The 414,361-nt window shown below is 44.0% G+C and overlaps 3 protein-coding genes across 3 annotated transcripts; all 3 read left to right on the top strand.

The window, feature by feature from the left end:
- Positions 1-26,825: 26,825 nt before the first annotated feature.
- On the top strand, positions 26,826-337,249 carry KIF6 (kinesin family member 6). Its single transcript, XM_074988562.1, has 22 exons — positions 26,826-26,907; positions 28,816-28,925; positions 30,614-30,688; positions 42,738-42,885; positions 51,238-51,347; positions 82,905-83,034; positions 97,058-97,264; positions 107,348-107,491; positions 109,204-109,290; positions 130,863-130,966; positions 168,686-168,791; positions 170,088-170,229; positions 173,473-173,685; positions 251,470-251,578; positions 262,360-262,415; positions 281,731-281,781; positions 319,834-319,915; positions 320,523-320,658; positions 322,817-322,911; positions 330,521-330,610; positions 333,589-333,695; positions 336,562-337,249. Exons 1-22 carry the CDS (start codon positions 26,842-26,844, stop codon positions 336,576-336,578), a joined length of 2,385 nt encoding a protein of 794 aa, XP_074844663.1. The 5' UTR covers positions 26,826-26,841; the 3' UTR covers positions 336,579-337,249.
- Positions 337,250-347,254: 10,005 nt separating this feature from the next.
- KCNK16 (potassium two pore domain channel subfamily K member 16) lies at positions 347,255-361,076 on the top strand. Its single transcript, XM_074988559.1, has 5 exons — positions 347,255-347,467; positions 352,605-352,719; positions 353,345-353,511; positions 356,814-356,979; positions 360,116-361,076. The coding sequence occupies exons 1-5, from the start codon at positions 347,255-347,257 to the stop codon at positions 360,331-360,333; spliced, it is 879 nt and encodes a 292-aa protein (XP_074844660.1). The 3' UTR covers positions 360,334-361,076.
- A 6,378-nt stretch (positions 361,077-367,454) lies between these two features.
- On the top strand, positions 367,455-413,385 carry KCNK17 (potassium two pore domain channel subfamily K member 17). The gene is made up of 5 exons (XM_074988560.1): positions 367,455-367,685; positions 395,265-395,379; positions 404,860-405,026; positions 408,517-408,685; positions 412,796-413,385. The coding sequence occupies exons 1-5, from the start codon at positions 367,458-367,460 to the stop codon at positions 413,056-413,058; spliced, it is 942 nt and encodes a 313-aa protein (XP_074844661.1). The 5' UTR covers positions 367,455-367,457; the 3' UTR covers positions 413,059-413,385.
- Positions 413,386-414,361: the final 976 nt, after the last annotated feature.

Raw genomic sequence — 414,361 nt, 5'->3', positions numbered from 1 at the left:
GGGGAGGGTGGAGCAGTAGGAGGCAGACAATGAAGGCAACTGTTTAAAGCTCTGGCAAAAGAAAACTCTTGCTACTTTCTGCCTTCTGTAAATACATCCAGGTCCAGGAGGCAAAAATCTTCCAGACAGGACCCCATGTGCAATAGTGGTTTTTCTTAGGGTGCCTCAATTGCAGTGTGCAATCCACAGATGCTGTTCTTCTGGGGCCTGCTGCGTTTGGCAAAGAGGGCATCTTTAGCATCCACACCCAATGGCATTGGACCATCCCTCAGCTGTTTCTTGCTTGTGACAGGCTTTAGTCAGAGATGAATGAATCAGTCCTTCCTTCTCTAGCTTCTCCCTTTCTGTTCATTTTGCCTTTCTCAAAACCCTTTCCAACTGTCTGCCCTTTATGTTGGAAAAGCCTCTTCATGCCCAGCTGAAATCCCCCATCCCACAGAACATTCTAGCACAAGTGGCAATCCCTCACTCTCTGTTTGCTCTGCCTTATAGTCTACCTAGTTGTAGCTCTCTTTCTGAAGCAGGGATGTGGTATTCAGCCCAGCTCACACATTGCAATGTGGCACAGTTCACCCACTGTGCAGGGTGTATACATACAAAGCTATATAAAGAAGCAAAAGAATTAGAACCACTCAGCTCTTAAGAAGTAGCCCTAACATACAATTGGACTTGAAGAGCTCCAGATGTAATCCTATTAAGGTAAATGGAACTACATCAAAGATGAATTTGGATCCAGAAACTTAGAACATTATACAGACATTAAGTAATTAGTCCTCAGATCTGTCCTGTGAGGTCAGTATTGTCATTAGCCTTGTTGTACCAAAGAAAAAACTGAGGCCCAAATTTGTCTAAGCCCACTGAGTGAGCCTGTGGAAGACTCCAGAACTGAAAGTGAGCTCCTGTACCCACCAAGTTCAAAATTTCCAAATTCCATTGGGGCTTCCTAGTTCCATGTGGAATCAGAAACTTTAGGATGAGAGCTAAACCAGCAGCTCACCTGCTGTCTCTTGGGAATTGAACAGGGCCTCTGAAGCCTGCTGCACAGCCTCTCTGCAGGGAATTACTGATTTAACTACATATTTGAGGATTCTCTGTCAGATCTCAGGAGCACATCCCTAGGAAAAGTCTTGCTTTCTAGTGTCCTGCTCTGAACCAAATCATCATATTATAAATTCAATGAATGCTGCTGCTGTGTGTTGGAAATGAGAGAGCTCTGTACAATGACTCATGCTATCCCTCTGATTAATTTCTAAGACCTCATTAAGATCTAGTCCAGGGGGAAAAAATGGAAATCTTGAAAATCACAAGGTACTGATGCATTAATGAGTGCAACATGATCTGGTTGCAAATAGCATTTCCCTTTTTAAAAAGTGATTCTGATGCTGAGTTGAAAGACCTAGAGATCAAAATCCTCGGTTTATCCAGAGAAAAGAAGAAATGTGTATGCAACAAACTGCACCACCAGTGCTCCTCAGCTCACTCCTAAAAGAACCATCTCTAGGAATGTAAGTTTGGTCTCCAGGATCCAGGACTGAGAAGACTCTCATTCCTCATTAGTTCATAAACTTAGAAAGTAAAGTCTGTCAGATCTTATAAATGTAGAGCGGATTCAACTGGTGTCCTAAAAATAAAAGATTCCAGCTCTCAGACCATTTCTATACCCCTTGGTGAACAACTGCACCTAAAAAATTGTTTCTGTCTTATCAAGTTGAGAAGAAATCCCATTTTTCACTATGGAAAACTTCATGAATATTTGACAGATTTCCTTCCCTATGAAAGTCTATACTAAGGGCTTTATTTAGGGCCATGTTCATAATAAATTCTATTTCTTGCTGTAAACTTTACTAAAAATGTAATCTGAACTTTCCATTTGAAATACATAGTTCAGGGTCTCTTAATATGCTTAAGATGTAAATGAAGAGGCAAATCCCATTCCTTGAGCCAAGTGTAATTCAGTGGAATTGGTACACTGGTATCCCTTTACAGACTCCCATCCCCAGGCTGTGGTACAACTTTGTTGTCATTGCTGAAGTGTGATGGCAACAGCATCTACAGTAGTCCCTGAATTTGCTACACTCCTTCTCACCAGGGACCAGAGGGTGGGGTGGACAGAATGGGAAAAATGGTTAGTTGAGCTACACTGTTGAACATCGCAGGCCCCATCTCTCCTTGCTCTATGCCATACCAAACCCACCTTCATGAGGCCCAGAGGAAGCCTTGCAGAGTACAATTCCATAGGATGCAGACCCCCATTGTCTTGTTCCTAACACAATGTAATTGGTGTCACAGAGAGGGAAGGGAAGGAACAGAAATTTCCCCTTTTAAAATACCTTACATTATAAGAGTACTGAGTGCAGGGGCTTCTGAGGAGAAGTTCATCCCTACGCAGAAGGCCAAAACAAAGCCCATTTCCAGGAATAATGGCCAGCAGCTAGCTTATTTACTTGCTAGAGTAACACCTTAGATAGTCTAATGGTACGCTTGGGCACCCATTTAGCTGTGTGATTGGCCCAACCACCCAACTGGCTGAGAGGATCTACAGACCTGTTCTTAACACCAGTAGCAGGCTACTGGCTGTTGAAAGCATTTGCCTGGAACTGTGTTAGTTCCTTCTTGGGACCCAGCCCTGCTCCTGTCTTCTCTGATTCTGACCCTTGGCTCAGATTCCTAGTTCTTGTTCTAGCTTGACCCTTGGCTCTGATTCTCACTGTTGACTCTGTTTCTTGCTCTGACTACTAGGCCAGACCACCCATGTCTCAGTCGCTAATACATAATTTATGACCTCAAAAATAGACCTTAAGTGAGGCTTGAATGGTGCACTGGCCTCAAGCTGGCACTTTGCATATGGGTGAATTTCCCCACTGATGAATACTAACAAATGATGTCATCCCTCCTGCAGTTCATTTTGCAGACTCTCAGGCCATAATGTATAGCAGATTTTTTCAACTAAAACATAAAAACTACCATATTTCTACATATTGCTATTGAAATATTGGCTACTCTGCCTACACAGCAACTTTCAAACCAAGGCTCACATCTGCACTGACATCCTGACAGCTCCACAAGGAGTAAATAACAGCTCTCTCTTCAACAGCATTATAAATGTAAGAACATTTTTTATTTTACTTGTAGGTAAAGTTGTGCAAATGGGTGTGTAAACAGTGCACAGAAATGCTATCAGGAGCATGTGTTACGCATCTTAAAGTCTGCCTCAATACACATTCATAGGATTGGCTGCGGGTGTTTATTGTGTTGGCCATTTGGTGCTACAGTACACACACACACACACACACACACACACACACACACACACACACACACACACACACACACAAAGGAAAATTAAACCACCAACCCTACTTTCAACTGTCATCAGTGCTGCCATAGTGGAGCACCACTGGCCTCTCTCATCTGGTATGCTGCCTCTAGCAGTGGTTAAATACCTGGTGATTCAGAGCAAGGAGAATGGAGAACACAATGAACCTGGCAGTTGTGGGATTGAATATTATATAGAGAAGGTGGGGGTCGGGGGAATTCTTTCTCCCCTCCCCCAGACGATCAGTTTACACCCTGAGGTTTGAGATTCTGGGTTTCTTGCTCTAGCTGGCATAGCTGTGGATGTTATTTCTGTATATAATTCAGTTTGGAAACCTACCAGGTTTCACTCAAATCCACAAAAGTCAGGAAATGCAGAGTTATGGCATATGGCAATGAGCAAAGGGACTCAAAAGCTTGCACAAACCTTTCCATTTATTTTCGGAAGCAAAAGGTGTTGGCTATGGCTGACTGTATATGCTGGAGCCGGAAGATGGAAATTCCAGTTCATGCTAGCTCTAGTTGAGCAAGCACACTAAAAATAGGAGTGTACCCTCATGGTGGGAGCAACAGGCAGTGTTAGCCATTTTGAGTTCAGCTAGTGTCTCAGATGGGACTGTACTCAGGGCAGCTTGCATGTCCCATCACTCATGTTGTTGTTGCCCACTGTCTCTGATTGAACTAGTGCATCTATGTTTACTAGAGTTGCAAAATATGCCGCCACCTCCAGTATAAAGAGAATCAGAGGTGAATCAGCTCCTTTTCTATTTGCTTTGCCAGCTGGAAGCACAGATGGTTTCCCCTCTTGCATCTTCAACCACCAGCGTCTGATTCTCTATTACCCTGCACCTTGCGTCACCATACCTGGGCAAAAGGCAACAGAATCAGAATGGTAAAGTTTTATACTCACTTTGCTGAAGTGTAAATGTCAGCAAAAAGTGAATGATAATGGACAGTCAGGTCCATTGACTTTAATGGATTTATTTCTGATGAACATTGTTATAAGTGAGGCCAGAATCTCTGCAGCACCTAGACTCAGCAAGAGGCAGCCTTTCAGATAACTTGCTACAGGTCCCTGATTCTGGTGCCAATTTTGTACCATTTCCAGCTCTTGTTGATATCAGAGCAGCCTGAGGACAGACAGTGTACAGCACACTCCATCCCTTCCCTTTGCATCGCAGGTAAGTGGTGTGGCAGCCAACCGTTGCAGCTCTGTCCCGGCTAGGGAGCTGTAGCTAGACTCTGCCTCGCATGAACTGTGCAAAGAGAACCAAATGTTTCAGAGAATCTGGACTCCTGTGGTCTATTACAAGTTAACACTATCCTGCACATGTAATATCAGAACTAAAGAGCATTTTCATAATGCATCTCCACTCTTCCAACTGGTTCCAGAATTAACAGAGCTTCATGTGATTTTCCACAGAAAACAAGAGAGTGAATTCAGAGTGGCTAGGGTCCTATAAAAGCTTTGTGGGACACCAGCTCCTGGCTTCCTCTGAACACAGACTGAATTATGTTCTTTCAAAGCAAAGATGTTAAAAACACGCCAGAGAAACAGCTTGAGAAAAATCATACAGGAAAACCATGCAGATATAGATGCCATCATTGACGTGCCAAGTTAAGTATATTCATTATATATTACAAAATATCAGAGAAACTTGGGTAGAATGGAGAAATGGAAACCTTTGGACCATGTCAGATTTAATTATATTGACAACTGCACAGTGTCTTTTTTGTCTCTTCTCTTGACTTCTTGCAAAGGATTTATTTTCAAAAGACTCCAGGAAGCCAACATAGCTTATTAGACTAGCTATTATCCTGAGTCACTTCCTACAATAGTCTAATACAACTTTTAAAACAACCTCTTGTGGGGCATCAGTATGAGTATATCAAAAGGCAGTGGAGCTGCATCAACAAACCTGAAAGGAGTGTCTATTGATAACTAGCTATATTACACACACAAAACCCACATGAAAATCCAGGTTGCAAGTCAACCAATGAAAAATTGGATCTTAGATTTAAAGCTGCCCGTGCAAATTTATGTCTGCCACATTATGAAACAGTTTTATCCAGCACATGTAGAACGCCAGCAGCAATCAAGAATAGAACCCTCTCTTGGTGTCAGGCCAAGGCCTTAATCATAAACACACCCCTTCATTCTTTGCGCTATTGGCCACATTTGATATTCATCCTGTGCACTAAATGAGACATATCTTCTGAAGAAAAAATGACTTGTGGTCAACCTGAGACTATGCCATAATGCAAGGGGTCAGCTTTAAAGTTGTGTGCTCAGCTTAACACCCATAATGTTCTTTTACTGTAGTGTTTTGAGTGTGACTTAACAGGATAAAAAAAAAACAGACAACTTATTGGTCAGCAGCCCCAATACCATAAGACTGGCTGCACAAACTTTTACAATTGCAGAAAAAGGAGCAATGGCTTCCAGTAGAAGGCTGTTACGCTCCACGTGGATCAGCCATTACATGGTGATGTGACATATCCTTTGGCAGCGAGTCTTACAACTATATTCTAAACAACATAGCTGTGTCTACACGTGCACGCTACTTCGAAGTAGCGGCACTAACTTCGAAATAGAGCCCGTCGCAGCTACATGCGTCGGGCGCTATTTCGAAGTTAACTTCGACGTTAGGCGGCGAGACGTCGAAGTTGCTAACCTCATGAGGGGATCGGCATAGCACCCTACTTCGACGTTCAACGTCGAAGTAGGGAACGTGTAGACGATCCGCGTCCCGCAACGTCGAAATTGCTGGGTCCTCCATGGCAGCCATCAGCTGGGGGGTTGAGAGATGCTCTCTCCCCAGCCCCTGCGGGGCTCTATGGTCACCGTGGGCAGCAGCCCTTAGCCCAGGGCTTCTGGCTGCTGCTGCGGCAGCTGGGGATCCATGCTGCAGGCACAGGGTCTGCAACCAGTTGTCGGCTCTGTGTATCTTGTGTTGTTTAGTGCAACTGTGTCTGGGAGGGGCCCTTTAAGGGAGTGGCTTGCTGTTGAGTCCGCCCTGTGACTCTGTCTGCAGCTGTGCCTGGCACCCTTATTTTGATGTGTGCTACTTTGGCGTGTAGACATTCCCTCGCAGCGCCTATTTCGATGTGGTGCCGCGCAACGTCGAAGTTGAACATCGACGTTGCCAGCCCTGGAGGACGTGTAGACATTATTCATCGAAATAGCCTATTTCGATGTTGCTACATCGAAATAAGCTATTTCGATGTTGGCTTTACGTGTAGACGTAGCCCATAAGAACACTGGAAATCAGGATTCCTGAGTTCTATTTCTGGTGGTGCAGGAAAGTATAGTCTAGTGGTTATAATCAGCATAGCTAATCACATATATTTGTTTTATCTGTTCTGAAAGGCAGTCAACTAGCCAAATGAGACCTGACTCTGCTACATTAGGCCGTGTCTACACTACAAAAATAACTTCAAAGTTGCTTATTTCAAAGTAAGCAACTTTGAAATAAAGTGTCTACACATACCCTACATCGAAGTTAAACTTTGAAGTAGGGCACTACTCCATTCCCAGGAATGGAATAAGGACTTCGAAGTTGGGTTCCCTACTTTGAAGTTAGCTTCGAAGTAAGGGAAAATGTGTGTAGACTCCCTGCTGGTTACTTCGATGTAGTGCCTAACTTCAAAGATAACTTCTAAGTTAGTTCCTAGCGTAGACCCAACCTTAGAGATTTACATTGAATTAACAGGTCTGCCAATAGTGACCTTGTGAAATCTTAGTTTCTCCATCTGCAAAATGAGGCAGTTATGCTTGCCTGTCTCATATGATAGGAGCATGAGGCCTCGAGCAAAACTAATTCTGTGCACGTCACAACAGCCGCAAACACCAAACACCAATCAATAAAAGAAGTGAGGTATGCTATTAGGACTGCTGCTCAAGTGGTTCCTGGGGCCAACCACACCTGCCACTGCTTGAGTGCCTGTTGGAGACCAAACAGTGGGCAGGTGCAGCCCGCCCACAACTAAAAGTTCCCCCTCAAGAGCGGCGATCCACTAAAGACACATGGCCCCAAGTGATTCAGGGGGCAACTAAAAAGAAAACAGGCACAGGTGTGGAGGGTAAAGGAACAGGTGTGTGGGAGGGGGGTGAACTGCGCCAGGTACACTCCTGTGGTTACTGCTCCGTGGAGGATCCTCCAACTGATGTCCCCAGTGGGCCGCAGGACTAGAGTGGAATATAGGCTGGCCCACCGGAGCTCCCCACCCTCTGTGGGTAGTAGAAGGTCCCGCCACTTGTGGTCGGGGAGGGATGCGAGGGTGGGGAAATGGAGCGTGTGAAGCATGAGTGTGTACAGATGACATCTTGGCGCAGTTCGGAAGAGGACTGGCTGCAAGACGTGCAGCGGGCTGGGGTGATGGGCAGGACGGTTGTGGGGGCTTGCGGGGTCGTGGGCCCATGGACAGATCCGGAGGGCTAGGGGCCAGAGGGGGGCGGGGTGCACCCTCTCGCAGGACCTGGCTAAGGTAAACATGAGCAGTGAGTGGCAAAGCGGCCCTCATCTCCTCAAGTACATGCCAGGGAGCACATAGGGTGGGGAGCCCCATGCGCCGGGTGAGCGCTGGGGCCTCCATCCAGTCTCCCTGGTCATAGTCCAGGAGGTCTCCGATCCTGGTGGTTCTGCCCACCACCAACCTCCAGTGCACCGCAGAGGACTCTGCCACCTGCACACGGAGATAACAGTTGTGTAGCAGGGGCTCCACGAGGAGGTCTTCCCCCGCAGCGGCCCCTAAAGGCCTGGCAGCTGAGAGCAGCCGCCAGGTGTGGAGGAGGTCGTGGTAGAAGACAGACAGCTCCGAGAGGTCTTGCGGATGATCTCTCAAGGGCAAATAAAGGAGCTGCCAGTCGTATCAGAACCCTTGGAAATGGTGGAGGAAAGTGTGCGCCAAAGTGCTCCACGCTGGACTGTCTGCACCAGTGCTGTTAAGGAGTCCCTGCAGGGCCCAGAGGCAGAAGACATGGACCTGGGTGCGGAGGCACATCAGGCCCTGTCCCCCTTTCTCCAGGGGAAGATGGAGAACCCCTGTGGGGACCTAGTGCAGTCCTGGCCAACAGAACTCCACAACTACTTTCTGGAGGTTGGCCAGGAACTCTGGGGGCGCGACCAGAGTGTTGAGACAGTGCCAGAGCATGGACAGGACCAGTTGTTTAAGCACCAGCACTCTCCCTCACAGGGAGAGACACCGGAGCGGTCCTGTCCACCTCTGCAACTGCTCAGCCATCCTGCCCTCCAAACCCTGCCAGTCTTCCAGCAGGGAGAGATGCGTGGCAGATAGAAAGACTCTGAGATAGGACAGCGGACCCGTGCTCCACCAAATGCCCACCTGCCATCCAGCCCCAACCACCAGGCCAGAGCTCTTGATCCAGGTGACCCGGGAGGAGGAAGCCACTTAGTAGATGGCCTGGCAGGCCTCCAACTGCACCAGGTAGCCTGGGTCCTGGGCCACGAGGAGCACGTCATTGGTGTACGCTCACAGAACCAGCCACATCTCTGGCTCATGGAGCAACAACCCCGTCAATCTTTGATGAGGGAGACAGAGGAAAGGCTCAATGGCCAGAGTGTAGAGCTGGCCTGACAGTGGGAAGCCTTGATGTACTCCTTGCCCGCAGCTGACCGGAGCAGTCAGGGTCCAATTGAGCTTGACCAAACACTCTGAGGCAGCGTGCAGCACCCAGAGAAACCTGACAAAGCGGGTCCCGAAGCCGAAGGCCTGCAGAGTGCCCAAGAGATACCCATGGTCCAACCTGTCAAAAGCCTTCTCCTGGTCCAAGGACAGGAGGATGAATGACAGACCATCCCTACACCCTAGCTCAAGGAGATCCTGGACCAGATAGAGATTGTCGAAGATGGTATGGCCCAGGACAGTGGCCACTGCTTGAGTGGTACCCAGGGCACACCAGATTAACTGCTGCTCAGGCAATCTCCAGGGCCAGTTGTCTGGGGCTGCAAGAATAGTGGCTGGTGAGCTTGACTACAGGGCTGCCCAAACGTCTGGCTGCAGAGCCTTTCCAGCAGCAACTGGTATGGCTGTTTCTAGGGCTGCCCTGGTGTCAGCCACACTGGCTCCTGCATAAGTCGTGGAGATTGCAGGAGGTCATGGAATCTCTAACTTCTGCACCTTCCACAGCCAATATGGAGCCCTAATCACATATCTTTAACCTCCTCATCTGCCCTCTGCCCAATAATTTATCTACATGAGCAATAGCTTGAAGGGTCAACCTAAAAACCTTTGAATGCTGGGATATTTGTCTCTTTAGGTCGGTGAAAACCAGGCCTACTAGGTAAATGAAGGTTTGAGGCTGTGGTAGGGCAAGCGCTTTCAGAATACAGGTTTGGATTTTGAAGTCCCTAAGAAGCAAGTACCTGGGACCAGCACCACCAGACCACTGGAGAGGACAGATCAGGAATGAGATATCTAAGGCTACATCTACACATTACAGCATCCATATTACAAATGCGTTCTGTCAACAGTAAATTGACAGAATGCGGCCCTTTTGTCAGCAGTGTTCTGCTGTTCCCCCAGGAGGCAGAATGCCTCTCGTGATAGAATCTGTCAACAGAAAGCAGCGTGGACACTCTGGGAGATTCTCTGTTGACAGACAGGGCTGCCAGGTCACCAGGCAGCTCCATCTGCTGTGCTTCTGGTTGGCTGTAGTGTCGAGAGAATGTCCAGGCAGTCCGGCCACTGTCTGTCAACAGAATGGATCACTTTTTCAACCCGCTTTGCGGTCTGGCTGCAATCTGTCAACAGAAGTTTTGTCAGAAGAGATCTTCCGAAAATAACTTCTGTCAATGGATCACTGTAGTTTAGACATAGCCTAAGAGTATACATTAAGGTTCAAACCACAGATGTTGTAAGCCACCTTCAGCTTTATTGACTTATGTTATCTTTGAGTATGCTCAACACTTCACAGAGTCAAGTCTCTTTTGCCCTGATTATTACCTAGCAGATGGGGGGAAAAATACTCTTCACAGCAGGTTGTGATGGAAAGCCCAGGGAGGCTAATGATATCATTAAACTGTTATTACTGCTTTTTATTTGAACTGCACAGCTGCAAGACTTGAGCCTCCTGGCGGACAAGAATGAGCACACATGTTCATGGACTCCTGAAAAAAGGGTGAGACAGCTGCTGAAAAATGTCTCACAGGTAGCCACAAATATGTGCTACAAGCCTTCCTGGAAACACTGAAATAAAGTGTAAAAGTTCATGGGATAAATTCAGAATCTGTAAGTAGATGGAATGCCCATTGTCTTCAGTAGAACTGTACCCATTTACATCAGCTCTGAATTTGGCCTCACTTATTGAATTTTCTTTAGCCAGCAGTTGGTACAATGTATCCTTGCTTAAAGAACTAAAGCAGATGAAACTAGGGAGGTTTTAAAACCTGCCTATAGCAGGAAAGCAGGAAGCTTATTTCAGAATGTATATATGCACTATTCAAACTGATTTGAACAATATCATTTCCAGACCTATACCCTAAACTTGACTGGGTCCTTTTATAAGTTCAAAAATGTTTTGACAAACTGTATGTTATTATTATTCAGTTTCATTAACCTATCCCTGATAGCCTGGGGGATCTTAGCATCTGCTCCTGTGAGATCCTGAGCATCCACTGAGAGAGGCTGAAGTCAATAGAAGTTGGGAGACATACCACCTCCTAAGATCAATCCCTAATATATTTTCAGTTGTGCTTATGAATCAGTTTCTTTTGTATTAATGTTGCTATTTCTAATAGAACCAGAGACTCCTATAAGAGTGAGGGAGGCATGAACTTGATTAGGTAACATACAAAGAACCACCTCAAAGGTGGTGACTGTTCACTTCAAAGGTTTTCATTGCAATCAACCATCCATCTTCTGAAGGTCGAATATGGTTAATTTCCCTGATTTCCCTGCTAAGATGGGAAGAGCGGAATGCTGAAATATTGTAAAACAGGGTTCTTAGAGGGTGTTTAGCCTGACCAGATACAAGAAAATTCAGAAAGTTGGTGTGCTAGTTGCTGCAATTTTTCCAGACCAATTCTGTGAATTCAAGAGGCTTAAATTGTATAACTGAACTTGAGATAAATTTGATACCGTGGTCAAAGCACAGTACGAGGGCTTGATCCACACTGGGGCTTAACTTCGAAATAAGGCTGCTGGCTGTGAGGGTGGCTAACCACTGGAATAAATTGTCTAGGGAGGTTGTGGACTGTCCATCACTGGAGATCTTTCAGAGCAGGTTAGACCAACACCTGTGAGGGATGGCCAGATAATACTTATTCCTGCCATGCGTGCACGGGACTGAACTACATGACCTCTTGAGGTCCCCTCCAGTCCTACAAGTCTACGAAGATAAGCATAATAATACTAAGTTACTCAGCAAAGGTGTTGTGAGGACAAATTTGTTAATATGGTAAAGTTCTCTAACATCTTAAGAGTGACGGTGCTGGAAGATGGGAAATTAATAGTTAAGTTTTGGGGTGCTTTGCTTCACTGAACCAAATCTAAGATTTATAAAATCACTCACAAAATAGGTGTATACTGATGAGAAGTTAAAAAAGTAAACATACAGCAAGCCTCCTCACTCTGTGCATGTTTCCAAATTACCCTATTTTACAGGGTTTCACAGTTTGTTTTTAATGGGCCAAAGCCAACAACAACCAAGTAATCATTTGTTACTCTTGTTTGCCTTCATGAACATCTTGATAATACAAACAGTTCAGTAATCTAAAGAAATAGCTGGAGTCTGTGCAAATGTCTTTCTCTGTGCACGTCATTATGAAACCAGAAGTGTGTTAACTAACTCAAAGTACCTCACATTTGTTTATAGAACTAGGGGATCACTTATATCACTCCAAACATTAGCAACATGTGCAATCCTGTCTACATGCTTCTGTTTTGGGATACAGATTCTATTAGTTTTCAGAATAATGTTGATGGCAAAAGGTCAGCAGACGCCAGAGAAGTCAAGGTAGACAAGTCAAAAATAAAATGTTAATTTCCAGGAATTAGGACACAAGCACAGAAGGTAATAAATGTAAGTCTCTGTGATATCCAAACTGTGAGAAGGAATAGGAAGTTTTAACACAGAAAAGAGTTGAAGATTGATAAATTACTACATTTTAAAAGTCTTGGGCAGCGCTGTATGCTGTAAACTGTGGGCTTAGACAACCACCTAGGAGAGATTCAACTGCTGGCCAGATGATTAGCAGAGTATCCGCAGCCAGCCACAGCCAGCAGAATGTGTTTCTACTGCTGGTGCACCTCCACACATGACTTAATGTACCTAACAAAATTTATTCTGCAAATGGGTGGAAAAAATTAGGAGGAATATTGATCTTGACCATTTAAATCCACTGTAGAACTACCATTCAGATTAATTTGGGACCTTCCTTGGGCTATTTTATAAATCACCATATACATTGCTGTTGAAAGGGCTTTGCATGAAACTCATATGGAGGCATCTGTTGAGGGTTGGCAGTACTGCCTAGTGGAAGTATGTGGAGGCATGACACCTAATTAGGTGGCCCCATACCATTCCCAGAAGCCGCCAGTTGTGGGGAGGGAGAGGTGGCTCTGTGTGATGCTCTCCATCCCACACCATCCCCACAGCTCCCATTGGAAACAAGCCAGTGGGAGCTGCAGAGTTCACATTTGTGAATGCACGCAACACACAGAGACCTGCTGTCCCCCTCTTGTGGTGGCGAACAGAGATGTGCCAGCAGCTGGCAGCTTCTGGAAACAACATGGGCCATGGCACGCAAACAGCCTGCCTGAATTCTGCTGTACTGTCAGCCAAGAGCCACCTGTGGTCAGCATTGCCTGGCCAGACCCTACATCTCACACTAGCTTCTGTATCTCAACCCCCTGCTCCCACCTGGAGCCCCACTCCCTCCCTGAAAGAAACTGATATAACAGCAGATCTAAGTTAAGAAGTAGGCTATTTTTAATTAACTTTAAGTATATTCTACTAGTTTTAAGATTGAAATGTAACCACAGAATGGCTTTATGTTGCTTAAAAGGAAAGCTTAGTATAGCATTAATAGCTTCAATGCCATAACCATGATCGGTTTGGTTTGAATGAGGAAAAAGACTTGTATGCAGGGGCCCTACAAAAATCTAATAGCATTGGGCCCACAGGAGAGTTAATCCAGTCGTTAGCTGGCTTTCAATAGCTTCGTTATGAGGCTCAGGCAAAGGAGCATGGAGCCCTGACAGCTTCCCAGCAAGGGTCTGCTACACCTGACTGCTCTCTTCCATGATCTACTCACACTGAGCTGAGTCATTCCCTTTTAAAAATACTTTCACTGGGACCATGCCCAGCAGAGGTGAGGGAGCACAGACCGCATCTTGGGCCCAGAGCAGTTCCTTAACCCTTGACTCCCTAAGACAGGGTTAATACACCTTGTCACAGCATCTATGTTTAGGACAAAGTAAGAAGGAAAGAATACCTGTCATGGCACTTTCTTACGAGAGGTACAGTCTAGTAAGATACAGACTCTTAGAGGAAGAGTGATGCTCCTCCTGTGAGGGGGGTCAAAAGAGAAGGCAGGTAATCTTCAAGCAGCTGGTTATGCCAGATTTGTGCTGCTAACTAGCAGAGGCAGGGAGAGACAAAGATCTGATCCACTGTTGGCAACAATGACTTTGATTAGCTTCTTTCACTTATTGGGGTTGCAAGTCTGACTTCATTAATATTTGTCAATGTCTTTTAAATCCCTCAATGGACGTTACTATGGAAGTTGAACAAAATGTGATATAAAGCAAAAGTTACAGTACCACAGTATATATGATGGAACTATGGGACTAATCATTCTTTTGTTGCTGAAGAACTGTTTGACAAGTCTTTCCAGCATTTCTCTAGGAATTGGTCTGGCTTAAGTGTGTTTATCCTTTTACGTTTTGTTAGCTCATGTTCACACTTACCTCCCATGAATAACAAGCACAACATGGGATTACATTAGATTTTTTGATGCACTGTGGATATTTCTGTATTTCACTTCTACATACAATAAACCCGATAGAGAAATGTGAACGTGGCAAGAAACCTAGGAAAAAAATGAGTCAGATTAGGAGCTGGACATGAAGATAACAAACATGCAGGCTCATATTCATTAGATAATTTTGTAGTTAGTGGGGGAGAATTCTGATACATGTGCCCTGGAAGGCCTTTGGATTAACAGGAATATTTCAATAATTGTTGTTGTGCAGAATCAATTTAGAATTAATATCAAAAGAAACCATTTTATTTCTGAATTGCCTCATCCCACCATGATCCTATTTTCATCAATAACAATCTAGAGCTTCTTTCCATAATGTGCACAATGGATAATCACTTTGTCTACTATTCTTCCAAGGTGCTAGGTAACCCCTTCTACCATTGTTCATCAGTGTATGCAAGTAAGAGCATGGCCTTTCTATTTAGGGTCAGTGGTGATATTTTCACTGAGACCTGTGATAGTGGATCAAGCCATAAAAACACATTAACAACTGCCCCTCTTGCCTTATGTATTGAACCCAAAATCCACTGCATGGTCAAAGGGACTAGAAAAGAATGTCTTTATTTGGTGAGGGAAACATTCTTTATAATTATTCTCTACACGGACCATGGAGAACAATATAAATTACAGCAGGAGTGAGCAAGCTTTCTATGTTGGGCCCCACTTTTCAGCCCTGCAATTAGCTTCCCCCTTCAACCTGTGGAAGGACCATCAGAAGGAATGCAGGGAGGCGGGGTGGGGGCACTGTGGTAGGGGATGGGATAATCAGGAAGGGGCTCAGATGCTGGGAGGTCCCAGGAGGTGCCCCAAAGGAGGAGAGGTGTTCAGGCAGAGGACCCCAAGATGGTACCAAGGAGGAACACCAGAAGGATACTTTACCAAGCCAGGAACTCACGGCCTGCCCATGCCGCTTGACTCGGGGCCTCTGTGCATTCTGTTTGGCACAGCAGCAGGGGAGGCGTTCCCTTGGTGACAGCAGCAGTGGAGGCCACACAGCAGAAAGCAGAGGGCTGGCAAGGCAACAGAAGCCACGGGGCAGTGGGGGGAGCCTATCATGCTGCACCCCCCCTTGCAAAATGTCACACACCCCCACTTTGCACACCCCTGAAATAAAGCATCCCTGAAGCTGTTGTAACTTACACCAGGACAGAAAATGCTCTCTCCAGAAACCTAGGTGTGTAAAGATACCTCAAATGCAGGAGAAAAATAATTAAGAAATAGGCAACAACAATAGCAATAATGGAAACAAATAAGGTCAAGCTGGTTTAATTTGTTCCTCTCTTGAACCAAAATTAGAATGTCTAGAATTTGCATGCCCTTAGCTATATTAGTGACATTGGTGCAGTTTTATTGACATTAGTACAACCACAAATATTTATTACTAAATTCATCTGTTTAAAAAGGAAAGATATCCACTTAAGCACTGTGATTTCAGGAATGTTTGCTTTATAACATTTTGTTTTGTTCAACTATGCATATAATTCACCAAAAGCGGAGATTATAGAAGTGATCATTCTCTTTAAAATGACACTGCTTACTGAATTAATGCAATATACCATGTAGAATATGTAAAAGCCTACTACAGGTTGAACCTCTCTAGTCCAACAGGAGCAAGCACCATCAATATCATCTATTAGATATTTATCTAATCTATTATTTAAAATCTCCAGTAATAGAGATTATACAACCACCCTAGGCAATTTATTCCAGTAATTAACCACCCTGACATTTAGGAACTTTTTCCTAATGTCCAATCCAAGCCATCTTTCCTACAATTTAAGCCCATTGTTTCTTGTCCTATTTTCAAAGGCTAAGGAGAATAATTTTACTCTCTCCTCCTTGTAACACCCTCTTAGGTACTTAAAAGCTACTATCATGTCCCCTCTCAGCCTTCCTTTTCCAAATTAAACACACCCAATTCTTTTAGTCTTTTCTGATACGTCATATTTTCTAGACCTTTAATCATTTTAGTTGCTGTTCTCTGGACCCGCTCCAATTTCTCCACTTTTCCTAAAATGTGGTGCCCAGAACTGGACACAGTACTCCAGTTGAGCCCTAATCAGCAGAGTAGAGCAGAAGAATTACTCTGTGTCTTGCTCACAACACACCTGTTAACGCATACCAGAATCATGTTTGGGTTTTTTTCCTGCAGGTTCACACTCGTGACTCATACTCAGCTTGTGGTTCACTGTGACCCCTAGATTTCTTTCTGCAGTACTCCTTGCTAGTCAGTCACTTCCCATTTTGCATGTGTGAAACTGATTGTTCCTCCATAAGTGAAGTACTTTGCATTTGTCCTTATTGAACTTCATCCTATTTTCCTCAGACCATTTCTCCAGTTTGTCCAGATCATTTTGAATTCTGACCCTATCCTCCAAAGCACTTGTAACCCCTCCCAGCTTGGTATCTTCTGCAAGCTGATAAGCATATTATCTATGCCATTATCTAAATTGCTGATGAAGATAATAAACAGAACTGGCCCCAAAACTGACCCCTGTGGAACCCCACTTGTTATTCCCTTTCCAGCATGACTGTGAAGGTATATTAGATCAGTTATATTAAATACTAAATATCAATTACATCAGTTGTATTAAATACTAAACCAGTGATGGTATTTTGAATTAATGCTCTAAAGCCCAGATTCTTGAAGGTATTTAGGTGTTGCTGTGCAGAGCCTCACAATGCCTAACTGATTTAGGAGCCCACATCTCTTTAAGTACCCAAAACCCTTTTGAAAATGAGATTTAGGCTCCTAAAGTAGTTAAGTGTGGCATTACTGAATGCAGCAAGACAAAATACCTTTAAAACTCTTGGCCCAATGACTTATGTACAGTGTAAGCACCCTAGACAATAGAGTTGCTGGCAGTGACTGGCTGAGCAGTGTGGCACCCTCCTTCTGAAGGAAAGTCAGTGGTCAGGATAGAGATGCAAAGTCAAAGTTGCATAAATATGAACATTTTAAACACATCTTTTGACCACTGGTGAATCAGACAGGAAGTCTGCCTTTGCACAGTGGCAAGCAAATGATGTCTGCAGCCCTTGACTACCAACTGTTCTCTATTTATAGGATTTGTAAACTACCACTCTGGGCACACAGTACTGGCATATGACAAAATAACTCGGCACTGAATATACTCGGCAGTTGGAGCCTGAATGAGCTACATTAGCTGGTTTATTTTAAATGAAAAGCTGGAAGCAGCCAAATAAACAAATCTGAAAACTTAATTCTTTTTTCCTCATTATTTTAAAATATGTAGCCTTGTAAAAAATTAGATTGAATAAACACTGTTGGAAAATACTTTAATAACATTGTGTATTTTGTTTCATAGCATCTGACAACGTTTCTAATTCGCACATTTCTCTTAGGCAGATGTTTGCCTTGGTCTTTGTTAGAATATGGTAAGAATTATTTTCAGGAACCATTAAACCTCTGTGTGCTTCAGTAACAAAATGTATGTGTTCTTCACACTCTCACAATTAGGAAATAAACTAAAGCCATGCACTGGCTTAGGAAAAAACTAGTTAGCCCCCAACATACCTACATTTTCTCCTGTTTGCAATGGGGTAAACAACCTCTGGGAGGACAATTTGTTAATGTTTGACATCCTGGATGGAAGGGCACTAGAGATGTTCAAGAAGCTATTACTATATCAATGCAATGGCTTCAACAAGCATACATGCATACTGATTCTCTAGATCAAATTTTAAGTGGGATGCTATATGACTTCTTGCTTACAGTTGTGCTCTTGTGATAAGGACATTTCTGAATATCTGCTCCTTCAGTTCTACCTTCTTAGTGCTACAGCTCTGCTTCTGCAACTTAATTGAATCCTATTCCCACAGTCCCAGCTACCTTTGTCTCAAACTTTCCCCACCCCTCCTTCTCTTATCCTTTTTTCTGTGCACGACATCTCATCCAGTTCTTACAAGAGAAAACTGGCAGAATACATAACCTTTTTCTGCCCTTCATTATGCCGTCCCTTCCCCACACTACAAGTCTCTCCTGTTTCTCCATGGTCACAGATCTATGTTTCTTACCTGCCCTTCTTCTCTAACCTTCTGCTTGCCTGCTGACCCCATCCCCTCTCCTGATCTCCATTACACCCACTCTCAGTCCTTTCCTGACTCTTTTTCTTACTCTTTCACTGTCATCTGGCTATTTCTCATCATAATACAAAGCTACTCTAGTCTCTCACATCTTTTCTCTTCCCAACAGCCAGTCCTTCTCCCTTTCATCTCTAAGCACATTAGTCTATAAGCACTGTCAGGAATTTTGTACTCCAATTCCATCCCAGGCCCACTCCAATCTGGCTTTCTTCCCTGGCATTCCACTGAAACCAATCTTATTAAAGTCTCAGTCCCTTGATATAGGAATTGTGTATTCATTATACTGGTAATTTAAGAATTTCAAGTTAGCACTCTGGTGCTAATTCTACACAGCAGTGTTATTCATAAATAAGCTATTCCAGAAGAGGTATTGTGAAATAACTTATTCCAAAATAGCGCAGCTACACACAAAATGAATTTCAAAATAGCGCTCAGCTCTGCACCCTCCTTTTGAAATTTCATGCCCTGCAGCGAGTGTGCCCCCACTTTACATACCCATGCTGTATGGTTTGACAGTGGAGTGGAGACCAGGGGAGGCAGTGGAGGCCATGTGGGAGGGAGGCCAATTTCTCTGCTTCCATTTTTTAAAATTTCTAATGAATTTTTCTTAGCCATAGTTCACAACTAGAACTTCATCCTCACACTCCTTGACTTTTCCACTGCCTTTGACACCATTGGCCATACTCTTCTTCTGAAATCTTGTCCTCCCTTGACTTCCATGATTCTATAGTCTTCTGATGCTCCTACCTCTTAAATTGCTCCTTCTCAATGTCTTTTGGAGGGTGATCCTCCTTATCCTCCTCTAACTTTTCTGTGGAGGTTCCACAGGGATCTTCTCATAGTACCCTTCCTGTCTCCTTTTGCACCTTTTGTCTGGGTGATCTCATTACCAAACAAAAATTCAAATTCTGTATGCTGATGACTCACCAATCTATCTTTCTAATCCCAACTGCCTCCTTCTGTTGAAATGAAAATCTCCATCTCTCTAATATCTCCTCATGGATGTCTGACCATCACCTCCAGCACAACATGGCTGAAGCAGAGTTCTTAATCTTCTTAATCTTCTCTCTACCAGGCATTCTCCACTACAGTACACTGACACCTGTCTGGACAGCCAGTCCCAATGCCACTTGCCCTGGCCCGGCAGCTGCCCCCACCACCGCTGCTCCGATCAGCCGCATGGCTAAAATTGACCAGAATGGACCATGAATTTAGTAGTGCCCTAAGCTTAATGAAAGATCACTTAAAATGAAGTGGGCAATTAAGAGTTGCAAGGCAGGAGATTGTTACAAATTGTTGTAATGAGCAAGGAATCAAGTGTCCCTCTTAAGACCTGAGTTTTCAGTGTCCAGCAGAGTTATGAATTTAAGTTCCTAGGCTTGTCTTTGGAAGATAGGTTTCCTTTCAGGATGAAGACCGAGATCAGATATGGGCTAATCATTTTGTATTTGGCCTTTACTATTCGGTCACACAGTAAACTCTCATTTGAATACTCATCTTCTCATACCTTGATATTTGTGCAATATCCTTCCTTCAGGCTTTGGTAAATTGAATTTTGCCTCACTGATATATATTCCAAATACTGGTGCAAAAATCATTTTCACAGTCTGCTGCTTTAACTAGCTCACACCTTTCTTTGAAGTCGTCCACTGGCTCCATCTTTTCTAATCATAGAATCATAAAATTTTAGGGCTGGAAGGGACCTCAGGAGGTAATCTAGTCCAGCCCCCTGCCTAAAGCAGGATCAAACTGAACTAAATCATCCCAGCCATTACTATGTCCAGCCGGGACTTAAAAACCTCCAGGGATGGAGATTCCAATACCTCTCTTGGTAATGCATTCCAGTCATTCACCACCCTCCTGATGAAACAGTTTTTCCTAATATCCAACCTACACCTCTCCCTCTGTAACTTCAGATCATTCCTCTCTGTTCTGCCATCTGTCACCATTAAGAGCAGTCTCTCCCCATCCCCTTTAGAGCCCCCTTTCAGAAAGTTGAAGGCTGCTATCAAATCACACCCCCAGTCTTCTCTTCTGCAAACTAAATAAACCCAAATCTCCCAGCCTCTCCTCATAGATTATGTGCTCCAGGCCTCCAATCATTTTCATTGCCCTCCACTGAATCCTTTCCAATGCATCCACATCCTTCCTGTACTGGGGGGCCCAGAACTGGATGCAAAACTCCAGATGAGGCCTCAAAAGAGCTGAGTAGAGGGGAATAATAACATCTAGATCTGCTGGAAATGCTTCTCCTAATGCCCCCCAATATACCATTAGCCTTCTTGGCTACAAGGGCACACAGTATCAGAGAGACAGCCATCTTAGTCTATCTTTGAGAACAACAAGAATTCCTGTGGCACCGTATAGACTAACAGATATTTTGGAGCATAAGCTTTCATGGGCAAAGACCCACTTCATCAGATGCATGAGTCAGGTGGTATTTAAAAAGTGGGGTCCAAGTAAAAGGGAGGGCCAGAGCTGACAAAGCTCTATTCAGCAAGGTGGAAATGGCCCGTTATCAGTAGTATGTATCAAAAGAGGAAAAAACAAGTCAGATCAGACGGGGGATGCGGGCACACAGTTGACTCATATCCAGCCTCTCATCCACTGTAGTCCCCAGGTCCTTTTCTGCTGCACTGCTACTTAGTCAGTCGGTCCCCAGCCTGTAACAGTGCTTGGATTCTTCTGTTCCAAGTGCAGGACTCTACACTTGTCCTTGTTGAACCTCATCAAATTTCTTTTGGCCTAAACCTCCAGTTAGGTGGGAGGCAGGGAACCAACTGAATTGGCTTTCATCTCTGGAGGTTACATGCTTTCAGTTTTCTTTCTCGGTTTCTACTGCCCCGATTGGTTGCTCAGCCTGCTGTGCCTGCAGTACTAAGTGATGCCAGCTATTGAGGAAGTTTTCACCTTCTCTGATGGACCAAAGGGTTGATATTTGCGCCTCGAGTACTCTAACCTTTTCTTCCAAGATGGCAACCAGCGTGCACTTGGTACATACAAAATCCCTTCTATCTTCCAGGAGGGAAACAAACATAGCACATGCAGTACAGGTTACAACTGACTTGTCAGTGGACTTCTCATTATCCATTTTTTTCTTCATTTCTTCAGAGAATTCGCTCAGAAGATATAAGAGGTGACCTGAAGGGCAGAAGAGAAACAAAACTACATAAAAAGAAACCAAATAATAATATGGGGCTCCCCAAAAGGCAAACTTCCAGGCAAACTCCCCTGTTAGCAGCCCCCTATTTGCAGGTCCTAGCTGGTCACTAGCCTCTGGCTAAGGCATCAAACAAAAAATGACCTAATGCATAAACAAAAACTACTTTTAGTCACTTTAAAGGTCCTTCACAGTCTATCTCCACTCAACATATTATTTTCCATTCACTATTGAAATGTTGCCCTTATCTCCATGATGTCAGCCTCCATCAACCACCTGTTAAGTTTTCAAACAAGCAGCTTCATGCTTTTCCCATACTGCCCCTCGAGTGTTGGAGGATCTTCCTGTTAATATCCACAAAGTTCCCCATTATCCTCCTTAAAACTTTCTTTTTGTCTTTTTCACAGACAAGAACAGACTTGTCTTGCAGTCACCATTCCCTGTAAGATGAGTACTTGGGTGGCCACCCAGGAGAGATTCAAATGCTGCCCAGCTGATTAGCAGAGCATTCACAGTGACGACAAGCAGCAGCATGTATTTCTACTGGTGGTGCACATAATAAAATTTATTCTGCACATGAATGGAAAAAAAATGAGAGAGCATTGATTGTAATGAGTATAAAATGGATTATTCATTTAGACTAAAGGACACAAACAGAAACTTGCAGACCTCTCAATCTCAGAATGACAAATACAGCCTTTGCTACTCAGGCTCACTCTGCATGACATTTGCCTCAAAGAAAGCAGGTTCAGGACTGAGAGTTGGAGTGGGAAGGTTCAAGAAGAGATGATGATTTTAGAATTTGGTCCCCATTATGAAGTAGCAGAGAACCACTGTTAAAAATGTATATGGGGTAGAAAGCTTGAGATGAGGAGTCAATATAGATAATATCAGCACTGCACTAAAAGTGTGTTAGTATAAGGCTACTATCACTGGAGGTTCCAACAGGGGATTCAGCTGATAATTTAGAAAAGAAAAATCAGCCAAAAATACTATTGGCTGCTGAGGCAGAGTCCTAGGAATGCCTTATTTTACTCCATATTCTTTTCATGTGTTTTTCATTTGCTTTATAAAAATTCCAAAATGAATAAAAATAAAAAAAAGTATGTAGGAGGATATTTTAAGATTTTCCTCATCTTGGCTTTGTCTAACAATACATAATTTTTTAGAAATAATATAAATGTGTTTGGTAAGAATGCCATGAAATGGACAAAACAGCAGGGATATTTCAAGATACTTGCCAATCTTAACCATTACACATGCAGTGATGTAGCTTTGTTTTCAAAGAATCAGAATGTAACAGTAGTTTGAAAGGGGGGAGAAAGGGTGAAATCATCCCATTTCCTTTCATTATTCTGTTAATACCAAACTCAGCTGTTGACAGTTTGAGTATAAATGCTGTTAACTACTTCACTGATGAAGGTTTAGGATAAAACACTTAAATATTTTGGGATGGTGAGTGGAGTTTGGGATTATGGGTGAAGTTTGTGTAGAGTTCCAGAACTACCTCATCCTCCACCTGCCATCACCCCCAAATTTTCCAGTCCCTTTTACAAATACAGATTGTAGACCCTGACAGCAGGCTTGCCAACAGGTAGGGGACAAAGGGAATAGTTGGCCTGTGTCCCAGCCTTTCAAGGAGGCCTGGAGCTCCAGCTACTTCCACTTCAGCAGTGAGAGATCTGGGCCCCTTTGAAATGCTGGTAGCGCTGCTCCACCACTCAGTGTGGCTGGTGGGGGCAGTGGCTGCCCTTGGCTCCCAACCCCTTCTGCCCTTGGTCCTGCCCCTTCCTGGGCATGGAGCCAGGTCCACCTCCCACTTTGATTGGGGCCCACAGTGGCTGTCAGCCCCACTGCCTGATAGAGATTGTATCAGATACTAACTTTATTGCATTTGAACTGCAGTCCAAAGGCCAAGTTTCATGGTTCATTTAAAAAGGGAAAAGAGGTTGTCTGGACATGTTGAAGATCCACATAGAGTATAAGCACCAGGTTTCCCAGGAGCTGGATGATGAGACAAATTAAGTCTTTGGAAAAAGAGCTTTGGCCCTGAATTCATCCAGCTGATCCATGGAAAGATTTTAGTGTTCTAGCTTCTAATCATCATCCCAGCCAAAGTGCCATGGTAGCTGCCAAAAATAAGTAAAGCCTATGAAATGTAAAACTTACAAAAATAAAAATAAAAGTTTGGGTTATTATGAAACTTACAAGTCTGTTTATTTGAAGACATATTAGGTTGCTAAGTGACATCATGGAATATCATTCCTGAACTTCCATTTTCCAGTATATAGTGTGATCCAGATTATTTTTTGATCAGATGAAAAATAGGGGAGCCAAAGGAAAGATTAATTATAACATTTAATCTACTTGTTCATTCTATTAAAAAAATTTAACATAAAATTACCAGAAATTGGAACTTATATATAAGCTGTGACTCTGTAACATCTTCTTCTGATGGAGCTGCTGAAATATTGTGGTACCTTTTCAAAAACAGCAGTTGATACTATCAATAACTCATTGGCAAAAGCTGAAGGCTCTTTAGCTACAAGGTTTAGTCACATGGTACATTCCCAATAAGCAGTCTGGCACATACTTCAAAAACAAGGATGATTTAGTACAACTGACAGAAAAGAAATTGCTATGTTGCCCTAAACACAAAGTTAGGGTCAGTCCATCAGAGGGCTGGAGTTTCTCAGGCCTACTGTCTAGAGTGCTGCAGCTCACTGAGGAAAATTATTTTGAGAAAAATTAGGTATCATCTTCTGGTTCCACTGGGCAAGATTAATTTTTATTGTCTTTTGGGTCATTGGAACTCTCCACACTGTCATTCTGATGCTCAAAAAGCTTATTTCCATATAGTAACATTTAGGGCCAGTGCTTTTTTTGTGCCAGTACTATCCAGAACTTCAGCAGCCCCAGCCATGGGATTGGTGGGAGGCAGGGAGGCGGCTGAGTACTGGCTCCTGGCACTGGTTTTGGCACAAGAGCCACCTCAGAGTCCCTGCAGTATCTCCATTTTGTGCACCTGAATCTATGTAGGAGCAGTTCCCTATTCCAACTCTAATACTACTTCCTACTATTGCATCACCAGCAGGTTAGATCACTTTACACAGACTTTTTCAAAGGGTTTCCATTCCAAACCCCTCAAAATAATTTTCTTCAGTTAGCTGCAGACGTGTAATTCTCTGCCAAAATGTTTCTAGCTCATGGAGCGACTCTAACCCAAAATTTTGGGGAGTAAAGGCACTTCGAATTGCCTGCAGCTACATGCATGCCAGCACTTCAAAGTTTGACACTTATCAGTTGCCGTGAGGAGAATTAGTCTAAAGAAGTGCTGCATATTCACCGCAGCACTTCATTAGTAATTTCCCATCATCCTGATTAACATGCCCCCTTCCAAGTTGGTGGCAAGTGTAGACCCAGCCTGTCTGAGTTGAGCTGTGTGGCTGTTTCTCTATCCAAGCACTACTACTATTTTCAGGGCAAACATTTTTGATGTTTCAGTTCAGTAAATTGAACCAGAGAGACGGTTTCCCAGACCTGGAGAAGAGCTCTCTAAAAACTCAAAAGCTGGTCTCTCTTGCCAACAGAAGTTGGTGCAATAAGAGATACTACCTCAACCACCTTGCTTCTAATATCATGTGATAAACAGAGTTCCAACACGACTGCACACAGTAATTTGAATTGCCAGTTTCGCCAAACATGGTCAGTTTGAAATAAGAGCAAGTTTTGTTTTTATTTAAAGAGATCCTGTGCAAGTAACCATTACTTGTTGAGGAATAAAATACTGTAATAAAATGACTATAGAGCGTACGTTTAATGTAAGTTCTTCCGGCATTGCCTCCTTCATGATGAAAGGGACTAATGTAGAAGACCATAAGAACTTCATCATGAGGGTTACACATACTTCAGAAGCACTTAGATGTTCTAGTGATGGACAATATAAAAAAATCCTTAGATAGAGAGATGTACTACTGTGCTCCAAAGGGTTACTCAGATAAGCAGGATCTTTATTTGTACCCTGTCTCCTTCCATGAGCTGAGACTTTCTAATAACCATGATGGTAGTTACAATATCATCATGCAGACACAAAGCTTCCCATTTATCAGAACTCATTATCTCTTCAATTTTCTCAAATTAGTCCTACACCTGTAACACTTGCACATACACATCCACAGATGCGTTGCTTATATTGGCTGCTGTATTTTACTGTAAACTCACCTAATTTGTTGTCTTCCGTAAGAAGGCTGTAATGATTTGCATCTTTCTCTGAGCATGTTTTACTTGGAATCATACCTGACCACGCTTCTAATCCTCTCCCTTTTGTATTATTGCTGTTGCTTTACAGGTTTTTCTAGCATTTTTAATTTAATAACAGCTGCAACAAGAATTATTTAAGTATACTACTTCTGTCCTCTAACAGCTTGCTAGTGAATATAATAAACATGACGAGATCTGAAGTGTAATCCTGTGCCGTACCCTTAGGCCTGTCTTAATTCAATTTGCTGTCATTTATCATCGTCCTTTGTGATCCTCCCCACTCTTCAAGCCATGTCAGGCTTCCAAAATAAATTGATTAACAGCATGAAACTTACTTTTAATACAAGGTGCGTCCTTTGTGTCTAAATAGCGGTTCAGCTTTTCTCTGTCATGAGGAATATAAACTCTTTTTTTTCACGAAGGCTAAATCTCATGTAGTTTAGGACTTGAGGTTTTAAAGCAAATCCCTATTGCTGTAAGGCCCTGGCTCCCCCTCATACAGACGGGCCATTGCCACCCTCTCATCCACATTGCAGCACTCTCCTACGCAAGGGTGGGGACCCCACGCGGAGAGGAGAGGAGAGGCACACTTTATCAGGACCCGAAGGTCCTGGGGCGGGGGCAGCCCAGGCAGCAAGTCGTGGGGGGTTTATGGGAGGGAGGCCCCTGTTACAAGCTCGCACTGGGACCGAAATATGGTGCTCCGACCCTGTCCAGACAGCAGCCGGAACGTTCCCCACTCCCCCCAGCCAACCGTGCTGTGAGGTGAGTTCTCGGTGCCCCCTGTACTACCGAGCACCGCGCAAGGCACTGGCACGTTCCCCGCCCAGACACGGAGACCCACAAACTGCTCTCAGGCTCAGTGCTGGAGCCGCTGCCTAGGAACGGCTCCGCGACCTGCCCGCCGCGGGACATGCTGGGTAGTGTTCCTTGGTTACCGTTGCTATGCGCGGCCTACTCCCTCCCCTCCCGCGGCGTGAGCGGAGCGGCGAGATGGTGAAGCAAACGATCCAGATCTATGCCCGGGTGAAGCCCCTGGGCAGGAGGCAGCAGGCGGGGGTAGGTGTCGGTGGGGAAAACAACGGGGCTGCAGCCGCGGGAGGGGGGCAGGGATGGACGGGGAGGAAGCAGGGGACGGGGTGGAGCAGGGGGGGAGGCAGGGAGCAGCCCGGCAAGGGGCAGGGATGGAGCGGGGTGCCCTGAGAAGGGGGCGGACTGAAGTGCCGCGAGGGAGCAGGGGGCTGCCCGGGATGTCCTGCTGCAGTGTGTGCGTGTCGGGGGGCGGGCGGGTTGCGACGCGAGTTCTTTCTTTGGTTCAGTATTTCTGGTTTCTGAGACTTGGATCTCGGCGGTGGTGTACGTAGTGCGGCGGAGGAGGAGGGCTTGGATCGCCCGGAGTATGTGAAGTGGGCCGCCCCGTGCGCTGAATGTTAAAGAGAGCCTTGAAAACTGTAAAATTGTGCTCCAGCACAGTGGTTCCCAACCTTTTCTGTTACATGGCACATGCCACTGAGACAAACGATTCCAGGGCAAACCCACTTTTTGCACAGAATCACAGAATCCTAGGGCTGGAAGGGACCTCAGGAGGTCATCTAGTCCAGCCCCCTGCCTAAAGCAGGACCAACCCCCACTTGATTGCTCATAAATGTCACATTTACTTACATTTACTATGTTTACGGACTTAATTAGAGAGGTTTGCAACATAGTAGATCATACAACAAGCTAAACAAGGTATAAATACACAAATGTTTCAACCCACCACAGAATACACCATCTTAGACAGCGAGCGTAGACACATTTTCAAAATCTGCTCAGGGCCATGCTAGGGGTGTTCAGTAAACGAGTAACCACTGAAAGTAGGATCCCTCCCCACCAGCCTGTTGGTGCCAGGATGTGGCATTTAAACTGTGTCCCATTTCAGCCACCTCCCAACACAAATGGGGATCTGCAGAGTTGCCATTTCCCCTCACATGGCTCTGTAAATAGCCATTGTGCTGGGTGGGGGGAGGGAGAGAAACTGACAAACCCCATGCCGGCTCTGACTCAGGCAATCTTGCTGTGTGAGGCCCACCTGACATGGGGTCATCAATTTCTACCTGTGGTGGCTCTGTGAAGAGCCACAATGAGGGAAAATTGATGAAAACACATGGCACACTGGGACAATTCTTGTGGCACACAAGTGTGCTGTGGCACATTGGTTGAAAATCCCTGCTCTAGAAAAGCTTGTGGCTGTTGGGGATAAGGAGGGAGCTGATTTTCTGTACATTTACAGGAAGATTGTTTAATGCAACCTTCATTGTGGCCACTGGAAAGAGCTGAAATATTTCATCTTCACTGATGTGAAAAATAAAAAGTTTAATGACAATACATTCATAAAAGGCAGGTATGTTTAGCCATAAACCTCTTAAAAACAAACACCTGCCATTGAAAAACAAACATAAACGTGTCTTGTGGAAGATTAATAAGGCACTCATCAAGTAGCTTTGGACCATAATTTAAGGAGCCTGGGGAAAAAAAGCTCAAGCTCCTTAAATCGTGGTCCAAAAACTACCTGCTAAACGCTTTATTAATATCATACTGTAAAAACTTCTTTGTTGTTTTTTAAAATAAATTCCTGGTTAGATATTTGGAAGTGGTTGTTTTGAGCAAAGTTTAGCAAGGAACTTGGTTTCTAATTGCATTCAGATATTTTGAAGTCTTATTTTTGATGGATATGTGAGACAGAGACAGCTCTACTGTATAATGCAGAGTTCCCTGTAGCTGAAGTGGCAAGGGCTATATTTTTGAAAGAGGCCAAAATGTGTTTTCTCCTTTCTGTCACCATGGAATTCTGATTAGTGAACAGTAGACTGACAATTCTATAATTTCTGCGTATGATCTTAATGAGATGATGCAGTTAAATACATCAAGATGATATGTTCATGGTACAAACAACTGTTCTGCTGTTGAAATAATTTTGTTTTGCAGATTTATTCAATTGGTGAAGATGAGAAGTCAGCCTCCAGTTTAGAGATTCTTGTGCCACGTGACTTGGCAGATGGATTTGTCAATAATAAACGAGAGAGCTACAAGTTTCAGTAAGTTGACTCTTTTCTCTATACACAGTGTCACCATTGCCTACAGAGAAGATTACTGGGAAGGATCAGCTGCTGGATTCAGTGTGCCAAACCTGTGGAGAGTCAGTAAAAGTTTCTTACTGATCTCTGATTACATGACACAATTTGGTGTATTTAGTAAGATATTTTAAAAAAGATTATTTAGGAAAAGGAAACTTTCAATGCTACATTACGTTAGACTCTACCATGATTTCAGGCCAACACATGATAAAACTAGAAAAGTTTAAAAGTTGAGCTTGTATGCTTCATCAGCCTATTAAAAACGCCTGAGTCCTGTTTATAGCCATATGCCCATGCAGCTAGTTACAAATTTGTAGTGTAGGCAAAGCCAGACTGAGGGATGTACCTAATGCTCCTGCACAACTTAGTAAGTTATTATAGGGGGGGTAATGATTTTAGCCAGCTTTGTTTACAAAAAGCACTTTTAACGGGAATTTGTTGATTTCATGCCTAACCGAAACACAGTGAAGAAAATTATAATTTGCCAAATGAAAAGGGAAGCCATCATCTTAGAAAATATATATAATTTTCTAAGAAGATATTACAAATGAGAAGTAAACACAATTACCTGATATATCTAAATTTTGCATACAAAGAATACTAACATTTTGTGTGGAATTTCATATCAGTTGAAATTTGATGCTGAAAATATCTTAAAATTTGTGGTACCTTAGCATTCTCCAACTGAAATTCTTGCTGATGTCACTGAATGGGGGCTGTGCAACACCAGTTTAGGTTGCAGATGTCAATGCCAGCTTAATGGATGCTAATATTCTCTGTGGCTTTATTGTTCTTGTGGGATTCTGTGCAAATTAATTCTGAGAAATACTGAGCATTTTGATTCTTCATACATACAAAAGGACTATTACAGGCCAAACACTTCCTCCTGTCTCCTTAGAACTCACTATCTTTGATAAAATCTTTCTACACTGGTCATCTCACTGTGGGCCTGATGCTGCAGTTCTGTACTCATAGGCATAGTGTCATTCAGTGAATTCAACTTCAGTGAATAAAGATTTGTAAGATAAGGACCTATCCACACCTCATGCACTGACTATTTTCCTATGTATTGCATTCGTCTGCATAAGTGTAACCTTTGTGATCCAGACTACATCTTTTTTACATTATTTGTGATGAACCATGTGGATTTGCAATGTCAAATATAACAGCAGATTTTGGCTTATAGTAAGTAACAGAAGCTTAGATTTTTATTTCATATCTACCTATTGACTACAATGTTTCCTAGTTGCTACTCTTCATTGCAATCCAAAAATTGGTAGCCTGGCTGTACTTTTTATGTATGCTGCTTGGTTATAGTGTAATTTATTTATCCAGTTTTCAGTGTGATGCCAGTTTCACACACTGATCCCTTTGATATCTGTAAAATGCAGTTATTTTCCCTAACCAGCATCATTTTATCAGAGGATTTTATTGTTCAGATCTTGTCAAAGCAGTACTGTTTACAATTTCTTTGTATACAATGCACAACAGTACACTATGGTTAAGGAAAACATTGCACAAGGAAAACATTGTACAAGATTATATAAGCCCAATGATGTAAACAGGGACTAGTTACAAACAGAAGAACAAAATTTCTTATTCAAATAGTGTTTTAAGATGCTGCATGTTAATTTGCTTATTATGTTTAGATTTCAGAAAATTTTTGATCAGGAGACAAAACAAGATGCAGTTTTTGAAAGCATTGCCAAGCCAGTTGCAGAATGGTATGTTTTAAGCTTATATAATTAGTTATATGAGGTCATTGGTAACTTTCATTATGCCCTGTGGTGATTTTAAAAGGAGTGGTGCTTTTATTCTGTAAATGTTGATTCATCTGAATGTGATAGGTATGCAAGAATTCCCTGGGAGTCCTTCTTATAGAAAGTATCGGAGGGGTAGCTGTGTTAGTCTGGATCTGTAACAGCAGCAAAGGGTCCTGTGGCACCTTATAGACTAACAGAAAAGTTTTGAGCATGAGCTTTCGTGAGCACAGACTCACTTCATCAGATGCTGGTCTTGGGAATCTGCAGGGCCAGGTATAAATAAGCCCGGCTTATAAATAAAGCTTATTTATACCTGGCCCTGCAGATTTCCAAGACCAGCATCTGATGAAGTGAGTCTGTGCTCACGAAAGCTCATGCTCAAAACTTTTCTGTTAGTCTATAAGGTGCCACAGGACCCTTCGTTGCTGCCGCTTATAGAAAGATTCCCTCATCATCCACTAGCTTAGTATTGCTATGATTGCCTGTTTTGTTGACATTATATGGGAAACTAGAGGAATTCATATTGTGTTAGCTTATCCAATTCCATTGATTTATATCCATTGGTCCTCCAGAAAAGTTAATTTCACAGCCCTCACACTAGGAGTGGGCAAGATAGGGCCCTGCCTTTGGATCTGTCTCATTGCCTGCCAGGATTCTCAGTAGCTGCAGCGGTCAGCTATTAGAGCCATGTGCCTCTTGGTACTGCGTGGCACTTGTGTATGGTGGAGGTGGAGACACTTTGTACACAGCCCTTGCCCCAAGTAAAATCCTCGTCACACCTATTGGCTGAAAACTTTCTCTATCCCTAGCATGTTGCACAGGGCCCCAATGGCTGGCTGCTTTGAGTGGTCTGGGGCTGTGGCAGGCAGGGAAACTATCTGAAGGCCCTGCTGGGCTGCTGACTGGGATCTACCTGGATAAGCACCTCCCGGTCAGAACCTATGTCTGGTACCCCACCTTCTTCCACACTTCAACTCCCTGCCCCAGGTCATCATCCAAATCCCCTGCACCTCTCCTGCCTCCTTCCCATGTCAAAGCTCCCTCCCAGACCCTGCACCACCTCCTGAATCCTCAGAATCTTCTCCTGAAATCATACCTCCTCCTGCACTCCAATCTCCTGCCCCAGCTCACAGTCCCACCTCCTTCACCCAAACTGCCTTTTAGACCCCACACCCTCTTCTGCACCCCAGCTCCTACACAAGCCCCCTTCTATGCCCAGCCTCTCCGCAGAAAAATGTGGCCCTTGACCACTTATCAAAATCTTGGAGTGCGCCCCCAATCAAAAATTATTGCCCTCACACTATGCAACTGGTTTCCCAAAGAAGGGGGTTTGCATGAGGAAATCTAATCAGTTTAGTCTGTATCAATTTTAAGGACAATTATGAATGTGCCTCCAGTTTTCTCCTTATTACTTTCTGCTTACTGTGCGTACTCATGGTGTTGATAGCCTATCGATATAATAACTAAAAAAAGTTTTAATTTTGGAGAGTGAAGTTTGCAGAAGCCTAGAAATCCCAGCATTCAGATGGTTGTACAGCCGTGGTTTCCTTTAGTGTTCAAGTCGAATACTACTCTGTGAACGACTGTGGTTTTTAATTTATATTTATTCTTCTTGGTCAACTTGTGGCCCTGTGGCTACTAAACTCCACACCATGTACCCCACTGTTTCATTTGTTGATTAGTCTTGCCTTATTCACTGTATGCAGTCCAAATTGTTTATTGAATGTGGAAGCACCATGTCAAACTCCATCCTCCTTCACTATACAAGCTTATCTCATTCATTGTCTAGCAAGCACACTGACCCAGGCTGCCAACCTGCAGAGAAAAGCAGTATGTGTTCAGATAATTATTGATTGTACTATAATGCATGTGCACAAGTAGCAGAATTAATTTTGTATGAACTACAGAAAATATGATAGTTTTCATGCGTTTTGATGTGTTTTCAAATATATCTGAAAGGACATCATCTGCATGCTACTGAGTCCATTTCAAAATATTAGTTTAAGGTAGTTTCAGGTGGTACACATAGCCAGGAATTCCTTTGTTAATTGTTGTAGCTTTACTATCACAATTTCCCATTTTTTTTTGTTTGTTTCCAAATATTTTTCTTCCTCCTATTGCTGCATAAAAGATCCACACAAATAAGGGGAAACTGTTGATGCAGAGGAAACAGTCAACGTGAAACTGACTAGCACAAATTGAACAACTGGAAACAAATTAGAGAGGCATACAATCCCTATATAATCTTTTTTAGTTAGCCATCTTGGACGTTGCTTGTAACAGTTTCAGGTTTGATTTTTTTTTCCCCCAAGTTGATAGTGTCCTTTTTAGCTGTAAAATGTCCAACTATTGATTTTTCCATCAAGTCCTTATCTGGGCACTAACCCATTGACCTCAACAGGAGTTTCCTTCGTAGGACTTTCAGATTAGGCTGTGAATGAGGAACAGTTTCTCAGATCATTATGTTGTTGCTAATAGGTTAATTAAAAGCTGGAAACATATTTTTATAATTAGAATTTAGGTGGGAATGTTTGCAAAATATCAGATACAGAGGTGGAAAAGATGGATTTTTGAATCTAACCATCCACAAATTCTCTCCTCAAAATGGAATTTCTTAATTTAGCCATGGGAGGAGAGAGGTGTGTTTCCCAGTGTTTTGCTTTAGAAGTTGCTCTTTAGAGCTGTAAATTGGTAGTATTGTATGTTTTTATGCATTGGACAAATGGATAATACAAGCATCTCACACTCACAATAAGCAAGACTTTCCCAGTATATATCTTGAATTCCGTAAGGCCTCACCATGTTGCTGTTCCCTGTAAAAGGTACTTCTCGACATTTGCCTTGTTTTACAGTGATATGGATTTGTTCGTGAAACCTTTTAAACAATATCTTCAGTTTAGCTATACTACGAATGCACTCATTCCTTCATTTATAATTAAAATTAAGATTTTGTTTTTAACTGTTCCTCATTTGTATTGATATTTTCAGCAAAAGATTTCAATAGTATTGATGAACATGGCCTGTTCCTGGCAAGTAGAGAGTTAAAACCCCGTCCTGAGGATGCCAGAGCTTGGATTATCAGCATTCTTATGAAACTCCAGTTGCCAGAACTAATTGACAACAGGCATCTATTTATTTCTAGAAAGTAGGGCTAGAAGGAATTAGCTGGAAGGTGTGAGGGCTCAGCTATGTGTGTTCCATAGCTCACCTATATATTGCTTCTGAGCTGTAGGAATCTACCTCTGTTTGTATATGAATTTATGTTTCATGTGAGCTGTATTCTTCATTTATGTAAAAATCCATCTTGTTATAACTTTGGCTAGAAGCAGCCAAAGCCTGTTACATTAGGAATGAAAAGTGCCAGTTCCATTTAACTGTGTGACCAGCTGCTAAGCCAGACCAAGTCTTCACCTGGGCTTTACTTTAAAGTGATAAAAGCCAAATTATATATTCATTCTAATCAAATCATAGTTGTCTGACTTCCTTCTTTGATTGTGATTGAGACAACAATGCTTATTTAAATGGTTAAATATGTGCTCTTATTCTTGATGAAACAGCAGAATATTTCCAGTGTTGCGAAAAAACCAATTATCCAAACAAATGTTTTGTAAGCACAGTTAAAACTTCCTCCTCTTCTTCTCACTGCTCTTCCAAGGCAAAAGTATATGTTTACAAATGTGTTGTTACTTATTCATTTCCTTAATTCATCAACACACCTCTCCGCTTAACCCCATTCCAGTTACTGATGATTTAATTACATGTCTGTCTGTTATTAGCATGCCAAAATTCTTTCCCTTGGGGCAAAATAAGCATGATAATTGTTACTTCTGGAAGACCACAGTTGTTCATAACAAATTTGTCTTCATTATATAAAAAAATAATTAAGCTGAAAGCTCAAGTCTACACTTTTCTGAAGAGGGAGTCATTTGATAAATGACCAGACTGATTGTGTTATGCCATGCAAAATAAAGCACAAAAAATATCAGTGAAACATGCCAGCAGTATGCCAGGATTGCTTGTCATATAATCATGTGGAAAAATTATTGAATATTTGGAAACAAACAAAAAATTTAAGGCACTCCTAAAAGTTGGGGAAAAAAAGCATAGACTAGGCATGGTATTAAGATCTTTCTAGATTAAGATCTTTCTAGTGACTTGCTAGATGGATGAAGATGGACATATTGTCCGATTTGTATTCTCATTTAAATCCACTTTCTTCAGTTTTAGTCTACTCTGTGTGGTGGGTTTTTTTTTTTGTTTTTTTTTTTTTTGTAAAACACAAAAGTCCTGTGACACCTTATAGACTAGCAGATATTTTGTAGCATAAGTTTTCATGGGCATTCTTATGAAACTGCTTCGTCATCAGTTAGTCTATAAAGTGCCTCAGGACTCGTGGGCTGGGTCTACACAAGCCCCTTCCTTTCAGAAGGGGCATGTTAATAAGCAGGTTCAAAAGATGCTAACGAAGCACTGCCATGAATATGCAGTGCCTCATTAGCATAATGGTGGCTGCAGCAATTTGAAAGTGCGGCTTTCGAATCGTGCACCTACCATGGAAACGGGGACCTTCCGAAAGGACCCCCCACTTTTCGAAAGCCCCTTCTTCCTATCTGGTGTTAGGAAGAAGGGGCTTTAGAAAACTGGGGGGGTCCTCTCAGAAGGTCCCCATCTCCATGGGCAGCACGATTCGAAAGCCGCCCTTTCGAATCACTGTGGCTGCCATTTTGCTAATGAAGCACTGCATGTTCGTGCCAGCGCCTCATTAGCATCTTTTGAACCCGCTCATTAACATGCCCCTTCCGAAAGGAAGGCACTTGTGTAGACACAGAGTTGTTGTTTTTGAAGATACAGACTAACTCAGCTACCCCTCTGATAATTGTCTTTTCTTTTTTTTGTTTTGTTTTCGTTTTATTGTTATTGCTGGTTTTTTTTTTTTTGTTATTTCATTAAAAAAATCTAGTCTTACTGTGAAAGTGCTTCTGGTCACCAACACATCTTCAGCATCATTTGCTGTTTCACATGACTAATATGATCAATCTCTGAAGCTATTGCATCGTGTTTTGTTTTATTATCAGTGATTTTCTTTTCCTCTTTTTTTTTTTTTTTTTGGTTTTAAATAATTAGGGTCTTCATCTGTTTTTAAAATGTATTCTGAGCCCTTCCTGGGGATGAGCCATCCTAACCTCTAATTGCCTAAGATCTGAAGCGTTACTTAGACCACTCAGGCTGTGCCTACATTAAAAAAAATAACTTCCAAGTAAGCAACTTCGAAGTTGAGCATCTACACACACCCCACTTAGCAGTTAAACTTCAACGTAGGGCACTACTCCATTCCTGGGAACAGAGTAAGGACTTCAAAGTTGGGCTCCCTTCGAAGTTAACTTTGAAGTGAGGGAAAATGTGCCCAGAAAACAACAAGAAGTCCTGTGGCACCTTATACACTAATAGATATGTTGGAGCATAAGCTTTTGTGGGCAAAAAGCCACTTCATCAGATGCAACAGTACATCGTAGTGGCCAGCAGAGAGTATACGTACATTTTCCTTTACTTCAAAGTTAACTTCAAAGTCCTTACTCCATTCCCAGGAATGGAGTAGTGCCCTACTTTGAAGTTTAACTTTGAAGTAGAATGTGTGTAGCTGCTTGACTTCAAAGTTGTGCTTCGAAGCAAGCAACTTTGAAGCTAATTTTATAGGGTAGACACAGCCTCATTGTTCAGCCATTACCTTACAACACTGAAGTCAAAGAGATTTAGTTACATCCTATTTTGACCTAGATAAGTACAGATGTGTGCCAAAATCCAGTAAAGCTATTGGAAATGTCTTCCTGCCTGTGTGAAGACTAATTAAATGTTAGCAAGTAGTGACGCAGGGGATTTCCTCTGAAGGAGGGAATACTTGCAGTCTTGGGCGATGTCTACACTAGAGGGCTTTGTCAACAAATTTGTGTTTTGTTGACAAAACCCATGGAACGTCCAGATTTCCAAGGTTTTATGTCAACAGAAAATGAACAGAATGCAGCACTTTTGTTGACATTCTTATCCCACTCCCACAAGGTATAATGCCTCTGTCGACAGAGATCTGTCAACAGAAAGCCAGTCCAAAAGTTCCAGGGCGGGCCTCTGTTGACAGTCAGGCCTTCTGGGACCTCAGGCAGCCCTGTATGGTGTGCTTCTGGTTGGGTATTTTCTTGAGAGTGACCAGGTATTCCAGCCACTCTCTGTTGACAGAGCAGATCACTCTTGCAATCCACTTGTCAGTTTGGCTGCAATTTGTTCACAGAAGTTTTGTCAGAAGATATCTTCCAACAAAATCTTCTCTTGACAAATCGCTATAGACATAGCCTTGCTGATCTCTGAAAGCTGAAGCTGCTGTATAGCTGTAATCTTATCCAAACTATAGCTGACTACTATGCTTTTCATTTGCCCTTAAGGTTTTTAAATGCTTAACCATCTTTTTTTTTGCCATTACTAGAAATTAATGTTGATGTTAGAGAAATGAAGTATTCAAAGCATAATTATTAAAAGACACAAATGCATTGAGAAGAACAAGTCTCAAACTGAGAACTGTCTGAGCAATTCCAACTGTCCAAACAGTGTCATATACTCAAGGACTCATATTAATTTTTGCAAGTATGAGACAACTGCTGAGTTTTTATGCATTGTACATTTTGGTACATAAATGCTCTTTGAATTGTCATAATTGTGTTCTTCAACTTCTGTAGGGAACTCTCTCTACCCTTCTCTCTCTCTCTCTCTCTCTCTCTCACAGAATAAAAAAAATTAATTGTTCTTTGTTCATTGTCCCCATCACTCAGCTGTGGTGTAACATTACACGTTTCCCATCTTGGTCTTGTTTTGTGGTGTTATGGAGTGCAGCTGCAGCATGTTGATCCTGGACTTGTAGCATTGGCTGGTACAGTAGGTTGCCAGGTGACTTAACTGGCAGACAGAATTGTTTCCAACACAGTGGCCTAATGAAGGAAAGTTTTATATATTTATGCTACTGTGAAACTGAAAATAAAGATATTTTCAGCTCACTTGTTACAAACTATTAATCAGTCTTGTCTTTTAGGTTGCATGCTCCTTGGGGCAAAGAGTATTATCAAGCCTTATATTTGTATAGTACCTTGCACAATGGGTCCCTGACTTGGTTGTATCCTCTAGGTCTCATTGGAAAGACACGATATATTCACAATGTGTCATTGGCACAGAGTTTCAGAAATAGTTCTTTGAGGTTTACGTTAATGTGGCTAAGTTAAAAGCATGCATAACCATAGTAGCTGTGTGTGTAACATTGTTTGTTCTTTATGGATTTTTAGAGATTAAGGTGTAAACAGCAGGCGTGATTATTCATGGTTCTAAATAGTAGACTCAAATGAATGATTGTCCATTCCTGAGCCATTTATATTCCTCAGTCAGTGTAGTAAGCAACTGCTGAGCTCTGCTGTAGACAAACTTTTACCATAGCTGTATTATTACTAATATGGGTGGCTTTGGCACAAAAGGGGTGTGTGATCACTTTCCTTTTGGATGACAATTTGACACACCCCATTTTAAAAATTGTGCTAAACTGAAGAATCAGACAGTAATGGTTAAGGCCTGTTCTTGAAATGGTTGCAAGCGTGGGGCCACGTGAAGTGCAATGATTCATTAACATTTCATCAAACCACTATTATAGGGCATAGTATCTATAAGATTTATTTTTACACAAATTACAGATTTTCAAACTGTTGAAGAAATCTGCTTAGTATAGGTTACAGTGTGACTTTGGGTGGATGCATCGTTTTCAGCAAAATACCATCTTTATGCAATGTTCATGGCTGAACTTGCATAGTATAGAGAACTTGTGGGAATATATTGCACCTTCTTTTTCAAGAAAATTTGGAAGTGTTGCACGTTCTTTTTCAAGACAGTTGTTATAACAGAAGCTGATTTTTGTAGTAAGCTCTTGAAAAAACAGTGTTGTTATGTTTGGGAGTTGGACATATCTCTTGAAATATGAGGTATCACCAAATTAGATTTATATCACAATTCTGGCTAAGATATAAAGAGAAGATGTCATGTTGAGATATTTTCTTTATTTTTTCATGAAAAGGAACTTTTATCTGTACTCCAAACTAGAAGGGATATTTAAGTACTGACCTGCTCCAAAGGCAAATCTCTCAAAATTGCTTTTTAAAGATAGAAATGTTCACCATTCTTTTAATCATAAACATCAATACTTGAGAGCTGGACTTGTCAGGAGTGTGTTGAATTTTATTGTGATTTTATTGTACATTAAGGGCTTATGAAACGGGGAGAGGGAGAGTGCAGGGACATCAAGAAAATAGGGTAGTGGAATTTGAAATGAGGGGGGAGCCAAGATGTTATCAAAGATACTGAAGTTTTCCTACTTTCTTTCTTCATTAGTTTAGTATTTGCATAGCTGTTGAGTGACCACCTACAATTAGATGACTATCAATTTAAAATTTAAAACCTCCTCCTCTCTCACCCAGCCCCAACTCACTCATCTTTGCAGAAGGCAGCTAGCTCCACGTGAGTCTTTGCTGGCTGCCTGTTTTTAATAGTGACTGCACAGGGTCACCCATGTAAAATGGCAGAGGCTGAGAGCTTGAAGCAAAGACCGTCTCTGTCTTCAGGTGGGGGGAATGATGTGGGGGCTGGGTCACCTCGTGACCGCCCTGGAATTTCTTCATTCCCCCCAGGGGGGCATGCCCCCCAGTTTGGGAAACCATGCTCTAGGAAATGTTTTGAGGCCCTTCTATGGCTTGTGTTATACAGGATGTCATATTGGATGATCACAATGCTCCCTTTTGGCCTATGAATCCATACATAAATAAAGTGTCCTTGCCCTAGAGCACTCAATCTAGCATAATAACAAGAAATGAATACTGATCTGTAGTCTACTTTAAGTGGTTTGTGTTTAGCAGTAGCAGCAAAATCCAATTAATGCTTCATTTGTTTGCTAAATAATTGTTATAAAGTCCTTTATCATGATCGCTGTCAGAATTTGTGTAACGGGATTAAATAGGGCCCAAAGCCTTGCACAGGTAAAATTACTTTTGAAATCTGCGTGAACTTTGCTTGAATATGGACTGCAAGGTTTGATTTTTGGTGAATGCAACAGTTTTTTGTTCTTATATATGTCTCTCAAGTCAAGAAGTAAATGCTGTTATATTTTTTACAAGCTACAATATAAAACACTGCTTGGGAATACAACAGTACAAATTGGGACATATTTTGATCATCCCTTTTTACAGTATTTTCCTTCTCTGTAGACTCTATAGTTCTGTACTTGATATTTACTATTAAGGAAAATTGTCCATCCAAAAGCCTGGCAAGTCATAAACAGTAGTAATTTTGTGAAAGCATACTGGAGACACAGCTCTTCAGCAACATCCCAGCCAATCTGCCTGGAATTAGCTCATGAGCTTTTGAACATGAAGCCATGCAACATTTCATAAACTCACTAAAAATCACTTCAGTGAGACCGCTTCTCTTGAATAATATGTGTTTGATGTGTTTTGTCTGAAGTAATTATGAGACAATTCATTGAACGAAGCATTTTTAACCATGCTGAAGCTTAACTGCCTGAATGAGAAACATACAGGGCTTGTCTATACTACCACCTTCCTTCGAAGGAAGGATAGTAATTAGTTGGGAGCTTACTAATGAAGTGCTGCCGTGCACAGGCAGCACTTCATTAAGCAAAATTTTGAGGAGTAAGGGGACTTCGAAGTTGTCCTGGCACTTCGAAGTACCGGCAGGTGAGCTGTGGCTAGACGGGTGCTGGTATTTCCAAGTTTAACACTTCGAAGTTGCTGCAGGAGCTGGGGGGATTTGCTTATTGAAGTGCTGCCTATGCATGGCAGCACTTCATTAGTAAACTCCCAACACCCTAATTACCATCCTTCCTTCAAAGTAAAGTGGTAGTGTAGACAAGCCCACAGGGTTTTCTGGTGATTTTGATGCCATTTTAAGGTTTATAATGTGTAGGCATAACTGTGAAGAAATTCTACATGTGTCTGTAGTTCACATACAAATATTTCAAAATCTAAATGAGATTTGAATTGGTAACCAACTATTCTTTCTAGTTCTGGATTGATTATTTGGACAAAGCTTTGGGAGCTAGAGTAATTGAAGCTAATGCAAGGAGATCCACGTTATACTTCTCTTTGCTAGCCTAGCTTCCTGCAAAATGGACTATTCGCTGCAGGGGAGAGCTGTTGTTGATTCCCTACTGTTTACCCTTGATGTTTCTACTGCTTTTGGAGACAGCTTTAGTTTGTGGCTGAGGTCTTCAGGATCCCCTCTGGTAGAAGCTTATAAGGAAATGCGTTTTGTCTGTGATTCCTTCCCATGTAGCACTATCAAATTTTTGGGCTGCCATGGTCACCTACAGCCACCACCTTTGAAATTGAATGGGGGTGTTGTGGTTCCTTTTTAGGAATAGCTCCCTTAAAGAACTAGATATTTCAACATAGAACTTTTAGGTGCCTTGCCCTCCAGTAGAATCCACAGCCCCAAGTTAACACGTTCAGACTGCAGCGTGCAGACTTTCTGATTCCAGACTACAGCTTGACCTACATCCATAGAGCAAAAATAACAGGGCTTAGGTCTAAGTTTTAGCAGGACTCAAACTATGATCCACCACTCTTAGTAGGGTGCTAAGACCTGAATTCTGCGTGTTTGCTGGTCTGAGTTGGACTGATTTTTGTGCACATAGAAGGCAGGTCTGGGCTCAAACCTGAATAAGAGTTTGGGTCCATGCAAAGGCCATTCATCTGCACTAACTGTGGCCTTTTTTTCTTTTGAAGTTGTGCTCTGACTGGCACAATACTGCTGAACTGTTTGGAAGGGCACTCTCCCTGCTACATATTTTACTTTCACTAAATAAATTGTTTACCTGAATGTTGGGAAAAAAAAACATACTTTGGATTTTTCAAGTTTTCCATGTAGCAAATAGCCATTGGCTTTGCCCGTCTTCTAAGTGTGCATATACAAGCTTATACAGTTAGAATTCAGATTTTTAAAATTTGCTGTCTGAAGAACAAATTAAAACAAATCACAAGTTAAGTAAGTGATTTGGGAATTGATTTTAACTTTGGAAATTAAGATACATAAAGGTCATATCTGATCCCTAATTAACATTTATTATGTGAACAATTACTAGATCAGATTCATTGCCCAATTACACTTGCGGTCTCATGAATTTCAGTAATAATTATTTAACAGGAGCAGTGCTTTTTTTGTGCTGGCACTTGTTGCTACTGAGTACCGGCATCTCAGGAGCCCCAGTCATGGGACTGGCTGGAGGCAGGGGGTGAGGAGCTGGCTGAGTTCTGGCACTTATCTTTTTTAGGAAAAAAGGCACTGAACAGGATTGTGAGTTGGTAAGATCAGACCTTTGTCCTGTAGTTCCTTATAGATCTTAAATGATGCAGAAAGGAATAATGGACCAAATTTTCATATGTGTCCTTGTCTGTTGCTCACATTTTCACATCTGAGATTTTGTACATTCATACACTCACATGTCTACACATAAACTGAATTTTTGCAGGCAAATGTAGTTTCCATGAATATATCTGTTATGGGGCAGAGAGAAGGCTAGTGTGTCCTTGTAAAACTAGCTCTAGAAAAATGTGACCAGGTTGAAGCTTCTTTGAAAATTTATCTGGCCCTCCCTCTTAATTTGACCCCACTCTTTAAATACCCCTCTGAAACAACCCCCCCCCCACTCATGCATCTGGTGAAGTGGGTCTTTGCCCACGAAAGCTTATGCTCCAAAATATCGGTTAGTCTATAAGGTGCCACAAGACTTGTTGTTCTCGAAGCTACAAACTAATACGGCTACCTCTCTGATCCTGGCCAAGAAGAAAAATATCTTTGTAGCTGAGATATCAATGCTCCATTTTTCTTTGGAGGGGCAAAGGTTCTGGATGAAGCTGTTAAAGATAACCATGAAAGAGGTACTGTATGCAAAATGTGTAATCTATTCCTTCATTTTTAGTGCTTTAGCAGGATATAATGGCACTATCTTTGCATATGGACAGACGGGCAGCGGCAAGACTTTTACCATCACTGGGGGAGCAGAACGTTACAGTGATCGAGGGATTATTCCCAGGACTCTGTCTTACATTTTTCAGCATTTGGAGAAGGTACGGATCTTTGTCCTTTCCTTTTCATTAAAAAAAATCTGGTTTCCTAATACTGCATTGAATTACAGGAAACAATCTTAGTGGTAATGTTATAGTAAATCCTGACTTCAACCCACCCAAAGGAAAGAAATGCATACTTGAGGTAAAATGTAACTGCAGCTTTACCATAAAGTCACCACGAGTGGCTGATGAGCAGGTTGTTGCTGCCACTGAAAAATAATGGACACTGTTGGAATTATTCCAGTTTCTTATTTTTTGAGAACATCATTCTCAGGCTCACCCGGAGCAGAGTTTGATCAAATATTTGTCTTTGTCACCATCCTGTGTGTTATGTCTATGGTAGGTTGCAATGCACAGATGAAGTATCAGAATTATTTGTAATCCTATATAACCTTAGACCAGGAAGAGCAAATAAAAGGTGGACCATCAATTAGTTTTGTTTTTTTTTCATTTGAGCCTCCTTGCTTTTTGTGTCTTTGAGAGAAGCACAGATTAACTTTATGCAATGTCTGTAAAATTCACAATACAATTTGGTTTACTAGATAAAATTTATTGAAAGTCTTTTAAAAAGATCAGGTTACTTTCTTAGCGGTATTATTTTTTAATTAAATTATATTAATCCATGCTAACTGGGTGATCACAGTATTCCATGACAAAGTAACTATCACAGGTCCATAATCACAACTATTTGGTAAAATATTATGAGGAAACAGGTTCAGATTTCAATATCTCAGCTAGTTTAATTTTTCAAAAGCGAAGACATCCAAACCACAGTCATCTTTTTATGTGTGTGCTTTTTCTTTAATTTTAAGCATGTATGTAATATATTTATTAAACATACTAATATGGGTAGGAGACTCTTTCACTCACTGAAGTCTGGCATAGAGAGGGCAGATATTGTGCAAGTTCCTCTGCATAGCTACACATGTATGCCACATGAACAAGTAAAGCTGTAAATATCAAAAAGACGTCATGGAAGTTTTTGTCCATAATGCGGTCTATTCATGATGTACTTGTGTGCCATCTGTTACACATTTCACTTTTATAATAGAGTCTTTAGATCTGTTAAAAAAGGTATCTAGACCTAAAAGACTAATTAAACTTGTCTATAGAATACTTTCAAAGACAGTAAATTGTACTCATAGAACCAGTTTTGCAGATGTTCCACATGTAGCACTTGCATTGAAGCTCATGGAAGTTTTCTGTGTGTAGAGACTATGAATTTACCATTAATAAAAGAAAAAGTTGGTTAATATTAAACAGGAGGTTTACACAATTTCTACGGCTCTTTCCTAAAACCCTTACTTTGGAGTTTCATTCTGATTCACCACTCCTACTGTACCTCTTTTTATAACTTTACCAGTTATTCCATTTCTGAGTTTTTCCTGAGCAGCCACTGTCCCTAATAATAATTATTAGACAACTGCGTTAAGAACTGTGGTCAACAGGTCATACCTGCGGCCATGCAGGTAAATAAAGTGTCTGGTGGCCCACCAAGGCTAACCTTGGTGAACTGCATCCAGCCTGCTGGGCTTTTATTGCCAACCCCTGGTCTAATATGTCTTTAAAAATCAGCATAATACAATCTGCAATCACAAAAACTTAGTCATATGATTTTGCATGGTGTCACTGCAGAGTGAAGTTAAGGTAGTTTCGGTTCCCTAACTGCGCATATCTGTTTCACGTTCTTTTAAATTAAACCTTAACTGAATTTCCTGAGTTTATAATGTGTTATTTGGGAATTAAGTACAACATATGTGTAATGTATCAATGTAAACTATTTATACAATTATTGATTTGTATTGTGGTAGAAACTAGAGTGTTCAGTCAGGTAGCAGACCTCCTTTCTAGTAGGCTCTCTGCAAACAACAGCAGGGCAGCCTGAGGAGTTTACAACCACAAACAATGTACTCTATAAATGATATGTAAATGATATTACTTTCAACTGTCACTTAATCTTAATCTTAATTTTCCAGAAATGTACATGGGTTTCTAAATTTAAAATTTCTTATATGATCATTGAACAAGAAACTCAAAAAGAATGTGTCTGTGATATTTTCAGTGATTTTAAGATATGAAGTATTAATCTTAAATACTTTTAAAAATTAATTTTATGTCCAGTTTCACCAATATGTTTGGCTACTTATGCACAAGGGAACAGTGCATGGCAGCAACAGCATACTTGCCAGTCCAGCTAGGTTTTTGCTGCTTTGTTTTTGCTAGTGCACCACAAAGCAGCTGGAGCTTTCCCCTGCACATGTATGAGGACAGTTCTTGTGTCATTCTGGGTAAAGGAGCATTATTCTTCATCCTCTGATGGAGAAAAAAAATCATTCATTTATGAAGACTATCCAGACCATTCATATGACCATAATTAAAAATCTCCCACTATAGTGTATGCACACGTTTTAGGTTATACCTACACTAGAGAGTTGTCAACGAAACCCATGGATCCTTCACATTCCCAAGGAGTCTGTCAACCATAAATCAACAGAACGCAGCACTTCTGTCGACAGTATTCTGACGCTCCCCCATGAGGCAGAATGTATCTATCAACAGATTCTGTCAACAGAAAGCTGGCCTGGACGTTCTGGGCAGCTCTGTGCTGTGCTTCTAGATGGCTGATCTGTTGAGAGAGCGACTGGGCCGTCCATCCTCTCTGTCAACTGAGTGGATCGCTCTTACGATCCACTTGGCAGTCTTGCTGCTGTTGAAAGATATCTTCAGACAAACTCCTGTCGACAGAGTGCTGTATGGTAGACATAGCCTTAGTAGCTGCATCTACACTAGAGAGTTTTGTCAATAAAACCGGGGTTTTGTTGACAAAACTCGGAACATCTACACACAAAATGGGTTTTGCCAGCAGTGTCTTGACAAAACTCAGGACTTTCCCTGAAAGTATTACCCTCTCTTCATTGAGGAATAATGCTTCTGTCGACAGACTACTGTCAACAAAAAGTGCAGAGTAGATGCTCTGGAGGGGATTTTTGTCGACAGAGAGGTCCTCCATGATGCTGGCTAGCTGGACCCAGTAGGTGCTCTCCCCACTGCAATCAGGGCTCTATGGTCTGGTCCTCCAGCCACCCTTAAAGGTACAGAGAGTCCAGGATGCTCTGTAGCAGGAAGCAGGCAGTGTGGAAGCAGCCCAGTGTACGTGCTGTCAGCAGCCACACCTCCGCAGTCACTCCCTGACCCAGAAGCTATGGCACAGGGGGCCAGAGACTCCCCTGGACCCCCTAGGAATACCTCTGAGGGGTTCCAGGACCCACCCCAGACTACAAAGAAGCAGGCACCCTCCTGGTCTGGAGAAGAACTTAAGAACCTCCTGGCCCTCTGAGCAGCTGAGGCTGTCCTCCTGTACCCAGCAGCAAAGTACTGTAATGCCCCAGGCTATGCCCACCTTTTAGCAGCCCTGGTGGAGTGGGGCCACCCCTTCCACACCCTGGAGCAGGCCGAAGTGAAGGAGCTCCACTAGGGCTGTGTTTTGGCTTGGGACGTGAGGTGGTGGTCAGGGGCAGGGATGGCCACGTGACCCTATTGTGAAAAGCTGCATCAGCTACCGGGGGGTGAAGATGGTGCCCCCAGCATGACCACCCTGAACACTGGGGAGGAGCCAGAGTGAAGACAGACCACCTCCCCGGAGCCTCAGGGGGAGCCAGAGTCTGATTCTGACTTGAGCCAGTGGACCCTGATAGTCATCCTGGACTTAAGCTCTCAAGTGGGTCAATGTTCAAGGCATCACCAGTGTTTGGGGGGACCGTCAGGTGAGTACACACACTTCCCAGATGTGCAGCCCGCCACGGTGGGCTTGGCAGTGAGGGGCCATGTCTGGCTTCTTATACCTGGGGCCAGCATCAGCCAGCCAGCCATGAAGGAAGGTCTCCTCCTTGCTTTCCACAATATTGTGAAGGGCACAGCACACCCCTGCCACTTGTGGTACATTCAGCTCCCCTACATCCAGAAGGGTGTGGAGATACCCTGAAGCTCTTCCTGGGACCAGGGCATGACTGGGGCCTTTTCTGGCTCCATGACACGCAGCACAGCACAGGGATCTCCCTTGAGCCATGTGAGCTCCATGCATGGGCTGTGCTCTCTCTTGTGGGGATTGCAAAGTTCTGGTGCACAGGAAGAGGGCGTTGGAGAGGTGCTCCTGGAAGGGCTTGACAGCCATGCAACTGCATCCACCGTGTTTCCTGTCCCATTCTGTCGAGAGAACAGCTGTGGCTGCGTGGCTGCTCTCTGTTGACTGTTTTGATCTGCTTTTGAGTGTAGACGTGATCTGTCAACAGAAAAGTTCTTCCATAAGATCTCTCCTGACAGTAACTTCTGTCGACAGATCGCTGTAGTGTACATGTAGCCAGTGAGTTTAAACAATATAGGGAGGAGGTTTGTAGCAGCTACATTATTCTGTTTTTTGATTCAGGATAACAATAACAAAAAACCTGAAATAATGTTGGCAATTTTTAGAAGACCTATTTTAAAATTAATTTTAACTCCTAATTTATTTAAATGATTTACTTTTAAATTCCTAGAAATATCATTTTATATTTAAAAAGTAAATGTTGTAATTGGGAATTGGGGGAGTTATGCTGTATTTTTCGTGCATAACGGGCACTGAGTCCTTGCTTTTAAGTTCAAAGCACTACTGAGTCTTAATTATGGAGTATAACTAGCACCTCTTTAAATCTTGCCAGTATTTAGTCCTTTTATACTACTTTTCATCCATAGATCTTAAACTGCTTTTCAAAGGAGGTTAGGCAATACTGTCCATTTTCTACAGATGAGGAAACGCTGGCTCTTATGATTATGCAATATAGTCTTCTAGTTAGTGGTAGGTTTGTGGGAAATCACTAGGTTTGGGACCTTGAAAAATATTTCTCTTGCAACCAAAGAATGTTGGAAGCTTTCCTCAATGGCCAAAGGCATTTTGCCACCTGTTTGTCTTTTAGTAGGAGAACAAATGCCAAATTTAATTCTTGTTAATTTTGGTTTTATTTGTTTTTGACTTGCTGACCTTTTACGCTATAGATCAGTCTTTCATAATTTTTTACAGAGGCACTAAAGGAGCCTGAAATGTTAAGTATATGGTATAATGAAAGGTTAACTGAGCGACATGAATGATATCACTAATGCCTCTTGAGCCTGTATATAACAGTTCTGAAAGGGACTTCCTAGTTTTTTGGGCTGAAATTCGTACCCCTCTTCACAAAGCATGAATAATTAGTCTTTTTTGCAGGTAACTCAACATATATGGATGGAAACAGATTCCAAGATCCAGTCTAGGATGAGTTTTTGACTCATGTACCCCTCTAATTGTTGATTCAGTAGCATGACTCCCAGTGGTCTCGTCTGCGCTGACCCACTTGGAGCTGCCATAAAGCCCCACTTTATGACAAGAAAAAAGTATAGTACTCTTCCCAGTCTGCAAGGGTGATCAGCTTTTTCCTCCCTCTCCCTCAGAGGAGGTCACTGTTGCTGTGGATATTGTATGGACCCTAATTATCTGGGTTATTTTTTTGTCCTTAAAACAAGAGTTTAACCTATGCAGTTCATTAAAGATGATGAAACAGTGTAGAAAATCTCATATGGTCTAAAATTTGCTTTTTCATCCTCCTATCTTAACTAAAATGGTTTAGTTTATTATATGATTTAGAGAAGTAATTAAAATATCTCCCACCAACAAGCAACAGGTATTTTTCACTTTGTACTAAAGTGTTTTTGGTGACGCACAAAGGAGGAAGAAGTTGGAGAACCTAGCACTGTTGCCAGGGATAAGGTAGGGAGTTGTGGGCAGTCCATCAAAGGATTCCATGAACTGGTCTTTCTCATCAAAAGTGTAAGAATACCTGCTAAAATTTAATCTTCATTTCAAAAACCAGCAAAATTATCTACTTTCCCATTGGAGAGAAACAAATCAGTGAGGAGATAACTATTATTGTCAGGTTTCTAAGAAGTTGTGACAAAGAGCAACATTTCATTCATTATGTCTCTATGGCCATGTCTACCCGTGCCCCTCTCTTTTGGAAAAGGCATGTTAATGAGGCACTTCAGAACAGGTTACTGAGGTGCTGACATGCATATTCAGCGCCTCATTGGCATAATGGCAGCCAGCTGTGCTTTGAAAGTGCTGCTTTTGAAATGTAGACTGGCTGTGTAGTCATGGATGCATCAAAATAAGCGCCACACTGAAATTCCCTTATTCCCAATTCATTCTGGGAATGAATCAGATTTAATATTCTGTTTCCAGCATGCCCTCCAACAACCATCTATGGTGTACGAGTGGCACACTGGCCCCTTTCATGTTCATGGGTGCTCCATCCATACACACCTATGCTCCATTGGTGATAACTTAACTGACAAAAAGGATTTTCACTGGCCCCAGATGAATATGAATTACACCCATAGAAAGTGACATCTCTTTTATCATCAGCTCTTTCCACAATATAAATTACCTCTGGGGGGGAGATTTATTACCTATCTAAATCGCATTCCAAACAGACTCTGTCTCATTTCTAATGCTAGCAAACATGATTGAAAAATAATATTGAAAAAGAGGAAAAGTCAAGTGGAAGGACCAATCTAGGACTATTTTAATCATTTAAAACCAGATTTGCTAGTATGCTAAATACATTTGCAATATATAAATGGTCCAAAATTGCCTTAAAGTACCTACTCATGGTTAGAAGATAATTAATATTTTGCAGAAGGATCCTGTGTTGCTAGAAAGCTGGCAGAGCTGTCATAACTACTTTCTATGCCAGCAACAGCTCTTCTCACCTTGGGTCTAAGAAAGCAAGGGGGTATGATAGAGCAGAGTGAATCTTACAGCAGTGAAGTCAAAGCTGCTCCTAACTTGCACTGGTCTCTGGGCAGTTCAGACTCATAACAGCACAAAGAGTTCCTTATTAATAAAGCAGAAAATTGAGCTCTTAATATTTAATAGCCTTTTGTTTTACTTTTTATTCAAAAATTCCCCTTACCATATACATAGCTCTGTGGTTGAGCAGTTCAATATTTAGGGTGACCATCCATCCCATTTTTACTGGCACAATCCCTTATTTAAGCTGTCTCAAAGGTGTCCTGACTTTTTTAGGAAAAGGAACAAATTTTCCCGTATTTTGTTTGGTTCCTGTTCCCTGGCACCCGGCGTCCTGAGGTAACAGTCACTGCTCCTTGGGAGCTCTGATGCAGGGCAGCTGCACAGTTCACTGGTGCCCTGTGCCTCAGGGCAGCAGCTTCTGCTGTCAAGGAGCTCTTCTGTGGGGCAACTTCCCTATTCCCTGGCACGGCAGCCCACACTACCAGGGATCCCTGACACCAGGTGGCTGCTGCATTCCTAGGTCCCCCCGTCTGGGAGGCTGCACAGCCCCCATCCAAAGTGCCCCACCATGGAGCAACAGCCCCCATGGCCAAGGAGCAGATCCCATATCCCTGGGAGCTGGTATGCCGTATTTGCCATAGGGTGGTATGGTTATACTATCTATATTATAGGGTTTTTTTTTCATCTACCCATAATGTGTCTTTTAAAACAGTTTACCTGAAAATCTCTGCTGTGATGATTAGTAAGAAAACTCATTCTGGAAATATTTTATTCAATGAGAACAAAAGGTTTGTGTCTCAAAATAATCAGAGTGGATTAGAAAACTGTCTCCGTAAGTGTGATGAGTGCTTTCCCAGTGACTTCAGCCTATGAAATAAATTAACTCCCTTTTACTTTAGAAATTGTAGTTCATTATTTTGACATTTACATTGTTTAGCTTTGGGGGAGGAGAGAATTCTGTCTGCAGAAACCTCTTGGGTCGTATTACATTCTGGCAACAGAGAATACAGAAAGAAAGTGGGGCTACGAAGGATAACTAATAACATACATAGTCTTCAGGTAGTTTGTTAAAGAATATGGAAAGCAATGTTCGAGTGGAGTTTCTAAAATGAAAATCTTTGATGTTTCCTAAAAAAGGGATCATCTCCTTATCCATAATCTGAAGGGTATACTTTTTATAGTAGCATGATGTTTTGTCAGAGAAGTGAAAAATGGTATATTACACAATTGCTGCTTCTAACTGTAAGCAGACTTCTTTAGATATATGGAACCAATAAAAAAAAAAGCAGGCTGAACTTGCTTCTAATCATGGGTGTGGGTCTTTTTTTTTTTTTTTTTTTTTAAAAAAGTCTTCATGCATATGACAGTGGACAGACTTGAAAGTGTCACGAATTGAAAATGTAAAACATATCCAGAAAAAGAATGAGAGAGAGGGTGAGGATGCAGCACGGAAGCTCTAGTGATATATTTGTCCATCTGCCGTAAGGCTTTTGCTGCTATTTATGGCCCTTTTTATTTTCTTTCCTATTCAGGACAGCAGCAAAGTGTACACAACCCATATTTCCTACTTGGAAATCTACAATGAATGTGGTTATGATCTTTTGGACCCAAGACATGAAGCCTCCAAATTGGAAGATCTGCCGTGAGTAACAAAAACTACAAAGAATCATCAGGGATAAAAAATCACTTTCAGATTGCCTGTTTCATTGTTTTCCTTTGAAACTGTATGGCAATGACCTCAGATTTAATTAACTCAAATAATTCATTTTTATCAACATTTTCAAAAGCTTCTGTTATTATATTTTGTATGTATCGACATTGTGCAAAAATATATGAGTAATTGAATAATAACTGATAAGGTTCACAGGAGTCAGCACAATAAAATAAAGGAATAATTGTTCTTACTTGTTGCAATTAATCCACTTCCCCCTATGTTGTAGGAGTGACTAGACAGATATAACAGAGTATCATTGCTTTGTAACTAGTATGCAGAAGCATATTTCACTTATGCACTTATTTCCTTCAGGAGTGATTGTTTTTAAATGCTGGACCTTGCAGAATACAATGTGTTAGTAAAGAAGGTGAAGACCAAGAGCAATTTGAAAACACAGTACAGTTTTTCAGAATAGATGATCATCAAAGTACAGTTTCTGCTGATTAAATATTTAGTACACTATTAACATTTGCGTGACCTGAGTAAATCACAGTGGCTGTTTCTACACATGCCACTTTCTCCAAAAGCAGCATGCTAATATATGGCCCAAAATATGCTAATGAGGTGCGGATGCAAATTCCCCACACCTCATTAGCATAAGGTCACATGATTTGGAGTCTGGAAGACGCTCTTCCGGACTCCAAAGCAACGGGTAGAAGTGTGGCTCCTGGGTGGGGGGGGGAGGGGTTCTTTCCAGAAGGAAGTCCTCCTTCCAGAGGCCCCTTCTTCCCAAAAATTTTTGGGAAGAAAGGGCCTCCAGAAGGAGGACTTCCGTCTGGAAGACCCCCCGGAGGCAGCGCTTCTACCCGTTGTTTTGGAGTCTGGAAGAGTGTCTTCTGGACTCCAAATCATGTGACCTTGTGCTAATGAGGCGCAGGGAATTTGCATCCACTCCTCATTAGCGTATTTTGGGCCCTTTATTAGCATGCCACTTTCAGAGAATAACTGTGAAAGTGGCATTTGTGGAAACGGCCAGTGTTTGCAGACCTAAATTCAGTGTGGCAAAACCACTTCACATCCCATTTGGCAACATTTGAAGAGTAAGTGGTTTTGATAATTGGTTTATCCCAGGATTAAAGAGCAGTTGTTAATTGCATAGGGGAACAAGAAGAAGTCCTGTGGCACCTTATAGACTAACAGATATTTTGGAGCATAAGCTTTCATGGGCAAACACCCGCTTCGTCATGGTCTGGATGCATCTGATGAAGTGGGTCTTTGCCTACGAAAGATTATGCTCCAAAATATCTATTAGTCTGTAAGGTGCCGCAGGATTTCTTGCAGTTCTCGAAGATACAGCCTAACATGGCTACCTCTCTGATTCTTGCATAGGGGAAGTTATTCAAGAATAACTTCAATAAGTCTACTGTGGAGTGTGCATAAAACACTGATTTGGTGTGTGCGTGGCATTGTCAAAGCCGTCATATGTTCTTCAGGTGTGTGGCTGTGGAATTTGTAGTAGAATTCACTTTCTGGCCACAGTTTCACACTCTAGAATCTAAGTTTTAATTTTAAAAAAGTTGCCAGTTCTTGTGTTTGTGAAGGTAATCTGTGCCTTACCTTTCTCTTCTGGAAAATGGGAATAATTATACTTATCTGCTATTGTACAATGCTTTGAGTTCTTTGGTTAAAAAATACTGCTGCATATTATTCATTTATTTAGTCACCAGGAGGTAAACCTCTGGGACATATTATGCATCTTCTGTTTATTAAACTCTGCAGAAAAATCAGAGTATGATTTTAAAAATAACTTCATTTTGAAGTCCATTTTTGCTGGTGTAAATAGCTGTTCCTGAAATTAATTGTGGGTACAAATGTTATCACATAGCTATCCAATTGTTTGAATTGCAGACACAGTTATTTGTAGTCGTGGGTGTGCGTGTAAAGAGAGGCCGCTTTTAAAAACTTAGTTTTCAGTGTTTATTAATATAATGAATTTATACATAATCACAACTGGTTTGTATTTTGCATCATGATTAAGAATCTCTTGTAGCTGGTGTGAGGGAACTATAAGAAAGTTAAAATTACAAGGAGATTTCATTCTGGAGTTAAGTCTGAAATGCATTGGGATTGATAATGGAGTTGAGTGGTAGCCATACAGAATAGTTTATGTCAATAAGGTTAATCAGAGAGAATCAAATTATAGTCTGTATAGTAACTACTTTTCAAAGGTAGATTTGTAACTATTAAACAATTTTGTATGTTACATTAGCACATAAGAATATAAGAACGACCATACTGCGTCAGACCAAAGGTCCATCCAGCCCAGTAGCCTGTCTGCCGACAGTGGCCAGTGCCAGGTGCCCCAGAAGGGGTGGACCAAAGACAATGATCAAGCAATTTGTCTCCTGCCATCCATCTTCAGCCTCTGACAATCAGAGGCCATGGACACCATTCCTACCCTTGGCTAATAGCCTTCTGTCGACCTAACCTCCATGAATTTATCTAGCTCTTCCTTAAATTCTGTTATAGTCCTAGCCTTCACAGTCTCCTCTGGCAAAGAGTTCCACAGGTTAACTATGCACTGAGTGAAGAACTTTTTTATTAGTTTTAAACCTGCTACCCATTTCTTTCATTGGGTGTCCTCTAGTTCTTTTATTATGGGCACAAGTAAATAACTTCTCCTTATTCACCCTCTCCACACCTGTCATAATTTTATATTCCTCTATCATGTCCCCCCTCAGTCTCCTCTTTTCTAAACTGAAAAGTCCCAAACTTTTTAGCCTCTCCTCATACGGGACCTGCTCCAAGCCCCTAATCGTTTTAGTTGCCCTTTTCTGAACCTTTTCCAGTGCCAGGATATCTTTTTTTAGGTGAGGAGACTACATCTGTACTCAGTATTCAAGATGTGGGCATACCATAGATTTATATAGGGGCAGTAAGATACTCCTTGTCTTATTTTCTATCTCTTTTTTAATAATAACTAACATCCTATTTGCCTTTTTGATGCCTCTGCACACTGTGTGGATGTTTTCAAGGGACTATCCACGATAACTCCGAGATCTCTTTCCTGATTAGTTGTAGCTAAATAAGCCCCCATCATATTGTAAGTATAGTTAGGGTTATTTTTTCCAATGTGCATTACATTACACTTAGCCACATTAAATTTCAGTGGTCAAAAATTTGTATTTATGCAGTAGATATAACAACACCTTTAAAGCCCTGCATTGGTTATTTTGTATCAAGAATCTTTTATTTAAAAAAAAAAATCCTAACTGTAGTTTTACCTAATGATCTCAACAACTTGTAAAGAGCTATTGCAAACTTATCAAGACAGTTATATGGGTTTTCACAACTTTTAAAATTAGATATACTGTACACTTACATTTTAAAAACTAAAAAAGGAGCATAAATTGTTCATAAAAATTTATTCCACTGTGCTGTTTTATTTGCTACTGCACAAATAATTACCCTTAGGTCTGTATAATTTAGATGGAGATTTTATAAAATCTGCGATGTGTTGAGCATCTGCGCTACTCTTCATTTTCTCAGAGTCATAGTTGCTCCACACATCTATGGAGCTGATCATTGATCTTCTGTATATAGTGTCTGTTCGTGCCAGGTTCATTGAAGAACTCACCTTAAACTGTAAAAGCTATGACCATGAAATTTGGTACGCAGCTTCCTCTTACCCTAACTTAAACCAAGGTTAGGCTTTGGTTGTGCCTGGGAAGTGGGAAATGCCTGAAATTCCAGGATTTCCCAGAACATGGAAAGGGAGGGGCACTGACAGGAGAGACAACATACTTTAGTCTCACCACTCCCGGCAGTGAGCGCAGGGAACAGCCATACTGCAGAGTGACCACTGGGGGAAGCTGCAGTAGGAAAACAGTGTTCACATAGAGATAGGGTTCTCCACCCTGCTGGGAAGGTAAGTGCCCTTCTGCCCCTAACTCCCCCAGTGCTTGGCCACAGCTCCCTGCTGCCCCTCTCTGCAACACCCCCATACAATTAAGTCCCGTCCCCCCCCGCCCCAATGCTGCAGCCACGAACCCTGGCCCTGCCACCCCCAAGCTCAAGCTGGGGCTGAGAAAACCGCTCTGGCTGCAGGACAGTCACTCTCCCTGTGATGGGGAAAAGCCACAGCCACAGCCCTAGCCCTTGTTCTGGCTCCCCTGCTGCTGCTGATCTTAGGCCATGGAAAACAGCCATGGACCCAACCCATCCCTTCTGCTGCTGCTGGGCTGGGGCTGGGGCCAGAGCCTGGAAAAAAGCCCAGGCCCCTCCCTCCCACTCCTGCTGGGCTGGGGCTAGGAAAAAAGCCACGGTGGGGGAAGCAACCTCCCAGCAAGGAACCCAGCCACAGCCTCCCCCAGAATGTGGGAAGGCGCCTCCCACACAATACAGAAGCTAGCCTGGCCTAGCCCAGTCTTCCTACCAGGAGATCCTGGGGCCAGAAATGCAACTCAGACCCCACACAAGGAGATGCTGTGGCTGGGCAGCACAGCCCTGCTCCCCATACAGAACAGCTCCTCCTTCACCATTGTGGCTGTTTCCCAGTAAGCCCCCTGAGTTCTCCCAACCCCCTGCCATAAGTCTGCTCTGCAACAGCCCCCTCCCTACCCCCCACCTCAAACCCTCTACCCTCAGCCCTGCCTCCACTGCTCTCATTTCGCTATATTCTACCCCCTGCCCTGGATCCCACTCCCAATAACCCTACTTAACATCTACACACCCACCCTGTTCCCTGCCCCTCCCACATACTCTGGGCCCTCTGTCCTCATCTCTACCTTCTCCTGCCACGCCAACACCACCCCTTCCACTAAGCTCCCCAGTCCTCCCAGCCTGGGCTCTCCTCTGTCACCACCCCTGGCCACAGCCAACCCCCACGCCCCAACACCGCTTCTAAGCCTCAGCGCCCACCAAGCCCTGTCTCCCAGCCCTTACCGTCTTTGTGTCACAGTCCTCCCCAGCCTAAGCTACCCCCACACCAAAACCCCTGATGTGACATCTACAGTCCCTATCCCTTACCTAGACTCCCTTCACTCCCACCAAATGCTGTATTCTGAGTCCCCCCCCCACCCCTCACTCCAGCATGCTCCACTCCCTGTTCTGAGCACCTTCATGCCCAAACCTCCCATCACTTCGTCACCCCCACCCCCTACCCTTAGCCCCACCACACAACCAGCCCTCTATGCTTACCTGCTACCTCGTGCCCTCACTGCAGCATCCTTGATCCCCTGCCCAAACCCCCCCAGCTCACCCAGCCCCCTGCTCTCTTACAACACCCACCCACTACTGTCAGCCCTCCCACACCCGAACACTCACATACCCCTTCTGTTTATTCTAACAAAAGACAAAAAGTCTGCAAATGTTGTCTACCAACAAGAGCTATGTAATCTTTGAATCTCTCTCAGACTTTTATTAATACAAATTTATTTTTTCCTTCATTTTCTAAAAACACAATCATTTGCGTAAACCAGCTACAGTTTCCTTTTATTTTTCAAACAGAAAAAACACACCCTTCTCTTAAATACCCAAAGAATCCCAGGACAATTTGATAGTAAGAAAATATTTAGAGAAGGGTCAAAGTCTTGACAAATCTATTCAAGTATGAGATAAAAAAAAGTATACAATAAGGAACTTTTGAACTGAAAGGTGACTGTTCGTCCCATTTCAAAGGATCTCACAGTATTTAACACATCAGTAAGACTCTGTATAAGGCCTTGATATGGAGTTTAGGTGCCAAATAGAGTCCTGTGCAGGCTCTGTGCACTTGAGTGAAATTCGCCAATATGAGCAAGAATAAAAGAGGTGAAGAAATATGTCCTTTTGGAACAGAAAGAAAAGGATCAAATAAGCTGGTAAAATATTCTAATTGTTTGGAAAGTAGAATCAACAAACATTGTCAAAGAAGAAAATGAACCATTGTGAACCAAAGAAAGAGACTGGCAATACTCAAACAAGTCAAACATTATTCCTGACATTACTAGGGTGACCACATTGCCCTATGGCAAATATGGGACACTGGCCTCCGACGATGGGGGTGGGGCTGCTGTCCCATGTTTGGGTTCCTTGGCAATGAGGGCTGCTGCTCCAGATTAAGTCACCAGGGATGCGTGCTCTGCAGCCTCCTGTGGGGAGGCACCAGGAATGAAGGGGAGTGGAGGATGGGGCCTCCAGAACCCCTTGGTGGTTGGGGGAGGGTGTTCCAAAGCATCCTGGAGGGTGGGGGCAGGGAATGAAGAAGGAGCTGGCTCCCTGAGGTGTAGGAAGCCAGGGAAAGAGGCAGCTGACCTGTGGAGGGGCTCCCTGGCAGTGGGAACTGCCTCCCCTAAGTGTAGGGTACCAGTGAATGAGGCAGTCACCCCTTTGTGCAGTTCTCTGGCAGTGGGGGCTGTCACCATGGATTGCGAGGGAATGGGGTAGGTGCTCCACAGAGAAGCTCCCCTGCATCAGGAGCTGCTTCCACAAGGTGCAGAGCTCTGGGGAACAGGGCATCCATCCAGTGGAGGAGCTCCCTGGCAAGAGAGGCTGCCACTCCAAGACACAGGGTGTCAGGAAGTAGGAGCCCCATAAAATATGGGACAATGTTCTTATTTTCTTTAAAAAGTCAGGATGCCTGTGAGACAGCTTAAATAAGGGAGTGTCTTGATAAAATGGTGGATGGTCACAATAGACATTATGCCACTTTCCAGTTCAACACAAGGATTAACCACAGAATGACATGTAAGATCATTCAATTTACCATAATAAGCACAAACCATGGAAAGTGGACAGTTGTCTCACTAATAGTTCTTGAAATGCTAAATGTAAAGGCAGTGTTTAATGAATGTGAAGAGAAGAAATCAAATTTTGACCAAAATATATTAAAAGAAGACCCAATAGAAAGTGATAAAAGAAGATAAGTGCAAAATTGATTTTGCTTGATATGCTAACATGTACATTACGCCTATCTTGACACCATTTCCTCTTTTTCTACATCTAAACCTGACACTTAACATTGTTACAGAACTAAAATAATAATTTCAAACAGCCACCATCTAAAGAATTTACTGGTTGGCATTTAAATTATCAGTGACTTAGAAAAGGTCCTGGATTCCCCTGGTAGATAAGGGTGTATATAAGATCTACTCTGATAATGGTACACCTGAAAAAAAAAATAACATTCTCGCATTGGACAACAACTCCCACTTACTACAAACCATAATATTCCAAGGAAGGCCATGGTTGCTTAAACCAGAGATCAAAATAAACTTTTTAATCCGTCAGTACCATAACAAGGGAAATGCTAAAGACTAAGAACAAAAGATGTAACTGCTCAAAACCTTATAAAAATTGTCTCCCTCATACAACCACCACTGTACTGAATATAGGTTGTAGGCTCCATTGACGCTATCTAGAGCATTTTTGTCTTGAAAAATATAATCCATGATCACTGAGTTCTGGAAATTGATTGAAAAGAGTTCTCAATATTGTTTTATTTCTCCACAGCCATCCAAGGGCTTCAGGGTTCACTTGACTGCTGACATGTAAGACTAAACCAACTATTATAAGAAGAACTTATAGATCACTTTACAAAGGAAGCCACAGGGTCAAAAGAATCTACGCTCAGGATAAATGACAGTTTTTCTTCCATTTGGTTTGTAGTGCAAAAAAACCAACAGGCTATCTCCTTATTCTAGGCTAAACAATGTGTGTGTCAGCCATTCCCTCTTTCAGTGGTTATACAAACTATAAAATCTGGAGACTGGCTACCGTCCATAGATATAAAAGACCCATATTTTTACATACCAGTAATTCTTAGTACACTGAAAATTCCTGAGGTTCATAATATTAGGTCAGGCCTTTCACTAGAAAGTTTATCCCTTTGGAATGAAGAGCGTTAACTGTATATTTTAGTTTACTCATGAACGTCTGTTAGTACTGCATACCAAAGGTTAATAGGATATCTAGGTTTGACCTGTCATTTTTCTGGATGCTAATAGAAAGAGTGAGACAGGAAATGACATTGGGGGATAAATGGTACTGATCCATTCTTTCAAAGATTGGATTTAATATAATCCACAAAAATATTACAACTAGAACTAACCCAGACCTTGGAATGCAAAAGAGCTAATTTCAGCACAGAGCATGAAATATTTCTCCCCATTCATAAAAGGGTCTCTTCATTTTATCTATTCATCTATCTCACCAAAATAAGGAAGGATTAGTCAGTGAAACCTTTTCTGAAGCCACTACTTCAAATCACAGTTTCAACTTATCAGAATCATCTAGTGAGACTGTCTTTGTGACGACAGAAGTCACTCAACTCATCTTATTTCTGGTGTTCTTTTGAGGAAAGCTTTACTTTAAAGTGATGGTGGGCAACCTGCAGCCCATCGGGCTTCTATGTGTGGTTCACAAGACATTTTGTTTACTGTTGCCCATTCACAGGATTGCTAGATTCCACTGGTTTCTGTCCGTGTTGATTTCTTCTTGTTGGCATTACTAAAGTGACATGCACATAAAGCAGGGGCACACAAAGTGAAAGGTGTGCTAACTGCACACAATACTGATTGTAAGAGCCATGCACCCTCTCTCTGCATCCAGTCAACGTGGTGCTATTGTTTAGTCAGCACATCCCACAAATTCTAAGTATGCAAACACAATTGGCAAGACTACCTTATCCTGAGAGGCTGCCTTGGTTATAACAATCTTGCAGCCCACTGAGATGAAGGAGGACCACTCACGCTGCCCACTCACTAACCTACATTGTCCATCACTGCTTTACAGTGTGAGAGCAATGTTCTAAATAAATAAGGAAGTGTGAGTGAGACATGAGAAGCAAAGGTGTCTCCACTATTGTTTGCATTGCTTATTGGCTATGTCATAAGACAAGTGACCTTAGAAGGCAAATAAGGAATTTTATGGACATATTCTAAAGTACAATAGAGCGACCTTGGTTTTGCTGATGATAATTGTCCTGCATACTTCAACATATTGTTTAATGGAAGAAAAATACAGATTTGGATAGATAGAGCAAAATAATTTGATTATTCATCAACAAAAGGAAGGTTATCAAGGCCCCCAAAGTGCCCATTAAATTGGACCAAAACTCCAGAAGAAGTAAGCTATTTTACCTATCTAGTTGGTGGGCTGTGCAGTGATGATCAAGCTGTGACGGATGTCAAACAGTAAATATCAAAATCAGCAAACAACATTCATAAACTTGTAAATATTTCTCAAAAGTAGCATGATAGACAGTTATGCAAAAATATAAATGTTTAACAACCAGTACCATGCCTTTTCTCCTTTATGGAGTAGAGATATGGAAATGTACATGAGAGATTGATAAGAAGATAAACTTATCCAAAATTAAATGCCTGCAAAAGACCTTCAGGTCCATTGGGAAGAATTTCTTGCAACATCAGAAATTCCAAGTAGAGCAAACAAATCTAAAACATCAAGAACAGGAAGTCCCCAACTTATGAAAGTGGTGTGTTCCAAAAGTTCATTTTTAAGTTGTTTGTTTTGAACTGAAAATGCATTTTCCCATAGAAACAATGTTATAAATGGTAGTTAGGTTCCAAGGCTAGCCCACAAAAGCTTATTTAACTCATAATGCAGCTGAAATACTATACATTTGCAATGAAAAAGAGTAGAAATTTTTTTTTTATTTAATCTTGAATGCTGGGTCTTGAGGAAATGCAGGTTTAATCTGAGGAGGATGAGGAAGGAAATAGAGATTTTGAAGGGTACTCCTGAGAATTCCTCAGCCGCCCCTTGCTCTCCCAGTGGGCTACATTCAGCCCTCCACTCACCAGACTTGGACAGTGGTGCAAGGATGAACCAGAGGATTCTGGAGAAGCACAGGTCGTCTATGTAGCTGGTGGCTGGAGAGAAGTGGTGGTTTCTCTTTCAAAGTGCCAATTCTCTCCAGCTGCTGGCTGCATGATTGATCCTTGCTCCTCTGGAGTCCTCCAGCCAGCACTTGTGTGGCTTCCCACCACCTGTACCTCTTTCCTGCTCCCCTAAGACTTCAGGTGAGCTTTTACTTGTGAGTGTGAATGTTTGTAAGTTGGATTTTTGTAAATCGGGGAGTGCCTGTATCCTCAAGAACAATGGACACATTTAGTACTCATTATAAGGATCCCACTAACTGACTGTAGTGAACATGAAGATACCTCCACTCAGGGTGTCCTGAGTGGATGAGGCTTGGGCCAACACTGGCAGTGCCCAAGGCAACCTTTCCCTATGATGTAGGCCCCACCCCACTCCTGCTCTGGCCCTTTTCCTCTCCCCACAGACACTGGGGCCCAGGGATTTCTTGAGGCTAAGGATCAGGTATGGTGGAGGCAAAAGGGCTCTGCTCCCCTCACCCTGTGTGGCAGCAATGGCAGCCTGCTCTGCCCTGCTGTGCCATGCCACCCTCTGGGTCCATTGCTCCTCGCTTTTCTGGAGGCAGGAGGAACAGGAGGGGTGCTCCGCTTCCTGCTGCTATGGAGAAGTGAGATACAGCAGGCTAGGAGGGAGGCATGGTGTGTCTCTGCAGGGCAGAGTGGGCTGCTGCTCCCACTGCCCACGTGGTGAGTGCGTGGAGGGAGAAGAGGCAATCTCTGCTGCCTCTTCTGCACCTGACCTGCAGACCTAAGTAACCTTCCCATCCTTCCTGTCCATGTGAAGGTTGGGATGGTCATTGTGGGACCCTCAAAAACACTGGGCTTGAGGTAGCTGCCCCAGTTGGTCCTGCATCCACATCTTTTGACTTTCTCAGTATTGAATTTTTAACTATTTATAAAGGTTTTGAGATCTTCATCTGAAGTGTATAATATATAGAGATAAGTTCAAGCTATTATTTGTTTATTATGATTCTCATTTCTCCAGTTTCAGAGGTGTTGAAGATGCATACTTACAGAATTGTGGCCGCAAGCTGACCTTCGTTTATTTTCCTTATCACCTTTTGAATTTTACACATTTAAGTGAGCTAGTACCAATGTCCCCAAAAGACACTTGTTTATAATAGTAAATAAATATATTTATAGATGTGAGTTCATTGACTGCACTGATTATGCAAGGGAGGACCTAGGTTAATATAGTACTTCTTGGCAGATTCTATTTTACTTGTCCTTCAGTCCACTAGAAAAGAGTCTACAAATTCCATCTATTTATCCAAATGGAAAAATTGTTTGTCATAAAGAAAATATAAACTTGCCTCTGCCTCTGCCTCCTCTCAGTCATTATGGATAACTTAATCCATTTTGGAGCACTTGGAAGAGGGGAAAGTGATCAAAAGTAGTCAACATGGATTCACCAAGGGCAAGTCATCCCTGACCAATCTGATTAGCTTCTATGATGAGGTAACAGGCTCGGTGGACATGGGGAAATAAGTGGATGTGATATACCTTGACTTCAGGAAAGCTTTTGATACAGTCTCCCACAATATTCTTGCCCATAAGTTAAGGAAGTATGGGTTGGATACATGGACTATAACATGGATAGAAAGCTGGCTTGACAATTGGGCCCAACAGGTAGTGGTCAATGGTTCAATATCTGGATGGTGGTCGATTTCAAGTGGAGTGCCCCAAGGCTTGATTCTGGGGATGGTGTTGTTCAACATCTATTAACGACCTGGGTGAGGGATTGGATTGCACCCTCAGCAAGTTTGCAGATGACACCAACTTGGAGGAGAGGTAGATACGTTGGAGGGTAGAGATAGGATCCAGAGTGACCTGGATAAATTGGAGGATTGGGCCAAAAGAAATCTGATGCGGTTCATCAAGGAGAAGTGTAGAGTCCTGCTGTTAGGACTGAAGAATCCCAAGCATAGCTATAGGCTGGGGACCGACTGGCTAAGCAGCAGTAAGCGGAAAGGGACCTGGGGTTAAGGTGGATGAAAGGCTGGATATGAGTCAACAGTGTGTCCTTGTAGCCAAGAAGGCTAACTGCATACTGGGGTGCATTAGGAGGATCATTTTGAGGAGATCTAGAGAAGTTGTTGTTCCTTCCTATTTGACACTGGTGAGGCCACATCTGGGCTACGTCTACATTAGCACACTATGTCGAAGTAGCCTATTTCAACGTAAGAACATCAAAATAGGCTACTTCGACGTGTATCATTTGCACGTCCTCCAGGGCTGGTGCCATCGATGTTCAACGTTGAAGTAGTGATGGAGAACATCGAAAGGAGCCTCCCCGGAAGGAAGTGCAGAGTGTCCACACACACAAGTGCTCCCTGTCGAAATAAGGGGCCAGCAAAGCCCCAAGCCACTCCCTTAAAAGGCCCCTCCCAGACACACTCACCCTGCACAGCATGAGATCCATAGAGCTGACAACTGGTTGCAGACCCCGTGCAAGCAGCATGGACCCCCAGCTGCAGCAGCAGCAGCAGCCGGTAGCCCTGGGCTAAGGTCTGTTGCACTCAATGACCATAGAGCCCTGCAGGGGCTGGACAGAGCGTCTCTCAACCCCTCAGCTGATGACCGCAATGGAGAACCCCGCTGTTTCAATGTAGCAGGACGCGGATTGTCCACACATGCCCTATTTCGATGTTGAACGTCGAAGTAGGGCGCTATTCCCATCTTCAGATAGGAATAGCGTTTTCGACGTCTCGCTGCCTAATGTCGATTTCAACGTCGAAATAGCTCACGGCACGTGTAGACGCGACGCATGCTATTTCAACATTGTGCCAGCTACTTTGAAGTAGCCGGCTAGTGTAGACACATCCCTGGAGTGTTGCATCCAGTTTTGGGGCCCCCAGTATAGAAAGGATGTGGATGTGCTGGAGCAGGTTCAGTGGAGGGCAACAAAAATGTTTAAGGGGCTGGAGCACATGACTTATGAGGAGTGGCTGAGAGATTTGGGCTTTTTTTGTTTGCAGAAGAGAAGACTGGGGGTGATTTGATAGCAGCCTTTAACTTTCTGAAAGGGGGCTCTAAAGAGGATGGAGAGAGACTGTTCTTAATGGTTACAGGTGACAGAACAGGGAGCAATGTTCTGAAGTTTCAAAAGGAGAGGAGTAGGTCAGGAAAAACTACTTCAGCAGGAGGGTGGTGAAGCACTAGAATGTGTTGCCTAGAGAGGTGGTAGAAGCTCCATCCCTAGAGGTTTTAAGTCCTGACTTGACTAAGTCCTGGCTGGAATGACTTAGGTGGGGTTGAGTCGGCTTGAAGCAGGGGGCTGGACTCAATGACCTGCTGAGGTCCCATCCAGTCCTAGGATTATATGACTCTGTGATTCTATGATTAACAGAACTTCCCCAGTTCAGGATAGAAGTTAGGACAGATTCTTAGAAATTGAAACATATCCTTAAAACATGGGACATTCTTGAGAAATGTATCACAAGAACCACAAGGCATTTGGTGGCACATTAAAGCCTAAAAATTTAACAGGGCATGAACTTCTGTGAAATACAACTCAATTCCTCAGATTTATGAATTGAAAGAGAGAGAGGGTTAGAGATGGGAGTATGCCACTATTTCTAATTAAATCAGGGTGGATGTGGCTCATCTCCAATGGTGGAAAGAAAGTAAGAGTTCCTTGAAGGTGGAATTACTTATTGTAACAAGAGAGCCATTCCATGTCTCTATTCGAGCCCATTTCGATGGCATCAAATTTGAATATGAATTCTGGCTCCTCAGTTTTACATTGCAGTCTTTTTTTGAAGTTTTATTGCTTAGGAATGGCCAGAAAGGTGAGATAAAGTTCTGGATATTATTACAGGTTTTCCCTCTCTCCTTTTTTCGCTGACACAGCAGAAGGTCTATATAAAGCTTGTTACCCAAATGCTCTCCATTTTTGCAAGATTGAAGAATGGTTACAGAATTAAAAAAAATAAAAACAAAAAACCCCAAAACAAAAGCAAGTAAAGTCTGACAAGGATCAACAAAAGGTGAACACCCAATGTAATGTATCAAGTGTGCTGTGTAATTCAGGCAAACCACATGGTTTCAACAAAGAACAATGGATGACATTTATCAAGCAGTTTCAAAACATCAAAATCCTTCATGGACTGCAGCGCAATCTTTCATTTTCTAGATTCAGACAGGGTACGTGGAATTGCACAGAAGTATCTGAGGGCAGAATGAAATCTGGTTTTATTAGTAAAATATTGCTTTCTAAAGACAAAGTTATGCCTCTGAATCTAGCTCTGTGTGTGAGTGATGAGAAGTGTGTTGCGGGCTGGTTCAGTGCAATGGGCCAGTAGAATTGCCTAATGCTGAGCAATAAAAAAGGGCCACTTCCCATAGTGATGATATCAGGGAAGTTTCACTTAGTGGCAAGACTCCAACATGCTGCTTCGCCAAATAGCAAGAAAGGGCAAGGTGTGGAACTGGTCCCGTCCTACTCCAGGGCTTTCAAAACAAGGTACACTGACACAGGGTTTAGGCCCTAATACCCCCAAGCATGTTCCCTGGAGTGCTACCTATCTCATTGCAGTCTCTCTGGTAGCATCAAGAGGTTTGGACATGAAGTCCCTCTCATGTCCTTTCTGCTCTGTCTCTGGCAGGTTCTCTGCTGGCCATAACAGGTCACCCCTGTCAGTTCCTGAAGTTGATTGTCTTACCACAGTGCAGATAGGAGGCTTGACTCTGGCAGTTTAGAGTTCTGTTGGCTTAGCAGAAGGAGGCTGCTGTACACAACTGCAGTCCTCCTCTGTGCTAACCTAATTCAGGGGTCTAGATATCTTAGGCTATGTCTACGTGGTGCCCTAATCTTGATATAAGTTATGTGATGTGCATTATGCAAATTGCATAGCTGAGTTTGAGTAGATTTTGAAATAGGCTATTTTGGCATGTGGTGCTGTCTAGAAGGTGGCCCAAGTCAAAAAAAAGTCCTGTTTCAAAGTGATGAAGTTTACAGGGGTGCTGGAGTAGTGCTCCCGTTATCTCAAAAACTGTTTTGAAAGAACAGGCATGTTGCTTAGAAATAGCACCTGCCACGTAGACATAGCCTTTGTGAGGAAGGGCAGGAGAGTTAGAGGTGGGAAAGGATTGTGCTGTGCACTCTGGATTGCAGCTATTACTGCTCCAAAAATAAGTATCTTATGTCCTCTTTTACATGTGTTTGTGACAACACTTTAGCTAGGAAAAGGGCTTCATTATGTCTTCCAACCAAAAATTTGAAAACATTGAACATTAGAAGATAAGCTGCTTTCCTAGTCTAGTTCTCAAGGGAATGCTATGTTGGAATTTTGCCTAGTTGCTGTGTGGATGTGCAGAGGGTGAAAGAAGAGGCTCTTAATGCTTCTATCTATTGCCGTCCTAACTCACTCACTCTACTCAATGCTACAGTTAATTTGCTGCTATCATGATGACATGACAGGCAAAGTACTGTCTGATGGAGCCACATCAGCCCCCTTCAATATCACCAACAGCGTGAAACAAGGATGTGTTCTTGCTCCTGTCTTATTTAACCTGTTCTTTGTATGCATCCTTAACCATGCAATGAAAGATCTGGACCGAGGTATATACCTGAAATACCAGCATGATGGTTCACTTTTTGACCTCTGTTGCCTGAACGCAAAGACTAAGACAGTGCAGAAACTCCTTTCTGAGGCACTCTTTGCAGACGACTGTGCCCTTGTGGCTCTCACTGAAAACGATGTTCAGCACATTGTCAACAAGTTTGCTGAGGCCTCGCAACTTTTTGGACTATCGATCAGCCTTGGAAAGACAGAAGTTCTCCATCAACCTGCACCTGGATCAAATGCTCCTGTCCCGAGTATCTCCATTGAGGGCACTCAGCTTAAAGTAGTGGAGAACTTTAAATACCTGGGTAGTGTCATATCCAGTGATGGATCACTGGATAATGAGATCAACGTGCGAATATCCAAAGCGAGCCAGGCACTTGGCTGTCTGCGTGTCAAAGTTCTAAACCACCATAACATCCGGATGTCAACAAAACTGCTTGTGTACAGAGCTGTTGTTCTCTCATCTCTTTTGTACGGGTGCGAAACATGAATACTATATAGACGTCACATCAAGCAGCTCGAAGCATTCCACATGCGCTGCCTCCATAACATCATGAAGATCTGCTGGCAAGACAAAGTGCCCAATCTTGAGGTCGTCGAGGGAGCCCAGATGACAAGCATCGAAATGATGATTATGAAGTCACAACTACGTTGGACCGGTCATGTCAGTCGCATGGATGCCAACAGAATCCCTTGCCAGCTTCTGTAGGGTGAACTCTCCCAGGGCATCCGGTGTATAGGTCATCCACGGAAATGCTACAAGGATACCATCAAAGCCAATCTGCAGTACAGCAGTGTCAAACCTAGGGACCTTGAGGACGCCGCCAGTGACAGAACACAGTGACGTGCAACGGTCAGAAATACCTGCATTGCTTTTGAGAAAGACCACTGCCGGCATCTACAAGAGGCACGCGAACGACGTCACAGAGCATCAGCAATGCACAACCCACAGATTGCAAACTTCCCATGCACCATATGCAGCAAAATGTGCACCCCTAGAACTGGCTTATACGGTCACCAGAGGGCACACCATGGCTACGTCTACACGTGCACGCTATATCGAAATAGGCTATTTCGATGAATAACGTCTACACGTCCTCCAGGGCTGGTGCCATCGATGTTCAACGTCGACGTTGGGCAGCCCCACATCGAAATAGGCGCTGTGAGGGAACATCTACACGCCAAAGTAGCACACATCGAAATAAAGGTGCCAGGAACAGCTGTAGACAGGGTCACAGGGCAGACTAGCGCTTCCGGGGCAACAGCTAGCCGCTCCCTTAAAGGGCCCCTCCCAGACACACGCAGCCTGCACAGCACGTGGTCTGCAGAGCCATAGGCACGCACACCTCGAGCGACGCAGTCATGGACCCCCAGCAGCAGCAGCAGTGGCAGCAGCAGCGGCAGCAGCAGCCAGAGGTCCACCCAGCCGCCCCTGTAGGAGCAGTGCTCGCCCTGCTCCATGCCATGCAGGAGGCAACTGAGCACATCCTTGCCACAGAGGAGGAGCTGCCTGCAGGGGAGGAGGACGCAACCCCCAACCCTGCAGCACCCCGCCCCACCCCCCCAGCCTCATACGCCACCGGCTGTGGAGCTACCGCACCAGCACCGACTGGTGGGAGCAGCTGGTGCTCGGAGAGTGGGACGACGACCGCTGGCTCCAGAACTTTCGCATAAGCCGGCAGACATTTCTGGAGCTATGCCAGTGGCTCACCCCCACACTGAGGCACCAGGACACCTTCATGCGGCGTGCCCTCAGTGTGGAGAAACGGGTCGGCATCGCTGTCTGGAAGCTGGCCACTCCAGACAGCTACCGATCCATGGGCCAGCAGTTTGGCGTTGGCAAGGCCACCGTCGGGGCTGTCCTCATGGAGGTAAGAGGACCCACAGGGGGAGGGGGAGGCAGCCCTGGCAGGGGAGGGCCACACATACCCTGCACACCCCTCATTGGTGCTCTCCCATGTGCTTCCCCTGCAGGTTGTCCGTGCCATCAAGGCCCTGCTCCTCCACAGGCTCGTGAGGCTTGGGGACTCGGATGCCGCCATTGCGGGGTTTGCCACCCTGGGCTTCCCCAGTTGCTTCGGGGCTCTGGGTGGGACCCCCATCCACGCCCCGCAGCGCAGTGGAGGACGCTACTCAAACAGGAAGGGCTACCATTCTGTGGTCCTCCAGGCCTAGGTGGACAGCTGGGGCCGTTTCTTGGACGTTTATGTGGGCTGGCCTGGCAGCACCCACGACGCCCGGGTATTCCGGAACTCGGGCCTGTGCCGCCGGCTGGAGGCGGGGACCTACATCCCCCAGCAGGAGATCCCTGTGGGGGACACCACCATGCCCTTCTGCATCATCGCAGATGCGACATACCCCCTCCGGCCCTGGCTCATGCACCCGTACACGGGCCACCTGTCAGCCAGCCAGGAGCGCTTCAACATGCGCCTGAACCATGCATGCCAGGTGGTGGAGTGCACATTTGGCTGCCTCAAAGGGCGCTGGAGGTGTCTCCTCACCTGCCTTGATGCGGGCCCCACCAACATCCCCCAGATTGTGGGCGCGTGCTGCGCCCTCCACAACCTGGTGGAGAGCAAGGGGGAGGCCTTCTTTCAGGGCTGGGCTGTGGAGGCCGGCAGGGCTGATGTGCAGCCACTCGCTGCCCCCAGTCGCCAGATGGACCCCGAAGGGACCCAGGTCCCGGAGGCCCTGCGGGCCCAGTTCGACGAAGACGCGGGGTGAACGCTGGCAGACCCCCCACTGTACCCCCCCATCCTCCACAACACTCCCTGCCCCTACTCCCACACCACAGAGCACCCAAGAGCACCCCCCCACACTTTTCTTGTAAATAAAAGCAGACATTTGTTTGTCAAATCAAATATCTGTGGAACTCTTATTATTATTATCATGACTGACTATTTACAGGCAAAATCAAAATTATATATATGTATTATAAATAAGATAAGATGAAAGGGGAAGACAAGGAGGGGAGAACTATGTACATGGGGGGGCAGGGATCAGCATAACAACAGGGGTCTAATATAGAAACTATTTACAAAAGAACATTAAACTGAGGGGAATATATACAAGGGGGGCGGGGCACGTCCTGGGCCCCACACCCCCTAACGTCCAGCGCTGGGGGTGGGCGGCCACGACCCACGCCTCGGCCTCAGCCCTGGCCGGGGCTGGCTGGGGGCCGGGTGGACCGGTAGATATGGCCGGGGGGTGTCAGCTGGCCCCAGGTCCCCCTCGGTGGAAGGGCCGTTGGTGGCGGGTGGCAGTGTGACGGCGGATGGCACAGCGGGTGGAGCAGTGGGTGGAGCAGGCAGGGCGGGCACAGCGGCGGCCGGCACGGCACAGGGGGCCAGGTAGTCCGCGATACGGTCAAATGTCTGCATAAAGGCCCCCCATGCCTCCTGGCACCAGGCCAGCGCCTGCTCCTGCAGCTGGAGGCGCCGCTCCTCCACCCGCAGCCACTGCTCGGTGACCTCCAGCTGCTGACGATGGATGGCCAGCAGCTGGGGCTCCGTCGCCATCGGATGGTGGTGGTGGGGCTGGTCGGTCCTCCGCCGAGGGGCTGGCCTGGAGTGATGGCCCCAGTGGGCTGTCCGGGACCACTGACACCTCGCCGGCACTCTCCGGTCCTTCCAATGGTGCAGCTGCGGAACACGGGGGGGAAGAAGAGTGGAGACAGCCGTTAGTGTGGGCCCCGAGCCGTGGCCATTGTCCTCCCACCCCTCTGCTGCTGGTTCCCCATCCCCGTCCCCGGGAGATGCTGCTGCTGGTGCTGATGGGTGTCCCACCCCCTCCTTCTGGGGGACCCTAGAGGTTCCACTCCCCCCAGCCCCAGGGATGGGGCATGGCACTGTTGTGCTGGGGGTCAGGGGCTGATGCACTCTTCTGAGGGACATGCCACTGCTGTCCTTGGGGCCATGGTCATCTGGGCATGTGGAGGGCCCTGGTCATATCTGTTACCCCCGCCCCTCAACCCCGGGGGTGTGCACCGGGGGGGTACATACCTGATGGTCCACTCCTACAGTCGGGGGACACCCGGTGGGCGGACGTCCTGCTGGTGCTCCGTGATGGCAGCACGATCCAGAGCCCGGTGTCGCTGGAGGAGGACTCCCCCTCCTCCTCCTCATCCTCCGGTGCCCCGGGGGTGGGCTTCTGGGGGTGCCCCCTGGGTGCAGTGCTTGCCTCCGGGGCTTACTCCACTTACAGGGCCTGCTGGGGCTCGTCGGCCAAGGTATCAAGAGTGGCCGGAGGGGAGGAGGTGTGCCGGGGGCCCAGGATGGCCCTGAGCTCCCTGTAAAAGGGGCAAGTGACAGGGGCGGCCCCAGATTGGCCGGCCGGCCGCATCCCAGGCCTGGGCGTAACCCTGCCGCAGCTCCTTCACTTTACTGCGTACATGATCCGGAGTGCGGGCAGGGTGACCCTGGGCGGCCAGGCCCTTAGCCAGCCGAGCGAATGCATCCGCGTTCTGCCTCTTGCTCCCCATTACCTGGAGCACCTCCTCCTCACTCCAGAGCCCCAGCAGGTCCCGAAGCTCGGCCTCCATCCAGGCGGGGCCCCGCTGCCGCTTCCCGGCCTGGCTGCCAGCCTGTGAGCCCTGGCTCCCCTTGGGGGGGGTGCCCTGGGGGCGCTTAGGGGGCTGGGGGGCGGCCATCGCAGCTGGGGGGGGTGTCTGTGGCTGCAGAAGAGCGTGCAGGCTGGCCGCGTGGCTGTGCTGTCGCCTGCACGCTCTCTCAGCTTCCTGCATAGGAAGGCAGGGGATGGGGAGCTTTAAGGGGCTGCTGCACGCGGCGACCATTGAGCTCAGGGGCTGGGCAGAGTGTCTCTCAACCCCTCAGCTGATGGCTGCCATGGCAGACCCCGCTATTTCGATGTTGCAGGATGTGCAACGACTACACGTTCCCTACTTCGACGTTGAATGTCGAAGTAGGGCGCTATTCCCATCTCCTGATGGGGGTAGCGACTTCAACGTCTCGCCGCCTTACGTCGATGTTAACTTTGAAATAGCGCCCACCATGTGTAGCCGTGACGGGCGGTATTTCGAAGTTGGCGCCGCTACTTCGAAGTAGCCGGCACGTGTAGACGCAGCCCATAAGACCAATAACAGATGATCTGCACAGATTTGTCATCATCAGATCGATGGACTACCATTATCCTATTATCTATGTAGAGAAAGTCCAGGAGGAAAGGAAATAACTGTTACAGGAAATTCTTCTTTTTGCCCTTATACCCGTCTAGACCTACTTGAATTATATTGTTTAAAGTTAGAAAGTTCTAAAAGTGGGCCTGATCCAGAACCCATTGACGTTGGCAAAAGGAGGCTCAGTATTATGCATTGTCTTAGCTGTTAGGGACCCTAGGAAACATTCATTTCAGCCAAATTTTTCACTTGATTACTTCAGGAGCAAAAATGTGCTATCATTGTTGAAGGAGCATTTGGAGCAGTGAAAGGTTTCATTGACAATAAGTAGCTGTTCTGCCTCAGAAGTCTTGCCATGTCTTCATTCCTTGTACCTCACTCCTTTTATTTTTCTGAATTTTCAAAGCTTTAAACACAGCAATTAACAGTACTGTGAGCCTTGATGAAAATAAATAAGTACACCCTGATAGTTTTTTTTTTGTCAGCGGAAGGTAGTATTTTCCTTTCCTTCCCGGTACTGTTTTATAGGAATAAAAAATGAATAATCTTGGCAAATGCTGCTTTAGCAGGGACGTGTTGGCTACAGATATGTTGGTTCTGAAGTAACCCCCATTTGTTTTACTCAGAATTATTGTGCAGCACCTTACATGTTGTTTGTGGTTAGATAATGACGATAACGGTAAGATGCAACATCATTACTCATGAAAATTCATAAAACAAATTCCAGCAGGTTTTTCTGGCAATCCCATTGTCCAACTCTCAGCAAAAATAAACAAGCAAAAATCTTCCATGATCATTACAAATTTTATATATTCATACTAAAAGATTTACCTTATGTTGCTCATATCCTGTATGGCAGGGGGTGTGGGGGTGGGGGGTGTGTAGGAGTCAGGGCAGGGGCTTGGGGATGTGGGGTGCTCAGGGAATGGGGTTGGGGGTATGTGTTGAGTGCAGAAGTCGGGGTTTGGGAGTGAGGATGGGTAGGGACTGAGGGTGTGGGTACAGGAGTCAGGATTGTGGGGCTATGAGGGGCTGTGGGTAGGGTGTTGTGTGTTGGGGATGCTGGAGTTGGGTGGGGATAAGGAGAGGCTCAGGGCAGGGGGTGGGGGATGTGGGGGTGCAGAAATCAGGGTTTAGAGTGAGGAGAGATTCAGGGCATGGGGTAGGAGCTCTGTGTGGAATACAGGAGTCAGGATTTGGGAGTGAGGAGGAGATCAGGGCGGGGAGCTGGAGGTGTGGGATGTGCAGGAGCTAGCAGGGTCTGCACTTCCTGTGTGGTGGTTCCCCAGGGCTGGATGCAGTGAAGTCCACACTTCCTGAGTGGCAGCTTCTTATGGCTGGCGGCAGCGCAGATGATTCTGCCTGGCTGGTAGCTCACTAAGGCAAGCCACAGCATGGGCCATGGTGGCCAGGTGGCTGCTCTCTCGGACTGGCTACTGTGGAGACTTTGCTGTCCAAGCAGCAGGTAGGAAGATTACCTCCACCACTGCCCCTTGCTGGCCCAATGGGGTTATAACTGTTCCAGTCTCCATCTCTGGCCCCTTGCTACCCCACTGTAGTCATTGCATAATATCACTGTCCCTGCTAGCAGTCCCCTCCCTTTCCATGTTACAAAAAACAGTTGCATTCCAGACACCTCCCATTGTCCTGGCACAACTAAACCCTTACTTGTTTTAAGTTATGGTGAGGGAAAGCTGCATACCCAATTTGTTGGACCTAGTTCTTACCATTTAGGAGGCGTTCTTCAACAAATAGACAGACAGACAGACAGACTTGCTCGCTTGCTCACAAAGTCTCTCAAATATATGGTAGATTCTGTGAGAAGGTTTGCTGTAGAGTGATGGCAGTTTAGAGATTAATAAGAAAATGAGATCTATCCATGTACAGAAGGTAATCAATACATATGATGTAGGTGGTACAGACAGTGTTATTGTTGCATGATTTGGCCAGTGTGATTTATGCATAGCACTGTCCTGGTGTTCTTCTTAAACCTGCTGAAAATAACAAGGAAGTCTGCTAATATTTCTAGGTGAGGCATGCACTGTCTAAGCATTTTTATACTACTGTCCATAAATGTGTCTTTTATTGTGGCAAATGGCCCTTTTGCTAAGGAGGGCTGGATGTGACTTGCATGTGAGCTCACTATGATGTTGTGTCATACGGCAGTGGTTAATTGAATGTCATAAAGCATTGATTCCCTGCTTGGGAATGGAAAGAACTATGTGTGGTGACAAAAATCTTATGATGTTTGGGAAGAGGGAGACAATTAAAATAAGTACAGTTGTATATATGTGTGTGCGTATATATTTTTCTGTGTTTTTTCTGAGGAACATATTGACTATATGTGATCTTCCTTCAACCCAACCATTATTCTTTGATCAGTTTCTTGTAGACAATCAAAGAAAATGTGGAATCTGAAGGAATTTGAAAAAAGGTGCTTATGGATCAGTTTGAAAATGGGGAATTCTATGCATATGGGAGAGCATGGAGTAAAGTATGTAGGAGAAATGGATAAGTGGGTGCTCAAGTCAAGTGTGATTGGTAGTGTGCAGAAGATAAGTGGCTGACCATCTTTGTGTATTTTCTCTTTCTTACTGAGAGTTCTGAATAGTCTGGAAGTGGAGGGCAAGCATTTGATCTTGACGCTATGGAAAAGGAGTTGGAATATTTGGAGGGTGTTGGGCAGGAGGAGAAGAAATATGATCAGAAAGATGAGAAAAGAATTTGATCTTAGTAGCTGTGTTTGAACACATTGAAGAAAGGAGCAGGTGTATGTCAGTGAAGCCAGAAAGCAGGAGATAATAGAACTCAAGATAGGAAATAAGGATCTTGGGCATGTTTTATATCTATATTGATAGACAGGAAAAAGATTGGCTCTCAGAAGTGCTATGGAGGATGGAGCAGCAATTTTGTATTATTTTTGTTATTAAAGGATAGGGTTCCACTTTGGCCAGTTAACAAATGAGCACACTATGAGTTAGCACTCTTTTAAATATTAGATTCTGACTTATAATTTTAAATGAAAACTGAGATTATGCAGAACATAGTTTTGTCTACATTGGGGTCAGCAACCCCCAGCATGTGTGCCAAGAGTGGCATGTGAGCCGATTTTCATTGGCACATGAGGCAGGAACTTATCCCTGCGCCTCCTTCTCTGCACACCTGGGAGCTTGCTCAAAGCCATGCCAATTGTGGATTGGCAAAAGACGAGCTAATGATACCAACCACACATCTAAACAGTTAAGATCTGCATCTCAATTTGTTTATTAATGAAGCTGTTATAAGTAGGACTATTAGTGACTTTAAAAAGTATCACCAGCACTCTGACTGTACACAGAGATCCAAAGGTCAAATTGCAGCACTCCACCTCAGAAAGGTTGCTGGCCCATGGTCTACATGATCATTTAGCTTTGAAATAGGACTAGATCAAACCATGCGAACAAATTGTTAATGAATTTCAGCAGGATCCACACACTGTGTAGCACCCTAGTGGGGGTAGATTGACTCCACAGCTAGCCATGAATTAGATGTTAGTGCAGACATGCCTTATGTCTCTTAGCATTATAATTATTACGAAAATCTTCAAAATGTGATCTCAGTTTAACCAATGCAGTGATTCTGATACTCTGAAACAGTAGCTCTGAGATGTATGGGCTGATCCATTTGGTTGTCTGGTGTGATGACTCAGATGCTCAGTGATGATAATTTAAATTAACTTTTATATCAATAGTCAAAACATATTACAAATAAGAGAGAAAGGAATGAATGTATTATGAAAAGCTGCACAATTAGCTGTGGGTATCAGCTCAGCTTGATAAAATGAGTGGATGGAACTTGGGAGAGTTTCACCACTTTTTCCTCTAGTCTCAGCCATGCAACCAAAAGGCGATGTGACAAGGTCAGGCTATCAAACTCCAGGTGTAAGGGTGAAAAGCAGCCTGGGACTCAGCCTGGGCTAGGGGAAAAACAGTTAATTAAGCTTCCAGGTGGAGGCATTAGGGGTGGTGCAGACAATCAATTAACAAGGAGCAGCTGAGCTGACTGCCTTGAGGCATAAAAGCAGCTGAGGCAAACAGAGTTTGACTCTCTGTGCCTTAAATATTGAGTCTGTTCTGGTATGGCTATGGTCTGAAGAAGTGGGTCTGTCCCACGAAAGCTCACCACCTAATAAATTATTTTGTTAGTCTTTAAAGTGCTACTTCTCTGCTTTTTTTGTTTTGCGAGAATGAGCGAGGTGGTGTAGAAGTGTGAAAAACATCAAGGGCAAGATAAGAAGTAGCTAGAAACAGATCAGGAGGAGGTTGCCTACAACAAATCAGGGGAGAGAGGAGAGGTGGGCTTCCCTCCCCCAGCCAGGCCGACAGCTCTGGTAGCGAGAGAGAAGGGAGGGAGACCAGCCCCCCGACTAGAACAGAAGGGGTAGCCACAGCCCAGACCCTCCAGCTCGAGGGCCAGAGGCAAGGGGCCTAAACCAAGACAAAAGGGGCACCTTGCCACAGTGAGAAAGGAGGAGTAAATCCAAGGGAGTATGTTGAGTCCCACTGAGCCTTGGTCTACACTAGAAGGGTAAGTTGATTGCAGATACACAATTCTAGCTATGGCAATTGTGTAGCTAGAATCAACTTATGTGAAATTGACTTATCTGGCTGTCATCCCATTGACCCCCCCCCCCGCCTTTGTTATCACAAGGAGTACAGGGGCTGACTGCCGACCCCTGATAGGTTGATTTGCACATCCCTACCAGGCACATGAAATTGAACTCCAGAAAATTGAACCTGAGTGGGTTGATCTTCTGGGCAGTATAGACCCAGCCTGAGGGTAAGCCAGTTGAGTGGAGCCTGGTAGGACATCCAAGCCCTGTACCCATCTGAGCAAGATATGGCCTCCCTTTTCCAGAGCAGCAGGTGCCCGTGCTGCAGTGGTGGTGCATATGGGCCTACGTAGCTTCCTCCCTGGCTCTTCTGGTTGCTTGCTCCTCACTTTTTTGGAACTGTCTGCATTGTTAATGCTGTAAGTCCAGCTTGCAAGCTTTTCTCCACCACCACGAAGGTTAGAAGTATATATGTATTTTAAAATGGAAGCTAATAATGTGGCGCCATCGTGTAACTCTGGGAGCCAGGGATTTTGTCGTGTGTTTGTTGTGTCTGTGCCATAATAGCCGCGTCTACATGTGCCGCCTACTTCGAAGTAGAGGCGCCAACTTCGAAATAGCGCCTGTCACGGCTACACGTGTTGGGCACTATTTCGAAGTTAACGTCGACGTTAGGCGGCAAGACGTCGAAGTCGCTAACCCCATGAGGGGATGGGAATAGCACCCTACTTTGACGATCAACGTTGAAGTAGGGAATGTGTAGTTGTTGCGCGTCCCGCAACATCAAAATAGCGGGGTCCTCCATGGCGGCCATCAGCTGAGGGGTTGAGAGACGCTGTCTCCAGCCCCTGAGCTTGATGGTGGTCACGTGCAGCGGCCCCTTAAAGCTCCCTGCCCCCTGCCTTCCTATGCAGGAAGCTGAGAGAGCGTGCAGGCGGCAGCCCAGACACGCGGCCAGCCTGCACGTCTCTGAGCAGCCACACACACACCCCACCACTGCAATGGCTGCCCGCCAGCCCCCCAAGTGCCCCCAGGGCACCCCCCCAAGGGGAGCCAGGGCTCCCAGCCCAGCAGCCAGGCGGGGAAGTGGCAGTGGGGCCCCTCCTGGATGGAGGCCGAGCTTCGGGACCTGCTGGGGCTCTGGAGCGAGGAGGAGGTGCTCCAGTTAATGGGGAGCAAGAGGCGGAATGCAGATGCGTTCACTCGGCTGGCTGAGGGCCTGGCCACCCGGGGTCACCCTGCCCGCGCTCCGCATCATGTCCGTAGTAAAGTGAAGGAGCTGTGGCAGGGTTACGCCTGGGCCCGGGATACGGCTGGCCGATCTGGGGCCGCCCTCGTCACTTGCCCCTTTTACAGGGAGCTCAGGGCCATCCTGGGCCCCCGGCACACCTCCTCCCCTCCAGCCACTCTTGATACCTCGGCCAATGAGCCCCAGCAGGCCCCGGAGACAGAGTCTGCCCCGGAGGCAAGCCCCGCACCCTGGGGGCCCCCCCAGAAGCCCACCCCTGGGGCACCGGAGGAGGAGGAGGGGGAGTCCTCCTCCAGCGATGCTGGCCTCCAGATCGTGCTGCCCTCGAGGAGCTCCAGCCGGGCATCCGCCCACCAGGTGTCCCCCGACCGTGGGAGTGGACCATCAGGTATGTACCCCCCCGGTGCACACCCCCGGGGTTGAGGGGCGGGGGTAATAGATATGACCAGGGCCCTCCACATGCCCAGATGACCATGTCCCTCAGAAGAGTGCATCAGCCCCTGCCCCCCAGCACGACAGTGCCATGCCCCATCCCCGGGGCAGGGGGGAGCGGAACCTCTAGGGTCCCCCAGGGGGAGGGGGTGGGACACCCAGCAGCAGCAGCATGTGATGGAGTGGGGGGAATGCAAATGCGAGACTCAGGCTAGATATGAGAAACAAGCAGAATAGCTCCCAGTGGCTTAGGATGACCCTGGGGCTACAACTGGCAGGTAACACCTCTGCCCTGAACAAAGAGGAGGGAGGAGCCGAGCTGGGTTTGAATCGGGGGTGGCAGTAAGAGGCTAGGGGAAGGGAGAGCTAGAAGGCAGCCAGCCTGAGGAGGGGGAAAGCTACACCCCAGAGGGGCACCCCTCGGGGTCTTCTCCCCAGGACGGGTTGGAAGGACTGTCTCTGACTGCTGTACTGTCGCTTCTGTGAGAAACTGGGCATCTGTTGCCTAATAAACCTCCTGTTGTACCTGCTGAGTGAGAGTCACTCCTGCCAGTGGACGGGGTGCAGTGCAGGGGGATCCCTGAACCCCATCACAGCAGCATCTCCCGGGGACAGGGATGGGGAACCTGCAGCAGAGGGGTGGGGGGACAAGGGCCACGGCTCGGGGCCCACACTAACGGCTGTCTCCACTCTTCTTCCCCCCTCCTGTGTTCCGCAGCTGCACCATCGGAAGGACCGGAGAGCGCCGGCGAGGTGTCAGTGGTCCTGGACAGCCCACCAGGGCCATCACTCCAGGCCAGCCCCTCAGAGGAGCACTGACCAGCCCCACGGCGGGGAAGATGGTGGACCCAGCACCACCACCCGACGGCGACGGACCCCCAGCTGCTGGCCCTCCACCGTCGGCAGCTGGAGGTCGCCGAGCGGTCGCCAAGCAGGAGTGGGCGCTGGCCTGGCGCCAGGAGGCATGGGGGGCCTTCATGCAGACCTTCAACCATATCGCCGACTACCTGGCCCCCAATACTGCGCCGGCCGCCGCTGTGCCCGCCCTGCCTGCTCCACCTGCTGCTCCACCCGCTGCGCCGGCCGCCGTCGCACCGCCACCCGCCACCGAGGGCCCTTCCACCGAGGGGGACCTGGGGCCAGCTGACACCCGCCGGCCGTATCTCCCGGTCTGCCCGTCCCCCAGCCAGCCCCGGCCAGGGCTGCGGCCGAGGCGGAGATCACGGCCACCCACCCCCAGCGGTGGACATTAGGGGGTGTGGGGCCCAGAACGTGGCCCCCCCACCCCCTTTTTATATATCCCCCTCACCTATGTTTTGTAAATAGTTTGTATTAGACCCCTGTTCTGTTATGTTATGATGATACCTGCCCCCCCATGTGAATAGTTCTCACCTTCCTTGTCTTCCCCTTTTTTTTCCTTTCATCTTATAATACGTATATATATAATATTTATTTTGGCTGTACATAGTTATAATGTAAGAAGAAACGTTCAAGATATATATTCTGGTTTCACGACAAACATGTCTGTTTTTATTTACAAGAAAGGTGCGGGGGGGTGTACTCTTGGGTGCTCTGTGGTGTGGGAGTAGGGGCAGGGAGTGTTGTGGAGGATGTGGGGGGCAGTGGAGGGCCTGCCAGTGTTCACTCCGTGGCCTCATCGAACTGGGCCCACGGGGCCTCCCGGACCCGGGTCCCTTCGGGGTCCATCTGGCGACTGGGGGCAGCGGGTGGCTGCACATCGGCCCTGCCGGCCTCCACAGTCCAGCCCTGAAAGAAGGCCTCCCCTTTGCTCTCCACCAGGTTGTGGAGGGCGCAGCTCACGCGCACAATCTGGGGGATGTTGGTGGGGCCCGCATCAAGGCAGGTGAGGAGACACCTCCAGCGCCCTTTGAGGCAGCCAAATGTGCGCTCCACCACCTGGCACGCGTGGTTCAGGCGCTTGTTGAAGCGCTCCTGGCTGGCTGACAGATGGCCCGTGTAAAGGTGCATGAGCCAGGGCCGGAGGGGGTATGTCGCATCTGCAATGACGTAGAGGGTCATGGTGGTGTCCCCCACAGGGATCTCCTGCTGGGGGATGTAGGTCCCCGCCTCCAGCCGGCGGCACAGGCCCGAGTTCCGGAATACCCGGGCGTCGTGGGTGCTGCCAGGCCAGGCCACATATATGTCCAGGAAACGGCCCCGGCTGTCCACCAAGACCTGGAGGACCACTGAGTGGTAGCCCTTCCTGTTTAAGTAGCGTCCTCCACTGTGCTCCAGGGCGCGGATGGGGATGTGAGTCCCATCCAGAGCCCCAGTGCAATTCGGGAAGCCCAGGGTGGCAAAGCCCGCGATGGCGGCATCCGGGTCCTGAAGGCTCACGAGCCTGTGGAAGAGCAGGGCATTGATGGCGCGGACGACCTGCAGGGGAAGCACATGGGAGAGCACCAATGAGGGGTGTGCAGGGTGTGTGTGGCCCTCCCCTGCCAGGGCCCCCCTCCCCTGCCAGGGTTGCCTCGCCCTCCCCCCGTGGGTCCTCTTACCTCCATGAGGACAGCCCCGACAGTGGCCTTGCCGACGCCAAACTGCTGGCCCACGGATCGGTTGCTGTCTGGAGTGGCCAGCTTCCAGACAGCGATGCCGACCCGTTTCTTGACGCTGAGGGCACGCCGCATGGCGGTGTCCTGGTGCCTCAGTGCAGGGGTGAGCCACTGGCATAGCTCCAGAATTGTCTGCCAGCTAATGCGAAAGTTCTGGAGCCATCGGTCGTCGTCCCACTCTCCGAGCACCAGCCGCTCCCACCTTTCGGTGCTGGTGGGGTAGCTCCACAGCCGGCGGCGTGTGCGGCGGGGGTGGGGGGCGGGGTGCTGCAGGGTTGGGGGTTGCATCCTCCTCCCCTGCGGGCAGCTCCTCCTTTGTGGCAAGGAGGTGTTCAGCTGCCTCCTGCATGGCACGGAGCAGGGCGAGCACTGCTCCTACAGGGGCGGCTGGGTGGACCTGTGGCTGCTTCTGCTGCTGCTGCTGCTCTGTGACTGCGTCGCTCGAGGTGTGCGTGCCTATGGCTCTGCAGACCGCGTGCTGTGCAGGCTGCATGTGTCTGGGAGGGGCCCTTTAAGGGAGCGCCTAGCTGTTGCCCCGGAAGCTCTAGTCTGCCCCTTGACCCTGTCCGCAGCTGTGCCTGGCACCCTTATTTCGATGTGTGTTACTTTGGCGTGTAGACGTTCCCTCACAGCGCCTATTTCGATGTGGGGCTGCCGAATGTCGACGTTGCCAGCCCTGGAGGATGTGTAGACGTTATTCATCGAAATAGCCTATTTCGATGTCGCTACATCGAAATAAGCTATTTCGATGTCACGTGCACGTGTTGACGTAGCCAATCTGGGATTTTTCTGTGGGCATCTTAAATTCCATTTATAGGGAGAAAAACTTGAGAAGATAATCAGAATACAGCAGAGCACATGCAGTAATATTTCTAATATCTGAACAAGCTACAATGAGTAGCATTTCAGGTGCGAAGAGTTGGAGTATCACTGCATTTTACTTTTCATTTCAAGCCCTGGTCAAGGGAAAGAGACTGGAAGATTACTCGCAGAGGTACCGATAATGACAAGAGAGAGTATAGGGGTAGTAAAGAATTTGGAGGTAAAGGCAAAAGTTCATTATGGACTCGTGTTTGGCTTAAATAGATGGCAAGACATGTTGAAGACATAGGCTGAGATACAGTATCAGTTGGAAAGGGACAAATCAAGAATGTAAATATATATTTGTGAATATTGTAATAGGTGCCATGTGAGCAAAACACAGAAAGATCAGTCAGAGTGAGCAAAGGTAAAAGAGGAGACTAGGAAGGAATTCTGTTGGGATCTTTACTGCAAGTGACAGAGGAGGGTCCATCAAAATAGACACTGAAGAAATGACCAAAAAACCAGAAGAAGACAGAGTTACAAAAACTGTGGAAGGACTTGGTGTTGAAACAGAGACTACTACTGGGACAAAAGCAGCAGGGAGATCCAGGAGACAGAAGATAGAAAAGAGACCCTGAGACTTTGCCACAAAATGTTTTAAAATACTTTAATTAGAACAGTATCCTATGAAAAAAGAGAACTGGGTACAAATCAGGTTGGAATGGTTCTAGTATGGGTTAGAAAAATGATGCATTCAATGGCTTTGGAAATTAAGGAAAAAAAGTCAGTAAGCCAGTCTTCAATAAGCAGTGGTTCTCAACCTTTTTAAAATTATTGGCCACATATGCAGCTCTCTCTCTATTATGTGGGTCACACGCACATAACAGATATACTACCTATATGGCCCTGATATCACATGGGCCACACCTGTGCGTTGATTGGGCTGCAAGCAGGCTGTGGGTTGAAAACCACTGTCAGAGATAATTGGGATCAAATATGTGTTTTTGTTTTTCTAAAGATGGTCGAATAAACATGTTTAATTTGGGAGAGGAATGAGCTAGAAGAGATTAAAGTCTCGAGAGTAAGGGTGAGAAATCAGAAGGTGGCAGGAAATCAAAGGCACATATTTGATATTTATTATAAAGATAGTCTTGTTTTAATACTTCAGATCTTCTATGCTTATTTTTACAGCACCATGCCTGTACAAATACCTGCCCTTTTATATGAAATCTTAATGAAAATATTACAACAAGAATCACTTGCAAGCTGCTGTGGTATGCACTCGTTCGGTCTTCTTTTTTCTTTTTGTAGAAAAGTAACAATAATGGAAGATCCTGATCAGAACATTCATCTGAAAAACTTATCTCTTCAACAAGCAAGCAATGAGGAGGAAGCACTGAATCTTCTATTTTTAGGAGACACTAATAGGATGATTGCAGAGGTAAGAATCATGTTTGCTGGTATAAATTTTATCTTGGGTCATCCAAGTTAAAATAATTATAAATATTCTCATATAATGACTGCTTAACCATTGCAGAGAGCTGCAACAAAACAGCAGCTTCTTTGTGAACAGATGTCCGTTGTGGAAACAGAATAAATCTGTTTCCATTTTCTGTGTTTACATTTTTCACTTTGTGAAGGGTTTTCAGATGTTTGTACTTTGTTTATCTAAAGAGTATTTTTTTGTTTCACTGCTTCAGAAGTATGACAATACTGTGTTTCTCCATGTAGTTGGTACCTCGCTCTCCAGTAATGCATGATGCTGATTGGTGGTCAGTTGTGTAATGATTTATCATTGCAATTAAATTATAAATGCAGTTTTTTAAATAAAAGTGTATAGACTGAATTTTGGATATTATGTATGTCCCACATGCATGCACATAAAAAGATATGAACGATCATCATTTTATATGACATTGTTAAAACTTCTTCCAGACATACTGGCTTGCATTTGAAGTGGTTACAGTAACAGCTAACAGTCCCTGTATTTTTCCCCAAATAATATGCATGTGTGATGTGTATTACATGGGAAAAGAAACAAACACTGGTACACTGTATTTTTAAAATTCATGTTAGTAGATATGCTAAGATGAGGTTGCTTTAATTGAGTCTGCAAAATTCATGTAGCTTAAGTTATTTTTTTATATATTATGGCCATTCTGAGCTCAGAAACTTTCAGTTGTTCTGTCATATTCAGTAATTGTAAATGAAATATAGATGTAAAAGGCACATTCTAGTAGCAGGGTATTGTCAACCTATGAAATGAGGAACTGTCTTCTCTGATCACAAGCAGCATGCTCCACACAGCTATTTGCAGCTTAGAAGTTTGTAATTTATTCAGGGGGTCTGTTCTGAAAATGTCTTAGAATATCTGAAAGAGAAGACAGTAAACTAGTGAGGCTAAAATAGTGAGAACATGTTTCACATCAGGAAGCTTTTCAGATATATGGGAAAAAATGCAAAGCAGCCCTCAGTTATGATTGACTGGTACGTACATACCTACAAATATAGAAGGGAACACTTAAATCATTAATGTGTTCATTGAAGAAGTTGACACTCTCAACTACAGCAGTGAGGATACCCTCATTCTCGAATTTGCTGTAATATTGAAAAACTTAGAAGGATGATTTTTCGTGATGGTGGCAAATAAGGTTTCTAGGTTTTTTGCACCTGAAAAGCAAAATAGTGGTCAGGTTTTATCATATAATTTTGCTTCTGTAAAACATCATGCTGTGGCCATTTTAAAGGAGAGAGGAAGACAAAGAGCTAGAACATGTGTATGTACATATGCTGAAAGCGGTGTCTGGATATCTCATTCGGAATGTGAGGAAAAATACAGCATGGATTTTTACCTGACAGTCAGAATTAAATTTCTGAGAAGGAAGATCTTAGTGGGAGAAGAGGAAAGGACTTCACATTTATAGAAAGAATTCAGAAGCTACTATGGTAACCAGAAAACATTTGCAAAACTTAGTCCCAAGACTTGTTGTGCAAAATCAAATTTTCCTTAGGGTTTATTTTCACATACTCTTAATGCAGCCAACATTTTCAGGAAAAGTTAGCATACATACTTTTTAGTCCAGAACACTAGAAACAATCACAAGAACTCTACAGGTATCCTTCTTACATCTAATAATGAGAACTGCATGTTAGTGTTCTTGATCTCATAATTCCAAATGAAAGATGAATTTTTCAGAGTTTCTTGAAAAAATGCCAACTGAGACTGAACCCTTTATAGGTTGAAATTTGTATCAGTATATGTGGGTAGCACAGTTGTCAAACTTGAGTGCCTACATAAGATGTCTACATCTCACAGTGGCTGCTTTTTAGCCACATTTAGATATACCAAGGACTTGCACCTGAGTGATGATCTTCATGTGTAAATGCAAGGTTTGATAAACTGTTAAGATACCTAGGTTTGAAAATCAGAATTGCGTTATGTAGTATAATAAACTGTGTTGCTTATTCTTTAATGTTAAAACAAAAAGCAGTCAAGTAACACTTTAATGACTAGCAAAATAGTTTATTAGGTGAGCTTTCGTGGGACAGATCCACTTCTTCAGACCATAGCCAGACCAGAACAGACTCAATATTTAAGGCACAGAGAACCAAAAACAGTAAGCAAGGAGGACAAATCAGAAAAAGATAATCAAGGTGAGCAAATCAGAGAGTGCAGGGGTGGAGGGGGAGGTCAAGAATTAGATTGAGACAAGTATGCAGAGGAGCCCCTATAGTGACTCAGAAAGTTCCCGTCCCGGCTTAAACCATGTGTTAATGTGCCAAATTTGAATATAAAAGCCAGCTCGGCTGCTTCCCTTTGAAGAATGGTGCGAAAGTTCTTTTTCAGTAATACACATACCTTTAGATTCATTAATAGCATGCCCCATTCCGTTAAAATGTTGTCTAACTGGTTTGTGGATCTGGAGTGTTTTGATGTCTGTTTTGTGCCCATTAACCCTTTGTCTAAGGGAGTTAGAAGTCTGTCCAATATACAAAGCATCTGGGCATTGTTGGCACATGATGGCATATATGATGTTAGTAGAGGAGCATGAGAAAGTGCCCGTGATTCTGTGAGTAACCTGGTTAGGTCCAGTGATGGTATTTCCAGAGAATCTTTTTCTGATTTGTCCTCCTTGCTTACTGTTTTTGGTTCTCTGTGCCTTAAATATTGAGTCTGTTCTGGTCTGGCTATGGTCTGAAGAAGTGGGTCTGTCCCACGAAAGCTCACCTAATAAACTATTTTGCTAGTCTTTAAAGTGCTACTTGACTGCTTTTTGTTTTGATAGTGTATAGACTAGCACGGCTTCCTCTCTGTTACTATTTAATGTTAAAGGGAGAGTTTGATTGACTTACATTTTTATTCATAATCTTTCATTCATCATTATGAAATTTTATACACTGTTTTACAAACAGTACAAGACATATTCCCTACCTCAGTATGCTTACCATCTGCTCAAAACACTGGGCAGCAGTTCAGGAAATAGAGCCTCTGTGGAAATTATTTGTGAAAGGAACAAAATAGGAAGGATTTGAAGAAAAACTGGTTCTCTGAAAGAATTTGAATAAAATAGAGTGTGCTACATGAAGAGATGTGGGAAAGTGCTCCAAGTGTAAGGGCAGCTGGAAGCCCAGAGTAGCACAGGGATGAGAAAAAAGAATAGAAGGAAATCAAAAGAGAGAGGTAGAAAAATTGCATACGACTCTGATGGTGAGGATTTTAATTTAATGGAATATGACACTGGAAGCTAGTAAAGGTTTTGAAGGAGAAGGATAATTTATTCTTAGTGGTAGGAGAGGGAAATAACTATGTAGTGGTACTTTGAGAGGTTGGAAGGAGAACTTATGGTATTCAAGGTAAGAGTATTAATCAAGCCATCATTAAAGCTGTTAAAAGTGGTGGATGGAAATGAGGGAAGGGTATATTTTTGGTGATATTAAAGAGGAAGAATCATTAGGATTTCCTCTAATCTGGCACTTTCATCCGGCAATATCAATAATCTATCATGATTTTAGTTAGCTGGATGACTACTTATCATGGGTATGGCAAGTTTCTTGTGGTCCCATAACTTTTGTTTACAGCCACCAGCCCTGGCTCTGAGTGTTCTGTACTGTTATCAGTAATTTACCCCTAAATGTCTTCTAAGAGCCCAGTAAGCAATGGAAATGTTGGTAATGCTACTGGACAATGTTGACCTCCTGTGGTCCAGCAAATTCTCTCATTTGGAACCAATTAGGTCACAAGGGTGCCAGACTAGAGAGGTTCAACCTGTAGTACAGACAAGAGTCAACAATGATACTAATGTTACAACCCTGGGAAATAAAAAAAAAAAAAAAGGCCTTCTCAGTAGTGATAGGGAATGTGGTGGAGAAGGATAAGGACAAAGATTGAGTTTAGTTTTGATGAGACTGAGAATGAGGTAGGACACCTAGAGGGGGTAATGTTGGAGGTTGAGAAATAGGTTGATCATTGGCATAAAAATACTAGGTGATGCCATGGGGGCAGAAGATGTTGCTGAGAGAGCAAAGACAATTCAGGCTTACAACAGAGTGAGACTGGTGAAGATAAGAAGTTACCAAAGGTTGTGATGAAGGACGTAATAATGAAGCTTCATGATAACCATAAACGCACAGGGTCATGGAAGCCAAAAGAGGGCAGAAAGCAAAAGAGGAATCCAGGAGGATAACATGATAGGAGTGTTCCTCTGACATAACTAGGTGAAGAATCATTAGTGATCTAGGAGAAAATGAATTATTGTCATAGGAGGGCAGATTTAAGGAGAATCAAAGAGAGATTTGATAAAGAGAAAATCTAAGCTGCAAATGTAGATATCATACTCAGGGATTTTGATGACAAATAAGAGAGAAGAGAGGTAGAAAGGTGGTTACTGATAGTGAAGTTTGGGGATGAAGGAAAACTTCTCTACTCTTCTAATCTAGAGGATACAAAAAAACACTGGAACCTAGACACAAAACAGAGGAGAAAAAGCAGTTATGTATCTTAATTTTGGGTATGTCTGCACAGCAAAGAAAACATGCGCTAGCCCATGCCAGCCAACTTTGGCTTCTGGGGCTTGGCCTATGGGACTATTACATTGCTGTGTGGGCATCCATATTCTAGGACCTAGTGGGGTAATAAGATCTCAGAGCTCCTTCACTTGTGATTGCGTGCATGAAAAACATTGTATTTGATTATGAATTCAAATTGTCACCTTCTGCGTGGTTCCATGATTTTTGTCAGTTAAAGTATTTGGATCAGTCCCATCTTTTCAGCTGCTTTTTCATTATTTTTATTGCACTTCTGTGAGCAACACTGATATGAAACAGGAGAATGTGGACAGCTGCTGTTCCTTCTGTGGTATATCTACCCAGCAGCTCTCTAGGGTTATGTCTATACATGCCCCTCCCTTTTGGAAGGGGCACGTAAATGAAGCAGGTCAAAAGTGCTAATGAGGCATTGAGTGTCTTTTTGCGTAGAAGGGTGCTTTTGAAATTGAGGTTTCCTTTTGAAGGAATACCCCCCATATGGCTAGTTTGCAATTCAGAAGCAGGTCTTTCAATGTGCTGGGTGGCCGCTATTATGCAAACAAGGCACTGAATATTTATATCAGCACCTCATTAGCATTTTTGTCCCACTCATTTACATGCCTCTTCTGAAAGGGAGGGGAATGTGTAGCTGTAGCCTTTACGGCCTTTTCCCCTGACACTCTGCCTAGAGCCACACAACTGCAGAAGATCGACCGGCTCAGGGTCGGTCATCCATGGTTTTGTTTCGTGCACATGTGAAATGGTGATTTCTGGGGTCAAAGTCAACCCCAGAAGTCTTTGTGAGTGATGAGGATTTAGGTAGGTCAACAGGAGGAATGCTTCTGTCAACTTTCTTCCATGTAGACGTCCATAACTGTTGACTGCTGTTAAGTTGATTTTAGTTATGTCATTGGCGTAGTTAAAATTGTGTATCAGCAGTCAAATGCTATGTCTAGTACAGACACAGCCTCTGTGTAAGCTCTCGGAGAGCAGAAGAGGTTGACTGTCTCTCTGCCAGTGTCTAGGGAAGTATCTGACAAAGGATGGTTCTCTTCCCGCACCTAGCCATCCCATATGTAGCACAATGGTGGGAAGCCTGTGGCCCATGGGCTGCATGCAGTCCATTGGGGTTTTACATGTGGCTCACACTGCCCTGTTATACCCTCTTCTATCCATTCTTCTCTCATGCTGGGCCTCCTCACACTTAGCTACTTCTCCCTCTCATTCCAAGCACTTCTGGACTGCTGTAAATCGGCTGATTGATGCCCCATCCTCACTCCTCTCCCTCCCTCACAGAGCTTGAATGTTGCTGATCAGCTCTCTGCAAGGAGTACTGGGGTCAACAGGGACAACCTCAGCATTCGATTTACCATGTCCCTACTGGAAATGTTAAATCAAACTCCAGAAGACTGCCCTCTGGAGTGTTGATCTTCCCATAAGTATAGACCCCCCCGAGGCACCCATAAGGGAGGTGCAAACAGCAAGCCATTGGCAATGTTCAAATATGTTTGTCTGATAGAAAATAACAACGGCTGTGGGGAATTACTTGTGACAGCTGTGTAAGACTCACTGGTCTTCTAATTAATTTTGTCACTGAGCTGTCTCCTCTGGGCCACTACACTGTTGGAAGCACCATCTTTTGGATGAGGCATAAATATTGGACCCTGATACTTTATGATCATTTGAGATTAAAGGGTCTTTTAGGAAAGAACTGATATGTTATCCCTGTAGTGGCCACACTCCAAACTGGGCTATAACTTTCTACCTCCCAGCATTCCTCTTTGAATAGAAGAATGGCAGCCATGTCTTCATTTTAATGAGCAGTTCAACAATTACTGTCACATGCATACTGTATAAAGTGTTTTATTATTTTTATGGATAAAGAGTTTTGTATAAACAAAGTTGAATAATAGTCTCAATAGAATCATAATTTAAGATTTTGCATCATTTTCTTATGGTTAAATTTTATTCTGAATGAAGGAAATTTTTTAAAGAAAAGTGAGGGATTGTTTAAAAGATAGGAAAAACTGAAATATGTATTTGGTCTCCTGGTATCTTTATGTCAGTTAACTAGAAAGTCTCCTTTCAGTCTGCAGCTTCAAATAGATCTATTCTATTTAATGGTAAATAAATCATATTGCCAAGACTTTACTTACTGACAAACATGTTGCCTTACCATACGTTCCTGGTGCATAAAGCTGGTTTCTCGTTTTAACTGTGGATAAAATAACAATGACATAGTAATAATGAAAAACTTACACTCCTGGGGTATATCCACACAGCAAAACTATTTCAGAATAACACAGCAACACACAAAATGCATTTTGAAATAGCAGTTAGCTATTTTGAAATACAGTATTTACAAATAATAAGCTGTTTCTACACAGGCCACTTATGCTAAGACAGGGAGCGAAAGATGCTAATGAGGCGTGGATGCAAATTCCCTGTGCCTTATTAGCATAACGTCACATGATTTGGAGTCTGGAAGACTGTTCTTCCAGACTCCAGAATGCCATGTAGAAGCGCAGCCGCCAGGGGGGCTTCCGGAAGGAAGTGCTTCTTCTGGAGGCCCCTTGTTCCCGAAAATTTTTGGGAAGATGTCCATCTCTCAATATACATTTTAAGTATGGAATATTTTTTGTAAATTTTAGTGCAAATTAGGCATGGTTTAGTATAGTTATGGTAGCTTTTCCTCATGGTAATTTTTGGTCCCTTATCCAACTCTGTTTTAATTTTCATGGGAACTTTTCACCAATAGCAGGACTTACGGCGAATTCTAAGGCTGCTTCTACACTCACCCCCTCCCATTGAAAGAGGCATGGTAATGAGGCCACTGGAAGCAGGCTAATGAGGTGCTAAAGTGCATGTTCAGCACCTCCATAGTATAATGGAAGATGTGTGAATTTTGAAGTGCAAACTTAGAATTGCAGATTGACAGTGTAGATGTGGGCAGCTTGGAAATAAGCATCCCACTTCGACATTCCCTTCCTGGAGTCACATTCTAGGTGACATACTCTGGATGTTTTTAAGTCATTAACATTCTATTAAACTAAGACCAAAATGTGTCGTTTACGTGGAGGGGTAGATGGGAGACGTATAAATTAGATTGCAGACACATCGAAGAGCCAAACTTTTTCTTTCCAGAAGCTTCCACAGTGGGTGTTTAGCTTCATCAAGGCTCTTTATGTTCTAGCCAGTTTAGATCCTTTGGTGTAGATTAGGACCCGTTTCATGAGAACTCAATAGTTTTTCTGTATTTCTAGAGAAATTTACCCATCTCAGAGATATGGAAGGCAGCTATTTGTAGTTCAGTTTCTAAATTCACAAGACGTTATTTTCTTAGGGAAGTACTGTATCTTATGCCTCTTTTGATGGAGCCGTATGTCCATCTTTAGGCTCTGAGCACCTAGTTCCTTACATCATGTCACTGTGAGTCATCGAAAGTGGGATATACTTGCACAAGCAGTTGAGGAAGAAGAAACTGTTACCTGACAGCAATTGTGATTCTTTGAGATGTGTTGTCCATGTATATTCAATGAGCTAGCCTTATATCATATTACTATGGCATCCTGGAACACCTGGATTTTGAATGGAACTAAAAAAGTAAGTAGTGGTTGAGGCAGCACCACCCTTCATGACTTTGAGGTTACACAAGAACATACAAGGTGGGTCTACACTACAAAGTTTTGTCTACAGAAGTCACTGTTGACAGAGTTTTGCCAACAGAATCTCTGTCTACGGAACATGTCCACACCTAATACAGGCTCCCCCTGTCGACGCCCTCTGCCAACAGAGAGCAGCCTGATTGCCGAGCCTTCTGTCAACAGAACAGCCAACTGGAAGCTCTGCAAACAGGGCTTCCAGGTGAACGGGAAGCCTTCTCTGTCAACAGAGGGCCCCCCAGAATGTTTACATTATTTTTCTGTCTACAGAGGTGCTATGTCTCAAACTTTCAAGACCTAACTCTGCAGAGAAAATGTTGTGTTCTGTTGACAGATTCCAGACAGAATGCATTTGTAGTGTGGACGCTCCCTAGTTTTGTCGACAGAAAGTTTCTTCTGTCGACAAAACTTTGTGGTGTAGACGTGGCTACAATGCATAGGCACAGCCCCAAGGGACATCACTGGCCAAAAAATTGCAACCTCAAGCACAGAGGGTGCATGCGCACTTAGTGTGAAATATATGTGGACAACACATCTTAAAGAACTATAGTTCCTATTAGGTAAGTGACTAAGTCTTGCATTACGCTGTCAAAGAAATTAAGTTGGAAGAAGAAGGAAGTGTTTTCTGAAGATGTAAAGTCTGCCATGGGCAATGTGCACGTGCTACATGCATACTATTGGACGCCTTTTTCGTATTCTGACTAGACATTGTCTTGCTTTTGGGGATTTACATTGTGGGGAATGTCAGTTTAACTAATCTTCATTCCCCTGAAACATCTTTTTATTGAGTAAGAGATAAGTTACACTAGGTCACCATTTCCTGAGGTGTGACATGCACTTTCAGGGAGAGAGGGCACAAACCGCTAACTCATGTGGAGGAGTAGATGGGAGATAGATAAATTAAGATGGGTAAGCCTTTAATAACATATGGGGGGGGTGCAGGGGGACAAAACTGATTTCATTTTCTTGGAGGGGGGCTCAGTTTTCAAAAGTTTCGTAGAATCATAGACCCAGAAGGTGCCTCAAGAGGTCATCAAGTCGGTCCCCTGCACTCATAGGAAGACCAAACGCCATCTAGACCAGGGATAAGCAAACTTTTTACATCGGGCCCCACTTTTCATCCCTGGAGTTAGCAGGGCCCTCCAACATGACTAATGTAATCCAAATGGATGAAAAATTCATTACGTTCATATGAAAAGAAAGCCCTTTCAGCATGTGTAAAAACGTAAGTATGTAGAATGTAAAAACTGTATTAATCAGTATATAAATGTAAATACATGTAAATAAAAACAGTAACATATTTCAACATCTTTAATGAGACAGAGGAGCCTGAGATCCAGCCCCTTATCATGTTGTGCCCCACTTAGGAAATTTCGTACCTCCCCGAGGGGGCCTGCCTCCCAACTTTATGCATCCCTGACATGTGTTTGTCTAACTTGCTCTTAAAAATCTCCAGTGATGGACATTCCTCAACCTCCCTAGCTTGGGAAAGATTTCAGTATATATACAGAATGGTATAAATGTTACATCAGTAATATCTGTTTATCCATCCATTCATTGCACATAGCCCATCTTTTCTCAAATAGTTCTGTTGTTAATTTAGTACAGACAGCATATCATTCAGTTTCTTCTAATTCTTTTATTCTGGTCATCCACATTTCTATAGATGGTATTTGTTCATGCAACCATAAGGATAAAATACTCTTTGTGGTTGCAGTCACAACAATTCTAAACAGGTTTGTTTTAATTTAAACAGCATAAGATATTTTCCCTACCACTATCGCAAAAGGAATGTGAGGTCGGGGCATGTTTGTCTAAAATATGTCTTGTATGAATTTTCTAACATCGGACCAGATGTTGATGCATTACTAAAATGGTTTTACAAGGCATAAACATTATTGGTTCCCTGTGTTACACAGGTGGGTATCAGCATTTCACCTGCAATTAATTCCTTTGTATTTTCACATGACATCATAGAGGAGTTGAGCTTTGCTGTTGTGGCTTATGATGACACAGAATTCCTGGAAGGAATTATTTCCTTGCAAGTTATGTAGCTCATCTGTTCTATATATAGCTTTCATAATAGCAACCATCTGCTCTGATCCAGGCTCCTCCCCTATTCTTTTTTCCCTTCTTTCACATTAAATTAATCTGAAAGAATGACTTCGTATACATATGGAAGGAATGTTGCTAACAAAACCAGGATCAAATTTGAAAGCCACCAGCAGAATCTTTATAGTAGGCAATAAGACCCTGTCTAAAATCGTTTTTATTTTTTTCATTTCCAAGTTGTCAGAACAGCTGCACAGTGAATATTCAGTGAAGTTTCATGTGGAAGATGAAAAAGAAAGTGCGGGGACAAGGGGGGGAACAGGGGCATTATTGTTTGACTGGAGTTGTTGACAAGTACATTTTTGTTTCACTCGCTTTGTGCCCTGTATCTATGTGTGTGGTACAAGTAGGAGAATGAAAAGGAGGAAGGGGATTATGGTTGCAATTAACATTCCATAATCACATCAATTTAACAGTTTAAATTTTTATTGGCTTACATTTCCTACACTAGATGTGCTGGAGTTTGCAATACATGGGAACGCTTTAGCTGAAAAGATATTAACTGCAAAGTAGAAAGATAATCATATTATAACGAGATGGTATTGTTTAAAACACCATTCTACTCTGAAAAGTGACATTGTAAAAATGGCATTTGGTGTTTCCATATTTACAGTATCAATGATTTCCATATCAGATTTGCTCACTTTATGCATAAGTAGACTGTGAGGGGAGTTCTCAAGGCCAGCTCCACAAAGTCTGCCTGGGGTGTGGAAAATTAAGCCCTTTTTTTGTTTGTGGCTGTTGCATCACCATCAGCAATAGGGGCCCCTTAGGTGAAAATGCTGTCCTGAGCTATCACATGTTTCTATTTGAGACTCTTGAAATTATGCCCTCAATAATATTTCTATAACCCTTTTGTCTTTAATGGGTAAACATGTTAAGGACATAATTTGAAAACAGTGGGGATCTCATGGGTTCCCCTCAAACGAAACTTTCTTAATAATGTATGAACCAGAAAAAAATCCACTTCCATCCCAGATCTAAGTAATATAATCATATTTTTCCACTAAAATAAATGAATCTGACTCCAGTTTTTATAGAAAATTGATTGTTCTGTTGTTACAAAGACAGGAAGCATGGTCCAGAGATTAAAGCACAAGAATGTGAATCCAGAATTTTATCTTCCCTTTTCAGTCACAAATAATTGAGAGTTGATTTAGCATGCAAGATCAAATAAAGAAAGGTTTTGTAAATACCTATCTTATCGCGTCTAGAAATCAGATTGCTAAAGTGCACTTAAGTTGCATCTACAATTATTTGCAGGTGACACCAAAAGAAAATCTATTTAAATAACAAAGCTTTGGGCTCACTACCAGCCTACAAACTGGAGAGAACAATACTTCTTGACAAAAGTTTGTGAATTTTACTGTTTGTAATACTACCTTTGAAGGTATTTTATATGTAAAAGACTATTACTGAATTTGCAATAAGAAAACAAATCAAAAGGTGCATCTACACTAGGAACTAACTTTGAAGTTAGGCACTACGTCGACCTAGCCAGTAGAGAGTCTACATATATTTCCCCTTACTTCGAAGTTAACTTTGAAGTAGGGATCCCAACCTCTAAGTCCTTACTCCATTCCTGGGGAATGGAGTAGTGCCCTACTTCAAAGTTTAACTTTGAGGTAGAATGTGTGTAGGTTAGGGAATGATTCCAAGAGTCATACCAAATAGTAAAGTATGAAGTTCTGTCCTTTGTAAAATTATTTGTCCAAATTATATTTGTGTTTGAATCTGCCAAGTCAGACATTTTAGGTAACTAAGAACATTGAAAATATAACCATTTGGTGGATAACTTTTATAGAAATGCCTTTTTTCAAGCATAAGTCATACGTGCCTAGCCAGAAGCATGTCACAAATTGGCTAGTTGTGGTAGTTGCACTGGAAAATAAGCCAAGTTTCTATGTCACTCAGGCTGTGGCCATGCTAGCACCCTGCTTTTGGGGGGGACATGGTAGTGAGGCACTTCGGCAGATGCTAATGAGGTTCTGCCATGAATATGCAGTACCTCATTAGCATAACAGTGGCCATGTGCATTTTGAAACTTCTGCTTTCGAAACGCTTGGTGCCCATGTAGCCAAGGGCCTTTAAAAATGACCCCCTGATTTTGAAAGCCCTTTATTCCCATTTGGTTTTGGGAAAAAGGGGCTTTCGAAATCGGGGTCATTTTGAAAGGCCCTGGCTACACAGGCAGCGTGCATTTCAAAAGCGGCACTTTCAAAGTGCATGCAGCCACCATTATGCTAATGAGACGCTGCATATTCATGGCATTGCCTCATTAGCAGCTGCAAAGTGCCTCATTACTATGCCCCCTCTGAAAAGAGGAGCTAGTGTGGCCACAGTCTCAGTGTTTGAGTAATCATGTTGTTGGGAAATTGAAGTGCTGCACTGTAGTTCTGTGTATTAATTAAGTCATAATACTCATTCATATTTGTAGAAAACTATACTTTCTAACCCATATGATTTCATAGCCACTAGGTGAATTAATTAAAATGAAAACACTTGTTATCCTTTGTTGTATTACAATTTAAAAAAAAAAAAAGAAAGAACTGTACAGGGAACTTGATCTGCCTTTTCTATATCTCCCCATACTTTAAAAAATCAATATTGAAGACATCCTGCACAACAATCTGCTTCATAAGCAAGCACAGTTTATAAAACAAGATAATATAGCAAACCATACTATGCAAAATAGGATACTTAAGTATAGTTGAGGGAATGTATTCCAAGTTTTCTAGCCCTACTGATCATAGTTCATAGTACCACAAAATTATATGAAGTGAGGTTAGGGGCTGATATTTTTCAACATTTGTTTCCATTCAATGGTTTTGAAAAGATTCTTTTAGTCTGGAGGTTTTATTCTGGTACGTTCAACAGCTCCATGTATGCTCAAAACATTCAAATGTGCTCAGCAATGGACCTGCCTCTTCACAAATTAATTGTATCATTGGGAGAAACTATCTTCCGTTACAATGTGACATCCCCTGAACCACGTTCATGGTGACTTTTAACTTCTTAACTTCCATTTCCACAAGAAATCTTAGTACTCCATTTTAAAGCATTAGTTTCTTTAGTCTCTGATTCAGAAATAAGCTACTAAAGACCCAGATTGAAGGGGGACTATTCTGTGAAGTTTTGGAGAGTTTTACATTCCAGAAATGTTGATGAAAGGAAGCATTTAAAAATAAGATTAGCTGTGTTTATTGTTGTCTTTAAGATGTGTTAACTAGATTCATAAGCCTTCCAAGGGATTGTATAATCATATTGCCCTGTCTTTCACAATTAGAATCTGCTAATTATAGATCATGGCAAATGAAATTACTAATGAAACTTTTATTGATACTAAAGTAAATGCTTTTAATATTTGCTTTCTACTAATACAATGAATCCAGCTTATAACTTTACACCAGATTGTGAGCATCTTACCTCCATTGTTGAGCAGGTGCTTGCATAAGTCATCCCAGTGACTTCAGTGGGAATTTTCATGTGTGCTAACAATATACTAAGGGGAACTGCAGGAAGGGCAGGATACAATCTGGGCCTTCTTTGCAGTGGTCTCAGTGCTGTGATTTGTAAGCTAAATAAATCTGGTTTGATCAGTCTTGGTGTTACAGCAGTAATTTTTTGCAATTTTTTAGTTAAAATTTAGTAACCTTTACTTCACAGACTCCAATGAACCAAGCATCAACTCGTTCTCACTGCATCTTCACCATTCATATCTCCAGCAAGGAACCAGGATCTGCAACCATCCGACGCTCCAAGTTACACTTAGTGGACTTGGCTGGTTCAGAGCGTGTTGCAAAGACTGGAATTGGAGGCCAGCTTCTGACAGAGGCTAAATATATCAATCTGTCATTACACTACTTGGAACAGGTAAAACTGGCAGACTTTAAAACTTCGTATTCAAATTCAAAATTTTCAAACCCATACTCTCCTTGTCACATTTATGTTCAAAGACTAAAAAGGTATCAGTGCTAAACCCTGTATAATATATTGTATTTCTTTATGCTATAGCAACTCTTGTAAGGGGAAAATTATTGCTTGATACTTTTTCAGATGATATTACAAGCTGTTGCTGGGAAATGTAGAAGTCACTCTGAGTTTGGACAGACTTTTACCAGATTACTAAAACATTATTTTTAGCACCATTTGTTAGTTATAGGAGATGATAGCAAGGGTAGTTTCATCCTAACTGGTCCAACTAACTTGTTACTAGAAGATCAAAAAGTGGCTCAGTGGTTTGAGCACTGGCCTGCTAAACCCAGGGTTGTGAGATCAGTCCTTAAAGAGGCCATTTAAGGATCGGGGGCAAATAGATTTAAAAAAAAAAAAAAAGGGATGGTGCTTGGTCCTGCAAACAGGGAAGAGGACTGGATTGATGACCTCCCAAGGTCCCTTCCAGCTCTATGAGATGTGTGTAAAGATGTAAACAATTAGATGGTGATGGAAGCTCACAAACAGGGTGAGGAGTCACAAGAAGAACCTTCGGGTCACATACTAGTACTCATAATTCAGCTGATCCTACTGAAAAGTCATTTAATTTCTTATTCTCAATTGATTTGATAAGGATCTCTTTTGGGACTAGAAAAAAGATGTGATATTAAATGGCAGGGTCTCAACAGGCTGAAGGCAAATGGCGATGACATTTATGATGGTGAAACTTCTTGACACTCAGTTCAACAGAACCGTGAGATGCAACCTGAACTATGGGACTGCTGTGTCCCCTTTCACTCTCTGGATCAGGGTTCCTCTCATTCTATTCTGCTAGTGACAAGCAGCTCCTTTAGGCTTTGCTCTAACAGCCATTAGCAGGTGAAGACACACAATGTTATATGTGTGTTCCCTAGCCTCACGTAAACTGTATACAGGGAGACAGTAGCAAATCCCCCTCTGACCAAGCCTTGCACTCCAGAAATGCACCATCTTGCAGAGCTCAAAATCGCCTCATGAGCAGCACAAGTTCATTAATTGGTTTACCATTACATCAAAGGATAGTGGACAGGTGCCATCTTTTGTAATCTGAGCAAATCTCCCAAAGGACAAATTTATTGGTTCAGATTAAATGTTAGAATAAGTATATTAGCCACAGAAAACTACATGTCAAGTGATTGTATGTAGTATGCATAGAGGTCAGGAATGTTACATACGGAAAAAAAAAGTAAACACACATTCTAAATCCTAAACTTATGAAATAAAAAACTTTTTTTCCCCCATTGGATGTTTGAGGCAGCTGACAGTTCTTAGTACGCAGGCTGTATTCCTTTCTCAAATCAGACCAGTCTGCCAAGTTCAAAGTCTTTTTCTTCCCAAACATTCTTGTTGCCTTTGGGGTAGGTGAGAGAGGGAAAACACATGATCCCATGATACCACTATCCCTTATTTTATACACTCAGTTCATGTGCCTGTAAAAATAGTGACTTAAATGTGAAGGCAGGTATTACATATCCCGAGGCCCTTCTGACTCATGGTGTAAAGCAGTCCCCAGAGCATGGAGTTCAAATAGCTGTATCTTATTGAATTGTAAATGTCTTGTTTACAATTCCCCGGTTGGTTAATGGCTGGTGATGGTCATGAAACCTGTCTGGGTGTGGGTCACCTGTTTATTGCCACTGGGAAGTAGCTGTGGACATCTCCCGGACTTACAAAATATTTCAGTAATAGCCATACAGCAAAATCTCATGACTCCATGTACAATGATGATATTTTGACAGAACGATGAGTTTCAGCAAATCATGGCCTTTCATATGATATAAGTAATTTTTTATACAAAATATCATACCATACGCAAGTGGTGAGTGTGGGGGTTATAGGATACTATTCTGAGTTACAGTATGTCACAGGTATTGAATGTTGTTCATGACACAGCTGCCCTGGGAGCCTAGTCCTTGAACCCTTCCCCTTGTGCCCAAAGACCTGACCCTCCTCTTCTTACCCTCCTTCCCTCAGGAGCTCAGAGCACCCCAAGTGCATCCATCAGCACAATGTGGTGAGTAACGCAGTTTTCACATCCCTGGCTCTGATGCTCCAAGCAGCTAGCCGTAGAATGCTGGGCAGTAAAGTCTGAATGCTGAAGCAGCAGGCAGCTAATCCCCAGCCCTAGCTGCCTTGAGTCCCTGTGGGAGGCAGGCCAGCCAGCCAGCCCAAGCAAATCTTTGTCAGCCAGGACAGAGCACTGCAAGAGTAGAAGGAGGCTTGGTCTTCACACAGTACATGGGCTAGGACCACAATACGCTGTTTGGGGAGGCACAGCATCCACCTGCCTATGATACCTACAGCCTGCACGGGTACCATTCTTCTTCGTCCCCTTGTTTCTGCTTTCCAGCAAGCTTGCATAATTGTCTCATTTTCCCCAGAACAATACCACTTTGAAAGAGATGGGAATCTCCTCACCAAAATAATGATCTTTTGGTTCCATTTATAGACACTTCCTCTCATCTTAACATAGTGGCTGTGTCTACAATACAAACTTCGAAGTTAACTTGGAAGTAAGCTGCTACTTCGAAGTAGCATGCAGAGCGTTTACACACACTTTCCCTTACTTCAAAGTTAACTTCTAAGTAAGGGAGGCTAACTTCGAAGTCACTGCTCCATTTCTGGGAATGGAGTAGTGGCTTACTTTGAAGTTTAACTTTGAAGTTAAGTGTGTGTAGACACTCTGCGCTCCATACTTCAAAGTAAGGAGTCCACCAAGGAGGCAGCCCCCCACTTCAGGATGAAGACACTGCTGCCAGGCCACACAGGGCTCTATGGTCCCTGCCAGTCACCTTAAAGGAAACAGTTCCCCAACAACCCCAGGCAGGAAGCTGAGACTGTGCCACAAGCAGGGGCAGCACGAGTTGCCACTTGGACTGCCCCTGCTTGAAGCACCAGCCCACCTCCACACCCCCTGGCCATCATGGCAGCACACCAGGAACCCTCTGCCCCACCCCGCAAGGAGCAGCGGATGATGAGTCCGAGGGCTCACAGCACCCGGGCAAGGGCTGTGCCAGTATGGGACCCTCCTGAACTGAGGATGAGCTGACAGACCTCCTTGCTCTGTTGGGGGAGGAGGAGGTCCTTTGCCAAACCAGCACCTGCGACAGAAATGCTGAGGCCTTTGACTGTCTGGACAGCGGCCTTGTCCCAGGCCACCCTGACTGCACTGGCAGCAGCGTGGGGATAAAAGTCAAAGAACTGACGCAGACCTACGTCAAGGCCCATGATGCTGCCAGCCTGTTGGGGACACAGCCTGTCCACTACCCCCACTACCAGGAGCTACACAGGCTCCTGGGGCCGAGGAAGGCAGCCACCCCAGAGCATGTGGTGGATACTGCTGGTCCCCACCCCAGCAGACAGTGAGGATGAGGCAGGCCCCTTCGGCACTACCAGCCCCTTGTGTGGGGAGCAGCTGACCAAGGGTGATGACGAGGGCTCCAGCAACAGGACCATCATCATCGCCCTCCACTCCAGGACACCCAGCAGAGCCTCCTCTAGCTGAGCCTTGCCTGAGCCCCGGGAGATAGCAGCTGGTACGTACAGATGAGTGGGATGTTTCGAGGGATGGGGATGCCCGCACCTCCCCCCCAAGAACAACCCACAGCCCACATGCCTGGGTAGGGGAAAGGAACACCGCCTGACCCTCACCAGGTGGCAACCTGTGGGCACCTGGAATTCCACGGGGCTCACAGGCCATCGAGCAGCAGGGGAGCAGGGTGGAAGCCAGCAGATTGGGGCCCCACCCCACCAGGGTTGGGACTCAGCACTAATGGGCCATCCCCTTCCCCTTTTGTCTCCAGAGGTCCATCGTCAGTAAGGCACTGCAGCACACTGGAGTGGGCCGCAGCCACAGGGGGTCAGGAGGCTTCCCCATCACCCTAGCCTGCATTCACCCATTGCTGTGGCAGGGCCTCCCGCAGATGGCACTGGAGGGATGAGGAGGCAGCTGCCAATCAGGCGGTCGTGCAGGAGATGACCGGGGTGCTCTGGGACTGGATGGTGATGGAGTGGGACATGTGGGTGCAGCTGGCTGGCAGCCTGCACACCGGGGCCTAGGCCTTGGCCTCCTGCCTTGCCCAACCACCCACCCCATCACCAACCTGGCCTGCAGCCACCCCTTCCTCTGGCAGCCACCCCTCCAGCAGCTGCCCACCTCCCAGCAGACCTGTCACTGTCTACCCACATGAAGCTGGTGTGGTGGCTGCGGGCCAAGGCAGGAACACTTGGCCCAGCCCCAGTCACCCCACCCCCCACACACCCTGCAGAGGCTGAGCCCACAGCACCCCAACCCCAGCCCTACCTCCCTGTGGTCCCGGCCCTGTTGCAGCCCCATGGGGGGCCCCAGACCTCCAGTGGTAAGGGCAGCCGTGGCCAATACAGCTCCTTGCCCCCCACACCTCTGGGCAACTGAGCCTTTTCCCACCTAGCCCTCCCCCCTCAGTTCAGTCCCCCCACCTAGCCCCTCACCTCCCTTTTGTGGACCATTCCTGCCATACACTGTAAATAGTTTCACACATTGTTCTGTTTTGTTTTGAAAAAAAGTTTATTACCCCAATACTACTAAAGTGCTTGGTGGGAGAGTGGTGAGGGGGGGAGCATGAGGGATGGGGGAGTGAGGAGGCCCGTGGTGCGGAGTGTGGCTGGGAGGGTCAGGGCAGGCCTTGGGTGAAGGCCTGGAACAAGGCCTCCCAGACCCTGGCCCCATCCCTTTGTGCCTCACGGCACAAGGCAGCAGGCGGCTGTTCAGAGCCAGCCCACAGATCCGTGGTCCAGCCCTGGATAAAGGGCTCCTGCCAGTGCTCCCCAAGGTTGTGAGGGACACAGCAGGCAGCAATAACCAAGGGGACGTTTGGGAGGCTGACATCCACCCTGGTGAGGAGGCTACAAAACCTGCCCTTCAGCTTCCCACATACCCATTTGACTGTGCCACTGGCATGGTTGAGGTGACTGTTAAAGGTGTCCTGGATCCGTGTGGTGCATCCGGTACAGAGCCGCATGAGCCATGGGTGCAATGGGTACGCGACATCGGCCACAATGCAGGTGGGGCATTGTGATGTCCCTGACTGGGAGTTCCTGCCCGGGGACATACATACTGTCCTTCATCCAGCATCCCAGCCAGAAATTCCAGAACGCCCGGGCTCCATGGGCCCTGCCCCGTCACCCCACACACATGTCCAGGAAATGGCCCCTCATGTCCACCAAGGCCTGGAGGACCACCAAGTGGTACCCCTGCCTGTTAATGTAGGCACCCCTGCTGTGGTGCAGCACCTGGATTGCCACATGCATCACGTCCAGAGCTCCGAAACAACTGGGGAAGCTCAGGTACGTGAACCCGGCGAGGGTGGCGTCCAGGTCCCCCAGGGTCACATCTGTGGCATGAGCATCCTGTCAATGGCTCGGATGACCTGTGGCGGGGGAAGGAGGACATGGCCATGACAGCTTGACCGGGATGCCCCACTTCCCACCAGGGGCCCCCTGTCCCCTGCCCTCACCCCCTTCCCACCAGGGACCCCTTGCCCAATACTGTGTACTGTGAATACTATGTACAGATGTAGTCTCCTCACCTAAAAAAAGATATCCTGGCACTGGAAAAGGTTCAGAAAAGGGCAACTAAAATGATTAGAGGCTTGGAACAGGTCCCGTATGAAGAGAGGCTGAAAAGACTGGGACTTTTCAGTTTAGAAAAGAGGAGACTATGTGGGGACATGATAGAGGAATATAAAATTATGACAAATGTGAAGAGGGTGAATAAGGAGAAGTTATTTACTTATGCCCATAATGCAAGAACGAGAGAACACAAAATGAAATTAATGGGTAGCAGGTTTAAAACTAATAAAAGAAAGTTCTTCACTCAGCACATAGTTAACCTGTGGAACTCCTTGCCAGAGGAGACTGTGAAGGCTAGGACTATAACAGAATTTAAGAAAGAGCTTGATAAATTCATCGAGGTTTCATCTATAAAAGGCTATTAGCCAAGGGTATGAACAGTGTCCCTGGCCTCTAATTGTCAGAGTCTGGAGATGGATGGTAGGAAACAAATTGCTTGATCATTGTCTTTAGTCCACCCCTTCTGGGGCACCTGGCATTGGCCACTGTCAGCAGACAGGCTACTGAGCTGGATGGACCTTTGGTCTGACCCAGTATGGCCATTCTTATGTTTTTAATAGCCCTCTCTCCAGGGTGGGTCCGTGGTGGGGGCTGGACTTATCTCAATCATCACCACTCTGACTGTGGCCTTGCTGATGCCAAATTGGTGGCCAATGGACCAGAGGCTGTTGAGGGTAGCCAGCATCCACAGGTCAATGGCCACCCTCTAACATACCGGGAGTACAGGCCGTGTCCTTGTGTCCCAGTGCTAGAGGACTGGGGTGAGCCAGCAGCAGAGGTCTTCAAACATCTGGCAGGTCATTCTGAAGTTCCTCAGCCACCACTTGTCGTACCAGTCCTCCAGCACCAGCTGATCCCACCATTCGGTGCTGGTGGCAAAGGCCCACCAATGCTGGATGGTGGGAGGGAAGGGGCAGCAGTGCCGTGGCCAGAGCCTGCAGGCTGGGTCCCATGCAGGTGACCTGGCTGTGACACTGAATGACCAAAATGACCAGCATGACCAGCAGGCTGGTCAGGGTGGAGAGGGCCTCGTCCTTGGAGAGGGTTGGACGGGGCATGTTGCTTGACTGTTCTCCCCAGCACATGCTCTGCTGCTGTTCGCAGCCTGATAGCCTTGAGAGCGTGCAGGGTGGGGTTGTTGTGAGGGGCCTTTTAAGGGGTCAGCTGGCTACGAGCCCGGAAGGGCTTGTCGACCTTGTGACCCCATGCCTGCATCATTTCCTGGCCCGTTACTTTGAAGTAGGGACTAATTGTGTGTAGACACTTAACTTCAAAGTAGGGGGAAGCCTACTCTGAAGTAAGGGAGGATACATTTTGTGTGTAGATGCTCTACTTCCAAGTAAGCAAATTCTAAGTTATTTTATAGTGTAGACACAGCCAGTGTGCAGCAATAACAATGTTATGATCCACCAATTGTATTTTCAACTTCAGTTTATGCTTCTTTTGTAAACCATCTTTACATACTATTTCTACATATCTCCCTGGGTTGTTTTTATTTTGTTTTGACCTTTTATCCACTTTGGGCAATCAAAAATTCCAGTCAAGGGTAAAAGTATCAGCAAAATAACATATTAATAAATACATTACTATTATAGTACATATGTTTTGTTGTTGCTGTGTTAATAAATAGGAATGATTGGTGGTTTTTTGTGCCGGTACTTGCCAGTACTGAGTACCAGCATCTCAGCAGCCCCACCCATGGGATTGATTGGTGGGGGGGTTGTCAGGAAGCTTGCTGAGTATTGGCACCTTTTTTTGTTTTTTTTGGACAAAAAAAGCACTGAGAATAATTATAGCTTGGATATTTTTTTTCAAAGACTCTTTTGCCTGTAGATGTAAGCCTTGTCACACCTGCTAGAGGACTAAAGTTCTTTTTGAATGTTAATACATAGTATTGTTTCCATAGTCCAGTGAACACTATGGCTCTTGCCAAACTTTTGTTGGTTTTGGAGTTCTGCTAGTGAACGCACTACTTTTTCCAAAAGTTTTCTTTAAAACATGTATACACCACAATAACAGGGTACATATTGGCCCATGAGGCTGACACTCAGACAAATGGAAAAAAAGAATGAAGAAAGGAGCAGAGCATACTGCACAACTTCATACCTCATAAGTTTATTTTTCCCGTTAATGCATGGGGACTTATCCCACTGCATACTACATTTGGAAAACGAACAAGTGAAAAACTTAATTTGTTTTTTTGAAACTGGAAAATATCAACCACACAATTTCATCAACGATTCAGGTGATTTGGGGGTGCTGTTGAGAGTAGATACATTTTTTTAAGCAAAGGTTTTAGCTTCTGTTTAACTTGCAGCAAGAGACACACAAAAGCCATTGTAATATGTAGCTAAATAGTAAAAATGATGCTGTTGATAATACTGTGTTTGTTTTTTTCCACCCTTCTCTATTCTGGCCTCCTCTTTTTGGAATTTTGCAACTATGGAATACAGAATAGTTCCTCTAGTTCCACTGAATTCTGTTTAATTATTTATTTAAAAAAATTAGAATACTCGCAGGAACACAGTGAGAGAGAGAATCAACCTGTCAAGATATCTTAATACTGTAGTCTAAGGTTTACCTGTCTCTGGTATAAAGGTACAAGGTGAAAATATACGAATTCTAACCAGCCAATCTCCTTCAGACTCTTTCTGGTGGTATAATTTAAATTTGTATGTGGTCTAAAAAACCCAATCTACTATGTGTATTCTGAACATGAACTTAGTACACCAGGTGGCCAGTCATAAACTATATTTTCCAGAATCTGAAAGCTATTTCATAGTTATGGAAATGCATGAGCTGGTACATATTCATGTACTACACTGTTTCCCAAACTTAAAATATTTAAGTACCTCTTTTGGGACTTCGGCCTTATTGGTGTACCCCCTCTCCCAGTGCCATCCCAGTACTTGTCTCCTGATTTTTCTGCCACATAGCTCTTGAAATCCTGTTAAGTACCACTGGTGGAACACATACTACACTTTGGGAAACACTGGTCTACTATATATTTGAGAGAGTTTGTGTCTGTGTCCATCCCTCTGTCCATGAACCCATTTGTTCAAGAACTCCTAAACAATAAGAGCTAGGACTACCAAATGTGGTATGTAGCTTCCTCTTATAACTTAAATCAGGATGAGGGTTTGGTTGTGCCAGAACAATGGGATTTACATGGAATCCTATTTTTTCCATAACTCAGAAAGAAAGGAGTCTGAGAAGATGAACAGTTATGCCCTGCAGTGACCATGGGGAGATGAGTGCAAGGGTGGGGGTGGGGAGATGGTTATACTGCAGTGTCCACAGGGGAGTGGCCACACCTGTAAAAGAGTACCCAGCTGGGGCTCTGCATGTTTGTTGCAGGCCACCTGCCCTATCCCAAAGCCCCAGACCATATCCCACCTGCCAAGCCCTTATCCCCATTGCTGGATGCAGGGAAGGAGGACCCCCCCGCACCCTGCAGGGAGCAGGAGTGAATACAAAGGGTCTGGGAGGTCAGGAGGGTCTACAAGGGCTGCCTGTAGCAATAAGAGCGGTGCTGCTCCAGCAGTGGTTCCTTCTGGGGGGCTGCAGCCCATGCTTCCTGGCTGGTGACTCTTTTTTGGGGCATCGCAATTGCACCTCCCAGGCAGTGGCATCTCTTAGGAGGCTGGGGCTGTGGTGCCTGGCTGGTGGTGCACCCCAGGGGGCTGGCCAGTACAGCCCCTGCCGCCACAGCCCATCTGGGGAGCACTACCAGCCAGGAAGCATAGTTGTGATAACCATCTCTGGAAGGAGCCACTGGCCAGGGCCAACCAGGACAGCCTCTGCCACTGTGGCCCTTCAGGGAGCACTGCTGGCAGGGCAGCCCAGCCCCAGCCCCCCAGGAAGAGCTGCTGCTCAAGCAGTGCCACTCTCACTACCATGGGCAACCCTGGTAAACTCCTCCATCTTCCAGACTCCTACCCTGAGCTCCCCTCCCTGCACTACCACCTCCCAACCCCCTACTCTGACTCCAGCACACTCCAGACCATGCCCTGACTCCTGCATCCTGCTTAACAAAACAAGCAAACAAAAACAGTTAAGGACCGAGCAACTCTGAATGCTTGAACAGACACACAGGCAGACAGACTCAGAGACAAACTCAAATGTAGAGTAGCTCAGGTGTCCTGGTTTCCTTTTTGCTGAGACATTGCAAAGCAAAACTAGAATGCAATGAAATCCACTTTTGTTTGGCCTCTGAAGTACAAGTAGTAGCTACCTGTGCTTAGTGTTAAATATGTGCATAACTCTTTGTAATATTAGGGTTTCAGATTGCACAGTAGATGTTTCCTCTTGTGGTGCATATGGTACAGTCATGTGGAGGTTTGAAATTTTTATGCATTGCTGCTCTTATTTCAGGTAATAATTGCTCTAGCAGAGAAACATCGATCTCACATTCCCTACAGGAACTCCATGATGACTTCAGTGCTCAGAGACAGCCTGGGAGGAAACTGCATGACCACCATGATTGCAACGCTCTCCTTAGACAAAAGAAACATAGATGTATGTCATACCTTTCTGAACTTGTGATTTTATAAATGTTTGTTTTTGAGGCTTATATGCCTGAATACCTGACATAGTGAAGTTTGAAAATCTTTCTTGCCTATGCTGCCAAGCTACATTCCTGTCAATGGAAGTTACAGTGTGATAGATTAGAACTATACCTTATGTACACTACATAGGGATATCTCTGTAACTGACTTCACATTTCAAGACTGAATTCTGATCAGGTATGTGGGTGAATATAATCTCTGTCTATAATATTATAATATCATTGACTAATCTTACAAGATAAGCAGCAGCATTAAATATTAGATAGGTTCAGAATCAGGCACAAATGTGTCCTTTATGAATTCTGTTATTCTATAAGTAACCTCAGATGAGGGGGAAAAACTGACAGAGCAGATATGTCTAGTAATAAACAGGTGAACACTTAAAGCCAACTTCCTGATGATGAAATGCATGAATTGTGAATAAGGTTTAGCAAGGAATTTTCTTAAGGGCATATTGATAATCATTACTGGTGCAGTACCACCCCACAAGTCTATATCAGCACTTCCATTGACTTTGGTGAGGTCAGTAAAATAATGTTTATTTGCCAGTTTAAGGCTGATACCATAACAGCAATGGCAGTAAAAGAAAACTTGACTTTTTGGGGAGAGATAATAGAATATAGTGACAACAATAATTAATAAAAATCAACACTCTTTAAACTTATTGAGTAGTGAACAGGTAATTGTGCAGGTATAATTTGTAGCAGCACATGCAAACTGCATAATCAGGGCCGTCCTTATTCATACACAGAATATACAGTGTCACAGAGTACCTGAAAATTTGAGGCACCACTGGCTCTTAATGTCCACCCAGCCACCTCTTCCTATCCCTGTTCTGTGGCTCTGCTACCTCTGGGAAGGATATACTTAACTTAAAAGTGAAAAAGCCTGCCAGACCTCATAGCGGAACAGTGAACCTGTGAAAGAGCCATTCAAGTGGTAATAAAACCATTTAACTGGCAACCCCAAGTATATATGGACAGTTTTGAATGTACTATGATAGTCTCCAGGACCTTAGTTTGCAATTTGCTTTTAAAATTTCATTAGTATGTTGCTGAAAATTGTAAAATCATATGTCTAAGAAATGTCATCTCCCCACCTCTGGGCTGCCATTGATCATGGGTCACCAGTGTAATTGTACAGTGTAAGACCCCATAAATCCTAAGGACATCCCTGTGCATAAATCTGTCCATGCAATTACCCATATTGTGTGTTGCAGACTCCCATTTCATCCAGTCATCAGTTTGTGTCCTGGTGAGTCTATTTGGTATTGGAATTTAGGCTCCTATTTTGAAATATTTGATTCAATCAGTGAATCAGAGAAAATGAGCAAGCTAATAATGGTGCAGTGACAATTTTCAATTTCTTGCAGCAAAATTTACCAGACATTATATTTTATTCATTTGGCTGAAATTTTCCCAAAAATATGGAGATGGGTTTCTTTATTTGAGAGTTTAGTTTCATCTGACAGATTAATATATTAATAGTTAGAATAGTTGCACTGAATTTTTTTCTTTGTATTTTTGAAGCACCAGGAGTGTGAGGTTGATACAGTAAAATCTAAAACAAAAAAATTCCTCCTTAAATTTCTATACTTAGAGTTGAGCTTAGCATATTGATTTACATCAGTGTATGCACAAGGAGTTATTTTTTTCCTTCCAGGAATCTATATCAACCTGCAGATTTGCACAGAGAGTTGCACTTATTAAAAACGAGGCAGTTCTTAATGAAGAAATTGACCCTAGACTGGTAAGAGGGTGATTGTTTTGTTTTGTTTGTTTATTTGTTTAAATACAAAAGGTACAGCCATGCAGATGTTGAAGTTTTCATGATCCTAAAAACAAGTTCCAGCTTTTGCTGTAAAATTACTGCTTTTTATTTTTTTGGCTTTCTGAGGATAGTTAAGATTAAAGTGAACTTTTAAAAGCTCATAATTTTATGGGAAACTCCTACAGTCATATAATTTTCATAAAAATCCTTTCACTTCCTCCAGGGCAGTTGTACCCAAATTGTGGTTCACAAATTACCAGTAGCCCATAGAACTCTTGCTAGTGATTTATAGAATACTGTCTGGTCACTTGATGGTGCCCTTTTCCAGTTCTTTTACTAGCTGTATTGCAAGAAAAACAGTAAAGCATACATTAAGCATTTTCCTAATATTACTGTTTTATATGAGCAGTTGCCACAAAACATTGTGATGGGAAGTTAGGGTTTGATCCTGCTCCATTGATGTTGATAAAAATTTCCCCCACTGACTTCAATGGGAGCAGATGAAGCCCTGTGAAAGGAAATGGACAATGTGACAGCAAATGAGGGGGCAGATGGTCCAGGAGAGAGCCTGTTCAAGATGCAGTGTATATTATGAAAAAGTTTGTTATCATCATGTTCTAAAGATTTCATTATAGAGATTTCTTACTTATGAAGAAGTGACTTATGGAGCTATGAAGGCGTATCCTGCTTTGTATACCATATCATTAGTACTCAGTAAGAGCTAACACAACTACCATGAAATCAATGGCAATTTTACGATTGACTGTAAAAGGAGTAGCTAGGCCAGTGCTGAGCACTTTGAACAATCCTACATACCATCAATAAAAAATAAGTATTAGGTATTATGAGTAACATAAACTAACCATTGAAGCTTATGAATTCACAAGAATTGTGAATGTTTGCTTTGATATTAATTATCATTATTAAAGGCTATGTCTACACAAGAAGCTTCTGTTGACAGAAGTCACTGTTAGAAGGGATTTCCTGGCAAAACTTCTGTTGACAGATTGCATCTACTTATAAAAGCAGATTGAAAGACTGCTGGACCCTCTCTCGACAGAGTGGCTGACTGGAAGCACTGCAAACAGGGCTGTTCAGTGAACCAGAAGCCCTGTCTGTTGACAAAAGGCCCCAGAGCATCTACACGGCAGGTTTGTTGACAGAACACTGTCACAAGAGGTATTATACCTGAATGGGGAAAGGTATAACACTGCCAGCAGACATGCTGCGTTTTGCTGACAAACTGTCGACAAAGTGCATTTTGCATGTAGATGCTCTGCGTTTTGCTGACAAACTGTCGACAAAGTGCATTTTGCATGTAGATGCTCTGCGTTTTTCCCTCACAAAAGCCCAGTTTTGCCAGGACATAGTGTAGACATAGCCAAATAGTGTTGATAGGGATTAAGTTTGCTTTCAGACCTCCTTGTGTTATTTCCAAATAGTTGACTGTTGACTTAAAATGTCTGTTTTATGTCACTGTAAATTATCTCATGGTGAAGTCCACGATGACTAATGTTTAATGAGTCATTTCTGTTCAGTATATTATTTCCAAGGAAGGCTCATTACTCTGCCATATGAGCCAGATCACTAACAGCAAATATGCAGTTTATGGGTTGATAAAACTAAGGAATATCTACTTTGTGCTTGAGCTAAAAGCCCTAAGATGGAGCAAGTCTGAAACTGTTATTCTAAGGTAGGGCCACTTCTCTGTCAGTGCAGGATGAAGACTGGTTAATTCTGTAAAGGAGGACATCTATTTGCTTTTGAAATTAAAACTTCTGAGAACATATTCTACAATTATCATTGATAACCTTACTATACAATGGAGAATTCACTCCTGAAGATGACTTAGTTTAACCCTGACACTTTTGTATGTATAGATCATAAATGTATTAGAAATTAAAATCAAATTGAACTTTCAGCATAGATCAAATATAGTAAATACACAATGAAAGATTGCATTCTCTAAGAATTTTACTTAATAGTATCAGCCAATGACAAATCTGTTAGTGAATTATACTTTTGAACCTACTATTTGCCCTGTCAGGTTTTCTCTCCTTTTCTGCTAACAGTGTTTCTGCTTCTTGGTTACAGTATAGAATAAAACTATATTCCTCTGCTCTTCATAATATAACATTTATATGAAGTAAGCATGCTTCTTTGTTTGAATCTTTTCAAGGACTTGAGTAGGGGCTGGTATCCATGTCTTTATAAAGGTTGCTTGAGACATTATAAGGCCCTGTTTTCAATTGCTTATAACTTTGCCAAATCTTAGGGATGAAATTTTCTGTGCAGGATGTCTGCCTCAGGCTGACTTATTATTAGCATTACTGTTGCTGTTATTAATTTGAAATTTTTGGTCAAAATACTGAAGCAAATTAAGTAGGATCTATCACATTCCTGCAAATATCAATGTTGTGGAAATTGCCCTTGAAATGCATGATATTTAAGATCTGTTCAGAACTAGGTTAAACGTGTCAAATTTGTAAATGAATTCCGAAGTTGCTAAAATAATTTATCTCTCAAAGCAATATTTTTCTGTAACTTATCTTTCCTAAGCATGCTGCAGTTCCCTGTTTACTGCTTGCCACATGGTATTGCTTTTTTACTGTTCACAAAGCCAGTATGTGTGAATGCTTATGTATTTTGCATTATTCTAATTTTATGTTCATCCATAAGTAATAATTTTCTTATTAAAGATGGTCAAGCAGAAGAAAAAAAGCAAGTAAAAAATAACATCTGGTAGACACAAGAACATTGATGGGATTTGTGTCAATGTATACTTTATTGTTTCATACTGATGGCTTGAATTCTAAATGTAATCAGAGAATTCTAAATGTAATCCTCTTGAATATATCATCATCCGTCTTCCTTGATTAGTAATGGCATAATCTAGTAGGAAGATGGTACACCACATCTAGTACCACAAGTATCCTGACATTAAGATAAAAAAAAAAATCTTAATGCAGACATATTTTCCCTTGGCATTAACATTACTATCTTATCATTTTGATTCAATTTTTTTAGACACAATGGCCACGTCTATACTGCACTGACCTTTTGGAAGGGGTATGCTAATGAGCACAGGGGAACATTCATATGAGGCACGGATTTAAATATCTCATGCCTCATTTGCACATTCCCACAAGCCCTTGCTTCTGGAAGAGCCTTTTCCAGAAGCGAAAGCTGCCATGTAGACAGGGTTCCTTTGGAAGGAAACCCCCACTTCCAGAAGAACCTTTATTCCTCAGACATTTGAGTTCTTCCGGAAGTGGGGTTTCCTCCTGAAGGAATCCCATCTACACGGCAGCTTTTGCTTCTGGAAAAGGCTTTTCTGGAAGCAAGATCTCTGCCCTGCCCTCAGTTGACAGAACTGCTGACCAAAAGCTCTGTAAACAGGTGAACCAGAAGCCCTCTCTGTTGACAAAAGTGTTATTCCTCAAATTTTCAAGGGACAACACTGTCGAGACAAATGCAGAGTTGTGTCGAGACTCTGTCGACAGAATGCTTTATGTGTAGGTGCTCCCTGAGTTATGTTGACAGAAGCCCCCTTTTTTCCACAATACTTTCTAGTACAGACACAGCCAGATTCTCTGAATCTTAGGAGAAAGAGCAGTGGGTGTGCTATCCTCATTTGCCTTGTTTGTCACAAACACTCCTTGCACCATCAGAGATAGCAATGCAGGGTAGAACTTACTGTCCGTAGGGAGAGCAGGGATGAGAATTTAGAATTAGAAATTATTCTTTCTGTGCTTAAATTTGGCTTCCTTTAATCTCATGTTTTCTGTTCCAATAATTATTGATCCAGGTGTATTTAGATGGTTATTTATAATTTGGAAGCATTCAGCAGAAATGAAAGGAAAGGACACTAGTAATAGCTGTCTTAGTGTTTGACAAGGCTGTTCCCCACTCTGATGCTCCAAGTGCAGAAGGTGGGGGCCCACAAGAGATCTTACAAATACTTTGTTTCTCTAGGCTTCTGCTTAAAAGCTTTCCAAGGTCACAGATCCCCTGAACCTGGGAGATAGCTGCTACTACCCAAGTGAGAAACCCCTCTATAGAACCTAGGGGCTATGTCTACACGTGCCCCAAACTTTGAAATGGCCATGCAAATGGCCATTTTGAAGTTTACTAATGAAGCGCTGAAATGCATATTCAGCGCTTCATTAGCATGCGGGCGGCAGCGGCGCTTCGAAATTGACGAGCCTTGCAGCCGCGCTGCGCGTCCAGACGGGGCTCCTTTTCTAAAGGGCCCCGCCTACTTTGAAGTCCCCTTATTCCCATGAGCTCATGGGAATAAGGGGACTTCGAAGAAGGTAGCGTCCTTTCGAAAAGGAGCCCCGTCGGGACGCGCCGCGGGGCTGCAAGGCTCGTCAATTTCGAAGCGCCGCTGCCGCCCGCATGCTAATGAAGTGCTGAATATGCATTTCAGCGCTTCATTAGTAAACTTCGAAATGACCATTTGCATGGCCATTTCGAAGTTTGGGGCACGTATAGACACAGCCAGGAAGACATACTTGAAATGTCTCTCTGTGGGATAACTTCAAGTTCATAACCCTCCTTTAGGATAGAACTTGAAAACAAAGATAAAAAAACAAACACACTGCAATCGCTGATAGCTGACCTTTCAGTCTTAGGTATGCATGCACAGAGACCCTTCTGTAGGACACATGAATCCAATCATTGCCTTAAAATAGGTGATTTATTGATACAACAAAAATATATACATGATAAAGACACTTGGTTGCTAGGTATTACAGAACAACTAAAAAAAGGTAAATTAAAACACAGAGAACTACTTCCCAGGGATTCAGTTTAAAAGTTACAGCATATAGGGTGGTACACCAGTCAGCCTGAGAAGTCCCGCTCCAAACCCAAAAAAAAAAAAAAATAACTTGATCACTTCTGACTAAACATTTCTTTTCTACTTACATATCTGTATTCCCAGATTTCTTTCAAGGCCTGGATATTTACTGAAATCCTCCAAGTCTGGTTCAGACTTAAAACATTCTTGTGTCTCTCCTCTGGCTGCACAAAAGACTCTGTTAGCAGGTAACTGCTTCAAATCAAAAATTCCCCTTTCATTTCCCATTGGCTCACCTGGCTGCTTGCCAATAGAAAGCCTACTAACTCTGGGTTTTAACCCTTTTATGAGCATTCATTCCTGACAGTGATAGAATAGATTTGGCTTCATAGTTCTGTAGAAATAAGGTATGCTAGTGAGGTGGTAAGCTTATTCAGTGCTTAGTATGATATAAGGCTTGGTAACTGTTCCTTGGAGCATTCCTCACAAAGGCCTGCTAACTTCACTCTATCCAGGAAAAGAGGTTCCACTGCTCCAGCCACCATTAAAGAAGGAACAGGAAGAACAAATTAGGAATAGAAAGGAATTTATATGATAAAGCATTAGGCAGTAGTCCACGTTCAGCTCCTGATGGAAGCAGGAACTAGGGGGTTTATAAGGGGGTTCCAGAAGTGAAGATGGGTAGTAATCCACACTCATGAAGAGAATGTTTGACACAAAAAAGTGGCAAACTACTTCTTTGGTGTGTGTATAAGAGAATTAGAATACAGGGCATACATATTTGCCTGTTAGACTTGTGGCTACTATTTCCATGAAAGGATGTTGTATGCAACACTCAGATTCATTGCATATTGGCATCATTTGATGTGAATGTCTATACTCCTGAAGTGTAGTGTATTAATAAATAAATAAAAAGTATTTTTCTGCAGTGCTTGTGGAACTGCTAACCTACTTCCTTTGAAAAGTCAGAGAGCATTGTAAGAAATGAACTGTTCAATTCACAATAGCACATAATGATAAATGTGTCAGCAAGTGGGCTGTGTATTGAAGATTAAAAAAAAATTTTCTTCTGACACATGACAACATTTGAGTAATATTACATAAATTTCTCCAGAGCAGTGGAATCTTGGATACAGTGAGGAAAGATTGATAGATGAGTTGTAATACAGTCTTCCCCTGCCTTACGAGGGTAATTCGTTCCTGAAAAACCCCTCTTAGGGTGAATTCTCATAAGTCAAAAACGTAATTACGATTAATTTCAACGTGAAAAAGTGTTATGTGTTACTGAGCCCCAAAGTTTACACCGATTTATACTAAAACAACACAAAATCCCATTAAAATGAACACCGTTACTTGAATAGTTAACACTAGTTATAACACAACATAACATGGCATTTTCTCTTCATTAATTACTCTATAATGTGGCTGTTTACCTGCTTTTGCGGGGGCTGTCCCAGGTGCAGAGACAGGGCTGTGAGGGGAACAGAAATTCAAGAGTGCCTGGGAAGGGGGTGCAAAGCTGGGTAGCTGCCCACGGCTGCAGAAGCGGGGCCAGTGCAAGGGAGTGGGCAGGGCAGAGCAGGGCACAGGGAGGCAGCCTGGCCTGAGTGCAGCTTAGGTTAAGCGAGGAGGGGGCAGTGCCAGGGGCTGGCTGCATGGGGAGCTAGGCAGGCACAGGAGGCCCCGGCTGGCGAGGGGCAATGTCTTGCTCGTACGGGGTTCCGCGGCGGAGAGGCCTTGCTGCCGGTGGCTGAGGTGGCAGCAGCAGGCGAGCTAGGCACTAAATGGGACAGAACACTGCAGGCAGCGAGTGACACCCAAGGCACAGCTGCACAGCGGGGGCGGCGGTGGCCCCCTAGCCGCCTGCGGGGGCAAGCAGCAGGGCCAGGATGGGCTGCGCGCCCAGCATCCACGTCTCGCAGATGGCGTGATCTACTGCCAAGACTCGGACGAGCCTACCTCTCCGCACCGTGCTACTGCCCCCCTGAATGGCCTCTTTGTCAAGACCAACATGGCCAACTCCATCCCCTCAGTGCTTGGCTACCAGAGCCACCAGCCTCCGCCCAGCCCCGGCCTGTGCTGCCAGGAGCTCAGGGAGCTCGCAGCCACCTGCTGGGCTGGGGTACGCCACTGCTGCAGCACTGAGGTGGAGACCCAAACCAGCCACAACAGTGTCAAGGTAAAGGCGGGAGTGGGCTGAGGTGCCAAGGGCGACAGATCTGCGGATGGGCACTGTGCCCTCCTCCTCTCCTGGCTCTGGAGGTGGGCGCCCGCTGTGGCCGGCTGGGGGCTCCGGGAAACCGCTGCTGGGAGCTGCGGAGAGATGTGCTGGGCGGGCAGCAGCTGCAGGTAGCCGTTGCCTGGAGCCGCAGCCTTTCTCCTGCTGCAGGGCAGCTGCGTCCTGCTGAGGCGCATGAAATCCAAATCAGTCCTCATAAATGCGAAGAAATGCCTCATAAGCTGAATTAGGGGTATTAAGTGAAACTCCTTGTAAAGTTGAATTGTCGTAACCCCAATGGGCATATCTCAGGGTATGATTGTATATAGAGAAGAACAAAGATCTCAGAAGGAATATAAGATAAAATCTTTTTTTTTTCTTTTGTTGCTATTCAACTACTAGTATCAGAACCCATAATTCTTAGTGGGCATAAAATTGCGGAAATGGGGGCTATCTTTGAAAGCCAGACTATGGTTTCTTATCTTTGAGGAACACAGAATTTGAATGCTTCCGGGTTGAAATTATTTTGTGTCCTTTTTTTCAGTGTAGCTGTCCAGAATCATTTCTTTTTAATGTTCTGAAATCTTCATTGTAATTTCTGTGTCTGACACAGTTAATTTTTAATTGTGTGTTTGTATTTCCGTGGACACATAATTTATTAATTTAAAAAAAAGAAAGGTTTTTATATGACATGGGAGGCAGTTGATTCCTCAGGCATGTTTTTTTCTTTTGATTAATGAGTATCTTAACTGTGACTGACATTTGCTGTTATCTAACACATTTTAGCCACCGCTGTGTTAATGGCTCTGTGTTTATTTTAACTTGCTATGAAAGTTCAGTGGGGATAGGGGTGATCCTTGCTGGGTCTTCTCATACTTTGCTATAAATTCTTTTCCCCACAACTCTAGATATTAAAATGAGAGATAAAATGAAGGCTCACAGAAGAAGTTTGACATTTCATGAGATTTTTATAGGATTTAATCCTGCAATGCATCCTTTTCATGGCCAAAGATATATCGATTGCAGTGGAACACCTGGAGGACCCCAAATTTACTACACATTTTAGAGCTTTTGCCCACATGTTCAGCATGCTGCAGTTCATAAGGTGGTTTGGGAAGTAAAGCACTGTTGGCCTAGGCAGGATTAGAATTGGAATTGGTGGATCTGTGATTTTAGCTGTGTCTACACGTGCACGCTACTTCGAAGTAGCGGCACTAACTTCGAAATAGCGCCCGTCGCGGCTACACGCGTCGGGCGCTATTTCGAAGTTAACTTTGACGTTAGGCGGCGAGACGTCGAAGTCACTAACCTCATGAGGGGATCGGAATAGCGCCCTACTTCGACGTTCAACGTCGAAGTAGGGACAGTGTAGACGATCCGCGTCCCGCAACGTTGAAATTGCCGGGTCCTCCATGGCGGCCATCAGCTGAGGGGGTTGAGAGACGCTCTATCCAGCCCCTCAGCTCACTGGTGGCCGCGTGGAGCGGCCCCTTAAAGGTCCCCTCCCCCTCCCTGCCTCTGCAGGAAGCTGAGGGAATGTGCAGGCTGCAGCCTGCACACGCGGCCAGCCTGCACCACCCTCAGCTCCTCAGAGCTGCGATGGCCGCCCGGCAGCCCCCTCAGCGCCCCCAGGGGACCCCCCCCCCAAGGGGAGCCAGGGCAGCCAGCCCAGCCAGAGGTCCAGCCAGGCTGGGAAGCGGCAGCGGGGCCCCTCCTGGACGGAGGCCGAGCTGTGGGACCAGCTGGGGCTCTGGAGCGAGGAGGAGGTGCTCCAGGTAATGGGGAGCAAGAGGTGGAACGCAGATGCGTTCGCTCGGCTGGCCGATGGCCTGGCTGCCCGGGGTCACCCTGCCCGCACTCCTGATCATGTGAGGAGTAAGGTGAAGGAGCTGCGGCAGGGTTACGCCCGGGCCCAGGATGCGGCCAGCCGATCTGGGGCCGCCCCCGTCACTTGCCCCTTTTACAGGGAGCTCAGGGACATCCTGGGCTCCCGGCACACGTCCTCCCCTCCGGCCACCCTTGACACCTCGGCTGACAAGCCCGAGCAGGCCCTGCAGCCGGAGTCCGCCCCGGAGGCAATCCCCGCACCCCGGGGGCCCCCCCCGGAGGCCATCCCCGGGACATCGCGGCAGGAGGAGGAGGAGGAGGGGGGCTCCTCCTCTGCAGAATGCAGCCTGCAGATCCTCCTCCTGCCATCCCGGAGCAGCAGCAGGGCCTCCGACCCCCGGGGATCTCCGGACCGTGGGAGCGGACCGACAGGTAGGTACCCCTGTCTGGTGGACACCCCTGGGCTTGAGGGGCGGAGGTAAGAGATATGTGTCCAGGGCCCCCCACATGCTCACATGGCCATGGCCCCAAGGACACCAGGGCCATGGCCCTCACAGCACTGCAGCCATCAGCCCCTGCCCCCCCCACCCCGCATGACAGTGCCATGCCCCATCCCCGGGCCAGGGGGGAGCGGAACCTCGAGGGGCCCCCGGGCGGAGGGGGTGGGACACCCCGCAGCAGCAGCATGTGATGGAGTGGGGGTGGTGCCAAAGGGAGACTCAGGCTACATATGAGCCACAAGAGCCGAAGAGCTCCCAGGGCCAAAGGAGGATCCTGGCGCTACAGCTGGCAGGTGACACCTCTGCCCTGAACAAACAGGAGGGAGGAGCCGAGCTGGCTTGGAATTGAGGGGCGAGGGCGGGGGCCACAGGTAGAGGCTAGGGGAAGGGAGAGCTGGAAGGCAGCCAGCCTGAGGAGGGGGAAAGCTGCATCCCAGAGGGGCCCCCCTTGGGGTCTTCTCCCCACAACGGGTTGGAAGGACTGTCTCCTCCGACAGCTGGTGCTGTCACTCCTGCCAGAAAGTGGCCATCTGTGGCCTAAGAAACCTCTTCTGCTGTCAGACCCTGGGGGGTGAAGTGAGAGTCGCTCCCACCAGGGGACGGGGTGCAGGGCAGGGGGACCCCTGAACCCCATCCATCACAGCAGCATCTCCCGGGGACGGGGATGGGGAACCTGCAGCACAGGGCTGGGGGGACAAAGGCCACGGCTCGGGGCCCACACTAACGCCTGTCTCCATTCTTCTTCCCCCCCTCCTCTCCTGTGTCCTGCACCTGCACCTGCACCATCAGAAGGACCGGAAGAGAGTGCCGGCAAGGCCTCAGTTGTCCCGGAGAGCCCTCCGGGACCATCGCTCCAGGGCAGCCCCTCGGCCGAGGAACGACCGGCCCCTCAGCGGGCTAGACGGCGGACCCCGCGCCTACAACCGCCGACAGCGACGGACCCCCAGCTGCTGGCCATCCTCCGCCGGCAGCTGGAGGTCTCGGAGCAGCACCTCCAGCTGCAGGAGCGGGCACTGGCCTGGCGCCAGGAGGCATGGGGGGCCTATATGCAGACATTTAACCGGCTGGTGGACTACCTGGCCCCCCATGCCGCGCCGGCCGAGCCATCGCCCACCCTGCCCGCTCCTGCAGCCCCACCACCAGCTGCTCCGGCCGTCGCCGGCCCGTCCGCCATCGCCCCACCACCCACCCACGAGGGCCACAGCGCCGAGGGACCCCTGGAGCCACCTGAGACTCGCCGGCCCCCATACCTTCCGGTCCAGCCCGCTCCCACCCAGCCGTGGACCAGGCTGCAAGCGTGGTGGGGCTCCCGGCCGGGCATGCCCAGTGCCAGGCTATAGGGGCGAGGGGCCCAGGACGTGGCCCCCCCCATTGTATATAGTTGGACCCTGTTTTTTTGGTCCCCCCGTTTGCCCCGTCCCCCCCATGTAAATAGTTCTCCCCTTTATCCTCCCTGGTTTTCTTTTTATTATTTATGGCACACAGTTGTTTCTTTGGATTGTTTTATTTTTGTACATATTGCTTTGGTTGAACGTTTGTACCTAGTTTTCTGTTTGTGGTTCACATATTTATTTACACCCAAAAAAAAAGGTTCGGCCAGAAAAAAAAAAAATTACATTCAGCCACAAGTGCGTGCTGTCATTTGTCCAGGACAAGTGGGAGTGGGGGGCGGTGGGGTGCTCCATGGTGTGGGCGTTGGGGCAGGAGTGTGGGGGAGGAAGGGGCGGGCAGTAGGGGGTCTGGGCAGAGTTCACCCCGCGGCCTGTTCGTCGAAGTGGGCCCGCAGGGCCTCCCGGACCCGGGTCCCCTCGGGGTCCACCTGCCGACTGGGGGCAGCAGGTGGCTGGACGTGTGCCCTGCCGGCCTCCGCAGCCCAGCCCTGCAGAAAGGTCTCCCCCTTGCTCTCAACCAAATTGTGCAGGGCGCAGCAGGCACCCACAATCTGGGGGATGTTGTTGGGGCCCGCATCCAGGCGGGTCAGGAGACATCTCCAGCGTCCCTTCAGGCGGCCAAATGAGCGCTCCACCACCTGGCGCGCACGGATCAGGCGTTGGTTGAAGCGCTCCTGGCTAGCGGAGAGATGGCCTGTGTAGGGGTGCATGAGCCACGGCCGGAGGGGGTAGGCCGCATCTGCGATGACGCAGAAGGGCATGGTGGTGTCCCCCAGAGGGATCTCCCGCTGGGGGATGTAGGTCCCCGCCTCCAGCCGGCGGCACAGGCCCGAGTTCCGGAAAACCCGGGCGTCGTGGGTGCTGCCAGGCCAGCCCACGTAAATGTCCTGGAAACGTCCCTGGCTGTCCACCAAGGCCTGCAGGACGACAGAATGGTAGCCCTGGCGATTCAGGTATCGTCCGCCACTGTGATGCGGGGCGCGGATGGGGATGTGAGTCCCATCTAGAGCCCCGAAGCAGTTGGGGAAGCCCAGGGTGGCAAAGGCGGCGACGGTGGCATCTGGTTCCCCCAGCCTCATGAGCCTGTGCAGGAGCATGGCGTTGATGGCACGCACAACCTGCAGAGAAAGCACATGGGACAGCCCCAATGAGGGGTGAGCAGGGTGTGCGTGGCCCTGCGCTGCCCTGGCCTGTCCTGCTCTGGCCCCCCTGCTCTGGCCCCCCTGCCCTGGCCCCCTGCCCTGGCCCCCTGCCCTGGCCTGCCCTGCTCTGGCCCCCCTGCTCTGGCCCCCCTGCCCTGCCCTGCCCTGCCCTGGCCTGCTCTGGCCCCCCTGCCCTGCCCTGCCCTCCCCCTGTGGGTTCTCTTACCTCCATGAAGACAGCCCCGACGGTGGCCTTTCCGACACCAAACTGCTGGCCCACAGATCGGTAGCTGTCCGGAGTGGCCAGCTTCCAGACAGCGATGCCGACCCGTTTCTCCACTGGGAGGGCACGCCGCATGGCAGTGTCCTGGTGCCTGAGTGCGGGGGTGAGCCACTGGCACAGCTCCAGGAATGTCTGCCGGGTTATCCTGAAGTTCCTGAGCCAGTGGTCGTTGTCCCACTCCCCAAGCACCAGCCGCTCCCACCAGTCGGTGCTGGTGGGGTAGCTCCACAGCCGCCGGCGTGTGAGGCTGGGGGTGGAGTGGGGTGCTGCAGGGGTAGGGGTTGAGCCCTGCTGCCCTGGGGGCATCTCCTCCCCTGGGGCAAGGAGGTGCTCAGCTGCCTCCCACATGGCATGGGTCAGGGCAAGCCCTGCTCCTGCCGGGAGGGCTGGGTGGGCCTCTAGCTGCTGCTGCTGCTGCTGCTGCTGGGGGTCCATGACTGCGGCGCCCGGGGTCTGTGTGCCTATGGCTCCTCAGACCGCGTGCTGTGCAGGCTGAGTGTGTCTGGGAGGGGCCCTTTAAGGGAGCGGCTAGCTGTTGCCCCGGAAGCGCTAGTCCGCCCGGTGACCCTGTCTGCAGCTGTGCCTGGCATCCCTATTTCGATGTGTGCTACTTTGGCGTGTAGACGTTCCCTCGCTGCGCCTATTTCAATGTTGGGCTGCGCAACGTCGAAGTTGAACATCGACGTTGCCGGCCCTGGAGTACGTGTAGACGCTATTCATCGAAATAGCCTATTTCGATGTCGCAACATCGAAATAGACTACTTCGATGTAGGCTTCACGTGTAGACGTAGCCTTTGTGTGTTAGTTGGCTATTCCACTCCCATGGAGTAAAGGGGTAAAGCACAGGAACCACAGAAACTACATGGTATAAGAGAATTCTTTGTACTTCAGTACTATCACAGTTATCATCCCAGCACACAGCTATGTGCGCAGGGATTATAATTGTGATTTAGCACATAAAATTTAACACCATACTAGTTTCACAATTCATCATCTTTAATGTAACTGTAGGATGTATAAATGGTGTGTGTAACACCTTACTGCTACTAAGGTGAGTTTGACTCTGATATGAACTTTATGCTTCATTCTGGAAAGTCACTATGGCTGTTTCTATACATGCCACTTGTTCCAGAAAATGATCCTGTGGAAGATGTCTTCCGGAGGATCATCTTCTGGAAGAGTGAATCTATATGCTAACGGGCCCCTGAAGGAGCAGCCCCTACTTCCAGAAGAGCTTGTCCACACATGCACTGGCACTCTTCCGGAAGAACAGGGCAGGAAACAGCATGGACAGGGTCACATGGCCGGGGAGCCCTTCCGGGGCTGCCGGCCGTACAGCCCTTTAAAGGGCCCAAACCAAACAGCCCCTCTCCGCACAATCTATTGAGGCCTGCCACATCTGTGCACAGCAAGGTAGACCCAGGGCCCTGTCCAGAACACATCGACCAGCAGGTATGGACCCCCAGCAGCTGCCGGCCAGCAGGCTTGCCCTTACCCTCAAGCTAGCCATCCTCCTGGCCACCCTCCTTGGCCTCCTGTGGAGACAATGACCCAGGCCCATGGGTACTGAACCCCACCGCCCCTGCCGGGCCCCCCTCCAGGCCGTCCAATGCATCTGGACCCATGCCACCAACATGGACTGGGAGGGGGCCGGGGCAGGAGCTGGGTAGGCCTAGTCCAGAGGGGATACCACAAACCCACTGCTGGAGGGGTTCCCCAGTGGTGTGGCTCAGTACGGAGGGAGGAGCTGGAAGGGGCAGTGTTCAGGGACCCCCCTTGCGTACGCCCATGAGTGTGCCCATTCCCGTTCCCCTGCTGGTCGTGAGGGCAATCAACCGTGTGCTGGTGTGGTGGCTGGTGTGCATCGGGGACCTAGACGCAGTTGTCGAGGGCTTCACTGCGCTTGGGTTCCCCCAGTGCTTCAGGGCAATCGATGGGGCACACATCCCCATCAGGGCCCCAGACCACAGTGGCGGCCCATACGTCAACTGCAAGGGGTACCACTCGATTATGCTCCAGGCGGTAGTGGATGCCCATGGGAAGGTCACGGACATTTATGTTGGGTGGCCAGGCAGGGCACGTGACACACGGATCCTGCGGAACTCCACCCTTTTCCACAGGATGGAGGCTGGGACATTCATGCCCTGGAGGGAGCACATCATCAGGGAAGTCACGATGCCCCTCTGCCTCATGGGTGACCCTGCCTACCCACGCCATACACGGGCCACCTCACACCCTCCCAGGAGCTGTTCAATGCCTGCCTCACATGGGCCCAGTGTCCGGTTGAGTGTGCCTTCGGCTGTCTGAAGGCGTGGTTCAGGTGTGTCCTTGCACGCCTCAGTGTGGGGGTGGAGAATGTCCCGCAAGTCGTGGCTGCCTGCTGTGTGGCTGCCTGCTGTGCACTCCACAACCTCATCGAGGCACGTACGGGGACCCTGCCCCAGGGCTGGATGGCAGAGCCGGCTCTCCCAGTACCAGCAGCCTGGTGCGGCCCCTGACAGGTGGCTCAACCATGACGGACTCTGGATCCGTGAAGCGCTGTGGGAGGCATTGACCCAGGTGAACTACTAACCCCCACATGCCCCCACTACACACACACCCACGCACACACCCCACAAACCTGCATCCCTCCACATTCCCCCACAATAATCTGGGACATGGGGGGGTGCAAAATGTAAATATGTATTGAACCCACAATGTAGAACAATAGAAAACAATATAAATGGTAATTAGAAAATAATAAAAATAATGTCTAATAACCTAAAACTGACTAAGCTATATACATGAAGGTAAGGGAGCAGGGGCATTTGAACTTGGACAGGGCCTGGGACATGGATGGGGGGCCCTAGTCAAGGTACGGGGTGGAGGGCTGCAAGGGTGCCCCTCCCGCACTGGTTGTGTGGTCCCCTGAGTGACACTGATGGAGCCGGGAGCACCGACAGGTAGAACTGGTCTGCACCTGGCCCAGCCTCAGGAGAGGCGTCAGGAGGGGCCGGGTTGCAGCTCGGGGGACCCTCCATGGGGCCCGCTGTGGCCACAAGCCACGCCTCAAGGTCTCTCAGGGCAGCCACGAGCAGGCCCAGGGGCAATAGTGTGGCCAAGGCCTTGCGGTCATGGGCTGAGGGGATGGGAGCAGCCAAGGGGCCAGCAGGGGAGGCAGCTGGGGGGCCTCAGGGCGGACAGCAGGGGGAGCAACTGGGGAGCCTGGGGGGGACAGCATGGGGGCAGCAGGGGGCTGGGTGCTGGCTTGCAAGGGCCCCACACACACCATGCAGAACATTCCCACCACCTCCCCCATGTGTCCCACCTTCACCACAGCTCAGCCTCATCAAGGGCCAGCCGCCTCTTGGCAAGGGCATTCTGGTGGCGGAGGGCTGGAGTGTAGGTGCAACCTCGTCCTCACAGCCCCGGCACCTGGTCTGGCACACCCATGGCTGCCACACCATGGGGGCTGGTCTGGGCCCACCAGTTGGGCTGCTGGGTCCTCCAGCCTAGACAGGGCTGGTGGGCCCTAGGCTCCTCATCTGGCTCCCCCAGCCCTCAGATGGTGTTGCTGTAAGAGAGAGAGGGTGGGGGGATAGGGGAGTCAGTGCCACAGCCAGACCCTGGGTGGCATGATCCCAGTCCCCCTGGGTGGTTGCCCTCTCCCCAGACCCACAGGATGTCTGTATACCAGGGGATGCCGCCGAATGGGCCTGCGTGCATTCATCGCGCTGGCCCCTGGGGCATGGTGCCAAGGCTGGGGTGCTGTGCGTGGTGGCCCACCCTGGTAACTGACTTGGGGGGGGGCTCGACCATGGGGGGGGTCTGGGCACAGCTGTGCCATCTGAGGAGCCCTCGGCACACTCACGGGCACTCCATGGGGGAGAGAGCCATGTGCCACCCACAGGCATGGATGCACCCTGTGTCCCAACAAGGGACATGCTATAGGGCAGTGGGGCCTGTTGCGGGGACCCAGGTGTGCGCCTCCGCCCCCCCCAGACTTTGCCATGTTGCGCACTTACCTGAGGTGGCCTCATATATGTCGGGTGATGCCTGACTGGAGGGGGTATAGCTGCTGGCAGTGGAGGACAGTGTAATCACAAGGGATCCATACGAGAATTCCCTGCCGGATGGGATGTCAACGGTGGTGGGGCCCTCGCCCCCTCCGGTGTGGCAGGGGGCTCAGGTGCTGCCGTCTCCACCGTGACCTGGGGTGGCGAGGCATTGTCTGCTGCCAGGAGGTCCTGCAGCTCCCTGTAGAAGGGGCAGCTGACTGGGGCATGGCCGGATCTGCAGGTGCTGTCCCAGGCCCACATGTACCCCTGCCACAGCTCCTTCACCTTGCAGCGGACTTGCTCAAGTGTCTGGAGGGGTAGCCATGGGAGCCAGGCCCTGGGTGAGGTGGGCGAAGGCTGAGGCATTCCTCCCATGCCCACTGGTGTCCCAGAGGACCTCCTGGTCGCGCCAGAGCCTCAGGAGGTCCTGGAGCTCTGGCGCAGTCCATGAGGGGGCCCCAGTCCAGTCGGGCTCCTGGCTGCCCTCGTCCAGGTTCCAGGGGCTCCCTGGGTGGTGCGGGGTGTTAGTCTGCTGGCCATCTCTCTGGGTCAGGGCTCAGTGGCTGATGCAGGGCCTCGGATGAGTGTTGCTGGCAACCCTACATGTGCTGCCTGTCTCACACTCTCAGCTTCCTGTCACAGGGTCTCCAGGTCCTTGCAGCTTTAAATGCCGCAGGACCCAGAGAGCATAAAGGCTGACTGGGGTCGCCTAGAGCATCTCCCCTCTCCAGCGGGCTGCCACCATGACGGACCGCTTCTTCTGGAAGAAGCAGTCCAGGAGTGTCTGCATGTGCCTTCTTCCAGAAGACTTCTAGAAGAAGGCCTTCTTACTGATTCCGCAGCAGAGTACGGAATCCAGGGGATGGGGCACCTTCTTCTGGATTCCTTCTGAAAGAGAGCCTTACGTGTGTAGATGCTCCATGAATATTCTGGAAGAAGGCACCATTCTTCCTCAAGATCCTGCATGTGTAGAAGCGGCCTATGTGCTTTTCACTGTGTATCTCAGCTAAGATGACTAACAGATGTGTAATCTTTTGATGTCCTTTATCTTCTCTTCTTCTTTAAAGCAGTTTAGCTTTGACTATTTCTATTTCCTGAAAAAACAGGATTTAGTTCAAACTAAAAAAACAAGTGCTAAGCTTCAATTGAATCTAGTATAGTGTTGGCCTAATCAAAAACTAAAATAGTATTTTATAATTATGTTTAGCTAATTATTTTTAGTGCTGTTTAAAAAAATAATTACCACAACCCTGAAGATTGTGTTTCAAATTTAGATCGGAGAAATTGTAATCACTGTAAAATTTCATATAGTTAACTAAAGGTGTAGTATCAGTAGCACACACTGGCTACGTCTACACGTGAAGCCTACATCGAAGTAGCCTATTTCGACGTGGCGACATCGAAATAGGCTATTTCGATGAATAACGTCTACACGTCCTCCAGGGCTGGCAACGTCGATGTTCAACATCGACGTTGCGCAGCACCACATCGAAATAGGCGCTGCGAGGGAACATCTACACGCCACAGTAGCACACATCGAAATAAGGGTGCCAGGCACAGCTGCAGACAGGGTCACAGGGCGGACTCAACAGCCAGCCGCTCCCTTAAAGGGCCCCTCCCAGACACACTTGCACTAAACAGCACAAGATACACAGAGCCGACAACGAGTTGCAGACCCTGTGCATGCAGCATGAATCCCCTGCTGCAGCAGCAGCAGCCAGAAGCCCTGGGCTAAGGGCTGCTGCACACGGTGACCATAGAGCCCTGCAGGGGCTGGAGAGACAGCGTCTCTCAACCCCCCAGCTGATGGCTGCCATGGAGGACCTGGCAATTTCGACGTTACGGGACGCGGATCGTCTACACGGTCCCTACTTCGACGTTCAACGTCGAAGTAGGGCGCTATTCAGATCCCCTCATGAGGTTAGCGACTTTGACGTCTCGCCGCCTAACGTCAAAGTTAACTTCGAAATAGCGCCCGACGCGTGTAGTCGTGACAGGCGCTATTTCGAAGTTAGTGCCGCTACTTCGAAGTAGCATGCACGTGTAGACACAGCTACTGTCTTTTTATACTTGCAGCCTAATTTTTTACTTAAAGTCTGTACCAAGTCCTGGGTCAGTATCAGAGAATAACAGTTGTGATCAACCCTCCTCCCATGCTTTATGGGAAATGGGTTAGGAAAATAAAAATGCATAGCTTAGAGATGCTTTTGACAAAATGTGTGTTTAAGCTATTGATGTCAATGGTATAATCTGCTGGATCTGTAAATCCTATTTTTGTGCATGCATCATTTTTGTAGTTTACGTTATAAGTATTGCCTACATATTTGTGTTCCAAATATTTGTCTCTGTGAAGTCTTCAACCAGAGGTGTGGCTACATGATTGTGAGAGTATGGCTTGTGAGTGGGGGTAGCAGTACTTAGCTGAAAAAAAGTCTTAAGGGGTGCCAATCCACACATCTAAAGAACTTTGCTGTCTACATTCAGACTCTACAGTCAGTTTTTACCTAATACATAAAACTGTTAGTCTTTAAGGTGGTACAGGACTGTTTGTGTTGTTTTTTTGTTTACATTCAGACTAGCAGGCAGTCAATGGCTGATTGCCTAAAAAGGACAGGGACAGATAATTTCACTGTGACAATCTCCATCTTGGAGTATACTGTTTCACACAAAAGAACAATGGAATTCCCTCCACAGGGGAAAAGTGTAAAGAGGGCCCTGGGATTCCTCCATCTTTTGTCTTCAGCCTGCATTGGAATTGCCTGACACACCCCAAGGAGAAACAGATGTGCTTTACATGTTACTGGAGACCAAGTCAGGTTAAAAACATTCCTGACTTGAAGCTTTCACCTGATATAAAGGCAGCTGCTTAGGGAAAGAACTCACAAGAATAGAATAGAATAAGCTATGTGTTTTCTCTTGGGTTTGATCTTCCTGTTTTTATTTATTACCACTTAAATTCAACCATTTTGCTTAATAAAAACTCTTACTTTTATAATCAAGTCCAATGTAAATTGTTATTACCTCCAGTGGACTACCACTGTGGATATCTCCCTTTCTTTGATAAAGGGGGCTTACCTAATGAGCTCTCCCTGTGTAAATCTTTTGCACAGAGATGGATTTATTTGGAGTTTTGATCCCTTCTGAGGTTTGATTTCCTAGGTGTTATGCCCTCGAACTACATCCACCCAGAGCTGTGGTTAAACAGTGTCTGCATTGCTCTGGAAGGGGTGGGAACCCAAACTCTGTGCCTTGGCTGGGGGAGACCAGAGGATCTGGCTCAGCAGGACAGAGTGGTTGGGAGCCCCGGAGAGCAAGAAGGTGGGTGTCAGTGGCATGATTAGCACACTGGGGAACATCGTCTTCTATGACTGCACCTCTTCACAGCAGTAACCAGTCCTAATACCAGTTTAAAAATCCCTGACATCCCAAGGTGAATACAGCACATTTATGGGGGAGATCTGAAGTTTGTAATGAAATATTTACCAACATTCTTAAGTCCCATATAAAATATTTTGTTGCATTGTAATAAACTTTCAAAGTATATAAGGTAACAGTTACTTTAACATTAAAAAATCCTTTCAAAAACATTTGTTTTTTTAATCAGACATGCAGAAAATTCAGTTACAGTTAGATTTCTAGTTAAGAAATCCATATATTTGAAAATATTTAAATGAATGATTAATACACCCAATGAATCTTACATACATATGCAATCAGATATGTTTAATTTTTCCTGAAATTAAATTTTCCTGAAATTTCCACACCACATAACATTTGAAAGGCCTGCCATTTTTAGCCGTGGTGTGGAGCATCAAGGCCTTCATATTTATTAAGGGTGTTGAAAAACAATGTGTTACTATTGCTATTTCCCTAACCCATCATAGCTGTGTCTACACGTGCATGCTACTTCGAAGTAGCGGCACTAACTTCGAAATAGCACCCGTCGCGGCTACACGCGTCGGGCGCTATTTTGAAGTTAACTTCGACGTTAGGCAGTGAGATGTCGAAGTCGCTAACCTCATGAGGGGATCGGAATAGCGCCCTACTTCGACGTTCAACGTCGAAGTAGGGACCGTGTAGATGATCTGCATCCCGCAACATCGAAATTGCTGGGTCCTCCATGGCGGCCATCAGCTGGGGGGTTGAGAGATGCTTTCTCTCCAGCCCCTGCAGGGCTCTATGGTCACCGTGTGCAGCAGCCCTTAGCCCAGGGCTTCTGGCTGCTGCTGCGGCAGCTGGGGATCCATGCTGCAGGCACAGGGTCTGCAACCAGTTGTCGGCTCTGTGTATCTTGTGTTGTTTAGTGCAACTGTGTCTGGGAGGGGCCCTTTAAGGGAGCGGCTTGCTGTTGAGTCCGCCCTGTGACCCTGTCTGCAGCTGTGCCTGGCACCCTTATTTCGATGTGTGCTACTTTGGTGTGTAGACGTACCCTCGCAGCGCCTATTTCGATGTGGTGCCGCGCAACGTCGAAGTTGAACGTCGACGTTGCCAGCCCTGGAGGACGTGTAGACGTTATTCATCGAAATAAGCTATTTCGATGTTGGCTTCACGTGTAGACGTAGCCCATAAGATATTGATTCACTGAAAGGGCCAAGTCATGAGAGTTACCAAGTAGATGCTCTTCATATTTCAGTTAAGGGGAGTTGCAGGTGGTCAACACCTCACTGGATTTATTCCTAGGAGAATATTGGTTTGCCAGATCTCTTCATACAAGCTTTCTCTTTTAGAACAATGAGATCCAGGTTCCAATAATGACAAAATTAGGAAATGCAATGTGGATATTAAAATCACCTCAATTATTTCTACTTATTAATGATTCATAATACTTGCTGGTTATTGGTTGTATATGGTTGAGGCAAAGTCTAACTATGTATCAGAGCATATTGATTTTTCTATTAAAAATGTTAAATTAGAAATTTATTTTACATTTAAAAACTTCTTTTGCCAAACAGAGTGATCTATCTTTGGGATATCACTATCCAATCTTTTACTCTTTTTCAGTAAAAATAAAATAATGGGCAACAGTAATGTCATAAAATTTGCTTCTCCAATGACAAATGACTCTTCTTATACATAATGTCTTAAAATTATACTAAACATCCATTTCATCTAACATATACAATTTACTGAATTTGGAAGGCTTTATCCTTTTTTTGTAAATGGAAAAGACAAAAAAAATGTGGAATATATTTAAAGTCATTTAGGCCTATTTTTTTAAAGGAAAATTGTAAAATAAGAATGAAGGAAACACACTGTAATCTTCTACTGAGGTCAAGGTTCTAATGCAAACATCATGGTCTAGCCATTAATCAGAAGGTGATGCTTGTTTTATTGCCTTGCCATTTGTAGATGATTATCCAGCTGAAAAAGGTGATCCAGGAATTGAAGGATGAGCTGGCCATGGTGACTGGGAAGCAAAGAACAGAAGAACTCACACAAGAAGAGCTACTTCAGTAATGCTTAATATTGTTTTCTTATTCTACATTCACAGTGAGATTTTTGTTGTCATAATAAAGTCCAGTTGACCTCAGTGTATTAAATGCCCTGGAGACGGGAGTAAAGTGATGTTAGGTGCCAGGTTAGAGTAGCAACTTTCCTTAAAAAGCTGTACTAGCCTGTTGGCAGTGATTTAATAGCCTCAGCTTTGGGGAAGTAAATAACAGAAAATGTGAAGGATGGGAATATCCATCAAATCCCAGCTGAGAAATATTGCAGAATAATGCAAAGTGGGGAAAAAAACCTCATAATACTGGTTATAAGATCTGAAAAGAATTCAGGAAACTTCCTTGTCTTGAGATATCTTTCTGCAGTATGAATTTGTCCCATATCAAAGAAAACTTGCACTAGTAGTAGTAGGCATCCTTCAGCCTCCATAGACTATGGATCGCGCCCTTCGTAGTTCCATTTGGAATCATCATTTGCAGCGTCAACTGTGACTGTGAAGGCCCACACGAGAGTGACAGTCCTTGCTGCATCTGTTGCATGTGAAATGGGTGTCTGGCAGGTCCTTACTGTGCTTTCTGTGGGCTCGCTTCTCCTCTGCTAGCTGTCTGATCCTCATTTCATCTTTCTGAAGGCCCTTGTGTAGTTCCTGCCTCCATCTGCTGCAGTCGTCTGCCAGCTCCTCCCAGCTGTCCGGCTCTATGTCTACCTCCCTGAGGTTCCTCTTGCAAACATCTTTGTAGCGCAATTGGGGGTGTCCAGGAGGTCTTTTGCCAGAGGGTAGCTCGCCATACAGGATGTCTTTTGGGATCCTTCCATCATTCATCCTGTGGACGTGGCCAAGCCAGCGGAGCCGTCACTGCCTGAGGAGGATGTGCATGGTTGGGATTCCAGCTTGCTTAAGGACAGCGCTATTGGACACTCCGTGCTTCCACGATATTCCAAGGATACCGTAAAAGAGGGTGCTGAGGATGCAGGCTCTGTAGACTTGCATTTTGGTGTGGGTGTACAGCTTGATGTTATTCCACACTCTCTCGCTGAGTCTGGACAGAGTTGTGGCTGCTTTTCCGATCCTTCTATTTAGCTCAGTCTCCAATGACAGGGTGTCAGTGATGGTGGACCCGAGGTAAACGAACTCGTGGACGACCTCTAACATATAGTTGTCAGTGCTGATTAATGGAGGTTCAGCAACGTCTTGACCAAGTTCATTTGTCTTCTTTAGGCTGATGGAAAGCCCGAAGTCCTTGCATGCTTTGGAGAACTGATCCAGCAGTTTCTGAAGCTGATCTTCTGTGTGTGACACTACAGCAGCGTCATCTGTGAACAGCATATCTCTGATGAGGACTTCCTGCACCTTAGATTTAGCTTTCAGCCTTGCAAGATTAAACAGTTTCCCATCAGATCTTGTGTGCAAAAAGATGCCCTCTGTTGAAGATCCAAAGGCGTGCTTTGGGAGGAGTGCGAAGAAGATCCCGAACAATGTCGGAGCAAGGACGCATCCATGTTTGATGCTGCTCCTGAGGCTGACAACATCCAATAATGTGCCGTCATATTGGATGGTTCCTCTCATGTCTTCGTGGAAAGACTGGATCATCTTGAGTAACCGTGGTGGACAGCCTATCTTGCGGAGCAGTTTGAACAGTCCATCCCTGCTGACCAAGTCGAAGGCCTTGGTCAGGTCGATGAAGGCAATATAGAGTGGCTTCTTCTGCTCCCTGTGTTTCTCCTGCAGCTGCCTCAGAGAGAAGACCATGTCAATGGTAGATCTCTCTGCATGGAATCCCCACTGTGATTTGGGATACACCCTCTCAGCAATCTTTTAGAGTCTGCCGAGGATGACGCAAGCGAACAGTTTACAAGTGATGCTTAGGAGGGAGATTCCATGGTAATTGTTGCAGTCACTTCTGTCTCCTTTGTTCTTATATAAGGTTACAATGTTAGCGTCACGCATATCCTGTGGAACCTCTCCCTCTCTCCAGCACAGGCACAGTAGCTCATGTAGGGGTTCCAGGAGGGTGTCCATGGCACACTTGATTACCTCTGGTGGTATACCATCCTGGCCTGGGGCCTTTTCTAGTGCAATACTGTCGATGGCTTTCTTCAGTTTGTCCACAGTTGGTTCCTGATCCAGTTCATCCATTACTGATAGGAGCTTGACAGCATTGAGGGCTGTATCAACCACAATGTTCTCGCATGAGTACAGCTCGGAGTAGTGCTCGACCCAGCGCTCCATCTGTTTGGCTTTGTCAGTGATGACTTCACCAGTTTTTGGATTTCAAAGGTGCCATCTTGTTCTGGGTGGGTCCTAATGCCTTTTTGATGCCCTTGTACATTCCCCTGAGATTACCAGAGTCAGCACTGGTCTGGATGCTGCTGCATAGCTCGAGCCAGTAGTTGCTGGCACAGCGCCTGGCTGTCTGCTGTACTGTTTTTCTGCAAACTCTGAGTGCTTACAGGGTACTCTGGCTCGGTAAGCATTTGTACTTCAGGAGTGCAGCGCACTTCTTTTCGATGGCTGGAATCATCTTATCGGAGTTAGCTTCGAACCAGTCGTTTGTGTTTCTAGGTCTTCTTCCAAACACCAACAAGGCCATGTTGTAAATTGTATCCCTCAGATGCTGCCATCTGGATGTCACATCGACACCCCCAGGGCTGCTGCACAGATTCTCCTTCAGGGTCACTCTGAACTTTTTGGCTCTCTCTGAGTTTGCCATCTTTCTGGCATCAATGTGGGGCCTTCCAGTTGGTTTAGAGTGGTACAGCTTCTTGGGTCTCACCTTGAGTTTGGAGTAAACTAGCGAGTAATCTGTATCGCAGTTGGCACTATGATAGCTGCATGTCAGAAGGACGTTTTTGAGGTTATCACATCTAGCGATGACCACGTCTAGTTGATGCCGGTGTTTTGAGCGTGGGTGTCTCCATGACACTCTGTGCTGTGGCTTGGTTTGGAAAAATGTGTTTGTGATGCACAGATCGTGGTACGTGCAAAGTTCGAGAAGATGCTGTCCATTTTCATTCATTTTTCCCACACCAAAGTGGCCTAAGCAGGAAGGCCATGAGTCACGATTGGCTCCAACTCTTGCATTGAAGTCACCCAAAATGTACAGGTGTTCGCGAGCAGGTATTTGTGCTATGGCAGCACTAAGCACATCATAGAACCTGTCTTTTACTTCTGGTGTGGCGTACAGGGTTGGAGTGTAAGCGCTGATCAGGTGGACAGGACCGGCTCAAGTTTGAAGTATGACCTGAAGGAGTCTTTCTGATCCACCCATGACTAATTCCACCATTTGTAAAAGGGTGTTTCTGATGGCAAAGCCAACACCATGCTCTCTGGGTTCATCTTGGGCTTTACCCTGTCAGAAAAAGGTGTAGTCCTTTTTCTTTAGAGATCCCGAATCTGCGAGTCACGTCTTTTGCAGAGCAGCAATGTCAACTTGGAGCCTCTTCAGTTCCTCATTGATGACAGTGGTCTTTCAGGTGTCGCTGATGTCCTGAAGATCTTCAGTCAAACCGGTCAGTATGGTCCGCACATTCCAGCAAGCAAGCTTAAAACTTTGATGGTTTCCTTTTCTTGTTGATTTTCTTATTGGTTTGCCTGGTGCTCAAATTTTAGTCACTTGTCAGGTTTGGGAACCTTAAGCCTCATGCACCCAGTGAGGCAGAGGAACTGTGGAGGGACAGTATCCTTCTGGCTGGGGGCTGCCCAGCTTGAGGCGGGTGGTGACTGTCCAGTGAGATGCAACAATCTCTCCCGCTGTTGAAGTCAATCCCTGGCGCTCGTTCTCTACGCCAGTTGAGCAAGAGTTTATAACTGGTATCTGTTACCTCCCATGTTGGTTCAACGCTGTTAAGCAATGCTGGAGTACCTCTCCAGGCACGAGCCTGGGCAATTATTTTGGGACCCTGGGCTACCCAGACACCAGTGTCCCCCTCTCGGCTTTACTGATATAGTCCAAAGGAGAGGATAACCTCTATGTCTGGTACCAGCTCAGCTGCAGGAGTTGCTGGGTCAGTGCCAGAAGCTGGCACAGAACCGCCTTAGGACTCCCCTCCAGATTTTCTGTCAGGGTTTACTCCCTTTGCCTTGCTTCTTCCCAGGATAACCCACAAGGCAGTGGGGCATGGAGAATGTGGGTAACGATCCCACTACCTCTTGCACCTCCCTGGCACCACGTGTCCCCATAGCTCCCCGTGGCCTGACGACCTCCTCCCCTCCCCAGGATCCTCCTCCCCACCCCTCTGCCTCCCATCAGCTACCATCACCCCTAGATCCCCCCTCCCTGCCCCCTTGTCCCCCATCCACTCCCATGTCCCCCCACCTCACCACGCTGCCCCCCATCAGCTCTCATCACCCCCAGGTCCCCACTCCCCCAGCTGCTCCGCACCCGGCCGCATGCTGCTGCAGACCCACGTCCTCCAGGAAGGTGCCGATCTCGTGGCCCAGCCGTGCCCTGGGTCCCTGCCAAAGCTACCAACTTTTCTTCTGGCTGCGGCTGCCCCTGGAGCCCCACGGAGCTGCTGCGGGACGCGCATGCAGGGATTGCAGGACTGGGCCTGAAAGCCCAGGCAATCTGAGTTGGGCGTGCCACCACCAGCCTCTGTGGGCACCGCCATCTGCACAGCCGTACCACATGCCCCCAAACCACATGCCCACAACCAATGCCCCTTGGTCTTGCCCCCTGCACCCCACACTCCCCCAAGCCCACCTGCGTCCCACTGCCCGCGCTGCACCCTGGGGGCGGTGGGTCCCTCAGCTCCAGCCAGCAGTTGGGAACGCCGCTGCCGTCGCCATCTTGCCGCCCCTTACCCCTGTAGAAGTAACTAGCTCCTCTAAAGTCCCCTCTCAAAACTCCCTACTGTTAGCAACCAACCTGTTTGCAAGCTCCCTGGTTGCTTGTCAGCAGGGTTTAAAAAGCTCTGGCTTTCCTGAGAGCCCCTCCCTCTGCCTACCGCTCAGCCAATCAGCATGCAGAGTTTAGATTTCAAACCTAATCAAGGCTAACAGCTTCCAACTGCCAGCCTGAGCACATGGCCTTTCAAACAAACAGACTGCTCAGCACTCCAAACACAAAACAAACAGACAAACCCAGGCCCAGAACCCCCAAACCCAGACAGCTATGGCAGTACAATATGGTTGTTGTGCACCTCTGAAAAACCTAAATTTCAGCAACGTGTGAGCACTAATGCACCAGTTTTGAAGGGCATAAATTGAAGGAAATTGTTATATTATGTCATTGCTTTTTATCTTAATAATACTATAAGGAATACAGAATAAGGAATACAAAAGCACTCTGTTCCAGCTTCTCAGAAAAGGTAACAAAGCTGCCTCTGAAATGAGTGGCATGGAATTTTGCATTCTAACGCTTTCAGGGTAAAGCAGGGAGATAGTTGTCTGCCTTTAATGAACACTGAATGACTTAAAGCAAAATGGCGTAGCAGGACCTAAATTGTTTTAAGAGAAGTATTTTTACAATATACGCCATTGTTATAATATACGTGATATACTTTAACTTCGTGTTTTAGTTACAATTACTTCAGTTGTGCAATGTAGATATTTGCCTTTTCAAAAATTATTCTTTGCTGGAAGTAAGAGCTCTGTAATTAAGATAGAAAGCCAAACTCCCAACCAGTGATTGGCCGTGTCTACACGTGCCCCAAACTTCGAAATGGCCACGCAAATGGCCGTTTCGAAGTTTACTAATGAAGCGCTGAAATGCGTATTCAGCGCTTCATTAGCATGCGGGCTGCCGCGGCACTTCAAAATTGATGCGCCTTGCCGCCGCGCGGCGCGTCCAGACGGGGCTCCTTTTCGAAAGGACGCCGCCTACTTTGAAGTCCCCTTATTCCCATGAGCTCATGGGGGGGACTTCGAAATAGGCGGCGTCCTTTCGAAGAGGAGCCCAGTCTGGACGCGCCGCGCGGTGGCAAGGCGCGTCAATTTCAAAGTGCCGCGGCAGCCCACATGCTAATGAAGTGCTGAATACGCATTTCAGCGCTTCATTAGTAAACTTCGAAACGGCCATTTGCGTGGCCATTTCGAAGTTTGGGGCACGTGTAGACGTAGCCATTGAGATATAGGATATTTCCTGGAGTTTAATAACCAAAAGGAATGCCTCTGGCCGTTAACCCCAGCCAGACATTAGTCCCAAAGAATTGCCTTGTTTTAAGGTCATTGTTGCTGTTTCAGACAAAAATGGCGAATATAAGTAGGTATATAAATGGGTTTTAATTTTTGATGTACTATCAAAGGGTATGTAGGAGACCACAGCCACAGCTAGATGCGTGCCGGTACTTCAAAGTTTAAAACTTCAGAGTTGCCGCAGGGAGGAATTTGCTTCATGAACTGCTGCCTATACACCCAACACCCTAATTACCATCCTTCCATTGAAGGAAAGTGGTAGTATAGACAAGCCCATAGAGAGCTGATGCCCTGTACTCAAGCCAGGCTGATTGCTTGAATCTCAGCATTCTATTTGGTTTATAATGTTAATAATCCCAAGTATGGATGATTAAAGTAGGGAAAGTTTGTAATGTCAGAATCTACTTATTTGTTTAGTTTGGGTGTTTTTGCATGCCGATTGTGTAGTAAAACAGATAGAAGTGAACTGAAGAGCCAAATGAAAGTTTATAAAGTTTATGTTTTAGTAAAAATTACTTTCTGTATTTATTGATCTTCTACATATTTATTCTGTTTGTTCTGTTGAAATAAGTGTGTAGATAGTTAAGCTATTTAATATATTATACTGTAGGAAAAAGTTACTTAAAAGCATATATTGTGAAAAAGATGCAGCTGAATCGTATTTTCAGAATATATAATTGCATTGCTGGTCATGAGTGTAACTATATCTGCAGGTACATGAATACTAAGGCTGTTGCCTCACTACCCACTCCCTTCAGAGGGGGCATGGTCATGAGCCACTTTGGCGGATGCTACTGAGGCGCTGCTATGAATATGCATCACTCCATTAGCATAATGGCACTGCAGGTGCTTTGAAAGTGCCGTTTTCGAAAAGCATGCCACCCGTGTAGCTGGGGGTCTTTCGAAAGGACCCCTGATTTCAAAAGCCCCTTCTTCCCATTTGTCTTCCCATTTTATTTTGAGTCAATTTTGAAATAAAGAGCTATTTCAAGGCACCCCTTTACTTCTCTTGCAAGGAGAAACAGCACACCCATTATCTTGAAAACTGTTTTTTTAGACATGGGCAGCTATTTCAGGATATCACTCTATCCCGAAATGGCACCCACCATGTAGAAGTAGCCTTGGGCTCCTTTCTCCCTCAAGCTGGCTTGCCTGGAGATCCTGCCCATCAGTTCCCTGAGGAAGTCAAAATCTGCTTTTCTGAAAACCAGGGTCCATATTCTGCTGCTCTCCTTTCTTCCTCTGTTCAGTATGCTGAACTTGATCTCCTCATGATCACTGCTGCATAGGTTGCCATATTTACTTCCCCTACCAATTCCTCCCTGTTTGTGAGCAGCAGGTCAAGCTGAGCAAGGCCTCTGTGTGGTTCCCTCAGCACGTTGCTCCATTCTGGAAAAACTTCCTGGATTGTCTATGTGCTGTATTGGTTTCTCTGCAGATGTCAGGTTCTTGCAGTTCTCTATGGCTACGTCTACACGTGAAGCCTACATCGAAGTAGCTTATTTCGATGAATAACGTCTACACGTCCTCCAGGGATGGCAACATCGACGTTCAACATTGACGTTGCGCAGCACCACATCGAAATAGGCGCTGCGAGGGAACATCTACACGCCAAAGTAGCACACATCGAAATAAGGGTGCCAGGAACAGCTGCAGACAGGGTCACAGGGCGGACTCAACAGCAAGCCACTCCCTTAAAGGGCCCCTCCCAGACACACTTGCACTAAACAATACAAGATCCACAGAGCCGACAACTGGTTGCAGACCCTGTGCATGCAGCATGGATCCCCAGCTGCAGCAGCAGCAGCCAGAAGCCCTGGGCTAAGGGCTGCTGCCCACGGTGACCATAGAGCCCCGCAGGGGCTGGAGAGAGAGCGTCTCTCAACCCCTCAGCTGATGGCCACCATGGCGGACCCCGCTACTTCGATGTTGCGGGACGCGGATCGTCTACACAGTCCCTACTTCGACGTTCAACTTCGAAGTAGGGCGCTATTCCCATCCCCTCATGGGGTTAGCGGCTTCGACGTCTCGCTGCCTAACGTCGAAATAGCGCCCAACACGTGTAGACGTGACGGGCGCTATTTCGAAGTTAGTGCCGCTACTTCGAAGTAGCGTGCACGTGTAGACACGGCTTATGAGAAATAGGGCCTGTGACCTGCCAGCTTCCATTGATTGTCCGAAGAAAATATCATCTGCCTCATCCACCTGATCTGGTGGTCTATCATAGACATCCACCACAACATCACCCTTGTTATGTCCACCTCTAAACGTAACTCAGAGACTGTCAACAGGCTTTTCTCTTGTTTTATAATGGCACTCTGAGCAATCATACTGCTCTCTAACTTTCAGTGCAACTCCTCCACCTTTCCTTCCCTGTCTGTCCTTCCTGAACAGTTTCTAATTTTCTATGACAGTGCTCCACCTGTATGAGTTGCCCCACAAAGTATCTGTTATTCCAATCACATCATAGTTCCTTGACTGTGTTAGTACTTACAACTCTTCTTCCTTGTTTTCCAGGCTTCTTGTGTTTATGTACAAACACCTAAGATAATGGGAATTTCTTCAGAATTCTCTAACTTTAATAGAAGTCTTTCTGTGATAGTCCTGAAGATTTAAGTAGGATATTATAAATGAGGTGCAGGTAATTAACTTAAGAAGTGAATACTGAATATGTGGAGGATAAATTGGAACCTTCATACTTTAAAAGTGTCGTTCTGTCCTTTGCCTAAATTTCAGGAAGAGCAAAATAAAATTAGACTTTTAAATCATTTTGTACTCTGTAGTTTAATCAGTTTATTTGTTCTTTTATTCTGGTACAGATACCCAAAAGAAACTTTCAAGTACAAAACACCTGAGCTAAAGTCTTTGTAGTTCTAAACAAGTACTTATTTTGCTATTTTTATATAACTAACTGTTTATTTCATTTGGGCTCTTTTCATAGAAGAGAGATACAAAAATATAGCTAGGACCTGTGGACAAGCCATGGAGTTCAGGGCCAGTTTTCTAATCTAATCAAGTTTACAATGTGCCCATGACCATGTAGCTCAATACTAACGAAAACTGAATTAGGACCCAAGTAATCAGACATCCCATATGGGGTTCACAAATAATATCTGCAAAGATGAAACTGGATCTTCAACACAAGTGTGAAGAGTGTGCTCTTGTATGAATGCGAGACCTGGCATACAAAAGTGTCTTCAACTCACAAGCTGCATTCATAAACAGATGCTTGAGGTACATCCTTCACCTCAAATGGCAAGACTTTGTCACAAATGAGGAGCTTTGGAACAGAACAGGACAATAACCATGTGATGTTCAAATCAATAGAAGAAAGTAGGGATAGCTAGCCCATGCTTTCAGAAAGCCATCATCCAGCATAGTACGTCAAGCTCTCAAATGGGCCCTCAAGGAAAACACAAAAGAGGAAGACTTCGGACAACGTGGAGAAGATCTACTGAGATTGAGGGACAACAGCTGGGGTATTCCTGGAGTCAGCTAGAAATTTGTCCCAAGACAAAGTGAAAGAGACTTGTAGACGACCTGTGCTCCTCTTGGAATACAAGGGCTTAAGTAGTAATAGCAAGTAATCAGAAAGATTGTATTCTCCTTCTCGTTAAGGGGGAGTGCATGTGGAAAGCGATGATACATCTCTGCCTCCTTACTTCTCCTTTCTTCTCAAGACTAGTCAGTAAAATAGGCATAGTAACACGTCTGCCTGTTGTCTCCTACATTTGCTATAGGAATCAGTTAATGTTCAAGTGTTCTGGATATATAATCAGCTATATAGCTATATATTATATAGCTATAATCAGCTATATATCAGTTTTATATTTTAAATTACTTGATTCAATATTTTATGCCAATGGCATTTTGCAAAATGGGCTACATCCCACTTTTCGTACTTCAGTAGTCTCAAGTGAAGTCAATGGACTATTCACCTGAGCTAAATGTGGAGTGTTTGGCCCAGTATGTAAAAATCTGTTTCTGTAGCTGGTTCTTCCATTTATTTTTTCATGTTTTGTTTTATTTTGTTTTGTTTTTCAAATAGAGTATCTTCCCGGTGTTTTTTTAATTAGTGGAGAGGAAAAAAAGGATCTCTCAGGGAGACTACATAATGCTACATTGTCACACTGTTTTTCACAAGATTCAAAACAAAATGAAAAACAAATGTGCTTGACTCTTCTAGCGTGTGGTACATTATTACACAGCACAAGTCTTGAAAATAAAGCTACAGTGGACCTCTGGAAATATAACCTTAAATTCTGTCTTGTATAGGTAGTATTTACCTTTCTTCTTTATATTTAAGTGTTTTATAGTTATACTTATTTTTATTTTTACTTTTATACTTAGTTAGACATGTAAAAGGGCTGCGGCTCTCATTTAGTTTCTCTCCTGCTAGACTGCATGGTTCAGAATATAGTTCATAAAATACTATCAAAATATGAGTCACTTGCTTAGATTTTCACAATCTGCTTCCTTAATTATAATGGGCTGATCCCTAAATGTTCCTTGGCATTATTAAAGAATTTAATTCCTTGTTTAGAAAAAAATGTTGGCATCTTTGCAAACTTGAAAAAAAAACGTATAAAATAGCAGCATGTGTACACCCAGCAGAGGGTAATTGTATAGTCATAGGTTTCTGTAATATAATTTAAAAGGTAAAAAAAGTTACATTTAAATGGAATCTTTCTCCTTTTTTGCTTCTTAAGTACCATGCCAGAAATAAAAGGGAGAGGCCTTTTCATTTGAATGATGTTGGTATATTTTCTTTCTTTGAATGAGCTCACTAGCAACCTTAGCTTCATGCCCAGAAAAATCAGGATTTCAGATCAAAACGTTTGTGTTCTATAGCACCCACGCTTCCAGAATCTATGCCAGCTGGAACTCTCTGAACCCAGCACTGGAAATGCTGGCTTAGCACTTCAGTCTATTAATAACTTTAACTTACTTCTTTCAGTGTGTTTCAGGTACACACACTATTGCAAGATTTTTTTTTTATTTATTTTTAACTTAGTCAATTACTATTCCTCTTTTTCTAGTGCTGGACTTGTCATCAGCCTCTCCTGGCTTTTATTTAATCAGCTAAACATTTTGACATCTTTATGTTACCATAGCACTAACAATATTGTACTGTGTAATAAAACATGGAGATTTAACAGTCATACAAGGCTTAAGCTGCTATTCAAACAATGCAGATAGACTCTTAGCTTTCAAAAAAGGGGCATAGAGATCAGGAGCTGCTGTTGGCTGATACTGAGTTCATATCAACTATAAGGCAGAAAGGGCAAAAGGTGTGATTGCCTTGTCTTATATCAAGACAGCTATGAAAAATCAGAATAGCAAGGTGCAAAAAAATCTTTACCATATTTTTTCCCTGACTGTAACTGTGTACCCCTACAGACTGGTGACTTAGTTCTAGGTGTGCAGAAGTTTTGTACTTCCACAAAATTGCCTTTGGAAAAATCCATCAATTGGATTGCCATGTTAATTTATATTATGGTTTCACACTACTGCCCAACACCATCATATCTAAGCACTTACATTGTAAGGGGCCAGTACCTAAAAATATGAGAGTGACCATACTGGGTCAAACCAGTGGTCCATCTAGTCCAGTATCCTGTCTTCCCACAGTGTTCAATGCCAGATATTTCAAAGGGAATCAACAGAACAGAGTAATTCTTGTGTTCCCTTTATCCAGATCTGGCAGTTGGAGATTTAGGTTTCCAAAAGTATAGGATTATATCTCAGACCACCTTGGCTAATAGCTGTTGATAGATCTATTTTCCATGAGCCTTTTTTTAACCCAGCTAATTTTTGGCATTCAGAAAATTCTTTGAGAGTGAATTTCACAGGTGACTGTGCATTGTTTAAGTAGTATTTCCTTTTGTTTGTTTTAAACCTGCTGAATATTGGGTGACTCCTGCTTCTTGTGTTGTGTGACCATATAAATAGCTAGGGCAGTCAAGTGAATAAAAATTAATTATGATTAATCACACTGTCAAACAATAGTAGAATACAAGTTATTTAAATATTTTGGATGTTTTCTACATTTTGAAATACATTATTTCAGTTACAGAGCACAATATAATATTTGTACAGTAAAAACAAAATAATATTTTTCAATTCACCTAATAAAAGTACTGTAGTGCAATTTCTTTATTGTGGAAGTTAAACTTATAAATGTAGTTATGTACAAAAAGCCTGCATTCAAAAATAAAACAATAGAAAAATTAGAACCTAAATGTCCACTCAGACCTATTTCTTGTTCAGTCAGTTATCCAAACAGACAAGTCTGTCTACATTTTCAGGCTATATTCTTCCCACTTCTTGTTCATGATGTCACCTGAAAGTGAGAACAGGAATTTGTATGGCACTGTTTCATCTGGTGTCGCAAGATATTTACGTGCCAGATACTAGAGATTCATATAGCCTTTCATGCTTCAACCACATTCCAGAGGACATGTGTCAATAACAATCCAAAGCAGTGCAGACCAACACATGATTATTTTCACAATCTGAGAGAGATACCACCAACAGAATGTTGGTGTTGGGTGTTTTTATTTAGTTTTGTTTTGTTTTTGGTAGTTCAGGTTCTGTAGTTTCTGCATCCATGTGCTCTTTTAAGATTTCTGACAGCATGCTCAACACCTTATCCCACTCAGATTTTGGAAGGCACTTCAGATTGTTGTACTTCGGGTCAAGTGCTGTAGTTACCTTTAGAAGTCTTGCATTGATACCTTCTCTGCATTTTTTTTCAAGTCTGCAATGAAGTGTTCATCATCTGAGACTACAAGTTGAATCTCTCTCATCTGGCACCTTTGGAATCTAACAAATGCCAAATGAGAGAATTTGCTGGACCATGGGAGGTCAATATTGTCTAGCACATTACCAACACTTCCACTACATACTGGGCTCTTAGAAGGCATTTAAGGATAAATTATAGCTAAATAATAGCACAGAACACTGAGAATCAGGGGCTGTAAACCAACTTTATGGGACCACAGGGAACTTGGCCACATCCATGATACGTTGTCGTCCGGCTAACTAAAATCATGCTGGATTACATATGTTGTTGGATGAGACAATTCCAGATAAGAGAGGTTCAATTTATACGATAATATGAAATACATGTCAGAATGCAGGTAAAACAGGGCCATAGACTTTGAGTTCTCCACCAAGAAGTTCAATCACAAATTTAATTAACTCATTATTTTGAATGAGCATCATCAGCATGGAAGTAAATTTCCTGGAATAGTGGCTGAAGCATGAAGGGGCATCAGAATGTTTATCATATCTGGTATGAATATCTTGCAGTGCCGGTTACAAAAGTCCCACGTGAATGTCTTTTCTCACTTTCTGGAGGTATTGCAAATAAGAAGCGCACACCATTATCTCCACTAAATGAAAACAAACTTGTTTATCTGAATAATTGGCTGAAGAAGTAGGACTGAATAAACAAGTAAGCTCTGAAGTTTTGCACTGTTTTGGTTTTGAGTGCAGTTATGTAACAAAAATAGTCTACACTTGTAAGCTGTATTTTCACAATAAAGAGATTACACTCCACTGCTTGTACGGGTTGAACATCTTTGGTCCAGCAACATCCATAGTCCAGCATGATTTTAGTTAGACAGATGTCCACTTATTGCGGGTGCTAGCAAGTTTCCCGTGTTCCCATAAAGTGTGTTTACAGCCACCAATCCTGGCTCTCAGTGTTCTGTGCTGTTATTCAGCATTAATTTACCCCTAAATATCTTCTAAGATCCCAGAGGGGTTGTTGTGTTAGTCTATAGCTTCACAAATAACAGCAGTCCTGTAATAACTTAGTAATAACTTTCTCCGAAAGCAGCATGCTAATAAACGGCCCAATGTATGCTAATGAGCCATGGATGTAAATTCCCCGCACCTCATTAGCATAAGGCCACATGATTTGGAGTCCAGAAGACACTCCTCCGGACTCCAAAACAGCATGTAGAAGCGCGGCCCACAGGGGGTCTTCCAGAAGACAGTCCTCCTTCCAGAGGCCTCTTCTTCCCGAAAAACCTCTAGGGGCTGCACTTCTACATGCTGTTTTGGAGTCCAGAAGAGTACCTTCTGGACTCCAAATCATGTGGCCTTATGCTAATGAGGAACGGGGAATTTACAACCGTGCCTCATTAGCGTATTTCGGGCTGTTTATTAGCATGGGCATGTGTAGAAACAGCCTTAGAGACTAACAAATATAGGCATAGCCTCAGTTACAATAATACTGCATTACGTGAATGTTTATCTGTAGAACTGCTTGTTGGATTGTTCTACAAAACCTCTCATATCCCAGCTTTAACTGCAAAAATTTCATTCTGAAATAATAATACACTTATCCTTAGTTAAATGAGTACTTTACTTAGGAGTACTCACTAAAACGAGGGACACATATACTTACCTTTGTTCACTAGATGAGTGAACTCCTCCGGTAATACAAGCCTTACCCCCCATCACCACTGCCTGCAGCTCCAACCTGATGCAGCCTGAAACTCCTTCCAGCCCTGTTGCCCCAACCCACCACAGCCTGAGCCCTCTGCCAGCCCCGCAAACCCAACCTGCTGCAGCCTTAACCACCCCGCAACCTGCTCAATGGACCCAACCAGCAGGAGAGTGAACACCCCCCATGGACCCAACCCGCTACAGCCTTAACATCCCCTGTGCACCCCACAGACCCAACCCACCACCACGTTTTAACCCTCCCTCCCGCTCATGGCCCCAAACTGCCCTCAGCCTTTAACCCTCCCCTCCAAATCCAAGATTCACTTACCTTTCAAAAGCAGTGCCACCTGCTGCTACTCCTTCGCTGAGTTAGGAACACTCAGAACCAATCAGAGACTTTTACATGTATTTTAATGGTAATTTAGTGTCCCTCTTACGAGTTTTCACCTATGAACAGAAAGTTAGGAACCAATTGTGCTCATATAGCGGGGGATGAGTGTGAATGATAAGATTGAAGAAAATTTCCTAATTACAGAATTGCACACAGGCTTGTGGTTTGAGTAATCTTTGAGAGCCACTAACCTGTTAACTATATGGAGAGGCTGCAGCAGATGCAACCTAAGGATTACTTTAACTAGTGGACAAAACATATGTTATTCACAAATCCATTTCTTTCTACCTTCAGTAAATTTTTTCATAGTTGGCATTCTATCGTCCAGAACTCTCAAATCATTGGCATTTTAGCTATAAGTAAAGTTTAGTTATGTTTGCCATAAGTACAGTATAGTGAAAGTAAATACAAATAAATACAGCAAATATGGTATAAGTTTACAGTGTACAATACTACTTGTTGGTAAATAAAGTACTCTGCGTACACTTCTGTTTGTTTCTTACTATCTAATCTTGCTTTTCTTTAGTGTTAAGCATTGCTAGATATACCTTTGTATTATCCAGAATATTTCAATATCTAGCAGCCTCCTAGTCCCGAGGCTGCTGGATATGAAAGAGTTTACTGTATTATCAGTAGAAAAAGATTACATTTTTGCTGTGTTGTTAGTTATGTTGTGAAACCAATGTTTTCTCTTGGCTCCTGGTAAAAATTTTAAACAATCATGAAATTAAAGGGACTGTGAAAGACCATCAAAGCATATCCTTATAAACCAAGAAAATACCAGTCAACGAATAAAATGTATGGTCTTCAGCTTAGGGCCATGAACACAATACAGGGTCTAATCAATATTCTGCCTTTTTCTCTCAAAACTCTACAGCTTCTGCGTGAATTGATACTGTGCATTCTACAATTCAGGTTTGAACTAACTCTATGGCCCCTTGATTAATTTTTGTAAAATTGTATTGTAAGGAGGTTTTACTGTATTGGCAGCATTATTTATATCTTATTCACAAACTTCAGTGTAATCACTTGCAGACTATTACAGCTGGACTAGGATCAAGAGAAACCAGAAAAGTGCAAAGATTTAGGGTCTCTCTGGAAGTCCTGTAGACTTCACTTTTTTTTATAGCATCTCAAACTGAAATAGTCAATCTCGTCTATTTAAAAAAGCCCCTTAGCTGCGTCTGGAGTAAAATTTTCAAAACTACCACATCTAATTTTCAAAAGTGAGTTAGGAATTTAAGAGCCAGATTTTTAAAGGTATTTAGGCATGGCTTACATGATGTTTCAAGGCCTAACTGATTTAGGAACCTAACTATCATTTTCAAAAGGGATTTAGGCACTTTTGAAAGTGAAATTTAAGGTCCTAAATCAGTTAGATGTTGCAACACTGAGCGAAGCCATGCCAAATACCTTTTCAAATCTGGGACTAAATCTCTTTGAATTTCACTGTATCTTTATTGACTTAGGTCCTAACTCATTTAAGAACTTTTCAGAAATATTGAGAACCCGTAATTCCCATTAAAATCTGGGATTGAAGGATACTCAACCTCCCTGAAAATCACAGTACGTATTTTGGCTGCATTTTGGTGCCTAGTTTTAGACATCCAGGCTTCAAAACTTTAAGTTTCTAGTCTAGTAAAGTGCAAACTCCCATCTGCCCACCATTCATCTTAATTGGATGTTAATTTTAAAGCCAAAAATATAGTTGCTTAAGAGTCACATTGTTAGCTTTGGCATTGCTGATTAAAACCTGATTGTGATTCCAGTGATGTGACTGGGGCTGTGTTTACACTTGTATTCCTCTTTTGAAAGAGGTGTGCAAATTGGGAAAATTGGAAATGCAAATGAGGCACATGTTTGCATATCTGGCACCTCATTTGCATATTCTTATTTCAAAATAGCTTCTTTCGAAAGAAGAAAACCAGTGTAGATGCTGCTCTTTCAGAAGTAAACCCATAAAGAAAGGGAAGAAGAATTCTTTCAAAGATGGGGTTTACTTTCAAAAGAGTGGAGTCTACACTGGTTTTCTTCTTTCGAAAGAAGCTATTTCAAAATAAGAATAAGCAAATGAGGTGCCAGATATGCAAATCTGCACCTCATATACATTTTTATTTCCCTCATTTGCATACCTCTTTCAAAAGAGGAATGCAAGTGTAGACACAGCCTGGGAGTTTGCCTATCTGTTCAAAATGATCAGCATGCTAAAAATATCCAGCTAATACTCTTATCTAGTGTGACTGATATTTCCTAACTTCCATATCTCCTAACTTCCAGTCTGGTATATTATTCACCAGATATATTGACTGACATTACATCATCCCTCTACCATTACCAACATGTGTCTCATTATACTCTAGGGCTATATCTACACTAGAGCAATCTGTCAACAGAAGTTACTGTTGGAAGGTTTCTTCCAACAAATCTTCTGTCATTCGATTGTGGCCAGACTGCAAAGCTGATCAAAAGAGCTATCCGTTCTGTCAACAGAGAGTAGCCACACTGCCTGGCTGCTCTCTTGACAAAACAGTCACCCAGAAGCACAGCAGACAGGGCCACCTAGTGTCCTGGAAGCTGTGTTTCTTGACAGAAAGCCCCCTGGGACATCCAGACTGGCTTTCCAGCAATAGATCTCTGTCGACAGATGCATTATGCCTTATGTGGGAGCACCAGACCACTGTCAACAAAAGTGCCGCATTCTGTCGATTTACTCTGTAGTGTAGACATACCCTAGTATTAAAATACAAGAAGAATGCAAACAAAAAAAATTAGAATACTCCTCTGAACTTCCACATATAGCATGTGGCAGGGAAGAAGGGAGATTTACCTATATGTTGCACCACAATTTTGCGTAGACTTTATTGTTCATGATCTGAGTTTCCTCATTGCCCCTGTGACAATTTCTGCTTTTCCTTTGTGGTGTCTGTTTAAATAGTTGGAAGAACTACATAGAACAAAGTAGCAGAACAGAAGGATCAAATCTATTGTCTTATCATCTGAAGACTGCAAAATTAAAGCCTGATCCTGACAGATGTGCAGACATCTCAGAATCTGGTACTGTGTTTAACAGAAAAGTTGTTTGTGACTTTAAATAATTGCTAACTTTATTATTAGAAAACAAAGTAAAATAAAAGTTGTCCTTGCATATATGGCTCAACCAACAATCTAGGCCAAAGTTAGGGCTGTATGTAGCTTGCCATCATCATGCAAGAAGTTTCTGACTGGACTTTGACATCAGCAGGACTACTCCTAGGAGTAAATCAAGCAAGGTTTGAACCAAGAACCTTGAATGGACAAAGCAGATGCCCTAAGCTTGGGCTATACTTAAAAGTTATATAAGCATGGTTTAGGGTGGTCAAGAGTGTAAAAAAAACCTACATATCTGATGAGGACAGCTGTGTTGATAGAAACCCAAGTATGGAGGCAGATGTGTCAATGGAAGGATACTTCTTATAATTTAGGATAGTGGTGTTCCTACACAAAAGAAAAAAATGCCTTCTGACACTGTAGTCTGGGTCTACACTAGGAACTGTGCCAGCATCGCTATCACTATCTTAGTTCCTTTATGCTCTACTTCATTATAGCTGCGTCTACACGTGCACGCTACTTCGAAGTAGCGGCACCAACTTCGAAATAGCGCCCGTCGCGTCTACACGCGTCGGGCGCTATTTTGAAGTTAACTTCGACGTTAGGCGGTGAGACGTCGAAGTCGCTAACCTCATGAGGAGATAGGAATAGCGCCCTACTTCGACGTTGAACGTCGAAGTAGGGACCGTGTAGACGATCCGCATCCCGCAACGTCGAAATTGCTGGGTCCTCCATGGCGGCCATCAGCTGGGGGGTTGAGAGATGCTCTCTCTCCAGCCCCTGCGGGGCTCTATGGTCACCGGGGGCAGCAGCCCTTAGCCCAGGGCTTCTGGCTGCTTCTGCGGCAGCTGGGGATCTATGCTGCAGGCACAGGGTCTGCAACCAGTTGTCAGCTCTGTGTATCTTGTGTTGTTTAGTGCAAGTGTGTCTGGGAGGGGCCCTTTAAGGGAGCGGCTTGCTGTTGAGTCCGCCCTGTGACCCTGTCTGCAGCTGTGCCTGGCATCCCTATTTCGATGTGTGCTACTTTGACGTGTAGACGTTCCCTCGCTGCGCCTATTTCGATGTTGGGCTGAGCAACGTCGAAGTTGAACATCGACGTTGCCGGCCCTGGAGGACGTGTAGACGTTATTCATCGAAATAGACTATTTCGATGTTGGCTGCACGTGTAGACGTAGCCTATAACAGTTGAAACATTTTTCAGAACGAATGTCCTATTATAGTAAAGTAGAAGGGCATGATATGAGTTAATAATAGGAGGCCAGAGACCCTAGTGCAAATGCTATAGAACACAAACTGAATTTCTACCTACTCCTCTTAGCAGATTTTATGAAAATAAACCATTTAATGACCTCCAAAAGCGTTTCAGTAGCTTCTTTTGTTTGCAAATTATTTTTCATATTATTGAATTTCAGGTTTACATGTCACGGAGTCCACAGTTGACTCTAAATTATGAATTCTTCTGTAAATGAAATTCACTTCTGTATGTGATGTATGGGAACAGTGGTCTGTGGTCAAAAGGCAAGAGCTCCCATAAATGAATCATCACACACAAGGCAAGGGCAAAATGAGGGCTTCCAAAATCCCTAGAAGTCTTGAATTCTTGCCCCTGTGTTTGACACCCTGCAGCCTGCATGTTATTGAAAGCTCTAAACTTTAAAAACTTAATGTAAAAACTGGCTGATGGTGCTGTCTCTGATGTATTTCAGCTGTGTCATTTGCATCCTGGTTAACAAAAGCATGTCTGGCTGGTTCAGAAGTGGAAATGCATATTGAATGTTGTTTAAATAAGTAGAAGTTAGTTGTTCAAGAAGATAAAACTTCAGGGTAGCAGAGATTATCCGATCTTTAGTTAGACTGTTGTAGAATGAGCCTCCAATCTAAGTACTACAACTACAACTAATCAGGAAAGAGATCTTGCGGTTATCGTGGCTAGTTCTCTGAAAACATCCATGCAGTGTGCAGGGGCAGTCAAAAAAACAAATAGGATGTTAGGAATTATTTAAAAAGGGATAGAAATAAGACAAAGAATATTTTACTGCCCTTTTATAAAACTGTGGTATGCCCACATCTTGAGTACTGCATACAGATATGGTCTCCTTACCTCAAAAAAGATAATTAGGCATTAGAAAAGGTTCAGAAAAGGGCAGCTAAAATGATTAGGGGTTTTGAACGGGTTTGATGTGAGGAGAGGTTAAAGAGACTGGGACTTTTCAGTTTAGAGAAGAGCAGACTGAAGCGGGACATGATAGAAGTATATAAAATCATGAGCAGTGTGGAGAGGGTGAATAAAGAAAAGTTATTTGCTTGTTCCCATAATATAAGAACTAGAGGACACCAAATGAAATTAATGGATAGCAGGTTTAAAGCTAATAAAAGAAAGTTCTTTTTCACACAGTGCACAGTCAACCTGTGGAACTCCTTGCCAGAGGAGGCTGTGAAGGCTAAGAGTGTAAGAGAGTTCAAAGAAGAGCTAGATAAATTCATGGAGGTTAGGTCCATAAAAGGCTAATAGCTGGGGGTGGGAATGGTGTCCCTGGCCTCTGTTTGTCAGAGGCTGTCAGAGGCAGGAGACAAGTCACTTGATCATTGTCTTTGGTCCACCCCCTCTGGGCATCTGACACTGGCCACTGTCAGCAGATGAAATGCTGGGCTAGATGGACCTTTGGTCTGACCCAGTAAGACCATTCTTATGTTCTTATATAATATAGAGAGGCAGCTTTTATGAGCTTTTGTGCTGTTTGACTAAGGTGTTGGCAGGCAGGCTTAATTAAGGAAGAACTCAAGAGAGAATGGAAGGTGAGAAGTAAAGCTGATATTGTAAAGCTGTGTGTAACTGCCGGATAGTTATAAGTGTCTGTATGTGCCACAGAAGAACATTATAAAGAAGAGGATCATTAAAGACCAAAGACTTACTATTCCTCAAGACTTGTCAAAAATATGGGCTAATAAGAATGGCTTGAGATGGAAAAAAGATGCAAGAACAAGACTGGGGGAAAATGTGAAGTTATTAGATTGGACAGAAACAGAATGTCCTAACTTTCACTTTAGTGTTGACATTCTAATTATCATCAGGAATTATTCAAATCTTTTGAAATCAAACTGAAAAGAAGAAAAGAGGAAAATGTGTCCCTGTTGTGCTTCTTTATGATATATAAAGTGTCTCATAACATATTTTGTTTTGTTTTTTTCACACATAAAAATCCAACATATTTTTTCTGCTTTATTTGTACTTTCAGAGTGTCAGAGCCAATCTTCTGTCTACTCTTACTTATGATTTATTTTGGTGTGAGGATAAGGACTTTTACAATATTTTTGGAAGACCTCAATGATCCTCTTGCACAAGAGCTGCAGCTCTCCCAAAGCTAGGATTCGGCATTCTGTCCATCCTCTGTCGTGTGTATGCTGGGAATTGCATTGGGTAACACCTGCTAAAACCGTGTTGTAGACAGAACAATTTTTATTTTAACACATATTAGCTAGTGTGGGTCCACCCTAAGTCTTACTTTGACCAGCTATTCATGTTAGAGCTGCAACTTGCCTTATCTACACTATGATTTTAACATCACCATTGTTAGATTAACAGTGGCACAGGTATGTTGACCTGTGCTACAGTCACACCTTCATTTGCAGTCTGCACATCCCTAATATTACTCAGTACTTGTCACAATGGTAAATTGGTCAGGTACACAACGCTACTACGGGCTGAACCTTTCTAGTCTCATTGGGCAGCATCTATAATCTGGCATGATTTTAGTTAGTCAGATGATCACCCATCACGTGTGTCGCCAAGTTTCTCTTGGCCCTGATAAGCTTGTTTACTGCCACCAGTCCTGGCTCTCAGTGTTCTGTGCTGTTATTTAGCTGTAATTTACTCCTAAATGGCTGCCTAAGATCCCAGTAAGCAGTGGAAATGTTGGTAATGCTGCTAGACTACATTGTTCTCTTGTGGTCTGGTAAATTCTCTTGTTCAGCTCCTGTCAGGTACCAAAGGTGCTGGACTAGGGAGATTCAAGCCGTACTACCAGTGGATATACAGGTTAACAACAGTGGGGAATTTATTTAAAAAAAGACCAAAGTGAAAATGTAGGACCAGTTATTCTTGATACTAAAATAAAAAAAAAATAAAAAAATCCTGATTTAAAAAAAAAACAATCCAAAGTCTCTTTATGTACCAGGCAGGAGGAATATTTTGTTTATTTTTTGTTTTCAGCTCACCCTAAAGACAAGCTGTTGCTTCAGTGAAGTATAACTTACATTTTAGTTGTCTGTTGTTGCTTTTTCTTTCTGTCTTAAGCACTTAATGCTATCTTCCTATCCTTCACTCCATGGATGTTGTCTTGTAACTGGACCAACTTTAAATTAATTTTTAAAATTGGCCATTACTTTAGTCACTCCTGAGTGTTTAGAAAGTGATATTTTGGGGAGCAGGTAAATTCTTACTCACTTGAGTTTTCTATTTGTCCATTTTTCTTGGATGAGCATCAAGCGAGAAAATCTCTTCGTTGTTTACTGCTGGTTTTCAAAAAAGAAAAGGCCTTTGTGTGCTACTTTTTGTCTCCTCCTTCTCTGGGCAACTTCTGTTGGGGAAAACTATTCTTCCTGAGGCAGCAGGATTCTGGCAACTGACTCCAGCACACTCTAGCTTCCAGCAGTGTGAGCCAGGCCTGCTGCAATTAGGACACAACCCAACAGTCCTGAGGGGAAGAGTGCCATGATCTGGAAATATCCTTTTGGAGCTGGCCGCAGCTGCTAGGTTAGCAGTAACTGATCAAGCTTTAATAGGGGACAATCCCTTTATTCAACAACAAATGGGGGAAAATACATAAGGAAAACTTCTGAATTTATGTGTCTTCACTATAATGTGTCTGCTTGGAGCACGCTTAGAAGCTATGGCGAGTGATGAATGTAGCAGCCTATGTGTTTATAGTATTAATTATAAAGAAGTTATTACTTATGCTTTAAAGATTGCACAAAGCTCCCTATTTTTTTTCAAGTGCAATTCAGTGTGTATTGATGTAGACTTTTAAAACTTAAGGGCTTGTGTACAGAGACTAGAACTGAAATAATAATGTTATTCATTTTATCATAGCACCTAAATCCTCCAGTCATGGGCCCAGACAAAGAGATGGGGAAGTACAAGGAAAACAATGAATTACTAGTGGTCAGTATGATATGCAGTAGTATCAGCAAACTGGTAACCTAGCCATTGTCAAGGCTTTTATAGGTCTCAGCAAAGGAGTGCCCTAAGGATGGTTTTGAAGGAGGATATTAAGTAAGATTTGCTGATATTTACAGGTATCTGCAGGTTTGAGGAATGGCATGGGGGAAAGTACATAAGTGCTTGTTTGAAAATTTAACAAGTAAGCACATAGGGGTGGACTTTCCTTCTGACCAGGGAGTGCTCAATACCCTTCCCACCCTGGGCTCAGCCCCCACTCTACCCTTTCCTCCAAACCCCCACCCTACTTCTTCCCACCCATTCTCCCATAAGTGTTCCTGCCTCCCCACCACCCAGCAGCTTCTGCATGGCATGTCATGAAGCAGCTGCTTGCAGTAGGCAGGGGGTACTGGAAGGGATGGTGAGGAATTGATCAGCAAGGCCACCAGAATGCAAGGGGTGCTGGGGAGAGGGATGAAGGGCAGAGCATGGTTGCTAGTGGGTGCTGAGCACCTGCTTATTTTTCTCTTTGGGTGCTCTAGCCTTGGACCACCCACGGTATCCGTGCCTTTTAGTGGGCAATAGAGGCTGGCAGTATGGGTCAGTCATAGGTAGGAGCTGACCTTTCAGTTCTGAGTAAAATAAACTAGGTGTGTGTGGTGGGGGAGATAAGCCATGAAAAGCCTCAAAAGTGAAGGGAGCAGCTTACATTTGATACGATGGAGAAAGAGGAGGCAGTGTAGGGATGCAGAGAGTACCAAAATGGTCAAACTGGCAGACTAGAAATATCTTACCAGCAGCATTTTCAGTAGATATCAGCAAGATAAGACTGTATTTGTGAAGACCAGAGAAAATGATCTTACATAATAAATAACTAAATTAGTTGTAATTCATGCTTCTAGGTATTTCAGTGCAAATCTGGGTGGACACACTTATTTCAGAGTAAGTCTGGCCCAGTCCAACAAAACATATCAGTAAGAAAGGTGAACAAATTATATCAACATAGGACACTTGTTTCAGAATATGAGTGTCCTAAGTGTTCTATTTTGAAATAACATAGTCACCTTTTTTACTGACAAATTATATAGGAATAGGGCACTTCAATTCTGAAAAAAAGAATGTTGATACACCAACTTGCATCTAAATAACTAAGAGTGGGAAGTATAACTAATCTAAGTGTTTTGATTCCATTTGTTCTGTATACAAGGTCTTCTATAAGCTGAGTCACAGTTAACTGAGTGTCTTTCCTTACCCTTGCTTTGCCATGAGAGTTGAGAGCAGGTACTGCACTTGACTTTCAACACCATAGGCAAACTGTTTTCAGTGGAGGACCCTCCCCTCTGGAATTGTCGTCCCTTGTTTTTATGAAAATTCCTCAATTCCTTGGCTTTCAGTGGACAGCAGAGAACCTATGTCTGACCTCGGACTTTTGTCTGAATGGGGGAACATAGTGAGAACTTCTTATTTTGTTATTTTATTATTGTATTGGTCTTTGAGGGTTGATTCTCTTTAATTTGAGCTAATACAAGTCAGCTAATTTGGTATATATTTTATCACTGATGGCCAAGTGTAGAAAATTTGTGACTGGCTCATTTTTAAAAAATAATAAATACAGAAAAGAGCACGAGTTTCTGCCAAATCAGTCTCTTACAAAGATAGGAAACATTTAAGTCCTATACTCCTCTATGGTGTTTTGATAAATACAAGTCAGGTATATAAGAAAACCATTGATAAAACATGGTCTGTGCTGAGATACGCAATACACAAGTGTGCCAAATCTGCCTTTAGAACATGTAAATTCTCTAACAAAGACTGGATTGATGAAAATGCTGACATTCATAGGCCTCTTCTTGATGAAAAACACAAGGCATATCTGATTAACATAAAGAACCCATCAAAGCACAAGAGATCAGCTTCAACACACAAGATCTGTTCTTCAGAGAGAATCCAGGGAGTGCATGAACAAGTATTGGGCAGACCTATGTTATAATGTTATAATATTCAAAAGCATCTGATTAGGGCAACCTGAAAACCATGTATGATGGATTGAAGAAAGCACTTGGACCAAACATTACCAAAGTTGGCACACTAAAGCGTTTAAATGGACAGGTGATCACAAACAGAAAGCTGCAGATGTCCAGATGGGTGGAACACTATTCAAGTCTTTATTCCCATGAGTGTACAATACAACCTGAACTTGAAGACCTCAGCCCAACTCTTCCAGAAGTGTCTGAACTAGATGCAGAGCCTATGGAGGAGGAACTTTCTCTAGCTCTTGATTCTTTGTCCAATGGAAAAGCACCAGGAAACGACAGAATTCCAGATGAAGTCCTGAAGGCAAACAATGCTATGCTCTTTCCCTTCCTCTGTGATTTACTCCTAAAATGTTGGAAAGCAGGTGATGTTGCACATGACATGAAGGATGACAATATCATCACTCTATAAAAAAAACGCAACAAGGGTAACTGCAACAACTACAGAGGCATCTCATTACTGAGCATCGCAGGCAAAGCATTCTCAAATGCCTGCAAAAACTCGCGGATCGAGTCTATCCAGAAACACAATGTGGCTTCACAGCTGGCAGGTCAACAATCAACATGATTTTCTCACTTTGACAGCTACAGGAAAAATGCAGAGAACAAGGAAAGTCATTATTCACAGCATTTGTGGACTTAACAAAGGAGTTTGACACAGTCAGTAATCCGGACTATACAGAGTATTAACCAAGATTGGCTGTTCATCGACCCTACTCAAGCTCACAACATCCTTTCACGAAAACATGAAAGCAACAGTCCAATATGATGGGTCTCCATTGGAACTGTTTGCAATGAACAGTGGAGTCAAACAAGGGTATTTTCTTGCCCCTACCCTCTTCAGCATATTCTTCTCAGTTCTACTAAATTGTTCATTTCATAACTCATGCAACGATGTATTTCTCCACACGAGATTACATGGCTCTCTCTAAAGCCTGGCAAGATTCAAGGTCAAAACTAAGGTCAAGAAGGTCCTCGTCAGAGAACTCCTGTTTGCAGGTGATGCAGCTCTCATCGCTCATAATGAAGACACGCTACAGTCACTGATGGATTTTCTGTCTACAGCCTGCAAGTTGTTTTCCCTTGACATAAGCATGAGGAAAACTGTTGTATTCACTCAAAGTATATCTCAGTGGCTCAATGTCGTTCTGGATAACAGCCCATTAGTTGTGGTTCAACAATTATGTTACCTTGGATCTACTGTCACCACAAACCTATGCATGGATGAAGAACTGAACATCAGAATCGGGAAGGCAGCTACGATTTTTTGCAGACTTATGAAACGAGCATGGAACAATCCTAAGCTTCAGTGAAAATAAAGATGATAATCTACCAAACATGTGTATTGAATATCCTGCTATCTGATTCTGAGGCATGGACCTCCTACTCAAACCAGGAGAAAAAAATGAACAGTTTCCATCTTCGCTACCTCTGCAGAATTCTGAATATCATTTGGCAAGGTAAAATTTCAAATGCAGATGTCCTGTCAAGATCTGGCATACCCAGCCTCATAGTGATCCTCAACAGCAGACGACTGCGATGGCTTGGTCATGTGAGAAGAATGTGTGACGAACATCTTCCCAAAGAAATCCTCTTCAGTGAACTGTCATGTGGGTTGAGAACAAGAGAAAGACCAAAGCTAAGATACATACATACATACAAAAACTCCAAGAAAAAATTCAACATCGATCCAAAATCCTGGGAATCTACATCATCAGATCAAAATACCTGGTGACAATTATTATGACAGGGCACATCATCCTTCGATAATATATGTGCAAACCACACAAAAGAACTTGGTCTTAGAAGGAAAAACTCTCAGACCCTCAAGAATTCAAAAATAGACTGACTTGTGGTTATTGCAGTCAACCATGCAAATCCGATATTGAATGGATAAGCCACGGGAGAAGCTGCAGACTCAAACACTGCCCATAGATCCTCACCACTGCTGCTAACCACCGTTTCTTGAGACAAAAAGGGGCCATATTTTTATTATTATTATTATTATTATTACTATTTTATAAGAAAAATCTCACTGTGAATGACTTCTGTGCAGAAGAAGTCAGCAACAGTGTTATTGCTGAAAAAATAATGCTTTGACAGTGCTAGTAGTAGCTTTGCCAGATTTGATCTGTTTTATATCATCTGTTTAAAAGCACAGTGTTTTCCCTGAAGTATTAATGAACTGACCAGGAACAGTGGGCCATGTTATGACATCTAAATACATTGGCTGTGTCTACACCTACTAAAAACTTCAAAATGGCCATGCTAATGGCCAAATCAAAGAATACTAACGAAGCACTGAAATGCATATGCAGCACCTCACTAGCAAGCCGCCGCCCGCTGCACTTCAAAAGTGCTGCACTTCACTCATCCACAGCTCGTCTACAAAGGGTGCTTTTCAAAAGCACCCTGCCAACATTGAAATCCTCTTATCAGCTGATATGAATAAGGGGATTTTGATGTTGGCGAGGTCCTTTCAAAAAGGACCCCCGTTTAGACGAGCCATGGGTGAGCGAATATGCCTTTCAGTGTCTCATTAGTGTTCTTCGATATGGCCATTAGCACAGCCATTTCAAAGTTTTTAGTAAGTGTAGACGTAGCCATGGAGTCATGACATCTCCTCTGGCTTGGATGTCACACAGATTGCACAAAGACTAAAAGAGCTTTGGAGGGGCCACAGCAATGGATCAGACATCGTAAAACATGACAGCTCTGTTTCCACATGCACTTTTTTATTTAAAATGTGTTGCATTGCCAAGCAATATCACTCTGCCTTCAAATGTGCAGTAGACCTCCGACTTACATGATTCCGACTTACGCGTTTCTTGCAATAATGCAAGTCAAAATAATGAGTGGAGGGGAGCTGGGAACCAGGCAGCAGCCAGGCTCTCAGCTCTCCTCCACTTGCAGGAGCTGGGAAACTGCAGGAACCAGGCTGCCTCGTGGTTCCCAACTCTCCACCAGTTCCAAGAGCCAGACTTCTGATACTCGCTGGAGCTAGGAAACTGACCAGTGCAGCAGCTCCCATGAGTGGTGGAGAGCCCAGAGCAGGCACAGCAGTGCCAGTCAGTTTCCCAGTTCCTGGGAGTGGCAGACAGCAGGGAGCCACGTGCAGCAGCATTGGTGAGTTCCGTGACTCCCCACCACTTGCGTGTGCTGGGTAACTGACTGCTGCTGCTGTGCCTGGTTCTGTGCTCTCTGCTGCTCACAGGAGCAGGGAGCTAGGCACACCCAGGACTGGGAGACCCGAAGGCAGCTGGTCCCGACTTGTGCAAAGTTTGACTTACACATGGTTGCCCTGGAATGCTCTTCCAGCATGATTGTGAGCCACTGATAACTAGTCTTTGCAAATGGCTAACCAACCAGTTACACACTCACCTAATAGTAGCACCACATAGGTTGTATTTTCCTATAGGTTGTTTATGAAAGGGTCATGCGAGACTATATCAAACACTTTACAAAAGTCTAGATATGCCACATCTATTGCTTTCCCCTCATTCACAAGGCTTTTTAACCTATCAGAGAAAGCAATGTTTGTTTTGGTATGATTTGTTCATTAAAAATCCATGCTGTTACTTATCTTCTCGGTGTTTGCAGATGGATTCCTTAATTATTTGCTCTATTACCATTCTTGGTGTTAAACTGACTGATCTGTAATTTCCTGGGTTCTCCTTATATCCCTTTTTACAGATGGAAATGATATTTGCCCTTTTTCAGTCTTCTGGTATCTCTCCTAGAGCTTATGACTTCTCAAAGATAATTAATAATGGCTCTGTTGTCTCCTTAATCAGCTCCCTGAGTATTCTAGGATGTATTTCATCAAGCCCTGATGACTTTAAGAGATCTACCTTGCCTAAATATTAAGCACTTCTGCCATTTCCACATTTTCTGTTAATTGTTTTTCCCTCTTCATTTAATAATTGGCCTAACCTGCTCTTGGTCTTCTTCTTGCGTCTAAGATATTTGTAGAATGTTTTCTTATTGCCCTTTATGTGTCTAGTTAGTTTAAGTTCATTTTTTGCCTTAGCCTTTCTAATTTTGCCATTATATACTTTGGTTGTTTTATTCATCTTTTGTTGTTTGTTATTTGACCTGGTTTCAGATCATTCAGATCATTCAAGATCTACTGGTTAAGCCAGGGTGCTCTCTTGTGATACTTCTTGCCTTTCCTACAGAATAGAATAGTTTGCTCTTGTGCCCTTAAAGTCTCCTTGAAAAACTGCCAGTTTTCTTCAGTTGTTTTCCTCTTAGACTTGTTTTCCCGGGGATCTTACCTACCAACTTCCTGAGTGAACTAAAATCCACTGTCTTTATTTTGCTGTTCTCTCTCCTACCATTCCTTAAAATCCTATCCCACCTGACAATTTAAACCAAACCATGCATATAATTTATAAAAAAAAGAGATTTACCATACAAAAGTTTGTTGGTTTGAGGACAGTATCCCTCTTTCACTCTCCTTATTTGTTGTTGTTGCTTCTCTTCCCTTTGTGTTGTCCTGTGTTTTGTTGTCATTATTTGTGTTATCTTTTTAATTTAACCTGTGAGTGCCAGGAAGCAGGGAGAAATAGGTTTTTTTGTCTCCTCTGTAAAGCCTTAAATCATGGTATTATATAACTAGTAGACTGTTTAAATTATTTTCACGGGTCATTGATAACTTCTGAAAGTTTTGCTCAGTGGACTTAAGATATGTTCAGCAAGAAAAAAAACTCAGATTGGACATGCATCCAATCTCCAATTTATTGTTGCCGTTGTTTAATAATTTAATGCACTTGCAAAACTCCCAGAATGGTCTGATTTCAATCCTTTTTGTCATCCGGCTGTTTGTTTGCCTAAAAAGATTGGTCCTCTGATTCTCTCCTGTCAATACGTATCTATGCTATGTCCACAGAAATGAATATTCTTCTTGTTGTTTGTCTTTAATATTCAACATAAAAATCTAAAAGCTTGTTTTGGTTCTTATGCTTGATTGTGAGTTTTGAGGCTTTTTCCTGGCTTTTCCTATTGGTAGAAAATTCCATTTAATCTTTGGTTCGGGAAATTCTTCCTCTTTGGCATGAGGGTCTATATTAACATACACTGAAGAAATACTGTTCTTTAGAAGTGGCAAAAAGGCTTAGTTGGTTAACCACTTCTAATCTAGGTTCTACTACAGCAAAATTGAATCAGCACATCTGGCACTAAAATCCACTTTGGCTCCATTCAATGTGTGGTCATCAAGCCACAAAAAGTGAATTGGGCAGTGGTGGTTTTTCAAATACAGGAAATCCCAAGTGGGTGACAGGTAGTGGAAGAGGGAGAAAATATCAGCTAACATTTATGTTTACTATTTACCCAATTTGTAGATAGGAAATTAAATTAGAATAGTGTTTTGGGACAAACTCATGCTCCTGTTTTTGCTCTGCCTTACTGCTCTCTTTCTCCTAAAATATTCTTATAACTCCTTGCAATGTTAACTCGATGAGGGTCTTGTTGCAAGCTTCTAAATGACACATTTTTGGATTGATTTCTATAACCTAAGTCTCTGCCTCAGCTGAGTTAATCAGGGTGTAGATGAAATGCCTTGTCTTTTATTTACAGTTCAAGGTTTGTGCCATATTGTAGTCTTGTTAAATGAGGATCTGCCCCTAGTGCTTAAAATTAGAAGAAAATAGTTTTAGAATTTTTCTCTTATTAAATTTAGTTAGTGGAATGCTCAGTGTAGTGCCAGACTTGGTCCTATATACCAAACGTCTCCTTTTATCCATAGTTTAGCTATGACATTAGCAGTTGCACGACAGACTTCTCCAAGTTTCCCAGTCATGACACACAAAGGTTACTAATAGGTGTGAGGTGGTAGTTCCATGCCTATTTATTCCTTGGCCTATCTGCTGAAATTAGCAGAAAAGTTCCCACATGTAGGACTGGATGCTTACTGATGGAGACCAATAAACATAGCAGTAATTAAAGCTAATGTTCTGATCTTTATTACCCAATAATTTCTGCTCTTCTTCACCTTGGTAAACAAATGCCTGTAATTCCGGCAACACTTTCTTTCTAACTAACTTAGTATGACTTTTTAAATAGCCCGGCTCTTTAAGCTCTTTTACATATACCTCACCCGACTTCAGTGAGTGTTCTATGAATTTTCAGGAGCCTAACACATTTTGTTTTAATGGGGATCTAAGAGTGTGCCTTGACGTGGCCTCTTTTAGAATCTTAGGTCACTCACTAGGATGTTAAGTTAATCTTAGCTGACTCAGGTCAATTTTTAAGCAAACAGTCCATGCTACAGCATCCATTCTGCTGACTTTAAGGGCTTGTAAGGTTGATTTTGGTATTCCTGCTTTTCACAAGTAGTAACACCATGTTTGACCTTGCATGGTGGACTTCAGGGTAATGCAGATGAAGCATTGTGCAATTTGACACTCGTGGCCTCCTAGAGGTTTCCCACAGTGCCCCAGTGTGACCACTTTGGCCACCACTTTCAGTTCTGCTGCTCTCCAGGTGTGCAAGAAACATCCCAGAAAAGTTTGAATTTCATTTCCTGTTTGGCCATCATGGCAAGCGGAGCAGGCAGCACACCTCAGCATCATACCTCAACAGCACATCTGGCTGAGAATTAATTTCCGTGGTCACAGAGGAGCTCCAGCATGGAGCATGCAGGAGATCCATGAACTTGTTGCTGGAAGGGCCGTGGGGAGGGGAGTGAAGCTGTGCTGGCAGAACTACAAAGCAGCAAAAGAAATGCAGACATCTATGCCAAGATGTCACAGCCTAGGGTTGGAAAAAGGTTACGTCAGGGATGCCCAGCAGTGCTGCATGAAAATAAATAAGCTCAGGTAGGCATACCAGAGCTACGTCTACATGGGGATGCTACATTGAAATAGCTTATTTCAATGTAGTGAATTCGAAATAAGCTATTTCGATGAATAGCGTCTACACGTCCTCCAGGGCTGGTGCCGTCGACATTCAGCGTTGACGTTGGGCATCACTATATCGAAGTAGGCACTGCAGGGGAGCGTCTACACGCCAAAGTGGCCCACATCGAAATAAGGGTGCCAGGAACAGCTGCAAACAGGGTCACAGGGCGGACTAGCACTTCCGGGGCAACAGCAAGCCACTCCCTTAAAGGGCCCCTCCCAGACACACTTGCACTAAACAGCACAAGATCCACTGAGCTGACAACTGGTTGCAGACCCTGTGCATGCAGCATGGATCCCCAGCTGCAGCAGCAGCATCCAGAAGCCCTGGGCTAAGGGCTGCTGTACACGGTGACCATAGAGCCCCACAGGGGCTGGAGAGAGTGTCTCTCAACCCCTCAGCTGATGGCTGCCATGGTGGACCCCGCTATTTCGATGTTGCGGGATGCGGATCGTCTACACATGCCCTACTTCAACGTTCAACATCAAAGTAGGGCACTATTCCCATCTCCTGTTGGGGATAGCGACTTCGACGTCTCGCTGCCTTACATCAATTTCAACTTCGAAATAGCGCTCACCACGTGTAGACGTGGTGGGCGCTATTTCGAAGTTGGCACGGCTACTTCGAAGTAGCTGGCTGGTGTAGACGTGGCTCAGAAGACAATGGAAGCAAACAGGTGTTCTGGGTCAAGACTGCGAACATGCTGCTTCAGTGAGTAGCTGCATGGAATTCTGGGTAGGCAACCCAACCACTGTCCCCAGTTGGTGGATACCTCCCAAGACATTCTTAGGCACCCCCTGGCAACAATGGGAAGACATGGTGGATGAGGAAGAGGAGAATGGTGAGCAGGCAAACAGAGCAGCTGATCTCACCAACAGCCAGGACCCTTTTTTAACTGAATCGCATCCCATCCTTCCAGGACGTTTTGCTGCTGGACCCTGATGATGGAGAGGGCACCTCTGGTGAGTTCTCATTTTTAATCATGCTGTAGGAGGATTAAGAAAATTGGGTATGATCTGTAGCAGGTGTTGTACCTACACAGTCTGGGCCCTTCAGAGCAAATTGTTAACTTTTCTGGGCACAGGGCAGCAATCCTCCCTGCACATCTCCATAAAGCTTGCAGACAGGTACTCTTTAATCCTTCTCACTAGGTTTCTGGGAAGGCCTATCTTATTCCAACCTCCATTTTAGGACACCTTGCCATGCCAAACCAGCAGTAAGGTTTCTGGTGTCATTGCTGCACAGAGCAATGCAGCATACCAACCAACGTTCTGTCCACATTGAGGCAGCATCCATTCCTTAAGATAGTACGTTATTCTAAGAAGGCTGATATCTCACATTGCAACCTAGAGGAAGCAAGAGAAGGCTCATTAAGCAATGATAGCACAAGCTGCTCTGCCATACCTGCCCCTTTTTCTTCCCCTCCCTGGGCTCCTGGGAGAAGGGAAACTTTCACTGTCCCAGCCAAGGAGGGAGGGGAAGCATGTGGTGACCGTGAGAGCTACACACACAGCCCTGAGATACATAGCACAAGCCACATTGCCATCCTTTGCCCCCTGCTTCCCTGGGCTCCGGAGGAAGGGTAAACTTTCAGGCTACGTCTACACGTGCAGCCAACATCGAAATAGTCTATTTCGATGAATAACGTCTACACGTCCTCCAGGGCCAGCAACGTCGATGTTCAACTTCGACGTTGCTCAGCCCAACATCGAAATAGGCGCAGCGAGGGAACATCTACACGTCAAAGTAGCACACATCGAAATAGGGATGCCAGGCACAGCTGCAGACAGGGTCACAGGGCGGACTCAACAGCAAGCCGCTCCCTTAAAGGGCCCCTCCCAGACACAGTTGCACTAAACAACACAAGATCCACAGAGCTGACAACTGGTTGCAGACCCTGTGCCTGCAGCATAGATCCCCAGCTGCCGCAGAAGCAGCCAGAAGCCCTGGGCTAAGGGTTGCTGCCCACGGTGACCATAGAGCCCCGCAGGGGCTGGAGAGAGAGTATCTCTCAACCCCCCAGCTGATGGCCGCCATGGAGGACCCAGCAATTTCGACGTTGCGGGACGTGGATCGTCTACACGGTCCCTACTTCGACGTTGAACGTCAAAGTAGGGCGCTATTCCTATCTCTTCATGAGGTTAGCGACTTCGACGTCTCGCCGCCTAACGTCGAAGTTGGTGCCGCTACTTCGAAGTAGCGTGCACGTGTAGACGCAGCTTCACTGTCACAGACAAGGGGGGAGTTGAAGCATGCACTGACTGCAGAAGCCACACAGTCTGATAGCACAAGCTGCACTGCTATGGCTTCCCCTCCTTCCTACCTCCCTGGGCTCCTGGGGAAGGAGTAACTTTTACTATTGCAGCTGGAGGGGCAAGGTGGGAGTTCATGGTGACTGCGACTGCCACAGTCCCAAAAAGCCACTGTGACCCTGCTTGCAGCATGCACAGCCCCAGAATGTGCTTTTGAAGTCCACAATCCCACAGATGGCTAGAAAGCTGCCCCAATAAGTGCTTTACCATGACTGGGAGCAAACCAAGTCAAGCAGTTCCCTTAAAATCTCTGTGTAGTATCTGCTGTACAGAGGACACCTAAAAGCAAAAAATTGTCCTTGTACATTGTGCATCCCTATTGGTTCCCTATTGCTCTTTCATGAACTTACTTGATGTGTTCTAAAACTTATCTCATTTACTGTAAATGCATCTCCCTAATGTCTTCCTTCACTTATGTTTTGTTGCAGTGTGTGCAACAATGGTCTCTTTGACAACTGCCCTCACCCCAGGTGTTAGACTGGCAGATCAGAAGGTGAAAATGAATTGAGAACATATGTTCCTAGAACACATGCAAGCTGCCTGCACAGACAGGGCACAGTTAAATGCACGGAGGAGAACCATGCTGGAGGAGAAGAGAATGCTCAGAGAGTGTAAAGTCCAGACTCTGGAGGAGAAGTTGAAGCTCCTGGAGCAGCAAACAGAGCTCCTGAGGTGCTTGGTAGAGAAGCATAGAGCCCCACTGCAGCCGATGCTGAACCACATGCCATGCTCATCATGTTCCATACTCTTCCCACCTTGGTGCCCCAGAATGTGGTGTAGGGGAGAGTCCAGGGCACCTTCCATTCAACCACCCGGGACATTTCTCAGAGCAGAAGGCTGACATACCCCCACCTCTAATTGCAAAACGCCTCTTGCCCTTGCTTACCCACCTCTGAAGCCCCTGCCAATGAACTCCTTTACTATGTGCTTCATTTTGTCCCCTAAATAAAAATGCATAAGCTTTCAAAAACAGTGTCTTTATTGCTTGTTTTGCACAAGGCCGGGTGGGGAGGAGGAGGAACAGGAGTTTTATAGGGTTTTCAGACTAGCACACATCATACAGGGGGCACCTCCTTAATAACAACACATATGACTGGTTGTTCATAAAGCTGTTTTTCAAACCTTTCCTGATTAGCAGTGTTCCTCACTGTGCTCTCCTTATTGCCCTGCTGTCTGTCTGCTCATAATTAGAGGACAGGTGATCTGCCTTGGCCCTCCATCCTGGCATGAAATTTTCCCACTTACTCTCCCTCCTCACATAAGTTCTGAAGCACACAGCAGGCTCCCACCATGAAGAGAATGTTGGTTCCACTGGGGTCTAACTGACTCAGGAGGCTCCTGAACCTGGCTTTTAAAAATGGCCAAATTCACATTGTATTACCATTCTGCACTTGCTTAGCCTGTAGTTGAACTGCCCCTTACTGTGATCCAGGCTGTCTGTGTATGACTTCATAAGCCAAGAGAACAAGCGGTATAGTGGATCTCCCAAGTTCACTATTGGCATCTCCTTATTTCCAGTGGTAATTTTCTGGTATGGGAAGAAAGCTCCATTCTGCAGCTTTCTGAATAGACCAGAGTTCCTAAAGATGCATGCATCATGCACGTTTCTGACCATACCACATTGATATTAGTGAAACAACCCTTGTGATCCACCAACACCTGCAACACCATGGAGAAATACCCGTTGCGGTTTATGTACTTTGTGGCAAGGTGGTCTGGTGCTACGACCGAGATCTTCATTCCATCTCTTGCTCCCTCCTTCAGTTAGAGAACCCAATCATGGCAAAACTATCCATTATGTCCTGCATGTTTTCCGGAGTCATTGTCTTCGTAGCAGAAGGGTATTGACTGTCTTGACTACCTGGGTCACAGCAGCCTCCTTTGTAGATATGCCCAAATTGATTGCCACTGACCAATAACTGTCTGGTACTACAAGTTTTCACAGAGCTATTGCCACTTGCTTCTGAACTGTCAGAGCTGTTTCATTCTGGTATTGCTGTGCTTCAGAGCAGGGTAAACCAATTTGCAAAGTTCCATGAAAGTGGCCTTACATAGGAAGAAGTTTTATAGCCCTTGCTGATTGGTAGGACCATATTGTTCTGAAGATATGAGACAATCTGAGCTTATTTCATGGCACCAGAACTGGCCTTCCACTGTGTACAAAGCATCAAGTGCAGTCAGCGTCTCCCCATTCCTCCTCTCCAGTGTTTCATGTACATATATATGTCTGTGTCCTCCTGAGAGTCTTCTTTGCTGTGATGGCTGCTTAGGCTCTGCACATACCTCAGCAAAATGCATGAGGTGCTCACAATACTTGCCACAACAGTTTGAAGCTGGATGGAGTCCATGGTAGCCTTGCTATGGCATCTGCATGAGTACACAGAGAAAAAAAGGGATCTGCATGATTGGGGAGGGATTATAAAGCTCATATGCTGATGCACAGATGTTATAAAAATTCCAAGAGTTGTAACTCACAGTTTCATTGTCCTTGTGCTAGTTTTCCCTGCCCTAGATCATAATTTGTCTCTAAAAATAGCAATGGTGTGTCTGTATATCAAGTGGTTTTCTTAATGGTCCTGGTCCTGCAGTCCTCATGTGGGTTACGCACACACCATCAGTGGATATTTTTCTTGCCTAATGACTGCAGACTCAGCCCCCTATCAATGAATGAACAAAATTATTGATACATTTCTGCAATAGAAATGGGTCTCTGGGGTTTATAGACAAGCAGAGATCCAAAAAAATAGCATTGCCCGATATGAGGGTGGGGGCTGAGAATGTTAATTAATGCAATCTAAATTCTTAAGTTCATATACGTGATAGCAAAAATACAGACAAAAAGCATCCAAAGCACTAGTCTCAGAATTATGTCTTGGAGAGAGCATGAAGATTATGCTATAATTATGAATAATTTAAATTATGAGAGAAATCAGGAAAACAGAAGATTATTCTTGAACATATTAGTCCCAGAACTATTTATTATCATACATAAATCATTATCTGAATCAGGGCTTGTTTTTTCTGGTGGAACTCACCAGGACTGTTTCGGCACCGTTTTTCCCCCAGCCAGGGATCCTGCAGCTGGCACTGCTGGCAGGGTTCTGTGCCCCAGCTGGCTCCGAGCCGTGCGGCTGCAGGTTCCCTCCACTCTCTGGGCATGGATCCCGTGGTTGTGGCTGCCAGCAATGCTGCATACCCCAGTTCTGTCAAAAATATGTTTGTTATTTTTGCCTTTGTTTGCTTTCAGGCTGGATGAACTAATTAAAAAATTTCTGGAAGATCCTGATCCTGAGAGCACACTGGATGTTGGAGCTGATATGCGCAAGATCAAGCACAGTTTCAATTATATAAAGGTATATACTGTACACATACAAGGAAGTACAGAGGACCTTAAGAAAGCACAAGAAGTATTAGAGGACGCAAAGAAGAGGGATCTGAAAAGCATGGAGAAGAAAGGAGTGTATACAGGGACTCAGTAGGTCTGAGAAATGCTTGAAGAATTGGAATTGATTTGAGGAATAACCAGAAAATACACAGCAAGATCTGAGGGAGCTACAGGGAATTCCCAAAGGGTATTAGAAGGGGAAGAATTGATAGGACTGAAACTTACAGGAATTGCTCTGCTGAAGATATCCATAAACGGATAGAGAGTATATTCAGGTATATATGTAGCTGATAAGGAGCTTAATGTTAGACTAGTTACTCCAAGGGGGATATAAAAAAACTGCATCAATTGTATGGGTTATTTGCTGGGATATTTTGCACACAAGATACATATGGGATGCAGAGTTGCAAGGGAAGAAACTGAACTTGGTAAAACTACAATGTATTCATGGGTATTTTAATAAAAATCATGGACTGGTAATGCGCAAGAAACAGAATATCATGGCCCATGACCTGTCCAAAATTTACATCATGAATAGCCCCACTGAATCTTAGAGAACTGGGGTGCTGCTGAGAGGGAGGGAGAACCTGGGTGGGGCGGTGAGCAGCTGCTCAGGCAGTCCCCTGGGCCGTCCTCATCACCCGTTGCTCAGGCAATCCCCAGGGTCAGGTGCTGAGGGCAGCCAGAGCTGCAGCTTGTGCAGGTGACCCTGGGGCCTCCTCAGCAGTTAGCTGCAGAGCTACTCCAGCAGTAGTCAGTGTGGCTGTCCCCAGGCAGCTGGCCCCAGCATCAGCCACACTGGCTGTTACAGAAGTCATTAAACCTATTACTTCCCTGACCACCCTAAACTTGGCATACAGTTTTTGTTTTTGTTTAAGTTCTGCTGTAAAGAATTCCACAATTTTTAATACAGTGCATTATAAAATATAAAATACTGTCTCTGAATTTGATTTCCCAATGAAGAGAAGTTAATACTGTTATTGCTGATTTTTTTCCTTACTGCGGTGGGAGTTCTTTACCAGAGAGAGGAATATAGAACTTACATATTTTTATTGAGGAAACCCAATCAGTGCAAATTAAAAGCTATCTCTTAGCTGACTCAGTACTTATTGCTTTTCAGTCTATCAATGGCAGGATTTTGCTTTTCAGAAATCCTGAAGAAACTTTCAAATCAGCAAGCACAGGTAAACATTCACACCCAGAGGGAAGGGAAAATGAATGGGATGAGTGACAAGGATCCAGAACAATTTTTTTTATTTTATAGCAACTGATAAATCGTACAAACATTCCTGACAGAAGTCTGCTCTCACCAGACACTACTGGAGATAAGGATACTAATACGCCAGAAAAGAATGAGGAGTTAAAGAAGTTGAAAGACCTTCTGCACCAAAGAGATAATGAAATCAGTATCCTTTCTGAAACAGGATTTTTTGTGATTTTAAACTAACCTATTGCAATCTGAGGTGTGGGTGTGTACGAAATGGCAGATGATGGTCTGCAAAGAATTTTTTTCCCTTTTGGTTTAATGTATGAATGCACATTCCTAATGTAACTGGGCTTGTCTATGCTAGCAAGTTACTGCATAGTAACTTTCTCACCCTGGGATGTGAAAAAACACACACTCTGCTGAGAACTGCAAGGTACATCACTGAAAAGCACCAGTGTGGACAGTGCTAGAGTGCTGGAACTACACTCCCAACACTCTTAGCTACTGTCCTCATGGAGGAGGTTTATTTAAAGAGCACTCAGAGAGCTCTTTCCCAGTGGTGTTGCCATTGCCATACTGCTGCATTAAAGTACTGCCATGGCAGTGCTTTGAACTTTAATGCGTAGACAAAGCCAAGAGTCTCCTGCTACTCTTGTTTGGAATCCCATTGTTGTGCTTGGTCCTTGTTTCCATGATGAACTGTACCAAAATCCTGGATCCAAATATCCTCCTCAAACAAATGAAAAACTGGACCTAGCATGGAAAACTATATAAAAAACAATGTATTACTTTACAAAGAATAGAATTTCCTGTATTGTTATTTTAACTAAATGAAATGCTGCTTCAGGGACTACTGGACTCTCTTTTTTATACTAAATATAAAACTTGTGCTTATTACATCCAACTTTAAAATTTACATTAAAGCTGAGCCTTTAGATTGTGTATGTATGACAAAAATCAAACTACTCAGATGTGCTGTGTCCACTTTACTGCCTCCGGGGAAACATGAGTATCTGTAGCTTAGTAAGATGAAAACGGGAAGTTATTTTAGCTAATTAACAAAACTGTAGGCAAACTACAGCTTCATATTGTCCCTGAATTTGTGGCTGATCTGTAGACAAAACTTGAACGATGGCAGAAAAATTGACAAATAGCTTTCAAGTTTATAGTGAGCAGAGATTGCTTAGCATTCAGCGTTTATTAAAAACAAGATGAACTGCATCTTTTATGTTTAATAGTTAAGATTTAGAGCATCAAGCATGAGTGGATAGTACTTCAGACTGGTGACTTGCTTTACCCTGATGAAATCAAATGGTAGGGAAGTCTGCTGTGCCCATCAAGGAGCCAAGATGTTTTTTTTTAAAGGAACACTGTCTAGTTAGTTTGGCTATATAATTGACTTAGGACACCTTTTAAAAGTTTCTTATTTTAGCTGAACCTATAGATCCCTTAGAAGAGTGTCTTCTTAAATAAATCATTAAATTGCTGAGATACTTTTAATACAACAAAATACACAGTTAATAGATTGTGTACTCACACTTGATGTGCATACATGGCTTTGTTTATGGAAGCACAAAGAAGGCATTTATTCCATAAAAGCTAGAGCGGCATATGGGGAACTGAAATATTAAATGTTAAAATCAAAACTAGCATGCAAGGTACTGTAAGTAGATTTTGCAAATAATTTTACATTTTCTTTTAAAAATCAACATCATGATTGATTCAGTAAAATTACTGGGGATTTAGAGGCTCTTCTGACATAAAATGGAAGAGATCCTACTTGTCTTTATGCACACCACAAGATTTATAAGAACCAATTTGTAAGACAAATAATTTTTGCCGCCTAATCAACCTACGTCTAATTCCGCACACCTCACCCAGATTTCTTCTATGCATTTATCAGATAAATTAGACACAAAATGAAAAACATTTAGGCTGCATCTACACTACAGAGTTTTGTCAACAAAAGTTACTTTTGGGACATATTTCCCAACAGACCCTCTGTTGACAGAATGCGTCCACACCTAATGGAGGCTCTCTCTGTTGACGCTCTCTGTCGACAGAGAGTGGGCAGACTGTCCAGCCCTCTGTCAACAGAATAGCCAACCGGAAGCTCTGCAAACTGGTGAATTGAAAGCCTGCTCCATCGACAGAAGGCCCCCCAGATCGTCACCACAATTTTTTTATTGAACGAATCATTTTATCTTGTACAGGAGTGACTTAACTCTCCCAAAAAACTTTGTGTTCTGTCGACAGTTTCTTGACAGAACGCATTTGTAGTGTGAATATTCTGTGGGCTTGTCTACACTACCACCTTCCTTCAAAGGAAGGATGGTAATTAGGGTGTTGGGAGTTTACTATGCATAGGCAGCACCTCATTAAGCAAATTCCACTTCATTAAGCAAATCTTGAGGAGCAAGGGGAGTCCGAAGTTGTCCCGGCACTTTGAAGTACCGGGAGGTGAGCTGCAGCTACACGCGTGCCAGTACTTCCAAGTTTAAAACATCGAAGTTGCCGTGGGGGGGAATTTGCTAAATGAAGTGCTGCCTATGCACAGCAGCACTTCATTAGTAAACTCCCAACACCCTAATTACCATCCTTCTTTCGAAGGAAGGTGGTAGTGTAGACAAGCCCTATGAATTTTGTCAACAAAACTGAGGTGTAGTGTAGACACAGCCATAGAGAGTATCTCATCATCTTTATAAAGATTCATGTTACCTCTTTGGTTTTGCTAAACGTTTAGTGAATTGCATCATAAATCTCCTGCATTGCTTCATTTAAACGTGTTTTTATGTCAAAGGTCTTTCCAAAGAATCTGTACGTAATTGGCAGGAATTTTATTTAAAACCCTGCTTTGTGTTTTTATAATCCTTTCTATTGTGGTCGCTTGCCAGCCTTTCTATAAAGTTTAAGCTTTCTGGTTTGCACAGTTAAAACTTGACAGGAAATTTGCAGGGTGTAATTGATGTTGCAAAATACAAAACTGAATAAAAGCAAAAGTCATCCATTTTGAAAAAGTGACTAGAACTTAATATCTATATTTTTCTACAGAGCCTTGTTGCTTTTATCCAGATTTTGATTGGCCATAGCCAATTATAGCACTAAGTAATGTCATATTACTAGCATTCAAGACAAACTGAATTGGCTGTGGAAAGATACATGTGAATAAATAAGGGTTATATAAATGTAATGTATAACACATTAATACAATATAAGTTGGTAGATACTGATGCAGACACATTCCCTCTCCGGACTGTCCTCTTCTTCAAAAGTTCAATTATGGTAATCCTAAGTACACATACTCTATGGGCTTAACCCTGCAATTTATATTCACATGATTCAGTTCTTCAAGATTAAATGTATGAATAAGGGACCCACAGAAAAAGTGGATTGTTATATAAGGAAAGAAGATTCCAGCTAATTTCCTTAAAATGTCCTGCAGATATTCTAGTAAATATGCTAAAGAAGGAAAAAAAGAAAGCACAGGATGCCTTCTTTCAGCTAAGTGCTGGTTCAAGTGGTCTTACAGTCTCAGGGAGTTCTCTTTCTATAAGCTTGGAGGAAGGTCAGAGGCCATCTGCCTGTGTTAATGGGAAAGATACACAAGATTTCAGCTCGTCAGTGCATAGATCTGCTTTGCTTCACAGGAGAGCAGGTTAGTAAAATGAATTATATGTGCAAGAATCCACTTCTGACATTAGGACTTAAAATGTATCATTTTTAGGTGTGGAGTAGGACAAGAGAGTTGTATGTTTAACATCAACATTCTTGTGCTCATTTGCTTTTGTCATTCACTTCACAAATTAGCTTGATTTCATGCCACCTCAATCTGCAGGTAACTTAATATGCTGACAAGACTCAAATGTTGGAAACGTAAATGAATGTTGAGGACTTTATTTGTAATATAAGCCAAGAGATGACATCCTTCCTATGGAAGCTCAAACAACTGACTTATCAAAAACAGGATAAACAGTTAATACTGGAAGAAGGTTCATTCAGACATGATTAATGTCAAGGGCCAGGGAGGAGATTTAAAATTCTTTCTCATTTTGGCTACGTCTACACGTGCAGCCAACATCGAAATAGCTTATTTCGATGTTGCGACATCGAAATAGGCTATTTCGATGAATAACGTCTACACGTCCTCCAGGGCCGGCAACGTCGATGTTCAACTTCGACGTTGCTCAGCCCAACATCGAAATAGGCACAGCGAGGGAACGTCTACACGTCAAAGTAGCACACATCGAAATAGGGATGCCAGGCACAGCTGCAGACAGGGTCACAGGGCGGACTCAACAGCAAGCCGCTCCCTTAAAGGGCCCCTCCCAGACACACTTGCACTAAACAACACAAGATACACAGAGCTGACAACTGGTTGCAGACCCTGTGCCTGCAGCATAGATCCCCAGCTGCCGCAGAAGCAGCCAGAAGCCCTGGGCTAAGGGCTGCTGCCCACGGTGACCATAGAGCCCCGCAGGGGCTGGAGAGAGAGCATCTCTCAACCCCCCAGCTGATGGCCGCCATGGAGGACCCAGCAATTTCGACGTTGCGGGATGCGGATCGTCTACACGGTCCCTACTTTGACGTTGAACGTCGAAGTAGGGCGCTATTCCTATCTCCTCATGAGGTTAGCGACTTCGACGTCTCGCCGCCTAACGTCGAAGTTAACTTCGAAATAGCGCCCGACGTGTGTAGACGCGACGGGCGCTATTTCGAAGTTGGTGCTGCTACTTCGAAGTAGCGTGCACGTGTAGACGCAGCTTCAGTCATTTAAATAGGAAAGTAATCCTCTCTTCAGGTGAAAAAGAAGATTGATTAGTTCTATCTCTAGTTAACTAGCAAGACTCTTCAGTATTCCGAACTATGGAGAATACACAGGGTTTTATTTGACATTTATAATGAACTTTTATAGTGATTTTTATTATTACTCTGTTAATGTAATCAAACATGGACCTCTTTTTGCAAGTTACTTCAACAGAGAATTAACTTGAAGCATGTGAATAGTTCCACTGAAGTATTAACGGTGTTGCTGAACTGTGTCACTGATTTGTAAGAAAAAAAACAGAATGCTTATATTTTGATACATTGAAGTTTCCAATGAAAAGAAATTTAAATCACAATGGGGAAGGAAGAATATTCAAGAACTCATCTCTTGCCAAAGGAGATTGAGAGACAGATGAATTCACAAATACTGTGTTTGGCTAACATAGCCGGTACATGAAATACAACTTAACCATGTGATAGACAATGGCATTTTCAGGAGAAGGGTTGTTTATCTGCACTTACGTATAAGTTGCATAAGTTTGTAGACATGCCCAAGTTTGAAGTAGTATCCCGCGTGTCTACAAACATCACACACTCTTTCGAACATGAAATCGACATTAGGCACTGCAGGAATTGAAATCACTCTTCCAAACAGAAAATAGGAGGAGGCTGCTCTTTCAACATCTTTTTTCAAAAAAGGATGTGTGTAGACGCTCCGCATCCCACTTTTTCAAAAGAGCAGGGTCCACTATGGCAGCGATCAGCTGTTAGGTGGAGACGTGCTGCTTACCCCCTGCGGGGCTCTGTGATCTCTGCATGCAGCAGCTCTTAAAGCTGCAAGGACCAGGAAACCCCGTTGCAGGAAGCTGAGAGTATGCAGGCAACATCCATTGTATGTGGTGCCCCTGCATGCCTCAGCCAGACCTCCAGTAGCCACTAGAGTGGCATGGCCACCAGGCAACCACACGAGGAGGCCCAGGGCCCCCTGTCTGAGTGCACCCAGGACTCCCAAGGGTCCAGCCATGGAGGGAAAAAGTGCGCCCCCTCCTGGATGGAGCACAAGCTCTGGGACCTGCTGGGGTTCTGGCAGGAAGAGGAGGTGCTCCACGTCATGGGCACGAAGCAGAGGAATGCAGCTGCTTTTGTCCTGCTGGCCGAGGGCCTGAGTACATAGAGTCACCCTGCCTGCACTCCAGACCAAGTGAAAAGCAAAGTCAAGGAGCTGCAACAGAGTTATGCCTGGACTTGGGACTCAGCAAAATGGTTGGCCTTCTTTGTGCCCCTACTACCAGGAGCTCAGGACCTTCCTGGACCCCCAGGACACCTCCTCTTCACCAGCCCTCCTGGATACCTCAGCCGAGGAGCCCCAGCTGGGAGAGGAGCAGAAGCTGGGGCCATCAGTCAGCCCCACAGCACCAGTGCTGGACACGGAGCCAGCCTCAGCCAGGGACTGATCCAGTAAGGAGGGGGACTTGATCATTAACATCTCCTCCCTCACCTCCAGCCGGGCATCAGCTGATCCCCCAACCTCAGCGGTGGACCCTGAGGTGTGTACCCAACAGGGCTCACACTCCAGATCATGGGGCAGGGACACCATCAATGACTGGGCCGCTGCAACACCCGCCGCAGACCCTGGCCTGGAGTGGCCAGCTTCCAGACAGCTATCACGACCCTCTTTTCCATGGGGAGGCGCGCCGCATCAGGGTGTCCTGGTGTCTCAGGGCAGGGAACAGCCACTGGCAGAGCTCCAGGAATGTCTGCTGCCGCATCCAGAAATTCTGGAGCCACCAGTTATCATCCCAATCCCCTATGACCAGTTGTTCCCACCACGCTGAGCTGGGGGGGTAGCTCCAGAGCCGGCAGAGCAACTTGGGGGGTGGCAAAGTATCCCATGGTCTGAGGCATCGTCTTCTGCCCTGGAGGAGGGGGGCTGCCAGGAGCTGCAGGGCAGCCACCAGTGCTGCAGCCAGCAGGGCGCCTACTCTGCTGGCAGCAGCCAGCAGGTTTTCCAGCCGCTGCTGGTCCGTGGCCTTTCCTGCAGGCACTGTGTCTGCGGGGCTTGTAGCAGCTCCACAGGCCTCATGGGCTACGTCTACACGTGAAGCCTACATCGAAGTAGCTTATTTCGATGTAGCAACATCGAAATAGGCTATTTCGATGAATAACGTCTACACATCCTCCAGGGCTGGCAACGTCAATGTTCAACTTCGACGTTGCGCAGCACCACATCGAAATAGGCGCTGCGAGGGAATGTCTACACGCCAAAGTAGCACACATCGAAATAAGGGTGCCAGGCACAGCTGCAGACAGGGTCACAGGGCGGACTCAACAGCAAGCCGCTCCCTTAAAGGGCCCCTCCCAGACACAGTTGCACTAAACAACACAAGACCCACAGAGCCAACAACTGGTTGCAGACCCTGTGCCTGCAGCATGGATCCCCAGCTGCCGCAGCAGCAGCCAGAAGCCCTGGGCTAAGGGCTGCTGCGCACGGTGACCATAGAGCCCCACAGGGGCTGGAGAGGGAGCGTCTCTCAACCCCTCAGCTGATGGCCACCATGGCGGACCCCGCTATTTCGAAGTTGCGGGACGCGCAACGACTACACGGTCCCTACTTCAACGTTGAACGTCGAAGTAGGACGCTATCCCCATCTCCTGATGAGGATAGCGACTTCGACGTCTCGCCGCCTAACGTCGAAGTTAACTTCGAAATAGCACCCAACACGTGTAGCCGTGATGGGCGCTATTTCGAAGTTAGTGCCGCTACTTCGAAGTAGTGTGCACGTGTAGACACGGCTATGCTGTGCAGGCTGAGGGTGTTGGGGAGGGGGCCTTTAAAGGAGCGGCTTGCTGCGGCCCTGGAAGGGCTTGGCCATTCTGCTACCCTGTCTGTGGCATTTCCTGCCCCGTTCTTTCAAAAAAGGGCATGGGTGTGTGTGGATGCTCTCTTTTAATGGCCTGGATGGCCCCTTTCGAAGTGGCTCATGGCCCTTTTGACGATGCTCCTCGATGGCGCCAGCCCATGTGTAGATGCTCCCCTTCGAAAGGGCATCTTTTGACTGTTCTCTTCTAAAAGGTGCCCTTTTGAAAGAGCACTTTAGTTTAAGCATAGCTACAGTGAAGCTAATTCGGTTATTTCAGTTTTTTTTTCTGGTGAGGAAGATTTCCTAAAGACCATTTGTAAGTTCACATCTTAATTCCCTTCACTTGGATATAAGCACACCAAATGGAATTACTTTTAAAAATATTGCTTTATTGGAGGTAAAAGGTAACAGTTTGGGCGCTGCCCCTTATGCTGAAATAATGTTGTGTGTTATTTTGAATTAATAAAAATAAACATAATTGTTGACTCACTTTTTGTGACCATCATGGAAGAATGAGTCTTAAGGAGGCATCTGCCTGAGGAGAAAATCGTGGTTTGATATAGGGACTGTGGTAAAAGAATATAACTTACACCATCTAAACACCATTTTCTCTCCCCACAATTGGTTCTCAGCCTCATTCTTTCTTTCCACTCATCCTCAGACCAAAGTCCAATGGCAGTCTGGATGTAAAGCTTTTTTTAATTTTGTATATTTTACAATTTAAAAAATTCATAATATTAGAAAATATTACTATTTTATAGCAGTTAGAGTATTACAATGACAACTGGAAAAGCAAAAAGTTAAATTTCAATATCCCATTACATTTATAACACTAAATTAGAACCGGCAAAATAATGTCAATAAAGTTACATGCAACAAAATAATCAGTGTGATTGGAAAATATTACTATTTTATTCTAGCATTATGTGCTGCCATAAAGTAGCTAAATGAGAGAAAATATTCCCATTATTTGTGTAGGATGATGATCATTTTATCCTTCCTTAACCTAGAAACTATGCCCCATATTACTTGGGATTTTAAAAAGCTCTTTTTCTGGTTAACGTATCTTCTTTCAACCTATTTCTGTTGAAAAAGCAAAATTAAATGGAATTCATAGCTCACTTGAGAATTTGTGTAGTGCCTAGGCTCTTTAAAACATTCAGCCAAGCCAGAGAAAGGTTAGGGATTTTTGTTTTGTTTTGTTTTTTGGTTAAAGGTCTGTTTTTGTTTTATTGAAAGAATGAGAAAGCCTGCATGTTTAGTTCCAATGCTGAAAGGGGCCATATTGTTCTCTTTAACATGGCAATGATCTTAGTGTTTTTTTGTTTCTTGAGTGTACGTTCCAAATAGTCACCTGGAACTATTCAGCTTTCCAGAAGCCCCCAGATGATTCACTGCATCCTTTAACTGTTTGAGATTCTAACAAAACCAAACCATCCTCCAACGTGATGTGAAAGGAATTTTTAAAAGTACATCATGAACTGCAACTGTGTCAGAGTTGGAAGCTTTAATAAGAATACCCATGCTATCCTGGTGCTAGTTGGGTAAATAATAATTAATGTTTCTTCAGAAGCCGCTTGACTTTTGAAATGAGCAGAGGGATTAATGATGCAACCCTTTTCTTAGCAGTGTGAAGAAACGTGTGTGTACATGTGGATTAAGGAAAGCTTGTGAAGGAATATTAGTAAAGAATTACAGGAATGAAATTAGATCCCAGGGATTCCTTTACGGGCACCAAGGCTGTGATAGAAGCAAAATACTTAGTCTGCTATCTCAAAATGTTGGAGACTGCAAGCATCATGTGAATATAGTATATCTGGACTCCATCATGTGTTATGGAACAATGGTCAGATTATATCCTGTTACAGTTGTTACACTGCTGTTATGGGTCTATCAGCACTTTCATTTAAAACTTTAAGATTTCTTCTAACAACAAAATAATTATTTGGCATACAAAAATGTATGTCTCGGAAGGGATGTAATTGCATTATTATGTTGCTCAGGGCTCATTCCATTAATTGTATTTAGACACGATCTATAAAATTTAATCATTCTGTGATCAGAAAATAAGACTCTTGTTATAGAACAGTAGTATTAATGATATTTGAATACACAACATAGTAATTCTAATTGAACGGCCAGGTTTTTAAACGTAGGAATGCATAACTGTATGCATACATTTATCTTTTTGGATAGGGGGAGATTAAAGGATGGGCTCCACCTAAACCACGGTGGATCCAGACTGCTGGCACTAAACATTAGAAAGGTCATAGAGCAGTTTTTAAACTAAGAGATGGGCAAAAGCCTATTGGTGTGGAGGAGCATGTGGATTGGGCAGAGACTTCTCTTAGAGGAGAGTCCATTGATAGAAATTCTCTAGGTTTTAGTCAGAAAGAAAGGAATGGAGATGATATAATATGCACCAGATTAGACAGGAAACACTCGCATATGAAAGAATTCAATACATCAGGGAAGGGCAGACAAATAAGCAGTGGCAATTTTTTAAATTGCTTCTACACAAATGCTAGAAGTCTAACTAATAAAGGAGGAGACTGACATAACAGGCATCACAGAAACCTGGTGGAATGAGGACAATCAGTGGGGCACAATCATATCGGGATATAAAATATATCAGAAGGACAGAATACATCATGTGGGTAGTGGAGTGTCACTGTATGTGAAAGATAATGTAGCATCAAATGAAGTACAAATCTTAAATGAATCAAAATGTTCCACAGAATGACTATGGATAGTAATTCCATTCTCTAATATGAATATAGCAGTAGGGCTATATTATCAGTCACCCAACCAGGACTGCGGTAGTGACATTGAAATGTTAAGGGAGATTAGAGAGGCTACCAACATGAAAAACTCAATAATAATAATAGGGGATTTCAGTTATCTCCATATTGACTAGGTGCACGTCACCTCAGGACAAGATGCAGAGATAAAATTTCTCGATGCCGTAAATGACTGCATCTTGGAACAGCTAGTACAGGAACCCACCAGGGGAGAGGCAACTCTCAATTCAGTTCTGAGTGGAGCACAGGATCTGGTCCAGGAGGTAACTATTACAAGACTGCTTGGGAATAGTGATCTTAATATAATAACATTTAATATTTCTGTGGTGGAAAGAACACCTCAGCAGCCCAGCACTCTGGCATTTAATTTCAAAAAGGGAAATTACACAAAAATGAGGAAGTTAGTTAAACAGAAATTAAAAGGTACAGTGACTAGAGTAAAATCCCTGCAAGCTGCGTGAAAAATTTTCAAGGACACCATAATAGAGGCCCAACTTAAGTGTATGCCCCAAATTTAAAAACATAGTAAGAGACCTAAAAGAGAGCCACCATGGCTTAACCACCATGTAAAAGAAGCAATGAGAGATAAAAAGGGCATTTTTAAAAGTGGAAGTCCAATCCTAGTGAGGTAAATAAGAAGGAACATACACACTGCCAAATTAAGTGTAAAAATGTAAGAAAAGCCAAAAAAAGATTTTGAGGAACAGCTAGCCAAAAACTCAAAAAGTAATAGCAAAAAGTTTTTAAGTACATTAGAAGCAGGAAGCCTGCTAAAAAAACAGTGGGTCCCCTATACAATCGATATACAAAAGGAGCAATCAAGGATGATAAAGCCATCGTGGAAGGACTAAATGATTTCTTTGCTTCAGTCTTCACGGCCGAGGCTGTGAGGGAGATTCCCAAACCTGCACCGTCCTTTGTGGGTGATGAATCTGAGGAACTGTCCCAGACTGAAGTGTCATTAGAGGTGGTTTTGGAACAAATAGAAAAACTTAACAGTAACATCACCAGGACCGGATGGCATTCACCCCAGGGTTCTGAAGGAACTCAAATGTGAAATTGCGGAATTATTAACTGTGATATGTAACTTATCCTTTAAATCGGCTTCTGTACCCCAGGATTGGAAGACAGCTACATAACACCAATATTTAAAAAGGGCTTTAGAGGCGACCCTGGCAATTACAGACTGGTAAGTCTAACGTTAATACTGGCCAAATTAGTTGAAGCAATAGTAAAGAACAAAATTGTCAGACATGTAGAAGAGCATAATTTGTTGAGTAAAGGTCAGCATGGGTTCTGTCTTACTAATTTTTTAGAGTTCTTTGAAGGGGTTTACAGACATGCAGACAAGAGAGATCCAGTAAGTTTTTGACAAAGTCCCTCACCAAAGGCTCTTGTGTAAATTAGGTTGTCATGGAATAAGAGGGAAGATCCTTTCATGGATTGGCAAATGAAATTTAATGATTAGGGGTTTGGAACAGGTCCCATATGAGGAGAGGTTAAAGAGACTGGGCCTTGTCAGTTTAGAAAAGAGGAGACTGAGGGGAATATGATAGAGGTATGTAAAATCATGAGCGGTGTGGAGAGGGTGAATAAAGAAAAGTTATTTACTCGTTCTCATTGTATAAGAACTAGAGGACACCAAATGCAATTAATGGATAGCAGGTTTAAAACTGATAAAAGAAAGTTCTTTTTCACACAGTGTACAGTCATCCTGTGGAACTCCTTACCAGAGGAGGCTGTGAAGGCCAGGACTGTAAGAGAGTTCAAAGAAGAGCTAGATAAATTCATGGAGGTTAGGTCCATAAAAGGCTATTAGCCAGGGGGTAGGAATGGTGTCCCTGGCCTTTGTCAGAGGCTAGAGATGGATGGCAGGAGACAAGTCACTTGATCATTGTCTTCAGTCCACCCTCTCTGGGGCATCTGATACTAGCCACTGTCAGCAGATTGGATGCTGGGCTAGATGGACCTTTGGTCTGACCCAGTAATAGCCATTCTTATGTTCTTGTCTGCTGCATGTACCCAATTTATTCACAGATTTCCAGTCTGTGCTCAGTCCAGGAATTTGTGCATACACATGAGGAACTGGGTTCATAAATACCACATTGTGTATTTTTGCATATTCGTGTAAATTTGAGTAACAGTTGTAAGTAGCTAATTTTGGAAAACCAGCCCTCAATGAGCTTAACTGAGTAGCTTAAATCTTCAATTTTACTTCAATAAAATTTATTATAATAATGAAGATTAGCTGTAATGTAGTTAAATATAATGGTGCTCTTGTGATTTATGGTGTCATCAAAACTCTGATGAATTATTTCCTTGTGACCCTCACTAATCTTTTGTACAGTATGAAGTACTTTAGGGATGTTCTGCCATTTAGAGCACATGAAGTGAAACTGACTAATCTTTTAATGTTGTATTTAAAGATGACTAGTTCCCAAGAGTGGTTAGTATCTTAAGCCAATCCATTTTAATAACTGGTCTTTAAAGGTTAATGGGGGGGAAAAAACTTCTGTAAATTTAATATAATACATTTTCATTGTTTTGCTTATATATCTATTTTTTGTACTGTAATGAACTAATGGCCAAGTGAGCCACTGTCCTCTCCTAGTTGGGGTCACAATTGCTAAATTGTTCCATGATGGTAGGCCTACACTAGCAGGGAAAGTTGACCTGAGATATGCAACTTCAGCTACACACATAGCGTAGCTGGAATCGGCATAACTTATATTGACTTTCTCCACCATCCCCACAGCAGGAGGTTGATAGGAGAACCTCTCCCATCAACTTCCCTAACTCCTCACAACTGCAAGAATTACTGGGGTTCATGCAGACACTCTGAATTTTCACTTTAGCCATCCCTACCAGACACACTAAGTGGAACCCCAAAAGATCGATCTTCAGTGTATTGATCTTCCTGAAGTGTAGATGTGCCCTAAGTCTTTGTAACAATGCCTCCAAATGCCAAGGTATCATGTACAGTCCTTTTTACCTCTGGTGTCCCCTGCAGGCTACCAGCTGACTTGGCAGTTTTTCTATGCCTTGACCATCTGACTGAGAGACGAGGAGCAACTAAACCCCTTATAGAGTATTTAAAAGAAGGTTCAAAAAATAAGTCTATTAATTTTCACTAGGATCTTTAGCTTAGTTCTGGTCCCTTTAAAATCAGGCCTTTTCTCAGAGTCTCTGAGGTCTGCCCTTTTTGGGGGGTTATCTGTACCACATTCCTTGTGGCCAGGAGGGGAACCAGACCTTCCCTCTAGTCCAGGTTCTAGTTTAAGGACCCTAGACACAGCAGCCACATTCTTCTTACTACAGACTTTTCTGCTTCCTGGGGCAGGATGTACTAGGACTGTGGGGTGTTCTGTAAGTAGCCTCAAAGACAAGACATACCTAATTGTTCTCCTGGGCTGTGTCTACACTACAAAAATAACTCAGAAGTTGCTTACTTTGAAGTAAGCAACTTTGAAGCTGAGCATCTACATACACCCTACTTAGAAGTTAAACTTTGAAGTGGGGCACTACTCCATTCCCAGGAATGGAATAAAGACTTCAGAGTTGGACTCCCTACTTCAAAGTTAATTTCGCAGGAAGGGAAAATGTGTGTAGACTCTTTGCTGGCTACTTTGAAGTATTGCCTGACTTCAAAGTTAGCTTTGAAGTTTGTTCGTAGGATAGACACACCCCTGTACTAATATCAGCTCAAGTGGTAGCAACCTATGTCAAGACTTTTAAAGTTAACTGTAAGACTTAACTCCCAATAATTTCAATGAGAGTTGTGAGGCTATGTGGCTAAACTCCCACCCTGTCAAGGATTGCCCCACTCTCTTCATTTTTGAAGGTATCAGCCATGGGTTTTTGAAGCAGATAGGCCTAGTTCAATTTCCGATGCTGTGTGAAGTTCCCTAGAGTTACAGTTCATATCACAGTCAAGGGCTAAGTCTACACTAGCCCCAAACTTCAAAATGGCCATGCAAATGGCCATTTCGAAGTTACGAATGAAGCGCTGAAATACATTGTCAGCACCTCATTAGCATGCGGGCGGCTGCGGCACTTCAAAATTGATGCAGCTCGCCACCGCGCGACTCATTCAGACAGGGCTCCTTTTCGAAAGGACCCTGCCTACTTCGAAGTCCCCTTATTCCCATCTGCTCATAGGAATAAGGGGACTTTGAAGTAGCCAGGGTCCTTTCGAAAAGGAGCCCGTCTGGATGAGCCGTGCGGCGGCGAGTCGCCTCAATTTCGAAGTGCCGCGGCCGCCCGCATGCTAATGAGGCACTGAATATGTATTTCAGCTCTTCATTAGTAAACTTCAAAATGGCCATTTGCATGGCCATTTCGAAGTTTGGGGCTAGTGTAGACATGGCCAAGAAGTCTTAGAAAGCCACAAAGTGTAAATATGAATTTAGAAGCCTGAATTTAGGCACCTATTTCTGAAAAATATGATGATCAGGCTGTGGGAGCTGGGGAGAGAGACAGATATTGTTCAGAATGTTATGCTCTATATTTTAATATTCACTCTCCCTAAAGTGGGCAGACTTTCCTTCACATTTTCCTGACCAGAAAATAATATTTGCAGCATTGGAACTTCTACTCCCCTGCTTTGTATAACAGTTATTAGAATAATAGAGTGGTTTTGTTTTTAAAAGTCTGTGTGTAAATAATGTGCTTCAGAAATGTGCCAGATTGATAACTCTCAGGATTTAACAGGACAGCATGGTTTTATACTGTCCCATAATGCCTTGTCAATATACCTCCTCCTGACCTGGAGGGTCCACTAAATGCAATAGTATATTGTTTTGCTTTTGCTTTTGTGTGGTTTCTGCAAGGAGCTTCAGTATTGGACCTGTATCATTTTAAAGGGGACTAGGAAGAATAGACTGTGTATAGTATGAGGGGGTCTTATTCAAATCTACCCATAGATTCCCAATTATGTCAGGAAAAGAGGTTTAGCAAAATTCCCCATATACAACTTTGAAAATGAGCCCAAAGGTTTCATAAGTGGGTACTGACCAAGATCTATGTAGTTGTGTAGAATGTACATAAAATAGTTCTGTTATAGGATAAGGCTTCTAATGCTAAAATTAAATAAAATTGTAATAGACTGTCTAGAGATTTTTGTTAGAGCTATTTTTGTTCTTTAAGATTATTTAAGATACAATTTGAGATTTAGGAGGAAAATAAAAAACAAATGAATAACAGATGCAGATCCAAAGCTTAAGGAAAACAAAATAGCTATTTAAGTACAGGCAGTGGTAATTTCCAGTGAGGGCCAGAGAAGGCTGTCAAGAAGAAAAGGTTCCCTAGGGTCATAGGCAGCACAGAGCACAGGCACCAGCACAAGTGATCCCTGCCAGAGAATATGAGAACAATAAGACTACAAATTATAGTATGGTTGAGTGGATGTCACATGGACAGAAAGAATGTACCCATGTTTATAAGTTAGCCTGCCTTCTTCAGAGGGAAGTTATTAGAATTAATTGATGTTTGTGAAGTGTTTTGAGATCCTTGGCTGAAAAGAAATATAAAAGTTGAAATTAGGAATAGTAGTTTGTTATCTTTTTATTTAAGCATAAGAAAGCAAAGAGATGTTTGTGCATTCCAGGGCAGCAAAAAACACCCAGTTCTGTCTACTAGTGGTTAGGAGATGGCTCCCTTTACTGTTGGACTCAGATCTGGACACAGTGATCCTGCCTCATGTTTACCCTCCAGGTTTGATTATTCCAACCCTATTTCAACCCATTATCTGTAGGAATGAAGCAATTTATCCTGAAAAATTGCCAGTGGATACAGAATATAGTGGCCAACCTATTTAGCAAAACAGGTGGCCATGAACACACCAACCTAGTATTTTGCTTCCTACCAAATTCGTAGTCTAATTTAACCTTTCTGTCCTGTCTGTCAGAGTAATGCACGGGATTGGTCCTACCTGCAAGGACTGCCTCTCTCTCTCTCTCCATGAGCATGTGTTCCTATGGTAGCAACAATCCAATGGAATCATGAAGCTGTCAAAAGATAGGGGAGGCTTGTAGTCAAAAAAAAAAAAAAAAAAGAAGAAAGAATTTTCATAGAAACTATGCTATGGAACTACAGGATGGAATTTGCTTCTGTGAGAATTATGAATTACAGCTGACCTCACTACCATTGTTCAATATATTTATTAATGATCTGGAAAGGAGAATGGACACTGAGTCAGAAAAATGTGCAGATGATACAAAGTCAGAACCAGAGACGATGTAAAGAACTTCAGAGACACCTTTGTAACCCATGAATGAACAACATGTCAAATAAGATCTAGTGCTGATAAATGGAGAGTAATGAACAGCAGAAGGAAAAATGTTAACTAGCTGCACATCTTAAGGAGTCTAAATTAATTGAATCATCTTAAGATAGGTAATTGAGCATCACTATAGACATCACAGTGCAGGCCTCTCCTCAATGCACAGTTGCTGTGAAAGCTAGCAAGATGTTAAGAGGTATATAGAATGTGATGGTGAATAATATAAAACATATTCTTATGTTTTTATATACATCAAAGATGTAGCCTCACCTAGGATGTTGTCATCTGTAGAGTGGTACCAAATTCACAGTCATAAAAAACAAATCACAGACAGTGAAATCTGGTCTCCCCCCAAGAAATCTGTTTTTTTTTGTGTGTGTGTGTACTTTTTCCCTGTACTACAGAGATTTTACAGGGAGACCAGGTTTCTCGTATGGGGAGTCTTGACCAAAAAGAGCATTGCAGTGGAGACAAAGGCTATTTTAGGTGGAGATGATGGTACTGCCACCCTTCTGAGCTGGGCGGCTGAAGAGCAGTGGCTGTTATCGAGGCTTCCAGAGCTGAAGTTGGAGCACCCCCAGCAACAGTCTAGAAATAAGGGTGGCAATACCATGCCATGCCATCCTGTACTGCTGCAAACAGAAGTTCTGCTTTCAGAAGTGGGCCACAAGCAACTGGTCAGAAGTAAGGGTAGCAGTGCCACAGTTCACCTTTACAATAATGTTGCAAACCTCACAAAACTCCTTTTTGGGTCAGGACCCCTATAATTACAAAACCATGACATTTCAGATTTAAAAAGCTGAAATCATCAGTTTACAATTTGTAAAATTCTACTAGTACTACTGATACTTAATTCTTGTACTCTGCATGGAGCATAGGTCATCTACAAGTCTCCTCCACTTCACTCTGTCTTGGGACAAAACTTCTAGCTGGCTCCAGGAGTACCCCCATTGTTGTCCTTCAATCTCAGTAGACCTCCATGTTGTCCAAGGTCGTCCTCTTTTGCATTTGCCTTGCAGGATCCATGTGAGTGCTTGACGGACTATGCTGGATGATGGCTTTCTGAGAGTGTGGTCTAGCCATCCCCACTTTCTTCTCTTGACTTCATTGTTGATTGGTTCTTGTCCTGCTCTGTTCCAAAGTTCCTCATTTGTGACAATGTCTCGGCATTTGATGTGAAGGAAGTACCTCAGACATCTGTTTATGGATGTCTGTAGCTTGCGATTTGAAGATGTTTTAGTATGCCAGGTTGCTTATCCGTGTGAGAGCACACTCTTCACGCTTCTGTTGAAGATCTGCAGTTTCATCTTCGCAGATACTCTTTGTGAACTCCACATGGGACAGAGAGTCTTGAATGCAGCTGTTGCTTTCCATATCCTGACACTGATATCCTTATCTTTTCCCCCATCTATTCCCATAATACTCCCTAAGTAAGTGAACCTCTCCACATCTTCCAAGTCATCCCCTCCCAGTGTGATGGTGGTGTTGTTGGACTGGTTGATCCTCATTGTCTTGGTCCTTCCCTTGTTAATGATCATTTGAGTCATCAAGGCAATTTTGTCTAGTGTAGTGACCTTTTCTTTCATGCTTTCATGGGCTACGTCTACACATGAAGCCTAGTCTATTTCGATGAGAAACGTCTACACGTCCTCCAGGACTGGCAACGTCGATGTTCAACTTCGACGTTGTGTGGCACCACATCGAAATAGGCGCTGCGAGGGAACGTCTACACACCAAAGTAGCACACATCGAAATAAGGGTGCCAGGCACAGCTGCAGACAGGGTCACAGGGCGGACTCAACAGCAAGCCGCTCCCTTAAAGGGCCCCTCCCAGACACAGTTGCACTAAACAACACAAGATCCACAGAGCCGACAACTGGTTGCAGACCCTGTGCCTGCAGCATGGATCCCCAGCTGCTGCAGCAGCAGCCAGAAGCCCTGGGCTAAGGACTGCTGCCCACGGTGACCATAGAGCCCCGCAGGGGCTCGAGAGAGAGCGTCTCTCAACCCCTCAGCTGATGGCCGCCATGGCGGACCCCGCTATTTCGAAGTTGCGGGACGCGCAACGACTACACGGTCCCTACTTCGACGTTGAACGTCGAAGTAGGGCGCTATTCCTATCCCCTCATGGGGTTAGCGACTTCGACGTCTCGCCGCCTAACGTCGAAGTTAACTTCGAAATAGCGCCCGGCGCGTGTAGCCATGACGGGCGCTATTTCGAAGTTAGTGCCGCTACTTCGAAGTAGCGTGCACGTGTAGACACAGCTATGGTGGTGTGAAAGGAGAGCAACATCATCAGCGAAATGAATGTCCTCTGTTTGATTGAAATGTGTTCACTGAATGCCCCATTGATGGCCATCTGTTGTCTTATTTTAAAATTCTAAGACCATAAAATTGACCTAAAAGTACCGTGAATTTGATAGGTCCCTAGTCATGGGACATGACCTCTATATGGCACCACTTGCTGGTCATGTGTGGTACAGCTGGCCTGCTTCAGTGTCTTTCCCCATTGCCAGTCTCCTTAGTTTTACAAACACTAGCCCATGCTAGAGATGTGGCATTGCCCTCTAGCCAAGTCACAAACAAATCTTAACCCTTTCCGGGTAGCAAAAGTCCAGCTAAAAATATCTCCACAAACATAAATGTCCTTCTTGTCCTTTGGGAGGTTCTCTTATGCTTACCCAGTGGGACCTGTTTGCAGTACTTTTCTGAGTTATTTACCTGAGTATTTCTGTCTCTGGGCTAGAGCATTCAGCCCTCATGCTGGTTCCCTGTGGTACCAAACAAAGCCTTTTCTAGGATCTGTTCCTTGCAGCCCTCTCTGCTCTGGTAAAATGCACAGAGTTCCCAGAATGGTTCCCCAGCAGTACGCAGCCTCCTACAAACTTTGGCTCAGAACCTTCCATGTGAGTCTTCCCACTCCCTATGAGTCCATTCTGAGTGCTCTTGGCCCTTTTAATAAGACGCAGATTTCCATTAACTATCACCTGATCCTCCTTTTGTAAAGGATTTTGAAGCAATTAATTATGGCATAGGTGTAGTTGGCTCCTTCTTCCCTTAAAGGAGACAATCACCAGTGTTCCCTGTAAGCTGCACACTTGTCTGTTAGCTCAGGAGAGACTGAATTGCTACCCAGCTGATCAGCAGAGCACCCACATCTAGATTTTCTTTAAAATGGTGGTGCACAGTCACACATGCAATAGTATGTAGGGAATGTGGCAGAAGGAATGCAGTGCTGCTGAAGGCTGGGAGGAATGAGTCTCCCAGAGGTCATCTGCATAAGAATGCAAAAGGTGTGCATGTGTGATACCTTTTCAGGCAAAGCCTAATGGGTAGCAAGTAAGCCATGAGAGAGCAAGGGGAGGGGTATGGGTTGAGCCAGCTTGCTGAGTGCCTTGGCCCTGCCTATGCCTTGGCCATATAGCTATAAACTTGGCTCAACCCATACCCCTCCCCTTGCTCTCTCACAATGCTTTAAACCAGGGAGCCCTGTGTAATCAATGTCTTACACAGCTAAGGCGACTGCCCTGTCCCCCACAACAACCCAGAGCATTGGTGAGATTTCACAACTCCCACCTTAAGTGTCAGCTTAAATTGTGATTTTACAACTACATGTTTACAATAGACCAAATCTCATGGTTTACTTGCTACCCATTAGGCTTTGCCTGAAAAGGTATCACACATGCACACCTTTTGCATTCTTATGCAGATGACCTCTGGGAGACTCATTCCTCCCAGCCTTCAGCAGCACTGCATTCCTTCTGCCACATTCCCTACATACAAGTACATAACAAAAGTTTATTCCACGCATGGATGGAAAAGAATAGAAGGAATATTGCAGTACCCCATCTCAAAAAGGATATGTGAAAAACTAGAGAATATTCAGAGAAGAGCAATAAAAGTAATCAGGTGCCTGGGAAAACTCTCGTATGACAAAATATTGAAAAGACTGTAATTCTTTTTTTAGAAAGAGACAAGTAAGAGAGGTCATTATAGAAAATAAGTAAATAATGAATGGTCTAGAGAAGGTAGATCAGGAACCTTCTGATGTCCCTGTACAAAGCACAAGACTAAGGGAAAGTCAATGAAGTGAAAAGAGAGGACATTTACAGTCAAGAAAAGGAAATGCTTTTCTACACAGTGTGTAAACAAACTTAATCTCACTGCCACAGGAAATTGCGGAAGTAAAAAACCCAACAAGATTTTAAGAAGTATGGGACCTTTATGTGGATATCAAGAATATTTAGGTCAGTGTTAAATTTTCACAGTCATTATTAAATCTCTTGCTTCATGGTTTAAGACAATGTCTAACTATTAGAGACCGGGATGAGACTTAAAGTTGGCGGCAGATTATGCTACGTCTGTGTATTGAGGGAAGCTGACACTTTCTTCTGAAATATCTGATACTGGCCACTCTGGCTATGTCCACACTAGCCCAAAACTTCAAAATGGCCATGCAAATGGCCATTTTGAAGTTTACTAATGAAGAGCTGAAATACATATTCAGTGCCTTATTAGCATGCAGGTGGCTGCGGCACTTCGAAATTGATGCAGCTCGCCGCTGCATGGCTCATCCAGACGGGGCTCCTTTTCGAAAGGATCCTGCCTACTTCAAAGTCCCCTTATTCCCATCTGCTCATAGGAATAAGGGGACTTTGAAGTAGGCGGTGCCCTTTCGAAAAGGAGCCCCGTCTGGACAAGCCACACGGCGGCGAGCTGCGTCAATTTCAAAGTGCCGCGGCCGCCCACATGCTAATGAGGCTCTGAATATGTATTTCAGCGCTTCATTAGTAAACTTCGAAATGGCCATTTGCATGGCCATTTCGAAGTTTTTGGCTAGTGTAGACACAGCCTCTCAGAGGCAGGATACTGGGCTAGATGGATTTCAGATGCAAGGCAGGATTAAAAAGGGACTTAAGGTGCTGGGGTGCAGGGCCACAGGATAAGGGAGCCCCACAAGAAGATCTCCAGGTCTCCAAGTGTGTAGACCCTGGCCTGCAGCCACTAAAGCCCTTGCATTCTGGCACTGTCAGGAGGACATGGCTCCATACCCTGCAGTTCCTCCCACCCAAGCTAGAGCTGCAGTTGCAAGCACCAGGAAGCTCTGTCTGTGCTTTTCCCTGGCTTGCAGGCCTGACCTGCAGGCTCTGTCCCCACAGTTCCCATTGGCTGGGAATTGCAGCCAATGGAAGCTGGGGCGGGGGGGCAGTGCCTGCAGGTATATGCAAGTTAGCATACAGAGCCACCTGCCTACCCATCCCCAAAGCCTATACACCAAAGAGAAGCTGACCCAGGTAAGTTCCCGGCATTCCGACCCCCAGACTCAGCCCTGAGCCCACTCTAACTCACACCCTGAGATGCCACACCCATGGCAAGAGCCCCTTTCCAAACTCCAACCCTTTTAGTCCAAGCCTGGAGCTCTGTCCCACACCCCGGACTCCTCATTCCCAAACATACCCTATGGTCTGCACCCCCTTCCAGATCCCTCAGCCCCTCTTGCACCCCAACTTTCTGCTCACTCTAAAATCCCCTCCCGTATTCTGAAACTTTTACCTCACCCTAGTGTGTCAGGAACGAGCAAAGTCTAATAGCCCCAGGTCCCCAGAAAAGTTAATCTAGCCCTACTTGGGTCTGATCCAATATTGCAATTCCTTTGTTCAGTTTTCTGATCATCTGGTACAAAGAGGCTGTAAAGCCAGGGGATTTGGTTAGCTGAGGATTTGGCTAGTTAAGAGAGAGCTTCCAAAGCAACTCTGGGCTGCCAGAAAGGCTCTTTGGGGTCAGAGGCAGCTGGATGTAACTTAAGTCTGCATTAAGTTCACAAAGCTACTGAAGTGATGTAATAACTCATTTGCACTGCCTCCCTCCACCCCAGGCTCTTGAGCTGCATTGGTCATATCACTGTATCTGCTCTACAGATGAAGGTTTCACCCTACATCTCATTTTAACTGCTTTTTTCTCACCTTTTACTTTCAATATATTGAGTACTTAACTTATTTGGTTTCATACTGGTGTTAACCAAATAGTATTATCATTTCATAGCAAAAAGCTTTAAATTGAGGACCAGAAAATAAATCTGTATATTATCAACAGAGTGTGTAAAGTCACCTTATGCAGAACATTTATCCTATGCTTTTTAAACCTCAGAATGCCCTCATAAATGCTAGTAAAGGTCGTGCATGAGTTTTCTGCTCTTATCCTATGTGTGTGTCTTGACATGGTATGGTATGTAAAAGTGGAAATTGCCATGCCAATTGATGTCCTGGTTCATTAAGTCTACACTTACCTTGAACATCGATGGCTGCTATGCAATTTTAGGTCTGCCAATTTTGTACCAAAAATCAATTTTGCAGCCATAGATATTTGACCCTGTCCTCACTGCAGAACGTCGACGGGAACACTCCTGTCATCAGCATTCCTTAATCCTTGCTGGCTCACAAGAGCTACGTCTACACGTGAAGCCTACTTCAAAGTAGCCGATTTCGATGTTCAACATCAACATTGCACAGCACCACATCGAAATAGGCGCTGCGAGGGAACATCTACACGCCAAAGTAGCACACATCGAAATAAGGGTGCCAGGCACAGCTGCAGACAGGATCACAGGTCGGACTCAACAGCAAGCCGCTCCCTTAAAGGGCCCCTCCCAGACACAGTTGCACTAAACAACACAAGATCCACAGAACTGACAACTGGTTGCAGACCCTGTGCATGCAGCATGGATCCCCAGCTGCAGCAGCAGCAGCCAGAAGCCCTGGGCTAAGGGCTGCTGCACATGGTGACCATAGAGCCCCGCAGGGGCTGGAGAGAGAGCGTCTCTCAACCGCTCAGCTGATGGCCACCATGGCGGACCCCGCTATTTCGATGTTGCGGGACGCGGATCGTCTACACGTGCCCTACTTCAGCGTTCAACTTCGAAGTAGGGTGCTGTTCCCATCCCTTCATGAGGTTAGCGACTTCGACGTCTCGCCGCCTAATGTCGATTTCAACTTTGAAATAGCGCCCAACACGTGTAGCCGTGATGGGCGCTATTTCGAAGTTAGTGCCACTACTTCGAAGTAGCGTGCACGTGTAGACACGGCTAAGGAGTTCTGAGGTTGGTATTGACCCTGGCATGTGCCATTTCAGGCACGCGCAAAATGGCACCCCAGAAGATTGAACCTAAGTGTTCAATCTTCTGCTGCGAGTGTAGAGCCAACCTCAGTCTGATATCCTACCTTGAGTAGCATCAAAGGTCTGATGCTTCATAGGAAGATAGGTGAGGGACCTGTGTTTTGCTTGGTCAATTGGACAATGATATATCTTGGGATGCTAGAGAGGTACAGGTTGAACCTCTCTAATCTGGAACTCTCTCATCCATCTAACTCCATAATCCGCATGATTTTAGTTAGCCAGGCAACCACTTACCATGGGTGAGGCCAAATTTCCTGTGGCCCCATAAAGTCTGTTCACAGCCACCAGTCCTGGCTCTCAGCATTCTGTGCTGTTATTTAGATGTAATTTACCCCTACATGTTTTCTAAGCAATGAAAGTGTTGGTAATGTGCTAGAAAATATTGACCTCCTCTCATCCAGCAAATTCTCTTGTTTGGCACCTGTCAGGTCCTGAAGGTGCTGGACGAGAATAGTGTGTCTTTGCAGCACAAAGGCTCACTTTGTGTAAATTGAACTGCAAATAATATTGATAGTCATAAAGCTATCTAGTTCTTTCTTAAAATCTTTCTGAATTCCGTGTGTGCGTGTGTGTGTGTGTCCTTGTTTATAGATGTTATGGATTTATGAAGGTGTAAGAGAGACTTTGGTTTGGAGCCAAGAACGTAGAGTTCCCAAAGTCTTTAATATGATATGAAAGCCATTCTTCATCATTTAAATATTTTCATACCTTCACAGCATTTATGATTATTTCAGTTTACAATATGTAGCTGATTTCATGTGCACTTTAATAGTTTTAACTATTTAGTCGGTTTCAGTTTTACCAGAGATTTGCATAGTCTCAGCTGCATAATTGGCCTGTTCTAATGAAACACAAAATGGCATTATTTAAGCTTTACAAAGTTTGTTCTCTCTAATCAGTTCCACTTTGTGAATAAATTTGATTAAATTTATTTGCCAGAATTCATCTAATTTTGACGTGCAAATGAATGCATTATGTTTTCCATTCGCCATTGCCTTGGCCTGAAAACAATTTAACTAAATCATTAGAGTAAAGGTAGATGGAAGGAAAATCTTTAGTCTGCATGCATATTTTTGGGAGTGCTGAGGTTACAGCTATGCTTCCGTGTATCTGTGCTTCTGTGTACAGATACTGTAAGCCCATCTAGCATCAGCAGCAGTGTAGATGGTGAGGCACCTCTTATGCAAGTAGAGTAGAGTGCTCTACATGCCTAAACCCCAGACTATATACTGTACATGGTTCTCTACAGTCCCAAGAAGTGTCTCCAATGCAGGAGTGCTGGAAGCACCTTTAAAGTGGTGGGCACAGACACCCAAATGGTGGCCTTGTTCTCCCATGCTTTGTCCTCTCTCTTTCCACAAGGCTCTGCTCCCACCCAGCCCCTTCTTCCTGAGCCACTGCCCTTATACCGTCCACCCCACCGAAGCTCCAAACTCTTGTCCTTCCATCTCCCAAGTTCCGGTGCTCTCACCTCAACTACCAATGAGGTACCACTCTTACACTGTTCCTTACCTACAAGCTCCTGCCCTCGCACTCTTCCTTCCTTTGAGTCCCTGCTCCCACACTGCCTCTCCCCCGCCACAAGGTCCCACCCTACCCATTTACTCCTCTCTGCTCCCATCTGTGCTCTTCTCCCCTCTGTTCAGATGCCCCCATTCCAATGTCTACGCTGGTGTTTTTTAGAAATTCAGCATATTTTGTCTTCCTCTCTGCCAGAGAGGCAGTAGGGAAGGATCCAACAGTTCCTTGCAGGCCACTCCTTTCCTTGTTGAGGTCTAATTTAAATGTGTCAAATTTGCAAATGAATTCCAATTCAAATGTCTTCCTCTGTAATCTTGTGGTAAAATCCTTTTGTACTAAAACAGCTGCTTTTAAATCTTTTATTGATTGTCCAGGAAGTTATTTTTTTCCCCTACAGGTTATTGCATATTCCAGTTCCTGGTGTCAGATTTATGTCCATTCATTCTTTGAAGCAGAGACTGTCCAGTATGTCTAGTGTATATGGCAGAGGGGCTTTGCTGGCACATGATGGCGTATATCACATTAGTGGGTGTACAGTGTATGAGTCTCTGATGGATGGCTGATGTGGTTAGGTCCAGTGATGGTGTCATTAGTATAGACACATGGACAGAACAGGCAACAGGGTTTGTTGTAGGGATAGGTCCATAAGTTAATGTTTCTGTGGTATGGCGTCTGTTGGTGGGGTTGGACAGAAAACTAAAAGATCTTTATCAAGCATTCATAAAATTTAATTATACACTGGGGGAAGTAAAGAGACAGATTGACAGAGCCAGGTGAGTATCCAGAAGTCACCTACTTCACAATAGGCCCACCAAGCAAAATAACACAACACCACTTGTCATCATCTATAGCCCTCGCCTTAAACCCCTTCAGTGTATTGTTGACAACCTACAGCCTATACTGGAACATGATCCCTCACTCTTGCATGCCTCGGGTAATAGTCCTGTCCTCGCCAACAGACAGCTGCCCAACCTCAAGAAAATACTCACCAGCAGCCACACCTCACTGACACTTTTAAATTAGGCCTTAATGGAGATCTCAGTTATTTTATGCATTCCAAAGGCAATTTCTCCACATTTGATAGTCGCAGAAATGACACACATCCTACTTAACATAATTTGTATCTTCTGCTGGTCCTATTAGTGACAGGCACTCCCTTTTTTCCTCCTTCCTTCCCCCTCCCTCCCACTGTATAAACCTTGGATTATAATTGTCTATTCCAAAATCTGAGGAGGTAGGTCTAAATTTGTCTTTAAGAAGCCATAGGACTGCTTGTTATTTGTGGAGCTAGAGACTAACATGGCTACCGCTCCATGTAATGGCCTAGTTAGACATGGCTAATGACAATGGAGTTAAACAGCGTTGGCGTCTCTCGTAGAAAATTATACCAATTTATATGCTGACAGATCTGTTATTCTTGGATCTCCAAAGTCCCTTTTAAGAAGGAATGGTGGGTATCAGTCTAACTTTAATTCAGTAAGTCAGCAGTACAATGTTGTCTGTTTATATTGGACCATGTCCTGCAGCTGACATTTTGGCAGGGTGGCTGCTGTCACTGAAGAACATTTACAGATTGCATAAGAGAGTAAGTTGAGAATGAACAAGCTAAAACGTTTAGATTAGTCCAACTATTTTACTATTGAAGAATCTGAGTTTACTGTACAATACCTCCTCTAAACACAGCCCACTCTAAATCATATATCTACAAAAACATGAAGACATTGCAGGGAGAACATAACACTTGATCATATTCAACAGCTATACTGGATGTCTACTCTTATTTATTGCATAGTTATAGCTTTCATAAATCTGAAATGCACACACCTTTTGGCCACAAACTTGATTTATATTTGTGATGAGCAATCTGTAAAATACAAAGATAAATTACAGACATACATTAGGATTTACACAGTCTTCAACTTTATTTTAATTCAGACAATAAATTAGCACAGTTTAAAGCCTATTCTACAGCTTTTATTTATATTTATATTTTAGTGCTGATAGATTTCTTTTTATATGAAGACTTTATTTAAATATAGAGCTTTAGCATAGAAAAATTCCCATTGAACGGGAGCATCAGTATGGTTTGATAATTTTAGAGGAGATGAAACCATGAAAAGACCTGGGTGGAGTAGCGGAAAAGTCAGAGTTTTTCATATATGTCACTATATTAATGGATACTGAATTTTATTATATATGAATAATAAGTGTATTGTATCCGCCTTTCAAAAGGGAACCTAAACTACTGCTTGTTTGCACCATAATTCTGTCATTTTGATTGTTGTATAATGTCTTTTCCCCCTTGTTGGATCTGCTTTCCTCTTAAAAAGTAAACAATCTGATTAGCAGAAAATAGTGTAAACATTTTGACATTGGAATAAGGAGCTAAACCTTGGGAATAGTTTCAAATAATTAGATGTGCTAATTTCAGATAGATTGTTCTCCTCTGACAAAAGGACCTTATTAGGGTCACTAAGTTTCCTGTTTTTTCAATGCATTTTTTAGAATAAGACTTTTTCTAAAATATGTTTCACACAGAGGCTGCTTACCACACATCCAGATCAGGGATAAGCGCCCCATCATGCTTAGTGCTGTTACAAGCACATAACAAAATTATGGTCCCTGCCCAAAAGAGCTTATAACACAAGTATTAGATGAAAACCAACTCATGGGTGCAGGAAACAGACGGGAGAAGGGCCAGGTGTCAACATGATTAACAGAATGATAAGCAGTTGTCATAGTACACCAGTTGCTATTTGCTGTAAAATGTACTCCTCTTTTCATAAGACTTTGTTTTACTGTTATTTAATCCATTAATATAATAACTTAGTGGAGAATTTTCCTGTTCCTGTGGAAGAATACATAGGAAGTTCCCACAGGGGCAAAGAAAATTCTTTCAAATTTGTAGCACTATTTAATCTATCTTCTTCCATTCAGATAATGTGGGTTTGCAGCCAGCAAATGGAAGCATCAGAGGTTCATCAGCCAAACCACATATGTTCCTTGAGAGCCAAGCAAAATATAAGGATGTGGTGGATGCCCTATACCTCTGTGCCATATCTTGGGCCTACAGCCCATCCTTGCTACCTCGCAATGTAGTTCCACTAAAATCAGGAGTTTCTGTGCTCACACCTGCTCCAGAACTCCCTGTAAAAGAGGTTCCCATAGGCTACGTCTACACGTGCCCCAAACTTCGAAATGGCCATGCAAATGGCCATTTCGAAGTTTACTAATGAAGCGCTGACATGCATATTCAGCGCTTCATTAGCATGCGGGCGGCAGCGGCGCTTCGAAATTGATGAGCCTTGCCGCCGCGCGGCGCATCCAGACGGGGCTCCTTTTCGAAAGCACGCCACCTACTTCGAAGTCCCCTTATTCCCGTGAGCTCATGGGAATAAGGGGACTTCGAAGAAGGTGGCGTCCTTTCGAAAAGGAGCCCCATCTGGCCGCGCCGCGCGGCGGCAAGGCTCGTCAATTTCGAAGCGCCGCTGCCGCCCGCATGCTAATGAAGCGCTGAATATGCATTTCAGCGCTTCATTAGTAAACTTCGAAATGGCCATTTGCATGGCCATTTCGAAGTTTGGGGCACGTGTAGACACAGCCATAGAGTTGAGAGACTCCCTTACCTTTGGGTTATGTAAAAGAACATGACATGTGCCTTGGATCTCTGGTATGTATTATTTCTGGATGCTATAGTCACCATGCTCAAGACTTATCATCAACCAAATATAGCCATTTTATTGGGCCAGATAGAAAAGCTCCTTGGTGACTTAGGGAATTGCGCAAGAGTTATTAACCTTTACTACATTTTGAATAGTGTTGCTAGGAATAAAGTGAAAGTACATGAGCCATGTTATTGATTCCAGGTGCAGAAGGTTAACATCAAATTCGGACTCCATCAGAACATCTCCCAGTGCTTAGTAGGATAAGATGAACATTTGATTTTTTTTGTTGCCTTTTGTCATTAACAACTACGAAATCTATGTGTTTGTTGCTAAAAATTTGGAGTGTCTCTCATTTGCTACAGTTTGAGTTACAGTAATCCCTTGAAATGCATGATTTCGAGTTGCACTGAACTCGCATTAACGTGAATTAAGCACAACACAAAATCACGCTCCCCTCGGCCCTGGCTCAACCTCGTGGCTCCATGCGGCCCCAGTTCAACCCCCACACAGCCCTAGTTCACCACCATCCCACGCGGCCCTGGCTCACCACCCCCCACGCACGATTCCGGCTCTCACCCCCTACCATGTGGGCCTGGGTCACCACCCCTCATGCTTGGCCCTGGCTCACCTATTCCCCGCTGGCCCTGGCTCACCACCTCCCCCCCCCCCCCGCTCCCAGCTCCAGCTCACTCCCCTGTGTGGCTCTGGTTCAACCCGCTGCAGGGCTGCATGGCCCTAGCTCACTTCCACCCCCTTGCCTCCCTGCAGCCCGAACCTACCCCTGGTTTAACCCCCTGACCCCGTCCCATGGCCCAAACCTACTGCCAGACTTAACCCTCCTCACCTGCCCGCCCGAAACCTCAGGACTTACCTTTCAAAAGGAGCTCCAGGTGCTCCTGCTGCTTTCCCAGATGCAGAATGTGAGTTCTGCAGGGGACCTCCCCCCCTCCAACTTACTCAAAATTTGAGTTATGCGAGGGTGCATGGAAATGCAACCCTTACATAACTCAAGGGACTACTGTACTACAACTAATTATTTGCTACTAGTGAATTTGTGCTGAACCAAATGGAAATCAGCAGACTCTTTACTGTTCTGTATACAGCTCTTCAGGGATGTCATACAAAACAAATCAAGCAACTATTGACCAGTCTAAGGCTACGTCTACACTAGCCAAAAACTTTGAAATGGCCATGCAAATGGCCATTTCGAAGTTTACTAATGAAGTGCTGAAATACATATTCAGCACCTCATTAGCATGCGGGCGGCTGAGGTGCTTCAAAATTGATGCGGCTCATCCAGACGGGGCTCCTTTTGGAAAGGACCCTGCCTGCTTTGAAGTCCCCTTATTCCCATCTGCTCATAGGAATAAGGGGACTTTGAAGTAGCCAGGGTCCTTCCGAAAAGGAGCCCCGTCTGGATGAGCCACGCGGTGGTGAGCTGCGTCAATTTCGAAGCTCCGCGGCCGCCCACATGCTAATGGGGTGCTGAATATGTATTTCAGCGCTTCATTAGTAAACTTCGAAATGGCCATTTGCATGGCCATTTCGAAATTTTTGGATAGTGTAGACACAGCCTAAATGTTTTGCTCCTATTTAATTGGACTGCATGTTGGACAGACTTTACAAAGTCCTTTTCTGGTTTCTGAGAGCACTAGAAAAACATTATCACCAAGTTGCTAGTTCTGGAAGGTAGTTAAGTGTGAGCCTAGTGCCACTGATTTAGTGGAACTAATTATTTCTTAAAGTTATGTACATGCTTAAATAACTTTCTGAATTTGGGATGAGTTCTGTCTAATGTCTTTACCAATGATTTATATAATGGCATAATAATACACTCAGAAAGTTTGTAGGTGATACCAAGCTGGGAGGGGTTGCAAGTGCTTTGGAGGTGGGGGTCACAATTCAAAAAGATCCAGACAAACTGGAGAAATGGTCTGAGGTAAATAGTGACTAGTATACAAAGCACTGTACTTAGGAAGGAACAATCAGTTTCATGTATACAAAATAAGAAGTGAGTGTCTAGGAAGGAGTACTGCAACAAGGGATCTAGATGTCATAGAGAACCATAAGCTAAATATGAGTCTAGAGTTGTGATATTGTTGAAAAAAAATGATTCTGGGATGCATTAACAGGAGTGTTGTGAGCAAGACACAAAAAGTAATTCTTCCAGTCTACTCTGCACTGATTAGTCCTCAATTAGAGTATTATGTCCAGTTCAGGGCACGGTATTTCAAGAAAGATGTGAAGAAATTAGAGGATCCAGAGAGGAGCAACAAAAATTATTAAAGGTCTAGAAAATGTGACCTATAAGGGAAGACTGAAAGAGCTTGGTTTGTTTAGTATGGGAAAGAGAAGACTGAGAAGGGACATATCATTAGTATTCAAGAACGTAAAAGGGTGTTATAAGGAGGGAGAAGAATTGTTCTCCTTGGCTGGGTCTACATGTGCCCCTTCCTTTCGAAAGGGGCATGTTAATGAACAGGTTTGAAATATGCTAATGAGGCGCTGCAATAAATATGCAGCGCCTCATTAGCATAATGGCAGGCACGGCAATTCGAAAGTGCAGCTTTTTGAATCGCGCGCCGCCTGTAGAGACAGGACCTTCCAAAAGGACCCCCCCAGTTTTCAAAAGCCCTTCTTCCGATCACCAGATAGGAAGAAGGGCTTTCAAAAACTGGGGGGTCCTTTTGGAAGGTCCTGTCTCCACGGGCGGCATGCGATTAGAAAAGCTGCACTTTTGAATTGCTGTGGCCACCATTATGCTAATGAGGCACTGCATATTCATTGCAGTGCCTCATTAGCATATTTTGAACCTGCTCATTAACATGCCCCTTTCGAAAGGAAGGGGCACGTGTAGACCCAGCCCTTGACCTCTGATGATAGGAGAAGAAACAGTGGATTTAAGCTGCAGCAAGGGAGATTTAGGTTGCACTTTAGGAAAAATTTCCTGTCAGGATGATTAAGTCCTGGAATAAATTGCCTAGGGCAGTTGTAAAATCTCCATTGTTGAAGATATTTAAGAAGAGGCTGGATAAATGTCTAATGGGGATGATATAGATGGTACTTGCCACGAGGGCAGGGGAATAGACATAATGACCGGTCGAGGTCCCTTCCGGTTCTAGTGTTCTATGATTCTACATCTGTCTGCTCTTCCCCAACTCCCCCCATTCATTTCCACATTGGTTCCTAGTCCCAGTCTTTCCTGAGATCCTTATCTAACCTCAGTGTGTTATCCCAGCCAACCTGCTCCAATCCCAGCCTCCTCTCCTTTCTGGTCCCAGTCCTAGTCTCCTGGCCCAACCAGTTCAATTTTCCTCTTCTCCTCAGATCCCAGTTCCAATTCCACTTTCCCTTGCTCACAGTCTAGTCTCCATGACCATACGGATTGTACCCTTCTCACATTTCAGGACTCCTTGTCCTTATGTATTGCTTTCACTCCTCCTCCTCTGGCTTTTGTATACTCTGGGTTCAGATCGGACAATGGTCGGGTACCAGCAGAGGGATCATTGAGAGCCCAGAAGAAACAGGATCTTGCTCTCAGCTCCAGTGCTTGGTACCACCCAGACTACAAGCAGCTGGGAGCAGGCTTTACAGGGGAAGTCTAGCTTTGCCTTTGTCACCCTGAGCTGTAATATTCTTTCTGGGGGTTGCACATGCACACAAAATCTGTGAGGGATGGAGTATGCTCTATATGTTGCCATTAAATAATATCTCTACTGATCATGTGCAAACTGAGATTTTCTCAGAGGCTTATCACTTGAGCGGATTTAGAGAGATTTTATAAGAGTAGCAAAAGGCATTTTCCTGAAATATAGACCACTCCTCCTACAAAGTATAGGGCTAGGACAGTTGAAAAAAAGGGCCTCCAGAATTTTTTAACATGGGAAAAAGAACATATTTTCCCCTACATTTGTTCTCTGAAAATGCTGAACATAGGGTGAACATAGGGATAGCAAGGGATGAAAAAATGGGAAGGGGATAGGAGACATGAACTATGGGTGCCCATGTTAGACAAAGCCCCAGATATCAGGACTGTTCCTATAAAATCAGGACATCAGATCACCCTAGCTAAAGCATTTTGGCTGAAAATTGCTCAGAAAAAATATCAGCCTGCCACCTGGCATGGACAATTTCAACTTAACAAGTTAAAGTTCAGTAAAGTTATAAACAACTTAAAACATGGTCTTATAATGGGAAATATCTGGAACCCTTAGTTGTAGGAAGAGCTCCTAATCCCACCTGGAATAGTCACCATTGTATTCAAATTTTGCTGACAGTGCACTTGTCTGTACTTACTGGAAAATTGACACGCTGGCAGTCAATCTTCTGGAGTTCAGTTTTGCACATCTGGTGAAGACATGGCAAAATTGACCTCTCTGGGCTCAGGTGTTGACTGCTGTGCTCCACGCTATTATGTAGAATAAGGAATATTGAAGCTCAGACTTCACTAGGAAAGTAAGTCAATTCTGATACATCAATTCTAGCTATGAAAATACCTAACTACAGTTGAATATCTGAAATCAACTTATTTCCCTACACTACATGGCCAAAGGTACTGGACATCATGACATTGGAAGTGAAAACTCAAATGGCACTCTTCTTCAAACTTGTGCGCAGCATGAGCTTGCAATTGCAAGCATGCTTTTCCAGCTGGTGAACAAGTACAAAGCAACTTGGCTGCAGCCTCGGTCTAAGCATCAGCATATGATTAACTACTTCATCACAAAACAAAGAGCTCTTTCTGATGTCAAGTAGACTCATGCCATGTGTGGCACTGGCTCTTGGTCTGACCACTACATGGTATGCAGTGTTGTCTCCTTGAACCATTGTCCCCCAAAACATCATCGTTCTTCTGTATTCTGAAAAAAGGTGGATGTAGGCAAACATGAAATACCCAAGACACAAGCATTGTTTCAACGCAGTCTTGACGCTTCCTTAGTTATCATCAATGAAGGTCCAGAATGGTCACCCACAATTGAAGATGATTAGATTAACATAAAAGAAAACCCACAGAACTGCTGTCGAGATCCTCAGTTTCCAAAAACACAGGCACAAGGACTGGTTTGATAACACGGACAGAGACACCCAAGCTCCTCGTGATAAGATGCATGTGACACACCTGGCTTGGATTAATGATAATACCTCCAGGAAATTGGCATATATTCGAGCCAAGCAGAAGGCACAAGTTAAATTACAACAAATGAAAGCAGACTGGTGCAAATATCAAGCAGTTAATCTCCAAGATGTGGCTGATAGACACGATCTTAAAGCATTCTATCACAGGCTGAAGGCAGTCTATGGGCCACGCATTGCTGGCTGTACACCACTGTGCTCTGTTGATGGCCTTACTTTGACCACAGATAGTGCTAAAATCGTTGACCGCGGGGCTGAACATTTTCCCAAATTATTGAACCAGACCTCAACTTTTGACAGCAGCGTTCTTGAAGAGATTCCTCAGTGGGATAAGTATTTATAAGCTGGTCTTACCACCAACTCTTGATGAGGTACAAAAAGCTGTTAACCAGATGAAATCTGGAAAGGCACCTGGCAGTCATGCAAGTCCCTCAGAAATTTATAAAGCTACTGGTGTCCAGTTGATGTACCATCTCACCCATTTATTTAGTGCCATTTGGGAGAAGGAGCTAGTCCCTCAGGACTTCAAAGATTCCTTGATTGTACATATATGAAATGGTAACAGTGATTGTGCGTGTTGTTTTGACCATGGGGGCATCTCTGTTATCTCTATAGCTGGTAAGATCCTGGCCCACATCCTTTACAACTAACTTGCGTTACATGTGTTCAAAAATGGCATCATTCCTGAAAGCCAGTGCAAATTTTGTGCTGGTCGAGGCACTGCCAATATGATATTTACAGCCAGACAGATATAAAAGAAATGTAGAGAGCAACATCAGGACCACCATGTGATCTTCATCGACTTAACCAAGGCATTCAACATGGTCAACAGAAATAGGCTCTGGAAAATACTTGGGTGAATTGGCTGTCCTGAAAACATTGTATCAACATTGTTCAGTCTTTTCATGATGGCATGTTTGGTCACATCCTAAACAATGAAGAGACATCAGTACTTTTGAAATATCAAATGGTACAAAGCAAGGATGTGTCCTTGCTCCTCTCATGTTCAGTATCTACTTTACAATGATGCTGTTAGTTGCTTTTAAGGACTGCCCGTTGGGCATACCTATTCAGTTCCAAACAGATGGCAGTATTTTCAATCTCTTGAGACTTCAGGCTTGCACTAAAATGGTTACTATGACTATCTGTGGTTTTGTGTTTGATAATGTTTGTGTATTGGTGGCTCATTCAGTGAAGGATGCTCAAGAGCTTTTTGATCACTTTGTTAATTCTGCGCACTGTTTTGGACTCACAGTGAGCCTCAAAAAGACAGAACTTATGTCTCAGTCTATTTGGAAAGAGCCCAGCACTCCAGTGATCACTGCTGCTGGTACAGTCCTTAAGGCTGTTGACAAGTTCTGCTACCTCAGAAATGCACTGTTCCCTAGTATAAACATGGATCATGATGAATCTGCTCAATTAGATAAAGCCAGTGCTGCCTTTGGAAAGTTGACCAAACACCTACGGAATGACCATGGTATTAAACTCCATAACAGGTAGCAGATTATCAGGAAATTGTCCTGGATATCCTGCTGTATGGCTCAAATACTTGGACAATATATCACTGCCATATTTTGAAACTTGATCAGTTCCATATGTGCTGTCTGAAGAAGATCGCCCATGTGGATTGGTGGGACAGAACTCTTAACACAGAGGTTCTTAAGCTGTGCAATGTCATGGGCATGGAAGCAATGCTTATGAATGGACAGTTTTGCTGGATTGGTCACATTATGAGGATGGATGATACATGGATACCAAAGATGGTCCTCTATGACCAGCTTGTTCATGGAAAGCACCCTCTCAGTGGTCAGTATAAGCACTAAAAAGACACTGTAAAACCCAATGTGAAGTTATGCAGCATATCTCTTAATGATCTGGAAACTCTAGTTCAGGACAGATTTTCCTGGCACCAAACTACTGTACAGGCTCTTAACCTTAATTGCTTTGAGAGTCAGCATATCCAGTCACTACAGGAAGAGTGTAGGATCTGAAAGAATGTACAATGCTAGCAGATGGTGGTTTTTATGTGACATCTGTAACTGGCTCTGCTGCTCAAGGATTGGGTTAGTCACCCATCAACAGCATCATGAAGATGAGATCTGTTAATCGATGGCTGAGTCCAAGAAGATGATTTCCCTAGTGTAGACTTACACAATGTCTTTGAATTGAATATATCCTTGTACACTTTTACCACATATTATAGACATATAATTGCTGATACAAATCTTAGCCCAAGAATCTGTCATGCAAAGTAAATCTGAAGATTTCACACTGCTTCAGTTTCAGCACATGCTTAAGTGCTGAAAGTCACTGATGCACCCTTTCTGACTTCGCTTAATTTTAATTTTAACTTGTGTTCATTTTTGTAAAATTCATTGTATGTTATTGATGAAAAGAAGAATGAGTCTTGGTTCCCTTTGATACCAAGTCATATTTTTATAGCTAGCAAACTGTTTACTTGACAGTACAATATGCAGCCTCATGACAGCTACAAGAAAAGTATAAAGAGCCTTTCCACAGAGATCCATGAATCCTAGCAATATCTCCAGCTCGTTTAGTAGTTACTTGTTTCATTTCCTGTTTGTAACCATCTGATAATCAAAGTAAAATGGGCAGAGATTCAGGGTGTGTCTGCACTGCAATCAGAGGTGTGATGGCAGCACACGTGGATAAACCCAAGCTAGCATTTACACTTTAATGTAACTAGTGCAATACCTTTGTGAAGTCCAGTAGAACTTTGAAGCTGCAACAGCACAGGCTTCCATGTGGGCTAGCCGCTCAAGTACATGGGTTTATGATCAAGCCTGTATGACCTATGCTGACCTCCATGCCACTATGTCTTCACTATTTTTGGTACTCACACTGTCTATACAAAAGCTAACTTGGTTATGTCTTCATATGTCTGTACATATTGCAGTCATACCTATGATGGCTATGCAGACATTCCCTTAGTAAAAGGTACCAAGCAGAGCCATCCTGTTCATACAGTGGTTTGGGGCAGCTGCCCCAGTTACCACATTTTGGGGGGTCGTGCAGAAGCCACCCTGAACTATCCTATGGATGGGACCCAGGGCTGTCTGGGGTATTACCAGCAGGGAGGGGCCTGGGGTGAGATAACAGCAGGAGTCACCCCCACAAACACCACAGTGGTGGGATCCGGAGTAACCCGACAGCTTGCTCCATGCTGCCCAGCTGCCCTCTCCCAGTCCACTGCACTTGGTTTCACCATGGCAGCAGGAAGCAGAGTGTCCTGACCCCAGTGCATGGGGGTTTAGCAAGAGAGCATGGTGGGGTATGGCCTGGGTAAGGAGTGGAATGGAGGCGGGGTGGTGGTGGAGTGAGGGGGTTGCTCCAGGCTCTGCACCCTCCTTGAGACAACCTTGGTGTACCAGGAAGAAGGAATCTCCTCTTTGAACTTAACCATCTCTTATGGATTCTTTTTAAATACATGTTGGTTTTAATAATTACCTGGAGGCTTATCCCACTATTAGTTTTTAAATTGAACATCCCATGGAGATCAACCTGCTGTTTTCATATGTCCTCTTTTCTTGTGGGTTCTATTTATAACTTATTTTTAACTCTGGGCCCAATCCAAAATATTTATTTAATCAGCTCCTACTAACCTCAGCTGAAGTTTTGCAAGTATAAGGATTTTGGATTGAGCCCATTGTGATTTATGAATATCAGAAAAAGTAAATGTCCGAAGGAGGTTAAAATTGGGTAGGAAAATCCATTTAAAGAAACTGCAGAACAACTGTTCATATTTTTATTAGGAAAAAATACCAACCTGTGCTCCATCCAAGTTTTAAAGGTAAGTGCTTTTGGAATCAGCATTTTAAAAGGAAGTGCTCTGTAAGACGGTTTTACTGTTTTAACTAAGATTCTCTAAATATGGACATAGAGCTATTTTTAGGAGATGAAGCCCAGATTGTGCCTTTTAGAGCTCAACTTACATTTGCAACATCAAAGACTAGTTTTGTAGTTTAGAAGGCTTTTCTGGAAAAAAATCATTACAGTACTTCATTAATTTTTCAGAGATGTTGAAACTCAATTATCTCATGCATAGAAAATGTTGTGCAAAACCACTTACTTTTTAAATGGCAATCAACATCTTTTATTCCACATTTGTTTAGCTTTTCAAAAACTTTTTGGCTTGTCTGAGATGGCCATCATGTCTTCCTCTCTACTTCTCAGCTGGGAGTCTCTTCTGATGCGTAACGTATGTTTGGAAGCTAGTTAAAGATGATTTTGGCAGCTTTTGCTTAGTTACTTTTGAGTCAGTTTAAATGGGAAAACTTTCCATTTTTTGTGTTAGTTTACTCTTTTTTTAATACAGATTAACCTGCCGAGTTGTACTAGTGTTTTCTGTGACTATCTGATTCATTAACCATATGTTATCCATCTTCAGTAGTTGATTGATTCTATATACTAACTCCCTTGAGATCATTTTCTATGAGTGAAAGATTCCTTGCATTTCTTAATATTCTGGAGGCTTGTTCTTGCTTATGGGGTGATTGAATTCTGTTATTTATTGACAGTCAGATTTGGCACAGCCATCTGTGAAACATTTTCCATATTGCTGTTATGTAACAATCTGCCAAAGAGACAGCGGTGCCTTCTCATAGAGTCATGTATTGCCCTCTATCTCTGTGTGTGCATAAAATGGATTATTATTATTATGTTATGATACATTAGGCCCCTCTCATATTAGGTCACTCTTTGAGCAGAGCACTAATGCTGTAAAGTAAAGCAAGATTCAAAAGCTGCTCGGTTAACTCTATGTTTGTGGCTCTGTACTTGGAAATGGCTTTTTGTGTCCTGGTTTTGAGCAGGTACAAATGCAGAAGTCATGTGAGAAGCTAGTCTCAGTGTTTTTCTATATAAGCCAAAATATAAATTATGGAAAATTTCCTCTGAAAATCTGATTTTACTGGCTTTCTGGTTTAAAAATTTGCAAACTGAATAGATTAAATAAGCTTCAGATAATTATTTGGGGTGCATTTCTCTGCCTGTGTAAATGGAGCCATGACCACTTATATCAGGAGAGAATTTGGCCCTTGAACACTTGAGTGCTTCTTCTAGTTAAGTCAAACCTTTCGCAGTTCATTCATAGCAGCCCCCCTGCTATGACTTTATATATGAAGTGTCTTTTAACAGGTCTTCTTGTGTGTTTCTTTGCAGCCACTCTTCTGCAGCAGAGCACAGTAGCATTCTTTTAAGTGAATGTCAGCATTTCAGTAGAGATGTATCTGAGATAGAACATGGGCTCTGTAGAAAAAGGACACAAATTTACTGAGGTTGGTATGGAGGATGTGTGGTGAGAAATGGAGGATCCCATGAATTAACATGGGGCCCAGTTGTACATTTATCCTGTTGATTTGTCTTATATAATTAATACCTTTCAAAAAGTGCTGAAGGCCAAATTCTTCAATCATTCTGGCTCACAACTTTGAGAGCTGTGCACACATCTGAGGATGTTACTTGGTCCTACGATAATAGAACCCAGATCTTGTTAGGGTTGTGAGATGGCCAGGCCTGCCAACCAGGGAGGGGAGAGGATGAAGGGGGACAGTTGCCCTGGGACCTGGAGATCTGTTTGCTGCCACTGCCAAAATAGCAGCAGCAGTGGCAGCCAGAAGTCTGGGCCCCTTTGAAGTACCACAGCGATGCTGCTCAGCCTCTCTCTATGGCTCTCAGGGAGGGTGGTGAACCCAGTGCCACAGTCCAGGCAGTGCTAAGGGCTGACTGCCCTTTGCCCCACCCCTTCTGGGACATGGAGCCAGGCCTCCTCCCACCTTGCCGCAGGGCCTAAGATGGTTGTTGGCCCCACTGCAAGCAGCTCATTTTTCTATCAAAACAGCTGGTAGAAAAAGTACACTGGTGGCTCCAGTCATCACTACCACCCAGGCTGTTAAAACTCCAGTCAGCGGTACTGCGAGGCTAAGGAAGGCTGGTCACTGCCTATACAGGTTCTGCGCTGAACCTGTGAAGTGACCAGCAGGTCTGGCTCCTGGACCATGGAGTTCCATGTGCTTCCTCCACCCCACCACTGGCTCTGCACTTTCATTGGCTAGGAACCATGGCCAATGTGAGCTTTTGGGGCAGTGCATGAAAACAGTTTGAGCCAAACTGTAAAAGGACTTGATTTATTTTCTAAGACTGAATCATGATTTTGTTTATTTTTCAAGTTAGTAGGTTCCTCAAATAAACTCCTTTTGAACATAGTCAGTACTTAACCATAGCAGTTATTATCTTAACCAAATTCAATCTTAAAATTTCTTAGATAATGTATGGAGATTTTGAGGTTGGAAAAGAGAAAAGGCTATTTATTGGTAAGGTTGCTCATCACTAATTTATTTATTACCAAAATTATGGCTACAGGGGGTCAAACTGTATGACCACGTCGGTTGTACAGACCTAGGACTGGAACTTAGCAGTGCTCTATATTTACAGACAATAAGAACCAAGAAAAATGAAAAGAGAATAAATAGCATCAGCAACAAGTTTGATTCAGAAGGGACATACAGCAACTTTTTGCTTGAAATGTCTTCTAATAATACTGCAGAATTTCATCAATTTTAAATCATTTTAAATTAAAAGGATCCCAGAGCCTCTAGAAAAAAGATGTCTGTTGTTGTTCCCTTACAATGATGCTTTTTCCAGTCTGATTTGTTGTTTTTGAATCAAGTTGTTGGGTAGACTGTTTGTTTGTTTCCTTTCTCTCTCCAGCCCCCCGCCCCCGCTCTCCCCACCCTCTCTTTTAAGGCAAATATCCTGAATATAACAATAACATCCTCTGAAACTTTCTTTACCGTGCTGGGTGCCTGCCTGTAATATCATCCAAGCCTTCATATGCTCGTGGCCTTAATCTTAGGGTCAAATCCTAAATCTTTATCAGATGCCTGAAATGCACTGGTTGAAAAGCTGTTTTACATCAGCTGATTTTAAAGGGTTATTGTAAGTGAAAGTTTGTTTAAAAAATGCTAAAGAGGAAAACTGGCACTGAACAAAGAAATAAGTTAATGTAATGAGCTGAAGTCTGGTAGATCATGTGGAAAATTTGGAAAAAAATACTGTTTCCTTATAAATTTGGCTGCTGAAACCAGAAGTTTTAGAGACAAAAGTCATAGCTTTTTTATGCAGAAAACATTTTGTACATAAAAATGATATAAAGTTCACAGGTAATGGACAAATTCTAAAAAAAAAATTAATTCCTGGTGCTACCTGATGTGAAGTTACTGTTACTGAAAGAACAGAATGTTACTAAATTGTTTAGTCTGAGTATTTATAGTTTTCTCTCAAATCTTTTTCAGGACATTTAAATTCTGTCTTGCTTTTAATAGTTGCACTGTAGACAAAAAAAATCTTGGAAAGAGTGACTCCTCTAAGCAATAATTAAGGCAAGAATAAACACAGGTAATCATTATATGCACCTCTCCCAGTTGGCAAAAGATCTCCATATTAAGTCACAAACAGCTGTTGTTATGCTATGAGACTGCTGTTGGGTGAAAGCCGCATCTTCTCTCTTTTGTCTCTTTGCTTACTGTTTCTTCTCTGCACCAACTATGTATTTGTTTTTGTTTTTCACTTTCCATCCTTCAGTGTTCAGTAACGACTATGCCTCTTTCCTTTGGTGACCTGTTTTCATTTTTGTTTTTTCTTTTTTGGACATTCATATTGGTACCTAGTTTGGTGTCACATTTCCTGAATTTTCAAAAATATTGTGACATAGTGTTGTGCCAAAACTTTTGCCACAGATAGAAATTCCTCTCAGTGGGAATCTTGAGAGAACTGCATGCAGATCGAGGCCATAATTCTTTTACAGATTTGACCTCTTCCTGCTTAGTGCCTCTTAACATTTGTCCCCTTGTGGCTTTGATTGGATATGACAGCAACCCCTGGCAAGGGTGACAAGAGTGACACGCCAGCTGATTTTCATCAGCATGCAAGGCGGGAGCTCAGTCCCACCCCTCCTCCCTCATGCAGTTGGGAGCTTACTCTAAAAGCTGTGCCACCTGTGGATTAACAAAAGACCAGCTAACGCTACCAACCACCACCTAAACAGTAAATCTCTTCATCTTCACTTATTTATTAATGAAGCTGTTGTAAGTAGAGCTATTAGTAACTTTAAAAAGTATCACCAGCACTCAGATTATATATAGAGGTCAAAAGGTCAAATTTCGTCACTCCTCCTTGGAACGGTGGCTGTCTCCTGGGATATGTTTTTGCTGAATAAGTATACTATAGTATCCCTGAATTATGGCATTAGTGTAAGGATGTACTTATTTGTTAAAAATTGCTTTTTGTGATGTTAATTGTATTCTCTCCTTGACTTCCACTGCTGTTCTCTATTGTCACAGTTTGATTTCTGCTCTTTTCATTATGATGCTATTCTAAGTTATTCTTAAAATAATTGATGTTTGCTTTGAAGATTCAAAGTACTTTTCCACTGAAATAAACCCCACAATACCTGGACTATATTGTGTTCAGGAAGCAGTTTGGTCCAGTGGATGGCACTAGGATTCAGGGTGCTTGGGTTTTATCTCTTTGTCTGCTGTTTACTGTGTGAACTCATGCAAGTTCCTTCACCTTTCTGCACCAGTTTACCCATCTGTAAAATTAATAAATAAGGCAAGCTTGTCTTTCTAAAGTGCTTTATGATTTGATGTTCAAAGGTCGTCCAAAGTTTAAAGTATTACTATATTATAAAACTGTTTTGGAATTGCATAAATTGAGGCACAGAGTGGTTATATTACTTTTGCTCATTGCACAATAAGTCAGTGGCAGAGCCTGGAATAGAATCTAAATGGTCTTGGCTGTTAGTCCCCAGTCCTAACCACTAGACCTCATTCCTCTTTTTTTCATTTACCCATGCCAATGGTTACCGTATCCCTGTTGTTGGTGGACATCAGTTGAAAATCTCGGTGTTATTCTGATTGGTTGAAATTCGGTATTGTGGTGAGTGGGCTGCTTTGGTCCTTGATCAAAACCTCAAAGTCCACAAAGAGAAATATGTTGCTTGTTTATTTTTGGTTCCAGAAGCAAACAGTGAACAAACAGTTTTTACAGGCCACTTGTAGAAACTGGGATGTGAAGGAGGCAGAGCAAGAACGCAATAAACAGAAAATGAGCACAAATGTATTTTTGTGGTACACGCTTTCAGCTCCAGTGTCACTTCAAGTTAGCTGATGCTCTGAGTTTTTCATTTCAGATGAGTTATGACCAGGCCATCTAGAAAGAACGAAAAACAAGCAACCCAAACAAAACAGGCACCGTAACCTTGTTAGTTTGTTGAAAGATTTTTTACAGTCAGAAGTAAGCAGATATGGGATGATTGCTGTCGAGCTTGGTAAGGTCTCCACAGCGTGGCTGTCCCCTTGAGTACAAGCTAGGTATTCTGCGGGGAAACCATTCCAAATACTGAAATGTGTGAGAAACTACTAATCAAAATTAACTCAAGTACAGACTGTCAGAACTGAAAAATAGAAGTTGGAATGTCTGAAGTCCATATAGGGAGTGCTAATATGTCTTTGCATCTGGAAGTACTGGGAAACAGTGAGCTGGGGTTTCCAGACAGATTTACTTAATTAACTAGAGTCTGGTACAAAAGTGTTCGTAGCTGAAGGACACAGCACATCACGATGCATGTGGCAATAGGACTGTATGACCATCAAAGTCCAGATTGTATCATCCAGTTGGATTTTATGAAAAACAAACATAATTTAAACCCATCAAACAAATAGAGCATCTTGGATTTTCAGGAAGGATTATGCTAGTTTCATCAGTCATACCAGATATTGCTCACAAATTTAATTCTGGCACTCATTTGAGAAGGAGAAAACATTCCTAATTCTGTGTCCTGACATAGGTAGACAAAAAGCCACAAAGACTACAGGTGTGAATACCATCCTCTGATCTTTGCTGGACATTTATTATATCATTTAGTTTAACTGGGGTCAAGTTTTGACTAAAAGGATTTGAGGTAACTAAGCTTTTTACCTGAGAAGTTGTGTTTATAGATAACCTACTTTAATTCAGATAACTCAGCCAAGGTGGTGAAAGATAGACTTGTTAAGGGAAGAATTCCTTGATACTGGGGTTGTCCTTGAGTGTGAGAGACACAGTAGCTGAATCTTGTCCTCCTTGAAGTCAATAGCAGTTTTGCCATTGACTTCAGTGAGGGCTGTGATTTCACCCATGCTCTTTGATTCTGAGAAATCCAAGAGGTTTTTGTGCACTCTCTACCAAAGCTTACAAAGTCAAAGAGAATCCGCTATTTGATCCCTAAATGGAAAAAAATAAAAATTTGTGGGAGCTGGGAAACTAACGAGCCCACCAGCACTGGTCAGTTTTCTGGCTCCCAGAGTAGCAGGGAGCCAGGAACCTGGGGAGCAGGAAACCACCCCTGTCAGCCCCCCAGCTGGGGGAAGCCGGAAAGAAACCACAGTGGCATGGCTGTCTTCCTGCCGAGATTCCCCCAGCTGGGGGAAGCCGGGGAGAAGCTGCGGCAGCACAGCTGTGTGTTCCCCAACTCCTCCAGCTAGGGGAAGCCAGGAAGAAGTAGTGGTGGCACAGCTGTCTGCCCGCCCAGCTTCCCCCAGTTGGGGGAGCCGGGTGGACAGACAGCTCCAGCTGAGTGGCTTCTCCCTGGCTTTCCCCGAGCTGGGGGGAGCCAAGGGCTGCAGTAGGGAGGTGATGGGGAGGAGCTGTGCTCCCTCCAACCCTCAGCCCCTGGGAACCCCAGAATTTCAAATCACGTTAACGCAAGTTAAGCAGAAGTCGAAATTGCATATATCAGGGGTTGACTGTACTCTCGTGTTTCTAGGATGTCTGCTACTCCAGATTATGCAGTGGTGTGTAGTTTTTACAGATGGAAGAAAAGTGAATCTTTGAAGATTGTAATGGAGATTATTGTCTGGTTCATCTTAGGGATGAGTTAAGATAACGGTTACCCTTTTGGTGTAACAATTAGTGCCAAATAATAGATATTGTGATGTGAACACTTGTTCACTGGAAGTGGTCTGAGCCCATTAATATTGTTCATAGAATCACAGAAGTTAAAAAATGGAAAGATGTTTTCCATCATTTAATCCTTTTTTCTGCATACGCAGGATTGTTTTCTGTATTATGTATTCTTTTAGATTTCCTGAAATTTCAGATTTTAAGGGTTTAGAGATTATCTTGATTCAGTCAGATATCTATGGCTTGTCTGTAGTCTGGATTTCTTTTTGGCTACATCTACACAAGTGTTTTTTCAGGCAAAACTGGGCTTTTGACAGAAAAACCCTTAGAGCATCTACATGCAAAATGTGCTTTGTCGGCAGTTTGTCAACAAAACACAGTACAACTGCTGGCAGCATTATACCTTTCCCCATTCAGGTATACCATCTCTCTCGATAGTCTTCTGTCAAGAAAACAGCTATGTAGACACGCTGGCACCCTTTTGTCAACAGACAGGGATTCTGATTTACTGGGCAGCCCTGTTTGCAGAGCTTCTGATCAGCCGTTCTGTCTGGCTGCTCTCTGTCAACAGTGCAGCTTGCTCTTTCAATCTGTTTTTATGTGTAGACGCAATCTGTCAACGGAACTTTTGCTGGGAAATCCCTTCTGACAGTCACTTCTGTTGCCAGATGCTTCTCATGTATACATAGTCCTTACCAATTCCTGAAATTTCCATTTCCTCTGCAAACAAAAACAATTACAGTAATTTCATTTCTACTTACTTATCCAAGGATTGATGCTGCAAAATATCAAACACTGTGGATAATAATAATAATAATAATAAATTAGTAATGTTAACTCTTGCTTAACTTGTAGTCATGTGACTAATCTCATTTGTCAATCATATTGCTATGTGCTTAAAGTTAAGCACATGTTGAATGCTTTGATTTATAGATTCAGATTCCAAGTTCAGAAGAGATCATTGCAATCGTGGTGTGACCTTCTGTATAGAACGGGCCATAGAACTGCCCCAAAATAATTCCAAGAGCAGAGTTTTTAGAAAAACATCCAATCTTGAGCTAAACATTTTCAGTGATGGAGATTCCACCATGGCCCTTGGTAAAATATTGCAGTAGTTACTTTCTGTCACCCTCTGGTCTGAATTTGTGTAGCTTCAGCTTACAGCCATTGGATTGTGTTACACTTTTCTCTGCTAGATTGAAGAGTTAATAATTAAATATCTTTTACCCTTGTGAATACCAATTGACTTCAGTCAAGTCACCTCACAATCTCATCTTTGTTAAGCTAAATAGACTTAGTTACTGGGTTCTATTACTATAAGTTAAAGCTTTAGGGTTTCTCTTGCAATAGTTGCTGATGCCTTTAACACATAAAGCATTACCAATAATGTTTCTGTTTCATTGTCTGGGGTATTACTAATGTCATCAATTATAGAAATCCAAAACTCTGAGCTGTCAGATAAAAATTACTTGTTAGTATACTTTTAAGTTAAGTTCTGCAATCTGAATCTTTGGTGAAAGTGGAAATGATGTTGCATTACGTCATTTAAAAACATAATTCAGCAGAATTTTACAGTAGGAGGTAGCTACTGGGGGTACTGTTAAAAAATTCACAAAGATATGCTAATATTTTATTAAGCCACAACATCCTTCAGATTTTGGTGAGCAAAGGGATGCTGCCAGGCCTCGGACTTATTCTGCCACATTGTGGGCACTGTTCCCTCTAATCTTTTCCATCTGTGTGTGGATTTTTTTCCATCCAGGTGCAGAATAAATTTTATGGGCACTGAGGCATGTGTGAATGTGCACTACAAGTAGAAACACAAAACCTAGCTGTGGGTGCTCTGCTAGGCAGAGCAGCATTTGAATCTCTCCTGAGTGGCCACACAAGCGCACAGCTTACAGGGAACACTGGCTCCCAGTCTGGCCAGGACCTGGGAACCAGGGGGCAGCCCATCTCCCCACTGCTTGCAGGACCTGGGAAACTAACTGGCTCTGTGCTGGTCAGTTTCCCAGGTCCTGGAAGCAACGGGGAGATGGGAACCAAGCAGCAGCCTGGTTCCCAGCTCCCCTCTGCTTGCGGGACCCAGAAAACTGACCAGCTCATGGCTGGTCAGTTTCCCAGTTCTGCCAGTGCAGTGCAGCTGCAAACAAGGCTGCTACTTGGTTCCCAGCTTCCCAATGCTTAGGGAACCTGGGAAACTGACCAGCTTGGCTCCTGGCTCTCTTCCTGTGGCAGAGCCAGGAAACTGACCAAGACAGCAGCCTTGGTCAGTTTCCTGGCTACAGCCAGTGGAGGGGAGCTGGGAACCAGGGACAGCATGGCTCCCTGCTTCACTTCATTCCTTGGAGCCAGGAAACTGACCAGGGCTGCTGCAAGCGGAGGGGAGCCAGGAGAAGGCTGTCACCTGGTTCCTAGCTCCCTGCCATCTCAGGACCAGAATACCACTCCTGTCAGGGGCAACAGCCAAGAGTCAGGCTGCTGTCCCTGACTAGAGCAATTTTCCCACTCCTGTCAGGGACAACACCCTGACTCTTGCTGCCACCTCTGACACGTTACCACCCATGACAGGAGCAGTTTCCCGCTCCTGTCAGGGTCAGGAGTCATGTTAACCTGAGACATGTGCAACTTGGTTGCACGTATCTTGAGGGTTTACTGTATTTGTCAGTATGGCAGCAAGACATGGTGCTCATGGGATAAACTTCAAAAGCCCATAGCTGCTGGTAGAAGAAACTTCCTGCCATTAATGTCAATTGAAACTGGAAACCTTGTCACATAACTGAGTTAACTTTACTGTGCCATTATTTCATGTATTAAACACAGGAGTAACATGGGCATTTTTATTTCAAAATTACATTTATGGACCCAAAAGAGGTTTGTCTTAAGTGTTAACTCTGAGCACATAATTTGAAAGCTTTCCTATCCAAATAAGAGATGTTTCAGTCTTTAAATACCACAGACATTTTAGTCAATTCAGCAGCAACTCTGCAAAAGTGGTAGCCAACTCTGTCACTTCTTTCTCTCTTGGATGGAACAGAACTAGCAGCAAGGCTTTGAAACACTAAACAGTGCTTTAGTGTTGCATGGCCATTGTGAAGGCCCACTGCACAGCGGTGAATTTCACCCTTAGGGCATAGAAGCTCTAGCTGGAATATTTTTTCCCAATAGTGGTGTAGAATGCTTATGTCTTTTACTTTCAAAACATTTTGTATTTCAAAACAGTTTATCCATTCCTTCCTGCTCTGCATCCTCCCCGAGGTTACATCTATTCTATAATAAGAGCCAGATGAAAAAAAAAACTAACTGAACCCAGTTATTTAGCAGCAGTAATCATTATATATGTTCATTGCTGGCCCCAGGCCTCTGTGGCATGGACCAGCAGAGTTGAAGGATGTTTCAGAGCTGAGGCACTTGGCCTGGAGATGAGAGGGAGATGATTTTTGGATATATATGTTCAACTCCTGAAGCAGTACTGTAGTTAGCTATGGAAAATGCTGCTCAGACATCATCCTAGAATAGCAGTAGCTGTATACAGGGAAACAAGTTCATGGGAGTTCCTGTTATGATGTGGAAACTGTGGAACCTAGCTACACAGAGCTGCTTGTGGTGCATTGTGTAGCAAGAACAGCCTAATTTTTGGCTGCTTACAGAGAGAGCTAGACATGCACATCAGGAGGGAAGAAAAGTCATTATTCTTCTGTGAGTAGTGTCCCTATGGGTGTATAGGAGTAGGGTAGGTATATGTGCGTCCTGATGCTTCCGATCAGCGATTTTTGATTCCAGTGTCCATTGAGACCACCCATGTGCTTTCCCCTCATGGGAGACTATATAGCATTGCACAGGAGCAGGACCCCTCTCTTTCTTCTCAACTGCCTTTGGCATCACATGGAGGAAGTGTTGTCCTTTCCTTATCTGGAACATTAGCATCAATAGTCACTGATTTTGTTTCTCTATTCTCCCTAATATTGTTCCCCAGGAAGAAGGAAGGCTTCTCCTGCTTCCCTCATTGCTAGAGAATGATAGCCTCTCCCTTTCCCAGCGGTGTGCCCTGCTCTACCAGCACCAAGAGGTGCCTCTCCTGCAAGCAGTTTCTATAACAGCCAGATACTCTCACTGTGTCCAGTGCCTGATTGAGCCTCATAGAAGTGCTTCATCTACCAAAGCTAAAACATCAGTCTCACAGGCAGGACTGGGGAAGGACAGAAAGCTGTCATTGGTCATATGACTGCCCCCCTACAACTCCTCCACATGTTACCCGTAGCCTGTTGGAGGGCCCCATCTATTCCCTCCTTCACTTTGCTCCTCCCTCTAAGTTCCTTCCCTGAGTGGGGCTAGCAGGAGGGCCAGTGTCAACAACAGAGGTCAGGGTCCACCCACACTCACCAGCAGCAGCAGGGTTAAACAGAGCAACCCATACCTGGTACACCCTGCTCCCCTAGCTCCCAGTTGTGTCACTCCACTTCCTGCTGCTAGTGAGGGTGGTCCCACTCCTTCCCCCAGTGCCCTCATCCAAGTGACATGGGTATGAGCCAGAGTAGTGCAGTAGTAGGTTAGGGCAGGGTCACTCTGCTTCCCCACACCACCATCAGTCAGTGAGAGGGACCTGACCACCTGAAGCCTGTGCCAGGCCCACTGCTAGTCTTCTGGTCCACATTGTTGGGTGAGACAGCCTGGGGGAAGCAGTGGAACGGCCCCCCGGCACTCACCAGTGGCAAGAAGCAGAGTGATGCTGCTGAGGATTGAGGGAGCAAAGCAGGCCGAGGGCCAGGTCTCTCTGCTTCCCTTTGCCACCAGTGAATGTGGATGAGTCCTGATCCCTGCTACCAGTGCCTGCCTCTCCCCAGTCTTCTGGACCTTATGGGGGACCTCTAAAGGGTCTGGGGCAGCTGACAAACTTGGCTCTGCCCACCAGCTGATAGTCCCTTGCCTCTGCTCCCCACGGCATTTGGGGAACATATGACCCTTCAGGCCCCTCATGTGTTGCCTCTGCTGGGAGCTGAAGTTATAATTCCTCGTGGAGAAGACCCTTTGGTCTTCAGGGAGCTCTGGTGCTGATGGATCATCCTGGAGCCTTTAACTTGAAGGGGGGAAGAGTCGTTCGGGAAAAAAGTAAAAAAATCCCCGGCAAACTCTCCTTGTAAGAGCTCATAAGAAGGGCTCCAAGTGGTTGGCCAGCCAGAGGGGCTCCTCCATGTGGCCACCTCTGCAGCACCAGAAACACATTGGCTCTAATTCATCAGCTAGCCACAGGGGCTCCCTCATGTGGACATCTCAGTTACAGCAGAACCAAATGCTCTGAATCCTGGCAGTCAGAAGTGCCACCTCCTTCCCACCTGAGAAGTTATGGGCTCAGGCAGTCAGACTCTGAGACAATGGTAAAGAGATAGACAATTACCATACCATCTCTGGATTGGCCAAAGAGCTGCAAAAGACTTTCAGATTGACGGGCCCAAATTTTCACAGAGAAGACAGGTTCTTCCTTTCACATCCTAAAGAATTCCTAGAGCACGTTATGCTCCCTGGAAATCTACATAGCAGGACAGAAGCGAAGATATATCTCTCGTCATCTGAGCACTATTATGAGCCACAATGTAAGAGGACCAGGTCCCAGAAGTGGAAGCCATCTGCACCCCAATCTGCTACCTCTCGAACTACATCTTCTAAGCACTTTTGATGGTTTAGTCAAGGGCCCACAATGTCAGCTGCCATCTACACACCTGTCATATTCAAGTATCGGAGGGGTAGCCGTGTTAGTCTGGATCTGTAACAGCAACAAAGGGTCCTGTGGCACCTTATAGACTAACAGAAAAGTTCTGAGCGTGAGCTTTTGTGAGCACAGACACAGATGCAGCATCTGATGAAGTGAGTCTGTGCTCACGAAAGCTCATGCTCAAAACTTTTCTGTTAGTCTATAAGGTGCCACAGGACCCTTCGTTGCTGTTACCTGTCATATTGTGTCAGAAGTCACCTAGCCCTATTTTACAGCAATTGTATTACCTCTGACAAAGGTGGCCTGTAGGTTTTTCCAAAGTTACATCATTCAATTGATGTCCCTCCCCCATTCCAATCCTCCTTCTGCACTCCCTTCAGGGACCTTATAATGGGAAACTACTTCTTCAGGAAATATATAATTTATTATGTTATTGAATAAGTACTGGTCCAATTCAGGAACAAGGGTTTTTACTCCCATTATTTCCTGATCCCCACGGTGAAGAGAGGTTGCAGTCCCATTCTAGATCTAAGGACATTAAGCAAACACTGACAGATGTTCAACATGGTCATGCTAGTAGACATTTTTCCAGCTCTAGAGCAAAGAGATTGATATCCAGCCCTGATTTCTAGCCACTGACCTACAAGATATCTACTTCCATATCTCAATACAACCATTGCACATGATATTTCTTACAATTTACCTTTGGGCTGGATCACAATTAGTACAGACTGCTCCACCCAGGATATTCTCCAAGATTTTCTTCATTGTATTGTTGCACTAACCCTGGTACAGTGACTAGAGTTTATCAGCATTAACCTTGATTCAATATAGCCCAGAGCATACATCACCAAGAGGGTGCCAGATCTCCCTAGGAAGTACTCAGACTTTGGAATTGGTGCTCGTCAATGAGCTCATCTCAGCTATCTATTTACTATGCATGCAGAACGTGACAACTGACAGTCTGAGTCAAAATTTCTGTCACAATCACGAGTGGAAACTGAACTCAGAGGTGCTTTGACACATATTTGTCCTTTGGGGAACTCTGACTTTAGATTTCTTCACTGTTTATAGGAACAAGAACTGTCCTCATGCTCCAGGGCTGGCCTAGGGAAACATTCACTGGTTAATGCCATCGTCTTCCCAAGGGACGGCTACTTTTTGTATGCCTTTTCTCAATTTTATCTTGTGTCCAAGATCCTGTTGAAGTCTGACTACCTTACCTGACACATAGGGCAATTGGTACTCCTGTTCCTCTTTGGCCCATTCCTCACCTGATATCTCAAAATAATGGGCTGATTCTTCACACCACTGTGAGGGTCCTCTGCCTCCAGGCTGGGCTTGTTCTTAGCTGTAAGGTTTAGAGGCAGAATGCTCTGATGAGCTGAAAGGCTTGTTGCTACACAACCAAAATCGACTATGCAACATATCTACCTACAAAATGGAAATTATTTCAAGTTTGTTGTCTTCTAAACATGTAGATCCAGCCTCACTTTTGCTCCCTCTAATTTTCCACTACCATTTATACCTCAAGAAGTCAAAACTCTCACTCATCTCTCTTAATGTAGAACTCATGGTGAAAACTTCTTTCCACAACTAGGCAGACAGATATTCAGTATTTGCTTACCTGCTGATGTGTAGATTCCTTTGGAGCAATGGGAATCTCTTGCTGCGTGTGACACCACCTGCTCCCAGCCTGGAATCTTAATCTAGTTCTCAGGGCTTAGAGTAGACCTTCCTTTGAGACCATGGCAACACGTTCTCTTTCATGTGCCCATGAAGACAGCATTTCTAATTGCCATCACCTCAGCTAAGCACACAGGGGAAATAGTGCTCCTGCTGATACACCCAGCATTCATGGTCTTTTTAAAAGACAAAATAACTCTAAGGCCATATCACAAAGTAACTCTAAGACCATATCACAACAGAGAGATGATTCTGTATATACTATATGTTAGATAAACAGACGCATTCTGTTCAGAGAGGACTAAAGCCTTTAGAAAATCCTCTAAACTCTTACATCCACAGTAAGATCCAGAAACTCCATGTTATTGGCTCAAAAACTATCCAAATGGGTAGTGGGTTGCATTAATCACTGTTTGCTTCTGTCCAGAGTCCATATGCACTCCACGAGGTCAATTTTTACCTCGGTCACATTCCTTAAAGATATCCCTATCTCAGTAATCCACGGAGCAGTGAACTGAGCCTCTGCCCACATACTCACAGAAAATTATGTGATCACTGAAGATTCATCCCCAACATCACCTTTGACTCCATAGTCCTCCTTGTAGTAACAGACTCAGCTCCAAAATCCCAGCCTCTCATACTGCTTGGGACTCACCTACAGCGGCACATCCATATAGGCACTACTTGAAGAAGAAGAGAAAGTTACTCATCTTGTGCAGTAACAATGGTTCTTCAAAATGTTTGTCCCTGTGAATGCTCCACAACTCACTCTCTTCTTCTCTATTTTGGAGTTCCATATAGCACTCTGCAGTGGCGAAGGAAGTGTAGGGGGGTCACCTACACAGTGCTAGGTAGCATCAAGGCAGACGGTGAAGGAGGCAGAGTACATGTGCAGGCTCAATGGACACTGCTACCAAAAATTTCTTAATAGAGGTACAGGGATGCATATACACCTACAGTGGAGCACCCATCCTGGGGAAGGTCCCTACTGCTCTGGCCAGCCCAGAGAGAGGTCTCCAGAGAGACAGCTGGGCAATGCAGTCCCTGCTACCTCGGGTAACCCAGGGGAGCAGCCAGTGGCCAGGCAGTGTCACTCCCACTGCCTCAAGCCATCCCCAGGGAGCAACCAGAAGCTGGGCAGCAAGGCCCCTGAGTCCCTGATGCCTCCCAACTGTCTACCCCGACTCCTGCAGCCCCACCCCTGCTCTGAAACCCTCATCATCCCCCAACACTGACTCCTACACTTCCCACAATCCCTGTCCCATTCCCTGAGCTCCCCACATCTCCGAACCCTTTCCCTGACCCCTGCAACCTCCACACCCTCAGTCCCCTGCCCTGAAGAACCCAAGCAACACCAGGTAAATCTTCCAGTTAAGGATTGTATTTCAGATTTCCATTCTGTTTTTTAGACCTTCAGGATGAAATCCTGACTCTGTTTTCACTCCCTCCAGCTTTTCACCTTCATTTCTCAGTTCTCCATTTTGAGGTGACTCTGTGCTAGAATTAGACACATTTAAAGCATAAAATGAAACAATTATCTTCAAGCTCATATTAAGCCTTTTCTGAATGGCATTCTCCCCCTCCACCCCAAACACTGTTTTATGTCAATAGACACTTGGAAATTCACAACAATGAAATGTCATGAAAAATGATATATAGAAATTGCATTGAGCTTAAATTAAGATCACATTTCCAAACTCATTAAGTGACTGCATGTTGAGGATAATAAGAACCCTTTACTGGATTAAAGGTCCCATTTTAAGCATCAGAGAATTTGAAATATTGCTTTTAAATATGGATTAATCGCTATAGTACTGTTGTTTTTTTCCAAAAAAGTATTTCTATTTCCTCTGTGATGAGAGCTTTTGCCAAGAAGAATAATCTGGGACAATTAATGGAATGCAAGGAGTATTTTTGGAATGTTCATGACATTTCACAAAAGCTTCTTGATTATTTCATTTGACCAATGAAATCTAGGGCTGTTACATGAGCACAGACATCTTTTTATCATTTTTATCTTAAGATGAGCAAGAAGACTGCTTGCTTATGTCATTTATATATGATTTAATTCACACCAAGTGCAGAGGGAGAACACCAGCCCTACAGATCAGTTAAGACCCACAAAAAGATATATAGGGCTTAATACGTGCACATGATTATATGGACCCTCTGCAAAGGACCGAATTTCCCACGTATTAAATGTTACCTTTCCCCAAACATGCAGCCACACAACCTAGTTATCTGAAAGTAGCTCAGCACTGGATCTACGTTGATGGCAGGTAATTTAAAATGTTTTAAGCGGGGTTTTTTTGTTCTTGTTGTTGACTGCAAGAAAAAAATTCTTAATTTCTGTACAGAAAATTTTCAACTGCACTTTTACTTTAGATTTGTAGAGCTAGGATGGTGGGGGTGTTTGTGTTTGTGTGTGTGTATGTGTTTGAGAGGTATTGATTTGGTTTGGTTTTTGTTTAGTCTTTGCTGATTAAATTTTCAAAGGCAAAATACAACGGTACCAAACTGAGGCACCCCAGAAGTGGATCAATTGATAGTTCATCTGCAGGTAGAAGTAAGCTAATAGAAGTTCTTCTAGTGTATGAGGAATTGTGAAGCATGTACATGGGTACCTTTTAGTTTCCTTTCCCTTCTTACTGATTTACAATATCACCAGAAAAGAAAGGGCATGTAGGGCCTTAGATGCCTTTGTCACATCTTGGAATATACAGTCATAAAACAACAAAACCAACAGCATTCTCTGATTCTAAAACTAGGAAAACTCAGTTGGGGGTGCGGGGGGGGAAGAGAGAACAAAGCCAGATAATATCTTAGCCTAATCTTCCTGACCCAGAAATACCTGTGCATAGCTCACCCTTTCATCCCTAAAATTTATGGAGTGTGTTTGAAAGGTCAACTGATTCAAGCAGTTTGGCTCTAGGAAATAGTGAATTCCAAAGTTGAGGGCCCCTTATAGAATGCATCCTCACAGCAGCCGCCTTCTTTCTTGCTGCCTCCAGTGGAGCACTGGGTGGTAGATGGTGTCTCTTACTTAGGGCTTGTCTGCACTGTTGGCTTTCTTTTTTTTTGAGGGGGGCGGTGAGGGTGGAAAAAAACTTTTTTTTCAAAAACAAAAATTGTGTCCACACAGCAAATCTTCTTATTCTGGAAGAACAGGGCATTTAATTTGAAACAGAAACTCCACCAAAATGAATGACTTTCGTTGACCCCTCCCCTTTCAATTTCAAAGTCAACTAATGTGTACTAAGCAAAGTGTACTAAGTATTATGACTTAATTGGCCTCCAGGGAGGCATTCTATCCTTACTCTTATTTTGAAATCAGGCTCTGTAATGTGAATGCTCAATTTCAAAATGTTCTTGCGGTGAATGCTCTTTTCAGAAATAACCTATTTTGATTTTAGAACATTCAGATGAGTTATTTCTGAAAAACCCTGCAGTATAGACATAGCCTTATGCGGGCCTTTTAGGGCACTGCCTGAGAGAGCTTATTACACTATTGGAGGAGAAAAGTATTTTATTTGGAAAAGTTTGATTTTCATTGTCAGCCACTATCTGAAATCAGTGTTGTCTGATAAGAGTCTGTTGATACATTCTAGTGCCTTTTACCACATGGTATAATGGTAACCTTGAGGGACTGTGAATGAACTATTATATAAGAAAAGTCAATGCTTTTGAGATGCAGCTATGTTGGAAGCTGGAAACATGGGAGATGAAGCATACACTTCATGTGAGGGTCCTTGCAATCGATGTCTTGAAGCAATCAGTGGTAGAAATGATGCTGTTAGCATAACTGGTCAGGAATTCTTTAACGATTTTTTTTTCATTGGAAAATGCAAAGTTGTTGGAAGTGAAACTTTTGAAGGGAATGTATGATTTTCAGTGCAACTGTTGTATGAAAGTTTCTCTGTTCCGAGATGAAATTTCTAATCAAAGAATGTGAACCTCAGCCCAGAATTGGGAGTTAAGCAGGGTGTATCACCTGGGATTTTGGAAATCCTCAGGATTTTTGTGGGATAGGAATGCCATTTCTCACACAAGCTCTAGTAAGCAGGCCCACAGGTTGGGGGGCAAGAGAGGAGAAAGGAGGAATTGCCTTGGTGCCTAACCATTGAAAGGGGACTGGAGCTCCCAGCCATTGCTGCTGCTTCTGTGGCAGGATCAGCAGCCAGAGCTTCTGGTCTCTTTGAATTGTTGCCGGAGCACTGTGCCACGTGGCTCTGGGGTTCAGGGGACTTACAGTCTGGGTGGCATTAACAGCTGACTGCCCTCAGCCTCACCCCTCTCAGGGGTGTAGAGCCATTCCCTCCCTCTGCACCCAACCTTGCCATGTTGGCTGTTGGCCCTGCTGCTAGTAAGAAACACTGAGTGAACTGCCCTTACTATACTAAGTCTACAGCCATAGAATGCACTTCCTGCAGCACAGTGCTGAATCTGACAGTTTGTTAACAGGGTGAACTGCCTGGGCTTAGTGCATGCTATACATGACCTTGCCACCTCAGGGGCTTAGAACAGGGCAGACAATGCCTCCCTGCTTGTAGAGATTTGTTGTCAAATTGTGACTGCTTTCTATTGGTGGAGTCAAAAAGCATTCCTTGCATCTTCTCCCTCCTCTGTGGCATCAACCCCTAATACCTTTGTGCAAGGAAGCTGTAATTTTGCCATAGTCTTTCTTTAGCATTAAAATAAATCTTTCATTTTCCATCCCACTGAAATGTTCATGGTTTACCAGGCGGATCCAGGAATGTGCTTCTATCTTTGAAATAAGAACCAATACAAGAGAGCCAGGTACTGCAAAGCTCGTGAGCTCTAGAGTCCAAACTACTGTCTGAGTAAGAGAAGAGCACAGTTGTGCCACCTAGCGAGAAAGTCCTAGGATGTAACTGTTGCTCAGATGGTATCAGTTTGCTCCCTATTCCCATTCTGCTCCTGGGGGAAGTAATTGACTGAAAGAACAAAAACGAATTCCCTTCAAGTAGTTTCAAAATACTTCTCTTCCTTGAGACTGAAACTGCACTGAAGCAGTGACCTGGGGCCACTGGGGATTATGAGGCAAAGACAAATCTGAAGTGCCTGAGCTGGCTGAAAACAATTTAACCTTCAGACTGGCCAAATGGTGTCCTGCACATTGGGGAGTGAGAGATAATATGGAGCCATTGCTCTGCCCACACTATTCGCCTTTTGCTCTCTTCCTCTGATTTATTTATGCCCAGGACATATTGTTTGAAAAAATAGCAGATTGAAAATAAAGAGAATGAAAATATATTAACTCTGTGGTGAACCGTAAGTACAAAGATAGGCAAAGTTTGGTGGTAAGCATTAACACATCCAAAGCAGACCTTTAACATCTGCCAAGATCTTTCTGAGCCTAAGACTTCGTTGCATCCTCATATTTTAGGGATAGGATTTTACAGTGTTTTTTTTTTTTGTTAAAAAAAAAAAAAGGAGGAGCTGGTATTCAGTTAGCTCCCCCCACGCAACCCCCCAGCCAAGGCCGTGGATGGGGCTGCTGAGGCACAGGTACTCAGTAATGGCAAGTACTGGCACAAAAAAGCACTGGTTTTTTATTAATTGTATCTGTAGGAGAAATGTAGTTTGGATGAAGTTCAACTAAAAAGATTGGTCTGTAAAGCTGTGTGTCTGTCTTAGATACTTATATGGCCCTTATTGTCATATCATCTTAGCATGTCACAACATTCAGTGTATTGATCTTCATGACACTCCTGTACGTTGGGGACATGCTATTATTTTATGTTACATTTTTACATCTGGGGAAATAAGGCATACAAAGACAAGTTTAATCGTTCATGATCATATCAGAAGTCTGTGGCAGAGCCGAGCCAGGTTACTACGCTAGCCACAGGACCATCCTTTCTGTCCACCAGAGTAACTACATCTTTTGACAGTGCTTTGGATTATGGAGAAAGGTGTGCTTTCACTCTTATGTCTCAGATCAAAGTACTGTGCCTACTAAAAAGTAAAAAATTATACACAAAACAGCTTTAAATGCTGTGGGCTACATTTCTTGTCCATAACATATTTTCACTGAACCTGGTTCCTAAGTCATCGTCTCAAACGTAAATAATTTGTAGTTATTAAAAAAGAATTCATATAAGGAGTTAAATTTTGTTCCAAACTAAGGAACACTGTAAAATCATATCTCAAAGCCTCAAGTTATTATATAGTTTATATATACTGTAATATGTTTACTAATCTAAAGCAGAGAGAAGACTTCTTGGGGTCATTTTTTCCAACTGATGGCTCAGAGTTACTTATGCACATAAATCCCATTATCTTTCAGATGAAGTACAGCCAGAGTAAATGTGTTTTAAATTCATGCTGGAAATGCAGATGCTCTAAAATTGTCTGATAGACAATCTCTTTAATAGATGTAAAGAATATTTTGCTTTCCCATTACCACTATATAAAAAAGCACTTTATGCTTGACTTCCTCAACAAAAATCCTGCCAATGACTTTTATTAAACTTTCAGGATAACATAGGCCAAAGAGAAAGCTGAATATTTATTCCTGATTGTCTCTAGGCTAAACTTCAAGTCTGAGGAGCAGCCAGAATGGACAGGAAAGCCACTAGTCCTTTAAGGAATGTGGTACTTTAAGACTCCCCCTTTAAGGCATCTTATTAATACTAACAATACTTTGCACCTATATCATTCATCTGATCCACACAACTGAAAAGTTAGTAAGAATTGTTGTTTTTCTAGTGGTATCATGCTGGTTCACAGAATCACAGACTCCTGGGCCTGGATGAGACCTCAGGAGATCAGGTCCAGCCCCCGCCTAATGAGGATCAACCCTAACTAAATCATCCCAGCCAGGCCTTTGTCAAGCTGGGACTTAAAAAACCTCTAGGGATGGAGATTCCATCACCTCTCTAGGTAATGCATTCCAGTGCTTCACAGCTATCCCAGTGAAATAGATTTTCCTAATATTCAACCTACACCTCCCCTTCTGTAACTTGACACCATTGCTCCTTGTTCTGTCTTGTGTCACCACTGAGAACAGTCTCTCTCCATCCTATTTAGAGCCTCCCCTTCAGGAAGTTGAAGAGTGCTATCAAATCAGCCCTCACTCTTCTCTTTTGCAAAATAAATAAGCCCAAATCCCTCAGCCTTTCCTCACATGTCATGTGCTTCAGCCCCCTAATCATTTTTGTTGCCCTCTGCTGGACCCGCTCCAGTATATTCACATCTTTATATACTGGGAGGCCCAGAACTGGACACAATACTCCAGATGTGGTCTCACTAGTGCCGAATAGAAGGGAATAATAACTTCTCTAGGGGCTTGTCTACACTACCACCTTCCTTCGAAGGAAGGGTGGTAATTAGGGTGTTGGCAGTTTACTAATGAAGTACTGCCTTGCATAGGCAGTACTTCATAAAGCAAATTCTCCCCTGCGGCAACTTCGAAGTTTTAAACTTAGAAGTACCGGTACGTGTCTAGCTGTGGCTCACCCGCTGGTACTTAGAAGTGCCGGGGCAACTTCGAAGTCCCCTTACTCCTCAAAAGTGCAGGACTTTGCACTTATCCTTGTTGAACCTCATCAGATTTCTTTTGACCTAATCCTCCAATTTATCTAGGTCATTCTGGAGCCATCCCTACCCTCCAACCGTCTCCCTACCTTAGTGTCATCCACAAATTTGCTGAGGGTGCAATCCATCCCTTCTCTAGGTCATTAATAAAGGTGTTGAACAATACCAGCCCTAGAACTGATCCTTGGGGCACTCCACTTGAAACTGACCACCAACCAGATGTTGAGCCATTGATCACTACCCATTGGGTCCAACTGTCTAGACAGCTTTTTATGCACCTTACTATCCATTTATCTAGTCCACACTTCCTTAATTTAATGGGCAAGAATATTGTGGGAGACTGTATCAAAAGCTCTGATAAAGTCAAGATATATCATATCCATTGATTTCCTCATGTCCACAGAGCTAATTACCTCATCATAGAAGCTAATCAGATTGGTCAGGCATGACTTTCCTTTAGTGACTCTATGTTGACTACTGTTGATCACTTCCATCTCTTCCAAGTGCTTCAAAAAGGATTCCTTGAGGATCCCCTCCATGATTTTTCCGGGGACTGAGGTAAGGCTGATCAATCTATAGTTCCCTGGATTGTCTGTCTCTCCTTTTTTAAAGATGGGCACTATATTTGCCGTTTTCCAGTCTCCAGGACTGGACCTTTTCCAGTGTCCAGGAGTTTTCAAAGAAAATGGCCAATGGCTCTGCAATGACATTTGACAATTCCCTCAGTACCCTTGTATGCATTAAAGATGGACCCATGGATTTGTGTATGTCTGGCTTTTCTAAATAGCTGTTAGCCTGTTCTTTCCCCACTGGGGGCTGCCCACCTCCTTCCTGTGGAACACTGCCTAGTGCAGTAGTCTGGGAGCTGAACTTGTCCATGAAGACAGAGAAGGAAAAAAACACTGAATATGTCAGCCTTTCCCACCTCATCTGTCACCAGGTTACATTGTCCATTAACATCCCTACACCCTCCCCAATCACACTCTGATTATTAACATACATGTAGTAACCCTTCTTGTTACCCTTCACATTCTTTGCTTCGCCTTCTTGATTATCCCCTGCATTCCCCAGCAATATATTTATGCTCCTCCTTAGTCATCTGTCCTATATGCATCCTATTTGAGTTTAAGCTCACTAAGGATTTCCCTGGTAAGCCAAACTGGTTGCCTATCATATTTGCTTTTCTTACTGAATATTGGGATGGTTTGTTCCTGTGCCTTCAATACAGCTTCTTTAAAATACTACAAGTTCCCTTGAACTCCTTTCACTTTCATATTAGCTTCCCAGGGGACCGTGTCCATTGGTTCTCTGAGGGAGTCAAACTCTGCTTTTCTGAAATCAAGGGTCTGTAATTTACTGCTAACCTTTCTTCCTTTTGTGGGGACCTGAAATCCACCATCTCTTGATCACTGCAGCCCAGGTTGCCACCCACGTCTCTTTCTCCTACTAGTTCTCCCTGTTCGTGAGCAGCAGCTCAAGCTGTTCACGGCCCCTAGTTATAGTCATACATCTATCTATCTGACCCCAAAAATCTTGAATAAGGCTTGAAAGCATGTACCTCAGGGAAAATAAACCCAAAATGATATCTGCCATATCTGGGCTTTTTGATTGTGTTGGGAGATGTTGGCTTCAGTGGAACCCATGCATTTTCGTCCAAGGCCAGGTCTACACTAGGGAATAAAATTGATGTTAGATATGCAAATCCAGCTCCAAGAATTGCGTAACTGGAGTTGACATATTAAAAATCAGTTTTTACCCCCATTCCCACAGCTGGAAGTCCATGGCAAAAAATCTCCCATCTAATTCCTTTATTCCTCACAACAGGAATACCGGGGTCAACAGCGATGCCATAGCAGTTTGTTTTAGTATGGCCCCACTAGGCACGGTAACTCAAACCCTCAGAGATCAACCACCACCATGTCAATCTTCCCATAAGTGTAGATGCACCCCAAATGTTGCATTTTGAAGTTCAATGGAGCATATAGGATATGCCAAATAAGGCCATGCAGATGGAGAGCCCCACTCAAGTCTGATCTGGTTGCAAGATCAGTTCCTAGATTGCTAAACAATTTTTGAAAGTAACTTTTCTTCCTCATTCAAATGAGGAAGTAGTGGTACCAGTTTGAAAGATAATCACATACGATGTTGCTTATAAAACTGCTATGTTATATGCATTACTGAACATAATTCAGTACTACAGTGCAACACACTGAACACACAAATCACAAAGTAGAGAATACATTATATGAAAATGTCTGTGTAGCGTATACAAGTTTTATATGCGGTCAATAAGAAGTACCAGGTGGTGCCACCATCCTAACAACGATTTCAGACTGATAGGAGAAAGGGCCTTAAATTAATAAAAAAAAAGAAAGGGTAAAAACTACTTCATTCTTTCCTGCCTAAAGAATAATGAAGCAACTGTGAGTAGGAATAATTTGCAATTTGAAGTCACAGTTTTGAAGCATGCCCTTTGGGTCTCAAAATTGCTGAAAGCTGTTCAAGACATTTGCCCAGTCATTTTGTGTTTCATCACAAGGGCTGTTACTCTTTGAAACACTTTACATTTGATTACCGTGGAGTTGAAACTTCTACAATAAAGCAGGGTTTCTCATGGTCATGACTCAAAGTCAAGCACCTGAATTGAACCATCTATTTCATCTTCATTGAGTTCAAATTAAAATTAATTTTAGCTGTGGAATTCTGCATATCTGAAAATATTGTGTATAATATAAAAGTACAGTGTGTTGATGTGCTTTGTAATCCCGCGTTTAAAATGTGATATGTATATAGTTTTTTTCTTGGCTGTCAGCAGGATTGAATTAATTTTTGCCCGTGTGTTCTGGAAAGAATAGTTCGTCCTGTTCCTTTCTAGTAAACTGTGTTCTTTTAATAAAGACGTTCCTTAAAAAAAAAAAAAGTAGGTGTGTCACAACTGATCAAACAGTTTGCTAACAAATTAAAACTGACTGTTTGTTTGAAGTTCAGCTGTTTTCCACCAAATGGTGAGAGCACCATGACTACTAATTATATGTGGGTGCGTACATAGCACACTTGTTCAAGAATGGGCAACAAACTGAAGATGACAGATGAAAGAAGTGCCTATAGCATTCAGAATCCATTTATATTTGACAGCATACCAAAGTCTCTTGTGTTCTCTTTAAAATTCATTTAGTCAGGGAAACATATTACTGTTTTCAAGATAGCTGGCCAAAAGAGGGCAAAAAAAGAAGGGTGGAAAGGTCTTAAGCAGCTGGGGAAAGCCTATGCCAAGAAGGGAAGGGAGCTAAAAGTTGTATAAGAATAGACTGGGATTTGATACAGCTCTCAGTGCAAATTCAGGACAGCAGTTGGCCAATTTAGATACTTCATTTACACAATCCATATTCATTTTGGGGATCTATTATCTGTCCTCTTTTTTATTATAGCCTTTTTTAGCTGGAGGGTCCAGAGGTATTGTTCTTTTCCAACTACTGATGAAACTTACTTATTCAAGGCACTTAGCACTTGTTAGCCATGTCTACATGTGCACGCTACTTTGAAGTAGCGGCACTAACTTCGAAATAGCGCCCGTCACGGCTACACGCGTCGGGTGGTATTTCGAAGTTAACTTCGACGTTAGGCGGCGAGATGTCGAAGTCGCTATCCTCATCAGGAGATGAGGATAGCGCCCTACTTCGACGTTCAACGTCGAAGTAGGGACCGTGTAGTCATTGCGCGTCCCACAACTTCGAAATAGTGGGGTCCGCCATGGCAGCCATCAGCTGAGGGGTTGAGAGACGCTCTTTCTCCAGCCCCTGCGGGGCTCTATGGTCACCGTGGGCAGCAGCCCTTAGCCCAGGGCTTCTGGCTGCTGCTGCTGCAGCTGGGGATCCATGCTGCAGGCACAGGGTCTGCAACCAGTTGTCGGCTCTGTGGATCTTGTGTTGTTTAGTGCAACTGTGTCTGGGAGGGGCCCTTTAAGGGAGCGGCTTGCTGTTGAGTCCGCCCTGTGACCCTGTCTGCAGCTGTGCCTGGCACCCTTATTTCGATGTGTGCTACTTTGGCGTGTAGACGTTCCCTCTCAGGGCCTATTTCGATGTGGTGCTGCGCAACGTCGAAGTTGAACATCGATGTTGCCAGCCCTGGAGGACGTGTAGACGTTATTCATCGAAATAGCCTATTTTGATGTTGCTTCGATGTAGGCTTCACGTGTAGACGTAGCCGTTATGGTACTAAGGGTTACAACCACAAAGGGATGGCTTCAGTGCCACTATAGCTGTTAAAGTCCAATATTTAGGAGCCACTAAGATCCTCAAAAGCCTCGCTACTCAAAAGCCCCCTAAGCCTGGAAGTGTCTAAATTCCAAAGACACCTTAGTTTCTGCTTGTTGACATGCAAAAAGCCACCTGTGTTCTAACGAAATCTCTGTCCTAAGGAAACTAAGAAGATCAGCACTGAATATACATTAAGCTCTGTCAACGGTATGATATACTTGAGTGGTGTTTTTTAGGCCACACCCTTTTCCTTGGTTTAGGCAGCTCCCCTCTCAACTTTCTGGTTTCTGTGAATCCCCTTCTGAGGTGCCTGAGTCTCCTCAGGTGGCGTAGAGCCTGGATATACAATTTGAGGTTGAGGATTCCATTGGGTGGCTGGGTACCTAAAAGGTACACTTAACATTGCCACAACTAAGTTCCTTAGTGAGCTCAACCCCCATTTATGTTACTGACAATAGACAATGCTCAATGCAAAGCAGTAGAGATTCAGAACTTTGCAAGATTAAGGCTCTACTGCTTCAATTTACTTTAACTGGATGCATAGATGGCTGGGACCTTTGAAAAGTAGGCCTTCTAATGTTTGTTATTAATAGGTAATCAACTTTATTCTCAAAGACTAAATCCTATGTTTCATAAAACCAGGCCCAAAGTTCATTCTCTAGTACAATATTAGATTTTCCTAGTCTCTTCACCATTGTTTTTACTACAGCCAAAAGGAAGCAGGACTAATTCAGCCTATGTATAAGTGGGCAGTAGATCTTTGAAATTCATGAATTCATCACTCACTCACACCTTGCCTGAATTTGATTTAAATGTCTCCTTGAATACAGCTGAAGACATTTGTGGCAACTTTGGCATTACAACCAACCATCACATAAGCGGATGAGATTTCTTTTGACATCAATGGGTGCATCCTGTTCTTTCCAGGCTAATTTGGCCTCTTGTTTCCTCCTCCCACACAAAAATGTGGTCTCTTATGTTTGGTTTTCTACTCTTAACTCTGCAAAAACAGTAGAATCTCTTGCAGAAAGCGTTGTGTGCTGTTGCCTATATTTGCATGTCCTGTAAGCTGTCTGTCCACCTGAGGAGTAGGGCATATATCTTGTAACTGCAGAAAATTTCCGTTATATTAATAAAGAAAAGAGTTGTTGCAAAACAAAATCATGAGAACAGAAATAATTTGGAATTTAAAGTACAGTGAGTTTCCAAACCCAAATACATATTTATAACAAGCCGTTTTTCCTCTGTTGGACTCCAAACTTCTCGGAAAACTAAATACGCCTTTCTGTGGTTTCTAGTGCTACCGGCAAGACTGGTGTTGAAGCTGGTTCTCCAGGCACCAAAAATACGTGCAGATTCATACAGATGTCTCTGGGGTAAAACTTGTCTTGTCTCTGATCCAAAGTGTCATGACTTCATCCATGCAGGCAATCATTTTGTAGAGCTTTTGAAATACTCTTCTCCTATCATTCAGAGTAATATTCCAGGGATCTAGAGAGATATTATGTGGACAGGTGTCATGCTAGTATTTAAAGGTAGTGTTCATTAATTAAATATGACAAAATATATGCAGACAGTAAAAAGGTACATATTTATTTAATTATTTGTGGAATTTTAAACTTTTATTGTACTGCTTTGCTGTCTTCTATTCTTCAGCTCAAGCATGTAGTCTAATGTAAGGCAATAAATGATTCCAGCTGACCAGCAACAACCTTCTTTTAAATGAATGCTAATTGTATTGTGAGACAATAGTTTTATACAATTCGGCTGCATCTACATTAGCAAGTTTTTTTCAAAGTATTTTTCAAAAGAAGGGGCTCTTTTGAAATATCAAGCACAGCGTCCACACACAAAAAGAGTTCTTTCAAAATTAAATTGAAAGAGCACAGCACTCCTTTTGAAAGTGCTGTTCCACTTCCATTTCAGGAAGAGTGCCTTCTTTCAAAAGCTTCTTTTGAAAGAAAATGTGTAGACCCTCTGTAGGCCCTTTTTGCCAAAAGAACAGTCCTCCTGAAACCTGATTTCTCGATTCCTGGCCCCTTCTTTTGAAAGAGCAGATCACTTGTTTGATCCACGTTTTTGTGTGTGGATGCACTCTTTCAAAAGAAGTTCTTTCAGAAGAGATCTTCTGGAAGAACTTATTTTAAAAGATCACTGTAGTGTGGATGTAGCCCTTCAGAGGTCACCTATTTTGTGAAGCACGTTATTTCCCTTGTGAGATAGTCTTTACAGTTCTACTGTTCATTATGTGAAAGGTCAGGTGTAAATTCAAATTAAGTCTTTCAGCCACACCTGTAATGATAAAAGTCCCACCATTGCCATGTTATGATAAAGTCATAGTGTTCATCTACATCATGTGAGCTATAGGTGTAAGTGTAGCTCAGCTAATAGAGAAGAAAAGATCTTGCATTAAAATGACGTAAAGCTACACTAACACGCCTCTCTGGTTGGCATTTTTGGAAGTTAAACAAGAAGGTCCAGTAATGAAAAGGCTCAATACCATGCAAAGGATGAATGTGTTAGGTCACCAGTTGTGATATGTCTGGGGAGCCAACAGACTTGTCAGACTCCTGGGCAAAGTTGGGAGTGGGAAGGCAGACTCCATGCTTCTGGAAGGAGTGGGGCCTTGAACCAAAGAGGCATGGCTAGAGGTAGCCAGCCCTCAGCATCCTCCAGAGCCTGGCCCCCTCCCAGCCCTCAGTGCTGCCCAGAGCATGCCATGCAGTGCTCCGATGGCAATTTAAAGGGCCTGGGGCATTGGCTACCACTGCTTCTCCAGAAGTAGGGGAGGCAGCCAGGAGTCCTGGGCACTTCTGAATCACCAGACCTGGGGCAACTGATCCCTTTGCCCTGCCTCCCATCAGCGGGCCTGGCTGTAGCTTAAATACCAATGACCTAAAATATATTTGAATGGAAACAGTGCAAAATATGCTGAGATGATACGAGAAGAGATCTAGTTTTAAATTTTTCTGAGTCTCCTTGGAGAAGTACATGTATGGCTGATATTAAACTTAGTTTCAGAGGCAAATGAGGTAGAAGATTGAATATCTGTGAAAAAATTGGGTGTGAAAAGCTATTGTTTCCCTCCCTAGCTGAGGCGTGGTGCTGGTTTTCAGTGGTGGAGGATACTGCCTGCCAGGGAATGAACATCTAAGTAGGAATTAATTGTATGTATCTTCCTTATTTTATTCCATCTGAGTGGAATATGTTGTTCTTTTGACAAAACAGTAGACATACATCTGTTTTTTTCCATTTACTGTGTCTCTTATCTGAGTAACAAAATATGCCTCTCGGTGGGCAACCAGTTCCCTCTTGCGTTAGACGCTGTATGGGCCAGTGTAGTAATGAAGATAGGATTTCCGCAAGTTCTCATCTTTTTCAGTTGCATCATGCTTCTTAAGACTTGGAAGCTCTTCGGGGCTGGGGGCATAGAGAGTGAAGTTTCAGGCTTTACTGGAGCCTCTGGGCATGATATAATATAAACCATTAAATTTTTTTTTAGTGAACAGTAGTCAGCAAGCTGTCCAAATGAGGTTTACTTTATGATACAAACTTTTTTCCCCTTGATGATGCTCCACTACCAGAAGTGTGGCCAAGGATCCCTGAATTGGGCCCTACTACCAAAACCAAATATTGTACATGCTAATTTCTGAGCTGGGATGCAGTAATTCCTGAGAATTTACATAGTAGCAACATTGACTAGGATTGATTTACATTGCTAAATCTTGCACGTCAATATTGAAAATAACTCATGTTGCTACCAGAGCTTTATGAGCACCTGCAAGCAGCTGCATGTAAGGATTAGTTTCGCAGAACCCGAATACACTGGGCTTACACATTCACTTTCTCTTATCCTGCTCCAGCAAAAACCTTGCAAGAGCATCGACAGTGGACCACAGCAGACTTACACTCTGTTACTAAGAAGGAAAACAACAATCTGTTTTTAATGCCCAGCCTTTAGTATAAACTGAGCAACATGGTATGTGATATAGATCCTGTTTGTCAGAAGCTATGTGAAATGTGTGATTTCTGGCACAGGCAAACATGAATCCTTTTTATTTATTTAGATGTGGTAGCACCATTGGGTGGGTCCCCTAAAGTTCTTGTGGGTTTGACTTCAGATTTTCCTTTGTATGCACTCCCCAAGCCTCTGCCAAGCTTGCCATACGTTAGCACAACTCAGTCTTTCTCTGTGTACCTACTAATTAAGGCCTGTGTGTTTGTGTGTAAAAAAAGGCAAGTATGGAAAATCACAGTCAGACTTGATCAAGGAATTGATCAGCAGATGAAAGACAAAAGGCTTAATCTGAGTCACTCATTTAACTCCCCTAAACCATGCAAATTTTGATCCATGAGATGTAAAATGTTTCCTTAGTAATGATTATATCAGAACTTAAGAGACATGGTTTGGCCAAACTTGTGCGTACCAAGAAATACCCTACTTCACTGCTGACATCTGCAAACATTTTGTTTATGGTAAGTGGTTTTTTGATTCTCAGATTCTGTGCCCTTACTGTCCCTCCACCCCTGCCTCAGATTTGGTAGCTATGCTGTCCTTTGGCTCTTTAAAGAAAACATGAAAGCATAACTAGGCAAGATTATATATTAACTGTAGCCACACTGTAAATCCTTTATGTTAGAAAAGATATTCAGTAGCATCTTGCTGCCATATCATTTCAAGCTGTGAATTTGACAGATTACATAAACTAATAAGAGTCAGATCAACATAGTCCTGAGATCAAAGGCCGCTTGGGGAAAATGTAGGATTCTGCAAGGAAGTGGTTTTGATAATTCATTAGTTGTCAAAGACACTTAACATTTATATAGCACTTCTTATTATCATAGTTTAAAAACTACGTAATTTTTTACATTATGTCTGTAAGGTAAGCAAACTAATATGCCCATTTTGCAAGTTGGGAAACTGAAGCAAAGAGATTAACTTGTCTTCATAGCACTTGTCTTGTAGGGCTGGTACTAACCGACTGTTTTGGGAGGGATATTAAGAAGCACTGCTCTGTTAGAGGTGTCAGCATATAGATGATACCTAAAACTAAAATCCTGACACAATGAGGACTTTAAAAGTTACATGGCCTTTGCTGCAAGAGTTGTGTTAAGATGTTGTGGGGGTATTCTCAGATTAGATTCTAAAACAAATTCCCTTACCAATGACTTAGATTAATAAAACTGAAGAAACTTGTAAAAGATACACTTTTCACTGTGAATGCTGCTTGTTTACTTTTGTACATCACTCTTATCTTGGACAATTAAAAGCAGTTAACCGGCTTCACTTTAAAGTCAGTTTGTGAGCAACTGAACTTTCAGGTTCATAGTCACTCATACATGAATACATGTGACAATATTTGGATTATGACCCCACTGAAGGAATACCCATTGCTTTTAAAAATGTTTCTGATGGATTTTTTTGTAAACAATTTTCATGGAAGCATTACTGTGGATCTTAATCTTTGTAAAAACTTATTTTTATAAAACCTGATTTTTGTTGCACACTTTACTTGAGTCCCTTTAATCCTGATAATCTTGGTCAGATTCACTTTAGGGTAATCACATGCTGTTTACCCAAATTTTTCCACTGGAAATTGTATTATTTTTCTTTTCTTGGATGTTATATACTTTAACATTGTCTGCTGGCAAACAGCTACTGTGATTCACATTGGCTGTGGCCACACTAGCAGCTCATTTTGAAAATTATTTCAAAATGAGGGGCAATTTTGAAATGAGCAGCAGAGCGACTACACAGCAATTGCTTGTTTCGAAATTAATTTTGAAATTAAAAGGCGTTCATTTTGAAATCGTTATTCCACTCCCGTGTTGGGAATAACGCCTCTTTGTGACGTTAATTTCGAAATTAAAAGTCCTCCACAGAACTGGCCCCTCCCACCAGCAGCCAGAGCTCTATGGCTGTCAGCTGCAGGTGCCTTAAAGCTCCAGGGACACAAAAGCCCCGTGCAGGAAGCTGAGAGTGTGCTGGCAGCCGCAGGAGCATGAGGTGGCCAGACGACCCTCCCTAGGACCCCCAGAAAGTGACACCCCTTCGTGGCCAGATGGATGGCTAGCAGCCAAGACCCCCCAGGATTCCTGAGGAGCCAAGGGGTCTGGGCGGCAGGGCTCCCAGGGGTCTGGGCAGCCCCCAAAGAGGAGGGAGGCCCTCTAGCTGGAAGCTGAAGTCCAGGCCTGCTGGCTGTCTGCGGGCAGGACGACGTCCTGCTCAGGACAGAGGGGCGGAAGAGAAATGTGGATACCTTCGCCCGCCTGGCCAGCAACCTTGCTGCAAGAGGCTGCCCCCTCTGGGCCCCCAACCAGGTCCACTCCAAAGTGAAGGAGCTGCGGCACAGCCTCGGCATCTGCCACACACCCCAGCCTCCTGGACATGCTTGGGAGCCCTGCAGCAGCAGAGGAGGGCGAGGGGGCTATGCCTCCCTGGACTGGGCACCATGGTGGGATGAGCTGCTGCCGCAGTTGGGCAGATGATCTGGTGGCAGCTCACATAGCTGCGTGGTGGGAGTAGAACCATTGCTGCGAGAATGGCTGTCCATGGAGCGAGCGACCTGGGACCAGGTGTCCGGGTATCTCGACACCCTGACCCAGGCCGTTGCCAACCAGCTGGCCCAGCTGCCCACCCCATGGACGGCTTTTCCCGCAGCACCCCCCTCTGCCCCAGCCCCCCTTCCTCCCCAGTACCCTCCTCTTCCCCAGCCCCCTCCCTCCCCATCCTCCCGCTCTTCCCCACCCCCTTCCACCCCAGCCTCCCCCTCTTCCTCACCACCCCCTTCTTCCTCAGCTCCCCCCTCTTCCCCAGCCCCCCGTGCACCCCTTTCGCCCCCCCCCACCCCCGCCCTTGCAGCTCTACTCCCAGCCGACATGACTCCAGCTGAGCGGCAGGAGCTGGCACACTGACTGTGGCTGGGTGACCCCTGCCCGTCTGTGGCTCCTCCCCCTCCCCCCCACAAGTCTGAGCCCCTAGATACCCCAGTCCAGCCCTACCTCCCCATTCCACCTGCCCCATCCTGGCCCCACCATGGTCCCTGGACCCAGGGCAGTCGTGGCTCCAGGGGCCATTGTGGCTCCTGACCAGCCACTCCAACAGAGGATTGAGGCCCCCCACTTCCCCATGTGTATAGTTCACCCCCTCCCCCCATGTAAATAGTTCACCCCTGCCCCCCACTGTAAATAGTCACACATTCTTTGTGTACCAGAAATAGCAGTTGAATTTATTTAATGGTGCTATGTGTCCTGCCTCAGGTGGGGATGGCAGGCGGGGTTGCTGGTGGGGCAGGGGTAGGAACTGGGGGCGGGGGGTTGCATGTAGTGAGCCGGACCAGGTCATGGAGGCCCCTGTGCAAAGGTCTCCTGGAGGGCCTCCTGCATGCGCACCCCATCCTGGTGCACCCGGCGACATGGGGCCGCACCTGGCTGCTCATAGTGTGGCATGGTCTCAGCTGCTCAGTGTGCCACAAAGAGCTCCTGCTTGCTCTCTGCGAGGTTGTGGAGTGTACAGCAGGTACCCACGACTGCAGGCACGCTGGGCAGACCCACCTCCAGGCACATCAGGAGGCACCTGAAACATGCCTTCAATGGCCGAATGCCCACTCCACTGTGTTCCTGGCCTGGTTGAAGAGGTCCTGGCTCTCAATGGTGTAGGGACATATTAGCCAGGCCTGGAGTGGGTAGGCAGCATCAGCGACGATGCATGGGGGCATGGTCATATCCCCCACTGGCAGCTCCTGTGAGGGGATGTAGGTGCCCTCTGCCATCCTGCAGCCGAGCCACGAGTTCCACAGGACATGGGCATCATGAGCCCTGTCCGGCCAGCCTACACAGATGTCCATAAAACTTCCTCTGGCACCCACAAGGTTCTGGAGGACAATGGAGTGGTAGCCCTTTCAGTTGATGTACCATCCCCGGCTGTGTGGTGGGGCCTGGATGGTGATGTGGGTGCTGTCCAATGAACCGATTCAGTTGGAGAATCCCAGCTGTTGGAAGCCGGCCATGGCAGTATCCACATCTCCAAGGTGGATCAGGTGGTGCAGGAGAATCCTGTTGATGGTGGCGACAACCTGTAGGGGTAGAGGGCACAGGCGCCCGTGAGTGTGTGGTAGCATATGGGGGACCCCCGCCGCAGGGTCCCACTCTCCAGGGCCCCGCTCCCTGGGACCCCCATCCCAGGGACCCCACTCCCTGAGGCCCCACTCCTTGGGATCCCCCTCCCCAAGACCCTGCCATGGATGTGTGGCCCAGGTGCCTTACCTCAAGGAGGACGACCGCGATGGTGGCCTTCCCCACCCCAAATTGGTGGCCTACTGAGCAGTTGCTGTCCAGGGTGGCCAGCTTCCACAGGGCTATGGCTACTTGTTTCTGCAGGGGGAGTGCAGGCCACATGCGGGTGTCCTGATGGTGAAGTGCTGGTGCCAGCCAATTGCACAGCTCCATGAAGGTGGCCCGAGTCATCCGTAAGTTGCAGAGCCACTGGTCATCACCCCACTCTCAGAGGACAATGTTGTCCCACCATTCCCTGCTGGTGGGGTACTGCCAGAGGTGACAGTGGGGTCAGAACACGGGGTGCTCTGGATGCACTGTGGGGGGAGCCTGCAGGAGACTGGCCATATGTCAGGCAGCACATAGCCTCATATGGCATGCTGTCAGGATGGCCATTAGGCTGGCCATGATGTCCAAGGTGTCCCCATCAGTGAAGTGCTGTGGGTCCATGGCAGGCAGTGGTGTGATGGCTAACCAAGGCTCTGCCGAGTGCTGTGCTGGAGGTTGCGTGCTGCAAGCAGTCAGGGTCCTCAGCATGTGCACGGGAGATGTATTTAGGAGGGGGCCTTTAAGGAGCTGGCTGGCCCGCGCTCCAGCAAGGGCTTGTCGGCCATTCGACCCTGTCCTTGCCATTTCCTGCTGCGTTATTTTGAAATGAAGCTGTGGCTGTGTAGATGCTTCATTTCAAAATCACTGGGAGTCTTTTCGATGTTGCTGATCACAACATTGATCCACGTTTCACGTGTAGTTGCTTCCATAGCACTTATTTTGAAATAGCTTATTTCAAAATGACGGATAGGGATAAGCCATTTCAATGTCACTCCCTAGTGTGGCCACAGCCATTGAGATGCATCACTTTCATTGTGGGTTTAATGATTCCTATATATACTAAAGAAACCGCACTTATCTAATTGTATTATTTTTCTTTTCTTGGATGTTACATACATTAACATTGTCTCCTGGAAAACAGCTACAGTGTTTCATTCTGAGAGGCTTCACTTTCATTGTGGGTTTAATGATTCCTATATATATTAAATACTTTGGATTTTCGAACCAGTTTTGCGTGAGTGTAATGCCTCCACGAGCAAAGGCCTCTGCACCAGTTACATCTCATTGAAGTCCTGTTTTGAGGGGTTTGGCTGTATTTCAATCATGCATAAACCTTCTGCTGACTCTCCAAAGAGAAGACATTCATCCATTTGTGAGCTGCTTTGGACCCACTTGCTTCAAAGCTGCTATACCAGAATGTATGTGATCACCATCTAAAGAAGCTGCTCTTTCTTTGCTCTGTCTGAAATCATCATCATGTTGGAGCAGATTAAATGCCAAATAGTGGTAGTGAAGTTATATCGTGCCAGAGTTCCATTCAACTCATTAAGTGTAGGCACTGTCCATGTTCTGTTGGATACCACTGCAAGAGTATGATATTTTTATCTCTTTTCTGTTTTTGAAGTGTAGCCCAGTGAAGGTAACCAGATATATTACACATGCTTTCCCTGGAGAATGTGCAAACTTCTCTAATATTGCATCCAAACGTTATGCACAAAGTTGTCTAACATTACATGCAGTCATTTCTAATACTTTCTATTTTACTATAAAAGATGTTTCAGGTTGTCATCAGCATAATCGAAATCCAGCTAAACCCCTCAAAGTAGATCTTTGATGAGATGTAATTGGTGCAGAGGCCTTTGCACATGGGGGCATTACACTCACACAAAACTGGTTGAACAATCCAAAGTATTTAGTATATATAGGAATCATTAAACGCACAATGAAAGTGAAGCTTCTCAGAGTGCAACACTGTAGCTGTTTGCCAGCAGACAGTGTTAAAGTATATCACATCGAAGAAAAGAAAAATAATACAATTAGATAAGTGGGGCTTCTTTGTTGGTATTTGATAAGTGGAAATGTGTAATGGCAAGAACAGATCTGTGGGTGAGCGTTTTGCCTAAGACAAAGGCAAACTTTGGTCTTATTAATCTCAGTGAAAACTTTGGCACTTATTGACTTCAAGGATTGGGCTGTTGGTAAGAACAGCAAGATTTAGCCTCAAAATATAATTTTCACCCAATTTCCAAAAGGAATGCATGAACAGATGCCTTCCTCAACTTTCTTCAAACCGTAATCCGCAGTAGATGCATATGGAAGAATCAGAAACTCTGCCTCTTCCTGTAGTTTATTTTTTTAACAAGTACATTATCAACATACATTCAAGTTTTCCTCCCCAGTCTTGGTTACTCCTAGAGTTGCTCCCTCAGGATGGCTCAGCCTACACCTAAGAATATCTCTCCTTAGAGAATCGCTTCTGTGTCCTTCATATCCAGCTTGAATTGCAATTCACCTGATTCAGAAGGTCCTCAGAACCCACTTCTGTTTCTCCAAACACAATCAATACCCGATGATCAGATGGGAGGTTTCAAGCAAACAGCACCATACCATTATATAGCACAGCAAATGCCTACAAAAATGTGGTGGGAAATTACAGATATCCACTTTAACCTCTTTCTGCTATCTGTGACCTGAAAATTTAATTGAAATCACTTTTATTCTTCTTCTTATTTGTATTGCTGTAGCACCTAGGAGCCCTAATCATAGATCAACATGCCATCATGGTAGATGCTGTACAAACACAGAAATAGAATAATTAATTTTAACTTGTAACTGTAAAATATAGATGTCCTGTTACACCATAAAATGTTACTTGTTATATCATTTGTTGTGAGGGGGAATTGTTGGGGTTTTATGTTTGTTTTGTTTGGTTATGTTTTTTTTTTAAATTGGTGGTTTTTCTTTTGTTTTAGTCTTCTCATTTATCTTGTTTGCAGACTGGCAGAGAGCTCATAAACATGTAAACTGTTGTTTAAGCATATGATGAGGGTACATGATTTAGTATCTAAAGCAAATACTTTTTTCTATTGTACTGGATTTTAAAGTGTGCTCCCCTGGGGCAATAAATAATTTAATTTCACCTCATTTCTACAATTCTACATCTCTGCATATTGTCATATAGCAAATCTTCCCGATTAGCTAAAGATGCCTGTAAATGTTTTCTGTTGAATTCACAAATTTGGTTTTATGAAACTCCGTCTAGTCTGATTCTAGAAAATAATTCTCTCCCTTTTTGTTTTAAAGCTGTTGGATATAACAGAGCACCCTAATATACTTCTCTGGTGCTCCTTGAAGTTGCTTCCTAATTCTGACAATGTTAAGAGTCCTATAAGGCAACACTAAAAGAAACTAAACATTTCAAGCCTGCATTTTCAAACCTTTGCCCCTAAAACTAGCTTTAAAAGGACTTGTCATGTTCAGCACCTTTGCAAGTTAGGGTGCTAACTTAAGTGCCTAAATATAGATTTAGAAGACTAACTTTATCTCCCATGTTTGTAAATTTTGGCCATTAACTAAGCATTAAACTCTGTCAGCTTTACTCACACAACTGTTCACAGTTACTCTTTATGTTTGTAATGAATACTAGGTAATATGAATAAAATTGGCAGCTCATTTCTCCACTGGCACCTGGAAACCAGAATGCCCACATTTCACTTTCATACAACAGAGTTGGTGTAAATGTGGTTCTGTAGATCCACTGATTCACAACAAGCTAGAGACTACTGAACAGTTTGAAACATGGTAGAGGCTACTGCTAGAGAACCAACCACATCCTCTGACACTGAGGGCACTGACGCTGACTGAAGAACACTGAACTGACATTTTCAGTTCATGTAGTCTTTATCAACTTCTCCATATCAAGTGTCAGGACAAGATCAGAAACAAGGATGTATGAAAATGAAACTAGCAACCATCTCCATCAGTACTGGGTCAATTTCAGATGCTTTCTTAGTATGGCTATTATAGGAACAGAAAACTTACCAGTTCTGAAGCATGTGTAGTAAGCAACACCATTACATGGCCAGTAATTAAGTAGGTGTCAAAAGCTTTGGTGGCACAAGAAGATTGCCAGTGATAAACTGAATTTACAACCAGACCACCTTAAGCATCTTGCCAGAGATTCATCCAGATGTTGTTTAATTTGCAAGATGGCCATGTCCTTTTGGTATTAGCACTAATCATAGAGTCATAGAATATTAGGGATGGAAGAGACCTCAGGAGGTCTTCTACTCCAACTCCTTGCTCAAAACAGAACCAACACCAATTAAATCATTCCAGCCACGGCATTGTCAAGCCTGGCATTAAAAGTCTCTAAGGATGGAGATTCCACCCTCTCCGTAGTAAATTATTCCAAGCTTCACCACTCCTAGTGAAATAGTTTTTCTTAATCTCCAACCTATGTCCCCATCCCCACCCCCACTGCTGTAGCTTGAGACCATTGCTTCTTGTTCTGTCATATACCACCACTGATAAAAGCCCAGCTCCACCCACTTTGGAACCCTTCTTCTTCTGCTATCAAATCCCTCCTCATTCCTCTCTTTTGAAGAGTAAATAAGCCCAGTTCCCTCACCTCTCCCCATAAGTCATGTGCCCCTAATAATTTGCATTGCCCTTCACTGGATTCTCTCCAATTTGTCCACATCTGTTCTGTAGTGGAGGGCCCAAAACTGGACACAATACTCCCGATGACCTCATGAGTGCCAAATAGAGGGGAATAATCATGTTATTTGATCTGCAGGCAATACTCCTGCTGATGCAGCTCAGTATGCCAAAAAAGGGCATAGTGTTGATGCATATCTAGCTTCTCGTCCACTGCAATCCCTAGTTCTTTTCTGAAGTATTACCACTTTGCAAGTTCATCCCCAGCCTGTTGTGGTGCATGGGATTTTTCTGTCCCAAAACAAGGACTGCACTTGTTGAACATCATCAGATTTCTTTTAGACCAGTCCTCCAATTTGATGATGATGACCTTATTTGAGAATATCTATCCCACTGGAACTTGTGATACATATTTTATTTGACCATAATGCCAAATATTTGCTGTTCAGTAGAACTGTGAGTAGCATTTTTAGAAATGTCAGCATAGCATAAAGAAACTTTGATCTTTAAATTAGTTTGCTGATTGGCAAAACTGGGTATATGTCATCTGAATAAAGCTTTATTGACTAACATTATTTGTAGAGCACTGATCTATATAGACATGTGGCCAAGTGCTGAAACCATTTTTATTGTTTAACTTCACTTCAAAAGATAACGTACCAAGTCTTGAGGGCTTGATCCAATTTATTCAGTCTCTTTTGAGGCAGAACAACCATTGACTTAAAGTTTTGTCCCAGGATGAACCAGCATGCCTCAAGCTTTTTAGTTCTTGTTCATTTCAGTTATTGTTTTGTGTTGCACTCTTTTTTTGGCAGAAAAAATTTGTATTTATTTATCAAACGTGCAAACTGTAATTGGATTGTATCAGTAATAGAGATCCAAATTCCACGTCTGGTGCAGTAATGAGCAGAATCAAAATCCTGGATTCATACACTCCCAGTCTGAGGAATTTGAAATCAGGACCTAAGTCTGAACTTCCCCAAAGTTCAGAGGAATGTAAGATTTTGTTGCAGATATAAATGTGTTGGCATTGTAATCCTCAGATATAGGGCTTAGGCATATCTCTAAATGTAAAATGTTAAGTTTCTCTTATACAGATCAGTGTTGATGGGATATGTAAAAATACACTGAACCAAATTCTATTGTTAGTTAATGGAACCTTCTCATTGAAATTACAGGGATGTGCCTCACGGCAAATTTTAGACTATTGTGGAATAATCTCAATTCCCCTGTTTTTGTTACTTTCACTGAATAATTCCCATTGGCATTGTAATAACTTGAGTGACACACGTACAGAGGCTTTACGGCTTTAGAGGGACAAGGCAGGTCTTTTATTTGATCAACTTCTGTTGGTGAAAGAGACAAGTTTATGAACCACACAGAGCGCTTTATAGCTCAAAAGCTTGTCTCTTTCACCAACAGAATTTAGGCCACTAAAAATATTACTTCACCCCCTCTTTAATATCGTGAGACAAATACAGCTACAACAATATTGCAGACATAGTGCTATAGGTGTACATACCACTTTATATCAGGAAAAAATCTACAGAATAGAAAACAAAATCTTTTCAACAGTGTGCAAGTCTAACAGGGACAGTACAGGTGCCATACTTGCAATGATATGGTTCTTTTCCTCATGGAAATGAAAGTAGAGTTGGAGCTGCTTCATGAAATTAAAGTTCATTCTAAGTGCCACAGGTAGAATGGAAGAAGACACAGAATCAAGACTGGGAGGAGGAGTCCACTTGCAAATCATAACCATCTTCATGAACAGACTAGAACAAAAATCTCAACTACGAAGAAATAATACCTTTCTACCAGCCCTGTGTTCTTTGACAATTACTTGTTTGTTTTTTTTTTCGGTAGAATCTACTATATTCCCCTCACTTCCCTACCTTCCAAAGTCCTTCTATCATTCTCCTCAGGCCCCAGATTTCTGCTGCAAGCTGTCTACTGCTTGCTTTGTGTCTAGACATTTATTTCCTATACTCCTGATTTTTCGTTCCATGCCTTCATATCTTTTCATATCTCCTACTGGCTCTCTTTGGACATCATTTTCAGAACATAGTTATTTACTGTTGCATATATTTTTGTAATTTATTATGTCAGAATAATCAATAAAGCAGAAAGTTGATCTTCCCAAGAATCCTGGGTCACTAATTTTCTCTGTACTTTAGACAGCTGTGTAAGATATGCTGTTTCTAAATGTGATCCTTGAAAATAACTAGCAGATGATCTTTATTTTGACTGTTAAATTTCTGCCAGACAGAACCAATAATTATAAAAATAATGTTGTCTTCCAAAATCACTTGTACTGTTCTTTACATTGTTAATTTGAGGGGAATTCACAGATCAGAAAGCGTCCATCTTCCCTTTCCTGAAACCTAAGATGTTTATGTTCAAAGGGGTTGTCAGGCAAGACAGTTTTCCTGCTGATCAGCTCTTTTTCAGAGTCCAGAGCATCATGATGATTCTTTTCATATGAGTTTGTCAGTGAGGGGGTGGGCATATCATCTGGAGCAACAATTGGAGTGTTGCAAGAGGGTCTAAGATCCGTAGGCTGCAGCATTACCTATTAGTAAGGGTTTGGCATCATTTTCCTTGGACTCAGATGTGAGAGGTAAAATTTGTATCTGCATCCACAAAATGAGCCGTTGATGTCCACACTGACATCCATGGCTGCAGACACCTGCAGATATAAAACAGATATTTTACATGAGGTGTTAACTCAGTAGCACAGGTATTGTGAAAGACTGCTATGCAGCAAAATTTCCACAGTTCAGATCATGTACAGTTCAGTGGATGGTGTTTGGAAGGGGCATTCTGGAAGGCACCACATCTTCTCTATGTAACAGAGCTGGGCTTCATGTTAGCTCTGTATGATCCAGTAAGGAGGAGGGATTGAGGCTGGGCTAGAGAAAAAACACAAGGGAAAATGATCCGGGAAGTGGTGTGGGGCTTGTAGCCCCTATTGCTCCTTTGAGGATAGATTAGTAGAGGTTTCTTGGTTATTCCATGCCTTTCCCATAGTGTGCATGCTGGATTCCATCCCCCCACTTTCCCTCCATTCCCTGCAAAGTTCTCATACGCTTCCATGGTGATACTTTTGAGTCACTAAGGTTATGTCTGCACAGCAGTCCTATTTCAAAATAAGCTATTCTGGAATAGCTATTCCAAAATAGGGCTGCTACACTCAAAACCAGATGGGAAGAAGGTGATTTCAAACTTAGGGGTGCCGTTTCGAAAGGCCCTCGGTTACATGGGTGGTGTGCATTTTGAAACCGGCAGTTTCGAAGCACGCACAACTGCCATTATGCTAATGAGGCACTGGTGATTCATGGAAGTACCTCATTAGCATGTTCTGAAGTGCCATATTACCATAGCCCATCCGAAAGGAGGGGCTAGTGTGGCCACAACGTATGTATTTTGAAATAGCTAAGTGCTATTTCAAAATATATTTTTGAGTGTAGCCGCCCTATTTTGGAATAGCTATTCCAGAATAGCTTATTGTGAAATAGGACTGCTGTGCAGATGTAACCTTAGCGACTCTGAAAAGTATCACTGGCATTCAGACTGCACATAGAGGTCAAAAGGTCAAATTTCATCACCCTTCCTTGGAAAGATTGCTGACTCCTGGTTTAGAGCAAAAGCAAGTCTACAGAGAGACAAGGCATCACCCTATCATGCATACTTTGTTTGTTTGTTTGTTTGATGTCCTTCTGATCTCTTCCCCCCCACACCTCACATTTCTTATGTGCTTAACAGTGCAACTGCGTTGTCCAGGATTCAGCCTGGTTTTGTGTGTTCAGTACCTGACCTGTCACTGAAGGCAGTTAACATTTGTGCAGAGTTAAATGAAGCCCAAAGTGTCTCTCCGCATGTGAATTGAAACTATGCAGTGTGTGGTCTTTGGAATAAAATGTGATATAATGTTAACTGGAAACCAGCAACAGGGGAGGAAAGAGAAACAGAGAAAAATGTGAAATTTTTCATTATAAAAATACTAATGTTTTTGCCATGCTTAGCTTTTTTACACTCTGGTTTTGTTTAAAGAAACATTAAAAGTAATTTTGAAAAATTAAGAATTCAGTTTTGAAGACGCCCAAGTGAAGTGAAGCAATGAAATCTGTCACTAAGAAATTTGCTGGGTCCCAAAATGCCTTTTCTCTTGGCAGAAGCTGGAAATGGTTGATTGCTAAAGACTCATGTTCTGGCTTGCTGTAATATTTTGTCTGAAATGGTAAAAAAGCAAATGCAAGCTATCTTCTCCTGCCACTGAGACAGTTCTGACTTTTTTATGGTCAGGATCAAGAGGAGAAATGTCACTTGGACGTCAGGAGGCTTTTGAAATTTTCAAGAGGGATTACGTGGACAGTGTAACCATTGAGGACAACAAACAGCTTCTTAAGCAGAGGTGAGTGTATGTCATGTTGAGATACAACCAGGGCTCTAAAGGCTCACAGTGACTCTTGTGAACTATGTTTCAAGCTTCAAACCTAAACTTGGGGCAGCAGCACGCTTTGCCTGTGAGAAAGATTTATTATCCATCAGGTGCTTGGGGGCATAGTATAAGAACTGGAATAGAACAGAATATGAAGAACTGATCACAGAGCATTACTCTTCCCCTCTCACAAGACTTAGAAAATATATATATGACAAGGTGGTGTTGACAGTTGTGAATTATGTAAAGGAAGTTGGATTCATGTGACTACTACTTTCATTAATATAATTTCCATTGTAGGAAAGAGTTTTATAGGCTCCAGCACTGAATTGAAATACCAAAGGGACTCATGAAGCCTGTGTTCTACTCCTGTACTCCTGACTTCCTGTGTGTTGTTGGCCAAGTCATTTTAACTCTCTATGCCTATCTCTCTCCAGTAGAAATAGTAATACTTTTCTGCCCCATGTATTAATGTTATAAAGCACTCTGAGCTCTAGAGAAGAGCAGATTATTAAAAGTATTAATCCTCAGCAAGGAGGACAATGACAATCCTGCAATTTGTAACACAACACTAGAGCAAGTCAATTGGCCAACAGTGTTATGTCGTTCCCATGTGTGCATATGTCATATATACACAGCACACCTGCAGCATTCAAGGTATGTCTACACTACCAAGTTTTACTGACAAAACTTATGTCAACACCCACATTTTGAAAAAATAAAAGTCACCAGAGGGTGTTCACACTTGCTCCCACTGTTGACAGATCATGCTTACACTGAGGTGTGGAGGGGGAGCACCATCATTGACAGTATGAGCAATGCACTCTGCGTATGTATCCCTCCGTGCAGTGTTGTGGGAAGGCAGACCTGATTTTTGTGAATCTGGGATTCCCTCTGAGTTCTCCCAGAGACTCCTCAGTTGCTGGGAGCGACGGACATCATGTGAGCTCTTCATACTGAGGAATGTCAAGGCAGCACAGCAATCTGCATCCTTTCATCTGCAGCAGCAGTCTGCCTGCTGCTGTGTTCAAAGTGCAGGGCAGAAGAGGAGAATTTCAATGGTTTGTTCTTTGTTCCCCAAATGAAGCAGCACACTCATCTGTCAGATACTTCCCAGAGCTTCACGATGGAGGGGTGCATGCTTGAAGGGAGCAGAAATCAAAACATTGAGGGTATGTCTTCAGTATAGAGAAGATCCACCTTGCCACAGTCAATCTTACGGAGGTCGATTTAGCATGCCTGGTAGGGATATGCTAAATCAAACTTATAGGACACCCGCATCAGTGCCAGTACTCCTGCCTCTCATTAGGAGTAAGGAAAGTTCATGGGAGCAAACACTCCCTTCAACCTCCCTTAGCAGAGATGGTGTGGAAGCCTAAATTAAGGTATGTCAACTCCAGCTGTGTAATTAACATAGCTGGAATTGTATTAATTCAACTTTCTGTTGTAGTGGAGAGCTGTTCTGAGTAGAGCCATCAGGGCAGGCAATGTGGAATACTGACGGAAGCTGGTTCTGTTGGCAAAACAGAGTCTACATTGACTCTGTCACGGCTGCCTCCCCACTCTGACACTCTGAGTGCAGAAAATGGGTCCCACAAAAAATTAAAAATACCTTGCCCCTATAGGGTCTGTTTAAAAAAAAACTCCTCATGGTCACCGATCCCCCAACCCTAGGAGGTGGCTCCCACCACCCAAGTGAGAAAACCCCTTCTAAAAACCCAGAAATACACACTTGGAATGTCTCCCAGTGGGGGTAACCCTAAGCTCTTAACCCTCCCTGAGGAGAGATCCTGAAAACAGAGAGGAAAAAATTAAGCTGTAATCTGATATCTGACATTTCAGGCTAAGGCATCAATGTACACAGACCCTTCTCTAATTCACAGAATTCAAATCATTGCCTTAAAAAAATGATTTATTCACAAAATGAGAGATGGAAAAATACCAAGACAGTAACTAAACATACTTAGTTGCTAGAAGTAATAAAATAACTCAAAACATTCTGATTGCAGCAGAGACAATTACTTCCCTGGAATTCAGTTTAGAGGTTACAGAATACAGGGGAAAGAACAATCATAAGCCACCTGAGAAGTCCTTCTTCCCCAAATTTGCATAACCTGACCACATCTTGCTAAACATTTCCTTTCTACTTGCATTCCATGCTCTGATTATGGTGTGGCCAGGATAGTTACTGGATTTATCAACAGTTTTGCTCTCTCTCTGCTTCAGTTGCAGATTCAGGAAAAGACCCCTTATCCTGCAATTGTTCTCCTTTCAAAAGAATTTATCTTCCTCCCATTTGCTTACCTGACCACCTCCCACAGAGAGAGCTCTCTAAGGGTTAACTCTGTTCCCTGCATTCATTCATGACAGGCTCTTTCTTACCAGTAAAGTGAGGGGAAAAGAAAAAAGTCTCTTCTAAGGGAGGAAGTTTTTTGTCACCAAAACTGGGAGTTTTTGCTGACAAAAGTCACATTGCAGAATGAACACTCTCTCTGTTTTGTTTCCAGAAGTCAGTTTTTGGTGACAAAACTTGGTATTGTTGTCATACCCTCACTGACAAACAGGACATTTGGCATGTGATCACAGGTATGAGGATGGGTCTATAATACTTCTCTCAATTTTTATACTCTTATATCTCTCCCCAACTTTTCCCTTTGTTGCCTCACTTTCATGACTTCCTCTTTGGAATCCATCCCTTGTGCATCTAATGCCTTATTTTTAGAGTACTGAGCACCTGCAATTCCCCTTCATTTCAAAGTATCTGTGAAAATCAGGCCCTAGGTTATGGCAGCATTTTATTTTGAAATGTATTTTTTTTGTTTGCTTTCTCTGAACTGCATAACTTTATCTTTTGTGTCTATATCTTCCATGCTGTGACAGCGAAGGACCAAGATGATGGAATTCTAAGAAGTATATAAGTATTTATCTGTCATTGGCTACCTCTACACTAGCCAAAAACTTTGAAATTGCCATGCAAATGGCCATTTTGAAGTTTACTAATGAAACGCTGAAATACATATTCAGAGCCTCATTAGCATGCAGGTGGCCGCGGCACTTCAAAATTGACGCGGCTCACCACTGCGTGGCTCGTCCAGATGGGGCTCCTTTTCAAAAGAACACCGGCTACTTCGAAGTCCCCTTATTCCTTATTCCTATAAGGGGACTTCGAAGTACCTGGGCTCCTTTCGAAAAGGAGCCCCGTCTGGACGAGCCGCGCGGCAGCAAGCCACATCAATTTCGAAGTGCCACGGCCGCCCGCATGCTAAGGAGGCGCTAAATATGTATTTCAGTGCTTCATTAGCATGGCCATTTCGAAGTTTTTGGCTAGTGTAGACACGGCCATTGTAATGTATACATATTGAACTACAGTAAACACTTTCATATTCAGCAGCCCTGGGACCAGAAGGTTGCAGGATTTCAAATATTTTGGATAACAGAGAGGTACATCTAGGAATGCATAATCCTAAAGAAAAACAAGATTAGATATTAAGAAACAAACATAAATGTATGCAGAGTACTTTATTTACCAACAGTAGTATTGTACACCATAAACTTTTACTGTATGTGCTGTATTTATTTGTATTTACTTTCATTATACTGTACTTACGGAAAACGTAACTAAAATTTAGTTGTGGTTAAAATGCAAGTTATTTGAGAGTTCTAGGTGATAGAATGCTGGATGTGAAAGAGTTTACTGTATTCTGTTTCGATATGTCTGTGTTCTGCTGATTAATAGGTCAAATGATGCACGAGTAACAATTTGATTGTTTCTTGCATCTCTTCCTTTCAAGAACTAATAAAACAGACTGTAAATAAAGATTACAGTGGCATTGCATTAACATAAAACTAGAGTAACACAGTGGTAAACCAAGACTGTGATTTCTTGCAATTAATGCATATTTTTAGTAATTTATCAGAAATAAAATGTTATGATGGAGAATGCATATTTCCCTTTATAGTCTGAATATATATTACAGATGAGCACAAATTTTGGTACCAGATTAAAATTTCCTGAAATCTCAAGTGAGTTCAGACCTAAATTTTTGGGGTACCTCATTTCTAATACATAGCAGTTGTTATTATCCTCAACAGCTGTTTAAATCTTGCTGCATTTGGAAATCATTTCTCCTGCGAGTGGACTTGAGCAAAGGAGATTTGCAGATTAAAGTTTATTACATTAGTTAAAAATAGATTCATCGCAAGTCTAATTTAGAATGCAGCCACTGAACCACCAGTTGCAAATTGCATAGTAAGGATTTTATTCACAATACATATTTAAAGGTTACTATACCTTTCCCATATACAGAAGCCTCTCCTGCTAATATTTCTGTGTACAAAAGCATAACCATTTTGTGTCATATAATGCAACATTTGATTCCCAGCTTATGTGTTTTCTTTGCATTTTTTCCTTCTCTTTGTCTTGTTTTTTTCCTCTCTTCCCCTTATTTTGGGTGAATTTTCTTTTCATTTCCATTTTAGTTATTTATGTTGGTTGCAAGTTTAACATAAAATTGAAAGCTTGAGTATAACACTAACAACTATAACAAGTCAGATGTCCTGGGCGCAGGGAGCCAGCTTTATGGATGCCTTTGTATAACTGAAATACAATACATTTTTTAAATTAAATTTGATTAAAAATAAAAATTAGGAAAACAGATCGCATGCTCCTTAAAAACAATGTGCATAAGAGAAATGTATTTTAAATTTTGTAAATAATGCATTATCTCTGTAAATCACAAAGCACTTTCCAAAGGTTCACCTATATTTCTTTCCCCAGTTTTTATGGATGGGAAAACTAAGCTACATTAAGGATTAGTTTATTCGTGAAGATCACACAGTTAGTCATTGTTCGAGTGAGAAACAGAATGCAGTGTTTCTTTGTCTCAATAGACTTTCAGTGCCCCTTGACTTCAGCTGGCCTTGGGAACACTTAGCAAGTGGCCTCCTAAGGTAGAAAGAGCACGCTAGCAGACCAGAATACATCTGACATAAAGCAGTTACTATTCATTTCTGTCCTCTGAAGGATAAACTGCTGCTGCCCACTAGCACTGGCTAAATGCCTACATTTGTAACCACACAGAGGCAGAATTTTGGGCCTTTGACTTCCTATTTTAGATCTCCAGAAAGCTTAATAATGTCTGTGCCTGCTAAGGCATCATGGAGAGGATACATTCCTACCACCCATTCCTTGATATGAATAAAAATCTTAAATCTCATTTTCCAGTGAAACATGGATGAAAATTCATCTCCTTTGAGCCACTTCAATCTATTCTCCTATGCTGCATCAGACATTCTAAACCCAGCCCTAGCCTATTTTTCCACTTATAAGAGCTCATTGTAACTTAGAGTTATAATGTAAAACTCGTCTGAGGACTTGTCCTCATGTTGCATCAACATGCACCAGAGAGGTGTAAATTCTAGAGCACACTAGTGTGCTGTGCAGTTTGACCTGTATGGACTCTGCTCGTGGTCCCATTAGAAACACAACATATAGACAAGCTCTCAGTTCCTTTGTTCTCCTATATCAATTTTTTTTTTACTTATTTTCCTCTTTAAGTCTCAACTTTCCAACCTTCCAACTTAAGTCATTTTTGACTTTTCTCTTCCACTCACAAGCTTTTGTTAATGTGCTTTGATACCATAATGTCAGACTGACTCTTGGTTTAAGTCTGTGCTCGTCCATAGTTACCAAGGGATGAATTTGGCTCATGGTGAGTGAGTCTTCAGTAATCCTTGATGAAATCTAGCTGAGTCACCTAACAGTCTGTAGTAAAGGAGAGCTAAACTAAGTGCATGGGTTCTCCTAGCTGCTGACCTCTAAGGGTGTGTCTACATGGGCACAAATCTTCGAAATAGCCATGCCAATGGCCATTTCAAAGATTACTAATAAGGTGCTGACTTGAATATTCAGCGCCTCATTAGCATAAGGACGCTTCTGGCCGCAGCACTTCGAAAGTCCCGCTTTCTAAAGCGCACGGCTCAGCGTTGCTACACAGGGGTCCTTTTCAAAAGGACCCCGCACCTTTTGCAATCTCCTTATCCCAATCACTGATCAGAATAAGGCGATTTTGAAAGGGGCAGGTCCTTTCAAAGAGGACCCCTGTGTAGCTGCGCCAAGCCGCGCACTTTTGAAAGTGGGGCTTTCAAAGCACCATGGCTGAAAGCGTCCTAATGCTAATGAGGTGCTGAATATTCAATTCAGCGCCTCATTAGTAATCTTCAAAATATGGCTATTTCGAAGATTTGTGCCCATGTAGACACAGCCTGGAAGTGTCAGCTTTTATGCTGACTGAATGAATGGAGACTTATATTTCAAAAACTTATTCTTATGGGTACTTCATATTTGCCTTTTAAGGATGAAATCTTTATCCCGCTGAAGTCACTAGTCAGACTCTCATTCATTTCAATGGTTTTAAGATTTCATCCTATGAGTTTTACTCATGATGGCAACTAAAATCCATGTCCCAGTAACAGCAGTCTTCCTGAGGGAATGTTCTACTCACTCAGGCTATGTGTGAATTTCCTATGGACTGCACAAATACAGTTGCTTAACTGACCAGTAAGCATTTAATATTTGCATACTGATGATCAGTCTCCCTTGAGAGCATCTAATGCTGGATTTCTTCTTGGAAAAGAATCAGAAACTACACTTTTCCCTTAATTCTATGAGCAGGTTGAACCCAGAATATTTATTTTGTTTTTACTTTATCATAGGATTTGGTCCATGGTTTGGGAGGAGAGACAGAATGCAGCCCTTTGGAGGTTTCTCGTTAGATCTCTGCCCAGAAAGCAGGAGATCCCTTTCATTGTATTGTCAATATTAATGGAAATACAGTAGCTTAGAAAAAAACAAAGATGGCAAATGAATGTTTTTAAGGCTTCTCCCGACTCATGGCTTTAATAGCATGGATCAAGAAACATTCTAGGAGTGGGTACTTATCTATACTGAATTCAGCTTTAATAGTAAGTGAGCATGAGCAAAGGTGGATGTGGTGATCCCAAATACTTACTGTCTAAGGCTATGTCTACATTAGAGAGTTTTGTCAACAAAACTGGCATTCTGTCAACACAACCCACAAAGCATCCACATTCCCAAGGCATTCTGTCAACAGTAAATTATTCTGTCGACAGTAAATCAACAGAATACAGCACTTCTGTCAACAACATTCTGCCACTCCCCCATGACGCAGAACACCTCTGTCAACAGAGATCTGTCATGAAAGCCAGTCTGGACATTATTGGGGACCTTCTGTCAACAGGCAGGGCTTTCAGAACACCAGGCAGCCCCATCTGCTCTGCTTCCAATTGGCCATTTTGTGGAGAGAGCAACTAGACTGGCCTCTCTCTGTTGACAAAGCGGATCAACAGAATGATCCACTTTCATGTGTGGCCGTAATCTGTCGACAGAAGTTTTATCAGAGGGTATCTTCCGATGGTAACTTCTGTCAACAGATCACTCTAGTGTAGACATAGCCTAAGAGGAAAATGGACTTGTTAAGATGGGGTTGTTACCCAAAGTACACCTCCCTAATGGAAAAACAATATTTCTTAACGCTGCACCACTGTTCTTTGAGCTCACATACACGACCTAAGCTAGTAAGTGGGCCACATGAGTGGCCCTCCTTCATCTCAGGGGGCTGCAAAATTGTAGTAACTATGGTGGTCTACCAGGATAAAGTAGTTTTGCTAACTGCACTTGCATACCTAGAATTTGCAGAGTGTGCTGATTGAACTGTAGCGACTCTTCCATTGGATGCAGAGGGAGTGCATGTCTCTCACAATGTTCTGTGCAATAAGCAAGCACCTCACTTCATGTGCCTTTGCTTTAAGTGCTTGTCACTTTCATAATACCAGTAGGAAAAAGAAAAAAACCCTATGTGGATGGAAATCAGCAGAATCTGGCAATCCTCCATGTGGACAATAGTAAACAAAATATCTCATGGGCCACATCCCCATGGCCCCATATGGCTCTTGAGCCACAGATTGCCAACCACCATGCTATAGCACAGCTCATCCAGATTAGTGGAAGACTCAGTTAACTGGCAAGTACTGTAGTTTTGCCTTCACACTCTGCAATGACTATACTGTACACAGCTAAGTAGCCATTCAAAAATTTGCAACAAGATTAGTGCCCCACAACAACTTTGATGACTCAAATACCCCTTTGATATTTATTTCCTTCTTTAATTATTACAATAGCAATTTCCTGTAAAATGCCTCAAATCCCTCAGGACTTTCCCAACTGTTACCAATGTATAAGATCATTTCCTTGACCATCAACATAGAATAAATGTGGTATTACAGAGTGTATTTTTGTATACTATGTACCCTAAATAACTTTACAAATTACTGAGTTAGATGAGGTTTAGAAAGACAGTAAGCTATGTGGCTCAGGGATGGTGTTTAACTCTGTTTGTAAAGAACCTATCACAACAGGGCTTCTACCCTGGTTGAGGTCAGTGATTCTGTCAGCAGCTGCAAGGATAACACAAACAGCCTGGGATACTGCAACCTGTTTAACAGAAAACTCGAAGGAAGTGAGGGGGCAGAGAAGAGGATGAATTCTAACAGCCTCCTAGGGAGGATGGAGAAATTTTGTCCACTTATTGGATCCTATCTTTTGGATGCTCTTTTCAGAAGGTGCTCAGATAGTCTAATGGTCGGCACCTTGTAAGACTATGGATGAAGCAAGTTTGCTGAGATTGCTAGTATTTCAGGAAAGGAATACAGCCTTACATCACATTTCCAACTGAACAGAAACTACTGCAGAAACCACTCACAACAGATTATTTTGACTATTACAAGAGATGTGATTCTTAGGGGATAACAAGAAAGTTTTCAGCATAGTTAATTAAAAAACATTGATATTGTTTTTACTTAAGCATTGCAGTCCTCTTTCGTGTAATATGACACCAGGAAACTATTTCTGTCACCATAACAGTTACCTGTAGGCTCCAGTCATGGATCAGAAGCTCATTATACTAAGCATTACAAAGTGAGGACAAAAGGGTAATCCTACCCCAGTGAGCTTACAGCTTCACCTGTCACTCAGATGGGCAAATAATTTTACCATTGTTTACATGATGACTTAAACTACTACCATTGTAGTTTTATGCAGAGAATATACTGTGAAGACTACGTGAAGACATTATAGTGTAGATGATACCAATACCTTCTTCCCAAGGGTGTTACAGAGTTTGTTTAGTTAATGTTTATTCAGTTTGTTTGGAAAACTCCAGCACTAACAGTGCTACTCATTAGAGTGTGGTCTCACATCCAGACGATCACAGATGAGCTCTATACTACACACACAGGAATCACTCACCTGCCAGTGACATCCAGTCATCTTTATAGTAAAATGAATTAACAATTTAAGCAGACACAAAAACACCACATAGCAGTTTAGTACTTCACGTCAAGTTAAAAACAATTGAAATGTTACTGCCAGCACTTAGAACTAGGCCAGGGTAACATCCCTCCTCTTGCAAAAAGGACCTTGGAAATTGTAATTAATACAAGTGTTCAAAGCCTCATTCTTCTTTTTCAACACTCCCAAGAAACATGAGGGTTAATTAGCTCAGTACTAAAACAGAGGGAAAAGCCATTTACTGAATCACAAACACCACTTTTTGCAGCTGTCTGGTTTATCCTTAATCTCCCATCCTAGTATTGACCAAGGACAATTTCTCCATCAAACCAATATCACAAGATGGTAAGACTATAAGATCTCAAACTGTGCCAGTATAAGTGGGGTGTAAATGTGTAGCATGAAGTAAAAGGAAAATATAGTATTATTGGAACAGAGCAAAAGAGAATTAAGGACAAAAATGTGCTCGAAAGAAAAGGGGCTCATCTACACTAGCCCCTTCCTTTGAAGAGGACATGTAAATGAACTAGATATGTGAGTAGCAGTGAGGTGCTGCGCGGCATATACAGCACCTCATTAGCATAATTATTGCCAAGCAAACTTTTAAGTTGCTAACTTTGAAGCACCGACAAGCAGTGTAACCACCGAAACTTCAAAGTATCTGTGCAACTTTGTTTTTGGAGTAAGGGGACTTTGAAGTAGTGTGGGAACTAAGTGCTACACTGATTGCTGGCACTTTGAAGTTAGCAACTTCAAAGTTCACGCGTCGAGAATTATGGTAATGAGGTGCTGCATATGCAGTGCAGTATCTCAGTGCTATTTACCAATCTGGCTTGTTTACATGCCCCCTTCGAAGGAGGGGGCTAGTGTAGATGAGCCCAAGGTGTTTAATGTATGGATGTTTTTCAGTTATTGGCTGAGGGAAAATAACTCTACAATCTATGAAACAAACTGAGGGAAATGTCACATTTGTAAAACCTCATTTCCTTCTGTGCATACAGCTAGTTGAATGCTGCAAAAACAATGTTTCCATGCATTGATTTGAATGTTCAATAATTGATTAAGATCCCCCATGTTCTGACCCCTTTTCATTTGCCATTTGAAAGGTTTCTTATAGTTAGCTTTCATTTCAACAAGTATTTGAAAAATGGCTGTTCAAATTGACACACTGAAGTTGAACAAAATTGCCTTTTCCAATGGAAATCTGTCTCATGTAAAAATAATTTTGACTGGCTCTACTTACAAACAGTAAATCAGTCACAGGGTGAGTTTGCATGTAAATTGCAAACAGGAATACAGTCTTGATTTGTTAAAAAATGTATTGTGAACCAAAGTCTCTTGCTGTAGTTTTGAGTAATTCCACCTGTTCCTTCATTTCTGTAATTAGGTTTGCAGAAGCAAAATCCCTGGGAGAAAAACTAAATGAAGTGAGAAATAAAATAAGTAAGTAAATTTGTTTTACGTTCCTTATCTAGCTAATTGTTGTTTTAACATAAAATTGTAACACACTGGACAGATGAAACCAAAGTTAGTTTTCTGGTTAAAATTAGCCAAGTAATTAGTAATAAAAGTACCTAAAAGACTAGTTCCTAGCTGATGACAGACATGGTAATTTTAGGTGCCAACTCTGATAATTAGAAATTTCAAAATGTGAAAGCCAAATATATTCTTCATTTGGGGTTTTAGATAACTGCTACTTATCTGAAGTAGAATGCAGCCCTGATAAAAGGTGTTTAGTATTTGTAACTAGAATCTGATGGGGGAAAATATCCAAATTCTGTGAGGTTTAGAAAGACAGTAAGCTATGTGGCTCAGGGATGGTGTTTAACTCTGTTTGTAAAGAACCGATCACAACAGGGCTCCTATCCTGGTTGAGTCTCTGGGTGCCACCCTTGCACAATTAATAAATAGCAATGTGAGACTCAGATGGGAAGGATGAGCATTTAAACAAGAGAAAAACGTTTATCTCAGGGTTTTAAGAGAACTCTCTCTGCACCAAGAATTAAACACTTTTTGTTAAATCTAGCTCTTTTTTAGAATAAATAGCACTGTATATGTGTAGTATTCTTGGGGGGCAAATACTTTCTCTAGTTCTCAGCCCAAACAGCCAAGGTAAGACCACTTTACTTCTGAATTACAGCATTCATACTGGGGTTTGGCACACTTTAAATTCACAGCTTTTGTTCATTCAGCTTAACTTTCCTAAATATTCCTGTGTATCACATGTTCATAGACTATCCTATTAGGCTAGTAGTTCCAAACCAGTAGATTGGGATCTACTGGTTGAGCATGGAGCCTCTGACAGATGCTCCTGATTAGTTTAGCCAGGAGGCTATCAAGTGCTAGCACTTCGGCCGCAGCCTTCCCTTCTTGCTGTGCTTCTCCTGTCCTCTGCTGTAGAGCTGCTCCTCCTTCCTCCAGAGCCTCCTGCTTGCTGTGCAGGGTTGGAGAGGCAGAGAAGGAGGCACTTATGATAGGGTATTCCCATCTCCCCCACCTCTGCACCCCAGCTCCACAGGGCTCAGGAAGGAGGGAGCTTGCTAGCAGTTCTTCCTAATGTCTGAACGCGCTCAGCAAACTTAAACGGGAAATGTGAATCTCTGTCACTCACACTCACTGTAACTCTGATAGTGATCAGTCATAGGGATGCCAAAGCCTCCTTTTAAAAATCAGACCAGAAAATTTTTTTCCTCTACTTGTTTTCAAGGACAGCCACCTGAAGACTATTTTTCTGTTTGTTATTGCTTGTTTTACATTTCCTATGAGACAATATAATTTAAATATACAGACTGTTGATTTTTTTCATAAAATAAATCTTTTCCTAAAAGCTTTATTTTTTCTAAAGTAAGGTCACTGCCATTAGTAAAAAGTATAGTCAACTAAACAAGCTTAGTTGCCTAAAGTTTGATTACCATGAAAATGATGTTGCTCTAGTGGTTAGAGGGGGTGATGGAGCTGCAGGTTTCTCTTCCTAATTCTGCTGCAGTTTCACTGTGATTCTTTGATGAAGGCATCTAACTGCCCTCCTCAATTTCCCCATCTGTAAAATGGGGATAATACCAATCTTGGTAGAGTGTTGTGATATATTTGAATGAAAGGTGCTATGTAAGTCCAAGATGTTATTGCTGTTGTTGTTGTTTTTTTATTATGATTATTATAAAATCTTTTTCCAATCCATTGTAAAGACATTCTCAAAGATATACTTTTCCTTAAAACTTTAAGAAGTTTACTCTGGGCTGAAAATTGGCATTCAGGTTCCTATTTCTGTTTTGGGTGGGTGCGGGGGATATGTTGCTTTTTAATAGTATCAACTTGCACTAACTTCAGTTGAAATATACAAGATTAATTTAAAGTGATAGAAGGACACCCTCCCATTTTGTGGCTAGAAAGGCTTTTCATACGTTGCTTAGGCTTCTAGGCACAAAACGTATAAAAAGATCTGCATGAACATAAACAGCTAACCACCATGCTGACAGGAGGGTCCACACTCATGGATCATATAATAGACTCAGTCACAGACTAATGTAGGCAACTTTATTAATATTTTTAAAATATTAACAAAATTCCTCAGGCTTAAGAGACCATAGTGCACAGCCACTTTCCCAGAAGGATTTTTTTTTTTATAACTTCATGCTAGCATATGAAATCCAGTATTGTGAAATTATAATGTAGGTGATTTTGAGCTATTCCTTCAGCCTATCAGGGCCTTTTCAGATCACTTGTACATTAATAAAACTGCCTGTTAGTATCTGTCAGACAATTATTAAATTCCTAGGGTCAAGAAAGTTACTTTCTTGTTACTGTAGCTAAAACAGAGCAATTAGGCCAGCTTACATTGTTAAACAGTTTGAAACAGTTTTTCAGTTTAGACCTGGCTCATTCATAGTTTGCATATTAAGACAGAACAATATTAATGATGACACATAAGGTTACTAACCTGCCAAAACTATACTGAAAAACATGATGGAGGAATAATAGTCATCTGAACCTGCAGCTAAGTCTTTAATTCACTTTTATTGTTGTTTTAGTTTCCTTAAAACATTCCTGGCTCAGTTGATGTAGAAAATTAAGAACAGATCCCATCAATATCAGTTTCTTCTATTTCCAAGTTGCACTTAATAATATAAAACTATGCACCACAGTGGTCATTGGGGGAATCTCCTGGTAAGCCACTTGGTGCGATGCAGAACCCATTTCACGTGATCTGATTATATACGCAGATATTGACAGAAGTTGGCTGTAACCTAAATTTGTATCCCGTGTGTCATAACTACCCCCTCATTCTGACCTTCTTTTGCAAGTATTGCAGTATTTTGCAATAGATGGTATGCAGAGTACTGCAACCACTTCCCAAACACATCAGCATTTCAAAAAACACATAAGGCATTTGGAACTGAGTGAAGAAATTCACAATGTGACTTTTGCTCCTAGGCTTTTGTGGTTGCTGTTGTTGATTTCACAAAAACATAAAGGGAAAACATCCTAGGAGTCAGTTGGAGTTTAAGTGCAGAATTACTATAATATTAGTAATAAGATACTGCAGCTCACATTCCTCTATTTTAATTTCTCTGTGCAATTACACCACAGAGAATCAAATCCTGCCGCCCTTATTTATGTTGAATAGTATCTTACTCAGTCAGTTGTTCCACTGGTGAGGGTAGCATTCAACATAAAGAAAGGAGGCAGACCCTGGACCATTAATAATAATAATAATAATAATAATAATAATAATAATAACAATAATAGTGCTATGTGATAAGATCACATAAGTCTAAACCTCTGAGTGCAAGAATCTCTATAAACTTCTAACCTTTTGTTGTTCTACTACTCAACTATTTGCATTAGCTTCCAGATGGATATGAACATGTTGTGTTTTTTAACTCATAAAGCACTTTGGAATCTGATCACCTGAGAGATTTTTAGTTGCAACCTCCCTAGGATTGTCCTGGAGTCTCCAGGAATTAAAGATTCATCTTTAATTAGAGATTATGTTATATGATGGAACCTCCAGGAATACATCCAACTAAAACTGACAAGCCTCTAGAAAAAGTGCTTCTGTGCTTGCGGTATGCTACCACAAATTAAATCAGGACATACGAAGGAGCTGCTGGCACATTGCTGTCCAGGAGTGGTCCTCACAATGCGGTGGAGCCTCACAATTCTCTTTTTCCAGCACACAATAAAATAGTGCGGTACAACAATTCACTCCACTCTTCTGTGAAAGTGACGGTGGCAGGGGTAGGTCAAGGAGGTTTGCAACTTCATAAATGGCTGGTCAGAGTCCCCCACCAAGTGATAGCAATGAGGCCATGAGCACTTCTTCAGCTGAATAGAAACAGAGAAGAATTTGGTCCACTGAGGGGATTTTAGAAAACATGCTCTGTACAAGGAAAACTAAGCTAGTCAATTATTGCTAAGTTTAGTGATTAAAAGAGCTGCTCACATGCAAGCGTGCAAGAGACTCACATGCAGCAGATGCATATAAGATCCGTAAAGATTTCCAGTGCTTCACTGTAAATGCCTGTTTTATTTCAGATGTTTGTGTCACTCTTTGGTCTAATTTTTCCTGAGGAAAAAGTTAGACCAAATGGTATTTGCAAACTCCAAGGGAGGCAGCTGTTCCTTTTAGTCTGTCAAGAAATCAGCTAGTACTATAATTGAAGCTGGGAGAGGAAAGGCAAACTCAGGTGGGAGTAATAGCTGTGCAGGCAAACAGGCCCTCTAGTAATGAAAAAGGTCAGGTGGATGGATTATGTGCATGTGATGTTGACTGTGCGATTGAACCCCCAGAATTATTGTGATGTTTCATTGGTCTGTCTTCTCTGATACATTCATGCATGAGATTGTAGGATATCCAAGGCAATCATACTCTTCAGCAAGGCCAAAGTATTATTAGAAATCAGATTATACTATACGTTTAGTTTATTTTTATGCATAGCACTTATATCATTTTCACAATGCATTGTAATACTGCCAATGGTGAGTAAGGCAGTGAGAGTTGTTGGGGGCAGTAGCACAAGAAGTATGAAAGGCTAACAGTAAGAGGAGGCAAAGAACAAAACAATGGTCAAGATTGTCCACTGTTTTATCTTTTACACAGGCTTTTGTGTGAGTGCCAAGTGGGGTATAAAACATGATCACCTCCAAATTCTCTGCTTGATCAGTGGCAATTTTAAACCCACTTTGCACTGGTGTAAATGATGACAAAAGTTGCACAACAGTGGAAAATCAAAACTATTGCTTGGAAAAAACTATATTCAGCAAGATTAGAAGGACAAAGAAACAACATCTAAGGTGAAGGTTACTATTCCAGTCAGATCACCCTCATCTCTGGGTATTGCAATTCAGTGCACCGTCTCATCTGGCAGGAGAACTCCCACATTCCTTAGCAAATCCAATACTTTGTCTTAGTTAGGGATGGAGCAATACCATAACTCTGAACATTTATGTTATTGGTTTAATGGCTTGATTTCAAACACTATATTAAGATCATTGCATTTTTAGTTTTGGAACTGCTGTTTCTTAATCTTGGGTCCATCTTCACTTTCTCCCTGCCACTGCACATATATGCATATGTGCACACATTCTCATTCAAAGACAAGATGTTATGGTATAAGTCAAGGACACCTAAAAAAATGAATCCCAGGTGTCCTCATCTGCTGTTAATATCCTGTTTGGGGAATGCCAAGACATCAGTCTCTTTTCATCTACCTGGCACATTAAACATCTGAGGGAAATAATATTTTTTTAAAAATCTCTGTTTAGTAATTGTATCTCTGAAGGGCAACTTATTTGAGATACAACAAGTGAATGTGCCATAAAGAAGAAAAGCAAAAAAGAAATGGAGTGTAATGAAATTAAGCTTACATGGCTATGTGATTGCATAGCTTGATTATGTCTTTTGGTATCAAATCATCTCCACATTTTAAAAAATTAATAAAATCAGCTATTCCCATTTGCCACATTAACCTAGCCATTATTTTATGTCTGAATTTTTATAGATGTCACAAAAAAAAGTAAGTATTTGAAAAGTGATAGGATTGTGGTCTTAAAGTTTTCACATGGAAACCATGAAAGAAATCATGGAAATATATAGGAGAACAGGCAAATATGCATTTGAGGCTGACATAGCTATTGCAATAGAGGAGTGACATGAAAAGCTTTGTTAGGATGCATACTGTGCTTCATGAAAAGAGAATCACAGTAAAATTCTGGTCCTCTAAAAGTTATCAGTACAAACGCCTAAAGATCCTTTTCTTACCTTGATATATTCATGTGATTTCCCTGTGGGATCCTCATGATAGAGAAGAATAATGTCCTGAATATAGTGAGCCTATGCCACCCTGGATGTGTCTAAAAAATCTTCATGTACCAGAATAACTGTCCATAGGCAATTAGGAGGAAGGGAAAGTGCTATGCTGATATCACTGTACCTATATAGGTATAGTTATTATACCTGTGTAACTCTATTAGTATAACTGATAACATTTTCCTGGGTAGATAAAGTCTTAAGACTAAAACAATTGGATTTCTACAAAAAGAGGTGATGCAAAACACCACTGAAGCAATGTCTGGAGTCACAGCTGAAGAGATCAATTCTGCAGGGTTTCTTGTCCTCACTTGCCAGTATATATTATGCAGTTTGAGACAGGAGAATTAATTCCTTAGGTAGCAGAATACCAAGGAAGATTGCAGGAACGTTGTGTGATTGCTATATCAATATTACGTAGAGTTAAATAGGTGCGGAAAATCGTGCATGAGCCAAAAGCATTTTTTCACTTTGTAATGGAAGGGGCATATAAATTCAAAGAGGGTAAAATTCACTCTCTGTTGAGGCCTAGTACCATGCCTGAACTCCTGGTATTAAGAGGAATTTAAATGGGGCATAGGTCTTTTTCTGGCTTTCGTCACAGGGGTGACTTTCACCCCAGCTTTCTAGAAGCTTGTTATTAGTATTATTGTTTACTGATTGAATGAGAATGTGAAAGTTCAGAGTCCAAACACCAGCTTGCTGGACAGAAATTGTTTCTGCCATTTATTAAGTGAGAATAGAAACAGGAGAGAGTTGTCTACTTTTGGAATGCATATCCAGTCTCTAACACAATATTCTTAAAGGCATTTTGTTTTAATTAAATAAACATTGAAACTTCATAGCTGCTGATGACTGTAATTTGCTGTTCTAGTTCGCTTCCAGAAAGTTTCAAGTACTTTTCCACTTTTATATCTGATGTATATGTTGAATGAATTTTATTGGAAGTGACTAGTGCATAACAAAAAATTATAAAATTAGGATTAAAAGGGCACTGGAAAACTCAAAAAGAAAAACAATGTTATGTTCCAGAGGCAAACCTAGATCAAATGAGAAGCAAGCAATTCACAAATAAATTAATCCAGTATGAAGATTTAATGAACAGATAACTCCACCCAAAATATCACTACATAGTGTTTCCCCTTTCAGGTAGCATAGTATGAATTGTTATCTCCAGCTGAGACTTGTAAATTCCATGGAACAAATCCTGAAGTTCTTAGTCAAGCAAAACACCCATTAAGGTTGGCAGGAGTTCTGCTTAAATAAGGATTGAATAAAACCTCTGAAAAGACTTTTGCATTTGGCCCCATGGTTGGTGTTTTAGTTAGTAATGAGCAGCGAACATTAGCTTTATTCATACAGCAAAAAAGTTGAAAGTTCTTTTGTGAAACATACATATTGCACTGAGTTTGCATTCTGATAACTGCCGCCTACCTGCGTGTCTTTCCTGGCTGTGAAAGCTTGGATGGAAATCTCTGGGTCATTCAGATTTCCTCACAGCTTCCATGTGAGTAGGAGGAGGCAGTGCAGATCCCCCTATCTCATTTCAGTTAAAACACAGTTTGTCAGAAGAACATTTCTATTCATGGATGTTTTCTTGCAAAATTCCATTTGCCATTGGGCCTGGTTGTTGGACCATATTCAGGCTTGGATCAAGATTTATCCTGAGGAGCTGCCATGGGGATTCTATGGTTGTCAATTTGAATCTTGCCTCTTGAAAATCATAAAAGTAAACAAAAGCTCCAATCCTTTAAATAAATTAACACACATGCTTACTTATACAAACATGAGTAGTCCTATTGATTTGAATGGGACTACTGAAGTGTTTAAAGGTAAACGCATGTTAGTGTTTTCAGTTTTGGGGCCTTCATTCTCTGTTTGTTGAACGGCACCTCCCCTGCTCCCATCCCCAGCCTCTGGCTTACTAACAATGGGATGCAGTAGTTTGCTAGTTTGGTTTCATTTGCCACCACGCAGATAAATATTATCACACGTTTGGCAGTAGTACTGCATTTCTCTTCGCTCTTTCCCCACTTCAAAACAAGCAAGGGGGAAATTTAATCAGCAAAGCAACACACTTAGGCTGTTTCTGCACTGAGCCCTAGTGCTAACAATTTGATGCAAATAAGCAGTCTCAAAAATGCAAAATGATGGCTCATTTGCAGATTCACATTCTTAATGTGAATATTCATGAGGCTAATTTGCATATTTGCAACAGAAATCACATAGTGTAGATGTTGTTCTGCCGGCAAAAAAAACACCTTTGTCAGAAGCCCCTTGTGCCTGGAAAAAATCCTCTGTACCTCCTCCTAGTCCCAGCCCCAACCTGGCCCCAGTGGGGGCCTAGAACCTGCAGCAGAAGTGGATCCCAAGGCTGATGCCCCTTGGAGTCCTGCTGCCCTTTGGGTTCATGGTTCCCCCCACCTCCTCCATGTTTTGAAGCCCTTCCACCCCTGCCCCAAGCCCCTCTAGTCATGTTTTCATGCCCCAAACTGCCTATCATAAGCCCCTCCATACATAATTCAGACTTTTGTAGTTTGCTTTATTGAAAATAGTTTATTACACCATTTCTTTTCAACATGTTTTTCTTTGGTTCACCACACTTGCATCCTTCTTTATTGAGCAGGGGTTGGGCAGGGATGAGAGGGAGCGGTCACGGTGGGGATGGGGTAGGGCTGTGAGCCTGAGGCTGCCTCTGGGGGTGCCCTGAGGAGGGTTACTGGAGCACTCGGAGAAGTACTTCTTCAGGGCCTCACAGATCCACAGCTCTTGCTGGTGGGCCTGGATGATGGGAGCTGCTCATATGAATGGCGCTCGGGCTGGTGGCCACCCACCCCCCCCCCGCCAACAGGAAGGCATCCGCCTTTTCCTCCACAATGTTGCACAGGGTACAACACGCTGCTGCAACTTGGGGTATGTTGTGCTCCCCAATATTCAGGTGGGGGAGCAGACACCTAAAGCCTGCTTTGAGACAGCTGAAGGTGCGCTTGGCCTGCATCCTTGCCCAATCGAGGTGGGCATTGAAGAGTTCACAGCTGGGATCCAGCTGCTCAGTGTAAGGCTTCATGAGCCAGTGCATGAGGGGGTAGGCTGCATCCCCCATGTTGCAGAGTGGCCTTTGCACGTCCCCAACCGCCAGATCATGGCAGGGGATGAAGGTGCCCACCTTCATCCTCTGGCACAGGCTGGAGCTGTGGAACACACGAGCATTGTGTGCCTAGCTTGACCACCCAACGTAAATGTCCATGAACTGTCCACGGTTTATATACTTGGCTGTGCTATGCTCTGGGGCATGGATTGGGATGTGGGTCCCATCAATGGCCCTGACGCAGTTTGGGAACCCCAGAGCAGTGACTCCATCCATGACTGCAGCCAAGTCTTCCATACAGATGACCCACAACACCAGGATGGTGTTGATGGCTGTCATGACCTGCAGAGGGAGGGGACTAAACACACATCACAACTAAGGGAGGGAGTCTCTGTCCCATCCCCTTTGCATCCCCTCCACTCCCAGCTCTCCAGGACCCTCCCATTTGCCCTCCCCCAGGCATCAGGACTGTGTGAGAACGGGGTGGCATGGTCCCCCAGGAAGGAGGCTTCCCCTGTGAACCCCACCTTTCACAGCCCTGATCCCGCATCCTGAGGGTCCCTATTGGGTGGGATGCCTACCTCCCTGGTCCCCATGCAGGGACTGCAGTCCAAGAGTGCCTTACCTCCTTGAGGAGGGCCCCAATGATGGACTTCCCCATGCCAAGCTGGTGGCCCACTGAGCGGTAGCTGTCAGGGGTGACAAGCTTCCAGAGGGTGACTGGGACCCCCTTCTCCATGGGGATTGTGGACCACAGCCAGTTGTCCTGTCTCCAGATAGTGGGGGCGAGCCAGGAGCAGAGCTCCAGGAAGGTGTCCTTCCTCATTTGGAAGTTCTGGAGCAACTGCTGGCCATCCCACTGCTCCATGACCAGCCAGTCCCACCAGTCAGAATAGGTGCAGTGCCTCCAGATCTGCCTATGCACCTGTGCGGGCAGGCGCTGGTGTGACTGTCTTGCAGCCAGGGTGAGCTCCTTGAAGGTGGTCTTGGGATCACTCTCTGGGAGGGAGAAGAGGACTTCCCTCAGGAGGTGCAGCTGGTGCTGAAGCACCTCTGTGGGGCCAGTGCAAACCCAGGGGCTGCTCTGGCAATATAGCTTCCTGGAATGATTTATGTCTCCCAGAAAGAGTTGAAGCACTGCTCCAGCTGTGCTGTCCCTCAAGGAGGTGGCACACTTGCAGCATCGGCAGGGAGTGGGTGTCGGTGGGGGGGCCCTTTAAGGGAGCGTCTTATCAGGGCTCCTGGAAGGCAATAGTGACCTGCAGCCCTGTCTGCTGTGCTGCCAGTTGGCTGTTTTGCTGTAGAGTGGCCAGGTAGTCCAGCTGCTCTCTGTCAACAGAGCGAATCGCTCTTTCAATCCACTTTGCTACCTGGATGAGTTCTGTCAACGGAAGCGTTGTCACAGAATACCTTCTACAAGAACTTCTGTCGACAAATCACTCTAATGTAGACATAGCCTTAGTCTCCATGCCCATTTAATTCTTGGCCTTTCTACTGAGACTGTTAGGAAGAGTGTCAAGTCAAGCCAACTATGACAGTATTTTTATTAAGTGAACATATGTCCACAAGCAGCTGGATTCAACCTACCAAATTTATTTCACCTTGAGTACAGGTAACTTGCAGATAGTACTCTTTCAATTACAGTCATCCTGAGCTGCATTTCAACTGATGGCCTGGAGGGCAAGTGTTCCAAATCCCAAGCAACTCAAAACACTGAGGACCTCATCCAACTCTCTCTGAAATCAACTTCAACACAAATTGCTCTAGGAGGGGACATTATATTCTCTGGTGATAAGTATCTGAAATAAGGCCAAATCCCTCCTTCATTTTTTGTTTTGTTTCATTTATTTAATATGTGATATTTCTATCCTGGATCTGATCTTAAAGATGGATCATTTAAATGTCACTTACATTAGCTTCCTAGTGTAAAATTACATTTGCATTTCTAGAATGAAACTTCTATATTGGTATTTTGATCACATGTGCAGCAGATTCACTTTCATTTTAGGCCCTTTATATAAGGCCATTTATATTCTTGCACTAATACTGTCATCCAGAGCCATAATGAAAGAGAAGGAGGTTAGGACACTAGTTCCCACCTCTTAGCCCTACCGTAGACTTGATACATGGTTTTGGGCAAATCCTTTGATCTCTCAATGCCTCAGCTTCCATCTATTATATGGGAATAATAATGCTTCCTTCTTTCTGCTCTTTGTTTGACTTGTCCATTTAGATTGTAAACTCTTCCAGGAAATGCTTGTTTCTTCCTTTGTGTTAGTACATCTTGTAGCACAGTAAGGCTTTCATTCTGACTGGGGGCCACAAGTAACATAGGGAAGTAAAAACAATGCCAGGGTTCCATTATGCAGTAAGGGCAGGAGTGAATGGTGTTATAAACTTGCTAACAAAACCATGCCATGCAGTAGGGCAATCTACCTGTGGTTCTAGTTAGCAAACTTCCAGCACTACTATAAATAGCCTTTATAATCAGGCAGAGTCCAAATACCAGAAGGTAAGAACTGTTCTTTTATGGGCTGGGGATTAAAACTATTCATTTCTAGTTGATACATGAGATGGGCTACTAGATCAGTGAGCTTAGTGATAAGAAGGACACAGAACAGAGGGTCCAGTGGTAAAGGTGGAAGATTGACGTTTCTGGGTTGTAAGATCAGTATTTTTCAGAGTTCATAAAACTCCAGATTCAGCAGAGTTGAAGCTTGCTCATGGGAAGGCAAGTTTCCTCTCGTGGTAGTGGTCTTTTCCCTAGCATGCAAGCCAATTTTCAGCCATGGAAAGACATGCCATGTTGGCATTAGGGATGTTGTTCAGCAGCATTTTATGTAGAGGCAGTGGTCCTTGTAAAAAGAGCTGTGAGCATCAGAGGAGTTTGCTGTGTGCTTTAGTCTCTGATTAGAGTTAATCCTTGATATGGAATGGCTCTCTGGCAGTCTGTCATTAGTGTAGAACTGATGTTCTTGAAACAAAAGATTGCCCACATGTAGTTTGACCAGCTCTGGTCGAGGAGTGGTATATAGAAACTTAAAATTTCTCCAGACTCTGCATCACTGATTTCTTCTTCAAATGGGAAGCTAAACTTGCAAAGTCCCAGATGTCTGCTACTGCTTGGCAGAGGAGTGACGCTAGTGTCAGAAAGGAATGCTGGAGTCAGAAGATGGACCTCCAATAGCATATTTTTCAATACATAATCTGAGATAAACAGTGGTGCTGTTTGCTCTTCTTTTGACATTTTTGACTAACTAAATCAAGCATATTATCCCTGTATTATCTCTAGTGTCAAAGAAAAATTAAAGAGAACAGGCTATCGGGGCAAATAGTCCCAGATGTAATTTCTCACCTGGGAGTTTATTTAACATGGCCCAGTGCCTGGAAGCCCCAGTCTGTTTCTGACCACAAGGATAGTTTCAAAGTCATTTTGTAATAAACCAGATATGTTTATGTGTCCACCAAAATAGCAGATAATATTCAGATTTTTTTCTCATTAATTCCTTGGCCTGATAGTTTTAACATAATGCTGCAAAAATATAGTTCAGTGTGTATTTGTTATGTATAACATTCTATGTGCCAGGCCCTTGTGATTACAGTTTTGAAGTCTCTCTCTAAAATATTACATCTTGCTATTTGAAATTACAGGATAAAAACAAAGGAACAGCACTTTGTGGTGTGAAAAATCCACACCCCTGTGCACTACAGCTATGCCTGACCTAAACCCCAACATAGATGCAGATAGTTTGGCATGAAAAGTGCTTCCTCCTACCTAGCTACCATTGCTTGGGGAGTTGGAGTTCATGCACTTACAGAAAACCCTTCTTTTCTTGAAGTCTGCATTCATGTTACAGGGATATAGCAGCAAAGCTAGTGCACCATAGTTGTGCCATTATATCCTTCTTAATGGAAACAAGCCCTACATTTCTGCTGATTTTATTTTTAATTAGCTTGTCATTAGCTGATGTTTATTATTCATTAGAAATCTAAATTTCATCAATTTGCAGGATACTAACTTTTTTTTAAATTTTGTTACTACTCTTTTCATGTTATTTTTTCTCCCCTTTGTGTCTCTCTCTTTCCGTAAGGAGAGTATTGCTCATCATTCACCATGACCCTGTTGTAGTGTTGAATTTCTTCCTGTTCCTAATGATGTTTCAGTTCTGATTTTTTGAGGCAGAATGTAAATAGAATTTTTGCAGAGGGCCATATAGAAAAACTCCAAACTGACCTCATAACTTTTGAAATTATCTCTTCTTATTCAGGCGGTGGAGGCCCACAACAGGCTTGATACTAATAATTTAATTCACATAGGTCAGTGCACAGCTAATAAACAAATACATTAATTCCTAAGAATTAGTGAAGACATAAACTGCATTTAGCTGTGTCTAGAAGCATCCAGAACATTAAAGATTAGTCTGCAGTATCGGCATTAAGGTTGGTTTATAGGATATCCCTATGGCATTGGTTTTCAACTGCAGTAATGGGCCAGCTCTTTATTTAATTCATGTACAAATAGATGCGATAAACAACTAAGCAACAACTTCCAGATGTGCATCAGTTTCCTGCATATCCTCAAACATTTGAGAGGAAGATAGGTATGGTTACAATTTGAGCATATATAGTAATTTAGGGCATTCAGGTGGGAAGATACAAATCCAGTTTATGTTAAAACAACAAGTGAAGTCCAAGGGCATGATCCCATTAGACAGTTCTAAAATAATAATTTCAAAATATTCACTGATCTTCATCTTAGAAAGCCCAGATCTAAATTTAGACACCAAAAAATGTTGTAAACATCTCTACAATGGAGCAAGAGTCCAGACAGCACTGACACACCAGTACCGTTAATACTGCAACTGAAAACTTCTGTGATTACTTATGCTCAGGGCCTCATTTACTGTGTATTCTGAAGCCATGGAATTTGTTGCAGAAATCACCATTTGTAAGATGATTGTGCTCCAAAATCTGAGAGTTCATTTAGGTCCTCTCTAGATTAGGTAAACAGGTCTTACTTTAAAATATGTTGATTAAAGCATTTTAACTACCACATTTTTAAAGACTATTGTTTTAAAGACTGGGTTTAACACCTTTAAAAGTGTGCTAGCTGGTCATGGTCAACCTTCTGAAAGAGCCTCCAAAGACTTCTTTAAATTTTACCAAGTTGTCTAAAGCCCGTGGAGCTGTTTTGAGAGTTGTGGACTACCAGAGTGTAGAAGAGTTCTGGCCAACCCAAAGTGGTGTTGCCGTGCTAAAGCAACTTTATGCCATCAAGAACATTCTTGCTACAGAGGGACTCCTCTTACAGATGGTTGTTCCTTTCTATGCCCCTTTCTCACCACAATAGCAATGCAAACAGCATGGCTGTGTCTACACTTGCATTCCTCTTTCGAAAGAGGTATGCAAATTAGGGAAAATGAAAATGCAGATGAGGTGCAGATTTGCATGTCTGACACCTCATTTGCATGTTCTTATTTCAAAATAGCTTCTTTCGAAATAAGCAAACCAGTATAGACACTGCTCTTTCGAAAGTAAACCCCATCTTTGAAAGAATCCTTCTTCTTCCCTTTTTTATGGGAAGAAGGGTTCTTTCGAAGATGGGGTTTACTTTTGAAAGAGCAGTGTCTACACTGGTTTCTTTCACAAGAAGCTATTTCGAAATAAGAATATGCAAATGAGGTGCCAGATATGCAAAGCTGCACCTCATCTTCATTTTCATTTTCCGTCATTTGCATGCCTCTTTCGAAAGAGGAATGTCAGTGTAGACACAGCTGACCAGAAAATGTGCATTACAGAACGGCAGAATGACACCTGATCCACCTTATAGGCTGTTGATTTAGATGTTAGTCTGTGATCCAAGGACCTTGCTTTTCATTCTGAGTTTGACATTTATTTAATGTGAGCCCTAACTGGAGACAGATTCAAAACAAACAAGCAAAAAACAGCAAATTGGATCAGCCCTTTTGCAAATCTGACCAGAAGTGTCACGATGAAAACTACTGAATGCTGAGTAGTTTTCAAAATCTACCCTTATGAAAGGGCCTAATGAGAGCTGGGATACTTTGGAAATCTGGCCCCAGCTTCTGCTTGTGTATAATTCATGCCATGAGGTAATTTAAGAATAATAAAATGAATATAACAATGAAAAAAGCATAAAACAAAATGCAATTCTGCAACATTTTGAAATTCCAGCACAAAATTTTAAAATTACAAAATAAACTTTTCCGAGAATATTTCCATTGCATAGGACATTTTTAAAATGCATTTTACTTCAGTTCAGAACAAATTTCAAAATGTCAAAATTTCCTGCAAAATGGAAATTCTCATTTGGATCATCTCCAGTTGCATATGCAATTTCAATGTCAACATTTCCAGAATTTCATGCCTGAGACTGCAATTTTCACATTCTGTAGTGCAGTCATTTTTTAGAATGTTTAAAGCTAAGAGAACCTTCGAATGTTATGATAAAAATTCAAAAGAAGCCCTAAAGAAGCCTTTTCCTTCCATATTTCTAAAATTACAGAGTGCTTATTTCTGTACTGATCTGGTGTGTGTGGTAGGTCAACACTTTATTTGAATGTGATATTTTAGAACACAGCTCCATTTGATTTCTGGAAGCATCTGAAATAACATTTTTTAAGACAAAAATATGTGATGGTAAATTTTCACCTAGCCTAAATATTTTTCCCTATTAGAAGGCAAATTCCTAAAGAGGTTCTATGCAGTTCCGCTGAGATCGTATACGTTTGGTATTGTACTTAGATTATTATTCATCTAAGCTGAAAACGTTCCCATTTAATAGCATCTTCCTTGACAAGTGGTTCTCTGACTTCATTACTGAGTTATGCAGCCATTTAGTAATGGGCTTGTGCAAAATGGAAGCTGAAGGAAAACTCAGTGGAGTATTTTGTTTTCATGCTAGTTTCTAGTTAATTACATCTAATTTGAGATGAAATCTGTATCCTTTAAATCACTGAATATGATGTTTAATTATCAGCATTATCGTGCAAGAAGCTTTTCCCCTGCTTCAGATTATTATTCTTTAATTTGGTGTTCTTTGTCTGTTTGTCTTCTCCACTCTCCTCCATGCCTGTTGACTCTTGTCACAAGGCTGGAGTTTTCTTTTACTTTTCCATCTCTTTTCCATACCTCAGGATGGTACATGTGTCCAGAAACACAGGCCAAAACCAACAGATTTATCTCAGCCCTAATGACAGCGAGCTGCATGCTGAGTGAATTCTTAAATTCCCCAAAACTATTTTTTTGCCAGAACATGTGGAGTTGCAGCATTCAACATTTTATTGGGACTGTTATCTCCAAATGAAGAATGACTCCTCTGGAAAAAATGATTTGGTATCAGCTGCAGGGCTATTTTTAGCTGCTTGTTTGGTGAGACTTCAGAAAACAGAATTAACCATATGGAGAGAGATGCCCGCCAAGTCTTAAATTCAATTTTTGCAAACCACATTTAAAAGCTACCTTGTCTACAAGTTTCCATTATTGGGATCAGGAGATATTTTTCTTTCTGAGCCTATGATTCCTCATTGTGCTTTGGATAAATATTTGTGTTTGTGAAGATTATAGAACTGGCAGTACTAGAGTCTGAAATCTTATGTTTATTTATTTGAAAAAGTTAACACAGGCAACAGTATTGAAATTGTCTCCTAATTCTGTCACTAATGAACTTTCAGAATTGCCTTAGGATAACCTGTGTTCTTATACCACTTATGAGTAGAAGTGGTCAGAATTTTCTTTTCTCTGAAAATTTCAATGACAACAAAAAAGAGATCATTTTCATTAAAGCTTTTCCACACAAAATTTCAACATTTTAACAACTTGAGGTTTGCAGATGATATAGTCATCATTGCAGAAGACGAGGAGAAGCTAGCGAAAAGGGTACAGGAGCTAAACAAGGAAGAGAAGCAGTATGGACTGATTATGGACGTTGATAAAACAAAAATAATGGTATTTGGTGATAAGGAAATAGGTAGGAAGATCAGTGTAGATGGGACTGAACTAGAGAATGTAGAGAGGTTCACATATCTGGGGAGCAACATAACATATGATCTAAACTGTAAGAAGGAAATAGAAACAGAATAGCGAAAGCAAGAGCGAGTTTGAAGGTGATGCATAAGATCTGGGGAAGCAAAGCAATCAGCTTAGGAACGAAGCTAAGCACCTTAAAGCGATCAGCTTAGGAACTAAGCTAAGCATCTTGAAAACGTGTATATTCAGCAGCATGTTGTATGGATGTGAGACAAAAAGCAGTCAAGTAGCGCTTTAAAGACTAGCAAAATGGTTTATTAGGTGAGCTTTCGTGGGACAGACCCACTTCTTCAGACCATAGCCAGACCAGAACAGACTCAATATTTAAGGCACAGAGAACCAAAAACAGTAAGCAAGGAGGACAAATCAGAAAAAGATAATCAAGGTGAGCAAATCAGAGAGTGGAGGGGTGGGCGGGAAGGTCAAGAATTAGATTGAGCCAAGTATGTGAGACGTGGGTGATAGATTCAAAGGGAAGAATATTGGCATTCTAGAGGAGTTTTTATAGAAAGTTCCTGAGAATAGGATGGATGCAAAAGGTCACCAACAAGGAATTATATGGGAAGATACATTTGAAAGAGAACCTACGGCAGAAAGTTATGCAACAGAAGTTACAGCTATTTGGGCATAACTACAGAATGGAAGATGAATGAAAAATCAAGACTCTGGTATTTGGAATAATGGATGGTTCGAATAGGAGGCACAGACCACACAGAAAATGGATAAATGATATAGTGAATTGGTGTGGAACTAGTCTACAGAAACTAAGCCACTCCACATTGGACGGGGAAAGATGGAAGGAAATAGTGAGAGAGGCATCAGACACCAACAGGTGCTGAGCCCAGGGGTTGTTGCTGATGATCAATGAAGAATTTTCACTTGAATCCCAAAGCTTCTTTTGGGGAAATCAAAACCAAATCTCTAGTTTTTGTTCAGATTAATCCAAACTGAAGTATTTCAGTTTGTCAAACCAAATTAAAATTCTTCATTTCAGGTTAGTTCAACATTAAACCATGCTCACCTGAGCTATCACAGTGCTTCATGGGAACTGATGTTTGGATGCCTAATGCCACCATTTTACACCTATAGGTGAGGCTTCCAGGCCAGGCTACATCTCCCAAAATGCACACAATCTCTCCGAAAAGTTTTCCGATGCTTAGAGATAAATTAAACTTTTGTTATTTGAGAAGTCATATACTGTTTTGGTCCCTCTAACCAAACAAATTCCACTCTTCCTCTTGTTGTCAGTAACCACAGAAGAAAATTAAAATTCCTGTGTCTGCTAAAAGAATGAAGAGGATGCTATCATTATTACAGAAATGAAAATCAGATCAGACCATTAGGGAACCAGCCCTAATTAAATGTCCCTTTCTACCACCTTTTTGGAAATACAATCACCCTATCATGCTAGCATTCTAAAAATAGCAGATTGAATGTAGAGGTTTAGGCTAGCCACTGGAGTAGATATCCATGGGATTGTGAGGGATTGTACTTGGGCAGCTAACTTATACCACTGCCTGTGCAGTTGCGATTACACTGATAGTCTTATGCATTTGCTTCAGCAAGCTAGCACATGTACGGTAAACTCATATCCAGCAGCCCTGGGACTGGACGATGCCAGATATTCAAATATTCTGGATAATACACAGGTATACCTAGCATTGCATAACATTAAAGAAAAACAAAATTAGATATTAAGAAACAAACAAAAATGTATGCAGAGCACTTTATTTACCAACAACAGTAGCACTGTACACTGTAAACATACTGTATTTGCTGTATTTATCTGTATTTACTTTCACTATACTGTAGTAATGCAAAATCTAACTAATAACCAGCTAAAATGTCAGTTATTTGAGAGTTCCGAACAGTACAATGCTGTATAATAAAGAATTCGTTGTACATCTGAGCTGGGAATCACATCTCCAGGCTTTTGCAAGACAGACTTACTCTTAGACTGAGAACCTCTTTGGCATTTGACCAGCTCAAGATTGGTGATGGACCAAGACTGATTTAAATCTAACTCATCTCCCTTCCATCCTCCTCCACCAGTGCTGAAAGTAAACTCCGTGCTTGACTTCATTGACAGAAGATAACTTAAGTTCCAGTGTTTCTTATTGAGTTATGTTTTAGGATATATGAGACCAAAATATGCCTGATCCAATTTAGCTACAATAAATAAGTGGAGGACGGTTAGGGAGACATTTCCACTCCTATGGACCTATGTAATTTGGCTGGCCTCATAGGAAATTCCTTCATTAGTCTCTGAGATTTTGAACCCATTATCTATTTGCACATTGTGTCTTTCACAGATCATCTGAAAGGAGAAATAACCCAGCGACACATGCAAATGGCAGCTCTAGGTAAGACCAGAATATTCTTTGTAAGAATAATAACTATCACATTTGGAAGAGAGGGCACTTTCCAGTGTTTATACAGAATGTGAACAGGACACATGCAATTGAGATTAAACAATATTTGTGGGTTCTTTAGTTTTTGATTTATGAATTTTCTGCAGTAATTAATGTATTTTTCTCATTTTGTAAAGAACTGAGCAAAAATTTTCAGATGAACACTTTATTTGACCAAAAAAAAAAAAGATTTAGTAAACCCAAACTAAGAAAAAAAATTGCTGTGGAGGAGGGTTGTGTGCTTGATTCACAGAATGAGAGGAGAAAGTAGTAGTGGTGGTAGTGTCCCATCATAACTGTTGGCCAAGTAGGTAGAGCATTCACTTGGGCTGCAGAGGAGGAACTTGAGTATATCCAGTTTATCTATTGTAATGCCCAGGTCCTCTTCTGCACAACTGCTGCCCACTCTGTTGTTCCCCAGCCTGCAGAAGTGCATGAAATTCTTCAGTCCTAAATGTGGGGTTTTGCACTTATTCTTGTTAAATCTCATCAGATTTCTTTTTGCCCAAGCCTCCAAATTGCATTGTTTCCCTCAGTGGTCACAATTGTTGGGTGCTGACTGTAGCTGGTGGTCTTTTAGCCACCTGGGGGATGTCTCCCTTGGTGGTCTTTTAGCCACCACAAGCCATAACTATTTCAGTGAAGGCAATGTAGTAGCTATACAATTACCATAGTTCTCAAAGACTTGCACTGAGGAATATTCTTGTTCTGAGGGTCTTTCTTGGCAGGGCCAAACCTGGATGTAGTCTGGGCTCTTTTAGCCGCCCGGGGGAAGTCTCTTTTGGTGGACACCATTTTTGGGGCTGGCTATAGTCTGGCTGGCTATAGTCTGGGGTCTTTCAGCCACCCTGAGCCATAACTGTTTCAATGATTCACTGAAAATTCAGTGTAGCACCTGTGTCTGTTTAAACATATTCTTCTTATAAGGGTGTTCTTTTCCAGGAGGCCTAAATCCAGATTCAGGTCCAAACCTACAGCCAAGCCTAGCCATGCAGTTAACTGAGGCAGGTGGTGGGTATCCCGGGGTGGTCATGATTTTGGGGGCTGGCCATAGTCTGCCTGGCTATAGCTGGGGCTCTTTTAGCTACCCCGAGCCATAACTGTTTCAGTGATTCATTGCAGTTTCAGTGTAGCACTTGTGTCTACTTAAATATATTCTTCCAGGAGGTCTAAATCCAGAATCAGGTCCAAACCTAGATCCAAGCATAGACACACAGTTAATAGGGGTTGATGGTGGGTCTTCCTGGGCGGTCACCATTTTTGGTGCTGGCTGTAGCTGGTGGGTCTTTTAGCCAGCTTCTTCTTCTGAGGATTTTTTTTGACAGTAGGTCTACATCCAGATCCAAGCCTGCAAAGATCCAAAGCTCTTGCATCCCATTTTCAAAAACCTGCTGGTTGGGACAGGTTTACTATCCTTCCCCTCCCCTCAATTATAAAAAGCACATCTCTTATAAAGGCAAGCTAGACCCCTCTCTGCAGAAAGGGACGTTTGTTTAACACGACAGGGGAAAAAGGGGAATGAAATGTGGGAAGATGTTGTCAGATACCCACAGCTACTTGTGGGGCATTTGTTTTCCATGCTGCACCAATGGAAATAGACAGAATGCTATGGGGTTCAGGTAACTGTGGGATAGGTTCCCACAATACATTGTTGCAGCACTTCATTTAAGCTACGTGTGTGTGTGGCAGCAGTAAGTCGATTTTGTGGGGAGCATGTAGGAAGGTGAGGATGCTCAAAATCGAACTGATAAAACCCAGCGTTAATAAATTGCTTTTAATAAATTTGATTTTAACTGGTAGTGTAGACACCATCCAAGAGTCACAGCTTTCCAGTGGGTTGCATCTTAGGTACTGCACAGTACTCTCTTCTGGCAGTATTCCACATCGTGCCCTTTCTTCTTTTTTATTCCTTTTTATGAAAATAAATTAAATGCAAAAACATTTTTCTAGAACATTTATTCTGTAGAACAGTATTTCCCAAAGTGTGATACGCTTATCTCTTGTGGTAAACAAAAGGACTTCAAGGGGTATGCAGCAGAAAATAAATTACTAAAAATCAGGAGATAAGCATTGGTATGACACTGGGAGAGGGGGCACACCGATAAGGCCAAAGTCCCGAAAGGGGTACACGAATGTTTTAAGTTTGGGAAACACTGCTGCAGAACAAATCAATAAAAACCACAGATGCTAAGCTAGGGCCCACTATCCCTCAACTTGCCCTGTTCAGTGCCTGGCATGCAATTTAAGGATGGTGTCATCAGTGTACACTCTGACTTGTTTCTGTAATGCAATTCAAACAGAATATTATATATTTAAAATCATTTTAATTGTACTCAGGTCTGTATAATACACAAACTAATGGCATGCCCTGCTCTAAAAATTTTGTATTCTAAAAATCAGACACACAAGCTATGTCTACATTAGAATGATCTGTCAACAGAAGTTACTGTTGGAAGATATCTTCCAACAAACTTTCTGTCAACAGTTTGCAGCCACACATGAAAGCAGTTCACTTTGTCGATCTGCTTTGTTGACAGAGCAGCCCAACTTCCTGGCTGCTCTCTCAACAGAATGGCCAACTGGAAGCACAGCAGACAGGGCTGCCCGGTGTCCTGGAAACCCTGTCTGTCGACAGAGGGCCCCCCGCCCCCAGAGAATCCACATGGCTTTTTTTTGGTCAACAGATCCTGTCAAGAAAGACGTTCTACCTCATGGGAAAGATGCAGAAGTCTGTCGACAAAAAGTACCACATTCTGTCAATTTTCTGTCAACAGAATGCATTTTTTGTGTAGATGCTCTGTGAGTTTTGTTGGCAAAATTCTCTAATGTAGTTGTAGCTACAAAGAGGAGAAAACACTAGGAAATCCAGAGGACTAGATAATATGAATCTGTTATGGTGATAGGTTTGTCAAGTAAACACTCAGTAATTTTCTGCCCTGTGAAACTACTCAAGTATATAAGATGCAATAAACCAGATCCTCAGCTGGTAAAAATCAACATAGACTAACTGGGTCAAATCAGTTGATGTACATAGCTCCTTTGATTTCAGTAGAACTACCTGAGCATCTGACTCAGTGGCTGTGTCTACACAGGCACAAATCTTCGAAATAGCCATATTTCAAAGATTACTAATGAGGCGCTGAATTGAATATTCAGCGTCTCATTAGCATTAGGACACTCCTGGCTGCGGCGCTTCGAAAGCCCTGCTTTTGAAAGCGCACAGCACAGCACAGCTACACAGGGCTCCTTTTTGAAAGGACCCGCACCTTTCGAAAAGGAGCCCATGTAGCCGAGCTGCGCGCTTTCAAAAGCAGTGCTTTTGAAGCGCTGTGGCCAGGAGCGTCCTAATGCCAATGAGGCGCTGAATATTCAGTTCAGCACCTCATTAGTAATCTTTGAAATACGGCTGTTTCGAAGATTTGTGCCCGTGTAGACACAGCCAGTATGTTTCATTTAAATTTGTTCCAAGGTAACCCACGACATTGCTGTCTATGAGAATTACTTATCCAGTGTTTCAAAGAAAATAAAAAATGTGTACACTCCAACTGTATGTTCTAGTCTGCATTGTAACATCTGGCCTGGGCTCAGATATTCAAAGGCTCCTTATTGTACTTAGGAAATAAAGGGGAAAATGCTCTTTTAAATAACTATTCAGCTGATTTTCATAAAAAGGTAAGTATGTACTTATTTTACAGACCCCAGGGAAAAAGTACAGCACTGACCCTGCCAGCTGCACACAGCATTGGGGATATTCCATCAATGTTCCTCAATATACTGTGCAGCCAGTGAGGTTTGGCTTTTGTTTTGAACACTGCTGTATGCTTATCACTAAATGTGGACCACGCAAAATATTTTCCAGACTTTTTTTTTTCATTTATTCATTGAGCCTTTTAAACACTCTCTGTATTTTGACCTAATGGTTATTCTGTGAATTGGGGGACCTCATTTGCCTGCTTATCTTATTCAAGGTATAGTATTTCAGAGAACAGCAGGTCTCAATTCTCTTAGAATCTTTCTTCATAACCATAAATCCATCAAAAGATTTTTGAAGAAAAAATGGTGGAAAGATCATTGAGTTGGTTAGAATCCCACAATAAAATAATACATACATTTCAATTAGAATCCCAGTGTAAACATCTTCCAGCTGTCTCTTAATCATAGAACACTAAGACCGGAAGGGGCCTTGAGAGGCCATCGAGTCCAGTCCCCTGCCCCGATGGCAGGACTAACCACTATCTACACCATCCCTGATAGACGTCTATCTAATCTGTTCTTAAATATCTCCAGCGAGGGAGATTCCACAACCTCCCTTGGCAACTTATTCCAGTACTTGACCACCCTGACAGTTAGGAACTTTTTCCTAATGTCCAACCTAAACTTCCCTTGCTGCAGCTTAAGTCCATTGCCTCTTGTTCTCTCCTCAGAGGCCAAGAAGAACAAGTTTTCTCCCTCCTCCTTATGACACCCTTTAAGATATCTGAAAACCGCTATCATGTCCCCCCTCAATCTTCTCTTTTCCAAGCTAAACAAGCCCAATTCTTTCAGCCTTTCTTCATAAGTCATGTTCTCCAGACCTTTTATCATTCTAGTTGCTCTTCTCTGGACCTTCTCGAATTTCTCCACATCTTTCTTGAATTGGGGTGCCCAGAACTGGACACAATGTTCCAGCTGAGGCCTAACCAGCGCAGAGTAGAGCGGAAGAATGATTCTTCTTCGAGTGTCCCCGTGGGTGCTCCACAATAGGTGTCGGGCTTGCCCGGAGCCACAGATCGGATCTTCCAAGCAGTTTCTGCCGGACCGCGCATGCGTCAGCGCACGCTGCTCCCTTGCGCGCTCCTGGCCATGTGCACGATCCGGTCCCCGCCAGTTCCTCTTAACCGCCGTCGGCTGCAGATGGAATCCGAACTAGGCTAAGGCCAAGTAGCGTATTCAATGACTTTAACTGTTTTTCTTTAAAGTTTTTCAAGTACTTAGGCTACTGCAAGTTAGCCGGTTGTTATTTTTGCAAAAAAAAAAGAAAAGCAACAAACAAACTACAAGCGGGACAGCTTCAATCCAGTCCCAGTAACAAGCGCCGGAGGCCAGGAGCATAGGGCCATCAGCCCTCCTGCTGCGGCAGGCCATCGGAAGGGGAAAACAGCACAGAGAAGGTGCTAAGTACCCGTTTAACAACTGAAAGACTCACCAACAATGTCCTCTTCAGGATTTAAAAAATGTGAGTCCTGCTGAGAGGCGATGCCAGCGTCCGATGGGCACAGTCTATGCATAAGGTGCCTTGGGGAGTCCCATGTTGCACAGAAATGCTCCTTCTGTGCTAAATTAACAGCCAGAGCAAGGAGAGACAGGGAGATGCGGCTTAAAATGCTGCTTTTTGATAAGGCCCTCCAGCCAGACGTGTCGGAGCAGCCGCAGCAGGAGGGACCCTCCGGGGCCCATAAAAGGAAAGCTGCCTCCCTCACCCCATCAGCGCAAAAACGGAGGAAAGCCTCCCCAGCCCGATCCCTGCCGTCAGCAACAGCGAGCGGGACGGGAGGAGCGAGCAGCCCCCAGCTGCAGCAACAGCTGATCGGCGGCGGCACGGAGAGCCACGTGGAAGCAGCTCAGCCTCCGATAATCAGCCAGCCGCCCTGCACCGCAGGCAGGGCGGCGGCTAAACAAGCGCCGGTACCGGCGGCACCGCAGGCAGCGGCACCGACCCCCAGGGAACCGGCGGTGCAGAGCGCGCAGGCACGCAGCCTGCAGGCACCGAAGGACACCGCACGTGCGGCACCGCCTTCGAGCGTGCCTAGCACGGTGCGGACGGGGCCAGGATCCCCTGTGCGTCAGGAGGCGGAGTTACCTCCTCCAGGGAGGGGGAAGGCTGCACACAAGGGCTGCGTCTACACGTGCACGCTACTTCGAAGTAGCGGCAGTAACTTCGAAATAGCGCCCGTCACGTCTACACGTGTTGGGCGCTATTTCGAAGTTGAAATCGACGTTAGGCGGCGAGACGTCGAAGTCGCTAACCCCATGAGCGGATGGGAATAGCGCCCTACTTCGACGTTCAACGTCGAAGTAGGGACAGTGTAGACGATCCGCGTCCCGCAACATCGAAATAGCGGGGTCCTCCATGGCGGCCATCAGCTGGGGGGTTGAGAGATACTCTCTCTCCAGCCCTTGCGGGGCTCTGTGGTCACCGTGGGCAGCAGCCCTTAGCCCAGGGCTTCTGGCTGCTGCTGCTGCAGCTGGGGGTCCGTGCTGCATATACAGGGTCTGCAACTAGTTGTTGGCTCTGTGTATCTTGCACTGTTTAATGAAAGTGTGTCTGAGAGGGGCCCTTTAAGGGAGCGGCTTGCTGTTGAGTCCGCCCCGTGACCCTGTCTGCAGCTGTGCCTGGCTCCCTTATTTCGATGTGTGCTACTTTGCCGTGTAGACGTTCCCTCGCTGTGCCTATTTCGATGTTGGGCTGAGCAACGTCGAAGTTGAACATCGACGTTGCCAGCCCTGGAGGACGTGTAGACGTTATTCATCGAAATAGCCTATTTCGATGTCGCAACATCGAAATAAGCTATTTCGAAGTTGGGTGCACGTGTAGACGTAGCCAAGAGGAGGCATTGCAGCCCCTCTCCGGACAGGGCTGTGGAGTTGCTTTCTCACAGCCCTCCGCTTATGTTGCAGACTCCAACCAGAAGGCAGGGGTCCTCCCTAGCCTACCCGGAGCCCCCTTCTCCATTTTTGCAACCAGCCTCACCCTGGCTGGGACCACCTTCACCCTTCCTGGGGTTTGAACCGCTGGACTATTATGCAAAATCGCTCTCTCCAGTGTCTCGACGATCTCCCTCCCCCAGATGCAGAGGGTATGCATCAAGGGAGTGGTCTAGGTTACCTTCCCAAGAACAGTGCCTATACTGCCATGGTCGCCCCTACCACGCAGGGCATAGACACCATCGGCAATCTACTAGGGAAAGATCCCCACAGACGATCTCGTACCCCCGAGGTCAATTGCGACCGGGGACAGAGACTCAAGCATCTCAGGGGGGACTGGTTATGGAACCCCGAGATTTTCCCTCGCAAACCTCTAGCGAGAGGGTGTACCATCACCAGCAGGAACCAGAAGGGTCCAGAGAGACGTACCCCAGCGGTTCCTCGCTCTCCTCCCCGGACGAGGCTACGGCCCCGGGGGACGTCCATCCTCCAGACGATCTCAAACAGTTTCAAGAGCTGTTTAAGAGGGTGGCCTTCACGCAAGGCATCCAGACAGCAGAGGTGCAAGAGAAACACCATAAGCTCCTCAAAAATTTGAGACCTCCGGCCTCCTCCAGAGTAGCAATACCGCTTGATGAAGCGATCTTAGAGTCCGCCACTACAATATGGCAGACCCCTGCGACTATTCCGCCTGTCCAAAAGACAGCGGATAAGAAATACTTCGTGCCGGCAAAGGGCATGGAGTTCCTGTTCAGCCACCCACAGCCAAATTCCTTGGTGGTGGAGTCCTCGCAACAAAGATCAAAGACATCTCAATTCAGGACAGGGGGAACAGACAAAGATGCCAAGAAGCTAGAGCTGTTCGGCAGAAAGGTCTACTCCTCCTCCACTTTAACGTTGCGAATGGCAAATTACGCAGCGCACTTAGCGAACCATAATTTCGACAACTATTCCAGGTTAACCTCCCTCATGGACTCGCTTCCAGAGGACAAAAAGCCGGTGCTCAAAGCCATCGTGCAAGAAGGCTACGCGGCCTCGAAGACAGGAGTTCAGATCGCCCTGGACGTTGCGGACACAGCAGCACGTTCCACAGCAACGGCAGTGGTGATGTGAAGGGAGTCCTGGCTCCAGACTTCGGGTATACCGAGGGATCTGCAGGCGAAGATAGTTGACCTTCCCTTCGACTCCCAGAAGCTGTTTGCTGAATCAGCTGACTCGGTCCTTCATTCCAGTAAAGATTCAAGAGCCACACTCAGGACCCTGGGGATTTACACCCCTCCATACACAAAGAAAAGGTACTACCCTCAACAAAGACGGTACCAGTACCAGCAACAGCACCCCTAGTACCACAGGGGTTATGAGCAAGGGCAACATCAACAGCACCAGCAGCACAGAACTCCCAGGCGACGTTCACAACAGAGCTGTGCGTCCTCGGGGCGGGGCCAAAGGCCACAAGTTTGACATACAGATCCAGGGCTGCGCCATCACTACCATCGCACAAGGTCATCCGAAGCGACTATTCCACCATCGCCTCCGACCATTCTACGACCAGTGGCAAAGGATCACCACAGACAAATGGGTGCTGGAGATCATAGCCACGGGGTACGCCATCCCCTTCCAGTCGCTCCCACCGTCTCGACCTCCACCCAAGCCCCACCTCCAGGAGGCCTCCCATGTAGCGAGGCTCAGGCAGGAGGTGGACCATCTCATGCTCATAGGGGCAGTGGAAAGAGTGCCGGAGCAACTGCAAGGGAAAGGGTTCTACTCCAGGTACTTCCTCACGGAGAAAAAGACAGGAGGCTGGAGGCCCATCTTAGACCTTCGCGGCCTCAACAGGGACCTGCGCAAGCAACGTTTTCGGATGACCACAATCGCCTCCATCCTTACAGCACTGGACGATGGAGACTGGTTCGCAGCCCTCGATTTACAAGACGCGTACTTCCACATAACTATCCATCCGGCTCACCGGCGATTCCTCCGGTTCATGGTAGGCAACGAACACTTCCAATACAAGGTCCTACCGTTTGGCCTCTCCTCGGCCCCCAGAGTCTTCACCAAGACCTTGGCAGTGGTGTCAGCCTACCTGCACAGACGGGGGTATTTATTTTCCCGTATCTGGACGACTGCCTGCTCAAAGGGGCCTCGAAGGGGGAGGTTCTGCGCATAATACGCATCACAGCAAACACGTTCTCTTCACTCGGCCTGGTTATCAATCTGGCAAAATCAAAAATAGACCCCACACAGGACATAGAGTTCATAGGGGCTCGCATAAACTTGGTTACAGCGAGAGTATATCTACCAGAGGCTTGCTTTCGGGCCATCGGTTCCCTTGTGCAGGTCATCACCTTCAGCCCTATGGTGCCGGTCTTGACGTGCTTGCAGCTGCTGGGCCACGTGGCAGCGGCGACGTTCGTAGTACAGAACGCCAGGTTACACATGCGCAGCATGCAGCACTGGCTGGCGAGTGTATACAAACCGGCAGTACACACTGTTCACAGGGTGGTGTCGCCCACAGCCGGGGTGCGCAAATCCCTACAATGGTGGGTAAACCCCAGGAACCTGCTAACAGGGGTACCCTTCCACCAGCCGCAAATATCGGTTTTTCTCACTACAGATGCCTCCCTCATAGGGTGGGGAGCGCACATGGGCAAAGAGGTGACTCAAGGACTGTGGTCACCCACGGAACAGTCACTACACATAAATATACTGGAGCTCAGAGCAGTGTTCAACGCCTGCAGACACTTTCGAGACCACATACAAGGCAAAGTCGTTGGGATCAGTACAGACAATACCTCCACCATGTTTTATATAAACAGGCAAGGAGGAGCTCGATCCCGTGCCTTATGCGCGGAGGCAATCCGCTTATGGAACTGGTGCATCGCCAACAATATAATCTTGAAAGCCTCATACTTGCTGGGTGCGCACAATGTGAAGGCAGACCAGCTGAGCAGGCGTTTTGCACTCACACACGAGTGGCAGATCCGTCCCGATCTGCTACGGCCGATTTTCCACGCATGGGGTTTTCCCCAAATAGACCTGTTTGCCACTCAGCACAACAAGAAGTGCCCACGATTCTGCTCCAGGGCAGGACTAGGATGGGGGTCCCTGGGGGACGCGTTCGCGATCCCGTGGAGGGGCCCCCTGCTTTATGCGTTTCCTCCCACAGTGCTGATCCACAAAGTCTTGCAGAAAGCCAGGAGGGAAAAGGCCCGGATGATCCTGATAGTCCCAATGTGGGATCGACAACAATGGTTCCCCCTACTCCTGCGCATGTCGGACCGTCCACCGATGTCTCTTCCGGTGGCGCCGGATCTGCTCACGCAAGCCCAGGAGTCCATAGTGCACCCGCACCCCCAAAGCCTGCGACTGCAAGCGTGGTTAATCCATGGCTCAGCTCCCTAGAGAGCACATGCACAGTGGAAGTACAGCAAGTCCTAGAAAGTAGCAGGAGGACTTCCACCAGGAAGACCTACAAGCAAAAATGGACTCGCTTCACGGCTTGGTGTTCTACCAAACAGCTGGCCCCCCTTTTGGTGCCTATACCTACAATACTAGAGTATTTACTGGACCTCAAGAGAGGAGGACTCTCACTATCCTCGTTGAAGGTCCACCTTGCCGCCATCTCGGCGTTCAGACATGAGGAGGAAGGGCACACGGTGTTCGCCCACCCTATGGTTACCAGGTTCCTCAAAGGGTTGGTAAACCTATACCCTCCTCGGAAACCGATTCCACCTTCGTGGAACTTGGACCTGATGCTTACCACGCTAATGGGACCACCGTTCGAGCCCTTGGCCACGGTTCCCCTCCGCCTCCTTACAATAAAAACGACCTTTCTTCTCGCAATTACGTCAGCTCGTAGGGTGAGCGAGCTCGCGGCAGTCATGGCAACGCCACCCTGCACTGTTTTTTCCAAGGAGGCGGTAACCATACGGCTGCATCCAGCCTTTGTTCCCAAGGTTTCTTCCGAGTTTCACATTAACGAACCTATTGTTCTACCCTCGTTTTATCCAAAGCCTCATAACTCCAACGAAGAGGCGCGCCTACACCTCCTGGACGTGAGGAGGGCGCTAGCCTTCTACGTAGACAGGACCAAGTCCTTCCGGAAAACGGATAGACTCCTAGTGTCCCTCGCTCCCAAATCGAAAGGAGAAGGTCTCTCCTCGCAGAGAATCTCAAAGCACATTGTATCCTGCATAAAAATGTGCTACGAGCTCAAAAAGACTCCTTTATCGGCCACTCCCAGGGCTCATTCCACTAGGGCGGTGGCGGCATCAACAGCCTTTTTCAAGGGCGTTGCGTTAAAAGACATTTGCAGAGCGGCGACCTGGTCATCCTATGACACCTTCGCCAAGCATTACGCCCTTCACAGGGTATTCCAAGAGGATACCCGTCTCTCTGCAGCGGTCCTCTCGGGGACAAGCTGCACATTATCCGATTACCCACCTCCTATCTTGGGTTACTGCTGGGTAGTCACCTATTGTGGAGCACCCACGGGGACACTCGAAGAAGAAAGAAAAGTTACTCACCGTAGTAACGGTGGTTCTTCGCGATGTGTCCCCGTGGGTGCTCCACTACCCGCCCATCCTCCCCGCTTCGGATCTCTGTTAGTGTTTTGCAGGGGCACCCGAGGCGGTTGGTCGAGGAACTGGCGGGGACCAGATCGCGCACATGGCCAGGAGCGCGCAAGGGAGCGGCGCGCGCCGGCGCATGCGCGGTCCGGCAGAAACTGCTTGGAAGATCCGATCTGCGGTGCCGGGCAAGCCCAACACCTATTGTGGAGCACCCACGGGGACACATCTCGAAGAACCACCATTACTACGGTGAGTAACTTTTCTTTTCTCGTGTCTTGTTCACAACACACCTGCTAATGCATCCCAGAATCATGTTTGCTTTTTTTGCAACAGCATCACACTGTTGACTCATATTTAACTTGTGATCTACTAGAACCCCTAGATCCCTTTCTGCTGTACTCCTTCCTAGACAGTCTTTTCCCATTCTGTATGTGTGAAACAGATTATTCCTTCCTAAGTGCAGCACCTTACATTTATCTGTATTAAACTTCATCCTGTTTACTTCAGACCATTTCTCTAATTTATCTAGATCATTCTGAATTATGACCCTATCCTCCAAGGTAGTTGCAACCCCTCCCAGCTTGGTATCATCTGCAAACTTAATAAGCGTACTTTCTATGCCAATATCCAAATCATTAATGAAGATATTGAACAGAACTGGTCCCAAAACAGACCCCTGCGGAACCCCACTTGTTATGCTTTTCCAGCAGGATTGAGCACCATTAACACTACTCTCTGGGTACGATTAGCCAGCCAGTTATGCACCCACCTTATTGCAGCCCCATTTAAGTTGGACTTGCCTAGTTTGTCGATAAGAATATTATGCGAGACCGTATCAAATGCTTTACTAAAGTCTAGGTATACCACATCCACTGCTTCTCCCTTATCTACGAGTCTCGTTATCGTGTCAAAAAAAGCTATCAGGTTGGTTTGACATGATTTGTTTTTTACAAAACCATGCTGGCTGTTCCCTATCACTTTACTACCTTCCAAGTGCTTGCAGATGACTTCCTTAACTACCTGCTCCATTACCTTTCCTGGCACAGAAGTTAAGCTGACTGGCCTGTAATTTCCTGGGTTGTTCTTGTTCCCCTTTTTGTAGATTGGCACTATATTTGCCCTCTTCCAGTCTTCTGGAATCTCTCCTGTCTCCCACGACTTTCCAAAAATGAGAGCTAACGGCTCAGCTACCTCTTCTATCAGCTCCTTGAGGATTCTAGGATGCATTTCATCAGGCCCTGGTGACTTGCAGACATCTAATTTTTCCAAATGGTTTTTAACTTGTTCTTTTTTTATTTCAAAAACTAACTCTACCCCTTTTCCACCAGCATTCACTATGTCAGGCATTCCTTCAGACTTCTCTGTGAAGACCGAAACAAAGAAGTCATTAAGCATTTCTGCCATTTCCAAGTTCCCCATTACTGTTTCTCCCTCCTCACTGAGCAATGGCCCTACCCTGTCCTTGGTCTTCCTCTTGTTTCTAATATATTTGTAAAAGGCCTTCTTGTTACCCTTTATCCCTGTAGCTAGTTGGATCTCATTTTGTGCCTTAGCCTTTCTAATTTTACTCCTGCATTCCTGTGTTATTTGCCTATGTTCTTTCTTTGTAATTTGTCCTAGTTTCCATTTTTTATAGGATTCCTTTTTTAGTTTGAGATCATGCAGGATCTCCTTGTTAAGCCAAGGCGGTCTTTCCCCATATTTGCTATCTTTCCTACATAGGGGAATAGCTTGTTTTGGGGCCCTTAATAATGTCTCTTTGAAAAACTGCCAACTCTCCTCAGTTGTTTTTCCCCTCAGTTTTTCCTCCCATGGGATCTTACCTACCAGCTCTCTGAGTTTACCAAAATCTGCCTTCCTGAAATCCATCATCTCTATTTTGCTGTTTTCCCTCCTGCCAGTCCTTAGAATTGTGAATTCTATGATTTCATGATCACTTTCACCCAAGCAGCCTCCCACTTTCAAATTCTTGACCAAGTCCTCCTTATTTGTTAAAATCAAATCAGTTTCTCCCCTGGTGGCTTTTTCAACTTTTTGGAATAAAAAATTGTCTCCAATGCAGTCTAAGAATTTATTGGATAGTCTGTGCCCCGCTGTATTAGTGTCCCAGCATATATCTGGATAGTTAAAGTCCCCCATCACCACCAAATCCTGGGCTCTGGATGATTTTGTTAGTTGTTTAAAAAAGCATCATCCACCTCTTCCACCTGGTTAGGTGGCCTGTAGTAGACTCCTAACAGGACATCACCCTTGTTTTTTACCCCTCTTAAACTAACCCACAGACTCTCAACACGTCCATCTCCTGTGTCCATCTCCACCTCAGTCCAAGTGTGTACACTTTTTATATATAAGGCAACACCTCCCCCCTTTTTTCCCTGTCTATCTTTCCTAACCAGGCTGTAGCCTTCAATACCAACATTCCAATCATGTGTATTATCCCACCTAGTTTCTGTGATGCCAATGATATCATAGTTGTATTTGTTATTAGCACTTCCAGTTCTTCCTGCTTATTACCCATACTTCTTGCATTGGTATATAGGCATATTAGATATTGATTTGAACTTTCCCCCAGTTTTTTCCTGGCCCTCTTTTTACTCTTCTATTTGATTTTATTTTTTATTTAAAACACTTTTATGATCAGAAGTCTTTAAGGAACTATTTTAGTTGGATTTTAAAAAGTGATGATCTCTTTTCTCTAGTAGGTTTATTTCAGATGTCACTTGCTCGTTGAAGGAAACCTCCCTGCTCAGCAGATTGTTTTTAGCTATCTCATCTTTTAAATGACATTTTTCTGCACATTGACAAAACATTCAAAGAGTAGGATGGGGAGTTTCAGAGGAGGCAAATTAAATCAGATTGTTCTGTTTGTCTGGTTCTGTAACAAAGAAACTGTATAAAATTGCAAAAAGGCCTAATTCTGCCATCCTTACTAATACTCATTAGTACTTTACCATGCAAATAACCCATTCTGTTCAGTAGGAAAACTCACAGAGTATGTTAAAGCATGATGAAGGATGGCAGAATCAAGTCCAAAGTGACCAGATGAACATGTTCTTTTCTCTTCTTCCATTCTTCCTGCTTCCCTTTCCCCCTTTCCAACTCTCTCAATGATATAGAAAAAAATCTTTGCAAGCAGATAGTTAAGATGTGTCTACAGGAGATACTCTCCCACTGACCTAGTGCTGTACATGCCAACGCTTTGGTCACTATAGTGTTGCTCTGTGAAGCAGAATAGTCACACCCTGAGCTACATGCATTTTTATTTTGCCAACATAAGATGGAGTGTAAACATAGCTCAGATGACTCCTTTTTTCCTTTCTGTTCTCTTTTTTCCCTGTCCTTTTTTTGCTCCTCTATTTTCTCTCTCTCTCTCTGAACCCCTCTATTTTTCTCTGCTCTCCCTTTTAACACTGTTTCGTGTTCAACTTCTGTTTTTAGATCTGTCTCAAACATGTGGGTGCCTTTGTATGAATTACAGTCCTCAGGTAGCACAATCTTTGGGACACTATTATGCTTCTATTACTGGATAAAAAGAAAAAGCACTCTCCTGAGTCTGTTGTGCTGTGAATTAAGTGGGCAATAGGATCACAAGATGCTATCACGTGAAGTTCTAGTGAAATAGATAGTCTCAGTCCCCACTATGTTGTTCCAGTTTTATACAGCTGTAACTCCCTTGAAATCCATAAAGGCATTGGAATTACATTAACACAAAGCTGGAATAACACAGAGATTCAAACCCACATTGACTTGTAAAAGCCACTCTGAAACTAGATAATCTTTTAGTCTGTTTATTCAGGATGTTCCAGGTGAGATAGTTATAAATAGTAACAAATGTCAGTTAATGTGTCCTCCAACCATGCCTTTTCTGCAGGTAAATTTCCTCCCCACCCCACTTTTTTAAGGCTCGGTACCAATTTATCTATATCCTATTATAAAAGGAGAGGCGTCTGTTCATCTATCCATCCCACCACAGCCGGAAACCTGTGGCTGGAGCTCAGAGCTGCTGGGGTTCCCCTGGCCCAGGCTAGGTCTCAGGGCTGGAGCTGCTAGTGGAGCTCCATGCCCCAGCCAGCTTTTGGCCCTGGGGCTGCTGGGGTTCCCCTGGCCCTGCTGCATCCCGAGGGCTGGAGCTGCCGGTGAGCTCCCAGCTTGGTAATGGCCATGAAGGGGTGGGCCCTGCTAGTATTAGTAAAAGCAGCAGTTTCCCAGTGTTGTCTGTCACAGTTCAGAGTATCTGTGTCTGTATACTTTTTCCCTGGGGTTCGTAGTTTTGCTCCCTCCCAGTGGTAATTAGCATCCATTGAAATGAATGGGGCTTTCCAAAACTCCCAGTTATTGTTTCAAGGTTTCTGCAAATTCAGACAGAGGTTTCTGCATCAGTTATATTTAGGTCATGTTTTGAAGTTTTCTCTGCACTCAGAGCCTTTAGAGATATGCTTGGTTTTTAAATACATTGGTGAACAGGTTACAGATCTGTCCGTTATTGTAAACTAATATTTCCCATGTTCCTGTGGGGAAAGGACACTCCACACTTTGGGAAACATTGGTTTACCTCATCTTTATCCCCCTCCCCAATGTAACCTGAGCTTGATTTCTTCCATCACTTTATTTTTCATAGCTGAGAAACCATTCTCTATCTGTACAAATGCCATGACAGAATGACACACAAATGTTTTCAATCACAAAATGGCAGAAGCCAAGAAAAGTGGTAGTCTTAGTTTTCCCACGTGGGCAGTCCATGGAGAATAACATCTTTAACTGAAATAAAAATGATCTGATTAAACATAATTATTTCTGGCACTGAAAACCAATGTCTTATGAATAAACTATTTAAAGGCTTCTACAGAAACAATCCAACCATTGTGTACTAAATAGCCAAAAAAATTAAGTATTATTTTCTCCTCACCAGCATGAGATAACCGGGGAAAAAAAAAACTCCCTGGGGAGTTAGGTATCAGAGATGTCAGGTAGGTGCCTTATGATTTGGTACTGTCTCTATATTTGTGTATTTGTGAGCATATGTTTACACATAGCTCAGTTTTTCAGTCTTTAAAATTCAGTAATTTTTAAGCAAAACAGAAACAGTCTACTCAAAAATATTGAGTCTGTTCTGGTGTGGCTATGATCTGAAGAAGTGGGTCTGTCCCATGAAAGCTCATCACCTAATACATTATTTTGTTAGTTTTTAAAGTGCTACTGGACTGCTTTTTTGTTCTGCTGAATCTGTACGTAATGCTACTGAATGACCTAGTGATGATGGCATGTATGAAAATGGGACAGAAGAGCAATTTATTTTAATATTGCACAATTTTAATTATGCAACTATATTGCAATACATTCTGTTCCTCTGGATATTTGTGTTTTGAAAGCTGAAGCAACAACAAACTATCTCTGTAAGAGTTCACAGTTGCTACTAGTGGCATGCAGTATACTGACTTAATTCTTGGAGTGACCTCTAGTGGCATCAAGGCCACTTCTCTTAGGACTAGATTTCATTTATCCAGTGTTTCTATTAGCTTAATGGAAAACAATTGGTAAGGCTTAGCCTTGAGGTCTGTTTTTGGAATTCTCAGTTTGAAAAGAGGTGGATCAGGTTGTGTTTGTTTGAAAGCATCAATTTTCCACTAATCCCACCACAAGGATATCAATAGTAAAGCTGAGCGAATACCTCAAAAAACATTCCATGAATATTCGCTTGGATAAAAAAATTGGAATTTATGTTGGCTGTGTTCATGCTCCTTTGGCATTCACTTTTCTTGGCTGTTGTAGCAAATTAGTTTACTGGCAGGAATGTTTGCAGAATCAGCAACTTTTGAACAAATATTAGAAATATTTATAGAAGGTAAATTTTGAATACACAGAGTATATGCGGAGGACAGTACATCAGGATTTTATACATCTGTTATCATTGTAGTAGCTAAAATACTCTGAAGTCAGCAGAATTACTTCAGTGTAAGTGAGACCAGAATATGGCCCATGAATATTAGACAACTGTAAAATTGCATATTGTAATAGACCCACTCTGTTGGATCCACAGATTGCTTAGTGTTCCAGTTCAGAATGGCTTCTATTTAAAACTTTGAGCTGTTTCCTGTTAAACAACTTGGTATCACAACTGCCTATTTTTATGCAGCTCAGCTGTGCTGGCACCCAGCAGCATCTCCACAAGCTTTCTTGAAACAGACATTTATTTGAAGTAGTACAGAAATAGGAGGTTCAGTGTGGGCTACCTCATTATTCAGTAGCTCCCCAGGGTGACTGGTAAGTAGCATTGGTACATTCTTGAGTTAGAGTCCCTGATTCTTAGAGCCAGTCAAGCTGTGCAGGGTTTAAGCTGCAGAATAGAAACAAAAGTAGCTTGTTGGCATCTTAGCAGCTCACTGATTCGGTGGCTGGACAGGTCTGCATTGCTCATAGATTCTGCCCCAAGGAGCTGAAAAAGTAGCCGGGAATAGCTGAAATGCAGGGATGTTCCATTTCTATCCCATTTTCACTAGACTTTACCCTCTCCACCAGAGGCATATGTGCTGGATGTACATAGCAACTGTGCTGGCTTTGTACCATCGAAGGATTTCTCCTCTGCCAGTGTGGTGCATCTGTGAACCCCATGCTGGGAAACAAGGGGCTAAGGAGCAGATCTGGCCATACGATGTGCCACCTATTCTCATCTACAAAGTGTGCTGTCAGTGGAAGTGGAGCTTAAAGGGCAGAGCACAGCTCAGTTAGGGTGTTCAGTGTGAAGGAGGAGACCTGCAGGACCCAGCAGAAGCCCCACACTCATTTCAGAGCTGCAGCCCACCACAGAACAGACAATGAAATAGCTGTTTGGGATTGGGAAAACAAATCTCCAGACTCCTGCTTGGCGGGTGCGGGGGGAGGAAGCAATCGTTCAGAGATGTATCAGCAATAAGGTTGTAAGCATGATATTAAAAGTAATTATTTTACTCTAATTAGTACTAATAAGGCCTCAAGTGAAGGGCATCAGACCTCAGGAAAGATGTGGCCAAAAACAAAAAAGAGGAGAGCAATATAATTAAAGGTCCAGAAAATATGGCCTATGAGAAAAGACTGAAAAAAATGGATGTGTTTAGCTTGGAGAAGAGAAGACTGAGGGGCACCTGATAATCTTCAAATGAGAAGAAGATTGTTATAAAGAGGAGGGTGATAAATTATTCTCATCCACTGAGAACAAAACAGGTAGTAATGGGCTTAAATTGTAGCAGGGGAGATTTAGGATAGACATTAAAAAAACAAACAAACAAACCTTCCTGACCTTTCCTGACTTTTTTGGTATTAAAGCACTGGAATAAATAATTTGGGGAGGGTGTGAAATCTCCATCACTGGACGTTTTTAAGAACCAGTTAGACAAAAACCTCTCAGGGACGATCTAGAAAGACTTTGTCCTGACAGTGAAGGGGTCTGGACTAGAAGACCTACCAAGATTCCTTTCAGTCCTACATTTTTGTCATTGTATTTTTTTAAGCTCTACACCAGTGTTTCTCAAAGTAGGCACTATGAAGGTCTAACCAGGGCACACAGAAGGTACATAAATTAAGATGTGGAGGCTTTTAGCAACACATGGCTGATTTCCAGGGGTTATGCAATCGGCATCATTCCCCTGACAGGGGACTTGGCTTTCTAAAGATTGAGAAACACTGCATTAAAGCAGTGGTTCCCAACATTTTCACGAGTATGGAACCTCAGCCACTCTCTCAAACCATTCATGGGCCCCCATCAAAGCCGATTCTAGCCGCTAATTAAATGAAAAAGGAAATTGCAACATAGATTTTCAGATCTACAACCTATCCTTAATCAGGATGCCACACTCCAGAAGGCCCTGGGTGACAGGCCTGTTCTCTCCTACAGACAACCTCCCAACATTATGAGGATTCTCATCCACAGCCACAGTCTATACCACAGGAACACCAGTCCTGGAACTTTTCCTTGCAACAAAGCCTGCTGCCAGCTTTGTCCACGTATCTATTCTGGAGATACCATCACTGGACCTAACCAGGTTATTCACAGAATCACGGGCACATTCTCATGTTCCTCAACTAACATCATATATGCCATCATGTGCCAACAATGCCCAGATGCTTTGTAGATTGGACAGACTTCAAACTCTCTTAGACAAAGAGTTAATGGGCACTAAAGAGACATAAAAACACTCCTGATCCACAAACCGGTCAGCCGACATTTTAATGGAGTGGGCCATTCTGTTAATGACTTAAGAGTTTGCATCTTACTGAAAAGGAATTTTCACAACACTCTTGAAAGAGAGGCTGCTGAATTTTCAGGGTCATTATAGGGGCTCTTTTGCAAACTTGGCTTAATCTAATTCTTGACTCCTCCTCCCCATCCCTCTACTCTCTGATTTGCTCACCTTGATAATTTTTTTTCTGATTTGTCAGCCTTGATTACTATTTTTGTTTCTCTGTGCTTTAAATGTTGAGTCTGTTCTGGTATGGCTATGGTCTGAAGAAGTGGGTCTGTCCCACGAAAGCTCACCTAATACATTATTTTGTTAGTCTTTAAAGTGCTACTTGACTGCTTTTTTGTTTAGATTTTCAGACAACAGTTAATAATATCGGAAGATATTTGATTTAAAAATAATTAACTGTAACTTTGCAACATATTTAAAATTTATTTTCTATGGTCATTTTTATTTATCTTTTTTTTTCATGGACCTCCTGCAATACCCTCATGGACCCTCACATGGACACCAGGTTGGGAATCACTGCATTAGTGCAACTGGAACTTGTCTGATTATCTGATCATCTGCTTTTCTGAATTCACCGGTGTCATAGTAAATAGAATGATCAGTCACTGACAATGTGAGAATGTGCTTAGTGTGAGAGAAGAATTGTCAAACGTTGTTTCCACAGCACGTTTCCCAGTTTGTATCATCTTGTTAGCTCAGTGTGAGTCCATGCTAGAAACAATGTGGTTCCACGTTGTCAAACTCAACTGAATTTGATATTTTGCTTTCGGAAAGAAGCTATTAAATTGTCTTCCAAGCACTTTTTTCGGATTCCTTCCAGCAAAGCTTCTGTTGCTGCCGATGCTGTTGCCACATTGATTTTCTCACTTCTCTCATTTTTCACGTGTCTGGAAACCAGCTGCTCTTCACTGAGCAGATTTGGATGTCACACACATATGTAACCCAAATGGGTCATTAACAATGCAGCAACACTAACAATACTTTTGTCAATCTTCCCCTTCACACACACACCCACACTATCTGCACTTCTCTTTTGCAGATGGAGTACTCTCCATTAATACATTACACTGACAGCCCCAACCAACACCTTTGGCTGATACTGATAGACATAATATGACTCAAACTGCACTTCTGTTACTCAAATGATTTTCAGATTTGGAAGTATTCAGTTCTTGATTTAACTCCTTTTTCACAGCCTGAAAGATCCTATGTAAGTTGCATGAACCCTGTAAAAATGTGTGCAGTTCATTCACAATACCAAAGAAGCTGGAAGCATGGGTGTTTTAACTAATGTCCATAAATATTGTATAGAGTACAAAATAAATGATCTTTTCAATTTATATGATTATTTGCAGACATTGCACCCCCCTTAGCCCTGGTCTCTAATTTAGATTCATAGACTGTTAGGTTGGATGGGACAATTGCAATCAGCTAGTCTGACCTCCTACACATTGCAAGCCTCAGAACCTCACCCACCCACTTCTGAAATAGACCCCTGACCTCTTGCTGAGTTCCTGGACTCTTCCAATCATGTTTTAAGGACTTCATGTTACAGAGAATTCACCTTTACACTGGTTTACACCTGCAAGTGATCCACGCCCCATGATACAGAGGAAGGCAAAAAAATCCACAATGTGTCTGTCAGTCTGACCAGGAGGAAAATTCTTTTCTCTTCTGACCCCAAATACAGTGATCAGTTTAGCCGTTGAGTACGTGGGCAAGTTCCACGAGGCCGATATCTGGGACAGAATTCTCTGTAGTAACTCAGGTTACATCTACACAGCAGAGCTATTTTGGGATACCATGCCCCAAAACAGTTTTCAAAACAAAAGGAGTGCTATTTTGGCATCTCTGTACTGCTCATTGCAGGAGGAGTAAGGAATGTCTAGAAACAGCACGTTATTTCCACATTCCGCAATTTGCAAGTTTATTTTGTGCTGCAAAATTTGTGAGCTTATTTTGAGTTTAGGCTGTCATGTAACCTCAGAGCTCTCCCTATCTAGTGTCCCTTCTCCAACCATTAGGGAGTTTTGCTAGTGGTAATTGCTAATAGGCAGTCCGTATTACTTGTAGGCAATCCCATCATACTACCTTCTCCATAAATTTGTCAAACATAGTATATAAGCCAGTTAGGTTTTGTTGCCCCCACAACTTCCCTTTGAAGGCTCTTGCAGAACATCACTAGTAGTAATGACATCTAGAGCATGTTCAAGGAGACAAGAAAGCAGCAATTTTGTCACTGTCTTTTCTATCTGTATACCTCTAAGCATTTCATTTATATCACCATTCATTTGAACATACTGGATAATTGAGAGATTTTTGCAGTTTTATTTACAACTGTAGTGGTATTAATTCAAACTGAATAGTAACAGAGAGTTAGCCGTGTTAGTCTGTACTCCAACAAAACAAAGCAGCAAAAATATAGTACTTTAAAGACTAACAAAATGATTTATTGGGTGATGAGCTTTTGTGGGACAGACCAACTTCTTCAGATCAGAAGAACTGGGTCTGTCCACCAAACACTCATCACTGAATAAATCGTTTTGTTTGTCTTTAAAGTGCTACATTTCTGCTGCTTAATTCAAATGGAGATAACTTGCATTCATGATTTTTTAAAAATCTGTACAATTTATAGGTGCTGCACGTTAAACGTGTGTGTTTGTGTATGTGTGTGTGTGTGAGAAGGAGAGAGAGAGAGGGTGCCATATTGTGAAATTAAAGTGTTACTAGCATGAGTTCAAGATTGATCCTATTTTATGTTGAAGTCTTACATTGCTAAACGTAGGTGAAAACTGTTGGCATGGTCATTTTAATCTATAAACATGCACATAAATGTGTTCTTGAAAGAAGGCTTGGAGCAGAATCCATGAAATTATGTAAAATGAATTTGTCTGAACCAAAAAAACCTGCTGATTGTGGTTTCCAAGGCTTCTGGTGAGGTTACCAAATTATTGTAGCAATAGATCAACATGTTCTTCAGATACAAAGTGTGCATATACACACCATCAGAAATTTGTTCAGAGGGAGCAATTTTGGATCAGACAAGGTTGTCATCCCCTTTGAACATTTCCCTTTCTAGGGAACACTCAGCACCAGCAGGAACTTTCAGAGGCCAAGTGGAATTGGAGCTTTCCTCAACACTATCTTTATAGTATCATCCAACAGCAGCTTGAGGACTAGTAACACCTCTGGATTGTTCTAGTGATCAAAGGCTAAAAAAGTCTATATTGCCTAAATTAAAGGAGCAGCTAAAACCTCACCACATTTTCTAGTCTCTTTCCCAAACCTACTAACATTCTCATATTATAGAGATTGAAAATCTGCCACTGGAGGGTCAGCCATCCCCAAACACGGGTAAATATTTAATAGTACTTGCTGGATCATCTGTGGGAGAGAAGTAGATCTGGGTTTCATTGGCTCCCTGAAAACCTCATGGCCCATTCTCCCTCACTACCCTCATTTAAATATCTCATTTACACATGACAAAAGAGGGCAGACACTTAGTATCACTGCAGAACACTTCTTGAGAGCACCTCAAGATAGAAAAATATCTGCCCCAAGATAGTCTCTGGTATCTCCTCAAGAGATAAGAGCAAAGCGCCAAAAAACTACGTCAAATGAAGACTTATTGAACAAATTTGAAATAAATCTGCTTAGCAAGATGCTGTTAGGGAACTTTCTTCAACACCACATAGCCACTGCATGACATTTCAAGAAATCTCTGTGATGAATTTGAACAGAATCAGCATGAGATTTATATTGCCAGGTATCTGATTGTCTTCCTTCCCTCTTCACTTGTGTCATTTACGCTGTGTCTAGACTGGCCTCCAGCTTTGAAGGGGTCATGGTATTAGGGTGTTGAGAGATAACTAATGATGTGCTGCAGAGTAAAGGGACTTCAAAGTAGCACAGGCACTTTGAAGTACCCGCAGGTGACCTGTGGCTACACACAAGCCAGCACTTCGAAGTTTGACACTTCGAAGTTGTTGCAGGGGAGATTTAGCCTAATGAAATGCTGCAGATGCACACAGCACTTCATTAGTAATCTATGAACACCCTAATTACCATGCCTTGGCGAGGTTGGGGGCTAGTCTAGACACAGCCATAATCTGTAAATCATGATGGCTTGTCAGGATGAAGTTGCGAAAGTGAGTATCCCTTCACTGACATGGCCCACTTCACTGATGGTTTATGACATACAAAGAAGTCCTATCAGTCCTTTGAGTAGTCTGGTAAGCAAACAGTATTCTCCCTCCCAGTCCTCCAGAACTGCTCAGGATCCATTAATCTCTGAGGATAGAAATAAGAAACAGGTCTATCACCCCATCAGGAGATGTGTATCCCACCTTCATACACCAGGGCTTGTTAGTCCGTGACCTGGGGCTGTGACAGAGAAACCTTGGCAGTACCTCTAGTGACAGATTGCATCCACACATAAAAACAGCTCAAAAGAGCAAGCTGCTCTGTCGACAGAGAGCAGCTGGACTGCCCAGCCCTCTCTCAACAGAACAGCTGACTGGAAACTCTGCAAACAAGGCTGCCCGGGGAACTGGAAGCCCTCTGTGTTGACAGAAGTGTCTACGTGGGCAATCTGTCGATAAAACACTGTTGACACAGGCATTATACCTGATTGGGCAGAGGTATAACACTGTTGGCTGCGTTTTGTCAACAAATTCTCAACAGAGCGCTTTAACCATGTAGACAGCAAATTTTGTTGACAAAAGTGCAGTTTTGTCAACAGAGGCTGCCTATGTAGACATAGCATGGGAGATTAGCTTACCTTCTGTGTACCCAAATACAGATCATCTGTGCTAAAAATCAAAATAAGAGACAATATAATGGTTGTGCCTTTTTTAAAAACTCATGAATATTATGTTTACAAAAGTTGCAGATGAGGGGATTTATTTTTTCAAAGTATAAAACATACCACCTGAGTACAACGTTTTAAATAAACTATGAACAATAATTAGTGATATAGTTAATTCAAAACCCATATTCAGACTTCCCAAAAGTTGAAGGATTTGGAATATAGATCTGAATTTTGCAGTTCATGTCTACCTCTATTTGTGTATAAAATGTATCTATAATGCCATCCTGGAGAAAGTCACATCCACTCCTCCTCAATCAAATGAGACAGGTTGAACTGGCCTAGGGGAGGAATCAAAAGATAAGGAGAAAGAGGGAGTGGAGCTTGTCAGGCTATGAACAAAAAAGAAAGGGGAATGCTTTTTAAAGCAACTCAAGCAGCATTGTATGCACCATCTTAGTAGCACAACCACCTCAAGACTGAGTTTGCCAAGAGTAACAGAACTGATAAATAAAAGCAATACAAAGATTAATTGGACACTGAAGACACGTAACTGTGACTATTTACAAGTGACTATAAATTTACATCATTAAACACAAGGTTTTCTGGTCGTGAAATGAAAACCTTTGACTGCAAAGGTACAGCTAAAGGGCAGGACATAATGTTAATTGAGGTACTAGGACAATAAAGCTGTAGAGTGTCTGACTCCTAGATCAAATTCAGGGCAAATAATGTATGGTCTACCTAGAGAGATTAAAGTTCAGAGTCACAGAGAGTTGCTTCACAAAACTGATCTTCAGTTTAATTGAATATAAAACTAAGCGAGAATTTTTCAAGCCAGTTGATTACAAAATCTGCTATGGTAACACTGATGATAACAGTATGTATCTCAATGAAAATAGTGCTTTTCATGAGTTTTCGTATGAATTCTTTGATTCCCTCATCATAAAGTTTGCTGCAGAATTCACCCATTGCCTTAGAATCATGCTCTAGAATTTTAAAAATTTGCTTTTTAAAAATTATTTCTAACTATTCTGGTTATGAAAAACAAACTTGAAGTGAGTGTCAAATGATTCGCGTTTGAATTCCTGAGTCAGCAGACAGCCTGCAATAGGTCAGTTATAGGAATTGCTGTGTTCATCTCAATGGGTTGTCATCTCTGAGAACTAAAAATGATCTTAAAGACAAACATTGATAGTTCTTTCACTGCTGATCATATAAGGAAAAACATCTGGTTAATGTGCTTATTCCGTAATTCCAAGCTGCTCCCCACATCTCTCCATGAGCCTAAAATTGCAACTGCTGCCTCCTCAGCTGTCAAAATTTCCAACTTCCACAGTGCAGTTGAGCATTGTTAAAAGAAGATATAAAGGTCTTATCTAAACAAAAAATTAATTTGCTACAACCTTTGGTGAAAATCTACTGCACACTAACCGGCTCTGCTCTCACTGGTCACATGTCCATGCTACCATCACTAAAAAGTTCCATAGTGCACTTTTATCTGTGACTGTTTGAAACATCAATAGGTCGAAACACGCTATGGACGTCCAGTGCTGAGTGGCAGGGTCACAGCTTGGTAATGCATGGCAAGTCAGCGCACTGTAGAGTTATACTCCAACTTTCCAGGCATTAACTTTCCATTTAGAAAAGGCTTAAGGTCTGCTCTACCTACAGTTTTTGCAAAAGAGTAATTAAGTTGCTTGTGGGGAGGGAGTATTTATAAATATAGATTTATTGGCATAAGCTTTACGTGGGCATGGTTATATTAATATACAGGTGCCTTAGGCTTAGTCGACACTGAAGCTATGTCTAGATTAGTGTGATTTCACCTTCGCCTGAACCTGCTTCATTGATCAGCTTTGAGGCAGAGGGAAGTAGCCCTGTTCCACCAGGATGGTGGCCATCTAGGCATAGATGGGGGCATTCCGGCACTTCATTTTGTGCTCTTGTAGTATGTCCACCTCCCTGCACAAGTCCAAGAGGGCCTGGACCCTGGCCCTGGTCCAGGAGGGGGCCCACCTCCTTAAGCCCCAGAGTATCTCCTGGGACCCCTCAGGCTGGTCTCTCAAGGCCCAGGGGATCTCGTGGGGCCTGTGCATCAGCCATGCTGCTGGCTAGTGTGGCTGTGGGTATATCTAGGTGGGCTGGCCCATCTGTACACACAAGGCCTGCGTCTTCAGGAACGCGGGCCTGTGCCATCACTTGGAGGCAGGGACCTACATCCCCCAGAGGGAGATCCTGGCTCATGCTTCTGTACACCACCCACCTCAATGCCAGCCAGTTCAACGGCCGTCTGAACCATGCCCTCCAGGTGGTGGAGGGGACCTTCAGCCACCTGAAGGGCTGGTGGTGGTGCCTCCTGGCCTGCCTGGATGTCAGCCTCCAGAACATCCCCCAGGTTGTGGGTGCATGCTGCATGCTCCACAACATTGTTGAGAGCAAGGGGGAGGCCTTTGTCCAGGGGTGGCCAGTCAACACTGGCACGAGCTCCCCCCAGCTGGCTGCCACACCCAGTTGCCAGGCCCACCACAAGGGGGTACAGGTCCACAACGCCCTGCAGGCCTCTTTTAATCGGGAGACCCCTAAGCACCTCCCTGGCCATCCCCGGCAGGCCTCCTGAACACCGCCCCCACCACCTGCAGACTATCCCTGCAACAAGCACACATCTCACAGGGTTCTTTGAAAAATAAAACAGTGGATTATTGAATAACTGATAAAACTATCTGGTATGGTATGTGGACAACAAAAACTGGAACTTAATATACAAATGGGGGGCAACTATATACAAATGGGGAACCAGCAGACAGCTCGGCCATTGGCCCATCACTCTGGGGTGGGCGTAGAGGGGCACAACCCCCAGCGGGCTCAGGTTGCAGGCCCCCCCGCTTTTCCACGGTCCCTGGCGTGGCAGGCCCAGGAGGACCGGCAAGTAGGGCTGGGATGCCTTCCCCAGCCAGTCTTCAGCCCTAGTAGGCTCCTGTCCTGGGGGGCTGGCAGGTGGGGCAGCAGGCGGGGCATCGGGTGGAGCAGCAGGGAGGGGAGCAGGGGGTCAGCAGGAGGGCAGGAGCCGGCCATGGCCTCCCAGAATGACCCAGTTATGTCCTGGAAAACCCCCATAAACTCCTGCCTGCCTGGCACCAGGTGGACTTCTTGTGATCGAAGTCCAGCCTCTCCTCGGCTACCTCTGCCTGCCACCGGAGAGCCGCCAGGAGCTGGGGGGTTCATGGGGGCCATCCCCTGCATCCAGCGGTGGAGTGCCCATCCTGGCATTGGTGGTGTCCCCGGGCGCTGGTGGTGCCTGACCTCTGGTGGGCTCTCCAGCACGACGTAGGGTGCCTGGCTGTCTGGGGCCTCGGATGGTGCAGCTGCAGAAAGGGGGAGAGAGGGAGGGGAAGGCTGTTAGTACTGTGCCCTGGCCCGTGGACCATGCCCCCTGTCCTCCTTTGGGTGCTGGGTCTCTGTCCCCCGTCCATGGGTCTGATGTCCCTGTCTGTAGCCCCAGTGCATGGTCTGCCCCCCACCCGGGTTAGGACATAGCGCTGTCCATGGATGTGGGTGCTGACAGGCACTGATGGCCATGCTGCTGTCCTGGAACCATGCTGTGGCTGGGCAGTTGTAGGTTGGCATCTGCTGGGGATGTGTAGGGCCTCTGGTTGTGTCTCGTGCCCCTGTCCAGTGGCCTGGGGTGCGTGCCCTGTGGGTACAAACCTGACTGTCCACTGCCGCAGTTGGGGGAAACCTGGTAGGCAGACACCTGGCTGGTGCTCTGGGAGGGGAGGTCAATGAGGAGCGCCCCCCCCCGCCCACTCACTGCTGGACCCCTCCTCTGCCATCGCGAGGGCTGGCTCCTTGGCTGGGCCCCAGGGGGCAGGGCTGGCCTCTGGGCTGGACTCCGGCTCTGAGGCCTGCTGGGACTCCTCGGCTGCAGTGTCCAATATGACCGGGGGAAAGGAGGTGTCCCGGGGGCCCAGGATGGCCCTGAGCTCCCTGTAATAGGGGCAAGTGGCAGGGCAGCCCCAGACCAGCTGGCTGAGTCCCGGGCCTGGGTGTAACCCTGCCGCAACTCCTCCATCTTGCTCCGGACATGATCCGGAGTGAGGACAGGGTGACCCTGGGTGGCCAGGCCCTCAGCCAGTCAGGTGAACTCTTTTGCATTCTGCTGCTTGCTCCCCATCATGTGGAGCAGCTCCTCCTCACCCCAGAGTCCTAGCAGGTCTCAGAGCTTGGCCTCCATCCAGGAGGGGCCCTGCCACTTTTTGGCCTGCCGTTTGGCTGCTGGGGGGTCCTGGGCCCCTCAGGGGGGAGCCCTGGGGACACTCATGGGGTTGGCTGGCTGCCATGAGTGATGGTTGGGCGGTTTGGGGCCTCTGGAGGGCATGCAGGACTGGCATGTGCTGCTGCCTGCACACACTCAGCTTCCTGCCACAGGAAATACGGGTCTGTGGTGCTTTAAGGACTGCTGCGCATGGGCATAGAGCATAGATCATAGAGCCCCGCAGGGGCTGGACAGCACATCTCAACCTCTCAGCTGATTGCCACCATGGAGGACCCTGCTATTTCGAAGTAGTGGGATGCAGATCATCTACATATGCCCTACTTCAACGTTTAAAGTCGACTTAGGGCGCTATTCCTACCTTCTGATAGGAACAGCGATTTTGACGTCTTGCCGCCTAATGTCGATTTCAACGTTGAAGTAGCGCACAGCATGTGTAGACGCGACGTGCGCTATTTTGATGTTGTGCCAGCTACTTCGAAGTAGCTGGCTAGTGTAGATGTGGCCATGGTGTTTGCTTCAACGTCCAAAAGGGTTTAGCTTCTGAATGCAGTCTGTGCATCCACTCTGCCGTAGTGCCACTCAGCCCTACCCTACCCTATAGTCTGCTTGTAGGGAATGAAAGTTCCGTGTGAGTTTTTTCACCTTGGTTTTAGTCTGTATTAACACACTTGACCTTCTGTGCTTTAGTGAAATTAAATATGTTTCTGTCTCATTTTTGATTAGGCTACAGGGTGTCATAAGAAAAGATTAATGATTTTAGCTGGAGCACTGGCAGGCAAAGAGAGGTCTTTACTGCCCTCGTGTTCCAACCAGAATTCCATTCCTTGATGCTAGGGTGCACTCCTTAGGCCTAATGAAAGGTTGACATATAATTTATTTTCTTGGCTAAAATAATAATTGAAATGGAAACCTAAGTGTATTGTACAGCAAATCTTTTTTTCCTTGCATTTTTCTTTAGTGAAAAAAAGAAAAACTTGTTTTCTTGGGAACCTGAAGACACTCCCTAGAGATAGAAAGTGGTTTTATAATAGTTGCACTTTTTTAGTAGGTAACTTGACATTTCCTTCTAGTGTGGAACTGAAAGCAGTTATTTTAATCCTTGTTGGGAAGGCTGTCTCCCAGAATGAGAAAATATTATAATGTGTGTGGAAGTTCAGTTCTAACACCCATTCTGACCGTCAAACTGTCCTGCAATGGCAAAAGAGCATGAGTGCCAAACTCAGGGCAAACTTAAGAAGCAGGGCACAACTTCCAAATTGATTGTGTGTTCTGTATTTTTGACTTCACCAACCAATAATCTTGTGTATACTTATGAAGCACTAAATTAGCCTTCACGCGGAGTCATAGACAGTTCTGTTGGGAATTCCAATCAATCTTACCATCCAGGTGAGCTTACTCTTGTATAAGATAGTCCCTTACATCAAAGATCACAATAATATTCAAGGTTATTTACCGTTCCAAAGAACCAGACACTTACCCAGACCTTAGATCTCACACCAAAGACAACACTTGTAGCCAGTTCTATAATAAACTATCTAAAGACTCATTATCTAGGAAAGGAAATGATAGAGTTATTTACAAGGGTAAAAAAAGTAAACTTACACACAAATGAGTTCTAGTCTTAAGTTTCAAAGAGTAAGAGAAGCTTCTATGATAAGTCAGCTCTATACGTCCTTTCTGACTAACCCAGGCTAAGCACTGAGGAATCCCTTGTTAAGCCTAGGAATTTGCCCCACCAAGATTCCAAGAAACAAAGAGATACAGTTCCTCCTATTTGCTCCTCCCCCATTCTGCTTCAAGTAGCAAATTCAGCTGTTGGGATGAATTCACTTGTACATCTGCTCTTCAGGAAAAGGAGAGATGCAATCAATGAAGTCTTATGTCCACTAATGTTCCACAGTAATTCATCTGGTGTTGATAAGCCTTTGTCTTGCAAGAGTTGACATCTACTCTTGAAACTGGTATTTCACACTCAATAGTTCTGTCTGGTGACTTCCAGTTACACAGCACACACTTTAATATTACTTTATAATATGAGATACAGATATTTGCATGCATCAGTTCGCAACCATTTAATAAACACATTCTTACAATTCTAACTCCAGCTTTAACAGAGCTAACACTCAGGAGAGCTGAACTGGTTCCAGCTATGTATTTGTGAGTGTTCAGCTGAGACCTTGGGTTTTGGCATGAGCTGGCATCTAGTCTGCCAGCATCACATCAATCAGACATATTCTTACTCTGGTATTGTGATGTAGAAACTGTCCTGCAACTTGGGCCTCCAGTAAGACCTAATGTATCTTCTACCTCCTGACTTTACACTTGTGCTGCTGAAGCACAAGTGTACTATCCAGGAGCAAGGATCAGGTTAACAAAGTTAAGTAAAAACTAAAAAGATCCTAAGTTGCTTTCCATACATGTTAGACTCTATTCTGTGGCAGTAGTTGCCCTCACATTTCTTGTTACCTCATTTAACCTTTTGCAGCACATCAAGTAGTTCTCCTTGTATGTATTCAGTAGATGAATTTAGTGCACATCAAAGTTAATCTTCCCCATACTTCGTAGCTCAGTTCTCATTTTTGCTAGTCCAGCTCCAGTCAGTTCCACCCAGGTCCACCACATGGGGAAGAGAGACGGGAACACTTTACTGGGGCTTGGAGGCCCTGAGGGCCCAGCCCAGGCTGCAACCCTCATTAAGATGAGGAACAAAATAAAGCTAACTTGTAGATCATGCCTGAGGATATTTATAGCAATGTATTTCCCTGTATCTATGCATCTATTGTCCAGCTCTTGTGAGAATGGCTGGAGCCAAATAGAAGCACTGTTAGAGCAATCTCAAGTTACATTCTGAGCAGTGAGCTGCTGGCCCAGCCCAGGCCCTTCTCTAGAACAGTGTGGCTACGTCTACACGTGCAGCCAACATCGAAATAGTCTATTTCGATGAATAACGTCTACACGTCCTCCAGGGCCGGCAATGTCGATGTTCAACTTCGACGTTGCTCAGCCCAACATCGAAATAGGCGCAGCGAGGGAACGTCTACACGTCAAAGTAGCACACATCGAAATAGGGATGCCAGGCACAGCTGCAGACAGGGTCACAGGGCGGACTCAACAGCCAGCCACTCCCTTAAAGGGCCCCTCCCAGACACAGTTGCACTAAACAACACAAGATCCACAGAGCTGACAACTGGTTGCAGACCCTGTGCCTGCAGCATAGATCCCCAGCTGCCGCAGAAGCAGCCAGAAGCCCTGGGCTAAGGGCTGCTGCCCATGGTGACCATAGAGCCCCGCAGGGGCTGGAGAGAGAGCATCTCTCAACCCCCCAGCTGATGGCCGCCATGGAGGACCCGGCAATTTCGACGTTGCGGGACGCGGATCGTCTACACGGTCCCTACTTCGACGTTGAACGTCGAAGTAGAGCGCTATTCCTATCTCCTCATGAGGTTAGCGACTTCGACGTCTCGCCGCCTAACGTCGAAGTTAACTTCGAAATAGCGCCCGACGCGTGTAGACGCGACGGGCGCTATTTCGAAGTTGGTGCCGCTACTTCGAAGTAGCGTGCACGTGTAGACGCAGCTTGTATGTGCTAAACAAGGACTTGTAGTTCGAGGCTGAGAGACAATGAGATTTGTGTTCTTCTATGTGAGATGGTCTATTATGTCAATATCAAGAACTGACCAGTCCCAGAGTTCTTTGTGCATAGGCAAGAGGGAGGGAGAGCTGGTGGAAGGGGCAAAGCATAAGACAGTGGGACCCAGTGCTGCTGCTGTTTCTTGTAGGATCAGCAGGCCTAAAACATAGGTGAGTAAGTGTGTTTCACTCACAATCACACAGACACACCCCAGGGTAAGCTGTTAAAAAGCAGGACACATCTCCCAGGCTTAGTGGTGGCTATCAATGCAAATCAGGCATTCAGAAACATAATGATATAAAAGAAAGGGACTTAAATAAGCTGAAATACACCAATGTGTCCTGCAGTTAATTGGACAAGGCTTTTCTGCAGTCAGGTAATATACTAGCTAAGGAAGCAGATGAGCAAAACCAAGATGAAAATTATTTCTGTGTTTGTGGCACTGGCAATTGATGACAAAGAAAAGCTGCCAGAACATGCGTCATGTGTTCCCAATCTAATGCTTGAAGACAGTCATTATCACCGTTAGCACCACTGCATGCAGAAGGTTTATGAAAAGCAGGAGAGAATCGTGCTACACTGTCTGATTCTTGTCTTTCCAAGGATCCAGGCTTGTGGCCTGAAAATGTAACAGATTCTATCCATTAAAAATGTTCTGTCTGGTGCCTTTACTTTTGAAAACATGTGGAAGCTAGCAAAGTCAATGCCAAAAGATATTGATGGGCATAATTTTCATGAATTTCTTCTCAAATATAAAGAGTAATGGAGAGGTAGCCATGTTAGTCTTTACTCCAACAAAACAAAGCAGCAGAAATGTAGCACTTTAAAGACTGTGATTGCTGGTGAGAATCTTTCTCAGGTTAAGATATATTATAGATTTCTTGTCTAGTGTATTTATAGATTTCTTGTCCTGTCTCCTAACGTGAGAAGGACTCTCACCAGCAATCACAGCCTACACCACAGTAATATGAATCCTGGAACTTTTCCTTGCAATAAACCCTTCTGCCAACTTTGTCCACATATTTATTCTGGGGATACCATCACTGGACCTAACCATGTTAGTTACAAGATCAAAGGCACATTCTAGTGCAATTCCAGCAATATTATATATGCTATTGTGTGCCAACAATGCCCTGACACTATGTACATTGGACAGACTGGGCAAAACCTTTGCCAAAGAATAAATGGACACAGAGCAGACATCAAGAAACTCAATACACATAAGCCTGTCAGTGAACACTTCAATGGAGTGGGCCATTCTGTTAAAGACCTGAGAATCTGTGTCCTGCATCACAGAGAATTTAACAAAAGATTAGAGCGTGAGACTTCTGAGTTAGCATGTATATTTAAATTCGACACACTAACACATGGTATGAAGAGAGATATCAACTACCTCATGCATTACAAAGACTGCTTCCCTTTCTTTGATGCTCGTAATTATCTCAGACAGAACAATTAACATCCCCCCATCTTTCACTCCCTTCCTTCTCCTCTATTTGATTTGGCAGTTTTTATTGCAATTTTTTTCTTTTTGGTCCTCTGTACTTATATATCAAAACAAAGAAGCAGTAAAGTAGCACTTTAAAGACTAACAAAATAATTTATTAGGTGAGCTTTCATGGGACAGACCCACTTCTTCAGACCATAGCCATACCAGAAGAGACTCAATATTTAAGGCACAGAGAACCAAAAATGGTAATCAAGGTTGACAAATCAGAAGAAAAATTATCAAGGTGAGCAAATCAGAGAGCAGAGGGGCGGGGGGCAGGGGAGTCAAGAATTAGATTAAGCCAAGTATGCAAAAGAGCCCCTATAATGACCCAGAAAATTCCCATACCAATTCAAACCATGTGTTAATGTGTAAAATTTGAATATAAAAGAGAGTTCAGCAGCCTCTCTTTCCAAAATAGTGTGAAAATTCTTCTTCAGTAAGACACAAACTCTTAAGTCATTAAGAGAATGGCCCACTCCATTAAAATGTCAGCTGACCGGTTTGTGGATCAGGAGTATTTTTATGTCTCTTTTGTGCCCATTAACTCTTTGTCTAAGAGAGTTTGAAGTCTGTCCAATATACAAAGCATCTGGGCATTGTTGGCGCATGGTGGCATATATGATGTTAGTTGAGGAACATGAGAATGTGCCCATGATTCTGTGACTAGCCTGATTAGGTCCAGTGAGGGTATCCCCAGAATATATATGTGAACAGAGCTGGCAGTGGGCTTTGTTGCAAGGAAAAGTCCCAGGACTGGTGTTCCTGCGGTATAGACGGTGGCTGTTGGTAAGAATCCTCATAAGATTGGGAGGTTGTCTGTAGGAGAGAACAGGCCTGTCACCTAGGGCCTTCTGGAGTGTGGCATCCTGATTAAGGATAGGTTGTAGGTCTTTAACAATGTGTTGCAGTGGTTTGAGTTGGGGGCTGTAGGTAATTACCAGTGGTGTTCTGTTCTTGGCTTTTTTGATTCTCACCAACAGCCACAGTCTATACTGCAGGAACACCTGTCCTGGGACTTTTCCTTGCAACAAAGCCCGCTGCCAGCTTAGTCCACATATCTAATCTGGAGATACCATCACTGGACCTAACCAGCTTGGTTACAGAATCACGGGCACATTCTCATGTTCCTCAACTAACATCATGTATGCCATCATGTGCCACCAATGCCCAGATGCTTTGTATATTGGACAGACTTCAAACTCTCTTAGACAAAGAGTTAATGGGCACAAAACAGACATAAAAACACTCCTGATCCACAAACCAGTCAGCCACATTTTAATGGAGTGGGCCATTCTCTTAATGACTTAAGAGTCTGTGTCTTACTAAAGAATTTTCACACTACTTTGGAAAGAGAGGCTGCTGAACTCTCTTTTATATTCAAATTCGACACATTAACACGTGGTTTGAACCAGGATGCAAATTTTCTGGGCCATTATAGGGGCTCTTGCATACTTGGCTTAATCTAATTCTTGACTCCCTGCTCCTCGCCCCTCTACCCTCTGATTTGCTCATCTTGATAATTTTTTTTTCTGATTTGTCAACCTTGATTACTATGTTTAGTTCTCTGTGCCTTAAATATTGAGTTTGTTCTGGTATGGCTATGGTCTGAAGAAGTGGGTCTGTCCCACAAAAGCTCACCTAATAAATTATTTTGTTAGTCTTTAAATTACTACTTTACTGCTTCTTTGTTTTGATAGTATATAGACTAGCACGGGTTTCTATATGTACTTACATATGTCAGTCTGTATTTGAAATGAAATTGATCTGAAGAAGTGGGTCTGTCCCATGAAAGTTCATCACCAAATAAAAAAAAATGCTGTTAGTCTCTAAAGTGCTACATTGCTGCTGCTTTGTTTTCTCAAATATAAGACCAAGAGACTGGCTTGTTTGTAGTGCTACTGACCAAGCATTGTATTGTTTTTTGTGTCATCTGTTTCCTGAGGGAAGGCATAAACAATGCAGTATGCTGGCAAAAAATGAAGGGCATTCATGAATTATGAAGAAAATGCAAACATATATGCTACCTGAACATGAAAAAGCATAAAACATAAAACTTGCCACTGCTAGTGGAAGCAATTACAGCAGTCACTGTCAGGTGGAGAAAGAATGGGCAGTGAGAGTCAAAAATTTTAACAGAAGCTACAGGAAGAAAAGATATATTGGAAAGATTGTTGGAGGTTAAATCATTTCTTGCTTCATGACATTCAGCATTCCAAAGAGATAATAATAAGATAGGTGACCCAGGTAACTTTCTTGGGACTATTGAGATTATAGCTCATTATGACAGCATCATTGGTGACGATTTGGCTAAAGTGAGCAAACTGAGGGCAGAACAATGAAAGAATAGGCTCATTATCTTTCGTGGGACAATGAGAATTTGTTTATTGAATTATGTGGTAAGATGGTGAAGAAGATCATTAAGGAAAAGTTTCTTGAGTTTATCAGCTTTGATTTTTAAAAAAAAGAGAAAAGAAATACTAATTGGCAGCTTGACTTGTCAAAACGTTTCTCTGGATAACTATAGAGGTCATGGATTTGATAATGGCTCTCATATATCAAGAAAAATAAAAGGTGTTCAGGCCTGCATTATGTCCAAAAATGACTTGCTCTGTATTGATTCTCTTTGTGGTTCCTTCCACTAAATCCTGTAGAGTTTAATGCTATTCTAGACTGTACTGAAACACAGGTTGAACCACTCTTGTCCAGCACCCTCAGGACTTGACCGTGCTGGACAAGAGAATTTGCCGGACTATTTTCTGGCACATTGCCAACACTTCCACTACTTACTGGGCTGTTAAAGGACATTTAGGGGTAAGTTACAGCTAAATAAACAGCACAGAACACTGAAAGCCAGGACAGGTAGCTGTAAACAAACTTTATGGGACCATGGGAAATGTAGCTACACCCATAATAAGTGGTCATCCAGCGAACTAAAATCATGCTGGATTCCAGATTTTGCCAGACCAGAGAGTTCCCAATTAGAGAGGTTTAACCTGTATTAATATTTTTGGGTTCTGTTCAGCAACTTTTTGTGTTGTTCAGTTCTAGCCCTGTGAGTTTGAAGATTCTCGCAGATGGGATATTCTTCTCATTTCACTCTCAGTCCAACGCAGGCTGGAGTGCATGTGCTGATGCTGTCCATTCACTTATGAAGCATATTCCAGGTATTCTGGAAGCACTGGAATGTGCTGTTGAATTCAAATTGTCACATGAAGCTCAGTCACAAGTAGAATTAGTGAAAAGGTATTTCGTCTCATTTTATGCCTTTTGATGCTAGCTTCAAGTAGAAAGGACAGAAACAAGATTGTACAAGCCAAAGAACTCTTTCTTGAATAAGAGAAAGTTCTCATTGCTGATATTATTGAGGAAGTAAAACAACTTAGAGATCAGTGGCCCAGAATTCCATGGGAAGCATGTCTTGTAGCAGAAGGCATAGAAATTTTGGCACAAATGCTAAAGAAAAGAGAAATGAAATGGAAACTATTTCATGATGAGACATTTGAGCCTGAGGAATCATGTTTTACAATCTCTGAAAATGAGGCAGAGTCTTTGTTAAAAAAGAAAGTTTTTGACGCAACTTTGGACAATGTCATCTGCAAATCAGAGCACAGATTCATAGCAAACAATAATATTTGTTTTACATTCCATCCAGTCTTGAAATATATGATCTTAGAGTCTGGGGAACTGGAAGAAGCATCTAAATATCTGCTTCACAAGTATCCTACAGATCTGTCTGAAACTTTCCCTTGTGAAATGTTGCACATGAAATACCTCTTAGTTTGCTTTCAGAAAAAAATACAAACTAGTCCTACTTCTCTTATTAAATGATTTTTTTTTTAAAATCTGCAACTAATTTTCAGTGAGGTGTGCATAGCCTTACAGAGTTTTGGACACTGCCATGATTGTGGCAGAAGGTGAAAGAAATTTCAGCAAGCTAGCACTCATCATGTGATTAATCTAAATTAATTTTTTTATCTTTTGACAGCCCTTATTTTAAAATGTAGACAAATATCCGCAGATGACTGCACAGAGAAAGCCAAGATAATTTTATATGTAATTTACAGTAAAGGCCCAATTCTGATCTTGCATTCATAAAACTACAAATTAACTCCAGGGAAATCACTGGAGTTACTCTTGTTTGAGCAAAATCAGAACAAAGCCTAAGTGAGGATTTGAAACCAGGTCCCCAAAGGGAGAGATTAGTGTACTGCCCCATAATATGACTTAGGACCTTACAAGTTGTTACGCTAATTAAAGTGCTTTCCTCTTTTATCTCTGCTCCAAATGGTCAGTGCTAACCTCTGATAACATCTACTTATAGGTGTTGCCAGTCCTGAAAAACTGAATGAATCTGATCCCATGGAAGAAAAGCTTCGAGAACAAATTGAAGAAGAGAAAAAAAGGTGTTGTATCTGCCTCATCACATGTAAATGGCATCTGGACAGGTTCAGTGTGTCCAATAAAACTTCATTACTCATAGCTAACCTCAGTTTTGCTTTCACATTACAAAATTGCCATCTTTCTGTTCACTACTGTCTTTCCACTTTCAGTCTAAAATGTCAACTAGTTTCCTGTAAGATATAATAGCACATCAGTGGGAAACCTGTAAGCCTAGTCTGGTAGTATAAAAATAGCACAAGGTACTGAGGATGAGAGTTAGGAACTTGTTCATTGAGATCAGAATTAGAAATTTCCTCTTTCGTCCTGAGCTGGCAGGGGGCTGGGAGTGCTACCAAGACAACTACTTATCCATCTGTTGTTTGCTCCTGTGGCTAGTTCAGGAGCAATAAATGATTTGCCAGGGTAGTGGTTTTGTATTTGTGCCCATAGAAGCTGTAATAAAATATGAGATGCTCCCTGACCTCTGGCTCTGAGAAGTTGTTTTGAAGTTCAGGGTTGGTAACTGCCCTGGGTAGCATAAAACCACACTAATGATCTGTGAGCATGTTTTCCCAGAGCCAAAGACAAAACTTGTATGTTCTGAACAAACTCTTTTCTTTCTCTCTGCAGTTATAAAACAATGTTCAATCGCTTGAAAGGTCTGAAGATAGAGATTGAACACTTGCAGCTTCTTATGGAAAAAGCCAAGGTGAAGTTGCAAAAAGACTTTGAAATCTGGTGGTCTGAAGAGGCACTGAATCTGCAGGTATCAGAAATGTCTCCTTCAACACTACACAAATGTGAAGTTAAACCTATACATATCATCTAAAGAAATCATTGATTAAGTCAGAAGGGAACTATTATAGCTGAAACTTTGGGCCTGATTCACCTCACTTTCTCTCTGGTGTAAATCAGAACTCAGTAGAATTACAGTTGTATAAAACTAGTGCAAGTGAAAGAACTATAAAGTCCTTTTCCCCCATTACATGCCCTCATTTAGCACCTTCTGAAACATCTTCCAAAAAGTCATTTTCACATAAAGCCTAACTCGGAAAGAATACATGTTAATCATGATTTCAATTTCTTTTATCTTTGTTTTAAATATTTTACTTCAGAAACACTTGTCTGAGGAATTTCAAATGGAATTGAAAGATCTTGATGACATCTTCTGCCTGGCCTATTCTGAGATAGCGAAAGGCCTACTCAGAAATTAGTGACCAGCGTACTGATTACAGTGGAATGATCCATTCGATTCCAATGAATTTTAAGGGATGTAAAGTTACGGGGCAGAAAACTTAGCACCATATTACTTCTTACTTGTCACCAAAACTCTGCTTCTTTAAGATTCACATAAGGTTTGGAAGATCACAGTCTCCACCAATAGCATAGCCACAAAGTCCAACACTTTCCCCCTGGTTCTGATGCCTGTTGTAGCCTTACAGAACTTCTGAGTTGCCCTGTGGTTCAGCTATTATCATTTCTGAATGCTGACACAGCTCCTCACACTCGAGCCAACTTTCCCCTACAGGTACTGTAGTCAACTTTATGAAGTCTTTAGATGCAGAGGTCCCCTACTCAGTACTTGTAGTTACAGCCCTACCAACAGGAGCGGGCAAAGACAGCAGCTACCTCGGGGACTAGCAATTAAAAAGGGCGTGGGGCTCCCAGCAGTGGTTGCCACGACCACAGGGGCAGCAGTGTCTGGAGCCCTGGTTCCTTTAAATTGCCTCTGGAGCCTGATCATCTTGTCTTGTCAGTGCCCCTGTGTAGTTACAACAAACAAAACAGGTTTACTTTAAAATAATAGGCAAAAAGTTTGTAGCCCACTGAAACAAGATAAGATACAGGGCTTTGCAATCGCAAGAGACATCACAAAGTCAAAAATCATCACAAGAGATTTCATTCTCGTGGGCTTTCTTATTATCACTTCTCTAGAAGCCCTTCCTTGGAGGGTTTCCATAAGATGTAGATGGAGGTGGCAATAATATGTTGGAAGGGAGCCCCATCATGTCTTCTAAAAGCAGATCATCCCCAAACATTTGAGATCAAGTCTGCGTGGTGTACCTAATGATAATACATGTGCCTAAATTAAAACGAATACAGAATCCAAGGCATCCATATGTCATGTGGCCATGTGGAAGACAATATTTATTCCACGAGTAAAAAATTATTAGAAAATAAAATTTAATATGCTCAGACAATATTTTTGTTCCAAAAAAGCCCCATATTAATAACTAAACTATAGTTTTGTGAAAATGTTATAAAGAAAAGTATTGAATGGTGTCATTTGCGTGAACTTATTATTTTGAGATGGCATCGTTCAACTTCACTAGCTTATAGGCAAGCTTTGATAACAAAATAGATGTCCAGCCAAAGCATTTTAACTGTGTGGGTGACCAGGGAGTGGGGGGATTAATCGTCTTGTTGTCAAACACAGCCTTTCAGAGACTTGTGAGGTATAATCCACGTGTCCATTGATGGATATCTTCTGTGCTGGTGCACAAAAGAAGCCCCAGATCAGCCTCTCATGATGCATCAATAGAAGATTTATACATCTGGACTAAATAATGACTGTGATACCTTGAACTTTGACCTATCTATAGGTCTAAGCACCCTAAGGAACTCAAGTCAACCCATGCTGAGAATTGTTGAAAATCTGAAATCTGAGCTCAGAATTTCTGAAACAACTCCTAAACATGTTCTCCTAATACCTACAGGAGTTCTTGTGTCAGTAATAAGATCTTCAGGAGAATGCAGCTGAACTGGAAAGATACTGGCTATGATTCACAAAAACACTGAGGGTTGGCCTAGCTCTGTTACCATTGCAGTCAATAATAAAATTCCCATTGATGTTAACAGGAACAGAATTAGGCAAATGTTGAGTACTTTTATGAATCCTGCCCTGGACATTTCTGTTTCCCTAGGACCAGCAAGATAAACTACCAGTGAACAATTCAGCAAGTTCCTTGAGGGCTTCCCCCCAGCCTCTTGAATCCCAGCAACATCTGTATACTAAAAGGTACGTTGAATGTTTTTTCTTGTCAGTATTCAACCACCATCTATGAAGCTAATAATAGCATTTGCTGGGGCTTGTTGTCTCGCAGCTCTTCTTCAGGTTGCAAACATTTTGTATGGAAAACAGCTTAGCATAAAAATTGAACTGCACCTGTATAATTATGTATTACTGAGGTACCACAGTGTTGGGCATGAAACACATGATTGATGGACAAATAGATACAAAATAATGATGGCTTGTTGTAGTTTGAAACCATGTTTTACTGTTAAAAATCCCCTGCTGCTATACTTACTGTTTTTCACTTGATTTTTGATTGTAAATGTGATATCTTAGAATAGGGAACCATTCTCTGTAGCTAGAAAAGGCAACCATCTTCCTCACCTTATCATCTGTCACTTGACTTCACAGCCTACAGTTTTAGGATGAGTAACTACGTAACTCTCAGACACATCCATTTTGTGGAGTAATGTCATTGTACATATGAAGAGACAGGCTTAGTTCACAAGTGAATTTACCAGTTTCTATACTCAAAGGTTAAACCATTAGAAAGGATTTATCTATTTTTAATGGAGTTGAGCCCTTTCTCCCATATACTGCCAGGGATGATAATGTACTTCAGTAGCGTAGCTGGCTTTGGAATCACCCAGATTACCTTATAGTAGTAGGTATTCCATCATGTCCACTATGAGGTCTTGAGCTTGCACAGGTTCATCGGTTGTGGACTCGCATGTGGCTGAGGAGTCCAAGCTTTGAACGGCATGGGCATTCACAGTGGGGGCAAGGGAATTGTCCTGGCTCTGTTGGTGCGGCTGCTGCTGTTGTTTTCTTCCTCTCACGAGCATCAATGAGGCATACACGTCACTGCTCTTCAAAGTTGTCATACATGTGTTGTACGAGAGCACACCAGCCTGTTCGGTCTTTTGCATGCTGCTCTAGCTCATCTGGTTTTAAACCAGAATGAGCAATGTTGGCCTTCACGCAGTCTTTATACCTCTTGCAAGGCCTACCTTGATTCCTTTTGCCCTGGGAGAGTTCACCGTAGAGGAGCTGCTTAGGGATTCTCGACTCCTCCATTCATATGACGTGCCCTATCCAGAGAAGCTGGGCTTTCAGAATCATGGTTCCGATGCTCGTGGGTCCTGCTCTGCCTAGGACTTCCAGGTTTGTAACTCTGTCCTGCCATCAAACGTGCAGTATTTACCTAGACTGCGCGTGTGGAAGTGCTCCAGCACTGTTATATGTTTTCTGTACACGGTACAGGTTTCACAGCCATACAGGAGACTGGTCAGGAGAATAGCCTCGTACACTTTCAGGTTAGTGGACTGTTGGTTATTGTGCTGATTCAATACTCGTGCTCTCAGATGTCCTAGTGCCCAGCTGGCCTGGCAGATTCTGGCATTGATTTCTTTGTCAAGGGAGCCGTCATTGGCTATCACACTGCCAAGGTACTTGAACTCCTCTACTGTTTTTAACTCTGTTCCTTCAATAAAGATTGAAGCGGAGAGAGCAGCAGATCCTGGAGCAGGTTGAAACAGTACCTTGGTCTTTCCTAGACTGATGGTCAAACCAAAGAGGCGAGTGGCATCAGCAAACTTGTTGATGATGAGCTGGAGATCAGATTCCTTGTGTGCCATAAGTGCTCAATTGTCAGCAAAAAGGGCTTCAAGGAGGAGGCTCTCAAGTGTCTTGGTTTTAGCTTTCAGACAATGAAGGTCGAAAAGTGACCCATCAAGTCTGTATTTTTGGTAGATTCCATGGTCCAGGTCCCTAACTGCGTGGCTGAGGACACGTGAAAAAAAGGTTGAATAACACTGAGGCCAGTTGGCTTTACTTGGCTTTGGAATCACCCAAATTACCTTACTTGTGCCAATAAATATTGAATATTGTGCTATGCATATGGCTGTGTGACAAGTTAATTTGCATTATGGCATTATGACATTTATCTGCAATGGGTGCCATTAAAATCTTAACATGTTTTGCACTATTGTAGTACATTTGTCGTGATACTGACAGCATTTAGAATGGGGAATATTACGAAGACCACAGCTGATTTACCTGCTGTTAAGAGATCAGCATGTGTCTGCTTACACCATTTTGCTTGGGGTATACAAAAAGGGCTGCTGAAATGAACGAACTGAAGAAAAACAATAGAGAAAACATGATTTCTCCTCCACACCTTTATCACACACTAGACCATTCCATTGTGTCTGAGGTCTTTAGCTGTTTACCATAGTCCTAGTTACAGAGTTGTAGGTACTTTCTATGTATCGTAGACATAGATCATTAAGCATCTTGAAGATAAGGACAGAGACCTTGAAATGATGTGATGTTCCCTGGGGAGCCAGTATAGTTGTAATTTTGTTTTCCCATACCTAATTTCAACTCTGATGATACTTTTGTTATGATCCTTTGAAGTTCACTGTTCTTTTCTCATTGTTTCATAGAGAGTTAATTTTATTTTATGTTGAGCCCTCTAAAGCAATTTAACAAAGGTACATTTTCAGTGTATGCATCTGTAATTAGAAATACAGCTCTTTTATTGTGAGGAGGAGCTACAGGCTTAGGATCCCACTGTGCATGAAAATGTACTCTTGACCTTTAATCCTGGTTGAGGATTTAACATTTTAGAGGAAAAGTATCCAGTTTCACGCAGTTTCAGAATATACACTAGCAAAACGCTCATTGACTGAGGACTCCCTTGTACACAGTAGGCTAAGTAACTCTATCTATTAATTCCCATTATGATGTAGGAAGAGACTGTGGTGATAACTTCCCCATTCTGTTACATAGTCCTGATTCACAAATGGCCCTTTGTTACCCAGTCCACCAAGAACCTGGTGATATTTTCATACAAATTGATATTATCATCATCACCCGTCAGGCAGACTGGTCACAGTAGTGGAAGCTGACATGAACTGTATACCGTATAATGATATATGTAGATCAATAGAAATAGGGAGCCATTCCCAAGAGGGAATTCAGTTCGAAGTTGTGTTGAATAGATATAAAATCTAACACTTCGTGGACTGCCTGTCAGAAATATAAGACTATCCTGACAGAATAAGCATGGACTAAAACCATTCAAACTAACTTCTTGGTATGAATAGAATCAAATGCAGAATTACAAGTAATGGAGTGTTTGTCTTGGCACATTTCACAATCCTAGGATGCAAATCAGAGATTTGGCTAACCTAACCGTTCTCAAAATCTACGTATTCATTCTGAGAAAACCCTTCCTGAGTCTGTAGTGAACAGGTTTTGTTGATTATTATGGTTTATGGGGCACTTTACTCATTTTAGAAACATTTTAGAATAATAAAATATTTAATTTGTGCAATGGCTGTTCTGGTAGTTGGGAATGTCATTAGAGGTAGCAGAGATGGTCCTGTTGCAGAAAGAGAGATTATCAAGTAATACATAACACTGTATCAGGTCAATTTATAACTCAAGTCCAAGAAGAGTTTGGGAATCCTTGTTAGGCTTAAATGGACAAAATTAACACATCTATGACTAAATATTTATTTTCCTTTAAATAAAAGTGTATTTAATCCCTTAGCAACCCAAGGAAAACTGGTCTGTGTTACTAAGGTCCAGATCTGTGAAGTGCTGAGTAAGTACTTAGAACCTCACAGGACAAAGCCTTGGGGACCCAACACCACTAGCTTGATCTTTTCTTCCACTGAGGTGATTGGCAAAAATCCCATTTATTTCAGTGGCAGAAGAATTGAATTTAGTATCTGAATTTGTTTAATATATATGCACACTTAAACACAAGCCAAAAACAATGTATTCTATATGCCATTACCTTACTATAGAAGTGCCGTTTTACACAGGTGAACTAGTGTTGCCTTACTCATATTGCCATCTCTGATGTATTTCAGATAGCTGAAGTTCATACTATACATTTTCTAGAGGTTTAACTGGAAACATTCATGTCAAATCCAAACTTGCATGACCTGCCATTTTTGGGACATGGTTACATGGTTGAATATTTTATATCTTTTTCTGATCCCAAACAGTAACCTGAAATGCTCAAAAAGCATAAATGCCAAGAGAGATTTTAGACAGTGGTTGAAATTCTTGGTATGGATGAGGATAGATGGGCAACCTACAGGTTGACCCTATCTAATCCAGGTCTCTGTCATCCAGCAACATTTGTGGTCCAGCATGATTCTAGTTAGCCAGATGTCCACTTATCATAGGTATGGCCAAGTTTCCTGTGGTCCCATAAAATTTGTTTACAGCCACCGGTTCTGTGCTGTTATTTAGCTCTAATATACCCCTAAATGTCTTCTAAGAGCCTAGTAAGCAATAGAAATGTTGTTAATGCTGCTACACAATATTCACCTCCCCTAGTCTGGCAAATTCTCTCATTTGGCATTAGTCAGGTCCCAAGGATGCTGGACTAAGAAGTTCAATCTGTATTAAGAAATAGGTCAACAACATCTGATGAGCTAGAGGAAGAACAGTCAGAAACATAAAAAATCTTAAAATTTTTGTTCCATTTTCTTAGGTATTGTGTAAGCTTTGGTGAAGTAGAATGAAAATAGCCATTCATACAAATGAGAACAAAGAACAAAGAGCATAAACTGGACGGGACTTCAGATAAGTGGTGAAAAGATGCAGGCTGTGCTGCAGTCTCACTCCAGGAACCAGCCAGTGGGGAGAAAGGGAGCCCAGCTCTGTGACCCTCCACATGGAGCTGGCCACCAGCTATTGCACCAAGATCTGGGCCACCCTCCAGTAGCTGGAGAGGTGAATGCTCTGCTCCAGCTGCAATAACATCCTTAAGGAACCTGCGTGCACTCTCTCAGTGACTATTCAGATTGACTGCTAGTGGAATTGTTCACGTATTGCATTCACATTATTATTACAGTTGGGCAGTGTAAACACTTTTGGTGCCGCTTTTGATGGCAGAAAACTTCCACCCACCATAAGCGGCATTTGCTTTATCATCATGAGAGCACTTGTGCTGACAAAGCACTGATTACTCTAGTATGTGCTGCAGCAACTGCAAAGCTTTCGTCATTTGAGGGGATGGGGTTAAGTACCTACGAATGACAAAAGCTTTTTTCGCTCAGTTGCCAGTGTTGACAAAGCATCAGACTTTGGAGAGTTCCCTTCTCCCATTCCGATTTCCACTTTCATTTCCAGCTCAGTCAGATCTTTATTTCTTAATCTTACCCAGTTCCTTCTGCTGTACCCAACTCCTTCTCTGCAATGCCTGCCGAATCCAAAACATGCAAACCTTTCTTCTTAACATCAACAGACCCTTTAGCTTTCATTTGTAGAGATTGTAATATGTCTCAAGAGGAAGAGCTCTGTGTATACTTGAAAGCTTGTTTCTTCTCATCTGTGGAAGTTGGTCCAACAAAAGGTTTTACTTCACCCCTTTGTCTGAGAAAAAAATCCTCAGTTCATTAAATTTACTAGATCTTCACATTAGCAATAATTTTGCATAAATTTCCATTTTATCTCTACACATTTTTGGGGGGACCATCCACAAAACTGAAGTCAATAAAACATTTCAAGCAGTTTGAATCTTGCTGCAAATATTTTGTCTTCTCTATATAGAATACCTTACTCTCTTCAACTCCACAGAAACCCTGTAACTTGCAAGATTTGAAATTGGCCTGTCTGTGCCATTCAAGACCCTGTCAGAAATGAGACTTACACATTTTCTAATGCAAACCAAAAAGACCTCAGGTATGTTCAGAGTGACAATTGTAGGGAACAACTTTCAAAAGCATCTAAGTGTCATTTTTCAAAAGTGACTTACGAGTTTAGGAGCCTAAATCTACTTGGAAGTCAAAGGGAAGAATGCTAAGTGGCTAAGTCACATTTGAAAGTGATACTTAACCTCCTAAGTCCCTCAGATGTTTTTGAAAATTTTACTCACGCTCTGAAGTCCTGTATTGATCTGACAGCTCTGAGGAAAAGTGGAATTTGTTTGTTCCTCATTATTGCATCCCAATAATTGTATATCGCACATCACACATTCCCTTAAGGCCTTTGTAACACCCAAACACAATCAGGTGAGCTAAACATGAAATAGTAAACATTTATTGAAACTGTATTTTTCTATTAATGTAAAGTGAGTGTCATGTCAATGCAGAAGACAGATACAAATGGTATAGGACTTCAGGAGTTAAAGAGAAACATTCAACCCCATAATCTAGAAGCTGCTCGTTTGAAAACAACTTGCACTCTTGGGCACAGTGTAGTCTTCAAAGCTGAACCTGGCACAGTGTAACACAGTAAAATATTAGTAATAAATGTCTTTCCTTTTTCAGGTTCTCTGCCAGAAACATCAGTTCATAAGCCAAACTGAATAAACTACTGCAGGGTTAAAAAAGCAGGGATACACCAAGCCCACCATCTAGCGGAAACATACTGCTCCTGAATAATTCCATGTTGTAATTCTTTCTTAGTATTGGCATAAGAAATACTGCTTTATATACTAGCCCCACAGACAAAGGAAAGCTGCTGAACTAGGGAAAATTGACTTCCCCACACAGAAATCTGCCTTCCTAATTGAGAGATCTCTTGATAATGGCATGTTTCCAGAGGAAGAATGTGTTATATATACCCTTTTGCAATATGTATAAATAGCTATAATCAACAAGCCCAGATCCATAGATCCTCACCCAGTTTTTATCCCATCTCCCTTTCATTTCAGTGATAATCTTTCCTGCATAAAGGCTGAGTAGAAGTGGAGTTAATGCCTCAGCATTTGGCACAGTAAAAATTACAGAGTAAAAAAGTTCACAAAATGTATTTCTAAAATATACCAAAATGTTCCATCATGAAATTAAAACACATGAATAGAAAATAAAATGGTGCATTGTCTTCTGATTTTTTTACCATCTTTTTTGTCACTTTGTACTATTGATTCTCAACCAGGAGTACCCATACCCAGGGGTACACAGAAGCCTTTCAGAGGGCTACATCAATGCATCTAGATATTTGCCTAGTTTTATCACAGGATGCATAAAAAGCACCCGTGAAGCCAGTACAAATTAAAATTTCATACAATGATTTGTTTATACTACTGAATATACCATATTCTGAAATGTAAGTTCAATATTTATATTCCAATAAATTTATTTTAACCATATGTTCAAAGTTAGAAAGTTTGCCATTTTTCGTAACACTGTTCTGTGACACTTCTGTATTTTTATGTCTGATTTCCTAAGCAAGTTGTTTTTAAACAAAGTAAAGCTTGGGGTATGCAAGACAAATGAGACTCTTGAAAGGGTTATTCGGGACTGCAAAGGTTGAGAACCACTGCTCTAGGCATTAAATCCTGTGAGTGCCTTTTGAGGATGTATTTCCAATGCACGTGCCATCGTCTAAGTTGGACAGAAAATTCTTCCTGAAAGAGGTGTTTTTGTAGTTAAAACAAATATATTCTAAAAAAGCAGTTACATTTAGATTTAGATATTTCTGCTACAAACCCTCTTAATTACCCCTAAAAAACAATGAGAAGTCCTTTGGCACCTTGCAGACTAACAGATTTATTGGAGCATAAGTTTTCACGGGTGAAGACCCACTTTATCAGGTGCAACATTTACCCCTTTAATTTAGTTATTCCTTCATTTTCCACCTCTAGTTTTTCAGATATTAGTGGAGTCACCCTCAGTGAAGATCCTGGTAGGAAAAACAGCTTGAGCAGGCTCAGTAACTCAGCTTCAAGGACAAGGTAAGGATGTTGGTGCCATTCAGAGGGTAAGGTAGGCTGGCATGTTGTCATCTGATCATTAGAATCCTGAATGCTCCATAGTTATCTCTCCATGTCTCTAATGATGTACTGAAGCTGCTAATTTTGAATCTAAATTCATAATTAAAGGTGAGTCTGTCTCCTCACTTGCACCCCATGCACTCATATTCAGAGGCAACCTCCCAATTTTCATGCACTTCTTGGTTGGCTGGAGGCAGTTTTCTGACAGTTCATGTTGTGAAATCTCTATCATAACAACAAAAAAGGTTCTTTTTGTATTCTTCTATTTTTAAATGGGAATCTCAGAATTTGTAGACCAAAGCAGGAGACAGAGACCCTAAATAAAGAGCTTTACAATATTTATCACCCTCTGATTTTCTTCTGGCCTGGGGTTAAAGCAGACTTTTTAGGTATGATTTTGCTGTATGTATTTCTTGAAGACATTCACAATCTCCCTTTTGCATGTTATTCCAGCAACAACCCAAAACAGCAACTCTTGTGTCTGTCAGACTGGATGGTGAGCTGTAGCATTTTCTTAAAGCAGACATAGATGCCTTATGCTGAGTGAATTTGTTAGCAGAGGATACTGAAAGTTTTTGAGATCACTTTTTTAAGTTCACCCTTCCCAAACTAGACATAACCCAAGTTTAACACTTAAGCCATTTTTCCTGTAGCCATAGCTAAGAAAATGTGGTTAGAATTTATTTTTATTATTTATTCATTTGCCATAGGAAAAAAAACAGAAGGTATTTTTGGAACATTTTCAAAATAATCCACTTTTGGAACAGAGGCAAAGAATGGAAAATTTCTTCCACAAAGATCAATGTTTCAGAAGGATGCTTGTGTGTGTACTTGAGAAAGATAGAAAGGAAAAACAGGTTAAAATGAAGTTCGGCAGCACTCTCCCTTGTATACTGTACATTTTTCACAATTCACATTGCAGCTAATCAAAATTTAGCAGAAGGTACAGGAAACTTAACATTTGTATGAGTTAGTTACTATATCATTTATTGATAATGTCTGCTGACTGAACTGTGTCACACCCTGTGAGATGCTGCACAACAATAATTCCAAGTCATAAAGGAGGGCATTGACTTTCATGTGACAGTGTGTAGTAATCTACATCCATAGCTAAGAATATCTGACTCTCCCGTGAGATCCTCAGTGTTCACTCAGACCTTATAGTTTTTTATAGAGTTGTCTCTAATGTGTATTAGAAAGATTATCCTAAGAAACAGAGTTCCGGTGGCGTTTCAGAATAAGCTTGCTAATGAGATAAAAATAGGTATTTTATGGAGCTCATAGTGATTTGTGTACAAATGGTATCATGATTCTGTGCCAGCAGACTACTATTTACCAACTATAGACTTAATTAGCAGCACACAAACATCCATATCAGACATCTGCTCTGTATGAGCCAAAATTATATTCTGCCATAATAGTTACCTCACCACCAGAATAGTTACTTAGGTGACGTAGAATAGTAACAGAGAGTGTGTTAGTCTGTATTCTAACAAAACAAAAAAGCAGTCATGTAGCACTTTAAAGTCTAACAAAATAATTTATTAGGTGATGAACTTTAGTGGGGCAGATCCAAGAAAGACTTGAGAATGCGTGTTTTACAGTAAAGAGACTTTAACACCAGATTACACAGGGAAACATCCGAACTGAAATCTATGCTCAAATTCAATACTTTGACAGTTGATCTTAAAAGAGAGAGCAATTACCTTACACATTACAAAGACAGCTTCCCCATCTTTTATATTCACAGTGATCTCAGGCATGTCACTTAACTCAATAGACTCTTACAGTTAGTAATTTTCTCTCCTCTCCTGCCGCCCTCCCCCCTTTTCTTCCGCCCCTTTGTCCTATGAATCTGATTTGTCGGGTTTTATTTCAATTTTTTTGGTTTGTATCTCTGTGTTATATAATTGTCATGCCAACTCACTTTCAGTAACATTTCCTGATCTGAAGAAGTGGGTCTGCCCCCATGAAAGCTCATCACCTAATAAATTATTTTGTTAGTCTTTAAAGTGTTACATGACTGCTTTTTTGTTCTGTTAGGTGACATAGAGACAACCAGAATTAGAGAAGAGATTTTTAAAAAGTAGACCAAACATATAATCATAATTCCTTTCCATATTTCTCACCATACTTTCATTACAATAGTTCCTATTTGGGAAATGTTGATATTATTATTATTATTATTATTATTATTATTTATTTTGTTACCAATTGTGGACTATACCATTTTCTACCAGCTGAAGATCTGATCCATAGTCTGTGTGTCAAAGAATTTATAATATAAGGCCCTTGCTTAACCACATGGGAACAGGGACTCAGTGCAAAAAGATACTGCAGTACGCTGTTATTTATCTCTTAACCCTGCCCTGGTTGCAGTAGCTGCTGGCAAATGTCATGAACATCAGATGATTGACAATCTAGATCTGTATGTCCAGCCATGCTGACCTGCTGTACCAAGAAACAGTACAAGGAATGCTCATGCAGCTTGTTTTTAGGAAGCAAGGATGCAACGTATTTGTCCAAGGCAAATAGTAGCATAACTTCTGTAGCAAAGACTCGCATTGTACAGATACACCCACCATTTCTCTGGTAACCTCATTACATTATTCATTTATGCTTGCCAGCCATTTTCTGTGGGCTGATATGAAGCTATTTTCTAACTCTGTGTGAGGGGAAGGCCTGTAATGACTAAAGAGGCTGCAGTTTTTTAGATTTGTGGGAACACAGGTGTATTTTAAAAGTGCATATAGATCAGAAAGGTAAAATGCCATGGCCTTGATTCTGCCCAAATTTAGGCTAGTTTCTGCCAACACCGCCTGAAGAGACAGTCCTTCCATCTTTTTTTCAAACCAAAGAAAATGGGGAGATGGTAATAGAGAACATAAAATCAAGCTGGCTTACTCAACTGAGTCCCTGAATATATTTGCTTATTTCAGGATCCCTCAGAGTTCAAGTTCATCTATCCCACTTACCGGAGACAGCCAGACTGATGCTGACATTCTGGCTTTCATTAAAGCCAGACAGATTCTCATGCAGAAGAAAGGTAAATTCTGTTAAATGAACTACGCCAAACTGAGCTCTCTGATGCACCAGTGTAAATTCACAAGATATATTTTAATGCTAATATAAAACCCTTAAATCACTGAATCAGATGTTAAGAGAAGTCATTGGTGGGCAGTAAATTTCACTCTATTGTATAAATAAATAAAACTGGCAGTAGATAGAAGGCACTGAACACATAGTAGTGACAGCTAGAGGTGGCCTGGAAGCAATTCATCACAATAAAAACAAAAAGTTTCTTCTCTCTTTTTTTTTTAACAACGCTTTTTAATGACAGTAGCAAATTAGAGAGAAGACGAAAGCACCAGTGATTACTGAAGCAATAACTTTCCATCACCACTCAAGTGCTGATGACAGCATTACTCTGCAAGCTATCAGCACCTGGCAGATGGCTAGTGTTATCACAGAGTGGTGCTTTAGTATCACTCTACTTATCAGAAATAACTGTCAGGTAAACAAACACAGGCTGCAAATCCAGCCACCTTATGCCCATCCAAAGCAAACACTCAACACACTTAGGCTTTGAGTTCCCTTTTGTCTTAATTTAGTAAGGCTGTTGTCATGCTTCTTCTGGAGACATTATTAAGTTGAATTTGTGTGCAGTTGACTTAGGAGCCAGGCTTCAGAAAAAAAAGCAGCATTTAAAGCAAACACCTAAAGCTTTTAGGAGACCCAAAAAAGCATCTCGTTTATAACGTACAAAAATAAACTTTGAGTTACAAGGGCAGATTTTCTCATGAAATCATTTCTGAAAGCCCATCAAGGATGAATCTGTCAGCAGCCTTTTGTAACCTGCTTGTTATTTGTCTGTTGGCCAACATCCAGCCTCATGTGTAGATATCAAAGAACGCTAAGCAATATTAAAGCTGATAAACTAAGATTCAGGCCCACCTGTGTCCGAAAGATACTCCTGTGGAACACAAGATGGTCAATGCATTTTAAACTGTGTTAAAGTTCCCCTGTAAATCCTGTGGAGACAAGTGTGATACAGGCTGAATCTCTGTCATCCGAAGTGTCCTGGTCTGGCATCACTGGTGACCCTGTGGGCATTCTGGGGCTGGAGCACACATGGGAAAAAACTGGCAGTCTGAGGCCAGGAGTGTTGCCAGACCAAGGAAGAATGAAGCCCCACAAGTCTGAGCAGGGCTGGAGAGGTGAGACCTGGCAAAGTTCCCAGCCAGCCTATTATCCACCAGGTGGATCCATCCACTATTATAGCAGGATCCCTCTCTGAGCTCTCCTTCAAATGCCATGGTGGAGGCCTCTGTGTACTTCTCACCCAGACCCAGCACACCCATAGTACACAGGATTGGATATGGCCTGAAATGATTTAGTTACTGTTATCCCACAAACACACACCCAGATCTCTGAGCACCCACTGTCTTATGATCCTGCTGTCTCTATTTTCCATTGTTTCTCCTGATCTTCCCTGCTAGCACTTCCCAATAGTGAGGAAGTCTGAAATATGCTTACATCCAGGCTGAAGGCAGTAGATAATAGTAGTGACTGTTGCAGTGACTGTTCACGGATTAACTAATAGAGGATTTTAAGAGCAGCTAGGCCCAGGGCATGGGAAAGGGCGAGGGCCCAGACCAGTGCTTGTTGAGCAATCTCAGGTAACGTCCAGAGGCTGCTGAGTGGTGCAGGAAGGGGTGGGGGGGTGTTCACAGTGGGTGTTTTGAGAGAGGGGACAGCAATAATATTTAGCTCTTAGATCTCAAACAATTTACAAAGAAAATCAGTATCATTCCTTATTCCCATTTGAAAATGGGGAAACTGAGTCATGGGGTGGCAATATGTGATTTGCCCAACATCACTCAGCAGGCTAGTGATAGAACCAGAGATGGAATCTAGTTGTCCCGAGTCCCTGACAAGTGGTCTACCCTCTCACCTGCCTGTGTGTCCTGCTGGGCCCTGGCAGGCAGGGTTCATATGTTTGGCAAGCCAGATCCCTCCTGCAAGCTGTGTTTTGCCCACCCCTGCACTAGGCCAGACTGCCTACCAAATGAGTACAAACCTTTCAGGCTTGTCTGTTCTGTCAGTATTTGAGCTCTTTTCCACAATGGGGCTGTTCCATTTCACTCACGGACCTTGGTTTTCTTCATTGAAAATCGCTCTGGGTGACTTTAGCAGAAAACATTGTCTGAGCCAAACCAAAGTCTGCTAAGCCTTGGAAGCTGTCATCATGCTTCCTGTCCCTTCCTTCAAGTGATCCTGGCCCTTTGAAACTGCTCCATGATATCAATAGCTTAGAAACACATCAGAGGCTCTGCTTTGTATTAGCTGAAAAGGGGATGAAATATATGCAGAGGCCAATGGTGTGGAAAACAAGTTCCATAAATAGAGAAAGCATCAGCGTGGGAATGCACACCATCGCTAATGAAAGTAATACAGTGGAAAATGGCCTCTTTGAGGGATCTCGGGGGGGACTAGCTGAGCACTCACAGATCATTGCCGTTCAGGTCTCTGAGCTTTACAAACAGACATTAATTAAAGCAGGCACACATGCAATACTTTATGCTCATTTGGATATCTCTGTTCATCAAGCCACCTTGGAGTGGCTTGCTGAGGTTGCTAACATTGCTGTTCTTGAAACGTGGCAACACAGTCAGGAATTAAAATTACTTACAAAGGGATGTTCTGTGAGCACAAGCCTTTGTTTCACCCTTCATTCTTGGGGAAGAGAGGTGAAAACAGTTGGAGGTCGATGATATGTTGGTCCAAAACTCTTGGTTTCAAACCTCTTCTTGCTGTACCTCTGTTCTTGTCCGTGGAGTAGCCGTTGGTTTAAAATTGATGACAATGCATTGAACTACAGTCTGATTAACGTTGTCCTTATCTCTTTTCAGGCTTGGGGAACAAGTGAACTTCTTGTTGCACTCCATTACTGCCTCTCTAAATAGGAAACATGGACAATTCAAAAACCTCTGCTCTTCCACCTCCTTCTCTTTTTATGAACAAGGAATAGCTCCCCCCTTTGGGTCTGCAGCTGAACTGAGAAAAAAATGAATGACTTGTGTATGTCAAACATATGCAATCATATCATCAGTGTGGACAAAGCTCAAGCAAAACTGAAGCAACTAGATGGGGAAAAAACTTTTTTGTTTATTTGGAATTGATGGTCATTTTGCATAACATCACAATTAGCTAGCTGCACTTTTTAAAACCATTTTCCATCACTATCATCAGTGGAACATTTGTTGCTGATCCAATTTTTCTTTTTCCTGATTGTACCTTGGAAGCCTATGAATATAGTTACATGAAATTCAATAGTTTTATCTACAGTAGTTTGTACAAAGCGTTGTTGGGTTGGATTCAGAAGACTTTCACAGCTGTGCTTTGCAAAAATAGTAAATATTTGAGTCATGAAGTTTAGCAATTTTATTCAGGACCATTGACTAATGCCAGCAAATCACTCTTATTGTTTTGGGGTTAGGATTATTTTGGGGGTTTTTCTTGCTGTTTTGGGATGTTTTTTGATGTTTTTTATTCTGTTTTTGTTTTGTGAGACAGGAAATTTTCATACAAAATGTCTGAAATTTTGAGATCACAAATTATAGTATGAAAACTCATCTTCACTGAAGTGAAATTTCATAAATCAACATTTCCAGAAATGTTAGGTCTTTCACTTGAATAAATTAAATATCATGTGAAAATGTATAGTCTCCAAAATGTCCCGATTTTAAAAAGAACCGTGAAATTTTGCAAGTTTAAGGTGAAACTGAAAGCATTTTTGCAAAATTCAAACAAATTATGAAAATTTAAATGTAATGCTTTAATGTTTGGTTGCAAAATTGTTTGTGGTATAACCCCACTTTGCAACTCTCACTTTCAGTTTCAGATTCAAGCAAATCTAAAACATAAATACAGGTTGCACTTCCCTTATCTGTCATCCTCGGGACCTGATAGGTCCCAAACAAGAGAATTTGCTGGACCAGGAGAAGTCCAGGACTTCTGAACCCAAACAGCCCCTCTAGAGCTCTAGGGCTGCTGCAGCACCAAACATCCCTCCCCTGGGACTTCAGCCCCAGCCCAGGCTCCCAGGGGCTGCCAGGGGGCTCCAGACAGCTTCTGCCCTCCCCCCCGCCGCCCCCCAGCTGCCATGGGACTCTGGCCTGGGTCAGCCGTGGCCGGAAAAATCAACATGGGCGCAACAGAAGTCCGTACGTGTTAGCACAGAATTTAGCAAGCACCAGCTGACGTGGGAAATGGAGGGGCAAGTCCATGGTTATTCATCATCAGCTAGGAAGTGAGGCGAGGGTTTGAGGTTCTGATCATTTATTGCAGAGAGGACATAGTTCTTCCTGCTCTGGAGGACCCAAAACACTCCTTTTCCTGTTAAAAACAAACAAACAAACAAAACAGCAGTCATGTAGCACTTTAAAGACTAACAAAATAACTTATTAGGTGATGAGCTTTCATGGGGCAGACCCACTTCCTCAAATCTGGAGATTTTTGTGTGAGGGTTTTTAGCCCTCATCTTCTGGGGAATGTTACTTTATACACACACACCCCATTCTGGCAGCTAACAACTGGTGTGGTCTCTGGCTGCTGTCCTTGATTCTTTAGTGTCTTTGGGAAAGCAAACTGTTTATTACACTGTAGCAGCCAAAGACAAGGAAGGGAGCCAGCACCTTGTGTTCAGCCAATTCACCATAGATCACAGTTTCAGAACTACTATATCAGAGAATACACTGCATAAGCTTTTGCTCTGCAGAGCCGCTCTTGAGCAGACAGTGCCAGTCATGCTGAATCAATGATTAGAGGACAGCACTAAGTTCAGCAGGGCCTCTTCACAGAGATCGCTGGAAGTGACCCAGAAGGCCAACACTGAAAGTCTAGTGCTGCTGTTCAGTTACATGGCTATCTTTTCCTGTTATCAGTAAAAACTCTGTTGCTGTTACTAAACATCGGCGGTTACCAGGAAAGAAACACTGGGAAAATTGTCTGTTTCTTCTGAGACTTTATCCAAGGTTGCCAATTATATTGTACTGGCATGATCTAGTGTGACATTGTCCATTAACATAATAGTTTGATGTTGCCATATAATCACACTAGTTCCCCTGATCCAAAATAGTATGGTCCTGATTCTGATTTCGCAAAAGTTTTCTGTCAGTATGACTCCACTGATTCCAGCAGAGTTACTCCCAATTTATGTCATGAAGTAACATCACAATCAGGCCCATATACTCAAGATAAGCCTGGCTGAGGATATAATTAGTGACATGAAATTACACAACTCGATAAGAATGCTGAAAATGAGCATGCCACACCTTTTGGATACTTCTACAAAGCAGCTGGTTTCTGGGGACATAAAAAGTTGCACATCTTAGGTTGTCTACCATTTTTTTCATGACCACCCCATAAAGCCTGTGCCTTCTAGGTAGCTCCTATTTCTGTATGATGATTGGGTTGGCTGTACCTTACTAATGCAACCTGTCTTGTTAGCTCATCTTCCGATAATCCGAGTCATTGGAAGGGGCCCTTCTGTTTACCAAGAGGAAGGAACAGTCAGTGGTGTTCATTTATATTTGGATTTGAGCCAGCCAAGCCACCTGTAAAATAATTTTTCTAAGTAAAGAGGTTTTCTGTGCATGGCTAAGTACTTGTCTATTGACTGTGATATCTAGCCATTGGGTATGCAAACTTGTAGATATAGTAAATTCTATTTGCTCAGTGTCTTCAGCCAAAGAAGGTACCTTCTAAATCCCAAGACCTTGATTACAGTGATGGCTTGGGGCAGTAGCAGTACAGTGCTGTTATGAGCCATGAGTGAACTTTGGCCTTGGGGAGACTAGCCCTCAACTCAGTCCACTCTTTCTGCCTGAGGTCCTATCACTTTTACCACCCCTTCCCTAGCTGAAATCCAGAACTATTGCTCCACCTCCACCCCTTGTGTTTCCTGAACACTTCCAGCCCTGGAGCACTGGGCAGACAGAGTGTGGCTCCCAGCCCTGAAACTCTGGGCAGCTGGCATGGCCCCCAGTCCCATAGAGCTGGAAGAAAAGGTGGGCAGCTCCCAGGCCCTCGCATCTCCTGCTTCTATCCTCTAAACACACGGTTAGCAGTCCTAGAACTGGGTGGCTCTAGCCAACCAACATTCCTCACAAACTTCCCAGAAGAGGAGCAGTCTGCCCAGACTGGGGCAAAATGGGAAGCAACAAGCAGGAGGTGGCCTCAGGAGAACTATGGGTGAGGAGTTGTTTGGAGGGTCATAGCCTTCCACAGCTTATGATGCATGCTGCTCATGAGAACTGGCTGCCATGCAGGTGTTCCCACAAGGAACTTTTGTCAAACACCAGGGGCCACATTATCCCCTCTTATGGTAAAACATAGACATTTCCCACCTTCATATCCCCTTCCATGGCTTTTACTATAAGAGAAGTTGTATCTTCCCTTGCTCCCCCATAGTGTGGTCACTTCTGGGAGGGCCAAGCTGTGTCCATACATGCATGGAAAGAGCCACAAAGCCTGCTCCCATGTGTGCTAAATCCCAGGGCTCCACACAGAGACCAGAGACATCCATGTGGATGCCTTGTGCTCACCAATTCTTGCCACTGGTCATCCCTTTCATTGCTTTCTGGCCACAATAGCTGCAAAAACTCTAAAGAAAAGATGATACAGACACTGATTTAAGCAACTCCTGCAAAGAGGACTGAATAAATGGCATTATGAGTATATATTGCAATATCCCCCTTCTGAGTACTTTTACTCTTCTTCCAGTTAACCAATCTTTGGATAGAAATGTTCATTACAAGTAGTATAAACCTGAAGGCACTTCAGCTGGATAAAGGGTTAAGCTTTTGTTGATGCCAGTTGTACTGTCTCCTCAATTGTAGAACATGGATGTTGGGCTCATTATCTGAGGCACATTTGGTATCATATAGAATTTATTTCTTTTCAATGTTAATACTCAGAATACTTGAAAATTTGGCCACAGCAACATTTTATTAGGAACTACAAAAATCCAATTTCTATTTTAATATGATTTTACATTAATTATTTTTGTTTTGGTTTAAATAATTTTAAATGGTCTTTCCTCCATTCTTTCCATTTTACTTCCTCTAATATTTGATATGGAATCTCACCAGTGTGACAAGCATCCCATAGAATTATAATACTACTTATTACCAATTATTTGAAATTACACCTCACTAAAACTAAGAATTATTAATTTCTGCTTCTGCTTTTCTTTGCTCTTAGGGATAGTGCATTGGAGAAGGCCCTGTAGACATGTCTTTCAATGGCTGAAGCTCTTCACTCAATACAAATGCATAATGAGCATACTTACACCTCGGGCCATATGCTGGCCTTGCTCACATTGAAAATACTTTACACTTGATTAAGTGTTTATGTTTATGTGAAGACTTGAAACAACCTGATCAGGTGAGAAAGAAATGGTCAGCAAGACAGAACAACAATGAGACTTATGGAAGCAGGTATTTGTTCATGGAAATTGTGTGAGAAAAGTATAATCAAATCTTTGCTTTCTTCTTTCATCCTCATCTCCCTTCACCTTTCCTGATATATAGTCTCAAGTGAGATCGAAATCCAGGCCAGAGAGCTGCCAGAGCCCAGTATCATGTATGAAGAATCACTGTATGGTCATGATATTCATGTTTATTACACCTCAAAAGAATGCTCTATTGGTTCCCCCACACCTGCTGTGAAATCTTGTCTACACATAGAAGTATTCCCATGGTAGCTATGTTGGTTGGGGGTATGAAAAAAATCACACCCTAAGTCTGGGTGTACACTTGCCATGGAAGACTGAACACTTAGGTTTGATCTTCTGGGGTGTTGTTGCACACTTTCTGGAGTCAATGTTGACTCTGGAACTCCTTGTGAGCTGCAAAGATTAAAGAATGCCAACAGGAGGAGAGCTCCCATCAACATTCTGCAGTGAGGACAGGGACGAAAAGTGACAGCTGCAAAATCGATTTTTGGTACGCAATTGGCGTTACTAAAATTGCATAGCAGCCGTCGATATTCAAGGTAAGTGTAGACCCAACCTAACCAACAGAGCTATGCCAGCACAAGCTCTAATGTAGATTCATTTGTGCTGACAAAAAGTGCTTTTGCCACTATAGCTTATTTTGATGGAAGAATTAGTATAAGTTATAGACGCAAAAGAACTCTTGCTGGTATAAGCTTCATCTACCCAAGAAAGGTTTGCCAGTACAGCGATACCTGTATCACTACACAAAGAAACACTTGCTAGTGTTGTAGACAAAACTTTACAGAATAAAAAGCAAACTAGTAAGAAAAGGAAATCTGAAACAGATCAACAACTCAGTGTGCACAGTCCTGCCCAGGAGCAAAACCCCACTGATGCAGACTGTCATCTAGTGTTCTGGTCAGAGAAATTTGTGCCAGAAAACTAGTCATCAGTATCTAGTCATATCAGAACTTTGAGCCTCGCAGGATTAGCCCACGTAACTGTCAGCTGTGCCTCATTACTCATTTTAGACCCAAATTTACTGCTGTCCCACACAAACCTGCTGTTATCCCACTTTTCATTACAGTATTGCTTTTGGCATGGAAATATGGAATCAGGAAACTGAAGTTATGGGTAGTGCTATTTACCTTAAAGAAACTAACATTAAACATCAATTTAAGCTTCCTCACTACTTTTTTAGGTGTGTGCTTCATTTTGCAGCTGTCCTAAATTTTGAAAGCCTTTGTTCCATGTTTAGGACTTGTATTTTGAGAGCAATGCCAGAGATGGACTCATCAGAATAGGAGAAAATGGATTGTTTTCATTTGTTTAGTGTACCTAGTTTAATGTGCTTTGTATAGTAGAGCACAATCAAGAAATCATCTAACGTCTGTGCTTTGCAGAAGATTTCAGGGTCTCTGAGTCATAGGATGGGGCTTTTGGGGTCAATGATGCTGCGGGTCTACTATAATGAGGTCTATTATAATAGTAATTGAAAGGAACCAAGAAGGAGACATTCAGACTTTGATCCAAATTAGATTTGGGCAAGGATTTCAGGGTCAGATTCAAGATGGAATTTGTGGTTGGGTTCAGGTTTGAATCCATAACTCTGGTATTGCATGAGGTATTCTGGTGAGATTTGTGTTGGAAGCCTCCCAAATTCACCTCTTATTGTGGATTATTTTTATTGTAAATATTTTTGTATAGCCCTAGAATTTTCCAAGCTCACTGCCAGATTGATGCATGTGCCAAATTCATGCATAGATGAACTAGGATATGCTTGGGGCACAGAGGTGAAAGGGGTTAGTTTTATTTTGTTTAACCAAGACAGATTTACTGGCAACCACAAAGAACTTCACTGATTTGAGTGAGTGGTTGTGTCACCTGGTGTACCAGGTCACATCACCACTCAAAATTTGGTCTACCAATACCGCCAGCATATTGTGACTCCTTGTGCAAGATCACAACACCATTTACACAAGAGAGTGAAGTTACTTCAGTATGCACACAAATCTGTGCTAGCAGAAGAGCTGGGAGAAATTGTCCTAACACGGGACTGAGATTCATTTTGCTATTCCCAGCAAAGCCAGAGAGCAGATGGAAGTGGATGAAGAAACCACTTCCTTCTCCAACAGCAATTCATGAACAGGTTGGGATGGGAATTTATTACTATGGCATGGAACATCACTGAAGTGTGTTTTCCGTCTTTTTGTCAATTTATTGACTGTTATTTGTATTACAGTGTAGAGGCCCAGGAGAGTATATTTTCCAAGAGCCCAGAGATAGGTTAATCTCTCCCCAGTTCAGCTACTTGTATGTATTAAAACAGCTCTGAACACAAAGAACAAAAGTGAGATTATGGACCAGGATTAGAACTTTACACTTCATCTGCTCATCGGAAGGAGGCTTCCAATCTTCTTTTTTCTACTACATTCCCTTACTGAATTCTGTCCTGTGGAGACCTTACAACATTTTGGTCTTACTTGGGACAAGAGAGCAGTTAGCTCATTCTGCCACATTTAAAACTCAGACCTCACGAGTTCTCAGTGTAGGACTCTGAAGTAGTAGGTCTGAAGTTCATCTGAACCTAGCAAAACATAAGTTCTCAGCTGGTGAAAGGGCCTCCTAGTTTGGGTTAGGTTTTTGATTGCCCTAGTGTAATCTAGACTTAGGGCAAGATGACTTTTCCAGTGAAAATCTTTACAGTTTCCATTGCATGAACTTCCCTGGAGAAACAATAGTTTAAATCTAGGAGAAAAGTGTATTGAAAAATTCCAGAAAAGGAAATCAGCATCCTCTTCATGCCCCAGTTAGAAAGTTCTAATGGGTTTGCTTTGCGATTGTAAAATCTCTAGAATAACAACCATCTTTTTCTTGTGTTTGCACAACAACTAGCACAGTGGCATCCTGGCACATGGTCAGTGCTGCTAGATGCTGCAATACTACAACCAAGAAATAATAAACACAGCTTTGTTCTCCTGGCCTCTGTCTCAGGAGTAGTTTCAAATCAGAGGTTTACTCACTCCATTTTTATCTTTTTAAGGTATTTTATCTTTTGAAAGCATTTTGAAACTGAAAATCAATGTGCAAGTGCTAACACATGGTTGGGGGTTGGAGAAATAGTAATGATCAAGGGGAAAAAAGAAATATATTAAAAGTTACATATTTTAGAGCAAAAACAACAAAAACCGAGCGACATTAAGCTCTCCAGTGGTCTACTCAAGAACAGATCTCAGATAGATTCCTTGCCAGAAGTGTGATTTTTCCCAGGGGAGGGTATGACAAAGGCAGACACATGTGACCATTTTTCCTCATGTTTTATGCGATAGTTTCAGAACACACAGTTCTCTTTACTTGCATGGAGCTGTGTATGCATCTGAAAATACCTTTGTTAGATGAGCATGTGTGGTTTTCTCCTTGCACTTATCTCCATGCTCACTGAGCTGGAATACACCTCATCCCCAGCTGTGTATTTACTCTCACACACAATTGATTTGCTTTTTTCTTTTTCCTGCTGAAACTGTGCTTATTAAGTCATCCTCAGGACATCTCTTATCACATGTTCCAGGTCTCTTTTCAACTTTGCCACAGCTGCTTGGTATATTTTATTTTCCATTAATTGATTTTTTTGGCGCTTACTCTTTTGAAATGCTTTTTAGGTAATAGTTAATTCCTGCCATTAAAGAGTATGTTGCCTTCCATGAAAGGTCATCAGAAACAATTTCATTTAGCCCAACCAAATGGGGTCTATCGCAGAGGCATGCAGAAGGTACTTTAACTACATGGGTCTCAAGTATGGTGATGAACAAACCTCCACAAACATGGCGGTTCAATTTATAAAAGCCTCATACACCAAGATTCTCCCTCCAAGTAGCTAAACCTCTTTCTTCTCATGATCATCATTCTTCATCCATTCCACCATTCCAGCATCGCCAGATGTCTCTCCCAGGACTTATTTGTTTAGGCTTCGAGTCTGATAATTGGGCTCCCTTGTACTGGAGGCCTGTTTCGAGGAGGGCGGAAGGAACGTGGGTCTCTTCAGAACTCTTTTTAACCACAGAAAGCTTCAGGACTGAGGTGGGCCAATCATTTGTTTCATTGGTCATTCAGTTAACTAACTTCTTCAGTATATTTCACCATGACATCTCCTTCAGTTTTGGGATTTTAACCCAGTTCATCAAAATAAATGGATTTTCAGTAATCCCAGAAAGTTGCTAACTTTAGGCTCTGATGAGTCTCCAAGAAAAAGAGCTCCCAGACAAAAGGACCCCTCCTCAAAAAGAACCCAACCTCCTGCACTGTCAAAATGAACAAGTCCAGCCATCATACAGTGAATATGCAGATTTGCAGTAGCAAGTGCTTTACAACCACTCTCATATAATCTGGTGTGAAGCCATCTACGTACATCCCCCACAATCCATAACAAATGGGCTCTGCCTCTCATCTGTGTCAGCACAGAAAACACAGCAGTTTGTGCTGCAGGTTCAAGGATAAAGCCCTAGCCTGTGTTGTACCCACCAGAAGGTCTGCCCTCAGCAATGGAGCAAGTGAGCCATTCAGTGTCTCTAGACCAGTTTGCTTCATCATTTCTTTAGGAGGGTTTCTTGTTTTTTGGCAATATCAATCTCATTTTTGTTCTGGGCTCTTCTTTCATGCTCCTCAGTTGAGGAATAGCCAGAGAATTGAAGCTCTAAACCTCTGGTTTGCCCAGCGTAATACTAATCTAGAAGGCTCTCTCCTCCCCTACCCCAACCTTCAATAACAGAACAGCCAACTATACCCTGAGTCAAGTCCAAGAAATCCTCTGTTCATAAGGAGCTTTCAAGGCTAAACTGCCAGTCAGACAACATATGAAACAACAAGATTTGACTCTGACACACAGCAGTTCAAATAGAGCGTGTGAAGGTTCTCCCAGAAGTGGACATGACCCGTCGCAGCCTTTAGTGTCCTTCCCCAAGCACCATTTCAAGGCTGGTGAAAAAACCTCCAACACTAAGCAAAGGAAAGAAACCATTCTGCAGAGCATTTGAACGGGGAGGAAGTTTGATGATAAAAACCACACACCAGATGTGGCTTCCATGCCATAGTGCTGTTTTCTTTCAGCCACATTTTGGTCAAAGATGTCACTGGTTCTTTCTCCTGTAAAATATGAAACTCCATCTCCCTTCCAGAACATGAAAATCATTCAGGCACCAATGAGTGAGTCCATAGAACTGTTCTAGCTAACGATTAACCTTTAGCCCTCCTTCCCCTCATGCATTTGGATTAAAAGGGCATCCTGGAGAGCGGCAGCAGCAAAGATGAGTGATTTGCTTCCCATCACTAGAGACTAAGAGCTTTTCCAGTCGTGGGGTCCACTGATAAAGAGTTTGGAACCAGCACACCAGGCAGCGAGGGGAGTGAATTCACTCAACACTGCATTTTGTAACCAAACTTAACACAGGATGGTTGTTACCTTCACTCTGTTGTGGTCATTGATGCCAACAATGTTTGCATGGTGCAGCCTGCAGCTACTGACTTTTCAATGCATTCAGTTCCATACTCTTCTCTGTTCTGGGGAGTCTCCTCTAACTAGAGAGATTATAGTGCCGCCTTGTACTGAAGTCTAGTGGTTAGAGCAAAGTGCTAGAAGTCAGATATCTGAGAGTCTCTTCCTGACTCTGCCACCAATGCACTGTGTGTCCTTTGGTAAGTCACTTAACAACTCTGTGCTTTAGTTCCCCGCACTAGAAAATGATGAGAGCAGTGGCCACCTGAGAGGGGTTTTGAGAGTCTTCATTCATCAAGAGTTGTGAAGCCTGTTGAGATTCTTGGATGAAAAGATACTTCGGAAGGGTAAGGCACTCTGATTAATCTTCATGTTACCTAACCAGGGCTCACCAGCCAGTTCTCCCCTGGCTGCAGAAAAGATGAAGGGAGAGGAAAACTGTTTACACATGTTTCATCTCATATAGGCCTGATGCCGTTTAACTGTTTAAACAGAATCTCTGCAGTGATAGCTGGAACCGTGACTGTGTGATTCCTGGCGCCTGCGGCAGAGTGCCTCATGGCACATTAACCCAGTGAGCGCTCAGCAGAGAGAGCTGCTGCCTCACAGCAGCAGCATGTCCCACCTTGTTGTGCGCGGCTGGCGGATCAATTGGACTCTGGTGCTGGTGCTCGTGTATCTCTTTTACCTCCTCCTGGGGGCCATGGTGTTCCAGCTGCTGGAGAAGCAGGCGGAGGCCCAGTCTCGGGACCGATTCCAGTTAGAGAAACTCAAGTTCCTGCAGAACTACACATGCTTGGATAAGCAAGCGCTGGAGCAGTTTGTGCAGGTAAGAGGAGCAGGCTGCCCCAGTCTCAGGTGAAGGCTCAGTTTGGGTCAGGTGGGTTTATCCACTCTTCCTAAAGATACCTAGGTCTATTTGAGATCTGTGAAATTAACGAACTTGCTGCATAAGAAAGGCAGAGTCTGTGTGAGCTCCCTCCATGTCGCTCTGCCATTTCACCTTAGCTCTTCTTGCTTTTCCCATTGTGAGGCTCCCCAAACACATGCCTCTGCTGATGCAACTCAGCGCTGCCTCAGTGCTCCCCCTTTCCTAGACCTGTGCTTAGCTCAGCTCTCCAGTACTGCACTGGTGAACACTATTGAAAATATTAAGAAAGACAGTTCTGTCAGTGCACCTCAGCTCAGATCTATAACCTCTCTACGCTGCTCTGCCTAGACCCTGTCCTGCAGCACCGCTTGCTATTCAAGTGGATAAACATCCACAAAGTACCAGGCAAAGATGTGTAAATTCCACTTTTTTGTTCCCTCCAGTATTAATTTTAACTGGGTCTGTAGAGGTGAAAACATGTAAAGTGGGGTTTTAAACTCATTTACTTCATCCTTTAGAGAAACCAACCCAACATGTACTTGCATTTGGTCCAGTGTGTATTCTGAATAAATGAGTTTTAAACTTAAAACAGGTTAATGGTCAGTGACCATCTAAGGTTCCTGAGAGCCGGGCTTGTTGGTTGTAGCATGCGATAAGAATCCCTTGAATCAGTAAGATCTTCATGCTTGCAATTTCTGTAGCAGTTGACTAGGCACCTGTCCCGCTGCTGTGTCAGCAAGGCCATTGAACTACTCCAAACAGGATGCAAATTTACATTATACTCTTGGTCTGATGGATTTCCACAGATCAATTGCCAAATCGACAAACAGCCCAGGTACAATTAATGGACTTGATAGAACTGTGAAGTACAAATCACAAAGGTAGCAGGAAGTGAATGATTCTGACTGAACCTTGATCCATTAAGGCCATGCAATGATTAGTAATACTGCAGTACATTACTTGTTGATAGTGGTAATGATGGCAAAGGAGTGACGCTGAGTCCTGAGTCCAATTGGCATACCTCCATGGGGCTAATGTGCTAGTTAGTTCAGGTCCCAGTAACCTAGGAAGCTCTCTGGGGACCAAATTCTCTTGCCTTACATCAAAAGAACTTTATTACAAGTAAAGGTGAGGCACTGGCATCAATGAGAAGAATTTTGCCAGGCCTCTGGTTTTATTGAAGTTTCAACTGCTAGCTGTTCTGTCAAGAATAACAAGAAGTCTTGTGGCACCTTACAAACTAACAGATATTTTAGAACATAAGCTTTCGTGGGCAATGACCCGCTTCATCAGATGCATCTGATGAAGCAGATCTTTGCCCACGAAAGCTTATGCTCCAAAATATCTGTTAGTCTGTAAGGTGCCACAAAACTTCTTGTTGTTCTTGAAGCTACAGACTCAGGCGGCTACTTCTCTCATACTGTTCTGTCAAGAAACAGTAGAGGGCACCAAAGTACCAAACACTAGGTATCAGACACTACTCAAGGGATGCCTGTCTACCCAATCCAAAGTGTTGCTTTACTCTGAAAAGCGGCTGTATGAAGACATTATTGCGTCTCCATACTAAGTGTGCGTTGGTGACACAGATCCGTCTTGCTTGGTTTAGTTGTATAGTAAGTCTTTCTCAATCCCAGCCCTGTAACTATACCCCTGGAGTCTGCGAGTCATGTTAGCCTTCCTTCTGGCTCCTACCCTATTTCAAGTAATAATCCTTTGGCTTGAATTCCATTAACAAATGAGCCAATACTTTTGTTCCATATCTGTTAGCGGTGTTGCCTCTGCTGGGCTAGAAGGAAATACACTAAGAAGTGGGCCTGATTTGAATGGCCTAACATTGGGAAATTCACATCAAATTTTTTGACCTGAGCCAATCTCTGGTATAAATTGTATTTTATGTCAGAGCATGAAGTCAATTTGACTCTAGACACAGACAGGAAGCAGAACAGCTGAGAAAAGAGGAGCCATTTTTTACAGTCACTTTTCTGCTCATGCTCACAGTTCCAGCCAGTCATCAGATAACATCAAGCCTGACACAGAGGGCTAAAACCTTGGCTTGGGCTAAGAAGAATGCAGTGCATTTTGTAATGGGAAGGAATAAAAAAGTGGTATGTAACTCATCTTTTCCCCCTCCAGACTCCATGATAGGTGTGCAGGGCTAGTCAGGGTATGGAGGTGACAGCCCAGAGAGAGTGTTGATGGCTAGACAGATGTTCTCCCTAATCTTTTCCCTCTATGATCAGAATAAATGTTGTCATGAACCAAGGCATGTGCAAATGTGCACCCGAGGAGAAACACTAACCTAGCTGTGAGTGCTCTGCTAATCAGCTGGGTGGCACTGGACTTTCTCCTCAGCAGCTGCACAACTGCACAGCTTGCAGGGAACACTGTTCAAAAAGAGTTTTTAAGATACATTACATTTTCCTTCTGCACTTGTCACATGCAGCTTAGCAGAGATCACATCTCTGAGCATTTGCACGTGAAACTATAAAAAACAGAGGGTTGCTTCTTGGTGAGCTGTAGCTTGGAGCTGGGACTTGGAGCAGAGGTTCTTATAGGCATTCTGAGTGGCAAAAGGCTGAAATGCGTATCTCCGTGCAGTCTGAGATTTCATTTTTCTTCCCTCATTTGCACTTAAAAATGCAGCAGTAAATTTGGATAATTTGATTTGCCAAACTCCCAGAAGAGAGAAACGTGAATGGCACGAGTGGAATGGAACATGGCCAGATGCACAGTAGTCTTAACTGGTGGGTATCACACTCTTTGCAGGTTACCAGATGCTGTTGGAATGGTGACTAAAAGAATAATGTAAGGCATTCAACCCCAAGCAACCACAAGTTATGGTATCATTCAATGTGTATCACAAGCTCTGAAGCTATTGTCCCCAGCAGTAGTCAAGGCTTTGGGCTTTGAAAGATCTTTGGTGCTGATCTCATGGTTGTTGGGCCAACTGAAACTGAGATGGCTTTAGGGGAAGCACGCTCAGCCCCTGCAGATCTTGTGTTACTCAGAATCAGCCCGTGCTGCTGGTTAAGGGCTAGGATGCTGGGTGTACAAATGAGTCTCATTCATTCACTTGCTGAAAAGATGAGGGTGCTCAAAAGTGCTGAGAGGAAAATAAAACAGATTTCCTCCTCCCCAAGTCCAACATCTGCCACTGATCTATGGAGGGAATATTACAGCAGCCAAGCAACACTCTATTCACCCAAAGGCATATAATTACGTATAAGGACCCAGGGATCACAAATTGAATATGATCCAAAAATGTGCTGCAGTTGAAAAAAAAAGAATAATATTTTGCAGTGGTTGTGTTGTGTGTAAGACACAGGCAGGGATGCCAACAGGGGAAGGGGCAAAGGGGGCAACTGGCCCAGACCTGGTGTTACAAGAGGGCCCAGAGCACCAGCTAGCACCACTGCTACTGCAGCAAGTTGGCAGCTGGAGGCCTGAGCTCCTTAAATCCCTGCTGCGGCACCGCATGGTGCATTCTGGGGAGCAGTGAGGGCTGGGGGTGAGGGGCGCACACCATGGTCCAGGCAGCACTGAGGGCTAACTGCACCCTGTGCCACCCCTTCTGCTTGAGGCTCCACCCCTTCTGGGGCATGAGTCATTCCTGGTGAGGCTGTCGGCCCCGCTGGACACAGGTGGTAGCTGTTTCATCCTGTTCAGCACTGGTGAGCCCTCAGCTACGGTGCTGTGTCCAAGTCTGAGCACCACACTTTAGGAAAGATGTGGACAAATTGGAGAGTCCAGAAGAGAGTGACAAACTTATAAAAGCAACGAAGGGTCCTGTGGCACCTTACAGACTAACAGAAAAGTTTTGAGCATGAGCTTTCGTGAGCACAGACTCACTTCATCAGATGCTGACCAGCAGACCAGCATCTGATGAAGTGAGTCTGTGCTCACAAAAGCTCATGCTCAAAATTTTTCTGTTAGTCTATAAGGTGCCACAGGACCCCTTGTTGCTGTTACAGATCCAGACCAACATGGCTACCCCTCCGAAACTTATAAAAGAAAACCTGACCTGTGGAGAAAAGTTAGATAAATGGTGATGATTAATCTTGAGATAGGAAGTTCATGGAGGGCCCTGATAATAGTCTTCAAATATGTTAAGGGCTTTTATAAAGATGACCATGATCAATTTTTCTGTGTGTCCAGTGAGAGTCAGACAAGAAGCAATGGGCAATCTGCAGCAAGGGAGATTTAGGCTAGATATTAGGGAAACCTTTGTAAGTATAAGCTTCCAAGGGAGGTTGTAGAATCCCTATTATTACAGGTTTTTAATAACAGGTTAGACAAACATCTGCCGGAAAAGGTCTAGGTGTCGTTGATCTTGAGCAGCGCAGATAGATAGACCAGATAAATTATTGAGGTCTCTTCCAGCCCTAGGGTTCTATGATTTTTGCCAGACAAGTAAAATATTTCACATTACAACTGAATTTGGGGAGCTGCACTCCCTTTGCCCACATTGACTTTGGCCCCCTGCAACACCCAGCAAATGAGAGGAGTCTCAAGCAGCAGAGAATGTCTCATTAGTGTACTCCCAAACTGTCAGAGAGAAAGGAAATGTCTGGAGATGATTGCTGGAGAAACCAAGAAGCTATAGCTTAAACACAAAACTTGCCCTCACGATATAGAGGTGCGCCAGCCACTCCACGCCCCCTCCACTCACACACACACATGCATAATTCACACATCAGTTTGGGTTGAGATGGGGACTGGGAGTGAAGGAAGAAAGAGGAACAGCTTTTGTTTTTGTGGCATAACATCACATTGTTTCCCTAATTCAAGTACTTTACATGCCCCCTGAGTTCTCATCCCTTCTCCTCCGATAAGTTCCTGAAATGTTCCTGCTTGGGTATGCTTGCTATCCTCTAAGCTTTACTCCTCAGTCCTCTGGTGAGCCACTGAGAAACTTTTATCAAGTCTTTCTGGTCAAACTCTAGCCTGTCTGGAGCCTCCATTGTTTATTGTATGTCTAAGTTTGATTAAAACATCCAACACCACCACCTGTCCATCCTTTTAACTGACAACCTCTTTCTCATGAGCCTGTACATGTTGCTCACCTGTGTGGTCTTGGGCTCTTCTTCTGCTTCAGGTTATCCTAGAAGCATGGGAAAAAGGGGTCAACCCAGAGGGAAACTCTACCAACCCCAGCAACTGGGACTTCAGCAACTCCTTCTTCTTTGCGGGAACTGTTGTCACAACTATAGGTGAGGTAATCCCTTTTCCTGTTAAGCTCTTTCTCTATCAATAGATGCTCCCAACAACTGTCCTGTGAAAGATTGAACCACTAGTGACTGCTGAATAGGCTAGACCTGTCAGCAGAGTCTATATCAGTGTGGGGCATATTTAAAAGGCCACATTTTTAGTTATTATCCAGTGCTGCACATTCATATTGCACACCCAGCTTATTGCACCTTCAAAAGTGGGCACTATTTTACACCTCCAAAGCCTTTGTTTTTAAGGTTTGTATATGCAGGTTGGGTGAGTGTTCTGTATGTGTAAGACAGGTACTAGATCTGCTTGTGCAAACTAAGTTGCATTTCTCACAAAATTGAAGACCTGGGTGGATAAATGTGGAAGGATAAAAGCATCTTTAAATAGTCAGAGTGTTCTTTGGATAGTGATGATGATTTGGGGCCCAGTGAACAGCTGTGACGTTTTCTTCAGCCTGAATTCTGTTTGGAAAGGTGTGGAGAAGCATCCAGACCCCTGGGCCTTAATGGAACTGAACTAAAATGAGTTTCCAAACCTTTGGAGGCTCTCCAATGGCCAATAGACTGACTGAATTGCCTTTTAATGTAATTGTTCCTTTTTTTGTCTCTTTCACTGCAGGTTACGGTAACTTGGCCCCCAGTACAGTGGCTGGACAGGTGTTCTGTGTGTTTTATGCCTTGTTTGGGGTACCGCTTAACCTGGCCTTTCTCAATCAGCTGGGGAAAGGACTCAACGCACACCTGATCACTCTCGAGAGATGGGTGCACAAGCCAGGCCGTGCACGGGTATAGTGTCCATTTATCATGGGTCCTCTTCTGTTTTAAAGCTACTTGGCTTTCTCAGACAGGTGGCACCGTAGGCTACACTGCTGCTTATTTGTGTATATCTCCTGGGACATAATAATCACAAGTCCTCTGTGTAGCAGGAAAGTGACATGTTGCATTTATGGATGATGATTTGGAAGTACTTTGCTCATCTGAAGAAAATGGTCTTTGCCTGTGATACAGCCCTGATTTGCCAAAACCTGTTAACATGGTCTTAACTTTGAGCATGGGCCCATTCCCAGTGGCTTTGACGTACTACAGCATGTACCTAAGTGCTGTACTGAATCAGGACTTTACTAGTTTTAAACACAGAGTTAGGAACACCTCGGGAATGGAGGTTGTTCTTAGCTCTGAAATTTTCTTAACTTTGAATGGTTCTCTTTTAAAAGTATACAACTGACAATTCACTCAATACATCTTTGAAATTTTACTATGCAGGAAAAAATGCTGTTTTCCCTTTTTTAGTAGTTTACATTTAACACAGTGTGGCACTGTATATGCTCGTTCTCTCTCTCTCTCTCTACTGCTGCTGCTGCCTGACTGCATATTTCTGGTTTCAAATGAGGTGGGTGGTTGACCAATCAGTTCATAATTCTGGTGTTCTTAACTCTAAGATTCTACTGTATGCCAGGAGGTTCATTTGTTACTGGTCTGTTCTAATCTGATATCCCTTCACCAGTCGGCCCAGCGCCTCCACACTTAATTTGTTTCACTCTGTTAGTCTCTTTCGGAATGAGCTTACCATGGGTAAGATCCATCAGTAGCTCGTGTTGTCTGAGTCATCCCAAATTTTGAAAAACAAGGTAAAATGGATAAAATCTATTTCTGCATAAAGGTTCAGTGACTGGCCCCTGAAACCTGAAAAGAACGATTCTTCTTCACGAGATTGCTCATGTCCATTCCAGTAGGAGTGTGTGCATGCTGTGTGCAGTCGTTGGACCACTTCACTCGTTGGATGTTAGAAGCGCATTAGCTTCACATGAAATTCTTTCATAAGTCACAACTTTTTATGGCTGTCACTGAATGGGTTAAGGGACAGCCTGTTTCTTCCCAGTCATGAATCATATTGTATATATGGACATATTATGAGCTAGTGAACGTTCCCCCCCGCCCGTCTGTTGATGGCACAGTCCATGGGGGCACAAGCATCATCATCAGCCTTTATTGAAGGTCTTGGTGCAGGTTATCTCCAGGGTGACAATGTGGTCCTCAGTGCACACCTTCACTGCTCACTACACTATCACACCTCTGTCTAGAGAAGATGCAGCATTCAGTAGAGCAGTCCTGCAGTCAGTGACCTCTTGAATTCTGACCCCTCTATTGGGATCACTGCTTGGAAGTCACCTGTCAGACTGGACATGAGCAATCACTTGAAGGGAAAAAAAACCAAATACTTACCTCTCATAACGGTTGTTCTTTGAGAGGTGTTGCTCATGTCCATTCTGAACCCCACCCGCCTCCCCCCTTTCGGAATTGCCAGCTGGAAGAAACTGAGCAGGGGGAGGGCCAGCTGTTGCATATATTCACCGGCATACGGGCATCACTCCATGGGGCTCCACCCCTCAGCCCCATGGGTACTTCTAGGGGAAAAATCTCTAACAATCATGCACACAGTGCACACACATACCTAGCAGAATGGACATGGCAACACCTCCTGAAGAATAACAGTTATGAGAGGTATGTAATAATTTTTTAGCTAAGACTCTTCAATACCCTACTATGAATGAATGCCCCTTTGGGAAATCTACGGCCTATTCAAAGCTTTTGGCAAATCCTTCTTTTCTCAAAGTTGACTCTAGGTCTGTCTGTCTGTCTGGGCCACTCATCTCTAGGACCTGCTTTAACAACTCATTTGCTTCAGAAAATCACAGTCATTGTACCCTGTGAGCAGAAAACTTGGGTAACAAAAGCCACGCGTGACTTGGTGCACAGAAAACAAAATATTCTACCCATGGATGGAAAAAGAGGGAACACTGGTCACAATCCAGGAAAATAGGTTAGCTCTGCTCAAACAACTTTTCAAATTAGCATTAGGAAATTGATTATATTTTATATTTTCTAGCCATTCCTTGCTAGCCACATTCGCCCTCTTTCCCCTTCTCTCCCCACTGGTTTGTGTGATAAAGTTCTGACATCCCAGACTCCTGCACGAACATTTTTAAAAATGCATAAAGAATAGTAATACTTAGCTCTGTCTCTGTTCAGAACTGTTTGTTGACATTATGGTATTAATCCTCAGAACATCCTGGGAGATAGATTTTACAAAAGGGGAAAACTGAGGTAGAGACAATAAAGCCCACTCTTTCAGACCTGCTAATTCAGTAGTCATGACTGTGAATCCATTCAAGGTAAACTGACACAAAGAATAAGTCATGCATTGGTTCTAAGGTGATTGGCATCAATGGGAGTCTTTCAGTTCTCTTCAACTGACCCGTATCAGGACTTAAGTTACATGCCCAAATGGAGACAGAGTCAACATTAGAATTCAAGAGAACTTGACACCCAGACCCATTGTCAAACCACATTATTCTTCTATCAGTTACCCATATCTTAGTCGTTTGCATGTGTAACGAGTGCAGCCCCATATTTTGCAGGAGTAATTTAAACAGACACTATCGATTTTACCCAGAAAGCAGGTGTTGATATTAAGAGGACTACAAATTGACCTGATGCTGGCTGCTCTGTACTTGTCTACATTTAAACCAAAAAGAAGCAGGCAAACTGATTTCAGCTAAATTAATCCAAAACAATTTGGGGCTAAGCTATTGTAAACAGAGTTATAACTTCTAGAAAACAGAACTTATTAAGACAACATTGTCTGCCATTGACTGGATGATGGATTTTGTTTATTGTTGCTGGATTGTAGGAGATACAGTACCCACAGAACCTAGTACTCATCCCCTTCTATGAACTCCAGTCTGTCCTGGTTATATTCTCTTGCTATGAGATACAGAAGTACTTCTAGCAGTAAATTCATCATCAGTATTTCTAGCATTAAGTTTTCTAAAATTCATGAGCCGATGTCAAAAATTGCAAAAGTTCAAGAAAATAGTATATTATGGGTTCGTTTTTATTTGCCTTCTAGTTTCTGAGCCTTTGGGATGAGCTCAGAGTACATTTTCAAACATCTGTCTACAATAAACAGAACTAGAAATTATTTTTTGTTTTTAAATGAAGCTGAGATTTTCACATGACTTCAGGAGCTGGACCTTTAACTAAAACCATCAAATATACTGAGATGCCATTTTCCTCTTCTTCTACAGGTGGTGCAGACACTGTCATTGGTCCTCTTTCTGACTGCTGGGACCTTGCTCTTTCTAGTGTTCCCACCGATGATCTTCAGTTATGTTGAAGGGTGGAGTTACGGAGAAGGCTTCTACTTCACATTCATCACCCTCAGCACCATTGGATTTGGAGACTATGTAGTAGGTAATGAAGAGGTTGGGGTTGGATGAACTTTATAGGCCTGTGTTCTTAGACCATTGTCAACTGGGAATAACTCTACAGAAGTTCTTGAGTTACACTAGTGCAAGTATGGCATTCATGTGCTCAGAATCTGACCCTATATTTCTACTGAGACTGCCAACAAGATGACTAAGTTTTCACCAGTTGCGGTGAGGTATATGAAAACTTCTCCATTTATAACTAAACTAAGACTCCCAAATTCATTTCAGCTCACTGAACACTGATGAGATGGCAACTGTTCCCAGCCTGGTTTAGAGTGAGCAACAGACATAGAGGTGAGAGCCTCTATAGCCCATTAGTAATCCTCTCAGCCATCCAGAACCAATTAGTGTCACTCACGTCTGAAATGCTTAGAAACGCTTAGAAATATTTCTTAGGAATCAGGCCATGTCTAATACTGAACTGATGGGAGTAGTAATTACAGGCTGAATACTAGAAGCAAGCAGAGGTCCTTGTAAGACGATGTATCAAATGGCAGCATTAGGGTCACTGTCAGATAGGAGGCTTTTCACAGAATCATAGACTCCTAGGGCTGGAAGGAACCTTCGGAGGTCATCTAGTTCAGCCCCCTGCCTGAAGCAGGGTCAACCTCAACTAAACCATCCCATCCAGGACTTTATCAAGCTGGGACTTACAAACCTCTAGGGATGGAGAGTCTACCACCTCTCTAGGGAAAGCATTCCAGTACTTCATCACTCTCCCAGTAAAATGGATTTTCCCAATATCCAACCTACACCTCTCCCTCTGTAACTTGAAACTATTGCTCCTTGTTCTGCCACCTGTCACTACTGAGAACAGCCTCTCCATCCTCTTTAGAACCCCCCTTCAAGAAGCTGAAGGCTGCTATCAAATTGCCACCCACTCTTCCCTTTTGCAAATTAAATAAGCCCAAATCCCTCAGCCTCTCCTCATAGGTCATGTGCTACAGCCCCCTAATCATTTTCATTGCCCTCTGCTGGGCCCACTTCAGTGCATCCACATCCTTTCTATACTGGGGGGCCCAGCACTGGATGTGATACTCCAGATGAAGCCTTGCTAGTGCCATATAGAGGGGAACAAAAACTTCTCTAGATCTGCTGGAAATATTCTTCCTAATTCACCCCAGCATGCCATTAGCCTGCTTGGCTACAAGGTCACATTGTTGACTCATATCCAGCCTCTCATCCACCATAATCCCCAGATCCTTTTTCTGCTGCGTTGCTAGCCACTCAGCACCGAGTCTATAACAATTCTTGGAATTCTTTCATCCCAAGTGCAGGACTCTGCACTTGTCCTTGTTGAACCTCCATCAGATTTCTTTTGGCCCAATCCTCCAATTTATCTAGGTCACTCTGGACCTCAACCCTACCCTTCAACATATCTATCTGTCCCCCTAGCTTAGTATGCTTTTTCTGAACCCTCTCCCTTACACACTATACTTAACAAAGCATAGAATATCCATATGAGTAGAAGGAACAATAGGTTCTGTCACCTTCTCTGGGATTTATCCATTTTGTTTGAGCATTGAGAGTGCCTCACTGGCGGAATGTCTTACTGTGACACTGTGATCAGTGATACATTTGGCCCTCTGAGTCTAAGCTAAGTTGCTGATGGGGGTACTGACTGCACTGCTTAGTTGGTGCACTGACCATTCATTCTCAAAAACTGCTGTATGGGCATTAGTGACTCCCCTCAGCCCCCCCATACACACATTATGCAAAATGGCATTAGTAATGTATTTAGCAAATTCCACCTGATCCTCTCTGTTCAGAGCTCAGGCATTGTGCATATTACAGAAATAACCCTGAGTGTAATGACCCTTGCTTGTGGCTAAAATAATGTTCTAACAAGTTGTAGACTAAAACATGCCTTTCTCATATGATTATAACATCGACATTTCCCATTAATGTGGGCTGGAGTGAATCCTTTTATGTAACCCTGGTTAAGATTAAACACCATAGCTACATGGTTACACTACAGCAATCTGCTGACAGAAGTCACTGTCGGAAGGGATTTCCTGAAAAAACTCCTGTCGACACAGTGCACCCACACATAAAAGCCAATCAAAGGAAAGCTCCGCTCTGTTAACAGAACGACCAGACTGCCCAGCCACTCTCTTGACAAAACAGGCACCTGAAAGCATAGCAGACAGGGCTCCCCATGTCCTGTTGAGAGAAGGCTCCTTCCCTGCCCCCCAAGCTTCCACACCGCTTTTTTCTTCCTCATCTGGGAGATGCCGAAGGGTGTCAGTGAATGTGCCAACTTCTGTCAAGATACTGTTGACAAATCCCATTTTGTGTGTGGACACTCCACTTGTTTTGTTGACAAAACTGGGGGTTTGCCAGCAAAACTTGCTAGCGTACCCGTAGCCCATGTGTTAACTGAAATTTGATGAAAGTTCACAACTTGAAAGCATGGAGAGACTATAAGGGAAATGAATTAGTCACATCAGTTGCTTGTGCTGCTTTCTAGCTGTTTAGCAGGCATAATACAGCTGTCATGATATGGTTACCTGGGTTATGCAGAATATTTGAGGATGGAACCATGCTCTGTGCCACTCTTACTTCTTCTTGTTCAGTAGGAATTTCCTCCTCACTTTGTTGTGATGCACTTAAATAAAGCAGCAAGTTCCCAGGCTGCAGTTCTGTGTGGAAATGAGACCTTGAGATTTTTTTCCCACCTACTCTACTCTACACCAACCTCAGACAGTGATTTAAGTTACACTGTTGTAGTGGTTCAATGTAGATGCTATCTATAGGAGATATTCTTCCATCAGCATAAGTAATCCACCTCCCCAGGAGGTGGCAGCTAGGTCCATGGAAGAATTCTTCTTCTGTCTATATGGTGACTGAGGTTGGCTTAGCTATGCAGCTCAGGAGGTGTGGATTTTTTCATAGCAACACAGTTATGCCAACCTAATTTCTAGTGTAGTGTTGGCCAGAGCAAGAAAATAAATGAATCATTCTAGGATATGTTTCATATGTGGAATGTGTGTAGCTCACATGATCTCCTAGCAAACCAGGCATTCTTTGCAGGAGATTGTGTCTTGCTTGCTGTTGGCCTGTTGTTTTCCAGTCTCAGGGCTGCAATCTAATATGTGACGTTTCATGTTTTTTTTCAGGCACAGATCCTAACAAGCACTACATCTCGATGTACAGGAGCCTGGCAGCAATTTGGATTGTTTTTGGGTTGGCCTGGCTTGCTCTGGTCTTTAACCTGGGAGCTGACCTGATGGAAAAATTCCTTCAGCTGAAGTGGCACAAGCCTGGCACCACAGAAGAAGCCATTACCAAGATGGAGGATGACCCTGATCAACCCAGAATCCACATACCTAGCTGAGAGAGAGCACTATGGAAAGAACAAGGCTCCCCTGCTCCTACCTCATTCCCACCAAGCAAGCTTTCTGGGTAAGAGATTGCTGGATCTATACCACAAATTGCAGACCATCTCCAAAGGAGAAGATATTTTCAGAAAAAAGGAAAGCCCTTCATAGTGTAAAGGTGGCAGCCAAATAATTATCATTCCTCTGATTTCATCTTTATCTCCTGGAAATGAATTCTGTTGATCTCTGGCTTTCAGAAATCCACGGTGACTGCCTTGCAGCTAGGGTGGGAATACTTCATATTAAGGGAGCTAAGCTGAAAACTTTGGGTAGAAATCACCCTTCACTTCCAAACAGACAGAGTGAGAGAAACATCAGCAGTGGTGGCCACCTGTTTAACCACATTTGGTAAATGAAGTTTTTTCTGAAGCCTCTTGGCAGGCTTTGTCCTCTATGTTTGGGCATTGTGTTTCTGTTGTCCTCCAGCAGGGTTGAAAAGCTTTCACTAAAATGGTTCAGCAACATTATATCCCTTCCAGAGCTGTCTGCATTGTAAGAACATCTGAAATAAACAGATATCTGATACCAAATTCTGATCTCAGCCCATTTCCCAAGTCTCTTAACAACACCAGTCCATTGACCAGCGACTGCTGAAACAAGCAGACTTCCTTCTTTCCTGACAATTCAGAAATCCTTTGCTAGCGTGTGGTATCTGCTTTGGGCCCATTCATTTAGATGTTCTCATGGAGTATGTGAAGTCAGTACTGTCCATTCAGTCCTAAAGCAAAGCTGGCAGACTTCTCCCATTCTAAATTCTGCTCACTGTTACATGCATAGCATTAGTTGGTGAGAACAGGGAATCAGATTTTCTCACACTTGCTATCTACCAAGAGTAACAGCTCGTACATCAGTCAAGAAGGTGGAAAAGTGAAACAAAAGCCACACATGCCTAGAACAATCCTGTCACAGAAATGTGGAAATATGGGTCACATGTACAACAAACTTTATAAAATGATAAGCAACAACATCTTCTACAGATATGCTTGTAACCTTTATGACATATGATATTACTGTCTGTGACATGCTAATAATAATAATATATATTAACTTATTAACCCTTATAACATTTTATAAATGGAATCTTCCTGTACAATGTGCTCAAAATGTAATCTGACTGACAGACTTAACCAGCAGTGGCCCGTGATTTATTCATCACAGTTCATCATACCACAGTCTCTCAACTAGCAATTTGATATTTCACTGTGGGAAAGATTTCAATGAAATCTGCAGCAAGTTGTACTGCTGGAGAAGAAGTGCACAAGATGTGTAACTCATCCCACACATCTGCTCTGACGGATTCTGTTTTCAGAGAAGATTCACATCAAGGCTTGACCTTGCATCTTGCCTGGTACCTGTTTTCCCCACTGATGGTTAGAAACTGGAGTCTCCAGACTGGGTCCTTGAGTCTGAAATTCTGGGAAATAAGCGTGAACGGTTCCCAGTTGTTGGTCTTGCTCAGCAGCACCATAACACCACCAACCCATCCCACACTTCCTTTTCATCTTGCTACTGCCCACTTCACTGATTTTTCTTACTGTCTCCACTCACATAACCCTGATTCCCTTCTGTCCCCTTCACACAATCTTCTAAATGAGTACTAGAACCATTAGCTTTCTAGCCTCTGCCATCTGTCTCGTATCTCTGTGAGCTGGAACCTCTGTCTCATATCTCTGTGAGTTAGCTTGCTCTCCATATTTTTGCAAATCTCATCTGAAAATCTCTTACTTATATCCACTCTTTTCCCTCTTGTAGGCCAAATGTTCAAATGTAATCATTAGATGCTGTCTTTATATGGCTGTCTTTGTAATTTATATTATATTCTGCCTTGTATTATCCAGCTCTGTGAAACATTGTGGGCTGCAGTTATTATGAATGACATGATCAGGTCCCAAATAAAGTCGTACTGACTTGTGCATATGATCTGAATTCCATCCCACCTCTCCTGTCTTCTACAACTTCCTGACCCAACCTAGTCAATACAAATGACAGCTGCTGTGCCATAAGCTAAAGGCAGGTGTACAAAATACCTTTCACTGTGCTGACTACCACAAAATGTGCCAAATGTGCAGACTAGGGATACACCGCATGCATTACATGTTGGGAGGTGCTCTGTCACTCTGTCTCTCCTCCAGCCTTCAGGCAGTTTGCAATCAAAGTCTCTGCTTCCTAAGCCTAGTCCTCCCAGCAGTGCATAGCTTCATTGCCTGCCTGGCTTTGCCAAATAGCAGCAGAGCAACACTGACAGACTGTCATCAGTTTCCAGTACTACTCATATGATTTTGAATAGAGCTTGGCAGCAAAACATTTTCCCATCTCACAATTATTTTGAAGAATTTGAAAATCTGTATCATCTCCACTTAGGACAAAAATGTTCATGATGTGGAAAAAACAAATTGGGCCAAAAGAAACATTTTGCTGCAATGAATTTTGAAATTGTTTCCTTTTTTCCACATTTCAATTACTCTTTGTTTGTCTAACTAGCTTAAAATTTTAATCAAACTGTCATTTCAAACCAAGACACTGGGATTATTTATTCTGAAAAACATCAAAGAAACATTTCAACAATTTCAAAACTTTTTTTTCAAAGTTTTTTCAAGTAATGAGATTCCTAAGAACAGACTTGTACTTTATAAGCAATTTTGGTTTTGATGCCTGTTTTTCTACACACAAAAAATGGTTCTTCAAAAAATGCCTTGCTGGCCCTTGTTTTGAATAGTAAAAGTGAAAGCAGCCAGAGACTTAGTGCATTCACAGGGCTGCTGCTGCTGCTGCTTTTGACAAAGCTCCGGGTAGCTGCAGGGATTCTGCAGCTGTCTGTCTGCAGACTCAGGAAGATACATTAGAGCTGTATCAGCTCACACTTCAAAGGTATTGTAACAGAGAGGAAGCCGTGCTAGTCTATACACTATCAAAACAAAAAGCAGTCAAGTAGCACTTTAAAGACTAGCAAAATAGTTTATTAGGTGAGCTTTCGTGGGATAGACCCATGCCTAATAAACTATTTTGCTAGTCTTTAAAGTGCTACTTGACTGATTTTTGTTTTCAAAGGTATTGATGATTCAAGGCTTCCTATGCCCACAAGGGGGAGAAGATTCCTGTTCACCAGAGTCCAGTGAATTTCTTAAGCTCTGGACAAGAGTATAGAGATCACAGAGATATCATAAAAGCTCTCCTGTTCAGGTTACATTGTGACTGTCATTTAAACCAGGGACAAAATACTTTTTAAATGTGTGAATAATAGTGCAATGCTTGGATGCAATATGAAGCTTGGGCAAGGTCAGAAGGGATGAGCGCTAGGGTACAACCTACTAGCTGAAGAAAATACAATGGTAGAAGCACGGAGATCTACAGCTTAAGAATACTATAGAGAGCCAGGCCAAGGATAATAATGGTATGGTCACTAGGAGCTGGGGACAGCAGGAAAAGAATCCATCTGCCGTTCCCTACAGTGGGGCTGACAGCCACCGCGGGCTCTAGGGCAAAGCTCTGCATCCCAGAAGTGGTGGGGCCAAGGGAATTCACCCTTAGTGCCACTGTGATCCCAGTGCTGGGCTCTCCACAGCAGCATCGAGCCGTGCCACAGCACTTCAAAGGGGCCTGAAGCTCTGGCTGCTGCCGCTACTGAAGCAGCAGCAGTGGCAGCAGCAGGAGTTCCAGACCCCCTTCAGAGGTGGGGACCTGGGGCAACTGCCCCCTTTGCCCACCCTGTCAGCAGGCCTGCTTCCCGATTCCTTTCCCAGCAGTGCAACCCCTGGAAAGGCTCAGCCCTGGGGCAGGGGAAGCAGTGCTCCTGAAATTCTGGAGCTGGTATTACACTACGTATAAACAGGGCTGCCCCAGAGAGCTGAACACTGTGGATACATGAGCAGGGAATGGTCAGCAACAGCCACTCCCTCCCCCCAGTGAGGCCACCAAGATGGCACCAGCCTTCTAACTAGCAAGCCCATCAGCCCACCCATCCCAAGAATCTTCCCCCAAACTGGCAACCTCTGCACCATCCCATCAGCACTTCCTGCCAGCACCAATGAACACCTGAGATTTTTTGCCAGAGCCCCAATCTCTTAATGTTGTGGCTTGTGGGATGTTAGGAAACTCGATGTGTTTTTTGCATCCTGAATGGAAGAAGGTTGAAAATACCAAACTTTGTGCACAGAAGGAATTTCATTTTAATTTGCTAATTGGTTTATGATTTATCAGTATTTTTAACTAGCCTCCAGAGGAGCTTTTGGAGTGAACATAAGCTTCCCCCCCACCCCACCTGCCCGTTCCTTCTAACACAGGAATACCCCATTTAGATTTATGTAGTTTTATATACTTATCATTAGCATACTTATTAAATGGCACAGGTACATGTCAGTACTCTTTATGCTTCATGGTATGCATTATGCAGCTGATCTTTCTATATGGTCATAATGTAATAATAGAGTTGAAATGTATCTATGTCTTTGGTGTGTTAGGAAATGCAGACTGTGTAACCATCTTTACCTCCTTTGTCCCTCTGACGTATAGTCTGTGGGGACATCTAATTTAAAGATTATAATGCACGTGCAAATGTGATATTAAATAACAGAACTTTGGAAAGCATGTGGTAAAGCTGTGCAGTGTAATTTTTAGTTCTTTGACACATGCATTGCAGATGACTATTGTTGAATTGAAAGTGACTGTGTGAGAGAGGCTATTATACTATCATTGTGGCTGAATGTTGCTGGGATAGTGGCTTCATTCTCATTTGTGTGTTTAGTGCAACTGTTACCTTAACCCATTCCTTTCATGTGTAATATTTGTGTTCTGAAACACAAACACATCTCTTAGAGCTGGAAGGGACCTTGGGAGGTCATCTAATCTAGTCCTCTGCCCACTTGGCAGGACCAGGCACCATCCCTGAACATCTATTTGCCCCAATCCCTAAATGGCCTCCACAAATATGGAGCTCACAACCCTAGGTTTAGCAGGCCAACGTTCAAACCACTGAGCTATCCCTGATGAAATGCTGCTAAGCAGCTTTAACTCTAAAGGGTTAGATTGCAACTTCGTTAGGCACAGGCCTGAAGCTCTCCCTTTTACACATGCATGCACACACTGTACCAGCAGCAAATTACACCAATCCCTTTGCCAGCTCAGCTGTACTGGTAAAATGGTTGCAGCCAAGGATTCTCCCACTCCCATTATGTGAGCACTGGAGTGTAAACAGACACAAGGGAGCTATCTCAGGGGTGGCTCTTACTCCCCTACATGGTCACAATCTGTCCCTAAATTAATCATTCTTGTCTCCAAAAATTGTTTTTTCTTCTTTAGTGGAGACTAGTCGGGGGTGATGGGACATACTGCTTACACTCTATGTGAGATGCAGGGTAGCATCTGACACAGGCCTACAAAACTGGTTAATCCATCACATTGGCAAATTCATCCTGGAAGGCAGCAGTCCTGTATGGATAAGCACTAGGTTAGATGAGGGTGGCGGGGGTCTCATATTTGTCATAGAATGGATTACACCTTGATAGGGAGACTGCCTCGTGGAGTCCTGAGTTCACATTCATTTATCAGTCACGTGGCAAGTTCATCCATCACTTACATGAAGATCTCCTACTAAGAAAATATTTTAACAGCTTTTTAACATGATTTAGCAGCTGAAAACAAGGAGAAAAGTAGCTCTCTATAGATCACTGGGTTAGATGATCAAGCTCAGTTTCTCCTTGGGGCAGACGATGAGGAGCGGTGCGCCTCAGAAAGTGGCACAGAGTCCACAGCTATTCACTCCTGAGTATAAAGCAGTGCTCAGTCACCTTTATCACCTCCTAGCACACTTCAGCACTTGTTATAATTTCATGGCACACTTGATAAATATATAATCCAATCCACTCCCACAGGCCCAAGCCCCCCTGCCATGACCCAATCCCCCTCCCCCCCACTACAACTCAATGCCTGTGGCTCACCAGAGATGCCCCCATGCAGTTCTCTCACCAAAGGGTGGGGCGCATGTGCAGAGCAGCAGATGGCACTCTGGGTGGGATGGAGACCAGGATTCCTGCCTCCTAGCCCCTTGCTCAAATTGCTAGGTTAGACTCCCCCTCCTCAGGCTGGAAGAGAACCCAGAAGTGCTGGCTCCCAGCCTCCTGCCACTCTAAGCAGTAGACCTCACTCTTCTCCTGGTGCTGGCTCCCAGCCACCGTAGCCACTAGCCTAGACAGAAGCACGCTAAACCAGCATGCCACAGCACACCGGTTCTGGAGCTCTGCTATAAAGGACTCAGAGGACTGTTCCATTGTCAGGGCTCCAATCTTGGGAGGGACACTGGACAGTCCAACAGACAGAGTAGCAGTCAGGAACCAGACACAGAAAGACCTGGAGAGGTTGACACTGTTAGGGGACTGTGTGAAGTAACCGAGACTGGTGCACAGGAGCAGTCAGATGGGATGCACATCAAACATGCTTGTTCTACAGCACAAGCCCTAGCGCAAGGATGGAGAACCATGAAACAAAATGACGGGTTGAAGGCAGCAGAAAGTCTGAGTGGCCAGAGCGACCCTGGAAGAGCCAGTTCGCCTCCCATGGGGGAGCGCATGGTGATGCCGGCTTTCCAAAAGGAAACCCAGAGACCCAGCCACACAAAGGGCTACAGGCGTGCGGCAAAGAGGAAGAGGGCAGCTCAAGCGACTGACAATATGATGTGCAGGGAGCCCCTGGGAGGTGCGTTAGTGCCCCAAGTCCGCTCTCCGGTGAGCCAGAGGACCAAGTGCCTCACCATGAATCAGGGTCCTCGTTCCACAAAACAAGGCGGGAGGGCGGAGGAGGATGAACTGAGCTCTGGGAGGCCCCCAGTGAACCACTTCCGGGAGTGCCAGCTGCTCCCGGGACCCTCATCACTGGGAGGGAGCTGGGCACCCCCCGCCCCCGCTGCAGCGCCTGGAAGCCGGGTGTTCCCTCTCCCCAGCCCTCTGTGGAGGGCGCTGGAGCCCCCTGGCGCGGGGGCGCCCGGGGCTGAGTTGGAGCCGCGCCCACAGCCCTTTCCCCGCCTCCCGCGAGGCCTCGCCTGCCCCTGGCCCGGCCGGGGCTCGCCCGGAGAGCGAAGAGGCGCGGGGCTATGTGCGGGGCGCAGGGGGAGGCCGAGGCCGGGCGGCGCTGGCGGCTGTCCGGGACGCTGCTGCTGCTGCTGGCTTACCTGAGCTACCTGCTGCTGGGCAGCGCGACGTTCTGGGCGCTGGAGGGACCGGCCGAGCGCCGCGCCGCGCAGCACCTGCTGCAGGACAGGTGGGAGCTGCTGGGCAACTACACGTGCCTGCAAGGACCGGCCCTGGAGCGCCTCATCCAGGTATGGGGCAGTGGCCTGGGAGACCCCCCCCCTCGCCCGCCGGGGCAGAGCGGGAGGGCAAGGCGGATGGGGACCCCCTCGGCGGAGGTGAGAGCAGAGGGGCTGGCGGGCCCCCATCCCCGGGGAATATAGGGCAGACGCAGGAACCACGTGGGAACATCCCATTTAGAACTGAAATACTGGCAAGTGCACGGGGGGGCACCCCCCAAGGGCTACCACAAGTTACCTATGGCCCGGTGGCCTTTAGCTCCGCCCCCCCCCGGGGGCACATGGCTGGATCCCTGAGGAGTAGGGGGGCTGCTGGGTGAGATGTGGAGTGAGTGGTGCCCCTGCCCTGTGGGCACTCCAGCCTGAGTGGTACCAGTGCATGGATGGCACACACAACATACATCTTGCACTCAGGAGGCTTTGGGCGCTTGTTCCAGCAGCACTTTCTCCGCTTGAAGAGATCAGTGTGTGGATCCTGTGGCCGGCAGGCTCTGGTTTAGGATTGGGGCTCTTCCCTCAGATTTCTCGTCAGTCGGCTTTTCTTGGAAAGTGCCTTTCTTGGAGCTTTCGTTTTGTGTCCCATTTTCCAACATCACCTGTTTCTTTCTGGCTTCACTGAGCTATTAACCCTTAGAAAGGGGTAGTCAAGTATTTTTGGCAAGACCCGAATTTCTTGCTGGAGACATAGTCAAGGTTCAGACTCCAGTGAAAGCATCTGTCCATCTGAACATGGCCCAAGGTCTGGCTAGAGACTACCCCTGCCTTAATGGTGCCAGGTCTGGCAGGGGGCAGCTTAGTTTAAGAGTGTACCTGACTTTGCAGGACTAAACAGATGTCAATCATACTTTCTTCCAGTTCAGTGTCTGCCTTTCACCACCTTCCATCTGTTTACCAATGAGTGCCTCACCCCCCCACACCTGTATGCATGTGCACCCTACCTGGGAATTTTGTCCCTACTCTGTATTGTATATAGTACCAGATTCCTGCAAGAGATGGCATGTCCTTAGGGAACCCTCTTGATTTCCATTGTATTCTATGCGCTATCAACTGAATCCTAGATTTGTAAATCTGCACAAGAATTAGTCAGAGATGTTCATTGCTAATAATGTCCTCTGCGTTCCTCAAATTATCATAACGGTATTCCATTTTGTACCTTTACAATCTGTCATATTTAAAAGCCATGTTATGTCACTTAAAATGTAGCCGTTTGATCCTTCCTCTTCCTAGACTGGTGTGTCATTTTAGTTAATTTTGCTCATTTCTCCCCAAATGCCTGAGATTGTTGAAAATAATGTTATTAATAAAGCAGATATTTTGACATTTGCCGTGGCACTTTGAGAAGTAATCTTTGAATTGTGAGGCAGCCCCATTCTTTACAACATTTACTTTCCCCAGTACGTTTAAGTTCTATAATTTTTCTGCAATTGTTTTTTACATGTCTGTTCTCCAGGTATCTCTGGCAATATTTTCTTATGATGATTCCTAAATATATTTCTCCCCTCACATATCCTGAGTAAAGTGTTAGTCTTTAAGCCACCTGGCTTGGCAGAATCGAATTTGTGGTAGAATTTTTTTATTGTAAGATCCTAGCCAGTTTATTAAGTGCTAATTGCAGGCTGTCTTGCTTCAGTTTAGAAGTGAAAGACAGTGCATTACAGCCTACATTATCTTACCGGTGATAACACTGCATAATAATTAATACAGAAACTTCACTGCAGAAAATGGATTTAGTGTCTTCCACGGTATCTTTTTTTTTCCTCGTGTTCTATTCATTATTTAAAAGAAGTGTCAAGCCACTCAGTACAAAAACATGGCTGTAAATGGTGCTGATGGTTATTTCCTGCTGAAAGCCTGAGAGGCCACACATGTACAAAAGAGATGGGGAAAACAGGGGCAACTCTGGTTTTGCAAAATACCATGTAGGTATCAGTTTGGAAGAAAAACCCAAGTCCATCCTAGGAGTAATTTTGATGTTAGGCCCGCTTGATTTAAGCTCCTCTAATTCAGGAAGGTGATAGGGACTGGATAAGTGGTTCTTGTTTGGGCTGATTGCTGTAGGTGAAGGGTTTTGCCAAAGCAAACGTTCATGGTGGATTGGATGGTAGTGCCACCCTCCCTAACCCCAGTGGGGCTTGGGTAAATCTTTTGAATTTTGTTTCTTCCTCGTGAAAAACACCATTGCAACTGACCTTTGTTAGGAGACGCTGCAGAGATTGTGAGGATTGACATGGAAAAGGTATCTGATCTGAAGGGTGCGTTTCATCCTTGATGACTAAGGTGTAACAAGAGCCAGTGACTACAAGTTGACGTTTGACAAATTCAACCTTGAAATGAGGTACAGTATCTTAGCAGGGAGGAGCAGGAACACTGGAACAGTTCAACAAGGGAGGACTCACCATTGCTTCAAGTCTTTAAGGTGCAATCCAGCGGGGCTGACAGCCACCGTGGGTCCTGCGACAAGGTGGAGGGGAGGACGACTCTACACCTCTGGAAGGGCAGGGTCTTAGTTGGAAGGGGTGGGGCTGATGGCAGTCAGCCCTTAGCACTGTTCAGACTGTGGCGCACCCAAACCTACTCAGAGCAGCATGGAGTGGTGCTCCAGTGGCAATGCAAAGGGACCTGGAGCTCTGGGCTTCTTTGAATCACTGAGCCCCGGGGCCATTGATATCTTTGCCCTCACTCTAGTTGGTGGATTTGGTAAAAATCAGATAGCTTCTGGGAGTAATTCTACAGCCAAGGCAGTGGAGAGATGTGGGGAGATTGGGATGCCTGGTCATGGTGACCCCTTCTGGCCTTGGAGTCTGTGAATCCAACTGGTGATCCCTCCCTCCATGGGCCATGGAGAGAATAGGAAGCTGTATTTTTCCGTAACATGCTCATAACACTTGCGGCTCTGCATTAAGAAAATGACCATCACCAAAATGTATGCTTCAGACCCGCAGGGGTCAGGAAAGAATTTCACAACCAGTGCCCCCATATTCACAATTGGCCAGATGTATTCTTGGCAAGAATAGAGCAAAGTTTCGCCATCCTCTGAGGCATCAGGGATTGTCCACAATTCAGGTCAGGACACCAAATGGGATGAACCAGTGAACTGAGAACTTGTTTCCTGAGATGTGTGGCTGGTGAACCTTGCTCACTGGGGATCGAACTGATTGCTAGATTTGGGTCATGAAATAATTTTCCTTCAAGTCGGATTGGCAGAGACCTCGTTTTTGTTTTTTGTTTTGTTTTCTCCTTCCTCTGCAATATGGAGTGCAGATCACCTAGGATCATCTGGACATATCTCGTGTAACCAGTTCCCTGCCACTGCAGGGGTCTCAGGCCTGTGGCACGCATTAGTTCAGTCTCCTGCGGAACTGAAACATTTTAGCTTAATCCAAATTATTGACCTCCATATAGGGTGAATATGGTGAAATTTAATGGCCTGTGATGTGATATAGAGGTCAGAGTAAATGATCTAATGATCCCCCCCGGCCTTAAATGTCGTGAAACACTATTGTGCTTATTGTCCCATTCTCTCACCCCGCCCCACCCCGAAGTGATAAAATATAAGCTCACTGTCTCTTTTCATTATATGCAGTACAGTGACTAACACAATAGAGCCCCAATACCTGCTCTGGCCCCTAGACTCTACCATAATAGAAGGACTATCATCCAATTGTGTGCTAACCCTACAGCCTTGTGGTGTCCAATACGTTCACCATTCGCCACATGTAGGGAATTGGACACTGCCTTGTGGCGAATAAGGCTCTGGAGCTGCATGTGGCTCTTGGAGCTTTTAAATGCGGTTCCTCATGAGAATAAGGCTTTGAATGGGGCTTCTCCTGAGAGCTGCATGTGGGGAGCGCCGTCTGGCCGCTCTGCACACGCGCCCCACTGCTTGGTGGGAGAAACGCATGGCAGCGGCTTCGGTGGCAGCTCTGGTGAGTCAACATCACTAAATTAGAATGGGGGGCATGGCGGTGCCTGGCTCTGGGGCAGGAGGAGGGAATTTATTTACAGCTGGAAGGGGGCTGGGAGTGTCTAGCTCTGGGGGAGGGCATTCATTTCAGAGTAGGGGGAGGGAAGGCTGTGGCGAATATGAAAAGATGACAACCACAAGTGTGGTGATTTTTGAATTCCTATTGGACACTGCTGCTACAGACAACCACGGGCAGAATTTGAGCTGAGCTCATTAGCCAAAGGAAGTAGGAAATAAAGCTGATAGTCTGTTTTGCATTTCGTATATGCCCAGGGTCAAAGTATTTTATCCTTCAAGGAACAAGCAACATCTGATGGATGTCGGTCCCTTGCTCATTGGCCAGAAGGCGCTCCAGTACGACAGTGGTGACTGGGCTACAGATAAGATGCATATAGATGAGAAGCACTGACACATCCCGCAGTGTATGCCGGGCTCTTTACTGAATAAATGCAAAGGCACAGCCTTTGCTCTGAGGAGCTTATCCAGCAATTTTTAGATGAAGGAGAGTAACAAACAGTAGTGGGGGAAGAAGGACAATATTTACAGTTCAAGGGATCAATGATAAACTTGTCACAGTGTCACACAGAATGGCAAGCCCTTTCCAGTGTGTTTTTGCTGATTTGTTTTGCCATGTGTAGTGATAATGGAAGACTCAGGTTATGTTTTGAGCTCTGACTTCTCAATGCTTGGTGTGGTGCAGAAGGCAGTTTTGGAGCCAGTCCGGTCCTCTCGCACCAGAGATTGGAGGCAATATGCAGTGAAGGAGCTGTTTCTTTGAGCTACAGGGAACCCCGATGGGGAAGCAAGTTAAAGGGTTTTTTTTTTCTTACTCGTGTTATTAAATTAGATGGTTCTTGTACCGGAGTTCCTGCTACACGAAACCCTGTAACAACCCTATTCATTTTTTTGTTTAATAGGTTTTCATGATGAGTTTCATTAAAAAAATCAAACAAATTACACAAGAACCAACTTCTCTTTTCATTCCTGTTCTAATTTCCTTTTTGGCATTGCTTAGCTACAGACAGAAAAAAGAGAGAGAGAGAGAGAAATAAAATGACCTCTTCCCTCCAACCATCTGCTCATCCACTGGTTACTTAGAAAAGTCACGATCAGGTCTTATCTCAATATCATATTGGTATTCTATCTAGATATACAGGCTACGTTGACACTGCAGCGATCTTTCAAAAGGTGGTCTTTCACAAAAAGCGGATTGAGCTTTCAATCTGCTCTTTCAAAAGACTGCTCCACTCTTTTGAAAGAGAGCATCCACACAGCCCCTCCACTCTTTTGAAAGAACGGAGCAGGAAATGCTGTGGATGAGGATTTCATAGCTGCCAAGCCCTTCCGGGACTCTCAGACATCCACTCCCTTAAAGGGCCCTTCTCCAACACCCTTGCCCTGCACACTCTAAGGGTTGCCAAGCTGTCTGCTGCACAGCAAACCCCATTCTGGGACTGGACTCCCAGCAGAGACCCTCCTGGATCATCAACTCCCCAACAGGAAATTCCTAAATGCCGTGGTCTGCGTGGTGGCCACAGTGCTCGTCACTGCCCTCCAGGCTCTCCGTCGGGCGATCCACCCAGCCGTGGTCCTGCAGGCCTCCTCCTCCATGTGGCAATGTCCATGCCCCCTCCTTGGGCGATCCGGTGTCTGTGGGGCTATCCCATCAGCTCTGAGTGGTGGGACTGGCTTGTGTTGGGGGAGTGGGATGATGATTGCTGGCTCCAGAACTTCCACGTGACCGAGCGGATGTTTTTGGAGCTGTGCCATTGGCTTGCCTCCACCCTCCAGCACCAGGACACCCTCATGTGGCCTGCTCTCCCTCTGGATAAGCAGGTCACCATTGCAATTTGGAAGCTGGCCACCCATGACAGCTACCGGTCCATGGGGCACCAGTTCACGGTGGGCAAGGCGACCATTGGGACTGTCCTCAGGGAAGTGAGGCATGCTCTGGTCAGATACCTGCCATGGGGAGTGGGAGGAGGGAAAGGGCTCCTGGGCAAGGGGGACCCTCGGGGACCAGGGGCAGGGGTGCAAGGGGCCCTTGAGGGGTCAGGAGAGTGGGGCCCAACAGGGGTGCCATGGGGGGGGGAAGCATGGTGGTTGGGGTCAGGGAGGTGGGGCCTTGAGCACCTTGCCATGAACTCACAAGCACATACGCTCTCCATCCCTTGCCCATCAGGGCAATCAACACCATCCTCCTACGAAGGGTTTTTTATGTCGGGCACCACCGCCATGGGTTTTGCTGTGCTGGGGTCCTTTAACTATTTTGGCACGTTGACAGGAACCACATTGCCATCTGGACCCCGGACCACGTCGTGGGCCATTTTATCAGTAGGAAGGCGTACCCCCCGTGCTGCTCTAGGCTCTCATGCACATGAAAGGATGCTTTATGGATGTGTGTGGGGGCTGGTCGGGCCGCGCCATGATACCCGGGTCTTCCAGAACTCATGGCTTGAGCAGAGGATGGTGGAGGGGCCCTGCATCCCCTTGTGTGTGCTCTGAGGCAGGGACATCACCATGCCCCTCTGCATGGTGGCTGGTGCCACCTACCGCCCCCCCCGCACCTGTGGCTCATGTGGCCCTATGCTGGCCACATGGACCCAAGCTAGGAATTTTTTAGTTCGAGGCTGAACCAGGTCTGCAACCCCATGGAGAGCATGTTTGAGCGCCAGAAGGACCATTTTAGGTGTCTCCTGACCTGGCTGGAGGTCAGGCTCTGCAACATGCCTGCTGTGGTGGGGGCATGCGGCACCCTCCACAATATCGTGGCGGGTGAGCATGAGCTGTTCGTGTAGGGTTGGGCTGCTGAGGCTGGCTCCAGCTATGAGCAGCCGGCCCAGGCCCCGTATCACCAGGCCGACTGGGACAGCGTGCGGGTCAGGGAGGCCTTCCGGGAGGCTTTCACTCAGGAGCCCCAGTGACCCTCCCCCAGGAATCCCCAGCAACAACCCTTTCCCCTCACACTCACTCCTCACTACTCCCACACCATTCACATGGTGGTTGTGAAAAATAAACTCTTTAATGAAATGTAGGAACTCTGTGAATAAGATAAACTGCACAAGAAATTATATACAGTGGGGAATGTGGGGGAACTATATACAATGTGGGATCCAGGGGCAGTGGTGGGGAACCTTAGTCCTCTTTGGGGGTGGGGGGTGCCATGAGCCATGCAGGCTGCTGGAGCTCCTACCATCCCGGGTCTGGGGTCCCTGTCGGGGCTAGGGTGGGGCTGGGACCATGGGGAGGTAGGGGCGTAGGGGAGGCTGGCTTAGCGTGACCCATCGTGGCCATGAGCCAGCATCCAAGTTCCAGCATGGTGGATGGGTGGAAGTCAGATGGGAGCAGGGCAGTAAGAGCAGAGGCTGCGGGAGGGACTGTGGGGGTGGGTGCGGTGGGAGGCTGGGGCAGGAATGGGAGACATCCCATTTCACTTAATTTACTCTTCCCAGAGGTCCTCGTAATGACAAGCGACTCCCCACTCGCCTCCTCTTCCTCCTCCCTGTTTTCTTGTATTTTCTTCTTTTTTTTCTCCCCTTCCTCCTCCTTTCTCCCTCACCCTTGCTTTATAATTCCCTGATTTCTCACTTCTACTCCATAATTGGAAGAAATGGGTCTTAAACATGAACAGTCATTACCTAATACATAAAATTGTTAGACTTTAAGGTGCTACAGGACTGTTTGTTTTGTTTTTCAACACACAAGCAGAGTGAACAATGCAATGAAGGGGTTGCAAATGTCATGTTAGATCTGTGATTTTAAAAAAATAATGTAAATGGTTCAGTGGACTGAGGGGCGGGAAGGATCAAGAAAAAAGGGGAAGGAAATTCAGAAGCAGTTTGGTGACAGCTGGGTTTGTGGGCCAGTTTGGACTGCTTTCTGTAGCTGCTCCACTGCATGGAGTCTCTGGCTAGCTCTTCCTTTCCCAAAAAGGTCAAATAGACAGGTGGTTTAAAGATATGCTATTTTTTTATTTTCATAAATTAGGCAGTCTTCATAAAAGACATCACATTGACATCCCTCAAGGCCAAAGTTTATCACCTATTTCCAGAACAAGTATATCTCCCTTACAGTGGGTCTCTGGTAGCTGGAGAGACCACTTTTCAGAGGGAGACACAAGTGTATTGTTCTTGGCCTATTCAATCCTTAGCCATACTTCTGGGACTGTAGGTAAAGGTGCTATGTGTGATGTGGATGCCTGGTCCCATGGAACTAAACTGAGAGCAGCAGCTCATGTTGTACACACCACCACTCAGCCAATAGACAACAACATCTTTGGGATGATGGATTCAAATGATGGCCTAGCTGACAGAGGCTCAGTAATCAAAAGAGGAGGGCTTAGGTGGCTAATTATGTATTGGCACTGTATAAAGTTATTATTTACTTTCCTGTCACCTTAGCCATCCGGTCCCCTTGATTGTTTTCGGTCAGTTGAAAGTGTATTTACTACTTTTTCCAATCCCACCATACTCCTTTTTTCCCTTCTTCTGTGCGACATTTCCCAAGACAAGCACTGATGCAGGGAAACTGGGTTGTGTTTGCAGCTTTAAAATATCAGAAAGCTTGAGGCCCAGGCCTGCACCTCCTACAGTTGTCTATTTCTGACCTAGAGGGATTCCCTGTGCACGTTTAACTACCCATCATGCCAGTCATACATGCATGAATCAGACATGCATTAAAGATGGGGACAAAACATCCATTGCTAAGAGGAAGTTTTCTGTAGCGGGGCATTCAAATCCAAGGTCCAGATCGAAAACCCCAGACTTTTGAAGAAGCCTAATTTTCCTTCTAGTTTTGAGAATACCTAGAAGAAACCTATATTCATTTACGGTACATAAAAAAATCTGTCCCTCAGCAGCTGCTTGCTGCACAAGTTGTATGCATTGTTCTGCCTCAGCCTAGCTGGTTCACAAGACGGTCTCACTTCTTTTTTATGACATACACCGGGATTGTGGATGTCACTGCAGCTACAGTTACACTTCATAGTCCTTTGAGTATGTAATAGACTTCTGTCAGGCATTGGACTTGGCACCCCACAACATTTTGAATAAAATGCTAGAGGGATGTAAAATTAACATGGCACGCATTAAATGGATTTCAAACTTGTTAAGTCTTTAAGGTGGTACATATCTGCTGTTCTGTTGTAGCAATGACTAACACGGCTACCTCTCTGTTACTAAACTCGCTGTTAGGTTTCAAAATATTATTGGCATTGTGTATGTATTTCTAGTGGATTCCTGCAGCTATTGTATCTTAGCCCTACACTACTTAACATATTTATCAGTGACCTGGAAGAAAACCTAAAATCACAGGTAAATTTTGCAGCTGGCACAAAAATTGGGGAATATTAATTACTGAAGAGCATTTACTAACACAGATTTATCTGAGCATTTGGTAAACTCAGTGCAAGCAAACTATGTATTTTAATACAGCTAAATGTAACTATACATAGCTAGGAACAAAGAGTTTAGGGCATACTTACAGGATAGACGAAGAAGTTAATCTGGAAAGGATTTAGTGGGGTGGGGATGGATAAGGAGCTGAATATGAGCTCCCAGTGTGATACTGCAGCCAAACAAATTAATGTAATCTTTAGGTGCATAAACTCAAGTAGGAGTCAAGTGATTATGTTACCCCTGTGTTTGGCACTGCTGTGCCCACTGTTGGAAAACGGTGTCCAGCTCTAGTGCCCATGATACAAAGAAGATGTTGATCACTCTGTGAGATTCAGAGAAGAACTGCCGGAATGATTAAAGAATTGGAAACCACACCTCCATAGTGATAGACTCAAGGCACTCAATCTATTCAATTTAAGAAAGAGAAGGTTAAGGGAAGACTTGGTTTCAGTCTGTTAAGTGCCTACATGGGGAACAAATATTTAATAATGCCCTTTTCAGTCTAGAAGAAAAAAAGTATAATCTGATCTAATGAGCTAGAAGTTGAAGCTTGACACATTCAAACTAGAAATAAGAGGTAGATTGTTAATAGAGTAGTTAACCATTGGATCAGTTTACTACGAATTGTGGTGGATTCTCCATCATGCAATGTTTCTGGATAGTCTAAGGAGCTCTACTCCAGGAATTATTTTGGGCCAGTTCTGCAGCCTGTGTTATACAGCAACTTTTTTTTTTGATAAAGTACCCCTTTTAAAAAATTTTAAGTGCCCCCAGACTTCTCTCATGTATTTCTAAAGCTATGTGTACTACCAGTTGAGAAACGTGGTCCTAAGATAATCTGAGATCTTGAAACAAGTGCCATTCAACCTTTCCAGTTTGCTGTACCCTTTTCAGGAGTCAGATTTGTTTTGCATACGACCAAATTACACCTTCCTTAAAAATTATTTTCTCACAAAAACAAGGCAAAAATGTAGTAGAAAACTACTACTGAAAACTTGCTGACTTTCTACCATCGCCTTATCAAATAAGTTAAATTGAATAGAAGTGTTGTACTTACATTTCAGCATTAGGCACATGAAGAAGGCGAAACAAGCCATTGTCTGAATACGCTTTTTAGTTTGTGCTGACTTCACTAGTGTTTTTATGTAGCTTGTTATAAAAGTAGGCAAATATCTAGATGAGTTAATGTACCCCCTGGAAGGCCTCGGTGTACCCCCGAGGGTGTATGTACCCCTGGTTGAGAAACTCTACTATACAGAGAGATCAGATGATTAGATGATCACAGTGGTGCCTTCTGGCCTGCGAATCTGAATCAGAATTCCAACCACTATGCCAGGAGCTTACTTGTTTGCAGCCTTGCTCGACTGTTGTAATTGCCTGATTTCCTAGTGGGGTCGTTAGAGTGATTTCCTGTTCTTTGCTCCCCAACCATCTTTTGAGGAAAAGCCGCTCTCATGTCTTATAACATAGCCCCTACTACCTTATTACAACTCTTTCCTGTGTTATTGGATCAGCCTGCCCAGTCCCCAGCATTGCAGCAGTGCCATTGTATTAGAGGCATGTTAATTACACAGACCCTGGCAGAGGAGGAGAAAATAAAACCAGAAGTAAATAAAATAAATGCATCTTGCCTTGTTCCTTGAATTTCACCAGAGTCAATAGACAGTCATAGACTCACAGTAGGTGGGGAAAGCGCCACCTCTGCACACTCCTCCAATGCTTTGTTCTTAGTAGCAAGTATACCTTCTCCGGGCAGAGCTACAACCAATTCACTTGCATCCTGATCCCTCTCTTGATCTGGCACTGGAAGAGAAATGAGGCTTTTGATTAAAAAACCATGAGGAATATTTGTCCATTAATGAGCACGCAGCCTCGTGCACCTGGAATTCTGCTCTGTATATCTGTAAGAGAAAGTGTTGGGGAACTAAACATGTGTGAGAACCTACCTATTAGGTCCCTCAGGGAGGACAGACCATTGTGCAGCACAAACTTGTGGGACCTTTCTGAAAAGAAGGAGCAGATTTACTGCAGGGCTACTACCTACTCCTGCTTGTAGGATCCCACATGAATTAAGTTGTACCTTGTGATCAGTGCCATTAAAAGCTGTGAGTAAATGTGGAAACCAGTTAAGCTGATGTCTAACTACAAGCTCAGCCACCACAGATAATACTGTAGCCTCAGGTCTAAACCCAAGTATGGGAGTCAAATAAATCAGCATAGCAAGCAGGAATTGGCTTATCACCACTTTCTCAATAACTTTTGAAACAAAAGGCAGGTTTTAGATAGGATGGGAATAAATAGCCAAAGTTGGTTTATTGAGCAAGGGCCATGTTCTGGGATGGCTTCTCTGTACACCTGGGAAAAGGCATTGATCCATGTCAATATCTGGCCAACCATCTCTCTGTTGTCTCTGAGTACCCATGAAGGACAGAGGTCCCTCTCACAACTCCCTATCCCACTCTCAGAAAGCAAAACTGGAAGAAAACTACAGCAGGCACTGCTCTCCTTTCCTGTTTTCATGCTGACATCACACAGGTGATCAGCTCCAGCCAGACCCAACTACTCTGTTCTGAAAAATAAATAAATGCTGCTCCTTACTGCTCTGTTCAGGCCCAGGGACTCGCGTTTACTTCCACCTACCAGACTTGGGAGCAGTCTCACTGGTCAGGATCTAGCAGATGGCCCCAGCATCATAGGGCTACATGGTCTTCGAGGCTCTGTTAGATCTGTCAGAATTAAACACAAGGCCTCCTCCAGCCAAGAACTGGGGTTCTGTGCCAATAAATGACAGTGGTGTGACCCTGAGATCTTACTCTGAGTAGCTAATTAACCTTTGTTTTCCTAATCTGAAGGGAGAGTGAACTTTATTATTGTAATCTAATAGCTCCTGTTAGTCTGTAAGGACTGTGCAATCACACATACTAATCTTAAGAACTTCCAGTACATAGAAGAGAGAAACTCATTTAAACTTTAATTAGTCCCTTATCAGAAGTCCTGTGCCTTTGAAATACCGCTCTCCCACGCCGATAGTAGGGGAAAGAATGGGATTTTTTGACTAGGTAAATAAGTAAAGAGCAATTTCTTTATTTTCTGGATAAGATGATATGTGAATGTGTGAAAGCCAACCAGATGAATCTGGTCCTCATTCTCTCTTTTTTTGGCCTTTCCTAAGACTTTGTGAGGCACATTCAGCTCTACAATGAGAGACGACACTTGATGATGAAATAGCACTGTGAACTCTGGCTAAAATGCCATGACCAGAAAGCACAGGCTATTCAAATTGACCAGAATTTGGGATTACTGAGCAATATTACATTTCGTCTGCTTCAATACTTCCATCTCCCAGCATGTGCAAGGGAATGATTGGCGTTTTTTCTGGAAAGGTGGCAGAAAGCTCATTAAGGTACAATCCCCTGGAAAGGGTGCTGGCTGGGAGAGTCAGGAGACCTCTTCTTTGTTCTACCCGTGACTGGTTACGTGACCTTTGAAAGTCATATTTGTCCAGATCCTCAATGGTATTTAGGTTTATTCAGCATCATGCTGTGAGACTCTGTCCCTTATTCCCCCATTTTGCCCCAGGGCTAGAGAAAAGGTGGATTCAAATGAAGAAGAAATCACTTCAGTAATCAGTTGTTTATACTAAGTGCTTTGTTCCTGCCTGCATATGTTAAAGGGAGAAGCTCAGATGCCTGAAAAGGTCATGCTTGTAAGGAAAGCTGCATCTTAGTCATATGCATGCACGCACTCTGATCCTGCTGTCTGGGTGCCTTTTTGAAAGTTATGCAATAATCAAACACAAGTTATTGGGTTGGCTGCCAGGATAACTGCGTGAAATTCTGTGCCTTGTCCTGCCCAGGTCAGACTAGATGATCTAGAGGCCTTTTATAGCCTTACTTTGAATTTATGAAATATCGAGACGATTATACTTACTTTCCTTTGTATCACATTTTGAGAGCTACAGATGAAAGGCCCTAGTGACAGCTAAGCAATTCTGGCATCAGGAGCAAACTTACAAGCTCAGAGAGAGGGAAAACAGAATCCAGTATGCAGTTTGAAGACTCACTGTGGCTCTCAGAATAGGAAGTTGTATTGAAGGGGGAAACTGGTGGTTGACGTGCACACACGTGATAAGAGGGACTGAGGGGTGAGTGGAGGAAGCGGAAGAACTGGCTGTGGCCATGTGCCCAGAAATGCTAACCTCGGCAGAAGTTAGCACTAAGAAATACACAGGCCATGCCTACACTGCCGGTGTTGTGTGCAGGGTGCATTTGGCCACATGCAGCGGTGAAGAGCAAGCTGCCTCCCCACCACAGTGTGTAGCTCCACGCAGCAGTGAAAAGCTTTGGCCGGGAAAAGCCAAAAGGGGTAGCACTGCCAGAACCTTCCTCTTCTCCCTCCACCTGAGTCTTCCTCTGCGGTTTCTGTGCATCCCCTCCTGCCGCCAAAGCCTGTCCCTGATGCTACAATAGTTTCCTGCAGCAGGAAGCTGCTGGAGCCTTTTGCTGCAGCCTGTGATGGGGGAAAGGCTCCGACAACATGAAAGCAGTAAGGTATTGATAGGGAAGACACTGCTTGAGCATAAAGGGCGGGAGGGCTGTGTAGGGTACATTTTCAGAGGGAAGTGGCATTAGAGCAAGAACCAGAACCATGACCAGGTAAGTAGGCACCACCATCTTTACTATTACTGTGAGGGGGAACCACACCATGAGTGGGAGGAATTTCTGAGAGATCAGCAATAAAATTATTGCTTGGAAGATATTCTGTGCTAGAGGCTGGACGTATCTTCAGCTGAGGCAAAAGCCATGCCATTGTCCCAGCTCCCCTCCTCCACCCTAAGCCGCCGACATCTATGTGTGATTCAAGCAGGGGAAAAACAATTTAACACACAACTAGCTGAGCATTCTTGCTGATTATATCAAAAACAGAATTACAGATATAGCGAGCAGAATTGCACCTGTCAGCATGTATGGCTGTTTTAGTACTGTTATTCTATCACAGCAGCTGGCTGTTGCAAAGTTGTAGCATCAGCCCCAGCATCCTGGATTATAAATTCCAGTGGCTATATTAAGCTGAAAAAGTTCTTGGAGCAGCAGTACTTGGCCTTCCAGTGCTTCCAAAAGCAGCACACTTTCCAGAGTGGTTTCTGGAGAGAACAGTTCTGCTGTTAGCAAGTCTTTGCATCCTTATTCATCATCCTGTTCACCTGAAATTTCCTCTGCTCCTCCTTGGTGATACTGGAGAATTTTTTATACAGGATGAACTCAAGATGGTCAGTGAGATTCCTGAGTAGAGTAAACTTCCAATATCTGCCTCGGTAGCTTGAAGTCCTTTCTACTCCTTTTAAGTCAGCAGGTGATGTAAAATGTCCTTTTGCAGGGCTAGAATTCCACCACTAGTCTGGAGAAGTCGCTCTCTCTTCCAGTGAGGGAACTCCAGCTGATTAACATCCTCTAAGGCTTCCCTGGCCCAGAATAATGTTAAAAAATAGTAGTAGCAGGCATCTGGCCTGCTAGCCCGAGTCACTGCCCCGCCTCCCCACCCCAGCGATGCACATACCAGGTCCAAACAAGTCTCTTGCTTTTCTATTTTTAACCCATTAGACCAGAAATTCTTACCATAGCATGTATGTGGGCTGGTAATCTGGCCTGGCAGAGCTTCTGAACTGACTGAGATGTAGCAGTGAAATAAAGTCTTACCAAGTAGATAAAAGCATCACACTCTTGTCTTGCCAGGACACAGCATAAAAGGGATTCTCATCTTCCTTTCCATGAACAAAAAATATCTTCTTTCATTTCCTTGGCGGGGCCTTTCACCTCTGCTGAACTGAGGGAGCCACCCAGGCCTCTTAGGGACAGGACCCTGAATCAGCATGAGGAAAAGGAAAAGGCTCAAGGATGACCTGTTACGTAAGAGGGGGCTGGACTAGATGACCTTCCAAGGTCCCTTCCGCCCTATGTTTCTATGATTCTGTGAAATGCATCATGATTTTAGGCATGGCTCAAATACGTGGACAAACGGAGAAGTAAAGAAGAGCCGAAGATGGAAAGGAAGAGGGAGAGAAGAATGCTCACAAACTACCTCTGGCAAAGAACCAGATGGACACAGCAGAAGTAGATATTTGAGAAGCTACTCACCCAATGGCTACTAGCCTGCAGCCCCCAGCTCCTGCACCAACATCATCCCCAGCATCATCCTCACTGTGGGCAGACCCTCTTCGACCCTACCACATCCTGCAGCCAGTGTGGCCACTGAGCAATTCAGGAGTTGTACAGATTATGAATCATTCCAAGACCTGATATAGGCAGATGTTCACTCTATGCCAGTGCAATCAAGGAGAGTGAGAAAATACACCTCTGACATCCAGTTCTGCTACTAGTGAGACTTGCAGTGCTTGCACTTTGTTTAATGGCACAGGTTTGCACAGTCTTGCTCTGTTCTTCCTTTCGCTGTTACTTGTTTTGGGGCAGCTGGGATACCCTCATTGCTTTCAAATCATTATTTATTTTAATACTTTTTCACCTGATTGTACAGTATGTTGGTGTGTGAATACTTGGGGTAGAAGGAAGAATCAGGAAGTTGTATCCAGAGGTTTTAATAAAACACCCAGTGCCCTTGTAAGGACAGAAAAACAGTACCAAATAAACCGATATGTACCACAACAGTACACAGCATCACGTTCCCCCATGCATGTCACCACTGTGGTGCTAGGATGTGGGCACATGAGGCATCCCATAAGTCCTTTGAACACCTGCCACCATTCCCACATGTACTTTGTGACTGCCTGTACTAAGCCTGCAAACTAGCAGTGGCTTGAGTTCACTCTTGGCCAAGATTTTCTGACTTATCTTCACAGGCATGGGGCAGGGCACAGCACTTCTCCATGCTATGGGTGGCCTTGGCCCCTCTAGCACCCAAATGGTTTTAGTTTACAGCACCATCTTGACTTCTGTTGGTCGCATGTGCCATCCACCTCTAGCCCATGCTTGTAATTAAATGTTCTGCTGAGTGCTCCGATATCAGGATAAAGCTTCATGACCCAGGGCAGTAGAGGCAAAGTGGGTCTCCTTAAAATAAGAAAGGGTATGGACACCCTATTGTTAACCGCCTATTGTTCGGAGGGAATAAAGTCCTGGATTTTCTCACAGGCTAGAGGCCAGATCTCCTCAGCACTCTGGGGTAATGTGCCTTGCCAGTCATCTCACACTGAGGTGTTCATGAAATTGCCCTTGCAGTTGACACATTCATGTGCTCCTTGGGGAGAGCAAACCACGGGCACAGTGTAGTGTAGTGCAGTGCAGTACAGTATACAAAGCACACTCTCTCAACACCAGCTGCAAGTTCAGGTATCTATGCAATGTCCACCACCTGAGGGGAAGCCGCAGAAAAAACTGTCTCACAGAGGTCACCACCAGCTGTTGGCTTGCCAACCCCAAATGAGATAGTCACCAACCTTTGGCTGTTTGGAGTAGCCTACATCTAGGTGGCTGTAGCAACAGCCTGCTGGACTGCTCTGGCCTCCCTCAGCTGTGTGTCCCAGTACTGGAAGGTCAGGGCAGGTGCCTCACACAATTCCATGAAGGTCGACGTTCTCATGTGGGAGTTCTGGAGCTACCGATGTGTCGTGTCACACACCCCCCCTGCCCACCCAAGTCTGCAGGATTATGTCATCACATCTCTCGCCCTACATATGGGAATTACGCAGCAACTTCTTCAGCACGTGTCTCTGCTCTGCCATGTCAGCGTCCAGCACAGTTGAACTCTCCTCTGTTACCCACTGCCATTTTCCAAGGGTCAGCAACTGCTGCTGAAATGCCTGCCACCATCTTCCATACTCTCTGTCTTAATCCTGCGACAATGAGCATTCAGCCCCAGTCAGCAACAGCTCATCCATCTGGGATAACTTCTCCCTCCGCCTTGCCCGAAATCCTACCACCAAATCACAGGAATTACAGTGCCAGTGTAAATGCAGCCGTATGGGGTAGCTTGTATGTAATTCTGCAATATAGACATTCACAAGTAGCTTGGCAAGCTCAGATACACCTGCCCGGGAGTCTGGACCCAGATATTCTCTGCAGTGTAGACGTATCCTAAGAAGTGTGACAGCTGAAAATCTGATTGGTGCCATGAAGGTATCAAGAGAAATGGAGGCTGTACCCTCCAGGTATTCTTTAAGTGAGCAAGCACTGAGGAGCACCATAGTCCCTCCATGAGCAGCCATTAGATGTGAGTTAAAGGAGGATATGCTGTGGATCAGTGAGTGTGGAAGGAGGCACAAAACTCATCTGTGACCCATATCGGGAAATAATTTGAAGTACAGTTGGCTTTGATAAGTCACCTGTAGGGAAGGCCAAGGTTGCTACTGGCTACTGTTCCCTTTGCAAATTTTCTGGCTGCAAGAGAGAGCGTAATGGATGCAGTTCCTTCCCCAGTATCACCCACCTCACAGAGCATGGCTTATGCTGCTGCGCAATGTGGTGTTTGTGAATCCATGAAGGCAGTGGAACATGGAGCAGTGGAGCAAAGGCAGTTTGCTTTTAGACAAACATAATTTGACTGTGAAAGCCAAAGAGGATTGGAACATTGCAGGAGATTTCAAAAGACTATGTAAAGGTGACCTTTACATCGCTGATGGTGCCACACATAAACAGATGAGCCGAAATGCGGAGGGAAAAGTCGACTTCTGAAAGAGTTACATTTTCCTGCATCAGGGTGTGGAACTCCAGAAGGTCCCACTGGATGAACGTTACAGGAACCACTGTGCTCTTCCTCAGAGCTGTGCATCAAAGGAGCTCAGAGCACCTTACAAACTTTAACACACTTCTTTGAACTAGGGAAAATGCCACGGGGGGGAACACGAGGCACAGAGAAGATAAATGACTTCACTGGGGTCACATGGCACGTCGCTCAGCAGAAGTGGGAGCAGAATCTAGCTGTAACTTTGTCTTTTGGTTTAACCACTACGATTCCATTTCTTTCACATACTTCCTCTTGTGATTGCTATTGTCCTTTGACTTACACATATGACACTTCAGGCTCTCAAAATATTAGGACCAAGCACAGCAATTTCATGACTCTCTTTATTTCATGCAGTTTAGTTGTGGCTGTGGCTGTGCTCAGGATATGAGACAGACAAAATGAGGAAGTCAATATCGTTTTTTGGACCAACCTCTGTCAGTGAGAGAGAAATTTTCAAAGAAGAGGTCTGTGTAGCTCAATACTTGTTTTTCTCATCAACGAAAGTTGATCTAACAGAAGAGATTACCACCCCATACCTTTTCTCCCTATTTATTTCATGCATACTGCATGGTACCTTGTTTTCCCACAACTGGTGGTGCTTACTGACTGACTGAGCCTGAGCCATGTCCACAGTTTGAGTTCTTGGGCCAGCCTTTGATTCTGAATAACTGGAGATAAAACACTCATGTCTATTAGTTGATTTTAAACGTGTTGTGTGTTGCAAAAGCTATCGAACAACTATTACAAGTTGTTACAAGTAAGGGCAACAGGAATCCTTAGCCAAAGCTCTGGGCTTTTCTCCTTAATTCTGTAGAATATCTGTGAATGTTGATAAGAGATGAGGCTCTTCCTACTTTCTGTTTTGCTTATCATAGAATCATAGAATACTAGAACTGGTGGGAACCTTCAGGGGTCATCAAGTCCAGCCACTTGCCCTCATGGCAGGACCAAGTACCATCTGTATCCTGTCTGTTAACTATTTATCCAACCTGGTTTTAAGTATTCCCAAAAATGAAGATTCTGCAGCCACCCTTGGCAATTTATTCCAGTACTTAACCACCCTGACAAGAATTTTTTCTTAATGTCCAACCTAAACCTCCTTTGCTGCAATTTAAGCCCTATGTTTTATGTGCAGATATCAAATAAATCAATCTTATTTAATAAATGTTGACTTATTACAATGAGCTGTGGCTGCATCTGGATAGAATACTTCCTATTTCCTGATCTCGAGCCTACAAGAATCCTCTCTGGCTGCAGAGCAAGCACACCTCTTTCCCCTATAGTTTTAAGGACAGTCACAAACACCTACGATTTGAATAACCACATAGTCTGCAGAAATATTTTGGATTTTCAGTTGTATCTGATGAATGGTGCAGCAGGCAGGGACTGGTACAATGGGGCATACGGGAGAGACAGATCATCAGCCTGTCTGATAACAAGACTCAATGGGGAAGTGGGCTAACCCTGGGCCTCATGCGCAGCGGTGCAGGGCACCTTCTGCAAGGGGGCTGAGTGCCTTCAATTCCCAAATGGCAAGAGCTCTTGGCACCTAGCAGGAGTGTGCCCAGTGCTTACTGCTGAGTGGTGGATTGGGTAAGGAACTCCTGTACACTAGTGATGAAGGAAGAAAAGAGATGGTTCAGTGCTGATATTTTAGCCTCTGTGTGAGCAGAATGAAAGTACGGCAGCATATTGTTGTCCTTGTTGATGTTCCAAAATCCTTTCAGATTGTAGATCACCTCAGTAGACCAAGGTTTTTGCATGAGCATGTTCCCTCCTAGCAGTCCAGTTGTTTGGTTACAGGAAATAAGCACAGAATTAAGTGGGATGAACATAAACTGGTATTCATTACAGTGACCAGGCTACTGCTGCTTGTTCATCTGGGCTGTTAATTTCCTTTCCTTAGCAAAGCATTTTTCCCAGTATTTGTGTTGAATTTCCCTTTGTTGCTTGCTGTCTGCTCTGCTCTCCTTTCTCCAGGACTCTTTGCACTGTGGTTCTGTCCCCCAAGTGTTTACTGCTTTAAAAACTTGGTGACGTGCAAGGCTAAACTTACATCCAAACAAGACTTGAGAGAGCAACAGGAAGCAGGCATGCAGCATGCAGAGACATTGTAATATAGTTTCTTTTTAGGTAGTTGAGCGGAAAAAAAAAATAACCCAGCTCCGGAAACCCTAAGAATCCTGGGCTGGGCTGATGGTAGAAGAAGAGCACTGCTTGAAGAATGACTGTGACCTCCCTGGGGGACTCAGGGCTGCGAGGCACCTGCCCTTAGTGTAAAGCAGTTTTACTGATGCCTGCGGTAGCTCAGCTCCGCCAACAGCCTCTGGCCACCAGCAAGCACTGATCTCCGCTGTAGATACATGTGTGGAAGCTGGCCACTCCAGACAGCTACCGATCTGTAGGGCAGCAGTTCGGCGTGGGCAAGGCCACCGTCAGGGCTGTTGTCATGGGGGTAAGAGGACCCAGGGAGAGGGGGGAACCCAGAGCGGGGGAGGGGGAGCTCGGGGAGGAGAGGGAGCTCAGGGAAGAGAGGGAGCCTGGGGGGGAGCCCTGGGGGAAGGGAGAGCCCGGGGAGAGGGCCAGACACACCCTGCACACCCCTCATGGGTGCTCTCTCATGTCCTTCCCCTGCAGGTGGTCCGCACAATCAGTGCCCTGCTCCTGCACAGGCTCGTGCGGCTTGGGGACCCGGATGCTGCCATCAAAGGGTTTGCCAGCCTGGGCTTCCCTAATTGCTTCAGGGCTCTAGATGGGACCCATATCCCCATCCGTGCCCCGGAGCACAGCGGAGGACGCTTCCTCAATAGGAAGGGATACCATTCCGTGGTCTTCCAGGCCTTGGTGGACAGCCGGGGCCACTTCTTGGACATTTATGTTGGCTGGCCTGGCAGCACCCACGACTCCCGGGTGTTCAGAAATTTGGGCCTGTGCCGCCGGCTGGAGGTGGGGAACTACATCCCCCAGTGGGAGATCCCGCTGGGGGACACCACCGTGCCCCTCTGCCTCATCGCAGACGCGGCGTACCCCCTCCAGCCCTGGCTCATGCACCCCTACACGGGCCATGTCAGTGCCACCCAGAAGCAGTTCAACACCCGCTTGAACCAATGGCACCACGTGGTCGAGCGGACTTTTGGCCGCCTCAAAGGGCGCTGGAGGTGTCTCCTCACCCACCTGGATGCAGGGCTCGCCAACATCCTCCAGGTTGTGGACGTGTGCTGCGCACTCCACAACCTGATGGAAAGCAAGGGAGAGGCATTCTTCCAGGGCTGGGCTGTGGAGGCTGGCAGGGCCGACGTCCAGCCACCCGCTGCCCCCAGTCGCCAGGTCGACCCTGAGGGGATCCGGGTCCGGGAGGCCCTGCGGGCCCATTTTGAGCAGGCTGCGGGGTGAATGCTGGCAGGGACAGCTGCTGGTGAGCCATCCACTGCCCTCCCACATCCCCCACAACACTACCTGCCCCCATGCCCACACCGCTGAGCACCAGAGAGCACACACCATCCACACGCTTCTTTTGTAAATAAACCAAAACCTTTTTTTTTTAAACAAAACAATGAACTCATTACATTAAGAAGGGGGGAACTAGGTACATGGGGGGGCAGCTACTAAAGGGGGGTGGGACAAATAAACTATTTACAATTATGGGGGGGAATATGTAAAAAGGAGGGGGAGCCTGGGGGGCTACGTCCTTGGCCCTTCACCCCTATTGTCCAGCGCCTGGTGTTGGGGGGCCGCGACCCACGTCTGGGCTGGAGGCCCCATTGAGGCTGGGTGGGTGCCGGGAGAACCGGCAGATATGGCCGGGCTGGTTCCTGAGGCCCACGGTCCCCCTTGGCGGCAGGCTCCAGGACAGCTGCTGGTGGAGGGCAGCTCGGAGGGATGGCAGGTGGAGCGGCGGCGGGGGGCCAACTGCTCCGTGATCTGCTCAGAGGTCTGCATGAAGGCCCCCCAAGCCTCCTGGCGCCAGGCCAGCACTTGCTCCTGCAGGTGGAGCTGCTGCTCCTCCACATGCAGGCGGCACTCAGAGACCTCCACCTGACGCCGGAGGGTGGCGAGGAGCTGGCGGTCAGCGGATGCCCGGGGATGGTTCCAGCGCTGTCGGGCTCATCCTGGGGCCAGTCCCTGCTCTGCTGCTGGGCTGGCTTGCTGCAATGGCCCCCGTGGGCTGTCCGGCACAACGGACACAGCGGCTGTGCTCTCGGGGCCCTCAGATGGTGCAGCTGCGGAACAGAGGGGGGAAGAGCGGAGACAGCCGTTAGTCTGGGCCCTGACCCGTGGCCCATGTCCCCCCCTCCCTGTCCCCCAGAGATGATGATGATGGGTGTGCTGTCCCCCCCAGGGGGGACCTCTAGATTCCGCTCCCCCCATCCCCAGGGATGGGGCATGGCGCTGTATTGCTGGGGGGCAGGGGCTGATGGACTCTTCTGAGGGACATGCCACTGCTGTCCTCGGGGTCATGGTCATCTGGGTGTGTGGAGGGCCCTGGTCATGTCCCTTGTCCCTGCCCCTTAACCCCGGGGGTGTGCACCAGGGTACATACCTGACGGTCCGCTCCCACGGTCGGGGGACACCCGTCGCACGGACACCCTGCTGGAGCTGTGGGAGGGGAGGTCTGTGAACAGCCCCCCCATTGCTGGAGGCCTCCTCCTCCTCCTATGCTGTCCCAGGGGTGGGCTCCTGTGGGGGCCCCTGGGGTACAGGGCTGGCCTCCAGGCCGGACTCCATCTCGGGGGCCTGCTGGGGCTCGTCGGCTGAGGTGTCAAGGGTGGCAGGGGGGAGGTGGTGTACTGGGGGCCCAGGATTTTCCTGAGCTCCCTGTAAAAGGGGCAAGCAGTGGGGCCGGCCCCAGATCGGCTGGCCGTGTCCCGGGCCCAGGCGTAACCTTGCCGCAGCTCCTTCACCTTACTCCTGACATGGTCAGGAGTGTGGACAGGGTGACCCCGGGCAGCCAGGCCCTCGGCCAGCTGGACGAACGCATCTGCATTCCGCTGCTTGCTCCCCATTACCTGGAGCATCTCCTCCTTGCCCCAGAGCCCCAGCAGGTCCCGGATCTCGGCCTCCGACCAGGAGGGGCACCGCTGCCTCTTCCCCCGCTGGCTGGCTGTCTGGGAGCCCTGGGTCCCCTAGGGGCGGGGTGCCCTGTGGTTGCTTGGGGGGCTGGCTGGCTGCCATGGGTGCTGGGTGGTGGGTTGGGGCTTGTGGAGGACGTGCAGGCTGGGCACGTGTGTGTGCTGCTGCCTGCACGCTCTCAGCTTCCTGCACAGGAAATAAGGGGGCGGGGAGCTTTAAGGGGCTGCTGCACGCGGTGACCGTAGAGCTCAGGGGCTGGACAGAGTGTCTCTCAACCCCTCAGCTGATGGCCGCCATGGAGGACCCCGCTATTTCATTGTTGCGGGACGCGGATCGTCTACCTGTGCCCTACTTCGACGCTGACCGTCGAAGTAGGGCGCTATTCCCATCTCCTGATGAGGATAGCGATTTCAACATCTCGCCGCCTTACATCGATTTCAACTTCGAAATAGCACTCAGCACGTGTAGACGCAGCGGGCGCTATTTCGAAGTTGGCATGGCTACTTAGAAATAGCCGGCTAGTGTAGATGCAGCTCCTGTGTGGCATTCAGCCACTGGCATGGCCACACCATAGAAGTTACTAGGTAAGTTGTCTCCCATAGGACAGTACACACCCTCACTTGATTCAGCTATTAGGTCCCATTTAACAATACAATGGCAGTTTATAGTGAAAACAAATTGGCTTATTAACAAAGGCTTTAATTTCCAGACGTCGTGAGCACAACTGGGTACAAGTGAAATGGTCATTTGTGTTCCCTCAATGGCTACGTCTACACGTGCACCCAACTTCGAAATAGCTTATTTCGATGTTGCGACATCGAAATAGGCTATTTCGATGAATAACGTCTACACGTCCTCCAGGGCTGGCAACGTCGATGTTCAACTTCGACGTTGCTCAGCCCAACATCGAAATAGGCACAGCGAGGGAACGTCTACACGCCAAAGTAGCACACATCGAAATAAGGGAGCCAGGCACAGCTGCAGACAGGGTCACGGGGCGGACTCAACAGCAAGTCGCTCCCTTAAAGGGCCCCTCCCAGACACACTTTCATTAAACAGTGCAAGATACACAGAGCCAACAACTAGTTGCAGACCCTGTATATGCAGCACGGACCCCCAGCTGCAGCAGCAGCAGCCAGAAGCCCTGGGCTAAGGGCTGCTGCCCACGGTGACCACAGAGCCCCGCAAGGGCTGGAGAGAGAGTATCTCTCAACCCCCCAGCTGATGGCCGCCATGGAGGACCCCGCTATTTCGATGTTGCGGGACGCGGATCGTCTACACGTCCCTACTTCGATGTTGAACGTCGAAGTAGGGCGCTATTCCCATCCCCTCATGGGGTTAGCGACTTCGACGTCTCGCCGCCTAACGTCGATTTCAACTTCGAAATAGCGCCCAACACGTGTAGACGTGACGGGCGCTATTTCGAAGTTACTGCCGCTACTTCGAAGTAGCGTGCACGTGTAGACGCAGCCAATGAGTGATAATGGGGAGTCCTGTCACATTCCTCCTATAGTTCAATAAACTTTTGAACTACATCCCTTTGCAGTGCAGCCTCAGGTAAAACTCTTCTGCCCACTAGCTTGCTCTCCTGTGTGCTGACCCCCACATTGATTTTGCATCTTCATGAAGATTTAGAATGCAGATGTAGGTCCCACTGTGTTTTCCTTGCAATGTTTATTTCACGCGTCAATTAGTTGGACTAACTTCTGAGAGAAAACTTTTCTGCTGGTGACTCATTGCATATGCGCACACAACATAAACTGTCATTGGTGTATAATCCTAATGACCAGGGAGACACCAGCTTTTATTTGACACCTCATGCAATGTTTTTTGTTTTATTGATAAGTAGTATGACAGCCATGTGTTGGATGTAGAAAGCGTATGAGGCTTGTTAGGACTTGATGACACAGAGAAGTGAACCCTCAACAGCTGGCACCAATGGGCTTTCATGCCACAGGGAACTATTACATTATTACACTACATTATTACAGAAACGTCAGCTACTTAGAACTCATAGTTCACAGACCATGGGGCAGGGGAGAGGAAATATTTTGGTGGATGAGACTCCTGAGTAAGCCTTTGCCACTAATACTCCTTATCCACCTCCTTCCTTAATCTTGGTTCGAAAGAACATACATCAGGCATAACAGGGCATGTTAAATATTAGAGCCTGATAAACCCCAGCGTTGATAGAGGGAAAGTGTAGGGGGAGAAGTAATTTCAAAGTTAATCCTTTCCCACTCTACCCTGTCTTCCTCATTTCTTCTTGTAGGGCCATATCTCATCGTGCTTAATCATGCTGAGTAGTAATTTACTCTGTATATGGTCCCATTAAAATTAGTAGGATTACTGAGAGCATAAAAACTAACCTAGACTTGTACTGGGAGTGTGCAAAATGCCTTACTTATGCCCACCTAACCCTCGGCATTGACGCAGCTAGGTGGGTGGAAGATGCTTCTGCTGATGTAGCTCAGGAAGGCAGAGTTCCTACAGTGGCAAGAAAACCCCTTCCATTGATGTATGCTGCCTCTATGCTACAGGGTTACAGCACCTTAGCTATGCCTCTTTATTGCCCGTATTTTCAACATATGTAAAGTACAGCTGAGTTCACAAATACAATGTGGTACTTGAATTGCAGGCTTTTTGGGACACGTGCAGGGACTGTCTTCTGTATCTTGTGCAGCACAGAGCAAGCTGCCAGAGCTAATAAGTGCTAAATGTGACCCACCAGCCTTGAATGAGCGAGTCTTGGCCTCTGAACATGCCATCTTGTATGCACAGTTTGTGCCTTGGAAAAGCAGCTGTATTAGTCTGGATTCATGTGTCAAGTCACACCTGAACAACTGAACCAGCAGTAGCAACAAAAGGGAGTTTTTTAAAACCATCCTTGCTGTTGGCAGGGCCTTAGTTCAGACAAGCCTATTGGAACTAACATGGCTGCTTAATGCTGTCTTTTCAGAGTGGGAGGGGGAATCTTTTCTTACAAAGGTTTCACCTTTCAAAGGATTTCTTCTCCGTCTTTCTGCATGATGGCATCCCTGCAAAGAGTAAAAATTTTGTATTTCAAATCAGATTCCTTACCAACACCTGAGGGTGTTCGCATCCCTGCAGTTTCCATCGTTGAATTTACTGTACACTGCCTCTTCTGCTTGTTTTCTTTTTTGCATTACTCTCTCCTTAGCCTGACAGTTGTGGGTGGTGGTAGAAGGGGCCGGTCATTTAGTGCTTTGTTTTCTTGCTTAACTTTTAGATGCTCATTCAATAGCTGTGTTGCTTTGTCTGGGGGAGGGAAGAAACAGGCATTCTTCGTCACTTAAAAAAGATTTCTGCTGATCTGGACTGGACCTCAGGAGACCAAAGAACATGTCATAGGACTGCTGCAGATTTCCACTGTGGCCTTGGAAAAGTCATTGGTCAGCTCTGTCCCTCAGTTTCCTCTTCTTTAAAATGGGCCACTTCCTTATCTCTGACTCATATCCGTGGATAGCTATTTGATGCTATAGTGCTGGTGGCCCCTGAAGTACCTTTATGGATTATTAGTGTAAAACAGTATATCCTTACAAAACCCAGATCCGGGTGGCACATTTTAGCTCATTGTAGCTTTTCTTATTGTGAAAAGTAGAACATTATCCCTGGAACCATGACTGACTGTTACTAGATATCTGCTCAGCTTTGCTCAGGGATGAGGAGTTTAGTGTACTTTGATTCCAATTTGCGTTGTAGGATAATTAATCTCCCAAGGATGCCAGGAGGATTTGTTAAAGTTGTAAAGTAGTTTATGTATATTTAAGATTGTTTTTTTCCACATCGGTAACTATATTGATGTGACAGCTGTCAGCACACGTAACTCATCAGCGGCCCAAGTTAATGTAATTCTTCTGGCTGCTGCTGCTGCAGCGGGGGATTCATGCTGCATGCACAGGGTCTGCAACTCGTTGTCGGCTCTGTGGATCTTGTGGTGTTTAGTGCAAGTGTGTCTGGGAGGGGCCCTTTAAGGGAGCACCTGGCTGTTGAGTCCGCCCTGTGACCCTGTCTGCAGCTGTGCCTGGCACCCTTATTTCGATGTGTGCTACTGTGGCGTGTAGACGTTCCCTCGCTGCGCCTATTTCGATGTGGTGCTGCGCAACGTCGATGTTGAACATCGACGTTGCCAGCCCTGGAGGACGTGTAGACGTTATTCATCGAAATAGCCTATTTCGATGTCGCCACATCAAAATAGGCTACTTTGATGTAGGCTTCACGTGTAGACGTAGCCCTAGCCTCACATAGATGACCTCTTTTAAGAGAGAACCTACTAGGGCATTGGGGGGTTATAATTTAAATTATCATCAGACAGCACTGGGACAGCCACTTACCGAAAGAATAGTTTGAGTTGCCACCACATGGCTGATGATCTGACTTGTATTTACTGCCATCTCTTTGCAGGGCATCATCAAGGCCTATAAGAGTGGCCTCACGCTCCAGGGAAACTCCACCAGTCTGGGGAGATGGGACTTTGTCGGCTCTTTCTTCTTCTCCGTCTCTGCAATAACGACCATCGGTAGGAGATCTCTGCTGTTTGTTGTGGGTTACCTGGGTAGAACCTGCATGGACTGGGAATGGAATGATCATGGGGACACACACTGCTCCCCCACTGTGAAACACTGTTTTTTCTAGCCACCACTGTTCCAATAGATGCAAAATGCATGCAGCTTTCAAATCCATGTGCTTTTCTGAGATTCTGCCTGACTCCCAAGTTGAGCTTGGTGGCCAGCCTGCTGATAGGTGTGGCAGGCAAAGACCCATTTAGTTTGGTATTAGTGATGTGAGTTTGATCTCTAAGCCCCATGCTGCGGGTGGCATGAAGGGGGGACTACGAAGGAAATGGGGAAGAAGGAAATGAGGGTGAGAATGGCAGGAAATCGGGGAGATGGAGTTTAATGAGTCACTTTGGAATTGGTGTGTACTCTGTGTTCCAATGATTATTTACTTCTATGGTGTTAGTGCCCAAAAGCTCCACTCGGAACCAGGATCGTCTTTGTGCTCAGTTCTGTACAAATACTTAGTAAGAGGCAGCCTTTCTCCTGAGGAGTCTACAGCCTTGTTAAGACAAGAAGCAACACGTGCGTACTCTACAGAACCAAAGGAAAGAGAAGGAAGAGAATGGTAACAGTGAAAAGCACATGGGGTTAGGATTATTTATATATATAATATTAATAAAAGCCTGCATATTAATAGCCCTGACATGGGATTTGAAGCATCAGTAACTGAATGTCAAAGGAGTTGCCTAAGGGTTGTTCTGGATTTCCAGCTTTACATTGTATCTTTGATCTTCGAGTCTTTTTTCAGACCCAAAACAATCTACTTGTCATACAGACAAGGAAGATTTACTGCTCTGCTTAGTATTGAAAATGTATTGACGTCAGAAAAGCTGACCCTAGAGAACAAGGATTATAACAGTTGTAATACAATAGCTTGTCTACACACAGAGAGAAAGAAAAGACACCCGTATCACTTTACTAACAAGTCCTGTGGCACCTTATAGACTAACAAATATTTTGGAGCGTAAACTTTCATGAGCAAAGACCCACTTCATCAGATGACTTTACTGTCTCCTTCCTGGACGCTTGCTTCCTTTTCATGTGCTTTGAATCTGAAAAGGTTGATATCTGCTCTGTTCACTTGTGTCTAGGTAAACCACAGGATGGCACTGTAACCTCATTCCACAATACAAACAGAAGATTCTACAGGTTGTTGTTATCCCAAAGTAGGAAGTTCGGGCACTAAGCGCTCTGAGCTCTAACTTAAAACCAAACTACCTGCTCAGAGCACATTTGCCTGCCCCCATAGGTCACTGCACATCCTTTCCAAGCAAACCAGAATGTTCCCCCACAGCTGTTTTAGCCTGGTGCTTAGCCCCACTGCAGGCAAAACTAAATTGTCTTTTAAAAATTATTTCCAGAAGGGTCTTTTTGTAGTGTCAGCAGGGTTTTAGATTCTAGTGGTTTTAAGGCTTATGTTCTAGCTTTACTGACTGAGATACAGGTGTGGTGCTAGTTGGAACGTTTTTATGCTGGCAGTCCTATAAAGAGTCAGATTTCAGAGTGCTTTTTTTTTTTGAAGGGGCGGTAGTATTTCACACCTCAGCCAGTGGCAGTGAGCATGCAATTGCGTGTGTGTGTCCATCTTTTCCCTATCTCTCACGCATTCCTCAAGGTTTAGAGTGATATGCTTGTTTGGCTGGTACCTGAGAACTTGGGAGCCCTAGATGCAAGCTTTTGCTATGCCACATGCTGCCTCAGTTCACCATCTGTAAAATCCAGGCAGCAGCACTCCTCCACCTCCCTGCGGATTGGGAGAGTAAATTCAGCAAAGACTGTGAGGTGCTCAGATGCTACCATGATGGGGACCACTGTTAAATGGAAACCAAAGCAGTTTGGAAGGTGGTCTTGGTAGGTGTCAGTTTAGAAAAAAGTTTAACATCTGACTTAGGGCAATTAGTATAAATGGGCTCCTCTTGGGAAACTCGTGCCTTGCAGTGGTACAGTGTCTCTGAAGCACAGAAATACCAGTCAAGAAAAAGTCTAAGATTCTAAATCATAGAACACTAGAACTGGAAGGGACCTTGTGAGGTCATCAAGTCCAGTCCCCTGCCCTCGTGGCAGGACCAAGCATCATCTGACCGTCCCTGATAGATGTCTGTCTGTCCTGCTCTTAAATATCTCCGGTGATGGAGATGCCATAACCTCCCTAAGCAATTTGTTCTAGTATTTACCACCCTGACAGGAAGTTTTTCCTAATATCCAACCTAAGCTTCTCTGGCTGCAGTTTAAGCCCATTGCCTCTTGTCCTATCCTCAGAGGCCAAGGAGAACATTTTTTCTCCCTCCTCCTTATAACCCTCTTTTAGGTATGCGTAAACTGCTATCATGTTCCCTCTGTCTTCTCTTTTCTAAACTAAACAAGCCCAATTATTTCAGTCTTCCCTCATAGTTCATGTTCTCCAGACCTTAATTATTCCTTTTGCTGTTTTCTGGACCTTCTTCAGTATCTCCAAATCTTTCTTGAAATGTGGTGCCCAGAACTGGACACAATATTCCAACTGAAGACTAATCAGCACAGAGTAAAGTGAAAGAATGACTTCTCAGGTCTTGCTCATAACTTGCTCTTGCTAGTGCATCCCAGAATCACTTTTGCTTTTTTTGCCACAGCATTGTGCTGTTGGCTCATATTTCACTTGTAATCCACTATGACACCTGGATCCTTCTGCATTACTCCTTCCTAGCCAGTCACTTCCTATTCTGTATGTATGAAACTGATTTTTTCCTTCCTAACTGTAGTCTTCTACATTTGTCCTTAAATCTACTGCCCATTCTCCTTCTGTAAATGAGGGTAGAATGACAGAAAAGGTGTCCTATCTAAAGCCTGCTGGAGACTGTGTGACCTGTGTCCTGCTAGCGTAGGTGATGCTTGGGGAGGGAGGCGATGAGGGGTCACATTCAACCCCAATGTGTCACGTGCCCTTCTAGATTTTAATTGCTGAAGTCGGGTGCCCTTACACTTCCTCTTTTCCTCTGCAAAGCATCGATCACTTCTGCCTGCTAGAGTGGAGGAATCTGGATGAATTTGTGTGTTGGGCTGAATGTCCTCATTCTGTTGTATTTTAAGCTAATACTTTTTTTGCTCAATAATGCAGAATTTTGATCTGAACAGTATCAGAATGTTTCTCTTTTTATTAAATGTACATTTGTATGGACCAATATTATGGTAATTGGGGAACCAGAGCTACCAGCGTAGCTAGGATTGCAAGAAACCAAGGCAGGGAATGAATTAGGATTCAGTAAATTCCATCAGGCTCTTGGGACTTGGGATAAGGGCCTGTTGTAATTGCAGTATAGAGGTTTGGGCTGGAGCCCAGACTCTGGGACCCTGTGAGGTGGGAAGGGCCCATAGCTCAGGCTGCAACCTGAGCCCAAACATTCGCAGCACAGTTAGAGCTCCTTAGCTGGAGCCCCACAAGTCTGAGTCATCTGGAGTGGGCCAGCTGCAGGTGTCTAATTGCATTGTAGACCTACCCATACATTCCAAGGCCAGAAGGGACCATTGTGATCACCTCATGGAGACTCCACCACAACCCTTGGTAAATTGGTCCAATGGTTACTTGCTTTCAGTGTTAAAATTTTAAATCCTATTTCCTATCTGAATTTGTCTAGTTTCAATTTCCAGCCATTGGCTCATGTAACATTTCTTCCTGCTTGATAGAGGAGACCATTGTTAAATATTTTCCCCATGCTGGCTATAACCAAATCACCCTTTACTCTTCTCTTTTTTTAAGCTAAATAGACTGAGCTCTTTGAATCCGTTGCCATAAGCATGTTTTCTCATCCTTTAATTATTCTCATGGCTCTTCCGCAACCTTTTCCAGTTTTATCAACGCTCTTCTCGAATTGTGGGTGTCAGAATTTGGCAAATTCAGTGGTAGTTGCACCAGTGCCCAGTACAAAGGTAAAATAACCTCTCTGCTTCTTCTGGAGATGTTCCTGTTTATGCATCTCAGGATCTCATGAGCTCTTTTGGTCATAGCATCACACTGGCACTTCATGTTCAGCTGTTTATCCACCAATTCCAAATCTTCCAAATCAATGCTCCCCACAGTAACAGTCCCCCATCCTGTTGTTATGGCCTGCATTTTTGTTCCCACATGTAGACACTTATGTTAGCTGCATTACAATTCATATTGTTTGGTTGCACCCAGTTTCCCACACAATCCAGATTCCTCTGTTAACAGGCACCTGTCCTCTCCCTTATTTACCACTCCCAATTTTTCTGTCACCTGCACACTTTGTCCATGATCATTTTGTTTCCTTCCAGGTAGTTGATAGACCAGTGAAATAGCATAGGACCACAAACTGATCCTAGTGGAAATGCACCTGTTTGACAGGTCCTCAATTCCAGCTGTATTTTGAGACCTATCAGTCAAAATTTCATGAGTTTTAAGGCAGTCTAATGATTTGTTGAATGCTTAGGATTAGCAAGACTGTAAAAGATACTCTCACAGTTGGAGATTTGCAGGATTAAGCCCTTGACATTTATTTGTTGAATTGTGTTGGTTCTGTACATTTCATTATCCCCCCTCTAGATGGCAGAATAGTTCATTCATTCGTGCCATTCTGATTAGTTAGGCGATCATGGCCCTCCACCCCTGTCTATTACGACTGCTCTGGAGCATCTCCACATACTGTGGCAAAGCAGCCATGAATTGATACTATCCAATATTTTCTCACATTGTCTACCTTGTCCTCGCTTTCCATTATACTTTCCTGTTGTTACTAAATTTTCAAGTGCGGACTTTCGAATTATATGGCCTATAAATTTTGCCTGCCTTGTTCTTATCCTCTTTAACGGTGTTCTTTTGCTGTTGGCTTCATTTAAGACAGACTCGTTCGTCCTTTTGGTCATGCATGAGATGCACAACATCCTTCTTAAAAACCACATTTCTGTGGCTTCAACGTACTTCTCAACTTGTTTACTGATAGTCCATGATTTGCAGCCATACATGCGGACTGGTTCTACATAACATCGCAGGCAGAATAGTGTCTAAGGGAAAAATACAGGTGGCTGGTCAGAGCACTTCATGCAGGAATCCTTCATGAAAGAATATTTGAGAGCCCTGTACATGTTTATGCAAATTTGGAGGCGTCCGAGAGTGTTACGAGAAAGGAAGCATGGTCCCAGACCTCAGGGTGTAGCTAAAAATGAGACTGACTCTTCAAAGCATGCAAATAGACAAGGTCCTTCTCAAAGAACTTGCAATCAGGCTCAAAGAAATATGACATACCAGGGTGACACTGCTGATTCTGGGACATGGTCATGGGATATCAGTGCCTAGAGGTGTGGGAAGGGTTTGGAAGACAAGTAAAAGGTTGTCCCCCTGACACATATGAAAGAAATGGTGGGGCTGAGATTGGTAGGAAGGATATTAGAGCAGGCATAAGAGGAGAGGTTGGATGTAATTTATCCCTCACATTCAAGCTCAATCCTCCTGCTTCATCCTCTATGGCCTCTTCACATTCTGCCCTGGCTGCCCCCACACTTGCCCTTGCCTTGATGGTCTCCAAGCTTGTAATTTTTCTAGCCTTCTCATCAGCTGCCTGACTTCCCCCCAGTCTGTGTAAAATGACACTGTCCGATCCAATGGCCTCTCTCACAGCTCTGTTCATGCCACACGTGCAAACACAAGTACACACCCACACACAAGTTCCTTCTCTAATTCTGCCTCACTTTCAGAACCTGCTTCCAACACCATGTCCACCTGCTCCAAGTTCTGTGAGCTCAGACCCTTCTGCTTCTCCCACTTGTTGCCCAGTAATCTCCTTTTCAGACCCTGTATGCCTAGGTTACCAGTTCTGATGATATTTGCTGAGTCTTTAAATTCACAGCTTCTGCAATGATGTGATAATGCAAGACTCTTAACTTTTGTTTCAAGAAGTCAAAGTAAGCTTCTAGTGCTCACAGCTGCCAAGAGAAGCTTGAAAACATGATTGCTCAAAGACCAGAAGGGAGAAGACAAGAACTCTTTTTTTTTTTTTTTTAAGAAACTTGTGTTTTAGGCAATGTCATTATTTTATGAGGCCTGACTCATGACTTTTGAATGCTTGTGGTTAGAAGATTTGTCTCTCTGATGGTGTCTTTCTCACTTCATCCTTTAGTTCCTTTTGTGTACCTCTGCCTTTTCACCTGCTGTTTCTTACATCTGGAGTGTCCTCCTTGATCTTCCACAGAGACTCCATTTCCTTCACATCCTTTCACGTATCTCCCATTCTCAAGACCCTCAAATAATAGTCTCAGTCCCTTTAAAAGCAGTAGCAATAAATACATACTCAGACTATGTGTACACAGCAATGTTATTTTGAAATAAGCTATTCTGGAAAACTATTCTGAAACAAAATAGGAAGAAGGGTTCTTTTGAAGATGGGGTTTACTTTCGAAACATCTACACTGTTTTTTTTTTCTTTCAAAAGACGCTCTATCGAAAGGAGACTATGCAAATGATGGGCCCAGTGTGTAAATCAGTGCCTCATTTGCATTTTTGATTTCCTTCATTTGCATGCTTCTTTTGGAAGAGAAATGCAAGCGTAGACACAGCCAAAGAGATTTTCTGGAGTAGCTTATTTTGAAATAACACTGCTACACACAAAATGCATTTTGAAATAGCCCACAGTGGCCCCTTAGACCACATTGCCTCAATTCAGGGAATCAACTGAGTGAAACTAAAGCCACTTCTGAATGAGATCTTCCACATGGTTTAATCAGCGAGCTTCAGCAGCACACCTTCATTTAATTCTGTTCCGCTTTCTTGGGTGCCATTGCATAAGACATGTCCTAAGTTAGATTAGATCAGTTGGGGTGGCACAAAGGTCCTGTCTGTATTGGGGTTTGATCTGTTTTTGGAACCAGTACACCCCCCACATAGATATCTGCACTGCTTCAGTGAAAGTCAGAGTTCAACCTCTTTAGTCACATTTTGCAGTGGTGCAGTATGCACCACATCGTTACATGGCTGTGTTTACACTGGCAGTAATTTGCCTAGTACAGGCAAGCCCACAGGGAAAGGTGAGTCTGATCTCTGGGAACACCACCATAGGTTGTTTCCTCTTGCGTTGCTCTGTTTCCCAAAGCAATCCTAACAATAGAGCGATTTTTCCTACCTTTGTCAGCTTTTCCTGCCCACACAGCACTACGGCTGTGGAAAGCTTTAATGCTAAAATGAGAAATCTGTGAGGGAAAAGAAGAGCTGCCCAAGCCAATATGCAGCATTTAATTCCTGATAAGGGGTAGAAGAGGAAACTCAGAGCTGGTTGGTCGTATTGCTACACATTGGGTCAGCATGATTCTTATTTGGGTTTCAGCTTTACTGTGTGGACAGCTCTGTCCCCTCAGAACCCGTGAAGTGCCCTGGGTCTAATGTTAGGGAGAGAATCTGGGGACAATCAGCATATGCATGAGTGAAGCTCCCATATATTCTCTCATTAGTAGCCTAACTTACCCGAGCCATCTAATGCCTTCTTCTGTCATGTGCCTGGGCTGCTTTAACTTTTTACTCCCTTTACTCTGCATGGAGCTACAGCTTGTGCAGGGGACTCTGGACAATGACATTTAAAAAAAAAATCTTTGCTGAAAGAACATTAAGATTCCAAAGTCAAGCAAGCAAACATTAGAAGATGCTTGTGCAACCCTAATGCAGCACCCTGGGAGGTGAGCATTGTGAGAGTTGTTAATTAGATGATCACATAATAGTTCCAACACCCTGCTTTCATACAGGGTAGAGCCCTCTGAAATATTTCATCTGAAATTTCAGAAGGTATTAGGCACAATATATGTTCAAAGCTGACCCTGACAATTCATTTTGGGCATGTCAACAGAGCAAAGGAGGGTGTGGGGGAGACCATGGATATGGTCTTAGGTTGTTAAACCTGGGCTGCATTGGCACCACATATATCTTTACTACCGCTGTTGCCTGCAGGTGCTAGGTTAAAGGAAGCAGGCGTGTGCTTACCTGTGCTACATTCACATCTTAGTTTGCTATGTAGTTCCATTTTGCTTCATTTACTTAAAACTGAATGGGAATGTCCTCCGAATACTAAAGATCAGGGTTCAGGGAAGGAGGGGAGAGGCTGGTTCTTTTGCTATGGGATAAAGACTTTCAGTGCAGTTTAGGCTCCTGAGTCACAAGGTCACTTTTGAAAATGGAACCAAGGTTCATTAGCCATACGGGCACTTTTGAAAATGTTCCTCTGTGCTGCCCCATCATATAACTTAATGGTGTCCCATAAAGAAAAGTAAAAATTGGCTCTAATTTTTACTCTTTTTTTTATAATGTATGCAAATCAAAAAAAACAAGCCTATTTGTGTTTGTTTATGGGTCTCCCTTAAAAAGAAAAGGCCAATGTTTCTGTAGGGTGAGGGTCTAAAGGCAAGCACTGTTTTTATGGTCTAGAGCAAGAGTGAGCAAAGTGGGAGGCAGGCCCCCTCAGGGGATGTGAAATTTCATGGGAGGTGTGCTACACAATCAGCTGCAGGGTCTCAGGCTCACTCATCGCATTAAAAATGTTGAACTATGCTACTGTTTTTATATACGTGTATTCATATTTGTATACCGATTAATAGAGTCTTTACATTCTCCATATTTATTTTCTTACACTTGCACATATGAACATCACCGAAATTTCTGTTGGTTTGGATCACATTAGACTGGTTGGGGGGGGGGGTCCTGCTAATTGCAAGGATGAAAAGTGGAGCCTGATGTAAAAAGTTTGCTCACCCCTGTTTATAGCAGTAGTTCCCAACCTTTTTAGCAGTGCGGACTCTCAACCATCCCCCAAACCATTCATGGACCCCGATCAAAGCCAATTCTAGCTGCTATGTACAGTTCATTAGATGAAAAAGGAAACCACAATGGAGAATTTTAGGACAGCAATTAATAACATTATTGGAAGATATTTAATTTAAAAAATAACAATTGTAATTTTGCAGTTTATTTAAAACCTATTTTCTATGATCATTTTTATTTTTATTTTTTTTTCACGGACCCCCTGCAATGCCCGCGCAGACCCCCTGGGCTCCACAGCCCCAGGTTGGAAACCACTGGTCTAGAGCCTTCTGCTGTCTGTGCAGCTGCGATTGCCTAACAAACCCTATTCCCAATGCCACAGTGACGTCAATAATACTCAGGCCAGAACAAAGGAGTAAATATTCCTGTCAAACCCCTGGCTAGGGCAGTTGGTAAAGAGAGGAAAATCCATGGCTGGCAAATGGAGAGGGGAAAAAATGGGCAGGGAGAGGTGTTTTAGTTTCCAGCTTTTGAGAGGATGTTACAAACAAAGGGGACTAATAAAAATTACATACAGAAGGGGCTGGCGTGGGCTCTTTAGAGCAGTGACCTCCCGCCTGTAGTGCAGAAGATGGAGGGCTAGCTGTGGGGAGGAGGAGGAGTGCATGCAGATAGTGCATCAGAATTTACCCTTCTGTTCCTCTCCTGCCAGGTTATGGGAACCTGAGCCCCAGCACCGTGAGTGCTCAGATCTTCTGCATCTTCTTTGCCCTCTTTGGAATTCCACTCAACCTCATCCTCCTGAATCGGATTGGGCAGCTGATGCTGTGTGGGGTTCAGCGATGTGCCAAGCACCTGGGGGAGAAGTTGCACTGGCAGGTAAGTAGTCTGGCCCTAAGCATCTGATCCACAGGTGGAGGGGTTGTCTGGTTGTATGGGGCAAATTTCTTGAGAAGCAAAGCACTGATTACTCTTCCTTAACCTTTGCTTTCTAGAAACCAAATCATCTGTATTGATATCACAAGGCACTGTTAGTTAAATGATAGCTTTACTTACTGTTCTGATGAACACCTTCCTCTGTAGCAATAAAAATGCCAGGCTCTGGGTGCAGCTTACATTGCCTGAACATTTGATCTGCTTGTCGTTAGCCTGACTCAGAATTGCGCTCTAGACTTACTAGGGAACATTTGTGGATTAAATAGGAAAATGGCTCTGAATTTCGGACGCACCAAAGTAAGGAACTGGCTTGAGTCAAGCATCATGCACACAAGTGCAATATAAATCTTCCCTCACAATTGTGCTACTGTATATCAGTTCTGATCTTCAGCAGACCTTGCTGTTCCACACCTGGTCTGATTCTTCCTCCAGCTTCCTCTCCTGGTTTGTGAATACATCCCTCTCCTACCCTGCGCAGCACTCCTGGCCGTACATTCTCTGAACTGTTCTGTACAGATTGCCCATCACGCTGAAACATGTCAATATCTTCTGTTCAGTGATGTGCACAAATATAAGTAAACTGAGATTCCCATGCTTGTGTCACCTTAAAGGGAGTCTGAGCTGAGTGTTTTATTTGGTTCACTTATGTTGCCTCTATTTTTCACTCAGGATTTAGCTAATAGCACCTTTCCAATAAGTACACTATGTAGAATTCCAAATTCATTGTGATTCTCTCTGTCACAAGAGAGTTCTCTCTACTGTGTCTCTGTTCTGTTATTTAGAAGATAGTCTCAAACCAGACATTCCTCCATGCTGTGCAGGCACCGTTCACCCTGTTGAATCCCTGACATGGAACTCAGAAATACGGTAAACCCTTGAAATACTTGGCTGCAGGTTGCACATAACTCACTTTATTGCAAGTTAAGCACAACTTGAAGCTGCTCTGTGGCCTCTTCCCCTTACCGCATGGCTGTCAGCCTGACAGCTGTGCAGCTGGAGGAAAGAAGGGGGAAGGCTTTTAGCTTGCCGAGCTGCCCACAGAATTAAAAGCCTTTCCCCTGCCTTCCCTCAGCAGTGCAGCTGCTAGGATGACAGCTGTGTCACTGGAGGAAGACGGGGAGAGGTGGGAAGCACCTAGCAGACTGAGCAACCCTGGTGGGCTGGTCAGTTTCCCAATCCCACAAGCAGAGGGGATCTGGGAACCAAGCAGCAGCCTAGTTCCCTCTCCCCCTCCCAACTTGTGTGAAAATTTGAGTTACGCTGGGGTTGCAAGAACATGACCCCCACATTACTCGAGGGTTTACTGTATACATCTCATACCCAGCAGGGGTGGATTAAGAACAGGTGGAATCCTGGGAGAACACAGTCACAAAGCCTCGCCCCTGTCCCGCCCCCCGCAAAATATTAAAATACTAATTTATTGTTACACACCAAAATAACAAGCTGTGGTATGTAAATCACAGTTTTATTCTTAATAATTAAGCATGGTAAGAAGTATGTTTCAATGCACAGCATAAAATTTGTCATTATTTACAAATGCAATTTCAGATTACTGAAAAAAAAAATCAACACCTTGAATAACGTTACAGAAGTCTAGCACTACAGACTTACCTAGTGCAAGTTAAACACAAATTATTAAATTGGAAATGTTGAGTATGGTATAAACTAAACTCCAAACTGAAAAAGGTAAGAAACGTCTCAGTTGCAAAAGCTATTTCACATAACCAAAATTAAAGCATGTTTTTTCACTTTAATTTCAGCAGAGTCATGGATAATAGCATTTGAGTCCATGCTGCATAGAATTTCATGTTAATTTGACAAGAGTGTTAGCATAGTCAAATGATGTTGATGCATGGTTAACCGTGATTTGTTCTTATCAGCCAAAGCTTTGAACAAGTATGTTCTGCAGTACAGTTAGATACCGTGAGGCAAAGATATAAGTAAGCTGTACATTTGCATTTCAAATTCCTGGCTACCAGAGGAGCAGCTGCTCATGGGGAGGGTGGGTTGGCTTATGTTACCATGAAGATGAACAACATAGGTAGAGTATAATAATATAACCAGATAAAGGTGTGCTGTCCAAGATCTTCTTGAAAATAACGAGCATAAGCTTTTGTGGGCAAAGACCCGCTTCGTCAGATGCAGGACACCTGCATCTGACAAAGTGGGTCTTTGCCCACGAAAGCTTATGCTCATACGTTTCTGGTAGTCTATAAGGTGCTACAGGACCCCTCGTTGCTTTTGCAGATCCAGACTAACACGGCTACCCCTCTGATACTTGAAAATAATGTATAACTCAGACATTTCAAGGAAGTTGGAACCAATGAGTTGGAAGTTAGCTGGTGCCATTTCAAATATACAAATGTTATTATTTATGCTTCAAAATCTATTCAAGCTTATTATGACTCAGGGTGCATAATAAAATTATACTTAAACTAATTTTAAAATCAGGATGGCATGATGTGGCACTTTTTCTTTTGTTCCCTAAAAGAGAATTGTTTAAACAAAATGGAGTTATGGAGCCTTGGGGCCCCTCATGCCTAAAGGCCCTGGGGCAACTGGCCCTTTTGCCCTCATGTCAATCCATCACTGATACCCAGACATTTTAAAGAAGTGACTTGTATTTTACTGGTAGTGGAATGAGTTTCTCTTCAAGGCACATGTTACTAACACATTTCAACTTCAGGCTGTGCTGTAAGTCCCTGAAAACAGACTGATAGCTGAAGTGCTGATACTGCCTTTTCTACAGGAAAGTTTTCCCATTGGTGATCAAGGGACAGCAAGCTGGTTCATACTGGGCTATCCCTCCTGGTTCTTCAGCTGCAATAAAAAAAAAGCTAGTAATACATGACAACCTTCTCTAGTAATAATTTCCCATAATAATAATTGGATACAATAGTGGTGGTTGCCATGGAGAAGTTGGATGAAATCCTGACCTTACTGAAGACAGTGGGGGTTTTGATATCAGTGGGGTCAGGATTTCACTCATTGTGTGTGATCGCAAATGGGATGGGAGGTTGTCTACATGACTGTGACCATGAAGGGAGGTATCCAGAAGCTAATCTCTGTATTAACAGCAAGGATAGAATGTTTGAGACTCTCTTCTCTGTAGCACTGTGAATGGTGCCATTGTCATCCAGCAAAAAGATATAAATGCCCTAAGGTTCTAATAGAGAGGTATGGGCAAAGAGCATGTGATGTCCCTTTGCACAGGGTGGATTTACTGTGGCCTGGACAATACAAAAACTGTTGGTTCTGGCCCACCTATCTCAAACATTGATGGCAGTACCTGAGCTAGATCATCAGTGGGCAGCCAAAACATGTCCATCATCTCAGTAACCTGCTCAACAAGAAGTGCAGAGCTCTCTGTTTGCTGTCTGCTCTGGCCTTCCCACCTTATGCATTCCTACCTTTTTCTTCTCTGTTTGACTAGGAGGCAGCAACCATATTGACAAGGACCTGTGCACTGGTGACTGGCTTGTTGCTGTTCCTCCTGCTACCTCCATTTCTGTTTTCTATGGTAGAAGGCTGGACCTACGAAGAAGGATTCTACTATTCCTTCGTTACTCTCAGCACAATAGGCTTTGGAGATTATGTGATTGGTAAGCAGCTGGGATTTCATCACTCTCACCAAAGTCAAAGCTGTATGGCACCCTGGAGCCCCAACTGGTAGTTTTAACCTCTTAATGATTCCCAAGACTGACAACAAATGCAATGTAGTAGGTCGTTGACTTGGAGGAGGAGATGGATTCTGTGACAGCCAGGTTGTGTGTGGTGACTCGTCTGCTTGGCAGGAAGCAAAAAGCAATCTCTTCAGCTCCTTCTGCATCCAGTCACCCTGCCCTTAAGGAGACCAGAACTAGTCAAAGCATTTTATCTTTCATTGTATGGCCTGATATTAAAAATTTAATACATTGCAACGTGAAACCATAACACTTGGAGGCTTATGTCTCATCCTGATCCTGATCTACACAGCCCATAATGCTGTAACTACCTTCTCCCCTGTCAAAACCCAAGAGAGACGCCTAGCTTTAGACTGTCAGACAGCCAGGGCAGTCTGTGAGAAGAAACACACTCAGCCCAACCTCACCTGTGTTCCATTTGAAACACAGCATGTGCCTTTGTGATAAAGTTTTTCTGTTAAAAACACGAGACATAGAATCACGTGCACCCATAGACAGACAGAAGAAAATACCTTCCTATTGGCTCTTTTTCCCTCCTTTCTTCACAAGTTCTGTGTTCTGTACAACTACCTCAGTGATTGCGCACCTTAGGCAGGCAGGCAGATTTTACTCCCCAGGGGCTTGGCTAATGAGGAGCTCTGTAAGCTGCCTTGCATAAGCAACCTAGTACCTGTGGTATATTGTGCTTAGTACAGGAGTAAAACTCTGCGGCCTGTGTTCTATGATAATGGGGCCCTCTGGCCTTAAAATCTATAAATCTACACTCCTGATCAACCCTCGTGCTGTAGGGATGTTGCAGTATGGCTCCTACCTGCTGTCTGATCAGATAGTTCCAAACCCCTTATCCATCAGGGGAACTCCATGTAGAAAGCTTTCCTCCCCACAGGCCGAAATGCTACTGTTGTCACTTCTTTCCAGAGAAGGCAAAGAGGTGTTCTTTGCTAATGGCTGTTGAGCCTCAGGATGCAGTTATCCCTGGTGAAAGGTGCCTGCTTGACAGCTCAGGAATCTGCAAGAGTCTCCCTGGCTGAAATTCACCTTAATGCAAAGACTACGAATTGTTTAAATCCCATGCTTAAATGGGACCGAGGCAGCAGGGCTGACACCCACCACAGGCCCTGGGGCAAGGTGGGAGTGGGACCTGGCTCCATACCTCCAGAAGGGGCAGAGCCTAAGTCAGTTAGCCCTTAGCACCACTCACATTGCCGTTCTGGGTCCACAACCCTGCACTCAGAGCTGCACGGGGTATTTGCAAACCAGTGGATATTACTCAACATTAAATAAATAAGATCATAAGTGACTTGGAACTAAGTGAGAGCTGCCTGGCAAGTTGGCATGTGCTGGTGTGGGGGGAGGTGTGTGCGTTATCCTGCTATTTTGTGTTCTTTTCAGTAATGTTGGCATGGTCCATGGTTTTCAGTGGTGAAAATGACAAAGCTTCCCATTAAAAATGAATTCTAGAAGCCAAGCACTGAGAAAGAAAACAATAATGCAAGCACTTTGTCATCTCCTACTTGTGATTCTTATCTCGGGTTCACTTGTGTCAGTGAACAGCTGCCTTTCCCAAACTGTTTTCTCAACACAGTCCATGCAGGAGGTAGATACCAAACTCACCCCCTTTCTCGGGTGTGTCTTTGTTGTGCTACCATAGCACCTAGGAGACCTTGACAAACAGATGGCATCTTCCCAAACAGCTTACAAGCTAAGTAATCAAGAAATCAACTAAAGGTAACATGAAGTTAAACTCAAACCTCCTCCCCAGACTTGGCTAGTCCTCGGGTTTCTCTCCAAGGACTGCTTAGCCCTCCCCTTAGGTTCCCTCTGACTCTCAGAGACTCACTCCTACTTCATGTATATGCCAGATGGCTCAACAAAGCATCTGCACCTGCAAGTAAAAGCAGAATCCAATAGCTCTGTCCCAGCCAAAAACACCTGTAAACAGAGTAGGGAATTTCAATCAAGCACTGACACCCGCTGAGAGTATGCCAGTATTTAACCAAATCAAAGCAAAATAGGACTATGTAAATGTAACCACATCCATGGCCCTGTCAGCAATTTCAATTTACAAGAGGATCTAATTTTGGTTTCATTTTTCTTTATGGTAATATTCACAATTGACTGTGACTTGTGAGCTGTTACAGACATACCCATGGAACAGGTGTGTTTTACAGTATCTGCCTGTTCCCGAGACAGCCGGCACATGCACATTCTGTACAAGAAGCAGTGCCATTCTGTAATATTTCCACCATGCTTCACCAAGCAGCACAGAGAGTTATAACTATCCCATATTTCTGTTAATCCATTTCATTTTTATACTGCACCCAGCCCTGTAGTATCTGAATACCCCCTTGCTGTGCTGGAGGTATGTAAAGGATTCGCGGCATATTCCAAGGTTTCTGACACCAAGGCTATGTCAACACAGCAGCGTTATTTTGGAATAAGCTGTTCCGGAAGAGATCTTCCAGAATAGCTTACTTTGAACTGGCACATCTAGGCCGTGTCTACACGTGCCCCAAACTTCGAAATGGCCATGCAAATGGCCATTTTGAAGTTTACTAATGAAGCGCTGAAATGCATATTCAGCGCTTCATTAGCATGCGGGCGGCAGCGGCGCTTCGAAATTGACGCGCCTTGCCACTGCGCGGCGCGTCCAGACGGGACTCCTTTTCGAAAGGGCCCCGCCTACTTCGAAGTCCCCTTATTCCCATGAGCTCATGGGAATAAGGGGACATCGAAGAAGGTGGCGTCCTTTCGAAAAGGAGCCCCGTCTGGACGCGCCATGCGGCGGCAAGGCGCGGCAATTTCGAAGCGCCGCTGCCGCCCGCATGCTAATGAAGCGCTGAATATGCATTTCAGCGCTTCATTAGTAAACTTCGAAATGGCCATTTGCATGGCCATTTCGAAGTTTGGGGCACGTGTAGATGTAGCCCTACACACAAAATGCACATCAAAATAGCACTCAGCTGTTCCAAAACAGAGCCTCCACACTAAGGCTATGTCTACACGGCCGTGTCTACACGTGCCCCAAACTTCGAAATGGCCACGCAAATGGCCATTTTGAAGTTTAGTAATGAAGCGCTGAAATGCATATTCAGCGCTTCATTAGCATGCGGGCGGCAGCGGCGCTTCGAAATTGCCGCGGATTGCCGCCGCATGGCGCGTCCAGACGGGGCTCCTTTTCGAAAGGACCCCGCCTACTTCGAAGTTCCCTTATTCCCATGAGCTCATGGGAATAAGGGGACTTCGAAGTAGGCGGGGTCCTTTCGAAAGGAGCCCCGTCTGGACGAAACGCGCAGCGGCAAGGAGCGTCAATTTCGAAGCGCCACTGCCGCCCGCATGCTAATGAAGCGCTGAATATGCATTTCAGCTCTTCATTAGTAAACTTCGAAATGGCCATTTGCGTGGCCATTTCGAAGTTTGGGGCACGTGTAGACACGGCCCACGTGCCCCTCCCTTTCCCAGTTTGTTTTGGGAAGAAGAGTGCTTTTGAAATCGGGATTTCCTTTCGAAGGAACCCCGTCTATACGGCCAGTTTGCAATTCGAAAGCAGCACTTTCAACACTCTGGGTGGCCATCATTATGCAAAGGAGGCACTGAATATTCATATCAGTCCTCATTAATTTTTCACCCACTTCATTTTGATGCCCCTTCTGAAAGAGAAGGGCATGTGTAGACGTAGCCTGATTGGCCAGCCGGGCACCTGGGTGGGGCTGGAGGCTCCCTATTTTGAAATAGCCCCTGCTAACTGTCTATACAGCCCAATATTTCAGAATAGGCGCTATTCCTTGTAGAAGGAGGTTCACATATTTGAAATAAGCCGTCTGCTATTTTGAAATTACTTCAAAATAGCGGTTTTGCTTTGTAGATGCTCCCAAAGTATTTTGGAATAATGGGCATTATTCTGAAATAACTTTGCTGTTTAGACACACCCCGAGAGCCCTTCCCAACCCAAACCGCTGCTTTAGTATCAACTCTCTTGTGGTACTCTAGATCCAACGTCTGGAAACATTTGGGGTGTTTTTCTTGCAGGGATGAATCCAGATCGCATCTACCCCTCCTGGTATAAGAACCTGATATCTGTGTGGATCCTGTTTGGGATGGCCTGGCTGGCACTAATCATCAACCTGTGCATCACCTTGCTAGAGAACTCTAGTGACCTCTGCCAGTGTGGCAAGAAGAAGAGCAAAGAAGTAGAGCAGGAGTTAATCGATGGGAACAAAATTAGCAGCCTGAGGCCTGATGATGTGGAGAACTGCAGCACCAAGGACATGAAGCAGGAAGGAGCAGACTGAATGGTGCAGACAGAGCTTCTCTGAGACAGTGTGAATTTTGCAGAAGGAACATCTGATGAGCTAGTTCTCTCTGGAGTGACCTGTGTTCTAGCACCCTGCTGCTTAGAATGCTGGGTGTTGCCTTGAGGTTCAGCTAAACAGCAGAATTGGGTTTGGAGGGACTGCGGTGACTGGAGTGATGGATGTAAAAATGTGTCATGTTTGTGTTTTGAGAGCCAGAAAGGAAAAGCAAAAGCACTTCTCAGTGTCAGGCATCCCCGCAGCATATCCAATGATTATAAAGTCTATTTTTGATCTGGTCGTAGACTGGATGGTAAATAGTTTGATAAATGGGAAAATCTGAAAAGAAGATGGTAGTGAAATGCTTAAGACAAAAAGACTGCAGTCGTCTGTGTGTTACTGTTAGCTTGCTGTCATGTGCACCAGTACCTCCTGCTGGATGGAATGCTAGAACTGCTCATGGGGCAGCCTGCCAAGCTCATGGGACTGATCAAGGGGTTTCTTGTTGAAATCCTTTGTGCTGTTTAAAGAAATCTTATGAATTCTAATGCCTGGTACTTCTAGGACACGTATTTCCAGTCTTCTCTTCAGTCTTTCCCGATGTGCTACCAGCGTCCTAGATCATTCATTTTGGTAATCTGGACTTTTAGGCCAGGTTTGAACTTTTGGATGCGTTACCCACTGCCTGCATGGGATCTGTGTTCAAGGAAAGCCCTGGGCAGAAGAGAGTGTGGTGGGTGCAAAAAGTAGGCTTTTGAGGTAAAGAGTTCATCATTTAGAAATATAGGTGGCCAAGAGGAGAACAACACAGACACTTGAGTGGTTCACAGTCTCCCAGGATCAAAGGACCCAGAGTGCTTCCAAAAAGTGGAAACATGGGCAAATTGCTAAGAGTGAATGTGGAAGACTTGCACATGTAGCCAGGGACAAAATCAAGCTCAGGCACAAAATGAGGCACACCTAGAAAAGAACATAAGACGCAAAAAAACGCCCAAAGAGATGATATAAACACGCTGGAGAAGCAGTTTCCCTGTTTATTCATGGGGGCCATGTCTGTGAGGGGGGTTTGTTTTTGTTTTGTTGTTTGCTTCTCATTTGCGGGTGGCTCCCAACTAATTTTTCTGTGAGTCAGTGGCCCCTTACCCAGAAAAGGCTTCTCTAGCTTTGGTTCAGGACAAGGGTAGGCAATCATTTTGTGCAGAGGGCAGGCAGGGGTGGTGCCCTGTGGCAGGGAGTTGGGATGCAGGAGGGGATGGAGTGCCAGAGGCAGGCTCTGGCCAGGAGGCACTTACCTAGGTGTGTC

The sequence above is a fragment of the Carettochelys insculpta genome, chromosome 3, assembly GCF_033958435.1.
Source record: "Carettochelys insculpta isolate YL-2023 chromosome 3, ASM3395843v1, whole genome shotgun sequence".
In the NCBI taxonomy this organism is placed as follows: Eukaryota; Metazoa; Chordata; order Testudines; family Carettochelyidae; genus Carettochelys; species Carettochelys insculpta.
The sequence above is the reverse complement of the archived record's forward strand: the minus strand, read 5'-3'. Positions and strand labels throughout refer to the sequence as shown.

Excerpts from the sequence above, each read along its gene's own strand:
- KCNK17 (XM_074988560.1), top strand. The coding sequence starts at position 367,458 with ATGTGCGGGGCGCAGGGGGAGGCCGAGGCCGGGCGGCGCTGGCGGCTG. Across the intron at positions 395,380-404,859 it reads CTCTGCAATAACGACCATCG|GTTATGGGAACCTGAGCCCC; the intron begins GTAGGAGATCTC and ends CTCTCCTGCCAG. Across the intron at positions 405,027-408,516 it reads GGGAGAAGTTGCACTGGCAG|GAGGCAGCAACCATATTGAC; the intron begins GTAAGTAGTCTG and ends CTGTTTGACTAG.
- KCNK16 (XM_074988559.1), top strand. The coding sequence starts at position 347,255 with ATGTCCCACCTTGTTGTGCGCGGCTGGCGGATCAATTGGACTCTGGTG. Across the intron at positions 353,512-356,813 it reads ACAAGCCAGGCCGTGCACGG|GTGGTGCAGACACTGTCATT; the intron begins GTATAGTGTCCA and ends CTTCTTCTACAG. Across the intron at positions 356,980-360,115 it reads ATTTGGAGACTATGTAGTAG|GCACAGATCCTAACAAGCAC; the intron begins GTAATGAAGAGG and ends GTTTTTTTTCAG.
- KIF6 (XM_074988562.1), top strand. The coding sequence starts at position 26,842 with ATGGTGAAGCAAACGATCCAGATCTATGCCCGGGTGAAGCCCCTGGGC. Across the intron at positions 26,908-28,815 it reads GCAGGAGGCAGCAGGCGGGG|ATTTATTCAATTGGTGAAGA; the intron begins GTAGGTGTCGGT and ends TTTGTTTTGCAG. Across the intron at positions 30,689-42,737 it reads GCCAAGCCAGTTGCAGAATG|TGCTTTAGCAGGATATAATG; the intron begins GTATGTTTTAAG and ends CTTCATTTTTAG.